The sequence below is a fragment of the Gasterosteus aculeatus genome, chromosome 21 (genome assembly GCF_964276395.1).
Source record: "Gasterosteus aculeatus chromosome 21, fGasAcu3.hap1.1, whole genome shotgun sequence".
NCBI lineage: Eukaryota > Metazoa > Chordata > Actinopteri > Perciformes > Gasterosteidae > Gasterosteus > Gasterosteus aculeatus.
Genome location: NC_135708.1, coordinates 16074363 through 16588776, shown reverse-complemented (window position 1 = coordinate 16588776; position 514414 = coordinate 16074363). Strand labels below are relative to the sequence as shown.

The window sequence follows — 514414 nt, the reverse complement described above, 5'->3', positions numbered from 1 at the left end:
AATTCAAACTTTTTAATATCATCCATTTGTGTTTTTACCTGTTCTATCATACTGTTCTACGTTGTGTTCCGAAAAAACAAATATTTTTGGGACTTAAACATGATTTTAAGCACAGTGTAAACCGCACGCACAGCTGTTTGCAAACTACGTGAAATTAAAATGAAATCTTTCATGTTTTATTTCAGCCGCTTGAGCACAAAAACATCCACTCAGCAACCCAGATGTGGTAGCTACATGCGGATAAAGAAAAGCACATGGGGATTTGTTTCCCCCCCCCCCCCGAATTTTGTGGAGTGAACAAAGTCTCTCATTTCTTCACAAGGGTCGCTCAGACGCGGTGTGTGTGAAATGAGAGTCGCCTGGGTGTGACTTTTCCAGAAAAGCATCCGCTTGCTATTGTCCGCCTAGTCAACTTCTGCAGGCCCCAGTGCCCGGCCCTCCATACATGACAGATCAAGGGTTACCAAGGTGCTTCTGAGAAAGGGGGGGGGGGGCTCAATGCGAGCGGGGACGAACCGGTCCACCCAAATACTCATTTCCTTTGGGCGCTGGGTGCCCTGGTGGGGATTCAGACGGGGTCACTGACACAGCCGCTGGGGTTCAGTGTTTTTTTCTTTTATTCCTTTTCTTCTCCGTCGTCGTTCTTAATGAAAACTGTTGCTTCTCCGCCCGCTCGGCCCGGCTGCCTGTACAGTACGCGGGCTCGACAATGTGCCCGGGTTTGCCCAGAAAGGGGGAAAGTGTAGTTCAGACTCTTGGCTGTTTGTCCGGGGCCAGGCGGAGGGAACTCGTGTAGAAAAGGTAAACCAGATTCTGTCCACCTCTCATTCTTGCCAGAAAGTTCAGTCACTGAGCCACGGCATTAACTTGTATTCTAACAAGATTAAAATATATTCGTCCTGGGGATTAGCATAGTTAGGTGTCCTTTCGCCTCCTTTTTTTTTTCCCCTACGCTGGTGCGGTGACAGTGGGCTTTGATCTGTGTTGCGAGGCAAGAGTCCTGGCTTGGACCTAGCCATTCGAGTGCCAAGTGTGAAATTGGCCTGATGTCATCCCCATTCTTCACCTTTTACATCTTTCACCACTTTAATTATGTTTCCGCCACAAAGCCTAGGCACCTCTGAGCAGATTCCACTCTGGCCGTAGGAAGCATTTAGAAACTGGGTAAATGACACAGTAGGGGAGGAGGAGGGGGGGGGGGGGGGGGATGGTAGGAGAGGTCATAGCAGGATGGGGCCCTTTTGTGTTCGGAGGGAGACATTGATACTTTCCTGATGTATTTGTGCTCCCTTCCATTTTTGCAGGAGGAGGACTTTGGGAAATTGTCGGCAATACTCAAGGAAATCATTTTGATTCAAGATTTTTACACTTTTTTTTGTATTTTGCATCTTCGTACGAGATGTCCTATTGCAGTGTTCTCTACCCAGGTTACTGATCATTTCTCCTTTTGACGGCTGCTAATCACCCGACCACCTGAATCTCCGTTCCGACGACGAGACAAACGACTCTCCGATGAGCGGTGGGTGCACGAGGGCGTAACCCGTGCAGCCTGCACGGCTTCAGCTATTGTTCACGCGTCGCTGTCCCGATCTGAACTTCTGGGAGCTTCTCTGCCGGGGAATATTTCGATGAAGGTTTCCTATTGATGAGCTGAATGAAGGACCAAAACAACCCTCCCCGGTGGGACGTGTTTGTGTGAGGAGGGGGGGGGGGGGGTGCAAATAATCAAAGCGAATTTGGGATGTGTGCGTGCCAAGCAAGAACAAGAAATGAGAAATAAAAATAAATAAATAAAGAAGTGATAGATAGTTGTGGGTGTATGCGGGAGGGACTTAGTGAGTAGGCTCTGTGTGGAGAATGAGTTACTGAAGGGTGGGAGGGAGGTGGGGGAGGGGGGGGAGGACTATGCCACCTGCAGCCATGACAGGCTTTGACCTTCATTTCTCCCCCCCCCCCCTCCTCCTTCCCTCCCTCCCCCCTCTTTTTTTAACTCCCCTCTGCCTTGTGGTAGAAGCTCCGGCTCCTTTCAGAGGGGAAGACTGACCGTCGTGACGTCAGCGCCGGGAGCGGCCCTCCCCGCTCTGACGCTCGTCCCCGCGGCCCGCAGACACGCCGCCTCGCAGACTAGCGGTGCGAGTGTGGAAATGCAGATAAGGCATTGTTGAGGAAACATGCCGGGGAATTGTTCAAGCCCCCCCCCCCCCCCCCTCCTCGCATACCGTGTGGACGCTTTGGCAAATGTTTTAATCTGAATAGCCGTGAATTTGATCCTCCCGTGAATGTGTTCGCAGAACCGCCCGTAGAACGAGTGGGCGTGTTTGCGTGGAGAGGATTGTCATGCCCGTGATTTACGTTTTGGGAATATTTGGCAACACTTGGTGTATTTTTCACTTTCCCGAACTATTTTAGAATGCGTGACTGCGATGCCTCCAGAAGCTCGCCATTGATTGAGGGTCACGCGTGTTACTGCCGACATGGACTCTTGTTGTATCGTTTCTGCTTTTCAATGGAAATATATGAACTGTGTTGTTCACATAGAGGTGCAAGAGACGTGTTTGTGTATAATACTCAAGGTTTATTTACTCTTTTGCAGTTTTCAGGAGGCAGTTAATTACGCAATTAATACATGATACAAATTATGTACATTTATACCAAAGAATACTTCCAACATAAAATAAAAAATAGCATTGTATTCTACAACTCTGTGTTGTATTTTTATTTAAACATGTTCATATATAGATAGATATACGCTGATGAGTAAATTCATAATGTCGTACCATGTTTCCATGAAGGCATTAAACTTGAATAGTCTGCATTTGAAGTAATACTGCTTCTCTGATTCGGCACAGTTCTGTTTCATACAAAGTTCGCAGTGGAACTTTAAGGCAAAGTGTGTTTCTGTTTGGTGGATTTTAATTCACACACACTTTTTGCAGATACACAACAAAAAACACTTGGAAAGGCAAAAAGTCCACAATTTGGCATGGATACGGTCTAAAACTCAGCTCGATCACACTTCCGTTGACAAAGACCAAAGTTTATAAACACAGTTATTTGCCCAAGTACAACAAACTGCAGCTTTCATGCAAAGGCCCCATAAACTATTCATTCACAAAAAAAGAAAACAAAAAGAAGTTATTGCAAGATAAACAAGCAGTGTAAACACCTCAGATATCTACTCTAAAGCAACACTGGTCATTGGATAGATTTTTTTTTCTCAATATAATCTATATAAATACACATATGAAGTCCTTTCAACAACGATAAGAGATTTCCAACATTTGTAATACAGTCACTGACAAATTTGCCTTCTTTTATGATAAATGGATATGTAATAAAACTGTATATAGAGAAAGATTTAACAAGAACACCCAATAACCTGCTTTTATAGTCTGTACTCGGAGTGGTTGTCGTCGTTGTGTTTATGCTACAGAGTTCTGGGACTTTGAAGGCAGCATTACAGCCTCAAAAGTTAAGCTACAAAATAAAAAGGTTGATGTTGCTGGAAACTATAACGGCTGCACTGATGCATTGGTGTAACGGATGGATGCGCACGTACTATTTGTTTAAAGGCTAGAAGACGACCACACATAAGCAAGGCGTAACTCAGCGTTTTAGTTAAGTGGCGTGTTAGAAAAAAATCGCTACCTCTGTGTCACATGTGATAATAAACTGTTCCTGTGAATCTTTTTTTTTTTTTTGGATTTTTCTTTTTTTTTTTTTTTCCTTTTAAAAAAACGTATCAAAATTCATTGTCTGCCGAATTAGCTCTTTAACTGCCTCTAAAACAACACCTTCCTTTCCGCTTCTACATTAAAATACAACCAAGGAAACCAACAAGCGTGGAAATAAAACTCGTGTTAGCATTTATTTAAATTCACAGTAGCCTGGATGCAGCAGAAAAATATTCTTTGGACTTCAGTTTGTTCACTTCACTGGCGGATCGACGGTGCCAGATAGCTCGGCGTGAAACGATGACAATCATGGATGGTAGGCCTATAGAAAAAGGATGCGTGGAAGCATTTGTACCTTCCTGGGGGGGGGGGGGGCGACGACAAACAATGAAAACGTACCTTTTATACAACATCGTTTATAGACGTGATATTGCAGAAATATCTTTTTTTTCTAACAATTTATGCTGGTATACTCTACGCTGGCCCTTTTATTCGATGAAATTATTGCATTGTAGGCTTGACAAAACCTCCCATATAACGAAAATCCACTTTAATATTCCTATAGGGAACTATAGAGACCTAGGGTATCATTAAATATTCATGTGGGGACTTATAGTCCAATGACCTTTTTAAAAAAAAAAATTGTATTGTATTTCCTCTAGTGGGTCAGCACTGATATTGATAGAAGTCTGTAGTATTTTTGTATCTCCTGGGGTATCTTTAAATATTCCTGTGGGTTGCGTCTATTAAAAACCGATCTATCATAGGATTACTATAGGTTCTTTTTCGTCAGGGGGCGGCTGTGACTTCTCATGGGGAAATCAGTCGCTGTCTGATTTCGCGTCCTGCGACGAGACGGTGGCGTGATTGTAAAGTCCCTGCGCCATCAGGTGCAAGGCCAGAGAGTTCTTGGCGCCGGTGGACTTCTTGATTTTCGCCCTCTTGTTCTGGAACCAGATCTTGATCTGGGACTCGTTGAGGCCCAGCTCCTGCGCCAGGTTCTGCCGCCGCTGCTCGGTCAGATACCGGTTCGTCTGGAACTCCGTTTTTAGTCTCTGCAGCTGCTCTGCGGTGAAGGCCGTCCGTGGTCGCTTGTCCTCTTTGCTGGTCGTTTTCTTCTTTGGTTTGCGAGATCTTGGCCCTGTTGGAGGGGAGGGTGGAGGTGGGGGGGGGGGGGGGGGGTCACAGACAGACCTTGGTTTGTCAGTATCAAAACATGGTCCTTATTATGGGCGAGAAAATAATAGACAACGCGGAGGATGATCAGGCAAATAGTTTAAAAGTAACTTCAGAAATGACCAAATGTGAATTGTTTTCTCATTAAATGAATCAACCAGTCGCTGCTTTGCGTTCAGCATAACGCCTGCACGTCCATACGAAACACGTGTGTCCATTTAGACTATTTTATAAGACAATGTAGCTTTGTATAACCTACGTGTTTAATCCCCCCACATCAAGAAACAAGTTAACAAATGTCTCTTGTATATCTCTTATATATTTATGCAGTCGGTGACCGTCAAGTTGTTTAGTTTAGTTCTATTTTGTATACAAACCAAGTTGGGTTGATTCCTCGAGACACATTTTTGGCAAACGTGTTAAAATTGAGGACTTGATTTGTAAAAAAAAAAAAAAAGGACTTGTTCAAAGAAGAAAACAAACCAAGAACTAAACCTCCTCTCCCTCCCTCTCCAATCTATTCCCCTGCCTCGCTTACACACACACACACACACACACACACACACACACACACACACACACACACACACACACCGACAGTCTGTAGTAGCAGGGAATTATTAACCAATAGGACAACACACTGGGCCAAAACATCCCCGACACATCCCAGCTACTGTTGTGAAATACAGCATTCAGTTCAATGCAGCTACTTTGCATTTGGGTTTCGTGGACCACATGAGGAAGAAAAAAAAACCTCCTCAATGGGCAAACGTGAAAAGAATGTGAGTTGCACACATTAGAAGCACGTTCATTTTCCATCTGGATAAGAGGCCTATTCGGTGGAGCTGTGCGCTTAGTGTTTGGTTCCCTCCTCCAAACAGAGTGGAAAACATTAATGAAACGACATGATACAGGCCGAACCTTTTATACGGATGAATCAGCCTCACTGTGTGTGTGTGTGTGTGTGTGTGTGTGTGTGTGCGTGTGCGCGTGCGCTTCTTTTCTTTTCAAGCAGCCCATATAAAAACTGTGCAGCTCTACAACTCGTAGTAGTCGCCTACGCCATACAGCGTTACATAATGCATGAGAACAAGTTGTACTCCACTCTTCATACACACCAACACGAATGCACTGACGTAACTTGGCTGACAGGTTGTAGCGCGAGTTTTCGTGTAAATACACATTAGAAACGCAACTCGCAAAGGCAGCACATCCTTTCTCCGTGGGAGCGTCCATTGTGAAAACAGACGCATATTTAATTCATCCCGAACACAATAACGCTTTCCAAACAGCTCTAAAAGCACCAGCTATTATTTTTGCACAACTGCAGATTTTCTGGAAGACATTCAGCCTTGTCAGCGCAAATGTTTAGTTTGTGCAGAACCCCGTTATTATCATATTCATAAGTATACAAAACGACTGCCTGAATGGCAGTACTTCACTAAAGAAAATAAAGCTCGAGAGAAGTGACGCTTAGTCGTGTTAGGTGTATATCGGTGAGTAGTTTACATTCTAAAGATTTAAATTAAATTGGACCATTTAAAACAAATATAGCTATTTTTTTCTCTTGCATTAAAAATAGCCCCCCCTCTCAGCGAAATGCCATTTTTTTTCCATCTGGTGTTTATGTGACATATTGTTGTGCGGGATTAGTTTTTTTCTTTCATCTCAACATTCAATAATATTTCTTAAAATTCTTAAAGGTTTTCTGTTGTTGTCGTTGGGTAAATGCGCAGATCACGCGCTCAGCGCGGCTCGCCGTTCTACTCGGGAGAAAGTCGGTCAAGGCATCCGGGGTCAGTGTTACGGGGTATTTCAGGTTACCGACATCACGGCGGAGTAAAACGCGCGCGCGGTGCCACCAACCTGAAGAAGGCCTGTCCGAGTATCGGGTGCAGTAGACCCAGGCTGGCCACAGCATGGACTTGGACGCGGGTGGGTTTGAGCTGGCTTGGGAACTGTCCGAGTCCGAGCTTAGGCACTGGTCTCCTCTCTCCCCGCGGGGATCCTGGGGCTCGTCGGCGGCTATAGCGGGCTTCTTGCTGCTCACGGTCACCGTGTGCGGGGTGGAGGTCCCCTCCGCCGGCACCGTATTCCCCACCGGCTCGGTCTGAGGCGCGTCGGGGCTGCCGGGGCTCTCCCGCGATGCCAGGCTGCTCGCGTCGCGGTTCGCGTCCCCGTCCTTTTTGCGTCCGAAATCCGGCCGCAGGATGTTGTCGATGAAGAAATTGGTGACCCGGTGCGGGATCTGCGGGTTCCCCGGCGGCTGCAGGAGGGGAAGGATGGCTCTGTTGGATTCATCCGCCGACTCCTGCCGCTCCACCGCGTCTCTGTTGCCGCGATCATTTTCCTCCATACTGATTCACTTCCCCCGCTTTGCTCTCTTTTAACCCCTTTGTCGCTCGTGCGCTCTCTCCGCCGCAATAAAAAAAATCGCAAAGAACTTGCGGGGAAATTAGATTGTAAAAAAAATATTTAAAAAAATCTGCACGCTGGAATAAATGTAAAAAAAAAAAAAAAGAAACTCAAATGCTAGTGGGTGCCTTGGACACCATGCAAAGCCTTGCGATAGTGCCCTCTGAGAAAAACATACTTTTTTGACATATATTCCCTCAATCTCGGGTTACAACTGATACCGCAGACTCAAAACATTTGCGCACCATCCAATTAAGTGTTATCCGTTTTGAGTGTGCTCAGCAATGCCTACACCTAAACTAAACTAAGGGTAAATAAAGAGGCTCCCAAACTGATGCTCTAATACTCTCACTCTGGAGTTTTGTTCTTATTTTCAATACGAGCCCCCCGAGTGACGTTTTCCCACCGTCCTCCCAGACACGTGCCTTGGACCAATGGGGTGGCAGAAACCAAGCCACGTGACGCAGACTCCAGAGCAGTCCACAAACGCCCATCCTCGCCTCAGTAAAGGGAAAGAGTCCTGTAAAAAACGGATTTAAATCCAGCGCATGCTTCCAGATACTCCCTATAACCCATCCATGTTATTAACATGTAACTTATTTTTTATTTTTTTTGGGAGGGGGGGGGGCTTTGCATCACCATGTTTGTGTTTGTTAAAAAACGGGAGGATGAAGCATCGCCTGTCAAAGGGGGATGAAGGGACCCCCGGGGTTCCTCGCTTGCAGGGCAGGGAGGGATTTCCAATAAAAAAACGAGAAATAGTATGTTATTGTACTATGGTCGCATTCTGTTTAATATACATGTACACACGTTTCCTTCTCGACACTTCACGATTCCCACAGATCATTACAGTTCAACCCTACAACAATAGCAACTAAGAACGTGCTCTTTCGAAGGCAAATGAGACAAACCCCTATTGTAAAGAGGGAACTGGCCTAATGGTGGATCCATTTAGGGATCCGTGACCTGAAAACCTTTGAGGCAACATGTGTCGAAATATGTGAACGTACACCTTCAGACGCCATTGGAAAGACTGTTAATTGGTTGTAAACATGTTAACAATATTTCTGCACTAACGGTTATTATAGCACAGTGAGGTCAAATGGACTCGGGTTTAAAGTCAGGATGTCCTGGCCATGGTTAAATGCGGATAACAATAGATGCCTGTCTGAATGCACTCATTTGGAACCAAGGGCGGTATTTTCTTGTTTATTATATTTGTTGTTATATTTAATCTAAAACGCATCTCTTTCTAAACAAACAACAACATCCCACGTTGTGGTGTAGTGGGGCATTTCACCATTTTATTTGCAGAATGTCTAACGAGACAGTTTGATTATTGTCCACAAGATGCATCCAAAACCTAAACGTGAAAGCCAGTGACCCCCCCCCGGTCCAATTTCAAAGGCGCAGAGACTTGTGTATTTTTTGACGTTCTCGTGCTCCCCTCTCGTGACGCTGCGCTCGACCGAGAAACTGGGTCTATATCCCTTTAAAAGAAGAATCAGTGATGCAAACAAACTGTTTTGTTCACGCTGCTCGGGGTACCGAGTCGCGCCAAACACAAAACTTCTGGGTAACTTTACTGACCGCAGCCAGAGTTTGTGGCTCTCCTCCCGGGACGCCGGCGGGCTGCGCGCAGGGCTCAGCCGGCTCTCCGCCGGCGTTTGAACCCGAGGCTGCGCGTAAAGGAGATCGGGTCATCGAGGAGGACCGATGGGAGCACACAGCCAAACTGAGACTGAGTGAGCGGCCTTTGAACATTTCAGTTGGAAAGTCAGACAGATGCCCTCTATTGTAATTTTTTTTTTTAAACATGCATTGTCTGCAATGGCTTTTGGACGGTCCAAGTAACTTGGTGCCAAATTTCTAAAATGATCATTGGAGGCGTATATTGATATTTGTAGTCAGACGTTATAGAATATTCTGATTTATTTGGAGTGTCAGGGTCGTTTGCAGTGAAAGAAAACGTGTGTTTTTTGTACGCCGCGAAGCAGCAATAACCTGCTGCACAAAACTGTCTCAGTTTGTGTTTGTGGCAATTTAAACTCGAGTCTAAGCCTGGCGGTTTCTGGCCGGAAACATGCTATCCTTATCCTCGATTTTGCAGGCTTTGTGGATATTGCAAAGTTATTATAGTGTTTTTACTTTCAATATCTCTCTGGGGCTCAACACGTGTTTGCGTGCACACATACAGTCAGAACGCCACATCACAGGGTTGAAGACTTTGGATCGCACTATTCTTCCTTCGCAAATATTCGCATCATTTAAGAAATATCAAATATGCCTGAACGCCCTCTGCTATATCTCCGATGGCAATGGGAGCTTCCTCTCTCTCACTCTCTGTCTGTCTCTCTCTCTCTTCGGCTGCTGCAGGGAAAGTTGGGAGTGGAAGATGTAATTAGACAGGCCACTCTCATGCTGCGATTGTTTCTCGCTTGTGAGGGGAAGCGCAGATTAATGCTGAGCGCTAAATAAGCAGCAGACAATGGAGGCACAGACAGGCCGCTGCCGCCTTGGCTTGGCCTCTAACCTCGCAGCAAAACACGGACGTCTGGAGGAAATGACACCGATTCAGCCTCCGAATTATAATACATGAGCCAGAGCGCACTGCACACAACAAACAGGTGCACGTTTCGACACGACAAACAGGCTTGGATTCTGCACCCTTCCCCCCGTTATAGAAAGTGACATATTGGCGCCCATTTAACTTGTTTACATTCATAGACGGCTTTTTAATTGGGAATTTGGGGATTTGTCTTTAGACGGGGAAAAATAGATGTGCTGGTGTGCAGAAGTCATCTCTCTCTGTCTCTCGACTGCTGTTTTCCAGCAGCAAAACAAGCTTTTAATACTCAGAAATATACGGGTACTCGTTTGCAGTGTATCGTGCACGCGCATAATCCCACTATTGTGGGATTTTGATTCACTATTGTCTGTGCAGTTTTGACTGGCTTGTTTTGGACCGTGCATGGTTGGAAAAAAAAGGGGGATGAGATGTGTCCTGTTTTAGCAGAAAAGTCAGTCACCATTGTTGGTTTGCTTCACTTGCTGGGGATTTCTTGTAGTCTGACAGATGAGTCAGACTTTCTGCTTACTTGTATGTGAATGAAGGATCATTGTGGTGCAGTTTGACCTGGTTGACTGAGGGTCGCCGTAGCGTCCAATTGTTCATGACATTGTTATTTATTTTTTAGATTCTTATTTCCAAGTGAACTCAGGCATGAATTCAGGACTCAATGGACGCATGTGTAGTTAGTACGTTTGTTTGTTGTAGTTCGTGGTGTGTTCTATAAGCATGGCGTTGCATGATGTTTCCTTATTCGGTCTTCAGTTTGTTTCTTAAATAGCGATTTTTAAATTGATGTGCTTTTTATATTTTTACGTGGTTAAATGGATGTACGGATCCACAATAACATTTATCCTGCTTGTTCAAACTATCCAAATCCGCCTGTAATACTGACACCAAATCGAGGCAGCATGTGCTGATCGAGCGGGCCTCGGTCGCGTGCTGATTTATTTAAGGTGTACACGTTTGGATAAAAAGCCGCGTGAATAGAAAGAGATGACCCTGAATAAAGGGGGCGACTATTTTCAACACATTTCTGTACTAACAAACGAAGCATTGGTCCGCTATTCTCTCACACCTTGAACACGGACGCACGCGTTTCGTATCTTGCCAGCGTTAATTGAAATAATTTGCTCCGCATTTGATGACGCAGTCCGATCACTAATGGATCATATGAAGTTTTGGGACGTCCTTCTTGTCCGTTATTTGTATTGTTATTGTATTGTATTGTATGTTATTTGCCCACATGCAATCATCATTACGAGGCGTTTTATGTTCACTATTTGTTGCTCAATGGTTAAAACGCAGGTTTCACTGCAGTTTTTAGGATGAATGTATTCTGTTCTGGTTCAAAGAGGCAGGACATATTGATTATCGTACATCTCACATCTGTCAGCTTCTACTAAATAAGTGAATGTTTTAGTTTTTCTCTTGTTTATTTCACTCAAGGGTTAATATTCGCTTTTTCCCCCATTTAAAAAAAATAAAATGTTATTATAGAGGTTGTGATCTGGTTTCTACGTCTATTTCATATTCACTTTTGGCTCATACACGCACTCCACCCTCCACCCTCCTCCTCACACACACACACACACACACACCCTATAATAAATCGCATGCATTGTGCGCATGTGCCCTGTCCTTGAGTTTCTACAACCTATTTTTTTTCCTCTGTATTTTCCTTGGTAGGATTGTCTTACACGTCAGCAGCACTATGGAGTACTACAAAAGGTGACGCGCAGAAGGAGGATTTGTGAATGGACGCCGTGATGTGTGCCAGCTCACAGATCAGAGGGTGGTGGTGGTGGTGGGACCTCTGCAGATGCACCCCGAGCCCCCCCTCCACCCGGCACTCCCTCCCTCCCTCCTTCCCTCCAGATGAATGGGGGTCTCGATATCAGCTCTGTCACCATGCAGGGGTCGCACCAAATCCTCCAGCTTCCTGTGCCTTTCAAACCCTGAAAGCAAGTCTCCCCTATTTGATGCTCCCATATGATTTTTTGTTGTTGTGCTTTTGTGGGCCTGGAAGCTCGCTGGCCCCTGTTTTCCATCGCGGGGTCAGCCAAGAGCATGGCAGCCGAATTAGAGAAGATTAGAAGCGGGCCTAATTGTGTCTACACTGCACAAAGTCAATCAGTCTTTCAGAGACAATTAATGTAGTTTAAAAAAACAAAAGAAATACAAGAAATTAAAGATTTGGAGAGAGATTAGCCGAGCAGCTGTTATCCCATTGTTTTACAGGAGGTGTGGTGCGTTGGATGTGGGCAGATCACAAGGCATTTATGTGTGTGTGTGTGTGTTAATTTTGATTAAAAACGAATGCAATCATTTGATCGCATTGGTTTATTTCTGCCACTTGTCAAGCTTTGGATTTTTTTTCAAACCACGCTTAATTATTTTGGTCAAATTTAGCTGAAATATTTGTAATGTGTTTCAGTTTATTCTTCTAAAAGCCAACGATGTAAAATTTAAATTTTAGGCAACATTTTGCACGGTGTGTCTCAAAGTAATGCATTTTGGTTTCTGCTGCATCGCCTTTACTCCACTATTTATCCATCACACAGCACCGCGCGTAGATGATGTCTAAATCATTTGTTTTGCCGTTGTGTGAAAGTGTTTGCAGATAAATCCTCCGAGTCGCCGGGCAGCGGACTTTGGGGCCGTTGGATCTTCTGGTTTCAGCCCTTTATAGGTTTTAATAACTCTTAATCCGTCTGATCGGTCTGGCGTAGATAAGTATCATTTGAATTTTTCAATTTGAAACACTTTTTTGTTTGTCTCATAAAATTCAAACACTAAAGCAGACGTTTTGCGGTATGTTGGATGCAGAGGACACTTACGGCTGTTTAGGAAATGTAATGTTGATATCTGGTCTTGTTCAAGTGGGAAATGTCGGGTTTTCATTTGTTATTGATTTGTGTGTAAATTCTAACTACGTGTATTGTGAAAGTTACTCACCCTTAAAACTCTCCAGGAGTGCTTTGTTTTATTTAAAAATCAAAAACTTTAAATTAAACTTCAGGGCTCCTCAGAACGGAGGGTGACTTATTTTGGCCTGACTACAAAATGAAACCAAAGAGAAATGAAAGTTAGAATAAAAATCCTAAAACAATTATCGGATATCTACGTAAAGGGTGAAAACGAAGACTCTTGCTCAAACCATTATGTGCTCGCGTGCTTCACTATCATTTCATGCGTAGAGAGTTTGGCTTTCTAACTTTGAACATCAGGTAGTCCGGGTTAGTTTTCGACCCGCTATACGGTGTCCGGTTTGTGCGCATTCTCTCCCCCAGCTGGGCCGCAGGACTTTCCACGTCTTACTTGTGACAGCAAAGAATGAACTACGCGTGGAGGCTATTTCCGTGAGGTCAACGGGTTTACATTCTCTGACATACAGAAAGAATCGGCTGCCATGCAACATGGGGGAGCCGTGGGGGGGCAAGGAGGAGAAGAAGAAGAAGAAGAAGGAGGAGAGGAGCAGGTCATTTATGGATGGACATGTGCCGCAAAATAGACCTAAAAGAAGAAACAAACACATATAATGCATAAAAACGATTCCTCTCACTGACGCGGCCCGGTGGGGGCCCCCCTGAAGTTTTTGGCCCCCCGATGTGAAGGTGCGAGCCCAGGATGCTTTGCGAGTCAGATCGTCTAAATGCCTCGTGCACCTGTCTCGCGCTCCCGCGCGCGTTTAGGAGCCACGGTGAGAACAAGTGAGAGACGCACAGGTGGGAAGCACTTGCTGCAGGATAAACAGAGTGAGTCCAAGCAGACAGGCCGAAACATTGTTAAATGTTATTTATTCCCAAATAAATATCCTGCAAACCGGAGGCGGAAGGAAGTGTGCAATCACACATCTCCGGAAGAGGAATTATCCAAATGTCGTTTGTCTCCAAACTAACTCTCAAAGTGGATTATTAAACCTGCAGCCAATTTATTTGGTTTTATTCTCATCCGGACTTTTGCGAATGTAAAACAACACGCAGATGTGATCACGTCACTGGGTCATAAAGGCGATTTCATCACGAAAACACAAACTTTTTCTTCTTCTTTATCTCTCCCATTTATTTCCGTTTCCCAAATAGGAGAAACAATTCATGTTATGTCGCAGTGTCCCAGCTTGCAACTTTAATTATAGCGGAAGAAGGTCAGTCAGAAGCGGGTTTCCGACCCCTCTCCCTGTGTGGCATCGCGCTGCGCGCCGCTTAACTGCCAAAATAGCGCCGGACTGCCCTGAAAGCGCCGTGTGCGACATGAGTCCCTTTCACCCCGCGTGCACCTGAGTTGTTTTTACCCCCCAGCAGCGGATATGCTGTGAATTTGTCACTTATCAGGGGCCAGGCTGTCAAGGGCCATTTTAGGAGCAATAACTTTCCCAGTTGGATTTAGCCTGCCAACTTTGTGCGTCTCTCAGCAGCGAGATGAATGGGCTGCGTGCCTGTTGCTTCCCCAGAAATGTCTCCTACGCCTACTAATGGAGACTAATTAAAACATGACAAACATCGACCTTTAGTGCATTCTAAACAGGGCTGAAAGCATGATTTGGGTTATGCAAATGTGCTCTCTATTCTGTGGCAATATTTATGTGGGTGACATATTCCTCACATGTGTCCGTTTGCTCCTTTATGGGCCACAAAGTAAATGTCTTTTCATTTTTTTTCATTCGAAGAATAACCTTCTTTATATCTGATATATATGGGCTTCTTTTTCACCATTCAAGGCACATACCCAGGCCCACACAAAGCTAATCCTAAAATCAAATGGATCATCTTTTCATATTGTATTATTTACAGATATCTAAGAAAGAAGCGCCATACATTTATAACTTGTACTGTTTTGGACGTTTTTGTTGTCAGCATCTCCGAATATGATCAGGCAATGAAAATGCTCAGCTTGATTTACTTCTTTACCTTTTCGTCAGTTATCATTACCACCAAGATGTACCCGATGTGTTTAATTCACACTGGGAAGGATTTGTTTATGCATCACCTGAGGTTTTCATTTTATTATTGTCCTGCAGAGGAAGTATGCTGAGTGAACTGATTAAAAAGATGTGAACTGTTGTCTACACCGTAAAGACAATGCCGCATCTGCACACGCTTCCCTGCCCTCTTACGTTTTCCTTTTATATCTTAGTTTCAGCCCTAAATCACTGAATGAATGGAGACACAAAAAATATCCTAAGAACAGAATTGAGAAAAGAAAAGGTTTCAGCAGATAATTACTCCCTCAGACAGGAACACGTGAGGCAGAGAGCAGCCCGAGACTTCCATTTGAATGGGATCTGAGAGGTAATTTGAGCTAAAATGGAGTCCACTTCTGAGCCCCTCACTCAGCCACCCTCCCACCCCCCCATGGCATCCACTGTAATTCATTATTCCTGGCCGGCACTGGGAGAGGCAATGAGCGAGGGCAGAGGACAGAGGACAGGAGCGGACCCGGCTCACGGTGTAATGAAGACTCAGTCGACCTAAACCAACTCCACATGCACACGCGCACACACACGCGCACACACACACACACACTCACACACACACCACACACAATGTTTGATTATATATCACAGGGAGCAGGACATTAATGGCACTCAAGACCTTTTGGCAGAGAAATAAGTGTGAGCAATGATTTTTCTCTAAATCCATTTCGGTGACCTTTTCTATCATGCATGTGACTCTCTGCCTGCACTGCAGTGTGAGATAAATATTCCAAGAACAAGCTTCCTTCCACTGTTTAATAAACCCTCTCTTTGAATCTGAGTGACTATTCTCTTATTTGGGTTTGAGGTCTGTTTATTCAAAAAGATACGTGTATATTTCCTAAAATGTTTTGTCTGCATTTCGTGCATACTTTCCCATCCTAAACACACAGAGCTCGTTGTTTGCAATAAACTGAATTGCATCCATGTGTATTCTTTAACTTCACAGTAGGTTTATGTTCTCTAATCTCAATAAAATCGGTCGGGTGAGTAGATATCTGCATTGTGAGATCAGGCCCTGCAAGACATTTGGCGTTCCTTGTGCCTCCACTAGGGGTCCACAAAGGTCACGGTAATAATGTACAGACAAGCTGAGAGGATAAATACTGTCATCTGGTGGTAACAAAAGCCATCACTACCGAGTAGAGAACGCTGTGGTCTACCCTGTAATGCATGATTTGCTTCTCCAGAACATCTCCCCAGTCCTCCTCCTGCCACCTGTATGCACGAGCTCGTGAGAGACTTATAGATGTGTGAGACCGGTGGAGCCAAGAGACGGGACATCGATCAGCCAACAAGTTAGCGCCTGCAAAGAGGAAGACATCCCCGGAGTCTCAAAACGGCCGAGTGTGACACAAAAAAGGTTTCAATTAGTAGAGTGAGTGACCTCGATAAGACATCTGCTCGGTTTAATATATCATGTATGTGGTCTGATGTGTTTATCTCTCTGTCATAGATCCCTTATCTGTTTCTATTTTCACCATGAGCCTTGAAATCCAAAGAGATGTCTTCATTTTCTTTATGGTTGGACAGGAATACGGCTTCTGCATTTATGATTTTTCATCACATTTTAAACGTAATTGAAACTCAAGTCAGAATCAGAATCCATATCTGCTTATGCACACATGGACTCTGGCTTCCACTTTGTTTTTATTTCTTGTTTATTTGTATGTATGCAGACAAAGAAGTACAACGGATGTATATATGTGGACAGAAACTGTACAACAAAGACAACACTGAGGTGCAAACGGGGGCCGTCTGACCGAATGATTGTTCATCAGAGGGCCGGCCTGAGGGAAGAAGCTCTTCAGCTCACAACGTGAAGTGATTTTTGTGTTAATGTTGCCACATCAAAGACACACAGTCCAAAAGGAAAAAAAAGCTAAATGAATCCAGCAGAAGACATCATCCTCCACTTATTCCTTGACTGAGCGCCGATTTCTCTCCAGATGCGAAAGCACCATAATCCATATCAGCCCTTTCCATCTCTTCATTACAGCTGCATCGGAATTTCAAAACCAATGGTTTTTCGAATTGCTGCACCATTTCTTCAAACGGAGACACTCCGCATGTCTTGTACATCGTTTATCCCACTTTTCCAGAGGTGTATATTGACATGTTTGCAGTCTTTGGGAACATTGGAATCTCTACTAGACTTTACCCATAGAACAGCGTTTGACTGCACAGCATGAGTCCACACAGAACAGACGGCCCCACTGGTGGACCTCGACTTGTTATCTCGCCTTCACGTTTACTGGCAGTTGTGTCGGTGCAACATAGCAAAAAGCTCAATAACCACAATTTGAAATAACATAATCAAAACACAAAGCTGTTGCGAGGAGATAAAATTGAACGGTCTACTGGGAGGATCTGTAGATGGCTCAAATCAATAGCTGAGAAGGGCCCAGGCCTGTCTCCACGCCTGGGACGGAGAGAGTAAGCGGAAGAAAGACAGGGGTGAGGGGGGGGGGGTCTTTTGGCAATAAGGGGGCACTCTAATGGAGTCTTTCAGTTTGCTGTGGCCGCAAATGAAAGGAAGTTGAAGCCCGGCCAATTATTCTGCCTGAGAAGAGGAGGAGAGTGAAAGAGGAAGGAGAGGGGAGAAGCGGCGTGTGGCGCCGGGATCGTTGGCCTGTCAAGCGGGGGGAGATAGATAAATAGATAGATAGACGGGGGACAGATACACGGATGTATAGAGAGACCGAGGGGTTCATTCAGAAACAGCCCTCAGATATTGGCCCCACTCCCAGAAATTTCCCCCAGAGCAAAAGGTTAACTGTCAGTCCCCCGCTAGGTATAAATAGAAGTCTGCCCTCCAGAAAGGCATGTTCAGAGGGGAGGGGGGCAGTTCCCCGTGACACACACACACACACACACACACACACACACAGGGGTGGGGCGAGAAAAGATGGCCACCTGACCCGCCCCTCTCGCCGAAGAAATGACAATGCCTCAGGAGACTGTCAGAGCCCCCCCCCCCCGCCCCTCGGACAAAAGAGCGTCCTCGTCCATTCAACTTGGCCGTGACGGCAGACACAACAAACGCCACCACCGGCACCCCGAGAAAGCCCCGGTGCAATTGAGGTGCGAGTTGCGTAATCGTGCTGGTGGGCCGTACTGAAGGTAGAAGGGGGGGGGGCTTGGCTGTGTGTTTGTGTCAGGTTCAGAGGAGGAGGGGAGGGGGGGGGGGTGGTGTTGGTTCACCAGATGGTGTCAATATGTCGGTACCTTACGCAGGATTCAGGTATTCACGTCCAAGTCCTTCATCCGGTCCCGTGGTCGAGTAATGACTATATGCAGAAATCCTTAACAGGTGTTTATTTTTCACTTAAATCAATGGTAGCAAAAAGGATACACGGCGGAAATATCAGACACACACAGAAACTCTCCAACATGGGAACAAAAAGGTGCTTTTCACCAACACAAGCAAAGAGGAAGCTTCCTCTTCAGTGAAACACACCCGGATGTAAGCCGACGCAGCCTGAATCTGCCACAAATAAAGTACGTACAAAAATAAATTGAGTTTGCTTTTACAAAGTGAGATTGTTTGCAACAGTTTGACACGATATCGGTTTTATTTTGTCTCTCTGGGGAGTCATCGGTATGTAACCTCTGACACAACCCTTGTTCCAAAAAAGAAAGATGTTATTGCTTTTTATTTTAAATCACTTCACTGCATATACTTAACAAGCAGAGTTCTTTTTTTTTTTTTTGCAATCGTCAGAAAAAAATAAATAACTACTACTAATTGTGTAATGTATACTCTGATTGCACTGAATCCTCTAGACCCCCCAAACGCTAAGTAACATACTGTAGGTCTATTATGGTAAATAATACCTTTCTGATCACAAAGCCATTCAACATTAACCATGATGTCATGTTTGTACAAATAATAAAACAAACAACAACTGTATAGTGACAAAAGCACTACATTCTAAATACACAGGCAATCACAGATTGCAAATCTTAAGAAATAATGTCCTGGCCCTCTCGTTCCACCGGTGCATGTTCCCGATACTTTTAATCTCGAGCGGGCGACAACGTACACGATCACAAAGACATTTAACAACTGGTCACAACGGGGGTTTTAAACTGCTTCAACAGGGACCACTGATGCTGGCAAAAGTAGTTCTAGTATACTGTGGGCACATTCTGCACCGCGGAGGCCTTCTTCGCTCTGCACACAGCGGGAAAACTAAATGTGGACTTACTTCAACAATCCTCCGTCTGTGAGTCTGAAACAGACAAAACGATGTACCGAAGTTCTCCGAGTAGCGCCCCCCCCCAGACTATAACACGTGATCTTGTGCTGGCAGAGAGTCGTGAACGCGGCCGGCACAAACTAACTAATAGGCACTGTTGAACACATTCCCTGTCCCTATATTCCATTAACCATCGTCTCGCATGGGCTTCAGCCTCAACTTGGATGAGGACGTCTGATTACGTCCCTCCTGCAAGATACGACTCTCGGCGAGTCATTTCCCCAATATGAACTATTGTCCAGCATGGGGTCATTCAAAACTACATAATAAATACTTAATTTGGTTTGACTGGGGGGGGGGGGACGCACGTCTCAAAAGTGCCGCTTTAATGCGAGAATGGAGACATTTCCCTTTTAGGATCGTAATGTATTCAGGCTACAAACAAACCGGTCTTATCTGCTGAGACCAAAGCCCGTCCACGCCAAAGCTAAACGGCGCGCGCTTCCGCTCCACAAACTGGAGAGATACGCACTTCCAGCATTAAACTAAAACCGGTTCACTTCAAAACAACAGCAAACAAAAAGGAAAAAAGGCAAACACTGTCCTCTTGTGAAGTGTGAGGGAAGCTTGAATGCTAATGGTGTAGAACAGAGGCGGGAGGGTGAGCCTGTTTGGCCACGAGGAGGTGCGGAGGACATGGCACGTTAGACGAGGGGCTTCTTTTCTGACCCCCACTTTGTTAAGAGAACAAAGGATGAAGGGTGAGGGGGGGGGAAACAAAGTCTCTTCCTCCTGTTGTCGTTGTCGTTCTTCGCGTAACTTGTCCATCTTTGTGTTGTCCGTCCTTCGCCTGGTTCGTCTGCGTTTTCACCGTTCAGTCCATGTGGGGTTTCTCGCCGCCAGCCTGAGGGGGTGAGGAGGGGGGGGGAGAAGCTCGGTGTGAACAACACAAATCGATCGAAAGAGAAAACACGAGTTGAAATGTTGTTTGCAAATTGAGTTCCTTTATGTGTATGGTAGGTTTTTATGCGAGAACGGAAGTGGCTTTATAAACGTCGTGGCAACGGAGGCCCGGTCATAAGACTAGTTTATGGTTCTGACGACGCGGAAGCCTCAGGCAACTCATTTAAGACCAAAGTTACACATGAATTGCTGTTCCTGTAAAATCATAGCTGCAGCTTGAAAAACAAACAGGAAAATGCCTAAATGCTCTTTTAACAATGAGCAGCTTTTAAGTAAATACACTAGTTGCTGACTCAGGAGATAAATCTGGACGTTTAAACTATTTTTATTTCAGTTCCTCCTTTTGGAAGGTTACATTTTTCCTTTTGATGTACAATAACGGAGGAGAGAACTGCCTGTTCAACGCGACGCGAATGCAGACTACTTCTCTCATTGCTTATTTTGCTCACCACAAATAAAATAGATGTATTCAGCCGTAATGTTTTAGCAAACTACTTGTCTGAATATAACTTTAAATAAACTGATAACACGAGTCAGCTTTGAAGTGTGTCCAAAAAGCACAAGAACAAGACAAGTGTTTATTCTGCATGGTTTGACAAAAACAAAAACCTTTGAGATACAAAAAAGAAAAAAAAAAAAAAAGAAAAAAGAAATGTTCCTCCTGCTCCCGTTCCCAAATGACCCGCTGGAGCAAGAGAAAGAAAAACAAAACCACGAGTGCGGACTCGTGCCAACATTCCTCGGGCCCCATCGCAAACAAAAACAACGAGTAGCAAATGACCCTCCGGTCAGCCGAGTCCCGACTGGCTCCGAGTCTCACCACGACTGTGAAAAACAACGGCCCTTAATCCGCTTTCACGCTTCCACTCGAGTCACACCGAGGGAGTGACGGGACTCTTACTTTACAGACAGAATGAGGTGAGGCTTCCGGGCACGGGCTTGGATAAAGACATCAAAGCCGACTTGATGGGATAATTATGAAGAAAGGGGAGCGAGGGGGCGTCTAATGCACTTTGCTCAACTTTAAGCCGTTTAGGCAATTTTATCAGCTGTTGTGGTTCGGTTAAATAATTGCGAATAAAGCGCGCGTGGCGCGGAGGAGTCTTTCGAGGTCTGTTTAGGAGTTCAGCAGATGGATCGTTCAGCCTGAATCAGCCTTTATGAGACTTTTGGTATGATGGACCTAAATATATTTTAAAATAACGTCAAAGTAGATTATGTATTACCATAGGCGTTACCATGGCGAGTTGCCGTCCGATGTTTCCCACGGTGACACCGCCAGAGAAGAATATGCACGGGAGCCAGGAGCGTACGTACAAGAAGTCTGGAGACGTGTACCTGGAAGACAGAAAGAAAAATACAATGATTCAATCATTCTTAATGTAAAGCACGTTGTGGGAGCTGATGTTAAAATAAGACTGTGGATGAGAATATAAAAGTAGAATGTCATGTCACAGAGTTAAGAAAAAAGACACACCTAAGACAGATCTGAATGCAGAAAGACAAACAAAACCCGTCAGGTTAACAAAAGCATTAATGTCTTCTCCGTTTCCGCCTTGTGAAGTCAGCATGAGCTGCAGCTACTATTTGAACCTCTAACATCAACAGAAATCTCTTTTCTCAGCCGTGTTATTTTGAAACCACTGAAGCCGGTATGGGGTCCCATTAATTGGGCTCCAACAGACCAAGGGAAATCCCAAAATAGAACTCAAGCCTTATCTGACGTGTCTTTTTTTTTTTTTTTAATGGGAACATACATCGGGTGGTACTTCCAGGTAGATTATAAAGCTAATTCACACCGGGGAGGGGCTTACTCCACGGCTTTGTAATTATCCCAGAAGTCAACGTTGGATTATCTGCGAGTGTAACATGAAACCAGATATTTGTGACGACAGACGGCAGCACTCGTGACAGCATCGGTTTCGTTTCATCGAAGAAGGGAAAACAACCTGAGCGGCTTTTACTCCCTTTGTGCAGCAACCGGGAAAACACTTACTGGTAAACGCCATTATAGACGAGCAGCTGCGTGAAAACGGTGGCCAGGACGGCGGTGGTGATTCCCAAACCGAAGCCGCTCCTGGACCGGTCGAATGTCCACCACAGGCCCAGGGACAAGGCCGCCAGCGTGAGGGAGAGCTGCACGTTGTTGTCAAAGTCTAGTTTCTGTGACGCCAGTCTGGTTAAGGACAAGAAAACCCCCACGAAAAGCGAAAGACAGTTCTTACTCAAATATTTGCATGACATGCGGAAGTTCCATCACTACCTGAATGGTTGAACCAGGGCATCCGGTTTCTTTGGATGCAAAAAAATATATATTTTTAATAAGCGTTTGGAACTCGTTTGGAAGGATACAACACTGGCGTGGTTGATGCCGACGAACACCGCTATGCACCTCATGACGCTGGCCCACTCCCGCTTGAACTTGTGCGGTTCTCCCAGATGGCTGTCGAGGCAGGGATACAGCAGGCCGACCACAGCTGCCAGAGGGAACAAACAGACCCAAATTACACCAGATAAGCATGTGAAACGCCAGCGGGCAAATTCTGTCAGGGCGCTAACGTGGGATTGTTTTAATGGCTGAACATGCAATTGCATAATAAAGTCTTATTTAGATACCTGCATACACACAAGTTAACAAAAAGCTTTTTTTTCTGCTGTTTAATGAAATACTTGGGTTTAACTCACATTGGAGTTCCAGTTTTTGACGCATCAGCGAAGACATTGACGTTTATTTTAGTTTAGCAGACTATCAAATCCTCATAGTTTAAAAACTAGAACATTATATTGGATTCACGCTTTTTTTAATTGATCATATTAATGAAAATAGAAAAATATCATGTTCATGTAACTCACTGTAAATTAAATATATATAGAGTACATTGTTGTTGGCAAGTACTTCAGACAATACATTTGACTCAGACTTGAGTGAACAAACACGAAGCCGCAGCTTAACTTTCGTTTGCGTTGTTTTTCCCCCCTTCAGCTCTTCTCCGCCCACTTCCCGGTTCCCGCACCTAGAGCACCGCCCCTTCGGCTCACCCGTTATGACACAGGCCAATCAGCGCGCAGCTGATCTCGTATCCGGCTGTTGCGGCCAATCAGAGGTCGGGAAATGCCACCATCTGTTCCAAGTCATGCTTCTTTTTTTTTTTTTTAATAACTAGCTGCCAGACAAACCCGCTAAGACTGGAACAGCATTAGAGAATAAGGGGTGACTTATAGTCGATAACAACAAAGCCGAATGGTGATTCACCAGCACATGATCGGACAGTAGCTGATAGCAGCGACAATTAACTCCACACAGAGGAAGTTTTACGACTTCCTCTGTGCGGAGTGTAATTTTACAGCACAGGTGTGGATACATGTGACGTTTCAGCAGCCACTGATTTGGAAAACACACGTTCACTCCATCCCTGTCTCTTTATATAATGGAATAAACTACCGCACTGTGACCACTCCCGGCTTTGTCCCCCTACATTCACATCGCACACATTCACATTTTTTAAAGTTGTTTTTTTTGTTGCTCCAAAGAACGCGTGGTTGACTCACCGGCCCCGGTGCCGCAGCACGGCGGGATCCACCAGGCAGACGAAAACAAAGTTGCCATCACCTCCTCCGGAAACAGGGTGACGTGCCTCTGGATCTGCAGCAAGTTGAGCACCAGGGCGAGGAAGGCGCCCACGGTGAAGAGGACGAGACCCCGGCGGATCAGGTTGGCCGTCCGGACGTCGTGCAGGGAGCCGTAGGCGTTGCGGAGCACCGAGGTGATGATGCACATCATCTCCTCGGCTTTCGATGCTAACCAGTTAGCTCCGGACGAGTGCTTGGTTTCCACCCTCGGCGCACAGGAGCAGCTCCAGCAGCGCTCCTCTAGTCTGGGCATTTGGCACCTGGAGGCTGGAGGGGAAGAGTTTGGGTACATTTTGTGACAACGCGGAGAGAGCAACCCCGACGTTTGACTAACTGAAAAGGAAGGGTCCCCCCCCCCCCCACCTGCATCCTGTTGCATGAGCGCGAGTGAGGAGACGGCTGGTCCTTACCTTGATCTCCAGATGTCTTCGGGTCTGGTTCTGGTGCCGCCTGGGCCAAGTGATCCAGGCGAAGATCCCCGCTTTGTTTTTCCTGCTCGTTGCGACGGGGGCCGTGATCACGCCGTTTGCTCACATCGTCATCGGAAGAGACGGCGAGGACTGCGCTCCATTCCACAGCATGCAGGCTCATAACCGGGGGACGAGGGCTTTCTCCGCAGAAAACAATCACAGCTGTGTCGGGTGAGAATCGGCGGCCAATCAGAGCGCGGCGGCTGATATGACGTGTCGCAAAGCCCCCGCCCACTTTGTCCGGAGCAGACAGGCGCGCTAACGGGGAGGCTTGCAGGGAGCAGAAGTGAAAGTGTAAACGGAGAACTCCTTCCAAAATGGCCTAACAAACACAGGGAACCACGAAGAGCATTCGAGGAGATGCAACTAAATATAAAGGGGTGGATACAAAAGAGCAAACATGCAAGAACAAGAGCTTACAAGTCATGCTAAACTCACTACAAACTGAAAAACAGCTGCAGGGGAGATCCTATTGAAAAAATGAGTTTAAAAAAAGGGGAATTTGTGTTTACCAGGAAGCAGAAATGGTCAAACTTCTACAGATGTTGTCTCGAAAAGCCAACTATCCCAACGTCACGCACAGCTTGCCCTTATATTGGGGAATGTGACGTGGCACGGCTCTTTTCCCCCCCTGTTGTTGACATAATGTTGAACTTTGGGTCAGGTTGGAGGAGGCGTAGCTTGCAAAGAACCGCGTGCGTGGACGGGAGGGGCATGTTGACTGCACGTCCCTCTGAGATAATGTGAAAAGTTCAGTTCCCCTATGAATGAGTTCCAATCAGCGACAACAAGATGGAAACATGTTTTGCAAGACCGTGTGTGACCCACAGGGTACGAACCGATAAGAGCCTCCAACCATTGACCACGTGCTGCAAAAAACATGTCACTTTTGCTGTTAAACAGTCAGATACTGAGATCACGTTTGCTGATATTATCTGCTGGCACTTTTTACAAAGTAATATCATGGTTGAATCATAATGCGAATTGCCTCGCAGAATGAAGCGATGCATCATGACCTACAGCAAATGTGGTAAAAAAAACAGACTCCTTCTTTGGTTTAATTAGGCCAGTAATGTCTCAGGATGTTGCATGGAGTTTTTTTTGGGGCATTTATGGGGTTTCAAAATAGTTTCGCTCTTCATTCATGATGTGATGATGTGTCATAACCCTTATCGGACGAGATCGGTCAATACAGCTCGGACTAAAAAACTGAAACCACAACGGTTTTGATGACACACTCTTGGCCCAGTTGCCTACGGACGGGAATGTAGAATCCGTTAGCGGAGATTACCACATCAAACGACCCCCACGAGCAGCGGATGGGGGAGGGGTGCTACGAACGCACCACCCTGCTCGTCTGGTAGGAACACCAGTGAAAAATCACAAAGGTATAAGCGCTGAGCGTGGCTCTGAGGTCACATAAGCAATACAGAAAAATCAGGAAAACACGGGTCCAACATTTCTGTAGCTCGTCCAGATGTTATATTAGCTGCTAATGAATAATGTAAAATTAGAAAAACACATTTCTTACATATAGTGTGAAGCTTACTAAATAACGCAGTTTAATTCGCTGACATACAACCCAATGAGGCCACCTGTTTGGCTCCACAGTCAATGCACCTCACACAGCAGCAGAATGTTTAAAGAGGCGTTGGTGCAATTCAAGCCACTGAACACACCCAAATACAGCCGAAGGACTACAGGGAAGCTTTTACCTCAGCGGGACACCAACTCCCAATGCCTTCTCTGTGTGGAGCTCCAGCACAACAGCTGATGTATATTAATAAAATGTGTTTGTTTGTTGTCTGTTTGGGAGGATTTTCAGACTCCAGGTTGTTTCTCACTGAATGAGAATGAGGCTGCGAGCTGCCCTTTAAAAGAAGTTGTAAAGTTAACATTTGTGCGCACAGTGAAGCAAATATAAGCCTGATCAGACATATTTCATTTTAGTTTTAGTTTTCCTCCTTCCTCCTGCACTGCAGGCTATAGGGCAGGCACATCGCCGGGAATTTAGAAATGAATGGAAATGAATGTGTGATTATTGATTATTGATGGAAATGGATCCCATGCACATGTAAAACAGTTACTTCCAGAAAGTGTGCTGATTCAGCTAAATTTGATCTGAATAGAAAATTGAAAGTGGAACAGAGTATAATCCCATGGTATTACATTATTATCACATTATATTATAATGTACATTATAATATTATTACATTTTCAGTTGTCACCTGGTAAATTATAGGTTTCCTTTACATAAACCAAGTAATTTCCACCATTTCCACCAAAATCCACCAGGATCTCGGAAATTGAAGTGATTGAGGCTCATTTTTGGGGGGGTGAGGAGCACAAAGCCCCCCCCCCCACCATATGTGCCTCCCCTCGAGTGTTAAAAGAAAACCTCTACCTTTGCCCACGAGCACGACTGACAACTTGCGTCTACAAACAGTGAAGGATAACGTATATTTCTTTCTTTATTAAAAGACTTTCATATTATTAACCATCTCATCACACAATTTAAAAAAATAGAGATGCTTTTTTAGTCGCACTAAAGCAGCTTCAGAATGAGTTTTTAAATTCTCGTATTTCACATGGACATATAAGTCCTATTATAAGTATTACTGTTTCCAGACAGCACTTTCAAATTGACAGAGTTTAAATTGGTTCCACGTGAATAGAACGTGAAAATGCCAGTGATAACTGAATGCTTAAATATAATTGTCACAGCTGCACTCAACAAGTCAAGCATGAAAGTGTATTGAGGTCTGAAAAGTTTGCATTTGTCCCCCCTCATGTCCCATTTTCTGAATGCTTGTGTTGGTGTCTGCATGAGGCTTGAACAAACACACCGTGTCGCATTGGATGAGAAGGCTGTCAAAAGGGAAACGTAGCCTTTTAACCATCTGAACAGGTTTATTTTTCTTCCTTATTCATTTCATAGCATCCTTTGGATATAATGCATACGCCCCCAATCATGACCTCTTTACAAACAGAATGCTGTGGTTCCAAACCACCATTTGGAGACGTTCACTTTGCTGCTGTAGTCCGTAGATAATGACATCAGCCATATTCACTCTATCCTAATTTCATTGGTCCATGTGGTTAACACAGATAAATCGCCAGAGCGTCACAGTTGTGCAATTCGGGAGGAAAGAAGGTCAAAATGAGAAGGGTGCACGTACGAGGAGCTCTCCAAGGCCCCAAAACTACTGCATCATCTTATTTAGCAATAGCTGCCCTCTCTGCTTCAGTGAGTGTGTTGAAGGTCGATGGTGTGTGTGTTCAGTACATCAAATTAGGAAATATCGCTCTGCCTAATTCACGCCAATCCAGATGCATTAGAATAAAAAACGACAGCAGTGAGTGTGCGCAGGGGGTCCGTATTGTTGCACATCCAAACCAGAAGCCACATAAGTAATCTTATCAATAACTGAAAGACGGAAAAAACAAGGTTAGTAGAGAAAAATAGTGACATCACCCTCACACTTTAAATCAACTAATGTGGATTCTTCTGCTTCTATAACGACATTAAAACGTGCATTAAAGTAGAGGGCGAAATTACGAGTCATGCGCTAGCTACTGCGGAGCCATAATAACCATGAGAATCACTCGGCATGTACCAAATGCCCCCTAGCAACCGGCAACTGGCGCTGGCATGGAGGAGGTGTCAGACATTAGAAGATGAAGCAGGATGCTGTGACACTTCAAATGAATAGCGGATCCAGCACGCCACAGATTATGCTGTTAGAAGGGGTGGGATTGAATTATAGCTAAAGGAAAAAGCCCGCTGTTAAATTGATCTGTCAAACTCGGGCTTGACAATTTCTTCCCCCAATCTCGTGTGAAATTATGGGGGTGAAACATCCTAATCCGTCCCCTCGGAGGGTTGATTAAGAGGGAAACGCTTTCAGTGTCATCCTCTTTATTCCTTCTAGTTCAGGTGTCAAAAATCATTGCGTTCATTCCTTTCCACCTGCTAAAGACGCTTAACATTTCGAGAGCCCTCTGAAACTGTTCAACAAATTAATAAAGAGGTTTTATTCATGCAAAGGCCCCATAGGTGATGACGGTGTCCATCGAGCAGCTCAACAAAGGGTGCGATGGAGGCCCCGAGGGCGTGGCACCAGGATGCAGCTCTCCCAGCTCCTTTGTTCTTCAGCGTTCACGTCCACCATCGTCTCGGAGCAGCTCACCTGTTTTCATGTAGCCGGCCCCTACACCTAACCCCCCAAAAAATACTGGATTGTGTATTAAGGGATGATAAACACATCCTAAATCAGCTCCACGAGGCTAAACATATTGTGCTAATCAGTGAAGGTCTTGCACTCACAAACAGTTTGCTTGCTGTTGGCTGTAACCTTATATTTCATAATCAGATGAGATGCTGCTATCAATCTTATCATCTCTCAGCATAAAGCAAAAGTGTGTATTTCCCAAGACGTCTGAGCTACTCCTTTCAGGCGTGTCTGTTGTGACGAACTGCCTGCCGCTCTTGTCATCTGTGCGTTTCCTCGTGCTAACTTTATTGCTGCCGTTGACCTTTTAATAGCTATTTTGCGTAAAAGAAAATTGTACTTCAATTGAAATCGCACCAAGACTCAACACCACGGACTCAAAGCGACAACGTTAAACAAACACGTTGACAATATCAGCCCCACTCTGTGATACTTGTATTGGGTTACCACAGATCACATGTTTGTGGTCCTGCCCCCCCCCCCCCCCCCCCCCACCCCACACGGCTGTAAATGTGGCATATTTACACAAAAGCTCTATTCAAGTCAGTCACACCAGAAGTACCCATGAGCTGTACATCTCAAACAGCCAATCAGCAGCCTGAGTGACACCCTCAGGTGTCATGCTCGACCAATAGCGGCTGCTCCCTCGGTGGGTGCGTGTGTGTGTGTGTGTGTGTGTGTGCACACAGAGACAGAATGTGATGGTGATGGAATCCTTTGGCAGCTTCTCCACAGACAGTAACTGATAGCACAGCTCACCATGACAGCAGCCAACCGTTTGCTGGGATTTGGGGTACTTGACTTACAGCCGATTAAATTCAGTCAGTTGAAATGTCTTCAACAAAAACTCGGCCGTTAAATCCAAACCTGCAGACGACGTCACCTTTTTTTTATTGTGGTTAAATCATGGGACATTAACTTGACGGCTCAAATCCGAGGCAATAGCATTATTTAAATCATCCTACGTGCACCTGTGAAGTTTAACACCCAGAATAAAACTGTTTGGTTTTTATTGTTTTTGTACTTGGAGTTGCTTGGGTTCATGCAAGGTTGCCAAAATATTTATTAAAAATGTTTATTGTATAAGTCAATGTTGGAATGAATGCAATAAAATAATTCAAAATGACAATCTAAACACAATTGCCTTTACTTTCCATCGGTCAAAAGGGGGACAGAGAACCTGAATCTTCAGCTCTTGACCTCGTCCACTGAGCAAAGTGAATGCTCAATATTTACTCCATTTAATGCTTACTTTGCCCTTAGTCAACATGAAACATGTTAAAATGCACAAACACGCCATGTTTACAGCCAACTCTCTTTGCCAAGCACCTTTTGTTTTTTTAAAGAGCATTACTTTCGATCACAGCACCTGAACCTGAACTGTCTCCGGCTATAGATTAATGGTTAACACAGTGGCCTCATATCAGGCTAAGTCCTGAACACTGTGTTACGGTGGGAGGTTAGTGTGGGAAAAACAGATGCACAAGTTAAAGAGTAAACCCACCTTGTTTACTGTTCTCGGACTATTTCCACTTGACTGATTTGTGTTGCTTGGATGAACTACTTTGTAAAAAAGTAGGTTGAAGTGTACGAAAATGAATAAACACATCGTGTGGTGTGTCACGGTACGACACCTGGTGATTTTCTAAATATCCATTATTATCTTGACTTTTGCACCAGAATATTAATTCTTTACAGGCCAAAACATTGACCTCAGTGAGTATGCCAAAGCTTTCAGTCACCCGCTGACATCATGTGTTTGTCAAAGTTGCATCATGGGCTGGAGATTTTAATGTTGCACCCAATACAATCGTCCCCCCATTGTCCTCGTTGGACTGTCCTGCGCTTGACACGGATGAAGCCTTGACGCATTGTTGATCTTTCCTTCTGAATGGGGCGCTCAGCCTTGCCTCACACCACTGCTTTTTCAATTAAGTCCACAAGAAATGTTCTTTTCCAGCCACTTCTTTGACAAACTGTGATTGCACAAGGGCATCGTGGCTCTTGAATAAAAGTCAGATATTGATTTCTAAAGAAAACAGCTGCAACATTTTACAACTTGGCTTGTAAATAAACAACGTATGTTATGAAAATGTGGCATAAGGGATCCTGGCATTACTTGTGATAAATAATGTCCCCTTAATATTATATATATGAATATTGAATTGAATATAACTGAATAACTGAATATTAGTTATATTGGAACATCTTTCTATCCTTCCCACATGAGCTCACAATAAGGTATGACTTTATCAATATACTAGTTGCATTGATTGCATATTGCATGTTAACTGTTATCAACTTCTACAGTGTTCCTTTACCTATGGACACGTTGCTCTAGTGTTTTTTACTGATAGGGGGGCGAGTCATTGCTGGGTCACTGTAGGGCACAGGCTGATCTATTTGTCGTTTCTGATAGGTCACAATAGCGATAGTGACGGAGAACTCTCTGCACCGGGCTTTATCTCGCCAACATAAATCCAAACACAGCAGGACGGGATGGGAGTGTTTTTTTATGGTCAAGTTTTTATCAACTTATTGTATTTTCAACCATGGAAAATTGTTGTGAAGCCATGTAAATCTTTCTCTTTGACAGAGTAGTGCAGTGTCCCCCTAGTGGTAGAAACAGGCGTAGCACACAATGGGGCTTTTTGCACAAGAATAACCAGCAGATGGCACACAAATAACAGCCAAAAGAAGACCATCTGAACTGGTTCCTGCTCTCAGTATTTTGCAATCATGGTATCAAGTTTCAGGCAGTAGATCACATGTTTTCAGACAATGACGGAGGTGACGGATCACATGACCTTCTTAGCATTCGAGTTAGCATTTAGACTGGAAAGAAATCGGTCAGTCAAAGCACCTTCTACTCATTATTTTGAAAAATGGAGACACTAGCCTGTGTTGCAATGGCATTAGGGGAAAATATAAATAAATGCCCTTCAGCTTATAGTCACTCGTAAAAGAATATATGAACTTTCAATTTCAATTAATTTGAATTTGACATCAACTGCAAACTTGGTGACAGTTGGACATCTAATACACAAACTAATTAAACATTAGCATGCTGGATGCTGAACCATAAATTGGAAATTCAAGAGGCATAGAAGGTCATCCGGGGATATTCATTGTCCAAGCGTGGTTTATTTCCTCACTCAGTATGTGGGGGCAGACAATTTCAATTTGGAGCCAAACACACCGTCGGCTTGTTTTAAAGATTCCAGCAGGTTCGGCTGACAAGACGGACGTATTCGTCGATAACGGCTTGTAATGTGGCCCGCAGGGGTCAGAGAGAAGTGGCTCTCCATTCCGGCGCTGGCCCCAGAATTTACATTACCTGCGAATGAATTTCCCCTCGCCGGGTTACGGCGTTTTAAAGGCACAGTGTTTATCCGACACTCGTTCAGTCACACGAAGCTTGTTCGTATTTACTCATAAGAAAGTGAGACGTGGCCTCTTCTCCTCTTCCTGCCGTGCTGCAACTGTGCTGTTGTTGCAGAAGCAGGTAAATTGGCTTCCCCTTAGTCCGTCATTATCATCCCTCTTTAAAGGTAATTGTTCCATGTAGATATAGTGCAGTTGGCTGTTTACAGGGCAATTTTATTTCATTAAACAAGTGAAATGCTAAAATGCGCCGGCTATCCAATAATTACGGGCAATTATTTAAGAACTTCCCCATTCATCTAATTGCGGATAATCAAATCACGAGATCGTGATTGAAGGGGGATCATTTCAGTGAATATACATATCAAAACCCCTACTCTGACTGTCAAGTGGGCCTGCCCGACGTCACCACACTTTAGTGAGGAGAATATCCCATCAACACATGACCAGATCTTTTGAAAAAACAAAAAAAAATCTTTTCTCTCAGCTCTTGCATAACTGCTCACAGGACACCTATAGGAGCCTCATTTACATCCTCACGCAAGGAGCAAGAATGAAACACAACACAGAGCTTCACGGTCTTCATTGATGAGTCGGTACAGTCGCTCTGCGGCGAGGCCTCGAACCGAAGAGAATCTCCTTTGGTTTCGGAAAAGCCCCGAAGGTGGAACGGAATGCAGTCAAATGTTGAATTCAAAGCTCACTTTGTGTGTGAATGAGGAGAATTGCCAGCCTCGGCTCAGATGATGTGCGTTATTGTGCGTGTGCATTCATATGTCCATCCAAGAGCAAAGGGACGGAAAAATTAGAAGACGAATGTCACCTCTGCCACATATGGGAGCCCAAATCATCGAGAAAGGGAGGAAATCAATGATACTGTTTTAATTCATTAAATTATGAAAACCGGTTTTGCGTGTTAATCAACTTCCTTATCAACTGATCCTTGGAGAATTGAACATGAAGCCCTGCAGGATGCTTATGCTCCGATAATTAAAATCACCGCCAGTCAGCCAGAGGTTTGAAATAACACTTTGCCAATGTTTTTTTTTTATACATTTCAATTGTGTTGCCTCGAAGAAAGCCCAGTGCTGTTCTGAGAGTTGCTTCGTGTGAACATTTTTGATCAACTGCATGTCCTTGCGGGGGTGACGGCGTGATGTATGATGGCGTTTTAATTGACAAGGTCAGTTTGTGCAGCACAGATGTGATTAGCAAGTCGGCTCATTGTTTTTTTTTATTATCATAGCCTACACACCCAATCAAACACTGGGTAATTACTCAAATCTAATTCACAGTTACTGTGATGATAATTAGGTTCACCTTGTTTTTTCCCCCTTGTCTTTAAAAGTGTTGTAACTGTAAAGTCAAAACAGTTTTGACAAAGAAGAGAAAATAGCTGACACTCATCAGCCTCTACGTTCACATTATATTTGCTTTTTAATTACTTCCAGCACTCTTTTCAATATGAATCATAACTTAAAGCAGATTGTTATAAAAGTATGTGCATATAAACTAAAAAAAAAATGAGTAGGTGGAGTCCACTTAGATGTATTGTGGAGATACAGCAGCTTTCCACAGAATCCCCCCCACTTGAACTGGTGGTTTTGTGTTTCGCCCGGGGCCATGAAGGCGCTGCTCGACATTCACAGGGTGCTCGCTTGAGAGTGCCAGGATTGATGTGGGCCCACAACACTCGCGGTGTTACTCGTGGCTTTCTCCTGTCTCCTCATACTTGGCAATTATATTGTAACAGACTAAATATAAGAGGATTTTTGCGTGGGCGTAATTAAGGAGGTTGGCCGGAGGTTGCGTGAATACGTCTCGTAAAGGAAATAAAATGCACAAATATCTTCTGAACAGGTGCAGACTAACTTCAAAATGGGTGTTTTTGTGTAAAGATGCGAATTCTATATTAACCGTAGTGTTCTTGCTAATATCACAATTGAATTGTGGTTCTTTTACATCCACCCACACTGGAATAGTTTGATGCCTAATTACACCTCTCCTCCTCCGTGTGTGTGCAGGTACCTCGCTTCCCTTTTATGTTGGAGTGGTCGATGTACATTTTTCATTTCAGTTCAAAGATTCTGGTGGCATGACGCAACTCCCAGCATAGCAGAGGTCTAAGAAGTCACCATAACAATATTATATTCGTGCAATGGTGCAAAAACGGGAAGAGCAGGAAATCTTTTCCCATCCCTCGGACCTGAATATCATATATACTGTATCTGTCATTCGTCAAGTGATTTCGTTAGACTTAAACCAGCGGCGTTGCTTCCCTGGTGCCAGTGTTGTTGTTTTTTGACGGCATTTTACAAATTGAATCTTGTAAACCATTTGTATTCGACTGTCACAGCAGCAGAACGAAAAAATAAACAAGTGTCCACTTTCTGCCAACAATCAATGCGATATGTTGCATTTGATAGATTGCAGCCATGGTACACACCGTCAGTAATGACACAAAATGATGATGATCCATAAATCTAAAGCTCGCCGCTCACTGTGTCTGATGTTTACAGATGTTTATATTCATCATGGCTGATAAGACCTCAAAGGACCTTTTTTTTCTTGAGAATCCAGGAAGAGTAAATGTGATTAACTTCAGCTAAAACAAGCAAACAGGGATTACGTTACCCAACTGTTAGCCGTCTTATCTCTTAGAATTGATTCTAAAGTGCTTTGTACTTATTACAAAGCTTTAAATCAGAGATTATCTTTCATGTCATGTTCAAGCCAGATCGCAAAGGATCTTTTCTTTTAAAACTCTTCCGTGGCCCATAGACGAACCACTGATAGTGCTTTGTGTTTTCATGCTAAACAGCCTCTTAATATTAGAATGAAAATCTCTCTCTGTATTTGTTAGAAGGAAATGAAAATCTCTACGATCTGGTTTTAAATTCGGAGTAATGATGTAGCCTCATAGTTCTTAACCTTTAATTATTCTCCTGCTGTTTTATTTGATCAGATTTACTTTCAAAAATGTGTGTATCAAATAAATGCATTTGATTCGTGTGCACTCACCTTGTAACGCTAAAGGCAGCTTTAATTTTAGTGTGAATAAAATAACACCTTTTAGTCCTTTTGAGGACACGAAAAGGACCCCATCAGCCATCGCGTGGTTGTGTGGTTGAGATGTAAGACATCGCACTCTTCAGATGAAACACTTCACCAAAATCAACTCGGCAGAAAGAAACACGAGTCCTCGTTCCAACACGTTTCCCTCTGCGTCTCAACCTCGGAATGCAAGATGCTAACAAATAAGACCAGAGGAATGAGCCTCGGCGGCTTTAGGGTCCCTTCTGGATGGCTGCTGTGATCCTGTTACCCCCCACCCCCATACTCCTCCTCCTCCTCCTCCTCCTCCTCCTCGGTGAACCCGGCTAACCTCCCCCAACCCCCCCGACTCACAACGCCCAGACAGGTGCTGAAGCGTTCTACTTTTGATCTCTCCGCAGAGTGCCTCGCTATGATTATCTCGCTGCCTTTGACTCATTCCGTCTATTCTCGTCCTTCCACTGCGGGGTTTTGTCTTGGCGCTTCCAGATGATGGTGGCGGAGCCAGACAGGCCCAGCGAGCACGCCGCTAGTAAAGAGGAGGCTCGCCTACACCCTGGTTCATGCGAAGAACTGCATTGTGGGAGGAGCGGTGGTTCATGTGAGCACATGGAGCCATTCAAAAAAAATGTACATTAGAAGAGGTGGCAGTGAGCGTGTCAATATCTTTCACTGTAACGGACTCAATGATTATAGTCAAATGATGTGAGGAATTTATCACAGAATATGCAGAAGAAACGAAGGCTGCAATGAATAAAAAACGGCAATTGATATGTTTGTATTGACCGGGGTAACCCAGAGGCAGAAATAGGGGTGAAAATGTGGGATTGAAATAAACATTTCACTGATGATTTATTTATTTTCGGGAGATGTGTAGAAGAACAAAACTGCAGAGGAAGCATTGAGCTGTTTTCTGCCTTTTGTGGCTTTTTGTTTGCGACAAAAGTCATCCTCCCAAAGAGATTTCTACTCTTAGTACCTCCACAATTCGCACACAAACCTACAAGTACAACCTTCATAGATAAATAACCATTTCAAGCACCTTCCTGTCAAGTTACTTTATTAGCAAAGTTAACGCTTTGATATAATATTTCACTGCGCGATAACGCATTTTGTAACACCATCCTAAACTTAGAGTTCTTTCACTTAATAGCCCATGTAATCATTTAAGATTTTTTGTGGAACGTGTGATGAAATCCCAAAAAATAACCATAGGTGTATCTGCCTTATTGTTATTTACATCTTCTGGAAGAGATCAATAATTGCCCCGTGGTCCATTGCATCCATTGGGCTCATTAGAGCTGGTGCACATATCGGCTTTCCTCTACAGTGAACCTCTTTGCATCTTCTCTCCCCTTTCTCAAGATGCCTGGGGAATATTTCTGTACATATTCTGCAACAAGGCTTGACTTTTATATATTTTTTGTGCATTACTATTGATGCCTAAAACCCCTTTGACAGGCCAAGTGTAAGAAGCAGAAAACGCTCACCATGAATCGCTGGTGTTGGATAAACTTTGCCACGTTCGGGGTCTGTGATTGCTGCATTTTGTTTTCACAAATTCCAATATGATGTGGTCGGACAATAGCAGATGCTAACCAGAGAACCGTGATGCGATTTCAGATTGTGTCATCTAATATTTATCGGTTCGTTCCTTTTTCTTTTCATATAACAGGAACAGCGGAATCTAATATTCCATCTTTCACAGTGGGCGTCGGAGAGAATTCGCTTTTACTCTCCTGCAAATAACGTCTTTTAAAACATGACTCCCGTCGCTCTAGACTGCTGCATGTCAGAGAGCGGTTGCTAGCGTGCTAACGCTGTCAAAAGTTATTTTTGTCTCTACTAAGATGTGCCGTGGTGACATTCAATTGCAAGGCAATCAAATTTTTTGTTCTTCATTTAAATGTAGATTTAAATTATAAGTAATAACTGAAAATTGAATTAAATTAAACCACTTGGAGGCACCCACAGTAGCGAGGGACACTGAGGCCCACACAGCGCTCCATGAGGCTGTATTTTCGCCCAGCAGTTTTTAATCAAATATTAAAATAGGCATCAGTATCAGAATTGCTTTGCCGAATGAACAATGTCTGCAGAAAATGTGAAAGTTTAAAGTTTAAAACTTGGCCCAGTTGTCGAGCCGAGCGACATCCTCAGGGGGGAAATCTTTCTGGTGCGGACGGAGCCGGAGCTGCGGCGCGATCAGAGCACTTTGATGAGGCGGCGAGCGGTGCGAGACGGGTCCGCCGCGGCCCGCTCGCCGGGCATCGGCCACCGCGTAATAAGCCGCTCGGCTGTTTGCACCTCTGACATCGCGCAAAGCGTGTAAAATCCCCTTCTGCATTTCACACATTCAAATATCTACACTAATACGGACCCCAATGTGAGCTGTGAGCCGAATCGGGGCCGATGAGATTGAACCTCACTTGGAAATAAGTGGAACTTATTGGCGGGAAAATGGAGCCATCGGATGCTAATTAAGATTGCGGGCTACGGGGGAACGCGGCAATGTGGAAAGCGTTATCCGTAAATGAGGTGAGAGATGAACAACCCATTCAGCAGAGGTTTCCCATTCACCTCGGTTCACAACGAAACGAGGTGGATATCCATCTCCATCTCTGAACAATTCTACCATCTTGCATCTTTCTCATTAGAATCTGCATTCATTTCTCAAACGGTGGACTTTCTTGACCTCGTCTCACCTGCTCTTGTCATTCTGCAGCATCCAGCAGTGCTCAGCGGGGAATCACATCTGTCTTGCCACTTTGAAGAAATACATCGATACGGATAAATAGTGATGACTCCAACAATTACACACAGACACCCACATGGAGGACAGTGACGGATAGAGCAGCACACTCTGCAGGCAAACACATCAATGCACATATGGTGCCCTGAATTGCATTGTGAATCGCAATTAAGCTACACAGCTGGGGTGGTTCAGCCGTACCAGCAGGCATTGTTGCGCTCATTTGAACTTTTTTGGGAGAGCGAGCGATCGAGTGAAGCCTGATAAATGAACTGCACTGATAGATAATAATAGTAATCGGTTAGTGAGGTGGATTCTTTCTTGGTGGAAGGGTAGGATAGGATAGCATAGAGGGGGAAGAAATATTGTTCTTGCTTTCATGTGGCTCCCAGGGACAGCTGCTTTTATGTACAGCACACAGGAAGCGTGGGGATCCAAGGGAATTCCTTCCAATGCCCCTTATTTGCTTTTGAGCTTATTAATTGGGGGGGGGGGGGGGGGGGGGGGGCACGCTGGTGAGAAAAAAACCTGAATATTTAAAAAATGGAGTCATAAGAAATTCTAACCATGGACTTTTGAGGGGGCACGGTGGTGCAGTGGTTAGTACTGTTGCTGGATGAACATTTTTTACAATGACTTGGGAGAATCCCAGCAGCATCTAACACGGAGGCGCCGTTGGGTGGAGACGAACCAGAACCGTCAGTCTGGGAGGTGACAGTACTAACCACTGCACCACCGTGCCCCCTCAACGGTCGATAAGTTCTTTTGCAAATGTACGTTTTCTCACCTGCGTGCCCCCTCATACAACTATAGTAAGAATTTTATGACTTTTTTTGCAAAATATTTGGGGATTTCTTTCAAATGTTTATTTTCAAAGAAGGAACCTTTCTTAAATGTTATTTGACATGCTGGATGCACATTTTTTACAATTACTTGAAAGAACCCCAGCCAGCATTGGGCTAAGCCATCTAACACGGAGGCAAAAAAGTCATGAAATTCTTACTATAGTCATATGAGGGGGCACGATAGTGACAAAACAAAAAAGAATCTGAACATTTTCTAAAATGGACTGAAATTCTAGCCATAAACATGTGAGGGGTAAGACTGTATCGTAGCAAGTATTAATGGTGATTGAATTAGCAATGTCAGTATCCTAATATAGTCTTTTTACATCCATGTAGTACTCTATATATTTGATGCTAAGTCATGGTCGATGTTCATCGGAGGGGTTTATCTCACATTCCGGTTGGTACTGTGCTGAAGCCACAGCGCATGCTGGCAGGTTCAGCGCGGAGTGCATCTCTCTCCGCCAAGCCGCTGCGTGTGGCTTGAACCGGTGTCACACACAGTTGATGATGCGCCCGATTCAAGTAGACCGATGATGACCACTCTCCGCTTTGAAGATCGCCGCGCGCTCGCCCAGGCTTTGTTGCTCCCTGCATACATTTGTGATTGGGAATCACAGGGCTGTGAAGAAGGTGAGATTGGCTTCGGTCCGGCAGCTCCTCTCTGTCTTGATGTAGTGATGCGTGTTCCCCCCACATGCTGCACCGCACACAGTCGCGTTTACGTCACTTCAGAGTCACCTTTCACTTTTTAGGCCTTACCCTGGGATTGGATCACGTCTTCAAGCTAAAAATGTAATGATGCACGTTATGGAGACATGCAATTTGTCTTCAAAAGGAAGGCGAGTCCACACAATTTGACCCCGTAAACAGATTTATCTTCCCACAGCAAGAATAATACTCCCCCCCCCCCGCACACACAATTTATGTTTGTGTTTGTGTGCGTGCGCGTGGGCGTCAGCAAGCAACAGTCACAGAACACACAGTAAATATAGACCACGAACGAGGACTGTCCAGAAGAAAAAAGCAAAGGTGCACACTTTACATACATTACATGGAATGTAAACCACCACCAATAGACACACATCCTTCACAGGTTGAAGGGGGGGGCTGGGTCAGTTCCCACACTGTTGTATTTTAATACAACAGCAAATGTGTTGGGAATAGATTTAACAGCGTCTGCTCTAATCTAGGCTGCGATACACATTTTTTTTTGTCTCGTCTTTTGATGTCACACGCGAGCAAACAAAGCGAATGTCACTTTAGATTTGTGTATTCGTAAAAGGCGTTTTTTCTCTTGTGACTGAAAGAGCACACGCTAAATACAGACAAGTGTGTAAGCTGGCTGGCAGGTTTCCTTTGTCCTTGCTGGCTGCGTAGCTCTCATGGGCATATTTAAGATACCAGATTCTTGAGTAGTCAGCCAGAGAAAAGCGTTTTTAACCGGCTCATGGAAGCCAACGGCAGCTTACTTTAATTGATGGATCAATTAGTTGGCTTGCTACAGATGATAAAACTTGCTACATTGACAGCCGCTGGTGGAAATGTCGTGCTTGTCGACCTTTTAAGTGAAATTCCGAAGCCCTTGTTTCAAACGTTAATGAAATGAATGAAAGGAAATGAAAAGGTTTTTGGAGCAAATCTGCTGCTGCTATCATGGTAGATTGCATTTGGGCTTAAATGGACAGCTGGACAGGCGTAGCACCGGTAACTCAGAGACAGAGAGGCTGCTGTCAAAGGTGCATTTGTTTATTTTCCACTTGTAAAACACACTTTTAGAAGATCCCACTGTACATTTATTTTCCTTTGAATCGTCCTTATCATCACACCTGCATCCACCCACTGTACACTTATTTCACCGGTCACAGTGGACTTGCTTTGGCTAATGGATCGCCCCCCCCCCCTTGAATCTGCCCACTCGGCACATTGGTATCTGCCCCGTTGGGTCGTCAATAATCAAATAACACTGCAGTCTGCATTTAGAAACGTAAACAATAGCGTCATGTATGAGTAGTTACAGAGAGATCTTTGGATGGTCCGATCGTATCGTATTACGCTCATTTATTCTTGATTATAGCTAAGCATTCAGTCAGCATTCAGTCACTCATTGTCTCTGTTGCTATCTCACTTTTAATAAAGTTTTAACTTCAATTATTAAAATGTTAAGTCCGCTGGATTCAAAGTGATCTACGCTCTTCATATATAATACATTGCATTCGTTTTTACGTGTTCAGCTCTCATCACGTCGATGGTATTGAGCCTCCCTGGCAGAGAGAACATGTTGCTAAGTGCTGCAGCCCAAGAGGACATTTTAAGTGAGAAGTGGGCTGCGTGGATTGGAGCTGGCATTGGCCAACTGCTATAAAAAAACCTAAGGCATGGGGTGACGATGGTGCCAAATACAAGCTGCCTTGCATTTTGCCAGCCATCAAAATGTTCCAAACTGCTGCATTTAGTCTGAATTATTGATGATCATAGAAAGTCAATTGTCACGATCCACACATTATTGTAAAGGACACCACATTAAAATCTTAATAAGCTAAATTTTTCCTCCGTTTTCCACGCGTCATTTAGCGTTTACCAATCCGTCATCCATCTAGAATAAATGAGACGTAACATTTTAGTAATAAGCACCTTCCTAAACAGTAATTAAATGCTAATTCAACATTTTCCTCATGCAGTTTGAACCTCTCAAAAGCAGCTCCGGCAGAATTGGAAACTCGCGGGCAATCAGCGGGCCACTTAAGGTTATCACTGCTGGCATTTCAGCATGGCACAATTTGTCAAAGAACGCAATGAAAATCCTAGAGCGGCACGCAGATATATATTTTTCATTTTGTGGCTGGTTTCGTTTCTGATGTGGATACAATAAAATGAATCTAATTAAGAAAATAATTTCCTATATCCAATTAAAAATACCTGCCAGGGCAAACATGGCACCGCATCTATGCTTGGTCTCAAACATGGATTTACTGGCGTCATTACAGCTTGCTTAATATAATATGCACTAGTTAAATCTGTACAGATGTGTTCATTCCACTGAAATGTTGTTATCTGGCTTGTTGCTATGGTATTCCGTCTCCCAACGCTGCTCCTCTTGGGAAAACACTGGCAGTGAAGACTAATTCAGACTTCACTGAAAATTAGGTAATGGGATGTTTGGGGCCATGCAGTTGGCTTAGTGTCTCCCAATGTACCACGAACATCTCCTGAATATGAATGCACTTTAACAACGAATGTAAAACAAAGCCTGCAACGCCCATGGGACTTGTTGCAGTGCTAACGTGTAAACTGTAATGCAGCCTCTTCGGTTCCAGTTGCAGACGTTGGGGTCAAAACGAGTTCTGAGGCGGCTTCAGGTCCACGCCGGGGAATAAAATCCTGGTGGCGCTGTTCTGATCATCAAACCCAGAGTAATCAACCAGCCTTTGTTCCAGTGCAACAGATCTCATTCATATTGAAATGTTTTCTTCAAGGGAATTCCAACCAGAAGCTCTCACATTGGGGGTGTACAATGTGAACAGCGATAAAAGGCTCCCGCCTTGCACATCGGCAGACATCAAAGTGGAGCGTGCTAACATCTTCCGAGCAGACTGAGGTGAAGGGCACCGCCGTGGGCTAAATCAGCTGAAATAGTAACAATAGATATGCTTTGCCACATTGCTCTGCAAGGCGTGACGTCAACCCCCTGCTTAAATCCTACCCTCAGGCTGGCTGGCTGGCCAAGAGAAGGTCCTTCCCGCAGGCGTAACGCTGCAGTTTTTGTACTGAACTTTTGTCATCGGAAAAGCTATCAGAAATTTTGAAGATGTTTCAAGATCCTCAAAATCTTGTATAAGGAACCATATAACATCTCCTCTTGCCTTCCTTTAACTTAACATCCCGTATATAGGATCCTCACAGACCAGTCGGAGCTTTCTTTCCCTCTCTTGGTGTCATAGCAACAGAGCGTGAGGCCGCGTTGCTTTATTGGTGAATTGTCACCTCGGTTGATGTGGTTTCCATATTCAGCCTGACATCGCCTTGGGTGGGGGGGTGTTCCACTTGAACCATTCACAAACAAGAAACCAATGTATCCGTCTGAGTCAAACTTCATTTTAAGTCGACAGGTGATGCGCTGCCATGACAACATACTTTGTGCGGGTGTTTTAAGAGTGTAGAGAGAGAGAGAGAGGAAATAAAAAAAGGCAAACCTGTAAATAAAAAAAACAAAGCCTCCAACGTCCGGCGATATTGAGGAGACGTGTCATATATGTGAACTTAGATTGTTAGTCAAGGGGGGTAATATACACTTTATGGGGTGTGAAATTAGGGTTAGAAATGCTTTATCCATCCCCAGAAAGTAAACTTGTTTGCCACCAACAACAGTTCATACGAATAGTATACATTAGACATGACACAACCTTAGAAGGAATAAATAAAAAACGTAAAGGTGCCTGAAATGCAGACAGTCAGACGACACTTAGTCCACCGCAACCCAAGACAACATATGATTTGTCGTTGTCAGACAGCATGTACGGACTCAACGATGCGTGTGCACGCCGCTGTTATCCAAAGAGGATGGATTACACTTAGAAGGGCTTTATATGCAGGATGAGATTCTGCAGACAGCTTCCGTGTAAAATGCCATACGGGCTTATCCTATTTCATCAGTGGGACTGTGGCACAGCAGGATCTGCTGAATCTGTTTGAAATTCTTCCCACCTACATTGTATTAACTATTCATGGCCTGGCAGAGTGAATTATTACAGTGAATGACAGCGCAGCGGTCAGAAGAGAGAGATGGTGGAAAACAGTAAAACATCAGCAATGGATCGGTATTCAGAGTAAACACATGCTTACAACCCCCGAGCAGAGACGGATCAATGTTTGCCTTCACTATATTTATTCTATATATATATATATATTCTATTGATATGTACAGTATATATATATATATTATTTTTTCTTTTCCTTGTGTTTTCAAAAGAAGATTTTCTTTGATCTCTTGAGATATCAGATATCAGAAACTGATATTTACAGAAAAGAAAAAAGCATTCCTTGATATATTTCAACTTTTCCGTGTTTCAACAGAGCCCGTGAATTAAAGTTTGAAATGGTAAACTTCAGGATTGTGCTGTGTGTTCCGTCCCGGGGCAAAGAAAGGCTTATCTTATATTTCCTCTGGAGTATTTAGGACTTTCCAACTGACCTTTCTTCCACAATCACCTCAGTTATTTGCCCCGAGAACCCAAATAAAGCTAGCAAGGAGCTGAGCGGAGATTAAGGAAAAGAAGGCGACGTGCTCATTCATATCACATACATATGCTCACCAAAATCCCCTCCTCCACAGTCCTGCTGTGCAGTTTCCATTTGGATAAAACTCAGCTGGCGCAGAATAACAAGTGCAACAACAACAACAACAACAACACGCAGTGACAGGACGACACCAGGCCCACTATGTTGTGCAGACAAGAGAGACGGGGCAACGGTAAAACAAAATAACAGTTTCTAGGAAGCCTTGCAGCTCTCGATTTGCCCAAATATTCAAAAATGTTGGTAGCTGCATCCATTTCTGTATAATTCAGCAGCTAACGCACAGGTTTGCCTCTGCCAGGGGCATCTGGTTCTAATCCTAAGTCAGTTTAGCCAAGACCCATTTTCATGCATCCCGGCTCTTCCTGAAAACATGGCTGGATGTGCAGCTCTGAAAGACAGCAGACTCACTCCTGGCTGTGAAATCGCGAATGTTGGGGGATTGGATGGTCTAATTCCTGTTTATAAACTGACTTCCAGTAGTTGGGCAACAATGATCATAATAATGAATAATTATGAAAAAGTAGAACACTGAATTCTTTCCCTTGTTCAGGCTTGTGTGTGTCTGTTGCCAACTGTTGGCAAATATCTAGCCAGTCGGCCTCATGGCTCAACCCGAACAGCTTTCACTTTCATAAGCCTTCATGCCGATGTGCCAAGCTTGACGCTGTGTATCTCCAATCAAGGGCTCGTTTATTGTCAATTTCATCAGCCAAGGCTTCTGTGGAAGAAAACATGCACACATTGAAAACACACTGACACAATAACACATTCGATTTCCGGTTCTCCCGTGTCTGCTTCTATGAAAATAAGTATGGATTCCCCAAAAAGTGTCTCGGAGGGAGGTAATTGTCTATTTGATTTTTTAAATTTTTTTTACCTCTTTTGAGAAGGAAAACTGGGAAACAGTGATGAATGGTGGACAACACATTTCTGTAACATTTTGCTGTTGCTGAGCTTGTTGGTCACCACACAGAACCAGACCTAAGAGGGGGCAAAGGGTGAATAACCAACCACCCTCGGGCCTTTTTGTTCAACCAATAAGTCATGCAATTAACACATTTAAGGAGCGCTAAACAGATCAGTTTTTGTCACGGTGTGGTTGACTTCATGTTATATTTTGTAGTTTTCTGCCACTTGTGTCCCCGGGTAACTTCACTTCCTGCCTTGTCCCGTTGTCCCCTGTGATCGTCTTAATAGTTTCCACTTGTGTCCAATCACCTGCACCTCCCTTGTGTATTTAAGCCGTGTGTCTCTTGTGTCACTTGTCGCGTCATTGTCTTTTGCCACGCTTGTTCTTGTCTTTCGTCCTGGATCTCTGTAGTTTTTTGCCTATGTGCTTTTGCCCCCGGTTCCTGTGTTTTTGACCTTTTTGACTATTAAAGTGTTTTGTTTGGAGAAGTCTGCATTTGAGTCCTGCCTTCCACCCTCACCCCTGACAGAATGACGCGACCAAGGGACTCAGCAGACCCGCTGCCAGACTACGGCCCGGACTACTTGGACGTAAGAAGTCCCTTCTGGCAGCGGAAAACGAATTTCGTTTTTGGTCCCAGGAGCTATCAGCTCGCCTGCCTCGAGCTCCGGGACCTCCTTAACCCAAGGAGGAGCAAGCGGAAGAAGCGCTCTCCCGTTCCCGCTGGGCCGCCGCAGCGCTCTCCCGTTCCCGCTGGGCCGCCGCAGCGCTCTCCCGTTCCCGCTGGGCCGCCGCGGCGCTCTCCCGTTCCCGCTGGGCCGCCGCAGCGCTCTCCCGTTCCCCGACTCTGTCCTCGGACCCCGACTCGGCCAGTCCCCGCTCCGAGACTCTCGGCTCCGACCCCGACTCGGCCAGTCCCCGCTCCGAGACTCTCGGCTCCGACCCCGACTCGGCCAGTCCCCGCTCCGAGACTCTCGGCTCCGACCCCGACTCGGCCAGTCCCCGCTCCGAGACTCTCGGCTCCGACCCCGACTCGGCCAGTCCCCGCTCCGAGACTCTCGGCTCCGACCCCGACTCGGCCAGTCCCCGCTCCGAGACTCTCGGCCCCGACCCCGACTCGGCCAGTCCCCGCTCCGAGACTCTCGGCCCCGACCCCGACTCGGCCAGTCCCCGCTCCGAGACTCTCGGCCCCGACTCGGCCAGTCCCCGCTCCGAGAATCGTGGCCCCGACGCCCCCAGTCCCCGCTCCGAGAATCGTGGCCCCGACGCCCCCAGTCCCCGCTCCGAGAATCGTGGCCCCGACGCCCCCAGTCCCCGCTCCGAGAATCGTGGCCCCGACGCCCCCAGTCCCCGCTCCGAGAATCGTGGCCCCGACGCCCCCAGTCCCCGCTCCGAGAATCATGGCCCCGACGCCCCCAGTCCCCGCTCCGAGACTCAGATTCCCTCCCTCCCGCCCTCCCGTTGGTAATTTGAGGGCCGTCTGGGATCCGGCCCTTAAGGGGGGGGCTATGGGGTGGGTTATGGGGGGGGCTGAGCCGACGACGACTGCGGAGGTGTTCCGTGTCCCCGAGCCGACGACTGCGGAGGTGTTCCGTGTCCCCGAGCCGACGACGACTGCGGAGGTGTTCCGTGTCCCCGAGCTGGAGCCGTCGCCGCCGACTGCGGACGTGTTCCGTGTCCCCGAGCTGGAGCCGTCGCCGCCGACTGCGGACGTGTTCCGTGTCCCCGAGCTGGAGCCGCCGCCGCCTGCTGCGGACGTGTTCCGTGTCCCCGAGCTGGAGCCGCCGCCGACTGCTGCGGACGTGTTCCGTGTCCCCGAGCTGGAGCCGCCGCCGACTGCTGCTGACGTGTTCCGTGTCCCCGAGCTGGAGCCGCCGCCGACTGCTGCTGACGTGTTCCGTGTCCCCGAGCTGGAGCGGCCGCCGACTACTGCTGACGTGTTCAGTGTCCCCGAACTCGAGCCGCCACCGACCCCCCCGGAGGGTTCCCGTCTCCCCGAGCCTGCCATGCCAGAGACGTTCCGGAGCCGGCCAAATGACCGTCCGCCGGGCCGACCACCGGAGGCTCCCCGGCAGTGTGCCTATCCGCCAGGCCGACCCCCAGAGGCTCCCCGGTCGCCTGGCCGCCCGCCGGGCCGCCCGCCAGAGTTTCCTGGGTGGCCCGACCATTGTCTCTGGTTTCCCTCCCCCCCACCCCTTGTTTCGCTCTAGTATGAGCCGCCTGGAAGTCGGCCCTTAAGGGGGGGGTACTGTCACGGTGTGGTTGACTTCATGTTATATTTTGTAGTTTTCTGCCACTTGTGTCCCCGGGTAACTTCACTTCCTGCCTTGTCCCGTTGTCCCCTGTGATCGTCTTAATAGTTTCCACTTGTGTCCAATCACCTGCACCTCCCTTGTGTATTTAAGCCGTGTGTCTCTTGTGTCACTTGTCGCGTCATTGTCTTTTGCCACGCTTGTTCTTGTCTTTCGTCCTGGATCTCTGTAGTTTTTTGCCTATGTGCTTTTGCCCCCGGTTCCTGTGTTTTTGACCTTTTTGACTATTAAAGTGTTTTGTTTGGAGAAGTCTGCATTTGAGTCCTGCCTTCCACCCTCACCCCTGACAAGTTTTGATCAATCAGCACTTTTGAAAAAATTCTATTTTTTAAACCATATCTAGGATATCGGCTCCTGTCTGTAGTTCATGCATTTCAATATTCACAGCAGTTTGTTGGCGTATTTTCATGATACATTTTTTCATGACAAAATACTCTGTATAACTCGGTATGTAGTTGTTGTTTTTTTGATTTGATGCTATTATTTATTTATATTTGAAATGATGAACTGCTCTGACTTATAACCCATGTCATTTAAGGTCTGTAATTCTAAATCAGGGTCAAAGAATACGGTTGGGTTGAGACCAGGTGCAATCTTGTAGTCTAACTTGTGTACAAAATAAATTCTAGAAAAAGGATAATTTCATAGTATTCTCTGTCATTCTTTAAGTTAAACTATGCATCGCTATAAATATAATCTTTCATGAGCTAAAACACCCATTTTAAGCTTTAAAACCACCCCTTTTCCACCACTATGTTTTCTTTAGCCTTGCCACTGCTGAGGACGACAATGTCGTTGAGTCTACCACCTGGTCCAAAGGGAAATATCTCCAGAACTACTGGGTGGATTTGTATGACGTTTGCTGCGATGAATCCTTTGACTTTGGTGATGACCCCTGACCTTTTCTCTATAGCACCATTTGAGTTTTTCAGTGAGACGTCTCAAAAGGAATTGGCGTGGAATAGACACACACATTGAAGCCCCCCATCATGATGATGTGTGATGACATCGATGATCCCCACCGTCATCACGTCGATGACCGAATCCCTACATCAGCTACAATTTGTATTGAGGGCCAACTGGCTAATGTTAGCATGCATACACACTAAAGAGAGCTACTCATGTTAGCATTAAAACATAATCCCTCAGTTGATCTGAACAATTCAAAATCACCAAATTTGGAGAAAAATTATTTTCACTTGACAGCGACAGCAGAAGCACCTTTTTTTAAACGAGAATCTTTCAATACTTTCATGTTCCTCTCCAACGGGAGCTCAATTCCATATAGCACAACTATTTTCTGGGAATCAATTGCTCATCGATCACTTGCTGCTGCTACAGTGTTGGACGCTTCAAGTAGAAAGAAGCAATGTGTGCAGGAAAAAAAGGTTTGTCATTTAAAAACATGCATCACATGAACTTCTACACAAAAATGCCATGCTATTTTATTCATTTGTCGATTTAATTTCTATTGATCACATCGGTAGTTGCGATGCTTCGAATAGGTCCCCACGTCCTCTGCGTCTGGTGACTTTATTTAGTGTGGCTGGTTCGTACCCGCAGCTCCTCAACAGTGCATCTATTTGGAGATAATGGTGTGTTAATTCGTTCTGCGCTTCCTGCTTCATCAAAACCAATGGTTTCTGTAGTTGCATTTGCAAAGAGAATTGATGTATTGGAATTCGGCGGCTGTGGAGACGCTGTACGTTTATCTAAGTCTGTATGAATAAGTTACATGTGAAGCCAGGGAGTTCATGTGTCCTCAGCGAAACGGTGGTTTCCTTACAGAAGGGATTTCAGGTCATGATAGTTTAGAAAATAAAAAATGTGTTTTTTACATTTTTTTTATCAGGCTCTTTTGAGCAGTTCTAAAAGATTTTTCTTTAATCTTTCTTCCATCTATATTTTGAAAGCACTCCCAGCCGCTCCACATATGAACCCAACTCGCAGATGGACCCTCGACCACCACAGCCACCTGCAACGCGACCCCCTTTATTCCTCTCTTTGTCGACCCAGTAGCTCAGACGCGCGTTTCAATCCTCGCCGTGAGGTACCCTCGCCAGCAAACAAAACCCAAAAATAAAACACACATATTTCTCTCAGACGGTCTCTGGTTATCATCCATCTTGAGGATGATTGAGTGACGCATACAGACGGTCCTTCTCTGCCCGGAGGAGCAACGCCGCGGAGCGCCCGCTCAGCGCTGCCGGGAGAAGAGGTTTTTCAGGGCGTTGTTGTAGTTCTTATTGAAGGCGGTGTATATGAGCGGGTTAAAGAAGGAGTTGGAGTACCCCAGCCACAGGAAGATGCTCTTCCAGACTGGCGGGATGTCGCAGGAGCACAGCGGGACGATGAGCTCGGTGATGAAGAAGGGGATCCAGCAGAGGACAAACACGCCGATCAAAATGCCCACCATCAAGGCCGCCTTCTTCTCCTTCTGCTCACGCCACGTGTCCCCGTCGGTCTGGAAGGTCACGGTGGCGTGGCGCACTGTGAACACCATCTGCGGTGGATGCGTTTCGTCCTTCACCTGGTGGAGGTAAGTGATCAGAGGATAACTCGGTTACAACGCTGATTTATTTAACAAGCTCACACCCACCTGGGGGCATTTTTTCTTCTCTTGTGAATTGTTGTTTTAGTCTTAATCCTTTCAAACATAAGAAAAAAATCTTACGGCCAAAATAAATGGTATTTTTTTTGGAACAAGTGGGATTTTTATTACTCCTTGTGACCATGACAAATGTTTTTATAAAGGCCTTTATAAATAGAAAACTAATATCTTCAACAATGCAGGCCATTTTGTCAACTCAACAAAAGATGGATTACTGGCTGAAAATAAATGGGAATCGACAGTTAGATCAACAAGCCAAAGCAAATTCTTTCATAACACATCCGCACACACAGACACAGGACGTAAAACTAGAGCAGTGCCTTAATCTACATTTTCCAGAAGCCAATTTCACAAACATACTGCAAAAAAATAAATGGCAACATTAATCTGCAGACTTTATAATCTCCTGTTTTTTTTTGCTTCACACAGCAAAAGGCTAACTTCACTTCTCTTGTTTTCAAGGTAAAGTTGCGCGGGTCCTTCAGCAGCCTTTCATACAGACCCTCTAACTGTGTCGGAAGAGTTAAACAGACGAGCACTCTATGCTGCCCACCACTGAACAGGAATCTAGAGATGGAGAAGCTCTCTCACTCCGGAGTAAATGCAGCTGGATCAATACGGGTCAGCTGGGCCTATAAGTGATGAAATGGACGATTGCAGGTCCATCTACAGCAGAGCGCAGAGGTTAAAAGCGTAATGCTGTTGTGAAGGAGGCTTTCATTTCTGAACCAACTTCTCCAAGTGCTGACAAACCGGAAGATGACCATAAATATGAAGGTCAACAGAGGAGTCGGTTAGCGTGCACAAACTGGAAACAACGGCTCTGTTCAATAATTAATTCAATTCTTGTTTGTTTAAATGTAAAAAGTACAATTTGTGGTTTAATTCAGGAGTTACATGCTTGGAGCGCTATTTTTTTTCAAAGGCCCACTTAACCCAATGAATAACTTTATTCAAATTTGGGAATTCATACATATTTATGCAACGCTGTGTCCGAAAACCTCAATAAAAGCTTCAAATGTAAAAGAAAAAACATCAAAAACCTTCGGCAGCCTTTACTCCGGCAGAGTGAGCGGATAGCGATGTGAGTGGAGTGTCTTTTATTTAATATGACGCGTGTGACCCGGTACAACGGCAGCAGCTACAACAAACACAAACGGGTTTCCACAGAGCTCTGGGATTCAATACAATCTATAATGCAAGGAATGAAAGTGAGTGTGCAATTGATTTTGACATTAGGCCACTTTTATATGTAGTGAAATGAAACGGTCGATTTTACGGCTTTTTGGTACTTCGGCGTTAAAAGATTTGCATCTTGGCCCAGATGCAATCTGTGCACATCTGTAGACCCCGTTTCTGGTGGCACGTGGGTACTATAAATACCTTTGAGTGGGTGTTCATGGATGAATTGATATTTATTAACCTGCGTGCGAATGCCATCGCTCACATTACAACATACAGACACTCGTCTCTCCGATGACGACGATAAACTTCGGCTCGCTAACGACACTCGTCTGATACGGCTACCGGCAACGGGTATATCTGTGGAAAGCAATATGACTATCAAAACATATTCAATTTAATTGCTATAACCAGAGCGATTGCCTGTGTAATGAAACCTGACATGAAGTTAGTCCACCAGATGAATAAAAGGCACGGCTGGTGTGTTCCGTGATTGGTTCTCCTTGTCCACGAGCTCCTGATTTTGGGGCAAATGATGTCACCCTCTCATAACTGATAGGTATCTTGAGGACTCTGGGAAGTTTTTAAAGTACGTGGATGACATACATAAGCAAAAGAATTTTCTGTAAAACATTCATCGCCTCTGTGGAGTTCTGAGAGTGTTCAGACATTTGATGATTTTCATAAGAAGCCTTTCAAAGGTGAAAGAAAGAGGCGTCTGCTGTCTGAAAGTGGCGTAATCTCTGTAGCGCAGGTGCTTCCGTAATAACCACCACATGGGCAGGTGAAAAGTGAGAGCCGACTCAATTTTCAGGGGGTAAATTTGCCCGACTAAATGATGTCCATTAAAAAGGCCCGAGTTGGTATTTATAGCTTTCTACCTTCTGCCTATGCACATTAACAAGCTGGTGGTAATGAGCAGGATCGCGGCAATTATTCATCCGTATGCTCATTCATCCGATTCTCGGGTTTCCTTGATTGCTGTTTAATAGCTCGTCAACCAGAATAATAAATAAATCCAAAGCAATTGATATTTTTGGGGGTCTGGGATATCAGTGAGAGGGATAAATATTGGTCATAAACTGCAGGTCAGCACAGTTTATTTTTAACCCCAAACGTTTGATTCAATAAAATGTCCACATCAGTTCTCTGACTCAGCCGGTCACAGCTGCTTATTAAAGCCTTCTGATTGGCTTCATGGAGAGTTCGTCCATTACTATTACTAATACTAATACTTCAGTAACTCTTCCGAATATAGAATTATACTTTGCTCAATTTAGCAAATACAGAACTGACAGTCAGGTCAATCCACAACTGTGTCACGATAAACCATTTTCATTCCTTTGAACTCTTCCTTAGTATATCATAATTCCCACTACACCTTCACACTGTCAGTTTCACTACGCGCACAACCAGACCTTTCATATTGAGTTACAATTCCTGCAGGCTCTGAGCTTTCATAGTGTCCCCGTTGCAGCCCCCCCCCCCCCCCCCCCCTAGAATGAGGGATGACGGTCCTCTCCATGTCTTCGCTTCCCTGCGACTGATGAGGGCCACTTAGGTAGCAGATTGTCATTCGAGTGAATGGAGTGTGGGTCTAATGCTTTGCCCCATGAGCCCTTCTTCTGGGCTTCAACCTGTACCGGTCTTCAGCGGTGCCATGAAATATCCCGTAAATGCTAAAAGTGGGTGAGTGAGTTTGAATACCACCAACAGACGTGGCTTGAACAGCGGCGTTCTTTGGGGCTGCGTGCTCTTGTTTCTCTCTTTCCACTCTGCGTTTACTATCAGCAGATATTTTCGTGTCCTTTGCCCGTCGTCTGCATATCGACAGGTCTTGTCACGTAAGCGCTCTGGTATTTCTTGTCTCGTTGACTGAGGAAGGTCACAGCGGTGCCCTGCCTATGGGGTAGAAAGTTGTCCTCGGCCTGCTTGCTAGAAGTGACTTTTCTTACAGAAACAGAAACATGTTTCTCTCCCTACGGCCCTTTTCCCCCACGTTTGCTACACAGATTCTGATGCTGGGCGTTTTCCCCGGGCATTATGCTCCTTTCCGCATCAGCGCTCTCCCCCGCTTGTGGGCTTTGCTCTCCTCCATCTCTTCTCTCCTCGGCTGGCTGTTTCCCACATCCCTTCAATGGGAGTGCATAACCTCCTCCACCCTGAATCCTGCTAGGCTTATCTGCTGTGAGGCACCCCGTCCTCATCGTAGCGTGCACAGCAGCTTCTTATGTAAGGTGGGACATGCGCTCACCTGGATCTGCAGTCAACCTACACCGGGTGAAGCTGTCTCCAGGTTTTCTGGAGCACCGAGCTTTGCGAATAGTGTCGTTTGTGCGGCGTCTGTGTGCTGTGTTGTATTTCCTCTTCAACATAAGCGTTAAACCAAGTGCTGTAAACCAACCTTACCGACAAACGGCTAGCTCTTTGAAGGTTTCAAAGTGTAATAATAATACCACAACAAGGGGATTTAAAGAGGGATCAGTGAGGCATCTGAGCAGAAGAAAAGGAATAATCACCTCTGCCATGGGTGTTATCGTGTTGGTCTTGCGGGTACCAATCCGAAACTTGGCAGCCTTGTAGATCTTCCAGTAAACAAAGAGCACCACGCAAAGCGGCAGGTAAAACGCCCCGAAGGTGGAGAAGATCGTGTAGGACGGCTCCTGGCTCACCTGGCACTTCATCCCCTCTGTGTAGGTCTCCCCCCAGCCGAAAAGAGGCGACAGGGAAATGATGGAGGACAGCAGCCACGTGAGTGCGATCATCACATTGGAGATCTTTTTGCGCGTCTTCAGCGTGTACTCCAGGTGCCGGGTGATGGACCAGTAGCGGTCCAGAGCTATGGCCGTCACGTTCCAGATGCTGGCCGTGCAGCAGAGCACGTCGAAGGAGATCCACACCTGGCAGAGCACCCGGCCCAGTTTCCAGCGCCTGCCGTTCAGCTCGTGGACGAGGCTGAGCGGCATGACCAGGGCGGCCACCATCACGTCGGAGATGGCCATGGAAGCCACGAGGTTGTGCGGCACGCGGTGGAATGTCCTCACCCTCAGGATGGTAACCAGCACCAGCAGGTTCCACACGAACGTGGCCACCACCAGCATCGCCAGCAAGGTAAGAGTGAGCACGCTGAAAACAGAAAAGGGCCGGTAGATGTTTCCCCCCGAGTCATGGCCGTCCAAAGCGCCGCTGAAGTTGGCTGTCAGAATGCTGGTGTTGGGATACGTCATGGTAGCTGCTCACGGCCCCGCAGCCGAGGGCCAAGACGGTTGAGTTTCTGCAGATAGCTGACGCATTCTGCAGTCGGTAGAGAGAAGAGGGAGAGGCAATTTCAATGTGACCTTTCAAGTATCTCACATTTGTAAAAAGGTTTTTTCAATAAAAGTTCAATGAAATTCAACGATAAATGCTAAACGTTGAAGATGCCATTCAAACACAAAACGCAGCTTTGGCGGGTGGCTTTGCACTGTTGCACTGAAATTCACTAGTGTACATCGCTGTGTCATTCACCAGGGAGGCACTTTAGTGATTTGCTCACGATAGTAAAACGCACTTGAGTTTCTAACAGCTGTGAAGCAGCCTGACTACAACTTTCAAGTACAATTTTATCGGCTGTTAAAAAGGCTCCAAAGTACTCTGAGACATCTCGACTTCTGCAAGAGACCATAAATATTCAGTTTCATCATCTTACTGCTGCCCTTTGATTTGCATCAAGGTGAGACCTCTGTTGCAAAATGAGCATGCAGCATTAAACAGAGTCTTTGTTGCAAACTCATTTGTTTTCAATAGAGAGACCCCCCCCCGTTCAACGTTAGGGAGTTGTGTTTGTGTTGTAAGGGGTTGCAGAGACAGCATCTATTTTCACATGGAAAAGGGGAGAATGTCGGAGAGACGCTGCGTATTAACATGGGATTGTCTCCATTTCTGCTTCACAGAAGAAAAGATTCAAAATGCCAGCTCTATCAATACATTCCCAGAAGAGGCTCAGCTTGTCTCAAAGTAAACACTACATGAGGTCCAAAGGAAAAGAAAATCTCAGATCACCAACCAAGCATTCGGCCAGCTGGATGTTGTTAAGTGTGGTATTGATCTTTACACCCTACAAACGGCTATATATTGTATAATAGATCAACTGAACCATAACTGGAATGATAACAGAAAAACAATTATTATATGTGACTATTTGGAAAAACAAATATGAAATGAACGAACAGAGAAAGATCCATCTGACATTGGGAATCCATTATTTTGGCTCAGAATATATTGTTATGGTAACGTGGGTGCATCTCACTCACAGAAGCATAGCTTTCAGCAGCATCACTAGGGGGAACGATGATTTCATGCATCGTGTCTTGGAAAATATATTCAGATGTGGCTCATCCGACAATATCATAATATGTTAATTTAAATTCTGAATTATAATGCTTTATTGATTAATCAGTTTAAACTACTTCTCGTGCTGTATTATTTCCCTGTGAACCGCTCTTGCTTCCAACAATGCTCTCGTGCTTTTTTAAAATACACATCTGGGTTTCTTACCTTGACCCACTGTTTCCCCTCATCACACTGACCTTTGTCAGTTGACCTTTTAAAGTGCAGCTTTAACCACAACCATGAATATGAATAGAAAGGAATTATGTTTTCTCTTTATGAGATTGTAATGGCGGGATTCAGACGACGTGCTCAGGTTGATCCCAATCAAAGTGTCCATAATGAGTGCACATAATAGCAAAAATTGTCCCCAATTGATTTTGGTTTTGAATTTCAGGATTTAATCAACGGGATCGTTCTTTGACATTTCTGTTACTGAAGCACAAATCAATGGAAGGGATCCTTGAATTTCCAAGGACGGCTTGATGATTTCTGCAAAAAAATTAAAATGCAGTGGAGCCGCTCAGAGTTACTTCCACCGTGGAGGTTAATAACATGCTGGTTTGTTCATCACCACCGAAAAAAACCCTTTGGCCCCACTTTCATGAAACGTGGTGGAAAGGTGAGGCATGGCCCGAACCACCTTCACCTCAAAGGGCGGATACACAGATTGTTTTTCACTTCTGCTAACCTTGGTTTGAGGAGTGCATGCGGGTCGTATCAGAAGCATCTGCTTGTTATCAGTCAGTCATCCCGACGGATTATATCAATATATCGCGCCACAACCCTGTTAGTCGGTTTGTTCACGTGACACGATTTCTTCTGCTGGCAAACCATGCCTTCTGATCAAAGGGTCCAACTGAAGATCATCGATACGCCCTCTGCCCCCTCTTCTCCCCGCGTCTATTAACAAGCCCAACAGCCATGAAATTGGACAACCGTTTTGAAGGGAACAGGCAGTTAAACATGCACGCTTCCACCCCTCAAACAGCGGCTGTCACTCACGCTGTGAAAGAGAGACACACAAGGCGCCACGCAAATATATATGTGCATATGTGAGAGGAGGGGGGTAGAAGACAAAATCGCAGCCACCGACGTCTCTACTGAGGAGTGTTTTTGTAGACAGCTAGGTGGGTGAAGTGTCAATTCAGATCAGTCACTGTCGTGCGACTTGCCAGTGTCAGCTAGTTCACTGGGCATATTTGCTGAAGAGCCCTGTGGGGTTTTTAGTTAACTATGACAAATTAAACGGGGACAGGGTGTGATTAACATCTAATTACAACAAGTATGCTTTTACTTTGTAATGCACGTAGGAGAAAAGAGGGGAAAATGATAGCTCTAACATAAAATCATTTCAATATTGAGCACAAAGCTGCAGCAGAGGGACATCTGCACGTGCATGTCAATACAATAATGAATCAGTAAATAACATATATCTTATGTATCGAATTGCAAGAAAACCACACTGCATCTGAATGCTGTTGGTAACTTATTTTGATGTGTCATTTTCTAGAAATATAAATGCATTATAGATATTTTCTCTGTGGGGTAAAATTGTCCTTGTTCAATCAACAACTGAAGGCATCAATGTCTGTCAGCTGCATGATCCTGGTGATACAGGGGGCTTCCTCCATTCCATTTCATCGTCTCCAAAACCTCTTACAACCTCGTGCTTTGCAGCAGCACCGGCGTGGACGTCCTTCTCTTTGCGTGGAGCTCTTCGTTGTGAAACGGTTGCAGGCTCATCGGTCCATTGCTTCACTGAGCTGACATTTGCAAATATAGAAGTGGCCTCTGACTCGGGTCATTTTAAAATGATCGTTTTAGTAGTTCAGTGGAATTCCAATCCAAGCAGATGAAGCCTGTCATAATCAACAGATTCATGTGTGCGTTATTTACGGGAATCTACAGTTTCTGAAAGAACTCACGTGTCTCATTAGGTTTTTACACACAGAGACACTTGTTACACAACATCTCAATGATGCACGCTCACTTTTCGACCGACACCACTATAGAAAAAACAGCTATTCCTTGTCAGATAAATGCAACTCGTCGGCAACGATTCAAATCCGGAAAAAAATCAACTCACCCATTAACGGTTTGGCACTAAACGGTCCGGCAACAGTCTGCTCGGCGTCAACCTCTCCATCGAAATGCGCTGATTGAACCGCCTCGGCTGCGTGTGCGGACACGGCAGAAACGCGCACGGAGCGAACGAAGCACACAGCGGACGGCGGAGGGTGGAGCGGGTGGAGGGATGAGACCCGGTCCGACTCTAGCGGCAGAGACTGCGGTTCCCGAGCATGTGGGAGACTTGCGCGCGCGAGTAATTTTTTTTTTTTTTTTTTTTTGGTGTGGACTTTACGCGCGCCGCGGCTGCTTCGTCAGAGCCACGCGGTGCGGAGATGGACGATGCGTCGTCTCCCGAGTCGCCGGGCGGCTATTCGTGCCGCTTAGCGAGCATTCCCTGCCGTTTAATTACACGTGTTCTGCAGGCACCGGAGAGGGGGGGGGGGGGGGGGGTTGGCTCGGGGACACGGGTCCTGCTGCTTTGGGATGGATTACACTTCCACGCGGCCACCCGTGTTTCGACCCCGTTGCGTTTGTCACACGTCCTGCAGATTGATGCGCATCTCGCGCAAAGTGGTTTAAATAATGTGTCACGCATCAACGTGCGCGGCTCTGTGAGGATGGAAACCACGGTTCACAGTTTGCCTTAACAAACCATATCAGTTAGGAATCTGTTTGAGGCTATTTGTTGTTTTTTAATGTGAATTTTCTTCACCACCGAGGCTGATCCAAGTAAATGTATATGATTTTTTATGGGACCTTTATATGGGTGTCCGAACTACGGCGCGCATCGTAGTGCAGAAAGTACACTTATGTTGAAACAGTTTCATCCCCGAGTTACATCATTTTCTAGTTTGTTACATAGTCCAGTCTATAGACTGTACATTTTGCGCTGGGTTTTTGGCACTTCTTCCCCCTTTCTCCACTCTAGAGGGCACTGCGTCAGGGTTTGTCCACTTGAAGGGCATCCAAGAGGGAGTTTTGCCAAATAGGAATTTTTTATATTGCAGTGCCAGAGAATTAATTAATCATCTGGGAAGTTCATGTTCTGTATGAAAACAATAAAGGCCATAATCTCATTTCTTCTGATCGTCGCAGCATTTAATTTCTAATTCAATCTAGTGAGAAGCTGGAGAGGGAGCGGGGGCCAGCGGGTCAGGTTCATCGATATCATGGCCTGCACCAAGCATGACTGGCTGGAAGTACGTCATGTGAGAAGAGATGCGTGAACACAGCCCCGGGATCCACATGGGGCCATGGTGAGGGTAATTAAAATGTCGTAGGTCAGAATAAAATCTTATTAAAGTGTCGTTAAGTTCGGGGTTTACAAGGACGTAACAAGATGTCCCTGTAAATCCAAGAGAACCGAGACAGCTGACCATACATTATGTGATTTTTTTTCCCATCATTGATTATGCAGAGGGCATAACGACAGTACAAATATAATCATTAGTGAACATCTGGCATCGCTGCAGGCACCGCATCTCATTTTCTCCATTGTGGGGCCTTCCCATTAGTGCCCTGCCCCACGTTGTCATGCACATGGGGCCACGGCATCGGGCATTTTGTCATGTTTTATGGACCATCAGGACATACAAGAGGACAGTGTCGTCCTACCCCCACCCCCTCCCCCCAGTCCACCACTTACTCAAAATGAAACAAACCTCCAATGGTCCTTTTACAGCAACAGTGCGTCCTGTAAACGGATTGTTTGGTATCCTCCGCTCTCTATGAATCCCAATGGCAAACGATGATAAACGAGAACCCGTTTTAAAGTTGAGGTTTCACACCATTGCCAGCGCCATGGGAGGCTTGTTCATTACCAAAAAACAAACTATTTGTGGCAGTATACAAGCTGCATCGAGTCCCATGTTGAAATCCTGGCTTTATAGCCGCTGCGGCATCTCGAACGTCCCACTGGGCACTTTCTACTTTCTTTAGTCCCGCAACCTCGGAGAGTACCACGAGTGCTTATCTGATTGTCCCTTGCGCCTACTCTCGCTTCCTCCAAATCCATGGGATTTGTTTGAAACATCTGCTGAAAGGGGATGAGTGTGCTTCGCTAACTAACCATGAAATATGCAGCTGCACACATGTATAGGCACACTTTGCTTTTATCACGTCGCCGCCTCCTCGAGGGAAACATTTGAGTAGCTGTAGGGACCGTTCCCCTCCCCCCCTTACCTCTCCCGCTGCTATTCCGCCTCCCACTTCACTCCCTCCTACAGGTGATGCCGATGCACCAAATCAAATCAGCTTAGCAGTGGCAGTCGGTGCCAAATAACCTGCTTTGTGAAATTGTGCCCCGCTAATCACGGAGCTATAAAGGCTACAGTAATGTAACCCACGTAAATTGTCAGTGTGCTCCTTATTAAAACGGGCCGCATACTTGCACTTCCAGGTGGTAGATGATTGGTAAAGAAAATGTGCTGAGAAACAAGATGGACCTGCATCATGCGGTGTAGTTTTGTTTTGAAAAAGAAAAAAGAAGATTGTGAGCACTAATTAAGCCGGGCAATTACCTCAGTGGCAAAATTACAGTGTGTCCTGTTTGGAGCAGCTGCGACTCAACTTACTCCAACTAAATGAAAAGCATCACCCTTCCTCAGCCCTCTTCTTTGTCTGTGGCAGGAAGCCTTTTTTTTTATTCACACGGTGTCTTGGCACATTTCTGCAAATCACACCACTGACCTTGTCCCGCCCGGCCGGTCTCATCCCCATAAACAGCCGGTCATCAATTACTCCTGTTAGTACCAGAATATGACACTGTGAGCAGCCACAACTTCACAGCACAGGAGAGAAACAGACTTTGCTGGTAAACATTTCAAATTATGCAGACTGTTTGAGTCAGACAAATTGAGTGATCGACTGTTAAAGCGCAGGTAACCTTGGTCTATTTGGGCAGCTGTCACAGTTTCATGATTTATCCTTTTTTATCCTTTTAAACTTGAACGAACAGCAAAATTATACCTTCAAGCGTGATGGTGTTGAGCCCTTCTGTCGTGCATCAGTTAATGATATCTGGTTGCACCGTGTACCGCCAACGCCTATGACATCGCCTGCGTGTGCGTGTGTGTGTGTGTGTGTGTGTGTGTGGCTGGGGAGGCAGGAGTAGGTTCAGACCGGCAAGGTGTCAGGCTGTGATGTGCTGAGGCAGGAGGCGCTGGGCCACCAGATGAAGGCGAATGAGGGAGGATTCAATAAATGGCAGCGACGACGCAGCGGAGGTCCTGAATGATGTTCTGATGAAGAAGCAGAATCTCCCGTACATGAACCATATGTATGCTCAGGAAATATTTGTCATGGTTGTTCTTTTGAATTACACCCCCTCCCTTCCCTCCCTCGCTCCCTCCCCTGCATGGATTTGTGCTTATTAAGAAGAAACTTTAATTGCTTCATTAAAGCATTTCCACATGGTGAAAAGCTGCTTTACATTTGCACATTTTTGCCAAATGAAGTAAAAATTGTTCTTGCTGTAGTGCTTTTCTTGAAAAACGTTGACATTTTTTAGGATGGATTGCGCCGGCGTCCTTGCTGTCAAACTCCGGATTACCCATTATCACCTCCGTAATCCATTACCTTTCAGCGCCTTCATGAGGTCAGCATTTCAATGTGTCAGTACTTTGGTTTTGATACAACCACATACAGGCTTTCCAATAGCCCGGCTGTTTTTTTCAGGCGTTGCACACAATGTGGCGGACAGAAACGTCCTCATTGTTCAGCAGTCATCTTGATAAATTGCTCTGACCCCATGTGGTGAACTTGCAGGACTGGAAATCCTGTTTTGTTGTTTTCTTGTCCTCTGAAACAGTCTTTTTAAAGTAATACAAGAAGAATAAATGCATTGTTAGTGGAAAGCTATTTGATATGTTGCTGTTAACAACACGTTTTCTTCCACAGCGTATTCATTTTGTAACAATAAAGATGACTGAGAGATGCTTTTAGTATCTTTAATGGAATTTCTGAGGGAATAAATAGGTCCGTAAAGCTTTCCCTCTCTCCCCTGTTTGCCGCTGACATCTGTCAACTTGAATGTATATTCTTGAAGGAAAGACTAAGTAAATACATGTAGCATATCGTTCACTGAGGAATTTTTCCGGCCTTCTTTCATTTTCTTGTCACCACAACGCCGATGATGTATTCAGACTTCACACCCTTTCAGAGATGACACATTGCGTGCAATGCATTTCAAAACACAATGAGTCAGTGCATGAATTGTGAATGTTTGGTCCCTTAACTCTCCAAATGAAAGGGATTAAAGACATCAGTCTAAACATGATGCGCTTGCCTTTCACCCTAAAAATGGATCCAGTTCACACTCACGGGAGAATCTTTTCACGACGAGTTTATCTTCTTCACGAATGTGTCTTTTAATTCAAGTGGTTAAATGACAGTTAGTATGAATCTCTTTTCACTGCATCTTGGCTTCACCATAGAATGATCCTGCATGATAATCTATTCTGCGTGTTACTTTTTAAACTGCTGTGTTTTCCTCTCTGCATTCAATTTAAGCACAAATCGAGTGGAACGGTTGCAGTTTGAGACATCTTTAACTTTAAATTAATTCTGATAGCTTTTGACTGACTCCTGTCATTAAATACCTTAAATAACTACAATCTTCTGAATAATTGAAAAGAATAGCGCACACATAAAACAAAACCTAATTTCATAATTTTAATTTAATTATTCCTCAAGAATACTTTTTAATTTAAATACTTAATGAACTGTTGGGGTCTTTTTGACTGGAAATGGTCTAATTTCAGATGTTATGCCTGAAGTGATCCCCTGACTAATCTTTTAAGTGAATAGCCTGAGGTATTGCCCTAAAAATAAGACAATGAATACAGCACTCAAGGTCATGTGCCGGGGAAGATCTTGGAAGAGCGATCCATCTATCGCTTCTAGGGACCGGCCAAGGTAAAACAGGCTGAGGCTTCATATTTCTTTAAAATGACATTAGCATTTCTCCAAGTACAACAAGGAAGAAGTGTGGTTTGGAATTGCAATAACTCATCCGAGATGGCTCCACTGTGGCCTGTTACGGCACGAGGCTCAATCCTCTTCTTCTTCTTCACTTCTTCTTGTGTTGGGTAGCGGACACACACACGCGCTCGCACAGTTTGCTGTCAGGACGTATCATCTTCTACTCTTCTTCATGTGTCTGGGGCCACGGCCGCTTTCCTGCAATCCCTCTCTCGCCTCGCTCGGTTAAAAATAAATAGTGCGGTCGAAGAAATAGAGCTTTCTGGGCCTTGACAACACACACACACACACACAGATCCCAATTGTGTGATTCACATGTCATCTCAGGCTCAAGCCAGTGTGCCGGGAGCACTTGTGTAACAGTATGAAGGGCCATCTTCGTCTGTAATTTGCTGCAATCAGAGAGCCTGGACCTTAGGGGCGCAATGAGTCAGATGCTTGGAATTGATCCGTCGCCCAGCACCAAACAATGAGGAACGTAACTGTCCTCGTGCTTCCCCGTTTAATATGAAGTCAGAGATGACGCATCGAAGTGTCTTCTTCCGACCCGATCTCATGGGAAGGTGTATCGGCGGCACGACGTCTCATTTTAACCTTTCCATTGATTGGGATCTCTGCTTCTCAGCGGGAGTCCCGTCTGGTGTCGGATCTGTTGGGTCGTCGCTCGTGTGCTTCAATGACGAACAACGGCGTTTGATGTGAATCTGCTTGCGGTTCACATACGCTGCTGGCTGGTTATTTTCAGCTAAGTTCCCTTCCTTCTGCCGTTGATTTGGTTTCGCTGAGCTTCCTTTTTTTTGGTTGATGTCATGTGATTATGATGCTTCCACGCTGTTGATTTGCAAATTACGGAAAATACAGATACTCATGTTAGAGTATTGTCAGTGTTCTGGGGCCATTCCGCTGAGCCCGTGTGTTTCCTGTCCCCAGGACATTACATGCATAAATATGCATGAATGGTATCTGCATAATACATTTTACCATCCAGCAAAGTGTCCTGCCCTTTGTCCTGATTGCATTTTGCAGATACATGACATCAAACCTTAATATAAACTGGAAAAAGATGATTTTAGCTTTTTCTCTCTCTAAGTAAAAACACAGTTAAATATGATATATAACAATTAGAGTCTTTTCAAATGTTTTATTATTCATTACTATATTTAAAATTTAGACCGTAAATATATTTTCCCAAAGGATTTTTAAATATGTGGTTTTTAATCATACCTCCCGGTTCTCTCTGTTACCTCATGTTCCCCCTATAACCATTTGGGCCGTTATCTGAGTCACATGATCAACAGGAAGTGGCAGCATTTAAGTTTTGAGAATTAAGTTTTGAAAAGTTACAAAATGCAAATAGCATCATTATCTTTTTTTCTGTAAGAATGTTTTTTCAACGGAAACTCAATGCAATGCATTGATCATGAGCCCTGTTCTCTCTCTCAAGAAATGAATAAATATTTAAACTCAAAGCAGCGGGTTTATGGGGCAGATTGCTTTACTGTTTATGCAATAATAATACATCTTTACCGCTGAGCGCCTGTGTTCTGTTAACATGCCGAAACCCATTAGAAGAGAATGTCTGCATTAAGGTTTGTGACTGCAAACATTTTAGAGGTTTAGATTTATCCATCTACAGTCAACGTAGCCATTTAACATTTTAAGGCAACCCAGTCTCACAGCAAAACGTGTAATAGCTACGTTGTGGACCAACGTGGTATTCTAACGCTTTTTGGGGAGAAAAGCGTGACAATACAACGTTTGATTTGCAACTAGGTCACGTGACTATCAACTTTCCCTCAGCTCCAAAAAAAGAAAATGGCCGACTGTCGGTCTATTATCTGTGAAAAACACAATATTTAAAGAAAGCATCAGCACTGTATGCATTTCAATGGCATTTCTAGCGAGAAGTTTGAGTTATATTTTCATACTCTTCTATCAGAGAATGTAGAAGACCTTCCGTTTATTAGTTTCTAGTGACGTAGTTGCAAGGCAACTTAAATGAATGGGCCGAAATAAAACGTAGTATTGTCACGATTTTGGGGAGAAAGCGTGAGAATATCACGTTGCACAACGCAGCTATCACACGTTTTGCTGTGAGACTGGGTTGTTTACGGAAGAAGATTATACATTTTCTTGCAGAGAGATAGAGAGGCTAAATACAAAGCTAAAACCAGCAGATGTTAGCTTAGCATAGCTAATAAGTCAGCCAACCAGCGCCTCTTCTGCTTCCAATAGTCCCTTTGGGTTGCCAGACTGTAACTTTGGTGATGAGCTCGCTCCTTTGCTTGTTACCAGCCAAATATAACACCCGTTACAGTAGCCGTTGAGTTCATCTTTCCTTTTGCCGTTCAATCGTGGTGGCAGCTTCAGCGCGCTTGAAGTCTGCTGGTTTGTCATGAACCGACGCACAACCTAGAAGTCGAAACGCTCCTTTGTGTTACCCCACAAAGCGTCCTGTTATTTGGACATCATTTGAATATTTCATAATTAAGCGAGAAACTAGGCTGCACTCGCAGAACGCTCCACTTGTTATTTTATTCAGCAGCAGTTCAGGCCGTCTTCAGCGCTTCGTCTTCGGCGCTTCGTCTGCAGGCGCTTCTGTTTTGCATTTTGTTGACATTCCCCTCATAAACCTCTGGGTCTGTGTGTTCTCTTTTTAAGATCCTGCATTTCGGAGTCAGAAAGACTTTGTTCATTGTGTACAGCGGCAGCAAAGAGAAAGGGGGCTTTGAAAAGAAAACAGTGTTGACACGTTGCGCGACAGTTACACAATACACGATGGACACACTCAGTGCCCACGAGTCACATTCAATGCAGGAAATGAACATAAAGTCCAAGGATTATCCAGTCATGTGAGTTAGTAATAGGCAATAAATGCAACAATAAAAATATAGAAAACATCTGCAGACATGTGAAAGTTTTGATTAATTCAGTTCAGGTTTACCTCTAAATACGTTACACTGAGTCGTGTTTCTATCTTTTAAGTAAGTCATTTACAAACCACTAAAGCGCAGTGTTCTCCGTAATTAGCGCTCCCTTAATTACAGCTGCTAATTAAAGACTTTATTTTTTTGATTAAAATCAAGTTCCTTCTTGGTTTGTGTCCTAGAAGACTGTATCGATGCTCAGTTAAAAAAAGAAAAAATCATCCATTTAAAATAATAATTATTCCCACATATTTCCGCTCTTTGGTGTCTGTTGTCCTCAACATCTGGACCGACTGGGTTTGTCTTAAATATGGAGCAATAGGAGTCGGGGATTAGCAGCTAATTAGTTTAACTGTGTCTTGGGACTCATTAAATTCAAAGCATTTACATATATTCTAATTGTTTTACCACAGTTTGCAAGTTGTGCCTCAGTTGTAAAATTGAGGATTATCGAAGTTTGTTTGCTTCCAGCGAAAGCCGACGTGTCAAACCCTGTGCACGTGCATGTGGTTTTTCTCTGTCGGCCTCTTTTGAAACGCGTGCACGCTGTTAAACACCCACCGAGTGGCCTGGCGTTCATTCAGAAGTTGTCCATCGCAGCCTTCAGGTTCAGGTCCGAGGCGTTCTGTGATTATTGTAAGCAAAGAAAACCCCAAAGCTCCTGAGAAATGAGCCAATTTCTTACCAAAACTTTACATAACAGATACGACAACTGTCGAATTGCCGATGACCAAAGCTGTGACTTTCTTAATAAGTCATAAAACGCCATATTTTATGATGGTGGAAAATGTATTTTTAAGCTTGTTTATCTATTTTGTTGTTTACCGTGTGAGTTCAGTGAGTTATGTTACTTTTTATATTGACATACATTTTAAAAAGTTCTACAAAGACCGTTAAAGCTTTCATAATTTCTGGTAAAAGTTCAGCTGATTTTGCAAAAGTAAAGTAAAATAGTTCAAATAAACCTCAAAGTTCAAGCTCAAACACAAAGGCCAGCGTTACGTTGTTTATCTAATTAAATCATTCAAATGCACTAAAAGTGGAGTCACGAGGTCATGTTTATGCATTTATTCACTGAGTTTAAACCTACTTGTATTGATAACTTCCACCTACTCACTGTTTGTCGAGGCTTAAGACCACTCACACGAATGTCAGAGATAATTGATCCTCATCTGCGTTGCAGAGCGTGCTTCAATATTTTAATTTAGCCGTACGCTGGCGAGTGAGGGGGGCTTACGTAAATAGGGAGCACGCGGCACATGGTTCGACTTCTTTTTCTTAAACCAATCTAATTTCTCTGCATAATTATATGTATTAAATTAATTGACGCATATTTGCATATCTAGGTTATTTCTCTTTTGGGTAAAGGGGTCTTCGGAGAGTATAGAAACAATTAATAGCTTGCCAGACAGTAAAATACCTCCGTTCCCTCCTTTGCGTCTGCCTTTTCCCCCGAGTGGTTTTATTCTACGTTGGATTTGGCCTCAGTACACTGGAGGAAAAATGGGGATAACACAACAGTGCAGCAGTCACAGCCACGAAACACTTTAATGGACTTGGCAGCCGCCCCGAACACACACTATCACCGGACATCTTGAAATGACTTTCAACAGCTGGTTGTATTTATAAAAAGTGGAACAATTTACTTTCTGTCCTAAAGGACATTTGTGGCCTGATCTGATGCTGGCTGGTAAATGCAATGGGAGGACTGTAATCTTCTGCCCTTCATAGAATGTCTCCCTGCAGCATTGTGATGGTACCGAGCGAGCTGGGCATGAGGCCGTGTAATCACCTAAGCTGATGCATTATGTTGTTAGGGGTGTAAATACTAGACTATCTGACTCACCGGAAAGTGGCTTTCTGCTGGAAGTTTAGAAAGAGTCTTGCGTTTACTCTGAATAGCAGTTATTATATTTCACCGCAAAGAGCCAAAGCAGCAGTTTGACTGAGTGTGGGTACACGCTCCAAATTCATCCCGCTTCCTTTTTAATTCTGTTTTGCCATCCAAAGTGCTGCTGCACCAACTGTTTTTCTGACTGATATATAGTTAATCCCTTGTTCAAAGAATTGACAGAAAATAACAGAAACGTCCATATCATCATTGCCCGCAGCCCAAAGGGACCTCTTGCAATATCTTGTTTGTTCAAACTCTTGTTTGTTCAATATTTCCAGTTTCAAAACGCTTAATTTATCAACGAAATCCAGTCAAATACCCCAAAATATTTGGTTTACTGTAATAGAAGAGCAGCAATTGCTTAAAAACCTACAAATCAACCCAGGAATTGGAAAAAAGTTTTGAATAAAACCAGGATTACATTGCTCTGTAATTCCAAATGTACTGCAACTCACTGTTTCTGGAAGCAGAATCACTGATCTGATTCCACTTCTGCGCGCTCCAACTCTTTGGTCTCCTTCTGCAACGACCCTGAAAGCAAACGTGTTCGGAAGCCTAATTCTGCAGAATTTACCCCAAAATCAGGCGGTCGAATAAACAACCAAAGCCGAGGCCACTTTGTCTGTAAACGCCGTAATAACACTTCACCCCCAGCAGCAAAATGTAACATTATGTCTAGTTTGTTGTACATAAATCTATAGTTTAAATTGTTTTCGAGGGGACGAACACCACGTTGCATCACATTTCTCGATTTTCTCCCGGTGAAATTGATCTGTCACCATGTCCACCCATGGAGACATTCATTGTATCCCTGCTGTATTTTTCTCTCCTGCTGCTGCTTTCATCCGAGGTTGGGTTCTATTAAGCGCAGCGTCGTCGCCAGCAGACGTGTTTGATAATCCGTTCCTTAACGCCGCATCGAGCCGGAGGGCGCCTGTAAACTTTGGCCGTGTGATTATCTCTCCTGAGAGGTCATGCAGGGGTTTTAATGAACTTTTGTTTTGTTCGACAATCTAAAAAAAGGTCATCGTCATGGGCAACCGACAGTAAAGATAACAAGCAATTATGATTCAGTTTGTGACTGAGAGCTCCAGTGTGCAATAGTTTATTTCCTTCCTTTATTGTAGAAGACGAAAATGCAATTTGGCCTCAATAAAACAATAGTACCATGAACCTCACTAGATGATATCCTTTTAATCTGTTAATCTAATTGATCAAATGCAGTTTTTAATCGCGTGCTCAACATGTGGACTTTCTCTCTACATCTGGAACCACTGTGCTTTGAAGCTGGTCTGTGCTGCTCCCTCCTGGTGATTAATGTAAAGTGCACACCTGCTCGACGCGATTGGATTCGTGTGATTGTTCTCTTCTATCGCGTGAACTCAGATCTTGAAGGGGCCGTTCTTGACGTCGGGGCCCCTGAGGTCGGTGTGCCACACTGTCTCACGGCCCTTAGACGGGACGGACGGCTCCGCGGCGGCGGGTTTGTTTGACTCATCCGCGCCGAGACACGTGGAGACCGAATGGATGGAGTTCATGATGGTCATCAGAAGCATTAGGAAACCTGAAGATAAGACGAAAACGGAGTAAACCACCAACAGAAGACAGTATTGGTCGATAAATGTACTGAAGTGACATCGTCTCACCACAATAGACTGTGTTTGCGGCGAGATCGTGCAAACGGTAGCTTCTGGTGAACATGGCACCCAGGCCCACGATGAGAATGGCATAAACGCTGAATACGTAGCGCATGTACTTGGCCAACAGGCAGCTCTGTAGGATGAACCTGCAACATTTTCAGTCGTTTCTTTAAAAATGACATTTTTCAGACGATTTCGCTTGCAAAATCCGACACGACCCTTCGCCTTCAGCCTCCAGTTCTTCTTCTCTCACCATATTATGATGCAGGAGGAGACGACGGTGAGCACAAAGGTGCTCGTCAGTGGGTCGGGCACACGGGCTCTGTACTTGAGCACGATGCCGAGACCCAGCACGGCGTTCAGGAGAGACCACCAGGCAAACGCCGCCAAACCGTTCTGGGTCTGCGTCAAGGGAGAACACAGATGAATGAAGACGTGGTTCCCAGCTTCGGCGTGTCCTCCGGTGCAGAAGAGCGCCCTCACCAGGTAACGCGTCCAGGAGAGCGCACGGGGCCTGTTAACGGCCAGCCAGGCCTCGTGCGCTCTGAGGTTAGAGCAGGACACGTAGAGCATGTAGAAGCCGAGGAATGGGGGAACCCACCCCAGTATGACGGCTCCCAGTAGATCGCTGTGGAAGAGCAACGGCAGCTTTTATCACCTGCGCACGCACACACACACACACACACACACACACACACACACACACACACGTTTCTTGCTGTGAGAGAATTGGATCCACTTACTGTTTGTCCCATAGATACATCAAGCAAATCCTTGCCACGTTAATCGCGGTCCAGGAGAGATAGAATACCGGGGGGTGGATTTCAGGGCCGAGGTCTGCTCTGCAGAGGGAAAAATATCACTGAGCTGAGATCACACGCGGCACTTCAGAGTTATGATCTAAGGGGCAGAGTCGGCTTTATTGGCTATTAAGCTGTATGCCTACGCATACATGGAAGTTTAATCGGACAAATAAACAAAAACAATATTTAAAAAGACGAAAACATGTACAACAACAAAAAGACAGAAAAAACAGATGTAGGTATAAACCTTTAACAACTATAATATATATCTTTCCAGTATTTTTTTGTGGCGGTTGTATTTGGGTAAAATGCTCCTTGCGTTGCATGAAGACACGTCTCGGGCTACCTCACAATAATGTTGACCACCGCATACAAGAGCCATCCCTTGGACCACAAGTCGATGATAAGCCAGCAGCTGTCAGACCACCAGTCCATGGTGACCTCCAGGGGGAAGGTCTCGCTCACATTCCTGGGCGAGGTCGCAAACAGAGCTGAGGGCCGAGGGAGAAACAAAGTATCACACCGGATTCTTCTTTGAGATGCGTGGTAATACACATCGTGGCTGTGGCATGAATACGATAGTACATCAGTGTGTTGATTTTTGATTTTTTGTAGCCTCGTTGGTTTCATTGGCCTCCATACGGGTCAAAATCCCACAACACGACTGTCAGAGCAAAGGTCTGAGAAGCGCCGGTACATGAACATTTGGCATTTCTCCATTACGTTAAAAATTCCGTTGAAGTATCAATTAACACGATTTGATGAGCGGATTTACACACACACACACATGGACTTTAACCCATTGAGAACAGCTCAGAAAATAAAATCTCTTATGCAACAGGTTGTTTTGTTTTTACTCTTTTTCACGTTACGCATGATTTCTCGTGTTCAAACATCCGCTCGATAACGTCTCCCCTCTGCTCCTCGCACCTCCCGGGTGACGCGACGGCTACGTCCCGCGGAGTCGCTCACCGTTGGGCACGTTGCTTTCCTTTGCGAGGTAACGGAAGACGTCTGAGAGCACCTGGGCGATGACGGCCAGGGCGACGCTCCCACCGCGCATCACTCCGTGGGCACCGCGCGCCACAGCGAGGGAAGACATCTGGAGCCTCACCATGGCGTTTGTCCACCGCTCAGGAAATAGAGAGGCACAATGTTTGTCACGTCGAACGTACGGGTCGGACTTTGGTGCTGTTCATTTTTATGGCTTGTCTTTGATTACACGTGGTTGCTTTATGGGGCTGTGTGCGTGTGTGTGTGTTGGACAATTATCTCCTCAATTGGTACATCTGCGCACGATTTTAAGTTTTCATTCGCTAACAGGAATGTGTTTGGGCTCTACCGAATATGTATTGGTCAAAAAACATATTTTGATGTTGTTTATAAATGTATTAAGAAAAGAGAGCAGCTTCCCAAGTGGGTTTTGTGCTGTTGTGTGTTTTACACTATGATTGTGAATCTTATGCTTTTGTTTTCTAAACAGTTAAGATAACTCTTGTTATTTATGTGGTAATGAAGAAAACATTGGTTTGAGCGTCCGATTACGTAAATGTGAGCTCTTTGGATCACATTTTTTTGTATTCTAGCATTGATAAAACATTTTTGTAATCTTATAGTGTTTATGTCTATTGACGATGTCTTGAGAAAGTAAACATGGATTCTTTGAATTATTTTATCTGGATATATTTGTTTCTCCTTGCATTCTACTTCAATGAATTTTTAATATTTCATCGTCAACCCATCATTTTTTCAGTATAAGACTTTAATAAAGCTTAAAAAAAACCTTGTTAATTTGTTGAAGAAGTTCTTTATTTTATGGGATGTGCATTAATGTTTTATTATTTTACATTTTTCATGTATCAACGCAGAGTTTTTGTATCTCTCCTTACATTGTCAGTACTAACTCATATTCATAGAAAGAGCTTACTCTGTGTTAAGGCTATTTCCACTGGTGACAGACTGGGTCTACTGTCGCTGTATAGCGGCTGTTTGTGATGCCTCCATGTTACCATGGCAACACGTGCCACGAAGACCATGCAGGAAATCGCCAAGATGAAAGCTGGTGAGGGTAAAAGTAGATTAAAAACCAAATTGGGATGAATGAAAGGTGCACAGAGAAAGTTAAAATGACACACAGTACCTGCAAATATGTAAACCGGACTTTCAGGGTAGTCCGAATTGCTCAGGATGCCGGTCAACCACAGGATCACAACGGGGTAGATGGTCACAATGTAACGCACGTGCTCGTCGAGGTAGAAGTTCTCTAACAGAAACCTGCAGGGCAAACAGAGACGATTGAGGTCCTCTTTGCTGGTGTAGTGTCCCCCGGTGTGAGGTGGGGGGGAGGATGGAGGGAGGGGGGCAGAGACGGTTGAGACTCACCAGGCCAACAGCTCCATCAGGAGCAGCAGCAGCGACAGCATCGCACAGTCACACCTCAAGGTCTCCGTCTGATGCTGCAAGTACGTGGTCAGGCTGAGCAGCGTGGAGAGGGTCCCCCACGTCGCATACACTGCTACGCCGTTCTGCACCTGCTCCAACACAGTGAGGTGAAGACTTCAAGAAGCGTGCACGGGCAGGCAGGCGTTTTAATCCTGAAGTATGTGGCAGATTTCTTGCAGCTTTAACCTTAAAGGTTGCACGGGATGCTGGTCAGTCATGTGACTTTATCTACGGCAGGGAGGTGCAGGTGCTCGGCTGCTTCTCGCCTCCTAATCTCAGGCCGCAGCCGCCTCGCGCACAGACCTTTCACAGGGAGCCGGACCGGGCATCTTGGCGAGAATTGCCTCTTCAGATATGGCCGAGGGGGGCGTGGCTGACTTCTTTAACCTTTTTGTAGTGTGTCAGCGGTTTGCGGTGGGATTTAACAAATGGAGTGCAACCAACTGAGGGATGAAATGAGTCCTTACGGGAAAGGTTTGACATTTTCAGCAAAAACTAGTGGTTGCTTTTTTTTGCAGAGAATTTCAAGAATCATCAAACCACTTTTATGTCTCCCATACGTTTATAGCATCTTATTACGAAATGTAAGTCCGCAAATGTGGAGAAACAAGGTTTCCAGTGGACGGGGACAGAATATGGATGTTAAAGTACAACGACTCATTTTTACGTGGACACTGTTTTTTGAGGAGTTGCATCGATGTTTCCACATTCATTCAGAGCAACATCAATGTGTCCAATTACAGTGAAGGTAAAATGTACCATAATTTAGGCCACTACTAAAACATTTACTCCGCAGGTGTAAAATGTCCGACAAGAAAGTCTCCTTGATCAGTCCAAAGGGCTGTGTGCAGAATTTGTTATCTTTTTTTGTTATCTTTTTCTTTTAGTTACAGTGTCTATAAACCAAAGAATTCCTTCTTTTTAAATGTTTTTTTCCTTTTGATGCCAACATGAGATAAGACAAAAATGATCCTTTCACAAAAAAACAGACCCATGAGGTCATTTTACCAATATTCTGATGACCCAGAAGTCTGCATTGTAATATTTGTGTAACCACGCTCCATAGACCTTCAGTCCATGACAGGAGAAGAATAGGATCATATAATCCGTGAGCGTCATTAGTGTGGAGACGATCAGCGCTGGCAGCAACAACCTACACACACACACACACACACACACACACACACACAAATAAAAATAATGCAGCTGCTCTTCATGTTGAAATAAAAAAATAAAGGAACATATTTGTGTTGCCAACTGGAATTTGCCCACTTACTCTCTGTCAAACAGAAACAGCCATGTAATGTTCAAGCAAATATTGATGATGAAAGAGACGTGAAACCCGTAGGGCAGCACTGCAGGCGTGGTGTACATCCAGTTGTAAGCCCTCCTGCGGAGAGAAAGATAGATAGATAGATAGATAGATAGATAGATAGATAGATAGATAGATAGATAGATAGATAGATAGATAGATAGATAGATAGATAGATAGATAGATAGATAGATAGATAGATAGATACTGTATTAATCCCCAGGGGATGCAAAGATGATGGGCAAGGATGAGGTTGTCTTATTCGTGACAGAAAACACACCCGAGCAAATAAATTGTGTGCCCGGGGAAATAATCAGACGCTTTCATACAAAGCCGGAGCAATCTGCGACATCGCGGAGCAAACGACTGCACGGAGGAAGACCAAATCACCTCTGGACTAGTTTGAGTGATTTGCTGCGCGCAATAAAACATCATCAGGATGAGAATAAAGCATTAAGAAATAGGCTCAGTTATGCAGCGTGATGCAGCCAGCGGGGGTAAGTTGCCTTTGAAAATGGGATAAGCGCTTCTACCTTCGACAAAGTCCCACTAAAAAGTATAAAAACATGCCGAAAACCCAAAAAAAGATGAAATCCCAAACAAACAGAGCCCACTGGGCGGGAGTGATGGGTGTCGTGTACTTGAGCGTCACGTCCTCCGTGCTCTGCTTGAAAACACCTGTAATCAGATAAGCACAGGTCATCACTCGGGCCTGTGGAAACGCGTTTGACTGAGTTGTGATTTAGTAGGAGAAACATTCACCTGATTTAGCACCAAATCCCGACAGAGAGTTGAGCGTGATGGAGACTAAGAAGGCCGACAATCCAACGAACATGAGCACAACGCGCGCCGGGCTGTGGCTCACCATGGTGATCGTCTGAGGGTAAAAGTCCACAAAGGATTACTGCCACTAACAGAAGCCACGTATCCACCTTCTCAATATGAAAATACCTGAATCCAAAACCGGCCTCTTCCTTTGTCCACTTTCGTCCTGTCTTTATGGTTTTTGTAGTCCAGTATCCACAGATATGAGAACGATTGCAACTGCCATGACTTGCCTCGGCAAGATATGCCCCATGTTGTGTCACCCGCTTTTATTGCCCTGCACTGATCATCCTTTATCTTCTCCTGTCGTAAACTATCTGCCGTTTGGAGTCGGCTAAAGAGTAAACAGCAGGACATCATCTGGAAAGAATTTAGATATCAGAAGCACAAAAAGAGCTTTTCAAATCAACAGGATGGGCCCATTAGTTAAAGCCATTTTTTGATTTACGAATTTAAAACCTTTTTGGTGGAGTCAACAGATAAGGTCTGGATAAGGATGGCGACAGCGTCGCCCCGGGTTCAACTCCCTTCAAATCTCTTTTGCTGATTCAAGACGATCATCGTTTAACGAGTACAGCATCAAATTAAATCAGGTGTAATGAGGCCAGTGGATGAGCAGACCGGGAAATCATTACTTAAATGATGCTATTGAAAGTCTCCTGCTCCACCATTTACCATCTACGTTTCCATTGATGGGGCGGAGTTGAATGTGTTGTAACAAAGAGTCTGATAGATTTGCTATTTGCAGGTCTTGCGTGTGCCGTTTTCTTCCACACAGTGGCACCATTGCGCGACAGTGTGGCTGTGGGGTGTTTGTCACAGTGTTTTATTCTATTTCCATACTTCTACAAGCAGAACATTGATTCACAATTGTATGGATTTGAGCTTATTCACTAGATTGTCCTGCCTCCAGTAGGGCACAGAAACAGGTAGCTCGTGTCCATTTGTGCGATTATTCACATGATCCAATTATGCCGCCTGTGAGGACCGAGTCTGTGGGCAGGCTGTGGCACAGCAGCACAGCTGGAGCTCAACCTTTGTGAAAAAGGGAACACCCGACCCGGCGCACCTCTCCTGCTGGCTCCCACAGGCGGCGCCAGATGTGCCCTGGTGGTGTTTTGTATTTAACGCTTAGCAATAATTCATGTGGAGCTTCCTTGGGAGAGCTTAAAGGTTTGATGTGACACTGCACACATATGTGCGGTCACGTGCACAGCTACGCACTCGGTCGCCGCCTGAAAATAAGCTCAAACACACACACACACACACACAGTATGCATTAGATTTGAGTCATAACTCCTGACGCTTGTGGGGGAAAATGAGCGATCTGAATGGATGCTTGTGAACAGCAGTTATTCGTGACCAACGAGCCAACAAGCTCGAGACTAAATTTACCAAAAGAACGCTTCACACTGCTGTTGAAATGCCCAGGACAGAATCTGGCTTCGTTTCTGATCTGTAATCCCACATTGTGTTTGGATGACTCTTTCCAGTCAACTGACGGCTGTGACTCACTCCGCTGGCAGAGGACAAGGCCCAATTTGTTGGCTCCTCATCATCTAATAACTGAAATCACATCCAATTACACGCCCGCCATCTTTGATCACTTACATCATAAAGGATATGTGCGTGATGGGTGTTGTGAAGGATCACTGTCACTTTGGCAACAAATTATGATCCGCTTCATGACTCACGAAGGTCTCGGCGACACTGAAGCCTCACAGGATCTCACAGCACCTCCAAACTTTTTACTGTCGAAATACTGTCAAAATGTTTATGGCGGTTTGCCAGCAAGAAAGCAATTAAAACTGACACTGGGACAAAAAGAAACCTATATACTTATGTAATAATAAGATCTCGAAGGGCAGCGGCTTCCTTGGCATCGTTTCTCTGCAGACCAGATTGGACAATTGGGACGTTCCTACATGAACCGTTGGTTAATTAAGGTGCCATGACTAACAAGCTCTGTGTATTCGCAGTGTTTATCCCCTCACAAGCCGTGCCGTGTGACTTTCACACCGGATTTGTGAACCACATTTGTGGGTCCCTCCAGAACCGGCTTTAATGTCACAATTAGTCCGCCATGACCAATAACGGCGGCTGCGGCGGCCTGATTACGAATGAGGATGCCGAAGGACGACAAAGGTGAGTTCGCTTCCGAAAGACGCCAATACTTCCTGCGAGTCACAGGGCCGTCGATTTAATAGGGAAGTGCTTGCGCTGTTATGTCTGAATAATAGCAGATTTTAAAGACCACTTTTCACGCATAAAAAAGGAACAACACAACAACCGGGTTTGTTGGGAAAGTAAGAGTGAATTGCCGCCTTCGACAAGGCAGCAGCGATCACGTCCAGTCATTCTCCTTCCTGTTCCCGCCCGCTTGCCTCATCACAAGAGATAAATCTCCACGCATGACACTACTTTGGTCTGTAAGCTGTTGAAATGACATTTTCGCTCCTCCGTGTGACCCCGGTACTCCCTGCTGTCTGCTGCTGCGCCGCGTTATCGCTGAGCCTCCTTGTTTGGACACATGCCCCCTTTTCAGAACTTAGGATGTGAAAAAGAAGACTTCACAGCCTTTCTGCAGCCCACTAGTGAGGAGCTGCAGCTTGATGCCACGGAACCCTTCAGACAAGCAGGGTGACATTGGTTAAAATTCTATTATTGGGGCATTAGGACCAAGAATAGCACTCCTGTTAAAACTTGCTGGTGTAATAAAATAACATATCCATCTTTGATAAGACGATTCTCTTATTGGGGTTTTGGTTCTGGTTCTGATGCAATCAGTGTTAAATGACGGTAGTATAAGAGGTCAGATAATAAATCATTTGAGAATAACAAATGAGGACGATTATGATAAATCTCTCATTTACAGGACAGAAAAATTGAAAAAAACCAACACTTTGCCACACAAAGTTTTTCTTATTTCAGACCTTTTTCTATGTAATCACACAGACTTAAAGGATGGACTTGTGTGTTGGTCTGTCTGTTGCTCCAGGTTCAAATAAAACAACAACACAACTTTGCTGCTCCCGCGTGTCGTACAGCGTCACGTTGACGTTCTAAATGAGGAACGCCGCGGAGCCTCGACCGGCTGCATTATGTGACGCATTGGAGGTGAGAACGGGTTGGCATCAGCATCTGTGGTCCAGCAGCTCCAAGTCTTGTTTGCTCGCAGTGTTTGCAGGGTTGCAGGCAGACGCTTTTGAACTTTTAGTTTTAGGCTCTGCATCAGCAAAACACCAAATTAGGGGATGTCTTTCCCAAGGAATGGTTCTCATCCCCCGAATCGATTCTCAGAGACTTGAACCTCTGCCAAGGAGCACTGAGGCTGTTCCGCAGCTGTATTTAGGCTTTTCCTTTATTTTCTCCCCTTCTGTCTGTGTGCTGTCACATACACTTTTGTTTGCATGCGACGTCCCAGCTGATGTCAGAATTCCCGTCACTCGGTTCCACGTCACGGTCGTCACGCGTGCCGTGATGTGACTCTGCGGGGTGATTCATTGTACTATCACAGGAGGGTGTATCTCATTAAGGAAAACACGCTGTAACCGAGGGTTCTGTTGGTGGGAGATATGCAGCGGCTCGTCTGTCATTCACGCAGCCTCCACTCTCTCTCTCCATCCTCCGTGATTTACTCTCTATCCTCCCTCCCCCACCCCCTCTTTCATCTCTGGATGCAATAGTGTCAGAGCCATAAACTCCCAGCAGCAGAATGCATGGTGGTTTTAGTGGCATTGTTAAGGTGTCTCATATGTGGAATTGCTTGATTTTCAGGTCAGGTTTGCATGTTATAGTTTCTCACGGAGACTGGAGCTGCCTGTAAGATGATTCCATTCCTGTATTTTGTAATGAAAAAGAGCTTCAAGGTTCATTTTGCTACATTTAATTCAACACATTTCCAAGTATAAACCCATTATTTCCAGTAACGCATGTATTGTGTAGCTGCAGTGCATTGTGGTCCATTAAAAACCCCCGTCGGTAAAGCCAGACGCAGTTCCCTCGCTCACACAATGCTTTTCACACACATTTTCAATTGCCACTGGTTTGGCAGCTAGAACAGCGTGACAGCGTTTTGTAACCCCGACCACATAATTACCTCATTATAAACATGAGAACGTGAGCAAATTTACGGTCTGTTTCACCTCAAGTTTAAACCCACACAGTGAGCTGCACTTGAGTTAAAGTCTGCTTTTTAAAAAAAACTGTTATTGAGAGTAGAGGGACGTCATGATGAAGGTGACACCATCTGACACCCTTTAGTGAACACGAGCCGAGTCCTTCTGACTCCCGTCGCTTCGGTTGGGATGCGGTGAGCTGAGGGTCCAGTGGACGAGACAGACGGAGACGACGAAGAGAAACAGAGCGGGGGGGGGGAGAAGACGAGAGGTCAAAGGGCAAAGGAAAGCGTAGAGAAAGCAGCGGAGCGAAGATAATGCAGTCGCCGCGCGGTTGTCTCAGCACCTTCTGCTGAGCGGTTCAGGCAGGAATCGCTCCCGTCTCCACGGCGAGGATGTGGCAGAGTGACAGGAAGCACCGACACGCTCCCAGAGCGCCAACTCAAACAACCCCTTCCGAAGGTGGAGGAGGGGGGGAGTGGAGAGGAGGGAGTCTCACAGAAATCCAAAGCTTCGATGTTATTAAAGCCTGCTGAGATGCGGAAAGCGTACCGAGTCAAGGTTGCACATCGCCTGTCGGCGAGACCGTCCCCAGAAACCTGAGGGCGAGCACTTCCATGTGTGCAGCAGCTTTGCAGAGAGACCTTCTTTTCATTTGCTCAATGCGAAACACAAATGTTGTACTGAATGGCAGAGTCGCCTATTTACAGAAAGAGGAGCGTTTGAGTTTTTGGTAAATATCTATTTTTCTTTCTTCGGGAGTTAAGAACATAGGTACCACTTTCCTATCTATAAGATACATATATAGCCCAACCATGAGGTTTTATCTCTTTTTTGCATCTTTTTGCATTATTTGAGGCATCGCAGCCTGACAGTTGCAAAACAAACATTCACAGCAAAGTTCATTTTTTAAACCTTAATATTGCGTTATGTTTGATCTCATTTTCTCAGGAACGGTGGTTTCAACAATCCAAAGCCGGCCTGCTGTGAGAGGCCGGGCTGTAGATTATGCTGACATCACGTAGCACAGGTCGCCTCATTAGGCCGAAGTGATGTCGTGAATGCGCGGCTCCTTGCGTCCACGGTGTTCGACGTTCGCCTTAATCCACCTCTCCTGTTCCGTCACGCACCCACCCGCTGCACTGAAGGACGAGCGCTTTTTATCGCTCTTCACTTCTGCTCTTCAATATTTAATACTTCGCTGGGAATTTCTTTTGTATAGTTTAAAGAAGTGTGAAAAGCACAAGTCCCAAAGAAGGATGGAGGAGTGCAGGCGTGCAAATGTGGGGAAGAGAGCGTGTTCTGCTCGGGGAGATGGAGGCTTAGATTTTCAAAGATCCCGATGGGGGGGAACAGAGCTGTTTCTGCACGGGGTTCACATTAAAACGCCGGCCTTCACCATGTACTAAACGTGATGCTAATGGAAAGAGGACCTGGCAGACTCACGCGTGAGCTGAAACAGCTTCTGCCGATTGCAAATGTGTTTTTACTTCTGTGTCGGTGGTAATTCTTGAGACTTCCTCGCTCATCAGTCATTCAAGATGTAAAATGTCAAAATGCATTTGAATGAACTGGACCCACTAGAGGACTGTTACATTATGGGTTCATCCTTTTGTAAAGTGGCCCTTCCCAACCGGTGCACATACACACAAAGACGCACACGAACACGCTGAACAAGTCAATGTCTCTGCATGCAAACACAAAGCGACGTTCCTCAGTGGAGGAAATATGCTGTTGTGATAACAGCATGTCTTGGGCTTTTTTTTTTAAACCCTCATAGAAAATCACATGTATTCCACCCCCTGCATCTGAATTATTCAGCTTCAATGCCATTTCTATTCTTAGTGCTTCTAGTAGTGTTTGCATGGCTGCAGAAGAATCCAGAAAACAACATAAGTAGGTGACTACATGCGTTAAATAAGGTCTACATATTATCAGCACATCTTACAGCAGTGTTCATTAGCTCAGCTCTTTCATGTGGTTCAGGAGTTGCAGATACGCGGAATGACGTCTGATTTTCTTGAGCGAAAAGATGTAATTGGGCAATTATAGAATGCAACATGTTTGATGTTCCTTGAGCCCATCGCGTTCACGTCGTTTGCTCTTTGCATGGAATCGTACAAACTGCGAGGTCGAAGCGATAATATTAACACGTCACTTTTACAGGATGCAATGAATTTACTTCGAGACAAAGAGGCCCGAATTAAATCAAGTCAAAAAAGCGATAGAGCCTTCAAGGGAACATCAAAGGTTTGCAGACGTCCCTCTGGGCAGTTTCATGAGCATTGATCTAAAATGCATCGTGGGAGGGCGCTTCCCGTCCAGGAAAACTGTTTTCATCATCATCGTTGCTGAGATCTGCTAATCTCTCCAGTCTCTATTTGTTCGGGGAGAAGCAGCAGAGGAAGAGTGAGCAGCAATTAAGGGAAACATGGGAAGGTGAAGCTGAAACCAAGTTATATCTGCTGTTTTTATTTTTTTGCTTAAACATACGAATTGAGCTTTTCATTGTTACACGACTCTCATTGCCATGGCAGCAGAATTTATAATGATGCAGATTAATTATTTACATTAATGTGGCTTGTGCTACATCTTACAACATCCTAAATTGGTTTGATCAAATGAATTAACAAAACAACAAGATGTATTAGTTACTGCATGTAAAGCACACTGTTAATGTGCAGTGCTGAAACTGGTTTGTAGAAATACACGTAACAAGCAATAAACATACTAATAGCTTCCTCATGGAGTTTTGTTTGTTAAGGAGAGCTTAATGGTTTTAGACTCAACACCAACAGTCAAAGTGTGATTAAATGGTAATTATGAGAACAAATTAATATTATATTTTCTTCACACTCTTGTCATTTTTTGTATATTCGCAACTACCACCTTTGGTATGAATTATTGATAAATAGCTGGCTGTTGCATGCTGAGCCAGAGAGAGACGTAACATGTGGACTGGCATTAGCCCTGGACCGGATCCTGGACCCACGAAACGCATTCAGTCGCTCACATTTAACCTGAAATCTGTGCTCAAACAGTGCTGTCGTCGTGAATTTTAAATATATAGTGAATTATTTGTTTCGGTTACACTTTAAAATGAATTAGTGATTCAATTTAAAATCTTGTTGCGTTGCTTGGTGGATGGGATTTTGTTTCATAATGTGCAGATGAGTGTTTTTCAGCCGCTAGACACATTTTGATGGAGCCATTTCACACCATTTGATGTGACGGCCAGCGTCTTGGATGGACTGTACTTGCAAGATGCTGTGACGCAAATAAGATCACACATGCGCTCCTGAGGGACTCACTGCACAAACGCAAGTTCCCTTTAAAGACGCCACGCACAGGAAAATGATCTTGAATTTAGGCCTTGTTATAGAGAGCGGGGTTGTGGTTCTTTGAGGAAAGCTCTCCAAGATCGACTGCGAGCAGCCGGGCAGTCCAAGAAAAAAAAATCCTCAGTTGGAAATGAACCATCACGATGACAATTAAAGTCAAGAGGGGGAACGAAAGGGAGAAAATGGTCCAAATATTCATAGCAAATTATGAGTCACATCCAGGTCACCCTTGCCTCACTGGCAACACAGTTCATCGATATTATTTAAATGCAGTGCAAGTGTGGCCACTCATTACCTCTGGGGGGGGGGGGGGGGGGGAGCATTGATTTCACTGACACTTCCGGGGAATGCTTCTATTGACTGTCTGCCAACAATAAATTGTTGATTGCTGGTTGATGAAAAGGCTTCGGCCTGTAATAAATCCCCCCTCCCATAATGTCGCCGCGCTGACATTTTCTTATGCAGCATCACATCAGTGATCGGTGTAATGCCTGGTCACCCAAAGCCCATAGAAACACACACCCAGAGCCTTCGGTAAGTTCTTTGCCGCCGCTGCTGTTGCCAGGGTTATGCCATTGAAGCAGGCTGCATGCAACTTTGTTATTAGATCCAGGCTGCCTGGCGGGCGCAGAGCTCGGTCCCTGCAGAGTGCAGCCTCCAGTCATTCATCAGCATCCCTGCTTCACAGAGACAGAGAGTGATGGGGGAAGTGTGCGTGTGATGTGCTTGCAGTGAGCAGCACAACTGTCTTTGTCATTCTGTGTGTGTGCGTGTGTGTGTGTGTGTGTGTGTGTGTGTGTGTGTGTGTGTGTGTGTGTGCGGGAGAGATTTGAATGAGAAACACTGCAACAACGGATCTCATACTCGATAACACAAATGTCACTGTGTTCTATTATACGTATTATTTGAAGCCTATTTATGAACGCAAGACATGGTGGATACATTTGAAAATTTGCCCTAACCTGAATATTATGAAAGCACGCAAACAGGGGTTAGGCGTTTACAGGATATATATTTAGAATCCCAAAGTTAGGTAGTTATTTTATATTTCAGTGTTTTATATAATTTGACTAAATGGTAAAGTGTTATGCGATAATCAGAAAAACAAATAATAACCTCTAACTGTGGCATCATGATGAGGTTATTACATATATATTATCATCATCATGTAGCGAGACGACACCGAAGGCTCAGGTACAATATTTTGTGTGTGTGTGTGTGTGTACTGTATATACAGACATATACTGTAACTGGAGGTCAACGACAGGGACTCAGAGCTTTCTTCTTCTGCAGGTGGATTTTGCTCAGTTGTCACGATGAATGCCTGAAATCTGAAATTAATGTATTATGTTCATGTAAATACATATTTTGTATAATTGATCACAAGTAGAATATCCAGTAGAATCCTACATGTTTCATAATGAGGCTGAATTATGAAAAGTCGTTATTCACTAGTTGCATTGCAAATGAAGTTAGTTAGTAATAAATCAAATGCACCTGGCGGATCCTCGTGTTTCACGTTGCAGTTACCCCGCCAGTTTGGCTTATTGAACCCATTTCTACCCTGCAAAGAAGCTACTGTTCATTCTAATTCCCCCCCCCCCGTGGGTCTAATTTGGCTGAGCGGTCCGGCGGAGAATCCAAGTGGGAGACTCCATGTCGGGCTTTCCCTCTCTCCGTTCCCGCGAAGCGCTTGTTCGAGACGTGCGGCGATGCCTCTGCAGCGCGCAGACGGAGCGACGCGGGGACACGCTACAGTGCGCGGGACCCTGCGGTCCAGGTGACGTCCTTTACGGCAAATCCAGATTCGTCGCATCCTCAAGGCAAAGCAGCGATTCCGGCACAAGCCAGAGGATTAAACCCGGAGGTGGGTTCGCGGACGGGCCGCGCGTTGGGAAAGGTAGGGACCGAATGCGCAAATTGTTTGTCCCGTTTTCTTACGTTGTGCGGCGGGCACATTTGTTTGACACTTGTCATGACTGAGGACGGACTCGTCTCTTTTTATAAAAACATTTTTAGCCCGACTTTTTTTTAATTTGTATCATTCATCTCGCGCGTGCAGTCCTGAACCTCGTGCTCCTTGATCCCCTGTCAGATTGTGCGCGCTGCGCTGCCTTCATTGGGTCTTTTTTCTCCCCCTCAACTTTCATGTAAACCCAGACGATGAGAGAAAACGGGTGATTTCGTTTTGACAAAGTTGTTAGACTGCATCCCCCCCCCCCGCCCCCCGACCCTTTGACCGCCGTCCTCCCCCCTTGCCGTAAGTGATAACGAGACAGACCCATTATCCTGCCAAGAGCCTGAACAACCGCGGCAGCAATTGCGTCTTTTGGCATCCTATTCTAAAGATTGGATGCAGAGTTTTGGACCTTCTGGGAACAGCGTGGAAGCTGAGCGTGAGGGACCAGGATGCAGCAATGGTCAGAGCAAGATGAGCCATCAAATCACCTCCTCCTCTTGCAGGCTGTACACACTCCAGAGATGGCTTCGGAGACCCCCCCCCCTCCCGCCCCCTGCCTTCTTCCCATGGCCACGTCAATCTGCTGGATGCGTTCATTGTGGCTCTCTGCCCACTAGGAATGGTTTCAGCATTGCCCCGGACTGAGTGTGTGATTCTGGTCATTAAAACACTGTCTATATTGCAGCAGTAGCTTGTGAAATCCAGTTGGCAAAACAGGAACAACATTACGTGCTTGGGTTGTCGTTGTGGCGCAGGGGTCGAGAGGGTGCACCAGGGGCTGTAAAGGTTGGTGGTTTGAGTCCTGGCTGCCCCATGTCCCATGTTGAAGTCCCTGAGTAAGACACCTAACCCATAATTGCTCCCCGGGCAAATATGTAAAAAGCAATGTAAGTTGCTTTGGATGAAAGCATCAGCTGAATGACCTCAAATGTAATTACATCTGAAGGGACTATCTCCAGCTGTGATTGGGATGGACCCTTGTCCAATATAAATGCCCAAGTTTGTCTACCAAAATAAAGCTGTGTTACATTACATGTCATTTAGCTGACGCATTTATCCAAAGCGACTTACAATAAGCGCATTCAACCATAGGGATACAAACTCCAAAGAGCAAGAAACAAGAAAGTGCGATTTTGTCAAATAAGCCAATTTACAATTTGCTATAGATAAGTGCCATTATAAGTACAATCTAAGTGCTACAATTTGTTTGTTTTTAGTCGAGGTGGAGTTTGAAGAGGTGTGTCTTGTGTTTGCGGTGGAAGATGTGAAGGCTCTCTGCGGTCCTGGTGTCTTCAGAGAGCTCGTTCCACCATTTCGGAGAAAGGACAGCAAAGAGTCGTGATCTGGTCGAGTGTTTTGTTTTGTGTTGCAGACTGCAGCAATCGTGTGTGTGTGTGTGTGTGTGTGAGAGAGTGTGTGTAGTGGGCCACTGAGCCAATTTGGGGGAAAAAGTAAATTGTTATTCTGACTCCGGGAGAATTGAAACGGTTCGTGGCTGAAAGAGTCAATCAAGTAAGAAAGCTATTGGCCCCCTACACCAAAATTAATCAAGGGCCTAAATAATACAGGAACCAAAATATTGTGTGGCGTTTTTCCAAGCGCATTCTCTTATTTTCCAGAAACAGCGAAGAGTCTTTTGCCGTTCCCTCGTCCCCGTGTCACTTCCTTAAACCGTTTCCTTCCCCCTTTTCCTCGTCGAACACAAGGCCCCGAGCGTTGTGGCCCCCTTCCCATCACCCCCGGTAGATGCCCTCTTCATTTCGCCCGTGTGACTGACTGCAGTGGCTTTGGACGACTGCGGGGACGGGTTGTTGGAGTGATCATTAGCTGCCTTTCCTCTTCGCCCGACAGATAATTATGCACTCTGTGCTGAACTGCCAACCTCGCGCCTCTGCTTCATTAGCTTGCTTTTTGTTTTGATGCGGTTATCAGCTGTGGAGGACTCCCCTCTATCATTTTCATACATCTCCGTCCCCTGATGTGAGTGAGAAGGATCCAAAGATTTGAAGGTCTTTTGGGACCTCCTGTTCTCATTCCCATGTCAATTAGAGGAGGCCTCCAGTCTGCGCTGTAGTTAAAACCCCACAAGATCCACTCTGCGACCAAATACCCGTAAACGCTGCTTCGGCCGCTCGTATGCCGCCTGTGGAATATTGAGGATGCTGTTAATATTGAGGTAAAGGCTGTTTTTTTTAATTAAAAAATACCACATTTAGCGAGCCTCGGCTTTTTCCATGTAATGCAGATGATGTTTTCCCAACGTCAACGTGTCCTCCCCGTCCGCCCAGACGACCTCGCCCACTGTGTTTGCCGCTTTGTTTCGAGGCCGTCTTGGAAGCCGCGGCAGCCTGAAATTAGATTATAGAAGGACCCAGCGCTAAAACTAGTGGCGCAAATATTGCTTTCCAGCACCCCAAGGCTTTACAATAAAATAAGGGATTATGACAGCAAAGAAGATTGTGCAACGCGCAGTGATGACATAGCTGTTACTCATGACTTGTCCCCCTCAGGTTTTATTAGGAAAGGCCAGGAGTCACAGCGGTGTTGCGATGATGGCTGTGGATGACAGCAATAATGAGTCAGCTACAGCAGTGTTCTCTGACGCCCTTGTAGTGCCGGGCTCTGTTCTTTTTCTTTTTGTCGGGTTTTAATTACACTTCACTGTTCCACTGAGCAGAGCCCGTCAGGTCCCACAAGTTGCTGTTGCTTCTCAGGGGTTCAGTGAGAGCAGGACATTCTCTGTGGCAGAGTCGTCTCTTCTGCACCATTAAGACTCACTAGCGCAGCTCGAGGGGACTCTTCAAGGACCCCTGCATAACTTCAGCTCGAGCAATTCTTTTTCTGCTATTTTGTCATACTGAAGCCATCAGCAAGCCAGTTTAACTTCTTCATCTTTTCTCCTGTGGATCTTTTTTTTTTTTTAAAGGAAGGAGAACGAGCTGTGTTTGTGTGCTCTGACTGAGAGGTTTAGAGAGATCTGAACTCCTTCGTCGAGCCTGGACTCACGGAAGCTACAGGTCTATCACCTCACTACCAGTGCTTGAAAAAGAGTATACCAATCCCACCCCTGTGACATCTGCCTTTTGAGTTCTATTCACTCCCTGTTCCCCGAGGATTTATTCCTAAAAATGTTTCCTCCTTCTCTTGAATGTCAGCAGTCACTGCAACGTGTTCATTTTTCTGCCCAATTCATTTGATTGACAAATATAATTCAACTGGAGGTCAAACCGATCCCCATCATATTGTGCTGAGGCAAAGTACGTTGCACCCGCTGGTGATGTCACCTTGCTGTATTATGCTCAGGGAGAACTGTGTGTGCCACAGCAGCCTTTAAGTCACAGATATCGAATGTCTGACGAGGAGCATTGCTTACCATCGCGGCTTCCCTCCATGCCCGCAGGACTTGTGCATTCTACGCCTCAGGCTTTCCCTCTGTGATGATAGTGTGCCTTTCTCTGCACACATTATGAACAGACATTCTCCTACAGTACGTCGCATCCCATCCTTATCCCCCCCCCCAACCCCCCAGTTCTGTCAAACCTTCTGTCGTGTCTGTTTTTCATCCGCGAGGAGATGCAGACGCAGCGGTTTCACCTCTCTTACTCTAAAAGCATGCAGTGACACCGAGTCGCTTTTGCGTGCGTGATGCCAACCATGCCTGTGTCGTGTGCTTTGGTGTGAAAGCCTGCTTTTTATTTGCCTTATTTGCCAGCAGGAACTGTCGATATAAAGACGTACTGTAGACCCGGCGCTCGACATGGGGGACAAAGGCGATTCTGGATGGGGAGGGGAAAGGGGCAGAGTGTTTGTATGCCTTCCAGCTACTGGAGCATGCTCCGACTGTTAAAGGCCGCCGCCATTGTTCGGTAACATAATCCAGCAGGGAGGCCTTCGGCCGGACACTGGGGGGCGGGGGGGGGGGTTGCTTATCCCTCTATGCTGGAATGAAGTAGTGAAGTGTGGGCCGATGGTCCTCTTATTGTTGCCATTCTTAAGACAAACTCTTCGCGAGCTGACAGCTAGTTTACAGTCTTCTCGAAAGCGAACAAATAGCTCTTCTGGGAAAAAGTTATTTCAGCAAAAAAACTTTCTGCGGACGTGTTTAATGAAATATAGCGGCATGTATAACCTTCCAAACCGATACCAACAACAATGTGTCCGATTTGTAGTGTAGGAGTGGAATCAGCGGCTGAAAATGGATCATACAGACTCACGATTCAGTATCAATTTGCTTGGAATCTTAATAAGTATAGACAATTTTTCCATAATCATCATCATCATCATCACTATTACTCTGATTGCACATTGAATGCAAACAAACACACACTCAGATAACACTGATGAACTTCAGGGAAGATCAACCTGGTTGCAGCATCCTTATCAGTTAACAGCTGTGCATGTCATTTTTTTCTCTTTAGTTTGGGTTTATTGCAGTACTTATCTTAGTCTCGCATCTTTTCGTTCATTTTGATGTATTTGCTTTTTTGAGATGAGGCGTCAAAGGAACTGCAGATCCGTCCACCCGCAACTTCAAAGACCCAGAAGGAACTGACTACAAGGTTCCTTCCTATTGGCAACGCTGAGTCCCTCCACATCTATTTCTAACCTGATCTGTACATCTAATAACTTTAAAAGTCAAACAGCAGTCATGCTGTCAAAACAACTTGCCGCGAAAGCCTCAAATATTCACTTTTCTCTCACAAGTGTGAGTGAACAGCTCCTTGAGGTTTGTGAAGCCCCTCATTACATCACTTGTGAGGCCTCTACATGTGAGTGTGTAGTCAACGTATTTCCTCTTCAAATAGCTTTTTTTATGAAACAACATTTTGCCAGCATAATAAAAAAGGCACTCATCTATTATAAGGCCTCAGAAATGGCTATGTTGATATTTTCCCACAGTTCGGCATACTTGCAACGTTTTCTCCCATGATTCCAAGCATCATTAGTAGCTTAATCTTAATCGATACTGAAAGCCGGTGGTGTAGCGGATGCTTATTTCCTCGTTCCATAATCTTATCATGTGTACCAGTAAAACCAGAGGGACTACAACTTGCATGCAGGCTGACACAAGGAACGTAGATGGTCACTAGACAGAAGATCTTACTGTTGGTGTGAGTCGCTTGTTATTGAACAGGCACTCCTGGCTTCTTTTTATGTATGATAATATTTTCATTCCAGTATTTTAGGGAAGATAATTATTTTAGGGTAGTATTTTCACAGCAATTGGTAAGCCTCAGCCATCAGGGAGGATGTGTGGAAAAGCAATGAGACAAAATCAACCTGGTGTCAACCCCTTTAACCTCCACAAGTGTCTCACCATGTAATAAAAAAATGTATGCGACATTTTCTCTGTCCTCTGACACTGATGAAGAGTTTTGCAATCCTACCGAGATCTGCCTTCATTTTGTTCTATCACTTTCTAAAACTGATCTACTGTAAAAAGAAAAAATCTAAAAAAGAATGCTTGGTAACGAATTTAAAATCCCGATTAATCGCATGATTTTTATGCAATTAATTGTGATTAATCTGCCTAATATACTGAAGGAAACCCTTACACAAAATGTAATATCCTTAAAATAAAAAAATATTCTATTTAAATAAAAATGTCCGCGTAAAACTGGCAGGGACGGGGAAATGGGGAAAAGGTCGCAGACTCCCTATCGCTATTTCTGAGAAATGTGAACGTGTGGCTGGGCCAGCCAGCCGGTTCATGTGAGCTTGAACAGCAGTCTTAGGCCCGCCCCCAATGCTCTCATTGGTTGAGACCCATAGTGCGTCTGTATGTGCATTCAGAGCCTTTACAAAATATTAATATATATGTATATACTATATATTTTTTTACTTATCAGCTAACTTATCAGAATTTCATCAAGGGGTGCTTCAGCAATAATTATTAAAAAAAAATCATCCTCTCCCTTCAGCAAAGGGAAGTGAGTGGTTGGCATGAGCGCGTCACGCCTGCCGGAGTCACCGTTGGAGGTACTCGTGTAAGGTTGGCTCGTGTGACCCAACATTAAGGAAAGCTCAGCTCCTGTTTATTTAAAGCTATGGGATTTATTTAAAAGCCTGTTACACAAGATAAGCTGCAAGAGGTACAGCTCTAAATGGAATGGGAGATCTAATTTGTAAATGTCCACAAGGGCCAGGTTTAAGTGCACGACTTGAGAGATGAAAAGAGGTGATGAGCAAGAGATGATCGTTTTAACAATGGGTGTTTTAAAAGGTAGATATTTTGTGATGTAAGCCTTTATTTTTCACTTTTAAAAATTGTTGTATTATTTTAATTATATTTAAGTTTTTTTTTCTCATTTTATTGAACTCACCCAAACGTTGGCAGTTCACAGAAAGCAATAGTTAGAAAGATTGCCAGCATAGCCTGGGTGTGGGAGCAGGAATTCTAATTATTCTCTCTCCTCGAGCCGTATGTGCACAATCGAGAGAGTCACTCGAATCCAATCTTTGACAATGAGATCTCTCACGAGATGGTCTGAGGCAGAACTTAAGTAGTGAGGTTTGACACAGTTGTTTTGGATCCAAAATGGCGTCAGCTCAGGCGGAAAGCCTCTTGGCGTTCCTGATTTTAATTGAGAGAGAGCCCCTCAAGCGTGCTGCCAATCTCCCCAGAAGAAGAAACCCTACAGGGAACATTTCCTGCAGTTGAACTACTCATCGTCCTTCTGCGCCAGCGTTCGGTGCCCGCAGCTTTTCTGTCTCTTCCATTATTCTTTTAGAAACCGAAATGATGTGATTGACATTTAAATGGTTCTAAATGTCCATTTTCATGTGGTGTGCATGTGCAGCAGTAAATATGATAACGTTGCATGATCTATCGGATTATTTAGAAACAGCGTAGCTATCCAATTACACATGACTGCAATATTAATCTGTTTTTTTTAATTAATAACCTATTAATAGGGTTGGGAAACAACAATTTTGACCTGACACTAAAATAATTGATAAAGAAAAGAGACGTGACGGTGGGGGTGGGGGGACTCCAGATACGATCATAACATATCCTTGAGTTTTATATACGGCCCGTGTACTGTGGAATGTGAGGAAAGGCCTTAAAACTCTGCCAGATTTCATTTCACGCTCTGCAGAGCACAGCCTCTGAGACGGTGACATTTACATGGCCCTCTATACGACCGCCAGTTGCTGCAGGCCCAAGGCGCGGGCTAAATCAGGCACAAGGGCCAGTGAATGGGGGGGGGGGCAACGCGGGCGGGAGAACCAGGAGGAGACGGCTAATATACTGTGCAGAAGATGCACACGTGAGTTTATTCTGAAAGTACTGTGTCACAGGATAGTCCTCTTTAGTACAGGGAAACATGCATTGCAGTAAATGTGAAATGTATGAATTTACGCAGCAACGTTTTATCATTTCTGTCTGTATTGTCGCTGCAATGCAGCTTTTGTACTGACCTTTGCAAATTATTATAGCTGATTTGTGCGGTAAACATGCAAGGCCATGAACAAACATTAATACAGTTCATTAAGGTACACTTCATTATACATGGTACTGTGTGCGCTGCGATGCTGTTCATGTTGGGGGTGGGAGCATTGTTTCCTCAGTAAGACCAGCTTTTCAGGGATTATCTGCTCCAAAGACCAACTGGTCATTTCCTAACCAAAAGGTCCTCAGGCTGGTTTAAATTGTTGTCAGCCTCCCCTCTCCGATGTCCACGCGCTCGCTGCGATGTGACCGGTGTCTCTTAACGTCTAGTAGCTGCTTCCCTTCAGCCAACACGAGTTGTTTGGTTCGTACTGAGCTCCACGTCGGCCCTTTTCCGTTTGATGGCGCTCCCTCTGAGAGGTTTCCCAGTAGGTTGAAATAAATATGCAGAGCAGCTGCTGTAATGTTTCCTGGCCGCTTTCAAAGGAAACCCTTTAGCATTAGGGGAATATTTCTTCCTTTGAAACCATTACAGACTGCTTTCACAGGTCTTCCAGTAAGCCTCTCAAAATTGTGTAAAACAATGCCAATTTGGCCTACATAATAACCGCAGAGGACAACTTGGGAATCATCTCCTCATGCTGTATCATCTGAGAGTATTCTTCCGCTCAGCCAGTTGGCGCCAATTTTCTGCTCCTTTCGGTCTTCTAATCCTGGCTTTTGCTTTTGTTTGCTGGCAAGGTACTTTGCTGTGATATTTTTTCCCCAGTGTGACGTTAAACTATGGAGCCGCGTGTGGAAACACCAAACTCCGTTTGTACCGAGAGACTTCTGCCGACGACGGCAGAAGCTCGAGAGCAGGTGGAGGTCAGCATTGCCTCCGCGCATCGGCCTGTCGGCCGTGGTGCAGTGAATCAATACGGCCGTTTAAGCAAACGAGTCCGGACCCGCTAGTCCATTACACAGTGGTAAATCCAGCAATGCCGCTTACCGACCGCCACGATGAGGTGGTAACGAAGTTATGGAATCATTAGTGGGCATGTGTCCCAGCGGGCCGGCGAGGGAAAGCGAGCTCGCGGAGGTTACCGCATGACAGATGGCGACTGTGTGTGTGTGTGTGTGTGTGTGTGTGTGTGTGTGTGTCAGCGTGTGAATGAGTGAGTGCTTGGTGATGGTACTCAGGGTTGCTTTTGCACGGAAACAAGTGGACAAAATACTGTAGGTTCCTGATTGAAGATGTAGTAGTATTTATTTAGTTTTTGGCTATTCATATTACATTTTGCCAGTGTTTTTAATCTACTTAGTGACCTATTTTCATTTTAAATGACCTTTTAATATTTGCAAGCAGGCGTAGCGTTGACAAATATCTTAATTAAAATTTAGCCGGGATCAAGGCTCCTTAATCAGACGCATTTTAAGACTAATAATTTATCCCAAACAATAATTCGAATGGAACTAAACCAAATGTTATGTTTGCATTTCCGGGATTATCTCTTGGTTTATAGAGACAATCACTTGTCAAATGATTGTCTCTACGGATTACAGAAGCCAGCTAAAACCTTTTCATGATTTTCACGAGACCCAGAAAAAAAGTCTGTAAAATTAAAAGAAATTGTGTAAAACAAACGCATATCCTTGGGTGGTGTTTTGTACGTTCAGCCATAAATCACCATGTTGCATTTTGGCTGCAGGGAGAGGAAAAAGGGAAGAAAAAAGAGGAAGGAGGGGCTAAAGCTTTGGCAAGAAGCCAAAACGTGACCGATGCCAAGGTGGCAGCCATGGAAGAGGTGGGAGAGGGAAAACATCTTCTCAATGACATGCATGGATGGACCGTGACGGACAGAGGGCCTAATTGTGACTAATCATTGGAATTGCTCTTGCTTAAAAAAAAATCTACCTCCATGCAAACTTGAAAATGTCTCTAACTACGCAATACCAACAGGAAGTCGGTCCCTGTTATTCTGGTGCGCTTGCATCATGCACAGTGGCTCACTGTTAGTCATTTGGCACCCGCAGGAAAAAGCTAAATTGGTCATGTTTTTTTTTCTTCTTCTTTTTGATGGATCATAAAGCGTTAAAACTGTTTGAAATTATTGCAGATTGAAATTCTCGACATGATTTCTATTACGCTGTTGTTGAAAAAAAAGAATGAGTCCATTTTACACATTTTTTTGTTGACTTACTTTGGCAAAGCTCCCCATGTTTTGGTAATTGAAACCTCAAAGTGGGAAACCTGCCCTTTTGCTAAAGTAGGTTTTATTTTCTTTCCAAATTGTTCTTGTGCCTCTTTACAAACTCTGATTGTCCTAGCAATGGAGTCACAGTGAGCTTTGCTCTGCCGAGAGGGGAACGTATCGGCAGACCCCACCGTTGATGTCGTCTTCATTTAGTCTCTTCTTGTCTTCTTGACCTCCACACCCACTCATTTGTGACAGAGGAATTTAGTGTTGAGATTTATTAGTAATTCAATTAGCGAAGGAACAAAAGGTGAGCGGTGAGATCTTTTCACATGTGCAAAAGAGAGAGTTCTTTGGTAAATGAGCAATGGTTGTTGAATCAGATGGCTTCTCGTCATGTTATTGTTCAGTACTTTTTGTGGTTACCACTTCTATCTGAGCCTTTCCGGGTAAATACGATTTTCAGTAGATGTAGATCTACATAATAACAGGTTTAGTATTGAATTGTGGATGCACGGTTTGCAAAGAGATCACCTTTTGTGTGTGTGTGCGTGTGTGTGTGTGTGTTTGCAGGAGAAAGAAAGTTAATGCAGCTTGCAGGAAGACTTCAGCACCACGGACAGCGTCTCATGCTTCCTGCACATCCTACCGCTCGTTTCTCTGTACTGCAGCACTCCGACTGTTCCCACATAGTGTCACACACACAAGCACGCACACAGATTCAAAAGCCAACATGCGCTCGTAGATTAATGAACGCTGCTGTGGAGCAAGGTTTCCGCGATAAGCTCAGCAAACACAAGTTCACAGCCTGCAAAGATAACTGAGCGTAAATCAGCATTGCCTGTTGTTTTATTTCTACAGCTGGCTTTGACACATTATGAAATTATAGAAAGGTCCTTGGAGCAAACACCGACACAAGCCCCAAATATATATATATATTTTTATTGCATTACTTGTGCAAAAAATGCCAAAACAGAGATTATTGTATATTTACATTTCACAGTCTAAAATGTTTTCAGTTGTATATAACCACCATCTGAAGCGTTTAAAATAGTCGCTCCTCCCCCTCGTCGCATTCTGAAAGCCTGTTTGCCTCAGTTCAACGTGTACTGTAGTTTTTGTTCAAAAGGATCCTTGGATGAGTGCGCATGATGTTTACCATCCGCCGTTGAGGTGTTGTCCAAGTTGCATTGCTAAGCTGTAAATCATCAAACCATTCATCCGCCTGACAACAATCAGAGGTGGGGACCTAAAGTTGTTTCATCCCAACTCTAATTGAATTTTAATCTCCATTTTACTAACTCCATTCAGGCGGGTTTTTTATTGAACTGCATAGTCTGGATAAAACGGGTCTGGCCCGGATTATACAACTCAAAAAGTTTGTCCTTGCTCAAAAATTCCTGTCTTGTCTTTTGTATATGCCTCAGCAATAAGAAGCACAAGTGGAAAATGCAAACAGGCAGCTATTTACTCACTCATTTGAGACCAGAAAGCAAATCAATTAATGCCATTGTCCCTTTTTGGAATGAGATGTATCTAATGCATTATAGACAGCAAGCAAGCCTTTGTAAAGTAATTAGCAAGTTGTCGAGAAGAGGATGCTGGGTTTTTTTCCCCTCCCTAAATGCTTTCCACAATGCCAGGCAGACAGACAGGGAGAGCCTGCGGGTCGAAAGCATGAAACTCTGGCATCTGTGAGGACACCCAAATCTCCTTGGCGGTTCTGGCACAGAGAGAGAGAAAGAGGGGGAGATGCACAGGCAGCAGAAAATGGCTTAGTCAGGGTCATCACTAGCCAATAGCTTCGGATTGCTGTGACAAGCCAGGGCATTTTCTCAGGCTCCAATAAGCTAAGTGAGAAAATATCTTGACGCTGCAACGCCAACAAACACTCTTCTCACGGTCTTTATCAGCCATAATTATCATACAATTTATGGAATGGTTAAGCTTGTAGTATTTCTATGACATCTACAGAAGCTTTCACAGACACAGGAGCAGGACTTTTGTGATCCAAATGAAATGTGATCCCTTGTGTACACGATTGAGAAAAGAAGGTATATATATATTTTTTTGATAAACCTTCAACATGATTGTAACTACAAATCTATTGGTTTTAGTGGCTAAATTAATGTTAATGTTCCTCACTTTTAAATACCACTGCTGACAAAACACTGGCAGTTCTTGTCGTAGTAAGCCAGAAGAAGTGTCTTTTGCATTGTGCTGCTCAGCTGTCCCTCAAAGACTTAAACCAACCCGACCTCTCACGGGCTCGCAGGCAAATGTTTCCCCAAACACCCCTTTGCTTTATTTCAGTAATCGCTTTCTTCAGATCCCATTGACGTGATTCTGCACTACAAAAGCTTCTGCAGCTCTATGTATTTTCTGATGTATATTTCTGCAACCTCTTGAATGTTGTTTTCCATCAAACATGAAAAGCCACAGCAAGGGGAAAGGAGGCTCCGTGGGGCCGAAGCCAAATCAAGTCCCGATACCTTTTTGTTTCCTGCTGCACGGTGGGATTGTATTCGTCTAAATGAGCCTCGAGTCACAGGGGACGAATTTCAGCATACCGAGCTGTTGAAGTTCAGTGGCCCCCAGAACAACAGATGCACGTTACTCCAAAGTCACTGGGCATTTATTCAGAGGGATGAAACCCTGTCGGTCTTTGGGGTTTCATATATGAGGCCTTTTTAGACATCTGGATTGGCGCAGAACGTAGTCAAAGGCGTATTTTTGGTACACGGAGCAGTTTAAACCCCAGTGCCAAAATACCGTCATTCATGCACCCGCTCAAAAAACGCTCACTTGATGATGTCATTTGTATAATCTGATGGAATCTGGGCCAGCGTTGACGAGAAGGCAGCCAGCGGGATGAGCAGTCTGTCATGCTGATTTGTTGTGTACGAGGGAGGTCAGGGGAAAAGAGGTGTGTGTTTGTGTGTGTGTGTGTGTGTGTGTGTGTGTGTGTGTGTGTGTGTGTTCCTGCGTAGTGGGGAGGAGTGTCACCTAGCATGCGCAATTCTCTCGCTCATTTGGTTTACACAAAGGTTGCTACAAAAACAAAACGTACCGAAGCATGAGTCATTATACCTTGTGTTGTTGTTGTAATTTCTGCAGTCACTTGAATTAAAACAAAGTGGTGCTGCTGCATGTGCATCATTACGCCATTAGTCATTTATTGTTTGCAACCTGAGCAGGAATGATGTGAAAGAAAGGATAAGAAGATAGAAGTGCTTATTCTTATTTCAGAATATATTTTAAAGAACTGCTTATGTTCGGTTTGTTAAACGTTGTAATTAACTTGTTTGAAGCCTGCTGCGATAAATGGCCGAGGATTTCCTTCAGATTTGAACTCCATTTATTAATCTTGACTGTACTTGGCCGTTAAACATTAGCATTACTTCTGCAGTCTCTCATGTTTCCAAACGCTTGGCAATTTTAAGGCCTCCTCACTACACAGTTTGATGAATTTGCTATAGATAACAATTAGCTTGGAGGTATGTAATAGGATAGATAACAATCAATGAGTGTCTATTGATCTATCCACAGGCCTAAAACAAACTACACCCGACCGTAATGTTGAGTCAACATCCTCTGATTGCCCCGGGGCGAACATCGATGAAAATGATTTACCGACCGCTGTGTATGAGTGCAGCCAAGAGGGTGGACGTGTTTGGGCCACAAAGGTGTTGTTGTTTCTCCCTCCAGTCGCCTCTCGAGGTAACACTCGCACAGCTTCAAGCTCCGAGGGGACGTTGTTTTACGGATGAAGACCTTGTGTACGTTTGATGGACAGGCGATACCTGCGCCGAAGAGGGAGCCGAGCCGCAAGGCACAGGCCTCGAGTCACCGCTCCAATCGGCTCCAATACCTTCTGACCCTCGCCTCGGGTTGGCGAATGAGATCTTCCCCGGCAACGGCGGCCGGTAGGCGTCAGACGTCATCCGGAGGGAGCCCGGGAGAGGAGATGCTGCTCCTCCTGCGGCGAGAAAAAAAAGGTGCGAGCCGAGGTGGTTGGGTCATCATGCTCGGGTCGCCGCCTGGACAGTTCGCTTTAGAGGTTATTATCGCCACGTCCAAGTGGTATGAGCGGCCCCGGGGGAAGACCCGGAGGAGGCTCGAGAGATTAGATATCAGAGCTCGGAGCTGGGAAGCGTTGCCGGGTGACGAAGGACGACTGCGGCGTCCTCGTCACCCGGTGAGCGGAAGCTGATTGATGGATGGAGGTTTGATGTAAATTGTGTGAAACAGTGCATCAGTTCCGATGCTCCAGTTTGCCTGGTTGCCTCAACTTGCTGTAACTGCTGATCTCCGAGCTTCTAACCCTCCGTTTTACTCAGCAGTTTTTTGGGTTTTGTGTCAGAAGTTTGATTTGGGAATCAAATTGGGCATCAATACAACATCCCCAAAAATATGTTTAAAGAGAAATGATGAGAGACAACATGAGACATCCCACCAGGGACCGACTTCCACCCGTCCAGCACGGACTCTTATCACCGCTGTGTTCCACGGGGGGAGATTATGTGTGCGTGCACCAGGTTGTGTAGTACTCCGTCTAAGCCTTTTTTTGTTCAGCATGTCTAATCCCCTTATATTCCCCTCTGATACCTACCTTCTCTTCAGGTTATCTGAGGTAGAGATCAAAGAGGGCTCCTCTCACCAGGACCCAGAAGGGACTCGTGCCTCCGGCACTCGCATATAATAAAAATACCTACAGTATAAGATGTAGTACCGTTGGTTTATTGGCTCATGGAGGTGTATTTGTTCAATCACAGAAAAGTGTGAACAAAACTGCTCATAAACCAAAATCAATCCCTTTAAGGTTCCCGAGCTCCATCCTCTCTAATGAGTCATGCTTCTTTTTCAATTGACCCCGTTCTCGCGTAAGCGCGATCCCACGCTGCATTAAATGCGCAACCCGCAGACTCCCGTGAGCAATTACACATTAGGTAACGAGTTAATGGGCGACAGCACGCACAGTGCGCGCGCGCGTTTCGTTGTTTTATGTTGCGTGAGGCTGGTTCAGAGAGCCAGCTAGTGTCGGCCAGATGGAGGCCCGAGCGTTCCGTCGGCAGGTCTCAGCACGCGAATGAATGTTTACACATTCTCTTTCGTGTTGCCATCTTTTATTTATCCGGTCGAGTCGTCAGACGCAACAAATGTTCAGGAGCTGTCGACACAGTGCGGCGCCTGTGAGTTTCCAAACGGGGGACGGGGTCGGCCTAATGAGACTAGAATTACACTAATACACTGTGTGTATTAAAAGTAGAATCTGGTGCAGAGGCATAATAGAAAAAACGTACAAACTGACGAGCAGTTGGCAAACGACAGGATAAAAGGAACCCATTCATTGTATGTAGTATCAAAGATGTCTGAAAGCTGCAGTGTGTCTGCGAGAGCTTCAGCTGTTTCAATTTTATTCAAGGATATCTGTTTTAATACACTATTAAGAGAATAGAATGACGTCTTGGGATCTATTCCTGTCATGACACAAACCCGCAAACAATGTAAAGCAGTACCCTCATTGACAGAATGTTTGCGCTCTTTGTCATCGGATACAAGGAGAAAGCAGACAAACCTATTTCACAGTGACTGTTTGTGTCCAAGCTGGTGAGGAGCAGTGCAGTTTGGTTTAAGATGAATAAAAGTCAAGGAGGGAAGTAGATGAGTACTATGGAGCATGAGGCCTGAGGTCAAGCGAGGACCAGGACGTGTGCACAGCGGTGCACGCGATCATGCGATGCTGCACAGGGACGACAGCAGAGACCCCAACGTTTTATTATCTGCTCACTTTGACGGTGGTGCTGAAGGATTGAAGTCACATTAAGAAGTTGCTGTTGTCCTTCCCCGTTTGTCTTCATCCATGAGACTGTAAAACCTCCCCGCCTCGGCTCGCTCGCTGCCTCGTGAATGACGTCATCCCTTCACCCTGATTAACCTCACATCATCAAACGCGCTCCAGACTCAAACTACATCTCAAGAGCCAGAGATGGTGCAACTCCTGAACGTTAGACTTGATTAGTATTTTATTAATGAGAAGTTTAAACCAGTTCATGGATAAAATGGACTTCACGGTTCACAGGAAAATCTACTCTAGCAAGAAGTCCTCTAAGTGGTCAGGATTCATTATCTTGTAACTTTTAAATGAGTTAAATCTTGTTTATTCCATAATTGTTTAGAGCAGGCTGTGAACACTTATGTTTGTTTCTATGTGTACAGATTGCAGACTGTACTCTAATAAATTGGTCTCTTCTCTCATTAAAATTAATTTAACTTGAGATTGCCGCCTCAGCAGACATTTGCAGCAGGAACATTGTTACATTAGTAACGAGTGCTTTCCTCTCGAACGAGATCATTACAGGGCACTTTGTTTTAAATATCTTTGCCGTGGATTATCGTGGCCATCGCTGGTATTGTTTCACCATTTCTATTCATTGCCTGATTTTAATTAACCAACTGCTGTATTACACAACTTCAATGATTCAATTTTGAGAGATTATTTAACATTATCCAAAAATGTTGGAAACATACTTACATGCTGTTTTTGTAAAAGGTTGTAAATAAACAAAACCAAAGCTTGAAGAAAATGTGTGAAGTGAACTATAAATGCTTGAAAAAGAATGAATTGTTATCGACGGCGTCCAGACAGTGTGCAAAAAAATATTGTTGAGGTCAGCTCATAAAGCTAAGCGATGAAGAAATTATAATAATAATAGAAGTAGCATTGCTCTGTTAGACTGTATTCCACCATCCAGGGGCCGGTAAGCTTTGTCAGAGCGCTGTGATGACGTGCTACCGAGTACTTGAAGGTGCGGTGAGTTTTAGTTCACGTAATTCAGCGCCTTCCCGTCTCATGACGCTCAAAAACAAAGCGCTTTCTACTTGCTGTATTCCCCGGTATTTAAAAACACTTGTTATAATCCTCCCTCATTTGTCTTGTGTGTGTCTGTTAAATGCTATAGACCGCCTGTCTGTCTGACAATCTGGACCACGTCTCCTGAGAATTCCACACAGTCCTCATTTTGTCTCACGACATGATTTATTTTTTTCCCCCCCTTTTTTACCTAATCTGTTTGTTCATTTGTTGGTCCTCTGAGCTGTAAGATGCATCTGTCTCTCGGCCGTAACTCGTCCGAGGGGTCCTCTAGAAGCTCGTTCAGGCCCACTTTACTTTGCTGCCGATGACACGGGGGCTGTTCTCCTCCCTCGATGTGCCGATTTAACGGCGCGTGTCACGAGGTGCAACTGCGAACTGATCTAATAGGATATCTGCTGGACATTAGATTGGTCTTTTCTCTCCTATTTCTTCCTCCACACACATACTTTTTCTCTTTGCATACATCATGTTAATTATTCAAAACCACTGAAACCTTGAGTTGCATAACCTCAAAAACCTGTATAGTCAGTGAATTTTGCTTCCCCTGAGAACGTTGCTTTTACGCGAGCGGTGTTATTAATTCAAAGGATTTAGTGTTTTTCAAACGACCACTCGATTGGAGTTTAGACTTTGAAATAGTTAGACGAGAAGCTCCGGTGTGTTAGCGCACGGCTCCTGTGGGCCACACATGCATGACCTTCAGACCCGCATGGTGTTAGGTGTTCCTTCACTTGGACAGCAACAATCAGCTCGATGAAGAAACTGCTTGTTTTCCGTGTCTGCTGCTATTATGTTCAAAATCCTGGCATTGTCACTACAGCGTGGACAGGCAGCTACAGCTAATAACACCGGACCCACCCACACAAAGTACCATACGGAATAATTTAAGAGATATTCAACAAGACAGAGTTCATATTTGGGAAAATTGTTCACTCACGAACAATCCCCCCCTCTCCACAGTGTCTGGCTTGCTCTGAAAAAAAAACACACCCACTTTGAGCCTTTGTCAAGAATATAATGTGCACTACTTATTTATTTGTGCATGCGGACGGGGAGCGGAGAACAGTTTTTGCATATATTTCTTTTGCTGTTTTAACCATGATATGGGAAACGGGAAGGAAGGGAACCGCTGAGAGAAATGATGACAAAGATAAGCCAATCAGGGTGAAGGAAAACGTATGACCCCTCCCGTTTGCTTCTACCAGCTAGGCCCCGTTTATTGGCCATTGAGCTTTGGGGCCGATGCGTTAAAACGCCTCATGGCTGTCTCGTGATCTGTGAGCGTAGTACGGAACGCCTCGGCTGGGAAAGAATGATCCATCTGGCTGGTGTCCGGAACTTTGAATCTATCCTTTTAACAGCTAGAAAGGAGATTGAATTACGTCCTGGCCGTCGGATCCCGGTTTCTTAATTGGCACCGGATTAGTTCACATTGATTTGGCCTGATTAGAGTCCGTAGCTTGCGTCTCCACTTAATCACCGAGGACGCCCTTCTTTTGACCCAGCATTCGCATTCACCGTCCGCCCACGTCACTCGGCACACGTTTTTGAATTTGGAAGAAATCATTGACCTTGACGGCGGCTTCTTCGCCATCGCTGCTCCTGCTTCTGCTACACTGTGTTAATCAGATTTCCTGGCGTTATTATTACAACAGTGGCCTGGTACAGTACAGCGAAAGGCTGATGCTCTGACAGGTCTAGAAAATTGCCCTCCGGTTACAGAAAGTGTTCTGATAGATCGCTGCTGTTATTCTGAGTGAGCGGTGGAGAGTGATGGAGTCAGAGAGGGAGCCGGGGAGAGAAAAAACGGGGGAAAAACCGACAGATTATGCATGAGAGAGAACAAAAGAGTGGCACAGAGTGGAGAAAATATCACAAATAAGGAGCCTTATGCTTGGAAAGGGAGCCGAAGAAGGCGGCCTGATATGAACAGAGAGGGTGACGTAGGGGAGGAGTGTCCCCATTACATTCCATAAGGGGGAGACCGTTGTATTCGCTGTGGAATTGTGCGACGTTTTGTCGCCTCGGTGTTCATGGATATGATGCGTGTTGGCAGGAGTGTGCGCAGGATGTGGCGTTTAGTCCCCGAGAGGAAGGGGTCTGCAGGTGGGCATCCGTAGGTGGGTGACCTCGCCTCGCCACGCCCGTCTCTGACATGATGAATGTCAAACCGATCGCGCTCTCAGATTTAGATGGAGGGAACCATCTGGGCTGCTCACGCTTCTTAATTCAATCACGATTGTCACGGGGGACGTCGAAAAAAGCACAAAGCGGTGAAGTATTATTGAAAAAAGGTATTGAATAGAATTAATTACCTCAATTTAGCGTTTTCAAAGTCAAACTGATTACTTTATTCTGCCGTTATTCTTTGCACTTGTGTACTTATCTAGTGGACATTTAATCACCAAAATGATTCATCCATTCAAAGACATTTAAGACACCGAGGACAAAAAGACGGTGTCACAACCCACGTCTCACCTTTGCATTTTGTGGCATCCGTCTTCCAGTAATCTGTCTCTCAACTAGTGTCTCTCAACGACTGTCATTGTCAACTAGGAAATACTTGGGCTTATCTTGGGTCAGGGAAAATTAATCCGAAATTCTATGGTCCTAAAAGAACTCACTGTAATCATCCCAGCTTTTGTTCTTAGCCAGTGCGTTTCTTTCTCCCAGCATTTGAGTCGTGAATCAAAGCATAGACGAGCTTAACAATCCAATCAGTGCTGTTGAAGCGGAGTTTGTTTTTTAACCATATGGGACACTTACGAGAATTCCTGACAGTGTAAAACACACTCGTTTTGCCTCAACACACCCTTTTTTTTTGCATATTCATCTATATGTGCACATACCGAACACCCAGTAATAAGCAAGCCTGAATCACGAGAATACGAACTTGCTAACACAATGCGCCGTCCTTATGTCTATTGATGTAAAGAACCCCATGTGTCGATTCCTTGATGTTGCATTCTGTGTCCGGCTGAAAAGGGGGAAAACATCTGGTTTGAACATTTAAAGGCAACAAGGTGACGACGTGCTTCAGTCGGTCGCCCGTGAAATGGAAAACGCAATAGCTGCAGTATCATTTGAATATCTTCAAAAAAAAGAAAGTGTGGAGAATTCCGATTTCAGTCCATTTTTCCATTCTGATTATTCAGTCCGTTAGCGAGCTCAACAATATGCCGTTGTTGGTTAACACCGAAAAAGTTAACAGACAGTGAAAGGAAGCAGAATGCAATAGCCAGCAGGGCTTATCTGAGCAGTCAAAATCCATTGCGTCTGATTGTAAAATGAGAAACTGGGGGATTATTCCGAGTCTTGAAATGATTCTAGAGATATTACATCGGTATCCTTTTCACTTTCAGACCCAGTAGCATTCACACAGTGAGACGCCACGCGCCATATGTCTCCTTTACTCCCCCACTACATTTACACCACAGGCCTTTATGCTAATGCCAAACGTGCTGCTCACATTGGACTGTTTTCATACGTTTTCTAGTATCCTAGAATTTTCCTGTTAATGATCACAAACACGACAAATACGCAAAAGAAGGCTGCGACAGAAAATGTGGCATCTCGTTTTTGTATTTGTTGCGCTCCTCCTCGTCTCAACTGCAGTTCACTGACCTGAATAACGTAAGGCGCCCCGGTGCTGGGGCCCTTGAGTCAGACGAGGACTGCTGCCGCTCAATCTTTTTTTTATGTTTATACGGATCAGCATGCTTGAGATCAGAATGTTAAAAGAAATAAATAACCCCTCTGCGCACATTGACTGGAAAACACTCGTCACAAGACCGAGAAGTGCATTCAAATCTCGATTCTGTGCCTCTGCACGTTCATGCAAATGTCTCCACCAAGGCCTGGTTTTTAATAAAAATGACCTGTCATCAGTGTGTGGTTCTCACATTACAGCACTGTGGATTCATTAAGTGGTCCCTTTGGAAGTCTCACCAGCCAGGTGGGGTGCCGTCAACCCCCCCCCCCCCCCCCCCCCGCCTGTAAAATCACACCGCAGACTTTTCAATTACAGCTACTGCACACATCTCAGTGCTTCTGTAAAAACACCTAAAAACAAAAGCACATTTTCCATTAGGTATTACCTGTCACATCATTTACCCCCCCCCCCACTTCTGAACAACGTGCGATTGTTTTTAGGTTAATGGGCTGTTGGATAAATAGGCTTTATGTCCAAAAAGACATTAAAAAAAAAACAAAAGCCAGATGTTGGTGGGAATTTATTATTTTTTGTCGAGAGGGTAAGAGCCTCTGGTTAGATTAATCGCCCCGTGATGTATTTAAAATCTGGAATTATTTGACTCACAAAGAGATTTGGGTGTATTTTGCATCGGATTAGTGTACGTTTTTCTGCGAATAGATGCGATTCTAAAAGTTCACTGACTGTGTCCATGCAATCCTTTATTCACGCTGTGTGCACACTGGTCTGGTCTGAAGGCTGTTGCAGTATGTTCATAGCCGACTGTGTTTACAGCTATGGGATAAGACCTAACAGGGAAAGTTGGGTCAGACCGGGGCGCAGCATGGATTTACGGTCCACGGCGACCTGAGACGCTCTTGCTGAATCCCCACTAGTTCACGCGTATGAGCGTACGCGTGCAGGGGAGGGGGTCAGAAGCTCCCTTGACTGCCGCTGCTAAATCTAAATCCCGCTCTTTCCCGTCAATAATTCTGTGCTTTTCCACAGCCCCTCTAATCCTTTTCCTTACGTGACTCACCTCTATTTATCACCAGAGCGCGCAATCAGGCCAACGTGTGCAAACAGCGCGGTGCGTGCTGTTTGCACGCAGGTGTGTGGGTTTGATTTTCACCCAGCGTTGCTCATGCTGTTCTAGATCCATTAGCTTTGCCTGTTTGTGTATTTATTTTGGCTTTTTGCTGCCGGATAAGGAATCCCGTCTCCATCTCCCGCTCCACAAGTTCCCCCTTTTTTTGTCCAAAGTAAGCAGCCGACTGCCGCGAAGTCACGCTTGCTGTGGAGATGCGATAAAGCAACGAGATTATCGGCCGCTCAAGTTTGAATAATGGCTCCGTATAATGCGTCCGTGCCACAGCAGCGTGGAGATTGCGCATCGGGCCGGGTTTGGCGGGCCGCCCGCCGCCGCTGCTGACTGTGTGCAAGCGTAGCTGGGGCTCGGAGGGTTAATGCAGCGCGGGCGGAGCCCGTGCTCATCCGCCCGAACTTCAAAGGATGCCCCGAGGGAGTCGTAAGCCTCCATCTCCTCCAGGCCGAGGCTCTGCATAACACCCCCCCCCTCCAGTGCACAGGTCAAACTGGGCCTCATCTTTTATGTATCGCTCACCCCATTGATTGTGCTCATAAGAGATTCATGCATACAGAAGGCCTTATTTCCGTATCACACTCCAGCATGTGGAGTTTCTTTTTCCTTTTTGTTTTTTTAGTGGAAATGTTTCTCTCGTTCGTAGATCGTTATTTCCCCTCTCGTTCTTTTCACTGTTACCATTCCCCTGTCATTCTTCATCCCTCTTATAACTCTCTCTCTGTCTATCGCTCTCCTGACTTTCCCTTATTTTGCTCAGAAGGTCACAGTCATTTCTCCTTTTGACGGACCTTTTTTTTCTTTTTTTGGGGGGGGGATTTATTGTTCTCTCATGAATTATTCAGATTGCAGATCGTGAATACAGTGAATTAGAGAGCTGCAGTTTCAGGAAGCTTACTGGAGACGGATGCTTGGAACAACTACTTCAAGTCAAATCTGCACACGTACGTTGCTACACCATAATGCAGAGACTTCACCGTAATGAAAACCCTCCCTAATCTGCAGCACATTGTTGATTTGAAAGTAGGGGAATGGCCGCTGGGTCTGTTTTGCCTATTCTGCTTACTTGTGCCGAGAGCAGCGAGAGCTTTATTAGCATGCCGATGGCGTGTCACAAATATCCATTTCTGTTCATCCCAGGGTTATTTACTCATTCATGAAAACTTGTGTTGATACGTTTTTGTTTAACGGCTCAGACTTCCCCATCCACCCTCTGTTTCTCTACCTGTGTTAAAGTGGTGTGTGTGTGTTATGCACCCCAGCAGAGTGTGAAATTGAAAGGCTCCCCTGCAGAGGTGACAGGATTGACAGAAAAGAGAGGACACAAGCTGTAAAATCCCATCTTTACTGAAGTTGTTTTCATTTATCACTCGAAACTAAGAAGCAGTCTACTTATATATATCAAAATGTCCTTTTTATTAAATTGAGTTTTCTACGTTAGGTGAGAGAATCTTCTATTGCTGAAAACTAATTTAGCAAAGGATTGAAGAGTTGCCCTGAGATCACTAAAATGTTCAATAATCCAACAGCTATAAAATTAATTTATCTTCCACCGTCTTCTCTGAACCATCACAGTAACTTGGAGTTATTAATAATATTCTAGCATACTAACATCATCAGAGTGCTGTAGTTGCCAATAGAAAGCTAGCTGTATAGAATAATAGCTAATATTCACATAGTTCTGTAACAATTATGCACCAACTTTACATGAACTTTGTTTTTTCTTTGTATTGCTACATCCTTGTCATGTGAAAAGGACCTAAAGTCCCCCTGGAGCTTTGCCCCCCCCCCCAACACACACACACACACTCTGACCCGTGTGTGTGCAACCTGTCCAAACCAGGTCCCACCTGGCGAGGGTCGGACAGACACCATCTGCTGCGTGGCCCCAGAATGAACCGTACCTGCCGCCTCCTCCTCGTCACCTTAATGGGGTATCAGGAAATGCTTTCTGGATGCTTTCCAGTGAACTGATTTGCAAATTGTTAAATGAACAATTATGAATCCGGTCGAGGTTATTACAAGGGATGATTGTATAAGACGTCTCAGAGCAGGATGTTTCCTGCACAAGGCTTTTTCATGTGAGGAAAAACACGACAGGCCTTGTGTCCTAAGAAATGGGGGCGAGTGTTGGCGATGTGCTTCTTTGTTACGTAGAGTAATTGCCCTGAGACAATCCCCCTCCCCGAAACACCTCTAGGACTTAACAAGCTAGATTTTAAAAAGCTCAAATAGGCTTAAAAGGAATTATCTCCCCCTCGCATGCTTGTTTTTTTCTTGCCTTTCCTTCCTCCCGTCGTGCCATATCCCTGAGATGTTGCTTCCTGAAAGACGAGCTTTAGGATCAAAAACATCATGTTTTTACATGATTTTACAGCCAAACAATCGGCTTAGCTGATGGATATATTCAAATGTATTTTAAGCCACCCTCTCTGCTCAATGAAGACCAGGTTTTCCCCCCTTTTTTTTTTTTATTCAAAAGAAGGTTTTCATCCTCCCAACATTTCCCCAGTAATTGCAGCACTGAAGTGAGTGTGGAAAAAGCGCAGGGAGCAACATCACAGCGGTGATGCGCATGGACCATGGACCAGCGCGCTGGCCACCAGAGCACCGCGGGAGTGATTTTCCATGTAGTGATGAATTCTCAACCATGGATCCTGTCTTTTTTCACTTCAAGGCGGAAAAATGTGCTCGCGCAGAGGACGAGGAGCCTGGAATTAAGCACAGGAGAAAAAAGATGCCAAAAATGAGACCATAAAGAAGGTGAGTGGCACGTTTTTTTTTTTTCTCCCCTAGATCCTTATTGCCGACGTTGCTCTTATATATAGTATGTATGCAACTTTTATTGATGTGGGTTCATTGATGTGAGCAGTACATTAAAAAAAAGTCGCTTTCTGGATGCTGTCAATTTGTACACCTGCATACTCCCGGTTCACCTTTGACCTTTCGAATGGAATAAACGGTCACGGTTGACAGCTTACCACCGATGGCCACAAGAACGAGACGGAAAGAGAAACCGGCGCTGAGCAGAGAGCGACGGGGATGATGGAAAGATGAGGCGAACAGACAAAATGAAAAAGAGTTTTCACAGAGGCCGTTTGGATTAAATGCTGTTTCCTCTTTGTATAATAACAGCTGGTGACAGAGCAGATGGCGCTGGTGAGATAAACAGTTTAAAAAGTGTGCAAAAGTGCTTATTAGCAAGTAAAAGTGCTGAACATGTTTACTGTGCCAGGCACGAGTCCAATCCCTCTACCAGTGTGCTGCAGAATCTAAGGGAGCACAAACGGGTCCTTTTTTACACACAAACCTCATTCTAACATCATAATCTTACATTAAAATCATCTTCATTTTCAAGGATGCTGAGTAATACATTAGGAACTATTAAGTAACTACTATATGAATTTGACATTTTTTCCTTTTTTCTTCGTCTGTCAGTCATTAAGGATTCTGCAGCAGGAGTTATGCAAAGATGGCTGGATGTTTCTTTTTGCATTAAATCCGCCCTGTAACTCCGTCTTAATACTAAATGAGAGACGCAGACTGGGCCTAAGGGCGGAACATGCAGCTTTCTCTGCGATCGAGGCACAGAAAATATTATTGAGATGTCATTCAACCATTAAACACTGTCTCATACTTTCAATAGGCCCTTTTCACCAAATGTAACCACTTTATTCCTGACTTTCAAAAGTAATTATATGTTATCTGATCTTTGAATGTGCAATGAGCTGCACGCTCTCATCCTGTTATTTATCAGGCTGACATTTTAAATTGAAACAACGTGTTTTTGTCAGACGTCTCTAAGAGTCAGTTTGTTTAACTACGGATTGATGAGTGTCCTGAATTTCTATTTGCTACACGGCAATTCACACAGTTGTAATACATGAAGGAAATAATCATTTAGAAAACCTTTTCCAGAACAAAACAGAGTGTGCATAATAATCACACCAGCTGCAGCTCAGTTCGAATGGAGACCGCGCGGCGTCATTACCGCGAGTGGTTAATATATAATCACGCATGGGACGCCATCTCTGGCTCAGGTCTTGTCGGCGAGCCAACGCTGGAGCCCGAGGCCGGCAGCCAAAAAGCCGGATTTGCAGCGAGCACAGCTTACCATTTGAAAACGTATCATTCCGCCGGCTGGGGGTCATCAATCCAAGCCTGTCTGAAAATAAGTAACGCCGTCCACCCGACGGGCCGGGAGCCAACGGGGGGCCGCGTACCATCACAGACCTGTTCAGTCACGCCCTTCAAATGAACATAATTCTCAAATACTGAAATCTCAATGTTGTTCTGTGCAAAAAGACATTAAGGGATTCCAACATCGAGCGTTTTTTTCTGGCGAGTGTGTTTATGTAGATTAGGCAGCGGATGAGTGTGTAATTAGGGACGATGCAATGAGGTAAATCTTGGCCGGTGGGAAGAACGCCGTGGCAATGATACCGACAATCACAGCGGTCGGTCGGGCAGGGGGAGGAATAAAGACGAGGAATGATCAAATAATGGAAAAGGGAGGCGAGTGAGGTAGAGAGGAAGGAAAAGGGGTAAGGCGACGCGAAACTGGGGTGGACGTTAAGCTGGACATCAGCTACGGTTCTGACACCGTGGAGACGCGTGAGAGCTTCTCATTACGCTACATTCTTGATACCCAATGATTTTTTTAATCACCAACCTGTATTAATCAACGCGAGCTTTAAGCGGCCCTATAAGTGGTTCAGTCGTTCAAAATGTTTTTCATGAGTACGTTTTTAATGAGGCCATAATATATTTTAATATAGAGCACAAAGGAACTCTCCGCTAAAACCTGCTTATCTTTGAGCCGTCCCACTTCATTAATTCACCATAAACTAAAGTTAAATGATTTTTTCCCGCCTTTCAAAGACTAATTTAAGATCGTATCTCCCCGTTGCCGAAATTAGACTCTTAACCGCGGTGGACGGCCGGAGAGTTTCCCACGATAACAATGTTCAAAAAGTTATTTAATGTGACGTGTGTCACCTCAGTAAACCAGTAAGTCAGAGGCTGTTATCCGCGTGTACCTGAGCGAATTATGAAATGAAAGCTAATTTAACTGCTCAATGAGCAGCACGTTTCACAGTTAATTTGCTCGCTCGTTATTTAACACTCTGCAGCAAATCGGCTTTACATCCTCGCTTCTTTGTTTCTAATTCAAACGCTTCACTGTACTTGTGCGGCGAAGGAAAGACATATAATGTTCTCTTTATAACACTGTAAAACACTGCAACAGTGATGATATTAACTTTTTTAAGTTCGAGTTGTCTTTCAAAATGTAGAATATTGGATATTGCGCTTCAGACAAAACCATCTATTTTTTTCCGTCAGCTAAATATTTCCTGTGCTGTCACGACTGGCGAGTCACTCTGCTCGGGTTTTAAGCCCTTATAAGTATGACAAACAAGTCTTCACGCACACTTGATGGTTGACCCTAAGAGAAAGGAAGGAACAGAACATTCTGAACATGAATGAATATTGAACAAAATGGTGGAATTGCCGTTAAGCAAATGCATCATTTACCACCTGATGAGTGTTCTTGCTTTTGGGATTTTGGCTTAATGTTCTGGCCATCTTATAAACAAAGTAGAGGTTATTAGAAGCAGACGTGCATCTAAAACAAGTGGGAATGAACCATTACCCGGGTGACATGTTGACCACATTCCCCATCTACAGGAACGAAACACAACCAGTGACTTTTCTCCGCCAAAGGGGAAACGGTCTCAGTGATCCGAGTTTACAAACCAGGCCCCCGTGTTGAGTCTTTGAAAGACGTTTGCTGAACCCGAAGTGACAGGAGACATAATTGAGTCCGTCTTGGTGGAATTGGTTGGGGAATTTCCATGCGCTGCACCCGCGTGACCCAGTAGTGATGTGAGATCATCCGGGGGGGGGGGGCCTCGGCAGCTCACCTGCTGCACGCATCTGTGTGCAGGCAGCGTGTTCGGTTCGGGCTCAAATCTGCACAGCGCCGCAAAACCTCCCTCAGCGACCTGTGCGTGACTGCGCGTGTTTGCAGCGCGTGGGCGCGTGGCGTTGCGTGTTTGCGCGCGTCGCATAGGATACGCGTGTCTCGGCACACATGCAAGAAGACTGTGGGTTAGACCCCCCCGCCCCCGTTTCCTGACATGTAATTAACTGTAGGATCAGTTGATTGAAATCACCTGACACTCTGGACGCCTCTGGCAGCAGTTTGATGCCAATGCCGCGTGGCAGCGTCAAGTGACTGTGCGCGCTGCAGAAAAGCTGCATGCGCACAACCACGCGGTTTGTTCCAGCAGGGGGATGTTTTTTTAAAAGTTTCTTTAAATGAAACAACAGGCCCCCTCTGCGAGACGCCCGCAAATTTATGCATGACCGTTTTTTTGTGAGTAGGCAGATGAATATACAAACTGTTTTTGTTTTTGTAAGGTTTAATTGTCCGTGTTCAGCTTGCGCCGCATAAGCAACTGCTTGAGTGGAAATAGCAGTGGTGATGAAGAAGCAGCAGCTACACAGGAGAAAGGCCACAAAGAGGAAGCAGCGTTAGCAATTTAAGCAACCTCGCCTTGTGTATTCCTGCAAGAATCTAGAAAATTCCAGTTAATTCAATGTTTTTCCTCTTTCATGGTAATAAAAATGTAACTTAAAGAAACAACAAGCATATCAAATATTATTATGCCGTTGCTGAGCTGTAAATAGAAATGCACTTTCAATCATCGTGAATTAACTGGAATGATCTATTCTTTTCACCACCGTTTTCCGTATCCCGAGCGTCGTGGCGGCTCTGCCTGCAGACAAACAACACCATTCCTTCTCTAGACTTAATGCCTCTTTTAATTTGTTTACCTTGATCAAAAAGACCTCATCGCTTGAGGAATTTGTCTCCCGAATGCGTTTTGGCGGGGAGCGAGCCATAACTCCACAAAGTCACTCCATTTGTCACAGAGAGCCCTGACAGTCGGCCTAATTAGCTTGGTTGTGACAAAGGAGCCGTCCTCTGGAAACTGGGAAATTCAATCCATCCATGAAGGAACGTGTTCTCATAACGCAGCCCGGTACCGTGAGCACACCCACGCCTATTAGGCGCCGTGGGGAACTGGATCCACAACAGGGCCGGGGTCCGTTTGCGCTGTGAATATGTATTTGTATGCTTTGATTCAAGCAACGTCTTTTCGTTCTGTTAAAAGATGCATATTACCGTGAAGGCTTGTTTTGTAAGGTGTAATGTACTGATACAGTCGAGATATACTGTCATAGGTGGAGGGAGAGTTCGCCCCTCTGTGAAATAAGCATTTCACTTCCATCAATTTTCAATTTCTTTGACTTTTATTATGTGCTCCATTGATTTTTGCAGACATTCGTATATTTTATGAAGCACATCACATAATATAACAGTATTACCTCGTTGATGCCAGACAGGCACAGTGCAGGAAGACAGTCATCTATCATTTAGGTCAATTTAACAGTAAGCATTAAGGTTGCTCGTTCTCAGCCTCTCCTGACCTCCCTAAAAGCCACTTCTACATAATCTGGAAACGCCAAAAAAAAGAAAAAGGAGATTCCAACAGCCGCTGTTTGGCACCGTTTAAAGGCAGCGTTGTCCACCGCATGCTCTCTGTCACTGTTACATGTACAAATGTACGTTCACCCTCGTGTCCAGTCTGCGCCGTAATACCACGGCGTATACTTGGAAGTATAGGCAAAACTTCACATGACCTAGAAAATGGAGCTAAAGTGCTGTACTGTCTTCTCCTTCGGTCCAAAACATAAAGACGCAGGCGCACACATGAGAAGAGCTCCACTGAGGTGAAAGCCTACAGAGCAGATTGGTGTTTTCAACCGAACTAAAAAAAATCACTGCTTCTCTTTGAGCCGGAAGAGGAGACCTTTCGTAGCCTCGCGGCCTTTGAAGGCCTCAAAGATGCTCCGTGAGCCAAGAGCTCCTTCTTATGCACTCAGCGTTTTGAAGTGGGTCGAGGAACGTAGACTCGCCGCAAGCAGCCTTTTATTTTGCCCGCGAGAGAAGCTGCAGCCGTAAAGAAAAAGAAAAGGGTAGATTTGACCACTGGGATGCTGCGTTCAAGTTTGGCTGCTGTTAGACGACAGAGAAGAAAAAATGTACTTTCTGTTTATCTCATCGGAGCCCAAAGAAGCTCGGCATCTCAGTAGAATTTTGCCTGCTGTGCTAATGCGGTACAGGTGTTAATAGGCATTAACATTCATAGCCTGACTTGTTTCATCCGCTCCTGCACTTTGTTTGCACACCTCGCTGTTCAGCACATAATCGCTGGAAATGTAATGAAGTCTCTGTAGTTTTCACAGCCTGTTCACACAAAGTAAGTTTGAGTCTCTTTGATGTTCTTGTTTTTGTGTTGGGGAAAGCGAGGATTTTAGACGACCGTAGTTCATGGAACTGTTGTGTTGCTGGTGTGGCTCAATGTAGACCTCCAAAAATGACCTTTCCCTAAATCTACCCTACGAATTGGAATCGTCCAATCACAGCGGAGCAATCTGGAAGTAGCTGCTACTTTAACGCCCTGCGTATTCTTCGAAGGACAAACATGCACGGAAAGACCAATTACAACCTTTGTGCGTCTTTGTGTATCACTGACTGAGAGTTCCAACGCAGCCTGTGCAGATGTTGATGTGCTATATTGAGGTTAAGTTCACCAGACAGGTAGAGACGCAGCGGGGTCAGTCCGCGACGACGGACATCGCAGCATAACAAACACACGACCACAGCAGGAGCTTTCATCGCGTCGCGCCAGGTCGCACCTGACTGACGCAGCAGAACCGGCGCATCCTCTCCTTCTCGCCGCTAACCTGCACTTAATTCCAAGCAAGCGGCTACATAAAAAAAATCCAGCCTGTCGGATGCACTGTGTATTTGTATTTCAGTGTGTGTGTGTGTGTGTGTGTGTGTGTGGCTAGCAGGCAGGGAGACCGTATGACCCGTCTTCAGCTTCAGTGCAGCGCTGCAGACAGCTGTGCCACAAACACGCTGCTGTGCATCACCGCGAGGGCCTTTTATTTAGGTCACATTCTGTGCGTCAGCGGCCAACAGAAGGGATCTGTGTCAACTGGAATGAATACCTTTGGCTGGACACGTTTTAAGTGCCCCGCGAGAAGCAGGACACTATGCACGTCTGTGTGCTTTGTGTGAGTGAGAAAATCGGGGTTGGTTATTGGTCGCTGTGTAATTTCTTTTATTTACTCTTTTGACAATACGAGTCCAATACATTGGCTCTCGCAGAGTGATTTGATCGCCCCGGTTTACAAGGAAATTGCATGAATCATTTCCCCAATTTTTTTTAATTAATCCAGAATCGAGTTTATAGCCACGTCAAACAAAATAATAGATGTGGAACACTCTGTAGTCATTAAACCTCCTCCACGTGCCCTACACAGTGTCCTCAGTGCATTCAAAGAGCTGCAATGACATCTCATTCCCCTGCTCTGCCTCCCTTCCTTTCTCTTGTTACGCTTCCGCCATTCACTCTTCCCGGTCCTCCTCCTGTTTTCACTTTTAAATTTTTGTATTTACCACGGTGGCCTTTTGGCAGAGTGTTATATATCGCGGCAATGAATTCCCCGCGTAGACTCGGCCACAGCGCTGCGCCTGGGCGCTTATTATTGTCTCGTTAGCTTTACCTCCAGTCCTTTGGAAAGCGCGCGGGTTCAGCGGCTATCTAACCCCCCCCCTCCCCCCCCGATGGGTAAGCAGGGCAGTTTAAGGGCCCTGATGGATGCCATTGTTTTCATGTCACCATGTAAGGGAAAGGTCGTTTATTGCCGCTTGCCTCGACCGGCCCACAAGCTGTCAGCTGGCTTTTACTGGCCAATTAGTTTGCCCTTCGAGTAGAGCTGGAGGTACAGAGGGAAAGTGTTGCACCGGGCCGCGATTAGTCATGTGATCATTTGCTGTGCTTGTGAGCGGGGGATAGTGCATGCGTGCACAATGAGCAGGTGTACTGTAAAACTGAAATAAATGCACTTTTTCAGAATTTCCCGCACGTTAGCAGAGGACGTCGAAGTATCTGCATCACCGATTTGTCCTTTCTAACAGCGTCCTCGAACAAAATAACTTGAAATAGATTTGAACTCTTCCTCCTACCTCGTCTTTTTAGTTTTTCTCTGTCATTCTTCTCCTGTAATTTTCTCTGACAGTCTTGCAGAGAGAGCAGAAAAGTGGGAGTGGAAGCTTTAGGACGGATTTTGATGCTCCAGGGCCACGTCCCAAGTGGCGGCTATATTTAGAGATTCTCCTTTTTGGAGATTCAAAGAGCAAAACTAAAAGAGCAGGTCCAAGTCTCATCAACATCAAGTTCTCTCATCTGTGAAGGACGGCCAAAAAGGATTTACAAATTAAATCACAAGACGACGCAGTGCCTCGAGTGTATTTATAATTCTGTCTCCTCTACTTGTTTGTCTGTTTTCCAATGTGTTCCTTTCCTTTCAGAGCTGGTTTTGGGGCCTGTGCAGACTGGATGTGCACGTCGACCCGGCCACGATGACGATGAAAGGCCTGTCCAGCAGCCGCAGTCACCACCACGCGGTGACCTGCGACCCCTCCTACGACTCCATGACCCTGGGTCACTCGGACCGCCGGTCCTACTTCCTCAACCCGGGGGAGGCCCACCCTAGCGACCACCCCTGCTACACCCAGCGCAACTCCTTCCAGGCGGAGTGCAGCGCGTACCCTGACCTGGCCAGCTGCACCTTCCCCCGCAGACATTACAGCTCGCACCACGAGCTGAAGGGGGAGTGCGGCGCCGTGGTGCCTTACGTCGGGCCGACGGGGTGCGGGAAGGGGGGCGGAAACAACAACAACCGCGTCCCTCCTAACCTGCTGGAGCAGTTTGAGCGGCAGGCGCCGGTGCGGCGCGAGGGCTACCACACGCTGCAGTACAAGCGCACCGCAGTGGAGCACCAGCGCAGCGACAGCCCCGGGCGGATACGCCACCTCGTTCACTCGGTCCAGAAGCTCTTCACCAAGTCCCACTCCCTGGAGGGGCCCTCGGGGGGGGGCGGCGGCGGCGGAGGGGGCGGGAGGATGAACGGCAGCAAGTCCAGTCCCGACGACCCGCCGTCGTCCACGGGCACCCTGAAGCACAGCAAGCGCAGCAAGAGCAAAGACCGCTCCAAGTCCGAGCCCAAGATGCGCGGCGCCATCTCGGGCTACTGGAGCTCAGACGACACGCTGGACCGAGAGATGTGCCTCTACCACCACCATCGCCACGGCGGCACCGGTGGAGGCCCGCCCACGGGGGTCATGACCATGGGGCGCCACCCGGAAAAGTCGCAGTCGCAGTACTTCATGGAGTCCTACAACACCATCAGCGCGCATTCTCTCAAGACGTCGCGCAGCAACAACGACGTGAAGTGCTCGACGTGCTCCGGGAGCGGCGGCGGCGGCGGCGGTGGCGTGCCGCTGGCGGGATCCCAGGACGGACAGGTGCAGTTGAAGAAGAGCTCGTGGTCTTCTACTCTGACGGTGAGCAGAGCGAGGGAGGTCTACCAGAAGGCCTCGGTCAACCTCGATAAAGCTCTAGTGAAGGCCGAGCAGGGACGCACCTGCCACTTCCTACAGGTAGGACAGCTCACACATCCCCCCCCCCCCTCCCGCCCCCCGGCATGTCACGCGCCATGCTTCATGCAGCTGCTCCGTCATCCGCTCCTGCACGTATCTCTGTTTGTTTGTGTGTGTGTGTGTGGGGGGGGGTTTAGAGGAGACTTCTGGGGAAGCAGCAGCCTCATCTTTTCATTCCCTGAGTAATTATTGGTGTCACGTTGATTTTTCGGAAAACATTTGGCAAAACCATCACATGTCATCAGCTCCTCTGTGTTTGCCTCCATGTGCCTGCGTGGATTACTTTGATGCTTTTACTTGTCAAATCAATTGTCTGAATTCAGGTTTATATACAAGCATCCTGAATTTGCATTTCATATTCGCATGTATACAAGCACGGTAGGAACACCGTGTTCTGGGCAACATGAAATGACATTCATGCAGCCTGTACTGATGGTTGTCATGTAGTCAAAGCAGTATATCCCATTCACTGATGCTACTGTAAGAATAACCGGCGCGAGAGGTGAGGAGACAATGGAAATGGTCACAAGCAAACAGGGTGTGTGAATGAGGCAAGAAGCACAAAGCGAGAAAAGAAGCATAGAAGACGGAGAGAAAGTTCCGTGTGGCCTTGCATTTTAACAGCCTGGAGAAACCGGTGAGCGGATCAAGGAAGGATGATGTCGCTGCAGTACAGCAACGCTTTCTCCCAGCCTAATAAGAGCCAGTCACTCTTTTTCTTGAAAGAGAGAGGGGAGAAAAAAACAGGCTCTCAGGGAGAGCAGCCGGGGCGAGTTAGTCTGCAGACCTTAAATCCTTAAAATAAAACCATTAGCCATTTGGTTCCGCTGTCGGGGTAGAACCCTGTAATCCGTATTCCATGTTCATTCTAACACGCGCACTCTCAAATGAATGCCAAACCTTTTTGTGCACTTGTGAAATTTAAGAAATGATGCACTTTACTGTGAGGTGAACGACAATTCGAAAGCATGAATGCATGCATATTTAATTTCTTCCTCTATTCCTCAAACACGTTAAATCTATTGGACGCCATTATAATCCCGAGCTTTCACAAGGTGTTACCGCAGTCTGCAGTTGCCCCTGACATCAAAGTCAGCTCGGTCTCCTGGTTACGCGCCGGTCCGTTGAATGACTCTCGCTCTGTATCTCATTTCTTTCACTTCGGCGCTGGTGCCCTTACAGCCACTCACATCGGGACTGCAGTGGTCCTGCTGAACAAAACCCCCCTTTGTCTCCCCTCCCTCTCTCTCTCTCCACGTCTGCTGTCTTTGACTCTCTCTCCCTCCCTCTTAAATGGGAGACGGCCTCGCCTACTTTTACCTTCATTAGTGTGTGTGAAAAGTCAGGAGAGCGAAAACCGAGGCCAGCGCAATGCAACGTTTTCTCCAAACAATCGATTTCTCTGCTTTCCATATGCCGCGTTCGTCACAGGACAGACAAAAGAAGGCCTCTGGCACTCACAAGCTTCTGGTATGATCAAGCCGGGCTCTGCGTTGACACGGTCGCCATTGAATCCTTTAAAGTCTGAAGTGCTCTGTGTGATGGAGGTATTCATGTCTGGGAAAAGCTGCAGCCCGTGTTTTATTCACCTGGTTTAGGGTCGTGGGTTGTCCGGAGGGCCGACCCGTGTCCTCTCCTTCTTTTCATTATCTCCCCTCACATCTACAGGTGCCTCAGGATGACTGGGGCAGCTTTTCTCCGCTGGGGAAGGATGACGAGATCCCGTGCCGGCGGATGCGCAGCGGCAGCTACATCAAGGCCATGGCGGAAGAAGACAGCGGCGATTCGGACTGCAGCCCCAAGCCCTCGCCCAAGGTCCAGGCCCGACGAGCCAGCTACCTGAAGGCCACACAGCCGTCCCTCACGGAGATGACCACCCTCGAGTACGTGTGTGTGTGTGTGTGTATTATGTTTGAGAACATTACGTTCACACTGTGAAGGTTTCAGTGAAAGCGACAGGAGGGATACGGGGAAAAGAGAGGGCCGAGGGCGATGGAGTCAGTCGGTTACAGCCTGGCAGCGGTCGGGCTTATGTGTGTGTGTCCGGACTCCTGCAGCTTAATAACCTGCTCTGTGTTTACGACTGTGACACATAGCTGGCTTTTGTATTGCTACAATGACCCAAGCGCTTTGAACAGGCCGAACCGTAATTGAAAAATACAAGGTGACCGTTGATGGACTGAAGCCGCTTCGGGGGATTTTCAAAAAAAATATCTGAGAAGCTGCCAAGCTTCATCATTTAAATATTTTAATTGTTTCTTGTTGCATCAGGCGTTCACAGCGTCACAACATGAGCTCCATCAAAAAGATTTCTGAGTTGGCACATCAAGCTAACAACATTTGCTCACTCAAGTCCAGATAAGTTATCTTGAGCTCAGCGGTTACATTTTTCATATTTATTTTGGAAGAAATAGACTTCCATTTGGCAGAAGGACGCATGTGTGATCCGTAATGAATGAATCGTAACCGGGGGCTGCATACAACCTGAATTATTTAAGAAATCACTGTATACTTTTACTGTTTTTCTTACTAAACATCACTAGTCATGAAACCCAAACCCTTGAAAGGGAACACAAGTTCTCCGTTGCAGCACACGGCTGTGACTGATCAGCTGTGTAACATACGGAAGAGATGAGCACAACACCAGTGGGTGCTCACTCATTGCACGCACACAACCTTGTGTAAGTGCAAGTGGCACTGCTTGGGGCCCGCTAATGACTTGAATTTGGCCCGGGGAATGCCATCATCGTCTGATGGAACCCAGCGGAACAAACTAAGCTGCAACCGCTGCACATCGGAGATAGAGGATGAGCAGGTCCTGTTTTCCCGCTGTGCTTTCTGTGTTTGCGCCCCGCAATGGTTTAATAAATCAGCTTTGTTGTTCCGTATGTTTCAGAGGCATTTCTCCGACCCCTTGTGTCCTTGCCCACCGAAGAGCCGGTGCTAAGAAGTTGTGGGATTTGTTTAACCTCACCCAATGTTAACCTCATCCTTTATTAAAACACGCACACGTAAAGCCTGCATTTAAATGGCTGGCAGACAAACAAGCTCTGGAGAAAATGACATCCTTGTCTGTCTCCCGTTGTCACTAACGGTCTTTCTTTTTGCCGTGAATTAATTTATTCCTAGCCTAGATTTTAAGATTTCATCGTCTTTTTTCATTTTTTATATCTCAGCAATAACAGACATCCTGAATAATGGTTTGCAGTAATGACATCTCCGTCTTTCTGTTCTCCCATCCCTCCAACCACGGTCATCACTCTGTAGACTATTATTCAGGCAGTCACTAGGCGGAGTTAAAAAGAAATGGAGGATGGAGAATGTGGACAGAGAAAACCTCTCAATTGACCAAGCGGCAAAAAACCGAGTGACAGGAAAGACGAGGTGGTGCAAATCAAGCGGAGACGGAGTGGAGGAGAAGAGAGGGAAAAAAGACCGCGGTCCAGGAGCACATGAACACTTGGTGATGCTGTGAAAATCAACAGGCTGCTTTGTCAGCGCTGATCCTTGACTGTCACAGAGGAACATGTGTTCATTATTGTCACTTGTTCGACAGAGGCACACCAAGGGACCGACTGAACACCCCCCCCCCCATAGGTGGTACTGATTACAGGCTCGGCCTGCCATTCAAGTTGCCACAAAAGACATCATTTGTTCTGCGGATAATCAGCCGCACAGGGAAACCAAGAGAAGATGAGGATAGGGATAACGCCGTACGCTAGATTCTTCCTCCCATGTTTGAGGTGTGCAATCAGGATTTTTTTTTTACCCCTTCGGCTTTAAAAAAAAAGAATGAACTGTATTGATAAAAGGAGCTGGTAAGCCTTCCAGATGCTTTTCCAAAAGCATCTCAAAAGCTCATCCGTCCTTTTATTACTCCGGCTCGCCCCTCCACTCTTCCATCCGAGAAGGATTAATGGAGTTTGCTGTTCTGCGGTAAGCACACTCTATTTTAAGAAGGAAATACGTAATCAAAGCAGGCCTGACCTGGGGTCAGAGTTATAAGAGTGTGTGTGTGTGTAAATCCTCTTCATACACACACACACACACACACACACACACACACACACACACACAAGTAAACATGGGATGGGGTGTGACATAAAATGGACATTGGCTGTAACGCCTCACAGTGAATTCGAGATCAGATGTTACTTTCTGGAAGTGGGTTTACTGGCCACGGTGTTCATCAAGAGCAAAGCGAGTCAGCTTTTTAGGTTTAATTCCCCCTGAATGATAAATTGTGTAGCAGCCATCCGTGCGCACATAGGCGTGATGCACGCTGAGCGATCAGATTGGAGGCAGGTGAGCGCTAATGAGGCACCTATTCATCTTCCTTTGCTGTGCGTGTCTCTGTGTGTGTTTTCTGAGGATTATGTGTTTGTGATAAATCTGTTTTTATGTGAAGGTCAAGCAGACTTCCTACACACAGTTCCTCCTCCCTCCACTGACGTACGCATGCGAGTGTTTCCGCCGCTAAAGGCTTTGGAAGGAGCTTCAAGGACAGACCTAAGCTGCAGCGGGTGGTTCTCACTGCTACTGCACTTGTTGATTAGATAAGAGTGTCTTCTAAAGCAATTATGGATTGATCCACATATTTAGCCTTTTACCGGGCTGCCCTTAATCTACTGTGAATTTGTCTTGTCCCTCCTCTTCTCTCTCCTCCCTTTTCCTTTTTGTCACAGGATTTCCACAGAGCACTCGCCCAAGCTGCAGATCCGGAGCCACAGCTACCTGCGGGCGGTGAGTGAGGTTTCCATCAATAGGAGTCTGGACAGCTTGGACCCGGCGGGGCTGCTGGCCTCGCCTAAATTCCGCTCACGAAACGAGAGCTACATGAGAGCCATGAGCACCATCAGCCAGGTTAGTGGCACCCAGGGGCCCGCGCCTCTCTGGAGTCGGCCCTTACCACCCCTGTACCTGTACTGCTACGTCCAATCAGGTGGTGCAGGGGGGAGGAAATCCCATCCGTAGATGTGCTTTTAGGCCGATGATAACAATCGGGTCAGCAGCCGGCAAAAAAACAACAACTCATCTCCCAATTAGCGCGTGCGTCTGCGTGCGGTTTTCTGGAGCTCAGATGATTACAGGCGTGTTCGGGTTGGCTAATTAAACTGGAGGGCAGGCAGAAGCCCCCCCCCCCCCCAAGACCCCCCCCCCCCCCCCCCTGCTCCCCTGATCCGCTCCTTCAACCTAATATGCGCCTTATGCCTCAGCATACTCGGCGATGCGAGATGACAAAAATAAAAAATGATCTTTTCAATTTCGGCATCTGCTGCGTAAGGGATGAAAAACAAGAATTAACAAGCAGCCATGAAAATATTATGAATGATTTGAAATGGGATTGAATCCAAATGATGATGGACGTCTGCCTCGAGTTGATGGTTAGTGAAACGTATTGAAGAACTGGGAGGGAAACATTGGAGGTCTATTGTTGTCATGGTCGCTGCTAAATATGACGTCAATCATTTTGTGTCTTGAGCACGGCTTCACTTTCCTGAAGTGACCGCAGAGCTTAGCTCACCTTTTTTTTTGCCTCGGGCAACGGGCACATTTACTCGCCTCCGAAGCCCGGGGGGGGCGACACTTGTCCTCGTCGGCTGAACGATGGACCCTTGAGACGTCCCTTCAAGTCCTAGCGCGGCACATTCCCCCGAGCAGCAGAGTGACACGCTGGGCCTGGCATCTGCCACAGTGCCACGGGAATAAAGGAGGTGCTGGTAGGCTCTCTGTCCCCCCCCCCCCCCACCCTCTCCCCCCTCTCCCTCTCTCATATGTGAGCGTGAACTGACGCACAAAACAAAGGCTTAGCGTCAGTGGATTGAATCGAGGTCCCCAAACCTCTCTGACTCCAAGCGCCACAGAATGCTCTCACACTTCACTGACGCCGGAACCGAACCACTCGGGTGCCACGTCCCTTCCAGGGACGGCATGCGGCCTAAATGTTATCTGCCCTCACTAAACCCAACCGCTAAGGTCTTTTTTTCTCTTCACCCTGCTGTTTACTGCCAAACCTTCACCGGCTGACGACGCAGCCGTAGGCCGAGTTCGTCGACTCGCAGTAGTCCGAGCGTCGACACTTCCCAGTGCTCACCCGTAAACAACCACAATAGTATTTCACTCTATTGTGCGAACCTTTGAAGGTGTATATTACAGTGATTCCTCTCCCTCTGCACCCGTTGAACATCCTTCATTTTATCTAATGTATGTTCCCTTTTTATGATAACGCATGAATTCCTATATCTGGTTCGAAGCTTCACAAGGCAGTGGTGTTAAAGGTTTGACCTGACACACTCTTCTATTTAGAATGATTGGTCTCATTAGAATTGAGCCGGAGGTTTTTCCAAGGCTCTTGTTTCAAAGAACGCTTGTACGTTTGGTATTAATATTGAGGAGAACATATTAACCGCAAATACAGCTGCTTCAAATTCTGAAAACACTGTTTTATATTGGAACACCAAATTTGAGAGTTAAGCGTATTCCTCCATAAAACCTCTGCCTGCTGAAGTTTTAATCAGTGAGATCTCCCTGTGTATTGAGTCCTGCAGCAGACCGATGCTTCCCTGGTTTGTGCCTCTGTGATACACATCTCTTTTCCACTGCACTACGACGGCGTGCGCCTGTGCATCTTCATTCTTCACCTCTGCGCTCCCCCGCGCCCGCGCACGTATGCCCCCCGTTGGTGCTTTTATTTCTTTCCCGTCCGTCCGTTCGTCCCCCCCCCCCCCCCCCCCCCCCCCCATCCCCTCCCTCCCTCGCAGGTGAGCGAGGTGGAGGTGAACGGGCAGATCGAGGCCGTGTGCGAGTCGGTGTTCAGCGAGATGGAGTCGCAGGCGGTCGATGCCCTGGACCTGCCCATCCCCAACTGCTTCCGCGTGCGGAGCCACAGCTACGTGCGCGCCATAGAGAAGGGCTGCTCGCAGGAAGACGAGGAGGAGGCGGCGGCGGCGGCGGGCGTCTCCAGGACCGGCTCGCCGCCGCGCGCCACCACCACCACCACCACCACCACCGTCAGAACCATCCAGAGCAGCACAGGTCGGTGGGAACGTGCGCTCAGCAAACTCGCGAGCACGTGTGAACATACATAATCCATGGTGCATTATGAATTGATACACGGGCAGAGACAGTGATGTATTATAGATGTGCTGCAGCGTGGACATGTGTTTAGTGTCAACCGCAACAACAAATGAATGATTCATTGCGGCAGTTAGCACAAAGAGGGACTTATCCTTATATAAAGGCTGTAGTTTGGATCAAGGGCAATCAAATCAAATTTTCATTTCTTATTCTCCTCTGGTACAAAAAAAGAAAAAACATACACTTTGAATTGAGTATTTTTCATAAAGGAAAGAGTTACATCGGTTATCTGAGAACCAAACCCTCCGCATTATTATCCATCTGACCCAGTTTACTCCTCAGATACAATGTGGTTAATGCAGAAGGGTTTTTCCCACCATCAGGGCTTATTTGAGCTGTAAAGCTCACTGGCTGCCGGATCTTATTTTAGCCCTCTCATTTGCGTCTTGGTCCGGAGCTCATGGCTTTCCCGCCTCGCCGCATGCAGCATTGATGCTGGGTGGTGCCAGCATTCCAGCTCTGGGTGCTTCTACGTTTCCCACCGCAATCCAAACGTCGCTCCCGTGCATTGTGCGCGCTGAGTCGCCCGTGTCCTGGCGTGCACTGGCTCTCTTGCCTTCGCGTTTAGTTATGCCAATTTACGAGATAGCATTTCCCCCCCGAACATAGCTGACAAGGTTACAGCCACATAATCAAACGCCATCGCTGCAAGAAGGACTGAACTAGTTCTATCAATTCAAAGGCATTAAAGGTTATAAGGAGACAACATGTATTTAATGTTGTGAAGACTTGCTGCAATTGGCCTCTTCTAAGACAATCATTCAGTTCTCTTAATGAAATATTGAAATACGAAGTTCCCTGTAGTTCTCTCATTCAACATATTTTAATAATTCAAGATAACATCGCAATGAAAAGGCAATAGAGGGTTCAGTTTATTAGTATATTGTGTGGTGGTAGTTATTGATCTAAAAAAGGAGACTGATAAGATCAAGAGAGGGACATTCGGAGCTCCTTCCCCCTGAGGAGGCAAGAGATAATGAAGACCATCTATCAGGGGAGGTGTTGTCGGGACTAAACTCTGTTTTTAAAGCCAGACAGCTGCTCCGTGGTGCTGCTAACACGTGATACACAAAGCCTTTCTTTCTCCCACTTCCAGTTTGTGTTTGGTGTCTCTCACACGTTCTGCTGATGGAACCGTCTTGATCTGTAATCATTTGCTGGTAGCGTAAAGAAAACACCTTTTTAAGGCGGCGTCGGGTAAGAAGCGATGTAGCGCTCAGGAGGCTTACGGGAGCCGCCTCACAGCTGGCGAACATCCATTTCTGGCGCATGACGAACGGTCGTTGTGGAGGTAACAGAGAGGAGATATTCCTGCCCTGTGGTCATTTCTACTCCAACATTACTCTGCTGCTTCCCACCGCGAGCGAACCTCCGTCTGCCCCGCGTAGCTCACTGCGATTGGCCCTCGACCTCTTTTGACCCGTGACCTTTGTCCTCTGCAGCTCTGAGGCGCAAACCGGCGCGACGGGGATTTGTGTGACTCATTACGAGGCAATGTGGAGCGCCGTTGGTAGCGGAGGTGGGGGATTGCCCCAGATTACTGTCACAGTTGTGCCAATGCACAATTTATCACCTCCTTAGATCTTCACCACGGAGTCATCAGTCACTGCAATTAATTATCTACCTTTCCCTTTTCTCCTCCTCGGAAAAAGAGCTGTGATTGACAGGGAGTGGAAGGAGAGAAGGAAAAGCTGTGTGTGTCTCTCTCAACACGTGTCCTTCCGTTCATGAGATGATGTTCATCTTGTGTGGGAGTACTTCCCATTTTCTTACCCAAGATGAATTTCATGATTAATTCTGTGTTTTTAGCATTTTGTCAGGTTAAGAGGTCAGAAACAGGCTGCTAATGTGTAGCTGACTGTTGCCTTAACTGCTTAATGCAATATAATGTGTCTTGACGATGATGATGATGTAGGAGTAAAACATAAACTAACGTGCATTCTTACATTTCACTGGGACTCTCCTGGCAGGAAGCGAGGAGGGAAGACGGTGTAGCGGCGAATATTACATGATATTCACACGAATGCACACACACACACACACGGACAGGTGTGTGTGTGTGTGTGTGTGTGCTCATGCTGTGCTCCTCCGGTTCATTATTATCGATGACCGTTTTAATCCAGAGGAAGAAGAAAGCAAGTAAGGGGCCGTCCTTTGATCTCTTCCCTTTGAACGTCGAGGAGCTGTGGCTGCGTCGCCCGGCTCTGTGCATCCCTCGACCCGGCCAGTCGCTTGTAGGTCGTTTCGGGTTAAATTCTGAAGCCGACCGTCTTTGACAGCCGGGAAGAGCTCGTAGTATTCGGTTGATTTTACTTTGTCCTTCGCCACCTCCTCCGTCTGCTTTGTCTCGCCCTTGCTTGGCCTCTTGCAGGTGGATCCCCTGCGTTTTCACAACAACGGCATTGGGTCTTATGGGGAAATCAACCGGTGGAAGACAAATTGACCTTCAATTAGAAAGACTACACACACACACACAGATCTCAAGTCTGGGAAACGTGCCAGTGTTTGTTTCTCCTCCTCCTCCTCTCACCTTCAGTTTTCCTGGCTCGCTGACCTGCCGTCAATTATCCTCCATCTATTTTTCAGAGGTGCTGAGGGATTGGCTGCGTCTCTCCTCCCCGAGCTCTTATAATAGGCTACAGGACAATGTTTAATTTATTGGCTGTGAATTTCCATACGGGGCCCAAAACCGAGGCGCCGAGCTCACAAGAGCATTCCTTGAGTTGGAGGCGTGCTCGCGGGTCATCTTGCCGATGCTTTTGTCAAACCCTTTTCCATCTGTTGTCTAGCGGGAATAATAACCGGAAAATCCCTCACACACTTACTTTATCCGATATTTATGATTTATCAGTCGAGCCGTGGCCGGGCCCCCCCTTCCACCATTAATAGAAGACAACTTGTTTAGCATATTTTCTATACATCAGGAGGAAAAAGGAAAGCTTCTAACTTAAAAAGTTAGATCAAGTTGCTGCCGTAGAGCTGCAAGAGGAGCAGTTTACAGCAACGCCGCTCCATTCTAAAACAAAGCCTGTGCAACACTGCCCCCGGGGGCTGAGAGCAGCGCAGCAGCGCACCTCTGCCCCCTCCTTCCTGCAGTAGCTGCGTGAGTGGGTGGATGTAAAGCTACTAGACAGGCTGACCCAATTAACACCGCTGGCACCTTCCCAACAGTTCTCTTCCGAGGGAGCTCGTAGGAATAAGTGTCTTCGGACTTCCCAGTGTGCATTAAATGCAAGTCGCAGACAGCCTGAGCCAAGTCCGTTGGAATGGAGACAAAAGCGGAGCCTTCGTCCAGATCTGCCCTCACACCTTCGCCAGCCCACGCACAAATTAACCAGAGCCAGTGTGAGATTGTCAGGATGACTCAGGAGAGCAAAGAAAGCTGCTGCTGCTGCTGCCGCCGGAGGGTTCCCGACGTGCTCTGGAAAGGTTCCCTCCTTGTTTGAGGAGGATTGCAGGTGAAGGCCCCCGTGGCAGCACCGGGGTCAACCGGGGCCACCGATGCGATGACGAGGCTCATGACAATCGAGCGATGGTATTCTGAGACGTAAGAATTGTGTGATTCATTAAAGCCGTTCGTCCTGGGAGGGAAAAGGCGCCAGGCTTTAATGCACCACAGGGGGGCAGTCGTTGCACCCAATCATCTGTTTGCGTGATAAGTTGATGCAACACCTCTATGGAAGTTAATGTCACGATCACTCCAGCTGTATTTAATGTGCTGAGCATTCAAAAGACAAAGTATACAGTGGGTCATAGTGTAGTTTTAAACTTAGTTCAATATTCTGTTTGAGTTAGATTAGTTCACTGGGAGTTTCATCAGTACTTCAACTTGTCTAATGTCTAAATCCCTTCAAGTTATACACCTCTTTAAAAGAATACAAACCAAACCCAAACCACAATCCCAAAAACGTGCTCTGATCATGAACCAAGTAAACCAAGGAGGGACATTTTAAATTGGTACTTTTATTAATGGATTTAACTTTTCTCAAAGGTATTAACTCAAACGTTATCCTGAATATAAATTTCGCGTCATGCAAATGAGCATTGGCGGGGGAGGGGCTTGTTGAGCTGGTGCAATACAAAAACTAAGAAAAATAATTTTAAAATGTATATATTTACCCCAAAAACCCTCACATCCCTATTGTAATATCGGCGTTAATACGTGCGGCATCAGAAGTAGACAAAGTTATAACGTCAGGTTTTGCTGATGAACGGGCCCGTCCCACCCGCTGCTGGGTGAGATGTAAAGTGTTTGTGTCGGGAGGGGAGGGGGGCGAACAAGGCGCGTCCACATCCTGACATAAGATCCAACATCGCCAGAGTGAACAAGGAAAGGAGGCAGAGAGTAGCTCCTCGCGACGTCTCCTCGCGGACTCTTTCCTTGTCATGTCGCTGCTTCTGGGTCTGTGCGGCGCGCTGCTCGGCGTGCGCGACTACTGGATGCGCCTCCGTGAGTAAACCACCGGCGGTTCTCTGTTGTTTGAGAGGGACAGACGTGACTTGATGGAGGAGCTGCGTCAAGCCTGAGTCCCGGCCAGGAAGTGGCGCTCGTGTAGCCTTCAAAATAAGAGGGGAGTGAATGCGTCGGGGCACACTTTTAAACCCTAAAATAATACCGGATGCAATGCAAAACACTTTGGCATCGCGGCACTTCATGGTAGAATATAAACGAAGGACATCAATGGGGGTTTTAACTCCGTAAGTAAACTTCTCACCGTCAGGTTAGTAAAAAAGAACATGTTTATGCTGCTATTGAAAATACGTCACTGGCCTTTACTTTGAAAGGTGTAGCAGGAAGTCGTGTATTTAAGTGCCGCGCCCCTTTCTGCTTATTCATGGTTCAAGTGAAAATGGACGAAGTTGTTTATATTAAATACGAATTTCCTGGACGTCACATTATAATTAACTCAAGTTCAAAATCAAGTTTGATCGTGATAGATCTAAAATATTAATACACTCTTCATATCTCACTTACCAAATTTAAATTACAAAAATATATTTTCACACTTTTATACACACTTATATGCTAATCTCTCTATTAAACATACTTTCAGCTCCCGGGGCCCGAGCAACTGGTTTCCCCCCTTTATCCTGACTTACTTTGAACAGTAAGCGACGTGTTTCCCGTCCACTCTGCTGGTCTATTTCTGGTACCATGTCTGTGATGGGAGGATGACAGGTGTTGGTGGCCTCCATGACGCGGAGCAACTCCTGGCACAGCATTACGGCACATGCCCCTGCAGGGTTTAGGTATTTAGGTCGAGAGGGGATGGGAAGGCGCGCTGAACCCGAAGGCCTGATGGGAAAAGAGATCTACGGCTGGGGTGGACGGAGAGCCCCTAACGGCCTCCCGGGTGACGGATGAACAGTCTGCGGCCCTGTGTCTCCATCTTCAACCGGCCATCTGTTTTTTAGCGAGTCATGCTCACGTATTCTCGCCCCCGATGCCCCCCCCCTCTCCGTCCCCTCCCCTCGCTGACCGCCCGCTAACCTGCCAGCTTTCTATTTTCAGACGAAGCTCCAGGTCCCTCATGAGCACAGCGTGCCATGGACACGCACAAACCGTACACGCGTGTCTGGTGATCCGAGCAGCCCGCCGCCATGTGTTTAGAATATGACGGATTCATGTGAATTAGGGAAAAGCTCGGCTGCTGAGTTATTAAGTACGACATTAATCGACTTTAATTATGAAGCTGTAAATAATGCCAATGCGAGTCTCTGACACTTACAATCCATCGGAGACTTTAAATGGGATATAATTGTTGAAACTTTATACAATCAATTATCTGTTCTATTAGTATTATTATTTTTGCTTATTTTACATGCTGCTTTGCGCTCAGACATTTTTTACCAACTGAATCACATTGCTGATTTGAGGGATTATTAGTTTCCCTCGTTTTAATTTACAAATTGGTCCAACCCGGTAAATCTAAATTCATCCTGAGATTTATTTTTGCCTCGAGGGCACGGTTGCACAACCATATGTTGAAGTGTTTAAAAGTATTGGCATTTACATTGATAACGCTTTAATGGTTTATGGAACTGTTCGCCGCAGGCAAGTGTTAAGGAGCCGAGTCGTTGCTTAAGTATTTCAGTCCAAAAGGGAACATGTTTAGTAGCATTTTACCCTCTGGACCAAATAACTAATGTAATACAAGTTTAAAGGAATTGTTGCATCAGAATTCGCAGACCCACCCAACATTTTTCCCAATGTTGAGAGAAACCAGCTGCCTGAGCAGTTGCACTACGTTGGTATGACCAGTAATCCTGGTACTTTGCTTTCTATTTGGAAGCTGCTGTGTACACATACATAGTGGGTGTGAAATGTTGGATGGATACTTTAAGCTATAAACTCTTTATGAGTTTGGAATAGTTTAGTGCCGTGTAGCCAGAGCCCCTCCCTGCTTGCAGTGTTTCCCTTCTTTCCATTTGTAGCTTTCACTCTTTGTCTCTTTCCCTCACTTCATCTCAGCGAGCCTTTATTTGAGCCTTTAACAGTTTCGCTGAAGTTGGCTCCCACGAGACTCTCCCCCCCGTTTTCCCGACAATGCGTCATTTGGCCCCGGTCACCTCCTCCCAGCAACTCTCACCGTCGACGTTCTGTCTTTTAAGAGCAATTATCATGTTAGAGATAAGCTTCAGAAGCCCTCGCCAAGGGAAAGGCGGACACTTTTACTTCAGTCGTCCAGGGTTACGGTATGAGGCGTTCACATTTACAGTAACAGACGAAGCCTCCTGCATATTTAATGTTTCTGCTAACTCACTTTTTTCGACTTCACTCGTTCCTCAGCCTCTTAATTCCTCTGTGCCGTGGAAAAAGTTCAGTCCAGATTTGCAGTAATCCAAAAGTAGAACAGAGTTAGAAGAACAAAGATAAAGATTGTCAGGTGAGAACGAGGTTGTTAATAAAACTTTTACATGCTAAGATACGGATCACTGGAGCCTCAATGGCAGCTGATCCCGTCCTTACGTGCCAATGACTTACCAACACATTTTTGTTGTTTTTATCTAAGTTAGTCATTTTGGGAAACTTGCATGTAATTTACCGTCATATCATAAAGGTAACTGGTTGTCATGTTAACATTTTGCTCATCCCACATGAGTTTGCTAATGACACTTCAATAAAATCAACATCATGGTAATTATTTCATATATCTAGAAAGCTGGACACATATGCTGGAAGCCGAGGTTCATCCTGATAAAGGGCTTTTCCTTCATCACAGGTTTAATTAACTGGATATCTCAAAAATAATTTTGGTACAAAATACAACAAGGATTTTCCCAGTTCAAAGAGCAATACAGAACAAAATGAAACTCTTTGTTATTACTAATACGCCTCTTAATGTTTTACATCTCTTTTAGCATTCAGTATTCTCTTTTTAAAATTGTCTCTAAAAGAAGAGATTTTAATTTTTAACTTTAGGTTCACTCCACTAGAGGGAGCATCTGCCCGTTCTAGAGGAAACCGGCGCGCAGGAGTGACTCAGTGTATGAAGCAACACACAAGTTTCATCTTGTGGTGATCCTGTAAGACGTTATTTTAGACGCCGCGGGTCTTAAGTTGCGGTGAAACCTTTTTGTTTCCGAAAGACCAAAACAGAGTAAATGAGACATTCGTACTTTGCCTGATTTACAAGAGCGCTTGAGAGGCATTGAGATCAAACGTGGTTCATTGAGCAGGAATGCTCCTTTGAGCTCCACCAACCCCCCCATGTCTGCCCCTCAGTCCCACCAGCACACACACACACAGATCGGTCTCCGTACTCTGGCGTTAATTACAGGGACAGCTAAAGCCCTCCCTAAGCGGCGTATGTTGCTGCATGTAAAAATCCACCTGTGTGTCAGTGGATCAAAGGTGGAATCATTATTCCAAGGAAGGACGGTCCTCCGATGGCCTCTCACACGCGCACACACCTGCACAATGCTGTCATCCCACATGCTTTGAGGGTTTGCGAGTAGGTGTGTTTGACAGGAAACGAGAGCTCGGCCGGGGCATGTGTCGACACATGGCGGGCCTCCGTACCTGCAGCTTGTGTGCGTGCACGCAGGCTGCAGAAAGTGTGTGTGTGCGACTGCAGCTGCGGGATCAGGCGTGAACCGGGAGCCCTCCATGTGGGTAATCTGGGATTTGGTGATCTCTCTCTCTCTCTCTCTCTTCCTGGAGGAGATGAGTGCCGACCATGCTGGTGTGTGCCAGCCACTCGGTAATTACTTCATCCTGTCACGGCAGTCTGAGAATGCGAGCCAGTGGGAACTTGCACTCTTTCATTGACAACGCAAAAACACTCGGCATCTCTTTTATACGGCTTCATTTTTTAGGGTGTAAGTCATGATGAACAGATACAGATGGGCTGGATGTGGTTAAAGAGATCTGTGGATGTAGGCTACTACCTGTAATTCCAGCGCCTACAGCTGTTCTTTAAGCTGAATTTATTCATTTCATTATAGTCGTTCAGATGTCAAATTTAATTTAAAGTAAATCGTATGACGTCAAACTGAATTTGAAGTAAATCATATTCTATGGTCTGATTATGTGTTTTTCCTATCTTGGACAGGTCTCCCCTGACTAAATACATTTTTAATCTCAATGGGGCTTGTCCTGCTTAAATAAAGGTTTAATAATAATAATAGAAAAGAATTGTTACTGTTATCTAGATGTAAGCAAGGAAAAAATATTTTCTTTGACCTGCAATACAAAATCTTTCACTAGATGTCATCATATCCTCATCTGCATTTCAGAACATTTGTGTCATTAGAGAAGTGTCGAGTTTGGCCCAAATAAAGCGTAACTTGACACTCTGGCTCAATGTCATCGTAAGTAACCTTTTGCAACTGGATTTGTTGAACATCTGTGCCCATGTTGCATTATTTATATAGTATAAATAAATCCCTGCATTTGCAGGACTTGAATCAACAGCTGTTTCCTGCCTGTAAATGCTTAAAGCAGAATAAGTCAATAGGACGTATCTGCCCAACGCTTTTGTTGGCGGCTGTTAGGTGTTCATGTTTGCTTACGACTTAATTGGTCCCACTTTGTTATGGCCCCCGGAATGCTTTGATTACAGCTATTTGGGGAGGAAGAGAGGCGTTTGGGTGTCTTTTGACACAGGAAGAGAATGTCATTCATTCCTCTGCTCCCGCTCCGAGTTTGAAAGAAAACAAAAAAAAAGAGGCAGAAGAGAGAGAGAGAGAGAGGGTCTCCGGGAGGAACTGACAGCGCTGCGACAAACGCAAAGAATGCGTGCGGCGTTGGACCCCTGCGGTTCGCCCCGCTGTGCAGAAAGAACACACACACGCCAGCTTCCTGCTACACGGGGGGAATCTGAAGTTTTACTTCAAGTTTGGCGTGTCCGATCAGGTGGACAGCCCCGTCAGGTAGGGGCTTTCCTCTTCCTCCTCCTCCTCCTCCTCAGTTCCTGCTCTTCCTGTCTGTGTTTTGGCATCAGAAGGAGCAAAGGAAAAGCAAAGCCCCGAAAGGATTTCCTCAGTGTGTTTGCTGTGGATGATCCTCGTGGCTCCTCCATGCTAAAGCCGGGCGAGGCGGGGCCCGCAAACTCCACCACGACCCGAAGAAGGGTTCACACGTGGAGCTGCAGACAAGACGTGCTTTTTTTTTTTTTTTTTTACTCTGCTCCCTTGACAGAATGTTGAGAGTTTTTCGTTTGCCCTGACAGCTAAATTGCGTGGTTCTCGTAGCATTCGCCGCTCTGCAGGGCAGGGAGTGCGTCGGAATGGTGCGCGGCTGTAAGTGGGTGGTTTGGGCCGTGCAGCGTGGGAGGCCAGGCCTCAGCGCAAATTAAAGACTTCTCTGTGAAAGTCCCAGACTGGGCTACAGTAATGTGTGTGTGCGTGTGTGTGCGTCTGAGTGACTTGGCGTGTGTGGACGCGGCCGGCGGGGAAGAGACCAAACCCTTCCTCTTTTTTTTTTTTTTTTTTTTCTTCTTTTTTTTTAACCGGTCATTAAAAATAAGCCACTGCTCTCCCCCGGTAGACACTGAGAGACCGCGAGAGGGGGAGAAAGAATGCATCTCCTCTTTCTCCTCCCTTTCTTTGAGCTTTGCTGCTTCACTACCCAAGTAAAACGGGGAGGAAAGGGAGGAAGGAGGGGGTGGGACGGGGGGGGGAGGCTGTGTTCAAGGGGTACTGACTCCACTCAGAGAGTTTTAGGACCCCCTCCCCCGTGTAAAGTTTTTTTTTTCTATCCAGGAGGGGAGAGAAAGAGATGAATGGGCAAAGGAATGCAGGAGACAAACGAGGGCTCTCGGCAGGAGAGTGGGAATGTTTGAGAGGCCATTGTTCCTCCCCCATGAGATTCTGCAGGGAGTGGATGTAAACACGCAGGAAGGGGGGGGGTGTGAAGAATCGCACCTGATGGACAGATAGAGCTCCGCAATCATCCCGTCTGACAATTCCTATTTGCCCCACGGTACGAGCCTCCGTCCCCGTCGCTTCGGACGCATCAGCTGCACAGTGCCTTTAGCCGCCATCTTGCCCCCCCGCCCCCTCCACGCCTTCAACAGGATGTATAGGGTCAGAGGGTCAGGACTGGAAACCACAAAAGATAGTATGCGTCAGAGTAGCCTGGTTCTCGTTCCAAATCCCCCCCGTAGCCCCTCTTGTTCCTCCTACCTTTTCCCTCTTTCTTTCTTTTTATTTTTTCCCTCAGTTTTTCTTTCTCTCCATTTCCCCTCGCTCCATCCGTCCTGCTCCGCCCTTTCGCCGCCCTCCTCCCCTTATATATATATATAGATATATATATATATATCTATATATATATATATATATATATATATATATAGGAGACGCAGAATTTGGTTTTGTGCCCAGATGGCTTTAGCATGCCTCTGGCTGTGGATTAAGCCCGGCAGTGTCTCCTTTCCCCTCCATGTGCAAGTGGTCAGGACAAAGAACGTCAAACAGGGCAAATGGAGGAAGGAATGCGAGCAGGGGGAGAACAAAAAAAAAAAAAAAAAGGGCTGTGAAACAACACCCGACGCTAATGTTTCACGGCATTCCTGGAAGAGTGAACTCAAGCGCTTGTGAAGCCCACCGGCCGGCTCTCCTCTTACCTTCTGTGCCGCGTCATATTCACCAATCGGGTTCTGGCCTTTTGTTGTTCATCCGACGGACGTAAAGTATGGAACCTTTGCCCACATTCTGCTGCATTTATATGTAAATAGCAGCTGCAGCAAGCGGTGATCCTTCGTGTAACGACACGACGACTGCATTGTGTGTCAGCTCTCTTAACACTTAGCGCTGATTCATGTGTGTGTGTGTGTTTGCTGTTTTTCCCCCGGGCCTGCGGTTATGTTTTCATGTACTCCGCCATAACTTAGACTTTCAGTGCTCGCGGACAGTCCGTCATGTTTCAGCAGCGAGCCGCGTTAAGCACTTGGAGACCGTGTGGTGGCAACGTTGCTGTTTTGTTGTGGGTATTTTTAGTGTGTCAGACTCTGGCCTAAAGTGGGCTGTATTATTCACTTAGCAACACCAAATGCCGCCATTAAGGCTCTGCCCTCTCGTCTTCCCTCTCTTGACACTAACAGGATTTATGGAGACTTAGACGCTGCTCAATCACAAAGGGGGTTTTCAATGAAATGACTAAAGCGACCCCCCGCCGCCCCTCTGCTACATGATTCTGTTTATAGGTATGTCATGCCTCGTTGCAGTTGCCCGCGCCGTCATTGCCGGCACATGCCGTGTGTCACTCTGCACAGTCTGCCCTTGAAGTCTCGGCCGGCCGGGTCGGTGAGCAACGCTGTGGGAAATGAGTGCAGTCAAAGCATGCGTGAGATGCACGGGCGTGTTAGCTTTAGCGCCGGAGCTAATGCCCGGCGTCATGGCCCGCCAAGCAGCTGGAATGTACAGGAACTCAAATAAACAGCACAGCGCAACTTCTCTTCTGTCCACTCATCTGTTATCTCTCCGTTGTTCTTCCTTTATCTCTTGCCCTCCCTTTTTACATTCAGGGACCATCTCTTTCTTTCTATCCCCTGCAGGCAGATCTTTTTTGGGCCAGAAACAAAAGACTGCCGTGTTTGTAGTCGGGGTGAAGCCCTCACAGAGCAGGTCTGATGTAAGAAAAGTCTCGAGGAGATCAGCTCGTATCCACTGTACCGTACGCGGAGGAATTTAGGGATTACATATTTAACCAGAATCCAAGGTGATTGTACCTGACCGTGTAACAAACGGCAACAAGTTGCTATTTTCAGTGTCATTACAGTTATTTGGATATTTCGAAGGGACATAAAACAGTGGTGTCACTTGATGGCAGCGTGGTTCTTGAATAAACGTGATCCATAACAAGTGGGTTTTAGAAGTCGACTCTCGCTGTTTATTTTTAATTCACCCTCTTCGCATGTCTCTTCCTGCCTGTCACTGATTGGCGTTGCCAGCAGAACGCCGGGCCCTTAAAAGAGGAAAGTAGGTAAACAGGCTCTCCGTGAACATGAAGCTCAGGAAAGTGGGTTAAGAGAGCGAACGTATTGCCCAACACTGAGGAGCTGCCTGCCAGATTTAACGCTGGCCGACAGTTGTAAACACAACTCTTATCGGGTGATTCAGGAGTCTGGAGCCTGCCAGAGCAGTCGCCCGCTGTTCACACGGGTTTCTGTCAAAAAAGGGCCAACTGAGCACACAGCTTTTGTTGATAGCACCGCTGGTCTGAGGACACCGGGGGCGCATTTCACAAATGTTCGGTGCTTACGTTTAACTCGAGGGGGAAAAAAAAGAAAGGTTTTAAAAGCTGCAGTAGTGCAGGATGTTTACAACACTGGTTTGCGCTGAGAATTCCCTCCCCGAAAGCGCCTCGCACACGCTAAATATACTCCTCTAAAAGCCCGCTCGTAGGCCGCCACCTTCCCCTTCGTGCACACACACACACACACACACACACACAAACACACAGTGAGCTATTGTGTCTGAGAGAGCTCAGGCATCTGGAGAGCAGAAACCCTCTCGGGTGACCTCTGACCTCCGGTGGCGGAGAGGCGTGGAGTGACATGCGAGCCTCCTGCAGACTCTCAGGTGAGTCAGAGGGCTGTCAGCGGACTTCTTGAGGGCTGTGGCACCGCGACATTGAGTCATTCACAGTGTCTCTCGCATTTCACAGCAGCGAAAGGTCGACCCCGAGTGAACCTTTCACTCACGTCTCATCTCATGACACAGATTCTTTTTTTTGGGGGGGGGGTCCTCTCTGCATCGTTATCCTGGTGTTTATTTGACTTTAAATTTTTCGCTAGTTGCCACCCATTATTCCCGCTGCGTGTTTCCCCCTCGTCGGCTGGTGTTCAGGTGGGTGTGTGGGCGCAGCTGCAGTGCTCAAGGTAAACAAATGGCCAACAGAAGCTCCCCCTCTCCGCTTTGCCGCTGGTAAAACGCCAAAAGCCTCCCGGCGAACTTCGTGTTGCCGTGAGTCGCCATGGCGACGCCGCTCACAAAGGACTCCAGCTGGTTCTCTATGCGTGCGTCTGTGTGTGTGACAGAGAGATAGAGGGAGACGGACAAATGGACCGAGAGGGAACAGACGGGGACAGGCAGCAGCTCTCTGATTTACCCTCTTTCCTCCTCCTCCTCCTCCTCCTCTTCCTCGTCAGTGTTATTCAGCTCCTCTTCCCTGCTCTCCGCCACCCAAACACAGTGCAGCTGGGCTCAGCTGTCAATGTTCCCCCATACCGACCGCCCCCTTTCCGGGCCTTTGTATTTGTTTGGACGGTGGTGGATTTGCCCTTGGCCCCCGCGCGGGGGAGCCCGTTCCTGTTAGGCTTTACCTCCCAAACCCGACCGTCTGCCCTTTGATGTGGCCTATCGCACAGATATACAGATAGGAGATTACAAGGCATCCGCGCCGCCTTCAATCGCTCCGGTATCACGGAGGCGAAAAGGGAAAAGAAAAAAAGGAAACATCTGATCCGCCACACGAGTGGGACGGTGATCAGCGGAGCCGGAAAGAGGCGGCAAGCAGATCTGTTTTTGTTCTGAATGAAGCCGCTCGCTTTGTCTCAGGAGAGGAATGAGGCATTCTTTGATATTATGAAGCCCAGAGGTGGGTGGTGGTGGGGGGGGAGTCCTCCGTCAAAAAGAACTGCTATTCACACCAACTTGTCGGCGTGGGACTTTTGAAGCGTTTGTCAAAAGGGGGATTTGGCAAAGAGCCGCTAGAGTTTTGTCATTCGCAAAGTCTTCTCTTTGGAATGACAATGCTCGCGGCGGGCAGCGCCTACCTCCGAGAGGGAAGAGCTGAAATTCCACGTTTCTATTGAGTCAGGAAGTTTGTTCTCATTTTACAAGATGTATGAATGATGTCTTTCTTTCTCCCCCTGATCAAAAGCTCCACTAACCTGATCTTGTGGATTGACAGAAAACGTTTTCTTTTTTTTCCGTTTCTTTTGTGCTCATCAGTGCGTATTTGTGTTTTTCCACATTCATTCTTGAGGGTCTGGTTGAATCCTGCGTCACGTTCCTACTTCACTTTGTCCTTGACTGTCTGCGCGCGTGGGAGGTCTGCGCTGCTCTAATGCCTTCATGGCTGCAAGAGGATCAAACTGCAGTCTTATCATTTCTGTGGCAACTGGAAACTTGGCTGCTGTTTTATCAGGACAGTTATTTTGGCCTTCTTCGCCCTTACTATTGACACACAGGCAGGAATTACATTTAAATTGTTTTATTTTCTAACAAAAGGAGCTGTACTCCATTTGTTTTGCCAAATGTTTGTTGCTAAACCTTTACACGCGCTTACATCCGAGTCACACTGTTGACAACGGCTCCCGACGAATGGGGAGAGGTGGAAGCGTTGAACCGGCCCGCGTCGATGTTCATTTCTGTGTCCAACGCGTGCGTGTCTGCAGGCCGGTGTGCGCGTACGTTTCTGTGTGGGCATGTCATGCTACCCCCCCGCCGCCGCCGGCCCCCCACACACACACTCTGTTTACTTAACCTGTCTTGACACCCAAAACCCCGTGTCATTCTCGGCGGGTCTGACTCTCGCGGTGGCAGCGAGGGTGGGGACGTGGCGTGTTGTCTCCTGTTTCATGCGGCGCTTTATTGAGCGGATGAAAACCCTTCTGTTCTCCAACCGTTCTCTGGGTCTGGCAGCAGCACACACACGCACACACACACACACACACACACACACACACACACACAAGTGTGACTTTTAGATGACTTCAGGGGATAGAAGCTCTGAAAGGGGCTGACATTCTATCCTTTGAACCTCCACGCCTGATGGGGGCGGGACCTCGCCCCGTCTCCCTCTGTGCGAGTGCATGTGTGTGTTCAGGGTTTCTTGTTTTTTTGTTGTTGTTGTTTTTGTTCTCGTGTGGGTCTGTCCTCGTTGACCTTTCTGACGCCTTGGATGTCGGTCCAAATCCCTCTGGCGTGCGGCGAAAAGATGAGACCGTGCTGCATTAGGCGGTTCCTGAACACACGGCGTCTCTCAAAACGCACAACATTCAGCCGGAGAGCGAACGGCAGCGAGTCATCTTATTGTCTTTCTTGTGGTTTGCAACCACGCCATCAAAGGACCCCATTTTAAGCCACTGTGATCTCATCTCAGCGCCGCGTTCAGCCCGTCTGAGGGCTTTCCAGCTTGTCAAAACCTGACAGAAATCTCGCCTGAGATCATCCCAATCACTGCTGGCGAGGCCGGGCGGGGGCCTGGCGTAGAGCGGCGGATGACTCCTGACGAACCGAGAGGATGAAGTCAGCCCTCTGCTCACCCCGAATGCTTCCCCTCCGTGTCTGTCAGTGAGACGGCAAGACTCCCTGAAATCATCACCCCGCTCTAATAGTGTAAGACGTGGCCACTGGCGCTGGGTGGGGTTGGAGACTGTTGTCTGAGCCGCACGCGGATCAACGCTCTCTCCGCGGTAGGATGTTCGTCCTCTGTAGGGAGTGAAAAGCCGCCGTCCTTGTTTCCCCGATGGGCAGAGAGAGAGAGACAGAGAGAGAGAGAGACACCCAGTTATGATGATAAACTCAATCCATGGAAGGAGATTCCAAGGGAGGTGGCTGTTTTTGTCCTTGGCTTTGTTGTTGTCCGTTGGCATGTTTCTCCACCTGAGTCAGTGTGTGAGACGCTCCATTTCTGTGCAGAACCTTTTCCTGTAACCTGAGAGGTGGAGTGTAACTGAGCAGCACCATCATGCTTTTTAATATCTTTCTGCTCGGATCTAATGCAATCCTTTGGTGGGTGGTTTGGTTGACTTAGCTAATGTAATTTATGAGTTAACTCCTGCTTAATCAGGAATGAGACGTAATTTATCTGCAATCATGCGTGCAAACAACTGCAAGGAAAAGTCTCACTTCATTGGATTTCTAATTGTTCTGTATGTGGACAGTAAGTGCACAGAAGGCGTAACCATGTAGATCAGTAGGTCAAGTGACGGACATACTGATCCTATTACTCGACGAGGCTCCGATTTGTTAAAGTCGCCCCTGATCTACTGTCCATTTTGACTCTGACACATGGACCTGATACCTAAACTGTTAACCCAAAGACCCATGTGATATTCCTATGACATCATTTGGGTTCATTTTTCAGAATGTAGGCCGCTTCCTGCAGACCCGCAGACAAAAATATACGCCGGCTCTATTCTGCTTCTCCCTCTCTTGTAGTCCGTGTGAGGGGTGAACTGACCGTCTTGTGGATAATAATTGTAGTTTAAACTTGTGTTTTATTTAACGGTTCATCTTTCGTCTTCCTGTGTCCTCCCTGCAGTGTCATCATGCATCACCACCTACAAGAAAACGCCGCCCCCGGTCCCGCCGCGGACCACCCCGTCCAAACCCTTCATATCCATCACGGCGCAGAGCAGCACCGAGTCCGCTCAGGACGCCTACATGGACGGGGGCTCCGGCCCGCGGACCGGCATCAGCTCCCAGCCGGGCCTCTCCAACTCCACGGAGAGCATCGACAGCATGAAGGCCCTGACCGCCGCGATAGAGGCGGCCAACGCTCAGGTGCACGGCCCGGCCAGCCAGCACGTGACCAACAGCACCATCACCATCACCGCCACCGCCGTCGCGCACGTCCCCGCCGACAGCAAGGCGCAGAGGGAGGCGCTCCGCAAGTGCCTCTCCATCGGGATCCAGGTCTGTGGGCCGCGACCGTTTGGGTCCCGAGGAAAGAGTCTTGCTTTTGTGGTTTGACACTATCTGTCCCCCCCCACCCTTCCCCCATCTCCTCCTCTTAGGTGGACCCGGAGGAAGGGGGGCCGACGGAGGAGCAGTCTAAATTCCAGTCGATAGGAATTCAGGTTGAGGATGAGCGATGGTGAGTGAAGAGAGGAGGTTGTTAAAAGTGCAACTGGGGCATAATGGGAGGGATGAGACACAGATAGCGAGAGCAGCAAAAGGACCTGTGGAGACGGGGAGAAGGTTCTTAGTGTGCTGCAAAGCGTTTGCCCCTCCCCTGAGCCCCCCCCTGGCTTTCCTACAGCAGCTGTCCCCAGTTCAGGGGAGCTTGGCGTCAGAGCCCCCTCAGCCAGGGGCCCAAAAGTGACAGCTGGGCCAGAGGATGTTGTGCGGGGAGCCGAGGAAGGTGGAGGAGAGGGGGTGGGGGGGGTTGAGTTGACAGCCATCTGTTGCTCCAGTCATTGTGATTCAGGCTACTTTTGAGGGTGTGTGTGTGTGTTTTGCACATGTGTGGGAGGGAGGGAGGGAGGGAGGGAGGGGGGGGGGGGGGGGAGTTTTATTGGGTTTGTTCACGTCTGAGAGCCCTGGTGCAGTTTGCTACATTCTCTCGTTCTCTAGCATGTTCCCAACCTGAGGAGAAGGGGGGCTGTTTCATTAGCTCATATTGGACCTCGGGCTTATCGAGGCGTCTGGCGTGGGGTGGGGGGGGGGGACGACACGCAGGCATTTATTCAGTTCCTTTGTCTGCTTTCGTTTAAGCTGTCAAAACAGTGACCTTTTGTTTGGGCCGAGTGGAGGTGACAAACTCGGCCACCTCACCGGTTTCCGTGCTCTGGGGATCCAGAGACGCATCACCTTGATTCAGAGGTCACAGCGAGTCCGCACGCTGACGCGGCGTCAGGGAATGCGAGGGGCTTTCTGAAAGGGGAGGTCTCAGCCGAGTGACCGAGCCCTGAGTTCCCAGAGTGGCCAAGCCAAATATTAACTCGCCCAGACACCTCTGGGCTCGGATAGTGCGCAGCACTGCAGCTCGTGCGTTCCCCTGGTTAATGTTTGGAGCAGGTAGTGGGGTGTTTTTGTTGGTGCATGTTTTAATCGTTTTGCGTGTGTCGGTCCGTACCTGGGAGGTCCGGGCACGCTGCCCCCTACGTTAGATTCCCAGACAGCGAGAGGGCCCAGCCCACCTTATTTGTGTCTGCGTCTGTTTGTGTGCTTTTAGTTGTGTTCCAAGAGACTTTGCAAGCAGCGATCGCAGGTCACTACCTCACCTCACTGTTTGAACTGGGATTAAGTGAGGGAGAGAGCTTTTAAAGAGATAAAGACAACCAACAACAAGCTTATCTTTACAAAGACTTCTTTATATTCTGAAATGTTGAGAGATTCACATGAATCTATTTATGTATCTTATTTCCCAGTCAAGTTTTTAAACTGCTGTCTGATCACAAACTGTGATATACAAATGCGATGGAATTTGTTGACTCAATCGACGGATCTGGATTTGTTTTTATGGCCTTGCAAGTTCAGGGTCTGAGATGCCTTTGCATTCACAGGGGAAGTGTGGCTTTGCTTATGATCCCGGGACCAAACCACATGCGCAACCATCTTGAAAAGTTGACAGAAGGGACATTTAGACCTCCCTGTCTTTTATTTTTTTCGTCACTGGATGTTTGTCATTAGTGGCACAAGACAAACAGAAACGGGAGCCGTCCGATGTTGAATTTAAAAGAAATGTGTTGTCTGTCATCCAGCGTGTCTCTCTCAGCTTTTTCCAGCACTTCTATATCCAAATAAAACATCAGGCGGTTTTTGTTTATAGAAGCTCCAGTATTTCCTCGTGTTGGTGGTATCGGCTTTCTGTTCTGTGCAGATGAGAGGAAAATGAAATACGGTTTAAAATAAAAAAAAAACCTAGAGGTTACGAGGCCCCCTGGAAAGCGGCAGCATGAGGAACGCGAGCCGTGATTTACAGCTTTCCGTCATGTTCGCCGCATGAATTCAATGAGAACATGGACTTTAATGTGTGCTTTCATATTCATCCACCTCTGTCCTCCTTCGCATTGGCGTCCCTCTCCTAAATGCACTCCCTTGTTCCTCGGCTGTCTGGTGATACGTCTGTCTCTGTGTCTGGGCCGTGTTTGGCCTCGCCCGTCCCTGCAGGAAGTTGTTAGCAGGCTGATAGAAAGCAGGCTGAGGTCATTAGAACTGAACACCTGCTCGCAGGAGTTACTCTTTAACTGCTCTTCACACAAACTCACACTCACGGGCTGCTCGCGTGCACACGCAAAGTACACACACACACACGCACGCACACGCAGGCTTTGATCTCGGCCGAAGTCACTCCCTTGTTCTGGCTCTCTCTCTCTCTCTCTTTTTTCTTGTTTTTTGTTCAGGGAAGAAGGGAGATGAATGAGAAAAAGGGGGAGGTTAGAGATGAATGGGTTGCTTCGAGGAGGAGTGTGCGTCCGGAGACGGGCCGAGGCAGACATGATGGAGCTGCGATCATTTGTGTGTAGTGCTGAGGCTCGTGTGTGTGTGTGTGTGTGTGTGTGAAACAGGACTGTGGGCATGTTTGGATCAATGGATCCTTTTTTCTGGAGTCGCAGAAGTTGTTACTTCTTATTAGTTTCCTGTTTATTGACAGCAAACTAGTTAAATGGTAAACATTATGAAGTGTGTTCTCTTCTCTACTTATATTCGCTGTTCGTTTGTGTCACCTGAGCTTTAATAAGAGAGTTTGAGTCGTAATTTTGGTGTTCTGTTCATTACTGAGATATAATTTACCATAATCTCGTTGTGTGTGTGTTGATTTAATCTTTGTACGTGTGTGTGTGTGTGTTGTTGCATGTGCTGTGGAGGCACTAAGCCTCTGAGCACGGCATGGCGCACACAGCTGGAGGGAGGCTTCCCAGGTGTGTGTTGCTTGTGTATCCGCACCACAGCGGTGCTTGTCGTACAACAGGCGACTGGATACTTTGGTTGCTTCTGAATGAGCCAGGTGACAAAACAAACCCACGCGCACTACAAAAGATATTCATCGCTATCAGTGATGACGTTTTTATTTTTCATACTGGGATTGCGTCCAAGAACTGTGTGTGAACAACTTATCATGAGCACTTCTTAAAAGGGACGCTAATGTGTTAATGCTTTACGCTGTCTGTGCAGTCGATCAAATCAAACGTTTGAAGCGGGTCTCTGCTTCCCTTCGCTAGTTACCGCAGGATGACGCGCTCCAACAGCGTGACCACGGCGGTGCAGGCCGACCTCGACGACCCCGCAGACGCCCCGCGGCCGCCCCCGCGTCACTGCGCCACCATGCCACGCCAGCTCTCTCGCGACGCTTCCTCCTCCACCGTCAGCATCCAGGGCTCGGGGAACCACTACCACGCCTGTGCCCCCGACGACTTTGGAGAGGCGGGGTTCGACCCTTCAATCCTGCCCCCTCCGGACCCCTGGATGGACAGCGTGGCGGAGCCGGACTCGGGGGCCCCGGAAGCCGTCGGCCGATCCGTGTGCCCCCGCGACGGCCGCTGGTTCCTCAAGTTGCTGCGGGCCGAGACGGAGCGGATGGAGGGCTGGTGCCGACAGATGGAGCAGGACGAGGTGGAGAACGAGCTGCCCGATGAGAGTGAGTCGATGAGGCGGGTATCAGATCAGTACCCCTCCTCTGATTTGGGTGGTGCTGATGTTCGTGGCGTTGGAGGCACAGTGGCGGCTCGGTCCCGACAGACGCGCCGCGCGTACTGACGCAGCCACACATCTGTCCTTTTTAGCGAGCTGCATAATGAGCTCGCACACACACGCAGGGGGTTTCTCCCCCCCCCCTCTCTCCTTCAGGCAACTATTATTTGATCTTGAAGTAACAGAAATACGCGCACTGCCGAGCATGTCTGCGCCCACGTCTAAATATGCATGTATACACTTCCCTGCACGTACCGGGCCGAGAGAAGCAGCCTCAGGCGGCGGGCGCCGTGTTTATATCTGACCGCGCTGCACAGCTGATTTCACGTCTCACCGAAAATGTCATTGTTTATGCTGCTCCTGTGCTGTTATGGTTCCAGGCAAGACATTCTCTCAGGGAGCCTGTCTCAAGGTTGTGTTTTCCCAGATCCCACGCTACCATGAACACACACACACACACACACATGCTGAAGGAAAAAGGATTTTGTCTCTGGATTGCAGATTCATTACTCCTCCTCTCAGTTTCTGGTCCTTTTTCTTCCTCCCGTACACTAATGTGTGCACTGACAGTTTCTCTCCACGGGGACATGTAAGTCAATAGGACGCACATCGGTGTCAGGTTATGCAGTACGGTCTTGTTTATCTCATATCAGTCAGCTAAACGGGCACCGTGAGCTAAAGTTACTATGATAATACATTCTTTCTGTACTATTTGCTTGGTTGTCTGGCTTTGTTTTGAAATAGGATATTAACGAAAGGACGTATTATGTGCTGTAAGAATAGCATTCTGAATTGGGGAGTATAGGATTGCTATTTATGTGTTTCTTTTGGATTTTAAATTTCAATGCATGTAAGTAATTATTTCCCTCCTAAATGCTTTTTGTGTCTGAGACGAACGGATAACGGGGGATTCTAGCGTATCCTTTTCTGCTGAATCCCAAATGCACCCACCCCGCTGGTGCTGCAACATGCCTGCAGTATGCGGTACTGTGAGTAATTGCATTGTGTGTTGGTGTCTGTGTGCGTCCTCGCATCCATGCATGTGTGTCTGTGTCTCCTGCAGTCCTGGGGAAGATCCGCAGTGCAGTGGGGAGTGCCCAGCTGCTGATGTCCCAGAAGTTCCAGCAGTTCCGGGAGCTGTGTGAGGAGAATCTGGTATGTGTCACCTCAGCCTCTGCATGCTTCCCCAGCCCTCCCCCCACAACACTGACATCATCCTGCACAAATCATCCCGGGAGGACGGACCACAGCTCATTTACTATGCAGCTGGTGTAGACCCTCGCTGTCGTTCACATACAAAGAAACTGGCTGTGCGAACGCTACCGTTTGTCTGCGGTGAAGATGACAACAGCTTTTTGTCCAAATGTTTGAATTATCTGTAACGAAGCATTGTAACAATGGCATGAATATATATTATGAGCTTTAATATGTCTATCTTTATATTGTTTATTTAAACACATTAAAATGTCAAACAAATTTCCTCTCAATATGCATTTCAGTTTCTTGAAATTCGAAAGCATATACAGATTATGTGTTTGTACCGTTTGTGCCTGTACAAACATTTTTGTTTTCATTGTGTTTCATCTGTGTGTATCAGAACCCAAATGCACACCCGCGGCCCGTCTCCCAGGACCTGGCCGGTTTCTGGGACATGCTCCAGCTGTCTATCGAGAACATTAGCCTAAAGTTCGATGAACTTCACCAGCTCAAAGCCAACAACTGGAAACCTCTGACTCCCCCGGAAATCCAGGTGCAGACACACGATGCCAAAATCCGATCCATCTAATCTCAGTTTTGTTTTTTGGAATGATCCACTAACCTGCATGTTATCGGCTGTTCATTTGCGTTGTACGCGCTGATTATTCACGGCTAAGCTTTGCTGCAGCATGCAGATGTGTGCGTTGCCTGCCTGACGTCACCACTTGTGTTTGTGTTTGTTGTCGACAGTGAGCTGCTTTTGAGAAGCTACACTACCTGCCATGCACCGTTGGGGCCTGTCCGTCTCCAATGGTCACTTTTACCTCAGTCAACGGCCACCGCCGCGCTCTCTTACACCACCTCACACCCACCCACCCCAACAAATGGCTGCCACTGTGAACCATTGCCTCATTCAAAGCTGCATGCACATACTGCCGACCAAAAGCTGCACAGCTCTTTCTAACCCTTACGCAAGTTGGCTGCAGCCGTGTTGCTCCTTACTGTGTTTAACTGCAGCTTTTCGGGCATGAGGGCTCAATGCTCCTGTCGTTTAAGACGTTGTCATTCCCGTCCAGGAGAGAAGGATGCCCCCTCCCGTGCCAAAGAAGCCCCCGAAGGGCCACCACCCTCCCCTGGCGAGGGACCGCTCGCTGGAGAGCTCCGAGCGCCAGCGCCTAGAGGCTCGCAAGCGCCTGCTAGCTGCCAAACGTGCCGCGTCGGTTCGGCAGAGCTCTGCCACCGAGAGCGCAGACAGTATCGAGATCTACATCCCAGAGGCTCAGACCAGACTATGAGAGACACCGATGTACCCCCCCACCCACACACACACACACACACACACACACACACGCGCCCGACACTGTTCCATACACACTAAAGCACTGAATGGTAAGGCTAGGGTGCTAACATGAGCGTGTCACCTTGTTTGCCGACTTCCCAGCATCTCGGTGGGATTAGTCGCAATGGAAGAAGAACAAGAAATGTACATTTACAGCATTTATTTATTCATTTATTTATCTATTGACCCCGCCCCCTCCTTAATTTCCTTCTCCCAGCTTTGATGTAGCAGCCCCTCCTCACTTACAAAGATGTATCTTATCCCTTTTTCTAAGTGGCCTAATGTTACAAAGCAAGCCAGCTAGCACAGCAATGACGCTTCACATTGTGTTTAAAGTGCAGAAAATCCAAGGTAGACGGGGGAGGAGCACGCATGTTCACGTGGAGTGTGTGTGTATGTTGAGACATGCACACACATACAACTTATGATGTGTTTGATCAAATGTGTCAAATCAAAGGGAGAGACCAGATGAACTCATATTTCACATGTATTATTTATGGTTGTTTAGTTTTGATATGATCAGTTTTGATATATTTGATGAGGCCAAACTTTATAAAAGAAAAAACGATGGCCAAAAGACCAGAGAAGACAGCGATGTGTGTGTGTGTGTGTGTCGGTTAGCGGCGCAACTCGCCCGCTGTCTGAATATGGGTCTTTCCGGCAGTGAGAGGCCGATCCCCGTAATGAAGGTCAGGTTTCGCTCCTCCAGGTGAGGCAACGTGGCCATCGAGCCAGAAGCAGATCCTGTGCTTCTGCAAAGACTGCAATTCACTGAAAGAATCACTGTTTGAAATGCCACAAAGCTAATCTGTGTGTGAGTGAGAGAACGTGTGTGTGTGTGTGTGTGTGTGTGTGTGTGTGTTTGTGATTCAGATGTTCATTTCAAAAGTGCTTCCTATTTTTCTAGGTCAAATGGGTCCTAGTTGTAATTGAAGATTAAGGTAGCAGTATCAACCAACTGTAAACAAACCACCCATCTTGTCTCATCCTAAAGTGAGCCACCACGTTTGTATAAAGACATTGTACAACAGTATAATCACATGACACGCATGCGGACACCAGGTAACTGAAACTTTTGTTTTTTTTAAACGGGTTTTGAATCCGTTCTCAAGTTGCATTCACACTCTTCAGTGTTGCAAAATACTGACATTTGGTACAATACTGGTAGTTGTACTGTATTTTTACGTCATTTTTAGACGAGAGGTTTATTGACAGTATTGAGACAAAAGGACTGAAATGGGACGGTTTTCTCCTCACTGTGTGTGCACTATCTCTGCCTCCAAATGAAGCAAATATTTAATGGTCAAACAAAAAAAGACCCAATTTATAATATTTTGTATCCATCTTTAATTTATTAATTAGGAGAACAATGACTCTTTATGGACATTGTGATTATAATGATGCACTTACAACAAGGCCCTTATACTGTGTTTATTTTTTATTTATGTTGATTCTTGACAGGCACCTTTTTTGTCTTTTTCTGTTTCAGTGATCAGCCTTAATTTCTAATATGATAGTCGAGCACAACAGCAGTCTCAGGGGAAAAGAAGTGTGTGTGTGTGTGTGACTGAGAGTGTGACTGACTTTGTGTGACTGTATGTGGCTTTGTCTCTCTCACTGTATATAAAACCCCGGTCACCAGGATGGGCCATGATGGTAAAACAGGGGATTAGTATCTTTGGAATGATGCTCCTATTGAACATCTCCGCCCTCATTACTTCAATGTAACAAGGTGTTTCTGTCAGCTGCTTGAATGTGCAGACAATCCAGAACCAGTTTACCATCAAATACTTGTTTTAATAACAGAATATCGGGACAACGGCGTGTAGTTTGATTATTTGTATTGATCTGACAACGTTTTGTGCCATTGGACAACTATAGCTATGGATATATTCCTGCTATTTGTGCCAGTTAAACGTAGTATTTCCTTTAGTTGGTCAATGGGAAGTTCAAAGAGGATGCATAAAAGTAATAATAGTTCAGACTTGTTGCCATTTCATGTAGATGACGGTTATTTCAGTATTTTTTTGCTTTGGAACTTGTATTTGAATTGAAACGTGTGTCAAATGATTGACTACCTATTTATGTTTATGATATTAACATATCAATATAATGCTCCTGGTATAGCAGGGATATAGAAACCAGAATGTTGAATTATGGTTCATTGCTAAACTCTAAAGTCACACGCAATTCTGCAGCTTGTAATGTAGTTTTATTCAGAGAAAAACATTCACATCATTTTGTACATAGATGAATGTTTCCCTGTGTAAAATGTAAACACATGCACATCAACTAACCTAATAAGCAAGTATACATTTTGTAATTAATGTTATTACACTGTTGATGTTATGGCACGTGTATGAGCTCTTATCAGCATTAAAAAATATATATATATATATCATTGCCATCACTTTGTCGTGTTCATTTCTTTTGCTGTCTCTACATGTGTTTTCAATTGAAATATAATTAAACAGATTACAAGGCCAGCATGGTGTGTTTTTTAGGGCATTCCCCTTCCGCAGGGGCGGGCCCCATAATTAGACAGCACTTTTGGCCTTGGCTTAGCCCTGACGCTCCTGTGCACGCAGCTTCTGGTAATTTGTCATTCATGCATCAGTCACGCTGATGGGAGGCATGCTGACCTCAGTCGCCAGAGTTCAGGAGAGAGGAGTGGGGGGGGCGCAAGAGGGGTTTGCGGAAATGGGTGTCGTCTTTGTATGAAACCTGGCCCAGGGTCAGCCTGCCCCCTCGGAGGGCCCACCATGGTGGGCTGCAACTGCCCACTGGGGGCCTGGAGGTCTTTTTAAACCCCTTGTTAGTGATTACAAGTTTGGAACCGACTTCCAGAACAAGAGAAAAACTCAAGAGGCTTTCTGAAAATTTGATGACATATTTAGTCTAAGATTCAACCACATATTAAGAATTTGCTGGGGTCTTTTAACATTAAAAAAAACCCAAAAGGATGTCCTTTCTTTCAGGAGTGGTAAGGACAACAAATCCTATTGAGGCCAATAGAGAAGCTTTAGCAACACCAGGAGGGAACAGCTGTCCCTTATAGGCTGGAGCGAGGCAGCCTGCTCCCGCTGTAAGCTGACTTACATGGACTCTATTGAGATGCAGGCGCGCATAAAGCCCCTCTGGCAAGAAACTGTTGACGTCTGCCATTTGCGCGTGTTAATTTATGCAGGATTATGCTAATTGGGGAGAGCTGTTGTAACCTTCTCACACACGCAGGAATGTGTCTGAAAGCCTAACGGCAGCCCGTGGAAGGACATGAACGCTTTACTGTTTCTGCGCTTTATTTACGGAGCATACAGACTTAAAACGTCCTGCGTACCCCTAAGGGATGAATCCGTAAGCTCCACAAAGTTCAGCAGGATTTACGAGAACACGACCCGTATGAATGATCTAAGCGATGGTGGAGGCTGGGTGGGAGGGAGGGACACACACACACACACCATATCAAAGATCAAATCAGAGATGTAGAAAAACAAAACTTTATTGTAATCCCATGTGACCCCTATTCGCCACAAACATTGCACAGTATGAAGAGAAATCACATCATTGGGCATCGCGTCACATTAACTATACACATGGTCCTATTATACATGAATATGCGTTTTTGGTGATTTCAAAATGACTGTCTTAGGTTGTAAAACAGCAAATGCAGAAAAGACATCTGTAGTGTTTCATTTTCCAGTCCACTGGCCGTCGTTTTTTTTCGCTGAGTGATGGGTCGAAGGCTCCGACTAAGAACCCGCTACATTGGTCATATGAAATATCCCGTGGTGGGGAAAAAAAAAACATTATTTTTTTCTCCTTTTAAAATAGCTAAAAGTAAATTACAAAATCAAAACTACACTTATACTTATGAAAACATTTACTACAGTAGTGAATAAGTTTGTCATAGATGCTGAGAGCAAAGTATGTTTAAGACACTGAGATGACCTTCCTCTGCCTTTAGTGTGCAAACAAACATGGCAGACGAATCGTGAGCTGACCTGTGAATGTGTGAAGGGGTAAACGTGCGTGATGGAGAGCTGATTCCAGCTCGTTCCCCGCTCTCTGAAACGATATATGCGGTATGACGGAAAGACATAAGACAGGCAGCATTTCTCGAAAAAACATTTTTGGTCCCTGTGTGCAAATAAGATACACATGTAGATACACACGCATGTATGTGAAATGGATAGACAACTTACAGCCAAGGCACCTCGATACAGTCTTTTTTGTTCAATAAAAAAAAAAAAAAAACGTCCTCATCAATTTGATTGGTATACCAAAAATAGAAATGATCAGGCTTTTCCTGTGGATTTGTTCGAGTCACTGAACTCCGAGGAGTTCCGCCGCCGAGACACAAAGTCAGTCCCTAATCCCTCTTCGACTTCTCCGTCCGTCGCTTTTTAGGACACCAGCTGTTTGGCCTGCAGCTCCATCTCTGCGGCCCGCTTGAGGGCCACGTCCACCAGGAGCTGGAAGCCGCTGAAGTCTTGCGTGAGGTCTGGGGGGGTGGGGGGAGGGGTGTTGAAGAGCCCGCTGCGGGGGCTCAGGTTACCCTCCATGCCGCCGAGGGTGGTGGTGGTGGTGGTGGTGGTGGTGTGGAGCGGCTTGCCGCCCCGCCCTTCCTCCTGGCACCTGAGCAGCGCCTGCACCTGCGACAGCTCGGCGGCCCCGTCGCAGTTCATTCCGGGCGCGCAGGGGTGGGAGACGGTCGGGCTTCCCTGCGTCGCCGCGGTGACAGTGGTGTGACAGATGACGGAGGGGCGGGTGGGCACGGGGCCCGGGGAGGGCGGCGAGGCCGGAGACGGGGACTCGGCCTTCCTCCTCGGCACGGCGGGCTCGAAGCTGGACGGGTGGAGGGCGCGCTTGTCGTAGCGCTCCTCGGCGCCGCCCGCCGGGCTGCCGTGCTTCGGGGACTGGGAGCTGTCGGAGAAGCTGTCCCCCGCCTTGCTACCTTTCCTGGATATGGTGAACTGGTTGGGGTCTTTGCCATCTTTTCGCAGCATCTCCGGGAGAAGTCGCCGCCGGGCGTTAATGAACCAGTTGCACACCTGCAGAGGACGACAACAAACGGAAATGGCATTGATCTCCCGTTACACTTATCGCCCAGTGCGGATTGCACCAGTTTTTGGTAGAGAAATGCACTTCTTCACGCCATATTCTGTAGATTTAACACAATTAGCATTTTGAGGAAAGCCAAAAAAATAATAAAAAACAGACCAAAGATTACAATAACATGCCAAACATTAACTTTCAACAAAAATAAAGGTTTGTAATTCTTAATCCTGTGTTCAGAGTCTTCAATAAAGCGTAATCTCCTGTCTCCTCTTCCCCTCAGCTCTCCAGGCCAGTTGTGACTGGCTCGCAGAGGCTTGCCGTTCTAAAACCATGTAAATGACTCCGCATTGTTCCCGGACAGCTGGGATGGAAAGGGGCTGGAGGGAGGGAAATTCCTGTCCGAGCGCCTCAGCCGAGCCAACGGCACACAGGGAGTGAGTTTACTCACGTCGCCTCGCACTCTAATGTTGCAACATCACGCTGGTTTGCATGACCTTCGATTCCCTGTAGATGTGTCATGTTTTGTTTGTCATCTAGACAGGAAATGATTCAAGTCAAGCCGACACTCGCTTCCTCCCGACTTGCACTCACACCGATCTGTTTACGCTCTGAGGGCTCGGCGGCGGGGGGGGGGAGGAAAGTTTAGATAAGCCCGTCTTCTCGGCCCGTACCTGTAGTGTGGAGAGCTGAGTCTGCTTGGACAGGAGGGCCTTCTCCTGCTCGGACGGGTAAGCGTTGTATCGGTGCTCGTACAGCCAGTCCCTCAGGATCTGAACCGACTCCTTGGGCAGATTCCCCCGCCGCTTCCTCTTCCCGTTGCTCCCCGAGCTGGACGACAGGTCCAGAGGGGCGTCCACGCTGTCCTCGTCGTCCGTCTCGCTCCCCGACAGCATCGTCATACCTGCACGAGCGGCGGGACGAGAGAGAGAGAGAGAGAGAGAGAGCGCGTGAGCGAACCAGACAAAAGAATGCGCGTCCTCCATCCGCCAAACACAAGCTGCCTGGGAGGCAGCTGATGTGTCAGAAGCAAGCTGTCAAGTTCAGCCATGTGATTCATATAGGGAGCGAGGGAGGGCGCGAGGAGTAGGAGGCGGAGGGAGGGAGCAAGGAAGGGGGGGGGGGGGGGGACGTCACAAAGGCTGGTCTGATGCTGTGTCAGTTTAAAAAGCCTGCGTCGACAAACACAGGCCAGGTCTTTTTTTCTTTTCTTTTTAGAGAAACCGATCCGGGAGCACAACTTGGATAAGTTGACCACAAGAAACAATCACAGCACAATGGGGGATTTTGTTTGGAAGAAAGGCAGCAGTGTTTTTGTAAAGATAACAAAGTGGCTTTCTAACTGAAATTGGCAAAGTCAATCATGATCAAACAGGAAGTGGGCCTCTGATTTGCATCGAATGGGGGGTGTAATAAAACTGCTCATTCACTGCTGAGATATTATTTTATCTCAAACGTGTCGAATCATTTAAAAAAGTCCGAGTGGAAATAAGTGCAGACTGGTGCCGTTTGCACGTGCGGCCCAGACTCCATTGAGAAAGAACGAGTCGGAGGGCTCTTAATCCAGCGGCCCGAGAGCGGTCTGCTGGGAGGCAAAGCGGTGCGAAAAGGCAGCAACAAAGTTCCCGAGCGGCGCACAGGATGAGGTAATTACGTAGGCTGGGAGAGAGGGAGAGGGGGGGGGGAGGGGAGACCTGTTGCAAATCAGCGTCTCCAGACTAAACAAAAGAATCCGGGGCTGCGTGCTTCTTTGTGTGCGATTCAAAGAAAGAAAAAAAGTTTCTTCCAGTTTCGCCATAAACTCAACTCCCTCCGAAATGTCACAGTTTAACAGCGCGGCTACGTATATTTAAAAAAAAAAAAAGACACAAAGGGAACATGTTTTGTAGGTTGAAGTAACTTAAGTAAGAGCTTTCCCGTTGTGTGTGCGCGAGCGTGCGTGTGCGCGCGCGTTGCACCACGAGGTCCGCGAATGCGACAGCAACTTCCCACAATGAGGTCAGGATGATTATCAGCCTCCGTTTGGATTTAAACACTATTTCAAACGGCGCGAACGGTGATTCCGTTCGTCGCGGGGGGGTTAAGGAACAAAGATGCCAAGTACCGACACGTATAGTTCAAATGCAACAACACTCACGACTCCTCGACTCACAACAATAGACTCAACTTCGACTCGCAACCGTCCCGCTTTTTTACCTCAAACTTTTGACACAAATGTAGCGCGTGCGACTTCAATTAGCTTCTAATCAAACCGAAAGCGAGCCGCTCGCGCGGAAGGTTTTTGTAAGTTTTGACATTTTCTTCGGGGTTGGGGGGGGGGGGTTGTTCCCGAAGTTAGCCTAATTACAACCGTGACAAGGAAAGCAACACACATGGCCAAACAGTCGTGGGTTATTGTGCCAAAGCGTGAATTAAACGTGTGTTTTGTTGGGACAAATTCCGCTTTATCGACTTTTGATATCGCGCCAGCACATGGCAGCACCGACCCCCCCCCCCCCCCCTGTCACGTCTGGGAAGGAAACAATAGACTGCACGGGTTGATTTGGGGGAAAACGCTCTGTACGCTGCCTCTGGGTATATAAACTCGTTTTCTTACCCCGAACGCGTTCCACTTACCCTTTTTCGTCTTCATTTCCTCCCGCGGGTGCCCACTTTTTCCTCGTCAGGCGCAGAAGAAAACGGTCTTTGTGTCAGCGCGGCGTCTCTCCTCTTTTCTCCAGAAATCCCCGGCGTGTATCCGAATATCCCCAAATCCGTATTCATCAAAACTCGCTTCTTCGCCTTTCCAAAAAAAAAAAAAAAAAAAAAAGGTTATTTTTTTTTTTTGGCTTCTCCTGCTCGTCCTTGTTTGGAGACGGAATGGGGGGGCCGGGAGTCGTGGAGGGGAGGGTGGGGTGGGGGGGGTTACCTGAGATCTCTGCGTCCCTTCGGCTCGAAGCCCCTTTTCTCATTGACTGTGTGTTTGATCCTGGAGCTGGCTGACAGCTATCTTTGACAGCTGCGTGACTCAACGCACGGAGATCCTCCCACCGCGCGGGGGGAACAGCTCTGACATCAGCATGGCTTGTTCCACTGACATGGATACAGTGTAGCTAAGCCGTTATTGCTGCAGACAGCCCCCCCCCCCCACACACACACCCCCACCCTCACAGAGCCGGACCAAACACCAACACCGTGTGTACTATATTATGAACCACAGAAGGGCGTCGATTTAGGCGCGCAGACGGAATGACGACAATAACAACAACAACAACAACAAGGCCGGCCGCCCGAGAGCACTGCGGACCTCGTGGTGACACACAAATAACGAGCGCGATGGGATATTGCGCACATTAAGAGACAAAGCCGATGCTTTTCTTTTTTTGTGTGTGTGATTATAGTGACGTGTGTTTTTTCTGCTATTCGCTGTTGCCATCTGTGGTTTTCATTTCCCTTTTTTCCCCCCTCTGATGTAACTTATTGCACCGCGCTCCCTTTGTATGCGCGAGCGTGAAATCTCGATCGTATCACCGTAATATCGCGCATAACAACACGTGACCCACATCGTGCCGCGTCGCCTGCAATGTCGTCATTCGGTTGTATATTCCCTTCGCGACAGAATCTTTTTTTTCCGCTAATTTTTTGTTCATTTCCTCTTTTTTTTAAAGGTTCACATGATCTAAAAGGGCTGTCGTTCTTATTTCTCGCGGGAACGAGAAGTGTAAAAACCGTGCAGGCCTGTGTTATAAGGCGGCTGTTGGGCCGTTTCCTTGTGCCAGCTGCTGGTCTGCGCACCAGTTCAGGGCTTCTAAAGACAACATCACGGAGAGGGAAACCACCGCGGCGCTCATTTGTATGCCGCGCACGACCACGTGGCCTCTTCGCGTGCGTTTGTTCCACAGGGGCGTTCTGATTGAGATCCTGCGCTGCCCCCTGGTGGTCGCTCTGCTGCCGTGCGACTCAACCCGGCGTTTGGTGAGAAGTGCAGCTGGTTTGGAACAACAACAACAAAATACATTATTTTGTTTTGATCAATTGATAATACATCTTGGTTAAATTGTACAATTTTCATCACCCAAACGCCCAATTTGGTAAGTCTCATTATGTTTGACAAAGTCGATCAGAATTCACGTGCCAACCCACCTTAATCATGCATGTTTATTGTACATCCTTAATTATACGGTGCGTTTTTTAAATAACTCTGCTGAGTAATTTCTATATCAGGCACAAAGCACATTGGGATTTGGTTTCAACTGGACAAGCTGAAACAGTCAGTGTGTAAAATTAGAGACATGAGCAGGTGAGGCCTGCTGCCCCCCCCCCCCCCCCCCCCCCCTCCACGCACACACTCAGTCAGCCCCTTCCATTATACAATACTATGCGTCACACCCTTCAATTGAAGCAGTTATTATTATCACAAGTATCACAAACCCAAATGTAATAAGGCAAAAGCTCAAAAACATAATTGTAGGCCTTGACAAAGTGCAATTTCTTTTTAGCATTTGTTCAAGGCCTTTTCACGTAAATAAACCCAGATGGGTCATTTTTCATCTTGACTTTTACGGTGCCATGTCTTTTCTTTCGAGTCACAGTACTCTCTCTTTAGGTGTAATTTTTCAAAGGGTAAGTATTAGTCAGAAACGGGGTAATTGCCCACTCTGACATTCCCACTATTCACCCATAGCACATACACATCTAATCCTTAACATCTATCGACTGACGCGCTGCTTCAGTTAGAGCCTGTAAGTGGAGAGCTGCGTCAAGCTGCATACCAACGCGATGAACCAGCAGACCGGCCGACATGCCTTCAAAATAACGTCTCCATCAACTCATTCTCGTACCAGTCGTCATCTATGTAGACTTTTTAATCCTTTAACAATGGTCGTACCTGCACAGTACCAAAGTGTGATTGGAAAATACTAATTATTTTGAAAACATGAGAAGCTAGTTAGTTTTACAAAGACCTTAGTTTAATAGTTGTTACCTTAATAAGTTATCAAACCTTCACAATCAAGATTTGTAATTTTGTTGTCATGAGAAGAGAAACATTTTCTCCTGTTTAGCACATTTCACTTAGTAATGGGTAATAGCATAACAACAAAAAAGATATTCTGAACAATTAAATGAGCAAGTAAAGTTTACACAACTTTCTCAAAACTCTTTAAAGTGCTGATGAAAAGTAAATTCAAACCTCTGGATTTGGTTTTGTCTCAATTCTTCTTCTAATCCAATTGGTGGCACAGTGTTGATGTTGATGTGCTCCTTAAGATATACTTAAGGGAGTGAGCACAAACATGTCTTTTGTGTGGTATATTTTCCCAAATAATATCATTTTCTTTTCATTTTAGATTTTTTAATCTCGAGGTTTTTGTGTTGATCAATGGCTTATTAAAACATATAAAAACCTTCAAGGGAGCCCATTTATAATTTTATAAAATCTAATGAATACCATGTAGGGGTTGTGCCATGCTAAAAGAAAAGATTAAGCTATTGGTCGACGGACATTTTATTTTGAAAGCATGTGAAGGGGAACACGCATCGGGTTCTTTCTGTTCGACTTCACATTGTTAAAGCGCAGTGTGTTACACTTTTTTTTTTTTTTTTTAAGTCTAAAATTAGGGAGGCATCCCGACAGCGAGTGACGCAGGCCTTCTAAAGCGGACCGTCGACTCGTCTCCGTGTGTCGATGGCATCCGGAATCAGGACCATGGAAACGATCCCTACAACTTGGCTGTTTGTTGACGACATGCGTGTATTTTTAGACCTTGTTGTCACCTCTCCGTGACAGCCCGGCTGCGACGTTCAGTATAAAGGGGCTCCTTCGAAAATGCAGCTGTACAACAGTGCGCTGACACACTACCCGAGGTCGTCTCGCAAAGTTACGATAACTTTATTGACCGGATCGGCGCCGACCTCCTCCGACGCTCGCGATCCGGCCCTTGCGCCACCGCGCGCAGCCTCCGACGGGAATCCGGTGCGGGAGACTTCTTCCTCTTCCTCTTCTTCTTCTTCTTCTTCTGCAAACATGCCTGCCTTTTCGTGTTATAAAGCTTCGAGGCCGGTTTACTTCACGTCGACTGCGGAGATATTAATCCGCCGAGCTGATGGAGTGGAGAGCACTGTGCCCGTCCATATCGTGAGGGAGTCCAACGCCAAACCCCTCTCTCCTGATGTGGTGGTGGGCCTGATAGATCATCTCAGAAATGGCACAGATGATCTTTTTCCTGACTGTCCTCAGCTGGGCGGCCATCCCGGGTTCAACCGAAGCAGAGGCGAAGTGAGCATGAGGGTGGTTGGAAAGTCAAGTGAGGATCGCGGAGTCCCAGTGGCTGATGCCCCCTTGGGAAGCAATGGATGCGACTTATTGCACAAAGGGGAGACGGCTCCCTCCAGAGCGGATGCCCCACAACACCTAATAAAGGAAGTTCTTAGGGATCCCAACAGCGGCAAAGCTGCTTCAGCGTCGGCTGAGAGACGGGCCTTTGAGCTCAGCGTTCTGCAGGAATCTCCCCCGCAGAGATGCAAAGAGCGAGAGGACGTCAACAGCAAAGTCACCCGGTACCTGGCGGAAGTCGAGAAGCAGAACAAGTACCTCCAGGAGAGGCGCAAGTACAGGTACCACATCATTCCAGACGGCAACTGCCTGTACAGAGCCGTGTGCAAGGCCACGTACGGGGACCAGGCCGGGCACAGGGAGCTGAGGGAGCAGACGGTGCACCACATCGCCGACCACCTGGAGGAGTTCAACGCCATCATCGAGGGCGACGTGGGAGAGTTCCTGATCAACGCGGCGCAGGACGGCGCCTGGGCGGGTTACCCCGAGCTCCTCGCCATGAGCCAGATGCTGAGCGTCGACGTCCACCTGACGACGGGCGGGAGCTCGGAGAGCCCCACCGTCTCCACCATGGTGCACTATCTCGGGCAGGAGGACGCCTCCAAAGGGGCCGTGTGGCTGAGTTGGCTGAGCAACGGCCACTACGACGCGCTCCTGGACGAGTGTCTCCCCAACCCCGAGTACGAGGACTGGTGCAGCCGCTCGCAGATGCAGAGGCAGCGGGACGAGGAACTGGCCAAGTCGATGGCGGCCTCCTTGTCCAGAATGTACATTGAGCAAAATGGGTCTGCGTGAAATGAATGAATTAAAGGACGCGGACTCGCCCGGTAGAGTGCAGAGGCTCTCGTTCTGCTCAGTGTCTACATGATTTAAAACGTATTATTTTTATAAGATTTATAGCTTCAGAGACAGTGCAGTGCACATACTTTGTTTTTTGTACATCGGTGCCAAATTAGTGGCAGTGGTTTCTGGAAGTGTTGGAAGGTGTGAGAGAGAGTTTTTGGCGGTTATGTTGACATGATTGGATTGACGTCTTGCTGATAAGTTGCTGTAATGAGGAAGTGCTTTGGAGTATTTATTTGCCTTTTTATTGGCAAACCTGTGTGTTTTTTTTATGTTAGTGCTTCATAGAACATTGCCAATTACAGAAATGAACTTTGATCTGTTATTTGTCAAACAGCTGCTGTTAAATATCTGTAACGCTGCTCTCTTTTGCACAAAAGTCCCATCAGACAAATCCAGAGAGTTTGATTTGCATCTGTGAGAACAACTCAATGCTTCTTTTTCTGTTATTCCAGTTCTCTTCAGTCTTTTGACAAGATATTTCTAAATAAAATAATGAAGAAACTTGATGGTTTCATGTTTAATTTGCATGCTCATTACTTCCCTATTTGTCTCCTGCATGAACCACCGCGCTATTCAATATATAACGTTAATGTCAGCCGCGGTGTCTTGGTGGCAGAATTTGATGTTGCTTTAATGGGATCCATCTATTGCACTGCAGCGAACTGATGTGTGCAGTACTCGTCCGTCACCCCCTGCTGTCCTAAAGTAAAGAGTGATGTTTGGAGTCCATTACATGCAGTGACTCTGATTCAGATCCAGGCTGCAGTGCTTAGTGTATTAAGCCACGGCGGTCCTAATACACAGATCCCAACCGACCCCAAACCGGGTCATCTTGCTCTTCTGAGTTTGTATCTCTGGTTGAAACGGACTTATTGTAAGTCGCTTTGGATAAAAGTGTCATCTAAATGACATGTATGTGTCCTGGGGGAGCTGGAGTCTGTCCGCCTGCTGTTTGATGCTCTGCAGGTATTGGATAGGGAAAGGAAAATGTCTATCCCTTATGTTGTAATATTAGCAACGTTTTCCTCTTTAGCATTTTGTTTTAGCCTTTTGCAAAATGATTCAGGTAAAACATCCTGTAAGAAAAAAAGACCTTATCTCTTATCAAAGTTGTAAAGTACCTTTTCCCACCTCTATGGAATTGTAATGTGCATTTGTTTGTTAGGAAATGAGCTCGAAAAATGAATAGGATTGGGAGAGTGAAACGAAAATCTCTTCGGAAACATGACGGATATTATGGAATAAAACCTACTTGAGAAGGCAGATGAATGCTGTGACCCGCAGGCCTACAATTCAGCACAATCGCCACTAGGTGGCGTTGTGGCCCACAAGAAACATTTAGATAAACCAATATGAAAGGAATTTGTGTCTACTTAAAATGATTGGGACCTGGTATTTGGACCTATGGCCTTAACAAAGCTTTAAAAAAAAGGAAATACAATGTTAAATATTGTGGTAAGTTAATGAGGGGAATTATCGATTTGGGGCGTTTGTGTTATTTGTCCAATTAATTAAATACAGAACACTGTGTCGCCTCCGAACCACAGAACTGTAAACCGCGTTTCCCTCCTGGTCTTCATCTCTTTCCATAAAACCATCAGTATTCAACCTCCTCCTTCAGCTCGATGATGGGTTCGTAATGGATATTTTCTCCACGAAAGCGATGACGTAACCCTGCAGTCATGTGGACATTAAGTTTTGAAAAAAAAACCCCAAAAAAAACATTTTTTAATGCAGGAGGTGATTTGTCCCGGTTCCTTCCCCCGTTGCGGTCCACAGCGGGTCGGGCTGCACAGCGCAGGGCCGGCGAGAGGCGGGCCGAGCCGAGCCGCAGTACTGGCACGCGGTCAGCGCGCACACACGCTGCCGGGACCCCCCCCCCCCCCCCTCCCCTTCCCCTCGTGCCCCCCCCCCGCCCCTTCCAGACTCCAGTGGAAGTGCGCTGTGCACGCGGTTCACACCTTCGACGCAGTTCTCGTGCTCGGAAGTTGCCGGACACTTGGAAAACTAAACCCGGAGACCGGAGGACGCGGTCGGCGGTCGCGCGGCTCTGACCCGGGAGCTGTGGCCGGTGACGATGTCGGGACACCGGGTGCAGTTCGCGGACCTTCCTCCGAGTGAGATGAAAGGAAGTCCCAAATGCCACAGTAAGTGACTATTGATCAGCGCTGACCTTGATTTCACCTCTAAGGATGATCTGGGAAACTTGTAAAGCTTATTTTCAGAGGTTCCCTCTTTAGCCGTCAATCATTTCATAGTGACTTCACATTCAGCACTGGTGTTTGTGTTACTACAGTATGTTATTTTCATTTTAGACCTCATGTAAGTGTAATTATTCACCACACTCGAGCTGCCTTGAAGAAGACGGTTGTGTTCAATAGATGTTTTATAACTACCATTGTTGCCAAATTTTTCATTAATTTCCATCAAAGGGAAATTGTAAAAGATTCGATTTCCTCCAATTTTCCGTAAAAAGTTATTTTGCTCTCATGTCTTTGAGGAAATGTAATTCTGCTCCCCATGCGTGACCGGTTTGTGGAGACTGTGCGATGACCCCTCACCCACATCTTCACAGTGGTCTCATCCCATTCAGTCCCCTTATCTGAGGTGTCAGTTGCCCTTTTACGGGCTGCTGCTAACTTTTAAATCCTCAGGGAGTGTAACACCCCCCTCATGCTCTGTCTCAGTAAGGTGGCGCTCACCTTGAGGGTGCATTTAGTGACCACTTCGCGGCCTCCCAGGCAAGTACGACGCGTATAACAGTGGCCGTTATAACGCACTCGGGGCGTTTTCGCCTTTTTTTTAAAGCACAAGATGTGTCTTTTCTGAAGATGTCATTGCATGTGAGGCGCGACAGAGTCAGCGGTGCCTGCCTCTGCTGCAGCGTTTGCACTACAGCGCGAGACACTGAGAAGCTGAGCTCATCTCCATGGTGACAGGTTGAGTGACGGGAGACGTGAACAAGGACGCGATGGGAAATTGCCCGTTTGGTGCAAAGCCCTGCAGAGGAGCATACCTAGCGTTCCATGAAGGCACATGTACAAGATCCTGGAAGTACATTATATATATATATATATATATATATATATAATGGAAGATGTTTTATCAGTCTGATTTTCCTTTTTGTGTGTGTGTGTGTGTGTGTGTGTTATGCCAATGTCAGCCACTGACACGCATGTGAGCAGCAGGGCGAAAAGTGCTGATGGTGTGTGCAGGTCAGGCCTACGCTGTGCGCACGGGAGCACAGGACGGACGCCTCGGCAGCAGACAACACTTTCTCACTGAGACGTGACGTCCGGATGCGGGTGACAGTTGGGCCCCGATTTCAGCCTCTTCTCTGTCCCTCAGATCCAAAATCCTTCATTTTCAATCAAGAGACACGAGACACGCATGGGCGCATGGAGCTCTCTGACAGCTCATCGTGGTTTAATCCTAGATGCAGATGTGAGCTGCTGGTTCTGATGAGGCTCTGCTGATGGTTCCGTTTCATTTACTTCAGTGAAAGCAGTACGGAGCGACATCTGTGTTTTGGACCGTTTGGCCGTTGTTGTGTCTCCCGTCTCACGCCGGTGAAAGTACTGCAACATCTTTTTCTCAGGGTTATTGATAACGTTGGCATTCGACACCAGGCTAGACTTTGTGGTACGTTGGGCCGTGGCGGCTCTGTGCTCAGGCCCGTCTTCCAGCTGTCGCTACGTGGACGTTCTAACCCATCCGTGAAAGGGGGGGGGGGATCCATCTCCTAACGGTCTGTTCGTTGCAGACTCTCCGCCTGTGGGGGCTGCACATTTAATGAGTTACCGTCGTGCGTCTTTCAGTGGGCTGCTTTACGTCCCAGACAGCTGCACTCTGATGTTTATCATCTCCGGTTCCCAGCGATAGATATGCGAAGACTATGTCAACAGTTTCTGGTTGGAGGAGGATACGCGGCGTGGATTGGACGGCCGAACGCTGAGGTGGACTCCCGCTTTCCCGTCCGTCTGGTATCAATTCTCGCGAAGAAAGGGTGGAGCGCTTCAACTTTCGACTCTTATGTCTCTCCGCCCAAATGTTCTGTTCAATCCGTTTGGTTGCATTAAGTCGTTTTCTGTAGATACTTCACTCATTGCACTTAATGTGAGCTTCTTATTGACCTCGGGTGACGTTCCTGTCGCCGTGGATGAGGTGGGAAGTGCCGTGGTGGGTCGGCCGGGCCGTCTGTCCCGTTGAAGACGCTGATCCTCCTGGAAATAGTCAGGCCCCCCCGAGAGACTAAACAGCTGTTTGACTGCGGACTAAAAGCCCGTCCCTTAAGGGTTAGAGATTTAAGGGAAGGCTGCGGCCTTCTCTGCCCAAAAGTAACACGCTGCTCCTGCTGCTGTTGTTGTAGCTCCACACTCCGATAAAAGGCACAACCTTGAGTCGCTATCCGCTTTGTTTTTTGTTACTAAAATACTGAACATGCTTTCAGACGGGAGACTTTTTGAATCACACAGCCAGTCTTCTTGGGGTCGGGTTGTTATTCTGATATTTGTTGGTATTTTCACTGTTATTCTGATCTTTTACACACATATATATATATCACAGAGATTTACAGTAATAGAGTAACATACTGCAGAGTAGATGGTATCTACTCCTGGTTGAGGCATCATCTCTGTCTCACTGAATAGCTATGCGTCATGAAACCTTGCACGCCTAATGAATAATCCACACTCTCCTGACTTCTCTCGTCTGTTTAGCAGCGGGATGACCGTCCCATGTGGGAAGGAACCAGATGTTTTCCTCCTCCTCTTCTTCTTCTTCTATTTTCGTAATTTTTGCTAATTCATTCCCTCTCCACGAGTCCCTTCCCGGAGAAGATGGGGTGATCTATCTATAGTGTTCTCCAAACTGCAGTAGAACTAAAGTAGCGCGTGATTTTACAACCTCTTGATGATAATAAAGCTCTCGTGACACACACACACACACACACACACACACAGAGGCCCCTCAACACGAGGGCCTCAAAGCCTGCGATTGGCTGCTGTCCGTAGCCATCTTGAATCTGGAAGGACCGAAGGCTCGATAACGCGCGCGCGGGAATCCCCCCCCCCCCCGGGTTAAAAGGACGACTCCCAAAGGGGGGCCGCAGCTCTCCGCGCAGTTGTCGCTCACCCGCCCCGAGCTGTGGTCCTGAAACGTCTGCGTTTCTTTATTTTGTGATTTAAAGAGCGCCTGGCTGTGTTTCTGTGCTGTAGGGACACAGAGTGAGGTTCTCTGCATGCTCTCCTCGAGCAGTAATGATGCGTGATGCCGGCCCCTTTTTTTAACGAAACGCCACCGCGAACCCGAAAATTGGCTTGGACGCATGATGAGTTAGAAGTCAAGTAGCTTCTCCTTTGATGTTGCGACGAGGTCACGGTCAAAGGGAAACATAATGGATACGAATGGGAGAGAAGGAGGTGGTCTTTGTGTGAGCGAGCTTGTGCGCTGAAGCGTAATATGCGTGGCCACCTGATAATTGCGGCTTATTTTAGGCTTATCTTCAAACTCCATGCTGACGACATCAAGTCCTTTATTCTCCAGCTGAGATTTGAATGACTTTACAAATCAATCAAAACATCTGGGTCACTGCCACAGAGGTCGGCCCAGACGTATCAGATGCTCAGACGCAGGATCTGAACAAACAAACACACCTGGGAGGATTATTTCAACGGACAGAGAAGCTACACACACACACACACACGTAGCTGAACTCGTGCTCATCAAGCTAAAAACAATCCATATGACATTTAGCTTCAGTTTCCCGTTTGATAAGTGAGCGTGTGGACGGTAAGCAAATCCAGGCGGTAACCGCAGGCCGCGGCTGTCCATGTGACGAATGGGAGGCTCAGGGCGCGGATACAAGTGGGTGTTTCTAAGTGGAACGGGTCACCACCGATTGGATGAGGTCACAGCAAAGGGAGGGGGGGGGGCGGAAAGTTTCCTATTTTTTCAGTTGTGTTGTTCGCCCCTCACAGCACATTTCAGCCGCCACGTTTCCATCCAGGACACCTTCAGCCTGCGGCCGCACGGCGATTATCCGCTCCAAGCAGTCGCTGCTTCCATTTCCGACGATGGGAAAGAAAAATTGAGCTTCAGTGCTTCGGTTCCCGAACCGATTGCTTCATCAGCAACATTTGTCTTGCGAAAATTAGAAAGTCAATGTATTCATTGCTGCGTGCAGCAAAGTTTTTGTCCCTTCCTGTGAATTCTCAGGTCCAGTTGGGCTAATCCACTCGACTCCCTGGAAGGTCTGTGAATTATTGGCGTGCCAATAAGAGAAGCGCTCGCATCAGCAAAGGGCTCTTGCTCCTCTTGATCCAAACGCCAAGACGTTTTTAATTAGGAGCCCTTTTTTATTGTGTCGAGCAACCTACTACATTTCAATCCAGTCACCCTCCATGGGTCATCTTCTTGATTTGAAGAATCAATACGGCTCCTTCACATATCCCGTTTCTTCAGTTTCTTCATTTTTTTTTGCAGGACTATTTTATAGTTAGAGCTGAAAAAAAGAAGGTTTAGGTTGAATACTCTGCTGATTGTGTCACTTCATCATAGCTCTTTAATGCAGTCACTCAGAAAAAAGTAATGGAAATGATTTCTTTGCTTTTTTACTTTTATGGGCAACAATTATGTTATCTTTTTTTTTTTTACAACAACATAGCTCAATAAAATTGATAGAGATGGCTATAATATATAGTGATCCGAAATGTTAAGTTAAAGGCCGTGCCTTTCACGTTCGCTTATCAGAGCTCTTACAGCTGCTCGGGTTGAAGAGGTGAGACTCAGTGATATTTAACAATCCGATGTCACGTTTCCGGGTTTGTCTGCTGTCCTCTGTTTGAACCGCAGCATAACCGCTCGTAAATAATAGACAGAGACGTGTGTGTGTGCGTGGATCTGAAGTTTAGGGTTGAATGTTTTGGGTTCGTAGCCGGAGGAAAGCGGTGCAGTTGTTGTGTGTTTGATAGGAAAAGGCTCCTTTAGGTGTGTTGTGTCGTTGTGACCCGGGTCTACTCAGGTTCTGAGTTCAGATTCTGTATCTACAGCGTTCCTCCTCGGGTACCGGCCTTTGCCCCGAACACTTCATGATGTCACGCTGCTTTGACTTAATAAAGGCGTCAATATTTAGTGAAGTTAACTGACATTTTCAGACTTTTTTTTGTTCGCCAACATACATTATTTTAGGGTTCACTGTCTTAGGGTGCCCTTTCTTTATGATAAGTATTTGTCAGATTTAAGAAGATTAACAGTATGTAGATCTACATAACGATGATAAAGTTTAACACTGCTTGTTTTAACCGTCGCTGAGATGCTCCTTCGTTTTAGCGTATACTTTGAAAGTGACTTTTGACCAACAGCAACTGGAAGAGCTGAAAGGATTTTGTGGCACATGAAGTGACCTTAATTCAACTTCAAAGTGAGATAATGAATGTGACCGGAAAGCAAAGCTGACTTAACGGTCAAAATAATTTCACATTGTAACTTCAGCTAGCCGCTAATTGTAGGACTCGCGTTTTCATCTTTAAATACTTTCAAATGTTTTTACAGTGTCGAGTTATCATCTTCTCCTCCAGCTTAACCGGCAGCAGCCAATCACTGGAGGGGGGAGAAGAAGTTAGCTTGAACTTTCCACTGACCTTCGGGGGCCTTAAAGTTCCCCAAAGCCTGAGTCCCCCGGAGCCCCTCGCCCCCCCACACCTCAGGACCCGAACACTGAACACGCCCGGGACTTCTAATACCATGGGGGATTGTGGGTGCTCCTGACTGATAGGGGTTCAGGGTCGCTCTTTGATGTTCTTTGTGCTCCTTTAATGAGGATCAGAATCCCCCCCCCCTCCCCCCCCCACACCCTCTACTCAGAGCCAAGGGCCAAAAGCATTGAAGGAGCATTTGTACCTCCAAGAGAGGATTTCTCCCCCCGTCTCTTCCCTTCAATGCACGTCCCCTTCCCCTTGCTCTCCATCCACTGTCTTTCTCTGTCTCCTTCTTCCTTTTAATCGGCACCTGGACCCCCTCTCTGCATTTCGGAGCGAGTGCCTCGGTCCACTTAAGAGGCCTCGGCCCACATGAATGGGGCCTCTGGGGGGTCTTTTCATCGGCACGCGGGGGAAGGTGCACGTCAAAGCGTCCCCAAAGCGTCCCGCGCGGTCCCAACTGGACACGAGCACCCGAAACGCCCGCACTCGCAATCCCGTGACCCTGGCGAAGGGTTAAGGGCAGATGTCGGACGAGGGGCGTGGGCGGACGAGCCCCCGGACTCGAGTTCCGCGATTGAAGGCCGATCAAAAACACGTGTGACGGAGCTTTGGTTTAAGTTGCCTTTTTCCTGTTGAGAAGACGCCTTTGGTGAATTAACTCTGGGAAACAAAGAAGCCCCGTTGAGCCACTTTCCCTTTGCTCGTAGGGAACCGAAGAGTCGGTGGATGTGATTGACGTGGGGCTCTCCGTCGGCCAGTCGTCGTGGAAACGTTCGCTTTTAAGCGACACTTTAGCTTTTGCCCGAAGGTGGCCTGAGAAAAACGTGGATTACGTCATGAGAATACACCCGTTTTATAATATAATTACACACAGCACCGTGTTTCAAAGCCAACATTGTCCTGCAGCTATTTTCTGTGCAATTTATTACAATTAGCATCAAGTCAATGCTATTTCAGGCCGAGGGAACGGTTAATGATCGCTGTCTTAAAGCCATAAAGGTTGGAGCTCATTATTCCGGTAGGAGCTTTCGGGCCGTAGTGCAAACGAAGAGAAGTGGAGCTGAAGAAGCCGGATGGAGTTCCTCCACCCTTGTCCTTCATCTGTTGCTTTCGTCTTTCCATGCATCGTTAACCGCCTTTTAGCCCTGGTTTATTTTTACTTCAAGCGTCATATTTAGTGCACTCATGTGCCCCCCCTTTGTGTCACGTCCCTTGTGTCTCTTTTTGTCAGATTGCTTATCTCTGTCCTGTCGGTCCCCCCCCCCCAGTTCCTCCCTCCCGGCCCGGAGCTGTTGGTTCAGCAGATCTCTGCTGCTGACTGAAGCCTTGTGTGTGTCTGTGTGTGTTTACCTGCCTGCTTGCATTGGTGTGTGAGGACTTCCTGTTGTGTTGTGACAATGCTGATGTTTGCTGTCACTGCAGTTCACTTCTGGCTGCTGCAACTACACACACACACACACACACACACACACACACACACACACACACACCTGGGAGATCTCCCTTCCCTCCTCGCAGGGTGAAGCAATATTTGAATCAAAATCTGGTGACATTTTCTTCTTTGTTCTCAATGAGTAGAACTTTTTTGCCCCAAAGTTTATCTGTATCACATTTAGTATTTCTTTATGTCTTTTGAGGTAAATACAATTTATAGAGACTTACTTAATATTATTGATACTGTTGGGAGCCAAAGTGGAGCCACGCACGAGATGCTCGACGAGGAATGACACAACTTCCACACTAATGAAGATTGGCTGGCTTGCGTTTGCGTGTTAGGTGCCATTAATGTGCCTCTGACACGCTGCTGCTTCATATTCCGTAACAATCCTCTCCGTCCTCCTTTCCGTCCCTCCCTCTCCTCTTTTTCTGCTATTTCTGTCTGCAGCCGGGCATCGAACTAAAAAATCAATAAGCCATAAAGGGAGCGGAGAAGCCTCTTATTTACATTGGGTCTGAATGCTGAGTGCTGGTTTGTCTGTAAAAGGACGGAGCAAAGGGCTGCGAGCGCCACGCGTAGCCTCACTTCGGTTTCCAAACCGCGTGAACGCTCACCAGTCCCGACGAGGGTAGGAAGCAGGAGTGATTCATGAGGGGGGCCACAGGGGGGCCCCAGAGACGGGACGTTAGGAGGAAGAATTCACGATGAGACAACCCCCCCCCTTTTCCACTGGCCGCTGTAAAATAACTTAATATCTATTGTGTTTTATCGCCGTTTCTGTTGCGTGTGAACCGCCACAACTTTTGTTGGGTTTTTAGCCTCTAATCTCTAATCTCTAAGGATTAATGTGTATGTGAAAATATTTATTATTCAGTTGTTGTAGGAAGTTAAATTCATTTTACATAAAACCGCCGTCGCTGCTCATCGGCTTGGTTTGTCTACTTGTTATTATAATATCCCAAAAATGGGAAAACAACTCGCTCAACAAGTGATCAGTCATTTGTGCGGCAAAATAATAGTAAAACACTGCGTGTGTGTGTGGTTTTGCTTTGATTCATAAGCTAATTACTTGAACAAAACCAAACGCACCCTTTAACTGTCCATCAGCCGATGCAGACTCAGCATTTCAAAACATTATCTATTGTTAAAGCAACAATCGTAGATGATTTGCAGCTCCGGCCGAGACGTGAACTCCCAGAATGCTCCTTGATTTGAATTTTTCATTTGACAAAACATGGTTTGTGAGTGTAATGCTTTTGTGCAACACATTGTTCATTATCAGATCTCTTCTTTTAGAAGCTGATTTCTTTTATTTTTTAAATAAATAAATGTAGCAAATCAAGCTCCAACACTTTTAGCCTGAAAGCTTTTAGATTCAAGTGATTGCTTGCATCTAAAAGGACTAAAAGGTCTAAAACGGCGAGGCGTCCTGACCGCTCGTCCGTCTCCTCTGACTCGCCGGCCGAGTGGCAGCTCGTCCGTCAGCGCCGTGACTTATCGCAGCAGACGATGCGGCTGCCGAGCGCTCAGACTAATTGGTCCCGACTGTCGGCGAGTCTCGTCGCCTTGGTGACTCCTCTTCCGCCTTCTGAGTCAACGGCCACAAGAAGAAGAAGAAGAAAAGGAGGGGGGGGGGGAAAGCAGCCGGGGGGTCGTTTGTGGATGTTGAAGATGCAGCGCGTTGCGCTTCACACTGCGATGTTCATTTGTAGAGCCGGTGAACTACTAACGCGTCTCTAATGAAATATGGATTCTTTGCTCGGGGCGGAACTTCCAGTGTAGCTGCCACCTCGTTGAAAATATGACCAGGATTCGCTTTTTGAGACAAACGCACACAATCTATTCTGGTAGACCGATCTGATGGTATTGCGGTCCAGACAGGGATTGCGTCACCGTGGACGACAGCTGCAACCCGGCCTCGATCCTGTGGCTTTCTGCACTACGGTGCCCCCCCCGCCTCCCCCCCCCCCCCCCCCGCCTCCCCCCCTCCCCCGCCTCCCACCCTCCCACCTTCTACTGCACTGGTCTCCACACTCCGTGCCGCTGTTGTGCATGCGTGCATTTTAGTGGAGCGTGCGTGCTTTCAGAAACTGATTCAGCGGCTGATATTGAGCAAATGTTACAGTCAGTGATGACTCATGATGATATGGGAGGGAGGGAGTGAGGGAGGGGTGGGGGGGGGGGGAGGAGCTCGGAGATGGAATGTAGGGAAAGAAACAACCAACCCCCGAGGGCTCGGAAAACACACTCAACCTTAATCCTCAGCAGAGAGGTACACGGCTCACCCATCCTGCCCCCTCCCCCTCTGCCTCCCCCCCCAACTGCTTCCCAAATCCCCCGAACCTTGCAGTCCACCTCCAGTCCACCAATTGATCAGATCTCTGAAAGGAAAGTATCTTCATGGTGATGAATCCACAGATATTCACCATCCGGGTCTGAGGGCCGTTTGAGGTGTTTCCAGCTGCGGCAGCCAGATGTTTCCAGTGAAAAAGCTCTAATAAGCACACTGTACACCACATGCTCATCACAATGGGCACACAAACTCAGCGGGACAATAAGCTGGTGAGCGCTTTGGAGCGTTTAGCTGCTAAAGAGGGAAATCTTTTTCTCAAAGTCTGGTGATCTAAAGAGATAAAAAAAAAAAAGACTGAATGCGGGAATACGAACAGAACTGCTCTGTTTTAGTCATTTAGTTGTCTAATCTGTTGTTGTTTTTTCAGTCAACTCAGATTTATTTCCTAAGTCTTTTTAGATGAGCACGTCTCCGGTAAGACGAGGCTTAAAGTGATGCCTCCTGAAATCGGTCATTTTAATCGACTATTCGGTGGCTGAATAAATTCCTCTAAAGTGTTGGCAACGATTTCTTTGGTCGAGGACGGACGGCCGGTTCATGGCCAGAACTATGACTCCAAATACATGCTAATGTTGCTCCATATTTTCCAGATGATGCCACATCTGTCAGGGTGTCAGAGCGTCACGTTCAAAGCTAGTTCACGCTGCATAGAAAGGGGCCAAAGTGTCAGTCTTTTACGTTGACTTTGAAGAACCTGCATATCGCCTTTTGTTTTCCAGCTCACCGTAAAGTGTCATGGACATATCCAGCTGTTTGGCTGATAAATGCTCCACTGTTTTCATTAGATAATCGTTCATGGAGTCATTTGTGACCTATGCGCCCCCCCCCCCCCCCTTCCTCTCCCTTTCCTAGTTTAATATTAACCCTCGGACAGCAAAGTCAGTTAATTAGAAAAATTCCAAAGAGGCGCTCAGATGATTCTTGCTGATCCCTCCGTCCTTCTTAACTATGTCCACGTATGTTGCAGAAGCACTCGAGCGCGTCAGAGGTTTTCTTCACTGTCGTCTTCTCGTAACCGATCGTCCTAAACTGCGACTTGGCACTAGGACGCCTTCCGCCAGCCGGGACGAGCTGCTCAGACAGCCGCGGGAGGTCGTTTTGTCATTCAGGTCTTTATCGCCGGAGACAATTTGAACTCCCATCTTCCCCAAGTTTAGCTTTTTGAAGTTGAATTAATTGCGGTAGATTGTTTGAAATGCGAATGGGTGCCATGCCTTTATGATCTATCATATTGCAGAAAATCACAGGCATAATAAGGAAACTCCAATTATATCCACTCCTAAATGCTATGTCATTTAAAGCCTTTGAACCAGGTTCCCGCTGTTTGCCGACTGTGCAGTTATACATGGCTCAGAGTCTGGGAGGCATCCAATCCACACACAGGGCCTTCATTTACTCCCAGCATGCACACACACACACACACACACACACACGTAGCCACTAACCATAGTAAGATTCACTCTTTGAAACCTATATGGAGTGAGTTTTATTTTTTTTTAGTTTTGACGTAATCCTCAGGGCTTCGATGCCTTAAACTCAGCAAAACGGGTGACGCACAACTATAATCTGGCACAATTCTAATGTTTAATCTCATGGAGATGTTTGTATCTTGCCTTTTTTTTTTTTTTTTTCCCCGCTTGCCAAAATCCATCAAACACGCAGAGGGTCCCCATGAGGTTTTTCGCCCTCTGATTTTGTCGGCCAACTATTCATTGGTAAAGTATGTAGGTCAATCTGCTTTGCTCTTTATCTCAAGCCACACAGATATGTGGCAATACGTTGAATATTTCATATCGTACAATCACTGATGTCATCGCGTTCCGAGGGCTTAGTAGTCTAAAAGGCAATTGGGAGGGGGGGCTGCATCATGCCAAGCAGGTTACAAACAGAGCAGTAGATAAAGCCTGGCGGCGCATATTAAATATTAAATCTGGCTTCTCCACGCTGGCCTTTAACTGGGACATTTCTTGATATCCGAGCGCCACGGCACCAGGTCGGAGGGAGGAAGCGCCCGTCCCCCCCCCGTGCGGAACGGAGCCCGCCGTCCGGCCCGCGGGGGATCGTTGCTCTTTCAGCGACGCGTTCGCCGGGACACGGTTGATCCTTTCGCTCGCTGTAATCCATCTTGTGGTGTTAGTCGGTAAGCACGGAACGGTGTCCCTATCCGTTTGCGTCACGTGTTTCAGATGTTGCGGCGTATGTCAAACCGCAGTTACAACCTCGCAACTCTGAACCGGGTGACCTGTGTGCAGAGATAATGAATTATACAAGTTTACAGGAATGTGGTTTACTGTCTGTGTCCGCAAGATGTGCGTTTATGACAGAGAAACAGACCGGTTCTCACTTCCTTTGAAAAACAGACAAACAATGGCCATAAAATCTTTCTTTTGTGGTTGTTGTTTTTGCTCTTTCTGCCCTACAATGGTCGACACAAGTGTTCCTGTCTGCCAATGATCAGTGTGTGCTGAGGGCATCTCTGTGGTTCAGACTATAGTATTAAACAATTTGTTAAAAGAAGAAATACATCTTTTTGCTTCACAGGAAGATGTGAGGTGACTTTGTTTTGCTGGACACGAGGAAGAAGCGTCTTAAAAAGCCCTAATCTCCTCCTCCTCCTCCTCCTCACTTTCTCTCCATTCGCCAACTTCTGCTCTCTATTTCTTCCTTTTCACAGCTGGTGTCTTCGGCACAGGAGATCAGAACATCTCCATTGTGTGACGCTTGTACAACCCCCCCCGTCCCCTCCCTCCCCCCCCCCCCACACACACACACACACACACACACACATGCTGTAACGCTCCCCTTCTTTGCGCTGTTTAATTCCCTTCTAAATTCCAGCAGTGAGTGAAGGGCTTGGTGCGTTGTGTTGTGCACGTGTGCATTCCTGCCTCTGGTAGCGTGAACATCTCATCACACGTGAGCAGTACAAACTGGAGCAGAGGGACAAGACATCCAGGCCGAGGAAAAAAAGAAGATGAAGAAAGGGGGAGGAAATAGGACGAGGTTAAGCCAGTGATTGTACCGGAGTGGCTCTGAGCGCTTGGCTGATGACGTGAAGCGCTGCGCGCACATCTGGAACAGCTTGCGCGGCTGCACCTGAAGAGAAGGCGCTCCTCCGCAAAACCCTCCTGCCAGCACTTTCTCCATCTCCCTCGCGCTCTCTTTTTGCCTTTTCTTTTTTTTTTTTTCTTTCCTCCTCTCGCTGTCTCCAAATCTTTTCTGTCTGTGGTCCGCCGGAGCGGCGGAACGGTTTCCCGCTGAGCATCAGCGAAGAGGAGCGAGTGAACCGAAGCAAAAGACGAGAGAGGAGAGAAGAGCAAAGGAGGACAGCGGTGATGATCAGGCACGAGGCTGGAGCCAGAAGTTGTCGAGCGCAGTAAGTGAAGAAAACGGGGGGAGCAGGAAGGACATTTCCAAAAAGCCAGAGAGAGAGAGAGAGAGAGAGAGAGAGATGGAGCGGGAGAGAGTGGGACAGACGGGGAGAGAGAGCGAGCCACAGAGGGGATTAAACAGCCGGAATGCGCTGACATCCGAGACCTGAGTTTCTGTTTGTGTTTTTACACGGCACGTCCTGTCACTCCACAGGTTTATCCACACACACACACACACACACACACACACACACACACACAGACACACCAATTCACCAGCGCACACACACACACACACCTTCACACCCACACGCGCACTCACGCACCGTTTGCTTTGGAGGACGCTCCCGAGAGGCCACGCGGGGAGAAGAGAACACCTTCCAAGGATCTGTTAACCCTAACACCCCCACCTCCCTCCCTCCTCTTCCACCCCTCACCCTCTGAGCTCGCCTTCCCAAAAGTGCCCTCCCTCTGGCCCTCGCAGCCTACCTGCACCAGTCACAACTCGCTGCAGCTGGGGGGAGTCACACTCACTTGGGAGCCCTCGAGAAGCCCTGGATTGCCCACGGGACGCCGCCGCAGTCACCGCCTGAGGGGCTCCACTGATCCGTCGGCCCCCCCCCCCCCCCCCCTGCAGGATGTCCAAGGCCTCCAGGCTGACCCGGCCGCCGTCGATCGGGGCCCGATCCAAGCTGGCCCCCTCCAGGAAGGAATGCCCCGGAGCAACGGGTCGAGCCCGGGTGCTGAGCGTCGGGGAGAAGCTGATGAGGGCTGGAAGTGACGGCATCCTGAGCAGACAGAGGTCCTTCAAGGCCGCCGCGCCGCAGGACAAAGCACAGAGCGAGAACCAGCCCGAGACCCCGGCCCCCGGCCAGGGTCCAGGCGAGAAGGGCCAGGACGCGGAGATGCTCCCTCCCAAGAGCAGGATCAGCCCACCCAAAGTTGCAAGTCAGCCGCAAGGCTCCGTGCATAGTAAGTAAAGAAAACCCAAATATATTAAGCTGAATGCCGACTCAGCCGTACGTTTCATACAGCAAACTTGATTTTTAAACCAGTGTAATTGCATGTTTGGAGAGAATAAACCAGTACTTCACTGGTCTTTCTACTCATTCTCACTTACCAGTCCATCATGGCAGGGATTGGGCTTTTTGTGTGCCCCCCTTCGACGCGAGGTCATGCTGTGCTGACATTATTGATCGGGTATTCCCGGGTTATCTGTGATCTCCTTTCTGCCTTGTGGCAAAGGAAGTGATGCTCGTGTCAAACATAGCAGTGTGCCTTAGGGAGGTGGTGGGGGGGGGGGGGGGGGGGGCAGCAGCAGATACCAGTGAGAATTTACTCGTGGAAGACCAGTTTTAGCCAAACAGTCATCATCTCATCACAAAAAACGTCCCTTGACAGTGCTATTGTCGTTGTGAACATGACTTTAAGAGAGGAGGGAGGACGGGCTCCGTCACTGTCCCGCCGCTTCAGTCTCTGTGGGGTGCAGATATAGAAATGCGTCGGGGGGGCAGGAGATTGAGGAAAGTGGTCTTATCATTCCCTTTTGGCCTTCTCGCCAGATTCCAAACTCTGCAGGGCGCCAGCTTTCATGGCTGCGTCAGGTCACATTCATGTCACAGTCGTGAAGGCAGAGATTGTCCAGGGGACAAAGTTGTGCACTCCAAGTACAACGTTAGCAGCATCTTTCCCCCCCGTTCGTCAAAATGTAAATCCTGTAAATCACTCCTGAATCACACTTGACTGTTCCGCGTGTGCCCAGAAACCGTGACGAGGGGGGTTGAAGTGTGTGTGTGTGTGTGTGTGTGGTGTGGAGGGGGGTAGATGTTGGTCAGAGGGGTGAGACAAGTCAAAGAGTGACAGAAGGAGGTCAGGAATGTGAGCTGTGAATGCTGGGAAATCAACAGGTCCGGAGCCGTGTCTGCTCGTGAATCCCTCCCAGCAGTAAAGACAGGTTACGGGTTACGAGGGGGGCAGGCTTCTACTGGGATCCAGATGTTCTTGTCTGTGCAGCTTCCAGTTTATTGTTTACACAATGAACGGGTCTTTCAGCAGGTCTGATTCACTTCGGCCTTTCGTTCATTTGGTCCTAAATGCGTTGAATCAACACTGATGGATTAGTTTGAGGACATGGAAAGTCACACAACCACTCTTCTTCTTTTTTTTTTTCTTCTTTTTTTTCTCTCCCCATTCTATACAATCCAATAAGTCGGTCTCCTTTTGTCTCCTGCTCTCGTGTCCTCCCGCGCTTGTCGCCTTTCATGTGTGTCTTTGTCTTCCTTCTCAAAGACACGCTGTTCTTTGCATTTTCTCCTTTTCGTTTATTTTCGTCCTGTCATGTTGCGACAGCAGTTGAATCGGTTATTGAAAGATGCCATCGCCGCCCGCTCACATGCTACACCCGGATGGACCATCAAAAAGAATAAATGAACTGTGTGCGTCCTCCTCTCCGCCTCGCCTCCGTCACAGTGTGCGCTTTTAAGTGAGAGGGTTTTTTTTTTTTCTTCCTCTGAGAGAGCGAGCACTCTGAGCCTATATTTCTTATTATGGACAGTAACTTTGAAGTTACACATTGAAAAAGCAACACTCTCAACGTCTCTCTAGAAACCGTCTGTACAGTGAACTGATTTCACAGCTCTTTGATATATAAACGCCGTTGGCTGCACACAGCAAATATGGTGCTTATGTATTTGAATTTTAAATAGGCCACCACTATTAAATACCCTTTCACGTCGGCCTAATGGGCAGCTCATCATATCCCCGATCCACTTATGGCTTGTATACAAACAACGCTGCTTAATGTGGGGGGGTTTGGACCGCGCCAGGTCCTCGTCTCTCCGGCTAATGCCGGTTACAGGGCATGAAGGCAGCTGAAGCACAGACCCACGGCGTCAGGCACAGAGCCGACGCGCGGCGCTCTGGCAGACGATAAGTGCGCGTGACAGGTGACATTTCCACTGTGCGAAAGCTTCAGAGCCGACTGCTGCTCGCCGAAGGGTCCAATTTCAGCATGAATGGGCCGGCTTCCACCGAAAACGAAATCCGTTTGACGTTCTCTGTCCGGCGAGGATGTAATACGAGCCCAAAGTACAGGTTCAACTTCAGCCTCCTTTTCGATACCGTGTGCATCAAACTCCTTTAGGCACCTCTCACCCTGGGTGAATATATGTATCCTTGATTTATTATTCCGTACGCTACATGGCGAACCCACGTGGACGTCGGAGCATCGCACCCACATGTGAACATTTCATTCCAAAACCGTCCAGATTCTCCAGCATCAACGATATTTAGAACCCTGTCTCAGCTCTTCTTCTACTCTTTCTGAAGGTGCTGCGATGGATTGTGGTCAGGGCTCTGTGCACCTCTGTCAACTTCTTCCACGCCAAACTCTGTTTGGTTTCGTGCGGAACTTTGCACTGTGCACAGGTCCTGTTTGTCCACCTTCTTCGCACAATGCGTGTATTGTCTTGATGCTTTTACATTCCATTATTAAAGAGACAGATGTAAGCGTCAGCGCATCAGCGCATCTGTTGTACAAAAGCAACAGTCTGTGAAGTCTATCAGGCTCTCCCATCTCCAGACCTTTTCTCTGCATAAACTTGAAAGTATTTCACCTTTTGTGCAACCACATCGGCCGTTGATCCTATACCCCATCCAGGTTTGTTTCTTTAAGATGCTTCTGGGGTAAAGTCACCGTTTTGGTTTTTTTGGGGTGAGGGAGAGTCAGTGAAAAACAAAACATTGTCTCGATCGACTACAGCAGCAGCACTTATGTGATATGTTGCATCTTGCCTGAAGTGGTTTGGAAGAGATTTGTTACCACATCAGAATGTGCAGAGTTGCTTCAGCTTGTTCGAGGTTATTAAGACATTTCAAGTGTTGCTCCAAGGGAAATAATGTATGCACGCAGTCCCACCGGTTGAAAACAGTGTTACGTGCTCGTACTTGCTCGCTGTGTTGTACACTATGTTGGTTTTTACCAAAGACACTCGCTGTTGATGGACTAAGTGGTGTTCATCCATGACGGACTATGTTCGCAGATGCTGCCTAACTTCCTTTTGAGGAAACAGAGCTCAGTGTAACGGGAATGAGTTTGGATTCGGATGTGATCGGACATTTCTTTGACACTGAAGCTAAGAGTAGGGATTACTTTAATTGCGGCCTCTTGTGACTCTTTAAGCCCCCGGTTGTGTCTCTGGGTTTTCTCTTCTTTGACAACCATCAGGCAGACACAAGAGTCATTAAGTATTTCCCCTCCATCAATGGACTCTCGAAATGGATATTCAATTCTGATTATTCAGAAATTATTAACATTAATTAACATTAACATGTTATGCGTGTCTTTTACAGGACTGAATCCTTTACAAATGTTCTCAAAAGTGCTTTTCACCATGCCAAAGGAACACTTTTTGGGGGGTTGGGGGGGTGTAAGTTCCTTTATACAATACAGACCTTCCATTTTTTTTTTGTGATTGAGCTGACAGATTGAAGCCAGTAAGTAGGGGGTGGATTTTAAGCAAACCTCCTGCGCTTGCCATGAATCAGGCAATCAAAAAACTTTCACTATGGATTCATATGATTTACTCACAATTATGTCATGCCGTTGTAATACCTTTTGCATATGAAAGAGAATAATAAAAAGAAAATTTTCCGACCGGTTTCAAGAGAGGATCTACCAGATCTCAATAGTATTTTGAAGAGGAACACTGGTAAGGAATCGCAGCAAAATTACATAAATTGAAAGATTCTGCATACGAGGGACAGCGTCATCTCCTCATGGGAGTTTAAAAAAAAAAAAATATCACAAGTGAGGACGTGACGATGCCCAAACATTGTCGTGCCATGGAGATGTTTTGTCAGCTGTTGGAGACAGTCCGCTTTTGTCTTTTGCTCGTCGATAAGCACCCAGAGACCGGGGAGAAGTCCAACGAGTCATTAGAAGAAAGAAGAGTAGGTGAATAAATGGTGTGTTTTTAGAAAATAAGTGGATGTGACTCATCCCTCAAACAGAAACGGAGAATAATGGGGCCACTGAGCAAGAAGAAACGAGTGTTGTTTACGTGACCACTCATGAGCGCGCACCGTGAATCCTCTCTGTGGCGTTTTCCTTTTGGGATGGAGCTTGGGGCGATGTTGCTTCTTCCTCATTGCCGAGGCCCCGGGCCTCTCGGAGAGAAACAGCGAAGGGGACTGACTTTGTCTCTGTGTCAAAGACTGAGGATTAAGGATATAAAGAAAGCCTTAATCTCTGTGATGTCCACCCTAATTTCTGTTCCCATGGTTCTCACTTGGGGTCAAACAACACGTCTACGTCTTTTGCATGTTTTTTTTTTTTTTGCAATGCGAGATTAGCTTTGCCTGATTACCCAGCAAAAAAGTGTCAAAGTTAATACTGCAAATGGGGCATGACATCCCCTCAAATTAGACATCTCACTACTAAATATACTTTTAATATACTGTCTCCAGGGAATATACTATTAAATGTAACGTGTGTGTGTGTGTATGTGTGTGTGTGTGTGTGTGTGTGTGTGTGTGTGTGTGTGTGTGTTCTCGCCTAAAGCGGGAATGTGGTTAATTCATCCAACACAGTAGTGTAAGCGGATGCAAGGCCTCCCTCAGGGTTTCCGCTCAACGAGTTGACAGAGAAATCCATATGTCTCCTCCTCCCCTCTTACACCCTTTTGCCCTTCAGGCAAACGTGATGTGTGTGTGTGTGTGTGTGTGTGTGTGTGTGTGTGTGTGTGTACAGTCTGTCTGTGTGGGCATTCATGAGTGCACAAACTGGCTGTGGGTCCTGTGTACAAACTGCTAAATTAGCAAACTTTTATCTGCATAGTTTAGACGATTCAAATTGAACCTCCCGCTGTGTTTATTCCTCTCACGTTGACTTGTTCTTCATTGACGTTATATTAATATTTAGGGTTGCTGGCGGTGCCCATCTGTGATCATTTGCAAGAGGATTTTTTTTGGAGGATGTTATTAAAATAATTTGTGTCCATGTAACAAACTAGGAGAGAGCTTTTACTGCAATTAAACTCAAGATTATGTTAGAAAACAGGTTTGACTTTTTGGGAAATCTAATAATTCACTTTCTTGCAGTGACGAGAAGACGGATTCCGCTCCCATGTTTGTGCGCTAAGTGTGGCAGCACGCATCGAAAGATGGAAGCGGGTGGAAAACTAGTCTGACAACCTTTTTTCGTTACACAAACAAACCGAAAGATAAAGCAAGCAACCAAATGTTAAACAAGGTGTGGTTGTAACCGGTTTAACCGCTGTTTAGTGACCTAGCAGGGCCCAAAAGACTGTGGGGCTAAAGTGAGGGGTTAGCTTAAAAGTAGTAGTTACAAAACGTGGGATACCTGTTTGGTTTTTACTTTTCTCTTTCCTAACTGTAATCAATAAAGAATACAATCAAAGAGGCATTTGTTGATATATTTTAAAACCTTCGACATAGCAGGGTTAGCTGTTTGTGCCTGTTTTAAGTCTTAATGCTAAGCTAAGCTAATTACCTCCAGAATCCAGCTCGGTACTTACTTGGCATGAGCATGAAATTTAGCTTCTCATTTAACTTTTACATGTCCTGAAATTGTCACCAGAGTTGACACGATAGAGTTAAAACCAGCTCAGTAAAACCAAACTCTGAATCTAACATTTTTAAGTAACCAAGATCTTATGACCGACTTTGAACTTTAAACACAGCGGACACCCAGACTAGACAACTCTGTCTCCTATTTAACTCTAAATTGGAGTAATTAAATCAACGATTTTTTTTTTTTTACCACGGCCAAACATGATTTTCACATTGACTTCTATTTAATCAGGCTTCGTTGGCTTCGCTTTCCTGATTTAGGGGGTTGCCCGCCTGGTGTGTAGGACCACATGATCCACCATGGGTGAGCTACCGGGAGAGTCGGATGACTGCAGCATGTGATGTGGCCGAAGACCGAGGAGCGGCAGGATAAAAACTATGCACAATTATATATTACAGTGGGAGATTTTTTTTATTTCCTGGTGTCAATTTCTAAGCTTTTATCAAATTGAGGCACCTCTTGAATGCATAGTTGTAGTTGTGGTGTGTATGGTCACGCAAGAACAACCCGAGCAAGAGAGTAATTGTTTTAATCCTCGTCGAGGAGCGGAAAGGCACTCTGTGCTTTCCCGGTTGATCCCTAAACTCTGCGCAGGGAAATTGATATGTCATATCCACGCCGGAGTAGGATGTCTCCTCTCTCTGCTCAGTAAATGCTAGTTTCAAATCCAAAAATAGAAGCATCGTGCATGTCTGATTGAAGCACCACGGCCGTTTTTTGATTTTCCTCCCTTCTGTGCTCTTTTGTTTTCTTTGCCGCTTTACTGCCTGGGAGACTTATTTTAATCTCCCACAATACTGCTTGCACTTTTAATTTGTAAACTATAGTGAACAACATTAGTCTGTTTCAAATATAATGCAGCAAACCCTTATTAGTCAATCAGCATCCTGTGTTGAATTTCCTCTTTTCTACCAGAGAACTTTATTTCATTCTAAATGGCCTTTTTTTAATGTTGTGATGCAGTTACAGTTGGAAAAAATGCTCTTAAGATGCTGCCTGGGTTAAAGGTCTGTGGTTCCTGCAGGAGCCGCACACATTGTGTTTTAGCCCGGGCACAGTGGCTCGTAAAGATTATTGATGATGTACACCATGCGATAAGGGTGCTGAGCAGAATGGGGCAGCATTAAATCTGAGTGATGTATAGGTCTCTCTCTCTCTCTCTCTCTCTCTCTCTCTCTCCCTCTCTCCCTCTCTCTCTCTCTGTCATGGACAAGGAACAGAGCGCGTGGCTGTCAAATGAAGATGATAAATTCAAGCAAATTGCAGTGGCGTTCTTTTTGGTCATGGTTCATCTGTGTCCGTCTGTGTCCGTCTGTGTCCGTGTGTGTCCGTGTGTGTGTGTGTGTGTGTGGACTTGCAATTTCAGTGGTGAGGGTGTGATGTGCACTTCAGTCAGGGGAATATATCAACGTGATTACGTGAATTTAATAACGGGCCCATGTGGAACGAGACGTGATAAAAGCGCGTTTAGTTCTAGTTTAGTTCTAGTTACCCGTGTGGTTGTTATGGAGGATTTAATCAGCCCCTCTTACATTGTCAACTTCCCAGCAGCGAGTAAGATCTCAGAGGAAGGTTCCCGACCTTACGGCTACGACAGCTGTGCCTGCTCTTTAACGGCGCTGTGCTGATGTGCCGCAAACTCCCGTCGCTTAATAACTGTGTGTGTGTGTGTGTGTGTGTGTGTGTGTGTGTGTGTGTGTGTGTGCGCGCGGAACCGCGGCTCATCCAAAAATAATTGAGTCATTTTAAATGTACCTGCGTTGCCAACAGAACAGACACACATTGTGATTTAATCGTCATGTGCTCGGCGAAGGTCTCGGCCTGTCATAGTTGACATAATGAGTGTCAGATGCAGAGAACACCCTCATCCCGCTCAGAAGCCATTAAGATCACCGTGACCCACTTGCACTGAATTATAATTTGCTGCTTAATGAGTTCCTTCAAATGAAGGTGAAAAAAAGAAGACATTTTTAAGACATTTTTCTGAAATCACACTTTCTTTTGCCCTTTGATAATACACAGTAACTGAGTATAAATATTCAGTGGGCCTTTAGGCCAAACATGCCTGTGCAGTAAAACACGGAGCGCGTGTGCTGTTTACACGATACAGAGAAAGATTTATGCCCGCTGCGCCGTATTTTGTGCTTCTTTAAAGTGGAAATAAAACAGACTTCCTGGCCGCATGTGGAACGTCTCCTCCTCAGCTGGTGATGGTGAGCAGGGTTTCCGTCCACGTCGCGTCATCACGCCCCCGGGCCGCGCTCCAGGCTCGGGCGTCAGTGGGAGCGCGGCCGGGTTCTTCCGCTCCGTGCCGGAGAGTTTGGATAGCTCGTGGCGTGTAGCGCCCCCAGCTGTACAGCTAATGGGACGTCCGCTTGAACTCGAGTCATTGGAATGCCCGCGCTGCAGTTCCATTTGACGCTTACTCCTTTCTAACCCTGCTGCTGTGATTAAAAACTTCACTTTTGGGGCAGTTTCCATTTTTCGTCATGAATACGAAAGCCGCCCTGTGCCTCTGAGGATCTTTGGCACATTTTTACAGTATTAAACAGTCGGAACATTGAATCGGGGATCAAATGTACTCCCCCAGTGTCTCTCACACACACACACACACACACTTAAATCTGTAGATTTTTCTTCAGGGGAATAACACGGCTTTGTGATGAAGTCATCGGTAAAACATTCATGCTTTCCAGCTAAGCAGCTAAAACCGTGACTCACATGACGTCCGTTTCTCCAGATTCTCCTTCTTCCCCCTTTTCTTTTTAACCTCCAATCCTACCACGCTTATTGCACTTCATCATAATAATTACATCAAAGGGGGCGAATATTTCATCAGTCTGGGAACAGCGGGAGCCTGATAGAAGAACACATCAACCAAGTAACTGGAATAAAAGACGTAAACCCATTGTTATTATACTTTTGAAACGGCGAGAAACAACGGAAGAATATTTTAAATCAGAATATTTAGTTTGGTATTGGTTGTTTCTTCCCAACCAACAGGCCGATCCCGATCTCTTTGGCGTATCAGAGGTTTGAGACTCATAATAATAATAATAATAATAGTGACGTATCGTAGATATTTTATAGATGGCTTTAAACATTGATGTACCGTTTATGTGTTAAGCAAGTAAAGCTAATGCTTCCCTCTGGTTCTCTTTATGTTCATGGAGACAGAATATTAATTGGGATCAGGACCAAATGTTTCTCAGTGCTGCATATTTCATAAACACATTTGTTTGTTGTTGTGTGATCCTCTGAAAGCTTTTGACAGGCAGGCCGGCTGTCTAATATCAATGGAAAGTCAAGAGACGAATGCTAAGTTGCCGATTGAGACAGTTCACAATATGACAGCTGGCATTTACTTTGATGAGCAACCATTCATTATTCATTGTAGAAAATGATTGCAGAGAAGCAATAAAGGAGGCTTTTATTGATAGGCTTATTTATTTAGGGCCCGTTGAACTAAAAAAATCCATGCAGACGTGTTTCGCATGCCAAATGTTCAAAACGGCAGATGCAGAAATGCAGCTAAATCTATTAGACTCTTGCTTATAGGGAAGCATATTTACTCACTTTTCTTTTTACAATACATGGAACATATGGTCAATTTTAAATTCTTATTATTTTATATTGCAGCAGAAAATACTGCGTGTACCAAGTGCACTTATGAGCCAAATACAATTATTATTATATCATGCTAATTTAAACAACAACATAAATGGGTATATATTCACGGTTACTGTTATTGCTGCATCACCACGAGTCCCTTTGTCCCGTCTGTAATTACATTCTCGTAACAACTGACGGCTTGACTCAAGGGCATTCTGACATAGTTGCTGAGCGGCAGAAGCGATTTCCTCACTTACTTTTAAGATAGTTCTCACTAAGGAATTTCTTCTGTCCCGATATATTGAGAAGGAGTCGGCTTCTGATGTTCAGATTGCCTGCTGACCGGCTGCCTCTGCATCTGGCGTCTACGCTCTGCTTTGTTAATCTCTGGACCCCTCTTTGTTTACCAAGTCCGGGCCGTCATCTTCATCCCCGAGGATTGTTCTGCCTGGAGGACTGATTGAGGTCCTCACCACGGAGGGATGCGCTCGCATTCTCTCAAGGACGTAATCTGTCCAATCACGTCTTCGTGGATGTGATTCCTCTCCGTCACTGGCGCGGCGGACGGCGGGGGAATCCGACATGGCCTCATAGTGCCACGTTCGCTTCTTTCGGCCCGGCTCTGATCTCACACCTCTCACTTCCCATTCCCGTGACGTGGGGGGGGGGGCTGTGATCAAGTTATTTAATTAATAGCTGTTCAGCTTTATCCCACGCGTTGAATCCGTAATGGCAGGCAGACTCGCCATGGCTGCCACGTCGAGTCATGTGCCGCGTCGGTTTTTGGTATCGCTTCGATACTTTGCAAGTAATCAACCCGGGACTTAAGTAACATTTGTCTTTTGTGCGCTTCGGGCGCGTTCGACGCTGACTCAGAGATCCAGACCAGCGGCTGCAATTGTGGCCACCGGCGAAACTCTCCAACCGCCGCGTTGGAGATTATGAAACTGGCTTTGAAATGGAGAGCAGCGGCGCATCGGGGCTTTGGATGATTTCAGGCTGAATGTATGAAAAGGGCACTTTGGTCCATCGGGTGCAGTGGGATCTGGGTGGAATGCAGCCCGAGGCCTTTGGTGCCTCTTTTTTCTTACGCTCTATATCACTTCGGGGGGAAACTTGCCCTGGAAACCAAAACCTGATGTGAGACACTGACTCTGAAATCTCTGAAGTGAATGTGACTCGGCAGCAATAACTTTGACTGTTAAACCTTTTATGGTTGAGATAAAAAAAGCAACACACAAAAGGACCATTTGTTATATTATATTGTTATATTGAGGCAAATGAACTTATCTCCATCTAACATGTTGCTATAAGTGACGTAGAGAAGCTTTTCTCCGTCCTTTCCACCTTTTTTCTTTCGCCCGTCTTTGACATGGCCAAGCCGCGTTTGCTTTCTGCGGCTTTTGACGTTTGAGTCCCTGAAAGCAAACCCAAGTAAAGGTATACGAGCGCGGTGGCGCTTTGAGGCGCGCCCGACGGGGCCGACGCGGCGGGATCGGTTCCTCCGATCGGCTCCGAGCTGAAGAGCGGCAGGTGTAATCCCCCCCCCCGCCTGCTTCCTCGCTGTTAAATCCCCAAACGTTTTGATTTATTTTGTCTCCCCCTCTCCCCTCATTTTTGTCTGGGTCTCTCTTCAGCAATGGAGGGATTTAGCCCCATGGGATTATTCAAACTGTGCCCTGTTTATATTGTTCCTGCAGGAAGAAAGTGACGTCAAGGCATTTCCACTTGCACGTGGCGTCAAATAGCATTCACCCTTTTCACACAGCTGCACGGTGTGCATTCCTTCCACCTGCCTCTTGTTGTCTGCTTCACAAAGGACTCTTTGCTCTGAGTCAACATCTGTTTTCCCTCCTTTATTAAAGCGGCCAAAGAAACTGAGGCGGATGCAGAAAAGCCTCCGCGCTGACACACCTGAGCCGCGCCGGGAGTGTCCGGTTTTTTCTCTTTCCACCAGTTTCGCATTGGCCGCCACCAACAGTGAACCACAGTGTTGCAAAACGTCCCGGTCGTGTCTGTCAGTGTGGTGATTTTCTGTGAGGAGGGGTCTGCGGAGCTCCCCCCCCCCGACACATGGTGCCCAGACTAAACAAGAGGATGAACGCTTCCTGAGCGCGGCCCGCCTGGCTGACTGAGCCAATGGCATTCAGAGCAGAAGGCCGTTTGTAGGAGAACAGGCAGGTTTAGGGACGATCATGTGTAATATTAGTTGGTGGTTGAGCTCTTTGCACTCGGTATCGGTCTCTGTAAAGAAGTCAGACCAGACTTGTTATGGAAGTATTTTATGAGGGGCAACCAAATGTACAGAGTCAGTCTCCCCCAATAAAAGGTCAGTGTGCTGCAGCCAACCTGCCTCCTCCAGCGCGTCACCTTTCGACCTCGCTACCCAGCACCCCCCCCGCATCACACCTTCACCATTTTTTTTAAATTTCACCCAAAAGCCGGTGGTGAGCTGGCCCGCCTGTGCTCGCAGCTCCGCGAATGTGTGAAGTGGAGGCAAAGGCTTTAAGGGGGAAGGGGTGGAGGTGTGTGGTGGTGGTGGTGGTGGTGGAGGGGGGTGGGGGCCCTGGGCAGGCTGCTGGAGAGGCGCCTCGTGCTGGAGACGGAGCTCTGGGGCTCTCCGGGGGCGATGATGGGCTGAGCCTCGTTTGCGGTTTGTAACAACAAGCTGTTGGATTTGGGAGTGAAAGTTTCAGGCACTCCCCCGCCCCCCCCCTCCTCTCTCTCCCCCATCCTCCCTCCCGCGCCCCTTTTCTGCATGCCAGAAAAAGTGTATCTCTGGTTAGGAAGCCCCCCTCCATGTGTTTCTCTGCAGCCCTCGTAGTTTGCTCACTCAGCCTTTGAGTTTAGCGGCGAGAGGTTCCCTCTTGGTCGAGAGTCAAACACACACACAGTCATGTACATGTGACAAAACCCCCGTTAACAATGGCTGAAGGAGAGGAGGCGGGGGGGGGGGGGGGCTGAAGGCTGCGGCTGTTTCTTGGATGGCCTGATTGGAGCATAAACAACAACCCAGGAAGTGCCGAAGTAAGCGAGGGAGGGGGAGGGAAGGGGGAGTAGAGGGAAGTGTGCAGATCTGCCGGGGGAGAGAGAGAGAGCGGGCGAGAGAGCAAAAAGTTTGGGACTGCGAGGGTGCGTTAGTTGGGTCGTGTCACAGACTTCCTCCATCAGGACTGAATCGCAGCGAGCCAGAGGAGAAAGGTGAGGTGAGTCGCATCTCGCAGGCGGAGAAGCTCCCTCACACAGATGGGGGGGGGGGGGGGGGGGGCGTCTATATGAGGACCAACGACACTCGCTTTTTTTCTACTGTGTGTGTTTTTTACCGTGTTGCCGTGACCTGCAGAGTGATCTCGTCGTCTTAGATCTCGGAGGATCTCCAGAGTGGCACCACGGCGCCGTGTCGGTGGTCCGTGGGTGCCGATGGTTTCTGGTGGTTTCCACAGGCTCTGAAAGCCGCTTGTTTTTGCATAGTTGTGTTTGTGAGGCTTGAACGGCAGCCAGCCATTCAGTGTGTGAAGCAGAAAGGGGACCATCTAACGTGTGTGTGTGTGTGTGTGTGTGTGTCTAATTAAGCTAATGAGGGAGTCGAGTGGTGAGGGTCAGACCATGAGATGCAGAACTTGAAAACATCACAGTCACTCTCACAAAACAGTGTTCTGGCACAAGCGATTCAACCACGGCTCAAAACACCTCTTGAAAAATCTTTTTCACTCCGTATCTCCCTTTTTTTTTTTAAAGATCACAGAGAGGAGTGACATTTGTAGATGAGTAGTGGATGTCAGATGTTCGCATGTTCGCTGCTGTTTGCTCTCAGGATTAAATGGATTGTGAAACTACCCGCCGGGGAGACGCTGCAATCCTCCGCTCAAAGTGAACATCGATGTCGGTACGTGTCTGCGGAGGGACCGTCCTGCTCACCTGCAGTAAACTGTTTTACTGCATGTGATTAATGATCTCTTTGTAACTGAGGGTCACGTCTACGCCTAACTGCAAATAAAATGGCATTTTAAGCATTGTTCTCCCTTAACAAGCTCATTTTCCAGTCTGGAGCTCTGCAACACCGCTGGAACTTTTTCCACTGTCGAGGAGATTTACATCTGGAAAAGAGGGGCCTCTCCAAGCACGAAATTATACTTTAGAATGTACCTTTTTTTTTTTACCACCATTAAACTTGCCAGCTATTCAGATAAATAAAGAGAAGACGATCCACGAAATCAACGTCCATATTTGGTCGTTCAATCTGAGCACCTTAAGCCAAATGCTGACATATAAACCCAACGGCACAGACTCATGCCCCTCTGCCCCCATTTTAACTGTGGCTCAACGGACAAAATAACACGCCGAGGCAGCTCGCCGATCCCGGGGGGAACGCGGGAACGTGGCGAACGTGAAGGTGTTCGTAGCCGGGTGGGGTTGCTCGCGTCTCTTTCAGCAACGTCGTCTTCAGCTCCTGTGCTGGAGGGGACGGTGAACCGGTCGGGGAGGAATTTCTCGTCAGAACAACAAACGAGCGTCGCGCCCTCGCACGCCACAGCAGAGCCCCCCCCGAGACTCGTACCGGCACCCTGACAGCCTCCAAATGTCTCTCACGAGTTTTATCTGTGCTTTGCTGGCGTCGCAAGTGGCCAATTTGCGCTTTGGCTGCCAGTTAAATTCAGCCGAGCGATTTGACTAAGTGCAAGCATGTGACTCTTTTTTGTGTTTTTTTTTCTTTTATAACAAACGCAGTTGCGCCTCACCTCGTGCATACCTCCGTCTGATGATCGCGGCGGTGGTGGTGGTTTGGACCACTCCGTTGCCTTGCTAGACCGCTCTGGATCTGAGCGCCGGACCTGCGTATCAACTGATGTAAATCTGCAGCTGTGGAGCTCTGATGGCTGCCATGGGACATTGAGCTCGGTGGAAACACACCTCGGTATGTGGAGGGCGGGGGGGGGGGGGGGGGGGGGTGTTTAAGGGGCTGACCAGGTGTTTCTCCTGCTCGACCTGTCTGCATAGTCACCCCCCTCGTTGGGCCCCCAGCCAACTCGAGCCTCATTGAGCGTCAGGCTTTGATCGAACGTCATTTCGGAGCTTTAATTTCAGCCGCTGTTGGTGTTGGCAGAAATAGAGTATAATATGACATAAATCACGTCATAGCTAGATTTTCCTATGGCGCGTTTAGTTCTCAATAAGCTGTGAAAACCGGATCTCAACCTCCATCAAGATTTCCTATCGTTTCAGCCGCTTGGACCTGAAGCCGTCCTTACGGCCAAGACCATTCTAGTAGTCTAATAGAGGTGGGGATGATTGCAGTGTCTAATCGGATACAATCTCAGTCGTATTAATTGACTTCTAGTTGTTGTGACCTTATTTTGAGGTAAACCCTATTCTGTGTAACAGACTCCCTTTCGAAAACCTTTTATTCCTGCAAAATTATAATGCCTTCGAGTATTTGGCCGCCCATAAAATAAGCCGATAAGCCACTTGTATCACACACACACACACACTTATAGACTTTTTGCATTTCTCTTGGAATTAAAGTTACTTTTAAACCACCTGCTAATGTCACTTCCATGCCTTGTACAGAGAAATGTGCCGGCAGAAAATGATTTTACTTAGGCACTTAGTCATTCATAGTAAAAATAGTACTGATCAACTCAGACACTCATTTCCTTTGTGTCCTTTTTATTTGATATTCACAATTAGTCTGAGTGGAAATGGATTGGTTTTTTTTTCAGCCATTGGAAGAAATATTACGAGCAGAAAAGAGAGTTCTGAGGCAGCAATATTCCAAATGTTGTTGGGCAACGAGCTCATGTTAGGCTGCAGCGGATGCTGTCGGCTTTGCCGTGACGGGGATAATCCACAGAGGAGAATCACGCTTCCTGTCGTGACGTCGGATGCTGCCGGACCTAATGGAAATTTTTGCCGAGACATGAAATTAAATTTTTTTTTTTTTTGGAAGGCCTCTCCACTACATGTCACCTTAGATCAACCCCAAACTGGGTGGAGCCCACAGAAAGAAGACTCCATTGCTCTTCATTCTTCAGCAAACAGTGTCTTCTTCACTCGCAGCATTCATGCACTTCAGTGGAGCCGCTTGTCTGACCGTCTCTTCTCCCGTCACTCTGGTGTTGATGAGAAGGGGGAGCGAGACAAATGTTTCCGCGCCCACAGACAGAGGCGGGGGAGGCTGAAGTGGACGCTCTTCAGTCGCTTATTAACCCCCACCCTGGTCCCCCCCACCCCCCCTCCCAATGTAAACATCCCTCCGCCTCTCACGTGGTGCCTCCCACGACACACAATCACGTAGCAGGGGCCGCTTTGTCCGGGGACAGGCGTGCTTTGTGGACACATGTTTTGGCCCATCCGTCTTCAACCGTCCCTCCGGCCTCCGAGCAAATAGATCACGAGGCAAAATGACAAGAGGAGTGACGAGAGTGACACGATCTAAGGAGGCCCGAGCGGATTCTAGAGGGAGGGATGAAGTGCAGCAGAACATATGTAATCTACAGATGTCCTTATTTGGACAGGTCATTCTCACGCTTTAGTACTCACGTTTCTGTCCCCGTGAAGCGGCGTTAATTAAGAAAAGTCTTTAGTTTGAATCTTTAAAGCTGCCTAATCCCAATTAATATGGATTTAGCTATTAAACAACCTGCAGTAGCTTACCCCCCTTTTTCCTTAGATGCCATCTCTCTTATGTCCTCCTTTGACCAAAATGGCCGCTCACCAAAGCCTAATTACCCCTCCGCCTGACAAACAAACTGGGTGCACTCTCAATTAGCCACAGTTGAGATTACACGAGTCGTACTGCTGAAAATATTCTGCAAAGCCTGTGACACTCTGGGTGTTTTTTTCGTTAAGCCGAGCTATTCTCGGAAAGCGGCAGCTACCTGAGCTCTGCAGTTTAAGGAAACCTGCCGTCTACACGTGTCTGATAAACAGACTAGACCATTTAAAAAATATGGAATGAGGCCCAGAAGAGAAGTTCTACGACGGGGTAAAGGTAATGACAGCTATGCAGGAGTGGCTGTGTTTGCAACCCGTTTACGGAATGTGTTTTATTCTTTATTCATGGAGTGGTGGATTATACAGGCGAGACACTTCTACACTTTGAATCCGCTCTGCGGTTGATAAAAGATTCCGTCACACCGAGAGATACGCAACCTTCTGTGAAAGTTTTCAGGCTGCAATGCTACTGGCGATTAAATATAACTTTTGTGGAGTTTGCTGTGCTTGTTTGTATTGAAGGCGCCAGGACTGCTGCGTATGTTGGATCTGGAAACAAACCTCAGTTCCCATGCTGATCATAATGAAGGAACATTTCAACTGATTTCTCTTACCTGTTCTTCAACAGTTCTTTTTTTTTCTTCTTACTCAACAAAGAGAATATGGAAAAATTTTCAGTTGAATTTTTGCAGCGTTTTCCGCTCCAGACTGCACTGCTGTGCAAGTGAGCGGTTCGTCCCCAGACTCCCGTCAGACTTATGAAAGTACTTATAAAACCTGACATTTTCAATGTTGTAGTAAGTATTTTACCCTTCTGCTTCACCTCAGTACCCTGAATGCGTTTAAGTGGTGCTGCCAGCGTTAATAAAAGTGAAATATGTCCCCGGTGTGAAAATATTTGACTAATATTTCAGCAGTCTCTCTACATGAAAATCATAGCAGGCATTTAAAGGTATTTTTCCGTTTTCGCCTGCCCGGCAGTGACGGGGTTGAGCTCAAAAGCTCCTTCACAGCATTTGTTTTTGAACCTCGTCTTTTCAGATAATATCTATTAAGTAAGTTTTACCATCTATCATTACATTCCCATAAAAGAGGGAAAACGATGGCTAGTTATTGGTTTGCTCAAAGTAAAAATTCCCACTGCTTCTGTTTCTACCTTGAAATTCTCCAAGAATTCCATGAAGCTTAAAATAATGGCAGCGACACACAGTTTCGGTCCCTTGTGCCCTTTCTCACCTGTTTCTTAGCGCGTTGTTTCGAGGTTTCCTTCCCGTCAGCTTTCTTTTTTTTGTTTCCTTTCACCAGAGTGTGTGTGTGTGTGTGTGTGTCCGCCCCGGCAGCAACAACACAATGCCCCGCTTCATTTCAGCTCCCCGAGACCGGAGACCGCTGGAGCCGATGGGCGGCTCGGCACATGCTAGAGCCATTAGGCGGTGGATGGCGGCGGTTCGCCACAGAGACGTACGTGAAATAACCATCTCGCTGTGTGGATAATGGAGCCGGGGGGAGGAGGAGGAGGAAGAGGGGGGGTAGGAACGGGCACCGGATCAGCTGCCTGCAAAGCATCAGGGGGAAACGTGCTTCACGCGGTCCGTTCGTGTATTAAGGTGTCAATTCACATCGCCCTCTGTTAAAGATTCCTGTGGGTTTACCCAGAACGGCGCCGGCGTCTGCTCAGGCCGACGGATCCCGCCGTTGGTTGAGGGGGGGCGAGGGGCCCTTTTTTATTATTAGACCCCGAACGCATCCCATTTGGTGTCTCAGTCAAGCTCAGACAGTTTGATGGAGTACGACGGAGAACGACTTAATCACAGTCACTATCTCCATCTGAAGTTACTGGAACTGCATCCATAATGCATGTCTTACTGACCTGAAGTGACTCCGCTCTGAAGCTTCTCAGGGCCTCTGTGTGTAGATGTGCTGATCAGGTCGGGCTTCTGATTAATGGCTGCAGGTCTACAATCCATGTATTATCCCCCCCCCCCCATTGTTCTCATGCTTACAGATGTTAGAAGTCATACCAAATGCCCACATAGGGGCAGCATAACAAGGTGTAAGCACAACATTGACATTGATTTAGTGAAGTTTGTAGCAAGACTGTTTGATCGGCATTTTTGGCCGTCTGACAAATGTGAATCCAATATTCATTCTGTGTTAACCTTTTGTCTCTAACAACTCCAGGAGGAATTAAAACGCCTCCACCTTTGTCTGTCTGCCAAGTGGTGCTGGGTTAGTTGTGCGCAGCAGGTTTGTCAGGGTTTTTTTGTTGTTTTTTTTCCCTGTTGCCACTGGAGACGGGCTTGATTGGAGCAGTGAGAGTGACGCTCAGGGGAACTGGAGAGTCAAGTGATTACTCTCCGTGGATTCAACACAACAAGGGATTTCATTCTTTGTTCACACAAAATAGCTCTTCAGAGATGAAGGCGTGCCCTCAAACGGCTCGCTGCCAACATCCGTAAATCACGTTCGGCGTAAATATTTGTAAAAGTAGAGTTGTGACATCTAGCGAAATCGTCTTGGACACAAATTGTATGCTCTGTGTTTCTCCAGAAAACCACCAGTGCACTTTGGACCATTAACCAGTACAGCTTCTATGCAGCAGCTGCATACTTCACACTTGATGACAGCACTTAGTTTGAGTGTCAGTTCTCTGATTTCCAGCCTTGCTAGAGAGATTTTTTTTTTGTGTGTCTAGGAAAGACATATAAGAAACGTTCCCTTTTCAAGGGTCCACGCGGCACTGCCGTTGGAGGACGACAGCATGGGTTTGCAGCATCTATCGTTTCCACGGGGGGGTTATGTGTTACACAGTACGTCCCAGCGAGCTGAATTCTGCTCTGCTTTGATCAGGGTAGAGTCCCTTTGCTAATCCGCTTGAGCTCTGGATGTTTGCCCAGGACACACACACACACACTCACACACAAACTGTGATTAAAAAGCAGATGTGAGGGCCTTGCCAAAAGATGAAATGGTCTGAATAAATCAAAGAGAAACAATCTGACATAACACTCAGATGTCGGACTACACATCATGGCTAAGTACGCTCCCAGTCAAAGGTTTGGACACACATTCTCATTGAATGAGAACTCTTTTGTGTAGTTGCATACGTCCAAGTCTGCAGAATAAAACGTGTGCTCTGTATCCAGAGCTGTTGACGTCATGGCCACCTGGGTTCTCATTTCTTCAGGCACACCTCTGATCCATATTTTAATTACAGCTACAGGACACAGACAGGATTAGGCCATGTAAATGCTCTCCTCCTTTCAAATCTCCTTTTCTTTTTAGCAGCCGTTTAAGAACTCATAATTTGCTCCGGGCTTAGCTGTAAACCCCTGTGCCCTGTCTCCGAGCGCTGGGGAGCAGAGAGGATCTGCGTGCAGCTGATGGGCGGAAGGGGCCTAATGAAAAGATGAAGATGGAAAGAAGGAACAGGATGAGAGCACAGAGGGCGGAAGGGGGAGAAAGAAGGGGTGCTGCTTGGGTACCTCCTTGCATTACATCACTGAGATGCTTCGGCACTGATGACATCGTCAGGAGGGAAGGGGGAACGGCCCCGGGGATGATGTCACTGTTAACCAATCGGAGAACTCTAGGCCGCTATTGGCACCCTCGGCTGACAGAGCATGATGTCTGAGAATGTATTTTCCTCCTGTGGTTATTTTTAGACTCGTGTGTATTACAACAAATATATTTCAGACCTGTTCCTTCCTCCGCCAAAGAGCACAGATTAATTTAAACACAGCCTTAGGGGAATTAGCATTTAACAAACTTAATAACACTTGAAGGGACTGCTTTGTCCCTGTCCACATGAATAGCCCAGTTTCCTTTTTACCGTGCTGAGCATCACTTTTAAGCTGAGATGGTCGTACCACTATATATATTTTTAACATTTATTTTCTGCTTCCTGAATAATTTCCTAACATATTGTCCTTTCCAAATCACTGCCTTTATATTTGTTTTTTTTGCATCTAACAAACCCAGCGCAAGTCTTTGCCATCTATTCGAGGGCATCTCGATGTTCAATTTCCACTCTCTTTTTAGCTCTGATTTGGTCTCCACCAACTGCGGTGGGAAATACTCGATGTCTGAGGTCTTCTCACTTGCAGTCTGATCGATCGTTCCTACATAGAAATGTATTAAATCAGCTTTAACGTTGTGACTTTAGGTCCCTCCGTCATAACAACGCCCAATGTCGACCTTTCCTGTTCTACCCACTACTCAATTTTTTTTTTAAATAATTTTTTATAGGTGAGGCCTTTATATCAGCCTGCTGTGCTGCAGAGAGAAGGAGTTGATTACAGTACAGAGGCAAATAACACTTGGAGGCGATGTGATGCCCGGTAACTATTTCATGTGCACTGAGCAGAATCAATCACTGGCACTGTGCAAGTTAGGATTGTGCCCACACACACCATCCAAGCACCGGTGCATTACGGCCCCGCTGTGGTAAAACTATTAAACTTTGCAGGCACTTACTTTTTTCCGTCCTCTGCTGTGGGAAAGTGGCAACATGTCCGTTGCTGCAACCACACTGTAATGACGCTAGTGTGTGGTGTCCGCTTGCTTTCCATCAACTTGATCTCCTGCAGCTTGTGAATCTTCTAAGTAACATCCTGTTACAGTTTTTGATATTGCACACAGTGTTTTGGGGTTTTAAGTGACTGTAGTTCTTAAACATTCCCAATTTTCGACACCTTCACCATTACAGTCATGTAATGCATGAATTTTCTCCCTCCTTCGAATTATGTCTGGTCACATTCACAAACCCTCCGTTCCCTTCTGCTCCACAGAGCCGGATGCAGTCCACCCACTGACCCACCACTCGCACACACGCAAAGCATACAGCCAGACTAAAAAAACAGAGGAACCAGTGTTCCCAGGATCCTCAGTGGCTCCCTGTGAAAGGGGCCTATTTCACATCACTCCACCACCTGCATCACATACCCGCTCCAAACGGCCCTCGACGCTCCAACGCAGGGCCGTATGGAGCCACTCGCTTTCATCCGCTCTCTGACGCACACAGAACTTAAACAGCAAGACGAGGAGCAGTGTTGTTTTGGGGTGTTTGACCTGTAGATTGAGCTGTGTCCTAAAGGGAATTTACAAAAGATGATGTCTTTATCATTGTATTTATTAAGATATTCCCGGTCTTTTGGGTAGTAATAGGCTTTGAGTGTACGTTAGTTATGCTGCACTAAAGTTCCTTCAGTTTGCTAAGGGCTGTGCTGCAAAGTCTTTAGTGTGTCTGCATGAACGTTTCTCTTAAAATGGGTCTTACTCCATCTAATTATCACCGGATAAGAAGAGAGTATTTTAAGTTTGTTTTTGTGAAGTAAGCCATATCGTAAATCCCCTGTAGGCATACTTTAGGTACTTGCATTTATGTGTGAGTGTTTTGCATGTTGATATCGCGAGGGCGCGTTTCGCTGTGTGCACTTGCTTTGAATTTGTTGACAGAGAAAACTTGCCAAAACAGAGAGGAGATATCTTATCAACCGGCACACAGTACGAGAGAGAGGCTCTTTTTCCCTTCGTGCAGTTTCCTTCTGCAAAATACCGACGGGCAACATTCTGCTGGCTGATGGGGATTCTGTGTTACGAGTGTGTGAGCAGATCTGATGTCCAGCATGAAACCACCACCACATGGCCTGAGTCACACGCAGCTTCGGGCTTAGTGGAAAAACATTTTGTTGGATCCACCCAGCCAATTGTGTGTATGCATACAAATGTCGGTTTTTGGTGTTTTTTTTAAACAATTAAAATATTCATTTTTTTATTTTAAATGACATAATTTACCCCCTGACTCAATGTAAAAAAATATGATATTTGTAATATTAACTTAAATGTGACACGGCACTAGTGTGAAGACATTCCAATGATACCTTGCTCTAGTCACACTTGGTGGGATATTCAACAGATGAGTCACCCTCACCGGGGATTTGGTTTGATTAAATTAACTGCAATCAAATCATTTCTAGCCTTCAGATCCTTTCAAGCCCAGTGTTATTTTTTTTTAGGGGAGAGAGTTCGTGGAGGATCTCCTGAGGAGATTCTGGCAGTGGCGTCTGGCCAATGGAGGGCAACCTGAAGCCCCCCTCCTTGCATATTATGTTGTTATTATTTGATTGTATATATATATATATATATATATATATATATATATATATATATATGTATATATATATATAATTATACTGAATTGCCTGTGAGGGTGACACAAATAGGATTGTGTTATTATTTTTTAGTTGGAACAACTATTAAATATTTAACTGTAAAGTAGTAATGTGTTTTTGATACCTTAATGCTTTTGCATTAAATCAACCTGCAACGTTTCCTAAAATTGACTCGATTGCTCTACCTAGAACATTTTCTACCAGCCGCTACTGGACACTGCACCACGAGACCCGGGGTGAATCAGATTACAAAGAAAAGTGTTCTGTTAGTCGGGGGAGGAGAGGTAGCACGATGTCCTCTTCCCAGCTGCTATTTGTACCTCCCCCTCAGGACGCCGCCGGCCTCCCTGTTGGCCCAGAGACGGTTGTCAAGGGAGACCGGCAGACATCTGCACTGGTGGTTAGTTTGACTTACACCTGCTTCAGCCACAAGTTAATGAGGTGTGCGCACTGCTGGGGTTTACTGGCAAACACGCGTGCGCTTGTGTGCATCCACATAAACACGCACCTAATTGCACACAGAGACACACAAACAAACACAACGGTTCATTAAGCGGCACTTAGTGTCTTAGTTAATAAATGGCAAAGTATACTAGATATATATACTAGAGCTTCCTTCCTTGTGCAAGACTGGAGAGGCCCACAAACAAACTGTTCCCGCACACACTCAAACGCACAAATCCCCCCCTGACGTCTCCACATCTCGCCGGGTGCATCTTCAACAGCACCCCCTGGCGTGATGAAAACGCAGTGCCTCTCAAGAATACAGCTCCGGAACAGACGAGGCGATCGCCGGCGAGTTGATTCGGATTGATCCCGGCCCGATTGTGCGTCACAGGGGAGCAGAAAGACACCGCGTCTGTGCTGATAGGGTGAAGCGGGCCAATGACAGGCCCCAATGGCGCCTCTCAGGGGCGAGGGAGGGGAGGGAGGCCGGGGCGAAATGGTTGATTTTGCAGCCTTGTGAATAACCGACTTTGTCGACTTGAGTTGTTGTCTACTCAGTGGGAAGAGCGCTGACTTTCCGCTCTTGTTAAAGATCTACCGGTCTGAAAGCAAATTCCCCCGAGTGGCCAAGCGCAGCAAATCGATTTTGCTGCACTTGGCCACTCACTCATTGAGCCGAGCTACAGTGAAAAGCCGCACGCTGGGAGTCCCTTGTGTAACACGTATGTATTTAACCTTTATTTTGCAGTGTTAGGTTGCACCCCAGACCACATTTCTGTAGCTCATATCGTTTGGCCTGTCAGGTTGGCAGCCCCCCCCTCTGTTGTTTCATAAGGTGTGAACACGCCTGTGTATCTGACTACACACATTCTTACTGTATGTAGATAGCAAATGTGGAGGAGAGATTCAAAAACAAGATTAAAATAGGAAAATCCAGCCACGGTGCTGAGCAGTCAAATGAGTTTCAGAACTTCCGGGAATCGGGCTCCTCACTTTTAAGCCACTGATGAGATTCCATTCGTCAGCTTCAAACTGTGTGCGTGTGGTTCATGTGCGGTGCTTTATCTCATGGTGTTTTATTCCCGGAGGAGTCGACGGTTGCGTGTTTCTACGTGGAGGACGGGCATCGAGGGGACGGTCGAGATCTGTTGTGTGTAGTTCACAGCATGAGAGTGCCGGTGTGCGCTGCGGCTGAACACGTGCGCGCTGTGGAGTCCACTCTTGAATCAACACGTCAAGTAAACACAGGGAGACGAGAAGGATGCGGTTCCAGATTTGCAGAGAAATGTGTGGGGGTGGCTGTTTTTTGTTAAAACAGTTAAAAAGTATAATAATGATGGGAAAAGAAATGAATTATGAGAGGAAGAAATACAGAATTATTTGAAAACCATATTGAATTCATTGAGGCCAGTTCTGTGCTAATAAATCATGAAGGAAGAAACAAATTGCAGCCTGATGTCCTGCAGGAATCGTGACCCGAAGCTCATACAATCAACCTCCCAAAAATCAAAACAAAGAAGCAGTGATCCAGGGAGGGAACGACTCGGGGTTAAAGGTCATCTCATTCATAATGTTCCTCTGATTAGTGGATTTCGTATGCAAACATTTCTCCTTGGCAGCGAGCCTTAGGCAAAGCTAGAAATGAAATCCCTCCCACCTAAAGGTCCCTATTTCCCCTTTCGCTTTGTTATTAATCACTTTCACACATGTGGTGTGTTTTACATGTGTTGATATCCCCGAAAACTGTAGTTTTTATGACTTGAACGTGCAAAGAGCCTGACCGATACCCAGACCGGAGGTGAGATACTTCCTGCAATCAGGTGTTGGTGCATGAGTCTCTGTGTGTGTGTGTGTGAGAATTTGATGTGAAAAATGTGGCCAGTCTGCATTGCGGTGGGTATTTGCAAACTCCGGTGTCAGTTACCTGCACAAGGAGAGCGCTTATCCTTCACATCAGCAATCAGCGACAGGTCGGTGGAGAAATCGGCCTCTTTTCCTGTGAGCTGCGAGCGTTTCACCTCCACGCACTCCCTCGCCCGGCGGCGTGCAGCGCTGACTGTGGGCGGAAGAGAGTAACGAGATAATCGAAGAAGGGCGCGGAATCAGGTGGCCGTAAGAAAAAACAAAACGGGTGTTTGGGCATTAGATGCTCTCGCAAGCCGGTATCTAAAAAAGAAATGGATGAAATTAGATTATTTCACTTTGTTTAACCAAGTTACTTCAACATGTGTAGTTACCTATTGTCTTTAAAGAACGATAGTCGAATGCCACAAAAAGTTGTACACAGAGTGATGTGAGTTAAATGCTCTTTGCTTGCTAACATGAGGTTATTTATATTTAAGAAAAAGCTTAGATGGTTCCATACATCAGTGTCAATAAATACTTCATCTGAACTGAATGAAAACACCCACCACTGCAATACGTCCCGTAGTTGTTCCCGAAGTTTTCATTGGACCAGTCCGGACCAAAAGTGAGGACCCGACCAAACATCATGGGTCATCATTATTTCAGCCCACTGGCTACGTTTAAAAAAAGATTTAAAGTCTCAGTCCAAATTACTTATTGCAATGTATTGCATTGCATTCATCTCAATGTATACGTATCACATTTAAATAAGATACTTTTTGTTCACAAGGCCCAGTTTCCACATGCACGGATCATGTGACACACCGATAGCGTCTACATAATAAAAACACTGTCGGACACTCGGCAGTGGAGCAGCGCCGTTATGTGTAACGCCATTCATGGCTTCAGGGTGCCGCTATGTGAGCCCTGCTTTTATTGCACACAGCGGGGCTTTGTATCCAACTGCATAGTTATGAGACAGTAATAGTAGGGGAGAGTGGGAGTGTGCACGGGGATACATTCCTCCATAAAGAAGTGACAACCAGAAAAGTAACTGCAAACACCCCCACCCCCCCCCCTGCTCCTCGTAACACCTGGGTGCTCCTGGGCAAGTGTCTCATGTCGTCTTTCAACTGAGGGGGGACCATCATTCACTCGCCACCGGCAGCTGTTGGCGGAGGAGAGCGGCGCTCTTAAGCCGTCGGGCCGCGCCGAGGTTCCCTGGCGGATCTCTGGTGACACTCTCGGTAGACGGGAGTTCGTTCTTTTGGCACGTGACACACTGACGCGGGTGGGGGAGACCACGCGGCGCGATTGTTTGGTTTGGCCGGAGCTGCTTTGATTATGCCTGAGGGTTGGCTAGCGGCCGTCCTCTGGGTCCTGGGTCCTCTGAATATTTAATGTAAATGTAGCTGGTTCTTATTTAAAAGCTACTTTCAGGTCGGGTTAAGTAACTGTGTGGATTCTATTTTGCTGCTTTGAGCAATTACGCTTGAGAAATCCTTATCAAAAAGGATGCATTGCCTTTATTGCAATGCTATAGCTGCTGCTCACGTTGCCACTGCTCAACACGTTCTGGCCTGTTTTCTGGGTGTTGTTGCATAATCCTTCTGGGAAACGAAAGGAAATTACTAATGTGTATCCTCAAGTACGCGGCGTCTCGAGGCCTTGAAGCCTGCGCAAGAAAAAAAACATTTCATGGAATCAGACTAGCATTACGGATAACTATCTAAAGTGTTAGCGTAGCATGACGTTAACTTATGTGTCAAAGTATAATTACATGATTGGCCTGTTAGCGGTCTGCCTTTTTGGGGGTCTGAGTGTCTGAGCGGCTGGAAGCAGACATAGCGGGCGGGAGCAGACTTGTCTCCGTATGTTTGACATCACCCGTCAGCTGCTGCATTGTGTCTCTTCATGCGCTCACCCCACCGCTCTCAATTACATGGCCCACGAACTAGGCCATTGATCCCCTCACGTTCACACTCTTACACTCTGCAAATTCTGCGCCTTCCGCTTGCACATTTAGATCAGGTCACTTTCATGTGAAGAAATCACCCCCCCCCCCCTCCACACCCCATCCTCTTTTGCATAAACACACACATATAATGCATATATATATATATATATATATTAGCTCCAGCCGGCGCGCACGTTTGTTGACTGTCAGCAGGCAAATAGGACAGTGTTGCTTTTAATAAACCGCAGAGAAGCCAACAAACAAAGGCCGGCGTGTCCTGCGCGGCTCCTAATTGGAAACCACGCTGCCTGCAGGACAGCCGCTTGTCGCGTCGATCAGATAACTGCGTCTCGTGTTCGCTGGCTGCCTGTGCGCTCTGTTGAGTAGTTTGGATGTGGCTCAGAAGTAGGTTATGACACATTTGGGTGCTTGCTCGTGTCTGGCGGGAGGGGGGGGGGGGGGCCCGGCCCGGCCCGGCCCTCTGTGGGGATCGGGACTTAAGCGGGAGACGGCTTGCAAAAACAAAGACCCGATAAAGAACCGACTGTGTGTGTGTGTGTGTGTATTCATTAATGTGCCTGTGAGACAGTTTGACTGACACCTTTCTCTATCGTCTTGTGCAACGCTCCCCCCCCCCCCCCCCTCAAGCACATTTACATTCCGCCTGAGCCCCACAGCATGGAGGCAGGGGAGCTTTTAGCTCGGGGTCGAGGGGGCTAGCGGCGCTGGAATGCGGTTGACTTTCTAAATCCCCACCAGTCTATCCTGGGCCCGTGGGGCAGGGCCTATCTCAAGCCCCCCTTTTTTTTCTTTTTTTTTTTTCCACGTGAGCGCCGTCTGGAATCTTTAAGCGAGCTAAGTTAGCGGATCGTCCCCCGGTCCCGCTGTGCGCGTTGGTCCCAGCGTGCAATGGAGGAGGAAGTAGCAGATGAAGGCAGAGATTGTTCACTCGGGGAAGGTAATGAGCTTTCTGACAGGCCACCCGCGTTCTGACGCTTCAGGGGTTTGAGTCCGTTCTGTTCGAGTGTAGTTCGGTTAGCAGTGGGGAAACTTTCTGGGAGTTAAAAATAGGCGTGGAAGTACATGAGGGCCCTGCGGCTCTGAACTTGAGTGGCGTGGGGGGGGGGGTTTGGGTCTGATCCTCTGTTGACCGGACTTAATCGTGACGCAACACAACCAAATTTTTTTGGTCTAAAAGGTTTTGGCCTGATTTTGTGTTCATTCTGAAAAGTATTTTTTCCCACATGAGATCTGCAGGGGAAGAATGTTGGACTGAAAGAGAACAAACGATAAGCCATATTAAACAATTCACAATAGTAAAAAAAACACTTGAAATATAAATAAAACGGTTGAGTAGCTGAACTCCATAACAGCTCCTTTTATTTTCAAAGGTACACATTTCTCTTCCATCTAAACTCTATTTTGTCTCTTATCTTCACTTCACGTCTCCTCTCGCAGAATCTCACAGTAAAGATGTCAGAATGATGAATTATTTATTTATTTACGGGCACGGATTGATTTAAAATAAGGTAAAAACGTGCAAAGATTGTTTTGTTAGAGAGGTAATATTTATTGTTTATATTATTTATTAATATTTATTCTGCCCTAAAATCAAATATCCAACACCTTTTAGTATTAAGTGTCTTTGTAGAGAGTATTTGCAGAAGTATTGGTCGGCTCTTCTGAAAAATACATGCATTTAAAATTTAATATTTTTTAATTAATAGGTCAGCTCTCAATAAAACGTATTCCATCAAGCAGTTTTTGCTCATCTTCTAAATGTTGCAACAGTCTGGCTGCTTTAACATCTCTTCTGGTGTTCCTCCATTTGTGTGTTTACGTTGATGGATATCCTTGGCTTTTATATTAAACCATCTGCTTCAATTCAGTGTCTCCATCACCGATATTCTGCCTGTCAGATTAAGTTGTGGATTTACATCCGACGTGTAACAGCATGAATATAGGATGAACTGGGTCAGCGGCGTATGTTTGTTTGAGAGGCTATTACCGCGTATTTGGAGTCAGTTTTCTATTTTCCTTCCTACAGTAGCAGAGAAGAGCTTTCCGCCACGTCCGTCCTGACGCCTTGCCCCTCTGTCCCCCTCAGAGCAAACCAAAAGCAACCTGAAGGTGACGTCCCCGGAGGACGCGCAGCACGTCGGCCGCAGGCAGGCGTCCCCGAATGGGACTCCGAAGGGGGACGCCAAAGGCAGCCGGACCGTCCCCCGTAGGCACACGTTGGGGGGAGCCCGCGGCGCCCGGGAGATCCTGGCCATGCAGCCGCCGGACATGGACAAGAAGAGGGAGGCCTTCCTGGAGCACCTGAAGCAGAAGTACCCCCATCACGCCTCGGCGATCATGGGCCACCAGGAGCGGCTGCGAGAGCAGGTCAGTGGGTGGAGCGAGGCCTCGGGGGGGGTCGGGAGGAGGACTGGGATTTGTTGTCTTGTTTATTTCCAGGTGATGGAGTGCAGTTTGTTTGCTTTAAAGCCGCAGCAGTGGTAATAATAATTACAATGAATGTCTGACATGGTGACGGACCCACACAGGGTTTTAGAATCTTTCAGGGCATTGGTTTTGTTTCACGACCTACATACACCATCCGCATTGTTTCTACGGGGAATCAGCTGTTGTTATTGTAAAACTCATCTGTGCAATACCTGTAAAACAGCCTTTCATGATATGCATCCTGTATTATGTTTTACTGTCTACACATTCCAATGAGACACAAATGTCATTTAAATGAGTCGACCTTTTGGGAAATACTCCTTAACATAAATGCCACCAGCAGCTGGTTAGTTTGGCTTTAAGCAAAGAATCGGGCACAAATCCTCCTGTACAGTGGCACATCATTGTTTACACTCTACGGTTTGTGTCCAGATTGGACAAACAAGGTACAACACGTCAATGGATTAGTTAGTTTCTGCAGAAGCCGTACGCAGATTGTGTTTTTACTATCCACATATCGCACATACGTATTTCACAGATCATTTAATGGGACAAAAGAGATAGAAGATGGATGACAGTGCAAATTAAAAGCTTACACGCTGTATATGTCATGACATTTGAACGCCCAAGTGTGGTGACATTGAGGTATTGTTATTTCCCTCTGCGGACTGAGGTAGAAACATTGCAGCAGAACTATTTCCACCTCTCCCTTTTTCGCCGCGGGTTAAATGTGAGGTCTGTCCTATAAATCTGCCTGTCACTCTTCCGTTCCCACAGCTGCTCTGGGACACTAATGTGGTGTTTCTGCGAATCTGTGGAAAACACGCAAAGAGTTTCAAAACGACAGCTAATAAATATACACGACTCAGTCTTGTTTTGGAGCATTTACTCAAAAGAAAGTCTTTTTTTTTTTTTAAGTATAAAGCAAGTCGATGGGGGAGGTGCGAGACGGACATTCGACTCACCTGCTCATTGTCCGCTTGTTTGCTCTGGGTCAGGGGAGACAAAAGGGAGGGGGCGAGCTGGCTTTGTAGCCAAAACAATCGAGGTAATGATGAGATTGGCACCGAACAACGGGGGAGCTCCAGGCAGTGGCACGAGGCATTGTGCGGGAGGAATTCAGTGCGCCGCTCTCAGACCGGCCCACGCAGCCTGCACACATGCAAAGTGAACCCTCCTCTCCCAGGGAGGTGTTGGTGAACTCTTTGCATGGGTTATGGGTTCAGTGTTGTTACTCCGAAACCTACCGACTCAACTGTGTTGTTTGTGAGAGGGAGAGAGAGACAGACAAAGGGGGGGAGAGCTGTGTGTGTGTGTGTGCTATGCAAATGCATTATTCTATCAAGTCATAAAGTGCGTATCTTTGGGAATACTCGCAGTGAGACGTAGGATATGAAACTTTGTTGTGGGAGCGAAGGTAGTCTGACAGGTACATTCAGTTCCCAACTGGGGTGGAGACAGAGTTGCCATAGCGACCCGTGATGTCACCGCTGGAGGGGCTCATTTTACGTGTATGTGCCTGCTGGAGCGAACCGGCTGCGTGTGCGTGCGTGCGTGCGTGCGTGCGCGAGCGAGCGCGCGCTGAGCGAGTGCGGGGACGCTGCGCTGCAGAACACGCGCTGGATCTGGAGAATGTCTCGCGGCATGGCTGCGCCGGAGGAAGATGAATAAAGTTTTCACGCAGACGGAATAAACTTGTTCCAACAACAACCCGCGTTCGGCGCGCGCGCGCACGGGCGATACACGGTAAGGGGAGAAGCGACCGTCGGGAAACTTTGCGCTAAAATGTTTTCGTTTTTGCGATCGTTGCGCTTTTACGGCAAGGTGCAGTCCGCACGGGGAGCGTTTGCGCCAGCGGGCGTCAGGTGGCTGCGAACTTCCGCCAGCAGCGATCGCAAGACTTTTATTAGGAAGGACCACACAAAGAATAATAATAATAAGGGGAGGAAGAAGAAGAAAAAGGTCGCAAAGCGCAACTGATCCGTCCTCCTCAGCCATGTTTATACACGCAGCTGCTCCCCGTAATGCTAAAGAGATGCCACCAAGCGATGACTGCAGTGGGGTCAGTTTAACAACGCGTAACAACGTTGTAGGATATTGTGAGTCAAGTCTAAACGCGATATTGCGTTTACCGTTTGAGATGTTTTAATTTCATATTTCTTTAAATGTTTTCTAGTGTCGAATGACTTTTCTTTTTCTTTTAATAATAAAGATCCAGGATGACTTTTACCACGCACCGTCGTGGGTACTGGCATGTTTTCCCCCCAGAAGCTTTTAGATGGTTTTCACTCTTCATTCTGGGCATGCATTCAAGGTGTTTTTCTTATTGACAGATTTCAATGGAGTTTGAAGAGTTGCTTTTTTTCTTCTTCTGGCATCTGATTCCATTGTGCTGCCTTTGATGTGTCCAGCCAGGCGGATTTTGTTCAGTGAAGGCAATAAGAAGCCGCAGGGGAGGACGGTTTCCCTTTGCTTATGTATGAGCTTGTGCAGACAATTATGTTTGGGGTCTTCCCGGGGTCATAGATAACTTTGTTTGGAACATACTGTCCTTATTAGCGAGGGGTCATTTCGTCCGGCAGGGCTTTCCTAAGGGTTGACTTACTGTAAATAAATACAAAAAATAGATAAAACATTTCCAATTTGGGTTGTTTTAAACGTCTTTCCAGGGCCTCCCTCAGATGCTGGATCATTAAAATGAGCCCGGGAGATAAAATGATCTGTTCACGCGGATCTGCTGACTTTGAAAGACACCCCGCTTTTGAATCGATTATGGAATGAAACTCGTATGTTATTCAGCTGTGCGGAGTGAGATTTGAATGATGTCGGCTCTTGAAAATGTATCATGTCAGCAAAGAGAACACCAGACGCTGTCAGAAAGCAGACGAATTTCTGGCAACGCGCCGAACGCAGCGCCGATAAATCAGAAATGATGATTGAAGACCATTTGTCGAGTCATCTAATTCAGAATGTCAACACAAATGCTATCCCTCACTGCTAACGCACAGAGCAGAACATTGTTATCAAAGAAACGGAAAATGACACATCTATTAAAGTGTTTTTGTTTTATGTCATTTGAGCCCCGGGGAGGTGTAATTCATTTTTCTGCTTTGAGGAAGAAAACAAACAAACAAAGTAAACAAGTTGAGTGACTGATGGATGGTGCCGACGGTTCCCACGCAGGCGTAAAAGTGGCGACCACACAGGAAAAGACAACACCGGGGGGCAGCGGTGCGTGCTTCAGGGGTGAGAAAGAACCGTCTCCGGAGGTTTGAGTTACAAAGGGGGGGGGGGGAGATGCATCAAGGTCAAGCGGAGGGTTGGGAAGATGATATCGCTTCAGTCTGAAAAGGGGGAGGAGCCTGTTCCACCTAGCACGACACACACACACACACACACACACACACACACACACACTCTCACACAGACTGAGTCAGCCTTATATGAGGTACCCCTCAATTCTTTCCTGGCGTCACCCTGTGATCCTTAAACCCGGTATAAAAGCGAGTGGTTTCATTTCCTCTCCTCCTCATCAGGCCCGCAAAGACCTGGATCCCACCCAAGGGAGATGAGATAATGTCCCACCGGCTCCGAGCGCCACCCATCCCCCCCCCCCTCTCTCTCTCTACTGTGCTCAGGGGCTTTGCAAAACACAAACCGAACTGCTCGACTGCAGACACACACACACACACACAATTCCCTTCTTCCGCCCCCGTGTCACTGTGTGTGTGTGTGTGTGTGTGTGTGTGTGTGTGTGTGTGATGAGCTGTGACTTGTGAGGCCCCTGGTTTCTCAGTGAAATGGTCATGTACAGCTGTCTGCAGCTGTGGCCACCGGACAGACAGACAGGTGAGAGACCTGTGCATTCGTCCGTCCGTCCGTCCGTCTGTCCACCCCCAAACTGTGATAGTCCATTGGCCGAGGAGAGCACGGACACAGCCGTGCGAGTCATAATTGGCATATTATTTCCCATGTCGACTTGCAGCGTCGTTGCATTATTTGGTTCAGCGTTTCAATGCAACAATCGGAACTTTAAAATACGATGTTAATACAATGATAATAATCTTGTTTACGAAGTCAATTCGTACACAGTTAAAGAACTGTGAACTCTCCCTACGGGTCTTTCCGAGGCTTTGCAACATTCGGTCGGACCCCCACATACTTCTCCCCGTGGGCTCCCGGCCCTGCGCACTCTCACCAAGGTCGGCCAGATAACGCCGGCTCCGAGCAGGCACCGCCTCCCCGCACGAGATCGGATCAAAGAACAGGGAGGGTTTTCTTTTGGGGAGTATAGTCTTTTTTAACTAAACTGCAAAAAGAAAAAATAATCATTCACTGTCTTTCACTCAGAAGTATTAATGCAGAAGGAGTTGACGGGACGGATCTGGTGAGCGCACGCGCGGATTATTGAGCACCGGCACATTTATACCCGTGTGATGGTTTCACAAAGGAGCTCCTTGTCGTAGCCTCTATTGCACCTTGTGTCTGAAATCACACACAAGCAAATGCTGTGTGCAGCAAAACATCTGCTTCCAATCAAAGTGACCATCAGGAGCCGGGCTGTTTTTAGTAGCTTCTGCCACCTCTGCATGAAGTGACACTTTGAGCGCCACTGCGAGTAACACAAACAAGAGCCACAAGGTTAATGACGGGCATGCATTGACCTGCCAGTTAATAGGGGTTATGTGCTGGAGGGGGAGGGGGGGGGGGGTTTGCAGCGCCCCAACAGAGAGGACAAGTGGTCCGTGGAGCGGCGCCAGTGCTGTGTCTAATCCTGAGTGTCGGGGGTGGGGGCTCTGTGAGGGGGGGCTAAGCCGCTCTGACAGAAGGCCCTGATGGACCTGCCTCTGATCACTGCTGATAATGAGTCAAGCCAGACAGAATTTTACCCACAAACGCAAACGTCGGTGGGTTAATCAGACCAGCTAATCAGGTCTGAGCTCTTTTTGCAGTGAACCGTCCTGCAGCTTTTTCCCCAACAACAGAAGTCAGACTTGTGCTCCGATATGTTGCTGCTCGGCGGATGTCCGTGTGGAGGATCCTGAAATGTTCAGATCCCTTTGACAGATTTCCAGAGAATGGAGGTGAAATGTCGAGGACCTCTTTAACCTCAAGCCCTTACATTCCTTTGGGTGCAATTAAGGCCGTTCCTCAATACAGTAGTTGCAGCCTGAGGGACATTCTTTGACTCGTCTTATCACTTCGGGTCGTCACTAGTTCCCGAGCCGTGCAGCACTACACCGACGTGGAAAAACAGAGGTTTGAATTTAGCAGTGCAATGCTGCGCTGTATATGGCATGAGATCCATTTCATTTGCCTCCACCCAAAGCTCTCCACCCTTAAATGCCAAGTCCCTCCCAGTAGTTCCCGGTAGTTTGGTTGGTCCTTTATGTTCCTTTTAGAACTTGAAGGTTGCCCTCGGCGACAGGCTCCCTGGCATCGCTGCCCTGCTTTGTTTGTTCCACCAAATGATGCCAGTCATTATGTTACATTAAAGTCATTTACTTTTCCGAGCAGCTGTGCTGATGGACCAAATGTCCCAATAATGGAACGCTCACGCTGTCGTGTTCACGCCTTTGTGTGTTTGTGTTGCTGACCTGCTCACAAACGGGGGGGGGGGGGGGGGGGTGGGGGGGGGTTGTCCTTCTTCTCTCTATATGAACCTTTTCTATCTTTGCATGCAGTCTGACATCTGGAGTCCACATTGGGGCCAAAGGTATGAGCCTAACTTCAAAAGGCAAATCCGACCCAGAGGCACATCGGGATGCGTTCACACCACTGACAGGACCTGCCCCCCCCCCTCCAGCATCTGGCTCAAACCTTATTCTGATCTCCTGTGCTTTGTATTATCCAGTTGGCACTTGGAGACACGGGGGTGGAGCGTGGTTGTGGAGAAAGAAAAAAAAAAAAAGCGTTGGCAGTAACGTGGCTCAAAGTCACACTTTGCTTTTCACGATGTTAAACACATTCTCAACAGACGGAACAAGAAAGGCGTTTCTTCTTTAAGACGACACCTGGAATATGGGTAAGTATACAGCGGGAACGTATATGTTTTAGGCATTACTATGAATCAGTCATAAATTAGATTAGTTGACAGAAGTGGAGCATTTGCGGCAGTTAATCACTGCACCTCCACCACGGGTTGACGCCATAATCCTCCTCACCCACGGCCCGGGTCTCTGGCAAACAGGTTGATGTAATTTGCTGTTTCGCACTTTGCAGATGGTGTTAATGGTGAAAGAAACCGGTCTGGTCAGCTCATTGCAGAGTAAACTTATGCCCAGTGTTGTGTTTCTGCCACACGAGTGCATTCTGTTGTTTATTGACAGTTGAGTTAGAGTTTCATGACTTATCACATCAGTGAGTCACCCAGAGTTTAGAGATGTGTGTGAGCAATGTTTGTCGTCGTTGTTGCCAGAGGTCAAAAACCGGTCACGTTATTACCGCCAACGAGAGGAAAAAACAATGAATAATTATAGAAAACATGGCGTAGAATAGCCTTTTTTTAGGGTTTAAGTATAAAGTAAACTGTTGCTGATCACTTCGAAAATACAGAAGCCCTGGATGCATTTCTACCAGGCTAAATAAAAAATGTATCACTAATCACTTATCTGAGAAACTCTCCTGTGGGGGAGCGGGGTCATGTGGTCTTCGGTGGCTTGTTAATAATAGCAAAGCCATTATCGGGGCTCGTTTTATGGGACTAAAAAGGAGACTTGGCATTTGACAAAAAATACTATGATTTAAAACCAGCCGAGACTCCGCGTACGTCGCCATCCAATCGAGGTGCAAAAAGGTAGTACTAGGTACTGGAATCAGGCCACTTTGATCGCATTAGATCAAACGTGCGTTTCTGCGTGTGCAACATGATGTAGAGGATGCGGGGCTCCGGTTTCTCAGGAGGGAAGAAAGCCCTCTTTGTGTCGGTGACCACAAGCCCGGAGCCACACACACACACACACTCACACACACACTCACACACACACTCACACACACACTCACACACGTTCTCAGAAGGTGATTTCTTCCGGAGACGGGCCGGGTTCACGTGAGGACGCGTCGTATAAATGTGCCGTCCGAAATGTGACCATGGCTTTGTCCGCTGTGTACATGTGGATGGGTGCTGTTTTTGTTTCATTATGCAGGGATCCCGTGTGTGTGTGTGTGTGTGTGTGTGTGTGTGGGAGGTTATTCTGGGATAATTTAAGTGTTCAGAGGTTAAATTTGTTTTGCTCGTGATGAAGGGATTTTAAGAACAGGTCTTGACAGATCCCACCTAGGTTGGTAAATAGTTTTCATGTGTTTATTTGGTAAGAGAAGACAGCGAGCGAGGAAGCTTAATGCTTGCACTTTCGTAGGTGTGTGCAAATCATCGCACGCAACACCAGTAAACGATCCGTCTTGGTCCGGGCCTGTCTTTTTGTGTCAGGCCTTGACTTGACTGTGTGGCTCAAAACCGTTTCAATGAAAAAGGGAATACTGGCAAAATGAATAGCTCTTAATAATATTGTACTGTTATACTGTAATATTTTTACCATTGGTATGCAGCGTTGTTATTTGGATTTGTGAATTGTGTTCATATGTGCTGTGTTTCTCATCTTCTCCTATCGTATGGTCATTTCTTCACTCTCCAGCCATCGGACGGTGAGGTGGAAGCTGAGAATATGTGGCACGTGGATTAGTGTTTGAGGCGCCGATTTAAGATGAAACGCATCGGAAACTCCATGCAGCTTTAACGCCGTCTCAGGGATACAGTTTCCTTCTCGTAGGCTGCTGGAAAAACCTGAAAGGAAGAAATATTTGAACTTTGTGATTCGCGCCGACGTCCCTCAACCTCAAGCTGCGCGGCCGCGCATTACGTCAGACATGGAAACAATGACTCTCCCTCGCTGTCCGCCGTGTGTGGACTGCGTCTGCTTGTATTGTGCTGTTGGAGGGATGTGTGGTGGTGCGTGCATTAGATTTAGGAGGGAGGGGGGGGGGGCATCCGCTGTGAGTTACAGCAGAAAGGGAAGGGGGACGGGGGCGTTGTGCAGAGCAAGCGCTACCAGGGCTAAAATAACAGTGGAGGAAACGATCCTGTTTCCAGTCACCGCTGGAAGGAGATTTCCGCTGGTCTGATAATGGTAAATACTGCGTTTCTGCTTTTAAAGAACATTTGGAACGTGATCTCTTCGGTATAAATGTTTTCCCACTTGTTAAACCTCGTGTGGCAAGTCGGCTTTCCCACTCCGCAAACTGCCACTGGCCGATGTATCCGATTGGTCACGCAAAGTTGACTTCGGCAACCTCCGTCACTCGGGAGGAGCGGGCGACGTCCGCCGGTGACAACCGCGACTAAGTCGCGCGCGGGCGAGCGGGTGAAATCGATTGGACGGCGTTGGCTCAGTTGTTGGAAATGTCAGTGTGCGGGAGAGATGAGTCGTCTTGCACACGCAGCCTCGTGTCTGTTGATATTTGCTTGAGTTCGGTCGCCAATGTGATGTTTTACTAATCTTCCCGGATATTTCCCACATGTTTTTTTGCTTGTAAACTTTTAGACACACAGAAACCCTCCGGCTTCACCTTCACTGTCGGCTTCGACTGTGGATACTATAAAATCTTCTCCTTTTTAGCACGCTAATTAACGAGCTGGCCCGTTTCTGAAAGGTCATCTGGGGATTTGGATGGAGGGATTAAAGAAGGAATGCATCAGGGGAGGGAGGCAGAGCGGGATGCGGCAGCAATGAATGGAAATGGATGACTGGGGGATTTTGGTATAATGTCATTAAGGCTAGAGGAGACAAAGGATGATGGTCCGTACACAGACAGCATATGGACAGAGCGCTGACTGGTAGACTGACAGGGGCTTTGTGAATTAAAGTCCATTGAGTTTCATACTCACGGAAGTTCCGATTTTTGTTCAAACCTGTTTCTATGGAAAAAATTACGACACACAGCACAGTTTCTTAAGGACACAAATTCTAAAACTCCCTCTAACCCGGCGCTTATAAGAGGAATAGCTCATCAGATCATTTAAGTGAGGGTTTAAACGTCTGCTGTATAGTGTTTGCCATACAGATCCGGCCCGGTAATTACAGTTCGCTCTGTTTCCGCTTCCCAGAGCTAAGGCCAAATTAGCATCTTAAGTGAAAAGCTGTGCTCACAACACTCTAGTTTGTGTTTAAAGCCACACAAGCTTCCGACCTCCACTCGCGTGTTTACATTCCTTCACGTCTAGAAAGACCATAGAATGAGTCAACGGAGCCTGTTTGTCCGGTGACCTGCTCATGCATCTTAAAAGTAATATTTTTCCTTTTTTTGTGAAATGTGAATAACATCTAAAGTTGTCAGGGGGATTTTTTTTTAATGCCACTGCTCTGAAATGAGTACGCCATCATAACCACAATTTTGTTGATTTCATAAGAAGGTAGGCGCCAATCAGGGGGCTTTGTGTAGACTTGCGGGTGCGTTGCACGATGCTCTTGCAGACATGACCGACACAGCCGGCTGCTGGTGGGAGCTGCCATTAGTGAAATCAGGATTTCCTTTAATCAGCCGTCACGGCTCCCCGTGTCAAACTATTTGTTAAGGAGCTAAGACGGGATGGGGGGGGGGGGCACCTGATATGACTTCATCTGTTCTGCTTGGAGAAATTGTACAATATTATTCCTGCGGTCTGCAAATGGCTCCGTAAAGTTTAACACGGGTGCGAACGAGAAGCACCCAAACTTGCGCGCTCAGCTTTGCCTGCTCAGGTGCGGAGACGCTGAAGTGAGATGATGGTGCTGCGAGAAAGCACAAAGTAACGTCCGAAGAATTTGTGCGTTTTGCGTTTATCGCCGACATACAAACACAGACCTGAGCTTGTTTGTCAGGCCGCTGTAGCGTAAATGTTTTCAGGATGTCCTGTGTTCAGGTCCGATTTTCTGGAACAATGGCCTAATTCACTCATGCATGCGCTCAGTCCCTCTTTGTATGCCTCTGTTTCAAACACACACACACACACACACACACACACTTATGCATTTTAACCGATTTCTTTCTTTCATCTCTTTTTTTTTTTGTACAAGCATTGGTTTTTGCTTGTTCACATTACACATTTGACACGATGCTGCCGTTTTCCTCTATTCCTGCTCCAACACACTCCAACCATGATGACATGTGTGACAACTGTGACAACATGACTACATTGGCTGAAGCACTTAACAGGCAACCCGCCATCCTTCTGCTGGCCATTTTCTGATTTATGACACTTGCAGGATCTGTTTTATAGACCCGCCTTCCTTGTCAAGGGGGCTCTTTTCATGACTGTGTAACCTGTCATATTCCTGTGCATAATCTGCCGGCGTGTCAGTCTAACATTCACCGTAGCTGTCAGCCCGCAAATGTGGCGTGCAGAAGGAGCGGCTGCTGGAAAAATGCACAATCACAGGCTGCATATGGTCTGGACCGAGGCTTGGGAATCAACGGTGGAATGTATTATAGGTGCGAGCGGGTCGAGGCAGGTTTTAGGGCGTTAATCAGCAGTTAGCCCGCATTCCTCACATCTGGACGCTACAGCGGGAAAAGCGGGGACAGAAAGTGGCTTTTTATGCAGAGCTGCTTGGCCATGTCAGAAGTAGCCGGTGTCTGAAAGGCAACCCCACCGTGCATGCATAAAGGGGGGAGAAAAGAAGGGGGAGAGAGAGGAGTTCATCCGGACTAAGCTGTTGACCTTTGGAGGGGACACCTCATTTGTCAGGTGTGGACTGCTGTGGAGTGGTTTAACTTAATTACCTCTTTCCAGAGGGAGGCAGAAGGTCTCATTTGCAATTTCCTGCACTTTTATATGCTACTGCTTCCGCTTTAACTGTCTTTTGCTCCTCCTGCAATTATTCTCCAGCTGTCACACTGTGTTTGTTTAGTGGGATTTGCATACTGACACAAAAAGTTAACACAAGTTGCTTTGACTGCAATTCGAAGGGTGGTTTATCTTATGACACTTGCGTGGAAAGATAGCAATAAATTGATACCACAGAAGCTGGTGCCACAAGACAGTTAACCTAGCTTATCATTAAGTCGTAAACAGGTAGCAAAAATACCTAGCGGCTATTGAATTCTTGCAATTAACTCCTAAAATAGGGTATTTAAGTAAACATTTATACAATCTAGAGGTAAAATGCAGGTCTTTCTATCGGATCGCACTGCTGGACCAGTGTAGAATAATGACTAACTAGGCGTGGCACAGGAGCATAGGAGAAGCTCTAGAAGAGCAGTGTGCACCCACCACCAATGGATGCGCCCATAAATCATTCAGTGTTCATCTTAAATTTCCCAACACATGTCTGGTTTCAGGTGACCCGTCAACTGCGTGTCACCCCTGATCATTATGTATTAACAGTTTATGGGCACATTCATATTCATGTCTTTTTAATCTGCGGGTGCTGCAAGCCGAAGCGTATTTTAATGGAATCACAGGACAGTTGTTGAGTGATGGCTCAGCAGTTTTGCCTGCTGCGTCAGGCCGCCGCCTAACAGGAAAATGCCTGCACACTATTACTCAACAAATATCATGTGTGGATGAGAATAATCTTTTATATTCATGACGGAAAATTCATGTATTAAGTGGTGCAGTTTTGAGGATTTCTGCCAGCACTCGATAAGCTCAAAAGAAAAGCTTATAAAATGTTGACTCTCTGCTGTAAAATCGTGTGACGACTAAATCTACAACTAGGTTCTGCTTTCAACCTCTCTCCCCTTCTCTTTGGTCTGCTGTTGGCATTGATTTGTTTCCATGGTTCCTCTGTTTTGTTTGACGACCATTTATTCTTCCATCTCGCCCTCCCGGTGGAAACGTCTTAACCATTTGCTTTTTACATTTATTCTTCTCTCCCGCTTTTCTCCCATCAGTCTGTGCAGGGCATGCTCTCCTCCCTTCGCTCAGAGCTTGACATTCAGAGGTACTTGATGAAAATCCAGTTGCCTCACAGAGTCAGTCAGCCTTTCATCTTATCTGCATCGTGCCGATACGTGTGTGTGTGTGTGTGTGGTTGCATGTATGCGTCCTCACTAAAAACGGCTGTGTGACCATGTTCCCGACCTTTGGGCTTCCAGGCACACTTGTCTGGCTGCCAAGACGAAGCAGCTCTGGCTATTAAAGCTTCCACAAATGTCAACTGCACTTAATAATAAAAAGCGTCACCGATACTGAGGGAGAAGCGCATGGTGTGCATGCAGGTGTGCTCCGGATAACCTGCTGGACCGGCCTGGTGTCCCCTGCTGCGTTAGCTGGCTGACATTACACTTCTGCCGGGGACGGAGAGCATTTCACAAAGAGCCCAGTGTTCACTGACCCCCTCGGTTCCAGTCCCACCCAGTCCCTGTGGTACAGATCACCTTACAGGCCCCTCTGGTCTCATTGTATCAGTTGCTCCTGATGGCGTGTCGTGTGGATCGGATTACCCAGAAGCCAACTGATCTTCAGGTCTTTGATGACACAATTCTGGATCTTTTAATCAGTGGTAAAGAAAAACTGGGGGTTTCTGTTTGATCTCTTTCGGTTTGTCAGCATACAGGTTGGGAACTGTTTTATAGCCCGGCTCATTCATTCGTGCAAATTAAACCTGAAAAAGCTGAGACTCGCGTATAAGCGTCTTCGTGCTCGATGTAACGTGCTTGTGTGATAGTAATGAAATGGCTTAGATTAGTGAGCATGTATCTGTGAAATACAGTATTTACGTGTCCCTTTTGCGCTTGTGTGGTTTACTTAGTTTAGTTACATTGATAAAACCCTGAAATGCATCATATCTAAAAAAGTATTAGAAAATGACAATGCTTTTTTTTCTGTTCTTTCGTGAAGAAAAACCTAATGCATGTCTCATTTTGTGTGCCGAGTGTCCCCGGTCTAACCCTCACCGTATCGTGTTTCCATGTCCCTCCCCCTCCAGAGCAGAAGCCCAAAGCACGGCCCACATTCCAGCATCGGCGACCAGGTTGACCACCTGTCCCTGGCCTCCCTGGATTCGCTGGACGCCATGTCCGAGGCCGACTCACCCACAGCCTTCACCCGCGGCAGCCGGATCCGTGCCAGCCTGCCCGTGGTGCGATCGACCAACCAGACCAAGGACCGCTCGCTGGGTACGGCTTCTACGAGGCTTCTGGTTTGACGAGTCAGTCACTTGGGAAAACTGGATCAGGCTTTTCTTTCACTTCTGCCCCCCACGCCCCCCCAAACTGCCACTATTGATATTAAAGGCTCAGTCCTTGATGGACTTCGGGTAAATTGAAGTAATTCTTAATACCTACTTTTTGCAGCTCTTGCAGCACAACTTAAGAAGCCTCTTAAATAACTTTTAACCACACCATGAGCTCACCGTGAGCTTTCTCTCCTTCCTCTCTTCACCTCAGCCCATAGCGCCGCTGTGATTAGAAGCCATTCCCTCTGCAGTGAATCCATCCAAAAATTCCATCATGTCCCTGACAGGATTAGAAATGTGTCGTCTGTGTTGTGCAGAATGAGGTTGCTGCATTAAGGCGAGAAAGTTGTGGAAGGAGTTTTGAGAAGTTCCCCAAAAAAGTTTAGTGTAGAGTGTGTGTGTGTGTTTTTGTTTTTTTCCCAGGAGAATATTCTTCAAATAAAAGGTAGCTCAGCTCTGCATCCGCCGCTGGATAATAGGAACGCGTGTGAAAGGCGCGCCGTTCGACCAAAGGGAAAGTGAATGAAACCATAGGGTGCCACTTTTCCACGCTTTTTTAGCCCGTCGCGCCTCTCGCTCTGCATGAGAAGATGCACAACAAAAAAAAAACCTTTAACGGACCGGCTTGAACACACACACACACACACACACACACACACACACAAAAATACACACATGCCTGTTTTTTCCCTCTAAAAAACCACCAGGACAGGCCATCATGACAGTGGGGGGTTATGGTGTGGTAAAGGGGGAGGAGAGAAAAGGGGGGGGGGGTACAGTGTCCCTCCCACAGCCTCTCACGCACAAACACACGCAGGCACAACCTGTTCTGGGTCCCAACGGACATGTGGAGCTTTAGTATCCTCATCTAGTACGGTAGTAGTTACAGCGGGGGCTTTTCCAGAGCATCATAAGACCTAACAGAAAACAGGAGATCCTTAAACCCCCCTGATGTGAGTATCCGATTGCACCCAGCGTTTGGCTTCAAGCGTGTAGTATTTATTCATTCAGTGGTTCTAATATTGCTTTTTTTCTGCTTTTGTTTTTTTGATGATATCGGGCAGCACGTAGTGTTGTTTTCAGGATCGGGCTTATTTTTAAGATGTTGTGTCCCACTGCAATACGGACCGTTCTCAAAGTTGAGGGAGTGTGCAGAGCTTTGCCCATTTGGTGTGGAAACCCACTGGCCGCTTGCCTACGATCCTGAGTGAAACCAGGCGCTCGGCGAAGTAACGCGACTCTGCGCTAGAACGCAGCTATTCGACATTTCTGCTGCAATTAAAACTTGTGGATTTAAGAAGTTAAAACTTCACAACGCAAGTTTGATCAATGGCGCTTTGTTATCAAACTCGTTCGCTTTAATTTCCAACATCTGGATGCAAACTAGCTGACTGTTAAAATGGCCGCTCTCAGGGGAAGTTATTTTGCAAATTGACACTTTGTTAAGTTCTTACTACCCAGAAACCCAGACAGACCAGAAAGAGCAATAATAGACTCAGCATTTTTTATTCCCTGGATTTGCCCTCTCTCTGTCTCACCCTGTCTCGTGGAGCATGTAGGGTCTTGTATAATATTTCCCCAACATCTGGTAGCTTTTACTGCCTCCTTTCCTTTTATGGGGTTACACCAAGTAAAACCATTCCTCTTTTTCTTCAATCCAGCAAATGTGAAAGTGACTTTGAACTGACGGATTTGGGTGAATCTCAGATTCTCATGAAGTAAGACAAAAAAAACACGTCAAACTCCTTTGTTCTTTTCCACTAACGTTCCGTTGTTGCAAGATGGGATCAATTCAGATCTGTGCCATGCAGCTTAGAGCAACGACTCCGAACAGAACTGTCATCTTCTGTTCCCTGATGTTGTTTATACAAGTGCAAAATGGGCATGTCAATACCTCTATTTTGGCAAAGCACAGTACAGAGGCCTACCCAGAGCTCCGAGGTTCAGGCTTTAGTCTTTTTGATGCACAACGTGCACTTTTCCACCCTGAGCTTGGGCTGCAAGGGCTTGATGGTATCAAAGGAGCACCAATGGAAAATGTGTTAAGAGATCTTTGGGCGTTTGCATCTGCACTCAGCGGCCATCATCAGAAGCAGCCGGCTGTGTTTTCACAGGTCAGGAAAGGCATCGTGTGTTCCGTTATCAACGCGTAAAAAGTTTCCCAAAAATACCGATTTTGACCAACGTTTGTGGCCTATATTCTTAGAAATCAATCTCTAATTTCAGTTACTAAGTCGATACCTATAAACAGACATGGTCATCGTCTTAAAAAACCTTTTAAACTGTAATAAGCATCCGCCGTCTAACTGCCTTCGATGCCAAACCCTTAGTCACTGCTTACGATGTTTAGGATTTGTTATAGGATGATGCATTCGAGGGAGCGGCTTTGTGCCGAGTTCCCCCGGGCAGCGTTCAGGCTAACCAACCGACGGCCTTGCTCTCCGCCTGCAGGTGTGCTGTACCTGCTGTACGGGGACGAGACCAAACAGATCCGCATGCCGAACGAGATCACCAGCATGGACACGATCAGGGCCCTGTTCGTTAGTGCCTTCCCGCAGCAGCTCACCATGAAGATGCTGGAGTCGCCCAGCGTCGCCGTCTACGTCAAAGACGACATGAGGAACATTTACTACGAGCTGGCGGATGTCAGGTGAAGGCCATTGAACGTGAAGGCCGAATAGTATTGGAGCGCTTGTAGTGTGTTTTGTCGGTTTATGTTAACGTTAAAGAGGACACCCAAGAATTTTGAATAGTCTTCCTCTACATGTCCTTTCCTTTTCCCTGCCTGAGAGCTTCCTGTCCAAACTTCCCCTGCGCAGGAGGTGTCCCTGGCCAGGAAGGTTTCTTGCCTCCTCTTTCCAACACGTTAAAACTTGGTAGAAAGAAATGCATTTGGACATGAAGCCCTTTGGCAATATGTCACAGATGTTCTGCACCCAAACAAACTGAAGAGCTCTCTTAAGAAACTTGGAGGATATTCCTGCCTGTTGTCCTCTCTTCACTAAAATGACTTCTATAAGAAGATTTTATTCCTGTTTTTGAGGTATTTCTATGCTTTTCACAAAGCAGTTTTCAAAACAAAAGTGTGTAGTGATTCATTCATTCATTCTTTCTGGTTTTGCATTCGCCAACTTATCTTTGCAAGTTAATTTTTTCTTTTAAATATATTACTCCTGAAAAGATCAGCCACTTCCACTTTATTTTCCGGACGTCCTGCCCTAGTGTTTGTGTGTGTGTGTGTACATTATGACTCATTCTTTATCAGGGCTGTAATAAAGTGTCTTGTGATTCTTAAGGCTTGGTTCAAGCGTCCAGGGTACAACAGCGTAGTGAGAGTGAGACCAGCAGCAGAGCGAGCGCACGGCTCCCTGTTCGTACAGCCGGGCCGCGTTTTAACGCCGTGTTAATAGATGTCTCGAGAGATTTTAGAGGAAATGTCACACGACAGAGGACTGTCGCAGCCTTTGTCCGGGTACGTGCCCTTGGCAGGGCTGAGGGCGAGGCTGAGATCCAGACTGCGGGAGGACCGCCCGCTGTCTGACGGCGATTACTGGGCTGCCTATTTACCGCGGGACACCTCTTCCCCCTACAGGAACATAGCGGATCACTCCTGCCTGAAGGTCTACCACAAAGACCCGGCGCAGGCCTTCAGCCACGGGCCGAGACCCGCCAATGGCGATGCCAGGGTGAGTACCTGAGCGACACACGGCCGGCGAAAGCGATCCTCGCGAACAGCAGGAGACGACCAGACTTTGTTGCAGATAGAAGAGTGGGGCCCGGCCTCCAGTTCTTCTCATTGTCACGTCCTGTTTGCAGTTAAGGGAAGGAATGTCCCCCTGCCTCTCGTTAATCTGTTTAGAGGGGGGTCTCGTATTGTTCTGGCGGGGGCCCGCGATTGGGCCTCGCCTGCACGCTCTGGTGCAGCTTGCTTAAGGAGCAATTTAACTCAAATCTCTCGGCTACCTTTCTTGTTCACTCGTTTTTTTTTTTTTTTCCCCCGCTGATGTAACAAAACTAAAGCCCCAAAGAGCCCTTTCCCAAATGTTCCTCCTCAAATCCTCCTCTCTAATCCACCTGACCCTTCATCTAAGCCGCTGCTCCTCTTTATACTGAGGATGCAGTGCTATTGTGATACTGCAAAAACTATATTAACCGTGGTTATGATTCGATTTTCACATGCGATTTGTGTCACATAAGTTTGAAGTGAAATTGATGACATTTAAATAAATGATGATGGTTTAAAAGGTCTAAATTCAGAAATTGAGGCGCTGCAGAGTTGTTATTTTTTTCTCTCTACTGCTGCAGGCGAGTTGCTTCTCTATAAAGAGGTCCTTCAAGGAGAATTGAGTAAAAGGCAAAAAAAAGATACAAAAGAAATGGAAATGAAATAGTTTAAAGAAGGGAACATTGCAAGCAGGCCACAGTAGAAGAACCGAGAACATGAATCGCGTGAAGCAGCTTTCCACATTCTTTAGCCATCGCTTTTGTTTTTTTATACTTTCTACAGAAGTGCAGATTTAATATCTGTGACACTTTCTGAATCCGCAGGATTGAAACGTAACGCGGGGTGAACTGAAGTGCTTCAAGCGAAAGAAAGAAGGCGGCTTTACAGTGCAAACACTCGGCAGGAGAAGATCGCTGTGATGAATAGTTCTGTCATTGTTTAACCAAGCAGCAGTTGACACAAAGATACAAAACCTTGCTGTGGGTGTGGAGGCCGAGCTGACGAAATGACACGAGACAGGACCTTTCACAGAAATTATTTAGATGACATTTGTTGCATTACTCCAAAACTTGGTATCGCTATCCTCCGGCTGCACATGTCAGCCATTTCTAACACTGACACAAACGGAGACGTATTTCCCTTCTTCTAAGCGTCGTCTCTATTCTCGGCTTCTGTGAAGCCGGGAAAAAGATTAAGAATTTGCTTTTAATAATGTAACAAAAACCCTGGCGCTCAAAGCAAAAGGGCCAATACTACGACTACTGCAACCGAATGAGCTGTTTGTTATTCAAACACCTTTTCTGGCGGGTGAGTGCGCTTTGCACGCAGGAATGCCGGCTTCGGATCGGATTTCAAGCAGCATCTGCAGTTAGCTCTGTTATTGTTTGAAGCTTTCTGGCCAAATAAAGCTGCCCCTGCTTATGAATTCTCATCCGTCAGTAACCGATTTAAGGTAGACAGACGTATGCCTACACATGAAACCGATCATTATACAACATGGAGAATAGGCGGCAGACTGAGGAGGTATTTTCACGCATTGCAGCCTCTCTTTTGTAACTTTTTATTGAATGAAATGGCGGCCAATTGATATTGATCTCATGTGGGGATTGTACCAAAAGCAGTGGATTCATAGTCATAGAATAGTCAATAATGATAGAAGGGATATCATGTACACATCGCAGGAGGAGATATTGTTTCAAACAGAGGGTCAGTTGTTGGCCTCTAACCTCTGATCGGATCTCCTAGCAAACAACCTGCTGTTGGTATTTATTCAGAACTTAAAGTTGAACGTTTCTCATGTTTTTACTCACTATTATCTTCTTTCCAACACTATCGTGCACACATCGGCACAGCTCGTGCAGCCAGAGAGCCCCGCTATTTAAATTGTTGACACACTTTCTGCAGGCTCTGCAGTTTGCAAATCATCTCCATCGAGGGGACTTGCGTGCGCGACCAGACGCGCTGCCCTCATTATTGGAAGTTTTGAGCGCCGAGTGAAGTCAAACTCAAACCAAATGTTACTCAACACGACTTTGCGTTTGTTTTTCAAGCGTTTACGCCTCTGTTTTGTCTCAAAGCAAAAAAATGTAGGCATGTTTCGCAGAGAAAGTGTATTTTAGGGCGGGTGAGTCTTCCCAAGGTGTAACATCTGTTTGGGATTAACAAGTTATGCATTTTTGGCTAAAATTGTTGGCAACGCAGTCAAAGGCGTTATTTAGGGCTCCTAAATTCCTGCACAAGAGGGCAACTTTTATTTTTATTTTTGTGGCACCTGGGGTAGTAAAAGTCATTAGGTTTTGATAATGTGCTGCTTTCTTGTTGCTGCAATATTTAGCTGTGAGCTTTTACTGCCAGCATGTTTCTTTTTTTTTGTCCTTTGTTATCACAGCCAAGCCTGAACCCTTTGCTATTATACCCCATCAGCAGTGCTCGTTTTCCTGTTTGAACACATACTTATTTCACATACACACACACACACACGCAACACACCCACCATATTGTTCCCTATTGCTGTAATAATCTGGATAAGCGCTGACAAAAAAAATAAGGAAACACTGAATTGGGCCAAAACTCTAGTTGCATTCCGTTTTCACTCGTCCTCTTATGCAATCGTAACCCATGAGTCATAAGTTGAAAGAACAATTGCTTGTCTGTTTGACAGTAGACGGTAGGACAGGAAGTAAGACTGAATGGGATTTAGTCGTGCATGAGATGCTGCTCAGCTCAGTGTTATCAAACCCATCCGCTCACATATCCACACGTTGTATTCTTGAGAGTGCATTTGATGCAGATCGGTGGACTTCTCTGCCCTGATTGGCTCTTAGTTTATATTTAACTTGACAGATCTGCTTGAAAATGAACCAACTGCCTGGGAGGTTATTATGCAACCTCTTATTAGGAAAGCCTCACTCTTATCACCGCTGGCAATCGGATTAGTCGACAGTAAAAGAACAGACCTGTTTACCCAGGACTTTCAGCGAAATGCTGTACTACATCTTAGAATAGTCTATTTTCTTGGTAAATTGGGTTGGATGGACGTTTTTGTTTCGCTGGCACTTTAGTCCAATAATAAAGGATATATGTAAAATAAACAGTGACTGAAGCCAAAAAGCAAAATCGGCAATAACCCGTTGGTATGTTTACACGTGTTTAAGAAGATCTCTATGTGCTTTTGTACTTTTTGCAGATGCACAGCGAAACGATGCATGCCGTCCGGGACGGCCCGCCCCCTCTGCGGCAGCCCCACGTGGGTCCCCCGTCACACCACCCCATGCAGGGAGCCGTTCCACCATCTCCCCACTCCATGCCCCCGTCCCCCTCCAGAATCCCATTCGGCCCGCGGCAGGGCTCTATACCTGGCAACGGCACTATCCCAAGGGACCGGCTGTCCAGCGCCAACGCTCCGGCCCGCTCCAGCTCACCGTGTCCCAGCGCCATCCTGGAGAGACGGGATGTCAAGCCGGATGAGGACAGGGGCGGCAAAAGCCAGAGTCTACCAAGGGGAAACGAGAGCTTGTACGCAGACCCGTACTTGCTCCAAGATGGAAGGATGAACATGGCTGCCGCCCACGGACCACAACCCAACCCTGGGATTGATGGCACAGATCACGCCATGGGGGGATTTCACCGCGCCTCCATCCGCTCCACAAGCTCTTACGGCGGGCCGAGCCCAACGGACACTATGGATCACCCCTCTCTGTACCGCCAGAAGTCCAGGAACAGCCAGCTGCCTACTTTGGGCTCAAAGACTCCTCCCCCATCCCCTCACCGGATGGCTGAGGTACGGATGATTGATATCCACGGCGGGCCTCCTCATGGCGGGCCTCCTTATGGCGGACCTCTTCACGGTATGCCTCCTCATGGCGTGCCTCCTCACGGTATGCCCCCTCATGGCGTGCCTCCTCACGGTATGCCCCCTCATGGCGGACCTCCTCACGGTATGCCTCCTCACGTCTTGCCCCCTCACGGCGGGCCCCCTCACGGCTTGCCACCTCACGCTGCACCGCCTCACGGCGTTCCCATGGAGAGAAGCTCACCCGTGCGGCAGTCATTCCGGAAGGAGGAAGTGGCGGGCACCAAGCCCCGGAACAACATGGGATCACCTGTAGTTCCGGACCTCCAGGGGCCCATTGCTGTTGCCAGTGAGCATCAGACCCGGTAAGCGACGCGGGGGCCGGTGAGCTTGTTAAAGCTACGATTAAGACATTGCATTGGATGATAAACTAACGGCATCCCAGTTCCACCCTAACCATGAGCGGCTGATTTTCAATCCCTTGCTCTGCCTGTTCTAACACCCGTGACCGAGTCAAGGTATAAAATATAACCCCCTTGGCACCGCCTTGGGCGTCGTGAGCTGCACATTCAGAACAGCAGACTAATGCACGTGATTATGCGTTTGGTTTGTGTATACAACCAGTTTGCTTGACTGACTTCTCCCAGACTTTGGAGCCAACCGTGTGGATTATTAAATAAACTTGTGTAGCTAGAGACCGCACAAATCCTGCGTATATTTTTCTGTTACTCTGGGACTATTGTTCTAACAACAAACCCTCCGTAGACTCTATTCAGTCTGGATTATCCAGCAGATATTTTGGTACCTGGATTAGGTTTATCCACTCTGACTGAGAGCACATAAACATTGAAAAGGGGGGGATGCTTATCCCCTTTGCCAAACGTGCTTTCCATGTGCGTACCAGAAAAAACATTGACCAGGTTGAATAAGTAGTGTAAGTATAAGTATTAGAAGTACTGGACCACCTGGGAAGTCCAAAGCCCCCATTAGAAATGCCCTGGGAATCAGGGAAAGTCTGTAGGAATTTGAATGGGAAAGTATGGCACTTAACCTTTAAAATAAACATAGTCCAGACACTATCGGGCTCTATCGGCGTCATAGAATTTACTGCTATATGACGGTGAGGTCGGGCGTTGCTGTGTTCACGTAGTCCTTGCATCTGTCCATTATCCGTAGCACTGCTGAAAGAACTCAGTCTCCTGTTTGTCCTCATCTGGCCCCACATCCGTCCTCAAGATAAATGATGGCATCCCATAACAATGGTTATTCTCTTTTCCGACCTCTCAGTTTACCGAGCAATCTTTGGTTTGAGGTCCTGAATTCCCTCTGATGTTTGACTTTCCAATGGGTGTAATTCTCCAATGGTCCTTTCATTCCCTTCTGAGTGGCGACCACTTGTTGACACACACACAAAAAAACAACAAGCTCGTGGTTCTTTTCTTGTCTCGAGTCGTACGTGTTGTTTATTCGACAGGGAATGAAAATACTGTTCTAATTCAGAAAAACGTCCCGTTTTGATTGTGAGCTAATACTTGCTCCCGCGGCACCTGTGACACCCAGTAGGCCTCCGTGTTGAAAGTAGAATTTTCTGATGTTTCTGCAGAGTGCGAATGAAGGCTATGGAGCAACAGATTGCCAGCTTGACTGGTCTTGTTCAGCATGCACTTTTAAAGGAGCCAAACACTAGTGGCACCAAGGAGCTACTAAGGTAAGCAATCACAGCATAGGAACAAGTGAGGCATCGGGGGGGGGGGGGGGGGGGGTGGAGTTTCAAATGAAAAGCCTGCCCATCCAGCCAGAGCAGGAAAGATAAAGGGTTCTCTCTGCAAAAGGCCGAACGGCCTGAATAGCATCTGGTGAGGAGGAAATAGGTTTGACTGTGAGTCTGATATTAAAGTCATCTGCTCTCTCGATAAACGGCCACTATGTCAGGTTCATCTGGCTGCATTTCACCTCTTTGCATTTTACTCTTCTTGGTGGACTTTGTGTTAATGTTTGCTTGTCAGTGAGTCTAAAAGGTCTGTGACTGCAAGTGGATGTTTTTTATTTTATTCACTGTGATGAAGCCTGTTAACATCATTAACATCATTTTAACCCTCTGGTTTGTCAGTATTTCACCGTCATACTTTGTTGTTTTGTGTTGTTCTTACTAATACAAAACCCCTAAATGCTGTTCTTTAGAAAATCCCACATCCTGCTCTCATGATGTCTTTTTGTTCTCTGGCTGTAGTGAGAGACCACCGAAGACGTCATCTCCAGCTCACAGTGCACACAGCTCAGGTTGGTAATTCTGATCAATTTCATTCGATTTCTTTCCTCTAAAGAGTTTTAGCTCCATATTGTTGTGCACAAAAGCCTACACATCAGTGTCAGTCAACAGTCTGCCATGAGATGTGCTGGATTGAGGGAAAACAAAGCCTGCCGTCTTTGCGTGGGTTCGTATTTCCTTTACAACCTTTTACTCCGTTCGGGACATCCAATTTAATCGTAGATAAGAAGCGAGAGCAAATGCAGTCTCCTCTCCGTCTCGGCTCGATAAAAAAAAAGAAATCCGCAACCTCACCAGTGGGATTGCGAGAAAAAAAAAACCACAACGCCATTCATGCGTCCCGAGAGCTGATCTCATGTCTCGTGACACATTTCGCATGTGGCTTTAGGAGAGATTTGCTCGTCGCGCTGTGATCGAGCGATTCCCCAAAGGATCAGAGAGGAAACCGAGTGGGATTTTAATCCCGCCGGGTTCGCTTCACGTCAAACACAAGAAATCCAGCGCCACTTTTCTTTCTTTTTCTTTTTTTTTTTTTTTTTGCTCAAACACTTCTTCGTTGTCACAACAAAGCCTTGATGGACACTTTGTCCCCAAAGGCCACAGCGCGACCAGCAGTGTACTCTGTAACCTGCACTTCAGGTGTAGGCGGCTGTCAGGCAGTGTGTGTGTGTGAGAAACATGTTGTGAATAGAGTTCTGGGATTACCGAGACAAAAGAGAGTTCTTCTACCGGCCGAGTTGAGCGTCGAGGGAGCTTAGCGTGCACTGTGAACATTGCCCGGCCTGTTGTGTAACCACAGGTGGGGAAACTACTTTACTTTAATGGACCTCGTGTTTCTGAGGTGAAAGGGCCGGGTTCTTCCACATTCCAAAACTAATGTTTTGTCATTTACCTTTTAACTGTTACCTCGCCCGGCACATCGTTTCAACCGCCCGCACTTTGGCGTATTAATAATGGGGATTTTGACCTCAAAGCCAATGAAGGTGCTCACATCATTGTTCAACGTAATTTAAACCAGCCATTATTATTTAAGGTTTCAATTCAATCCACTTCAAGGAAATATGTATTTGTTGTATTTCTTAGCTGATGTTTGACGTGCTACCAACATAATAATAATAATTACTATTGTTAGCGATTACGGGACGCTCACCCCAACCACAAATATGACTTCCGTTGGTTTCCATAGTTTCAACCTCTTATCCACCCACAGTGACGAAGGAAATGTCAAAACCAGCTGACCGACATTTCAGAAGTGCAGCCAGTATGACCGCTTTACGTTTTCTTATCTGCGTAATTAGCGGGCAATGCAAATAGTCCCATAAATGTAATCAACTTATGTCATATATTATTTACAGCAAAGCATCACAAGACAGTCACACAAGGGCGCTTTCTTTTTCCTTTTCTTTTTTTTTAAGTAACGAGCTTCAACTTGTCTTCCACACAAACACAGGTGGCTCCCCAGTCTTGGCTGCCAAGAGCAGCACAGCTCCACCGGCCACGGGTCCAGTTCCTCTCAAAGTCAACCTCCTGCAGTTCAGGAGGAATGTTTCTGACCTCAGGGTGCAACTGCATCAGATGAGACAGCAGCAGGTGAGACTCCTTAGTTCTCTACCACGGCTCCGTATGTTGCTCTGCCGGTTCAGCTTCCCCAAATAATCTCTGTTCCGACTGTCTGTGCGTCCCTCAAGGTCCAGAACCAAGAGGCACTACGAGTCCAGCTCAAGCGGGCGGAGCAGGAAATCAGTGTCAAGCTCATTGAGGCCATGCGAGGCCTGGAGGACCCTGTGCAGAGGCAGAGAGCGTTGGTGGAAGAGGACCGGCACAAGTACTTGGTTCTGGAGGAGCGTGTCCTCACGCAGCTCGGGTGAGGCTGCTCAGAATGCGCTGATTCACTTACGCGACAGGTTGCGTGCTTTAAATAGTCAAACAGCGGACACGCGTGGTTGTTCGCATTAATTGGGGAATGTTTATTGTTTTAAATATTGACGATGAGTATGCGCACACTCCCGTGTTTTTACTCATAGGAAATCCCCTATTACAATTAGTTGTGCCAGCTTACCCGTGCTGTTGTACTCCTAAACCCAAGCCAACGCCCTCCCGTTGCAGCTCACAGGTTTATACAGGCAACCGGTGCCTGAGACAGAACAATGGACCCAACTGCGGAGGAACTTCCCTGCCCCCTCACTTGAATTTGCTTGCTTCATCTTGCCAACAGGGAGCAGCAATTGAATCTTTTTTTTATTTTTTTTATTTGGATGTTTGCACGCAAGGTCAACCAGTGTTTTCTTGCTAGACGACAGTGAACACGTGCTCCGATAAATACAATGGCGGGCGAGAAGTAAACAGCCAGTGAAGAAGGCTCCCTGGTGCCCTTTGTATTCAGCCGAGTGTGAGTCAGCAGAACAGAGCTTTAAATAATGCTTGGTAATTAGGTTTGCTTGGCTTTAGGATCAGTTAGAGGGTGTGATGTGAAAAACAGCGACCCGAAGAGAAGAACTGAATCTATCATGACCTAGAGGCACATTTTGTAACATTTTATTACTCAACAGAGGTCAGTACTTAAATAGATCAAACTTATGCTAGTTTGTCAGTAACCCATGACAGTAATACTTGAAAAGCAAGCAAAGAAATGCGATTTAAATAAGAGGGTTTGTCATTGGTGACAGTAATGCTGATGGTGACACGGCTCCCACTGGCTAAAATGAAGAGCATTTATCTAAGTAGCTCACAGCTTCAGACACAGTGTTGATTTAGAGCCTTCATCACAGCTTCTGGCTGCCTCCTGAACTCACGCTCAGAAAGGTTCATTATCTGTTTTTGTCCGTGGAAAGCTCACTAAAAATAAATTAGTTTTTCTTTTCTTTTGTTTTTGTATTTTCCATCATCATCATTCCCATTACCAGCAGGCCTTGGCATAGCAGGGCATTTAAACACACTGTATTGCCTTTCCCACTCCCTGCAGGGGAATTCTATGAAAGAGTGTTTTGTCAGAGCTACAATGAAACATCATTTTAGTCTCTCATGCAATCCAACCCTGCACACAATGTTATCTTTCATCACATTTCCCTGCACAGTATCCATTTTTTTTTCTCAAGCACCGGGCTTGTTGTGAAGCAACGTGCAGTGTTTTCTATGTGAGGAAGTGGTCTTGGACAAATAAGCCCTCGTTCAGTGTGTAAACACTTGTGGTTTTGGGAAGCAATCCAACGGAGACGGGAAAAGGAAGCGGTTGCTGGAAATGTTTATCGTTGCATATGTTCTAATTTCTTATTATCTTATGGACCCAAAGTCAGCTCTCTTACGCCATGAGTAATACATGAGATAAGTGACCGTGCCCTGCCCTCTGGTGTTGACAAAGAATATCAAATATTAACAGGAGGGAAAAGTGAAAGTGAATAAAAAAAGTGGAATTACATATATACATTAAAATATTGTATCGGGAGTTTCTGTTTTTCTCAGTGTTTTTTTTTTTGTATGTGCATTTGTGTCCCTCTCCAGTGAGCTGGAGCAGTATGTCGGCTCCCTGCAGAAAGACTTGGCAGCGACACAAAGAGCAGTGACTCTGAAGGACGTGGAGGAGGGAGCGGTGACGCTGAGAAAGGTGGGAGAATCGCTGGCAGGGCTCAAAGGTAAGACAACAGAGAATATTCTCATTACGTGGGCACAATGTTGTGGGGAAATATGATGAAAATATTGTTTTGGGCCATTTTTACATTATCGTTATACATCAATGAGACGTCAAAGGTATGCAAAGACGCAATGGAAACTTATGGATTGCACTTTTGGAGAACAGTATCACATTCTGCTGTATAATCAGCTGCGTGCTGTTATTTGCTCCGTTCACTGCTGATAAAATGGATGTTTTTCCCTTTTCAGACTTACTCTTGTGTAATAAAAAAAGTTTATTATTACCTCAGAGGCTCTGCTATTATTTAATTTTCCAATAAAGGTATTCCTAAATACCTACTACTAGTCAAATGTTTCCATAACTCACAATGTTTCTCTTGTGTTTCCTCAGGAGAGTTCCCGGCTCTACAAACAAAAATGCGGTCCGTGCTCAGGGTGGAAGTGGAAGCAGTCAAGTTTTTAAAAGAGGAGCCTCATAAACTGGACAGCATGCTGAAAAGGGTCAAGAGCCTGACTGACACACTCAACGGTCTGAGAAGGTAGACGGAGTAAAAAAAAAAAGAAAAAAGCTTCAGTGGAGATGGAGGAGAGATCAGGCGGAGAGGCGCTGGAGTATAAGTGGCCGAGAGGGAATATGTGACAGATTGTACCCTTTGATTATGCTCTCATCTAAGGGGTTCATTCGCTGTAGACAGCGGAATGTAGCGTCCACCTTGATGCACTCCATCACCTCCACTGAACCGCTGAAATTGAATTAATGTGGTGAGGACTGCAGACCCTCATTTCCATTTTAATATGTCACAGACACCAGGTTCTCTCTCAGTCTGCCTTCAGGAATCTCTTGTATTTTACCAAAAACTGTCGCCAAACCACGTTGGCGATGAATATGAATTTTGTTCTGTAAATATTAATAGAATTTCTGAGTGACCCTGTGTTTTAAGAGCAAAATATTCGAAGCTCAGTATTTTCTCGATTTCTCTTTTTTTTAATATATATATATATATATACTGTTTCTCTTCTCTGTGCAGATGTGCTCCTGAGGGCCCTCAGAAAGGACCAGTGGACAACAGCTCTCCAGCCGCAGCAGAAGCTCCCACACCGCCGGCCCGGCCCAGCTCCTCACCCGGCCCGCTGGAGCCCCAGAGCTCCACCATCAAATCAGAGGTGATGCCTTCCTCCCCGGTGGTCATCCACCACGTGCAGAGTTCCCCGGTCCACATACGGCAGTCCCAGCAGTCTGCGGCCCTGACGGCTCAGCCCAGTCCACCGCTCACCCCCAGCCCCACCCCGAGCAAGAGTCAAGACCTGGCCAGGGGAGGGGGAGCCTCGGATCCACCGAGCCCGGCCCATCATAAGAAGACACAAGGCAACCCGGTGAATAACGGCAATGGCCCGGCCCCCCAGGGTCTCGTTATAGAAGAGCTGCAGACCAGCCGGGAGAAGAACAAAGACAGAGCCATGTCCATAAAGGTAGATTCAGTCACCTTATTAAACCTTTTAAAACACATTTACTCTGGATTTAGATGTTTCCAACGTTGTGAAGCTGGTGATCTTGTAAATGTCAACTTGGTTACGGCTTTTAAAGCACCTGCAATTAACGAGGACTTTTAAGGAACTCTCCCCCCGCTTTTTGTTTCAATGTTCACCTTGCAGGCAGCAGAAATGGAGTGGGAAGAGAGGAGGCAGAACATGGGTCACTATGATGGAAAGGAGTTTGAGAAGATCCTGCAGGAAGCCCAGGCAAACATGATGAAGGGCATTCCCAGTCTAGAGGTTGAAGAGAATCCAACCCTGATCCCTGACGCCACTACGGAACGAGCAGACACACACAGCCTTGTGGAGTCACTGACAGGTGCACATCTACCAACTTTAAGACACCAGCATGGCCTCCACCCCGCTTTACATTGTATTGATGTGCGAACTAAGTATGTCCCCTTATAGAATTTCCCCTCTCTTGTTTTTCACAACATGAAGAGCCCCAGTCTGAGCCTCACTCCGACAAGCCGGGCCAGAAGGGGCCTGAGAAACTCCCAAAGCCCGTGATGGAGAAACCAGCTAAACCTTCCAAGACCGTCGCCACAAAGCCGACTGAGAGCTTCGCTAAGCAGGGGTCTGAAAAGTCCGGCAAGTCCCCACCGCCACCACCTCCTCCCAGGAAGACTTTCTCCAGCTCCAGCTCCGGCATGACCACGACGCGCTCCGGCGAAGTGGTCTTTACTAGCAGGAGAGAGTCCGTCTCGGCTCAGGTCGGTGTCATCGGTGGCTGTCTGTTTGCTTTATTTAACTTTGTGGTTAAGAATATTTGTTATTTTAAGATACTGTGTAGTAGAAGGTGAGCGTTCCCCATTTTTGTACATACTTGAGGACAGTTTGCAAAAAGTACAATGCATTCAATCATTCAGAATGAATGAAAAGCCAAACGGTTTTGTGGTTGCTGTGTTTTCACATTAGCCAAATGAGTAGATTGAGACCACTAATTACCACTAAGGAGCCAGAGCCAAGAGGTGATTGGCTTAACTTAGCATAGCATGACGATTGCATGAATTCCAACAGGAGTGTGAAGAGGACACTCCACCGCCGAGTCCCCAACCAAAGCCCAACACGGTTCGTCCAGAGACCAAGCCCAAGCCAGCCACCCCTCCCCCGGTCACTCCTCTCGCTACCAGGGAAGAGGAGGACGAAGGCGACAAGATCATGGCAGAGCTCCAGGTTAGATGCATATGTACACGCGCACACATACAACACCTGCTGGATTTGGTTGGTTTCTGCATTGCGGGAGTGGGTCTGTCACTTCTTCCCATGCTGGCTGTTTTTTTTGTGGTGGCAGAGGACGAGCACTCAAAGCTGCAGCAAGAGTTAACTCTTTGTCACCTGTCGGGTTCTACAGCCGACAAAGGCGACGATACTCAAACGTCCTCCTCCTCCTCAAAATCCTTGTTCCCATTTCCCCTTCACCTTTCTCCAATCTTCAGGTTTTCCAGAAGTGCACGGTTAAGGACGTAGGGGTGAAAAATTTGGTAGAACCAACCTCTCGAATTGAACCGCAAATCAGAGAACTAAGACCGGGGGCCTTATTGCCCCTCAAAGAGAAAAAGGTAAATTATCCACCGCCGCGCGGCTACCGACCTAACCGCCTGCCTCTGCCCGCTGTCTGACACAAGCGATGGCTGCGTCTTAACCCGCTCCACAACTTCTGCACCCCTGCTTTGTCTTGAGAGAAACCTGTAACAACTGCCTCCAAAAAGCTCCTTTTTCCTTTTCGCCTCGGTTTCCTTCCCTGTTTTGATTCAACTGGATATCTAAGCTTAAATATATTTCAGGATTAAGTCTGCATAAAATGAAGCTTCTGAAAAGATGCGGTGTCTTTTGTGCGCCCGGACCAGACCACGATGTGTTTTGCCACTGATTTAACCATCTCTTGTCAATAAAAAGACCTCGGCACTGTTTTCTACAGGCAATTCAATCGTCTTGTGTCTTTCTTTAATTACACGTCTTCATAGAAATTCAACAGAACAAATATCTCTTAAATGATTGACAATTGAGAGAGCAGTTAAAAGTCACGTTGAGGACACATCTTGTTTTTGCAGACTTGGTTCACTCGAGGTCAGTCTGGCCACAATGCATGTTACTTTCCACCACTCGTACTTTTCTGGTTCTCTTTGTCTTTGCATAACTTCACTTCAGTTCGCTTTCCCAGCTTCACCCCTTTATTACCAGCACAACCCTATGACTTCTCACATCAGCTCAAACGATATGTACATTCAAAAAGCTTTTGTCAATTGATGTGCAAAGAGGACGGATATGTCATAGCGGACACATTTGATCAATTGAAAGTAACGGTTTCGTAGTATTTAAGTTGAATTACTGTAAATAATAATTAGCTAATGTTGCACAGATCATGACCCAAATGATTTCACTGAAGTGAAAGTAGTGTTTTATTTGCATAGTGTCAACAGTAAATAACATATGAACAAAATAGGAAAGGGAATTATAAAGGTTAGTAGGAAAGGTATACAAAAAAAGAAAGAAGCTGATTTTCTTGTGTTATCAGCTTTTTAAACTATATTAATTTCCCTGAATGCATTTTGATGTGTGGCATTTAGTATCATAACGGCATATAAACATGATGTCATAGCGTGCATATCAGTTTACACGCTATTTATAGTTTGCTGTTGCCTTGCAGAAGGTAATTGTTCAATGCAGTGTTGACACTGTGGATACTACTGCAATGTGAACTCGCACTAATCCCACAGCAACCAGACACACCAGTTGCACAGTAATATTATTCCCTCACGCACTGTCCTAGCAGAGCTCTGAGCCCACTCGAGATGATAAAGATCCAGACATAGATGAAAATGGGAATACCACTGTCCGACAGAGCCAAGGGGTACGCATGACTTTGCATTATTCACATATCATTGATGTATAAGTAATGTATGTTCTAGATGTGAGACATTTTAAACAGCTACTTCTTCATTTCTCAGGTCATATACTATGTGACCGGTCAGATTCCCAAAGAGCATCCGCCCCCGTCAGGAACAGAGGAAACCCCCGAACACCGGGAGCCCACACAGCCTCCATCACAGGTGTCAAATGTCAATGTTAACGACAATTCTCCAAGCCAGCAGCAGCAGCAGCAGCAGCAGCAGCCGCCGCCACAGTCTCCACCACCCAAATCACCACCACCTGTCACACCTCCACCTATATCACCCAAGCCCGTGGGACTGAAAGGGTTCAAACTTCCAAGGACGCAAGTCAAACGCGCTGAGTCCTTGAAGACCAGTGCAGAAATGGAGAAGGGAAAGAACCTCAATAAAATGAATACTGAAAGGAAAAGTAAAGCTATCCAGCAACGTGTTGATTATAGTAAAATGATAATACCCGAGGCTGCGGCTACCACAACGACCGCCGCCGTACGAGAGGCGCCAAAAAGTTCTGTTGCTCCACCAAAAAAGCCTCCAGGCGAGGGCAGCGATCCACCAACATCCGACTCTAACCTTGAGGAGTATCATGACGGGGCGAGTCTCAGTCCGGACTTGCCTGGAGAAGAGCCGCCCCCGCCCCCCGACAACATAGCCTTTATGATCACCAACACCAAAGTTCAGGCCCTTTCCCGTGGCGAGTACCAGGAACTGGTCGACGCCAAAAAGGGAAACGACTTCCAGACTTTTACTTTAGGCAATGCGCCTTACCGGGGCAGCCCGACCGCAGAACCCACCGCGCCGCAGGATAACGGCTTCAACAAGAAGCCCGTCATCATCATCTTTGACGAGCCCATGGACATCCGGTCCGCGTACAAGCGCCTGTCCACCGTCTTTGAATGCGAAGAGGAAATGGACAGGATGCTGGCGGCGGAGTGCATCGAGGAGGAGAGCGAGGAGTCGGACACCGAGAGGGGGGGCGGGCAGGTTAAAGCGGCGGTGGTCGCCGTCACTCCTCCGAAGGTCGCCGCCGACCACACCAGCTTGTCATCCTCGTCTTCGTCGTCGATCCCCGAGCTCACCGAGGGCGGGATGAATTTGGAGTCAAACGGCGACGGCAAGCAGGATGTCAAGAAGAAGTTCAAATTTAAGTTCCCCAAGAAGCAACTGGCGGCCCTGAGCCAGGCAATTCGCTCGGGCACCAAGTCCGGAAAGAAGACTTTGCAGGTGGTCGTGTACGAAGATGAGGAGGAATCCGACGGTACCATCAAACAGCACAAAGAAGCGAAGAGATTTGAGATCACGCGCTCAAAGTCCGTATCGGACGCACACAAGGCGACGCGCTCAGCCGCGCCGAAGAGGCAGAAGTCCGACTCCCTCCACAGGACGGACGAGATCCGGAAGAACACCTACAAGACACTGGACAGCCTGGAGCAGACCATCAAGCAGCTGGAGACCACCATTAGTGAGATGGGGCCGCAGTCCCCCGGGGAGCCGGTCGGCACGGAGGAAGCGGAGTGCGGGAAAAGCTCGGAAGGAGTGGGGCTGAAGAGGTCTTCCTCTCTCCCCACCTCCAGAGGGCCAGGCGCTAAGGTACCCAGCAAAAATCCACTGCTGAAGAAGATTAAACCTCAACTCCTTCCTCGCCCTGTAGTCTTCCCTACTACCACCAGCACCACCATCACCACCACCACTGTCCCCAGTGCCCCCACCACCGTACGACAGGTCACTCTCTAGCTCTTGTTCCTCCGGGGAGGCTTTGGTTCCTACTTTTTCAGTTTACAACCTACCTTCACTCCAATCCTAACCACTGAAATCACAAAATCATTAATCCACTCCACAGGTGCTTGGACATTTTTGGAAATGCCCCCCAAGGCTTTCTCTTTCTGTGAAATCATGGTGACATGTTTGGGGGTCCTTTGGTCGGGTTCCTGGCTACCGTGTGTCTCCTTGAGTTCATTGCTTAAACCTCCTGAGGTTTTCAGCAAATCCATCATCAAAAACCCTCTCGTGATGATTAAGCTCTGATATCTTCCTTATTCTTGACTGCATGTACTGCTGTGTGTTGACTTAAAGGTGTATGGTCCCACTGGGTGCATGATCTTTCACTGGTGTTAATCGTTGAGGCGTTACCTGTCAGTGCCTTGACTTTTCATACTTCCTTTGTGGTGTGTGTGTGTTTTTTTTTCTTTCTTTTGTTTTATTTCTTCTTTTGTTTTTCGTTTGGATCCCCTTGCAGAACACCAGTGTCGCTTCCCCTACTAGTCGGATGCCCGTCCCTTTGTCTGCGAAGTCCAGGCAGTCGCCGGGTGCCTCTGACAAAGCAGGAAAACAACAAAAACTGCAGGACGCTCAGAGGCAGTTTCGACAGGTAGTTTTACTGTAGGGCCTTGCCAGAGACTAGAGGAATCTAACGTATAGCAAAAAACATCAGGCTTGTATTGTTAGAGGGGGAAAAAAAAAAGACTGTGCTGTGAGATTTTAAGTGTTTAGAAAAAAAATGAAGTCACCTCGGTGACGGATGTGGATCTGTTTCTCTCGTGTCTGCTCTGACAAGAAGGCATGTTTGACTTTTGACTGTTTGCCCATAACATCACTGTACTGGTTGCTTTCGCATGTCCACACTGCTCATGGTTTTCACTGTGTTGGTGACAAAAAAAAACAACAGAAAACCGGAATCCTACCCTGTCATCGTCTGAGTTGTCCTCCTATCTCTCGTTCCCATCACAGCTGAGTTCCTAAACAGTGTTGCCAAACCCACGATGCTTGTGGCTAAAAGTTAAAACACAAAACCTAACCGCCTCTTTCGGCTGCGCTCCTCCCTTTCTCACAACGCACCACGCGGCTTCTTAACCTCCCGGTGCTGTATTTCCTTACCCCCAGAACCGAGCCACAACTCACCACCTTGCGGCGTGGGTTTCAGTGGAACACCGGCCCACATCTCCCCTGTCTGCTCCCACGCTTCAAACCCCCTGAGCCTGTTCAATCGATGTCTCTCCAGCCTTCCTATGCATCCCTTGCCTTGTGAATGCCCCCCACCCCCCACACACACTTCCCCTTAAAGAGGCCTAACTCTAACATGGGCGGTCTGCAGAGACGCCCGTCCTGTCTGCCATCGCACGGTCTAATCTTCGCAGTGTTCTGTTTCTGGTTAACAAGTCTCTCGGTCCAATCTGTCGCTGTCTTCATTTAACGTAGGACAAACCAACCTGTTGTTGTTTTGGTATTCATCGTTGTGTTCCAGTGATCACGTATGTGTACTCTTAGTGTGTTTCTATGTGTAGAACTTGTAGGGGGTTTTGTTTTTAGCTTAGTCTTGCCTTTTGTATGTACTATTTGACCAGATTTCCTTTCTGACAACCAGTATCTGTTTTGGCGTTTCTGTTTGCAGGCTAACGGAAGTGCTAAAAGAGTGGGAGGGGATCATAAAACTACTTCCCCTACTACCCCCACCTCTAAAATCCCTGCTTTTTACCCTAGCTCTACTAAAGGCAGCTCCCAGTCTGTGCAAAACTCCGATGCAACTAATCCCATTAACCCTTCCTCCTCCTCCTCCTCCTCCTCCTCTGCAATAAAGTCCAACACCCTGTCCTCCCCCGCTTCTCGTTCCGGTTCCCAACCCTCTTCCCACATCCCCTCCCTGTCTAACGGATCTCTCAAACTCCCCTCACCCTCACAGCACACCGGTAAAGCTCTCTCGTTCTCCTCGCAGACTCAGAATGGTCGAGTGCACTCCTCCTCTTCATTCTCCTCCTCTTCCTCATCCTCCTCCACCTCCTCCTCCTCCTCCCCCTCCCCTCTGTCGCCCACTCCTGTGGGCCCAGGCGGAAAGAGCATCCGCACCATACACACCCCCAGCTTCACCAGCTACAGGTCCCACAACGGCAGCAGCGGCAAATCCTGCATCCCGACAGCCACGGCAGCAAAGGACGCCGCTTAGCCCCGTTATGGCCCCTGTGGCTTTACCGCATCGCAGGTACAGCCGGTCGAGTTTCGTTTTTGGCTTTGGTTTGCTGTTTTATTCTGTTCCTGTAAAAGTATTAAGTAACGCACTCCCCCACTTAATGTTTTATTGTACACTGGCCTTCTCACACCGATGCTTCTATATCCTTTAAGTTGCAATTTACATTTTTTTCTTGGAGGTGTGGCACATGTTCTGTCAATTTTTTTTATAAAGGAAGTTAAAAAAAAAGAAGAAAAGTTTAGTTTTACCACATTGTAGATGTGAAAGACTCGTGGTGTTGAAAATCTATTTTTTTTTGCTGTAGTTAGGGGAATATAGAATTTATGTACAATCGCAAAGTACCATATCAAATACTGTGTTTTATTTTTCAAACCAGAGATTGAATAACTATAGCATATTTAATCTTCTATATTTCTTATGTTGTCAGACATTCAACACAGCCCTTGTAAATGCCTTTTATGAGTATATACATAATGTATACAAATGTTTGTCAAACTCATTATTAACCACTGTTTTCCAAGAGAATTTTCTCAATTTTCAACCATACAAACTGCCAATTTCTTTTACAGATATGCAAAACTGGTATCATAAGTAATACAAGTTTTCATTTTAGTGTGCCTATTTGCCAAAGTTGTTGTACAATGATTCACTTCAGGCCTAATCCTGTCACAAGATTAAGAGTAAGTTACATGCACTCTCTCGGCCTGGCGGCTGAAGTGTTGACCTCAGTGTTTGTGCTGGTGGTCCTGGGTTGTTAGGTTAACAATGTATTGTTGTCTAAATGTAAACTGTACTAAAACAAAGTGAATCAGTTCTACCACATGTACATAGATGCTTCTACTAAGAAAATAAGTAGTTTTGTTAACATACCAAAGTCTGTTTGTATGCATGCCTTTCAAATACTTTAGGAGAGTGATGTAAAAAAAAAAAAAAAAAGAATTATGTTTGCACAAGTAGATTTTGTAAATATCTGGTTTTTCTCTCGTTTTTGTAAAGCTTTAAATCAGACTATTACGGAGCAATGTGGTGAAGACAAAAACTGTGTTGGAGTAGCAAAAATAAAGATGTGCATGCTTGTAATGCATTGAGCTTCAATGTCTTTATTTTTGTCTGTTTTGTTTCTGGCTTCCTTTTTAATTCTGTGCGTGCGTGGGTGCGTGCGTACATGTGTGCGCATAACCGCCGAGCTGTAGTCCGGTTCTCATTTCCACTTCCCTTGCCTGGTGCGACACGATTGCTTTTACACTTCTAGTCAATGCATATCCTGCATCCTTCTGAACTCTACAATCGAAAGGTAAGAAAAAGGCATCAGTTGTATTACTAATTATTGACGCGGCTACATGTGGGGGTTGATGCCCTCAGTGTACTTATACAATCTTGCTCTAATAACAGAATTAAATAGTAAAGGACAGAGGTTGTGCTTAACTACAAATTGTGTTTAATGGGGGGGCACAGTATTGCTTTAGCATTTAAAATACATAATACATCAGTTTGTTTATTTAACTGTCACTGAGCCCTTGTGGTAAATTGTTTTTCTTTGCATTTTTAAACCACAAACTATGTTACAATATGATCATTTATATTATCAATCACTACTACTATATCACTATTATCAAATATTTTTGACCATAAAATAAATAATTTTGTATAAAATGGGTATGCAACTTGATTAAAAAATGAGTTGTTTAAATGCCAATTAAAGTCAGGGTGTAATCTTAAACAATCGTATTACGTAGCTTTTTTTTATCAGTATCTGCAGTAAGCTGTTTGACAGTTTATCAGTGGGTGTTCTGTGGAAATAAACATCTTTTGACCTTTCATGCACGGTTCCTGGTTCCTGTAAGCTTAACTTACATGTGATCTTGCATGATGTCACCACATTTTACTGGAATCATATTTTTGTCACATGTATCTTGCATTCTTATTTTTGTAATGTCACAACGTGTGATTTGGTGAATCGCTTGACACGACTGTCCTCATAACAGGTGATTTGTGTCTGCGCTGCAGCAGACAGCCTATCCGTAACAACAATGAACATCTCAGAGGAGCAGACACGGGGCTTCTATGCAAGTGACTCCCATGGAGAGAACATTCTGTTTTCTACGTTTTACATCCTGATTCTCCTCCTGGCTGTCCCTGGGAACGCTTTGGCGCTGTGGGCCTTCTTTCGCCAAGAGTGCACATCTCCGTTTAAGGTCTTCCTGAGGCACCTGTGCATAGCAGACATCTCTTACGTTCTCATTTTACCCGTGCGAATAGATTACCACCTGTCCAATCGCCACGGGCCTTTTGGACATGTCCCCTGTCGAATAGCAGGTTTCCTCTTTTACCTTAACATGTACTGCAGCATTTACTTGATGAGTTTTATCAGCCTGGACAGATTTCTGGCTGTAGTTTTACCCATAAAATCACTGTCAGTAAGGAAGGCTAGTTATGCAAAGATTGCGGTTGGTATACTTTGGGTGACAATTATTGTGTCTATGAGTCCAATACTTTTATCCAAAGGGATTGTGAGCAACAACTCAACGGGTGTCTGCAACAAGCTGTACTTAGAAAAGGCATCTCCGAATGCTTTACTTTCCACTATAGTGGCATTTGTTATTCCCCTCACCACCATAGTGGTTTGCTACATACTGCTTCTGCTAAAACTAAGGGGAATCAAGCAACAGGAGGAACGACCAGTGAAGGACAAAGCTGTAAGAATGATCATTCTCATCGTGATGAACTTCCTTATTGCATTCGTGCCCTATCATGTGAGCAGGGTAATCTACCTCGAAAGCCACAGTCGCGGTCACATGACTGCAGCGACGCAGGAGTCACTCGGAAGAGCCAATCGGATCACATCTGCACTGACGTGTGTTAGTGGTGTACTAGATCCTGTGATGTATTTCTTCCTGAACCGTACATACAGGGACAAGATGCTTCAGCTGTTCTGTAAAAAATAAAGATGATCAATAATACAAAATGTAGACAATAAATGTTTTAACACAAACTGTCCTCTTTTTGTATCTGTTCTAGTGATCTGATCATCATGAATGTTTTGATGATTGGTTGAATGACCACTGCTTTTGAACATAAACCCGCTGAAGGCTGTAGATGAAAAATACTCCTCTAGTTGGGCTGTGAGACATTTGATAATTTATCAGTAAGAATATTTGCTAAAAGAGGGTTAGATTTATCTTTATTTTATGATAACCAAAATATTAAGGATTCAAAACTTGTGAGCTTTCACTTAACATCTAAACTACTGTAAAGTTGAAGATGCCTGTGCTTCAGTGACACGTTATTACTCTACTTTTAGATAATAATAACGCTAACTCAGCAAGTCATTTTTAAGAAGATAACATATTGGATGCAGCATAGCTCACATCTACTAATTTACAAGATATTTCTAGAGAGCATTCCACTGCCCATTTAAAGATTTAATTTCAATAAGTATATTTTAACTATTGCTATTACAACTATGAGTCCTGATGCAGAACCTGCCAGCCAGGTGAGCTTTGCACAGTTACCGTATTTCAAGAAAATTGACTTTTGCCCAGTTTGGCTTGTGCGGGCACCCGTAGTATGACCCGTTACCAAGGCAGCAGGAAAGCAGCCGCGAAGGGAGTGGACCGTGAGTGTCGCATTGTTTGTTCTCCGTAGCTGGCTTCGTATGTTTACGCCTACAGTTTACGTCCGAGTCAAGGCTCCGTCGAAGCTCGCTAAACGTGCGCAGACACTATCGTCCCGCTCTGCTAGTCTTTAAAACAAATTAATGCCGCGTGGATGGAGAGCTAACTCGTCAGCTAACGTTAGCTAACCGAGTAACAAGTTATAGCTGGACGACGCTAACTGCAAAACACGTTGACGTCAAAGCATTTCTTATCTGACACTTTTAAAATAACATTCAAGCATGGCTTGTTATTTTAAAGAGGTTTTCTCAATCACCTCCCCTCCCTCCTCCCGTCCTTTCTGTCATCGCACAGGAGCAGCCATGGGCGTCCGAGAAGGTTGAGGACTCTTTGCACAGGCTGCCGCCATGGGCACCGCATCCTCTTTGGTGAGTCCGGGGGAGGTGATCGAGGATGGATACGGGGGTGAGGGAGGGGAAGCCTGTGAGATCCCGGTGGAGGTCAAGCCCAAAGCGCGGCTCCTGCGCAGCTCCTTCCGCAGAGGACCCCGGGTGATCGGGGCCAGTTTCAAGTCCACGGGCTCTGTGGATCTGGAGTATGCTGCGGAGTATGAAAGACTCCGGAAAGAGTACGAGATCTTCCGCGTGAGCAAGAATAACGAGATCTCGTCCATGCAAAAGAAGGAGGCCAAGCTGGATGAGGAGAACAAGAGGCTGAGGGCTGAGCTGCAGGTGATTCAGTGCTTCAGGGGGTTGTGTGCTTGTCAAGGCGAGAACATTTAACGCTTTTAACATGTCTCATTGTGATGTTCTTTGCCAATGGGACAACAGGCTCTGCAGAAGACCTACCAGAAGATTCTTAGAGAAAAAGAGAGTGCCCTTGAGGCAAAGTATCAAGCCATGGAGCGAGCTGCCACCTTTGAACACGACCGGGACAAAGTGAAACGACAGTTCAAGGTACACTAAACCTCATGGTACCGAGGAGCTCTTTTTCAGTTAATCGCGATTAAGACGCTAACCGGTTGGCTTCGATCGCCATCAGATTTTCCGGGAGACGAAAGAAAAGGAAATTCAGGACCTCCTGCGGGCGAAGAGGGACTTGGAGGCCAAACTCCAACAGTTGCAGGCTCAGGGCATCCAAGTGTATGACCTAAATGATTCAGACTCAGACGACAACCAAACCACGGTCACCGGTGAGACTACTCTTCCAGTATGTTAGCTGCCACTAGAATGCAAAATGTAAGGTTTATTATGACGAAATCATCTGAAGCCTTTCATTATCCGTATGTCTTTAGCTGCAGGCACACAGTGCGAGTACTGGTCCGGTGGTGTGTTGGGAAGTGAGCCCTCCATGGGGAGCATGATGCAGTTGCAGCAGACCTTTCGAGGCCCGGAATTCGCCCACAGTTTGATAGATGTGGAGGGACCGTTTGCGAATGTGGGCAGAGGTAAGTCAACTTCATAGGTCCGCAGAAAGATGGGAGGCTTTATATCTTTGGTTGTGGGCAACACAGAGGTACCCAAACATCTTTACCTCGTGACCATAGTTGCTAGTATGACCTCTGGAAAATAAATTCTGCTGCTATTGACCCCCTTCATACACTACCTACTTATCATGTTTAATGGGTGTATATCTACCTTTTGAACTATGCATTCCAATGATCCCCTAATGTCTGTACCACAACCCTTCTCGTGTGATTGTGTCAGATGACTGGGATGCTGCCGTGGCCAGTCTGCTTCAGGTCTCGCCTCATGTTCCTCAGGCCTTGTGGAGTAACACAGTGCGCTGCTACCTTATCTTTACCCAGGAGACCAAAGCCGAGTTTGATGTCTTTATTAAGGTTGGTGAAATGGGCACTTTGGGGAAAAACTATGAATATTCTGTTTTTGTGTTATTATTGCATTATCACTGATCTATTGTTTTTTTTCCTTGTGTTTTAAATTGCAGAAACATTCACCTGTGTTACGCAGAATGTGTGAAGGTCTGGGCCATTTCTACCTGAATGTCTGCTTCCCGGAGGAGAACGCCGCCTCGTACGCCGCGGAGCGCAAGCAGGAGATTGAAAGGAGCTCCGTGTGTGTGCTTTTTGTCAAATCTACTGTCACTAGGTACAGTAAGGCCTTACTCACCATCCTCACTAGGATATCTCACTAGGATACTAAGAAAACATCATCCAATATTAATGCATGTGTGTAGCTCTGTGCTGGAGGATTGTGAGGAGGCTTTTGTGAAGAATCCAGATGGCCATCCACTGGTGCTCTACCTCAGGACTGGAGAAGATCACAATTTGACCGGACCTACAAGGCAGCTGCTAGAAAGGGTCAATGCGGCAGACAAGGCTGCTAAAATCAAGGTTTGTTTGTGCGCTTTGTTAAATAATTAAACTACGAAGCAGGATGCAGGAGAGAGGATATCTCAACAAAGTACTGAGGGAATGTGTTCTACATGTGCATTCGATTAATGCAGCATTTATATTCACAATAATACGTGCCTTTTTGATAATAAAGCAGCGGTTTTGTGTTTTTTGCTATACAAGTTGTCGTTCTGTATTCACCCAGGTGGTGGACCATGATGGTTCTGCAGAGGAGGGGGCTGACCTCATTTTTTTTCAACTGGAGAAAGTCATCAAACAGGTACAGACTATCAGCAACATCAGCCTTTTTTTCGACCCGGTTGCAAATGTTGTGTGTGCGTGGAGGTTTCTGTCCATTCCTCCTGCCTGTCAGTGGCTTGAACTCCCACTTCTACTCTCACCATGCAGGAGCTGCTGGGACTTGAAGGAGCAGATGCTGATTCCATGGACTCTGGGATGGAGGAGGGTCGCGAGGAGGACTCGGGAGACGTACTGTGGGACCTGCATGATGAGCAGGAGCAGATCGAGTCTTACCAGCAGGCCTGTAGCAGCAGCAGCAGCAGCAGCCCCCAGCTGGGCTTCCAGAAGGTGGGCCAGATGTCCCCTTCTTTTGAGCTCTCCTGATCGTGTCTACCAGCCTAATACTGTGTTTATTAACTGTAAGCCTGTGATGTACCTGGTGTCCCTCTCAGTACATAGATCGTTTAAATGACATGATCGCTGCTCCCCCTCCCACCCCTCCCCTGCTGGTGTCTGGGGGTCCGGGCTCAGGAAAGTCTCTCCTGCTCTCCAAATGGTGAGAACTTATTCAGTCAGTTTAGTCAGTCTACTTGTAGACACTTCTTAACTGAGACCCATGGGAGACCATTAAAAGTAGTTTTTGTATGCGTTTGATTCATGTTGAGCAGTCTTTTCATGTCATCTTTTTTCAATTAGACTTCAGTAAAAAAATGGACCAAACAATGAGATCTCCTTTAGAATTTGATGAGACTGAAAGGTGCTTTTGCGCTTCTCCAAGAGGATCTGTCCGTTGTTTTCAGTGGTGTTACGTGTCATCCTGGAAGTGGACTTTCTGTGATGGTTTTCTAACCTTTGTTGGTTAATGCTTTTTCAGGATCGAGCAGCAGCAGAAGCATTCCCCCAACACTTTGTTCCTCTATCATTTTGTTGGCCGTCCTCTTTCCACAAGCTCGGAGCCGGTTCTCATCATCAAACGCCTCACGATTAAAGTAAGGAGTCTTTCTCAGTGGCGCTTCTGAAAGCTTGCTTTATGAAGAATCAATAATAATAATAATAATAAAGGTGTTTTCTGTTGCTTCTCACGTAGCTGCTGCAGCACTTCTGGTCCATTTCTGGCTTGTCGATGGAGCCCAGTAAGATCTTGGAGGAATTTCCCCGCTGGCTTGAAAGACTATCTGCACGCCATCAAGGAAACATCATCATTATCATCGACTCCATCAACCAAATACAGGTACACCTCAGACTGGAGGGTTTCTTTTTAGAATAATTCATTTTCTAACTCCTAGCTCTTGTTTTCTGTTTATTTCAGCAGGCAGAAAGACACATGAAGTGGCTAATCGACCCTCTCCCTGTCAATGTCCGAGTGGTGGTGTCCGTCAAAGTTGAGACTTGTCCTCAAGCTTGGAGGTGAAATCTACAGTTTATTTCCCGATATTCTAGTCGGTTTACTGTGTTGTTCCCCTTTCTATTCATTTTCCATGCAGTGGTACTGTGTATTCTTCTAAATATGCTTCCGTAGTCTTGCCCTTTTGTAATTGAGCGACCGTGACTGATTAGGTTATGGCCGACACTCCACTTAGACCCACTGAGTCCCAAGGAGGTCCGAAGCATTGTCGATGCAGAGTGCCAGGGCATGGATCTCCAGCTGACCAAGGACCAGGTGCGTTATTGTCCCACAATCCCACTCTACTTTTTTACTGTTGACAGCGATACCTGTTTTTTGGGAGAATGACGCATTTAAAAGTTGCTTCTCTGTCCCAGGAGAAGAAGTTAGAAAGGCATTGCCGCTCTGCATCGACCTGCAATGCATTGTACGTCACGCTACTGGGGAGAATGATCATCAGGTTGGTCACCTCTCGTTTCTAAATGCATTGATCATTTAAAAAAAGTTCTACAAAATGAGTTGGTGCCGATTTTATTTTTATCGTTTCATCGCAATGATTGTCTCTGAATAATATCAAATGTTTTGTTGGCGCTCAGCAGTGTATCCGGTTTGTCAGTGGAGAGGAGCCTGGAGCAGTGTCTACAGTGTCAGGACACCATGTCACTCTACCGCCTGGCGCTCAAGATGACTCTCAACTCCCTGAACACGGACCGAGAGCGACACATTATGAGAGAGGTGACCTCTTTTTTTTTTCAACGTTATATAATTGTTATATTGTGTTCTCATGATACCAGTAACAATTAGCTTTTTGCTGTAATTTCTCTCTGGTTTTCAGAGGAATCTCTCATGTGCTGGTCTTTTATCCCCCCTTAGATGCTGTGCCTCGTATGTGCCAGCCATAATGGAGTGAGTGAATCAGAGGTGCTGGATCTTTTCCCAGAGCTGGAGTTGCCTGTCCTCTCCACTCTGCTGTACCGTTTGAACAGACTCTGCGTCGTCACGTTGCGCTGTGGGCTCATCAGGTTTCAACACCTGCAGGTAACTGGGCTGCGGCCCGGTAGAATAATCCGCCCCAAAGTCATTTCAAATACAAAGTGCATTAAAAACCACGATATTCTTTCTTTTTTTGAAGTGCGTTTGTCTTTCAGGCTTGGGAAGCTGTGAGGCTGGAGTTCCTGGGTGGAGGAAGTAGCTCGGCTGCCTACAGAGAGAAACTCATCCAGTACTTCAGTCAACAGCTCGGGTAGAGTAGTCATCTTCTCCTCATACAACACAACCCTCCTTCCTCTGCCGGTGTAACTCAGTGTCATTGTGCGTGTGTAGCCAGGATCGGGTCACGTGGCGTGTCGCCGATGAGCTGCCCTGGTTGCTTCAGCAGCAGGAGGACAGGACTAAATTGCAGCTCAGCCTCCTGAACCTGTTTGTCTCCCAGAACCTCTACAAGAGGTAATCGCATGACGCACACGCTGAAGCTGATGCTGGACATTTACTCGGGTAGAGTCTGGACGCTGTGTTTTCCTTTTTCTAGGGGTCATTTTTCCGAGCTGCTGGCCTATTGGCAATATGTGGGCAAAGACAAAAGCTCCATGGCCACTGAGTACTTTGACTCCCTGAGACACTACGAGAAGAGCTGTGAGGGCGAAGACAGCATGACCAAGCTGGCAAACCTGTATGAGACCTTGGGACGTTTCCTCAAAGACCTGGGCCTCCCCAGCCAGGTAGTGAACGGATAAAAAAACAAACATTTTAATCGTTTTCTAGTCACACAGCAGCATAAACATGTGTCTTCCATTTATTTAAATTGCATACGTGTTTTGATTTATTTCGTAGGCAGTAGCACCTTTGCAAAGGTCGCTTGAGATTAGGGAGACGGCCTTGGACCCCGATCATCCCAGCGTAGCTTGCTCCCTGCACCAGCTGGCCGCTGTGTACGTCCAGTGGAAGAAGTATGGCAACGCTGAGCAGCTGTACAAGCAGGCCCTGGAGATAAGTGAGAACGCTTACGGAGCCGAGCACGCCAGCGTCGCCCGAGAGCTGGAGTCCCTCGCCGCGCTCTATCAGAAGCAAAACAAGTAAATGGTTCTCTCCTGCTCAAGTGCATGATGTCATTCAGTTGTCATGTGGTCCAGTTTATTGGTTGTTCCTGCCGGGCAGAGTGTGAGAGTGGCGTCCTAGCTGTTGTTGATGACCTCATGTCGGAGGCCTTTGTTTAACGGCTCACGCCGGGCATTCTTCCAATCAGGTATGAACAGGCAGAGAAACTCAGGAAAAGGTCAGTGAAGATCCGTCAGAAGACCGCTCGACAGAAAGGTCACATGGTAAGCGCTTCTCCCCAGGTACCCGCACGCGTTTCGCCACGCGCGCTCATGCAGCATTCATGAATGTAAACGCCTCTCGTGAATTCCACCTTTCAGTACGGCTTCACTTTGTTGAGGCGCAGAGCGCTGCAGCTGGAGGAGCTGACCCTGGGAAAGGAGACGTCAGACTCTGCTAAGACACTGAATGAACTCGGTGTTCTGTACTACCTGCAGAACAACATGGAGTAAGGCACAGCTGCAATGCACACAGACAAATGAATAAATTAATTTGTGTGTCCACGATCATCTGGTACACGTCAAATGGATAAATCCCACCCTTCTCCCTCACCAGTGCAGCCAAGTTATTCTTGAGCCGATCTCTGGAGATGCGTCAGCGCGTCCTCGGCGCGGATCACCCGGACTGTGCTCAGTCCCTCAACAACCTGGCTGCGCTGCACACGGAGAGGAGGGAGTACGAGACGGCCGAGGACATGTATGAGAGGGCGCTGGACATCCGCAAGAAGGCCTTGTCCCCAGACCACCCCTCGCTGGCATACACACTCAAACACCTGGCCATGCTGTACAAACGCAGAGTGAGACTTTCATTTTCTGTCCGAGCAGCTCAGTTTAACTCGTCGCTGGCGCGGGAATCTGACTTCCCGAGATGCGTGCGTGTTTTTTTTGCAGGGGAAGCTGGAGAAAGCCATGCCGCTTTACGAGCTGTCTCTGGAAATCAGGGAGAAAAGTTTCGGGCCCAAACACCCCAGTGTGGCCACAGCGCTGGTCAACCTGGCTGTCATCTACTGTCAACTAGTAAGGAATGTTCATCACGCTTCATTTGGTCCGCTCCCCGTTTGTTTAAGAAGTATTCGCACATATTTTCTTGTATTTGACTAATGAAATCTTTGTGTTGAGCAAAAGCTAACGTAATGATTCTTTTTTTGTCTTTGGCAGAAGAAGCACAGTGAAGCCTTGCCTCTTTATGAACGAGCACTGAAAGTGTACGAGGACAGTTTGGGCCGCTCCCACCCACGGGTGGGGGAGACGCTTAAGAACTTGGCTGTGCTGAGGTACAGTATTTGGCGTTGCACATTCGGCCGGGCACGAACGTTGCGTTTGAAAAGTTTTTCATTCATGTTTGGTAAATAGCTACGAAGAGGGGGACTTTGAGAAGGCGGCGGAGCTCTACAAGCGTGCAATGGAGATCAAGGAGGCGGAGCCGTCGTTGGCGTGTGGTAACGCTCCGTCCCGCCACTCCTCCAGCGGGGACACCTTCAGCCTAAAGGGACCTGCTCCCCTCCCCCCTGCCCACAGGTGACTCTGTTCAGCCACTTATTGCCACAGGGGCAATACAGGCTGATGACTTTTCCATAATGAAAACACCAGACCACATGGTTTTATTTAAATGGCATCCATTCTGGTCATCACACTGCCATTATTGCCTGGATGGAGTTTTTAGCGTTTAGACTTTACCCGCCAGTATAATTATTGGTTTCATAAATATTTGTATTTACCAAAAGTATTTGTTTTAATATTTCTTACATAATCATGTGTTTTTTTTATAAAAACCCTTTAGTTATATCACTACTTCTTATGGAGTTTACATTCATCATTGATATGTCTTGTTTTGGTACCTCACTGAATGCCAAGAGAGTTTGGGATATCACACCCAAACAACAATTAATGTGCTTTCACAGCATAGCAGATAATGTTCTGTGCACTTCCAAAACCTTATATATATATATATAATGAAAAAACGATTATTCATGTTTGTTTTCAAAGGAAAAGGTTCAGTGAAAATGAGTCCTTATGCTTCTTTTCAGTGATAAAGTATGAGCTATCAAATATTTCCATAACCAAGTCTGATTGTGCCGTTATGTTTTACCTCACACAGACTTGTTGCCAAGTTTACATTACTGATGTTCTGACTGAAATGTGCGTTTTGTGGAAATTGGTATGTTTAGATGCCATTTGTTGAATCGAAGATCAGTGCCCAAAAAAGCTGTCCTGGTCTGAAAAGAAATGACATTTCATTTTTATGCAAAACTCTGTATTTATCTATTAACAAAAATGATTTTAAGGGATTTTCCAAAACCAAGATAGTGCCATATGTTAGTAAAATGGAGTATTGACTGTACGTGATCCCAAAGAGATAACACATTTATGTAAGTTTAAATATATTAATGTTATAGTATTATATGTAAAAACTGTACAGGACAAGAAAAATCACATCCAACAAGATTGTATTCCATCTAATAAATAACAATTTCAAAAGATTTTAATCTTTTTTCTTTCTTTTTTTTAAAGCTGTTAACGCATTAAAAAGGCAGGCAAACTTTCACCGGTCAAAACCGTAGAAAATACACACGTGAGAAGCGGTTATGCCATCAGAAGCAGTTCATGCATTTCTGTTCTTTACCTGTTAGAACTCTGCAATTGTTTATTTGACATTAATCGTCTTTTTGTTTAGACACACGACAAAAAAAAAAAAGGTACATCCTATCTGAATAGAATCTTCAGATTGTTGCCTACAACTTTCTCATCTGAGCCATCAAGTCTTCCAGACTCTGTTCCGTCTCTCCCACCGTATCCCCACTTTCTGTATCCTGGTCCAAACAAGAAGAAACAGCCGTCAGCCGTCAAAGTGAATCATTTAAAACGACTTTACTTACAAAAACGGCTTAGAAGTGATTTGTCACCAAATACCAACCTCAACTGGAATGGTGTAAGCCACGGTGATGCCTTCAGGGAGGTCAGGCACAGCGCCCGAAGCAGCCTGTAGCTCTGCGTCAGTCACCTCTGATACTAGTTCGATACCTGCACCGTACAATCGTGTGTTAATACACAGAAAAATGACAAAAAAAGACGAGCAGCTCCCAATCCGACACTGTTCGCTTGCATAGCGGTCTGCTGCGTTCTCACCCCACTCGTTGTCTTCATGTACGACCTCCTCCTCCTCCTCCTGTACCGCCTCAACCTTGGGGCGCTCTGCTTCCTTCCTCTGAAGTGAGGCATTCATAGAGATGGACGCGGTTAGCTTTCCCTGCACCGCATTGCAGTGCACGGTCCGTTTTTGGCAGGTATTCCGCCACAAATGGAAAAATCCCTCACCTTGTACTCCTCCTGTTGCCTCCTGCAGTAGCGGTCGCTGCACTGGGGGTTGGCTTTCATGGCCATGGTGGGGAAGAAGTCCTGCATGGCGTTGTAGCCGAGATAATAACTGACAGTTCCAAACTTCAACAGAAACCTGAAAGACGACAATATTTTACTAATGCAGGCCGTCCTTCCATCAGTAGGTCTGCGCGCTGACTAATGACGTCTTACTTGAGGACATTTTGCACCAGGAGACCCGCGACCACGCCCATCGTAGTCGGTAAGCTGGCAGCACACACGCCCTCCCTTTTCAGGGTCTTCTCATCGATGTTAGCGGCCACCACCAGAGGAGGAGCACACTATCAGAGGGAAGTGACACTGCGTTACAATGGAACCTTTACAGTGGTCTTTCCTCACAGGGAAATGGAGAGAAGATATGTCAGTGTGTGTGTGTGTGTGTGTGGACGTACAGCAAAGCACGCCGTCTCTCCAGGAATGATGAGCTGGGTGTGTCCCGATACGGCGTTCTCACTGACGCCAGACTCCATCCAGATCCGACCCAGTTCATTGCAAGCCTGCGACAAACACGACCGGGTGAATGCGACCTGCAAGGGTAACGCGTAGCGCGTTTCCTTTCTGTGACCGCGCCGCACTTACTGTGTTGATAGCCATTCTGGCCTCAAAGTTGTCCACACAGCTCAGGATCAAATCCACCGGCTGCCCTTCTTCCAGCCCTCCAGAACTGAGGAGAAACCGAATAAACTGCTGTGAAGGCCACTGAGGAACAGCGTGATGAAACTAGAGAGGTGAGAGTAGGAAAAGCTCACCTGATGCGCTCCATGAAATGTGTAAAATTGTCCATTGTGGTGATGTTGTAGTTGTGGGTTTCAAATGACACATCTGGATTGATGCTCCTGTCGATCAAAATCGAGTTCCATGCAAGCAAAAGCAAAAACAAACTTCACGTCTCTTTTTAGGCCGGGAAATTAGATCACTTTGAACGGCAGTATACCTGAGCGTGTGTTCGGCGGCTTCCACTTTGCTGAGGCCTGCTTGGTGAGGCTGGAAGAACAGGCGGTTCATGTTGGCCAGCTCGACTTTGTCGTAGTCAAAGAGGAGCAACTGTGACGGCGCAGAGACGAGATCGGGTCAAGCACAGGCGGACAAACCCCCGGGACAAAGAAAGCGTTTGCTTTACCTTCCCGATGCCACATCTGGTGAGCATTTCGGCGGTCACACTGCCGACTCCCCCAACACCGACCACGGCGACTGTGAATGTCCGGATTTTCTGCAAACATTGAGACAATCATTTTATTGGCACGCTCAATCGCTTCATTTAAAAGAAAAAAGCATTAGGAAGGTTGATATTAGCAGAGGTCACGTGGTCTTTAAAGTTTATCTATATCCACATTTCAATGCACTGAAGTGCACATTGGTGTTAATATCATCTGGCATGTTTTGACATCACATAAACTCATTTTTGCCATTTCCTTCACAGTCTGTGATTATTTACATTTGGGGTGTAGCAGCAAAAACAAGCCCAAGGGCCACGTTTGAACATCATACCTCATAATCGTCCACGATGCCCATTCTCTTTAAAGCCATCAGACGACTGCAACGACAAGACATGCCGAGGTTAGCTCTCCCCCCCACGCGGGCTGATGGGTGAGTCACGAGGCGTCGCCCCCTTAGCGCGAAGATCAGCGCACACAAACGATGCCAAAAGGACAAAGAATAAATAAATAGACAAAAAGGCACCTGTATGGGTTGGAATCCACAACCTCGGCACTCATCCTGTCAATCTTGGGTCTGTGGAGCTGCTGGTTTTGAGCGTCCTCCGCGGCGCACTGCTTCTGCTTACACTTTATCAATTCGTTTTCCAGCTCTCTCACGCGCAGCTTCAGCTCCTCGATGGTCGCCATCGCGGAGAACAAGTGGCTCTGAAGGGAACGTCAACGAGAAGAAGGCGATATCGCGAATGGGCAAACCGCACGGCTCAGCGGCAGCGAATTGTACACGTCTCCAGAGCTGAAGTCAGCTGTCAGCGTGTGTGTTACTGTAAATAGCGTCCGTGTAGAACACGAGTAACGTTCCAGATACCTCAAACTGTTTTTTTAATTACATAATTGACGTTCGTTAATTATTTCAACGGTTTGTGTGCTCGTGGATTTGCTATTAAACTATTTACGTCCCGCTGGGTTTAAAAAAAAGCGCCAAATATCCGTAAGATGTAACGTTGAATTCCTTCCCTTCCATTGAGGACGTTACGTCGGTGTGCGCAGACGTAACTGGTCCGACCTCCACTATCAACAACGCAGCTGGAGATGATTGATCCACTGGAGAACTGAGCCATGGAGGACACGACAACTTCTGTTCGACAGCAACACAAATTCAGTGTCGACAGACTGCAAAAGTATCTGTCTGTCAAGTCACGGACCGTGTCGAACAATGACGCGATCACTGTCAGACAGTACAGGTAACGTTCAGATAAACACGAGGGGATTATTTGACCATTTCTCGCCGAGGGAGTGAAAGCAAATACTGTAAAAAAAAAGAAAAAAGAAAAAAAAATCTTCCTGTTGTTTCTCTTTTCCAGCGCTGGTCAGTCAAACCCAACCTTCCTAATCCAAAGCCCCTCAAGCAGTTATGTTCTGCGGAAGAAGCCCCCCGGGGAGCTGCTGCCAGGAGCTCACAAGGTACCTGTAAGGTTTCACTCTGATGATCAACAGCTTTGGTCAACAAATGGTCCAAGTTTCACGTGTGGCTTTTCTGTATCTTCTAATGTTTTTGTCTTAATGGAAACGGCCGCGTGTTTTGCTGTTGACAGAAGTTGCTTGTGGAAAATAAAGTTTTTTTTAATAAGCGCTGTTGTGTAATTTACAAACATATAATTTCCTAGGTTTCCAGGAATTGATTACAGTATGTGGCCTGGAAGTCCAATTATGGTCAAAATGGAGACGTTCCTTTTTTTCCAGTGTTCATGTCCATACATTTCATTATAGCCACATAGCCACATGTGTTAATTCAGGTATAATTTTGTTCATACAGTTGGTCCTTTTCTCAAGAATCTCCTTCAATTAAACTGCTAAACATCACAAAGGAAATGTAAGCAATAACAACTGAATATTGTAGCACATATTCCTTTCCCAGACGTCTCCTATAGATTTTCAGTCACATATGATTTACGATGCTTTCTGAGGCCTGCTGTGTTGCTGTGTGAACCTTTGTCGCTGTGTTTATAGGTGGACCGGGAGTATCGCGTGCAGAAGGCCTTGTTCTCTGCCGGGTTCCCCGTACCTCAGCCTCTCCTCCACTGCACCGATCCTGAAATCATTGGTACCGAGTTCTACTTAATGGAGCATGTGAAGGTAAGTTTGTGGCTACCAAGAACAAATTCCAGTGTTGCTGCATGTAACATATTTATTGCAGTTTTCTTAACCTTTGTTTCATAATCCAACAATAAAAGATGACATTTGGACTCCCCGGTGTTTGCTTGCTGTCACGCTGACTCGACATACCGAAACGAAGCCCAGTCTTCTGAATTCACACTCTGTCATTACATTGTGGTCACTGGTCATTGGGTGAAAACATACGCTTCCTCATCCGTGCGCATTGAACAGGGGCGAATATTCAGGGATCTTCGTCTGCCTGGCGTGAGCGCAGCAGAGAGAGCAGCTCTGTATGTGGCTGCGGTAGAAACGTTGGCTAAGCTGCACTCCCTGGACCTGGCGTCACTGAACCTCGACGGATATGGGAAAGGATCCGGTTACTGCAAGAGACAAGTGAGCATGACGCTGCGTACGCGTCTAGCAAAAGAACATTTAGAGTTGTGACATTCAGAAGTGTCTTTCCATCTCGTAAAGGTGTCCACCTGGACAAAGCAGTACACCGCAGCGGCCCACCGGGACATTCCGGCCATGAACCAACTGTCTGATTGGTTGATGAAGAATTTGCCTGCCGGCGATAACGAGGTCACGCTTGTCCACGGAGATTTCCGTCTGGACAACTTGATGTTCCACCCGAGAGAGGTACAACTTCTGGAACGGCCACGCTCACCCGAATGCTTCCAGTGACTGCGAATGCGTCACAAAGTGCGTCTGGTGTCATCAGGCCCGTGTGATGGCGGTGCTGGACTGGGAGCTGTCTACCACCGGGCAGCCCTTGGCGGACCTGGCCTACTTCCTCATGCCTCACTTTTGGCCTACAAGCCTTAACATCTCCAGCACTATGGGCAGCTTGAATGGAATAGAAGGTAGCAATTAAATCACAGCCATGCACAGAACATTGCTGTGGTCCAACGTCTGTAAAAGCGCACGTACCCATAGACGTAGTATTTGTTCCACAAATTGTTTCGTCGTCTCTTACCCCCTTTGTTCCTCTGACCAATGAGCAGGTATTCCAACTGTGGAGAACCTGATCTCCATTTACTGCCGTGTCCGGGGGATCCCGTCTTCTTTGCCACAGTTGAAATTCTACCTGGCTCTGTCTGTCTTTAAAATGGCAGGAATTGCACAGGTTGGTTACACACACAAGTTTCTCCTTCACTACAGACGCACATGCAGCGATATGGTTAGCTTTGAATGCAGTCTGCTCTCTCCTTCATCTGCCTTTTTTCCCCACCAGGGGGTCTATGCACGCCACCTCCTGGGTAATGCCAGTGCTCCCAATGCAGCCCAGTTCGGCCAGTGCGTGGAGCCCTTGGCAAAGGTGGCCTTGCAGCTCGCAGAGGGGTATGTCAGCCGCCAGAGTTGTGTCCCATGTTGCCCATTGACTTTCCAACACGTGTGAGATGTTTCCTGCCAGGTCCGACACGGGTCCATCAGCAGACGGTCTGTTCCTGCAGACCGCTGCAGGCCGGGCCGTTCTCCAGCAGGTCAAAGACTTCATGAGACAATACGTGCTTCCTGCTCAGGAGGTCAGTGCCGAGAGCTGCCGGGAACGTCAGAGCGATTCGTTTGCCTGGATGGACTTATGAACATTTTTTTACATGAAAGGATTTGACGGTGAACACAAGTTCACTCAGGCAATCGGGATTTGTTCATTAGAGCGAAAGAACAAGTAGTCTATTGAATACACAAGTGGTATTGTGTGAATAATTATCACAATTGGCTGTGCGTCACAGCAGCGTTACTGCAGTGAAGCAGTGTAAGGCTGAGGGATCGCATTGCCATTCGTGTTTGGCTCTTTGTGGGAGCTGTGGGCAGAGTAGACTTTTGTTTTGTGTGAAAGCCACAGATTAAAAAAAACAGAAAACATTTCTTCTGTAGATTTACTTCCAGAGATGCCTCCATTTACACAGAGTAAAGTCTCCGGAAGGTGCAGCTTTTCCACGGATGAGCAAAGTGCCAAAGTGACATTTCAGGCAAGTCATTTGGGTCCAGTTAGGCAAAACACCTTTTGTATTTTCAGGAGGTTGCAGAATACTACTCCAAACACGCTCAGTCTCCACAGAGGTGGATCACCCCCCAGATAATACAGGATCTAAAGGTGTGTAGAAAGGACTCTTTCCCTTTTTCATTTTCTTTATTGGAAAAATGTATTTTTACAAGTCACCGCTACAAATTCAGAAACGATGCAATCAAGCAGGAAATATTGATCCAGTTATTACAAACCAAATCCAAATCCATCGAGGTTTAACCAGCTAAATGCTGTATTAATGTGCTGTCAGATTATTGTTTTTAATGGGTTTTGCTTAATAATTCTCACAGAGCAGACCGTCCTGCATCCAACTCTAACTTGCACGCGTTGCTAAAACCCGGAGAACGTCTGCTCTCTTGCCGTGACCGCTTTATGTACTAACGACATCAAGGTCGACCAAATGCGTACGATGACGTGCGTGTTTTCCAGGTGAAAGCTCGGGAGGCGGGGCTGTGGAACCTGTTCCTGCCCGCGGTCAGCAGTCTCAGTCAGTTGGACTACGCCTACATCGCAGAGGAAACCGGACGTTGCCTCTTTGCCCCGGAGGTCTTCAACTGCCAGGCTCCGGGTAACACACATCCTACACGTTTGGATCATTAGGAGACCATGAACTTGCTATAATACAGTGCATTACTTGTAATCACATCCTCTGTGGTCAAATGGAGTCCTCCTTTCAATCTTAAACACAATGCATTCTTGTGCATAAACTCATTTAGTCCGATTATCTAAAATATAATATTTTCAGTCTTTAAGAGCATATTCAAAGGTTGCTCGCATCCTGGGGGACAGTGTGTGGTGTGATGTCTTTCCCTCCCCAGACACAGGAAACATGGAGGTGCTGCACATGTTTGGCAGTGAGGAGCAGAAGAGTACATGGCTGGAGCCTCTGCTCAAAGGAGAGATTCGCTCCTGCTTCTGTATGACAGGTATGACGATCCGTTTCGTGTTCAAAAGGCTGAGCGAGGATAACATATCACATTCTGTAGGGCCGCTGGAGGAATGGGTGGGGGGACGTTTTGGAATGTAATTTGTTGGGAAATTAAGGGAGCGTCTCTAAACGCTTCTTCTGACCAAGGTACTCCTCAAAATATGTTTGTGTTCTTTCTTACTCCCCAGTGATGGGTGGGGTTTTAAATGAGCTTGGTAGCGTGGGTGCTCCCAAGGAGTTCTACCCGCCAACAGAGACCAAGCTCATCATGAGTCATTTTTCCATGTTTTCCCTCCCTTTGCTTTCCACTCTGCCTGGAAACCGCAGCACGCTGGAGATTCCCGTGGGTTTGAAACTCCCCCTGTCTTTTCTGTAAACACACAGGGGAGGTTGTTTGATTATTTTATAGTAGATGAGAATAAACAGAACCTCCCTCTCGTGCTAATAAACTTCACTTTAAGTTATTTGTTGTTTAAGTATGGAACTATTTATTTTACCAGTGTCCAGATCTGGAATCCAGATCTTTGGAAAAGATGGAACATTAAGTGAAAAGCTGCAGATTGGATATGTGAACACTAAAGTCTCATTACTTATTCTCTTTTCCTCTGTGTAAAATGTTGAAGATGGTCTTTTCCCCAGAGCCTGACGTGGCCTCCAGTGATGCAACCAACATGGAGTGCACTCTCTGCAGGGACGGAGACAGCTTCGTCATAAACGGCAAGAAGTGGTGGACCAGTGGTATGTACATTTCTATTCATATTGGTTATTTAAGAAAATACCCAATACATCCCTATGAGACATCTTAAGACTCAATAAATAATCTGGAATCATTCTGGAAAATGTGTCAGATCACTATATGTATATGCACACATTGTAGGTATTTGTTGATTCTGCGAAGCGGAATAGTCAGTGAGTCATGTGTGAGTCACTCATTGGCTCTTTTATTGAGTTTGGTTTATAATGTCCTGTTAAATTTACTACATAATCAGATATAAGGGACTATTGAGCTCAATAACATTGTTAAATTAAGTATTTAGGATTTAAGTGACTGTTATCACATGAATATCATTAGTGTTTTTAGATTTCTATCGTCCCCTAAAGCACTTTGAACGGAAAGATCTTCCAGATGTTTCCTCTGACACAGATGTGGTTTTAGGTTTGGACTGAAGGAAAACAGCGGCCTGTTGTTTTTGTCACTTGAACCTGCACAGAATTCCCTCTTGTTGTTGAAGCTGTATGGTTTTACAGAATGACCCCTTCTGATCTGTTTATCACTTTATTCTTGCTCTTATCTGTGGCTGATTCCGTATCCAAAGCATGTGCACCGCACAGTAACAAAACACTTTGAGTTGTAATGGGAGAAATCTAACTAGACAAAATGTGACTGGAAATTCCATCATAAGTATCACATGTTGTCGACCCGCCACCTGCTCACTGACATCATGGGCGTTTCCCCGTATACGCTGTCTGTGGCCTTTGGCCTTTGTTCCCTACAGGGGAATATGTGCAACCGTTTGCATTTGTAAAACATCTTCACTTGTGACGACGCAGAAAGTTAAGACTTATCACCTTTTGGTTCACAGTATCGCAGCATTCTAATTACACTGCAGTTTTCTGCATTCTGTCGTTGGAGCGTTTTGCTGTTTGGAAATTACCGAACCACACATATGAAAAATGTTACCCATAATCCAAACACAGTACTTCTTTACTTTTCCCTTTTTATGTCTGTGGCTGACTCTGAGAAGCTAGACGGGCGGGTCTATATTGCAGATGTTGCTATGGCAGCTGTAATGCACACAAATTACTCCCAGACCTGCATTCTTTTCTCTATAAGCACTTGGCATTTATATTTGCATGGTGAAAGGGGGAGGGGCTTATCTTAAGCATAATGCCACATGATGGAGTCATTACAAAGGGGAATTCCTTCAGCAGCCTGAGAGCATTTAAATACCAACCAAATGAACATTGTATTTCATTACATACAGTGGACAGTCAGTCTATTCCGCTTTGAGGACCTGCAGGCGTCCTGCTCTTTGCAGTTGTCTTTGTTCGCCAAATGTTTTTTGACTCAATGGGTTCCCCCCCCCCATCCCGAAACCACGCGGTGTAATACAATAAGGTGCAGATGATACCATGCGAGGCGGCGCAGACTATAAGGTTGTTAGGCAGACATCACTTATGGCAGTAAACGTGTTAATACATAAATATACAATGTAGTGTAGCCGCTTCCAGGACGACGTGTCCGTCATTCGGGTGTTAAATAGTAAAGGTGCTGGTGGCTTGGTCGTCCGAACCGGACTGCGACTGCGGTTCAGCCGGCGTCCGGAGCGCCATCTCCACCGCCGGTTCCGCGCCGGCGTGCCGCGGGTGTCTCCCGAGTCGCTGTCCAAGGTGCTTGGCAGCCTTCAGGACGTGTCCCCTGAAAGACGATCCCATGAAGGCATAGAGGAGGGGGTTGATGCAGGCGTGGACCAGCGCCAGGCTCTCGGTCACCTGCAGGGCGCGATCCAGCCCCTTGCTGACCTCGCAGTCGGTCACCAGGATGTAGATGACGTCCATCGCCCGGATCAGCTTGACCAGGGTGTAGGGCAGCTGCGTGAGCAGGAAGACGGCCACCACGGCCAGCAGGACGCGTAGGGCTCGCCACTTTCGCTCCCGCCGCACGCCGGCCGCCCGGCTCAGTACGCGCCACACCGAGCAGTAGCACACCGTCATGACCAAGAAGGGGAGCAGAAACCGGAGCGCCACCTCCATCAGCTCCAGGGTGGCCTTCGCGGACCGGCCCATGCCGGGCGGGTAGACGGCCGTGCAGGCCATCCTGTGGTGGGAGTGCTTCACCGTGCAAAAGAAGAGTTCGGGAAGGCCGAGAACGCCGGCCACAGCCCACAAGAGCACGCACACCAGGGTCCACTGCGTCCGGACCCGGGGAGCCGACCCAGGCCGGCCTGCGGGGCTTTGGGCCACAGCGCGGTAGCGATCCACGCTGACGCACGCCAGCAGCAGCATGCCGCAGCTGAAGTTGGTGCCGTAGAGGAAGGAGTTGAGCTTGCACGCCGCCACGCCCAACTTCCAGCCGTGGACGGCGTCGGCCGCCCAGAAGGGCAGCGTGAAGAGGAGGAGCAGATCCGAAATGGCCAGATTGAGGATGCACATGTCCGTCAGGGTTCGCAGTCGCAGCTTGGACGCGTAGACCACCACCACCAGGGCGTTCCCGGCCAGGCCCACCACCAGAGTCACGGCGTAGACGACGGGGAGGAAGACGCCGCCAAAAGAGCGCACCGCCTCCTTGTCACAGACGCTGTGTTCTGTGGTGTAATCGTAGCTGTCATTTAAGCCGACGTCCTCGTCGTCGTAATAGAAATCGCCCATCCTTCTTCTGTATAGAAAACAAAGATACAGTCAATGAAAGCATTTGTTTTTAAATGGGAGGATGAACGATAAAGAATCAAATGAAACTTTTACCTTTTTTAATTTGACCTGTGTTGATATGATCGATCATTGCATAAAAGCATAATGTGGGTTTTTTGACAACACAAGAGCAGCTTATATTCGTAAGTCATACCAAGCTTTTCACCAGGAAAAGGGGCTGTTTTTTTTTCTACGTGAATGTTTTTCTGTTTGATTTCCCTAATTCATCAACGCAGGTCCGTCTGAACTGTGCGGCCTCGAAAAATCCCAGCAAACACAAAAAATTGAAAAGTTTTGAAAGCAACGGATGACTTTTAAATCGAGTCAGTTTGTAGTGCGTTCGGATATTTGAAAAATAGCAGCATGGAGTTGACTCCCTTTTAATCTCCACCCTCACTGATTAGCAATAAAGGACAAAGATCAACATTTATCTGCTCCTAAGTCAGAACCAACTACACGGCGAGGTAACTAACGTCTCTGGCCACATTTGAATCCAGGATGTTGTTTTTACCGGCATGCGCTTCTTTAGCAGGACATCCCATGGGAGGGAGACGCGCCCCCCCCCCCCCCCCAGTGTTACCCTTTTGTTAACGTCCCCTCCCTGTCCGCACAGTAAATGCGATACCGTGTGTTCGGCTGTACACGGTGACTCACTCGGTGATCAAACACAGAAAATTCGGGCTGCTTGAAGAGTCTCTTGAGGAGATTCATTACCAAACTGAGATGCAAGTGGAAAATATGACTTTTGTATTATTTTTTATTTTATTCATAGAACCGTAATATAACTGATTTAAGACCAGTTCATGGAATGTTTTGCGACACTTTTGGCAAATCCCGCTTGCTCCCGACAGCTGTTATGAAACATAACCAGGTTTGTTACATAATGAATGAGGTGCTAAAGCAGATGCCGTCTGCCATCAGAACTATGTCAAGTATTCTGTGGCAGTGAACAGCTGCTCTTCATGTGTACTAAGGGTGAAATAGTTGAACTTTAAGCTATTTTGTTTGCAGTGTAGTTCTCTGGGTTATTTCTTTACAAGCTAAATGGAGCGAAAGTTAAAAGACCAAACAATTTGTAAATACTCGATCTCTTAACAGTATTTAAAACTTTACTTCTACCTCTGCACCACTTTACATTTGGATCACACTCATTTCATCTATTTTATGTAAACAATTGCACGCAAAAAAAACTGGTCATGTGACCCTGAGAATAAATGTTTTAAAATGTAACCCTGAGACGTGGAAAACAAGAGGAAAAAACGCAAAAAGCTCGACTTGGCTTGTCATCATTACTGTTATAGTCATAATAATACCATAAAATATCCTGGGCAGGACTTTGACTGTTAATGCTGATGGAAGCTGTGACTGCTGTAAACAAGGCACAGTGCAAATCCTGCTGTTAGAAGTCAATGTTCACTGTGTGACGGATCTAGTTCATTCTTTCCCATCAACTAGAATACAAGTCAAAGATATTGAGTTAAGTGGTTGAAATGGAAAAGATCTTCTTACCTCGTGTTCTTTTCCGGTTATAAAATTGGTGAGATCCTTTTCGCTTCTAAAAAAAAAAAGTTTAATCGCACACAAACATATAAGTATCCTGAGGAGAAAAGCTGAGTGAAGCACAGGACTGAAGCGACGGATCGCTTTCCCTCCGCCTGCCCCTTCAAAGGAGCACCTCTACTCAACACGTAGCACCGAAGCACAGTGCGTCTGCGTGCGTGTGTGTGTGTGTGTGTGTATGTGCCTTTAAGACAAAGAAGTTTTGTGGAAATTAACAAGAAGTCCGCTGTGGGCAAAGCACTCTCACTCCTGATGGCATGCAGGGGGAGTTGCCCCGTTGTTTGTGTCTAAGAGAAGAGAGAAGAAATGAGGAAAGGAAACAATAGAGTTGCATCCCGTGTGGATCTAAATGTTTACCTGCTGAACAGACCGTCGTTATCTCTTTGTTATTGTGTGTTGTGTTTATTCTTCATCCAACAGATTCACATTTCTGTAGATTCTTTTGACTTTAAATTCATTATTGGATCTTCTATCGTTTAGTTTACTTTTTTTTTTCCTGATAACTACTGACTTTTTTCAGCTTGCTTTTAATCTTTCTCCCTCTCTGTAAAAAGGTTATTTGTTTTTAGAAGTATGTCGTACCGACGTGTACTTTTGTTCTTTCTTTGTCTTCCTCAGAAGGACAGAGGTTTAGTTTCACTCCGGTGGTGACAGAACATGTACGGACATGGCCGCTGCAGGACAGCAGGGCTCTTCTTCTTTTCCTCGCCGAACACGGCGTCCTAGACGCGTGTTTGAAGTTGTGTGAGGCGCACCGTTTTTTAAGGGCCAGCGCCATCATTTAATGTTTGTTTAAACGTCTGCAAGCGCCGACTGAGTTTAAAGACTAAACATCTGTCGGCTGGTGTTTGTTCGAGTGTCCACGTGCACTCGTGCTGGGATTCTGTGAATATTTGACCAACTATTGATGTCTTGTTCGTCTCCGTCTGGTGTCCATATGTGCTGTACTTGGGGGACAGTCTTGCCACTTGGGCAGAAATATAAACAGGAAGGCATCTCTCACCCTGTCTGTGCGCAGTTATCTAGCATTTGGTCGACGCTCTGCACTTAGGCGGTAAAACCTGGATGAAACGGCTTATTAAATGTCACTGGGTGCACAAGCTGGAACACTGAAGGAGTAACAATGAGTAACATTTATTGCTTAAATAAAGATTAACAGAATAAAATGACCTGAAATAGATTCAGGCCGTTGGAGGTCTATAAAGTCGAAATGAAGATAAGGACTGGTTACCAAACAGGAAATACACATGCATACACAAGTTTCCCCGCGGCAAACCTCTTCTTTCAACTCCGGGAAATGTAAGTCGACCGTTTGCGTCTGAGCGGGCGTTCCCGTGCCATCAATACGTCCACAGCTCCATTCGTTTCTCCACAATAGGTGACGTTTGGAGACCCGGGTCAACGGGAGGGTGGAGAACAGAGTCAGACTGTGAACAAGTTCATGATGACGCGTGATTGGGACCACGACGAAACACGAAACGAGCGCAATGATGTTCCTGACTGTCCCGTTTCAGGTGCTGGGAACCCCCAATGCAGAGTGGCCATAGTGATGTGCAGGAGCAAGTCTCAAGATGCCGAAACCAGGTCAGTAGAACACGTGAGGAATATTAGTTGAATCTGATTGTTGCTCAATCATATGTAATCATAATACTTAATTGGCTCTAAACATTTTGAGTTCAGCAGTTACTAGTTATTCAAGATGGAAAGTCTAAAGATGAACACACCCAAGATATGTAACGCACGTTGTTCTTGTTTTGTCAGCAGTGTAATACACCCAACCTTGTGTAGAAAAGAGAGTAAAATAAACCAGGGTTTTCAACTTTTATCATATTGAAAAATGAAATTGCGGATTAAAAAAAATGTGGAGTCCTTCACTCCTTTTGAAAGCTGCGTTTGTAATCTTGTTTGTAGACACGGGCAGCACAGCATAGTCCTCGTCCCCATGGACACGCCGGGCGTGAAGCTGGTCAGACCGCTCACTGTGTTCGGGCAGGACGGTCTGACAGTCGGTCGTTATCATCATGTTCAAATGACATCTTCCTGTTTTCCCACAGTCCTTACTTCCCTTTGGCGGGGGGAAAACATTTTTTCCTGAGCAAATTAACCAGCTTTCCCTTGTTCCCCCTCAGACGCCATCCATGGTGGCCACTTTGAAGTGCACTTTGAAAACGTGCGAGTCCCTACCTGTAACATTATTCTGGGTAAGACGCCGTATCCGTGTGGTCCTCTTTCCACTTATTTACTCACAATGGGTCTTAGAAGCAAGCACTCCCTGCAAAGCCCCAGAGAGGAATAAACAGCATTCCTTCTTTCAGCTTTGGAGAACAAAGCCTGGTTTTGTGCTTTTGTCGGTTTCAAAGCGAGGTTGTAAAGCGTCTTTGGGTACCTAGAAAAGCACTCTATAAAAAAAAAAAAAAGTTATTATTGACAAATAGGTGTACTCGTTCTATGGGCGAGATGAATCATTTCTCTCCTGATCGTTCCCATTGGGTTTCTGTTTGCAGGTGAAGGCCGGGGCTTTGAGATTGCACAGGGTCGCCTGGGGCCGGGCAGGCTGCACCACTGCATGAGGGCCGTCGGCCTGGCGGAGTCGGCCCTGCAGCTGCTCTGCCAGCGGGCGGCTTCCAGGCAAACCTTTGGAAAGAAATTGTACCAACACGTAAGTGGACATTGCCCCCGGAGAATGTTCTTTTGAATTTCAGGCCTGTAGTATTGAGTCAAGTGTTTTGTAGTGCCACCTAGTGGACATTCATCTTGGCGCAGCCTAACGAGTGTGCGCTCTGCTTGTGTCGTCACGGTCCGGTGTGCAGGAGGTCGTTGCTCACTGGATTGCAGAGTGCCGCCTCATGATAGAACAGACGCGCCTGCTGACTCTGCATGCTGCTCACGCCCTGGATACTCGGGGCAGCCGCGCTGCTCGCAAACAGGTACGACCGTCAGTAATATGCAGTGCAATGGCAGTTTGAATGTTCCTAATATAAACAAATTTAATGTAAGGCTTCCAATAAAAACTTTTTTTTACTGGTCATCTTTAGATTGCTATGATCAAGGTGGCAGCCGCCAGGATGGCGTGTCAGGTGATCGACTGCGCGATCCAGGTCCATGGAGGTGCAGGTGTTTCTGGAGACTTCCCGCTTTCACAGATGTAAGTTTAGACCCCCACCCCACCTTGCGTGAACAAGCATTAAACTGATTTCCTTCCTGATACCAGCATCACCGTTCTTCCTCAGGTATTCATACGCGCGGACGCTACGCATCGCGGACGGGCCCGACGAGGTGCACCTCTCCTCCATTGCTCGTCTGGAACTGAGGGATCAATTGAAGAAAGCCCAGGCCAAGCTGTAAAGGACTTTACCACCAAAATAACCAGTAATTGGTTGCAACTGCCTTTTGATTTCAAACATTCCATTCAAGGAGTCTGAATGTCCACATCATGTCTGATTTAAAAATGACCTTTCTTTATTAGGAATCCTTTTGAATATTAACTACAAAAACAGGAGATGACCACAGCCATGACACTGTTCGGAGGTGCTCTACCACATGGATGAATTCCATCGGGAGGTGTTGATAATCAGGACAAACAAGCACATTTTCTTTTTGTACAATATAAAACAATGGCCCCCAACCATTTGATACACCTGATGGTCACCCATGCAACACCCTCCACTCATGTCTATACATCAGCTACCAAATCAGTCACTTTTCTACAGCGCAGAAAAAGAAAGAATCGAGAGGGAGGAGAATAGGCTGGTTCGGGTTTGAGGTTTAACGAAAAGACGTGTCAGTGTTTGCTCTTCTTTGATTTTTTATGCGACCGGTGAGGAGACCTCGATTTGGAGCGGGATTTCTTCGCTGACTTCTTGGGCGTCTTGGAGCGCGACCGCCTCGATCGTTTGGGTGTGCGAGGAGAAGGAGATCTGGGGGGAGGAAACAAACAGAGACAAGCATCTAAGAGGTAGTCTTGGAAATAGCGGCGTGACAGCACTAAAGCAAAGGACAGACTGCCGTACCTCTTTGAGGACTTTTTGTTGCTGGGACGCGGCGAGTCTTTGTGGGTGGAGCGTGAAGACGTGTCTTTAGAGTACGAGCGGTCGGAGCGCTCAGATCTTTCTGACCGCTCTGAGCGGGGAGACGGTGATCGGCCTCGTCGGGTGCTACTCCTTGATGGGCTGGGTGACCCGCTGTGACGCCGTTTCCTAGCAACCAGAGAGGAGAAACGTCAGTCAGAAAGTTTAACAAATCCCAACGTAAGCGATTGTTTAGACGAGTCACCTCTCCTTCCTGGTTGGTGTGTCGTCCTTTTCTTTTTCCTTCTTCAAGTCCTTCAAACGTGCCTCAGCTTTCTCCTTCTCTTTCTTCTCCCGCTCTTTCTCCCGTTCAAGTTTCTCCTTTTCCTTTTCCTAAAATAAATGTAGCCAATATTTTATTTCAATAATTGCATTGAATTATTTGTGGTAAACTATGCAGAGCTCAATTCCAATACCTTTTGTAGTAATTTGTCCCTGTAATGTTCCACCTGCTCCTGAAGACTCTGTCCAGGCTTCTTGGGCCTTTTTCCAGACTCGAGCTCATCCTGGAACTTCATGACCTTAACCTGGAGGAACAATACAATAAAGAAAATGGTCAAAACAATTGAATTTGTTTGTATGAATAAACACCACAAACATCATATGGGGGTTTGCTACAATTATGAGGTACCTCGATTTCTCTGAGCTTTGTGCGTTTCTCTTCATTTATTTCAGACATTTTGGCCTTAATATCGGAGTCCTCTCTGATGGGGTTTGAGTAGCTCTGATTATCATCTGAGCGGGGGCTCCTGTCGTCATAATCACTGTCATCCTCGTCCCTTCTGGGTTGGAAACAGTTTGGTTTTATTAAAAAGGTGAAAACTGGAGCGACTTTTTGTTAAGAATACTTTTCAAAAAACTCACTTTTTTGTTTCTTCTGGCTGCTCAATTGCCTCCCATTTAGAAGTTGTCACAGCTAAAGAGCAAATAAATGACATTAAAACAGTAAAGAATGCATGTATATGTACGTTAGTATGAAGCCACCTAAAAGTCTCACCTTGAGCTTGTAACTCTGCCTCCTCCACCGCCTCCCATTTCGAAGGTGCTACCTTGAAGGTTGCCTCCTTGGACGGATCCACTGTGAAAACCAGGAAAATGGAAATTAAGCAACTTCACAAGAGCTGCGTCAACGAAGTGCACGTCAGAGTGGAATCATCAACATCCACCGCTCGTCTCTGCACGACTCACGAGGTATTCCGTCTATGTCTTCTTCCATGGGCTTGATGGGAACCCCGTCGAGGTCATCCAGGGGGGCTCCGTCAATCGGGGCTCCGTCGATGGGCACCGCGTCGATCGGCACCCCGTCCACGTCCTCCAGCAGAGCCCCGTCTACGTACTCCCCGATTGGAGCCCCATCAATGTCCTCCACCGGATCGGCCTGCACCAAAAGGCGGCACACGCACAAGAATCAAACTGGACCTTTGGCAAGTCGTGGGCAACGGGCTTGGAGAGCAGAAGAGTTCAAATGTTACAAATGGTTTAGTGTTGTGTACCTCCACAATGACCACCGGGGCTTCCTTCTCTGCAGCGAGATTAACCAGCCCCAGGAAGATGTTCTGCAGCTTGATCAGGAAGGGGTCCGGGTACACGGCCCAGTCCTCCCACGCCCGGAAGCATGACATCACTCGTTGCTGCCACACAGAGGAAAAGTAGGATGGTTGAGTGACAAACAGATGGGGTTCAATGTACCGAGCGGGACTTCAAAGCCGTTTGGTACCTTGAAGTTCTCACTCTGCAGGTGGCCCTGTATCGCTTTGTACGTCGCGTTGAGGTCTGCAAAGATCTGGCACAGCTTGGTTTCGAAACTGTTGAAGAGGGGGAGAAGTATTAATGTCAATAGGAAATGGGTATTTCCATCTTAAGTGGACAGCGCCGTGTAAAACAGAGACCACAAATATACTACTTACTATTTTCTGTAGTACGACGCATTGGACACTTTGGCAGAGGAGTTGTACAGCACATCAGAAACTAGATATAACCGCGCAATCTGAAACGTAGAAGAGAACATTGTATTAGTTGTATATTCACGGGATGTTGTTGGTCCTCTTCACGGCCCTGGGCTGGCGCTTTGTCTTGCCTTCTTGGGAAGAGGGGTTTTGAGGATGGAGAGAGACTCCGTGACACATTCCACTATCTCCTCCGCTGCTTCGGCGCGGTTGAGACAAAACAACATGGCCTCTGCGATGTCTCCCCTCCTGGGAGTCAGAGCACGCAGCATCTCCTCTAGTTTGTCTCGCTCGCTGCAGAAATCAGGGGCAATAATAAATATGAATCTATCCAACAGCGGGTCATTTGAACACATTCGATGAATTAAGACGCTTCAGTTCAGGAGGAGATGCTCTTACTCTTCTTTCAAGCTGCCTTTCCTGACGCCGTCCTCGTCTTCCTCCTCTTCCTCACCGTCGTCATACGGACCATGGAGGTACGGATTGAGAGGAGGCGGACGCCACAGGGAGCCATTCTTAAACATCCTAAAGTCCTCCGTTTTCCATTTTACTGGTGCTTCCCCCTGAGCGAGTAAAAAAGTAGTTAAAACCACGACAGAACCTGCTGATCACACATGGTCACATTTCTACAAGAACTTGAGCTTTCTGGGCAGTTTCAGGATGCAGCAAGCGAACCTGTAGTATGGAGTACAGCTTCCACCGGTAGTATACATGTGCCGGGCTTTGGTTCTCAAATAGAAACCTGGAAGAAAAAAATCATAAAACATGAGCATGCAAATAGCATTAACGGTCTAAAGTGTTAAGAGGTAATACGCTAGTGGTGAAAAGCCGCGCCGACCTGTACATGGGATTGTTGATTTCTCTGTTCATGATCATGGCTTCAAACATTGGGCCTTCACGCACCACAAACTCGATCATTCGGTGGATGAGAGAGAGCAAATTCCTACAAGAAAAACACAGTTAAAGCAAACGGATTCAGACAGGCCTGACTGACCACTGCAAAAGCCTCTCTGCTAAAGGTGTCGCTTGGCTTGGTGGTTTGACACCCGGGACAGTTGTCTCTGCACAGATCCGAAGTCTAATCGACCAAACGTTGGTCGTGACGCGCAGTAGGCTGTAAATGAGTAACACTATGTATTAATGTGATTAATTAATGCAACGGATGAAGTGAGACACAACTGTCCAAGAGTGTCACATAACCAGGCTTAAACCAAACATAACCTGAGCCTATGTATCAGATCAACACATAAATGCTGCCAAAAAAACTTAAATGACAACAGATGTTACAGTAAACAGTGAAATAACACTTTCTAGGACCCAGGTCTACAATGCATGATGAACTTAACGCATTACGATCTCCTCACATCACTGTGTAATTAGAGCTACAAGCACTCATGCACCCGGCTGTTAGACGTGACACAAACACTAATAAGGTTATCGTCAGACAGCACACGACCACCGTGGCAGTGACAACCCGACCCTTTGATCAGGTGACTTGTATGAAAATAAGGTCAGATATATATAAAGCTAGAGACTAATTAGCGTTTCTACCTTACAACCACCACGGTGGTCAAAACCATGTATATGGCTATTTTAAATAACTATTTCCTTACAAATGCAAAACGTCTAAATCTATGCAAGGGCAAAAGAAGTTTTTTTTTATATACATACAATTATTTTTAAACTTAAGAGCGACCAATGCCCACTTTTATTAGCTTTTAATCCTATTATAATGCATTTATAGTATATATTACAACTATGGGAATGGTAATACATTATGATACATATTAAAACGGTCAGCAAGCATCCAGCCATTATGAAATATGACACTTGAACCTAATCTATTTAGTGTTTTATGAATATTTGTGCTTTGTGCTTAGAACTACATTGATATAATGCTATAAGCCAAATGATTGGCATTATAAGAATGTTTATGCATTGTATAAGTTGGCATCATAGAAAGTGTTACCAAAACTTCATGGTTATTTATCATTTAAAAAATGAGACAATTCCGGTAACAATTAAATCTTCAGTAGTTGACATGTTTTTTTGTTTTTTTTTCATCAAGTTTGTGCCTATGCTCTTTAACAATACAGTGCAACAGGCCTGAACTACATTGTACTCTAGGGACCTTTTCTTTGAAATCGTCCTAGATTCAAATTTCAAAAAATGGGAAAAGTTTATATTAAAAAGGGTGAAGTGAAGCTGAACTTGGGAAGGTAAGGGCGAGACATTGATGAGACACTGTAACAACCAAAAAGTCACTAAATACAGAGCCTCTCAATCTCCCCTCAACCTCTGACTAATGTGAAGTGAAGAAGAACCTAAGCGGGATTAACGGCCTAAAGAGGCTGAACATGTTGCTTGCTGGTGTTGGTAAAAATGAACAAAAGTGCAAATAAAGTGACTTAAGTTCTTGTGTGACGTTTTGGGGGAGATATATGGTGCAGGCTGCATACAAAAAGCCTAAAGTGTCCAACAAGACAAAGGATGTCTTTAATTTGACAACACAGAATACATTTACTTGTATTGGAGCCGGTCGTACCAATGGCGGGGTAAAATTCAGTATACTTTCCCAATCCATCCCATGATGCTTTTCAGGTCCCTCGCTGCTGCAGACAGTTCAACTTGTGCTGCTCACCAAGGCCAATGTCAAAGGTCATATGGAGACTACTAGTGGCAGGTTTTGGATTTGTTGGCAGGGGCCAGAGTTACTGAGCTCCTAATAACGTGACAGAGGCCGAGGGGGTAGACGGTCTGAGTGAGCAATGCTCAGAAAGCAGGATTTAAAAAAGAAAAAAGAAACTAGGGGACTAGAATCAGCAGACTATGTAGGTGGCAGAGAAACACGCCACGGTCTGAAAACAACAAACTGGAATGTCGATGTATGGAATGGAACAGTGACGGACTACATTTATTTTTAAATAGGCACTATGATGATGTTTTTTTTGCTACATACTGTAACGGAAACATGAGGTGGATGGTGTAGTGTGAAAGAGCAAGGTACGAAACCAACACGTTGGTCAGGAGTGGTCTAGTTTCTAATATGATGACATTGTACAATAGCCTCAACCATTGCTCACCCATACAGACCATTCCCCTGTAGCATGCAGTGATCAATCGATCAAGCTTTAGCTTCATTATGGGATGTTTTTTTTCTAAGTTTGTACACCAATTTAAAAAAAGAAAAACATGTACCTTTCTGTTGGGATAACCACTTTGACTATGGCTTGCGACAGAGTCTGTATATGAAGTCACATCAGATAATAAACATAGAATGTGAGTATTGTTAAAAGGCAACAGGTGAAAAATATAAAAAATGCATTTTAAAGTGCAAATAGACAATAACTTTCCTTTACTGCCGTCAATTGTACTAATGGCCAAACACCCCTGACACTGGATTCACTAACTATGCAAACCTGTCTGTAACACTGAGCTGTTTGCACACGCTAACATTTATTTATACCCACACTTTGATATACAGTGCAAGGCTACTTTAATTTAGCAAGATAAAAACTATCACTTTACATAAATTGATTAAAACATGACTTGACTGCTCATTATAAAAGGCTAACATTTTACAAGCTGAAATAACAAAAGCACTTAACCCTTAAGCCATAAACCATGAGAAAAATCCTAGTCTGACATGCTGAGTTACCTTCTCGAACTCCTCCTTGTTTTTGGGTGGAGGGAGCATTGGGGCAGTGGGGTTCTTTAACCTCTCCCGGGGCTGTGCATTGAAGGGTAGGCCGGAGGGAGGTGGTGGGAGTGTGTGCTCCATCATGGAAGGAGGGATGTAGATCGGGTGGGGTGGGATGGGCACACCTTTACCCCATCCTAATTTCATCTCAAAGTTCATTATCATCTTTCCTGTGAGGGCAGTAAAAGATTAATTAATATAAGTATGAACCAATACTCAAAAGGTTTGGGATCACTTCTAGTTATTCATTCATTTTATTTAAATGAAAAGCAGCGTTGTACCATTTAGGTTCTTGAGAGCTCGCTCAGCATCCCTCCTGTTCATGAAAGCCACAAAACCACAGTTCCTCTCCCGAGCCCGTTCCTCGTCTGTTCTCGGCCACATGATCTTCACGCTGGCCAGCGGACCATAACGGCCAAACTCTTGACACAGCATCTCCTCATTCATCTACAAATTCAGACAGACAGGCATTGGTATTGAGAGTTGGACCATAGCAAAGCAATTAGGGCTTTGGGATTTGGCCAAAATATTTATTTGAAAAATGATATACATGGTGGAACTATCTCAATATATTTTATGGTACAACGTGTCCTAATTAGCCAGGAGAACTACTTTTGGCCAGACGTCATGTTTATTCCCGTTAATCTTGAAAGCAAATCGATGGAGAAACAACAGCTGAATGGAGAGACATCAAAGACCTGAAAGTTTCCTACATGCACAAAATGCATTTTCATGTCTTCTAAGATTGTAGACAGCCGCAAATTGCAACACACTCAAATAACACCCCATGTTCACAGCAAAACTATCGGGGCCTTAGAGTCTCTTCTCCACCCTGTATGTACAAATCACCTGTGGATTGATGTTTCCCAGGTACAAGTTAGTAGTGGATGGGTCTCCAACGTCATGGGAACCTGGCGCACAATCATCCAAAACTGCAGAAACAAGAAAAGAGAAGAATTTCCTTTGGTGTCTGACAGGGCCAGATATTTTTCTTAGCAAGATGGGGATATTCACAGCCACTATAATAGGTCAAAATTACCACTGGACGGACGGTTTCTTCTTGAAGAACCATCCGCTAAAAGAAGCAGAAACGCAGTGTAAATTTTGTTTTTAGGGCAAGAGTGGAGGGCAGAGAGGGGTGAGTGAGTGGATTAAAGCGTGCGGGACAGCGCCGTTTCAGGCTGAGTTAGTTCCACGAAACAGATCGGTGAAGCTTTAAGACACTTACACGAGCGTCTTCCGTCTGTGCCCGAGAGAGGTTCAAAGCGACTGACGCGTCCTTTCAGCTTGTGTCTTTCATCCCTTTCCTCTTGTATTCTGGAAGAATCAGCAGGCAGAACATTTACTTACAAGCTATGTTCAAATGACACATTTTAACTTTCAAAGTAGCACCATTTCCAGTAGTATTACCCACCAGCCTAAACAGTTAAAATGTATGAAAGTTTAATGTATGGGAACTTACTGTTTAAGTTCTTCTTTGAAAAGCTCCAAGTTGCTCTTCTTCTTTTCCTTTTCAGTAGGTTTCTTCGCGGACTGAAATGCAGACGTAGAAAGAAAATCAGCAAAGTCAAAAGAAAAGCAACGTTACCTGCAGCAGTTACACGAGAGGCTCCTTGTTGACTCGTGGTACTTACATGTCTTTTATCCACTGGTAAAAACTGAGTCGGGGTGTCCAAAGGCAGGAAGCTTTTGGATTGGTTATCGAAACGTGACTTGGGCTTGTACAATTTCCCTTTCTTCTCATCAGCAGCTGCCTCCTCTGAAAGATGAAAAGGTGTGTTTGTACTTTATCCCACTACAGTTAGATTAAGAAATACCATTCTCATGTCATGGATGGAAGACGTTGTGATTGCGCCCAGACATATTGTGCAATTTATTGGGGAAGCACTTAATGGAGAAAATAAAAATTTTGCACCTTTTGTTGCATTTGCAATACCGCCACGGACAAAGGCCTTGACCTTGCCCTCCCCTCCTCCTTCAAAAGCAGCAAGAAACTCTTCGTAAATCTCGGCTGCAGCCCGCTCATCTTCCTGAACACGCAAACCAGAGTCAAAGTAAATAAACACACGTATTAACATACAGAGAAACATCGTTGAGTAATGTGTAGCTAGTTGCCACAGATCATATGGACAATACTCTTTAAAAAGAAGCGAACACTTACTTTTTTCTTTATTTCATCTTGTTCCTTCTTGCTCAGGGTCCTCTTTGCCACTGCCATTTTGCCAATACTGAAAGACTTCAATTTGCTCTCAAGCAACGCCTGTCGACGTAAACAAACCATGGTGTGCGTTCGATAAGTACCATAAAAATCGTTAAAATGTTAGTACATACGATACGTACAGTGCAACAAGCGTATTTTACATGGTTCCGAATTATATTCGATTAACATCAAAAGACGATTAAGAAAGAATGACAGCAATCGTGTTGACAGGTAACGTTAGGTTACGCGGGATTCAGGACCACAACAACATCCGTTCACTCTACACTGTAATCGGCTGCGTCCACTTGTGAATTATTTTGTACGTTTAGATGACTGAATATTTTAAACTTACTTACACCCGGAGACTTTTATCCTAAATATCAATGAGCAAAAGTATCCAGAGGCCTAAACAAGCTGCTGCAGCGCTGAAAGCATTCATCGGTAATGACTGAAACAAGGGTCTAACGGGTAGATAGGGCTCAAACGCTGCTAGGCCCAAACCCCCAAATATTATATTTAACCTGAAATTCTGAATTCAAACACACAAGACTAACCCTTATTCTAATTATTCATGTTAATTACTACCAGCTAATGAGCTGTACTAAAAGGTATTTATATCTGGGTAAAGTGCCTTGACAAGCCCTTCTTGTGTAGCGTCAGCTAAATTGCTACGCTAAATTAGCCAGTGAGGCTAGCTTTAGCACGTTGGTAGTTAGCTAACACCGTTGCGCACCCCGTAACGGTAAACTCCTGCATGCTTTAAATAGGTAAATAATCAAGGTTGGGAAGGGTTACTATTATTTACATAGTTTCATTACTACAGAAAAGACCTAGGTAATGCGAGTACAAACGGCAAATTCACCTTAGCGCTAGCTTTTTGAGAGCCACCAGGCGTTCGGTCCGCCATCTTTTGTGTGACTAAAATAAAGTCGATCTTCGATGACATGATAGAGGCAAACGTGAGACTCCAGGGGACGCAATCGATCATCGAATAAACGATGGATAAACTTACTTTCCCTGTCACACGTTGGCGTTTATTTTTACATGAACCAATAGAAAACAGAACTCGAGCTCTTTATTAAAGTGTGCAATGTTTTAGAGGTACAATGACAATCAAAAAATGTTGTCAATTGTTGTATGGGTACATCCCACAGTGGCTAAATATTTGCAACGAGTTGATATAGGTGCATGATGCAATATCCTAATTTATAGAATCATTCAAGTCATGTATGAAAAGAACAGTACTTTTGACCTAGACCGCCTAATGGATTTTTCTTATTATACAGCTCTGATTTAAACAACATAAAAGATGAGCCAAGCAGCGGCTTGTACCACGTTTAGTCCAGCAGGTGGTGCTCTCCCCCCCCCCCCATCGCTCCCGTTTATTATCTATCTCTATCTAGAAGTATCTCTATTACAGGTAAATATTATTCTGACACCCCCAAGGCTGCGGCTGTACCTATTTCAACACTTTTTTTAATGCTTTCAAGCTGGTAAAACATGTGCATTCCTGTTATGATAAGTATTTGCCATATGCAATAAATGGTCCATATCCATCATGTAAAAGTTCGGGAGTCAAGTTTATTCAGCCCAGGTGTCGTAAGAAACTAAACCCTCCCAGTGCTTCTGCAATTTTTTTTCCTCCTTTTTTTTTTACCCCCCCCTGTCCCCCATATTACAGAACAAACGCGATATTCATCTGCTCCAGCTTGCAGTTACTGGAACTCCCTGCAGGACCTCCTGCCTTATTTACTGCGCCCTTTGAGCAGTTCACGTCGCGGGGCGGAAACCCAACTATGCGGGGAACATGCAGTCTTTTTTGCGCGTGGAGTCTGCTGTTCTTGACAGAGGTTTGTGCGCAGGCCCAGCGGAGGTACGTCATTTCATTTTCTCTTTCATTTATTTTTTTAATCGACTCCAAAGCTTTTGTGAGTGGGAGATAAAACGGGTTAAGATGATATAATGCGCGCGCGCGCGCGGACGGTGGAGCGGAGTTTATTTAGAGGAGCGCAGTCCAGGACATGTGGCGCATTGAATTAAGTCTGTGTTCAATCAACCGCAGGGTGTCGTTAACGTTTAAAAGTGTTTATTTATTCAACGCATTTGATATTTTAAACCTTCTCTCCCTTGTTTAGACCGACCTTCACATGCGGCGGAAACATTACAGGGGACTCTGGAGTAATCGGGAGCCAAGGGTACCCAGGAGTTTACCCTCCAAATGCCAAATGTGTGTGGAGAATCACAGTGAGTCCATATTCACTTTGGCTAATGATGATGAAAACAACACAGCTGGACACTATAATATGATTCTAGAAACTCAAACTCCCGATTTCCTTCCAAAAGTCAACCACTTCCAGCGTAAACATTTTTTTTTTTACAGTTACTGTAGATTTAAACAGTCACAGTGTCGGGTGTATCAATCACATGTGCGGAACATCATTGAAGTAAAAAGCCGGTAATATTCATATGCCCCTCTGTAAATTCACACCCAGGTCCCAGAGGGAAAGGTGGTGGTCCTGTCATTCCGCTCTATCGACCTGGAGAACGACAACCTGTGCCGCTACGACTATGTGGATGTCCACAGCGGCCATGCCGGCGGGCAGAGACTTGGTCGCTTCTGTGGGACGTTCAAGCCGGGAGCTCTGGTTTCCATGGGCAACAAGATGCTCCTGCAGATGGTATCTGATGCCAACACAGCTGGCAGCGGCTTCCTGGCTGTTTTCTCTGCTGCCCACCCGCATGAAAGAGGTAGGGAAAAACATGGGGAGGAAGAAGGTTTGAGAATGGTTCCGGCATGCTGGCCCTCATGGTGGTGCAAAGGTGTAGAGAACGTACCTCGCCGCTACCCAAGCGTGTAACAGCCAGACATGTGGGACTGTGTCTCAGCTATGACTTCACCCCGTGAAAGAATCTGGAATCCGGCCTTGTTGCGTGTGAGTGTTGGCGCAGGATAAGGTTCATACAGATTCACAGTGATGGACGAGACGAGATTATGAGTTTCAGGTTGCCAAAGGGAGGAACATCTCAACATTTTTTTGCAGTATAATGTTGAATTTCTCACTGACATTTTTATGGAGCACTTTGGCAGAAGGCACAGGTCAGAAGTATTAGTGGGATGAGCCTCTTCCTCCCCGCTGGGGTCCAAAGTCACTTCTTCTGTTTCTGAGGAATTCTACCGTCTGGTTCTTCATGCCCAAAGAGCCGACAGCTGTAATGGATCGTTTCCATTAACCTGCCTTTTTGCTCAACATTTCCTCAACCTTCATCTTTGTCAATGTGCTTAATTGTAGTTATTTGTGTCAGAAAAAGGAAAGACTTGTGTTGTTATTATTAAACTGACGTTTCTCCTGCTTGACAAGGCTGTAAGTTTACGGTTTTATTAAACTGTCCGCTGAAAAGGACTAATGCCCGACTTACTTTCGTAGGGTGCACATAATGACAAAGAAGGAAAGTGAGCTCCTACAGAAGTGGGTCATTACAGGATCATATAATATTATAAGGTTAATAATTACCTGGATCATTGCCCTTAAGGAACAGTAATGATATTATTCCCCGTGAATATCCAAGATGGAGATACGTATATATTCTCCACAGGGGAGCAGTACTGTGGAGGCAGATTGGACAGGCCTTCTGGGACTTTCAAAACACCCAACTGGCCCGAGAAGGACTATCCAGCTGGAGTGACCTGCTCCTGGCACATCGTGGCACCAAAGAACCAGGTCAGAGAGTTCTGAAATAATCCATCCACATTGTCCTAGAAGGAGACTTTGTATAAAAGCTCTTAATGGAAAATACAGAAACAGGCAACACTTTTTAACACTTTAACTATTAATAGAATAAATACACCAATTAAGCAGTTTGCCAACAGTAGGTCGTCGCTGCTCCACGGTGAGAGTTTTCAGTGCCACGTTGTGACGTCGTGGGCTTTGTTGGGTTGCATGTCAGGGGTCGTATTGGGGTACTAATAAATTAGTCTCTTGGGAAATAAAGCATGTATTATGAGTTATCACAAGCTTGTTTATTGGGCAGAGTAATACAACTGTATATTGTTATAATGCGTTTTGTCACTAGCATTAAAAATCTGAAAATCTGAATTGTGGGTAATGTAGGCACCAATACTGCATGAACTACAGTATATCGCTGGTTCTTCTGTGTTGATTTTGTACATGAGCCCAACATTGTTGCAGGAGTGCAATGCTAAATTGTGGAGCAATGGGTGTGGAACAGGACCACATCATCCCACAAATGATAGAGGGGCCTTTAGTCCAGCAGCCTGCCTTTATGACCCCATTACAAGCGTTTGGTGCATGAACAAATATTTCCTCTGTGGTTTGTCTCCGGCGGCAGATTATTGAAGTCAAGTTTGAGAAGTTTGATGTGGAAAGGGATAACTACTGCCGCTATGACCACGTCTCCATTTTCAACGGGGCGGAAATCAACGATGCCAAGAGGATTGGCAAATATTGTGGAGACAGCCCCCCCGCGTAGGTGATTCACGTTTTTTTTTCACTGAAACAGCCACCCTATGAATTCCCCTCAGTTTACGCTCAGGCCGCTTCGGGTTCTTTTCAGGCCAGTGTTCTCAGATGGGAACCAGCTCCTCGTCCAGTTCCTGTCAGATCTCAGTCTCACCGCAGACGGCTTCATTGGACACTACAAGTTCAGACCGAAGCAATTCTCCATCACCACGATGCCACCCACCACCACCACACAGCCGGTAACCACCAGGCCCATACGTAGGTAGCAACGTTTATCCCATTAGAATCCCATTAAGATCTTCTAACATCTGTTTTTGTCCAACATTGTTGTTTTGGCTTTGCGCTACTGGATGAGCTTGCTAACATGTGGGTTTATTTTTCACCTTAAACACAAGCAGATCTGGGCAAAAAAATAAGTCACAAAGACTCCTCGAGTCCTCTGTGGATCTTTAAACTTCAACATAGAGTTGTGATGCACCGTTTTCCTCTCTGCAAGTGATCTTTTTTCCCCCCTTTCTCTTTGTACATGGCACAAGTTCATATTTTTTCTTGCAGCTAATTTTCATACTCAAATTCAAATTCCCACACGCTTTTTTTTATAACAACTCTCGTTATTTTGGCATCTCCCTGCCATGATTTTATACATTGGCCTTCTGGTGGGTTCGTAATTTCCGACTTTTTCTTATCCAGTAAGAATAATGGTTAGATGGTCACCTTTTATTTTCCTGGTTTGTTTCCTTTGTGGATTCCGTATTGTATTCTCTAACTCTAAAACCAGATGTTTATTTTGGATCATCGCGCTATTTCACGCAGTGTGCGCTGTGTCTGAGAGCGGACAGACAATCGTTTGGAGACACTCTTGTCTTACTGAGAACAACCGGTAAAGAAAACCACAGCAGGGACGGATGCAACCATAACTAAAACACTTGCATTAGTGGCGAGCAAAATTACAGAGATTGAATTCTTCTTGTGTATGTGTGTCCCCTGCAGCTCTGAAGTACTCTGTAGCTCTCTGCCAGCAGAAATGCAAAAGGCGAGGAACGCTTGAGAGCAATTACTGCTCCAGCCATTTTGGTAAGAACATCGATGCTTTTATGGGATCTACTTAGAGCACATAAGCTTCAGTCACTGATGTGCCGCAGCCGCGCTAATGCTGTTACTGTACATATTTACCGTCGCTGTACATACATATAAGTTGAACTCTTTGCAGTGCGCAAAGATTTACAACAGCATTGGGAACACAAATCTCCTCTAAGCAGTTTACGCTCCTATCGTTTCCTCTAATTTCTCACTGCGCATCTCAAAGACTCCTTTTATAGCCTGTCGGGAAGGGAAGGAGTGTTTACAGTAGGACACAGTTATATCCAGTGTGATCACACACACACACACACACAGTCTCGGCCTCTGACTGTGGGCAAACTGCTGATTAAAGACTGTGTTGATTCAGGCTCGCCCTCCCTTTGCTACTTTCCGTCTCTCTGATGTTTTCCTCTTTGAGATGTTTAGCCCATTAAGGTGACATTTCAAAGGGGTTGAAATGCAATGGGAACTGAGGACGGGCAAGCGACGCGGTGTTGCATGTTGAAAGAGACGCCCCGTGTGATGTGGCGTGTGTGGCATAGCTGCAACACGCACAGTACATTTTGATAAAGTAGAGAGCCGGCAGACTGATAGTTCCTCTAATTATTATATTGTTATGTGAAATATGCACTTTAAAATGGTCTTATATAACATAGCGTCAGATATGATGATATAACCAGAACAAGCCTCTGGCTATTCTCCTCCCGGTCAGGAAAGGAAACAGTAGTGAAGTCCAGACATATTGGTACCATCAACGAAAATAACTTTTGAAGACGTGTGCTGGGTGAACGGGAAATGACTCACACGTGTCGGCACAACCAAATATATGAAAAAATAACAATGAGATACTGTGGGTAGCAACTGATGATGACATTAAAAATCAGAATCCGTTCACCATAACGGTGTCGTTGTTAAATTCCAGCCTTCCCTTCATTTGAGGTTGAAACAATTCCAATTTTTGCATTACGCACATTAGCACTACTGCTATGAATGAATTGGCGATTGCATAACTTTTTTCTATACAGCCACAGCATAATAATAATATCATGACTATTTTAATCATCAGATGGATCATTTGGTAAAGATATCTATGGTGAACGGAGGATTCTTCTGACATATCTCATCGTTCCCAGATGTTGAAGCTGATCTGCTGAACAGCAGGGAATGCTTAGTTATATGCTAACATGCTAAAGCATTAGCTTTTATCATTTCATTGTATCTTACCATGTTAGCATTTAGCTCGAAGCACAGGCCGGCCCGCCGGCTGTAGCACTGTTATTCTCCTTTTGATGTATGTTTGCAACATCTTTTGCTCTTTGTTTTCTATCAAATTGTTTATTGTGTCATGACCTGTGTGTATGTGTGTGTGTCTACGACCAGTAATAACCGGGACAGTCATCACCGCAGTGACGAGAGAAGGAAGTATGTACGCCACTGTCTCTATTCTCAACGTGTATAAAGAAGGCAGTCTGGCCATCCAGCAGGCAGGAAAGACCATGAGCACCAAGATCATTATCCTGTGCAAGAAGTGTCCATTTATCAGAAGAGGTGAGTTCCCAGACTGCCGGTGAAAAGAAAAAATGATGTCCTGAATGATTTATGGCTCTTGAGTTTGCCTCCATTGCTTCCCCCGTCACGCTCCGTTGACAGAGCTTTCCCCAAAGTAAGAGGTGAGCGGCAGAACTCACTGTCCCAATGTGAATGTGTTTATATGTACGCATATAAAACACATGGTCCACAGGGCCCGGCCGGGTGGAGATTCTGATGTTTGGCCTCCCTGAATGTCTCTGCCGTTCCGCCACTGCATTCAGGTTTCTTTTGTGTGACCTCACCAGGCTTGACCTACGTCTTCATGGGCCAGGTGGAGGAGGACGGCCGGGGGAAAATCGCCCCCCAGCACTTTGTTATGGCGGTCAAGGCGAAGAACCAGAAAGGACTCAATGTCCTGAAAAACAAGCGTTGCTGAGTTCCACGCGGCGCGGAGGATTTTCTACGGGACGCGTTGGCCGATGCTCCGCTGCGGATGGAAACAGTTGAGCACAAAATGGTTCCTCCAATGTCGACAACACGAACGCAGGCCAACGACAAAACTCAATCTGGATGCAGAATAAAACATGAAATCGACAGTATTATTTCAATTAAGCGGAATTTTGATTTTTGTATTTATTCATTTGGCTGCAAATCACTTTTTTTTTGAGTAATCAAGAAGACAATAAATACTTTTACTCTGTTTTATTAAGAGACCAGTCGGTTAGTCTGTTGATCAACCTCAGATTAATAAGAAACAAAATGAGTTTTTTCAACACTATTCCACAGTCCATTCTTACTCTGCCTTCTCACGTTCCTCCTATGACCATAGCAGGGATTTAACAGGAACCCTGAGTATCGAGCGTAGTAGCTCACAGAGACGTGCTTCATAAAACAAACATTAATCAGATTGTTTAAAACCACCAGTGTACACATCTGTCCTACGATGGCACTATTCATTTCATGCTTTTCCACATTCTGCTTTTCCCCTCTGAGTCTGTGAACAAACAGTGGGATTCATTTAGTATGCATTAGATAAATGTAGTCTCTTATTTCCGAAGCCTGGTGTTGATAGGGGACTGTTGTATTTTTAATAATAACAGTCTGGAGCTCAATTTGTGAGTTAAACTTTAAAGGGCAAAATTCAGAAGTTTTCAAGCGATGGTGAAAAGTGCAATATTGAATATGCATGTGATTCTTTCTAGAAGATTCTATGCTGTTTTAAGTGAAACAAATGAGGAACTCCCTATATAAAGCCCCTTTCCTTTAGTCAGTTTGCAGATGCAAGCACCGCTATCAGCACACATTTACAGGTTTTATAAAATGAAAATATTTTCATATGAAAAAGTCTGTGAATACTATTTATATTTTATTGTTTTCATCTTGCCAAATAAAACTCCTTTAACATGCTCCTTATGTCTGTCTGTCTTTGTACAATAACTTTCAAACGGAAGCCGAAAGATGCCAAATAATAAGTGGATTGGATTTGTTGAGAGCAATCAAGGCAGTTATGCTAAAAATGAGAATGGATCACGTTTCGTGTAATTGGCATTCTGAGTTCGATTGGACCGCTGGGCAGTCAGTTGAAAAAAAACAGGACAACTGGCAACTGTTGAGCCTAGTTGCCAAAGATCAGTTTTCAAAGAAGCATTTGTATTCCGCAAAATCAGTTCTTTATGCCATCAAGTCAACGTTTCCATGAATTGTTAAATAGTTTTCTGATGAAAACGATGGCTTTCTTTATTTATAAAAAGGTTGAGTAGCTGATAAATACATACGGGAGTCTGGAGGCTTTGGTGGAGAATATATATGTATATTTCTAGTTAAGGTCCAGCTTTAAAAGTTGCGTCTGCAACTTCAAAGAGCAGACTTTTTGCGCATGCTCGGAACACACAGCATCCCGGAAAAACGAGAAGCAGAGGTTTTGTCCAGAGCAGAGGGGAAAGTTAGATCTTTTTTTTAGCTCCTTGGGTAGAACATGGCATATTTGGAGGTCCGGAAGCCCAGCAGGTCCCTCATTTCATTGCGAAACTTTGAGAGGTCTTGGCGCAAGTCGTTGAGGTTCTCCACCGTGGCCTGGTCCGTGCTCTGCATCTTCTGCCGCGTGGAGGTCAAGTAGCGGTGAACCAGGCAACACATGATCTTTTGATAGTTCTCATCATGCTTCTGCTTCAGGTTCTTCCACTCCTGGATGGAAAAGACAACGGAGGCATTCATAACAAAGATATTGCAGAAAGCACAAATGGACCAAATTGTTCCAGGCGATAAAAAAGCCGACAAGACAAAATAAAACAAAGATGCTTTGGCAGCCGTCTTCTGCAAGTTTGGGTTCTGAATTTCTGAGCAGTATGAAACTCTTTTTCTTACCCTGAGGCTATTCTGTCGCTTCACTTTGCCCTTTGAGGTGTGAGAACAGATCCACTTGCTCATGCTGGTCACCAGGTAGCAGACAGTCTTCGGGGAGGGGAGGATGTTGAATGGCGGAGGCATGGTGCACTTGTCATCAAAGTAGCTGAGCCACAGTTTGGCCCGAGCGAACTTCCACTCCTTGTCCTCGTGATTCTACAGAAGGCCCCAAAACCCAACAAGGACTTTGAGAATACAGAAATGTCAAACTATTCGTTCAAACACTGTTCTTCATTTATAGAGGAATCTAGAGAATGTAAACTAAGACATTTTTTGTGGAAATCCTTGAGGGCAGAAATTGTTCTGGACGATGATTTTTTACTTGATCATAACCAGCTGTTCAAAGGAGAAAGAAGATTTAGAGCAGCGTCACGTTTCCGGAGCAAAAACCTAACATCTGTGCAACAATTTCAGAGTGATTCAGAGAAAAACCTCATTTTAACAGTAAATGTAAACAGTTGCTATTTTGGGTCCCGAGTGGAACTGAAATCACCCCCGACAGCACCGAGGAAGCAGAAGCAGGTGACACTTACAGCGATTTGTCTGAAGCTTTTATGGAGCATGGCCACCAGCAGCTTGGTCAACACGATCACCACCACGATGTTGTAGGTGCCGATGATCATGGCGCCCACAAAAGAGCGCAGCTCCTCCGTGTAGCTGATGCGGGTGACGAAGAGAGCAACGTGCGCCAGCGAGAAGATGTACCAGAACAGGGCGTAGCAGGTCCCCATGAACCTGTGACACACAGGGAGCTGTTAGACGTCCACGGGCATTTAGGAAGCATTTCTACAAACTTGTTTTTGTCGCGGGATGAAATGACAGACGGAGGTTGGCTCGTACGTGTGGAACGCATCGTTGCTCTGCCGCTGGCAGAATATGCCCTCGCAGTCCTTTGGTGGATTCTTGTCCGGGTCCTGCTGGTCCTTTCCGTAAAGCTGGGTGAGTCCAATGGTGAAGGAGAACAACACCAACAGGAAGAGGCCCAAAAACTTCCCAAACTCTTGCAGCATCTGACCCATGGAGATCTGAGAATACATGAATATATGTGTCTAGTTAATCCTGTGCCGCTTCATCCGCTGTAGACCAGAAGACATAATAAGCTTTTTTTTCTACCAGCAATCACCTTTGGTGTCCGAGTTATGTGCTCTGGAGGGATGATGTTAATTTGGTTTTTGTTGTTATGCTTATCAAGTAGCTTCTGAGTATTTGCACACTTAAGAAATAATAAAAAAAAACAATTTAAAGCTTAAAAAAGAAAACTTGACCACCTCAAGCTTCTCGTCCCACCCTCTTTCATGCAGAGACCCCGTGAGGAGGTGGAAGGAGCAACATATTCTGGCAGCTGTGGTGCCCTCACCCTACGTGAGGTACGAAATAAAAACATGGGAGATGCCAAAAAGAGGACTCAAAGAAACCATTGGACCATTGGAAACAACCTATTTAAAGGCTTGAGAGGCTCATCTGTTTACTCGGACCTACTGATGCTCAAACAAGGACATTGCGTACTCGTCCTTGCAGCACAGGGATGGCCACTCTCCCTGCGCCTCAAGTGTTTGCACTGAAACCCAGGCCGCTTGTCTGAGGAGAAGGGCTCGTCTCTTTGGCCGATTAGTTCTCTGGTCATATCTAAATTCCGCCGGGGAATTCCTGTGCCACTTTGTACTCAGTTGAGGGTGTTCCCTGCTTGCCGAGCCCAACAGGCAGCCAGTAATTTCCTACCTAAGCATACAGTCAGTACAGTACAGTACAGTTTTCATATTGAAAATTGTGCACTTTGCATTTTAATACAGCAAGAAATGATGATGACATTTTACAACTAAAAAAAACGTTTGACCAAAGATCTTAGTTTCATAACTTTCTAAACATTTTTCCTGTATGTTTTAACATTTTCCAGCCGTGAGTCTCTTTGAGTCGTATGTTACGCTCCTCACAGTGTGAACATACAACCATAAATAATTATGTATTATGCAACTGGGGGCAAACCGGTGTGTCTTTTCTCCCAAACACATTCCTACCTGTCTCCTGGCTTCGCCTGTATCAGTTATGGGAGATTAACACTGTCGCTGAAGTCAAGTCTGGGCCATGAGTGAGCTCATTGTAAGCACACTGTTGATAGTAGATGATAAAAAAAAACCCCGCTTTCAGTCACTCTTTCCAACCTCAGTAGGGGGCACTGCCCGGCAGAAATATGAGCTGGCCTCCTCGGGAAGGACGTAGTCATGCATTACTGCAACCCACAAAGCACCGCATGGCCGTCTGTGTGCGCTTGTGCGTGAGTAGGAGCTGGTCTGACTGCAAATAATTGCACGCTCACGCAACACATGAGCGTAGAAAATGCGTGGGCGGCACGTGTGCATTAGCGGGGAGGTGTGTCTGCAGCCACATCCACTGTGTTTCCAAAGCTGATGGTTTTTTTCCATCCTGCCAAAGCCAGACGGTGATGTCACAGAGCGAGTGGGAGGGCGGAGAGGGTTTGGAAGGGAGTAGAGGGAGGGAGGCAGGAAGATGGAGGAGATTGTAGTGGAAAAGTGCAAATAAACAATCCACAGGGCACCCGGTAGTTTTGTAAGTCAGGCCCAAAACAGCACTTGACATAATGACAGGAAGTAATCCATGCAAATAAACTGAAATCACTGAATACCTGAGAACTACTTTGTGTTATAAAGCCTCAAACAGATGAATGTTGGCTGGTTTTATTATCTTTCTGCCAGCCGGATACAAGATACACAAACTCATGATGGGATAAAAACACCTTTGGCACTGATGGATTTTTGCTTGTCCAGAAAGGTAAGAAATATGCCACTGAAACAGTGAGGCTTTGGTGCACGTATTCATGTGATTGTAATCTAGCGGTTTGTTGTTGAAAATGTCAATCCACAGTGTTATCAGGCTGATTCATTTTTCAAATTGAACCCACTTGAAAAAAATAATTTTCTGAGCCTTATAATAAATAAGTAAGTAATGACTGTATTTTTCCCTTTAATTACTATTGAGATAAAGTAGGAGTTAGATATTGCATCAGACTTCACTGTGTGTATCAGATTGGGATCTTGTGCAGACTGAAGGCGCCCTTCTTCACGTCGATGATAGAAACGACGACAGCAGGACGGCGATGCATATGGCAGCCGAAGCTGCAAAGCTGGATGATGAGTGTGATGTGTGTGCTCATGAGCACATTATCACTGCACACATCCGTCTACCGCCCCAGTTCCCAGCGCGTACACTTTATGCTTATGATGATGGTCCCAACACTGCCGAGCACGGCTGGTGTGATGTTTAGTCGTGTGGGTTTGTCCTTGAGTGTTCGCACTTCGCCGGGAGAGGAAGGGAGTGGGTGGTGCATGTGTGTGAGTGGTGGGGTCAGAGACAACGACAGAAAAGGGAAGCAGCGTTATATAATCTGTCCCGAGTTCATTTCGGCCATTTTGTTCACACCCAAGAGGCTGTTTTCAAAGTACTGGCTGGAGAAACAACCTTAAACCATGCAAAATATTATGGATTACTAGCGTCAGCACTGCTTTCCTACCTGCAGCGGCCCCAGTATGGAGCTGGTGGTGTACATGAAGAAGAGTCGCAGGTAACTCAGCACGTTGGCGAAGGCAAACAGGCCCTCAGCCACCAAGATGGGGTGGAAGGCGTCCCAGTTCTTCCTCTCCGTTTCCTCCACGTTCTTGAACTGAAGCACAAGCAAACACATTTACAGCAATGACAATGTGGAAATAACCCTTTAACATCAATTTCTGTTTTTGTGCAGATGAAAACATGAAATATGTTTGATTCGCGTCTTAGTTGATGAGCTTTAGGCCTCACTCCGTTTCCAGTGTTTATATGCGCAGTTATCCATCCTCTAATGTGTGTGAGTACCTTGCTGTGAGCTACTATCTTGAGGGCAAAGGTGGCCAGGTAAAGGGAATTCATGACGAAGCTCAGCTGGTTCCTCGACTCCTCCAGAAAGTCCTCCAGCCCCTGGTACCACAGGCGCTTCACATCCGACCACACCATCCCTACGGCAGAGCAGGAAGTCCTCATCACCACATACACATATACAACATTTTTAAATAACTTCCACCCCGAGTCGTCTCGCGGTGGGAGCCCGGGGGGGGGGCCGCAGGAATGTATGAGGCACAAAAATCGGGGATGAACGTGATGAAATTGGGTCGTGTGTGAAATTAAAGGAAGCGTGTGGAATTTAATAAAGACGGATGTCTGTCCAAGTGGAATTCCATCCATTCTAGACATAGTAATAAAAATGAATTGACTGAAACTTGACTCCAGCTGCCAGTCAAGGCTCATAAATGATTGCATTGCATCGAACCTGATTCATGTGTTATTGGTTTTCATGGTTTCGAAAAGAAGGAATGCAGACGGGCTTTGGCGCAGAAATCCACTTTTCTTAACCGTGTAAAGGTTGAATTTCAAAAGTCCACACAAGGAAGCAAGAGATGTATTGACGTATTGAGAAACACACAAACGCGCACAGACACGCACGCGAGTAGCCCACAGACACGCTGACATTCTCAGCCTCTGACTTCCCCATCAGCGTGAGGCATCTGGCTCAGGGGAACAGCGGGATGAAGAGAGCAGGGGGAGGACGAGAGAAAGGCATAGCGTGGGAGAAAGAGAGGACATTGGGAAGCAGCTGCGTTGCCTGTCAGTGTTCCTGTGGATATACAGCGACTATAACAGCTTCCTTTGGTATTTGATTTGTGAAGTTATTGTGAATGCCGTTTTTATTTTTTAGCTTATCTTGGGTGTCCTGTTGTGGCTGCAGAGACACGAGAGCGTTCGAATCTGCACCACAGCATCACATCTTTGCATCAGGGCTGTTTTGCAATAACGGGAGAAAAAACTGTGACGTTACTCTTTGCCGTACTTCAGGAATCTTTGCCTTAAGGCTATTTAGGCCTGAGGGGGAAAAAAAGTGTCTAATGACTATGACTATTACTGACTGACTGATCTCACTCCTGCAGAATACAGAACCCAGTGCTAATTACCCCAGAACCTTTTTCTAACATGAAAGTATCAATAACAGTAATTCAAGTCAATTGCCTATAAAAGAGTGAGGTGCGGTTGCGTTACTTTGTGTCGGGTGGAGAAGGGGAGGATGCTGCAACCTTGAGACAAATATCTCCGCTTAGAAGGCAGAGCCATTCAATCGATTGAGCGATCACGCTAATGGCTTCTTGGCAGAAGAGCAAGGTAGGGGGGGGGGGGGTGAATTTCCAACTCACTGACCCGCCCCCTTCCCGTGTCTTTTGCTCTGTGCAAATACATGTTTGCATGTATGTGTGCTGGGTCCGGTGATGCCGGCACTCAGATGGGCCACGGGGGAGAAAGAAGAAGCTTTCCTTTTCGATAGAGCTCACTTAGAAGCAGAACTGAATTTAATCCGGTCAAGCCCAGGCTTTCTGTCGCTGAGTATAAAAACGGCTGTTTGTCAAGTTCTTCCTGATAGGATTACGGCTACAGGATACTGGACTTAGCCGGACCATAACAGGAATCGCTCATTTTCGCTACACCGTCGAACGTTATTCTATTAAATTCTGGTTTGCGTGATTGGATTTTTATTCTATTCTTGGTTGTAGTGTGTCCATAGAGATGTTAGCGGTGAACAATCTGCTCACTTAGCGCCGCATGCTGTGACGAGGGCACGCGATACCCTTCTACGCGACGAGCAAAACGCTGACCTATGATCCAAAGGATGAGCAGGTAATCGATCATCTCCAGCGCAGGGCCCATGGTGTTCTTCTTGCCGTCATTGTAGACCAGAGAGTACAGGTTCAGCAGCAGCAAGAAGGTGAAGTAGGAGGCGCTGTGGATGATGAACTTGACGAAGGGCGTGTGGATGATCTGGCCCACGCGGGAGCGCGGCACCAGAAGGTAGCAGACGGACAGGAGCGGCCAAAGCATGGCCACGCTCAGCACCGTGGCCATCTTCAGACAGGTGTGCTTGCGCCGGTAACTGGCCGTCTCCCCGAACCAGACGGTGTTGAGGAACTGTTGACAGTTGGACTGAGCCACAAACTGCAAAAACGGGGCATCGGGGGAGAACAAATCAACACGAATATTCATGTCTCTCTCTTGTCTTTAGGATGAATGTCAAGTTGAAGGCGGCGCAAAACACAAAATGAGGAAGGAAAAATGTTCAGCCAAAAACTCACCGCCCAGCTCTAGACCATCACTATTTTGTATTCAGCAGTATTCAATGCTACGCCACTAGCTCTGCTGTGATATATGGGTCACACTTTTCCTTCTGAGCCATCCCAGCTGTAAATCATCACTGGGATTTAATTTATTCCCTGGAAGAAGTACTTTGAATTGCCAAACTCATATTTCCAAAAGACAAGCACATGTTCTGCTGGAACAGATGTTACGTTTGACATACAATACAATACATAAGAAGTCATTTATAACAGATTGTGTTATTATTTTCTCTCCACTGATCTGCGGACAGTTGTGAAATTAAATTAGCAAATAATATGTGAACCCACATCCTCAAGTCACTTATATCACAGATCATCCTGCAACATGACAATGCAGAAAAACATGAATTTTGCAGACTGACCTCTTTTTGGTTATACTTGATGGCGAGCTTGAGTCGGCTGAGGTTCATCCGCTCCTCGAGCAGACCCCTCTTGTCAACTTGATCCTCATTGGATGTGTGGTTGAGAATCACTTCGAGCTCTCGAGAGTTTCGCGCCTGAGCCAGCAAGTCCTTGGCGAACATCTTGCACTGCTTCGCCAGATCGTCATAATCGTTCCTGGAAGAAGAAAATGAAGATACAACCAGATCAAATTTCAGAATTCTTACCTGTTACATTCACTGAAGGAACTGGGGTTCACGTTTCCACTGACAATGTTTCATCCTTTGTGCAAAGAAATCAGCTAAACATGCAGTGACACTGCAGCGGTTGATGGGAATCATACCTGAACTCCACCTCCACCAGACTGAGCTCCTTCAGGTCTGCACTCAGTTCAAAGGCCCTAAGTATGGGGTCTTCCTCAGTCAGCATGATCAGAGAGGGGCTGGCCAGGCAGCGGTAGATGTCCAGGCGGAACCTGATCCAAAAATATCAAAATCGTGTGAGGAGGTGGTGGTGGAGGCAAAAAGAGAGGGAGGAGGAAAACGAGTGAGGGAAGGAACGGGACGAATCAGGTGTGCGGATGAGAGAAGAGCTTTCAATGTGGAAACGAACGTACAGCCATCTAGCTGTTTCATTTGTACCTGCTTTGCGTGCGGCGTTGTTTGCCAGCTGTAAGAACTGTAGCCTGATTCATTTAGCTTACTGTGTGGGAAGCTACACTGACCTGCAGAGAGAATAAAAGTGCCTGGCAGAGACGAATCTCATCTCGTATTCTCATCTGCAAGATAGTACCAAGAACTTCCCTTTGAATTACGGTTTGCCGTGATATTACCCTTAGTGTAAAATCACTACTTGTACAACCAGTGCTGGTGGACCAAATACTGCATATATATACAGATAAGATGCCGGCGATAACAGAGAGCCTCAGGAGTCCTCTATGGGACAAAGAAAGCACGGTAGATTTTCACGGTATAGTAGGAACGAGCATTAACAATAAATCACTGCGTTTCATGGTAAATCATTTCATTCCAGATGTTTCAGAGGACATTCTCAAGCCGATGCTATCAACAGAACAAAATGCCGCGACGATGAACAAGACGCTGAGCTTGACGGACCAATTGATTCAGTGCTGCTACATACCAGGGAAAGGCCAAAACAATTGCATCAAAGGAGACATGCATCGTCTGCAAGGCAACGGTGGTGTTACAGCAACTCAGCGAAATACCGGTTTTCCAGGTTTAAATCAAATTAACGCAGCCAAGTGGGGGAAGCACTTTCATGTGTTTTTGTCTCCCACGCCTCTTTTTTTTCGCGTGTACCTGGAGTGCCGCAAGCTGTCCTTTTTGTTCTTAGCGTTGCAAAGCGTGCACTCGCAGCCTACGGCGTGCGGCCGGGGCAGCGAGATGTCCTGTTTCAGCAGCATCGTCAGGATCTCGTAGTTGTTCCTGTGGGCTGCAAGGATGACCGGAGCCACATCCATCGTGGTGGAGTACTCTGGGTTCTGAATGCGCTGCATCAGTTTCTGAAAGCGATAGAAGATCCGAATGTGCGTTACTGTGCAGAGGTTGTACACAACAAAAAAACACCCCGTAACAAGACCGTAAAGAGAGGAGACTAACTGCGATGGAGGGCTTGGAGGATCTCCTCGGCCTGTGGTTGAGGAGGATGTCCACAGCTCCCACCACCTCCGAGTCTATGGCCACCAACAAGGCGTCCGTCGCCTACGCGGAAACAAAGGTCCTCAGAGCCGATCGGGCAGCAGGTGACGTGCCAAACACAACCGAGATAGCGACAGTATTGCTCGCGTGTGTGTGTGCGCTACCTGGCAGCCATGTTCCAGGAGCAGCTGCAGGATGTCCAGATTCTCGTTCTCGATGGTGATGGTGACGGCGTCCCGGCCCAGCGCGTCCACGCAGTTGAGGTTGAGCTCGCCGTGGCGGTTCTCCTCCAGCAGTTTCTTCACCATGTAGTAGTCGCCTGGAAAAGCCCGTCGGAGACAAGGCGACATGAAGGGAATGCGCTCACGGGAGCCGTCGCAGAGCCACATCTATAACAGCGGTGCAACGTCGTCTGCGGCCGGCGCCGAACAGACGCGGCTTCAGTCACGAGGCGGCCGCTCGCCTCCAGCGGTCCTCTTCACCTCATTCGTGTAAAACAATAACATCTCCCTCAAAGGAAACCTCTCTGCTGCTGAGCCGTGTTTAGAGAGACTGCACATGGTCACACTGGCAGTTTGCTGGCCTGTTCACCCTCTGCAAACCACTGCCTGTTCGGGACGCTCTCAACTTAACGTAACTCACGCCTCTCAACGCCTGTGCCCTACGTTCATCTCAGCTTTGCGTGCATTCCATTCCCTACGAGGAGCTGTGAGAAGTCAGCGGAGCAGGACGATCAAGCTGATTATTTAATAACCCCTGTGGGCACATCTCCAACATGTGGGCAGCTGCAGGAGATATTTACAAGTTGTTGGTCATGACTGGATTGATCTACACCGCTAAAGCTGCAGAAAGATGTTAACTACTCAGCATTATAAACCGACAGCAGCGATCTGATTGCGACATCAACATTGCGACGGGCATCAAAACGAGAAGATGATCTCGTGAGCGTGAGATTGGGGTTTACTCTGGAGAGAAACAAGATGATGCACGAACGCCAAACCTTTCTCGCACGCCAGCAGGAAGAGCTTCTCGTCCAGCGTGGTTTCCTCTTTCACCTCCCTCACGTCTTTCAAGGCCAGAAATGTATCCGGAGAGGAAGCCTCCGTGCCCTGGTACAGAGCTGCCATTACGACGGAGAGCGAGTACGGCCAAGCGCTGATGTGCATCCCACTAGAACCCGGCGACCATCAAACACGAGAAAAGCCCGGCCGTGCGGGGTGACATGAGGGAGGGGGGGTTTTGGGGGGGGGGGGGGGGGGGGGGGTATTGGTGTTTGAGTGATGCGCGTGTTGTCCGTCGCAGCTTCAAGCGCAGGATTTAACGCGTCGTCATGCCGGCCAAACCGATTTGATCCCGTTGTGGTTCTCGTCGTCGCGTCGCCGTCGCTCCGTTCGCGCGCAACTGCAGGCTGAAAAAAACCCCAAAAGGACGCGTTTTTTTGTTATTGTTGTTGTTGTTTCTTCTTCCGTTGTCATCCCCGCACCGAATTCATTCAAAAGGTCCGTTTCGTAGACGACAAACAGACACGGTCACCCTCCCTCCCCCCCACACCCGGCGTGTTTACATGCACCATCTTCTTGCATCGCGAGCTCCCGTGGATCACATTGGTCCTGATGCTGCCGCCGAGGCTGCAACTGCGCATGTCTCCTCCTCCACCTGCGCGTTCATTTCGCAGGCTCTGAATGCACGGTTACGTAACAGGGCACGTCGGTGCAGCCTTGGAGGCTACTGAACATCTTTGGTGTTGTATGCATGAGGAAACAGTGTGTCTGGTCCAGCGGTATTCACAGCATATGGGCGACATACAACATCATGCTTTTACTAAATGTAATGTGACAAAGGAAGAATAAAAAACCTTGTAGATTGTGCAGGATTGTGAGTGTCAAGGTGTCCTTAAAATGTATGTGTCTGGGCATGCACGCATACATTATGTAAGGACACTCACAATGTAATAGAAACAGTCATTTATTTATACAATTATTAATTATTTTAATTATTTACTCACTCTGTTGCTAATGAGGTTGCCGTCCGGCTTCTCATTAAAACATAAACCAGAATGTTATAAATCAACTCAAATAGACTTCATAGAAAAGCTAACAAAATGTCCATGTGGATTGAAACAGCCTGTAGTAATTAAAATTCATAGAGGAGCTTTTTATTAAGTGTGCCTTTTTTAACAAGGTTTTTCCAGTCCACTTTATTACCACGCAATATGCAAGTGGGGAAAGAAGTCTTGTATCTGCACTTTATTAGCCAACAATAAGGACTCCGAGAACTACTCTTGGTTAATTGGACAGAATGCGCACAAACTTTAACAACATTATTTAGACAGTTGTTTGGTGCGATGTAGTGTCACAATATCAGATTTTCCAAACTGAGGAAGAGAGGAAAAATTTTTAAAAAATGTGACAGAAAGCCTGAAAGGTGCAGAAACTCTTCGACTATATGGAACATACATAAGATCAAATATCATTTATAAAGCAGTATACATTTGTAACATAAACTTTTCAATCAGCCTAAATGCTGGTAAAATTGATTATTTACATTGATTAGGTTTTGGTCATATAAAAAGTAAATAAAAAGGGAGGTTTGTTTTGTCTCGAACAGAAACATCTTGCTCCAGCAGAGGGCAGCATGCAACAAGGTTTTTGTTATTTGTGTTGTATGACTAATACAAAATGAGTATGTATGTAATATAAAATTGTGGTACACTAAACAGAGCATAACAAGTAATTATTCACCGCATAGTTTCATATCCAACCTTAATCTGAGCTCTTTTCATAACGCAGAGACAGCTGCAACTGACCTGTGTCTCTTCTAAAAATACAATATATGTATATACACATATGTTATAGCTAATCCTAATTAAATCACCAAATATTACGATAAAATCATTGAATCTCAATCTGAATACTATAGCGATTACTCATCAGGGGTCAAAGGGCCCCACCTATTTCACTTTCCTTGTTCGTTGTTTCGATGCTGTATTGCCTAACTGGCAACCCTCTCGAGATGGTTTTCGACCTGCACGTGGTTTCCTCTGTTCAAACACACGGCCATTGCAGCTTCCCTTCACTCATCAGTTCCGCAGGAACAGCTGTTAGATGTCACAACTTGGCTGATTCCCTTTTGAGTTGTTTACCCGTGACTGGATCCACTGTTGTTCATCGTTTCCAATTACATACTTCATTATTTCAACTCAAACAACACTACTCTAATAGAATATACTTTACTGTGACGTGTTTATAGTTTACTTCTAATCAATCCCAGGATTTTCCCTTCAGGGTACGGTGCATTTTGAATGTCTTTCTATAGATTGGGACTGCCCTCTCGAGGCTGTAGTAAGGGGGAAACAAATGAATGTAATTTGAAATATCGATTCTTCTCTGCACTGTAGTAGGAACACACATAATAGGGATGTAAAGACACGTCTCTTCTTACGGTGAGACACAAAAAGACCAAGACAAAGGGGACGGGTGAGCTTGAAACGTTTTGGGCCAATTAACCATCAGTCCCATATTCAGCACTTGCACCTGGTGTAAGTGTGCAGCTGCATGCCTTTAAAAAAAAGAGAAGGGTGGAGCATGTAAACAAGGATGCAGCAGGCCGGGCACGGCCTCTCTGGAAGCACAACAACAGCATCATTTCCCACCGTCTCCCATTGCTCGCGCTGGGAGGGAGACGCAGCGGGACTGACGTGCGGCGGATCCAATGGCGGTGGCTCGCTGACGCACGACGCCTCCAATCGGGCCAATAGGGCGATCGAGAGAGCCCCCCCCCCCCCCCCCCCCCCCCCCCCCCCCCCACCCCCTTACGGTGGGCAGGTCTTTCTCCTTGTATTGTGATTGAGTCGGTTCTAGTTTGTATTAGTTGGACGAGCGGAGCCGCAGGAAGAACGAGGAAGAACGAAGAAAGATGCGCGTTGATGCGAGCAGCCAAAACAGAAAAACGCGCGCCGATTCGTGACGGTCTTATTGTGTCCGCGATGCTCCAATCTTAGCAGGGGGGGGGGGGGAGAAGAGCTGCTTTCGACGAGGATGCATCAGACGGCAACTGCGCAGGGATGCCTCCGCGGAACGTCGGACAAAAAAAGGGCGTCTGTGACCACGACGGGGGCTCCTTCCTCTCTGCTCTGAGCGCGGGCCGCCTGCACGGAACCACCGCGACGCGCGCGCCGCCCCGTCGGCGGCCACCAGGAGCGTTGCGCAGTGCAGTTGAAAAACAAAACAAAACGGGCTTTTCGATTTGGACTTCCAGAGTACGCGAACCTAATGGGCCGCCGTGCAACCGGGCATCGGGGTCCCAGTGAAGGCTGAACGCTGTCCGGCCGGGGAGTGCGTCGTCGGGGCACGGTCGATGCGAGGAGCTTACGGTGTCCGGTGGTGAGAGCCACCACTGCGAGGGGCACAAATGAGAAGCAAACAATACCATCAACCGCTGAAGTTGACAGCGCCTTGGGAGAAAGATGCTGGCTTCGGGAGGAAGCTTAAAACCTACAGGAATCACACCAAGATAATAGCGCAGCCCGGGATCGTGATGAAAGTCCTCCGCAGGAAGAGGATTGTGTTATTCATGGCCTACTTCTTGCTGCTGCTCTTCACTATGCTCAACTTGGCCAATTATAAATGGACCAAAGTGCCGCAGCAGTGCAATCACCAACTGAGGAGCACCACTTATCAAAGCAGGTCGGACATTCGCTACCTGTACAGGCCCTCGTTGGCTAAAAAGAGGCAGCTCATCTACGTTCTGACCACCTGGAGGTCGGGCTCGTCCTTCTTCGGGGAGCTTTTTAACCAAAACCCTGAAGTGTTCTTCTTGTATGAGCCGATGTGGCACATCTGGCAGAAACTGTACCCGGGTGATGCAGCGTCTTTGCAAGGGGCGGCCAGGGACATGCTCAGCTCCTTGTACCGCTGTGATCTGTCTGTGTTCCAACTTTACAACAGCCCCGGGGGCAAGAATTTTACCTCCCTGGGACTCTTTGGGGCCACCCTCAATAAAGTGGTATGTTCATATCCCCTCTGCTCAGCCTACAGGAAGGAAGTGGTGGGGATGGTGGACGATAAGCTGTGTAAAAAGTGCCCCCCTCAAAGCCTTAGACTGTTGGAGGAGGAGTGCCTCAAATACGGCACCATAGTCATTAAAGGGGTTCGCATTTTGGACGTTAACGTGCTGGCCCCGCTCATGGAGGATCCATCCTTGGATTTGAAGGTGATACACCTGGTCAGAGACCCGCGGGCAGTGGCCAACTCCAGGATCAAATCAAGACACGGCCTGATAAGGGAAAACCTACAGGTGGTCCGCAGCAGGGATCCCAAACTACGCCGGATACCTTTTGTGGACCCGAGTCACAAAGCCAACAAGAAGGACGGCGCGGACTACCACTCCATAGGAGCCATGGAGGTGATCTGCGACCGCACCTCCAGGACTTTGAGGACTGCCTTGAACCCACCCAGCTGGCTGAAGGGAAAGTACATGGCGGTGCGGTACGAGGACCTGGTCGACAGCCCGGTCAAGACCCTGCGGAGCATCTACCGCTTCGCCAACCTCACGGCCAACCGCGACATCGAGTCATTTGCGCTCAACATGACCAGTGGCTCCAGCTCGTCCTCGAAACCGTTCATAGTCTCGTCCAGGAACGCCACACAGGCCGCCACCGCATGGAGAACGGTTCTCAGCATTCAGCAGATCAAACAAGTGGAGGACTACTGTCACCATGCCATGTCCGTCCTGGGCTACGAAAGAGTCAGAACCTCCGGGGAGGCCAAGGACTTGAGCAAATCACTACTGACTTACTCCAAACTGTGAAAACCTACTTTTCCACCAAAGATTGATTTGACGTTCATTTTGCATCGAGTGCCGTTTCCCCTTTTATTGTGGAATTAAAGCTTTACTTTAACTCATTGTTTGAGGAGCTCCGCTGGCCAGATTTGGAATGTATCGTGTTTCTCTCTGCTGTGGAATTTGAAGGGACCACTTCTTTTATACTGAAATATTGGATGTGTTTGACAATGTGAACAATGGCTTAATTAGTTCAACCTGCAGCGATGGGAAAAAAAAAAGTACATTCATGTATGTAGTTATGATGACACTTCAAAGTGCATATTCTGAGGTTATTTTTGAATGTTCCAAACCTTACAAAAAAACAGTTTTTTTTCAGCCTCCATACTGTCTGTAAAATTGAAAATAGTTGACAGAAAGAAAAAAAAGAAAGAAAAAAAAAGATTAAAAAATAGCTCATTGCTAATGTGTATTTGTCAGATCTGGTTTCATTTAAAGTAAATCAATTAATTGGTTTGTTGCTGTGCCATAAGTAGAGAGGTGTGATGACCAGGCTACATCAGAACGGCAGTAGTGCCATTTCTAGATTGAAAAAAAAGAAGTTGTTTTGATTTCTGTCATTAAATCCTGGTAGGATGATGTCATGCTCTGTGGATGATGTCATGGCTCTCTCTCTCCGTGTAACCATTCTGTTCTACATTTTGAAATGTTTACAATTGCTTGCTCTTATGAAAACACATGATCTGGGATTATTGCATCAAGTAAAGTTCACAGTTACCGAGGAGGTTCATGCGTCTGTGTTGAACAATCCATACTGCTGTACAGTACATGTCGAAATCCCGATCAGAAACGTAAGCCCCGGACCAGTGGCTCTCAAAGTGTGGTGCATGAGGCAAAGTCAAATAAAATCCAACGCGGAGAGCCACTGGCCTTAATCAATACTATTTTATCAAAAGAAAACGTGCGCTATTAACGTGTCTTTTTAAGAGGTTTGTAATCATTTTGTTCTTCACTTATGAGATGTTTCAAGGCATCCATTAGTTCAGTGCATTACGCATCACTGTGCCTTCCTTCGTCGTTTGAGAACCATTGTGCAGGAATAGCATCACACGTCTCGCTGTTCGCTGTAACTTAACTTAAAGGTGCCCCCCTGTGGAGTTTCTGTTTGCATTCAGCTTTTCTCGGCCCAACACAGCATGTGCATTCTTGAGGTCTAAGTAACGTGTTGATTGCATTTCATTCCTCATAAAACAATTGCAAGCAACTATGAAATCTGCATTGTTAACTTCAAGGTTTACTTTTTTTTTGGTGATTTGTTGCTAAACGTCTTATACCGTGGAACCATTGAGAGAAATGTGTGTCCCGTCATCCACTTGAAATGAAATGAAAAGCATGAGAAGAAACAACAAAAGACACCACACTTATGTTGCTTTGTGATGTTATTGGTGCTCGTACACTCCTTTTAATTATGCATCATAAAAATGTTAATTATTAAAGTCAGAAACACTGAATTCATTAGATGGCAGGAGTAATTATTATAGATACTTTAACCTCAATTTTATTACAACACAGCCTAATGGATTTCAGATAATTGGCTTAAATGGGAAAATACATTCATATCTAATCACAGGAATACAAAATTAAATGTTTTCGTACTTTCAGCAATTCACACGGAAACTAGTACGATTGTACGACAATGACAAATGAAACAAAAACTAAACCTGTTACTTTAGGGGTTGAAGTGAAGCTTGAGCATCTCTTTTTGAGAACTCAGAACAAAAATTAATTCAGACGCCATTGCAATCAAAGGAGGAAGCCTTGTGTCTCTCTGCATCAAGTGGGCACTGCAGCGGAGGAGCATGTAATTAGTGCACCCATGCATTCACAACATGAAATGGAAGGGCCTCACTTCAAGGACAACGACCGTGTGGACAAAGACGAACCTTCACAGATCGAATGCGTGCAGTACGCAGGCTCACGGTCTAATGACTGAGGCAAATGCTGTTAACACACCGTAGCATTTGGAATTATTTAAGCCTGCCGAAGAATGAGCAAGTCGTGAAAGGGTTAAATTCAGAGGAATACATTTTGAATCAGTTAGAATGATCACAGCTGAAAACAGTGTAATACAAGTTTAATAAGGAGCTGTGAGAGGAAAGCAGAGTTGGCACAAAAATCACATTTTAGCTGATTGAGACACATTTTGTGACTTAATCGATCACAATTCTCCCTAAAGCTTGAAGCCAAGACTTAATGTAATTGAGTGGCGTGAAGCTACTTGCAATTAACATGTGACTTAACATCCAGTGTTTTGCGTGCTGTATGAAAATTACGCTGAGCCCTCACAGGTCAGCTTCCTTCCTGTTGGTTGAGTTATCGAGCCCTCAATGGCAGGATTCTATTCTATTTCCTTGAAACCGCAGCAAAACAAATCGAGATAATCATCAGCAGAGAAAGAGGAACGGCCTCTGTAATTTCGCCCTCTGTTTGTCGTCTTATGCCTTCCAGCACAAGGGGGAGAGCGTGACCTTTTGGGGGGGGGGGAGCATTGTGACGGCGACGCCTGCTCGGCGTCTCTGTGCCGCCCCCCGAAGGGGGAAGTCTGCTGGTTTCCGATGAGCGTCGGCTTTAACTATCTGTGACCTGGTGAAACTGTTAATGCTTCCAGTTCTACCAGCAATAATGTCGGCAGAACCAGAGGACATCTACCTGTACCTGTATCTACCTGCACACTCAGTGGGATGTGTGACATGTGGTAGTTGTTATCTTTCACTGATGTGTTTTTGAGTGTCCATAAAGGTTCAGAAGAGGGCCAATCAGCTCATTGACTAAGTCAGAAAGTACTGGTTAGAGTGAGTCATTATTTTCTACTGGGTGGTTGTAATAAGAAATGAAAGCCCACAATTAGGTGGGAAACAAAGAAAGACTTTCCAGGAGCGGCTGCAGGGATGCTAATTATTTAGTCATAGAAAAAATGTAATCAAGTAACATTGTGGTACTTAGGCAGCACAAAAGTGCACAATCCCCTGGCATAAGCGCGTGAAACAAAGAGCAGGGGACAATTGTCTAATATGCCATTTGGAACTACCCTGTTGCTTTTATCGGCAACATGCATGAAGTGGAAATTTTGTGCATTATTCCGCCGGCAGGATTTATCTATAAATACCGCGTATGAGGGACAGAGGAAGAGCACAGAGACGAAGGTGAAGAGGTAGAATAGGGGCGGATAATAACATCCTACTGACCTGTGTGTGTGTAAAGCTGAATAACCTTTTCCTGAGCCTGAACTGTTAAATGGACGACAGACAAATGGATAGATACAGATATATGGAGAAAGTCATCGGTTCTATTATTTGAGTATCGTTTTCGCTCTGCGAACATATTCCCACCTTGAACAAATTGTTCAAATCTCTAACTCAAATTACTCAACCGCGTTGAAAAATAGGCTTCATTGTGACCAGCTACCACATTCAAATGCCAAACACAACCCTCTCCCCGGGGACCAGACTGCGTCAGGAAAGGCTGCTCATGCACAGTGGCAAATGTCAGCAGCACACACATCTTGAAACGTCTGCCACTTCCCTCTGTGACTTTTTTTTATTTAGCGTTGTTCACGCCTGCTACCGTTGCATATTGCGTAACACCACAAATGGGAGCAGGAGAGGGTCGACTCACAACCACAGGCTCACCCGGAGACCAAGCCAACCGCGTAACGCGGCCAACCTGGGTGGCCTCTGGGATGCCGGGCCAAAAACAAAAACAGCGGTTGCCAGCCCTGAAGCCACGGGGGGGGGGTGGGAGATCAGACGGGCTTTGAAGTCGGGGCAAAATCACCGCTTTGGAGCAAAAACTTTTGTCCGAATGAGCCTCAAAGACCAGGCCTAAGGAAGCGGAGGAGACGCCGGCGAGCCGGGCCGAGGCTCAATTATCTGGTCAGAGCATCTCTTTTGTATCTTTTTATTTGGAAGGAATAGAAATCTATGAGCGGGCCTCTGCCTTGCAACCTAATCACAGCTTCTCTCACACGCGGCATCACACACACACACACACACACATGCACACAGACACACACACAGATTCTGTTGAATATATGACTGGTTGGAGACATCTAACCAAAGCCAGACGGGCGCGGCTATCAAACACCGCAATGTTTGCAGTGTGTCACGTTATGTGTGTGTTATAGCTTAGTTATCTATGCAGTGGATACTAATGCTAGCCCGGTCCTGTCCTGGGATGAACTATCCAATGTGTTGATACACTTAGAAAAAAAAAAATGAAACAAAGAAGATGTAACATGTAGGAGTCTGAATACGCCTCCACCGAGCGATAGGATTGAACATTGAATCCAGCGTACATTTCTGCAAGGACGAAGAATTTCTTTTGACAATAAGCAGTCGGAAAATAAAGCTTGAATCAACGTTCTCAGAAGCTGAAAGAAGAACATAAAGTAAAACATTAGGTCTGTGCTTTACAGTGATTTCAGAATGAACACAGCCACATTCATCTCTTCTGTATTTAGTAGTTTAATAGAGTGAATTTAAATGCGTTTGACCGGGAACATTGGCACTAATCCTTCAACAACAATCTTTAATGTAATCCAGTAGTGGTTTTTGTTCGGATTAAATTGAGATTAAAGCAAAGAATGCAAAGCACAAAAAGTGAACACATTTCCAACGAAATCCAAATAATTTAGCTACATTCTCTACGGACATGATTCCGGCTCACCCTTTTAGTAAACGGCACGTAAAGTTAGATGAAAATGTCAATAAGATGAAGCTACAGGGAAACAGCCGGCATGGCTCCGTCCAACTAAACCGGCTCGTGTGAAACCTGCTTGTGAACAAAGCCACGATTGCTGTTTCCTTTCCTTTTCCTTTAAACTTGGAGAAGCTGTCAGAATATCCCTCAAACATGTGAACACATACCCAGCATGCACCTGAAGCGGTTCACGACCTTCCTGCTTGTTCTGCCAGCGTAGTGCACGGGGGGGGGTCTTCCTTTCGGGAATGTACCGTATGCTACTCCTCCACAGACCAGTGCCTCAACCATTGTGAGGTCCAGCAGATGATTCTGGCTTTCGGGAAGAAAGCAGGGAACGGACACTTGGAGTCCAGACGGTGCCACAGGCCTCCTGATGCGTCCGGCCTCCACCTGCAGACCGTGAGAGAACTACTGTTACCCGTTGGCACATTGGGACCCTCTGGCGTGGCTACACACGCTGCCTGATGGAAATGTTGAAAGCCTGCACCCCTGGGTGGTCAGCCGGGGCGTATCCAATGCCCTCAGCTTTTACAAGTTGGACCAAGGGTCCCGTGGCTCTATAGGAAGATCTTGTTCTAGTCCCTGGAGGTCCCGTCTCGCTAAAGTAAGAACCCGCCCACCCAGTAGTGCCTGTGTGGATTCTACACGCATGCATTTCCATAAGAAAGACCCGGACTTGGCCTCGCCTCGACCCTGAGATCCCCTTCCACCCTCAGTGGCCCCGCCGTCTACTCCTCTGGCCTCGTAATGCCAGAGAGCCGCCCAGCCCAGGTCCCATTAACAGGGTGCAGATAAGCCAGGTCAAACAAGAAGATGTTAAAAGGGGGGGGGTGGGAGAGCTGAGTGGGCGGGTGGGTGTCTCGACAAAAAGGCCCACTCAGAAGTGACCTCTGGCTTTGCTTTGGTGTCTTGAAATAAACAACAGAGCAAAGGAAGCTGTGGTGGACGAGGACGCTGTAAATCCTCGCAGAAATGCTGCACTCTGTATATTGTGGTCCTTGGTGTGTTGTTCTGCTCTGTGTGCCAGTAGTCAAGCACATACAGAATTAGAATATTACGCAGTACCGCCCTGTAGCACTTTAGAGGTAATTAAAATGAGCTCTTAAACAAATGGAGCTTCATTGTCTTCAGATGTGTTCGCGCATCGCTCATTCTGTCCGGTTCCCTTCAGTGGGGAGATCTGAGCAGAAAACACAGCTGAAAGCACAAGAGCCTGAATACATTATGTCTATAGAGATATAGGCTCATTATAATGCTTATTGTATTTTTGAAGCATTGGCAGTTGTTTGCTACTGGCATATGTGGTTCTTTTCTTTGTGTCTTGGGAATTAGAAAACAAATGCCTGTCGAAAAAACAATAATAATATAAAACTCAAGATAATGGTGACACTGCAGATTTAAAGACAAAAAAATAAATGACATACAATAAATCCTACATGCTTTAATGAATAGTGACAATAAGGTGTTTTAACCCCAAAATAAAGGTCCGTCTGCCTTCACAACCACTAGGAAAAGAAAAGAAGCAAATATCAAACCCGGTCTCCACACAACACAAAGAAGAAGAGATGGAGACAAATCCCAGGGGTCTGATTCTTCCCGCTAACCCTGTTTAAAAGTCAGCCTAGCGCTGCGTGGGGCTCTGCAACGAAAGCAGAAGTCAGCGTGGCGCCGGGCTCCAACCGTTTAAATCAGCATCGTCGGAAAATGTCAGCCAGGTGAACGTTCATCGGGAGGCGAAGGCGTCATCTCGGCGTGCGCGTGCATTCCTTGCTTCTGCACATGTAGGCCTACTGAACATCCACACTGCGGGCGCACAGCTCGAATGCGCTGACACGGAGGCCTTTCACCGAGGAGCTCCTGCAATAACACACAGCAGAGAGGAGGTTCTCATCAGACGGCTAAAGTGCAACGACACCGACTCTTGTCTTTATCACCTCCCACCTTTTCTCGCGGGCTGTTTATTTGTCTCCTGCCTCCACCATCTGTATCAGTTCTTCTTATCAGAGCAGTAGAGAGAGGCAACAAGTTCGAAATGGTGGGTTAAACTGCACGGGGATTAAGGTGAACAGAAAAGGTGTCTTTCTGGATGCAGCCCTCCCGGACGGGGCAGGCTGCGACAGGCTGCGACAGGCTCAAGCGGCTCTATACGCATTGCATGCGAGGCGCTTTGCCTTCGTCCTGCTGGGGTGCATTTCGTGGCGGCAGAGCGGCTCCGCCGCCGGGCTGAAGGCCACAGAAAAAGGAAAAGGGGCAGATGAGGCGTGAAAAAACACAACCTGAGAGTAGAGCAAAAAAAAAAGAAAAAAGAATAGAATAAGCGAAGGGGGTGGCTTTTTTAAGTTGTGTCCGCTGTCCTTTACCATCACCGTCGATGGTTCCTGCTCTGTCCGTTGGCTCTTCACGTGCTGACACAATCTACCCGCGCTGAGCTTCGCTTGGACTGAAATAACTCCGGGCACGTTCCAGGATGACAAAGCGCTCTGCACAGGGCCGATGACTCATGCAGGCTTTCGGGAGGAAGGTTGCTATTAATACGAACACGTTGTATGGCAGAAAAGAAGAATATCACTGCGGGTTGTATGCATGCATAAAAGTTTAAGCCTCAGACGCTAACAGGTGGGTTGCAGCAGTGATGCAGCTCGTGTGTGTCTGTGCACATGCATGTGTCTTTGTAGTGCTGTTGTCACAGACAAGGAAAGGAAAACTACACACGGCCTCGAGAGAAGACGTCACAGACACCTCTACTACTTTGCACACACGGCTCATTTATAAATCATCTTACGGTTAAATGTGTTTATTTGCAAAACATTTTCCTTGCACTAGAAGAGAAAATCTCCTCTGGATGTGATTAGCGGTACTGGCTATCAAACATTCCGATGAGTTCAAGTACTCAAGTAGCGTGCAGTCGACATGCAGGGTGAATAACGTTCCAACAGACCCTCTGCTGTGCTCAGTCTGCACTCTTGCTGCTCAGAGACAGAGAGGAATAGCCGAGGCAGAGCAAAGAGACAGAGACGGGGGACAAAGACAAGTCAAAGTCTCCCAGGGACCTTTTGTTTGCTCTGTACTCTGAGTTTGGAAAAAGGAAGCTGTCCAAAGCTGAAAATCATCCATTCCAGTTTCCTGTTTGCAAATCCCACCGGGTTGTCACCGTCCGCTGGGATTCCCAAGGATTTCCTATTTGGCAGCGTGCACTCCTCCAAACACAAATCAGAATGTAGAACCGGCATCCACATGAACCTCGTGCACAACGGGAATATACATCTTCACATAATAACTGACTGGCAGACTGTGAACCATTTCAATCTGGCTCAAATTGTTTCCCACACAACACAGATTTAAATTGTCACATCGTATCAAGGTGCATTGGAAGCACCATCAAAAAGATATACACGTATCTGCGTACTACGCAGGTCAGGAGTTGTTTCCGTAAATGGTGATACATCTTCATCTTTTATCTACTCAAAGAGGAGAAATGTGAGAGACTACACGCTCCTGTAAAAATAACTCTTGCAGGGGGTAAAAGAGAAGAGGAAGTCCACAATGCAGACATCAGCACCTGCAGTGTGTGAAGTGATGAGAGTGAGTGAAAAAACATCGGCAACCTTATAAAAGGTAGAATTCTAAGAAGGAGAAGGTCCTCATTCAAACCCTTCAGATTGATGACTTCAAAGGAGCAAAAAGCATGTTTGAATATGTAATCGAACAGTTTGTTCCAATGTAATTTGTTTCTCTGATTAACACTGAAATAGGTTTTACTTATTTCTTTACAAATATGTCTTCACTGCCATTGTATTACTCCATTTAAATGCTTTTGTCGTTACACGAAGAGAAAAGGACATCCGGTGTTGTATGTTGTTACCATCCCATATTCATACTGGATACACGTTTATGGTCATAACGCAAAGCTTTGCACGGGACTCGCGCTGCATCAGGCTTTCTCAGTCGTACGTCTCTCAGTGTTACAACTCTGCAGTGGATGACAGTTTATATCAAAGAGAAAAACAACATAAGCTTCCCTTTCTCTTACTGCAGTGTTACAAAAGAAAAATCCATACACGGCCGAGTCTCTCCTGCAGTATTTAGGTCGATCTACTGAAACCTAGAGTGAGAGTCTCACTATCGCTGCGGTTTTAACCTAAATTCCACAACACTTGAGCTGGTATAAAAATAATATTGGCAGTCGTGTGTGTGTGTGTGTGTGTGTGTGTATCTCTGTGCTTTCACATGTGAAATCTGTGCTAGTTGCAGTGGGCTGCAAACCCTTTACATAAGAAAAAGGTTTATTGTCTATTTGTGGGAATCTCAGCTAACCTGCCCTTATTGCACAATGATGAATTATCACCCACGTAACAGGTGTCCAAGTATCATGTTATCATTTCTATTGTTTAATGTGACGCACGACGAATAATTAGAAAAATACCACCTTGAACTACCCAACTTAACAGTTATTACTTTGACATTTTAACTGTTTTTTAAATGCACCGGAGCATTATTACAACTCACTTCCCAGCAAAAGCACACTTTACAAATGTAGTCTTTATGACAAATACTAATTGACTGACAGAAGGCTGTAAATAAAGCAGAGTTAGTCATATTCACCCTGAAGAACTTTTATTTTGATAAGGGGTTGTGTTTACAGTCTCTAGAGAACCTGTAAAGCTCAATGTTGGTGCGTTAAACTTTGAAGAAGAGTCGCGTGCGTTGTTTTCTTCTGTTTCTGTTCTATTCCCATGTTGCAGCTGCAGCTCAAAAGGGAATGTTTTCCCTCGTAGGATGTCATTGCTGCTGGGGATCGTACTCTGCTGCGTACATGGGATTTAAGGTGAAAACACCAGGAATAACTGCAATAATACTGTGACTAATACATCTCACGTTTGTCAGCCGCCGGTGGAAGGAGACAAGCTGACAGCCGTCAGTGCTTCCAGCGCTGTCAGTCCAGCAGCCCTTTGGCATTTCCGCCAGCCGGACCCCATGTGGACAGAGAGGGACAGTTGGGAGCATGAGGAGACTCCGGGAGCCGCGGATATCGTCCCTTTCTAACAGCGATCACCTTCGTCTCTCAGCACGACAGACGGAAGCGGCCTAAACTACGGATGATAACGTCCATCAAGCTATAACACACAATAAATATTTCGAGGTGTTTTTTTTCTTTCTGATTGTGCCTTAATATCCTCTAAAGACATCTGAACTGCTTTGTTTTCATTGCTCAAAGGAATGGAAGTTCAGGTGGAAATAACAACCACCATCTGCCAGTTTCGATTGTCCAGATTTAATGCCTTTAAGAAACCACAAGGATGTGACTAACAACTATTTCTAGCTCTAAACCTCTGCTCAAATGGAAAAAAAAAACGTTGACCATTAGTCAAAGCCAGTGAATGCAAATGTATAATAGCTATTTAAATGTTATGCACTACAATAGGGAAACAATGTTACAACGCCAGGGAATGCAAATGTATAATAGCTATTGAAATAATAAGTAAATACAATAGGGTTCTACGAGTTCTACACAGGGGACGAACTGCTTTTACCCCATAAAGGGATAGTGTGTCGCTGAAGGAGGAATTAATCCCTGAGAAGATGGAATCAGCCGACACAGAAGCAAAGCCGTACTCCTTTGACAAAAAAAAAATCTTACCCCTCTTATTTGTTTCATTGGGTGACTTTGGTGTTTTAAAAGCTCAGTTAAGGTTCAACTAAGCGACATTTGACCCTTGAGCTGATGTTGATTTATCGCGGTGGCTCTGCGGGTGAAACGTTGCGCTGTTGCTCTCGTCCACAGCAGTTCTGTGCTTTACTTCTCCTGCCTGCTCCTCCAAACAGCAGGCGAGCTCACTGGTGGGTGATAGATGAGTTAATGATTGTTAATGGCCAGCAGTGTGTTTCGACAGAAAATAAAATAAAAGCCTGTTCACTGATGTGAGTAATGTGCACGGCGGACTGGGAAACCGTAATTAAATGGTGGTTGTGGTCGGTGAAAAAAACCCGCGAGATTGTTGATGAAGCTTTCAATAACCGGACTATTCTGATTTGAACTTCCTGCGGCTATGTTCTAGTTCTGACATTGTTCATAATTGTGGAACAGGAAAAATGTATGACTTGATTTGTCCTTCCTTCCTCGGTCCTATTTCAAGGATATACTGTATGAATATGAATATGCTAACGCTGGTGAAACTGGCTTACGAGGTCTTGATGGGGCTCATTTTTGGAAAGTGTCGTCTCCTTATTGTAAGGAATCACGGCATAATCTAAAAATCTTTTTCCTGCTGCAAAGCTGACTGGAGAAATAATTGTTATTTTTTCGCCAGGAAAACATCCTGGTTTGCTATTTTCTTTTTTTTTTTTTTTACTTCAAATCAAGCTCAAAAGAGACAAGTAATCTAGCGAAGAATATCCCACGGCGAGGCTGTTAGATTGAACCCAGCCTGGATAACAACGTCTATGGGTGGAATCTGCCAGATAAGTCTGTATCGAGCCACTGAAGCAGGTACAACATCACGTCTGTGGATCCCCACGTTTATTTGTGGCAGCCGCATAAGTGGTCAGTAACAGTTAATCTGGACAAGGTTATAATATGAATTCACAAGGCTGCTGCAAGGGGGGGGGGGGGGGGGGGTGTATTGTTCTCTATGAGTAGGTGCTGATGAAATTTTGAGTGCGAGTGGTGAATTATTTAAGAGGGAGGATTATTAAAGCGGCTTCTTGGCGCGTTGCTTGCGGGTATGAATCGATATGAGCCCCTCCCCCCTCCCCCGCATCCTCCCCACCGAACTCCCCCTCCCCCCCTATTTCTGTCCCTGAAACCACAGAGTCTGAACAGAAGTGGCGACACATGGCCGCGGGACGAGCCAGACTGGGCAGCCAGATGCACTGTGCCTGTGCGCGCACCAGGCTTGATGAAATACAGTACACGAGGAGGATGAAGAGGACGAAGAGGATGCGCCTGTGTGTGTGTGTCTGTGTGTGTCTGTGGGCGCGGGACTGACAGAGGGGGCTGATTCACACTGACCACGTCTGCAGGAACAGATGGCCAACTCAAGGCCTGCCAAGTCTGTTCTTCCTTTCCTCCGGGTCTGCAGTCCGAGTCAGAGGGCTACACACACAGATGTAGAGCACGCACACACACACACACACACACACACCAACATTTTGACCCCTCGGCTATATAACGGTTTATTGTGGTAGCCTTCGATGCAGATTCGATTCCACAGACTTGATTTGTGCGATGCGGGATGCTCGGAGGCTTTCAAGATTGAATAAATGACCAACATTCAGCGCTCAATGTCCTGCTTCCCTTGATGGATTTATAGTGAGTTAGTCTAGGTTGATTTTCCTCTCTTTACCCCCCTCCCCTCCCCCACCCTGTGTCCGCTCTGTTTGGCCCATTCTGCCGAACCATTAAACCTTTTCTCCTCTTGTGTATTGGGAGTCTGTGTTTTGCCAAAGCTGTGGTTTCTCTCGCTGGCAAATGATTTCCAGCCACGAGGACAAGCAGTCGGGGCGGCAAACAAGGAGCACCTCAGGGGTCCTACGGCGGTCGAATAAACACAGACAGGTCTCAAACTGGTGGTCGCGGGGCAGAGCGGTTCACCATTCACGAGAGGAAAAAATCTTAAATGGCTCACAAAGATTTCCCGGTGTAACCTTGACGGGTACTTCAGTGTGAATGTGCCTTAACAATGACAAAAAAACCCCTTTTCTTTTGTAAAATGTAAAAAGGAAATTGCAGATTTCCTTAAAGCTTCTCTCTCTGTGTTGGTGGCCAATTCTCAGGCTGTAATTCCTCTAGAAACTGAGGGCTGAAATGATGTAGGGCTAAAAATAATGGCTCTATAAATAAGAGGTGCCCATTGAGAGTGATTGAGAGGCGAGGTCGCCAGGCAGCTGGGGGGGGGGACGCTGGGTAAGTTGGATTCATTAGCGCGTTCGGCTTCCAAAGAGTGGCCCCCCCCCCCACAATCCTCCCACACAAACACACGCGCAGAGTGTTTCACTTTCTATCTCTACCGTCGCAGCTCTCCCTCTCGTTGCAGATCGAGCCACATCGGAACCATCCATCAACCCTCATTACCACTCCTGCGTTCTCAGCGCAGTTTTCCTGCGTGCCGCGTGCGCACTTGTGTGCGTTTGCATTCATGCATATGTGAGCGAGGCACCGTGTGCGTGCTTTATTATTCACACTCAAGTGTGGATCCTCTTTCAGCCCCCAGACACCTGCCGGAGACACACACACACGCTGATGCTCACACTGTATTTTCTCCACCATCTTTCTTTCTGTTTTGCTCAGCTGAGAGTTTTTATTTACGTCAACCAACAAACTCCAGTGACCCTCCCACCCCCCCTCTGCGGTTTAAGAAATCCCTTCGTATCTGTTCAATTTGCATATATTGTTCATGCAAATTCCTTGGTTTCGCGGTGACAACATCAATCTGCCCATACAAGTGGACACACACACACACGCAGATGGTTTTATAACCCTGACGCTCCTTTTAATGCTCCTCCTCCTCCTCCTCCTCCGTATTGACGTCACGTCCATCGGGCCGTTCCTCTGGGCCTTTTCAGTGGATGCTGCAGCCAAGGACTCCAAACGTGCAAGACACTCTCACCTGATAAACCCGGCCCTTATTGGCTAATCTGACTGAGTTACCGCGGCGACCTGCCGTCACTTCGCACACACCGCCGTGACTATCAACCCGCTGAGAGGAAAACCCAGCGGACTGGTGGCGCCCACCTGTTTGTTGTCGCTTTCGACGTGCACAGCTGAGCTGCCACAAGACTATGAGCTGCCACAGAGAGCAAAGTCCCCGCAGTCTGGTGCGAAGAGATAACGTTTCACGTCCAAACAGCGCCAGAATCATGATTCGCTCGCCTCGTCCGGCCTCCCCCTCTCTCGTGCTTCTTTTTTTCCTCCTTCATGAATATAGAATGAGTGTGAAGTACTCTGGCAACTTCAGCCTGAGCAAAGTAAGGGTTAGCCTCGAACTCGACAGAAATGTCAAGTGGCGGCTTCGCGTCACGACGATTTAAAGCGGAGCGCCGATGCCGAGCGAGGACAGGTGGGGCTTTGACGGCAGAGCGTCTCAGCGTCTGAAATGTCAAAGTGGCCGGTTGAACCTGCAGGGCTCCGATGCAACTTGGTGCTGCACATCGAGACCCTGTTGCCCAACTGGAGCTGAGCTCTATGTAATGAGAAATTAGAGTTAAACCTCACTGCAGCGAGGGAGGGAAATCTCCAAAGGAAGAACAGAGGGAGAAGAAAATTGTGAGAGAAAGGAAGAGAGATAGAGAGAAAAAGGGCCGCTGGTTGTTTTGATAAATAACAGCCACCAAGAGCTCTGGAGACGGTATTTTAGCTCTTATCCATCACGCGATTATCAGATTACATCAATAATAAAAGCGCTTTGTGGACATAAAAAATGAAACTGAGACTGATGCCTTTTGTTTTACCAACCCCCCCTTGACCCATCCCCATGAGGAGGCTATAGGACGGATCACTTTCCACATTGAGAAAGCGAGTCCTTTGACTGGACAGACTGAAGAATGCAGCCATGAAGAAGAAGTCCGGATTTGAGCTCCTCTTCCTCTCTTTTTCTTCTTCTTCTCTCAGCAGGGGCGGACCGGACACGGAGTCCTTTTGAACCATCTTCCATCCAATCGTGTTGACGTCCTTTTATTATGGCCACTGAGTATTTGCTTAAGTACATAAGGACATGCGGGGGACTTTTCCTGTGTCAAAATATGTGGGTACATAGAGGCCTTTTGTGTTACACAGTCCTTAAAATAAGCAAATCGTTACCAACACTTGCCAGGCAGATGCATGTCAGAGAGAGAGAGAGAGAGAAGAGGTCAGTGGGGCATGAAGGAGAGTGAGTGACATCAGAGACACGTTTTCTTTTCACCCATCCATCTGTGCACTCAAAATAAAGAGGCCAGTCATTAACCGGCCACCAGCTGCTGCATCTTAGCCCCCACGTTTTGAACACTGCTCACATACACATGTGCATACGCCTGGACGAGGCCTCCGTGACGCCACCTCACAAAACAGCGAAGGGGAAACGAGCCGCGCGTCAGCTGGTGAGGCTTTCCTGCAGCCGAGCGGTGCCTTTAGCAAAGCCCGCGCTAACCAGCATAGTTTAGCCTGTTAGCATGACAGCCCGGCGCATCTGGAGTTGATGGGAACATCATCGGTTTCCTGCAGCCATAGAGCCGTGCTGCTATAACGGCAATGACAAATCTACACAGGACACATTGTCTGCCCTTTTCCTGATGAATGGAGCCAGGACGGACAACCGGAATCCAAGCAGCAAAACTATGGCTGCGATAAACACAGAGCAGAGACAGTAAGTTCGTGGACCTTGTGATTGTTTATGCACATCTAGACTAACAATGAGCAACAATGCTAATGCTAAATAACACTATGACTCTGAGCTGAGCTTGAAGAGGACACGACTGGCCACGGTTCAAAGCCCAGGCGGCCCCCCGGGCTGCTCATTGTCCCCGGGTCTCAGATCCTCCCCTACGGGTTCCCTGCTACCTCCGGCCCCCATCAAAGCCGAGGAGATGGACCAGGACTGGGAACCGCCGGCGTGGTGTGTGTGTGTGTGTGTGTGTGCTTGTGAAACTGCTCGGGCAAAAGAAGAGACGGAAACGGAACACTGTGATGTGGCGTCAGAGGTTTCACAGGATAGTTCAGAGTCTTGAGAAATATGAAGCTGCACGACGATTGGTGCACTATAGAGAGGCCAACTTTTGAACTCAGTAAAGGCTGAGAAAGCCTGAAGGAGAGCTCATGTCAACATGTTTACCCTGTAACTATTGATCGATTGCAAAATAGTGGCAGTGAACACAGAAACAAACACGGCTGTTTTACTGTGCTGGTGCCGAATGGCAGATGGACGGTTTCATCACGGCGACGCACAGAACGGGCTTTGCCCTCATTGCTCTGTGTAGTTATGGCTCAAGGGTGGAGAACTTAACACAAACACAAGCAGTGCACTATGTCATGAGGTACACGCACACACAAAACCTACTCAATGTCACATAAACCGATTTTTACTTACAAATGGCCAATTCTTCACTTAACATAAAAAAGACTTTGAGGTTGAGCTTTAATCCAAAGCTTGTTGGTTGGCTGAGCATTTGCGCCTGTTAAATTTGCTTTTACTTTACCATTTCCATGTATATTTATTTGTGCTGGGAATCACGTTGACACATTAATCATTTATTTGCAATATTATTTGCCATACGGATGGAAATAATACGTTTCCGGATGTGTTTTTACCTCCAGCAGAGGAAATCTTTGACGAAGTGTGTGGAATAAGTCAACAGTGACAACAAGCATGAAACTGCTGATAAGAAAACGAAAACTAGAAAAAAGGAAATCTACCGTTATATAGTTTCAAAGTAGGAATGAGATGTATTCCTAATGGCTATACATTGCACAATTCAGGACATTAACATGTGTAATAATATACCTTCAAATTGAGAATGAAATGGGGAGTAAAAGAGAGGAATTGGCTGAAGGAGGCTCGGCTGTGTCGGCATTAAAGTAAATGTGCCTTTGTTTGCCTTGAAAGTGCGACGTCTGACTGAACAGCGAGCCAACTGGAAACTGAGTCAGTGTTTTTGTTATTTTTGTCCTCTTCTGGTTTGAGCCTTTAACATCTATTTAAACTCGAGGCCTGTGAGTTTCTGTTACGCCCTCCTCTAAAGAGAGGATACCGTAACTCGCCGTCACACGTGAGCTGGCCAAAAGGTGGGTGAGGTGAAACAAATTGCATGGGCGCACAAGTAGGACCAACAAAACAAAGTACCGTTTAAACCAGGTTTATTTCACCTATAATACGGTAGTGGGGGAAAAGGGGCTGAGCGGAACCAAAGCAAAGAAATTAACCAATGAAAAGGACCCCTAACCTATCTAGTCTAAACACACCCTGCTAAACTCTCTGATAAATACAGGGGGTGGTCCGCCCAGGTCTTACCTAGTGTATATAGACAGAGGTTTATCTACGGGTAGTATGTAAACCCCAGGGTCTCTTACCTACACACTCCCATTGTGCGGTCCCCTTTTCCCTGGGACAACGGAAGAAGCAAAAAATAAAAAGTACAAACAACGTGATAACCACCGACAGAATAACAACAATAACTTGACCTTCACCAGTTCACATGACCCAAATACATATGTAACCAAAAACACAAGAACTGTCACTTGAACCCAGCTCAAAACAATAGTTCCTGCCAAAAAGTTATTTTGTTGCAACAGTCCTTCGGCTCTCTCCAACAGCTCTGCCACCCCGTCTCTCCCTCCCGACCTCCTTTTAAGCCACGGCATCCTGCAGTTGATTGGCTGTGGGTGAGGGTGATTAGTGGCTGCAGGTGGGAGCGGGCAGTGGAGATGACTGCATGGTGGGTGTGTCAGAACACCTGTGGGAACACAAGTCAAAACACACACACACCCCCAAGCAGGCCGAGGCACGTAACAGTTTCCCATCGCAGTCTGACGGACAGCTCACCCGTCTCAGATTAACCCCCGTGAGGAACGAACTTGTGTTTGCACAAACGTTTTTGGTGTGCGTGTGCTGATAAAACAGCGTAGTGGAACAAACAACGACGTCCTATTTCTGACAATGTGGTTCCTTTCAGCCTCGGTCGTGAAAGGCAATGAGATCTCGTTGGTTCACGGTTGTTGGGTTCCACTCCACTCAAAACTATTGGGAAAATATCTACTAGAATTGGAAATTGTCTTGAGGAAACAGCTTTCCGCAGCATCGCGTTTTTTGTTTTTGCTTTAATTTACTTACTTCTATCATTCATTCATACGAGATGCTCACACGCACAAACGCGAGACGCAAACACACGGCAACACGCACACTCTGGTATGAAAACCGCTGGAGATTCAGAAGCCCCGCCCGAGGCCGTCAATTACACCAATGTACTCCGGGCCTCCGAGCACACATTAAAACGTTAAGCGTCTAATTACTGCGATGCATTGTTCACGCCATCACAGATAGCACGCAGACTTCTGTTCTCTTTATGCAGCTTCCAGTAGAGTGTAAACACAAGTTTCTGTGCAGAGCGTGGCGAGCTGCACGCAGGCCGGGCCGACAGCCCGTGTAGATAATAGCATCCAGAGGAAAGCTTTGTAAGTGAAAACAATAATTAAGAGGTGTCAGTGTGTGTGTGTGTGTGTCGGTGTGTTTGCGCTCACCAGCACTGACCGGCAGCTCACCGCCTCAAATCAGGCTTCTGTGCTGCTGTGCCATGGCGACGTAACACGTTGAGCCAAAACTATTCCCAAAGCCAATCCTCTGTCGTCCTGAGAAACAGAATGCCGGAAAAATAGCAAGACATGGTTGTTTTTTCTTTCTTTTACAAAGAAACCTTGTTATGTAAGAGGTAAAGTGGGTCACGACGTTAGCAGCGAAACATGCTGCTGCTGCACAATCCCACATCACTTCACATTAAGTAGCCTACTCCTTTTTTCCTGGATCCTCAAACTGTTCACACTGGAACAAAAGTAGGGGAGGGAACACCAGCTTTTTGCACTCTCACTGATGCAATAAGCTTCTAGCAGAAAAGACAACCGAGTCATTTGAGGGGGTTTTTAGGACAAATTGCACTGTGCACAGGCAATATGCACCATGCACAGGCGCACGCACACAAATGGAAACGTGCTGATTAACATGCAAACGCAGCAGGTCGGCACCGTGCCGAGGCTCGACGCCAATCAGCCTCTACCAGCTGTGGCCACACCCGCTTTGATGTTTCACACGAGAGGGTCCTAAAGGGTCCGGGGGCGAGAGTCAGCGAGCGGTCATATCTACACAATCACTGTCGTCATGGACACGCCGTAACTGTAGTAACTGTAATCCCTCAAAATGGTGATAAGCTCACAAAGTTTGAGTGCAGATAACGAGCCGCAGGAGGCCGGGCTGCAGGAGGCTTTTTACTCTTTTAACAAGAGAACTTTTCGGATTCTCTTTTTATTTTTGGGGGGGAAATAAATCACACCTGCAGACACAGCAGGTCCCAACGATTTAGCCCTATGTTAAGATGCGATTTAAGATTTGCTGCAGTTTGTCCAAACACGTCGCCTGGAATAATAAAGGGACCGATATTTCAGACAGGGGACCGTAGTCTGACAGGGCTTTTACTGAAACAGAACTCCCTCTTCCCCCGTAGTCAATATTAGAGCTATGGATTTTCAAAAGCAATATCCTGCTCCCAAAAGCAGTCATTTCTCTTTATCAAAGCCCTCTAAGCCATTTGAATGGAGGTAATTAAACACTTTCATCTCAGCCTCATTTCCAATAAAACTCATCTCCATTGTCACTGGCGCGGGCTGGCTATTGCGATTAAAATCAACTCCGTAACCGAAGGGTGATTAACCGGGTTGAATCACTGGTGTTATTTCGTTTTTTATAGACGCATTAAGGCTTGTACAAGAGGAATCCATTTGTCCTTGTACATGTGGGTCAGCTTCCAGTAAGGTGTATTTGGCCGGATTCCTGGTATTCTTTTGTTTTTTGTATTGCGGACAAAGCTGAACGGGCTCAGAGCCCAAGTCGAACATTTCCCCCCTGGCAGACCGTCACGCTGAACACATAAGAGGATCGGGAGAAGAAAGAAGAAAGGATCTGCTCTGTCGACGCTCTCCCTGGCCCCTCCGACCCTTTGCTGGATTGTAATAATAATGGCTGGCCATCTGGGCACCAGACTGTGAACGAGCAGCCCCTTGGAGTGCGGAGGCTCTTTCCTCGGGCACACGCTAGGGTCATGCCATCTCTCAAGCAGGGGGCAACTGTAGGAAACAGTCCTTTACGACCCCTTTGGTCCCCTAAAGAGGACATATTCAACATCGCTGGATGTTTTAGATGGCTGACGGCTGGATGGGATGTCAAATATATCAATTAACCATCCTTTTTTAATGATTATTCATTACATTATTTACCGAAATAATGCTCAAAACGACATCTGTTTCATCTGAGAAACAGCCCAAAACCTGAGAGAGTTGATCAATATCAATATAAAACTTTTTGTCAAAGATCTTTTTTTTTATAACATTTTCTCTCTCGTTTGTCCAGCAAATGCACGTAACATAAGAACACCAAATAATATCTTGCATGACTGCTTGACAAAAGTAAAAGTCAGCTGTGGATGAAACGTCAACAGTACACATCCCACGTAGCTGAAGATGAAAATCTCCCCCAGGAAGTGAAAGACTTCATAGAGCTGCAAATAATAAAAGGCTTTGAGAGGACCACGAGGGAGAAGGTCATCCCAGATGAGGAAGGGTTCAGGGTGCATCATGTGAGTGAGTGTGTATGTCTGTGTCTATGTGTGTTTTTGAGACGTGAAGGACATAAATCATTTTATGGAGTTTTTGCCTGATGAACGCGTCGCCGAGTGCACCCACTGCATGAGTCTATGTGTGTATTTATTTGCTCCTCTGTAAAGTACGTATGAACTGCTTCCATCCATGCTCAGCATTTTAAGGGGCCAGCTGGAGACCGGCCTCCCACACAGACACACTGGACAACCAGCGCACTAATGGCAATTAATGATTGCCTGCACAGTGCGTAAGACACAGACACTGGCGTAAACAAAGTGAGTAGACTGAAAAGTGTCCTATGAAAACCATTGTTGGAGCCACCGAGACGAGAAAACAATGATTCAAATAAATATGGGCCGAATAAAGAACGTAGGCTTTCTTTTTTTTACTTGAAACCACATCAAAACGGCCGAACCCTGTTTCCACCTATTGTCCAGCTGTGAAAACAACTTTATCAAAAGGGGCTGTCCAGCCCAATTCAAGTATCCCAACGTTTCTCGCGGTACACTTTACTTCCATTTCTACTCCAGGAACATCCAGCTCTGGAAGTGATGAACGCTGAAGAGCGACATCATCACTCGAGCTCATGCCAGAAGCGGAGGAGCGAAGAATGAACAAACGGCAAACACATGACAGGCGAAATAGAACGGAGAGAAAAGGCAGTTCTGCGGAGAGAGGAAACAGGGTGGGGGGCAGATTGGGACCCCTGCTGGTAGAGAGTGGGCTCGCTACAGCAGAGAGCAGGAATTTTGAAACATGGAGCATTGAAAGGTGATTTGCTGCCTCACGGGAAAGAGGATATGTGCCTGCATTGTTGCAGACGTTCAAATTCACGTTTTCGCTCCCTCTACTTTGAAGGATCATCACAGAAGATGGAATTATCGTGATGGGGAGCAAAGCGTAGAGGACTGAGCAGTGATGAACACGGCAGCAAAGGACGCCGCTCCATTACTTTCTCTTCCCCATTCACAAGCACCGCCAGGATGCTGAGCTGCACCTGCACTGGTAATCACGCGCCACAATCTCCCTTCCAGCAATCCTCAACAACAAAGTCTAATGGAGCAATGCGAGCGTGCCGGATCTCATCGTGGCTCCAGTTGGTTCACATCACACTGACGGAGGTAACGCCTCATCCACCATCCGCACAGGGCACTTGGCAACGGATGAGATGCGCCGCATAATAATGAGCAGTTGTGAGGGGCACAGGATTAATTATCGCAGGGCTCCCCGCGAGGTTGAGGGTCATTAGGCCCACCCTCACTAAACTCCAGCAATTATCAGAAAGCGCCTTGATTACCAAAGGACACCAGCGAGGAATCGCTCCCCGCGTCGCTCAGTGCGAGGTGCCGCTTCACCCCGAGTGAACCGTTAAAAGGCCTTTGAATGGAGGGACACTCCTCAGATGGGTCCTCGTTTTGCACCAAGAACATTGAAGACACATTTTAAGATCACGCTGACAAATCAGAATCAGTTTTCTTACATGTTTTTATGTTTTTATTTTAGAGTCAGCCATGTCGATACAGTTTCAATGCACTACAAAGACCAAATGTCTGCACTAAAAATACCCGACGCTCTGCATCATCTTAGGGATTTCAGCAACAGAGCGCACATAGTGGTAGAAATTAGAATAAATGTAGTTATGTTTAGTGTAGAATTGTAGTTTGTGTGTTATTAGATATTAGTTAATACATTAGCATGTTGGATGAAGTGAATGTGATATGAATCAAACACAATTTATAGTCACGTAAATCATATAAACACTGTACACATCAACATTCTGTCACAATGTGATGTGACGGATGCTAATTGCCGTCCTTTATGAATTTCTCCCAATTTTATCCCCAAAGAGGGTTTTTTGAGAGTTTTTTCTTCTGTCAGGTAGTAGATGAGCAACTGGATGCAAGACAGCCGATTGAGGCAAATTTCTTGAGTATTGGACCACATGAACTGTGTTAAACCGTATAATGAAGTGCAATCATTTATGTTGTGTTCTAATTAAAGTGTACTAGATGAAACTATACATGCTATGTTACGTTCACTCATTGAGGCCTAAAGCCAAATGTATCTACGTTTCGGGTTGCAGCAGCAGATTCACACCTCGTATTTCACTTTGTAATTGCATTCCTTATCACTTTGTTTAGTTATTAAATACTTGTTTTGACTCTTTTGATTCATCGTTTCCGGCCGGGACGAGAACAAAGGAGTGCGACACCCCCCTCCCAACACCCCCCCCCCCCCCCCCCCCCCGGGCCTTCCGAACCCTTAACAATTAAACCATGGAGTGGAGAGGATAACTACCCTCGGCCTCCCACGCTGGGCTTAATTTATTGTGTTGTGCTTCTTGGACGGGACATCTGGGTCCGACAGAAAAAAGGTTAAACTATTTCGTTGAAGCCATCATCTCCTCCTCCGCAGGCCACTGGGAGCGTTGCCAAGAAATAAGGAGCTCTGCAACAACATCAGCTCAATGACTGGAATCCCTCTGACACAATCAGGGCAGGAGGAACAACAATGCTAATGCGTGCATATGTGCACTGCATTCATATTTCAGAGCTACATTACGACCGGCCGGTGAAGAAATGGATAAAGACCGTCTCAAGGCAGCTGAGCCAATTAATTGTTGCTGGGTTTTTTTCAAACCCAAGCTTCCAGATACTCGAAATCAGTAAATTGAGAACTAAAACGTATTTAATAGAAATGGCCCTCGGCGAAAACAAAAGCAAGGTCACGTTGTGTCTATTGGAACAAGACCCGCGGCATGTTTTATATTTCCAAGATATCTGTACTAACAACTAGGGCAGCAACACTGTTTTTTTCATCAGGGTTTCCTCCGAACTAAAGGTACAAACATAATCAGACATGAGTTATGGCGGGTTGGGCACAAAACGGAATTGTACCTGCAGTCCCCTGTAGAGAGGCGAAGGTCTAATACTTCATCATCTGTACGTTATTGACTCGCTACGATGCCAAGGACTCTCAGGGGGTAAAGCACGTAATAGAAAGGCCTTCATCGGTTCTTCACCGAGGAATTGTGCGGTTGGTCGAGTCTGGACGGCGCACATATATTGCCCAGGTTTGTGGAGGCGCCTTGAAACTCGGGTAATCTAACAGCTGCTTGTGCTACTGATACAGCAGGGGTGAGCGTGTCTGTGCGTGCAGCCCAGAAGGTTTGCCTCAGAGGGCTAAGGGCAGCCGTGGGACAACAGGACTTGTATTATGTCTGACCTCCACGCTGCCAAGCGCTGACACGTTCACACACACACACACACACACACACACCTAAACACACACACATACAATGTATACATATATGACAAAAAACACTTAGTTTAAAGTCCGCTGGCTTCAGCCGAGAGGAAGCTTCTCCAGGACAGCAGGGAGGAGACATATGTTCCCAGTAGTGGATTCTGACATAGCCGAGTGAATTTGCTGAGGTGGAAAGAAAGTTGAAGATATACAAGAAGGTGATCAAACTGCACTCCACACATCAGGCTAATGCGACTGGAACACAGATTTATGGCTGTTGCGGCGGAGCACATTTACCAAAGATTGCAGTTTTTTTCTGCACTCCGTGCAAACAAAAAGCATCTGTAGAAGCTTTTCACTGAGCCGCATCCCACTCCTTCTTTCTCGGTGTCCTGCGTCCTCTCCGGCAAGACTTCATTCAGTCTGACAAACAGTGGACAACGGAGAGCACAGGTTGAAATTCACGGATCTGTGAAAGTCGATTTTGGTACTGGGAATGTTACATTATCAGTGCTGCTACTTCCTCGTCTCTCTGAGAAACTACTGTTTGAGGAAAAAGCCCAAAAGAGGAGGCTGTTGGTCAGCAAAATCGAATAAATGCTCACTGTGCTTTGCCCGCACCCGAAGAGCTGAGCTGTGCCCCAAACCTAATTTTTCATCCCAAGGTCCCGTCACTAAAAGATCAGAGGGAAATGCTGGACGACAGCACAAGTCAAAAACGTGATCAAAGGCCATTGGCTTGATTGACGACCTCTCCGCGACTTCTTCAGTGACCTTTGGAACACTTTGGACTTTTTCCCTGACGCATTTTGCTCAGGTGGTGCAGTGGAGGTTTGTTAGATAAGCAATTACCTGCTCGGGTAAGTGAATAGATTGCAGCGGATGCTGAGGTGATAATTGAGTTTGGGGAGCAGAGGCAGAGACGACAGGGGATGAAAGGATGTGAGCGGCTGTTATGACTGTGAATGCGAAACCCGGGAGGAAGGAGCTCTGCAAGCACTCCGAGAAAATAACCAACAGAGAGGAAGGAGGCAGGAGGGTCGAAGGATGGGTCACCTCAGACAGGTGCTGATGATACTGGAAGACAAATTGAAAAAGGGGTTCGATGAAGAAGAGACACACGGGTAGGGAACAGAACAATTACGACAGTAAGTAAATACCAATGTTACTGATTGTGGGACAATAAAGCGTCAACATACTTATTACGCACAGCTAAGCCGTTAAGACAAAATTTGTTAGAGTCACTCCTAAAAACACGTGCCCTTCTTCAGCAGTTAAATCCGTCCACGAAGACAACCCATTCCGAATGATTTGCCTGAAAGACGTCCCAGAGTAGTTAGCGGGAAACAGGAAATGCTTTTTGTGCGAGTCACGCCGCTGCAAATATTCACAGGGGAGACTTCCACGGTGAGGTCACTGAGTGCAAACGAGGCCTCACAGAGGGGGGAGGAAGGGTGAGGCGGAGGAGGAGACAGAGGGCGTGAGGGGGAGCCAGCGGAGACAGGCATCCATGCGAGTGGCTGGTGGAGCAGAATTGCCTCTGTGGAATGGTAATATGTGTTAATCCAGCGCACGGGCCTCCCATGTACTCCGCTCAGGCTGCAGCAAAACAACTCACCGTTGGCGGTGGTTGTTTTTGCTTCCCTAAAAACACACATTCCTGTTGCCAGAGGGAAACTCCCACAATCATACTTTATACTCCAGCTGCAATAAGATACAGTTTTTTTAAGATCCTTATGCTGTCTGAAACCGTAATGCAACTCCACCTATTGAGCCAGCACACAACCAGCCCTAATGTCAGTAGCAGAAAGCGACGAAATGGATCAACCCATCGCTAATCAGCTCAGAAAATCGCTAGGAATAGGATTGATCCATGAGAATAAATAGTCTTGTTGTGTCAGCACATACATTTAACCAATCTCTTTGTCACTGTGAACCCTGTGGGAACTGTACCCGCCGTTAACTCCCAGTCAGAAGTCCCGTTCTGTCGACACAGGGCCCGGGTTTGACTAGTGGCTGGGTCGGTTTCGCGCCTGTTGAAAGGGCGCATCAGCGTAAGGTTGAGCTGCTCCGGGAGCTTGTTAAAATTCCAGTGCCAGGGCCCCGCGTGGCTCGCTAATAAGGGCCAGCTTTGTCTCTGGAGCCAGGGCGACCGGCAGGCCGGCGAGCCGCTCGGGTGACGGGCGTGAAGGCCCGGTGACGCCACTCCAGGAACAAACACGGCACTATCCGCGCGTTCCCCCCTGGGAGGCGTGCGGGTCTCCCTCCTCTCCTCATGCGGCGCGAACTTCCGACAATCTGCTCAAATCAAACTCATTTTTCTCCCCCTGCATCTGCCGGCCTGCGTGGGCCCATTTGTGCGTTGGGATAAAGGGATGCCAGGATGGCGCGAGTGCGGCAGGTGTGATGCGTCGGTCCCCGCGAACGCACCGTGCAAATATGGACACATATCTTATCCCTTCCATCTCCCTTCAATCTCCATCTCTTTTGATCCATCTGCTTCGCCAACAAAAGTGGACTTGCTGTGTTCTCTCCGTCTCCCAGCATGCCATCTGTTAGCCGGTCTGCTTGACTGTCTTTGTTCACCAGCAATACGTAAATATAGCAGACAATGAATGCAATGTGTGAAAGCTGGACCAAACATTTCGGCACATTTCAGCCCACACAGAGGAGAAAAGTGGAGGGAAGTGAATGAAGCAATTGAATCACACGAACAGGGCATTACTGCATCATGGCTGCTTCGCCGAGCTTCCTGGGATTTTTTATTTATGCTGTATTTTGTCAGAATCTGACGGGCTGTGTTAGCCGAGTTCGTTAGCTGGGAGCGCTCGTCTCATCCGCCCCGGCGGTGAGTCTCTCCGCTGAGCACCTTAATGAGATGCTGACAGTGCCAGGGGCGACTGGCTCACGCAGTCCACTGCAGAGCATCTGTGGGACTTGTGCGTTTTTTTGTTTTTTTTTACCAATCATACCCTTTCCTTAAAGCTGGCAGCATCCATTCAGCCTTCCCTCGCCTGCACACAACCACCCCCATGATGCCAGCAGGAAAGACACTGAGCTCCCACAGTTAGAAACTGGAATGACGTTGCATTTGGATGTGCAGATCCAGGTTCACACTGGCCCATGACAGCAGGCAAAGGACTGAAACTAAACATAAAAAAATACAGTTGGTTCTGTTGAAGGCGGCAGGAAGTGGAATAACTGCTCTGGAAAGGGGTTTTGAGTAACACCTCTTCTGCTGGAGACAGGCGAAGGCAGGGGAATTACTGTTGCAGTGCAACAGTAAAAGCTGAGAGAAACTGTCAGCACAGCGACAGCACTGGAAAGAGGATTCTGACACAGGAAATCCAGAGTAAAAAGACTTAGACTTTGGCTCAAGCTGATGAAAATGCATGAGGGCATATTTATGTTATGTGCTATTTGGTAATCTATTGCTTCTTCAGTGACCCATTAAAAAAAAAGAAACTGTAAACTGAAGAAAGGTGGAATTTGGTGTTGCTCTGTGTGCACGTGGATGTTGTCATGCAAGTGCGCAAGAAAACCAAACATTAAAACAAATAGTCTGCGCTTCATCGCGGAATGAATGAACAATGAGGAGTTACTGTGAAACATAAATTAAATGAACACGTCATTTAACATTTCCAGCGAACATTTTTAAACGCTCTTGACATCTTAGTCTGCAAGTGTGACCGTTGCTCTACACTTCCTGTGTACTCATAACATTCAACGTCTGTGAATGTGCTGTATGCAGCTGGGCGCATCGCTGCAGCTTTCACTCTCGAGGGGGGGGGGGGGGGCGCCTAGAATTCTGAGATTCAGAGAAGCTGGATGGGGAAGGGTCAAATTAGAGCTGGTCAAAACAGCCAAAAGGAGCCAATTACAGTGCAACATTAGGGAACAGGCAGAGAGCTCAGTGCTTTAAATAATGTAAAATTCACTTACTGCTCAGCAACTCAAAGAATACTACCTCTCCCCATAAAGAAATAGGAAACAATCTTTCTAACAGCAGCTACTGCTGACTAGTATGAACTATGCTGGGAAATAGCACTTCCTCCATCTCTGTAAATGAATGTCATGCAAACCTTGACCGATCCAAGTGTGTATCCGAGAACTCATTTATCTTCGTAAATGTTGTATGCATGTTTACCAGCAGAGCGGCTTCCTATGAGACTTATCAGTTTCACCAGCTCTGATGGTGGGAAGGAAGTTGTGCATGCACGGTAGCCTCGAGGTGGGTCAACTCATACGTAACGGCATGGTGCAAAGGTTAAGTACTGGGAACCCCCCCCCCAAACAAATCAGTAGAGCTTGACCAAACCTCTTTGATCAGTGGCAGAACACTGGAAGGCTATTTCATAAAAAGTCCAATTGCCTTGGATTTAAACCCAAATGGGCCAAGATTCCGAAGGGCTACAATTTCCAATGATTGCTTTTGAAGTTCTGGGTAGATTAAACACTTATAACTGCATGTTCTCTGTGTCCCTCATGATGACATACCATGTGCCTTCAATATTTCGGCTAATATTCTCAATATTGTCCAGCCATTACTCTTTACAACAATAATGTTTAATGAAGTCAGAACCATCAGGAGGACCGGTTCATCACCAGTAGGCGGAGGATGCTGAGCATTCGAACGAGCGCCTGCAGACACGCAACATATTCTGCACTGCAGGACGGCTTGGTGATGACACAGAGTGACATTGACGAGCAGGTGACATGTCTGCCTGCTCAGCACTCAACACCTTGGGTATCTCCTTCTGCCAGGTAACAGCCGTATTATAGCATTATTTATTGATACATTAGATGAAGATAAGAACACATCGCATTAAATAGATGGATGGATGTATGGACAGAAATATACAGGAGATCAAAAATATATATACCGGATATATATGGAGAAAGACAACACAGAGGCACACTCACAAACACACACATATAGAAAGGAAAGTAAACTCAGAGCAGAGCCATTCTGAGGGCTCAGATCATATCACATGATCAATAGCTCCGGGTAGGTTAATAATACTCCACCTCTTGAGACCAAAACGCTAAAAGTATCCTACTAATTAGTTTGAGAGACACTACAGATAGGATTTGATGGGTGGTGCTCTGACGGCAGCCTTTGGCTCTGCAGTGAATCCCAGGCCAGAGAGGCCGTAAACGACCCAGGCTGATAATACAAGCGGCGGTGAGAGCCTCGGGACTCGTGTTGACAGATCTGGCTCTTTGGTCTCTGACAGGTTTAAAGCTCCTGGTTGGGGAATATCCTTTTTCTGGAGAGGGTGAGGTAAACCCCCGGAGTCAGCATCGCTCCGTCTCCCTGCTCCCATAATGCCCGTCTGATGACAGCATGTCGAGCACCACTCACACTGCAAAAATAAAAAATAGAAAATATAGAGCCCACTCCGAACACACACACAACTGCGTATTGGCTATGTCGTCATGGCAACCCCGTCCTACAGCTGTCAAGTGTTCATCAGTTTCCACAGCAACAGCATGAGGTGGAGAGAGTATAGGCAATTATTTCAGCCATGATGCAGTTAAAAGGGTCAATCGGACGTCTTATTAGGTCAAATTACCTGGCGGCAGAGGAGCGGCGGAGGCAAAGCTCAAGGCCACCTCAGAAAGGGCGCTCGGGACTTTTCCCGCTGATTTGACTAAATTAGGCAGATATAATCCTGAAAGCCATGCATGGGGAAGCCATAATAGTCAACAGGGAATAACTATAATTCGCCAGGCTCCGCATAAAAAGTGCTCAATTTTGTAGGAAAACACAAGGGCACAAACAGGGGTCACAAGAAAACACGCACCAGTTTGGGTTTAACACTCTGAATCTCTAAATAGTTCCTTGGTATGACACCATAAGGTGTTTTTACATTCCCATTAATCCTGATTCCCTTTAAAAAGTGATAGGGATAAAGCTAATAAGAGCCTTACAGGAATGTAAGATAACTAAGTAACTTTATGTAACAACTACTGACCCTACGTCATTTACATGTAACCATGGCGCCCAAGAGCTAAATTACACAACACGTCATGAGAATATTCATATTCAAAGTGTTCTTACCAAATTTAACACATCACATGTGTTTTTCTTTGTCCATTTCTAAACTTCAACTTCAATTTCTGCATTTCTGTTTATTATGTCGCAATACTGCTGTTGAGTTGTGTCACATGCATGTTTACATCTATGTGGAACTGTGTTTCTATAAATATGTAAAACTACTTAACAGCTGGGCCGGGACTAAAGACGTAAACAAGTCATTTCACGCCCTGGCATCATTTTCCAGCTCTGACATTTGTATGTATGCGTTGTTTCCACGTCGAGAGCACTTTTGAAGTAAATGAATAGAAATGCAAAGATGAAAGAGAAAAAGCCACAACCCACTCGGCTCCAAAAAAAATCTGTTAAGTGAGGTTTTCACTGACCTTTTGCAACCAACCCTGAAGCCAGAGGATGCAACGCTGCAAGCATTGTGACCTGAATCACGAGTGTTATTCTGAAAACTTAAATTACTACAGAGCTTTGAAGGCTTGTATAAAACCAGCAATTTTAAATCAATAGATTTCAAGTGGATTGAACAAATAAGCACATGCTGGGGACATTTGTGCCTGCTTAGAATGGCATATTTTCAAATGAATATCAATAGGAATACAGACTTGAAGGTTCTTTCTAGTGCCTCAAATGGATCAATACAAGAAAATGAAAACACTGCAGAAGAAATGGTAACAGGTGCTGTTTACGGCTGCATCTTCAAGTGTTATTCATTTCTATTATTTTATAGAAACGTTTTCACGAGCCTCATATTTTAAATCAAGATGCAGGCGATGGCCATAGCCAGTATTTGAGAAAAGTATCAGAAATTTCCAAATCTTCCAGGAACAACAGAGAGGAAGTCACATTCTGCTTCACTGCGAGCTTGTCATGACTTCCACAGTGTTCCTTAAGATCTCATCAAGATTTCAGACGTGACACAGATGCACTCACACAATAAGTCATCCACGCAAGCAGAGAGCTGTCATGCAAGGGCAATGCCATTAAGGAAATGGTTGAATTATTTGCAAATACTAAGATGTTCTGAGAGTCGTTGTGCCATATGTGTGTGTGTGTGTGTGTGTGTGTGTGTGTGTGTGTGTGTGTGTGTGTGTGTGTGTGTGTGTGTGTGTGTGTGTGTGCTTGCGTAAGTCTGTGCTTATTTCTGGAGTGTCTCTTTGCTCTCGGCCCTTTCACAGAATTCAAAAGCAGGCGCTATATTTGGACAGCTTGTGAAAGGGAAAGCCAAAGGGTGTCGGTGTTTAGGCCATCGATGCATCGCAGTGTGGCTCTAATCACAGTGACGAGGGCGCCGGCGCCGACAGGGACGAGCCTGGGAAAGCAACGCCGGAAGTGACAGCTGCGTCATCATCTACAGGTCCTCTATGACACTCTTCCAGATCAACGGCCTAGTGACAATACATAATTCATCGCCGAATGACCACGGTGACGGTGACGCCGCCGCGTCGTCAAGGGCCTGACTCTGATTGCTGAAGCGTCGCAAAGACCTCAACGTTTGCCTCCGTGGGCGAGTGGCCGACACGATGGCACCGCAACAGTCTCCGTCTGCCGCTCGGGACACCAAACGGCACCCGTGGGGCTGGTGAAGCCGTAGGGACGGGGGACAAACAGACAGAAGGACACGCGGCGAGGTCCTCGGGACGCAGCAGCCGGAGCAGGCCAATCGGTCATCGCCCTGAGCGCGGCAGGGCTTTCCCCCCCCCCCAGAGTGGCGTGGGTCACGGGGGCCAGATGCTAACAGCGACCCCGAGTTGACCCGCTTCCGGGCAGCGGCTGGACACATCTACTGGAATGTGCCTCATCCGGGGACCTGTCCTTTTTTGCCCCTATCGTTTTATGACGGTTATGAACGCTCATGACATGATAGAAGGACAGAGAATAGGCCGTGTGTGAGCGCGGAATCTCCCAAAAGACCTGGGGGAGAGTTTGTCAAGGGCGTAGTGGCAGAATTAAAACCAAAGCAGGGATTTGATCTGCTCTCGGCGCTGTCATGAGACAAATTCTAAAATTGCACTGGACCAGAATGCACCGCTTTGTTCTCCCTTATGAAAATACCGCACAAGGAGCAGAAACAAACGGTTTCCTTTCCAACACTGCAGTACAGCAAGCATCCAATAATCATCAGCTTGTCCTCCGGGGAACCTTTCTGTCCATAAACATAACTCAGTTACCACGGTGATGGCACACAACCTGTCCCCAAGGCCGGTATTTAAAGCAGGGCCCCCGGGTGGAGCGGCTAAGCCGCCTTATTCATCCATCTTTAGGGGGGGAAGTTGAAGTTGTAGCAAGGCAGTGAGACAGGCAGACAGACAGAGAGAAAGAGGGGAAGTGGAACTTTGTCAGAGTACGGTTCACTCACTCCTGTGACACTCTCTTTTCCCCCCGTGGGATACAGCAGACTCACTAACAAGCAACAGGATTGGTCCGGTCTTGTACCACAGCATCAAAGAATGTCCACGTGACCCAACATGTCGAACCGGGGCCCGGCTCCCCGAGGGCAATTGGGGAGAGTTTGTCAAAGGCCGTTTCTAAGGGGAAGGACTAATTCATGGAAAAAAGAAGGAGGGAAACGAGGAGAGACAACAGCTTTTACACTGGGCTTGAACAAGCCCATAGGCTGTAATATCCAATGTGCATGAATAACTTAATAAGAAAATAAATGATATTGCACGGGAAACAGCGGCATGAATAGGCAACACCCACGCCGTGCAGCTCAACCCATTAGCAGCTTTAAAACTAAGAGTATGAGAACATATTGACATGATATCTATTTTATATACAGAGGCAAAAAAGGCAAATTAAACACGCAGAAGCCACTTTATTAGATCCACCTGTAGAATCATATATCATCCAACACAATAGAGCTCCTTCCATCACACATATTTTTACAAAACTCATGAAGCTGAAGATTTTTGAGGGACACTGTCAGAAATGTGTAAATGAAATCAGGTTCACGATCACCTCTTCCTTAAAAGGTGTTACTTTACTGACACAGTACGTTACGTTGTGTCAATTTTATCGATATAGCCCATATCACAAATTACATAATTGCCTGACTGTGCGATCTGTGATGCATATGACACCGTCACACACATCCGCTGTTTCCATTTGCATTATTGAAGGGGACCAGAACATTAGAGGCCCCTATCAATATGATGCAGTGCAGTAGGAGGGTAAGTGCAGCAACCATAAAGTTGACTTTATGCTAAAACAATGCTATTGGACTTCTTTAGATTTCACCGGTGTGCCTAATAAAGTGGCTAACTGTATGTTTCTCGTGGTGAAATTTTAAGTGGAAACCTACCAGAAGGTCAAAAGAAGAACAATGATATGTTCCTTTGAATGCGCTCCATAAAGGATGAAGACAGTGAATGCAACACGAACAAATGGTTGGCAGAGGTCTGGATTCGGTCTGAAGTCTGACAGCGCCATCTAGCGTTGTGACTTCAGAATAGCAACCCGGTTCCGTTGCACAGACCAATACGAAGTAGGTTGCAATTACTGTATTTGATAATAAAACCAAAAAAGAAAATGATGCCTTCATTTTATATGTGCCCCCCCGCGGCCTTGCTGTTTTGCATGTAGTGAGTTAGCATCATAGCTAATAATGATTTGAAAGTGCAACTATGATCACCTCAGTTTTAGGTCATTAAACACCAATGCAAACATGGCTGTGAATATTGTAATCTATTCCTTCTGACGGACTCCTTGAAATACTACACACGGGCCATTTATCTATTTTAGATTAAGCTTCTCTCTGCAAAACGCTTTTTGACATCTGTTAACTCGGCCATTCTACTTCTGTGCATCTTAAGTCTTTGTCTGCTCTGAATGTATTTCTGATGTGGTCATTTCTTTGAACGTACAAAATGCTTTAACCTATTGGCGTACAGCTGATTACGGTTCCCAGAAACACAAAAGGTGGAAAACGGAGCCTGAACAAATCGTTTCTAGAGCAGAATTTGAATTTGAAGAAGCAGGTCAACAGTGTGCAGCGGATTCACTTCGCCACCATGTGATGTATTCCACTACACAGAGGCAGCTCACGACAGCGCTCTCACCTGATTAAGGGTGTAAGCTCCATGTAAGATGGTGGGTGGCAGGAACGGATTGAAAAGCGCCCTCGGGATGGAAGGTCACCCGTAAAAGGCAGAGCGGTTGTGTGGCGGAGGGACAGGACTCGGCGGGGAGCGAGAGGAACGACTGACAGACTGACGTGTTGCACAAACGTTGTTCACTTCCTGCAACTCTGTTTTGAGGACAGAGGGCAGTTCTTGTTCCTCAATGAATACCAATGTCACAATAGTCTCTCCGGTACCACGACAACCATATCTGTCCCCTTCTTTGAAATTCGTAAGAATGCGCCTACCTGCAAAAACCATCACTGTGTGAGTGTATAACTGCTAAGCCTTTGAATCTTCACTGGCGGCACTAAGATGGTGCATTATTACATCAGGCCTGTAATATAATTACTGTGCATCTTACATTGGCATTTTGTACAGGTGTCGTCACTCGGACTCAGCTGACTAAAGCAGAGCGTGATACAAAAGCGAGAAGTCTCCCAGGTTGTGTATGTTGTTCAGACCCACACGTTGATTCAAATCAAACAAAATCACAAGCTGCTGATCGCGACAACCTGCATTACATCCCATACAAAGAGTAGCCCGAGTGTGAGGCATCTCCTAACATGCTTTGCATGTTCTTTGTCTGTTTCTCATCCCAGCCAATACCGTGCAATACGAGCCTCCCAGGAAAGGTAGCCCTCTCATGTCCTTCATCCTCGGATTCTTTTTATGTCTATTGTGGGCACCTTCTGAGGATCAAACAGCAGTGAAATTCAATTCAGATCAAAATAATGTTCTTTTTTTCTGGCTCCCACATCCCGCAAGGTCTCATTACATTGCTCAAAATGAAATTCTACTTCAATTGAATTTCAGGTATGTGATCCTTGCAAAGAAAATATTGAAGCATCTGGATTTGCATGAACATTTATATTATATATATATATATACAAATACAAATAGGGCTGTCTCTATAAAGCATTGCATCATAGTAACCATTTACACGTGCGTATGTCTGAATATGTGGAAATGTTTTTAATCACCATTTCTGTTGCTGCAAAGCTCTGTGTGGTTCGGAGTGACCACGTTTTCACATGAATTCACACTTGAAACGACCGCCAGCATTACAAATTGCTCCCATCTCTCCGCCACCATCACCCGGAAAAACATAAATTGCTTTTCTCGTGACTGCAATTACCCAAACTGCACTATATATATATATATATATATATAGATACATATATGTATATGTATATATATGTATTTCTGCAGACTCTGCGTGGCAAATAGAAAATAGCATAACAGAGACTAATACATACACTTTAGTCAATTATGCATATGCTGGTGGTTTTATTCTAAGGGCCACCTGCACCACCGAGTCGGGATGAAGGTGTGTTGTATACACTAATTGCCTCTTCAGCTGAGCAGCACTAAATTTAATCAGACCACAAACTTTAATGCTTTACTCCCCGGTGGCACGTAATGGACTCGGTAATGCAATGAAATTCTTATCTCTCTCTGCTAGGACCCCCATATGCATCAGGCTTAATGGCTTGAAGGCTGCACAGAACGGTCCGACCGAAGTAATGGCCTCTGTGGTGGTCTCTGCTGGTTTGCTAATGAGACCCCAGCATTCAAAGGAGCCAAAGAGTCCAAGCCATTAGCGAGGAGTTACATTTGGCCTGGATGATTTGTAGGGTTCGTGGGTCACTTACTCCCTTTCTCTCTGTTCGAAATACCGTCCTGAGATCAAGAAATACATTTTCAAATAGACTCACTCCGCACCCTCCCCTGCCCGCTCGCCATCGTGTGGCCGACTCCCCGGCTCATTGGCTGGTTTCTTTTAAATGAGAAATCTCCCCGGTAGCACCGCCGCAAAATGAAAGCCAGCCAGAAAACATTGACGCTAATTACAACCGGAGGCGGCTGTCGGGCTCTTCTATGTTGTTGTTACATTAGGATCTCTGACTAATTCCATTTTCCCACAAATCATTTCTTTCAGATGTTTGCAGCACTCTGGCTTACGGTCCAGTAGTGACACTATTCCTGTTGCATATCAGGGACAAAGAAATCACACAAATAAACTATGCTGCCGACACTGTTTATCAATACTTATATTTCGAATTTTAATCATACCTTCAGCATTAACAATAACAGTTAAGTGTTTTTCTGATTAAACGTATTAACGTTATAAGTATTGGGCTGACCAACTGCTTATTAAACTGTCTCACAAGCAGCAGTGCTTCTCTACTGCATTCACATATATATAAATCACAAAATATATATATATTTGATATATTCTCTGCTTGGCAGATTGTGATTTGGAATATATATTCACGGTGCCATAGTTCCCTCCCCATCTTGGAGCAGATGGTAGATTTTCACATCCATTACTGCGTTCTGCTCGTGTTACAGGTGGAGAAAAGCTGCATCGCCTGTTTAGATTACCTCGCTACGTCTTATCTTCCCTGCAATGCCGAGCGAGCCAGCGACAAACCACTTGTATCTCATTATGGGAAGCCTGCGAGCGAACCCGCCGAATGTCTTCACAGCAACCCGAATTTCGAGAAAAAATCAATTGTGTGTTGTTATTGTTTCCACGGTTTGTGTTTGCAGTCGATGGCAGAAACATACTTTTCACAGAGCTTTAGTGTAAAGTCTTGTTTTGTTCATAGATCAATGTTGCTCTCTCTACTATAAAAGAGTATGTCTGGGCCACAAGCAATATCCAGGGAAGATGGTTGTTAATATTTTAAAAGGATTTACCCCCCAACTGCACCCGATGGCATCCTAGGTCAAGATCTCAAGCTGTGTGCCGACTATCAGATCTCCTCACAAGCACCTTCAACCTCTCACTGCTTCCGCTCTTTAGCTCCCACACGCTTCCACCATTGTTCTGGTGGTAGAGGAGATCACGTAAGTGAGAACACTGTTCATTGACGATAGTTTAGCGTTTAACGCGATCGTGCCCTCTAAAGTCGTCATGAAGCACAGAGACCACAGTCGTCCACGCTAACCCTCAGCAATGGAGACCCCCCCCCCGGCCTGCAGAGACGAGGTCAGTTTACGATGGAGAGCCGTCAGTAGCTTCCTGTTAAGCTCACATCAGTGGAGACCTGACCACACAAACATCATAAACAGCGGCTCTTCTTTCCCCCGACACTACAATGCAGGTTTAATGGATTTCTCCCCCCTGTTTCTCTCCAGCCTCCCTAATAACAAACAGTCCGTGGAAGCAATTTAGAAGAACACAAATAACTAGACATCTTCAGAGGATCCACTGTTGATATGAATTCTAATATATAAAACTACATTAGAGGAAAAGAAAGCATCCTGAGAGCGGCAGTTTGTTTTCTCATGTTCCTTCTGCAATGCACCTTTTTAAAGTAAATGCTTTTTTAGCAGGTGGTTTCACTTTCCATTAGAGGCTATGTTGTGTCACAACCTGCACCACCTGCACATAAATGATTCACTTCTGTAACATCGATTTAAAGTGCTGGTGAAATTAAATTGCCATGGTTACCGTATGAGGGATTCAGAGCGGTGGGAATCGTCGGTTGACTCTCACGGCATGTTTAAAACCGCTCAAGTGGGAGGTGACGTTTTAATGTCCAGAGGCGAGGTGTCCTGTTAAGACACTACTGTCTCTCCAGTCAAATGAGAAGCGTCCAACAATCGCACTCACAAGCGAAGACCAACGTGCAGTTGTGAAAGTGATGTAACATGAGAATAAACTATTCCAGGAGCAAATAAATCATAATGCAGCTACTGGAGTGCAAAGCACTTTGTAATGTATCATGAATTAAATATAGTTCACTGCTTACTGGTGAGTCTTTAATAGTTTATGGTGCCTGGAGCTACAAGGCGATTATTGTTTTAGTTTAATGGCCAAATTAAAAAGGTTAGTCCAATGTCATGCTGTGATGCCAAATAACTACCTATGATTCAACACCATATCGTACTTTTACCAATATGCTTATCATTAAGTTGGGTTTGTTCTGTTAATTCAGAATTAATGATAAATGATGAAATTGGTGATAGGAGTCAAATTAGAAAATGTCACCACTGCATTATTTCAAAAGCACAGGTTTGATCAATCAATTGAAGGCAGGCTGGCTTTATATCGTCAGCATTTTGCTATATATATATATTATTTAAACGTTCTATTCATTTCAGCAGCAGCGTCATACTGTGATTTCCCAGCAGGTGGCAGTAAGTTCAAGCGAATTCACGCGCAGATTCGCAACGAGAATAACTGAATCTCCACTCGATTGTAGCGTTGGTTCTTCATTCATTTAATCAGCGTTTGGTAGGGATGCAATAATGACATCCTGACATTGCCATGCAGAAATAATAAAAACGAACAAAAAAGGATGTTGTGGTCAAGTAAAAGTTTAAATGATGTTGTCTGGTAAAGAAGCACCGAGGGCTGGCTACGTACATGAAGCTGGGCAACAACCCAATTGAATATTAACGCACATTCATCCGCCTTAATTGCGTTATTTCATTCGGATTATCTCGTCATAATCAGGTATTCAACGTTGACACTGGCACCTCTAACTCCGGTCCAGTCATGACCTCGTGCTTCCAACGCTCTATTTACACCAAAGCACCGTGTCGGCAGTCGGTAATATTGTGTTAAACGTCTCTTTAAATGAATCCACCACTCCAAGTTTAGCTAAGTTTTTATTCTTATCACATGGATTGGAGTAAAAGTGGGGAAAGAAATATATCATATCTAGGCAAACTTTGCTCCGGGGGGGGGGGGCGGTATTCCAGACAAGACAATATTAGAACAGTCGCTTAGCAACCACCGCCGTAAACCGGCCGCGGCTGTCGTAAAGCGCAAAGCCGCTGCTGTTGAAAAAAGAAAAAAGGGGACTCGAGACAGAACCCATTGTGGTGCGGGAGAGAGGAGCGAGTCGCTGCCCGACGGGAGGAGAAGAGCAGGAGGACAATTCCGCGACCACGGAGGCGACTCGCGACAAGTCGGAGGGACACGGGACGTGCGCGCACACCGAGGACGTCGGCGTCCCCCGCGGAGAGGAGCGGAAAGCGGCGGCGCGGGAAGAGTTAAGAGCCGACATCCCAACTGTTTATCCCGGCAGCTAGCAGGCTAGCAGGCTACAGACCCGGGAGCTACACACGGGAAGCCCACGCGACTTCGCTCGACCGCGGTCTCCGTCGAGCTTTTATTTATTTATTTTAAATTTATTTAAATTTATTTTTGGGGGGGCGGGGAGAAGCCCGTTTTCCTATTTCCATGCCGGGGGCTGCGATTTAAAAGTATTCGTCGCAACTTTAAATAATGATATGATGCGCTAAGGGTCGCGCTGCTACGGACCCGGAGAGGAAAGTCGCACAAGGTTTGTTTCACAGCTTTTTTTATTTTTCCTTCTTTCTTCTTATTGAAAAGCCGTGTTCACGTTGAACCAAGACTCTTTATATTTGAAGTTGGGTGATTTATTCTGTGCAACCGCGCCATGAATATTTTGTTATTAAACCTGTGAACATTTTTTTTTTTCGTCAGTAAAAACCGTAATCACGTCCGTCACTGGTACCTGAACACAACTCTATAATGACCATAGAGGAATATAATGCACGAGTGTCCCCTTATACGTCACGTTTGTGCAGAACCACATATTACAGCACCATACGCTTTTTTTCTAATTATTTTATGTTGTATTGAACGTCCAAACTTCGTATTTTCTTGGCACTTTAATGTTTAAATGCTTAAAGTACCTCCGCGGTTCTCCCACTCGGCGCCCTGATCGCAGGTTGAGACGTTTGCGTGTCAGGTTAAAAAAGCTCAAGGTGCTCTTTGCAAACTTCTGTCCTTGATTTTTAATCTATGAGGAATAGATAACAGCAGCCCCGCTGTTCGGTTCAGACGTGGTCCTATTGTGAGGATTTCTCGTTACTGTCCACTGAATAGAGGAGGCTGACTGGAATTAATTCTCATTCATAACATGCGACTAATTGTGGAGCGTCTCTAGTCAGGAGAGCTATGAAAATAGACCAATTCGATTCTCTTCAGACTTTCTGTTGGTTGATTTTTTTAAATGTTTCTCAGCGCTCTGCAGGGAGTGACTTTAAGTGAAATAATAAATGTCTTTCAGCTAATCAATTTCAACCTAACTCCCCCGCGGAAAAACATGTTCTTCATTTGTTTAAAGCTCGTTCTGACAGTTCATCTTTTTTATTTTTTGTTTGAGTTTGTTTTGCAGCTGCAAAGTGTGACAACTCTCAAGCTGGTGCAGAATGGAGGGAGTGTGGTGGGGGTGTCCAGCTGTGTAAAATGAAAAGACACAAACACTCGTCAGTTGAAGAAACAAGTCTCCCAAGTTCAAGTTTGTCTGCTTCGGTTACGGGCGCAAAGCGGATGGCGCCGATATTCTTGTTCAGACCTCTACAGTTTTGCCTTTGGCCATAGTGTGAATGGACTAATGTTCGTGTGTGTGTGTGTTATTCCATTGATTGACGCTTCTATTCCGAGAACCCAATTTCCCATCGTGCATGTGAACGTTGCTGTGGTTTTGTATCCATCCGTCTGTGTGTTTGAGACAATCCGGCTGAAAGTTCTTTTTTTTTTTTTTCCTCGATCAAACATTATTGACTCCCCGAGTCGATAACCTTGGCAACAGTAGTTCCTCTATCCAGCTCGAGCCACACATTGCAAGGGGAGGGGTGTTTTGGTGGACGCGTTGGTGTTTGTGCGTCTGTGTGTTTTGTGTGCATCCATTCAGAGGTGGAGAGCTGCTACTCTGTATTCTTGTGGTCTCTTTCCATTCATCTCCGTCACAAGAGCAATAACTCAAAGTTGCTCTAACCTCGCTGTCCATTAGCTATGCATTAGTGCTATCTTTCCTCTGTATTCCCCCCCCACCCCTCAACCCATCCACTGTGTTCCAGTCATTTTATCAACACTTCGTCTTTGCACTCTCTTTTGCACATCCAGGGGTATTAATCAGGCATGGTCGTGTGTGGCTTGACTTCATTATGGCCTAATGAAGTTTTAGCCTCAGGTGCAGTGAAGGAAATGGGTTAACCCGAGAGTAGCTTTGCCCTCGCACGCCATTATCGGAAGCCAGCTTCACACAATGAGCTGTGGGAAAGCTTATTCCTGGCAGAAATTCATTTTTTCAACCTCCTTTCTTATCTGGGTTACTCCTGTCGAAATTTAAGTTCTAATAAAAGTACAAATATAAGGATGTTAGGATATATCTTTCCTCCGTGTCGACCTTTTGTCAGTCTGTTTCACGCCAACACGGGGCCCGTTGCTTCATCTTGTGCCCTCTCTGTCTCGGTAATGAGCCATTTTGCGGCTCTTAGCATCTGCCAAACTTGGAACATTTTGAATGCGGGACTCATCTCCCATGCATGAGGAGTCAGGCGTCCTTTGATTTGCCCTCTTTTCCTTGCCTCTCCTTCCAAGCGCTCACCGCACTACTTTGTAGACCGAGAAATGCTGCAAAACTTTACCCCAGTTTTGTGTGTGTGTGTGAGTGAGAGAGAGATCAGAGGTGATGTTTGGTGCTCGTCCTTAACGAGGTTTTCCTCCTCTGTGCTGCGCGTCCCTCCTCCTCCTCCTCTTCCTCCTGCAAAGAGGCGCTGCGACAGACGGAGGAGGTGGTAACTTGGAACACAAGTTCTCTGTGGGCACAATAAGGTTTGTCCAAAAGAAAACACTGAGCACTTACATTTCCCTGCCCTTGTATTCCGACGTTGAAATACAAAGCACCTGGCTTCAATTTACAGTTTTCTAAGGGAACTTTTGTTTAAAATACCTTTTTTTACAGGCAACCTTGAGCCCTATATGGCCAGACTTCCTCTGTCCTGTTCGATAACTCTTCGCCCTCGGGTGGCACGCAGCAATAGACAGCCGGCAAGTTAAATGTTCATGGTTTTCCAGGTGTGAAATTAATATAAAAAAAAATTCTATCTGGTTGGGAAATCAATCAATCAGGGAACAATATCCCCTCCTGAATGACCATGCATCCTTGGAAAAAGGCGGAATGTTTTCATCTTATTCTCAGCATACGCAGCAGCAGCCTATTGAATCTTTAATCTAGTAGCATTTAAATTCTTGCACTCGCCTGCCTCGCGCTTAACAAAAGTACAGAAGATCAAGGATAAGCCATCAGTGGCACATTCGTGCGATTCATTGTCAATATTTTAAGCATCTGAGCACCGGGGCCGTCCCTCATTAACAAAGTAAATGCAGTGTGTGGCTTATCCGCGCACTTGAGCAATTAGTACAATCATTGAATTAATCCAGGTAACGCTCTGAAGGTAATGGAGGAGAACCCTTTCTCCGGAGAGGAGGAGGAAGAAGCCACGTCCTCGCGCATCTCGTTACGCGGTGGCGTTCCGGTTCTCGCCCGCGTGCCTGTTCTCCGCTGCTCGCGCCTGAGGACGAGGTGGGCGATCATCTCCTGGGGCCGAGGTTACGTTCTGGTCCTCTCTGAGCCGTTGGCTGATCCCAGTTGGATCTTGTATCCTCACTGGAGATCTGGAGATCTTACGGCTGCCTCTGTTCGATGCTAAACGGCGTTTGAATGGAGATCTTAAGGCAAAGGGGGTATTTCCATTTTTCCCCTCAAGCGATGAGCTTCCTCTGGCTCTCTGTAGGCACACGTCCTTTTGGCTCTTGTTATTCTTTTCTTGTTTTGGGGTGGGGGGGTTGTCATACAGACTTGCAGCAGCTATTTAAAGTTCAAATGATATTTGCTATATATTGCTGGGCTTTTTAGCTTTATGTTTTCTTTTTCCTTTCTCAACATGAGTCCTACCTTTTTTTGCTGCATAGAAATGTATTTAGCACTACAGTCTGTAGTTCCCCTTTTTTGGATGGGGTTTATTTTTTATGACTGTGGTGTGAGGTGAGAAATCTGCTTCTTATCTAGCACGTCACCCCCCGCCCCCCACCGTGTCTCTACCACATTTTCACTACCTTGATCTGAAAGCGGATGAAGCGAGGAGCCCAACACTAATCGTTCTTGTTCGCCGTGGCCTCTCCAGTCAGCTGTCCTAATAGGCGCGTCCCAATGAGCTCTCATCGAGGATTTTCCATCGACACGGACGAGTTCTGAAGGCGACTTGTAAGAGTTACGAGACTCTTTTGCTGATTTGAGGGCATCTATCGCTGAGGGCGGCTTTGTTGTGGGCAGTCTGGGGGGGGGGGGGGGGTCGTCTCGTACCGTAAAGGGGGTGATCGTTGTCTCTGTATTGGCTCTCAACGTTCCCTCGTCCCGCCGACTTCGGTGGGCCTGATCGAGCTGCTCACGGATCCTCTCACCCGCTCAGGTATTTGAGTGACACGAGCCATTTTCAAAGAAACTACTTCAAAGCCTGATTTAAAAAAAAAAAAAAAACTCTGATCAAAGGTTAAACCACGCACAGCGTGAATCTTCACAATGCAAAGTGGGATTTTTCCATTTGAGGCAAGAGGAGGAAGAATTGGGCTTTCTGAGGTCGGTGTAACTATTGCGCTATGCAGGCGGCTGGTTCTGCGGAGCATCGGGAGAAAGTCGATGGAGATGGCAGCGGAGGAAGGTCCTCTGAGGAATCATCCTTGCAGTGCAGCGTCTTTTCTCTTTTACTAGAAGAGGATGCCGTACAAATCCTCTTAATTTGATCTTTTTCCACTTAGTTTTTCCTTTTTTTCCCCCAGGATACTTTTTTTTGGGGATTGGCTGATATCTTAGATCTGCTCAAACAGAGAAATACCTCAAATGACCCAACAATTAGAGTTGTGAAATGTCTTTAGTTTAATAGGGGCGCTCACAGCTGAGGATTTGGGCGACTCCACCTTGCAGGTCCATCAGAAATGACTGAGCTGAAGCTTATTTTAATTTGCCGTCAGTGGTTCTGGTTTTGTGGAATCCGGCTTTTTCATGTTTCCTGGTGTAACGAGTTCCCCTCTCTTTTGCTTGATTTCAGGCCCGCTTGCTCCAGGTCGCACCCAAACACAGAGGAGGAGAGAAAATGACCCGCTGGCCCCTCCCAGCGAGCGGCAGGGGGCAGCTGTGCCAACCTCGCCCCTGCCTGCCGCTTTAGAAGCTGCCCCGGTGCGCCATGACGGAGAGGCGTTGAGGTTTGCCCTCCCCGACGATCGTCTCGATACCTCTCCTCCCCGCCGTCCCTGGACAAGCCCCGCCCCACCATGCTGCGCTTCCTGCCTCTCAAGCTCGGCCGCCTGTACCGGTGTCTGAAGCTCTTGTTGGTGGTGGGCCTGTTCGTCATCCTGCTGATGAACACCCACAGCCTGTTTGCCTCCTTCCAGAAGAACGAGCTCACCGACAGGCGCTTCATCAACCTCAACAAGTGCCCCGCCTGCTTCGGCACCAGCTGGTGCCGCAAGTTCATGAACGGCCAGGTGTCCTTCGAGACCTGGGGCCGCCTGCGCTTCCTGGACGTTTTCAACGTGAAGAACGTTTACTTCGCCCAGTACGGCGAGCCCCGGGAGGGCACGCGCCGCGTGGTGCTCAAAAGGCTGGGCTCCAACCAGGAGCTGGCCGAGATAGACCAGAAGATCTGCAAGAGGGCCACGGGGCGGCCGCGCTGCGACCTCATCCAGGCCATGTACAAGACCGAGTTCGCCCGGATCAACGGCGACGTCCGCCTGCTCACGCCAGAGGTGGTGGAGGGCTGGTCCGACCTGGTGCACTGCCCCTCCCAGAGGCTGCTGGACCGTGTGGTCCGCAGGTACGCAGAGACCAAAGACTCGGGCAGCTTCCTGCTGAAGAACCTCAAGGACACGGAGAGAATGCAGCTGCTCATGACCTTGGCATTCAACCCGGAACCACTCGTACTACAGGTGTGTGTGTGTGTGTGTGTGTGGGGGGGTTTTTAAAATGTCTTTTAGCTTGTTTTCAGGACAGGAGATGTTTTTAAAGGGGTTTTCTGTCAGCTGATCTGTCGCCCCAGGTGTTCTCAGACTTGTTGATAAGGACCTGCTCCTGGATTACCTTTTTTGCTGCATAGAGGATAAGCGCATCAGTAAGCAAGGCGGGGTGTTGGCCCACAAAGCCTCCAGTAAATTACAGGGAATCCTCCTCTTACTTCCTCTGCCACAGATCTGAGACGAGCCCTTTACACCCCTCCCTAAACTGGAGGCTACGTTGGGACTGCGCATCCGCAGGACGGATATTCCTCCGCTTGGAATAGGGAAGGGTTGAAGAGCTGTGGCCTCCCAAAAGATGAGAGATTTTTTGCTGGCGGCAATACTGCATACTTAACACTATGTAGGGCAGTTCTGAATTATTCAAGAGTGCATCTTTAAATGGTCGGCGTTGTTTTTAATTTGAGTCTACGTCCGTGTCCACTGGTCTCTCTTTTGTGGGGGGAAAGCTCATTGAGGAATCTTTTGCATTAATACCAATATCCTTGATCCATTGCTAAGCTTCCAAAATAAAAGCTTTTAAGGAAGATTTAGTGGAAATCTCCAACGTGAACGAATGGGCAAAAACCCGAAACATTGTTGCCTTCAAGTGTTTAGTTTCGATGTGACTGTGACAGATTGAGCCTGTTTTTACACAGTTGGACTATAAATATTAATAACTATAATGCGCTACAACATTAGAAATCTTTTAATTTGACAGGGTAAATGATGCATGGCGCCAACAAAACTGGTGCCTCATATAAACCGAATAGTCTTGCTCTAACACAGAAATGGCGGTGAAGTACCGACACATTCTTTCATCCTGCGTGTCCGTGCAGTCATACACGTTTGCGGCCTCTTTTTTTTTTTTTTTTTTTGGCTCAGCCGATCAATTACAATCTTGTGAACAACAATTGCCGCGGCTCATGTCGACCTTCAATAAGGCCCGCAGGCCTCCGACAAAAGGGCCGGACACCTCCGGGGCGTTTCAGAGGACAAAGGACGAGATCTGCTTTTTATTCCAGTTGATCTATAAAGTCTGATTGGCCTTTGGGGAGTCACATGTTCTCGCTCTTTCTTCTCTTCCTCCTCTTGCCTCCCCTCTTTCTGTGTCATCGCCCTCCCACATTTTGCCGCCTGTTTTTGTGTGCGCTCCACAAAACTTGCATCCAGATAATTCCATCAGTGTTTTTTAATGGTATTATGCCCCAGTTCAGAGGCTCGATGAATCCCCCCTCACACACACGCACACAGCTGCAGAGGTCGCACAACAACGCATAATGCACACACTTTGTGCACGGCTCCTTTGAATCCCTGCATCCTGGTTGCATGCTTACAGGGACTCATGAATTGTTGATCTTGTGTTGAACTTGTGACCCGCGGGTACGAGAAAGAACTCTAAGTTCTGTGTGTGTGTGTGTGTGTGTGTGTGTGTGTGTGTGTGTGTGTGTGTGTAACGGACCTCGGGCACGGATCATGTGGATGGGCGATGCACACAGCAATGTGCCAGACATCTGAGAGAATCCCAGAGTGCCTCGACTGCTCGGCGGCATCGCCGAGCTTCTAAAGGTGTGAGACCGCAAGGCGCGCGCGCACACACACACACGGCCGGGCAGCGGTAGACTATAAAGAATTAATGGCAGCTATAGAGCGTGAATACAGCACCCTGGTCCCCTGGAGGGGGAAGGGTTGTGTGTGTTTGTGTCGGGACTTGTTTCAACAAAAGGTAGAGAGGAATGTGCGCTGAGTTTTATGACCAGTAATTTAATGTCACCTGATTTTGACTTCTCGTCAGCCGCTGCTTCATCCAGCTCGCAGTCTTCAGCCAGCTGGACGCGTCGATAGCACTCGGCGTCTTTAGTAATGATTTCCCACCTTCATTGGCTACTCGGGTTGCTTGTATTTTTGTTGTTATTGTTGTTTTTTATTATTTTCAGTTCTCTCCTCTGGCTTAACACCGTTGAACAATGTCAGTAATGTTTCCGCTGCGCGCTCTCTCCTGTTTCCAGCCCCGAAGCCACAAACAGTAAATCGGCCCCGTTTCACCCGGAGAAAGAAGACAATCTGCTCCGTTCTTTAGGGTCCGTCCAACAATGCGTTTTCTGTGTCTTACCTGCGGCACACAAAGCGCACACTCATACGCACAAAAACAACCCCCTCTCCTGTGTGACGTGGAAGGCAATTTGGCTTTGGGGAAAACAAATATTTTTCGGTAGACGAAATCCTCCATTTCCTCTCAGCTCGTGCTGCAGTTCTCAATCTTTCACCGATAAGTTTGTTTTTCTGTTGCTGATATAAATCAGTGAGTGCCGGAGAGTTCCCTCTTTGCCAACCACAGAAATGACACGTCAGTTTCTTTTTTCTCACCTTTTTATTGGTTTGTATGAGTCAATCCTTATTTGTCGACCCTCGGCTCAGTGACTCATCGCCCGATTGCGTCGGTGTGGACTATATCTGGCCTGACCTCAAATTAGTCTGATTCAGCCTAGTCCTTCCTTCAGAGTCGTCAAGCTCGGCCAGACAGCAAGGAGCATGTGACTGCGCTCGCACTCTTTTTGGTCCTCAGCGCTGCCTTGCCCAGTGAAGCTGAGAATAGGAAGTGACAGGCCTGTGGGGGGTAACGCAGTCTTCTCCTCCAGACTCAAGTGTGTGCTCCACCTTCCACAAATCCACCACCTCGTTCAACATGCCACAACACCGCTCTAGGTTTTATTTTTTTTTTTTGTAGAACACAGGCTTCTCGACCCGGATGCTCCATCGGAGGAGAGGCGTCTTTGACGGCGGCATTTTTATACGCAACTTTGAAGAAAACATCGCTGTGAGCAGCTCGCTGGCAGCCTGTGTAATTTTCTTAGATGGGGGGGGGGGGGTTGGGTACGCTATTGATTTAATGAGGCTCTGCATAATCTGTTACGATGCTCATCCACTTTAGGAAACTGAGCCAAAGTAAATAGTATAAATTCAAGGCGCCTCTCGGCACAAAATGAGGCGTTATTGTTTTTACAACATGCTGGATGAGAGATAAATATTAAAGCCACGTTGGAGAGCACGCATTTAGTGTTTAGTGGCTCGCGTGAAATAAATCAAAATCTCGTCCATGTTTAACAATAACTATCTTATTGCCCACCTGGTCATCTCCTTACGGAGCAGACGTGGGTTTCAGCCTGTGTTTTCCTATGCGTGGTCTGGCTTTCTGGGTCATGCTTCTGTACAGCGGGGATCAAAGCTTGTTTTGTTTTTAGTTTGATTTATTTCTTTTCATTTAATCAGACACTGCATGCTATCCCGGCTTAAGTGGGGGGCTTCTGTCTCTGAGGCCGGCTCAGTGGCTGAGGTCCACCGGTAAACAGTATTTAAGTTGCTGGTCTCTGATTAGAACCTTTTGTTTTGGGGTCTGGGGGATTGGGACGCTCTTAGCACATGAGAGAGGAGGTTGTGTACGGCGCTTAACCCGGCTTCAAGTGCTCCCAAACCCCCTTTCATTATTCGTATAGGCCTTTGTGTACAGACTGAATCCTGTTAGGATAAGACTGGGAGTTATCTGGGCCCGACTCCCCTCCTTTGGCTCGCTGGATGGAGGCCCTGGTGGAAAGAGGAGAAGGAGGTGCTGTGTATGAATGTGTGTGTGTTGTACAAACCGGAGCCTTGTGGTGTTTTCACCACATCTGAATGAGCCAGACTGCTTGTGTTACCATAATCCTTTCTCTCTTTCTCCAGCTCTCCAAACACGCACACATACATAAGGCGCATGCATAACAGCTGTGTTTGGTTAGTTAAATGCCTGTGGCGGACCCCCCCCCCCCCCCCCCCCCCTCCACTCATCCCACCCACCAACTCCTTTTTTTAGATTTACCCTGCACCCCACCCTCGCCCCCCAAGTTCCTACCGTTACAGCATGCCGCCCAACCCGCGTGGTCAGTTCCTGAAGACGCAGTCCTGCAAGAGTTCATCCACATTCACAAAGTCTCCTGGGCCCCCTTTTTTTTTAAAGATGGCCGATATGGATCGGGAACAAGTGGTTCCTTCCTGTGGCGTCCCCTGGAGAGCAGAGGGCTTCATGTAAAGCAAGATTATGCTTTTTAGCACTGCAGCCTGTCCGCAGTAATGAAATAGTCTGCTGCATTAAAGCGCCGGACACCTCGCTCCTGTCGGAGGAAATATGGGGGGGGTCAGTGTATTATAAATAAAGTGACCCCAGCACTTTAAATTCTCGCGATTGTGGACCAGAAACTTCCTTTCCAGCCTTTTACAATTTAATTGCGCTTTGCAGAGGGGGGAGAGGCTTATCTCAATGTTTCCTCTTCTGCAGAGAAGTTGGCGGGTAGGATGGGGGGTGGGGGGCAGCTGCCCCCGCCGCCCCGGGATAATTGGCACCTAAACTGAAATGCAGAACCCTTGAAGTCGGCCCCAAGCCCGCAGCCCTCAGGCCCGAGGCAAAGCTTCACTTTGGCTCCTCCCCAGCCGCGCGGGCGGCGTGCCACCTACACTGAGTCAACAGCGCTGGTCGTGACTTAATGCATTCCTCGCTCTCCAACCGGGGGGGGGGGGGGGGACTCTGGTCCAGGTCGCCAAAGGGGTTCCGGCGAGCAGCAGAGTGCACTAGACACCCTGAGCTGCTGCTCGCTCCTTTCCGTGAAGAGAAAAGACATGACCCGCCATCACCGAGCCACGTGCACGTCCTCCCACGCCGACTGAACACGGTTCCGTTTTGTCCGTCTACCTGACCTCTCGGTCTTGATTTGTCATCCGCGCTCGGTGTTCCTGCGCGCCCAGCTGTCCTTTTTCTTGTTTCAGTCCTTCTCACTTAGCGATCTTCCTGTTTCCCAAGACGGCTGCCAGCTCCACAGACTGCAACTTGGCACGCTTAGAACCGCGTGTCTGGCAAGGAAAGGGGCGGGGCCTGATGTAAATTCAGACACAGTCTCCATCCTTTTACCGCTTTTTTTTTTTGTCCTCTACAGACAGCCACACTTTCTCTCTTCTCCGACTGGGCATTTTCTGGCTTCCATATCTGAAACAGACGGCATCGCTGGCCCGTATTTTAGGTTCTTTAGGGAGGGCAAGGGGAGGTTGAAGACGCAGGGTGAGCCGGAGAAGCAGCAGGAGACGAGGGCAGAAGGGGAGAAATGGATAGCGGGGTGTGTTCGCCAGGATGAGGAGCTGGCGCCGGCCCCCCTGCCGGGGGCCCAGGCCCCTCGCAGCGAACTAACCAACTGGATTTTTACACTTAAACTCGCCAGACGGGGCTCGCCACACATCCTCCAGACACACGAGGTTAACGGGAGAGCTGCGCCGCTTCAACCCAGCCTCGGCAGCCTTCGCCTCGCATAGCAGATGTGACCCCCTTCTTAAGGCTGAGCCCGCCCCCCCCACACCCTTTGAGAAACGGGCTGAATGATGTTCATTCTGCAGCATCGGGGGTTGAGTTGTTGTTGTTTCTTTTAGCTGTGGCTGAGTCTCACCTAGCGCTCAACCCAACAGTTTTGATCCCCAGACTCTCGGCGTCCTGTCTCACCCCATTTCACAAAGAAGCCGTGCGATTTTCTTTTTTTTACGCTGAGGAAGGAAAATGCAGAGGATCTACAGGCCTTTCGCGAGCTGCGCGCGCACACACACACACACACACACACACAAATGACTCCTTTCCAAAACAATCCTGCATTCATACACATCGCTGTGTGTGTGTGTGTGTCCGCGCTGTGCGTGTTTGACGGACGAGTGTTCTTCGCAGACCCGCCAAGGCAATATCTCTGGAGCCGTTTGTGTTTACTCAGCCACTGAATAGAGGTTGTTATCAGCCCTGGTCACGTTGCATGTTCTCATTCACATGCACTTCGATACTGATTCACACAAACACACACACACACACAAAAAGCCTCCTTCGAAGTCTTGCGGGCGCACACACACACACCGCAGAGACGCCCGCCCCCGAGTGGCCCAGTAGAAGGGCATGCCTTTGTCAGCAGATGTCAGGACGCAGGTGTGTGTTCCTGTGCCTCCTCGCTCCATTCGTTTCATCCTCTTCTCCAGAGGCTGCCCATTTGTCTGTGGCCCTGTTTCATTTCCAGCCCACTCCAATCTCCCCCCCCCCACACACACACACACACTTCCCCAAGAGGATGCCAGTGTGTTGTATCACAGAGCGGGGAGTGAAAAGCACAAACACCCTGCAGTCCGTGCTACTGCCGTGCACCGGTGCAACCTTTTAAGATTAGATTAGGCCAATTAAGTCACCGGGAGGTCGCATGTAAAGAGTCAGTTCTGTTTTGGTTTAGTCTTCTTTTTTTTTTCCAGCCCGGCTTTCGTTGTCTCCAGGGACAGGCTCCTTTATTTTTGCAACACGGCAAAAAATGTGTGCAAAAAATGATTGTTTAAAGGGGAAATAGGAAAGCGCATTTGGCTCCAGGTTTTTGAGGTGACGGTTTGACTAAGCAGGAGATGACGGCAACAAGAAGTGATAAGACCTCTTTTAAAAGCACTAAAAGCTGCTGAGATGTGACATTGGCACTTCTGCAGCCGTAGCATTTTTCAATACCCCAATATTGTGACTAGTACAGTGCTACCTGTACAGTCCTTGCGCGCGCACACACACACACACAAACACACGGCCCCCTCCCGAATTCTGCTCCGCAAGTGCAGTGGGGGTAGCGTTGGGCCGGGCGTTCAAATTTATTTCGCCCTCCCCTCAACGCCTCATTGCAGACGTTAATGACTTCTGCAGAGTAACCGTTTAAAGAGCGCTAAGGGCGAGCGATTGTTGGGATACGTGTGGCATTTATCAAGCTCCGCCATAGGAGCCTGAATCCAAAGCTCGGGTGCCCACCTCCACACCGCTCGGTACCCTCCACCTTTCAACCCGCTGCAAGCCCGTAAAGGTAGGTGTGTGTGTGTGTGTGTGTGTGTGTGTGGTCTGTCAGGACGTAGCGCGGTGATGAACATGTACGTTGAGTCCCCACGGACGAGGGCTGGACGGACGTGAAGGCGTTCTCACAGCAGCCGTTGACAGTGGCTAAAAGTACCCCGAGGGCATTCATCCTCCCCCGCCCCCCCCCCCACCCGTCTGCCGTCACTCTACTTTCGCTCCCATTCAGGCCGCAGCCCGACAACAAAGGAGAGAGATGTGTTTAGCAGGCCGGTCCTTGCTGGTTTGTTCCTCCTGTCCACTGGAGCGGAGAAGCAAGAGACACTCTTGTTTGTATCTTCTGTTTGTCTCCCCTCCCTCCCCCCTCGCGCCCCATTTATCCGTCTGCCCTGCAGGGGCGAGAGAGGGGAGAGGGAGGATGGTGTTTTGACGGAGCAGGTTTAGCCCCGACGTTGAACGGGCTAAGTTTTGTCAACAGGACCGAGAGCTGCTTGGATTTGCTGCGGCACAAAGCGATCTGCGGTTTGAATCTGGGTCAAAGGGAAGCGGGACTAATAGGGATGTACTCCCAACTGATCCGGCTTCTACCTAATCTTTGTAGACCAACTTCAGAAATTAGAAAGCCATTTTAGATATTTAGCCTGTTAATTCTCTAATCCTAAAATCTCCCATGCTGGCTCGCTAACTGGGATTGTTTACTTTCCAGCCGGTGCTCGTGTGTGAGAGCAGTCGCTATTATATTTAGTTTCTTTTCTGGTTTGTTATATCCGTAAATGAAGAAGAGTTTTGGGGGGAAATTTGGGATGAGTCATTGCCATGGCTAAGGAGACGGACGGGCTGCCGGAAGCCAGAAGTGCTTCCTCTGCAGACTTTTTGTCTGGCCCACGATTGATTGGGTCACCTCGGGGGAAATGGGCTCGACCAAGACTGCATTGTGTGCAACTTATCATTGTCCTCCCCTTGTTGGTGGTGGATCTTTCTTGAGAGCGACGGGAACGGGAGATACGCCTCTGGTTTGCGTTTACATTTCAGACTGCAACGGTTCCTCTTTGCTGCATGAGGTTGTGAGTCTCGTCTGCGTCAGCGTACAAAGCTGCAGTAACGTGCTCTCTGGTCGGTGGGCCAACGTGACTTAGTCAAACGGAAAGCTAGCCAGCAGGTCTTGGTGATCAGGATGATTATTCAATAGTTAATATCGTTCCCTCAGATGTAAATTAATATTTGAACGGCCGGCAGCGTTTTAGTGCATCACTTTCGATGGATTGTTTTGTGTAAATAAATGTAGTTGGTTCTTGTGAGTTTGTTCTTGTCATTGAGTAGATTACATTTATTTGACTGTATGCATTGTCCATTAGTTACTGCGTGTATTAATGTTATTAATCTGCAGTTAGTGTACTTGTAGGTGTTGATCTTCTTTCACTTTAAATGTTACACTGTGAATATGAAGTGTTGACATGAAACAAATAATAATCTGTAACTGTGCGACTAAATGTCTCAACGCCGCCAAGTGACCCTTGGAAGCAAGGTTTCTTTTTCACTCCCAGCTCCCCCACGCCGCCCCCCCCTGTGAATAGCCAGCTGTTGTCTTTGAGAAACGAGTTCAATTTTCTTTTTAAATAATTTATTCCAAGCAAATTTTAAAGCTGGGGCAGTGTAAAGTGAGACGCGTCCCCGTCACAGTGGTTCACCGCTCACCTACGGGGCTTTCAGGGGGAGGTGTGGGGGGGGGGGGGCGGTTGAGGCTCACGTGAGCGCTCGAGATTCCGTCTGTTGCAGCTTCCTGCCAGAAACGACAGCCTATGAGAGGTCTGTTACGTAGGGATTCTGGGCTGTCATTAAGCTGGCATATGGCTGCAGGTGGGGGGGTTGTTGTAAGAGATGGGAGCTTCTCACCTGAAGCGAAACTAGTGTGGGCTTCAAAAAGGGGGGGATTTCACCCACCGCCCCTCATCGGGCAATAAAATGGCCCAGAAGCAAAGAAAGTGATGTCTGGAAAGTGGGAGACACGGCAGACGTACAGTTTCCCTAATGCAGCTGCTTCACACCCAGCTCACGTGTGTGTGTGTGTGTTCGTTTGACCTTGATAAAGTTGGGTAAATCTGAAATTTGGGTGTTGGGGTGCGGCAAGGGTATCACTTCCTGCTCGCAGTACCCTTGTTGTTGTTCGTGAAGTGATTAATAACAACATAATACCGCTAGCTAAGTACGTGGAGTTCCTGCTTTGTAATACACAGCGGTTTCTACTAGCCGACACTACGCTGCTGCGTCACACCGCATCTGGCTTTACTGCCACAAATCACCTCCCATCAGTCCTCTGGAAGCACTGCAGCGTACGTCGAGCCGTACGGCTGTAACACAAACGGGCTCTTTTTTTCTTTTGTTAGATTGGGTCCGTTATACCCAGCACGTGATCTTTTGGCGAATTCTCAACTGTTGTGCTTCGAATTTGTATCAAAAAATTTCCCAAGGCCCCGTTGTGTTTTGGTGTCTGGGATTTTTTTTCTTCCTTTTGTCTCTCTTTATTTGCAGGCTGGTTCCTGTGCAAGTGAAACCAATGCTTTTTGACAGCGTGAAGGTTCTGTGTTGGCCGTTTGCTTTTAAAATCCAACGGGGGAATTTCTGTTTCCTTCAGCCAACTCTACATCACCCGGCCCGACGTCTCCCTATTTATTTATTCTAATTAAAGAATATCCTCTTTGTCTTTCTTCCCTCCCAGAGCTTTCCGTCGGATGAAGGCTGGCCGTTCGCCAAGTACCTGGGAGCGTGCGGGCGCATGGTCGCCGTCAACTACGTGGGCGAGGAGCTGTGGAGCTTCTACAACGCGCCCTGGGAGAAGCGCGTGGACTTGGCGCGCCAGCTCATGGACATCGCCGAGCAGCTCACCAACAACGACTTTGACTTCGCCCTCTACCTGCTCGACGTCAGCTTCGACAACTTCGCGGTCGGCCCGCGCGACGGGAAGGTCATCGTCGTGGACGCCGAGAACGTCCTGGTGGCGGACAAGAGGCTGATCAAGCAGAGTGAGTGGCGTTTGGCCGGAGCACGCTCGCGCACCGGTTGCTATGGCGATATTGTGTGTGTGTGTGTGTGTGTGTGTGTGTGTGTGTGTGTGTCTCTCTCACCTCTAACCGTTTCTACCACTCAAGCTACATGATGGGATGAAAGCACCTCATTTCACAGCGTTTATATCAACACTTAGGACGATGTCGGCGGGAAGCTATGGAGATGTAATTGGTGTTTTGTCTTTTCTAAAACGGGAAGTGATAATTAATGATTAATTGCATTCATGACACGTCTGCTCCTGCAGAAGCCGTTCCACCTCTTTTAACCTCTTTGTCACAGAGCTCCTCATAAGCCGACGTGCGAGTCGAACGAACGGTTATCACAGCTTGGAGTCTCTCTAGAAAACGCACCAATGTAGCTCATGAGGCAGTGATGGTGGTTTGAGGAGAAGGTCTCGAGGGACAGTTGGCTGAGGGCAACTTTGCAACCGCTCGAAGCTGCCTCTCTTCTTAGAAACGCACTCGTTCCTCCGCCGCGCTCGTCCCCTTCAAAGCAAAGACTGTTCGGATAACAAGCCATCTCCGATGCCCTAGTTTTTTTTTTTCTTTATTTTTCTAGGTTTTTTTCAGAATAAATGATACGGACGACGGAGAGAGCTATACATCACACACTCAGTGTGGTGTTTCTTTACCCCTCAGTCGTCTTCCTTCGTGCGGCTACTTCAAAGAGGGACGACCACCCGCTCCGGCTCTTTTAGATTTATCCCTCTCCGCAGAAATCCCATTAAAGTGATAAACTGTTGTGTCGCAAGGTGTCGAGACTCCACCCTTGTGTTGGTGTAGCGTTTTGCTTTATTTCTTTTGTTGAGTGGATGTATTGCGACGAATTCATTCCGAGATTAAGTGCCACTTTGCCAAATTGCCAACATCTGACGCCAGAGAAGACGTGTCCCTCCCACGTGTCGGTGGCCTCGCGAGCCGAGGATCCGGTCCCTGCTGTCAGAGCCTCGTGCTGACTATGATAGACCTGATCTTTGGGGTGCCGCGTCTGACTCGGGCACGCTGCCGCCGCCTTGTGTTCCCCCATGGTTGAGTTTCTGGTGTCTGTGGGAGGCTTCGCCCCGAGTGTTTTTTGGAAACGCATGCTGCATAATGTAAGTCTCTCCTCTCCCCTGCAGGTATCGCTCACTAGCCTGCGCAAACACACACACGCACACATTCTCTTGCATTCAATAATGCTCTCTTAACACAGGCATGCATTGTTAAAACCGCCTCGTACTCTTGAACGGCACCGGGAAGGCCACGCTAACAAGCAGTTCAGACCCAATGTCCCCTCTCGGTGCGGCCCTGTGCAGGCGGCGCAGTGAGGTGAATGTAAGTCCTCCACGTGGGAGGTGCGAGTGAGGCCAGACGGCTCTCCCACTTATTTGAATTGGAAATGGGCATAGTTTGCTTTGGAAATGTTCTAGCTTCCTTTTTTTTCTGCCCGAGCCGCAAGGGTAGAACAGAAGGGATCAGGGTGCAAAGGAAACAGCTTTTTTTTCTTCTTTCGCTTCGCTCATCATTGTCCTTGAGTAAGAACCTGTCCTCTTAAGCCGTTCTTTCCGTTTGTGTGTGTGTCTGTGTGTGCGTGCGAACAGTACGCTCTCCCGATGCCACCTGTCAATCAAGGCCCGAGGTGTGATGCATGGTTCGCTCAGACGCGTTAATTGCTCTCAGTTCACCATCTTTTTATGTGCGCGTGTGCTTGTGGTGACTACAAACGGGCACATCCATCTCCATCACCCTCGCTGATTGAGGTTGATGTTCCCCCTCCTCCTTGTGGGGGAGGGAGGCAGGGAGGCGCACAGGGGGCCCCTTGCTAACAGGGCAGCGCTGGATGTTTGATTGAGTTGTTCTGATGAGCCAGAGGAGAAGTGCATTACAGCGCTGATACGCTGATTATGCGTTTGCATCCTCTGGGTCCCCTCACCCCCTCCACTCCCCAACGATGGTATCGATCTTTTTTTTTTTAATGCACAAACGAATAGCTCTCATCATTCCAGGTTATTTCCTCGGCTCCCTCTCCCACAACTCTCCGACGAGAAAAAGCATGTGAAATGAGCTGGAGAAAGAATTTTATGTGCTCAATAAATCTGCAAAGTGTTTTATTCCTGTCAAATGAAAGTTTAGGTTGCGGAGTTGTTTGCCTGTGTGCTTTGAGATGGGATTCCATGTTTGTGCCTGCGGGTTGTCAAATGTGGCACCGCGGCCCCGTCGGATTCTGTTCCGGTCGATGTCTTGGCGAATAATTTGCACAACATTTGCTTTGGAGTCAAAGCTGTTGGTTGTAATCTCGCAGAATCGGTCGCCCTTCAAATGTCCCGTGTAGAGCCGTTTCACATTTTAAAACGGAAAAAAAAAAGAGAAGAAAAATCCATTTGATATGTGAACCTCCCGGCTGGTTGGAAGGAGATAAGCGCTTACTGGTCTGTGATGGAACAATATTTTGTTATTTATCTTTCATCATGCAGAGTTTACACACATTCGCCCGATGAAGGATGCAAGAAAAAGAAGCACACACTGCGATGTTCATTTTGACTATTTACGACCTGTGTGTGTGTGTGTGTGTGTGTGTGTGTGTGTGTGTGTGTGTGTGTGTGTGTGTGTGTGTGTGTGTGTGTGTGTGTGTGTGTGTGTGTGTGTGTGTGTGTGTGTGTGTGTGTGTGTGTGTGTGTGTGTGTGTGTTTTATTGCGGCGTGTGTTTTATTGCGGCGTGTTCATTGAACCTCCTCTTCCCTCCCTCCCTGCAGACAAGCCGGAGAGCTTCGACGTGTGGTACGAGAGCCGCTTCGAGGAGTGCGACAGGGAGGCCTGCCTGTCCTTCTCCAAGGAGTCCCTCTGCTCCCGGGTCACGGTGGACCACAACTACTACGCCGTGTGCCAGAACCTGCTGTCCCGGTACGCCACGTGGCGGGGCACCACCGGAGGCCTCCTCCACGACCCCCCGGCCCACATAGCCAAAGACGGACAACTCTTGACCCTGTTGGACGAGTGCACCAGACCCAAAAAGCGCTACGGCCGCTTCCAGGCGGCCAAGGAGCTGCGCGAATACCTCACGCAGCTGGCCGCCGCCTCCTCCTCGGCCACCGCCAGGTAGTGAACGGAGGCGGCGTTGGCCCCCGACGCCCTGGAGGTCCGCGGGAACTCTCGAGGCCCTGGTTCTTTTGCACGGGGGCGGCGGCGGCGTGTCTGAGCAGGACGCTGTTGGATGTCTTGGATCAGGAGGTGTATGAATCACAGCGGACGCGTTTAAAGCTCCGGCTGTTAACCCGTCTTTGCTCCCCTGTGAGAGAGCGAGAGAGAGGAGTTTGGCGCCAGGAGATTCTGGTTAGAACCAGGATAGAGGTGACCTCCCCCGGCCATCCTTGTAGGAGGGGGGGAGGGGGGGAGGGGGACTCTGGCGCGGCCCCGTCCGTACATTAGAACTGTTCTGTTCCATAGCATTAACACCGGTTTCATTTCGCCCCCCCCCCCCCCTGGATTTCTTGTTTTATTTGATGTAGGGCTGAATTAAAGTACATTGGTGTGTTTACATTTCTGCTGTTGCACAGCTGTTTTTTTTCTTCTTGTTCCTCGGTAGCTTTGCTGCAGGAAGGTGAAGGCAGCATGAATCTCCTTGTTCTGTCAGCCGGCTGGGAAGGCCGAGCTACAGCGGGTGGAGAGGAGAGGCGGGTGGTGCAGGTTGGTTTACATTTAGGAGAAAAAGAGAACCCTTGACAGCTATATAAGTCTGATTTCCTGCTACTCAAACCAATCATTTGATTTCCAGGATTGTGGCAATCATCTTTTTTGTGTGTGCGTGTGTGTTTTTCTTATTGTATTTTTTTTCCTCTTCTCAATCGGAGTGAGACAGCTGCACACAGGAAAAGGAAGGGAATAATTGGACGGTGGTAATCCCTTGATGCAGATGTGCCTATACCAAAGAGGCTATATGTAATATTAAGTACCATGAGCAGTGCACAGTGACAGCCCCACCCCCCCAGGTGTCCCCCAGTAGAGCCACCCAAAGGAGCCATAATGTGCACACCATCCGAGACGAGCTGGCAGGTCCTGATCTATCTTTGTCAATAGGACCTTCGCCCAGAGCCGTACCAGTCTAAGATTTCTCATATTCTCCCCCCCCCCCCACACCACTCCCCCCTTTGTTTAACCTCCCACACAACATTTCCATCAAGTTTTCCTCGACAACGTAACTAAAGGAAAGGGATGTGATTATTTTGCAGAATAGGAAACGCAATGCAGCGACATCTTTAAAATGTTTGGTAAACGAACCCTTTGCTGAAACCCCCCCAGTAGTGCCGAGTGCAGCGGGCTCCATCCAGTAAAGGTTAAAAGAGGAAATAAAGATTTACTAAATGACTTCCTTCCTCCGCAAATGGATTCTGACCAGGTGTGGGTTGTTTTTTTTGTGCCTCCCTGATTTTTCTGTTGAATATTTACTGACGAACCGACAAATTAAAGCATAATCAAAAACGCAGCCTCATTTGGATCACGAGAGATCTTACCCCCCCCCGCCCCAAAAAATCCCAGCTTGGCTCCATGTGTTCTGTATTTGGTCTGTATCGATGTTGTGGATCAGACGCTAAGCGGCCAGCGGCGTGTCCGATAGACGGCCCAGTAGTCACGAGCCGCCCCGAGCTGGGACACCCGTCCGTTAGGAAAAGCAATAAAGAAGTTTGGCTAATGGGTTTCTGGTTTTCAAGCCGCCCTCTTTTTGTTGTCTGTTATATTTCTGCCCCCCCCCGTACGTAGGCCGTTTGAACCTGGAGGGATTTGTAAGTGCGTAACTGTCTACTTTTGTACTGTAACTTTCTTTTGAGTATATCAGCATTGTCTGATTTCTTTTCCCGTGCCTTTCATTCAAAAGTTGTATTTACAACTTTTAGTGGGTTTAAATATTAAAATAAAAGATCTATATATATATATAGATATATATATACACATACACTCTGTGTGGACCTTTTCTTGATTGTCTCGATATTTTTATTACTTCCAATTCAAGTTACAGGCCTTTTGGCTCCAGTTCATCGTGTCTTTAAAATTTGATTGTGTGGCACAGCTGGATGTCAGTGTTTGCCAATTCCGATTCCTTTTCCCCCTCATTCCTCCTCCTCCTCGCTTTTGATCTTTTCATATCTTCATCTTTCCTCTAATTTGGATCCGAGCCCAACTTCCCTTTGTTGTGCTCTCGACTGGCATGCGAGCCCTTCTTTTATTCATATTTATTCCTGTGGCTTGTTATATTTTCACAAGGAAGTTGGATTACATTCTAAAAGGATAACATTCACACGTTTTTTTCTTCTTTTTAACGCCCGACAAACCGTATTTCTAAGCACATGCAAAATACTTAACCACTCGGGTTGTATTTTTCTACTCGTGTCTCTGCTAGTTCAGTAGCTGCTCCGGTCTCAGGCCCGACAGTCCGCAGCGGAACAAAGTCTTTCCAAACCAAAATTAGAAGCCACATGACCGACACCCCCCCCTCCCCCATCCTTGTTCTTCTTTCCATGATCATTTTCATCCCCTTCTTCTCTTCTCTTCTCCTCTGTAATTGTGCTTCTCTTTGACACCCGGCTGGAAATTAAGAACTAAACTTTGATAATACCCTGGTGCAGGAAGAGCATCTGCAGAGCGCGTAAACGGAACCCTAGAAACTTCCTCCCTGCTTCAAGTGAGTCCAACTCCACAAACTGCAGTGTGAGTTGTCAAAGCTACAATGGTGGCGAGAGCGGCTTATTTCTTCTATTGTGTGCAGCTTTGCAGCCGCCGCCCGAGGGATATTACCTGCGACCGGTTGAGGCGGTAAGGTGGAATTGTGAACCGGTGGGGGATAATTGTGCTGCCGGTCATGTGACCACCTTGTGCAGTTTTGAAATCCGCGACCGGGTTCCCGCAACGGCGGAGGTGGAAAGCAGAATTATCCAAATCACTACAAGACTTTTAGCCTTGGCCCGTCATACATATCAAACCTGGCAGAACTGATATCTTATTCCGCTCATAAAGTTAAGGGGGGGGGAGATAGAGAAGAGGCATATGTTCGATTACAGCAACAAAGGAGGATGAAAAATGAACAACCGGCTCCCAAAAAAACGAAGTTTCCTGCTTGTCGTTGCTTGGCTAACGTGATGTAAAGTCTATTTCATGCTCTGGCGACCCCCAGGGACACACGGCCATTTTTAGAACCGGAATGACCTATATACGTTTTTCTAAGATTTGGCCAGTGGTGGGGGGGTGTTATGAATAACAACGTGTCAGGCAGAGCTCGCCGGCGTGCACGTGGCCTGTTGTTTGGGGGGCTTTTTCCGGGGCTTTGGCGGCAGCTCAGGGGAGCGCTCTGAAGGCTCTTTGTGAGCGCCTCCTGGAAAATCTTCCCTAATGCAACACGGGAGTCGCTGGGAGCGAAGTTCCCCCCCCCCCAGGCTGCTTCACGTCCCTTCGGCGTGGCCGTGTCCCTTCTCGCATCTGTTATGCCTCGTTTGGGTGGACCGGACAGGAATCCCCACAAGTTTAACCACAACAAATATTTGAGCCTTCACTCCAGAACTGCCCTCTCGTACTTGTTATTTGTACTTTCCAGCTGGGGGGGAACATGCACATGCACCTTGGACCTCCTCCGCCAGCCTCTTTATCTCATGTATTTATGATGCCAAACAGCGCTGCGCTGTTGCTCCCCGTCTCGGGCTTTCACTGAAGAGGTCAACGGCTTCTCCACGAGAAGACCAGCGTGCACCCAGTCCCATTACCCGTGCAGCTGTTTAGGCCCATATCATCATCATCTCCCTTGGAGGGGCCCGCTTGGGGAGATGATTGCAACGTCTCATCTCTTTCCGCCCCCGTCTCCCCAGGCGCATTAGCTGACACCCAGGGCTAAGATTATAAACATCTTTTTTTTTATTTTTTAGCCGGCTCACTTATCCGGTCTTGTATTCATCCCCTTTTTAAAGACGACGCATCATCGGCCGCGCACGCCGATCAGTACGGGGGCCCGGCGCACGTTTCCCGCCCGATGAATCAAATTCTGATGGCCACATCTGTTCAACATCCAGGCTTCATTTTTCAGCGGGGAAAGCTGATATCAGTTTTTTTTTTTTTTTTCCATATTAAATCTCAGCGCCTTCCATATGTTCACAGAGGAGATGCGATGAGCATTTAGCAAGTTGGAGATGATTCTCTGTGACGTTTGCGCTGATCGTGGTAACCGGGACGCCGCCGCAACCGCAGCCCTCCGCTGCAGACAAGACGAGTCCTGAATGCCCGTCCAAACAAACTGAAAAGTGCATGCATGGGCAACCCAATGACTCACGGCAGCCTTATTCACGTGCTGGCTTTCAGAGCATCGCAAAAAGGGACGTCGCCGAGGCCCTTTAACACCCCCAGGGCTATTTTTACCCACAAGGCATCTGCAGCGTGGCTGCGAAAGGCCCTGCTGAAACACCCTCCCCTCCCCCCACACCCCCCCCCCCTCCCCCCTCTGCTTTTCACATTTGCTCTGCGGGCCGGCTCGATCCGGAGGCGTCCATCACTTAGTGACAGTTGAGCGGACGACTGTCGCCCACGTTGAGTGACGCGCGGCCGAAGCTGTTAACACGGCGGCTCGAGTTCTGACCGGAGTTTGTTCCCTCTCGCTCGATTTGCCCGGTGAGCTCGTGTGAAAGGAGTTAATGTTGTACATGGAAAAAGAGCACAAAGGCAAAAGTTCCACACACACACACACACACACACACTTTCAACATGCATCCCCTCTGCCTGCAACATGATGCTGTCACATGTAAGGGGAACAAATGGAAAACATTCATAGTCCCCCTGCTCCTCTACTAATGTCCTTTGTGTCATGAACAGCAGTTCCCTTTTGACAAGTGGAACATTTATGACGGGTCGAGTATCCAAAAGATTCCCAGCTCTTTCCTTCACTTTTTCTGATTAATGCTTCAGAATAAAGTCATGTGTCTAAAACATTATTACATGGACCCAATCACATTCTTTGATTAAAGAAGTCTAAATGGGAACAAATGCTTGGGTGGACACAGCAGCTCGCCGTTGTACGAGGAAAGAAGACAAGATGATATTTGAACGAAAGAAGAAAAGTAAATCTCCACTCAGAGGCCGCCCTGTCCGTCCGCCGGGGGGGTCAAACCTGCAGCCCTCGTGCGCTGCAGGTGTGAACTTGCTTGCACGCGGCGCACGCAGCTCTCCTCGCAACTTCCCCTCCGCGCCGAACAGAGACTTCAAACCACTCTGTCAGCGGCACCGCGAACGGATTCACCAGACGTCAAAAGCAGCCAACAAGGAGCGACAGACAATTACACCCCCCCCCCCCCCCCCTGTTGCCCAAGTCAGCTGCTGCCTGCATGTGCAAGCGGAGCACTCCGGAGAAAAGTGCACCATAAGCAATTCAAAGCTGTCGTTCGAATGCTGAGACGTGATGCGCGCGGGCCAAACAGCAGGCCGGACAGCAATTTGTTGAGTAGTTATGGTGTGTGACTGCCAAGTTTTCTCTTTTATTGGGTGAGGGAGAGCGAGGGAGAGGGGGAGAATGGGTATGTGGGCGCACCCACAGGTTAAAACGTGTTTTTATCTGAAAAATCAGTTCATCTTGAACATAATAGACGGCTTTAATGGACTTGCATCCTTATCAACACTCAACAATTGCTGGTTGTTAATGGAAAGTCTTGAGTTCTAGATGGTCAAATTGTGTTTTTTATCTCTGTTTTCTAAATTGGTGTCAAGAAACAGAAGACAGTCAGAGTCAAGATAAAATGAGATTGAAGCACATGGAACATTGTGAAAAGTCTGACCTTGAAAGCGAGATATTGCATAAAAATGGATCTTGCCTTATTTATTCGTCTTTTACATGGAAAATCTGGCGACTGCTCTCATATGATGTGACGGTGACACAAGAAATTGTGACGCTATTAACGGTTGCAGGGGCTTGTGAGCTTCACACAGTACATTTTAATCAAGTGTGTGGAAGTACCTCCAACTCCTCGTCATAAAAAGGTCATGGGAGATAGAAAAAGAGATGATAAAATGAGGTGACGGATTATTTGTACTTTTATCGATATAACAGCAAATAAAGGAGGAAGGATACGGTTTGCATTGGGTTTCCTTTAGTTTCAAGTTGACAAGCAGAGACCATTTCTGGAAGAATCAAGCGTAGAAAACATAACTGGTCTTGAAACATTTACCTGCTGGTTCTGTTGTTGCATCATTGTTTTTTAAGGTCAACTCGGACGTCTCGGAAGTCTGATTGTGATGCTGAAATGCTATTGAGGGGCTCCAACCAGTTCATCTCTTGTGTGTTTGTGAGTGTATTGTGTGTAGTGTGTTTGTGTGTGCATGCCAATGTTTCTCATGAGGATCAGCCGACAATGAACAATGGCGTATTCTCTTTAAGAGAGACCTTAAACCTGAAAGCAACCACGGTTTGAATCACCGTCAAGACGTAAAACCCAAAGCCAGCAGCCAGAAGTGGTCTCCACATTTCACCCCTCATCTTGCCCTTTGGCCAGGAGAAATAAAAATGCGTATTAACGGTCTTATTGAACTGATCAATGAATTGTTGGTGCTTATTGTAGCGGCAGTCTGCAGTTTTGTCGGAATCAAATAAAAAAAAATTAAAAAGCTAGTCGTCGTGAAACTCCTGAATATGTGAACTAACGACGTGTTGAACGGCGAATGGGAAGATATATGAAGTCACATTCTGAGACTGGCGCTTGGGGTGTGAACCGTACATTCAGAGCGAGTAATTCTAGGGGTGCATGCGGGGGAAATAATTCCATGTCCGCTAATCTGATGGGCTCTGTGCTGATGAGGTAAGATGAGATCACAACACCACACTGCAAATGACCGGATCTCCTTCTCCTCCTCCGCCAAATTTAGATTCCACGCGCATCCCAGAGCGTTTGATGAGCGGGGAGTGAAAGGTATCGTCAGGAAGATGCGCGGATGAGATGAAATCTAACGCCGAAGCAAAGCAGCAACAAAGGATTAGACGCGGCAAGGTATTCAGAGACGGCGGGAACAAAAGGATTAGCCGGAGAGCGAGATGTGGGTCACATCCGCTGACACTGAAACCGGCCAGTCAGAATGCCTCGAGGCCTCGCGGTTAATCCATCGCGGACGGCGAGGGTTGTGCGGGCCGCGTGCAACAGTAAAAGGGGGGGGGGGGAGGAGGATCAGTGGGGTCACATTTCGGGTTTGGATTGGTTGGTTTTATGGCCATATAGAAACAACAGAATCATTCGTTTTTATGCACCTTTTTTTATGAAAACACCAACATACAGCGGGTCTGCAGACCGGGGGGAATTGCCATGGTCGCGCACTTTGACCCCCGGCTCAGGGGATGAGTCACAGTTTACCAGTGTGCCCTCCGATGGGGATTACACCATTAAGCTCCTTGTTAACCCGGTGGCCCGAAACAGACCCAAGTGTCGTGAGTGATGCTTGAGTGATGAGGGACTCATCTTGAAGATTCCCCGGGACTGTTTGAAAACCGATTATATCGTGTAGGCAGCATGAGACGTGCTTCTGATTGTTTGTTTGTTTCTGATTTATTCACACAAGATCCAACTGATTTCTAAAGTAGAATCGTGTCGCCTTCAGATAAAGGCAAATAAAAGTAGGGCAAAATGGGACTCGGCTTCCATCGCCATTAGAGGACGAGTGGGGGTAGATGATATCATGGCGCAGTAATTACTCTGCCGTGGCCTCTCCAGCAGTCTCAAAAGACATGGATTTTCTTTTCCTCAGACACCGGAAGTGAGATGGGGCCACAGATCTGATAGGGCGTCGGGCCTCAAAAAGCACCTCCTCTTTATCTGATGGGATCAGTGGGAGCGCAGGAAACTCAGTGACCTACATTTCCTCCAGACAGACATCTGTTACCTTCCATTCCACACCCTGGGCCTAAGTGGAGAGCACCAAGTGCTTTGATAAACCGCTTCTACCTCCGGTAACTTTGGATGTTCAGGCGACGTGTGCCGCTCTGTCGTCGGGTGAAGGGGGGTCACAGAGCGTGATTTTTGTGGGGACTTTAATCCAGTTTTGCCATCTGCGGCGGAGGGATAATTACAAAGATCCATGGTGGCATGTGTTGCAGTCAAGGAGAGATGATTATTATTATTACTGTATCATCTGAAAAAGATTGGTTTGTTTAGTCTCGTGTCCTAAGCCCTGGAGGTCAGTGTTTAAAAAAGAAAAAAGAGGATTAGAAGCTCGGAGCTAAGTAGATTAAACAGCAACTGACTCGAAACTGCTTAAACTCATTCCTTCAAACACACTAACGTCGACACGCACAGTGGTTACTTGAAAGTTACACTATTTACCACAGGATACACCAGGAATGCATTCCCCCTGCATCCCCCTGCATCCATCCACAGCAGTAATCAAAGGTTAGAAACAAGAGAGATTGGATCTGAAGTTTTTTGCTAGGAAAAGTAATTCTTCAGGACATTATTGTGTGTTTTTATATTTCTCATATCACTCACACTTAAGTATAGTGAGGATATTCCGTTAAGTTTCTGAGTTGATGACAGAAAACTGGACTGTTTGCAAACCTTTGCATGCGCACTTGCAGTAATTTCACTAACAAACAACTAGCAGGCTCCATTCGCACGTGCTCCTCTACAACCATCTAGCTGCCATTGACCGCACGGAGAGTTCTGCTCGCGTGGGAGTTCAGAGGGCAGAGGAAGCCGACGCATCGGAAAAAAAAAAAAAAAAAAAAAGCTGTGGATACGGCCTGTCAGAGGACACAGAAATCACACGCCCGATGACATTTTCTGCTTTGCATCATGCACAATAGGGATCCGCAGCGGTGGGAAATCTTTCAACCCTGCAATTTAACAGGCTATGATGAAATGGCGACATGGCCTGTGGGCACCCGGAATGGATAAACAGAGTGGAGCCGCAAGCCTTGGGGCTGATTACAAGGTTAATAAGACGATGCAAGGCCGAAGAACACCAATTCAACAACCTTTTTTATCTTCTCCCTCTTCATCGGCAGCGGTTCTCCCCTCAGGTTATCCCTCAAGTGTTCCCGTAGCAACCCTGAGCTCCCATGAGTGACCAACCTCCGACTGGATCTGACTGGAATTAAACATTCCCCATTATGCAAAAGACGAGCACTGCTACTCAAGGAAATAGTTTATTTAGTGAAAAGCACTGAAGCCATGAATTTGTAATGCCCCTTTTGTTGAAAATTAGTTCCAGAATCACTCGCAGGGAAATGAAAGGGTTAAGACGTCCACTGCATATCGTGTGTGTGTGTCTGAGCCGCTGTAAACACTTCAGCACACTCAGGCAACTCCTTATCTAAGCATGGCAAGTGTGAGGGTTCATCTTATTAGACTTTCAGAAATAGACTGGAGTGAATCTCTCTCCCTCATATGGAGAGATTGGCAGTGCAGTCAGGAAAGTGATTTCGGTGCTGCATTGAATTGAATTGCTGGGGGGAGGTTGGTTAACCAAGGGGTTTAATTTGCTTTGGAGTATGTATTCTCATACTGATATGCCAAAATGTAATTGGAGTCGGTACAAGGGCTGGTCGTTCTCATTTGAGATTTGAGGGTGTTCGGTTCAGGATTTTCTCTTCCGTGTGAATTGCATTTTCTAAACAATATGTTTCCCCCTGCCGATGTTTATCATTGATCGAAAACCAGCAAAAGCCGGACTCATCTGATAGGGAATGTAAATGAGAGCTGGCTTCAGAGATGCAATCTTATCTGCTGTGTAAATAAATGTATAACGCGCCGCTCTCACAGTCATTCATTCATTCATCCAGCAAAGCCAAACCCAAGTCTGTGATCGGTCGGGGTCACGACATATGGAGATGAACGTCGGCAAAAAAGCAGGTGCAGACATTGAGTCACAGACATTCTCCATACACCTTTCCCAGTGTGATTCCTGTGTAATGATCCGGGGGCGTCTGGACAGCCGTCTGCTCAGCTCGGCCGCTCCGTGGGGGGGCCGAGCTGTGCGATAGGAGGAGGACAGCGGACGAGACAGGAGGAGACGGCTTCCTTTCTTTTTTCTTTTTTTTTTTTCTCCATCCATCCTGTGCCGAGATGTGAGAAATTAACAAACGCGAACCACCCGCGGAGACGGGAAAAAAGGGAAAGCTTCTAATAAACGGCGGCGGTTCACTGAACTCGCTCGGTAAAACCTGTAAGACGCGACACCACAAAGGATCTTACGTGTGTTAATTTAATTCGGAACATCATTACAAACACAAATAAAGCTGAGGGTGATTGCAGTTTGAAAATAACAAATATTCTAGATGTGAAAACAAAGAGGAAATTCCTCTGGTCTGCAACTTTGAGTCCCTCGCATAAATATTTAAAATTCATTGTTATAGTGAAACCAAAAATATTGGGGATAAAAAGACCTCTTTCTGTGCGGTCCGGGCCCTAAAGACCGTTCAGCGGGGTTTAAAAGCCAAGTCTCTCTGCAGCCTGCTGTTGTGCAATCAGTCAAACGGAAGCACATCAAACTGCCGGCTTAAGTAGGCCGCTCCTGCTGAGTTGTTGCTTTATTCTTTGTGCGCTGGCCTCGAATGTACTGGTGACGCTGTCGGAGTAGCAGAGGAAGAGATTGTGATATCGACCGCTTGAAACCCGCCGAAAAACTGAATGCGGTGCCGCGACCACCGACGACCCTTCGCAACGCGGTCAAGGCACGACGGAGGAATTGTGCTGGGAATCATTAGATTCTTACTTCACGAGGACACGTAGAAAAGATGGAGGTGAGGCTTTGGAGTAAGAGGCTTATTGGAAATACTATCTAAGGAGGGGAAAGAAAGAGGGGAGGATAAAGAAGGGGGGAAGGAGCAGAGGAGAGGGATGGGGGGAGAACAACAAACCCTTAAGGCCTCTATAATCCAGAAATGAGAGAGCTGTGACTCAGACACACTCGTTCTGACAAGATGCATTAGAGCAATGGAAGAAAGAGAAGAGGCGAAGCCAGTTAAGAGGGCTCCTTCAAGGGAAAAGAGAGAGAGAGAGAGAAGATGGATGATTAGCTGCAGATGTGAGACGAGCCATCGACCGATCCAGGAAACAATGGCACCATCCTGAGCAGGGCCACACGATCACTGGGATTATGCCGTGCGACACACTTTCAGTGCGTCTACCAGTCAAATCTGTTCGTGGGTCTATAAACGATGCCTTCACGCCGCAGGTATCTGCAGTCCCGCCTCTAAAACAGCGAACGCAAGCTATGGGAATAAAACAAAATAACAACAATAATGATGACACACCTTAAGTTCTACCATAATAAATATTCCAAACAACCAATATGAAGAGTCAAGCGACCTCTGGAAAGTGACGTACATGAGACGAAAGCACCCCAGAGGCTGACTGTGGCTGCTTTAGTATTTCTCACTCGCATGACGAGCCGAGGACCCTCCCAAGACGTCTTTGCGCACGGGTGAGAAATGGTTAGTCTTCTGCTCAGGGGCACTTCAACATGGTGACCGATGAAGCACCTGAGCACCACAGGATTCACACGCTAATACGAATGCAACCACACTTCTGATGCAATTTTGTGTCATTCCAAATTTTAGAGGATTTTTTTTTTTTTTTTACGCCTGTGCAGTGCTATCGTAAAAACCACGAAAAAAACAAAAACAGCTTCACACATGCAACAGGAAGCCGACGTATCAAACCTACGCACAAGTTAGCAGGGAAGGAAAACAAGCACGCTGGGGTTGAGGGTCAGGTTAGAAAAGCGGCATCGTTCCGTCAAAAGCCATTTATTTACCCTGCCCACGTGGTTAACGTTGTTGATGTTTTAAGTGGGAGCAGAAGGATTTTTAGTCCTTGTGTAAATATGACAGCAGAGACTCGTTGCCCAAAGAGCAGTGTCTGTTTATTCCAGATAAATCTACCCTCTGGCAGCTTTTCATTTTCATTTGAAGTGGTGGATTTTTTCATAAAAACGGTTTGAAAATTAAATGGATGAATATTTAATATCACTCGTGTGTTGGATATTCCCATTTATTATGCAATTAGTTGATATGAAGACTTTCCTATGAAACACGAGTATTTCATTTCAGCACGGTGCAGCTCGTTATTTCATCTTTAACTAGTAGAGCATTACAGGTGGATGGACACACTCTCCACTTTAATCAATAAGCTAAATAAAACCTCTCACCTGAAGTGTATGCCTCATGTATTTTTTAGACCCACAAATACTTATTTTTTATTCAATCTTGTAATCAAAGAGATGGAATGGGAACATCAGAAACGAGGCCAAACAACTCCCCGCTTTACATCAAGAAAACAACAACAAAAAAAAAAACGAGGAGTAACAAACTGTTTGGTTGACTGCACTCAGGGAACGCGCACTTCATCAGTGTAATCTTTTCCCCAGCACAATGTTGTTGATGCAGATCCGCCCGTCGGTGACATGCAGAGGATGTTTTGCATTCATTCCTGCGTGAATTGGTGTCAAAAAGCCCTGGGGGCTTCTTAATCCTCCTACTTTAAAATAGGACATGTTTTCCATAAATTACGATGGTGTACTCCCACAATCGCTGCGTTCCATAAAACAACCGGAATGGGAGTAAGGATCCTGCACTACTCGGAACACAACGTTATCCTACCTGGCCAGCGACAAATGGCAGACGAACAGAGCGGCTGGTGAAGCTATTAGCGTCCGAAGAGAAGGATAATTCACTGAAACACACAAGACGAGGTAATAACTGTCAACTGACAACCTCCGGGTGCTGAGGGAAGAGATATAGACCACCTTTTATCAGCTCCGTGTCACACGAGAGTAACTGAACCGGCTCCATCGGCTGAGGCCGGTCACAATTCAGAGGTTATAAGATTACGAAACACAAAGCACGTAGACCCGTTTTGAAAGAACTCCTTCGCACAAGCACGTGTTGTGTCACGTGAGGGCAACGCGTCGTGCCGAAGCTGGTTATTTGCGCGATTCATGTCTGCAGCTTCCATCATCCGCGGGCCATTTCCGAGCCTTCTATCCTAATTTAAGGAGATTGTAGTTGCACAGTGTGAATGTCGGAGCGCAGCTGGTGCTTATTGAAATGAAGTCATGCTCAAAGGCGGTTACCGGAGGGGGAAGATCCTGCGCAGTGACATCAGCAGTCAGTCACAGTCTAGCACTTCTTGTTAAAGTAATAACCACCAAGGTGAAATCATTTGTAGGTGGGTTTATGGCTCCAGAAATTAGCCCGCTTTCATTTTTCTTTTCACAGGAAGAAATTCTCCTTTTGAGGTCTCAAGCTTCAGGGGTTGATCTGTTTTATTTCTGATGTTTTCTTCTCACCTCACGGCAGCTGGTATTATATGTTACTGTCGTTCTTACATTTCTAATTCATGCAGTGTTGCGTCTTACCTGGCGATGTAAATCTTCTGGCTTTTCGGTGGGAACAGGGGGGGGAGTTCATTATATTAAAATCAGTCAAAGGAAAAAAAGAAAACATGACAGATTTTTGTATAATTACTTGAATACAAGGAGGAATGCAGACATTTTTCGGCATGCGTCACTGACTGCAGAAACATAAGATAAAATCTCTGATTTATAGTTTGCAGTATCACTGCTTATCACCGTGATTTGCTAATCGACTTTATTGCATTAATCAGACAGATCACATATTTAACTTTTGGCTGTGAAATAAACTGTGGTATACTCGAAGTCTTCATGGATAATATCAAAGGACAGTTCACAAAATACCTCGATCTACATATTTTGTGACGACGACTCTGTCGCAGTGTCTGTATATTTATTTTAAACCTCTGCTGGGAAAGATCAAAAACGCACTTTGACAACTTTCTGGCATCGCTGAGCGCACCTCATGATACCACGTCTGATAGTTGGATAATGTAAACTGGTAGTTGGCTCTTAGAAATAGATAGTATCAGACACCACTGATGCAAAACACTCATCTGCAAGCAGAGTCCATAGTTTACGTGGAGGGAACTCTGGCACACACACACACACACACACTGTCTTTTGCGACGTGCTAAATTTTAAGCGCTTTATTTATATCCATCAAGCTAATTAGTGTGCACAGATTTCAAATACTGAGAGGTTCTCACAATGTTTGGACAATTATAAATACATAAAGTGCCATCTGCTCAACACTGCTAAGCTACCAGTGGCAGCTGAGATGGAGCTAAATTTTGCCAGCTACCTACTTAGATCTGAGTTATCATCCTGCAGTATGAATTTATAGGCTATTGCAAATTATAGTGATTTATGTCAAGTCAACCTGGGAAGTTGCAGCCTCCAGAAAACTAAAATAAGTGTGTGTTGTTTATTGTGGATAATTTCTATATTAAGATGTTTACAATATCTGCACACCCAAACGTTAACTAGGAGGAAAGCACCCGATAGACCTCCCTTTGAGCTTTATAATCGTTTCTCTCACAAATGATGAGGAAGCAGCAACACAGGGTTTAAGTATTATGTATTAAGAAAATACTGATGGAAAAAGTTTTTCAATACGGATAATATGATTTGCTCGATCTCATTGGGCTCTCAGGTTATCAAAGTAAATCTTAGTTACGGCTTGTATTAGGCTAATTGTGGTGTTACATTCTTGTGGAATCACGTTGCCTCAACTACACTTGATTTAATTTGAACTGGCTCTGCTTCTCCTTAATGATGTGAACCATCTAATGTGCACATGAGTAATGTGATAAAGCGTCGGGCGGCACAAAGCAGCGGCTACACAGTCCGTAGAAGAAGAAGAACGCCACACTTTACGCCATTTTTGAATAAATTTGGCAGCTAGCGTCAGGTGTCAGCGTAATTGGGTTTTCCTGCACCGTCGGTATAAGGCTATATATTATATATATACTCAAAACCCTGACACTGTCAAATATTCTGCTGAATTGTTGCTGAGACGCACACCTGTCCTTTCGCACGCTCCCTTTTTCAGCACATGTCTGATTGCTAACGTTACACAGCGTTAGCTAACATTACACGGCGTGAGCTAACCTGAAGTTACGTAGCGTAAGCTAACGTTACATAGCCTGTCGTGACTACCCGGCAAAACACAGAGTGATTTGTTTCTGTAACACCCGGACGTTCTGGGTAGTTGGTTTTTTGAACCTGACTTCCTTGCCTGAGTCCAGGTCCTTGTGGCCCCCGCAGGCCCCTAACAGTTCTCATTGTCAGTGTGGGTTTGGAAAATTAAGTAGTAGGCTACAAAGTATAATGGGTTTATTTTGATGTGGTTCACATCACTAAGCCTAAATTTGTGTGATTCAAGAATGAATACAATTATGTAAAATAGAAGAAAGCATATTGACAGTTTGGGGGAAAGGTTTGTTGTAAAATATTTTCCAATCTAGAAAGTTTGCTTTTGTGCATTTCGAGTTCATTGCATGTGCAACTTTTTGGCGTTTTGTTGGGCGCTTCTCTTTGAAGTCAATAGTAGTTTGCAAAGGAAATTCAAAGGAATAAAGAAATCCTGAGCACCACAGTAGAGCAATTGTGGGAAAGTAATAGACAGGGGAACATTTTCCAGCAAGAGAAAATCTTGGTGGCTTTTAAACAGATGAAAACATCGACCAAGCCGTAATGGGATTTTCTTTACAGAAGGATTGGTTCATGATGGACTATGCTCTCAATCAGACCTTACTTCTAGTAAGTTCCATCCAGGGTTTTCCATCATTTTGCATTCTCTGCTCCTGTTATGTTGTTCTGTTTATCTTGCGTTGGCCGCTGTGCCATCACTGTGCTTATGTTACGACCTTGTTTGTTGCTGTGTATGCGTGTCTCTGACATTTCTAGGCTTGCACGCCTTTGACTTGGTTTCAGTGAAACGCACTTTGGATTTGGCTTCTTGCACAGAAAACCATATGTGTTGCATGATTTCAGTTGGCACACATTTCCAAACAGAGAGATGGTCGCTGTTTGCATTGTGTCTCTGACATGTCTGTTTGTTTTGTACGGGCTGCCGTGTTATAACGCAGCCTATGAAGTGATCTCTGTCGAGCTGTGCACTGCTAATCCTCTTGTGACTAAACCTATGATTCACATTGCCGTATTGCTGTGTGTGACAGATTGATAGAATTAAGTTTGTTTAACACAATAACCTTTTTAAACTGGTTGAAAAGTGTGCTTGTGTTGATGTTCATTCCTTGGTTATCGGAGTTTGACGTTGGCTGTGAACACGTCAAATTAAATTCCAAAAGTAATTAAGGTTTATTTTGTCTTAGTTTGCGCACATGTCCCTTTAACATCTCTTTCGTAAAGACACAATGTTGCTTAAACTGACTTTTGGGGGGAAAAGGGGCAACCTAATGTGTTGATCGTGCAGAAATAACCATACTTGGCCAAACAAAGAGAAATGAGAAGCGTTTGCTGATTCCAATGGGATTATTTTGTCATATTGAGGAGGTGCAAAAAGCCAAATTTTCCGATTGCACCACTGCTGGGGTTCCCGGGCACACACATGCACTCCGAGGTGTCAGATTGCCAAAGTGCACCCAAGGCAAGTCTGCAACTCAGACCATATGGTCATTACGAGCCTGGTCTCGGTTCCACTTACAATGCACCCAGCACTTGACCCGGCTTCTCTCAATATCCAAGATGTTCTAGTTGCACATGAAAGGTGCATATCTGATTTAATCATAGAGGCTGATTGTAAATTAAATTTGGAACTGAGTGCTGCTATGGAAGTACACACATGAGTGTTTAGCCACTGTTGGCTAGCTAAGCCTTCCCCTCTGACACGGCAAAGCAAAAACTGTTTTTTTTTTAAAAACAGTATGATGTTTGAGGCAACCCTGCACCTATAAAGTTGCAAAGCTTGTTACGGAAATAAGATCCTTAATACAGGACTGACAACCGGCAGTTCATTAGTCAACGGTGCTTTCAGCCTGCTTCAATTTGCATAGGCAACTTGAGCTCTGCTTTGTACGGGTCCCTCTCGCCGCTTTGCTTGCAAATGTACAACACTCACCTCACACATGTCCTTGTCAAAACGAATAAAGGTTGCACCTTGTACCTTGCATATGAATATTTGTTGCCAGTGGACTTTCACCACTTGGTTTCCTTGGATTTAACCTCCTACATCCCGCTGCACCCAGCAGAAGGGTTGTCATTAAAATGCATGGAGACGGGGACAAGCGCTGTTTAAACCCACTGAAGTTTTTTTTTTTGAGATTCTAGTCACGGCACAGACATTTCCAAAGACCTCAAATATGTCTGACTGAATGACAGAGAAATGAGTAAAAAGGGAAATACAAGAGGCAATGTAAGGCTAGCTTAAGTTAAGACAGTTTCAGAATATGTAGCGTCATACTGTCATAACGTTTTAAAGCAAAATAGGAATTCAGGTAATTAGAATAAAAGACACAAGTACAGAGAACTAAAACGCTAAAGAGAATTTGATTTGGTAGATTAAATAGGGCCTTAAGTGGAGCTATGTACATTAGCCACAGCCCTTTCATGAAGAACATCCATAAAAGTGGCACGAGACAAATGCCCTGCACCACCCTTCCTTTCACTGCGCACAACACCACAAATGTAATTGTTCCCTTTTTTTGTAGTCTGATTATTGTTGAAATAGCAATAAATAGGCCAAGCAAGAATGAACAAAGCAAATGCAGGACAAACTAAAAATGTAGGCTTTATGTTTAAGGGTTGATGTTTTATCAGGGAAAATTACATTTAAGAAGATTTTTTCTGTTGTCAGCAACCCTTTTAACTGAAGTCCGTGTTTGTTTTTAAACGCCATATCTCAGAGATGCATATACTGTACATTGTCCGTATCACTGACATAACTAAATAAAAGAGTTGAAATCATGGTAGTTCTGTGTCCTTTAAATACCGGAAAACAAAATTAGATAAAGTTTAATAACATGTGCTTCTATTGTATCAAATAAGCATTGGACAAACCTAACGCTACAAAGTGATTATGCATTCTCTGATAATGATTATCATATCTTTTTCTCTCTTTAAGGAAAGCCCTGAGGATTATGATATTCATGTGGAAAATTGCAGTTGAAACGGGCTTAGATGTGAAGATTTAGGAGTTCCAAAATGTTTGCTATTTGCTACTTTTTTTTTTTGAAGTTGCCTAATCTCATATGGAACAGACCAGATAGTTGTTTGGTATTTAACATTGTTTGCTACATGACAAGCTGACCTTCATTAAATTGTAGGAGGGTGGTCCTAATTGAGTGTTTCAAAACAGTTTTCAAACAAGTGTGAAAAGCTTTGACTGTAAGAAGATTTTGGTAAGAAAAAAAAGGAAATTGTTGTGTCTGTGTTATGGAGATTGTTTCTTCACAGATAACGTTCACTGCAGGCAGAGGTTTAAAATGCACAGTCCAACAGTTGAATTCATCTCTTCGCAAGCATTTGTGACTTTCACAGCACGGGTGCACAAAATCTCCTGGAATCTTCTCACCTTTTCCTGTGCATTTTGTGAGTTACTGGGCCGGGACTGTCGGATGTTGACTGGACAGCTGCCAGCACTCAATCCGACAACTAGGTCAAGTCCTCCCGACGTCCATGACAAGCCGCTGTCCCCTCAGGCGCCACGACTCACCGGCTCGTCACCCGGGCTCCTTGGAGGCCTTTCGCGAGGACCTGAGGGACCTTCTCGACCCTCCAGTAGTGCAGATCGGGCCCTTGCATGCCGGGAGACGCCAGGAGTGGCTTTGTTTCATACTTAGGCTCCGTGGCACACAGGGGCACGCAACCCCGTCTGCCGTTTAAGGCTGAAGACGGCTGCTCCTTCCCCATCCTCGCTGCATTATTAAGGGCGACAGGACTCGTTGCAGTGTCTCTACCATTCTCTTTGTACCCCCCCCCACGACCCCCTTTCCCCTACCCCAGGCCCTTCTCGGCACCCAACCTCCACATGTGTCCTCTGTGAAATGGAAATGCCGCCCCATTAAAAACCGTCAACCTGAAGCAGATCAGTGGTGCACTTATGCTAATGTAGACACAGTGAAATATCACACAAGGAGAGGAAGGAGGGTTTTTTTTTTTAGAGGAAAGCAAATCGGATAAAAAATTACCAGTTTCACTTGGGAGATGTAATGTATGGCGTCTCTAATTAGGGATGTGTATCGTTTTTCTTTTTTTTTTCCGATACCGGTGCCTCAACCAATACTAATTTTTATTGCCAATGCATTTTCTTTCTTTATTATTAAATTTAACAATATATTAACTGTTACTAAGAAAGTGTACTGTAATTATAAATAAATACTTAGCGTCAAACTTGTTTACTTCAAACAATGCACAATATATTAATAACAGTTTACAGTATACTTAGTGTTTCCCCATCAGTTCTTTGGAATTTGGGGAATATTATTCATTCAATTTTAGATTTTTAATAATTGTATATTCAGTTAGCACATTGCTCAATCTCCTGTCGGTGACCACCAAGGTCGCGTTTAATACATTCTGATTTTCATTTATTTCAAGTTTTAAGGCTAATGTTTAAAGTGTTTTCGGAATGATTGCCCACTGAGTAACCACGAATACAGAGTTGCAAAGGGCAGCCGTGGCTGCTGGGAAATTGGCCTTTCGATGACTTAACAATTAAAAGTGATGCATAAAATTACAGCGGAAAATAAGGGTCCTCTCGCTAATCTGTGCGGTTGCGTCTTGGCGGTCTGAGATCAGCCCCCCTGTCGCCATGGAGAGTGACACAAATTATACACCGTAATCAAATGTGCTCCCGCCAGGCTCACTGCGCATACTGGGGAGGAAAATGAAGTGTCCCTTTGATCAAGGCGGCTGAAGGTGGGAAAAAAAGGTAGCAAATTAAAAAGAGATGGCTGCTGCACCTGCCTGGAGAATTGCTCCCAGACAATACCGTATAAAAGAAAAGTAAAGAAATACTGACATGCTTCCTTGTTTCCCGTTGGCTCACAACCTTGCAGGGGCGAACCCCTGGTGGGGGAAACGCTGTGCCTGATGGTCAGTCTCAGACTGAGGATGTGTGGGCTTTGTCCCTCTTTATCGAAGGACAAAACCGGCAAACTTTTCACTCAAAAGTCTGGAACAGTAAATACAGTAATTATGTTGTGTTTTCCCATCTATTTTGACTCTTTACCTCACTGTTGGCTGTAAATTGGTACTGATGCACAAATGCACTCAGATATGCAAACTGCAGCGGTGAAATTTGCATAACGCGCTGTGGCTTTGGGATGAAGGGAAAAGCAATATGTGTGCAGAATTTTACTCACCAGTGCAAACATCTTTGCATCTCAATTGCCAAATAGGTGCTTCATTGTGAGGGTTACCGCTTCAATGATACGGTTCGAACAGGATTAAGTGAATGCAATTTGCCACGTGAAATCATCCTGTCACTGTCTCACTTATACCCATGATGACGATGATGAAGATGATGATGATAACGTGTCTACCTGTAGGACATTTCTTTTAACGGCTGTCAGTTCCCAGATGCACAATTTGCGTGAGTGCTTTAATCAAATCAGTGCCGTGGCTAGAAAGGATTCATTTCAGATGTGTTAGACACCTAAAGGCAAATATTGATTTCCAATTGAATTAGCAAGAAGTTCCTAGATAATTAAAAATATAATGTAGAATCTACAGTTAAGCTTCAGTAATAAAGTAATAAAGCGGACGGACACTCTCTGGGTAGGAGGGCAGGCGACACACATGAAAAAACCTTTTGACACGATAATTAGATATTTGTTAAAGTAGAAACAACATATGCGAAACATGACTCCCCTGAAGCGGCCAGCGTTGGAAAAAAAGTACCACTGACTTTAAAAGCACTCCAGCTCAGCTAGTTCTTAACTAGACTTAGGTTAAGTATTGTGGCCCAGGCGGTCAAACCCTTCAGGGGTAACAAATGACTCAGAGGAATGTGGGGGGCGATGCCCGGGCATATTATAAACTATACGGGTTAAAACAAATGTATCGCTGCACATGAGTCGTTGAAGCGGAGTTTTAATTACGGTCAGTGTCAGACTTGAGCGCAGCCTCTGCCCAGGGAGGCCAAACAGAAAGGGAATTATCCCCTTTTCTCCGTCCTTGACAGCTAATTACATCTAAAATGGCCATCACCGCAAAACAAAAGCAGGCAATTATACTTGGCTCTAGCCGGAGCCGAGCTTTGAAAGGACCGAAACTTTCATTCTGAAGCGGACAGGACGTTCTCGTGAGGCTCCAGAATGTATCATCTGAATGTTTGCATCATTTTTCAGAGGGATCAATATAAACCTGTTCAGTCCTTCATCAAACGCGTGGTGCACGCGCAATGTTCATATTTGGCCTCGCTTCTCCATGCAGCCTTGAGCAGATATCAAAGCGCTGGTGAAAAGTCAACCGTAATGAATGCTAAACATGATTTCAGCCAGGAGGACTGTTTTATTGGCCCTTATCCAGATGAACATTGACTTCTTCATCTATTTTACGCGTTTCTAACTCCACCGTGGGAACGATTAGGAGCTAGCACGACTCCGGGGCATCACGAATGGAAGACTCATGTCTTGTATCTTATGCTAGTGTTTTCAATTAATCATATTCAATATGGTCCAGTCAATCTAATTGTGGGTCAATTGCCCCCCCTCCTGCTTTTGTCCCGGATCTTGGCAGCAGGCTGGTGGCGGTCAGTTCTGAATGGGAGTGAAGGTCTCTGCAGGGCTGCAGCTTTGGGTCCTTTCCCAGCCTGGCAGAGGCTCCCTGTCCTCACAGTCAAAAGCCTCTGCGTGTCCTTATTGTTGGCTTAAGTTCTTGCAATATGACACTGCAGGTGTGACACTTCTCCATTCGAGGCGTTGCTGCATATATTTGACAACAAAAATCGGTGCCTCTGCTTTTGACCATATTTTCTTTGAATTTTGTTTTTAACTTAATTTGTATTGTGGTTTTACTCATGTCATGTATATGTATTTTATGGCTGTTTTTTAACGATGCCTTGGCCTTCTTGGCCAGGTCGCCCTTGAAAATGAGATCTCGATCTCAATGGGACTTTTACCTGGTTAAATAAAAAATGTAAAAAAAAGTTTGTTGAAGAGGGACAAGCACAGGAAGCAGCTGTATTTATGTGTGCGTTTGTGTCAGCGATCCCGGACCAGCTGTATCGCCACAGCGCCCATCCGGTCTCTCGTTGCTCAATGGCGGCATAAAACAAGCAGGCGCTGATGTGCGACGTCCTCGCATGACAGCACAACAAAAGGGCGACACAAAGCGCGTGGCGGGCCCGCTGCGCGCCCTCCCCGACGTGCATTTTGCGAGACGAGCGCACGCAACGCCGCGACAGCTTTAATTATTTCCACGATGCGTTTTGGTCCAACCCAAGTCGAAGTGGTTCCTTCTCACACAGTCGGGATAAATGGGCACAAATCAGCCAGAAGAGTTCGACTTTGTCTCCAGCTGATCTTTTGCAACTTGTTCAAAGAGCTGAGTTATTATGTGCTGTGATGTGTTGTAATTTGTTCTTAATTAGCCGGTGCCAGAAGCCGCCAAAAGAGTCCAAAGAACTCGGCTCTGGTCTTTTAATAAACAGCATTATTAAGTGGCAAAGAACTCTTTACAGACATTTACAGCGCCGCTGATGTAATGTTGTAATGATTGACATCAATTCGTCATTGCTACTAAATGCCTCCTGTGTTAGAGCTTGCAAAGGGACAAAGACATCCCCTTAAAGTTTCTAATTGCCTCCGTTCTGAGCCAATTTTCCTCTTTCCCTGCGAGTCTCCTGGGCTAAAAACGGTAATGTAGTTAATGCATACAACAAATGTTTCCAACTGATGCAAAGCGAAAAGAAAAAAAAGATAATGCTTGAAAGAATTGGCTGTTATTGAGGCACAGTAAAGCACTGCTGAGTGTTCTCTGATAGACATTTAGGGGCCCATTAATTTGAGATGAAATAGTTGTGGAGGTGGGAAAGCGAATTATACTAAAAGCCCTTTTAAATTACAGCTGTAGGTGACACCCACAAAAAAGCGGAGTAGTCTTTTCTTTTCATGTCTCCGGAGAGAACTTGCACCAAACACGCAACCACACCAAAAAAATGAAGGAAATGCAATTTGTGGTTTTTCATCATGTGTTTTTTTTGAGCGGAGGAGACGGCTGACCACAAGCACGACCTGTATGTTTAATAAGCAGCTCGTATGCATGATCTGACAGTGACCACATTTGAGACGCCTTTTGAATGGAACTCACCAAAAACAAGTCAGGAGAAATTTCAATGGAGATTTTAGAAATCACGACAGTCTGTGGAGCAGCACACGCTGACGTTTAAAATTCTGCTGAGCATGAAATCCTTTGAAGTGTCTGGTGGAAAAATCACTCCCAACGTTTTCTATTTTAACTTAAACCGACTCACCCAGGCATTTATGAGGGGATAACAATCCTAACAATGTTTGACAGGTGGATACAAAACGCACAGAAATTGAACCCGTCTTTTTAATGAACTTGCGGTTCAGGAAGGTTATCGCAGCGTCTTTAGTTTCATCTCGAGATGTACTTACTGTCGAAATGGCTCCGTTCTACAAAGAACCTCATTCCAGAGTTTATAGCGGGAGATTATCCCAGGCAGATGATGATGATGATGGCGTGTGGGAGGGAGGGTGGGGGAGAAAGGGGGGGGGGGGGGGGGGGGCAGGTATTGTATGACTGATGAGGGTCAATAACAGTCTGCACTCCTGCTGAGTTCACAGGACACTGCGGCGGTTTGCGCCCGTGCAAATGTGAGCGCGAGCTTAACAGGGAAGCACGTCAGGCAGCGCGTCTTCAGCAGAGGAAGCTGATTCCTGCGTTGCACTCGACCTACAATTCTACTGAGATATTTATAACCGGCGGCGGCTGCCAATACCTGAAAAAAACAAATGTATTACGGGAACTTTTAGCCACCGGTGGTTTAATATGCTATTTATTATTCTGTACACATTGATTAGCAGAGACTGAACAATTGCAATTGTATTGGCTTTCAATGGGCTTCTTAACTTCGATGAGCTATATAATTAACCCAAAAAACAACAGTACAGTATGACAACAATGACCAAAATCCAACATTCACTTTCGTGGATTTGGTGACATGAGAGTTACTTTTAAAATGTATTACCTTTAGCTCTATATGTTTTTATGTTTTTCTTTCTGACCGAGCAGAACAGGCCTCGTGTAATGTACCCAGGTTTGTAATTTGCTTTTCAATGTATTCTTATTGATACTTTATTTTCTGGTCCATTGCTACAGGTCAGGTTGTGGAGAACAGAAAAGACAAAAAGGGATAAGCTAATTGGGCAAAGTTTACTTCACTACGGAAAGCTCCAGGGAAGTCTGGATTCATCAGCTGTAGCTGGAGGAGGAAATGTTTACTCAACAGTACACACATGGAAGATACTTCATTCTCTCCTTTAGCCTCTTTCTTTCACTCAGAAGAGCCCCTGGTGAGTTTAGTTCACATGCCTTGGCAGGCAGGAAACTATTACTCCTTGCTGGGGAATTGCAGGTAGCCAAGTCTGTATCTTTATAGATGTATCTATATATGTACTTAAGTGTTGCCCGAGGCGACAGCAATTGCCGTGACTTTGGCTTTCTGCATCCTTTGGTACCTTTCCTGGTCTCTCCGGTTCCCCTCATGCATCATCCGTGGCATTTCTAATCATAGCATCATTTCTTTCCATAGCATATTATGGTGAGTTCAAATCTGATCAAAATAAGTGCAGGTTTTCACTTTATTCCAAAACACCCTGATCAACTATTTTGAGAAGTTGTTTGGAAATTGCGATGATGGTTTTGGCACTGCCTGCAGCTACGTTTGCTCTCAGCAAATTATTCTCTAACTAATGAATGGGTTATATTTTACATACAGTTCAGTATGTAATGCAGCACTACTCCTTTATTGTGCCGTTTGATTTTCACACCCCGTCTGTTTGATGTTTCTTTGTTCGCTGTAATCTGAAGGACTATTTATTGCCTTCAACACAGTTAATGAAAAAGTACCTAATTCACTTGCTTCCCCTCAGACATTTCAACAGTGCCATTCAGATTCTTTTGACAGCTGGATGGATTCCGTAATAGAGTCACCAGCTGAGGGCAGAACGCAACTTTCTGGCAGTTCAAAAGAACAACGAAACTGGTAACGAGTTGGAGAAGAAAATTTCCCTAAAAAGGAGGAAATAGGTACATATTATGATCATTTGTTGAGCTTAGAGAGATGAATATATCTCCCGGCTGTCAGGAAGATGGAAAAATTGAACATCAAAGCCTGTCGGGACTTTCATCATTTTTCATTACTAAAGACTCAATATTTATTGAAGCAAAAAGTGGTGCGAACACAGAGGCGCGTTGAATGTCCGGAGGAAATGGAGTTCCATGACAACGGCGAGTCAATTAATCGCCGGTTCCTTGGTTCAGGCAGAATGATGAGCTGGGGTTAAGTCCGCCGGGTCACTAATTAAAAAGCAGCTCAAGCTGAATTCTGCCTGCGCCACAACACGATGGTATTTTTCGGCGTGGATGGCCGCTTGAGCTTGCCAACGTCTGCATGCCGACACACACACACACACACATACAAACAACGCGCAAACAACAGAAAAGTGAATTCTCACCGGATTTCCATTACGTGGGAAACACTTCTGTGTTCGTGTGTGGGATGTGAAAAGCAAAACACGTGGGTATTAAAATGCACATGATTACCCTGGTGAAAGAGGAGACGGGGGAGCCACGCCGACGTCGCCTAATAGACTCCGCAAATGGCCGGCATCAATTCAACGGCAGTGTAAAACACAGCTACATGACATTGGGAAAGCAATTATCAGCAAGACAATAATTTGGTTAATAAGGATCCCATTAACAATCATTATGCTACTTTGCTGATTCCTTTATCTCCAGGCGAGCAGGAGGCAAAGACGACAGATGCCCCCGACTGCTGACAAAGACCTTATTTCATTCCCTTTGATTGAGGGAAGAGACTATATTAGAGATAGCCACGTTTTTTTTTTCTCCAGCCCTTACATTGTGTCGGCTGTGTTCATTTTCTTCCGGCGTAATAAGGTTCGCAGAAGGACGGCGGAAGAAAGGCTCACCTCCTCTTCTTCACCTCAATTTCACCTTGTCCTACACGCGCCCTGCCTCGCGGCGCGTTTTGCTTTGATTTACATTTATGCAGCTAAATAATGAAAAGGCGCGGTGCAGTACACCGGCGAGGAACCCAAATTTTCCCAAAAATCACGGCACGCTCGCGTACACAGAATCCACGTGAATGGAGTAAAGCGAACGGCCAAAGGTACCCCGAGCCTGACGGCGAGCACGACGCGGCAGGTGGCGGTCGAGCCGTTGGCCAACCAGGCAGCAGACGGGTCATCTCGTTGCCCGTGTCTTCGCGGATGAAGACGGTAGAGTCGGAGGTACGGCGGGCCGCTGGCTCTCGCAGACCGGAATCCGGAGAAAGATGGAGGAAGCACAGCGGAGTGAAGGTGGAATGAGGGGAGCTATTTTACTTTTTTCCCCGGGAAAGCGAGTATCATCTGTGGTTTTCTCTCGGGGGATAGAGGGGGGGGGGGAAGGTTCGGCTAACAACAATAACAACACGTCTCCCTGGGAGGGAAAAGACGGTGCCTGGAAAAAAAAAACCACATTCTCATCACACACCAGTTGTCCTGGTTATGTAGCAAGTCGCCGGGTGGTGTGTTACATAGGGGGACGAGGAAGCGTTACGTCCTGTGAGGAAAACCGCCATGTTGTAGATTGAATTAAAACGATGAGCAGTGCAACGAATGAGTATAGTAATTAATCAATGAGGATTAATCAATTTGATGATGTCACCTTGTCCGTAGGAAATCATTTTGTGGAATTTGCTAACATGATGTTGACGAACTTCACAACTCTCTGCTGGATTGGAATTGTTTTGTTGTATAGGAGTATTTTTACTGCACCTTGTGACATACGATGTGTTCCCTGTAATCTTTCTCCTCGGGAAGTGTGAAGCTCTGCTAATCATTCCTCTCAGGGGCATCTGCATGTTGCTTCACACAGTCTGTGTTGTCTGAAATTGGCTAAATTTCGTCGTGTCTAGGAGGGGAGCCGCGTGGAGAAATCGATTTTTCAAAATTGCCACTGAGCGGGAGATTGCAATTGATGTCGAGGCAGCTTAGAAATGGTTCTTTCTTGGCGTTCGGATTGAAAGGACTCTGAGCCGTTGTGACTGGGAGCAAAGTGGGGCCAGTCAAGTGCTCCCCGACCCAAACCAAAGCCATTCAGATTCTGGATGGGCTTCTCTCACTCTCCCCGGTGTCACACTCAGCCTCCTCCATGCAGAGGAGGCATTCACAATAGAAGATGAAGCTAAGGCCTAAGGTTCTCCTCCTTTTTAGGGCCCGCATTGGATCAGGGCATCGGGTCTGCACATTGGAGACAGCCAATTAAAAGGCTTTTCCTCTGCATCCGCTGTTGGAGAGCTGGGAAATGCACCCAGTCACACCTGTCAATATTTACTGTTCTAACAAAATCCATCATTCATTGCCATCTGCTCTTTGGCAGCACGCGTAGGGGCTGCAGAATTAATAGCGCTTCTAGTGCTGCTTTCCTAATGGGCCTAATCAATTAATCAGCCCGCTGCAATCTGGAGGCTCCATTAACTAGTGCATACATCCCTAATGCTGTCAAAAGATGTGCGTTGGCCCTGCTGTTGTAACCATCCAAGAGGTCCTACTTCCCAGCGTTCGTACGGCTGAGACGCGGCGGCCAAATGTTCAATGCGAGCGTAAAAGCGATGTGAGTAGCATCTGGACGCGCGGCGCTGTGATTCATCAGTAGCGCGTTTCCGTCCTGCCAGAGCGGCACACGACTCCGCCGATGAGCAAATAATCTGCCAGTCGGTCCGTTAATGTGCCATAAGAAGCGCTGCTGAAACGGCCGTCGTCAACAGGCTGCCAAAGAGCTCGGTGGTTACACTCAGGTAGGGTGTGTTATTAAGATAATAGTACCATTAGCAAGCCCTTGAAAAAAAATATATGCCAAGATGCTTTTATTTGTAAATTAGTGTAATAAAGCAGCACTTAAAAAAATATAATATGATGCAGTACAAACATGAGCCGAGTGAAATGTTCAAATGCAGACGGCGGAGTTTGCGTTAACCTTTCTTTGCTGTCATTAACTGTCTTTATAAGAGAGACTGACCGAAGACCCCTGAGTGTCTCAGGGACCACTGCTGGTCTCAGGACGGAGCTGCTGCTCGGGAGCAGACGCAGCAGAAGGTCTCCTCCCTGGTGAAGAAGGCCACGAGGCTTTTGATTATGCACCCATTTGATGTTTACGCGGGCCAGGAGGAAGGTTTGTGGTAAGTGCCTTGTTAATGTTTAGGCACAGTGGTTGCAGGGCTTTTAGTGGCCTCTGCTTTAATTGCGGATAACAATTATTCATCTGATGTGAGAAGTGACCCCGTGCCCATATTCCATAAACACGGTATGTATATTTATAATCTAAAAAAAACACAAACAACGAGCTGCCGCCGGCGCCGCACCGCCCTCGTGTTTGTGATTCTGTTGTAGATGTAATTATTAACGTGTTTCCAATGAAATATTCTGCCTCTATCAATATGTGTTGGAGTTGAGCCTTTAAAAATAACTCTTTTTCACTGCGGCCAAAAACAGTTTTGAGGCAGGCGTGCACAGGTTTGGACAGAACTAATCCGCTTAATCCGCCTTAAAATGGTTCAAATTTCTTTCATCATGAAAATAAATGATTGGTGGGTCGAGCAATATGACTCACAATAAGGACGTCGTAATCCACCTACAAGAAGGCTGAGATGTATGTACATTTTTATTAATATTCAGCAATATAACGTTCTGTCTCTACACTTTAACTTAAGCAAAAAAATGCCCCCATCATTTAAAATTGATAATCCGCCTGCTCCAATCCAATACTTGTATTTACCGAGATAATACAGCAGCACAGTGCACTACATTAAAGTTACTAAAACAATCAAATTTACATGCTTAGCATTTGGATAGCTCTACATTAAGAAAATTACCTGCATCTCATTTGTTTTGTATATTTATAAAGAAATTCCCTGATGGGAACCGTTCAGAAATAAGGTACAATAATAGTTTTAAAGTCAAAACCTTCACGTTTCTTCTTCTTCTTCACGGTTGACCACCTAAACTTTATAAAGATGATATGCTATATCAAGATGTGTGTCGCTCCTCAAGAAATGCAAAGCATGCGTAGCGTCCCCGCTCAGCGCCTTTCCTTCTACGTCATACATTCCCGTCCGCCGGCGGCGGATGTCTTCTGCTCAGAAACACGTCCCGCCTGACGCCGAGGCCCACAGGCTGGATGTGATCTTGCATTTTGATGTTCCGTCTCTTTCCCTCTGGTCGCCCTCTTTTCTCACGAAACCTGCACCTGGGACGGAGACGACGGAGACGTAAAATGATGCTCGACCAACATCCTCCTCAGCCGGCCTCTCATTCCCAATCTCACAACCCTCCTGCGCCATTGAGGTGTCCGACTTTTCACTCCAGCGTGTGCGGCAAACAATCTGGGGATCAGCGTGCGTGTCTGTGTCGGTGTGCGCGTGTGTGAGCGCGTCGACTTTGTGGCGGCGCTTGAATACAAAACTATCGTTTTTATCTGCGCACTCTCAAGCCATTCACAGTACGATCACGCATCAAAGTGGCTGCTGTGTCTGACTGCGTAATCACCGGAGCAGATCTCCCTCTCATTCAGCCCCCCGAGTCATCACGGAGGGTATCGTTTTAACCCTTTGCCACGTGGCTTCCGAGCGAAGACGCGGAGGCTTCGTGCCGAGCAGGTTGACGGAACCGTAGCTCAGAATGCGCTCCCATAAGCTGTGTGTTATATATATATATATATGTATGTTACACTCACTCTGTTTCTCCCTCTCACACACACACACACCTCTCCGTTACCTTTAGCACGCTTGAATTCCCACGGTAATGCTGTGCCTCACGCTTAGATACACTCGTGCAGATATACGCAGCTGGATCTCTCACATCTCGACCGCCGGCCTATTTCACACGACCATCGGCACCATTCCAATATCCCCACATCACTCTCTCCTTCTATGCACACACACGCACGCACACACACACACACACACACACACACACCAGATGATCCATCCCTGGAAGAGCGGCCAACATCTGCCGGACAGTGTTTTGTCTCCTGCTACATCTCCCGGGTTGCCCTTTAACCAGACCCCTGTGTGTCCTGATGGATCACCTGTGGACGTGGATGGATGGCGCCCCCCCCCCCCCCCCCGCTCCCCATGCGCCCTCCACGCCATTTCATGCTACTATCTATGCCGCTACTCTGGCATCCTCACAGGCCGTTTGTTACTTCGCCGAGGGCTGCCGTACGCCTCACATGTGCGCATGTGTTTGCATATGACCACTCAAGATGACCCCTGACCCCTGCTGGCAGCGACAGTTGTGCTGCTGCACACACCCGGAGGAGGCGCTCTGTCTCTCTCTCTGTCTCATCTTTTACCGTTCTTCATCTCAAATCGCCTCGCTCAAAGCGATTCTCCTCAGTTTTTCAGTTGTTCCTGTTGGGGATTTTTTTTAGCCTCTCGATGTTTGTTTGTCAGAAAGGCCGGATACCGCAGCCAGAGGGGAACCCGTCCATCCTCCACTCGGAACCGTGGGACGCGCCGAGCTCTGCAATACAAACACGTGTTTAGCCCTGCAGCTGTGCGGAGGGGAAACTAAAAAGGAAATCAAGGAAACTGTGAACAAAGTTGAGCCGATCCGTGTCAAGCAAAAAAATAAAACCCTAACCTGGGGGGAAAACAGAAGACCTGTCTTGCTCCTCGGCCTACAAACACATGAAATGGATTCCCCGCCTCGCCCCATCCACATGTTCCCAGGCTCTTTCCATTCAGTAGCTTATTACTTGGGAGCATGGGGCTCTTCATCCACTGGAACATAGCAGAGATGTGAAGCTCAGCTGCCCTGAAGCTGCCTTTTTTTTTTTTTTTTACTTTTTAGAACTGTTTACTAAGAAGTTTCCCAGCTTCCTCTCATTTTATGGTTCATGTCGCTCTGCAAGCCCCGTTTCATCCGCGTTTGCTAAGGTAGCTTCGGGGCAGCGTCTCTGCCGACTATAGAAAACGTCATAGGGTAGCGGCAGCGTGGAGCCGTGGGGCCGGATTGCTCGCCGTGTTCCTTGTGCCGTCTAAATCGCATCGCAAGACGATGGACGAGCAACGTTCGTTCCCGCGATGCTTTTATCAAAGCCCTGCGATCCATCGCCGCTCTCCGGCAGAGTGGTACAAATCAGCAGTGCGCACGGCATTAATCAAGGACCCCGAAGGGCGCCGGCGGAGCACACTCGTCCTTTAGAGTAGGGCCCCTGAAAAAGGTCTGGGATGCAGCGATCAATCACACACAAGTCCTGCGCAAAGCTCGGCCACTTTCCACTTTTTGAGGGAAAGTTTGCAGACAGGGTTAATCTGCGTCTCCGGATCGGGGGCTCGCGAAGCGCTTCAGGCGCCCGGGACCTTGCGGAGGTCAAGGCGCGGAGGCTGTCGGAGTTACGTTCCAGCTCCCAGCAAGGCTTTCTCTATTGCCTGACAGTGTAATTAAGCCGCTCGGCTGTAAGTATGACAATGAGATGTAAATTATACAGCGGCAAATCTCACTTAGCTTGTTTTATGTATAATGTATGTGTTTCTTCCCCCCCCTCACTTTCCGGGTATAATTAGGCTTCATAGTTATGATCTAAAACATTCCTCTTTGCATTGGAAAGCCGCTTACAGCGAGCCTCTATTGTCCATAAACACATGACATTACACTTCATGAGAAAAATAGGTACTTTTTTACAAAGAAATAACTCGATGATTGCAGCCACAGCAACATTATTACATGTATTATTATTACGGATATATTTCAGAACAGTGGGGAAACTTCAATGTACTTCATCTTAAATATTCTGTCTTGATTTCCCAAGGGTTTTGTTTTGTTGTCCCCCCCACCTGGCATGATTTGTCCCTCTTTGGTTCTTGATCCTTTGGCCAGATGTTATCACCAGTCTTATCACTGAACTGCACAGCACTGAAGGACGGGACCCCGAGGACACTTGACGACATCCTCCTGCTGAAAATACGTGGGAGGGCGAGAAGAACGGTTTGTTTTAGCCTTGAACACAATTTATTTCCAGGGAGGTTGGGGAGTTTGCATCTGCGACGCAGCTTGTGTGCTTGTTACATGGTATTGTTTTTCTTTTGGGGAGAGTATTACGGATCGCTTTCTGCTCACTAAATAGCATCTTATCCTCTTTCTTCGTGAAAAGATATTTAATAATGTAGTGACATTCATGCGGCTTTGAAGACAATGAAGTAGAACAAAAAGAGATATTATCTTTTGTACACTGTAGTTTTCTTTCTTCCAGCTACTAAACCTCATTATTACTCAAGTATTTCTTCCTGACCTTTGTTGTGCCAGATTTGCAGCACTTGAAGCAGAGCAGATCAGTATGGATTCAGGCTCCTTGTTCTCCGGAGATGAGACCACGGAGACGTTTTGCTCCTTTCCTCAGTTGTTTGCGGTGGTGCTGTAGCGAGGAAAGCCGTAAGCTAAACCCTCCCATTGAACGCCGCGCTGGCGACGGCATCCGCGGCGCGAGCCGGGGCTCCTGCCTCGCGCTGCGGCAGCTGTGACTGGCAGGTGCGCGCGTTTCCACCACCAGAGAGTAGACGGAGGGAAAAGAAAATCAACAAAACAAAAGCTCCGTTGAGTGATCCGAATCCCTCCCCCCCCCCCCCCCCCCCCCCACCCCCACCGCTTCACCCAACAACACCTGGGATGAGGCTGGGGGGTGGGGGGGCTCTGCAGCAGTGCCGACGGAGGCCCGAATGCGTCTCTGCTCGTTCCAGGTGTGGCGTAGGCGGAGGAGAGAGGGGCCGAGGTGCTCTGCTGCTTTTTTCACTCGTCAATCAGTGTGATGACCCCCCCCCCCCGAATCCCCCCCTCCTCCACCAGGTCATCTAATGCAGATTCGCCATCACACGTCCTTCGGCTCAGGCATCCTGCCGCTTCAACTCAAAGCTGCTGCTAGAGGGGCAGCGAGCAGGAGAGATGGAGGAGAGATGAAGATGGTCCATCTGTGAGCTCAGGGTGGAGGACCCGATGGAGGACCCGATGGAGGCGAACGACGCGGCTGCCCAGGCGACCTGATGGCCGAAGCCTGATGGGATGCCGACCAAATGCAAGTTTGATGAAGACCAAGTACAAGGACACACACACACCCGCGCGCGGGGCAAGAGAACACAGATTAGCTTGCCACAGTGGCGGTGCCAGCGCTGGGTGCCTGAAGAACGCCGGGGGAGGGAGGGAGGAGGGGGGAAGGGGAAGGGGGGGGGGGGGGGATCCCACCTCACCACATGGCATCCCTACAAAAATAGCTCTTTCTCTCGCGTTGCCCTTGTTTCCCAGTTCCTTCCCTAGCAGCTGCTTTGATGGATCATTTTGTTTCCCTAATAGCGGCTCCAAATCCCTGGATGCTTCTCCATTTATGTTCCGTGGGAGACTATAACGATTTAGCACAATCCTTCTCAAAGATTAGAGCATCAGCAGAAGAATAAGAGAAGACGGACGCTCTAAGCTGAACCCAAGAGGGAATCAACTTGTACTTTCTTTACACTTTCCCTTTGGCTTTTTAATTATTTTTTAAGGAAGCTTTGTCAATATTAACTATGGCTGCTGCCTGCCTCTTGATTTTTGAAGGAGCCCGGTATGAATGATGCAGTCCTCCAAGCTTGCAGAGGCCTTTCAATCATGCATGAGTGGTGGATAAGTGATGGAAGCGGCTGTGGCCCACCACTCTCTTTTCCTCCCTGTCTGGTTCGCCGAGGAGGGGGGGGGGGGTAAGAGATTTTCTATCACACTCACCGTTTTATCACAAATATCAAGAGCGGAAAAGAAAAGCGAGTGAAGTTCCGCACAGTAGTCTCTGCCAACCGCAGTAGATGTGTTTACAGGCTGGGAGAAGTAGATGTGTTCACAGGCTGGGAGGAGCATCAGGCCGATGCTGTGCAATAACAGCCTGTCAGTCAGCCGTGCAGCGGCAACTCTTGTCGGCTCAGGACACGTTTGATCACATTTTGTCAACATGACAGTTCAACATTAATAACAACCTCACCACACATTCATACAACTTTTATTGTACGTGACTGCCAATCTACCTAAAATTCAAAGCATGTGTCTTTTTTTAACTTTTTTTATTCTCCTCGTCCTGCAGGTCTTGAGCTTTTTACATAGACCTAATTAGACAACTTCAACTACAGTACTGTGTAAACACAGTAGAAACCCATGCAAACGGCATCCATACCAAATACGCAAATCAGGAATCAGGAAACATTTATTGCCAAAATATGTTTGTCTTGGAATTGGAATGGAATTTGTCTTGGCGGTTGGTGCGTGACAGTAGACAGTGTAACAATAGACAACAAGACAGCAGTGCACAAGTAATAAAATAAAGTCAAATGAAATGCTAATGCAATGGGTTAGTAGAATAAGGCTATGGGTTAGTATAAAACAAGAGCATGAAGTGAAAGTTAAAAATTTAAAATATTAACAAAGTAAAAAAATATAAGCATAAAGTGCACTAGCGAAAAAGTAACAAAGTGACGAGTGACGACAAAGTGAAAAATTACAGTTAAAGTTAAATGATTACTATTGAACACCTGCATGGTGTCTTTCTGTAGAGTATCAGCAGAAAGATACATATTTGCATATTTGGGACACATGTCATGAGACACAAACATCAGCACCAAAACCTTTAAATGGGTTATAGAGCTGGGCGACAAAGAGAAGGGTGACTTGCAGCAGAGTTTCTCTCTTTCACCAAACTCTTTGATTGCCTTGTAAACTCATTTAAATGACGTTTGTACTATTTCTTCTTCAGCTTGCTTCGCTGGCTAATCTCACACATTCGACAAAGCGATGAAACATGGGTCTCTTCAATGAACTCCTGGCAGTCACATGTTGGTTTGTGGACGCCGCTCTGTGTTACGTCTTTGTGTTCAAGCAAACTTGTCTAGAGGCACAATCTCTTTGCACTTCAAATATATAAATAACACCCGGTGCAGAAGCGAAAAAGCCTTTTTTTTTTTCTTCCTTCTTCTTGGAACCATCCGTGTAAACAGCTCTGGGTGTTGAAGAACATCACGCGTTGGCTGTGTGGGCGGGAAAGGGGGGGTGGGGGGGGGGGGGGGGGGGGGCACGGGACGTAGTCAGGCGTCTCAGGCGGAGCATGTGTAGGACACCGAGACCGTCACATGTATATATTGCTGGGGGAAAAAAGGAAGCGAGCAGACGGCATCAGCAGGGAAATTACGGAACATCTTGTACAACAACGGGAAAAATAAAATGATGCCAGTGGTCCCCAACGGAACAAAACTGCAAAGAGAACGAGTAGGCCGAACCCATCTCCGTCCGTCGGGGGATTCCAAGTTCACCGCAGGGTTTAATTGGGTCGGATCCAGCAGCAAGGAGGGACATGGGGACTCTTGGTTTCTCTAATGTTCCTGCCTGGTGTTGACCATGGCACTGAAACAGAGTGGAGGAGACTGTTTTTTGTGTTTGTAAATAGTAATTTTGTAATTCCATCATTAGTAAATTATTTGTTTTAACAGTTACTCCCTAATTATCTAATTATCTCCAGGCAGGTCAAAAGGCCCACCGGTCCGCGGTAAACACGCCCACGGATCACACTGGTCGTAAACATCTCTCTGCACGGCTTCAAGAATGATCCACAATCTCAGTGGCAAGTATGCGAATCACCGTGCAGCTCTTTAATCGTTATAGTATTCCTATCAGAGGGAGATTTAGGGTTCTTTGTGTGCCTGTGAGACAGCAAAGCTGTAAATGAGTTTCTACACTTGCGTTGTTCGGTAAGTCATTGCACCCTGTGGTTAGACAAAGCAATGGCTCATGAAAACTGTTGTACTAAATATGCAAAAAGCGTTCTCTGTCAAATATCCATGTCAGATTACCTCCTCAAGAGAGACCCAAGAATGCATTAGGTGTAAATTATTCAATTCATATCGTCTTTTAATCCTCAGATTTGTGACAAAAAACCTTCCACTGATAAATGAGGGGATAGTTAACATGCTTAATATCTGCCATTTATTTAGCGATGGCGATAAAAGATTTTATTACTATTGAAAAGCACTTAATTGTGGTTCATATCCTCAAATGAGTAACTATATGCTTCTATCACATTAGAATAGTTAAAATAGATTCTCTTTTAAAACATTGAGGAATTATCTTAATAATTATTTATAATTTATTTATGTTATATTATACATATATATATATATTATATTAGGTTATATCTAGCTGTGCATGTAGTTTGAAACGATGCTCTTGGTGATTTCATAGACTATTTCTTTTTTATTACAGTTTCCAATAAAAATATTTCCCAACACAGTCTAGATTATCCAGAGGAATCATGTCCTTATTTCTGCCCAGTGGAGTCTTTCAAATGTATGAACCTCGGCCCACAAAACATAAACTATCCACATGGCAACATAACAAACACATGTGGAAAACAGCTCTGTTTATTTTAGAACTCTATGAAATAATCCTTTTGAAGTAACATCACACAGGAAACTCTGGATGAATAGCATCGCTTACGCAACGTCATCCTCCTGAGTGCTTCCTGGAACACAAACAAGAGACAACTTAGACGTCCTCTCAGCGACACAAAAAACCAAGCAGGAAGCCAAGGGTCACGGGGGCCAAATCCTTGGTTTGAAGTCCCAGGTCCTTCGACCACAACAACCGGCTGCATCCTCGACTCCCGCAACCTCCTGCAAATCAAGCCATCACCGTGGAAACGCATTGCAAACTGCCACAAGTCGAGGGGCTGCAGTACACACAGATTGAGGTCAATGGAGAGGTCAGCTCGCCATTTGTCCCAGCAAAGATCCGCTTACCTCTGGCAAACAATTTTGTGTCCCCCCCCCCCGGCGAACAATCGCAGCGGGTCGCGAGCCCTTTTTCCGCCGTCGAAAGCGGTTCGAGGCTCCCTCGGATTTAATTAGAGCTACTGGGCGTGTGTTGATATTGACGCATCCGTCACATTCCCGCTTGGAAAACTACTTCCTGTTCTCCACAGGCCAGATGTAAAAACTAAACTGTAACTTTAAGTGGCCCCCGCGGGACAGTGACGATGCTCCTGTGCTTCGCGGCTATTAAGAAGCCGCGATGTGGCCTTTGGAAGTGACACCGGGTCGCGGCGACGGTGGAGGTTTCAGCACCCGCGCTGGTTTATTTGAGCGTGAAATACCCCCCCCCCCCCCCACCCACCCCCCGTCTGACAACGGCGAGTGAGTGCGCCCGCTCGCGTAATAGGCTAGCGGGACAAGATGTTGTAAATATTTCATGGCGAGAGGTCAACAGGATGTTAACGTCGTTTTTTGCTTTCGCGCCGCGGCCACCTGGCACGCTCGGTCAGCGACGGATTAAATGTAACCGGTGTCCTGATGTAAACCAGGAGCTGCCACATTTCAAATTCCGACGAGACGTCAGCGCGCGCCGGGTTGGTTTGATTAATTTAAAAGACCTGAAGGAACTCCGGAAGCACACCCGCCATGTCACGGCTCTTGTACTGTTCACTTTATTAAACAGCCCCCCCGAAGTATGCACATGAGTATTCTGAAGCCCCCAGATTTAATATTCCATGAGACCTCCGTGTTGTTGTGGGTTCGACTGGTGAGACGGCGCCAGAGGAATTCTAGAAACATGCGGAGCGTGACGTTGCCGGGATGCTTTATTAACAATCCACTTATTGTAAATATGCAAATAAGTATTATCAAGCCTCCATATTTCCAAAGCTTAATCATGTTTTTTATTGTCAATTTAACTTGTTTAGGATCTGTGGCTTTTCTGCGCTCGGGCCCTTTCTGTCACACGGAGGATGCATCCGATCGTGGCCTGTGATTACTCAAGTGTGATTTTGATATAAGGCTGCGGGGCTTTCGAGAATACAGCGAGATAGATGAAAAGGGCGCATCCTTCACAGAAGGAAACAAGCTTTCAATGTCCGACCAAAGCTTCTAATTTTCCGCTTCATTAAGAGCTCCAGTGGCGGCTGCTGTGAGTCCAGGGCCAGAGGCTTTAGGCGGAGCCTTTAAACAGCCTGTTTACAACCAGACCCGTGTAACGTAGCGTGCACACGTGTTAACAATTTAATGGCTGCATTTGACTGATTTGAGGATGAAAAAGGGTCATAATTTGGCATTACTTACGGCCGCGTTCGCTGAGGTTTATGATCCACGCTGATCATTTTGAGAGACGGCTGATTATTATGAACCATAATTGGAATCTGCTCCCCCTCCTCTGTGGCCACTCAATAGGTCAGCGTCCGTGTTTTTCACTACCGTCAATTCATTTGTGCATCATTAAAGATATTTCCCCTTTGCGGATTTCTAGAAGCAATAAAAGCCTAAAAAGACCCACAATTGGAGGCGACAGCTCTGCCACTCACACTGCAGCATTTCCTACATCAGGTGCAGCTATGAATAATACAGCTTCAATGCTATCTTATTGCTTTTCATCTCACCGGGGGAGTACAAAGAAGAGAGGAGGAGGTATCTCCTTTTTTTTTTTTTAAGATTAAAGATTGTGTAATCCCTGACATGTGACTCTGTAGGAATGTACTCGCTCCCCTGACATTGAGCGGATGGCGGCAGGATTACGGCCGTACTTTCTGCCACACGAGTTCTCGCATGCCTTCGCCGGTATTGTTTACATGCCGCCATCTGCTGCGTGGGTGACATCATCTACTGTTCAAATGCAAAAAAACAAAACAAAACCTGAGCCTTCACGATGATCAGTCGGGATTCAAATCCTGTTTCACTCTCTCCCGTGTTTGCCAACTTTAAACAACCAAGAATAAAAATGCCGGACCTCCTTCACCCCCCCCCCCCCCCAAAAAAAAAACCCAGACCACAACCCGTTTCCCCTTTGAAGCACAAGTAGACAAGCAACAGCAGGGCGTCCCTCCAGGAACGTTTCCACGCTACAGACTGGGAAAAGTTCCAGGACGACTGAAGGGATCAACAACAAGATCAAGTGCCTTCTGAACAGGAAGAAGAGGGCTTTGGTGGCGACAGGATCACAAGGAACTCCAGCGGCCCAAAAAAGGAGTTAAAGAGGAAACCGAGAGGCAGAAAACAACCACAGAGAGAAGCACTGGGATGAAGGGAATGACTGCCCCCGCCCCCCTCCCCCCCCAGCAGAGTGAAGGTGGGCCAGTGGTGGTACGTGCGCCATCAACATGCGTCCTCTTGCGACACAAGTGGGCGGCTCTCGGTGCTTCGGTTCGCGCGTTGCATTAGACAGCATCTCCGCGTGGCTCCAGAGGATCAGACCTCACTTCCCCCGCTCTACATGCAAATAAAAACATTATTTCGTTCCGTGTGTTGCCTCTGAGACGCCCGACTACCACCACCGCTGGTCAATGACGTCTTAGATGATCTCGTCATGGCAGTTGACCTAAAAAAATGAATTAGGATCGTATCAGTTAGTTTCCCTTTAAAGGAAAGTCTGATCTCTTTCAGCACAGATTGTGGATGAATTTGAAAAGAGAAAAAAAATAGAATTTCTGTCAAATAGAGGAAGCGTGGCATAAATCAGGTGTCCCTGATTTCTTTAAACCAGCTCCTTTTATCTCCTCTTCTTTTTCATTCTCTGCAAAAAAAAGGGAACAGAGATTGTGGCATTAAGATTAGCCTGTGTTTTAGCACCTTAATGACCTCTGACAGCTCTTTCTTTCTCACTCCCCCCCCCTTACTTTCAGCTAGTGTCTGTCGCACCATGTAAAACATGCGAGGTCACATAATATCTGGACAAGGACTGGGGGCACACAAAGTCAACGGACCCTGACCGAAACGAGTGGGAAGTTGCAGCAGAACGGGGAAGCTGGACGCGCCGTCCGCTGCGATGTGTCCGGCCAGTGTGTGTGCGCTCCAACGGCACACCGCAAACAAAGGTGGCGTTTCTCCCCCCCCCCCGGCGCACTGATACAACCCGACATCAGACCCAGGGCGCGGTTTGACTAGTGGAGGTGTTTGATGGGAGGCTGCGCATGCTGCTTCACCAAACTGTTGGTGCTTTTTGTCCTTTCCTGTTACTCTCGTCAACCTTTTTCTATGGTTGATTTAAAAGGCCAGACACAGCTGCGGCTCTCAGGCGGACCTGAAATAAAAAGTTTGCTTGTGGCCTCTTTATGATTCGCTGTTTGTTTTCCCGTTTTTGTTTGCTTCCGACCGGCTGCCTGCCACCGACGCAAACTGCCATTGAAAGTCCTTCCGAGTCACCGGTTCTGACGGGCTTTCCCCGGGCTCTTTCCGCTGCCCGGGGGTGACCCTAATACCCTTTCATAACACCATGTGGAACCGAGGGCACGCGGCTGGGCCGAGCGTGTCGCGGCGGTAGATTGGAGCAGGAGTGGATGGGATGAAGCATGACAGGAGCAGAAAACGCATCAATTTAGGGTTAAAGCTCGGAGAGAAACGTGATATGGGGCAGGAAGCGGTTTGGAGAGTTTAATGAGTAGCAACGTAGCGCATTTCCAAGAGATGCTACTTGGGAGTGATGGAATGGTCAGAGGAATGATGAAAGCAGCTTGGACTCGGCCGTCGGACTTATCGTCAGTCACACCGGCGCTCGGCCCGCGTCTGTCCGCGTCTGTCCGCCCGACGAAAGGATTCCTGACTTTCCCCCGAGCTTCCTCGCCTGTTTCCACGGCCTACGGTCGTCTTTCCCATGCAAGGAATCTTTGCCATCCGCAGCGTCCTCCCTTTATTTTACTTTTTATTTTGTATTTGGTATTGGTTTTTGTCTCGAGAAGAACCCCTCCCCCCCCCCCCCCCCCCCGCCTCCTCCCATCACGTGATGGTATAACATCCGTGCACAGGGCACGTCGTATTAATAATGGATATTTATCCTGTTTGGTATTCTTGTGCTCAAAGACATAATCGGGCAGTGGAATCCTTGGAATTTTACAGGTCAACAGACATTTATTTTTTGGTTTCAGCTGTTCCGAGATAATAAAAGTCGATGTAAATAGAGCGCAGCCATTGTTCTGTCTTTTAAAGGACATTTTTATTAACATAGTAAAGGTCGGTGTTGCTGCTTTTTACAATTCCCACATCTCCCCGCCGTGACTCACTTTTGCACGGCAGATTTGGACATTTGCATTCAGTCCGAGGCGAGTCCCGGCCCTTTTCATGTTTTGACATTCAATTTAGTGTTCGGGGGGATGTCACATTATGCTTACTTTGTCTAATAAAGTGTCACTGCCACAGCTCAGAAGGATTCAATGCATAATGCCTCGCCCGGCCGATTGACATATTTCCCATCAGCAAGACATCCACATTAGAGCCGCGTTTAATCCACTTGTCCTCACACGTCGGTCGCTTCATACAGCTCGCCACATTGTGTATCGACTGCGTGAAAATCCAATAATTGACAACCCCTCGGTCTCGGATGCGCCGTCCAACCAGGAGCAATCACTTAAAACCAGCAAAGGCTCCGCGACCAGTATGCTAGCTATTGTTGTTCTGGGATTTTCATCAGGATTCGATAGCCCGCATCTCCGCCGCGTGAGCGATGGTGGGACGCGACAGGAGGGACAACTGGAGGAAAGAATAATTACTGTGCCTATTTCCTCCCTAAGTCATTCATGCACCAGCAGCGCCAGCAAAGAGGACTCTTCCCACCCTGCATTGTTATTACAAAATGAAAAATGGGCAGCGGAGGAGTGCAGTGACAGGCCGTTTGCTGTATTTACCTATCATTTGTCTCCTTTTGGACAGGAGTGGACACTGTGCAGTTTGAGGCGCCCACCAATATCGGTTTTCCGAGCTCCGGCTTTGTGTCGCAGATGGATGTGAATCTAGCCACATGCCGGTTGTCGGACACAGGAAGGAACGCGGCGGGTTGCAAAGCGGGGCCTAATTGAAGGCAGCCACCTTGGCCCTGCACGCTGATGTTTGGGTACCTGCGCGTTGAGGATAAGCAGGAGACCATTCAAGGATACCCGGGAATTAATAAGTGGCATGATGCAAATGCCGCATTTGAACATGGAAATGAATGGGCACGAGAGGGAGGAAGCCAGGACCTGATATGGCTTTAAATAACGATTGATTCCCTAGAGGACGGTGCAAATCAATACAGTTCAACTCCTTTATCAGCCATATAAATAGCTAAGCTAAGCCATTTCCAATGTCTTGTTTTTTCTTGATCCAGTGGCAACAGCTGTCAGACTTATGGGACTAATGGAGGCGTCATGCAGGTTTTATTCATGAGCGTAGAAATATGGGACTCAATCTGCCTTCAGTGACGATCTGAGTCACTGAGCTTGAATGTTTCAACGTCCATCGGGTCAAACGGCCACCACACGCAAACACAAAAAGAATGAATTCGGAAAAAATTGCATATGACACCACGGTGAAATGAAATGATGGCTCCCCCCTCGACTCTCCCTTCAGTGCGACACTGAATCCATCACGTGAACTTTAATGCGGTAAAGACGGTAAAAGCCGTCTGATTGTTGTCAATACGCTTTGCTGTGGGATAGTCGAGTGTGGCAAACTTCACAGATTAAAGAAAATAAAGTTGTCTATAAACTGGGCAGAATTGAGCTTTTTTAAATGTTCTTCCCGCTCCACAGGGGACGATCTCTGCACACACAATAATCTGTCTGCGGGAAAAGGGTTCGCCGTCAAAAAGTAAAGCCACGGCGATCAATCTCGCGACACGCCGCCGTCATTTTCCAGCCTCAGCGGGAACGCTGACAATGATAGTTCTATATGCGCTGAGAGGAAAGTCAATTTGCTCCGGCAATTTGCAGAAACGGATCATATCAGTCAAACAACATGGTGTTGACTCCGATGGCACCAATCACAGCAACACGTGACATGAAACTCCCCCCCCCCTCCTTCCTCCCTCCCTCCCTCCCTTCCCCTTTCGCCTCCTCCGTCAAAACGCTCTGCACACGCATCGCCGGCGCGCTCTCCTGCACCGCAGGCCTCCAGGAAAACACGATCATTAAAAAATGAAAACATGATGCCGGGTGGCCGTGAAGCGGGTGGGAGTGGAAGCAGCGTGAGGCCCCTCGGACGCACTCGGGCTGACTCACGCTTCCGCCCACCTGACCGAATGCGTTTACTCAAAACCGCCGCAGACGTTATGGATTTCAGGCATTGATTTTCTTATTTTAAAACTTAATGAACTGCGAAAAAAGGAGAGAGGCGAAATAATAGCCCCTCATCCAGCGGACTGCTCTTTCCCGCCCGTTGCTGACATTAATCAGTTAGTTTGTCATGCATAATTGAAAGCTCCGTGATTTCACTAATGGAAAGCGGCGTTACAGTAAATGCCCTCACGGACACTGACGCTTCCAAAACACACAGGAGCTCAACAAGTGAATAATTAGGCCATTCTCTACTGACTGTTAGCTCAGTAGAAGGCAAAAAGTAGCAGTGGTTTATGCATTTTGGTGCATTTGAAATACATTACTCGTATAGTTTTGTGATGTTTAATACATTTTTACTTTTAATTCAGACTCCCTCTTGAAATGAAGCACAACCTCAAAGGATAAACAGAAGGTAACTATGGATCTCACCTAAAGGGAATATAGCAGTTGTTCTGAGGCCTTTGAAACACTGTGACAATGATCTTCTCCAGGAGATGGAAATTTCCAGTTGTATCAGCCAAAAAACACATGCAAATATATTCCAACCAGCCATTGCCAGCTGAAACGCTGGAAATTGCTGATGTATCGAAGTATGTGTATGATTCCATGCTGAAAGCTTTTTTTAGTATAATAAAATGACAGGATATAGTCGTTTTGTAGAGGAAAAATTGTAACACGCACTTATATCAAACTCAACATTGGGGGGGGGGGGGGTTATGGAGAGGAACCTCCCACGCTGCCAACTGTCTCCGACCTGCTGTGGAGGGCTGGGACTCTATATTAAATTCATCTTATGGTATTGCATAGAGAATTACGTCGTCTACTGACAATTTTTTTGTAGCCGCGATACCTGTCACACTGGTGGCACACACACACACACACACACACACACACACACACACACACACACACACACACACACACACACACACACAAATTCATGATCTCTTGTCAGAGAAAATAATAGCGCTTTAGTCGTATCTGAGTGTTTATCACGCTGCCATTTTATGCATTGTGAAGGGAGCAGGTAGAATAATTGTATCTCTGCTATCGTCAAAAGCCTCATTGAATAAACCAACTGTTTGTATCTCTGAATATTTTATCCAAGCAAGTCTTCTCCCCTCTGAAGCTACTCTCTGTGAATATCTACCCAGCTATTCCTAATTATTGTACTCGGAGCAGCCACGGGTTCACTTCTGCTGTTTACGCGGGGGCCTCTAAATGATTTTGTTCCGCTTGGCTGCACACTTTAATGAAAGTGTAAATGCTTTTGGAATGGTGGAATCAGCCGAGTTGGGCGGATTAGCACTTCCTTTTGCAACAGCCTGGATGTTTAATTACCACAAGTTGTTTTTTCTTATTTGTCCTCTTCTTTTTTTTTCCGCAACTTTTCGACAGCCTTTAGCTCAGGGTCTGAGAGTCCGTGCCGAGTTGTGTGAAGGTGGTCGGGAGGTTCAAGAATCGTTTCGTAGCTGCAGACACGTCTGCAAACCCGGCTGAACAGATACTTATATCCAGCTTTTTAATTCCTCCAGTGCCTTGCCTCTGCCCTCTAACCCTCGCGTCTTACCCACCGTGCATCTTGTCTCCACTCAACGAGACGCACACTCGTCCTCTCCTTCTCTCGTGGGTTATCATCACACCCGCAGTGTGTTTAGGTCATGTGTTGGCTTTGACCTTATATTTAGCATTTAAATCAGACCAGGGTTGACTTTGATCTCATTACCGGGCCACCTGACTGGGTTTGATGTAAAGTCCGGGCCCTTAATAAGGATCCCTGAAGGGGTTGAGGGAGGGTGAATTTAAGGCTCGTCCCGCAGCCCACGTGATTTACTGCAGCACAACGAGATGGAGAGACTGTGTTATTATGGACTTGATCACTTGGCAGGCCGGCTTGTAATTGATCTGCGCTCTGCAGTGATGGAGGGTGAGGCGGCGGAGGAAGAACTCGATGCAGAATGTGATACATACTGTATAACAGTGAGGCAGATCCATAGCTTGGAAACCGATCGGACAGGCAGAAGAGGGTAAGATGTGGGAAAATTGATTCATTCTTTTCTACTCTACATTTAGGACGTTGTATGAAGCAGACTGGTACATGCTCATAACTGCTCTTCTCTAAAGGAGCTGAACACATTGCCCGAACAGGTAGGAATGATCAGGAAAGGCGTCCTTGTTCGGCAGTCATCTCTCACCCTTTACCTCAAAGGTCATGAGGTCATGAGGAGATATATATATATCGTATAGCGTTGTGAAATCGTCTCTTACCCAGAGTGAGGACGCTGCGCTTTAATGGTAGATATTATGAGTCACGATAAAAAAACATCAAGCATCATTCAATATAACGATATCCAAGCTCATAAAATGCCATTATGTTCTTTTCATTAATAGCGTAAGCTCTCAAAAGCCGGTCATGAATCGGGTTTCGTTGTTTGGACAGCGGCATGTGTTCAGTCTGTCTCAGTCCCAACGTCTCCGTTTAAACAGAGTTATTAAGATGAAAAGACAGATAAGGGACCAAAATGAGATGAGACACTTGTCCACAGATATTTACATGTCCTGTTTTGTAAATCCACTGTGCATGGCGCAACACCAAAATCTATTTCTCTCGCAACGAACTCATTCCAAACAACAACAAAAACAACAACCACTCCTTCCTCCAGCACACCGGGGTAATACGGCTCAACAAAAGCACAGATGAATACAAATCCTGAAGGGCTCTCTATAAAATTGCATTTCCTTACCGCAGCGTCTCGCTCGCAACGTAATGCCTTTGTGCATTTTATAGCAATATCTTCACAAGGGATGAAGGAAGCAAATGAATGCTCCCTCAGCGTTGGACAAAACATTGTTTATCGTCGTCATTGGAGACGGCAGAGGAATTCGCAGCAGTTATCCGGGCGGTCGCAAAGCCCGAGAGGGGCCAGGCAGTCGTTTCACTCGCCGTGTGCACCGAGGCACAATCGATTGTTTTGATGAAAGGGAGTAAAAATGGAGAAAAAGAAAAATCTCCTCGAAGGCTCATCTGAGCTCGTCTAAATAATTTTTGCTCTCTTCACCACAGAATCAATCGGCGCTGCGGCGGTCTGCTTATTATCTGCCGATACAAGGCCCTCGAGTTGTGCCCGGTGCCGTGGAATACAGACACGTCATCTGAGGAAACGCAGTTCGTGACGTGAGGTTGAAGCTCAACCTGAATCAGGGGAAAGTTAGAAGGTTTCGGCGGCCGGCTGCCACGTGCAACGCTCCCTGCGCGGACCCCAGTACGTTTGGACAGAATAAGCAACGGCAGCGGCGTTTAGAGTCGGCCGGCGTGTGGCAGCCACGTCACTTCGTGTTCGTCCGCATGGTTGGAAATGTTTTCGCAAGTAAATAGAGATGTCTTTTCATATCAAGGACAGCGTGGGCCAGAAATTCACAAACACACACACACATCGTCCACACTTCCTCCTTCCTGGTCCACTGGTCTTGCTGAATGTCCGTCCAGGGTGCAAGAAAGGGTAACATCTGGGTCAGAGGGAGGGACTAAGACTCTGGAGGAGGAGGTGAAGAAAACCATCACACCATGTTTGTAATTTGGGCCCACGCTGTCATGCAGACACTCTGCTTTGAGTCCATTAGCTGTTTGCCTATTTAGTTCATCTTTATATTTATAGCACGAAGGAGATTGCCTCTTACTGATAACACGCAGCACGCCGTTGTTGTGCTGCTTCACTTTGTCAATGAATCTCACAGGTTTCCGCGAGAACAATATTTTGTCCGCGGCAGGAATTCATTAGCGATGCCTTTCTTTCCTCCCCTGTGAATCAGCTTTGCCCCTTTTTCAGATTGATTATTCTATGACACTGTCCATTAAAGCCCGATTAGCCGCTATTATGCCGGGCTATTTTCACCGCCAACAATACAACTCCCACCGAAACGCGGTCGGCGGTGACGCTTTGGGTACCAGCGCGGTCTGACAGTGACAGGGCTGTTTCGTCATTAGCTGGCGTCGTCCACGAGACACGTGGGGGCCGCGGGTCCTTCGCCGAAAAAAGGCCGCGCGTCCCTCGCTTTCCTGCAAGATTCGCTGTCAGCGCCGTCGATAGTGGGAAGGGCAGCCGAGGTGGGCCCACTAACGACGAAGGATGCGATTCATTTAGTCTAAGTGCAGAACATCCATCCTTAATATCCTCCCCCACCCCGAGCCTTTCGTGAGTAAGACGTTCGGCGGAACGTCTTAGAAAAGGAGCGTCGAGGGGAGAAATACAGGCCATTTCCTCGGTGCCCGCAGCATCTCTCCCCCTCGTTCTCCCAGCTGTACGATCGATGGAGCGGAAGGTAGACGCGTGCTCGCTACTCTGAGCATATACTAAAGATTAAAAAATATTTTTTGAAGTTGCCCAAGTCACTAATGATTCGTTAAACCCAACCTATTAGCGGCGAAGAAGGCTGCAGCTCGTCTGCATGAATAATTTAATGTGAAAGCAACCCGGCCATTATCTTAGTGTGAAAACACTTCATGCTTTTGAGAGCTACTTGTTTTTTTCTCTTGTTGCTTGTGTTTAGATTTTTCGCATAGTGCTCTGCATTAATTGCCCTGGGACTAGAATGAGGATTTAGGTGCATTTCGCCGCTGCATTCTGATCATGGAGCCCGGAGCTTTCTTTCCCCATCACAGGCACGACGCAGCGTTCTATCTCCAGAAAGGCATCATGCTTTACGAGAATAACAGCAACGACGCGATCTCAATGTGCGAAGCATCCTTAGCGCTGTTTACGCCGCGTCTCGATTAGGCCACGCAGACGCGAGGCAGACGCCATATTGCTCGGCGTGGAGCGAGGAGTGTGTGTCTGCACGTGCGCGTGTTCTCAGAGTGAAGCACGGCGCAACCTCTGCAGGTCACAGCTCCGTGATTGCCGTTCACTTTTTCTCCTCGATGCCGGAGAAAACTGACATTACTTTTCCCCACCGCTCTGGGTTCAAAGAGGTCACGCACACACAAACCCACACACAGACACACACACACTGTATTGAAGCAGCAATAGCAGGAGATGAGAAATCAGCCCACACCATCAGGCAGTGCACTAACATCTATAAAATGCAGTTATGACATGTGCTCCTACACGGAGCTCCTATTGTGTGCTTTTTTTTTTTAGGAATGCAGTCTTCATTTAACATGGTTTTAAAACATCAATACCACCTTATTTCTCATTTATTTCTTCGCGGATCAGATGTTGAAATCGGTTGGAAAACCATTTATAGTTATTGGAATGAAGCGACATGATTCACTGTTTTCTGTGACGTGGTGCCTGACTCAAATTGTTTTTCGGGTTGAGGGACAGGAAGCCATGTGAAGTGTCTCTGTGTGAGCTCCGGGTTGCTAGGCTTCCATACGCATGTATTCGCCGGTGTCATGGGAGGATCGAGTGCCATTACGTTCCCTCCTGCAGTACGTAATTGCACTGCGAAACGTACCGGTGGTTAAAAATGCATTTAACATAGATTTTAGGAGAGAATAAACAGGGAATAACAATGTGCAAGTAATCACACGTGGTGGGTGGCTCTCGCCCGGCATCTGTCAGCTCAATTGCTGCATTGAATATCCGTTGTGTCCGTTCCGTTTCTCACCCCGAGCAGAGACGGGGAGTTGTAATTTGTATGTGTCCCGGCCCTGCCACTCATTGACAATAAGCCAATAAAATTAAAACTCGGCGACTGTCTGATGGTTATTCAGGAGATGAACACAGTATTTGGCGGCCGGGTTCCCTTATGAACAAGCATCAATAAACGTTCTAAATTAATGTCTTTGTGTAAATGGCAGCAAGTCGCCGGAGGAAATGGGGCCCGTGTTGACTTTGTGACCGTGGACGCTCGGGGAAATGAAAGCGAGGTCACTTAGACGCACGCAGGCCGCCGTCAATGGCGTACCGGACGTGACAAATGGCGCGGCGGTGACAAATTGTCAACGCGAGATGCCGACTTTCGTCGCGTCAGCGTTCGCCGTTACACGGGTGAACTTGAGTGCGGCGCCGGTGACCGTAAGCGGGGTTTGATTTGCGGTGGGGGGGGCGTCGCTCTGAATGATGAAACGACCGTAACCAATTTCTCCGTCACATATTAATGTTGGGAACGCAATGCTCCCCCACTTTGAAATGAATTGATTACCTCTGGCTACGATGGGCCTGCACGTTGTTCAGCAGCGGAAGTGGTCTTTTTAGATTTATCACGTGGAGGAGGGGGGGGCTCCATACATTTTTTTGCGCACGGCAGCCTGACGACATCCAGTTTAGTTCAGCAACTTTCCAGCACCATTATTCTGCAATGGCAGCAAATATGTGCTCATGCAGGTTGAATCGCAAATCAGATTTTGCTGTGAAAGATTCATGTTTAAGGTTAAAACGCATCAATGTTTCACGCAGCCGGACCGGACTAAACTGTTCTGGAAGTTGACGGCTCGGGATGAATACCAACGAGCTAACCGCGTGATTCTGATCCGACCCGTTGACGTTTGGACTACACAGTCTTTCTATTTACTATTTTATCGAGGGCAGAGCACAGATTTTGCTCCCCTAAATTATGCTGTGTGATTAAGATAAATAGTCAAGTGAATCCCACGTGGTTGATGCTCAAAATAACTGCAACAAACAAACTTTTTTTTAGAAAATTAGTTAGTAGCCAAGATCTGACTGTCCACAAATGGATCTACCGGGCCTGCTGGCAACGATATTAGTAACCCAAGTGAGGCCTGGCACTCACCGCCACTTCTTCTTCTTCTAGTGCTGAGTAACAGATGCCAAGCAGACTTAATTACAACGCAACCAAACCGCTTCCTCTCTTTCATTTTCCACTTTTAGCCTGACCCTCACATTTAGCCTTTACATTTTTCATTTAGTTGACCCTTTTATCTCAAGCGACTTATATCGATGCAGGTCTTCTGTTTCCCAGCTGTACCCTGTTTGAACCAAATGACTCCCGTAGTGAGAAAGGAATAATCATTTTGCTGATTTCACTCTAATCAAAAGTTATGTCAGCACTACATTACATGTCATTTGCCCAGGGAGCAATTAGGGGTTTAGTGTCTTGCTCAAAGACACGTTGACGTGGGACATGGAGCAGCCACGGTTCAAACCGCCAACCTTGTGGTTCCCGGCGCACCGGCTCTTCTCCGTGCACCACCGTCGCCCCTCATCTTGCATCTCTACGCAGCTTCATGCAGAGTTCATGGTTGTAAACTCTACCGACCCCCCTAACACTCATTAGTGTACAAGACTAAAGCTCATATCAGACAATTACAGTCAGCTTGAAACAGGATTTAACTCCAATTGGCAGACGTATCCAAAAAAAAACCCATCACACTTTCAGTCTTTTAAACAATGTCATAGTCAGATTTTTGCAGTTTCCTTTTAAGGAGTAAAATGTTATTGTCATAGATAGAAATGATGCCCCAACTAAAATAATAAGAGCCAGTTTGTTACCAAATGACTGTGGATTTGTCACTTGGATGGTTGATTAAGTAAAAATAACCAGAGATAGAGATGTCGAGCAGTCACAGGGCAAACAGCGTGTGTGTGTGTGTGTGTGTGTGGATGCACCACTGTGTGTTGTTAATGGTATGTTGCGTCAACGACGGAGTGAGTTGCCTTGACGAAGAATACAGTTAACGCGCTCAGCTGAACCCTGAATGCACTTTAGGGCACTGATAAGCAACGTTCACTTCACATGCAGGAAGTAAAATCTACATTCACATCCGAGCAGTTAAAAGGTAGCAGCGATCCGTCTCGCTGTGTCTATGAAATTGAACAAACAACAGTAGCACACATGCTTGCAGAGATATCAAATGATTCCCATGCTCACATTTGTTATCCCTCGTGTTGCTCTAGATAATTAATAGGGGGGAATTGGGACCCTGCCGGGGGCAATAAACAAAGAATTAAATATCAGAGACGCACAAGGCCTCTTTAAAATGTTGTCAAGCCTCTTTTTTTTAAAAGATAACTGACGCAGATTCACTTTGCTCCATCTTGACATGAAAAGGTGCTATCAATTTAAGCATCACAATTTGGTATCAACATCGGTGAAGTTATTTATCTTTTAATCTGCTGTGAACGGCGTCTCCTCTGGATGCTGTGTATCATGGATTTAATGTGGTTTTCCATCTTAGAAATGACCTTATTCCAATCACATCATGTCATTTTAAAAGCCTCAATATTGAGCTTATTTAGCATAAAACTGTCTTCAGCCTGAGTCCACAGGTAGTTAGTGAGTGATTAGCTTGCCCGCTGGCCTGTGGGTGAATTCCACCTGAGCTCCATCACCATCTCAGAGTAGACTGGAAATGTCGCCAGAGGTTCGTTAATTTCTTAAAGAGCTAAAAAGGACCATGGACAATTGCCCGTTGTTGAGCATATTTAAGCTTAAATAGTCATTGATGGCCTTAATCTTTCAATGGCCAATCACATTTGTGTGCTTTGCCAACCGGGTCGATGCCCTCATGGAGGAAAAATGGACATGCAATGTTCCCTCATCTTCTGTAGTGTCAGTTTTATTTGCAATTTACTTCAAATTGTTCTTGTAATGTCATAAGTCAATATCAAAAATGACCCTTTATATACTCTCACTCAGGTTGAGAACAGAACATGTGCTTAAAAGGCAGGGCACCAGTGTGATCCAATGAAAGGTCAAAGGTTAGCAAAATGTCTGTTTGTCTGTGAGGACCGACGGCCTGATTTCCCATTGCTTGATTTGAAGTCTCACTGTGAATATTTTCTTTGGGATTTTGAAGGATTGTGTCACAATGTTTCCATCTACCATAATTAGACTCTAGGCACTCACTTTTATTCAGCCTCAGTATTCAACCTCTATCTATTTTCCAACCTGTTTGAAGTTCCTTTTTTCTGTTATTTTTTTTTGTATTAAGTTCTGAATGAGAGCGCGCTTGCGGAGGTGGCCGGAGGGCTTTGATTGATTAAAATTCTTCAGAGGGAAAGGAACTGAGTGGCTCTGAGGCTTCTATTTTCAGAGCGAAACACTGGGTGGCCGAGGCCACGCAGATTGCTGCAGAAAACGACACCTCGATGAGCCTGTTGACTTGAACAAGCGCAAAGCTGCAGATTTGAGTTTTGTTGAGGGAAGCCATCCATCTGCAAAGCAGTGAGGGAAGCACGGAAATGCATAAGGGATCTTTGCAGGTGTCTGCATTACTCGTATAGTTTTGTGATGTTTAATACATTTTTACTTTTAATTCAGACTCCCTCTTGAAATGAAGCACAACCTCAAAGGATAAACAGAAGGTAACTATGGATCTCACCTAAAGGGAATATAGCAGTTGTTCTGAGGCCTTTGAAACACTGTGACAATGATCTTCTCCAGGAGATGGAAATTTCCAGTTGTATCAGCCAAAAAACACATGCAAATATATTCCAACCAGCCATTGCCAGCTGAAACGCTGGAAATTGCTGATGTATCGAAGTATGTGTATGATTCCATGCTGAAAGCTTTTTTTAGTATAATAAAATGACAGGATATAGTCGTTTTGTAGAGGAAAAATTGTAACACGCACTTATATCAAACTCAACATTGGGGGGGGGGGGGTTATGGAGAGGAACCTCCCACGCTGCCAACTGTCTCCGACCTGCTGTGGAGGGCTGGGACTCTATATTAAATTCATCTTATGGTATTGCATAGAGAATTACGTCGTCTACTGACAATTTTTTTGTAGCCGCGATACCTGTCACACTGGTGGCACACACACACACACACACACACACACACACACACACACACACACACACACACACACACACACACACACAAATTCATGATCTCTTGTCAGAGAAAATAATAGCGCTTTAGTCGTATCTGAGTGTTTATCACGCTGCCATTTTATGCATTGTGAAGGGAGCAGGTAGAATAATTGTATCTCTGCTATCGTCAAAAGCCTCATTGAATAAACCAACTGTTTGTATCTCTGAATATTTTATCCAAGCAAGTCTTCTCCCCTCTGAAGCTACTCTCTGTGAATATCTACCCAGCTATTCCTAATTATTGTACTCGGAGCAGCCACGGGTTCACTTCTGCTGTTTACGCGGGGGCCTCTAAATGATTTTGTTCCGCTTGGCTGCACACTTTAATGAAAGTGTAAATGCTTTTGGAATGGTGGAATCAGCCGAGTTGGGCGGATTAGCACTTCCTTTTGCAACAGCCTGGATGTTTAATTACCACAAGTTGTTTTTTCTTATTTGTCCTCTTCTTTTTTTTTCCGCAACTTTTCGACAGCCTTTAGCTCAGGGTCTGAGAGTCCGTGCCGAGTTGTGTGAAGGTGGTCGGGAGGTTCAAGAATCGTTTCGTAGCTGCAGACACGTCTGCAAACCCGGCTGAACAGATACTTATATCCAGCTTTTTAATTCCTCCAGTGCCTTGCCTCTGCCCTCTAACCCTCGCGTCTTACCCACCGTGCATCTTGTCTCCACTCAACGAGACGCACACTCGTCCTCTCCTTCTCTCGTGGGTTATCATCACACCCGCAGTGTGTTTAGGTCATGTGTTGGCTTTGACCTTATATTTAGCATTTAAATCAGACCAGGGTTGACTTTGATCTCATTACCGGGCCACCTGACTGGGTTTGATGTAAAGTCCGGGCCCTTAATAAGGATCCCTGAAGGGGTTGAGGGAGGGTGAATTTAAGGCTCGTCCCGCAGCCCACGTGATTTACTGCAGCACAACGAGATGGAGAGACTGTGTTATTATGGACTTGATCACTTGGCAGGCCGGCTTGTAATTGATCTGCGCTCTGCAGTGATGGAGGGTGAGGCGGCGGAGGAAGAACTCGATGCAGAATGTGATACATACTGTATAACAGTGAGGCAGATCCATAGCTTGAAAACCGATCGGACAGGCAGAAGAGGGTAAGATGTGGGAAAATTGATTCATTCTTTTCTACTCTACATTTAGGACGTTGTATGAAGCAGACTGGTACATGCTCATAACTGCTCTTCTCTAAAGGAGCTGAACACATTGCCCGAACAGGTAGGAATGATCAGGAAAGGCGTCCTTGTTCGGCAGTCATCTCTCACCCTTTACCTCAAAGGTCATGAGGTCATGAGGAGATATATATATATATCGTATAGCGTTGTGAAATCGTCTCTTACCCTGATTACCCAGAGTGAGGACGCTGCGCTTTAATGGTAGATATTATGAGTCACGATAAAAAAACATCAAGCATCATTCAATATAACGATATCCAAGCTCATAAAATGCCATTATGTTCTTTTCATTAATAGCGTAAGCTCTCAAAAGCCGGTCATGAATCGGGTTTCGTTGTTTGGACAGCGGCATGTGTTCAGTCTGTCTCAGTCCCAACGTCTCCGTTTAAACAGAGTTATTAAGATGAAAAGACAGATAAGGGACCAAAATGAGATGAGACACTTGTCCACAGATATTTACATGTCCTGTTTTGTAAATCCACTGTGCATGGCGCAACACCAAAATCTATTTCTCTCGCAACGAAATCATTCCAAACAACAACAAAAACAACAACCACTCCTTCCTCCAGCACACCGGGGTAATACGGCTCAACAAAAGCACAGATGAATACAAATCCTGAAGGGCTCTCTATAAAATTGCATTTCCTTACCGCAGCGTCTCGCTCGCAACGTAATGCCTTTGTGCATTTTATAGCAATATCTTCACAAGGGATGAAGGAAGCAAATGAATGCTCCCTCAGCGTTGGACAAAACATTGTTTATCGTCGTCATTGGAGACGGCAGAGGAATTCGCAGCAGTTATCCGGGCGGTCGCAAAGCCCGAGAGGGGCCAGGCAGTCGTTTCACTCGCCGTGTGCACCGAGGCACAATCGATTGTTTTGATGAAAGGGAGTAAAAATGGAGAAAAAGAAAAATCTCCTCGAAGGCTCATCTGAGCTCGTCTAAATAATTTTTGCTCTCTTCACCACAGAATCAATCGGCGCTGCGGCGGTCTGCTTATTATCTGCCGATACAAGGCCCTCGAGTGGTGCCCGGTGCCGTGGAATACAGACACGTCATCTGAGGAAACGCAGTTCGTGACGTGAGGTTGAAGCTCAACCTGAATCAGGTGAAAGTTAGAAGGTTTCGGCGGCCGGCTGCCACGTGCAACGCTCCCTGCGCGGACCCCAGTACGTTTGGACAGAATAAGCAACGGCAGCGGCGTTTAGAGTCGGCCGGCGTGTGGCAGCCACGTCACTTCGTGTTCGTCCGCATGGTTGGAAATGTTTTCGCAAGTAAATAGAGATGTCTTTTCATATCAAGGACAGCGTGGGCCAGAAATTCACAAACACACACACACATCGTCCACACTTCCTCCTTCCTGGTCCACTGGTCTTGCTGAATGTCCGTCCAGGGTGCAAGAAAGGGTGACATCTGGGTCAGAGGGAGGGACTAAGACTCTGGAGGAGGAGGTGAAGAAAACCATCACACCATGTTTGTAATTTGGGCCCACGCTGTCATGCAGACACTCTGCTTTGAGTCCATTAGCTGTTTGCCTATTTAGTTCATCTTTATATTTATAGCACGAAGGAGATTGCCTCTTACTGATAACACGCAGCACGCCGTTGTTGTGCTGCTTCACTTTGTCAATGAATCTCACAGGTTTCCGCGAGAACAATATTTTGTCCGCGGCAGGAATTCATTAGCGATGCCTTTCTTTCCTCCCCTGTGAATCAGCTTTGCCCCTTTTTCAGATTGATTATTCTATGACACTGTCCATTAAAGCCCGATTAGCCGCTATTATGCCGGGCTATTTTCACCGCCAACAATACAACTCCCACCGAAACGCGGTCGGCGGTGACGCTTTGGGTACCAGCGCGGTCTGACAGTGACAGGGCTGTTTCGTCATTAGCTGGCGTCGTCCACGAGACACGTGGGGGCCGCGGGTCCTTCGCCGAAAAAAGGCCGCGCGTCCCTCGCTTTCCTGCAAGATTCGCTGTCAGCGCCGTCGATAGTGGGAAGGGCAGCCGAGGTGGGCCCACTAACGACGAAGGATGCGATTCATTTAGTCTAAGTGCAGAACATCCATCCTTAATATCCTCCCCCACCCCGAGCCTTTCGTGAGTAAGACGTTCGGCGGAACGTCTTAGAAAAGGAGCGTCGAGGGGAGAAATACAGGCCATTTCCTCGGTGCCCGCAGCATCTCTCCCCCTCGTTCTCCCAGCTGTACGATCGATGGAGCGGAAGGTAGACGCGTGCTCGCTACTCTGAGCATATACTAAAGATTAAAAAATATTTTTTGAAGTTGCCCAAGTCACTAATGATTCGTTAAACCCAACCTATTAGCGGCGAAGAAGGCTGCAGCTCGTCTGCATGAATAATTTAATGTGAAAGCAACCCGGCCATTATCTTAGTGTGAAAACACTTCATGCTTTTGAGAGCTACTTGTTTTTTTCTCTTGTTGCTTGTGTTTAGATTTTTCGCATAGTGCTCTGCATTAATTGCCCTGGGACTAGAATGAGGATTTAGGTGCATTTCGCCGCTGCATTCTGATCATGGAGCCCGGAGCTTTCTTTCCCCATCACAGGCACGACGCAGCGTTCTATCTCCAGAAAGGCATCATGCTTTACGAGAATAACAGCAACGACGCGATCTCAATGTGCGAAGCATCCTTAGCGCTGTTTACGCCGCGTCTCGATTAGGCCACGCAGACGCGAGGCAGACGCCATATTGCTCGGCGTGGAGCGAGGAGTGTGTGTCTGCACGTGCGCGTGTTCTCAGAGTGAAGCACGGCGCAACCTCTGCAGGTCGCGGCTCCGTGATTGCCGTTCACTTTTTCTCCTCGATGCCGGAGAAAACTGACATTACTTTTCCCCACCGCTCTGGGTTCAAAGAGGTCACGCACACACAAACCCACACACAGACACACACACACACTGTATTGAAGCAGCAATAGCAGGAGATGAGAAATCAGCCCACACCATCAGGCAGTGCACTAACATCTATAAAATGCAGTTATGACATGTGCTCCTACACGGAGCTCCTATTGTGTGCTTTTTTTTTTGAGGAATGCAGTCTTCATTTAACATGGTTTTAAAACATCAATACCACCTTATTTCTCATTTATTTCTTCGCGGATCAGATGTTGAAATCGGTTGGAAAACCATTTATAGTTATTGGAATGAAGCGACATGATTCACTGTTTTCTGTGACGTGGTGCCTGACTCAAACTGTTTTTCGGGTTGAGGGACAGGAAGCCATGTGAAGTGTCTCTGTGTGAGCTCCGGGTTGCTAGGCTTCCATACGCATGTATTCGCCGGTGTCATGGGAGGATCGAGTGCCATTACGTTCCCTCCTGCAGTACGTAATTGCACTGCGAAACGTACCGGTGGTTAAAAATGCATTTAACATAGATTTTAGGAGAGAATAAACAGGGAATAACAATGTGCAAGTAATCACACGTGGTGGGTGGCTCTCGCCCGGCATCTGTCAGCTCAATTGCTGCATTGAATATCCGTTGTGTCCGTTCCGTTTCTCACCCCGAGCAGAGACGGGGAGTTGTAATTTGTATGTGTCCCGGCCCTGCCACTCATTGACAATAAGCCAATAAAATTAAAACTCGGCGACTGTCTGATGGTTATTCAGGAGATGAACACAGTATTTGGCGGCCGGGTTCCCTTATGAACAAGCATCAATAAACGTTCTAAATTAATGTCTTTGTGTAAATGGCAGCAAGTCGCCGGAGGAAATGGGGCCCGTGTTGACTTTGTGACCGTGGACGCTCGGGGAAATGAAAGCGAGGTCACTTAGACGCACGCAGGCCGCCGTCAATGGCGGTGACAAATTGTCAACGCGAGATGCCGACTTTTGTCGCGTCAGCGTTCGCCGTTACACGGGTGAACTTGAGTGCGGCGCCGGTGACCGTAAGCGGGGTTTGATTTGCGGCGGGGGGGGCGTCGCTCTGAATGATGAAACGACCGTAACCAATTTCTCCGTCACATATTAATGTTGGGAACGCAATGCTCCCCCACTTTGAAATGAATTGATTACCTCTGGCTACGATGGGCCTGCACGTTGTTCAGCAGCGGAAGTGGTCTTTTTAGATTTATCACGTGGAGGAGGGGGGGGCTCCATACATTTTTTTGCGCACGGCAGCCTGACGACATCCAGTTTAGTTCAGCAACTTTCCAGCACCATTATTCTGCAATGGCAGCAAATATGTGCTCATGCAGGTTGAATCGCAAATCAGATTTTGCTGTGAAAGATTCATGTTTAAGGTTAAAACGCATCAATGTTTCACGCAGCCGGACCGGACTAAACTGTTCTGGAAGTTGACGGCTCGGGATGAATACCAACGAGCTAACCGCGTGATTCTGATCCGACCCGTTGACGTTTGGACTACACAGTCTTTCTATTTACTATTTTATCGAGGGCAGAGCACAGATTTTGCTCCCCTAAATTATGCTGTGTGATTAAGATAAATAGTCAAGTGAATCCCACGTGGTTGATGCTCAAAATAACTGCAACAAACAAACTTTTTTTTAGAAAATTAGTTAGTAGCCAAGATCTGACTGTCCACAAATGGATCTACCGGGCCTGCTGGCAACGATATTAGTAACCCAAGTGAGGCCTGGCACTCACCGCCACTTCTTCTTCTTCTAGTGCTGAGTAACAGATGCCAAGCAGACTTAATTACAACGCAACCAAACCGCTTCCTCTCTTTCATTTTCCACTTTTAGCCTGACCCTCACATTTAGCCTTTACATTTTTCATTTAGTTGACCCTTTTATCCCAAGCGACTTATATCGATGCAGGTCTTCTGTTTCCCAGCTGTACTCTGTTTGAACCAAATGACTCCCGTAGTGAGAAAGGAATAATCATTTTGCTGATTTCACTCTAATCAAAAGTTATGTCAGCACTACATTACATGTCATTTGCCCAGGGAGCAATTAGGGGTTTAGTGTTTTGCTCAAAGACACGTTGACGTGGGACATGGAGCAGCCAGGGTTCAAACCGCCAACCTTGTGGTTCCCGGCGCACCGGCTCTTCTCCGTGCACCACCGTCGCCCCTCATCTTGCATCTCTACGCAGCTTCATGCAGAGTTCATGGTTGTAAACTCTACCGACCCCCCTAACACTCATTAGTGTACAAGACTAAAGCTCATATCAGACAATTACAGTCAGCTTGAAACAGGATTTAACTCCAATTGGCAGACGTATCCAAAAAAAAACCCATCACACTTTCAGTCTTTTAAACAATGTCATAGTCAGATTTTTGCAGTTTCCTTTTAAGGAGTAAAATGTTATTTTCATAGACAGAAATGATGCCCCAACTAAAATAATAAGAGCCAGTTTGTTACCAAATGACTGTGGATTTGTCACTTGGATGGTTGATTAAGTAAAAATAACCAGAGATAGAGATGTCGAGCAGTCACAGGGCAAACAGCGTGTGTGTGTGTGTGTGTGTGTGTGTGTGTGTGTGGATGCACCACTGTGTGTTGTTAATGGTATGTTGCGTCAACGACGGAGTAAGTTGCCTTGACGAAGAATACAGTTAACGCGCTCAGCTGAACCCTGAATGCACTTTAGGGCACTGATAAGCAACGTTCACTTCACATGCAGGAAATAAAATCTACATTCACATCCGAGCAGTTAAAAGGTAGCAGCGATCCGTCTCGCTGTGTCTATGAAATTGAACAAACAACAGTAGCACACATGCTTGCAGAGATATCAAATGATTCCCATGCTCACATTTGTTATCCCTCGTGTTGCTCTAGATAATTAATAGGGGGGAATTGGGATCCTGCCGGGGGCAATAAACAAAGAATTAAATATCAGAGACGCACAAGGCCTCTTTAAAATGTTGTCAAGCCTCTTTTTTTTAAAAGATAACTGACGCAGATTCACTTTGCTCCATCTTCACATGAAAAGGTGCTATCAATTTAAGCATCACAATTTGGTATCAACATCGGTGAAGTTATTTATCTTTTAATCTGCTGTGAACGGCGTCTCCTCTGGATGCTGTGTATCATGGATTTAATCCTAGATGTGGTTTTCCATCTTAGAAATGACCTTATTCCAATCACATCATGTCATTTTAAAAGCCTCAATATTGAGCTTATTTAGCATAAAACTGCCTTCAGCCTGAGTCCACAGGTAGTTAGTGAGTGATTAGCTTGCCCGCTGGCCTGTGGGTGAATTCCACCTGAGCTCCATCACCATCTCAGAGTAGACTGGAAATGTCGCCAGAGGTTCGTTAATTTCTTAAAGAGCTAAAAAGGACCATGGACAATTGCCCATTGTTGAGCATATTTAAGCTTAAATAGTCATTGATGGCCTTAATCTTGCAATGGCCAATCACATTTGTGTGCTTTGCCAACCGGGTCGATGCCCTCATGGAGGAAAAATGGACATGCAATGTTCCCTCATCTTCTGTAGTGTCAGTTTTATTTGCAATTTACTTCAAATTGTTCTTGTAATGTCATAAGTCAATATCAAAAATGACCCTTTATATACTCTCACTCAGGTTGAGAACAGAACATGTGCTTAAGAGGCAGGGCACCAGTGTGATCCAATGAAAGGTCAAAGGTTAGCAAAATGTCTGTTTGTCTGTGAGGACCGATTTCCCATTGCTTGATTTGAAGTCTCACTGTGAATATTTTCTTTGGGATTTTGAAGGATTGTGTCACAATGTTTCCATCTACCATAATTAGACTCTAGGCACTCACTTTTATTCAGCCTCAGTATTCAACCTCTATCTATTTTCCAACCTGTTTGAAGTTCCTTTTTTCTGTTATTTTTTTTGTATTAAGTTCTGAATGAGAGCGCGCTTGCGGAGGTGGCCGGAGGGCTTTGATTGATTAAAATTCTTCAGAGGGAAAGGAACTGAGTGGCTCTGAGGCTTCTATTTTCAGAGCGAAACACTGGGTGGCCGAGGCCACGCAGATTGCTGCAGAAAACGACACCTCGATGAGCCTGTTGACTTGAACAAGCGCAAAGCTGCAGATTTGAGTTTTGTTGAGGGAAGCCATCCATCTGCAAAGCAGTGAGGGAAGCACGGAAATGCATAAGGGATCTTTGCAGGTGTCTGTGCAGGTGCGCACGGTCCACTCTTGTACCCAGTTCTTGGGCCTTTTCCGGATTCTCGACATTTCACTTGTACCAATGTATACCAAGGTAGCACTCTACAACATCATACATGACTCCAATAGGGATGCAGGGAATAAATATGGGGCACTTGAAAGCATAAACGGTAATAGCTCCATTATGGGCAAAGGCATAGAGGAGTTTAGTGCGGCTGTTATACTTATATAAGAAACATTTCAACCAAATAGCTAAACTTCTGAAAGACCACAACGCTTACCTTATAACAATGCTTATCCGTTTATTCTGTCCACCGCTTTGCTCCAGGCGGAAACATTGCTACCTTTACCCGAGGTAGTTTTGCAGGCATTTTGGTACAGATTCATGGTTCCCAGAGGATGTATTCTGATGACTTTGCCTGACCATTCCAGCCAGGCTCAAGTCGACTTAACGCAGTGCAAGTGAGCAAATGGGAGCCTGCTAAATATTTGCATATTTGACTGCTAACATTTCGCTCAAAGCACCACGGATGACTGAAGTATAGGCGGGCAGAGCTGGCGGTGTGGCTGGAGACAAATGGCTACAGATAACGTTGTTGTAATTTTCCTCGGACCAACAGGAAAACCCACGGCTACATAAACTGCAACAGCAATTCCAACTATGTTTACTGATGCTTCTGTGAAGCACATCTGAGGTTTACTCGGCGGTGCAGCAGCTGCTCAAACACTGGTGGACAAATGACATCCTGTCAAATAATGAGAAAGAGGCAACATACGGGAGGATCCATAGCTAATTAGAGCAGCTGGCTTTTAAGCTGGACAGTTTGACGAGGACATTAAGAAAGCGTGTAGCTGCGAGTCAATACTGTTTATGTTGCTCCCTCTTGCACTCTCACACCGTGCTCAGCGATATTGGATGGCTTTCATCTGCTGTAAACAGACTGAGTAGACAATGAATGAGTGGCACGCTGCGGTATGGTCTGAGGCTTCACCTTATCTGTGGGCAACGCGGTTGGAATAGAAGCCACTCATTGTAGAGCGTTCCGTAGATTCAACACCTCCTGGTCGGGAAATGGAGACCACCCGTGTTTAGATTAGATAAGAATTATATTTGGATATACGTTTTTTTTCCTCCTTGAAGCTGGTGGTGGACTTCCTGATATGCAAAGGAATAACCACTCTTAGCCATGCTAATGGATGCTAATGGAACTTGGATGTTGGTCGTAATTGCTTTGAAGAAACAGTGAGCTAATTGAATTTAGCGGTTATAACCCTTAATATGAGGTGTGCATGCTCTGCCTGTAAAATCACACCGATCAACGGTGATGTTTCCTCTGCTCGGATTAGCCGCATAGCTGACCATACAGTCATCCCCACAGTGAAGTGTTTTTCTTATATGATTGCTGATTTAATGAAATTCATGTATTCCAGTAGGTAGATTGCCTGGAGTGAATTTCAGAACACTTCAGTCTATTCGATAAAAAATCCTTTGCACTCTGTGGTTGTAATTAATTATGAGGGATGAATTCTATCATTAACAAGAACGGGCCTGGGGCCAGAGGCGTGGAGCGTGGGGCGTGGGGCGTGGGGTGTGGGGCCAGAGGCATAGTGCACGGGTCGTGGGGCGTGGGGCGTAGGGCGTGGGGTTGTGGGGCATGGGACCTGGGACCTGGGGTGTGGGGCGTGGGACCTGGGGTGTGGGGCATGGGACCGGGGGCACAGGGTCTGGGGCGTGGCATGACAATTCCTGTTGTTTTACATTTCAATTTCAATTGGATTCAGTAGAATACATTGAGTTTTTCCTAAAATGATGTATGCCCCTTAAAGACTCAGCTGGAGGAGAATGGGAGAGAGGAACATTTTTAATAATTATTTATTACTTCAGCCTCAGAATTTTTACCGTCTGTATGTTTTAGGGGATTTGTTTGATATCAAGGATAACACCTGAATTAATGTAGCTACATTTGGAATCATGATGTTACTTGTCTTACTTGTCTTTCGGTTTATTATTGAATAGACCGTTGGTTTCCATAGAAATCCACCTTATTAAAAACATTTCTGTTGGTGGATTTTTGCAACTGAGATGCAAATATCAACGTTTCCCACAGTGACATTGTTCACGGACCGCCTTGATGAGTCTTGCATGAACAGAGCGCAGGTGGAGATTTACCGGGAATGAAGTCATCTTTTAATCATGTTTGCAAGGTCTCTGGCTGGAGGAGAGCTGTCTCTCCTTTAACACAGCACCTTCTGTGAAGAGCACAGCCCATGTGAAGAAAATGAAATTGCAGGGGGAAGTGCAAGTGGACCGACCTTGAGCTAATGATGCTTTTATCCGTAAGGGGAAAAAAATAAATATCTAGAATAACTGACCAGCCTTCCATATCATTTTTTTTCCAAGGCCATGGGAGGAGAATGCAGAAACAATTGCGGACACTGCTGAGAACTCGCCGCAGATGGCCACAGTCCATCCACTTCGTTTTTCCAGTTCCCGAACCAAAGTGAATTGCCTCTCGCCGCCCAGTGGTTTGGGATTCTTAGCTATCGATTTTGGCAGTCAGGCGGCTCGACGTAATTAAAAAAATTCTATGTGGAAGATGGTAAACACTGCTCAGAGCCAACTTCATCCTTAATGAGATTTCAGTGGAAAAGCTAAGCAACCGACCCGGAGAATCAATAGATTGTCTCTTTCTCTCTCAAATGCTTTTGATAATCTTCTCTAAGGCTCTGATCAATTTCCAGATGATGCAACTCGTTAATAATACTTGTCCGGGTCCACCTAGATTATGTCTGAGTCTTAGAAAAAGATCAGAAACAGTATCTTATTCTCGCGTTCCTCGGCGCTCTTGATGCCTCTCTGGGGCCGAGCCTTCCTGTTGACGAGTAGAGGACCATTCTGTGCGTCACCCAGCAAGTGTCAGACAGTGTGGGTGTCCTCTCAGTAAACCTTCAGTCTTTATTAACATCTCGTCTCATGCCATTATGTTCGTGTCCGGGGGAGGAGGTGGGCAGAGGGGGTGGAAATCAATAAACCATTTACTTCATTTTGTACTTCGCTACAGCTCTTCTGTACGCGGCTCCCTCGGCCGTGACCTCAAAGGCCCGGCATCGGAGAGGATGCTGTGAATTCAGCACTTCTCCGCGGTGCACGTAAAGTCCAGACCCGCCGCACGAATGCCAGCGATGTGTCAGTCCTCCAGTCACCAGTCCGCCAAGCTCCTGAAGTTTGCGGATGACACCACCCGTATTGGACTGACCTGTGGACCCCTTCCTTTCCTGGGCTCCATCCTCACCCAGGACCTCAAGTGGGAGCTGAACATCAGCTCCATCACCAAGAAGGCTCAGCAGAGGTTGATCTTCCTGAGGCAGCTGAAGTATTTCAACCTGCCAAAGACGATGATGGTTTACTTCTACACGGCCATCATCGAGTCCATCCTCTGCTCCTCCATCACCGTCTGGTACGCTGCAGCCACAGCCAAGGACAAGGGCAGGCTGCAGCGTGTCATCCGCTCTGCAGAGAGGGTGATCGGCTGCAATCTGCCGTCCCTGCAGGACTTGTTCGCTTCCAGGTCTCTGAAGCGAGCTAAAAAGATGGTAGCCGACCCCTCTCACCCCGGACAAAAACTGTTTGTGCCCCTTCCATCTGGCAGGAGGCTGAGGTCCATCAGGACTACGACCTCCCGCCACACCAACAGTTTCTTCCCGTCGGCAGTCGGGCTCATCAACAGAGCCGGTCCCCCACTGACTGACTATAACATTCCACCGGTCACTCCCCCTCATACTGCACATGCCACTTTAACTGTCATTTCTCACTCGTCACTTTGTCACTTGTTCGATAGTGCACTTTTAAAAATATTTTTAATTTTTAACTAACTTTATTCTCTTGTTTTATACTAACCCACAGCCTTATTCTACTAACCCATTGCATTAGCATTTCATTTTATTACATGTGCACTGCTGTCTTGTTGTCCATTGTTACACTGTCTATTGTCACGCACCAACCGCCAAGAGAAATTCCTTGTATGTTGTTTGACATATTTTGGCAATAAATGTTTCCTGATTCCTTATTCCTGATTGGCACAGACGTCGGGAGGGGAAGGAAGGAGTGCGCCCGCATGAGCTCGTCATCACGATAAACAGACAGGACAGAATACATTCATCATCCTCCTGCACCATCAGCTACCACAGCTTAACTCAAAATAAACATGGTGATATTATAATTTCCCCGTTCTTCTCCTTCCTGTGCCAAGTTTTTTTTTTTTTTTTGCATCTGTGAATTGAGGAGCATCCTTACATTTCTTGAAAAACAAAAATCACTCGTTCTCCACCTGGTTGCGAAATTACCTCCTTGTGGTTAAAACGCAGCGGACAAAGATTAACCGAATTCCTGCTCATTTCATTTGCAGACCTCAAAATCACTTCCAGCATGAGAACATGCATCAAAGACGGATAATAAAAGAGTGACACTGCTCATTTCCCAGCGCTCCAATATATTCATGCCTTAGCATGTATAATCTAATCAAACTGAATATGCATAACATTCAATAAATTTAAATTACTAAAAAAAAAAGGTAACGAGGAGAAGGAACGGTGGAGAGGTCCCAGACGTCTTTGAAGGCCCCCCGAGGAAAAAGGGTGGAAAAAGTACAGCAGCACACAGCTGGAGATAATGCTGTCGGTAATTACCTCCATCCCTACTGGGCGGAGGACCTCGGCGTTGTCTGTTCCTCTGTCGCATCGGGGCCAGCCGCCCGTTTCCAGACTGCATCAGTTCTGTCAAGCTTCGGCGAAGCGAGAGGAGGGGGGGCATCAGTGGGCGCGGGAGAAGAGGGGGGACGAGGTGATAAGAACATCACAGGGAACCCGACTCATTTAACGCTCCACGCTGCAGAGAGCTGTGCCTCAGTAGACGTGCGGTGCTTTGCGTGTGTCGGTGATGTCTATGGGGTGTGAATGTGTTTGACGCCGTTTACAGTTTTGCGTAATTTGTCACCTCCGTTTGACCTCTGGGGTAACGAAGCACGCTCGAATCCTCAAGCGAAACAGGCGTTGTCATTAAAAACGATGTTAACAGAGGGTCAAAACATGCTCGGTGTCATATCAATAAGTACATTTATTGTTTTACACTGAAAAGCCTGAAACGAGGGAGGTATTTCACTCTTTGGAAGAAGAAAAAAACTGATGAGGCAATAAGCCGTTTAAGTGTTTTACGTTTGTATAACAAGTATTTTAAATTAGGCCTGATGTAAGTTGTAGCCGTTTGGTTTTATTACACTACTCTAACACAACACTGTATTCAATAAAAGGGAGACGGGAACCATTCAGTAAGCCTGCCGCACACCAGCCACCCACCTTAAAAACGCCATAATCATAATTGTACAAACAACAGAGGAAATATTGTGAGCAAAAGGCGAAATGTTGAAACGGGGAAACGTGTGGCTGAAAAACCGAAGCAGAGGAGGGGGGGGGGGGGGTAAATAACAACCGTTGTTTCACTTTGGGTGATGCGTGCACTCCGGCACAGTTTTGACATTTTTCGTTTTATGGGTTCCGTATGTTTCAGTGCCGCGGAAGCAGAGTGCTTCATTAACATCACCCAGACTTATCATTTTAACATCTGCTAGACCTCTCAGCTGAGTTGTATTAATAATCCGGGTTCGCTATGTGCTAACGCGCATCTATATATATATATATATATATATACACAAGAGGAGCGGGGTGGAGAGTACAGTTTCATTAGCAGACGGTAAGCATATTCAGTTCTCAGCTCACCAGGTCAAGGGTCGTTACGGCTGAAATAGTTGCTGTTTTTTAAAATTGCTCATAAATGAACCACCAGTTTCAGTCGATACTCTCGAAGAGTCAAGAGTTTTATTTATCTGATTGTTCTTTTATGCATGTCTAAAATGTACCGCTGTACGCCGCCTCATTCCTGCTTTACTCTTATGAACGTGACTTTAAGAATTCAAAGCAAAACTAATTGCCTTTTCCCTCACAAAATTCTAATTAGCACCCCGACGATATCCCTTTGCTGCTCCAGTCCATGTCATTTCATATCTGCAGCTAATGAAAGCTTGTCGATAGCGAGCGCGTTCAGTCCGCCCGGCATCCAGTAGTCGCACCGACGGTACCTCCTCCATGCCGGGCCCGGGTTATTTCATCTGGGATTAGCGCGGTATTGGTCTATGTGGCGCGATAAGAATCCGCCTCGATCCCCACCAGCCTCGGGAATTGGGAACAGTTTGATAACTCAACTGAAAATGACTCAATCAAGAAGTCTTAACATGTAATAGATTTTCTCAAATGTGTGTGTGGGGGTTAAAATATTTCAGTCAACCAATAATTACACTTATTACAGTGTGTAATTTAGAACCAGCCGAATTGATTTCTCCCGTGTGAGAACAATTCCTTACCAAGAGAGTGGGAGGAGCAGGTGGAGGAACCTCTGTGGTATCTCGTCGCGCACCGGTGCTCCGTACATCCTTCACCTTTTTTCTTTTTAATTCAAACACGGCAATCTATCAGATAATTACTCCGGGCGTTGACACAAACCCTAAAGCTCTTGGCTCCAACACAGTAACAGACATTGGTTGGATCGAGCCGGCGGATTCTATTTCTATCTGTAGCAAATGCGGAGTTCGTGCGGGCGCATTATATCATTTGAGCATGCGGTGGAGATAATACACTAGGGGAAGGGAATATTAGCAGCTTAGTAATAGCATGTTGAGTGTGTGGATGGATGGGGGGGAATAAGGGGGGAGGGGGGGGGGGTCTCAGAGCTGTTTGCTTTAGCGGCTTGAGTGAATCGATACATTGACACCGGGGGGGAAGTTCCCGCACCGTCACCCAGCCGGGCCCATCTCATCACCCTGTTTGTTCATCCATGGTAAACAATAACAGCCTTCATGCTAGGGCCTCTTTCGCTCTAATTACTCAGGCGTATATGGGAGCGATATACAGGCCGCTGTGAAGTGTCGGGTCGCTCACAGTGGAGCGGAGGGATGCAGGTAGTGTATCCTTACAGCGCCGCCAATGAGCCGGTAATGGGCTGCTCTGCATAACACTGACGAGGATTGTACTCTTCCTACTCGCTGACAGCGCGATCCGTTGAGTTCAGGTGGAATTAGTCTGCGTTTCTTGCTTAAATCGCCAGAAGCAAGCTGAATATATTAACCTTTGCCTTTTGCACCTGATGTAACATGCTTTATAGACCGAACTACCTGTACTTTTTTAATTGTTTGGGGTAAACCCACAATGCTTGGACTGCTTTAGAGATGAGAGAAATAGAAAAGAATTCATTCCAGCTAAAGAAAGGTGAGCCTAAAAAGGGCTTTGAGGGAAGTTTAATGGGTACAGTAGTTTTCCCAAAGGTGGAACATGCAGGTGACATATGCACACCAATTACAGTGCCCGTCCGACCCGAAGCGCTGCGTGTTGCACCACTGAGCGCTTCCCCCGATTCAGGGGCGAAGATCCGCTGCTATTAATATTGCACTTCCCGCTGAACAGCAAAGGACATCGCTGCATCAAATTGACAGAGGCAGACAAAGGCCAGTAATCAAAAGGGCCTCTCACCGCAACGAGGCAGAAACATTAAACGGTACATCCTTGCCTTTGATCCGCGGTAACACCTTTGGGTATAATAAGTCAGATGCTAATGTGTTGAAGTGCTCACAACAGCAACTAACTTGTCTGGATGTGGGCTGGATGCTGAAGCTGAATTTATGATCTGGTAACACAAAGTTATTGCAGAGCATCCAATCAGATCAGAGCGAAATGGTGGGAAATAAAAAACCCCAGTTAAGCCAACGAGGAGCTAACTGAGTTTAGTTGGGTGCACACACACACACACACACACACAATGTATTGATGAATATTGACGAGGAACCTCGCTAATGAACCAAGAAAATGTTTTGGCTATTTCGCATATATCAAAATTTTGTCGGCGTCAGCCCCCGTCGTCTTTTCACTAGACGAAGCACAACAAAAGATGAGAGAATAATTAGCCGCTGCGCTGCGTGAAGGTACAAAGAGAGTGGCTTGTTCAGTCACGAGGTGCACCTTCCAGCGCCGCGGCTTTAATCCAATGTATAATACATCGGAACAAGAAGCTCTCATTGTCATTTACAATGAGATGCAATTGGCTGCTAGGATGCAAGGTTAAATGGGCCGCCGCCGGTTTTCAGTCAGGTGCCAAATTCGACGGGTGAGGCAGTCAGAGAGAAACGCACAAATATCAGCTGCAACAAGATGAGGCATCATCCTCTTATTTTCAAAAGGCAGCTCAGTTTTGATTGACCTGTGCTTCTTTTATATTTAGGTGCGCGCAGCAGTTCCTTTGATCCTTCTGTCAGCGCCGATAAACTTTTTTTCTCATGCTGCAGCTCGGCACAAAGTAAAACCTAAAGGGTTTAGGGAATCTGAGGACTGACGGAAAGTCTGCGCTTGACACTTGCAGAGTTCTGACTTTAAAAATGCACCGCCGGAGAAATAATTGGATAAATATAAGTGTCCCGAAGCCTTTCTGTTTCGGCACAGTCATTCTAAATGACACGCATGCCAAAACACACACACACACACACACACACACACACACACACACACACTTCCTCATCTCCTTGGATAAGCCTCTATTTTGTGTTAGCGGTTTGTTTGCTGTCAGATTTGCGCTACATGCTATGCGATGCTAACTGAGCTAGCGTCACATGATGTGTTTTTGGTTGACGTGGTTCCCGGGCCGCTGAACGAGTGCCGTAAAGGCAGTACTGAATCATTTTCAATGATCTATCGGTTATTGATTGATGGTCCAGGATGGAACCGGATTCTGGATGGATTCTGGACCTGTCACATGTTCATGTAAAGTCCCAAAGCAAACCGTCAGATGAGTACTTTATAAAAGCGTTGAGCCAAACCAAAAGGCTTCTCCAAACTGGGAACAACTTTAAGGTTCTCCACAGCACCTTTTTGTTTCCTGTCCTTTGTCGTGAAGTCGTGCTCATTTATTAGCATCACGTCACCTGATCCTCTCCTGGCTCGGTTCCACCACCAGAGAACCTTAACCACGGTTCGCTTCACATCCTCTTCTCCCCCGTTTGCTTTTTTCTCAGACTTCTAACAATCAGTTGCCTTGGAAATGGCAGCAGGGCTGTCACAGAGCTGACCGCCCCACTGGGTGATGTATGTATGTCATACGATTGGGTCTATTCCGTTTCTGTCGTCCAGGATTCCCGCTCCGTAGTCAGCAACAATTCAGCCCCTTTGGTCTCAAAGTTTTCCCCGTTTATTCAGCTTCCTCGGGTCACAGCTGCTATTTAAATATTTATATACGCTTATAAATACCTAAATAGCTGGATCGAGTATGAGTATTGATAAATAACAAATCGGCACGTTGATATCTGTGTCATGTGTCATGCCATGCCATGTCAGTGTTGAACAGTACAAAAGCGCAGGTATCAGTACTGAAAGTCAGACGGTCACGACTGTAAAACATCCATATGGATTTAAAGCATTGTTGCATTAACTTTTTATGAGTCAAAGGTTTTCTCTATCCAGCATGTTGTCGTACGTTAAGTCTAATGCACCTTGACCTTCCCTTTCTGGTCACTAAGAGGTCTCATTCCGGGAAACCTTCATGGTAGAGGATTTGCTCAGGGTATTTGTGCTGATGTTGGTTTGCAAATATTATAATACGGGCACGTCCCAATAATCTCTTGATTCACCATCAATAATCATCCGTTCCAAGCCGTCCATCAGGATTTTCCCCCCGATTTTAGGGATGGTCAAATCCCCTCTGGCAAGCATGCAAATAACAAATTATTTTCTCAAAAAGCACAAATTTTTCCCCAAAAAGTTGCATGATTTAAACAAGATCAGCACCCTCGTGTTAACTGGCTCCATCCACTGTTAAGGATAATTGTTGGGAGCTATTTTAAGCGTTACTCTGACGCCGTCACGTGACCGTTGTTCGGAGGCCTTTGTAGGTTAATGGAAGGATAATCGTCTGTACTTGATCTCAGCTGAGTCCTAGTTGGCTTGTGGCAGCCCCGTATTCCCTCCACCGGGATCCCGTCTGGGGATCCACTTAAAGCATTATTTTAGTCCGTACTCTGAGGATAAGGGTCCTCATTCTCTGATCTGATCACGTTTGCACTCAATTCCCCACTACAACCAGGTCTAAACATGCACAAATGTTGCACATAAGGGAGCGATATTTAATCTCATGTACAGCATTACCAGGCGTAGAGATGGTTTGTACAAATTTGAGACTATAGTGGAATTATTGTGCGTCATTTAGTCTCTGTCTCTGCTGGGGCCCGATCGTGCCTCATGTTGCCTCAGCTATGCGATTGCAATACATGAAACGGGACGTACCCAGGTGACGAATCTTTGTTTGATGCACGCGCGTCGCGCCATTTTCACCGTAGAGCCGTGGACGCTGCGCGTGACAGAAGCGCTCGGCTGGGTTTTAGCCATTTTCGCAGCCATTAGCGTGAACATTCCTGACGCCGTGGCCTCGCCTCATCTTTTCAAACTCAAAAGAAAAGGGAACCAGCTGCCGGCTGACGTGCACAGATGCGTCCCGCGTGGGCAGAAATAACTAGTCTGCGGTCTGTGTTTTAATCTGACAAATATACAAAGACAGAACAGACGCCTCGACCCTTCTACTCATTCGCTACTCTGCCGCTGATTATCCTTCTGTGAAACGGTCTCATTAGAGGCTTAGGTTGTGGGCTCAGACCGTTTCTGACAAAAAAAAGGCCTCGCTTTGCTTCACACTGTTGTCAGCTGGAGGTCTGCAGCTTGTAAAACATTAAAGAAAGACTGAATGTCTTTGTGCCCCAGCTGGAAGCCTCACTAAACCCACCAGAAAAAGACGAGGAAATAAAGGTGGCCGATGTCGGGGTTCCATTCATGTTCTGACAGTGAGGAAAGAAAAAGCGTAAGTTTATATTAACATTCTTCCACGTGACCACCTGGTTATCACATATTATCAATGACGTATACGTATGTTTTTAATACAACAAATCTTTTCTGAAATCCATCATTTTTTTTAATTGCCGTCAACCCATTTTTGAAACCATCATTTCATCACAACACGGCCGTGATTGAGAAACGTCGAACATAACGGCTCGCCATTGTCTTAGAAATAAGAAAAGATGGACGCCTGCTTGCAGAGACCATAGTCGCGCTTCTTCATTGCCACACACGTCATCTCAATATGCAACCATGATCTTCCAAATAGGCTATCGATAAACACAGGAAAACATTCCAGTGAGATTTCAACATTTTTCATTAGAAGAAGGTTCTTTTTGACCCTGATGGGAACAAGGTCCTCTCAGGTTGTTTTGTATTCATGCAGCATTACAGATCTCAATCAGCTCCTATTAGATGAATGGAATACCCCAGGGCCGCGGGTTATGATGGTGGTGATTATAATGAGCTTAGGTGGGAAACGCGCGCAGCATTTCACTCCTCAGCCGCTTCCATCAGGTCAGTGGGTAGAAGTCCAGTCAAGCTCTCAGAAGACGCTTTGTTTTTGCATGTGCGGAAGTTGATTAACACGAAATGTTGGAGGACTTTCCTGATTTCCTGATCCATAAATGCATCATAGCTGTGTGTACTCGTTATCCTTTGTAGTTACGCTCCTCGTTCCCGGTGAGCGTTTGCATTCTCACCCAGCTCCTCGTTATCTTTTCTCACTTCTTCCTCAATCTACATTTTATTCACTCTGCTTCACACACTTCCAATTACTTTTGCCCACAGCGGCTCGCTGCAGGCTGGTTGGAGGAAAGGATCAGGCGAGCGGTGATTCTGGTGTTCTCACGCTGGTGAGACCGACTACAGCGCAGACGAGACCGGAGGATGACACGGAAACAGGATGCAGCATTTTGTGTTTGACTAATATTATCATATATATTATTACAGAATTAAGATCTGCTTACAGAACTTTGCTTTGATAAGATCAGGTTTCTAAGCCATTTCTAGGCGTTTCAAGCCATTTTCACGTGAATGAAACTCTAAATACTCTAAACAACTTTTGTAAGTATCATTTTGATTCATCATGTGTTGTATGAACTTTAATGTTGCGTGGAGGGTTTTTCTCTGCGCATTATGAGCCAACCCTCTGAAATTACCCCATCAACACCAAGACCATGTCATAAACTTAACCTGGTCTTGAGAGGAAACAAAAGAACTTTGAAACACTTTTGTTTACGAGCTTTTCACAAGTATGTCGAGCCGTTTCTGCCAGAAGCGAGTCCGTGAGTGAGAAGAGCTCCATACATCACTGTGCCGAGGCATTACTGGGGGTAATGAAGCGTGGACAAGGAGCAGCACTTCGTTCTGTCATAAAGTGAGGGGGGGGGGGGGCAGGGGGGGAGCTCACCCCAGCACAAAGACACCGCGGACCGTCTTCAGGCGATCACGCCAAAGTGCTGCAAATTACAGTTGTCGGTTGACTAAAAGAAAAAAGCAAAGCTTCCTGCCGCTGGTTTGCGTTTGACTCAAAAAGTCAGATGGATGCTATTTACCTGATAGTATTTATGCTGGCTGAATAAGAAAATGCACCGACGTGCTTAAAGGAGAAGGACGGAATGAAGGGAAAAACAGCTCATTGGTGCATGATGAAATACGAAATACTTGATTGATCTACCGCCATTGAGTACAGGCGAGAAGATGTAAAAAACACATTTCACAGGGATGTTATTTATTGTCTTATTTTTAGGATTACATTCCAATGTCCCAGTTTTTTCACTCATTTTTGCAGCACATTGGATTTTTTTGACATCATTTCCGTGTACCTCATTGAGCAAACAGCCGATTCCTGTAAATTCAGAATACAACCCCTGACAAAAAATAACCCGCGGGCTGAAGCTGATGGAAACATTCCGGGGCTTACATTTTGTTTCTAGGCCGCCACACATAATTCTACAGCATGATTTATTGTCCGCACAGACAACACTGCCCCGGGATATCTCGGATAAGTGCACGGCATTAACAAACAGCAGCCTCTATTATAAGCCTTTGTAGTTGTCAGATCACTCAGGTTTACATTTAGTAACATGTAGAACGATAGATGCTTACAATAAACCATTTTTTAGTGTCCTCTATTGACACACGAGCTACAGAGTTTAAAAGTTCTACATTTACCACAATTTTAAACAAAGCAGAAGCAGTGGCTGTAACGGATAGCAGAGCTGCCGATGCGAGATGCTGGTTGGACTCTGTGACTGGACGATAACGGCTATGTCAGCTTTTCTGACTTGCATCTATGAAATGTTCTGTTCTGAAAATATGGTGTGGTCTCATTCTGTCCACAGTAAACTGTGGTTTATCTCAAATTGAGGGTTGGATATGAAACATTTCGGCTCCGTAAAGCCCGTCAAACGCCACTCAGGTGATTGTGGAAGGACCCGTTTGTCAAATTACTAGTTGAAGGTAGTCCCAGAGAAGACGTGTCTCTTTTTGATACTTCCCCGATGGGGGTTTGTCTGGTGCACTTGTTTTCCAGCGTGGATTTAAGAGTCTGTTCGTGAAACGCATGCGATCTGACTCTGATCTGAGGCCATCGCAGTGGGCCTCTCAGCTGCCTGTCAGGAGAATTCCCCGTGGTTAACTTGTGCACTTTATCTGCCTTTTGGCTTCCTTTTGTTACCAATGTACGGTAGAGAGAGCTTTTAAAGAAGTATACCCATGGAAGGAGATATCATTTTGTCTTTAACGGCTGCAAGGGACCCCTTCGTACTCCTCCTTTTCCTTTAGTACAAATACATCCTACATCCTCTTCAGTGATAGTTTGTAGTCTCTTTGCATGGGAATCCAGTGTTGGACGTTTTCCTTCATGTGGCTCAAACACGTATGATAATCGATGATTTTTTTCTTTTCTCATAAATACTTGGTGAGGAGTTCATTGTCTGCACCATTGTTCCAGAGGGTGGACAATTTATTGCTTCCTTCGGCTGTGATAATTGCCATTTGCAACTTAGTTGAAATAAACCAAACACACAGTCCTCGGGGAGTATATGAATGTATTGTTTGTTGCTCAGCACACGGCAGGTCATTTGTTTTTATCAACCGGCTTAGCTCGATGCATTCGTTATCTTTATCACGGTATAGAAGTATTTGAATGCACTGTTATTAATCTTAAATGGATATTTGAAGGTGCATTTTAATCAGTGAGACTTTTAATTATTCAACCTTGAGCTGCCGTTCGCACAGTAAAGGTTACACGGTTAGATACGCAGTTGAATGGAACATAACGAACGGCTTTTTTGTTGCGTTTTACAATTATAAACAGATTGCTTTTTCTCAACACATAACTGCCCATTATTTTAGTCATCTCAGAAAGAGGAAGTAGGAGTAGTAGCTTGGTGCAAAGGCTATGTATAATAAGCGTAGTGGGGAAAAAAGAACATCAAAAAATGAATTCAATTTGTAGTCGTCAGACACTGTAGAAAGAGGTCACTAAAGGTCGTAGCTCTCATACAATTAAATGCATTTCAAACTGACCCCACACCTAAATTAACTCTGAACTCCCTCTGTCAGATGTATCTACATTATTTCATTTATCTTTAATGCTTTTAGGTTGTAGAACGTGGTCTTCACCAACAGACGTTATTTAGTGTGAGGTTTTTGCAAACAAGGGCAAACAAGGCGCTCAACCAACAAGTCCAGAAGGACACAAATATCCTTCAGGAGAACATGTCAGAATAGAAGAACAGGAAGCTTGGTGTCAGCGTCGAGTTCACAATAATGCCTTCAACAAGCTGGCGTGTTAACAGGTACGGCCTCTAAGCAAAGCCGTTCATCACAAGAAAGTGACTCTCGGGCTACTGCTGGAATTGAATCACAGAATCCGAGCTGATCACAGTTCAAGATGTTTTTTTTGCGGGGGCAGAGGTTTCTGCTGTGGTTCAATAGGGATCCAATAGGGGTCCAGGATCTGGACTTGATAAAAAAATTCAAAATCGAAGAGGATGCGGGGGGAGAAAGAAAGAGACTGCCGACACGTGACAGTGTGGGGACATCGACAGAAGGTAAAGTCTCAGCCTTCTTCTGCTACTTAGAATGCAAAGAATGCACTTATTGTCTGAATTACACTGTTTTCATAGCTATAAAATAATCAACAGAGCAGGCGACCCCGAACCATCGAGCAGGAGTGTACTTAACGGCATTCGCTGATTGGGAGAGGTGTATAGTTTTGCATAATAACGGAGGCGAGCGGTGGCGGAAGCTGTCGATCAAAGACGTCCGTGCATCATGTATTCAGCACGTCAGCGCGGGTCAGAGGGGACTCGCTCATGCTATTGATTTGTTCGCTCCTTCACGCCGCGTACATTTTCACGAGGCCCTGAGAGCCAATGAGGACATGTTATCTGTTATGAAAGGGACACAGGGTGTGTTTTTCTTGTTTTTCACATTTGAGCATTGTGTAATGCACATCATGTGACTCCGGGGCTGCACAGCTTGTGGCTCCCCTCGATGGGTTCCGTCTATTGAGCTGGTTCAGGCCGCCGATAATTAACCCCGACTGGGTGCAGTAATTGTGAAAACAACAGAATGCCTGCTGGAGAAAAGGGTCCGTGTGGCAGTATTAAAAACTCCAATTGGGGTGCTGTCTCTATTTTTTTCACACCATCCACACGTTGAATCCAGCACTCTTGTCTCCGAGGTCTAATTGGGTTGTGAGCACTTCTTTATTTAACATTTTTAATCCATATTTTGCTTTCCATGGATTCGAGTTGAAGGCTTTTTGTGTCCCCGCCGCCTGCTTCTCGCTCCCCGTTCCCGTTTAAGGCCGGGCTCCTCGCAATCACTCGCAACAACACAACAAAGTGGGAGGGGGAGAGAAAGGAAATCTTTCTCCTGGCGGAATCTGCAATTATAATCAAAGACCACCGTGGTGGGAACACACCTTGTCATCGCGCGGCGGTGTTTTGCCTTCATATTGAGACCAGACAATCAGTGCACCGAGCGGCTTGATTCTCCGGCTGGCGGACGGTTGCGTTCGAGGCGAACGGGGAGCGAGCGCAGCTGCTGAGCGACGGCGGGTACGAAGTCGGGTATGAGGCCGGCGGTGGCAGCTGTGAGCGGCGCGCGCCGTGCGCACGTTTCAGGCTCCTCGTGGCTGATTACAAGTCACGACTCCTCAAGAGCAGAGCGCCTGTGAGTAAAAGTAAAGGAGGGTTCAGCAGTGGCCCCGGCTCTCTGAAGGGGGGGGCTGAGATCAGCCCCCAAATTAAAAAAAACGTTTTTTTGGAGAAATGTCTCCCTTTTCTGAAATCTAATGGGACAACAGGACATTTTTCTGTATTTTTCTGTAACATCTCTTTGATACCCAAACCTCGCATATCTGTTTCGGGATAACAGTGAGAGTCGGTCCCTCCCTAAATATATTCACGGTACTAAAATCTGTAGTGGTGCCATTGTATTTTGCGTGTGGTTTAACTATTGTCTTTCTCACTATCCATGTATAGCCTTCTACTTTTGTGTTATTGAGTCAAGGTGGTTCCAAGGCATCAGCCAGCTTAATCTTGGGAATTTCATGCCGCGAGCTGAAGAAGAGAAAATAAATCCTTTTTAATACTAAATTTGGTATATATAGTTTGTGTTGAATACATGTATCCTTTTGGGAACACGCTTTGGTGCCTTTACCTATTCACGCTCAAAATGCGTTTTTTTTTCAAATTCATATCAAGAGGAAAAAAGGCTCCAACAAAAATCAAAGCGGCATTTTGATGTTTTAATGATGTGTTTTACATTAACAAGTACATAGTTGATGCTGGTTTTAGTTTAGTGATTCCAACTGGGACTATATATGCATGACTCCTGACAAGAACATGAAAAAGTAATGATATCTTCTTCCATTGTGTGTTGTTTGTCTCCAAGGGGCTAATTACAAAAGCTGAAGTGTGAGGCTGTCAATAACAGCAGCGATCTCGCTCAAGTCAACTCGACTTCAAAGGAGCGAGTCCGCACTCCAATAACGTATAACTGCGATGGAATCTATCCCAGCAGTTTCCATTTGCCTAAAGAATATAATAAACACATCAAAACTGTCACCTTTTGCATCATAGCAGAGCGGATTAATTGTCAACAACTATTCCACGAACATCGGCACTGAACAAGAGGCATAAATGTTCCGGTGCTGATTTGAATACTCGCCGACAGGTAAATATAAATGTTTGTGCAGAATTCGATAACCGGCACGAGACCAGATGCTGTCAAGAGCAGACGAGCAGTGTCTCATAATCTTGTTCCATCTGGCGAGCCAATCTCCCCCCCCCCCAAAAGGTTTCACTTGAGGGACGTGTTCTCTAAGGGCTCGCATACCGCCCCTCCCCCCCCAACCCCGCTGTCAAACATTTGAGCTATTGCACTGAGTGACTCCAAACATTCCATTTCAGCCGGATGCCTCGAAATGTCAGCCCCGACATCTGTACGAAGAAGGCCGTCCCCGCCAATTGGGTGGCTCGCGTGGAGGCGATAAATGGCATTCTTTGGGAGCGAGCGAGTGAGTGAGTGCAATCTAATATCCACCGCAGACCCCCTCTATCGCCTCGGCCCCTTTGGGAGGCCCGGAGCCGGCCGAGGCCACGTTGGCAACATTTATCCTGGTCCGGAGGAGGACCGAACACAAACATTCAGGGTAATTTTAACACCTGGAAAGACTACCGAGGAAAGGGGAAAGGGGGGGGGGGGGGGGGGGGGGATTGTTATCTATATGGAAGTGAGATAAGGCATCGCATTAGCATTCGACGGGGCCAGCGTCTCCAAGTGGACATTGCAATAAAGAAGACCATCAGTGGGGATGAAGGGACGAGAGAGTAAATGGTACTAAGCATTACATCCACATCCACACGCGCTGGATTGGGAGGCCTGGCTGTTGGAACAAAGGCCTTTTGGGAAATGTTTTGTATAGCAGTCCCAATCCGCCAATCAATAAGAAGCTCAGAGCCTATTAACCCCCCTGAACTATTTAATACCAACTGGCCCCTATTACGGAGACCAGTCGATGGTGTTTGTCACTTAAACGCGATTAGCACCATTTTCTATTAAGCCGATGAGAGATCTCTACCTGCGATTCCGGTCTCCGGGGAAAGGAGGGAGGGGGGGGGGGGGGAGCTACGTTGCACTTCACCAACCTCCAAATGGGCAATTTGTTAACCCCCCCCCCCCCCCCCCCCCCTCTGCCTTTACAAGGTCGATGTCTAATTTAACTTTAGCTTTTTTCTAAATCGCAGTATTTTCTAATTCTTCTTGGTCGTCTGCAGATCTTCGGTCTTTTAATCCTGTTGTCATATGACTCATATTTGTCCTGGTGGTCAATGCTTACAGAGTTTGGTGCGCACACTGAAGTTTGATGTGGTTCATTTAGTTATTTTTGGTTACTTAAGGGCAGCGAGGCCACCTAAACATATTGGCAAAGTGTCGCGTTGCACAGGCGTGTCAAAAATATTGATTAGACCAGCTTTAAATATGAATACAATTGTATATCAATACAATCCTTTGAGAATGGATCTGAATGGAGGACCAGATGTGGTCGAGCGTGAACACAGAGCTATTGACACCTTCCGGAGCGCAATCGGCCGGCCCGAAGAGCGAGTTTCGGACGCCGTCTTCGTGGCCAGGAGACAGAAGGTCAATGGATCGGGTCGAGATGAAGCGGATGATTTAATCGGCTGCTAAGTCGACAAAAGAAACCCGTCCTCTTTGTAATCCTAGCTCTGTTTGAGCCATCGGGCAATCAAAGAAATCAGATATTTTTGAGATGAAGAGCGAGCTATGAACTGAGAGCAATGCATCCTGCTTGTGGCCCCGAGGATCGCTGCCTTTGTGGATTTGTGATTTAGGTGTCGAATGTCGGAGAGGTGCTGTCATAGAGCAATGATTTCACCACGGTCTCGGATTCAATGAATGCCGCTGTGTGCGCTAATTGCTAATAATTGCCACTTCTGTAGGGCTCGAACCGTTTAAATGTTGACATGTATTGAAATGGTGTTTGACATTTCAGTAGTTTTACATTGAAAGGATGTGATAAAAAGAAAGAAGTCCCTTTTGCTGCGAGTGTTTTCAAAACCTAGTTTTTCCATTTAAGCCGGTATGATCTCTCGTACATTTCAATTCCTCCCCTTTTTGAATCTGGCAGTGCACCATTTGAGCTATCCACTTTTTCTTGTTACCACATTATGGATAATACTAATTTTCTTTTCACCTTCCAGCCGTTGGAACCAAAACACTATTAAGTACTTTCTCCCTTTCCATTTTTCTCTCCCTGCTCAGTCGAGCCCACGGGCCACGATGTGCGCTTGTCACATTACTCTGAGAAATGCATTAATATTCTGCCCATAAAGTGTTTTGGTACTGTATGCTAATATAAATCTACTACACTCCCCACACTCACTAAAGTGTCTGTTTTTACAGGGCGAAGACAGGCGACGGTTACTGGACCGAAGGCTCCCTGTAGTCTGTAACGTTCTAGGTGTTAAAGTACAAGAAGAGGTCAGAGGTCGCTCAGCGTTCATGTCAGGAAATCTTTTTTTTCTTTTTTGTTTGACGGGTCGGATGCACAAACCCAACATGTCTCGCGGTTTCGCAAGTGCGGGTTTGAGGAACACTGCGTTTCTCCCCAGCACGCACGCGAGTCCGGGGGAGAAGAGAGCCGCGGCCGCTCGGAGCAACGCCGCCAGCGCGTAATGATCGCCGGGGAGACGCAGAGGAAATGAGAAAAAATAATTTGACAAGGGCCCGATGTTGCTGTGTTTCTTCCGTTCTAATTGGCTGTATGTTTTTGTGTCCGTAATGGTTTGAAATGAGTTTTCTCCCGAGAGTTTCGGGTTGCTTATTTCAATCCTGTCGAAGAAAGACCAAACTAAAGAAATAGTTTGTGAGGCGGATGGAAGAAAGAAAAGGCCGTTTGACGTCAGCCTCAAGACAAACATTTTGGACCTAAAGAAAAAGCTATTTGAGGAACCTACTATATTGTTAAAGATATCTTTTTATTTTAAATTAACATCCGCTCCTGTGTGGGGTACATCTTCAAAGTGATTGTTCTCCCAACGTAAAGTCGTAAAAAGCGTCTTTCACCGTCTTTCAAATCCCCAAATTACACGCGACACAATTTTAGCCAGATGAAGTCCGGCAAAAGCATCAGATAGAAGGCAAACTGCGGCCGCAAGCAGGATCAGGGACGCACCGCTTTATTGCAAACGCCGCGGGTTAAATATCTGGACCTCGCTGGTTTTAAATAGTTTCAGGGCAACGGCCTCAGCATCAAACTGAAGCCTATTAGAGACCAAGGTAAATGGCGGAGCAAATATCAAGAAAAGTCATCATTTATTCACCTAGTCATTTACGTCCAACCTTTTGGGCAGGAAAAAACAATCCTAGCAGCCAACGTCTCCCCAAACCATCCACCCCTGCATATTATTTTCCTTTTTTCCTCCTGCGTTTTTTTTTGCTGCAAACCAGATTGCAAACTTCTTGCACACATTCGTCTTTGGAGGGAATAACTCATGTCACTCGCGGGGTATTTTTTTCGGTTCTCTTCTATGATTTAATTTCGTAGTTTGGAAACCAGACGGACTGGTTTGAGATTCTTCCAGATGAGAAGCCAAACTGCATTGACCAGCTGATACCTCACTGTGAGGCAGACAGTCATGTCATGTGATCAGCACAGAAACATAGAAGACAAAGCTTTGAACAGAGGAAAGCACGTTTTAATTATTTTCAACTAGCACCTTCCTGCTGATGCCTTTATCCCGGAGCCCGACATTATGCCTTCTGTGTCTTTCACATTGATTTTTGTCAGGAAGACTTAGGGAGGCAGGATGCAACTATATAGAAAAGCAATTAACGGCATTGCGGTTGAGAATTGATCCGTGTGCTGGAAAAGGAACGAATGGGGGAGAGCGTCAAGTCCTTGGACATCAAAAACAAAACTTTTCTGTTCCCACTCGTTGGAAATCAACCCCCCCCAGTGAACCCTCTAAGCGTGTGCGTCCTCATACAGTAGTACTTCATAAGCCTGCACTTTCTCCTCTATTAGCTCTGTGGTCCTGCAGCCTGCAAGCTAGCGAGGTGCAACGCTGACGATGAGCCGTGAGACGAGGGGCTGATGCATTTTTGATGCCCGCAGTGGCGACCTTTGACCTGCTCGGGGAGCGGCGGGGTCGCGCCGCGAGGAGCCCGGCAATGTCTCCAGGTCTGGCTTCTGAATAAGTGTTAAGTGTCCCATTTGAAATGGATGTCCAATTCAGGAGGCAGAAGCGTACTCTCCTTTCTAACCCGCTTATCTGCTCTATTTCAGAGGAAAGCTCTCCAAAGAGGGCAGTTTGAAGACCGTGTGCCCAGACCTTGAAGGCGCAACATCTTCTCCCTCAAAATTGTAATAAAAAGAGAGGTTTCGCTCCAATCGTCTCTCTTCTTCTTTGGTAAATGGCGGCCCGTGTGCTCGGTACGATAAATGTAGGCACCGTGACTCACCGTGACTGCTCTGTAGAAGGATTCCATCGATGAACGATGGCGATACAAAGAGTCCCCCGACCCCTCACTCACAGATGCATAGCAACCCACTCAGACCCTCGGGCGCAGGTCGCCGTCATCCAGGCATTGAGCGGCCGTCATTGAGGAAGGTAATTGGCAGGCGGCTCCATCTCTGGAGGTTTCCCTGGGCTTCAGCCATCTTTCACCGGACCGCAGGTCTCTGCCATTAATCAGCGTGGGGATAAGAGAAGGGAGGGACCCTTACCTTTCTGTCCCCTGACAGAAAAATCCTTACCTAATCAAGCTGCCCACTCTAATCTACACTAGGCTTCTCCGTGGATGTGGCAGCACGTGGATGAGGAGGATCACTCTCCTTTTCTGGTGGATCCATGGTCGCAGGTTTCAGTGTCTGGGGATTTTTGGTGGATTAAGCATACAAAAATATTTGAAAAACATATGGTCAGACCGACAAACATTAGGAATGAAGTTGACATGCTCTGAGCCAGAGGTCACTAACTGGCGGGCCGCAGAGGCCGTCCCATCCGGACCCCAACCGAAAGCTAAAAAAAGACGGTTGTGATTCAAACGTGGCGGTGAACTTCTTCACCGGCGCATTGGTCGTCTTTGCGGTCGTAGCTTAAAGCCCGGACCAACAGCATTGGAGGTAAACCATCCCACATGACACCTCTCCACCGATGCCAGGCCTGCCGCTGTGTGCCGTGCACCACCGTGCACCACCGTGCACCACCGATACTCCAACTCAGTCTCGGATACTGAGACTGTGACTGGCACAAAGTGGCTTATTCTACATACCAAGTATAAAAAATAAAAAAGGACAGTCGCCTCCCCACCTAATCCCATTTGTTCTACTCACCCGCACACACATTCCCACCCGCACATGGTTGTTTAGATGCTGCATTGACATTGTTTTGCAAGGCAATAAGTAATTGTGTGCGGTAAGTTGGTGTGATGTTAGTAGAGGTCAGCGTGGGGAAACTACTCTGCAGCTGTTTGACTTCACGCTTTTCTTGGTCGTGCGCCACTGAATGCAAAGTGTTCTCTGTTAAGTGACGAGGGGAAGATCGTAGCAGAGACCTGACCCCCTCCATTCCAGGGAGGTTACTTCTAATTCGTTTGTCCTCTTCTTCTGCCACTGGGGCACTTTGAGCTCAAAGGAAAAAAAAAAAACTTCCCCGACACATTTTCACTCCTCTGTCCTCTTTTTTTCAGGAGCAGATTACCGGATTGTTGCTGAAATAGCGGCGTGGTTGTTGACTCAAATCTTAATCGGTCTGTTAATCTGTTTGTTTTGCTCTTTTGGACACAAATAGCTGTGAAGTACAAAGATAACCCTCTGGGCTTCGGGCGGCTCCTCTAAAACGACCTTAGGGATCTAAGCGAAGGGCAGACATTTTTAATAACCTGAGCTCAGCTGTATGAACTTCATCATTGGATGGGTTTGATCCGTAATAAACCCAATTTCAAGTGAATTTAGTTTAAGGTTGTTGATTTCTGATTGTTTCCAACAGCAGGGTCACCGCGAGAAGAGCTGTTTGGCTGCGGCGGCCAAAAGTGACGGAGTAATGGCTGATTCAAAGCAGCACATCTGTTCTGTAACCTTGGTCACTATAAGAGTTTCCTCCTCACATAACACAGCCCCCCCTGTCTCAGCATTCAAACTCTGTCTTTGACTTTTCAAGAGTGACCCTTTCAGGCGACCCACGAGGGATGATAAGCAGGTTCACATTTTGCCCCGTGTCTATTGATGAATACAGATGTGATTTCTTTTTTTTTTTCCTTCTCTTTTCTCCCCCCGACAATGATGATGGATATCCTGACAGCTCTCGTTCCCGCTCGCTTTGCTGCTGAATTTTAAAGTCTATGCGGGGGAAGATGAGATTCAACATTCAAGCTTAATCTATTCCCACCACCATAGAACAAACTTGTTTTCATCCTTTCATTTGTAGCCTTGTACGTTGCTGTGAGATTTGGTCCAAGGTGACGCGTCTCTAGTGCGAGTAGTACACAAGCAGAGCAGAACAACAGGTTTGTTCGCAGTGAATCGTCCAGTTAGGTAAGATGTCAACCAAGGAAAACAGGTTTATAACTATGAGGCTGCACTATTCTGTACCTTGGGGACTATGAGTCAGGAGTACACAGTTGAACTGAACACAGTATGCAATATTTAAAATGCTTTTAACATCAACTCGCTGTCACAGAATACGGTACAGTGAGACAAACGCTTATCGTTCTATCACCATTGCTTTTATAACTATGACATCATTGCACTTTAGACCACGGCCAGTCGATGTCTTCCTTACGAAAGAAGCAATTATATTTGACCTTTTTTGTGTGTTTAATTGCTGCTCCAGCATAACAATTTGAAAAGCATCAACAGCGCTGAGAAAACAACAACCTGGGAAATGTCTTGAAGGCGTTGAGGTTTTGACCAGGTTTCACTGGTTTTAATAATGAAAATATAGGATACCATACATTTAGTTGCCAATAGTCAGATTCTAGGCTCAAAACCCCACACTAAACAGAGGCACATTTACCATTAAAAATCATATGAAAATAAAGTGCATTTTTTATTCTCACTGTGTCACTGAACACTTTTGTTTAACTAAAATGTACAATATATATATATATACCCAGAGTGTCACTGTGAATCACTGTGAGAGGAGCCAATTAAAAAGTCCACATTTTACCCCGATTATTCTGCACCGAACGTCGATAGCTGGAAAGCAGCGGTACACTAGTGTTGGAATCTGGACCGACTGGCAGTCTTCTTGGGTGATGTCTCCATTCCCCCCCCTCCTGAGGGAATTCGTGAACACCTGAGTGCTGACAAGATGGGCTAATTAAGCGCGGGTCAATCCCCACATGCGTCATAAGATTTCTTATTTTTACATCACATGGAGAATCTATATTTTGTAAATGAAAACTAAAAACAAAGACTAGAGGAAATAAAAATGTGTATGATTGTTAAAAAAAAAAATAAAAAAACCTGGGTAGAATAAATGTTCAATCCCATTTCTCCTCGTGGGGATGATCGGTTTGACAGATTGGATTAGAGAATCGGTAATTATAATGGCCGTCAGGCAGCCTCCCCCCCCCCCCACGCGGGTTTATCATCACTCCATGAGGATTCTCAGCACTTATGCCACATACACTGTGACAGATTAATCACAGCTGTCTGCGTCGGTGTGATCACTCTCTCCCCCGGTCTCCTCGTGTCTCCTTTCTCTCGTTCATTACGCGCGTGCAGCAAAAAGTTGTGCATCTTACGGAACGTTGCACAAGCCGGTTGTATTCGCAGAGACACGGCTGCGGACAAGAGGACGGCAGTTGTTAGAAGATGTTGATGGTGTTGTAATGTGCCGCAACGAGGAGGAGGAGCCGTCTGACTGCAGAAGAGGATTTTAACTGACATGCAGAGAGTGTAAAAAAAAACGTCCCCCTTTTTCCCCGGTTGGTAATAATCTGTATTCTTTGCAGTACAGTGTACATAGTTACTGTGCTGTGCAGTAGTGAAGTAGCGTTGAGGTTCGGAGGGATCAAGTTTTGTTCACCGTCTGGTCAGTGAATCGTTCTTAAACACTACGACATTCCCACAGTTGATTCAAAAGTTTTGCGAGATGATTTCAACATTATATCTTCTAACACCAAACTGTTTCCCACAATCACTAAAAACCTGCACGTTGCGATTTGAAACGTTGTGTTGAGGATAATGTAACTGGACCTGGTTGTTGTTGTGAGGCTGCTCTCTCATGACGTCTCTCAGGCGTCCAACATATTAGTCACTGCTGACTGGTGAATGTGGTGGTTTTTATTTCCTATATCACTCATGTAAGGCATCATTTCTGTCTCATAAAACAACTAGTACGATATAGCCAAAGTCTGCCTTTCATAGCAGCTAGAGGACCGCTGACACGTCCTGGAGAAGAGAACCCTGTTTAGCTGCAGAGAACACCACACTTTCTTTCTATTAGTTCCTCCAATCTCTCAAAAATACCCCGTAAATGCTCCTTTCCTTGATCAAATCAAAAGACAAAAGCGGCTTAGTGCTGCAGTAAATCCAACCGTAAAGGATAAATAATGAAGAAAATGCAACCGATGGGATCAGTTTGAAGTGTAGTCCAGCGATGGAAGTGGCGAGTGGATGGAGCAGCCGGGGGGGAAACACTTAGCTGTACGTTGTGAACCGAGCGAGCCTAAAGATGAACAGCACGTCCTTTTCCCCTGACATTTAATAGGCACTCTCCAGTATTCTTACAACATTCCTAATCTCCCTTGAAAGCAACGTGGGCACGTCTCCGTCTCCTCTGTTTTGGACACTTATTGATGGCGGCGCAGCCTCTTTATGGCCTTGAGGACACTTTGGCTGTGTTGTTGGTGGCGCACGTCCCGGCACCGCGAGGCCTTCAACGCAATTATCCCTCCCTGGGCCTTTCAGCGCCGAGGTCGATTATTGGCGTTTTCAATAAATACACATTACGCAACCTTGGCTCTGCAGCCGCTGGGGACAAAGCTGAACGCCGGCATTGTCACACGTCTCCCTATTCGGATCACACCGGGACGTTTTTTTTTTCGCAGTGTGCAGCGGTCAATGCGAACACAGTAAGTACATTTCTCCGCCGCGCGTTCTGTAGCGTTAGCCGCTGATTCTGTGGGAAAGCACAACACGGACAGAGACTCTGGAAGTTGCTTTGCATTGAAAATGGAACAAATCAAACGAGAGAAGAAAAAAACAAAAACACACGTGAACGATGTCTCTTTTTCAATCGCGTGTGTGACATCAAGATCTCACTTTTCAAAAGATGGAATGGATTTTTTCCGTCTGCTTGCTTTTGAAATGTGAAAAAAAAAGAAAAAACGTCATGGGCTTTATTTTTTTTTTTCCATATAAAGGGATCTTAGATTTTTAGCTCAGCTGTCAAGTAATTCATGCATTTGAACAGCTGATATCATTGCTCTTTAGAAGTGCATTCTCTATCCACACGTAGCATGTCAGTGTTCAGATCAGAGGAAAGATCCATAACTATGACACTGACATAACAATAAAACATATTCAGTTAACGTTTAGCTGACTGTGTACCTTGATTTGGCCAGTTCACATTTAATTCACCATGACCAGAGAGCCACAAGCCCCCCAAAAAACATTAAAATGGCAGAAATTAGGTTCGTATTCTTCATTCAATATCATTTCAAACAAAAGTCAAGAGGTTCCAAAATACACTGATTTGATATGTACAGTACGTGTGTGTATAAGAGCCTCCGCGTGGCCACAGAGATGGGAATGCACCGCAGATGGGCCAAACCGCACTGGTGCTCATCCGAGGTGTCGGAGGCAGCTGCAACGCTCCAGGAGCAGCAGCTGGATGCCGCCCGCCGGCCGCGGCGCACCAAAGACTCTGAGATGTCTCCCGAAGCCTCGCTCGCTCTCTCTGTCATCATTACGGCTGAAGCCGCAGATAGAACCGGTTCTGCATGGCCACCTTAAGTCTGGGAGGTGGGGGGGAGGGGGTGGGAGGGGAGGGGGAGATGTCGAGGGAGGCAGCAACTAAAAGGCAATAGCTGGTTTTGGAAGCCGGTGGTTTGATGTGAGATTGTGAAATTAAATGTTTGATAGCCCAGGAGGCCGGTTTCGCTCCGCTTGCATCGAGGTTCGTGTTTGACTCGGTATCGGCAGCTCCCCTTCTCTCCGTGTTCATGTCTTTCCCTCCTCCTCACCAGGCCACGACGAGCCCCGTGACATTATAACGCAACGTTATTTCAGTTAACGCGCCTGATTATCCGCACGGTTTTCATTTTTTCGCTCTTGATCTCAGAAATGGGCCACAAAGCATAATTCTATGAGGCTTAAATAACTGAAAGCTACGTGGGAAGTCTATCAAACCTGAACTGCGTCACCTCGCCGCCGGCGACACACTGAGCGGGAGCCGCGAGGTTGCCATGGTGAGAGCGATTGAGGGGCCATTAGTGTTCGGTTTGTATTGGTCACACAACAGGTCGCTGGGATCTGTGTGGACTTTTTCTTATCTTTTTCTTTCAGCCTTCCCCTCCTGAGCAGGGCTCAGCAGAACCTTTTCAAAAAAAGGCTCCCTCAAAAGACGTCGTAATCGCTCCTTGATAGAAAACTTAATTGCCTCCCATTCAACAACCACCCAGTCCGTTCTGATGCTGGAAATTCTGCCGCCAGGCTTTTGTACATAAATAAATATGTGCAGGAAATCACCATTTGGTCGTAGAAAAAAACCTTCAAAAAAAGCTGTAAGCAATTTCCGTTTGATCTACGAAAAAACACCCGAGGCTCGAACGAAAAGGTTGAACGACTTTAAATGCCACCGAGGGGCAATCGGCGGATTTCAAAGCTTCGCCAAGCGCCTGTCACATCTTGTGCGCGGCGGCGGTCCATTAGCACCCGTGAGCCCGAGCACGTGGAGACGCGACACTGTTGAAAATATCACTCACTTAAGAAACTAACCGTTGTCGCACATTTCCGTTTCTTCTCCGTTTTGGTGTGCGAGCGGAAACAATATGACGGAGGTGTTGGAGGGGGGTCGTTTAATCTCTGTGAACTAAATACAGACCTTTTTAGACGCAGTTGCCAATTAACTGCGGCGCGTTACAGACGTGGGCGTGCGAAGATGCTTCTCTCTGATTCTCCGGGGGTCTCTAATAAAGTCGACGTCCTCCAGCCGAAGCTTTAGAGAGTCTAAGAAGACGGATTTGGTTTTCATTGTCACGTGAGCAAAATATGCGATGGCCCGCTCGCAATGCAGCTGCATTTATTTTCTCTTTCAGCAAACGGCGACGTTCATAAAGCAGCCGGGCTTCATTCATCGCTGACAGTAACCCCTTCACCGAGCCCATCGGCTGTTGCAGACGTTTAGTAAGTTCGGGCCCACTTAAACATCTCGCCCAGAGCTGAGGACACAAAGGAAATAGAGCCATCTAAATATAGGTAGCCTCCAGTTAATTTTTTCTCGATGAATCCATTTCCTCCCCCCCCCCCCCCCCCCCTTCTTTTCAGCACTGGGAGGCCCACGGGGATCAACGGAAGTAGAGGGATTATATTTCTCTTTGGAATGATTTTCGAGTTCCTCAGGCTGCACCGTTCGGTGCGACATCAGATCACCATATTAGTCGCGATTTTGAACCCGAAGTTTAGTCAAAAGATGTCTCGAGTAGGGAATCGCTAAAGATAAAGACACGATCCCCTGGTCGTAGCGAGCACCGTGTGTCTTTTGTCTTCTGTGTACACGTTCGTCCATCTGCTAATCCCTTCTCTCCGCATGTATCCTTTTAAACCCATTGTGCATTGTTACTCCTTCCTGTTTACTCGGTCAAGTCAGCGGAGAACGCTCCCGACATCCGCAATGTGCTATAACACCCCTTTCTCCTCAAATATTGACATTACTACTCAATTCACATCTGCAAACATCTGAAGTCACGACTCTCAATCCCCTTAAAAATGAACGGATGAAAAAAACGGTCTTAGTATCTACACGTACCGCGTGGGTGTATCTGCATACCAACCGATCATTTGCATGCGTTTATTTAACTGGGAATCCACCGTGTGATTACAAACCGGAGGGTCGTGTCTGTCTGAACAACCTCGCAAGCGCAGAGACCCGACGCTCCAATTTATGTGTCTTACTCTCCACGCGCTGCCCTTAAGACAACAGCAGCTTAGCGCTTCCTATACCTCGCCACAGGTCTGCTAGAAGACACCGTAAATAGGATTAGAGTTTGCATTTGCCGGTTTCAAAAGAAAACATGCATGCAAGTCTTTTTTTTTTTTTTTAGGTGCAGCTCAGGTGGGTTGATGCTTTGGCAGTCGTGTTGTTGCAAAAAAAGAAAAAACACAAGACTGGAGGGGGCAGGAATGGGATTTTAGGGGAATGATTCATCGCAATCTGCCACAACGGTGTACGTGCCCAACGCTGATATCTCAGCCCAGGTTCTCCCTTAATAAAGCCCGCCGGCGTTCAGCCTCATTACTCAGTCGCATGCCAAAAGAGATCTCATGTCCCTCTGGTCTTTTTTCAGCATCCGTTCATGATGTTTCATGGCACGAAAATTCTCAGATGGTTGGTTTCCTGCGTGGCACCTTTTGATGTCGCCATTTATAGTACAGCACATCAAACCAATCAAGTGTAAAGCATTCGTTTATCAAACAATAAGAAAGAACGTTGATTTTGAATACCTGTTAACACATGTAGGATTTCTATGTTGAATGTACAATAAAAGAACATTTATGTATTGTTATTGTGGGGACTGGTAATGAACTTCTCTACCATTCGAATGCAAAAAAACCCAAAAGTATATGCAGCTCTTTTATTATTTGATATAAAAGGTGAAGCCAAAAGTGAAGCCAGAGGATCCGTCACGTTGTCACGTCGGGTTTGTTAATTCTACCCTCTTTTCCGTCGATGGCAGCCACTGCTCCCTCTTGTAGATTAGACTTGTGCCTCTTTTCGCCTCATCGCCCCGGTTTATCCCCCAGACAGGAGTAAGACGACACGGGGCCACGACGCAGATGGTCGCCAATCTGGGGTGTCAATAAAACGATTCCTTGGTTTCAGCAGCAAATAGAAGGGGGATTGTAGAAGAAATCAGTTTGCCGCCGGTGATCCTTTGACGCCTTGTGGGCGAGTCCTTCCTTTGTGGCTGCAGCAGCGACGTAGATCCAATTCACATCAAATGTGTGACTTCATTGCAGTGGATGAGATTGAAGGCGTCTTCCCAACCGCCCCCGCTGTCCACCTGCCACCTGCTTGCCGAACCCTGCCGTCAGTCAGCAGTCTGAAGACTAATTCGGGATGGCACGCTCCGTCCGTCTGTGCTCAGTCTCTGTTTATTTTCCCCAAGAACAGCTGGGAGACGGTTAGCTTTCTATGAAACCCAGTTATCCCAAGAACGTGCGCCACAGTCTGTGTACGGTGACATATTCTCTCGGTCTTGGATCGGCGGCTGACAGAGAACGTTGTAAATTCTCTGCACCTTGTGTAATCCTCTTACGCTCCATCTTTGACCCCTTATCTCTGTTTTTCTTTAAAATTGCAGAGACTAATTACACATCACCAGGCTTGCGATGCTGAAGCTAATCCTATCAAACGAGGATAACTGCAACACAAGTCCACAAGACAACCACCGGAGAGCTGATACAGAGCCCCTCACATCAGCCTTCCACAGCTGGTCTGGACCCAAAGGCCAGATTCTTCTCTGGCTTCGACGATGCCGGCTCGTAATCTCTGTGTTGAGAGAATCATTCGTTCCTCACTGGTGGAACGATGTCGTTTTGGAGACGTTGCTTCGAAGGCATATCGCAGACGATGCAGGAAACTAAAACACGATAACTAAGCTTCTGGTATATTTATCTACTCCAGCTTACAGTGTAAAATAATAACAAATGATTTATTTCACACTTCCTAGAGGGGTCGAAACAAAGTGAGTGAGCATAAACCAACAAGAGAACGCGACGCTCATTTTGTACCTATGCAAGCTGTTCTCCTCTGGCCCCGAGGGGACTGTCTCTGCTGACATAAATTACAGGTACATTAGCCCGTAGAGGTGCCAAGTCATGCTGCCTCCCTGGAAATGCAGTTTGTCTTGGAGGGTGGACACAAACAAGCAGGTTTCTGTCCATAACTGACACAGGACAGGTCCTCTGTCATGTAACAAGCATCTGAAGTTTGTCACAAGAAGGTGGACTCAGCAGCAGAGTACAAAGAACGGGTAAAGGCGACGCCGTCAGTCGGGGGTGACGGACTGGTCTGGGCGTCTGTCGCTCGCACCTGTGCTCATGAATCAGTGAACCAGGCGGACGGTCGAGAGCAGTGGAGGTCAAACGTTATCTTCCCGAGCACCAATTAGATTTACACCGACAGCGAAAAAGGCCGGATCGTCGTCCCTCTGGAGGCCTTTGGACAAATAAGGGGAACGCAGGCCAGTATCCCGGGGAGGATTTTGTAACTTAAAGCGGCGATCGTTTGTTTTGAATGCCCTTCGGGGCGGCAGAACAGGCTGTCAACACAGCAAAATATTTATAATTATGTAGTATGTAAAATGAACATTCACCGCTGGGCAATACAGCTGTTATATCGGATCTTTTTTTTTTTCAAACATCTGCAAGCTGTTAGAAGCAATGTTGATGATCGACAGATTTCATCAACCGATATCTTGTTGCAGATAAATCTGTTGGTCAATTTGTGCCAACTTGGAAACTTTGATTTCTATAAAGTATATAACAGATGCTTGAAGCTTTCTTAAGCAAATTGTGGCAAGCAGTGCGTTATTTCAGTTTGCCTGCTATGTTTACCTCGCGTCAATCACCTCGGGCAGCTGATAGTGATTGTGAGTGAGAGGAAATACACCCAGAATATATATATATATATATATAATCAGAATATTTTTACCTCGTAATAAAGGGTCGGCCGAGCACAATTGAGACTGAATCAAAACGGCTCAGCAATCAAAATTGCTGCTCTTGAAGGAAATAGCTTAAGGGTTTAAAAATTCTCCATCAAGCAGAATGGAAACTAGAAAGGTTATAATCATATGTGGGCTTGTCGCCGGGTTCAAATTATTGTAATAGATAATTGAGCTAATTGTTAATATATAAGTGTTCGTGGATGCAGCTTTTACCGAAAAGCAGTTATGAATGCATACGAAAATGAATAGTTTCAACAGAATGTAAAAGTAAATACGGTTCTGTTAAATGCACTCGTGATTTTAACAGTATGCCAAGAATATCAGAAATTTGCCTTTTCTCAAATCCTCCCCTTTGTGCATGAAGCGGAGAACGAACAAGCAGCTGTTCGGTTGTTCGGTTGCTTGCATGCATACGTAGTGCAGATCTTTCTAAGGAAAGACCAGTCTTTGCCCGTGGGAGAGGGATGATTGCGTCCTGCTCCTTCCCCGATGTAATTACCTTCAATAATAGTATATTTACTGTATTAGTCAAGCTCATCTGGAAATTATCCGTCTAATTGCTCTATTAGTATGTGTAGCATCGGCTCCCACTAAAGCCAGTTCCACGCAGAGTTATCTTCATAAATGAAAGGCTACACTGCATGGGAATCTGCTTTATAATTATTTAATCATTATAAGTCTTGCAAATATATCTTCCGTGGATTAATGATGATTGCATGTCAGTGTTGTCTCTGTCTCGGTTTTCGGGTTAATGCAGCCTGTGGGTTTCTCTTCCTCCTCGTGTCGCATTAGTGCGGCGGAGGAGGTGTTGTGGCTTTCACGGACTGAAGTCAAACACCTGCAGAAAACTGCGCGCTCTCATTCGCCGCCGTCGCTGATGAGGACCAGCAATGTTTCTTTTCTTTGCAATTTCCCCTTTTCCACAGCGCGATAATTAGGAGAAGAATTTGATTCATTAGCCTTTGGAAAGAAGCGTAACTTCCTCCCTGGGCGGATGGCCCTCCCACTTCAAAGGGAGCTCAGGTTCTTTGATCCGGGACCAGGAGAACAAGATGGGAGGTGGGTAGGGTGGGGGACTGGGGGGGGGGGGGGGGGGGGGGGGGGGGGGACCGGTGCAGACTACCACTGTGATTAAAGTGCGCTCCATGGCTTCGCCTCGGCTGCCTCTGGACACCCCGGCTCTGAAAAGATGGATGGTAATTGTCAGCCAAGTTAGAGAGATAATGTGATCCCAGCTGTCCAGATTAACTTTGTGTCATGTCCACCTCAGGTTTTTTGCTACTTTCTTTTCTTTATTTCTTTCATCCTATCCCAACGTGTTGCAGCCCACTGACTCGGCTTCCTTTGAAGAAAAACGACGGTGTGATGTTCCAATTCACTCCGTGGCTCCGGGTTTTCTCCTTAACCTTCGGGTCAATTACGACACACTGTGTCGGTGGCTTTTTCTTCTTCTTTTTCATTTCCGTTCCCTGTGTTCTATCTTCTCTTCTTTAAAAGCTTTTCTACATTATCCATACAGATAGACGCGCTATTTTAGGGCGGAGAATCCCAATTAATTTAGAGGTCGTTTGTTTGGTCCTCATTAGATCAATTTTATGCAGGAGGGAAACAGAGAAAATCGTTAGGCAGCTTAAAAAGAAACCTAAGTGAATTACAGTAATTATTTAATGCTCGGTCTTGATCAAGCTAAGTGTCCGTACAGGCTTTTATTTATTTCCTTAATAGCCCCCTTCATCTCCCAAGGTCCCTCTGTGGATTGTGATAAAAGAAACATTCTCGAACAGCGTGGAGAAGCAGCTGCTGTTGGAACGTTTGCACCTTAGTTGGAGAAGCCTCCCGTTTCTGGAAAGGTCGTCGAATAGACCCACGTCCTCCGCGCTGATGCAGGAGACGGTGCGTGTTGTGTACTGGGAGTCTAAAAAACCAACAGCAGCAATCAGCGAAAGTGGGCAATTTTCTTTGGTTTATATTTGTTATTTTTGAGGCCGTGTTATGGGCAATAAATTGGAACAGTGAGAGCTTTTGTAAGGTTTCATCCCTGAAATCTCTCATTTATGCGTGGATGCAGGAAAGGAACAGACCGGATGGTCGACTTGCTACTTGATGGATTTCAGGGATAATACATTGGTTGATTTGGTTCAAGGTAATGGCAAAATTTTTAGAACGGCAAACAGATGCGAGAGATGATTCTGCAGAAAGACGTCTGACCTCCTTAGAGAAAAATGCATCGCGTTTTCAAATGAAAGGCTTGTTTTTCTGTCGTGCTAGCGAACCTCTTTTGGTACAAAGCAGCAGTAAGTCGTTAAATCTCTGATAAACCAGTGAGGGAGAGTAAACAGAAACGGCTGAGAGTGAAATAGAATTATGAACAGGAACACCTGGCATCCTTTGACTCCCGTGTGCTCGTCAAGGCTTTAGACGCAAATGAGACAGGACAACAAAATGTTGCCGTGGAGGCGGCATCAGATTCAACAGGTGATCCAAAGCAAACGCACAGCAAAGGGATATGATCCTCGTATCGAGTCCTAAGATATTTGATTGCTAATAAGTTGATACATTTATTATTGTAAAGATTTTTTTACCCTACCTTTTTCTGAATCCCTCGTTATTCCATAACTACCACAAGCCAATAATAATGCTCATGCCATGGATCTATTTCAGTAACAAGCACTAAAGATTGATCATTACACATTTTAATTTAAGGTTAAAGCCATTTTCACTCACACGTGGCAGCTAAAGCAAACGGGAAGAAAAGCGCTGCTCGAATAACCCAGATGACGCACGGTGTGACCTTACAGTCACAGCAGAGAATTCTCCCGCCGTTCAGTGACTGCAGCTCCCGGAGGCCGCTTCCTGCGCGGCGGCGCTCGGGGGGGACAAAGCGTAAACAGCCAGCGCTTCCGCGGCCTTCACGAGGCGCTGCGGGAGGCCTTCGCTTCCCGGGGTGTTGGTGCATAACGGTTGCGTAGCTGTGAAAAGCCATTTCCGATTCTACCGCAAGAGGAGCGCGCTGTTTGGGGCTCTGTCTGAAACACTGAGGTACTTTGGTGGATCGACACCCTGCCAGCTGGAGTCTTCCCTGGAGGATGCTCCACTCAAAACGGGTGGATTTCGCCTCCCGACGCCCTCCGGAGGGTCACGGAGCGCTGCGGCGCGAGGAGGCTCCCACCTCGCACTCCAATCCCAAGAATATAAAACCCAAAGAACGGCTGGTTCCGTACGGAGCTCCACTTTTGGCAGGCCGAGCGGAACCCCTCCCTGCACGCGCTGACGCGACTGCAGCCCCGCGTCGTAAGCTCGGTTGCTTCTTGTCGTGCACGCGCATTGGATAGAAGGGACGGCAATTTAATTGCAGATTAAAATCGGGGGAAACGTTGCACAGCGGCTGCAAGTACCCGCGCTTTTATTTGGACTGTAAGGCTGCAGCTTCACCGGAGCATCAGTCAAGCCGGTAAAATATAGCTTGTAATCATAGACGACGTGAAAGCTGCCCTTCTGATTCGGTCATTTAAAGAAGGGAATGGTGGTGTGCAGCAAGGCAAATTGAGATAATACTTCTGAATGAAACTTTTTTTTTCCCGACAACGTATTTTCAATTTCAGTGTGTCCTTTGAGGTCAGTGAATCTTTGTCAGACTCTGTGCCCCGGGAAGGTAAACTTAATTTACTGCGATATCTCTCTCCACTACTAAGGCGCGGCACATCCAATAGTGAACCGCCTAAACATAATCAATTATGCCGGCTCCAATGGCACAGAATGCGGAAGGCTGATAAAACTTTGGACTCGTATTTTTTTTTTTTCATAATGAGAGAAAAGACGATTTGGTTCAGATCCCCGGGGGGAGTTTTTTTTTTTCTTTCTTTCTTCTCTTTTTCTCCCTATTGTGGTAAAAGAGAATTATTCATTGAATCCTCTGAGGGGAAAGTCGATCACTCCCAATAAGTCAGAGTTGTTGTCCCCTTTTTCCGGTTGAGCTGAGTCGGACCCTTCGGCGGTGTCGATTTCATGCTGCTGTTTCTCCAAAGGCGTCTCTGTCGGTGCCAACGGTGGGGCGGCCTCGACTCCGAGGGGGGTCGGGGGTCACTCGTTGATATTTATCAAGGTGCCTCAAATCGGCGTGGCCTCCGCTTCCGGGTGGGCGAGGGGGGGGCGGCCCTTTCCTGCCTTTTGTTCAAATGTTCCGCCTGTGTTCGCAAACAATGAAGCGTGAGATTCGTCAATAGACAGATATCGCCTGTGTGTGTGTGTGTGTGTGTGTCTGTGTGTGTGTGTGTGTGTGTGTGTGTGTGTGTGTCGGCCTGTCGGCTTTTCAGAGTAATTCATTTGACAACGAGCCCCTGGCTGTAATATCTTGGAAACCGGCGTTTTCTGTTCTGTAAAAAACATTTCGGTCCCCCCCCCCCCCCCCCGGGTGAAGTTTGTGTGAGGTCAGCTCCCCGATGTATCCTATCGATCATTTCATTTGCATGTGAGGAGCTGCTTTGCGGCGTGTAGATAAGGAATGACACTCCACGGGGGGAAACCGCATTGATCCGTGTTCCGTTTTCTCTTCTTGCTTTTGATGGCGACCCGGGGCTCGCCGTGACAAACGTTACTCGTGGGGCTGCACAAATAGAAAAACAACTTATTAGCCTCTTCTGCCTTTTTTTTATTTTATTTTGAACAGTAAAATAATTCAAAGTCACGCTGACCTTTTACAAGCAGCATCTGTGGGGAAATAGAATTTATGCTGCGTGAACCAGGCTTGGTGCCAAACACACTGGCTGCTGTTTTTCTACCATTAAACAAGAGTTATGTCACACTTCCCGTTTAATCACAGGCCCCTTTTTCTGGGGTCCGTGCTGAATCGGAGCACGCGGCCAATGAGTCACTGTGAGGGGCCCATTTGACAGATTGCACCTGCAGTCCCACTTAAAGGTAATGTTAGCAGGCCCCCGGCCGAGCAGCAGCAGCAGCAGCAGGAGGAGGAGGAGAAGGAGGAGGAGGAGGAGAACCTAACGATTCCATTAAATGTTTTCCATTGACCTTCACGGCGGGCGAACAATCGAGTTCAACGTAGTCGACGCAGCGCTTAGCCGGAGCCACAACATTTGCTAGGCCTGTTACAAAGTTCTTCATCATCATTCCTGTCAAAGTAATATCCGTTGTCACACTTTTAAGACTCTGTCTGCCCTCGTGGAAGTCAGATTTCACATCCTAGAAAGAGGACTTGGGCCACATTGTTTTCTCGAGGGCATCTCGGCAGCTTTTGAGGTCAAAACTCGCCGCTTTGAGGGTCCGCTGCCGAGGAGGGTCTCTGAATGATGCAGAGTGGCAAAAGTGTGCGGCAGAAACCCGTTCAGCACTTCGCCATCGCTGGCGTAGACACCCGGAAGGAGCGAGAGAGAGACTCCCGGCGAGGTTGATCACATCTGTGAAATTAGAAATACTTTAGTGTGTTTGCTTTTTGTAATTATCTGCAGCCACTCAATTCCCCGTCTTCTTCTTTTTCCAGAGTAATGCTGCCTGCTGCATACATACAGCCGGAATTTGTCAAAGTTGAATGGAATTTTAGGGTGGTTCTCACAGCAATGAATAGACCAACAAACTCTATTTCATGCGCTGTTAGATTTAAAGAGTATTGTAAGCAAATCCAAGAGGATGTATTTTGGGGGTATTGAGGTCTGGGCGTGCTTCAAAAAAACACACCGTGGGTTCATTGGATGAATCAGTAGCACAGCGGCTTGATAACGGGTGAATAAGTTAAATCAAATCACCGCGGATGACCTCTGAAGAAGTAAACAGTCAAACTCTCTCTCTCTGTGGTGCTTCTCATTTCCTATTTCATTTCTTTTCTATAGCTTTTAATGTTTTAACCTTATTTGACGTTATACACCACAGCCCCTTTTCTACTTCTCACCTGGGGAAGTGCTGCTGGCTTTAAGTAATACGTGTAATACGGTAATACGTGAACTACATGCACACACTGCCTTTACTGCTTCGACTCAACCAAGAACGTGACCCGCCGGGCGAACAGAGTATTCCATTCTATTTTATTGGACACGGAGCCTCGCGGTGAAGCAGATGGTGCTTTTTCAGGCCATTTGGGGGGGGGTGAATACTTTGTAGAAGTTTAGCAATAGATGGCCATGAAATGGACTTATTACTCTTCATAGTCACTGGATATTTGACTCATTTCGATTTGCTAGTCTTTCAGTAGGTTGTGTGAATGTGTGTGTGTGTGTGTGTGTGTGTGTGTGTGTGTGTGTGTGTGTGTGTGTGTGTGTGTGTGTGTGTGTATGTGGCTCACAGTGTGTGACCAGAACATAAAACCGAGGCCGAGGTGCTCAACATTATTGAACATTTACCAATTAGGATTCTCCGACAGCCTCTCCGCGGGCCTCTCGGTGCGTTAGCTGAGAAATGCTCAATATGGGAAAACCAAAAGGAATTACTTCAGTGAGCTTTCATAGTGCGTTAGTGCACACGGCAGCTTCTGCTTAGTGATTAGGGATCTTGAAAATATTTATTATGGCTCGGCTAAATATACAGCCAAGGAGACGTTCTCATACCTTACTTAACCAAGTGTGAAATAGCTTTGGCTAAGTAAGGGGACGACCATTAATACTGATAAAACTGGGACTAGGTGCTCTCAAGGTGGAATGTGAGTTCTCAGTAAGAAAGTGATTTATGTCACCTTCAGCCGAGGTTGTAAAAAGAAAGGAGCTGGCACCCTGAATAAGGATTTTCCCCACGCAAACACACTGTTGTTTTGCACATACACACTAGATGGAAAGTTTCAAATCATATATCGCCTATCCAGTGTCTTTTGATGCTAAACAGCACGACTCAATATTACTTTTATACGACGTTCTTCTACAAAATGTCCGCTAGGCAATTGATGAAATGCAAGTGGCCGATAAATGTGCTTCTCTTACTGGCCAAACAACAAGAAGTCTGTTCAGTGGTTTGTAAAATGAAGGCATTTACTGCTGATTTGTCAATAATTGTATTTGTTTTAGTTTTAGGTGAAGACTGGCCAATGCAAGAAAAGTTAGCGTCGTAGTTCTTTCACCAGGTATTTAATCAAAATTTACACCACGTTGTACTTCTGACATAACATGTGGCAATCAATAATTCTCGAAGGTTAATTGATTTGAATATTTGATTATATGTTGCTCCTGGTACGAGAGAATGGACCTCATTAACAAGCAACTCAAAGCACCTGCAGCCATTTGTAGATCCGGGCTAATGCGACGCCCTCTGGGATTCATGCACCTCTCCGTTCACGTTGGAGGCGCGTAATTGCAAAGCTTGCCGACAGGCTGCGGCTCCGCCGAGCTGGGATCCCATGCAGGAGACTTGATTCTCATAACGTCTTATATATGTCCCGGTCCAGCTCTGACAAAATAACACTACAAGTGTAAGATGCTCGTGGCAGGTGTCAAAGAAAAATTGGGTTTATTTTACACTTTTTTTATACATTCCAGTTTCCAAATCCCTCTCTCGCCTCATTATCGTAACATGAGATTCTGAGTGTCTGCGCGTGGAGAATATGTTCAGGGTTTGTCACCTCCCTAATTGGCCGAATCAATGTGCAGTACATGCCTGTGGATATGCTTTATTAGCCTAATCAGGTCGCTGGAGCCAAGAGCCCCGGCTTAAGACCCTTCTCAAGTAGTTAATAAGGTTCCTGGGTCGAGATCAGGTTGTCGCGCTGCAGCATGCCAACAATATAACGGTGGGGAGAGAAGTGGTGAGCACTGTCTTTCAGGGAGGATTAGGGATTTATGTATGGATGCTGAGCAAGTAATGCATGCAAGTGCATTCAGCAGCGTTGAGCCTTTTACTTTGTGTGTGTGTGAGTGTGTGTGTGTGTGTGCGCGCAGAGGCCTCGGCTGAGCTCTGCCTCTGCTTGAAAAACAGCATTTGGAATGAACACTGGGTAACAGAAGCCTTCCTCCGCAGCAAGAGCCTTTGCATCGTTATTTACTGGTTTAGTCCCTACGAAAACAGTTAGCCCTGTGTTTTTGGCTTCCCCCTTATTACACAATTAACGTGCCTCCACGTGGAATGTTCTTCCCTACTTTGGTTGTGGAGGGTTTAGTTTAGTCCCCGGCGCTGGCTGACCCGCCCGAAACTAAATCTGAGTACATCCCGCCAAGCCGCAAAGCAGAATAAATGTTAAGAGCAGCAGAGAAAACCTCGGAGGGCGCTGCAGCTGATGGTAATTCAGCACCACGGACAGCGTTTTATGCAGCATTGGTGCAAAAGGCCACGGACAAATCAAGAGCAGCGCAGCAGGAGGGAACCCTTAAGTACCCCTCTTTCTGCCGCCCCCGTTGTGGCCTTCACAGTCTTTAGAATACAAATCTGAGTGTTTGAGTGAACTGTTCTTGCAGCTGCCTAAAGGAGATGGAAACACACTTCTTCATAAAAATGTATACGAAAATCTTGAACATACAAATTCGTAACAATACATACGAACTGGCGGTGGTTAACCACGCCCCTTGAGTGAACAACATGGCGGATTCTTGAGTGAACGTCTCTCCGCCATGTTGGATTTTTTGAGAGGGTTAGGGTTAGTATTCTATTCTTACAAGTTAACATTGATTTCTCGTTAAAAATGCATCATCATGCAATCGTAACACGTTTATTTTACATTGTTAGACTTCACAAAGTGTGTTTACGGGGCGCAGGTCCCTGTTCACTTTGAATAGGGTGACGTCATCAGTTGCAGTCCGTATTTATTTCGTATGTATCACTACGAATTTGTATGTTCAAGATTTTCGTATACACAACAAGTTTTGGAGATCAGGCCGCTCGCGCGCCTCCCACGACAGCGACGGCCGGCCTCGGCTGCTCAGACTGACACACACACACACACGCATGCATAAACAAGCAGGCTTATGTCTCTTCAACCGCACGTTCACACTAATACTATTACTCAAATCCATACATGCATAAGTATAATACGGTAGTGTGCGTGATTATGTGACATCCAGTCCGCCGGCTAACGCTGCTGTATGAATCTAAGTCGGCTCCTTGATGGACGCCCTCAGCACCAACAGGAAAGCGCTGGAGTTATTAGCCATCATACGGAAAAAGGTTGTCTCATCCCGGTGGAAATATCACCGCTCGGCCTTCCCACGGATGCCAGGACGGCGCTACGGAATCACCCCACTGCGATTCGAATACAAGAAGCTTTTATTCTTTTATTTACTCTTGGTCAGCCGGTCTGACGGCGGTGGGGCTTTTTATTCTCACCGCTCATCATTGATAGATTTGTCCTCCGCGGCGTGAGGATATATTTCCCATGTGTTTGCATTTCATTTTTCTTCCCTCTGCATATTGACAAAACGCGGAATGTAGTGACTTGCATCAATATTCCATGCCGCCGGTAACAAACAAGAAAAAATGAGTTGCCTGGAGCCGCGGGAGGGGGACGAGGTGGGGGGGGGGTTCACAGCAGGAACAACAGCAGCACATAAGACAGCAAACGGCTACATCCCAAACTCTTTCTGTTTTTATATTTTGGTGTTTATCATCTGTTCAATATGGAAATGATTTGCAGTGGAAACATTAACAGATGGATTCAGATACTGTGAATTATTTGCCCGTGTATTATTTCGTACTGAAAATACTGCAGCATTTGTCGAGTATGAGCAACGTGACTTTTCTTTCCAACTCCAAAAAGTGCTTTGCTGTCATTTTACAATTTTATCAGATGAGAAATGTTAAGCTCAAAGAAGCCAGATAATTATTTTAAAATGACAGCCGCAGCGAGTCTAGTATTTGTCTGCAAACAAACCCCCTCCCCTCCCGACAAAGAGCAAAATGATTTTTGCTTCAATTACTGAAATCCCCATTTGGCTGCATGCTGATGAGTCAGTCCTGAAAGCCCACTCGGCTTCAGTGCTGATGCGACGCGTGACTTGGACGCGTCACTTTTAATGAGCGGCGAGGCACGTTGATCTGCTTCATGTGCTACTTACACAGGACGGTAATTTAGCGTGTTGTTGGTCAATACCAAGCGGATAGCAAGCGTATATGTAAATGTCCTCTGACTCACTTCAAGTTGGATGACATTTACAACCATCCGAGACCCGCTGAGCGTCCGGAGGGGTCAAAGGGGTCAGTGGAGGGTCAGCGGCACTGCTGCTCTATCTTAAGACCCCGCTGCTCTTATTAACAACATATTTGGCATCACCGTCGATCAGAGCAGGACTCGCGTGTTTGGGGCGTGTGGCTTAAAGAGACAGTTGCTGAAACCGAACAAAAAGTGAATGCAGGTGTGGTGTGAAAGATGGTTTGAAAGGGAAACATTCCCGAACATTAAAGCATCTAATTATCTTTTAATAGAAACATACATGTAGGAACTTGAACGTTAAGCATTAAATGTCCCCTTCAACAGATTCTTTACTTGATGTGATCAGTTGTTGACTCCTGGCATATAAATAGGGGGAATACTTGATGACAGACTGATTGACTGCATATAAGCACGTAGTCGCTTCTTACTTCTGCCTGCTCAGCTGACTCATCCCTTCTGTCATTAAGGTTAACCTGGTCCAAGCTTTAGAGAACGGATGCTGTCATCACTGGGACGTTTTGGCAAATCGATAGTCCAAATTGGTCAATATGTTGGATTTAAAATAATCTTGAGTCTCCCCTCTCAAGCATAACAGGTTAGCATTTGTGATTGGCCACACTCATTGTACTCTTGGGGTCTTATTAGGCATAATGTATTTGCCTTCCATCCTGTCAAGGGTACGGAACCAATATCAGCTTAATTGATCTAATGGCATTTAATGACGCAGCAGTGCAAAGGGACGTTTTTTTAGAAACTACACGAAATGTGTTTGTGAAACAGACTTATTTTTGTTTCCTTACAAACGTACAAATAAGGCCACTCGGCCACAAAACGAGAGGGGTGGGGGGGGGTGGAGGGGGTGATTCATCTTCCTCCTCTCGTAAACACACGATGATTCCTCCAGCGTGATGCCAGCAATCAACCGAGCAGAGGGTCGGAGAGAGAGAGACGCACCAATCAGCCATGAACTCCCCCCCCCCCCCCCCCCGTTCCAGAGATGGCCGGTACCGCCCACGGCTTGCCACCTGCTCTAGATCTCCTTTCAAAGGGCCGTTACCTGCTATCCGCTTGTGTGTTGCGCCCTTGAAGGACTTTCTGAGGAGGGCAGAGACACCGGTTGATTGTGACATTCGGCGGCGCGTGGGGAGGAATACCTTGTGTTGTCAATGGTAACGACGTTGTGGAGTGAAAGTGTGGTCTTTTGTCGAGAAAATAGTGGCGTGTAATAATGGACACGGTCAGAATAAGTCGCATTCTGTGCTGTTCTTATTGTTGAGGAATCCTATAACACTGAAACCAGCATGTCTGTCCGTGTTCATACTAAGGTCACAATAAATCGGATCAATCTCAAACATTGTTTAACATAAACACGAAAACATTATAGTTTTGCAGACTCTCTCCATCCTTGATTTGAATTAAACTAATGGGCCGTGTTCATGTGTGGATTATTTTGGCTTTTGATGGATTGTTAGACTCGGTACGTCGTGCTGCATTGCATTGTGGTTGATTTCCTATGAGGCGTCTTACACAAGCTCATCAGTAGCTTGAACCTTCACCCGTTAAACCCGCACAGTGAAAGTTTGGCGTGAGACTGTTTTACAAGCACGGAGCGATTTGATGTATGAAATGAAAATTGGCCGATGCATTATTTTCTGTCATTTGCTATAAATGTCTGTTGCTTGTCTCCAATCATTAAAGATACATAAGCTAAGAAACGTCTCATTCATGTTTAATGGGTCATTTCTTAGCTTTATTTGTCTCAACGCTGTTGCTGTTCTGTCTTTTATTGGTAGAGATTTTTGTTTTGCCCCCCTTTGGCCACGACTCCGTTGAAAAATAGATTTGTGTCTCGATGAAAAATATTCTTTGCATAATGAAGACGCAAAAAAACAACAAATAACCGTCCTTGACAGAAGTGCACTTTTATTCTCATCCCACAGCCTGATTGATTCTGTTGTGGCCCTGGTACGGACATAATTTACCTTTTTGATATTTCACTCTGTGTTGAGTGTTTCTCCAACAAGGTCGAGCCCACTTCACCTACAAACAGGGTTTGCATTCCGGATCAAAGCGAATTGTCTCCTCATATAAATGGACTCCAGCGACACGCCGCATTAAGGGGCAACTCATAAGATATTACAACAATGTTTCATATCACAATCTCACTCTACTCACACAATACATCGTCTGTTTTTGTGTTCCTGGTGAATATATCGTTTTCGCGGCTTCCCGTCTCCCTCATTGTGACAGACGGACCACGTTGTGCGATGCCCGATGCAATCAGCCCGCGCACACAATGCCGCCATTGTCTCCCGGCATCCATCGTCGCCGCGGGGGTTGGATTGTTCGGAACACCTTCGCCCCCTTGACCCCCCCCCGGCCCACCCAGGACCCACCTCACATCCATCCTGCCACGTCTTTGTCTTAAGGTGCTTTGTTACCTTTTTTATGGGCCTGCTCTCGGGGTGAAGATAAATGCTGTAAACACCACTTTATGGATGAATAAATCCCCCCCCCCCCCCCCCCCCCCGACGCTCTGTGGGCCACCGTTAATAAACTGATTCATGGTGTAATCCACTCGCTCACACGCTTATACCCCCCCCAACCCCCTATTTCTGTTTGCTGTTATTTCAGAGACTCAGCTGAAAGGAACCACAAGAGGAGGAATATAAATCACATTTCCCCAGTTTAATGCAGGGAGGTCAGCAAGTGTCACATGAGCAGATTCCATCACGCCAAACGCCACTGGTGAGGAGCAGCGAGAGGCAGAGTTCAAGGCATCTCCGTCAGCAGCTTGCAAAAGAGAAAAAGGTGAGTTCATCCCGAATGTTATCGTCCATAACCACGAAGAGGGAAGTTAGAGCCCGTCTTTCATCATTATCATCCTGAGTCATGAGAAAACGAAAGCCTTTATTTCAAAGAAGTGGAATCATTTTGCAGGAACGTTTCTTTTTTTTTTTTTTCAGCTCGTTCCCGGGGACGAATGTATGGCTTTAACCAATTTGTCAGAACAAATGATCGTTCCGTTATACTCACTTTGGGCAAACGTAATCACTTACGTTAACCGTTTCAACCGCTTGAGACGAACCAGGCCTCTGGAAATCGTTGTGAACGCGCACGCGGTACACGTTGGGAGGGGGGCTGAGTGGAACAGGGGGCTCCGGGCGCGGCGCCTCCAGCTTGGACTGGATTTGAGGTGCACTTTATGCGAATGAGCTGGACCGGCGGCCCGAATCCGACGGAGCGGCCGTCTGGACGAGACCCCCGACGGTAACCCCCCCCTAAAAATAAACCACCTTCAGTATTTGTTTGGAAAATGTATTTTAGCTCGCTGCACTTTTTTTGTTGTTGTCCTGTTGGGGTTTTTTTGTGGAGCGCTTAGTAATACATCACCACGCGTCCAGGAGGCCCGTATTGATCAGGGTAGCGATTCTTCACCGCAGTCACGCTTCATGTTAATGCGCTGGAGTACACGGCCCTCTGCAAAGACTCGGATAATGATTTTATTCTTTTCCGATGATGAAAAGTCCTGCGTGATGTTTACGTTATGGTGTTTTGTCTCACTGAACAAAAGCATTGGATATTCTCCACCACGATATTTTCCGCGACCGGCAGTACTTGATGATTCGTTATCATCATTAATGCGAAGATACCTTCTGAAAAATGGTCTTATTATGAATCTTGAAAAACGCACGCTGAATATTTCTGCATATTTTCATAGGTACTTTTTAATGGAAACACAGGGAACTGGGCCTCGGATTCTGTCCACGATGACCCATTCTGCTTCATTTTAAAACGCACTTGAAGTGCAGAATACACATTGCTGCATTTAAGAAGGAAGATGCAAAGGAAAGTCCATTTGTGTTACACTGTTTTGGCTGCAACGTCAGTTGTGTAATAACACCTGAGTGATTAACTGCATATGTGAACAGTTACAGTAAAGCGGCTCCGTGCAGTCAGAAAACACCAAGAACAATAATCCAACGCCAGCTCAGATATTGATTACAGTCTCAAAGCTGCACAGCGGAGCACAATCAGGCTTATTAGCGATCCCATTACGGCCACTGATTGGCCACGTCTGCAGGTCTCCAGCAGAGTGCCAAATTGGCCGAAACGAGGGCTTAACCATGTCTGACCATCGACTGCAGCCGTCTGACAGGAAGGAGAAAGGAAAAGCAGTTTCAGAGGAGGAGGATTAAAGCACCGGGGAAGCTTTGCCGCCGGGCCGACTCGTTCTAAGAGCCATCGTTAGAGCGCTCACAGTGACGGCGGCGTTGCGGTGCTTGGACACGCGGCGTGGTGATGTTTTGAATGGTTGGCCCTCACGTGCAACCCGTGCAGATGGGTTTGTATCATAGCAACCGCGTGCCAAAAAAGAAAAAAAAAAAAACTGCGCTCAAAAAGAGGCACCACCTGACGATAGTTTTAAAAGATGTATGAATGTATGATGTATGAATACAGCAATCACATCTGGATGAGCGCACGCAAAGAAGCAAAAAGCATCGATTGGGCTAATTCCGCCGTTGAGCCAATCATTCATGCCTTTGACTGATGTTCTTCTTCTCGGAATGAACCTTTAGTCCAATGGTGAGCATTTGTTCCTCTGTCGAGTGTGTGAAACTGTCCAAGCAGCGAGAAAAAGGAAAATAAATGAAATGTTTTCCATCACCTCTGCCACCAAGGAAAAAGCCTCATGCTCCTCATTTCCCGCATTGTGAAAGGCAGAAATAACGATTTCCTACTTGGTATGCATTCGTCCGCCTCTCTGGTGGAATGTTGGTTCCTGAGCAGCAGAAAGGCGGAGCGGCCTTATTATGCGTCCGCTCTGCGTTCACTATCTTATCAAATACAGAGACAAAAAAATGACTAAAACAAGCCGCCACGTCAGACTGTTGAATGGTAAATACCGGGCGAATAATTAGCTTTCCCTGCCGCTGTTTTTCGGTCCTTTGTGATGTAAAGTGGTCGAGCACCTCTGAGCGAGGGGCACCGCGCTCCCTCTGTAAACATCATTTCCTCCGTTCCTCACGTCTCTGGGAAATCCAGCGCCTAAGTAAACCCCGTCTTCAAAAGAGGAAAAAAGACAATTATGGGAGAAATTCCATCAGTTGATCCCTTGTTAAATGACTCATATGTCCAATTTCCATAGAGGGAAATGCTGCAGTGACATTAAAGTACGATTGGGCTTCTGACATGTTGTCTGGGGATTATTACTTCATTAGTTAAACAAGTGGAAAACATAACACCATATGTACACACTTACTAACTTAAAAATGAATGTCGATTTAAAGTTCAAAGAAGCCGTTGATATTTCATTGTGATTCATAATTTAAGACACAGCGATATCTGATATAATATTTACTGATAATGTTCATTAAACCACGCTTCAATGAGTGTATTACATACTGATCCAAATACATATTTATTCTTCTCTGAAGTTAAATATTGTAGCTATAGCGATAGATTTGGACAGAAAATCACTAAAGTTCCTTTAGTTTATTCTTGTGAGACAGTTTTGTTTACACATGAGACCCTCGATATCTGTGTCATCTGTATTCTGTCACATTTGAGACCCAATTTTTAGTAACACAGCGACTTTCTAGAGTGATCTATGACAACACATGATATGCTCGGCTTTATATTATACATCTGTGTCCTTGTGCACTTAAGATCACATGCAAACAACAGACCCGGATGGACCTGCTCACCAGAACGGCTCCGCGCTGCCTCTAGTGGTGAGAAAGAAGAATAACTAATTGTAATAACTTGAATATAAAGGTTTCTTAAATGTGTTTGCAGCCTTGATCCAGAGCTATTGATGCTTAACAGCAACACTCTATTACGGTCTGATTTGTTTTACCCTCTATGTATGATGTTTCATCATTTCTGCACTAACTGAGTCAGTCAAGAGGAGAATGCAGCTGCTCATCACGGTCAGAACTTTTTCCTGTTCTTTTTTTTTCTGTTTCCTGGAGAATCTACGACAGCGAAATGAATCCTAAAATCTCCAACTCACCTGCTCTGCCTTTTGGAAGCACGCCAAGCCACATTGTTGTATTCTCAGTTCACCTCTTAACATGAACCCGTCCACCCATGGCACGCGGCGCCGCGTCTATCTGTACGTGCACTTCAGTTCCTGTTTCCTCTCTTTGTGTTCTCCTGCTTCTACACTCGACAACAAACTCGAGGCCCGTTTGATGTCCCGTGAAATGAGTCAATCAATGTCACAGCCATCGACGGCTTCCTGGAACTTTGAAGGAAAAACATACCCAGCTGTCGCAGCTCCGTGAGGGAGCGAAGTCACACCAAGGATTTTTCAGGCCCAGGATTGGTGTGTTTTCTTTGAAATGTCAGCGACGGGACGGCATCTGTTCCAGGAGCGCACGTGTACCTAATGCTCTGCCTCTCGTTCTCTGATGGATTCAACCGCCGAGCCTTTAATCCCGCGCGAGTGCTGCGAGAACGCGCGACAGGGGCCAGAAACAAAGCAGCACGTGGCGGTAACCTTGAAACTCGCGGTGCATTTTTACCGGATAATGTGACCGTGTCAGGTGGCGGGCCGGAGGGACGTTAGCTTTTGCACAGTAGTAAAAAAGTAAATCAACAGAAATGCATTCAGCGTTAGGCACCGACATGTTAGTCGCGGCGACATTTAAACTACGTGAGAGGTTGTTTCTATGAAACACCACATCGCTTGTGGTGCGAGTATTAACGTCATAATAAAGCTGATACATTGTGAGAACGGCAGTAAAGGCGGCACTTACAACTTGCTGCTGTGAGATAGTTCATCCTGTGTAATCAGTGTCTCTTTAGTTTATGTGTTATGCAGATAGCGCTCTCCATCAACGCTCACCCTCTGGTCATTACAACCATGCGCCCCCCCCCCAAACCCCGCCACCACCATCACTCACCGGCCGTTGCGGCGTCCCATCAGTCTGGATTGCGGATTCGTCCAATTAGCCCCCACTCACGTCAGCTGTGCACGAAGGCGCCTCCTGTTTACTGTTTTTAACAACGCGTACTAATCTTGCAAACAGGTGCAATTGTGTGTGCGCGCCCGCCGTAAGACAGCAAACTATATTTCCTTCATTAGCAGCAAAACGGATGTAACTGAGAATGATGATTGCAACAATTACCGGCGCGGCGCCTCACATCGGCAGCAGCTTTATGGCGGCTTTTACCTCCTCTGGCAGCAACACAGAGCTGCTGCGTTGCCCTGCAAAGTCGTGTCATCTCGATAGCTTTTGTACTTGTGCGTCTCTCTTCTCTTCTCCTCTGGGCTGAGATTAATTGCTCCTGCAGCCGGCACTGACAACAGCGTTTATGGATAGAGGGTGGGGGGGTTGGATCCCTCTTTCTTTATTCCCCCCCCTGTCCCTCTTATTTGCCACTCTGCTGTGCTCACCAGAGGAGGAGGCGCAGAGGGAGCACGCAGTGGGTGTTTGTACGGGAGATACGGCACCACAGGCCTGCAGGAGAAGAGCTGAGCTGATGTCTGCATTTACCCCCCCCCCCTCCCTCCCACATTTTTTTCATATTCATCATCGAAATATTGCCGCTACGCTACAACAGGATCCCCCACACACAGTGTTGCAGGTATCCACTAACAGCTATTTTTACGTCCCAAGTATTTGCACTTCCCAAAGTTACCTGATTGGACTAAAGGACTCTGAGGGGGAGGAGTCTAGAAATTCAGCGTGCATCAACATCGAGATACAAGCGACATTTTTTCTCAGGAGGAAGATCCAGTTATGTTTACTGACCAGAAACTGTTTAGTATCCTGAATATTTGTTTAACTGAAGAAAAAAAAAACCACACATGAATAGCTTAAAATGTGAATTTACCCAGATAAGATTTAGATTAAGTTAGAGATCAGAGGATAATCAGATAACGCAAATGTTTCACCCCATACCTGTGATGGTCACACTGTCTGTAATGAGTCACTGAAGCCGGGTGGAGGAATGACGCTGTGGACCAGTAGCTGCTTTTCCAGAAGAGGAACTGGACTTTTGGAACGGTCGGGCTGATAAAATCGTGCAGGAGTGGGAGGGAACCTCAGCACCTGTCTGTCAAACAGACCGTTTGAGCTTTCTCTAAATTGAATTCCTTGAACTCGCGTTGTGAACATACACATTTATCAGGTATCCAGTGTCTCCAAAATGTATTTTGACTACAATTGCATGATTTATTTCATTTTTTGATTCCAGCATGGGGCTTATTTCTGTCATTGTGTGGTCGCACGTACACATGAGCATTGGTGATAAATGACAGCAGGTAAAGACAGAATCTACTAGTTGAAGCACAAGTGAGTATTTCCATTATTCTAGTGGAAGGAGTTTAGTTGGGTGGCCTTAGAGAATGTGGGCAGAACTCCAGACTAATTAAGATTAGACATGACAATTAACTCCATGTGTTCTTTGTTCTCCACTAATAAATGGAACAATTTATAAAGGGGCAAATTAAACAGATTCTTTTTTTTTTCTTTAGCGACTTCGGCGATCCGGTACGCTAGTTAGTCAACATTAGCAACCCGAGCTTTATATCTTAATACAGTGCGTTACAGGAATCTGGGATGATATTAAAACATCTAAAACACTTTGGGGGTCAAGAGAGAAAAGAATATTATCGACGCTCCTCAGTTCATGGAAGCACCAGTTAAAGAGCTTTGTAATGGATTCTGCAGAGGAAAAGTCACTGCACCTTTGTTCCTGGGTGCAGGTTGAACATTTGTGGAGGAGAAGCCAAGACGCTTTTGGTTAACAGGAAAAGAACAGCATTATCATCCAAGATCTCCATAAGAAACTTTTTTAGCATATTTGACGACATCAGACAGAGAAAAAGCGGCGCATCCTCACATTTGAGAGGTAGAAAACAAACGTGCATTCGATAAACCACCAACATTTTTGTCCCTGCCAGTAGTTCTGTCATTGGTTCCTAATCAGGGGGCCCCATGTTTGCCTCCACCGGCCCCCGGAGTCTGTGACGTGTTTCCACACGGAGAGCAAAGTGCTCGCGCCGCCATCGTCTATCAAACAGGCGCAGCGGGACGAGAAGCCGCTCCGTGCCTCAGCCGACCTGCCGATGTCTCTCAGGACTGCAATTTTGAGAGATAAGTGTCCTTATCCTTGGGCGATACGGGGACCAACCTTGAGGAAGAAGAGACGAGAGGAGGAGAAACAAAAAAAACAAGTCACACATTCTATCGCGCCTGTGCCATCCAGCGGACACCTTGGAGTCTCGGTTGCTGGAGACATCCGTCGTATCTCCCCGGACGCGGTGCAGAGGAGACTCGTCCCTGGACGTCCATCTGGGCTTCCACTTGGGCAGTCTCCTCTCCGATGTTCTCTGGAAGCAGGACGTGCAGAATAACAATTGTCTTTGACACCTTCAGACTCTGCTGGGGGGGGGGGGGGGGGGGGGGGTTGAATTAAGTTAATTAATTACAAAAGATATGGCCCTTCCAATTTGTTTGGAGAGAAAGAGAGAGTGCGAGAGAGAAAGAGAGTTACTTTTGGCCTCTTTTGTTAGAGACATCACTGGTTTTCCTCCACTTTGCACGATGATGCTCATTTCTGATCACAAACTCACCAAAGGCACAAGAACTCTTGCCAGGCAGGCAGACACGATGGGCTGATCCCCCCCCCCCCCCCCCCCCCCACCACCCCCACCACCCACACACACACACACACACACACCCCTCGGCCTGCTTTCAAGCCCCGGTGGCATTCTTCCACCCAGCTGATGAAAGGGATTGCTTGGGTCTTGCACTAATGAATCGGCATTATTATTAAATGATGTTTGTAAATGATGACCCAGTTTGCTCTTGACGAACGGCGCAGGGAACGCGGACGCACCTCATCAATTAGGAGCCCCCCCCCCCCCCCCCCCGTTCTCCACTAGCACTTTGCCTTTTTTGGACTCGAGATGGATTTTGAAGGCCCGCCGGAGTTCGGAGATTCCATTTGCAGCTCGCTGCCGCCGCCTTGTGGTCCGGAGAGGAACGTCTTTTGTTTACCCTCCATCTAAAGCAAACGCTCTCCGAGTACCAATGCATTCAACCCCAAACGACTATTTCATTGCTAACGCAAATGACATCACAAAATCAATATATGAACAGAAAGTTCCATGCAAAACATTATACAGAAATCTTAATCCGTCGGCCAAGGTGTCTGAAGGTATCTGAACTAACACGTTTTTTAAATCTGAAAGCGGCCCTTTCATCAGGACTCGTTCTGTGTCCGCAGCCACCGGGGGGAGAAGAGCGGGAGAGATTCAAGCACGCGGCTTCTCATCTCAGTCATCAAATATTTCCTTTTTCGTTTGAAATTCCGCTTTGTTGTTAATGATGTTGACATCAACTTCAGTCGTCTCATGATGAAGGAGCATGTGACGAATGCAGATTTTGATTAGGCTTCTGGTCCAAAAGGTTTGCAGAAGCCTTCTTCTTTATTCATTATTTCGTGAAATCTCCCCCTGTAACGAGGATGTTGCTGCTGCACGTCTGCACAGGGTCAAGCTCGTCCTGTACAGTGACACCTGGTGGAGGCGGGTAGACATGAGCAATGAGAGGACTTTTTTAATTTCAATCATCCATCACTGAATACTGAGCGTCTTATGCCATTTTGATTTCATAAATACCTTTAGTTTTTTTCGTATTCACCCGATATATTCAGAATATATAGCAGTGGTTTCATTTCATGTTGGAAAAATAAAGTCATCAAACCTGAGAAGCATTAGAGAAGCATTATAATCCACATTTAATTGAGTCCCATATATAGAAAGATCACGTGTGCAGAATGAGGCTGCTGCTCGTCCTCCGGGCACTTAAAAAAACTGAAGTATTTCAAACATAAACTTAAATGGAATTTAAATTACCGTCATCTCCCGTGGATTTACAGAAACACCAAAGCTCTTGGGAGGGAAGGTCTAGTCTTACAGTGTTGCATGATGGGATCCCTTCCGCTCCCATGCTTCACTCACCAGATGTGTTTCCAGCCATCATCCATCGGCCCTCCCTCACACCAAACCCTCGTCTTCCAGAGAAGGAATCCGTCTCGGTGCGGGGGAGAGTTGATAGGGGGGGTTAATGCTCAAGAAAAACACGTCATTTTTCAGGAATATATTCCTTCCTCTCTCTGTATTCACGTTCTCTGTGACCGCTTCCCATTTAACTTCCATTTTATTTCATCGGATCGCAGCAACAGCGCCTTTTAATTCGTCGTTTCGCTTTATGTTTCATCCATAATGGAAAGAAAAACTCACTCTGCCGATTTCTTTTTTGTGGCACTTTCCTGCAATTTGATTTCAAGTGTGGATTACAGCGCCTCCCTGCAAATAGCAGTCAGGGAAAATAACCAAATCATGCTGTCATTTTAGGAGTGTTAAAGTGCCTTCTGGCCAAGTTGCATCATCGTGATGCTCCCTTTCCGTTTGATGAGCTGTCGTCGTGTCCGACTCAATGTCTCATTTAAGGATTTCACTGCTGCGTCACATCCGGTCATAACAGCGGCGGCGGGTCAGGAGGAGACGGTAGGTGGGCGGGAGGGGAAAGGGGGAGTCACATTCCAAACAAAAGAAAAGATCTCACCCTTGCCTGAACTACCATGACTCATTAGTGTCAGGCCGGGCGGTCGGTGCTGCGTTTCGTCTTGGCGGTGCCTCCATGAGGAAAAAACACCGGCGCTCCCGTTTTTTCCCGCTTCCATCTTCCAGGCCAGGGTGTTTGATCGTGCGTGTCAGAGGTTCACAGCTCTCCCGTGAATAACAGAGACATTTTTAGCTCACCTTGTTGGCGAGCGCTCATTTTATTACTTTCTGGCGATACATTCCTGTCTGCAGCAGTGGGGTGTGGCGCAGGTCTGAGAGCAGCGTGCATGATGGATGGTTCAGTGGTTTCCCACAAGGGGCCTGTGAGCTGGATGCTTCTCATTCCATCAACGCTCACCGGAGAGCCGCTTTACGTCATTATTGCTAATTGTGCTGAACCCCGCGCGTCCCTGCTAACATGCATACGACTTCTGTAGAATGTCCGTGGGTATTGTGGCTATTGTGCAGTTGAGTGAGCGTACAAGCGACAGATTTCAGGAGTCAAATCGGCACGTGGTGGGTGGAACAGAAGGCAATCAACGCACACACACACACACACACAACTATTCATAGCCGGGTGGCCTAAGTATACATTTAACCGGCTTCCTGCCCGAGTGAAAATGAAAGGAAATTGTGTGTGAAAGTGCACGTAGGCAAACACACTGCAACCACTGATCGACCCCAGTTATTTTAGCCCGCTGACCAAATCAAGCGAGTGCCTTGAACGGTTCCGTGTGCGTGGGTCCAGAGGAGGATTGCACATTCCTGCAGAGTATGCCGGTAACCATCCGTGTGGTTCTGTGGTGTAATGATTTTCTTAAAAGCTGCAGCACATTAGGCGTTTGAATGCTTTTAGGTCACAAAGAAAAATCCTATGATGTGACTTTGACATTCCAGCCAAGCGTTGCAAATCCTTCAGTATATTGTTGTTTGCTGTGCGGTGGAAATTTCCACGCAGTGAGTAATGTGAATGTAAATAAAAAAGAAGCCAAACACAGAAATCCTCAATAATGAGAGCTTGAATCGAGTTGGAGTAAGTACAAAGCTCAGAGAAAAATGATACAGAACAGCAGGGGAAGCCCGTCCAATGGCGTCTGCGTCTGGAGGATGTGAACGTGAGTCATTCACACAAGGGAGATTAGATCAACCAGAGGAAATCAGTGTCCCAACATTGGCTGTTTCTGCAGTGGCTTTGGTTTCTGATTCTGTCTTCATCAGCATGCCGGCGTGAAGACAAGCGATGCACAGAAGTGGAAACACATGCATGTCCGCGCTGTGAATGTTTCCTGCTATATATCACAAGTATTACAGGATCTCGCCGCACATGAGCTCATCTTTTTTCATCGGTGTAAAGGAAATCAGCACAATACGGAGACCTGAGGAGGAGAATATGGACGTTGACCTTGTGAACCATTCCTGGGAGGTGGCGCTGCCCGAGAGGCCCGTGTGATGTCTAGCTTTCACAGGCGCACTTTGGTTTCTAACCTCGGTGTTTATGCGTGCGTTGAGGGGAGCGCGAGGGGCGGGGCTTCCACGTGTGCTTCATAATCACCACCAATTGACATCGGCGTTGTGCTCCACTTTCGACCAAACCCTGGCCTTCGAAGGGCTAAATTTACTCTGCTGTCTCCCAGAGAAGTTTACACCGTAATTGTATCAAACCAACCCCGATATTACACCTGAAACGTATGGCAGGGACGCAGTTTGTCTCCTGCCACCACAAACCATGTGAAATAGTCACTTTCTGATGCGGAGAGACTTACCCGCCCTCTAGATTTGAGGTGGTTATTTAGCGAGATGGCTTTGTGTGCAGGTGTTTGGGGGGACAGCCTTGCAAACGGAGCGCACGTGGTCATGGAAAGCTCAGGCGCGGCACTTGATATTGTGTTTGTTAAATGTGGAACTATACAGAGGTCCCGGTTTCATCACGTTTTCCCCTCCAGCCTGTTGAACTGTTTCTGTAAACAAAAGGTTAAAATAACTCATGCTCCTTTCGGTCACATCATGCATTTCTTTTGTTTTTCTTAAGCCGTGATGAAGACGGAATGATGGAATGGTACCCTGTTAATCAGGGTAGCAACCATGCAAACTTACCTTGAATAATTGCTTTTGTAGTGGTTCTTTCTCAACGCGGAGCATTATTACCAACTATTACCTTATACAGTACTGTGCAGCATGTTATTACATCATAGTGAGGCTCTTTGGTATCGTCGTCCTCCATCCCACGACTTTTCTTCGTGTGGTTTTCTTGTCTTTCCTGCGCTGATTGGCACGACCTTTTGGTACCATTCCTCTTGCTCCACCATCAGCTACACATTTGTGCGGCGTAGTTTAATGCCTCATTAGCAGGCTGCCGAAGTTTGAAACCGCTCTCTGGTTGCGATTAGCCTTCCTGCTTTTTACATTTTTTTAAATTCTGCCTCAAAAATGGTTAAAAGGGGACAAAACGTATTGTTTGAATTGTCTTAACAAAACAAAAAGCCACACGGTATTTGTTTGTGCGTTGGGTGCCTTTCTCTGGGAAACCCGCTCGTGAAAGATAGGAAAAGTATTGCACGGCTGGTTACACTTGACCCACCTCGTAAATTGTCCCTCTGTGTAAACTTGTGAAAGTTAAAACCAAATGATGTCGAGGTGGCACGATGCTGCAGAAGCACGATAGTGCAACAGTGTGCAAGGTATTCTAAGAAAGAAACTCCCTCCCGTGTGGTCGCCCTTTCAAGTTGGAGCCCGGGAGCCACCTAAAAGGATTAAGATGGATCACCACTGCTTCTTCTCTCTGGATGTGCTGCGGTCACCAGTCTGCCCGCTGCACTGCTTCTGGCTCCTCGGAGGGCGAGAGGTTCAAAACAAAGACGCCCCTCCTGAGGGGACGCCTCCTTGCATTTAGGGCGTGTATTCCTGAGAGGTCTCGGATGATTACGCTAAAGTACTGATCCGAAAAGAGCCACACGACTCGGAAAGGCTGCAATTGTCTCACGCCAACGACGGATGGCTGGCTCCGGCGTGGGGTCAAGAGAACACGGCTCTTTTCCTCTTCCTCGCTACTCATCCACCGTCGAGCCAGAGGCATAAATACAGACGGGGAAATAAACAGTGTTTGAGGTGATGTGTGTTGCAGCAGATGGATGCAGTGCGTGTGGTTGAAATCTACAGTTTTACTGATGTTTTCAGGTCTTTGTTGAATGTCCATTTCTACCTGGCAGGTACCAGTCCGGCAGGAAGTAAACTTTTGTATTGAATCATATTGAACAGGTCACGCTGATAACAATTTGCTCACACTAATTATTTTTTTCTATAATTTTTTACAGGCCGATTGCGATTTCCACAAGGGAATCTGCTCTCACAGCCTTTGATGACAAGATTACCAAAGGGTAATTTCGGCTTGAGACAGCCGACAGACAGCCGACAGACAGCAGGCCCGCCGGCTGCACCAATTACTCAGTCAAAAGCCTTTTTTATTATAGACAGTTATGGCCTTTGTTCTATCCCACTGCAGTCAAGAGTGTGAAGTAAAAACACAGCCCGAGAAAAATATTCGAGGCTCGATCGGGGAAATAAAGGTCTTTGAGACACTTAGAGCCGAACCAAGGGACGGAACACGCATGTGAGCACGCCGCCCCGATGAGCTGAGCTATTAGCAGACACACAGCTGCGATCCCCGCTGCATTAAGCCCAGCTCAGAGGCACTAATGCTTGAGGTTTTATTGCTGGAAGCCAAAGATCTTCCGGGTTAAATTGCTTGACTTTTTCGCCGTCTTCTTGATAAGTATAACACATCACGAGACCTTTATAATGCACAGTGTCGACTGCAAGTGGCTTGAATCCCCACTGACATGCTGTTTAAAGCCGCTTTTAGTGAAGCTCATGCTACTATTTGTACATTTGTTTAACAATCTAGACGTATTAAAAACCTCGGATACAGTTCTTAACCCATGAATGTTTTATCATATATGTTAAATAAATGCTTAATATCTGCCGACTTTGACACAACAACTTTAAATCATTGTTGGAAGCTAATTGAAAACCTGTGATGTCACATAAAAATGGCGAGTGTAGGCGGGTAAAAAAAGAAAACTGCAGAAATACCCACCCCGTTAATGCAAAGACCAGCGCAATCATCGTGAATCGGCGTATTTTATTTGATGCAACGGCCCCTCTCGACCGGTCGGTTTCGCTCGCAGGTCATCGCTTCCTCAGAAGCGCGTAGCAGCGTTTTGCTCTTCGTTGCATCACGGCTTGGCACAAGATTGATTTGCTGAAGGGCGGCCTTCACATCGCATCAAGGCTCCCCGCGTCGCGGTGAGAGACTGTGCCCACACGGGGGCTCCGGGGGTCTGAACACCGGCCTCCTGTTACCTCCGACAAGTTGCACAGACACACACACACACACACACACACGCACACCCTGACTCCAGAACACTCCACACGCCCTTCTATCATCTGCGGCACTAATTGGAGGAGCGAAAGCAGACTAAACTCTCCGAGGGACCTTTCAGACGACCCCACAGTAGCTCATAAAAGGCACTTTGTGCAACACGTGTTCCTCTCCGCTTCCTATAGACTGAGCCTCTGTGGCTTTTGACAACTCGCCGCCCGTCTTCCATTCCCCTTTTTGTCTTTTTCCATAAATCAATATCTGTCTGGGAGTGCGGGGCTGCTGATTGTTTCTGCTCAGCGTTGCCGTGTAATTTTGACTAAATGGTACTTTGCTCTGAGATGGTAAACAGTCTAAAAAAAGGGAGTGTGCCGATAGCCTCCGAGCGTACAATCAGCGGTAATTGGTGTTGTGGACTGTGGACGTACTTGATTACCCACCTGGGAGATAGACGCCACGGCAGGCTCGCGATGATCCGTACTACACCCGCGAAATGACACGATGGAGACCCCATTCGCCTCGGCGCGTTTTCACTTGATAAGTCCGAATCCGTTCAACCTTTTCGCGACAATTATTAACCCGATGCCTGTTTGAGACATTTCCAGCACGGAAAAATGAACAGAGACCCTGCGAAGGCCACATTCCCGCGGACGTTTTAAAGGGCCCATTAAAAACTTTTTATAATGTGTTAGGGCTGGTTTTGTTGCCACAGGCGGTGGTTTTAACTTGTTAAAGACGTAAAGGGGCTCTTTCTTCAGCTGGTGAATGGCTCAAACTTGCCATATGGTGATGAGACTATAATCAGAAAGAAAATCGATATAGAATCCAGGGGAATTGAGGTTATTGTATTCCATCTGCAATCAGGACTATTACGATAATGGCAGGGCTTTATTTGCCAGCGAGGCCTTTTTATTAGCCTGTAATTGTGGATATTTTGGACGCTGTGCAATTTGCTGCCTTCTTTATTATTTCTATTCCTTTCGTTTGGTACCTTGGTATCAAATTAAACAGCAAGCCTCGAACTTGATGTAGGCCAACTTTTCTGCGAGTGTTAGAAATATGGCCGACTGGCCTTTAACTGCCAAGTGAATTACACAGAAGGGGTCTTGTTTCAATCTTTAAAACATTCCTGCATGAAACGTATCTTCTAGGAGCTCACAGCTTTGTTCCCTGAAGCCTCATTTGTATGAAATGCAAAGTCTAATAAAGTCGACTTCCTTTGATCTGCAGACACAAGTCAAATGAATGGAGAGAAAATCCCTCAAACCCATTTTCTCACACACACACACACACACACACACACACACATACATGCACGGACACATTCATCTGCATGTGTCCTTCCTCAGTACTTTCTCTCCCAGTACTTTTCCACTGGTGTCTGACTCACAATTGAACCCAGATACCCCTGATATTCTATATTTAAACTGTAATTGAATGTGTGGCAAAGTAAAACAGCAGCGTATTTGTCTTTCCTATAGACCTCCATTGTGTTCAAAAATGTCTAAACCATCAGTGCACGTACACCATCCTGCTGCCAAAAAGACAACAATGCCCGGCCCTTTTGGGAAATGAAAAGGGCAAAAAGGAAATTAAAATAAAGGAATTTATAACTATGGTAATTGAACGTATGTATACATTTGTGAACCCCGTCTTTATTTATGTGTTCAGTGTGGATGTATGGGCTCTGGTGCTAAAGCCGATGACGGCGCGATACGTCGCTTGACCTCTTTATCCCGATTCCTAGCGGCACATACCGAGTCACAGGCCGGAACTCATGGAATGAATGTTTTCGGTCCAGGCCGGTAAACAGAAATCTGCCGGAAACGACTCATGGACGCCTTCAAACCGCCGACCCCAGATAGGACCGCACGGCGACCGTTTTTTGGCACTCGCTTTTCTCACCTCGTGGGTAAACCCTTTAAATCCTTTGTTTACTCTGGACTGTGCGCCGCAGAAATGGCTAAATCAATCTATCCGTCACTGGGCGCCCTGCAGTTAGTGGCATACTTTGCGTTTAGTTTGGTGGAGTATCAGGTTTCCCTTTACTGCACCCCGTGACCCCCGAGCATGGCTATATAAAACGGGGCGTTTTGGGCCTGTGGAAAAAATGCGCTCTGCAGTTGAATAGTTTTATTAGAAAGCCCCCCCGCAAAAACAATCCTAAAAAACAACCAAATAACCGTCCCGCTTTCTCCTCGGCCCGTCTGTGGAAATGAACCAGGCTAAAATCTCTGTTCCTGCCTTTTTACTGAAGCCATTGTTGCGACAACCTGCTAGTTTTAGCAGGTATGCAGGCTTTCCTGCAAGCCTGCCTGGGATCAATGTCACCTTTGAGAAGGTCTGAACACGGGGGCAGATCGGGGGAGAGACGTTGGCCACAAAGGGCTCTTTCAGCGGGAGGTAGAGCCCCCGCCCCCCCCCCCCCCCCTCTCCGTGCTGACCTAAACCTCCTCCCTTCCCTCCCCCCCTCGGCTGTGGACCTCGAAGCAGCTACTCAGACATTCAGCCTTCGTCCAGCCTTCACAGGGAGTCGACTGTGGAGGGTAAACACGTGGTCCTGGAGGGGGGGGGGGGGCCCGGGGGCCGACAAGTCTCCGGGGACTCCGGGGTGTTAAAAACTAATGAGATTTGAAGGGAAGGTGAGACCTTGCACGATGTTTCGTAAGCAAAGTGCTGATCGACGGTTGAGATTGCGTCTTGTGTGCGGGTGGTACAGATTTAGAGGCTTGTACCTGCTCACAGTTCACCTGTTTCCAGGATTCAGCAGCTGATTCAGGTTTCCTCAGTTTGACCCCCCGTTGCAAAATCCTCCCGGCTGATGAGACTTGAGCTAAAGAGCACTGACACGCCCCTAAAAGATGAGACATCTTGCGTGTGCTCCGCCTCACATCCGTCCCCAGCTGTGTACCTTCACAGGGCGGGATGCACATGTTTACACTGAGCTCCTAAAAGTAAGCTGAACTTCATTTGGACAGATGTGCATCATCACACCACAAACACCCCGGCGCTAGTTTGGTGTTTCTGACGCGTTCCCTGGAGAACAGGGATGAGGATGCGAGGCCGTCTGCGGCGCGCAGTGATCTTTTCCAGATGGCCAGAAGAATCAGCAAAGACGAGGGGATATTTTTGCCGTTGAATTGTTGGGTTACAGTTTTAATAGTGGTGATAATTATCTAGAATAACAAATTAGAGAGGAGTTCCTTTGTTTTTCCATAAAGACTTTTTTTAATTAAATTTTCACAATAATTTAACCATCTTGGTGAGTTTCAAAATCCATTCATACACATCTCAGAGAAATATTGCAGACTGTCTTCAGGGAAGATAAATGAATGTTTCAATTTCCATTAAAGAAGGCAGAGAAATCTTTCAAGTAAAACAGAACGTAGAACTTCATTCAAACATAATTCATAAATGAGTTCTGTTGTTTTTCCGGTGTGCAACGTTTGACGTATTCATCACAAGGCACATATCAAACTTTAATTTCATTCAAATCCCAAGTGGAATCTTACCTGCATCAGCGTAAAAAACAAACAAAAGAAACCCACACACTTACACTCCACCAAATATTTACTTAAATCTGGAATGCAGAAACTTGGGAGTGTTGATAAGCACCAGTAGTCATTGAAGCAGTGACAGGTTTTTATAGGATAAATGTCTTCAGTCACATTCTACCCAAAACGCATGTAGGTACACAATGTCCATGCATGCTAGCGCGGTACAGCTAAATGCTAGCAAAGTCATCATGACGGTGTTAAATCAGTAATGTTAAAATCAAGAGCCAATAAATCCAGCTGGGTCATGGTTTTGAATTAAAAGAATAATTGAAATGAGAGTGTGGCACACTCGTGCGTAGTAGCATATTCTTGTGTATCTAAATTGTGAATCCCTTTTTGGTTACTTTTCTTTCCCATCTTCACTCTGTTGGACATAGATTCCTTCCACCATTTACTCCTTTTTAAAGCTTTTGTTGTTGTTGTTGTTGTAAAGAGAATTGCTCCAGCAAACCACCCGGGGGGCACAGAACCAAAACACAAAGAAAAAGAAAGCAGAGCGGAGTCCAAAGACTGGACTACAGTTACAAGCGGAGAGGTCAGGGGTCGATGAAGGACACGGCGATGTAGCGGGTGCCGTTGGTGGTGGGCAGGCCTTCGTGGAGGTGGGTCAGCCGTCCCGGGTGCATGAAGCTCCAGCCTTTCCGCGGGGAACTTAAGGAGCAGTTGTACCTGTGGAAACGGCAGCCCCCGCCCTGACGGGAAGAAAAAAAAAACCCGGTTGATTTAAATTTGCATAAACGGTCGAGGATATCAGGAAGATGATGGAAGAGGGGAAAGTCCCCCACTAAATCAGACCCCTGCCAGTGAGATGAGTCTCCCCCAGGACGAGTCCTTACCTGAAAGTCTGTGTCTTTGTTGTTGAGGGCGATGTTGATGGTGAAGGTGGAGGTGTCGTGATGGGGCCTCAGGTACGCTTGCCTCTCAGGCGTGTATTTAACCACAAAGTTCATTATTGCGTAACCCTGCAACGTAGCGCATGAATGCATCATGTCAGCTGACAGCGAGTGCATCATAGATCACAGCCAACGAAGAGCCTGTCAGGCAGGAGTCACACACACACACACACACAGAGAAAAACAGGTAGCTTTCTTCTAAAAGCTTTGGAATCCGTGTCCTTCGTCTTTCTTCTCTCCCACCGGTCACACTGACCTTGGTGAAGTATCCGGAGTAAACCTTTAACGTGATGGGCGATATGAACTCTCGGATGAAGTGGAGCCACTCTTTGTCGTAGCCGATTTGCCTCATGTGAATGTCGTCGGTGGGAACGGTCTCGTAGCCGCCGGCGATCCGCTTGTCCTGAGGGGGGGGGGAAACAGAAAGAGAATGAAGCGAGACTGACGACGGAAAACAAATAACGCTCGATGTGTGCGATCACAAAGTGTTACGGATGACGACGCGCCTGCGTGTGTGTGTGTGTGTTTTTAACACCGCAGGCTGCACTTTTGTCTGTCTGCGCGAGGCTTAATGACCCATCTAGCTCAGCCTTTACTCAGAGCTAGCCAAAGTATCTCTGCACATTCAGCCTCCCTGGAAAACTTTGCTGAAACACATTAATTACCCATTTCAAACTACATAAAACAGGCCGCATGAAGTGAACGCCATTAACATAAAACAAGACATCGCTTCTGTGCGGATCTGCAGACGACGGTGATGAAATGAAGCGTTTGTGTACAGGCTCCCTGTCCTATGGTGCGTGTCCTCACAGAAATAGGAAATAAAAATGTAAAGAAGGTAGCTACCACCCCCCCCTTTGAAAAAGAAACCTTCCCGTCATTCAATAATAAACACAACGTGTAAGAGCTATGATGTTGTCCTACACACGTTCCTGGAAAGAAAAATACCCGTACTGTGTTGACCTAAAGCGTTCAGTTAAAAAGGAGCTACCAGTACTGACCTCATGTGTGCCTCCAGACCAGGAACCGTAATGCTCCATCTCCCCAACTATTTCGTCACAGGCCTTCTCTGAGAAGACGGGGAACCAGAACACATCTGGACAAGGCTGCAAACACATACGCACAAGGAGACCACTGAGAATAGACCTGAGTCACACGTTCGCCCAGAGGCGGTAATGTACTACAAGATATGTCAAAAACAGATGTGGCGATGTCTGTCCTGTTGGGTCATTCTCCCTTATCGGTCTGGATCTACAACACACGCACATACTAAAGACAAACCTCCTCCAAGTAGTTCTCAGTGAAGATTTTGGTGTAGTTTTGGTGGATGTACTTCTCCTTCCAGTCCTGTGAGGAGGAATCATTTTTGGATGAATTGCCTTTTTTTGTGTTTTGCTGACAGCTCACAGTGAATCCCCCTCTTCCACAGGGCAGGTCCAAGCGCGCCAAATACAGGAGTAGATCTACGCCTTATCAGTCGGGAGGTATTCCGCTGAGGTCATTATGACAGAATCGTCTCGCATCTGTAATTCCGTAATAACCTGTACAGGTGGCCGCTATTCAGAAAAATACGCCATTCTTTATCTATGAGAGATTGTTATGACATTACGACTTACCACAGGATTTTCAAATATCTGCCACAAGTCATTGTTATAGTGGGAGGTGTTATAATTGGCGGTGGAAACGAGCCTCCCGAAGTCCTGACGGTTTGTTATGTACATGAAGACTCCCTGCAGCACACCGGAAAAGTTCAGTCAGTTCCACAAAAGTTTAAAAAGTCCCTTTTAATTTCTGGCGAGCAGGATTTCTAAGATTCATCTCCGCAGAGGCAAAGCATATGCATATAAATAAACACCTGGCAGGCTGTAATCATCGCACGGGTTTGTGATTTGAACATTCATCATTGCTAAGCACGGGCTTAAAAAGTGACAAATGACTTCAAAGCTTCACTTTCCTTAAAAAAAAAAAAAGAGAAATAAAAATGTTGAACCAATTAGGTTCAACATAGAACTAAAAGAGACGAATACCATATAAATAATCTGAGATTATTTATGAGGGTGGGGGAGGGCTACAGGACGTCGGTGGGTTGGGAACAGGGCAGGGTGGGGCAGTGAGAGGGGTAGTCGAATAGAAATAGAGGGCTGTTGGGCAGCTGGGGGGGGGGGGGGGGTGGACTCGCTTTCAGACTAGGCTTTCATAAAATTACAGGTAACTTTGCTGGGGAGTTATTTGAAAATATGTAAATATGGTGTACATGAGTGAGAAGAAACATATTTAGAGCCTAGTCTGAGATCAGTCGGAAGGTCGGGGGGGTAGAGGGTGCAGATGGTTACACGTGTTCTCAAAAAGGTTCGGCTGTTTGGAGTAAAGCATCAGTACAGGGGACTTGCATGTGAAACCGACCTTTGTCTTTCTTGATTTCATCTTAGAAGGCGTTGTTAAAAAGTCAATGGACAAATATTTGACTGGAAATAAAATCACTTTCCAAAGAGCTGCCAGGCACCCTGATTTCTTACATAAAGGATATATGCAGCAGCATCAACCGAACATCTATCCTCAATTTGTATTAATTCTACCAATATATTCACAAAGAATCATTGAAACGTTGAGCTAAAAGCTCAGAATGACTTTAGAGCCCATTAAATGGATGCATCAGAAAGCAGAATAATCAAAACAAATGGAAACCTTTGGGGGCCTGAGCATATGGAATGATTCCGGAGAAGGGGATTCTTTTTCTCTGTGACTGGTCTAAAATGAAGGAGAAGCATCACGTAAATAGGATAAACAATAATTATGTTTTCATATTAACAGACAGGGTGACAGATGAAATACGTATGTCACATACAGAGCCGCTCAAGAAATGCCTGCGTGAATGAACAAGTAGCAAAGGTCCCTCTGAAGCTGATGTTTTTGCGGGTTAACAGGGGGAGGAATGGATGCGGGGAGGGAAAAGAAAAAGGCCAAGCAATCCAAAAGCGCGGCGAGTTTGGATCAGGCGTGGTAGTTGTTTAGTTTAGAGCACAGGTGACGTGTTGGCGATCTACACTCCAACACATCTGGAGGGACGGACGAGGAAAGGGAAAGGAGGAGACGTAACAAACGTCGCGCATTGCGACGGCTTGCACAGCTGTCAGTGGTCACACGCCACCAAGCCCAAGAGAAAGTGAAGGATGATGGGAGCCCTCCAGTGCAACAATTAGCTCAACCGTTAACAGAAAGGTTTCATGCCTTGATGACAGACAAAGACATTTCATACAGAGTACACTTTTCAACTTTCCCATTGAGCTATTGACAATATTCTGAATTACATTTCCTAATTACACACATACATTTATATCTGTTACAGGGGTTAAGTGTCCCAATACGGACATGTTTTTATAGACGCTACACAGTAACACTTTGCAATATGTGGACGCTGTGGCCACATGAATCCGTTAAGACGGCGGTTGAGTTTTCTTACCATCTCGCGGGCATTTCTACAAAAAGCCATATCGGGGTCTAGTTTTTCCAGCACAAAGTAGTTCTTCTCTTTCAGTTCAGTTCTCAATGCGCTGCCCTTGACAAGGTAGACATGTGCCATGAAAGGAATGTTCCACATACCCCTGAGAAACAAAACATGGAGAAGGGAAGGGCTCATTTTACAGTGAATTACAGCAAATCTCGGAGCGGTGAAGGAAAGTATGTTCTGGAGGTGACCCCGTGCTGTCTCCGCCCTCTCGCGGGTCACTGGAGGGTTATATGTGGGGTTTGCAAAAAGAGTGAGAGAGGAAGGGGATATGACTACAGCAGAAATGTGATGCACCTTATAGAGCTGCTTCAGCACAAGAGGACACGATTTATTTTAGCCCTAAAGATCCAACATGCAGGCCTTAAAAAAAATGCATTGCTATGTGTGTGTGTGTGTGTGTTTGTGGCCTTGCTGCACATGTGACTTACACGCGTTTCCTCTGCACAATGTCGACATAATCCTCAGAGCGAGCGTAATAGCCGTCCAGGCTCAAGGCTCCCCAGAAGTTGGACCACAGCTTGCCGTGACGAGTGACAACGGGACCAATTATTTTTCTGCAGGGAAGCAGGAGGCGCAGGGCAGAGATGTTAATGCTGTTACAGCAGATTAAAGTCAGTGACGTCTACCAGACAGACAACTACCTAATGTACTGGCTCTGGCCGGGACGCTGCAGCAAAGAGATCAGCCTCTCTGCGGAAAGATTCCCGACGCTGCCAAGTGGGCGACAGTCCTCGTGAACCAGTCGTAGATCACGCGCAACTGGATTAAATTGGAGGACAACGGCGGCGCTGAATCTGGTCTACTTCTTTGAATTTGCATGACATAAAGTAACATTTGATTTTCCCCCAGTGGTCTTTCAGTGTGAAGCGCCCAAACCAAAATGAAAGGGGATTTCTTTCCCCATGGAATAAACCGGGCCAGGCTTTAATACTCCATGGTCACAATGCACGATCACACGGTTCATAAGAAGGTTTCTCGACAATCCCGAGGCCCAGGAGGGAGAAAGAGTCCGCATGTTTGTTTTTTGTATAATGCAAAGTGGCATTTTGGAGGTTTGTGCCATCGTCCCCGAGCGAAAACAGGAAGCCAGAGCAGCTTATTTTTAAACTTTTATTCCCTCGGGCCGTAACGTCCCTGTGGTTTTGCCACTTTCCGCGGTTCGACGATCTCAGCGACCACGGAAGGCTCGTAGGACGAAGTTCCAGTGCTTTCTCTATTCCAGCCACCATGTGATTACCTGTTCTGCTCAATGAGGAGCTTCAGCGTCTGCCGGTTGGTGAGCATCACGTCTGAATCCAGGCTGAAGTAGTAGTCGCACGCGGCGTCCTTACGGCAGAGATCCCTGACGAAGAGGACATGTGAGGGGAAGCAAGCAGCCATCATCAACTCTGGGACTGATCAATGGAAGACATGTATTACCACCGAAGTGGAAGATGTTTTCAATTTCAGAGCTGGCTTCTCGCTGACTGTCTTTGGGCCTGCGGTGGACAATGTGATTTCAGGAAGATTGAAGACTGCTAATAAAGGTTTCAGCTTTTCACAAAGCTTTTAAAAACGCACACTGTAGTTTTGATGGGATCAGATTACCGTGACAACAGACTTGTTATAACACTGAATATTGACAGCCAGAAAGGGCCCATGTTGAAGGATTTAGAGTGAAGAACTGCACTTATGTGACTAATGTGCAAAGAATGGATGTAGTGAGCTTAAAGTATTTCAACAACAATACACCTAAAATAAAATGAACACCCGGGGGGAAAAGGGTCACTCATTGCTGAGTGTTTTATTAAAATGGAAGACCCTGCAAGCACCATCTACAGGCTTAAACCTAGCTTTTCCTTTTAGGTTATGCATAACCGGGGCCAAAAACACCATCATCTGGTTTCATCAATTCCTCATTTCCGACCACAGGTTCTGAGAGATGGTGGATTTAGACACATACATGCCCATGTTCCTGGCCTCTCCTTGGCTCAGGTTTTCTTCTGGTCCCACAACCTTGAAAGTGCTGAACACATTTCTGTTCTCCTCCCAGAACTTCTGGATGTGCTTCTCGTGGTAAACCTCCTGAGCGGGGAGGCCGACAGTAATGGATTACACATGGCCACGTACAAGGATCCATGCAGGACACATACCTAGAAGACAACCTGTGCAGCCGCAGCTGCGTGCACTCACATTGTTGTGGACAAAAACTTTGAGTTTATCTTTGGGATAATCCAGGGACAGCAGCCGCTCGAAGAATTCGGGGAGAAATGGAGTTGGCTGCTCGATGAATACTCCAACCAACACATTCGGGTACTCCTGTTTAGATAGAGAGGAGACAAATGAGTGCTAGTTCTCACAACAGCGCCTGGCGAAGGAGCACTGTTTACCATAAATCATGGACGCTTTGACAAGAGTCTCCTAAGCAAAGGGGATATTTGCCACAGAGGTCGTCCGTGACTGCATTCTATACGCTTTCCTGGCGGTTGCCATGGGGACAGCTTCAGAGGGGTTAATTATCTGTTTATTACAATACCTAGTAATCCATTATTTGCTTTGCCCCTAATGCAGAACAAACGCACTTCATGTTTTCCATGTTTGTTTCCCGGTGAGAGTTCCAGCCAGGCAGCTAATGTTTGTTTAAGTGAGTTGACTGATGTGATTCGTTTTTATAAACTAACCGGTTATGGTTCACATCTCTCGTCCTCGGCACCATCTTGCTTCACATTCCTCCTCCCTGTGCTCGTAGAACTGAAGTTACACTCAGTAGCTACTGGTATTTTTTTATTTGTCTGCCTTTTGCTTTTTGTTTGTTTGCAGTCGCCACGTGTGTCTCTTATGGGAGGACGGTTCAAAATGAAGGCTGCGAAAGTCAAGGGGTTAGAAGGAATACAAATAAATAGAGCTACACATTCATAAAAAGAGGAGGAAACATTCTCCCGGGACTGCTACAGCCCGCGCAGTCCGTCTGGTCTCATCCCCTTGACCAGTTCACGGCAAAAGTCTGTGCCAGCGGTGAAAAAAAAAAAAAAAGAGGATCTAAGCCGAACCGTCTAATTTGCGCGTTCCGCAACGAATGTGTGTCAGACACAGAGCATCGTGCCAATGGGAAACCCAAACCTCACAAACAGGCAGCAGAAGGAAAGCAGTGGCAAAGAGGGAAGAGGGACCAAAGCATGAATTAAAGCAGGCGAAAAGCAATGAATAGACTTTTATTAGACCACCGGGCGGAAAAGGTAGCGGCGGGATACGGCTCGCTCCGTCTACGGTGGAAAGGTAACACGCCCAAAAACACAACAGCCAGGGGTCTGGGTTGAACCCACAACAAAGGCCTGGGCACAGTTTGACCAGTGTTTCCACGTGACAAGATCTCCCAGAAGTCCCGCCCCAAACACAGAGTGGCACAGCACAATGAAATGATTCCCCCGATTATAGAGAAGCTGCAATTTCCTTGATTTACGGGAGGTCACAGAGAGCAGCTTCCACAGAGATGCCTTTCATGTAACCGGGTTTGTATTGAATCCGCTCCAGCGAAACGGCCTAAGCGTGTGTGTTTATGGAGCCTTCAGAATTTCGTCCAGCGAATTTTAAGGCATTCGCGACTGAAGTTGTGTGATTTACATTGCGGCGTCTGAGCGAGGCGAAGACCGTGATTTCATTTGATTGCCGGGAACAATTTTGTGGAGATGTTGAGCAGGTTTGTATCAAACTCAAATTACAGAAAGAAGGTAAAACCAGCGATAATTGAATCTTGTCTTCGCTGCAGTGGCATCCATTCCTGCCGTCTATACGTCGCCAGTCTTGGCTGAACAAGTTACACATTTTCAGCATCACCACTATAACATCCAAAAGCCACTAAAGGAAAGGCTGGTCAACAGTGACTCCCCTTTAAATGGGTCCTTCTGGAAAACCCCAGAAGCCATATCCTGCACCACAGCCGTGCAGTGCTTTCCTCTTCTCTACAGACGTTTCCCCGTCATTTACTCTCATTCAAAAAGGGTCCAAAAAGGACCAACGGGCCCAGAACCCATTATTGCTGGAAAGGGAGTGTGTGCCCCACAGTATTAACAGTAACAGTATTGCATATCCGCTGAAATATGACGACCCTGGCTCCCCTGCCACTGTCTAGACAGTCACTAATAGATGGATATTTCACGCCGGAAGACCAGGATCTGTTTCGTCCTTTGCTGTGTCCACAGGGAGGAGGCTGGATTGAACAGCAAATATTAAGAGGATAACTTACTTTTAGCTGGGACAGGTCCAAGACATCGTCATCGCAGTGGGTACAGCCGTGCTCGTAGTTCCATGTATCGGGGACATAGTTTGACAAATAGTTCAAGTACATCTGTGAAGGAAAGATTTCAGGGCACGTGAATGCCACGGAAGAACATTTTCAGCAGGTCTCAATTTGAATTGAATTATGTGTTTGGCTATAAATGTCCCTTTTGAGAAAGTGAGACCGCATAATCCCATCTCAATTCCCTTCATCAATTTCAACACTGTCACCATCATTATCTCGGCTGTGTGGTTTGAACGTATGGCGTAATTACTGTTTTCACTGCACTGTTGTTTAGGAATCCCTCATCGCAGACACGATCACTGCGATCATGAATGAACCATGGCATGAAAACTGGGAAAAACTAATGGTCACAAAGGTGTAATGGTAGGAAGCACTGCTCGAAGGGAACTTCTGGGAATCCCAATTTGAGCTTCTCTGGGAGGAATGACTCAACAGTTTGGTTGATTACCAAGGGGGGGGGGGGAACATTTTGCTCGATGAGTCGATTGTCTAATATACTGAGAGCGATTGCACAAGCCAAGTGGGGGGAGTGTGGGAGTATAAACAGAAGTATTAGAGCATAGCTTTGGCCATAACCAAATATGAGCTGGATGTCATGGCTAGGATTATTGGCATGTACGTATGCGGATGCGGTATTATGAAACCTGCTGATTAACACTCGTTGGATGAAAGTCCAATACAGAAACTCCAAATGGAAAAGAAGTGTTCACTAACTTCACTAAACCAAAGCTACATGGCTTTGCCATAGTACGCATTGTCAGGTGTGCCTGAAGGAATAAACTGCTTACTCACTTTAGTGTTTCCGTTGCCGTGGACAACCACTGGCAGAGTGTCGTATACAGTGTTTCTAACTCTTACGATGCCTGTTCCAAACTTGAGAAGCACTTCATCTGCCAAAAAGAGCAACAAGAGATATTTCGGTCCAGGTCATGAAAATCGACTTGCCACATGGGCTGGAGCTTTAAAGACTTTTAACTGTGAAAAAAAAAAAAAGAAGTGAGAAAATAAAGAAAACAACAGGCTTCCCCTTACATTGGGGAACCAGCGTAAGACAGATGTTTTTAAATAACTGAACTTGGCATATTTGAAAAAGGAAAAGTTTCTGCGATTTCTCACCAACTGCCCCATTCAGGTTCTGGAAAATCTGGCACTTGTGATCCAGAGTCATATTGAGAGTTTGCTGCACGACACGATACAGAAAGGACATCTTAGACAGCCAGCCGGTGCTTTATTGGGATACACCTTAAAACCAAGCATCGGCGCGAGATACTCACTCGCTGTAAAGGGTCCACGTATATTTTGGTATAGAAGAGCTGGTCGTCGTCATTGTCGTGGAGGTTCCACTGTGAAAGCATCCTGCTTACGTATGGAGCATAGCCAATAATACCTGCGAGAAACAAACAGCACGTGACAAACAGCGTAGCGTAGGTCCGCACAGACTGTGACAATAACAGTATGCGGACTGATTTTCTGCAGTAATCAGTGGCAGTGAGACCTATACGTTATCATTGTGTCCCAGCAGTGCGTGCGAGTACCACATCTCACAGCCTCTCTAAATGTTCTTTCTCACGGTTGAAGTTTTCCCCATCTTCTCGTTTTCCTCCTCTAGCGCCAGGACAATGACCACACTGACAGATTGCAGGGTTCGGCCATGTCGAGTTTTGCATCCCATCATTTAGAAAATAAAAAAAGCTCACGGATATACATGACATAATCTAAAGGGCTGGGACAATAACAAAGTTAAAGGAATGTGTGACATTTTATGGAAAGCTTATTGTTGGTAGCATATGATTGCGTGCCTTTTTGACCCAATGTGAAAACAGTCACTCTTTTAAGATGCCGCATTGTTATCCTACGTGTCCAACTGTTACATTTATAGCTCCTGAAAACGTTTAAATGCTTGAGTCCCTCGTTGCAACCATCGCAAGTTTGCTTTGTGATTAGATTTAACGTAGCGGATCAACCGCACTCAGCCACACGTACAAACACTACCCCCGGTGTACCTTAATTTCTCTCTGACAAAGTAGTGTGTGTCCAGATGGTAGAAAACTTTCCCCAACGGTCACATGGGCGGTAGCCGTAGGAACCCAACCAAAACCTGCAATTTCATACAAACCGTGGCACGTTCTGGGGGCCAAGACCCGTCCACGTGTCACGTCGATGACAATGGATGCTAAAAACAGCCTGTGATCGGCCCGAGACAATTGGGCTCCAATACGGGAGGTCAGAGCAGACTGGTGACCACATGGAAAGAAGCGATTCAAAGTCCTGAACGACATGGCAGGTTGGAGCTGGCCATGCCAGGATGTTGGCGTTTTGCCTAATGTCCAAATGAATGGTCTTCTGTCACTAAGCAGCGTACAGGGAAAATATACTTCCATTTTACAGCAGGAGATTATAATACAAAGTCCTGTGGTTTTATAATTCAAGACCGACCGCCTGTTGTCCTTCCTTGAGGTCGTCCCGCCGCTCTTCTGACCTTAAACAAAGAGCCGGATGCTCAGCCCCCTGAATTCCAAACGAGGCCTGCAGATCTTCAACGTCTGACGGCCAACGGTGGAATGTATGTACTCATAGACCGTATGGCTTCACCACCGGATAAATCACGCACTACTCTATCCCGACATTATACTGCTACGAACACAACCTGAATCTGTGGACCCCCAATTTGTATTGTTAATATAAGGAATACACCTCCACATGTGTGACCTCTACTTTTCATCACCAGTCGTGTAACTAAACAACAAAAGGTGCACTGCTGTGTTGAATGAATACAACCAGTGGTTTAAAAGAGTTGTCGAACATCTAAATAAACACTACATGCTCAGCGGGCACAAAGTCCCCCCCCCTCCCGCTGAACGGCGACAAGGTAGAGCAGTGTGTGCACTGAGAGGTTACCCAAACACGCGCCCCCCCATAACAAAACCAGCGGCTGTGAGGTACCCGGCAGAGTGTGTGCTGGTTGTTTCGTTAGCCGTTAGCCAAACACACCACCCGAAACGTTTACAGTGTTTTCTCAGGCAGCCGGGATGTTGGTGACGCCCTCGGCTGTGTATTCACTCAGCGAACCGGGGGCTGGTGAGCAGACACACACACACACACACAAACAATGGCACACCTCCACTCAGGCTTTCCCCCGCCAGAGATAAACATTAGATCACATTTTGAATTTACGGAAACCCACCTCCGGAGTTGAGGTAGCGCTTGCCGCTGCGGACCGAGGGGTACTTGTCAGCCAGCTTCTTATCCGGCCACACCAGTCCCTCTGCAGCAAAAAGCACTTTGTGATTGGCCTGCTGGAACTTCCGGAGGATCTCTTCTGGGCCCCCAGAAAAGATAAGATCGTAGCTAGAAGTGGAGGAGGGTAGAAAGAGTACAACAGATCATTATCATCTATTTCCCCTCCGGGCTGACAGTTTTCTCTTTTATCGTGATCGGACACAAGAACCTTGGTTTCTACTTGCTTGAGCTGGAGTGAACGTTCTGCATGAGGGAGCCTTCATGTAGGCGCTTCTGTGTTGCATTGTGTTGAATAACACACTGACAGACAGCGGTGAAAGTGCTTCACCCTTTTCATAGAGGTTATGTGGTGACTTGTTTAAACGCTGTGCTATAAAACACCTCCCTGTATTTGATTCAGTTGTGTCTGTGTATGTACTCTGCACTGCTCTTTCTAGAAGATCGCGGGGACAGTGAGCGCTAAACTCCCTCGGTGAGACATTAACCGATGAAGGAGAAGTCGACGGTGGGTGAAGAAGCCTGTATGCGCTGCTGCGTCCACATCTGGCCGACACATGTTCATTCAAGTAACCTCTGTCCCATGTTACCCCATAAATTGTGCTTTAGTAGAACATGTCCTACAATATATGATTAAAACGTCCATGACGGAGTTTAAAAATAGAGGGAACTCAACTGTTTTACAGTCTGCGATATCATCAAAGATGCTACATGTCTTGGCTCCTATAACCCATTTTTTAACAGTTTTTAATTGTTTTTAGTTGTGAATTATTTGAAGTCTGAGTTTTGGGTATTTGGCTTTAAAAATGCATGCAATAATTTTCTTTTAATTCCATGAATATAAGCCCACACTCCCGAGCTCCAGAACACAATGAATTAGAATGTCACTTACATGAGGAAATAGCACGTAGAAGAAAATGTGACTTAAACATTGTGAAAACAGCTCAAACGGCCAAACAGGAGCTCACTCTTCTAAAAAGTGCAGATGCAATAACACAACACGTATTTACTCTAAAAAAGGAAGAAACATTCCAATTCACTTTTTCTAAGGCTGTGCATTATGGCTTACTTTACAGAGTATCATCCTCTGCTGATCCATTTGGGGCCTGCTAAGCTGTTATTATTCTCAACCGCTCGCATTTTCTTGGTGAGACTTTCCATCGGCTTTGAGAAGCTGCCTGCATGTGAAAATAATGTGTGTGTATTTGCCTTTGCTCTCTAATAATGCCTTCAGAAGAATGAGTGGGAGGCGGTTTTAGAACTATAACACGCAGAGGCCCCTCTTACTGAGGAGGCGTCCCATTCATAGCGTTCATAACAGTCTGTGATTGGCAAAATCATTTAGAATTTAAATTCCTACATCTATATAACAATTATAATAAATTTGGTGTTGTTATTTTTGCCTTCATTCTTTATTCTACTCCACCATCCCGCGGTAATTAAAGGTATTATGTAACACAGATTCATTTAGGCTTTCTAAATAAAACAAACTACATTGTCTTTGTTCATTAACCCACCTATCCACGGAAAGGACAACCAGATCCTCCTGGTCGGCCAGATCCTCCATGGCCTCCTTCAGTAGTCGAACTCTTTGCCCCCCGCCGATAGAGCGACCCACGTCCCCTCCTTTCCACGTTTGTCCCATTCCCAACACCTGAGAAAGAAGAGACACTGTAACAATATCCATCTCCTAAAGTCCTTCACTCCTCTTTTCACCTTCCTTTTTTTTTTTTTTTTTCATCTCTCAAAACCAGTTAGCGATTCTGCCAGTGGGAGAAAAAACACAAATGACTTTGAACACGTGTGACGTTTCCAAGAACTGGGCCACTAATATCAATGAAAAGAAAATAGAATACAACCAAGCTACTTTGATAAAAAAAGCTCTGCTATTTTACTGTAGCGGGAAAAGCACATTTTGTGCTGCCAAAACACACTTCCTCACAATCTCTCCGAGGAATGAAAGGAGCACAACACGCAGCTGTGTGGGGAGTTGTGCTTAGGAGGCCAACGCGTTTAAGGCTGCGTCATAGTGATGATGCAAGTGGGCGGAGTCTCCTGCAGAACGGAGGTCACGCCTACGTTTTCAGTCTCAGTATCCCCGTTGTTCTTCATCGCCGCTCCGCTGCCTTCCCTGGTTACCAGTGGCTGTCCGCCATCAGTTTCCGAACATTGGTACGTGCGGCCAACAGATCGGGTCCGGTCTACGTCCGGAACACGGTCGGGACCTTACGCCCCTGCGCGTTTACTCCGCTCTGCATCTGCCTTTGCTTGTTGCTCCTTCACAGAGAGTTGAGCACTCAACAGCAGTCCTGTCTCCCGATTGGTGGGACGAGCTCCCCACTGACAGCAGGGCCGCTTCCAACACAAACTAAAAACCTCTACCAACTATACCTGGACTAGGTAGCTCCTATATTAGCACTAACGATGCTAATAAAGGGGCTTACTTATAGCACTTTGTAGTTTGGGCTTATAAATTGTCCATTCTTGTTGCTGGATCTGTACCTTCTTGGTTGAATAGACTTATTGTAAGTCGCCCAAGATAATCTTTGGAAAAAGTGAGAACATAAAATGAGAACACCAAGGACATAGCCAAGCAAGGAACAACAGGGACACATCAACATTTACTGTTATTGAGGAAGGACTCGGTTGGGGGCCAAAAATGTTAGCAAAGTAGCTCCCAAGTGTGTATTTGTGTGACAGTGAATACAAACCAGTGCAGCGAGGTTACGCACAGAAGCTGTTTTTATAGTAGTTTTAAACCTCAGAGGGGAATTCTGAACCCATTTTGAGAAATATCCCTTCAAGATGGATGGATTTGCAGCTTCGTCGCTTCAATTTTGCCGCTAACAAGCCTGATGAATCTTGGTAAGTGTGTGGTGGAAACATTTAGTTGCTCTCTGTGCGGGTGTGTGTGGGGGGAGGGGGGGGGTGTGTGGTGCGCGTGGCATCCTTAGCTAAGACAAACTGCACATGAGTGGGCATCACTAAAAAGGAGAAAAGAAAACCGTACCTTCACATTGTACTTGAAATAGCCTGCAGACTGCATGAAGCGCAGGAAGCCATCAGTCTCCTCCGTTGCAACAGTTAGGACGAGCAGTTTTTCTGCAAGATAAAATAATTTCCACAATCTTACATTTGTTTCCAACAGCTGGGACTTTTTTTAGTCATCCCCCTTTTTTTGCCTACCAAATTATAGGGCTGTGCACATCTGCTCTTCCAGCTAAAAGACACGGTAAGTATTGTGATTCCGAAGTCTGTGAACCGAGCTCCTTGTAAACCTCAGACCTGTGTCAACAGACTGGTTCCCATTTGGTTTAGCAGTCTAACCCTACATCTAAAATTAGGAACCTCCACTATAGGCTTAATTGGATTCAAAAACAGAAGCATATTCCTGAACTTGAATTCTTCCGTCTTTCGACGATGTTTCTTTCGTCTCGGGTTGAAAGAACTCCCGCAAACCTCCAAGACACTTCCAGTGGCCATGGGTGCTGATGTCTGAGGTTTAAGGAAGGCAAACCAACCCCAGGGCCTCACATGGAGCAGGAGACAGGCACACAACACCCACGCTGATAACATTTTAAGATGGTTTATAAGGCCACTTGAGAAGTAATCCTGCGTTTCATTTATATTTGATATACAGCCCTGTTTTCCACTAAGCCCTCGTAAATGATTTATTGGACATTTGTGAGTCGTATTGGAGGTAAAGAGACCATAGCAGAGCCGTAAGTGCACTCCGTCTCCATAATGCATTCAGGAGATGCTGTACAAAAGTTTTGGGGAACATTTTAAGGTTAAACTAATTACGCCCGAAAATCCTTTATTATCCCAATCAGAATCATCCAAACCAGAGTACATCACAGGCGAACCCCCCCCCCCCATTCCATTCCATACATTTCCCGTCGAGGGGACTCAGCCATTCTCTCATCCCCAGTCTAGACCTCTAATAGAGATTCCAGTTCTCCTCCGGGTCCTGTGACAGGTCGGAAACAGTCTGTGCCTCCGACGTGACGCCATCAAGGGGCCAACGGCAAAGACCTGGACAGAGTTTCCAGATGAGCACCACCCAAAGGGGAGCCCGTGCATGTCTACGCTGTTGTCTTTGGATGATTGGAGCTCAGTGAAGCGGTCAGATCTGAACTATTAATGCAGCCAGCAAACCTGCATGTGTGAGTGTTGTTCTGCTGGGGTGTCTTGGCAATAATGGTGAAACCCGCCTGAGTTCTCTGTCTCGGCCGGCAGCGTTATCGGTGTTTGAGCATTAAAAGCCAGCGGCGAGTCGCTGGTTGGATTCCCCAATCTAAAGTAGTGTAGTAAGGAAAACAAAACAAAAAGAGCCCGGCCCTGCTCGTGTTGTCGGGGAGACGTCAGGAAGAAATGGGGCGAAAGCCCACACTAATTACCCCCATCAATTACCCCCCTGATGACTTCGCCCTGACCTCATGGAACCCCCCCGTAAACATGCAGGTCACATGGGGGCATGTGGACAAGCGCGCTCCCGTTCAAACACAGCCTGGGGACGCAGACTTCCTTTGATTTAGAAAAGACACAGGAAAGACTTTTACTAGCGACATTAAACTTTATATTCCAACGTGTCAAGCTATTTCATGGTTTGCCCCACACAGGAAGAAAATCCCTGAGGAGTCCCAGTTGCCTTGCGTGAACTATGGAAGGATATTGCAACATTCTACCAAATACAACATAAAGCACCATGAAAATTGAAAGTGATTTCCATTCAGCATGCAAAATGTGTATTGATTTCTTGTCGCATTGCACGGCTTCACTTGTCCAATGAACCCCTAGCGAAATTTGAAGCACAACTGTTTGAGGATAACACCCTAATTCCAACTGTAAACTCACTACGTTGAATCCTGTGAATGTTGTTCAGCTCTTTGCTCTCTTTTTAATGTCAATCACACTGACACAAAGCGTGACTGAGAAACAAACGGCGGGAGGAGGGAAGTTCTTAGTGAGCCTGGATCGTGGAGGATGGAAGGCCAGTGCGGGTGAACACAGTGACCAGTCAGCGCTGTATGAACAGCCGTGTGTGGGAAAGGAATGTAGCCCATACAGAGCGCCCGCCACTGCGCATGGACGCCAAACGGCCTTTCTCGTTGGCTCGGTTCCCGTTACACGGGGGGGGGTCTCGACGTCAAGGTAAACTTTCCCACCTACCCACGGGAAAGTAAGTGGGAGAGTAAGTAAGCGTTTCCCGCAGAACGGAAAGCGCCATCATGGGAGTGTTTTGCTGGCCTGCAGCACGTATCGAGACGAGATGGGCCTGGACAGTGAACACAAAACTGTTCTTTCTATTTTGGTCCTGGAAGTAAACAGTGTTCGCAAAATGTGTCGGGGAAAGGAAAATCCATGTACTTCAGTCAAAACAATCCACGGAGATTCACGCACAAATTCTCTCTTCTGACTGTTGTGAGTTGAATAGCAGTGAGGTTTTTTGGGACACTGCTCTAGACTTTAGAATATTGGTTTATCTCTTTATTTGCTTCGGGAAATAACGCCCATTTTTTCACAGTGTTGTTTGTGTCACAAAAAATGTACATATTGAGGTACACAGTAATCTCCCGCCTAATACCTAATTCTGCGTGTTATGAGTGTGGTTCAATGTGTCATGTCTGAGCCTGGAGATTTACCTGTGAGATGAAAGGGAATCTAAAAGGTCAACTCAAGTCAGTGAAGTGAAAAAGAGTATTTTGAACACCGAACAGGGGAAATCACAGCAGCTAAAGAGTGTATCCTCAGAGATGTGCACCGCATTCCACAGTCTTTCCCATCCATCTTGCAGAAGATAAAAGTGCTGGTCAGGTTCTTCTCTACCGTAAAGGTTATTTCTAAATCTGGTACTGCTTTATACTGCAGTTTTGGTAGAAATATTTTTGTTTTTTTTAATAGTCAGCCATCGTGCTATCGCGGATTTTCTTTGCGGAAAGCTTCTTACTTACACATCCAGCAGTTATGCAGCAACATTATCTTACATCTGGATTCCTGTTTCTGGCCCCTCAGCCCAATATTGCATACATCTACTCCTCTGGGAAGTAACTATTCCTCTGACGTCACTTAGTGCTGAACAAGTTGTGTCCATGAGTTTATAAAGCTGTTTCACTGAACACAGCTGCCTGCTGCAGCTGACAAACTATGGGACCAGTGAGAGTGAACCAAAGCTGTAAAGCTGTTGGGCGGACAGATAAGCAATGATCGTGAAGCTGATTAAACCATAAACTCTGTATATTCATCACTACGAGCAACTCCAGTCTCTCCTGGAAGACATTAATTGTGTTGCAGATAAATGCTTGTTTAAAAGAAACAGGAGAGCTAGAGGCAAAAAGTTGAAACCGTCCAAAGTGAAGTTGTTGTGGAGGCTACCTGGACTGAACCTATATGACAAGACAAATAAATCCACTGTGGTTACTTTAGATATATATTTACGTGCGTAGAATTAATAGAATACCTTTCTTTAAAGGTTTGTTTTTCCTCCGAAGAAGCTCCATTGCTCCTTTGGCTGAAGCATGTTACCCAACAGACGGTTTTCTTTTGAAATGTGTTTTCCACCTAAAGGAGGCGTTGGAATTCTAATGCAGCTGTAAGTGGCTTTGGCACAGAAGCAGCCCTTAATATACGATGCCAGACGGCCATTAACCTGCAGACATTACTTTTCACCTCAAAAAAACACCACTGTTGCCACCTAGGAGAGTAGGCATGTGTTTGTTATTAGTTGAAGTCACCAAATTTGGGGAGGCGGATACACCAGAGACTAGAAACCCCGATGATCGCAGGTTGGTTAGTCGAACTGAATTAGTTTATTTTCTAGGGCCTTTTTTAATGTGACCATAATTGATAAAACACACAAGCTACTTTGTGCATCTGCAGAAATGGCCTGTTTTCCATTACACATGTCAAACCACAGGCACTGGAGCCATGACGGGGCATGAAGTCACCAGCAACGGGCCAGTAAACTACTTTGTATTCCCGTTGATTATTACATGAAAATCTGATTTATTTTACACTATATATATATATATATAGGAAAAAAAATGAATTGCAGAAAAAGAGCACAGAGGTTCATTTTCATGCCCTTGTCTTGATAAATGTTTATAGTCGGGACATTTTCTCAGTCTGTTTTTCTGCAGATCTTCAAATCCTTCATTTTGTGCAGGATCACCCAACTAATTCCATTCATCATGATGGTATTTATGGGGGATGAAAATTCAAGTTTTGTGCTGAAAAGAGAAAAACACAATAACTGATCATATTCCCTGCCAAGGGTATATTGGAAGTGAACGGACTTGAACGCTTTAAAGATAAGCAGCAAGGTCTCTGCCCCATGACAGCATGGTTCGGCATCCTCTACGTGTCCTCCTCAGCTCGCTGCTTCATTTGAATCGATCTTCAGTGCAAACTGAGATCGCTAGTTGGTTCTGCCTGGTTCTTCACACATTCCAGTACCGTCATACTTGCTTGTTCTCCAAGTTGAACTATACATGTCAATTTCCCCCGTAAGCTCTGTGAGCCGAATCGGCTCAAAATTCGGCAGAAATGCATCTTTATAAAAAGGTCAACAGCTGTTAATTCTCTCTTTTACACGGCCGTCATTTAAATGGCTTTCTAAGCAGGACAACGGCATTTTTGTTCCAGTCTCCTGACAACTTTAACGGAATATCCCTCGTTTTCATAGTGACATGGGTGGAACACATTGCATCATGGGAACTATCCGCCTTATCTATTTAAAAGTTGGCAGAATACCGCAGACGACTTAGTCCCTTTATCTTAGTCTCTGTAACATGGGGTTGGATATAAAACAGATGTCATTAACGGTCTCTTCATGTAAGAACAAAACACAAAGTGAAAGAATATCAATGGGGAAAAATACTCCTCCAGAAACGTTGTTCACACGGTGCGTCAGAAATAAGTAAATGGCTCCTTTCAGGTGGCCGGACAGCGAGGGGTCTACTCCGCCTAAATTTTGGCATTTTCCCTAAAACCTCCTCCTCATTCCGTGGCGGGTCATCACGGTGTTGGAGGACAGTTTGGGGAGAGGTGTCAGAATGTGCATCAATACTCTCCCTGCATCTGCCCAACTGGCTTTTGATACCAATCAAAATACGAATAGCTGTTTACAGCTTGTGGATGCAGCGTTTTGTGAAGCCCTTTTATTGGTTACTTGCTTAGTAGCCCGTTACTATGACGACCAGCGACTAGCAGCTCAGTCTGAAACAGTCATGATTTAAATTTCAACAGCAACACAGCAAACTTAGTTATGCTCCATGAACTACAATTGAATATACTTTATTTGACCCACTATTTCTCATAGAGAAATGTAATCTATCCAAACCGGAATGGCCCGTTGTTCTAAAAAATGAACGTGTTCCCCTCTTAGCAACTGTTGTGACTAGTTCTGTCTATTATGTACTTTAAAAGTCGCTGTGTACATATGGCGCCTGCATCTTGGTAACGTGTTAACGCCATTAATTCAAAGCTTAATTCCTCTCAGTTTGCATGGCCGTATAGAAGTATGACAGCCTTTACCTGGGGTTCAGTTTTCTTGAGTTCTAAATACTTCATTACTTTGACCCCCTGACACCAGGTGCTCTCCCACCACTTGCACAGGCACACGTTTAAACACCGGTAAAGTCAATGTGGCCACCGGGACGGAGGACAAAACCCGACCCGTGGAAGGAAGACTGCGTCATTTTAAAAAGTTCCACATTTTGAGGACTTTATTAACACTGACGTCAGCACCGGTATTGCACCCACTCATGCTGCCAACTAGTCAATATAACTCAACACATATCCTGCAAACACACACACACGCGCGCACACACACCTGACAGCGCGCGCGCAGGTTCTCCTCTATCGATCTGCGGGGCTTTGCGTCTCGCGACGTTCTATTCGTCTGTGGATTGAACCTAATTGCAAAGCGAGCGCGAACAAAAGGTTTTACAGGCTGACATGTGCTTATAAAAGCCGCCGTGCAAATAAAAACCGCACTGTGAGAAACCGCAGACGGTTCTTTCATGTCGACTAATGAGCTCCGTCATGTCGCTTCACGACGCCGCGACGTCACGCGCTGGGAGCCGCGAGGGAGGCTTGCACGGTGACGTCACTAATAAGTTTCTCGAAGTGGAAGTTATTTAATATTGAGAGAGAGAGAGAGAGAGGAGACTCTGTTACCTTTGGGAATAGGCGCAGGAGCTTGAGGTAAATCAGTAGCGTGGAGACAGTTTGCAAACTTCATCCCGCATGACATGAGGAGACAAAACGCGAGGTACTCCATTGCTGCTGTGAGGCTGTGTGACCCCCCCGACTATCAGCCCTCCGTCCAACGCTGGTCAGGGTCGCAGTGTCGCCTTCGCTCTCGCGATGATAAATAATTACAGGAAAAAAAGAAAAAAAAAAAACTCTTGCGGAGTTTAGCGGAGGGGCAGCTGTTGGGGACGGATTGTATTGCAGGGAGGAGCGGTATAAGTACTGCACTACTGCAGGGCGGGGGGGTTGTTTGGGGGGGGGGGCTGGGCGGGGTTTTCTTAATTACGGCCAATTCCCGGTAAAGTCACGGCCCACAAAGAGAGGCGAGATATCGGCGCTCAGACCTCACGCAGGGACGTCCCGCGTGAAAGTGCCACTGTGCCACTGAGCACAGCTGTATTTACCCCCCCCCCCCCCCCCCCCCCTAATTTAGCCTACCCCTCCTCCACGGTCCCCTCCCCCCTGTGAACCAACACTGCCCCCCTTCTCCCCCATGCTCATGCAAGCTCATGACTTTCCGTCGTTAAAACCAAGATGTTAAAATACAAGGAGCACATTTTTATTTTGAATTATGGGGGTAAACTTGGGTTTATCTTAAACTTTAATAAACTTTTGAGGCAGTAGAGGGGGGGGGGGGGGGGGGGGGGCGGGGGGTGCATTTGGTGGCTTTACATCAGCTATACCACTGTGCAGGAATACTTAGTTTCAGAAAATGTATTTCTGGCATCGAACCAAAAACTTTTTATTTTTTAGTCGTGCACAGGTGGGAGAAACTGAGGAAACAGAAACAAAACATTAAATTCAGCTTCCATCAACCGTAATTGCATCTGTTTGTGTCTCATCCCTCGTTACAGGTAAAAGAAAACTGTCTGCCAACACTTGACTGCCGCGCCTACATGGTTTTACCTTAATGACATCACCGGGTCCATGGTTTCGTATGCAGAGGGAGCCGAAGCCAACGTTTTTTTTTTTTCTCCCTAGAAATGATCTCTTTCTAGAGAAGCCCCGATCAAACCAGAGTATGTAGCCGTGCCAGAAAACACAGCATGGAATACTCTACTTGGACTTCGACCACTCTTTCTTATGCAATCTGGCACGCATTTCAGTGAGCGCTTTCTGGCAACTGTCGTGTCATGATAAGACCGTGACGTTGAATCCGTTCTGTTCTGGCCTACTGTTACAAACCGGAATTCAAACAGGCGTAACTATACTTTTTCCCATTTAATCAACACAGAATGCATGGTACAAAATACTTTTTGTGACACAAGCAATGAGAACAAAAAGGTGACCCCCCCCCACCCTAAGGTCAATACTTTGTAGAAGCCCTTTTTGCTAAATGTACAGCTGTAAGTTCTTTGGGGTATATCTTTGCCGGCTAGATCTTTGCCAGATCTACAGACGGAAATGTTTGACCGTTCTTCTTGGCAAAAAAACCCTGAAGCTCGGTCGGATGAGACTGAACAGCAAGGAGACCGTCTGTGAAGAGCAATTCTCAGGTCTTACCATAGATTCCCAGCGTGATTTAGGTCTGGGCTTTGACTGGGCTATTTTAAGACATTTGCAGGCTTTGATTCTAAACCATTATGGCTCCGGCCGTATTTAGGATCATTGTCCTGCTGGAAGATGAACCTCCGCCCCAGTCTCAAGTCTTTTGGAAGCTGCATCAGATTTTCTTCATGCCTTGTGTTTGGCTGTTCCGTTTCCCTGTCGACCACATCATGCTACCACCACCATATCTCACAGTCGGCTTTCTGCTCCCCACTCTTCCATAAAGGCCAGATTTGTGGAGCACACCTGTGGATCTTTGCAGCTCTTCCAGACTTACATGTGCCTCTTAGCTTCTCTTTTTTATTTTCTATGCACCCGAACCTTTTAAGATTCTTATTTATAAATCATTTTGAAATCCATGTAACATATCCTCCCCACTTCCAAATGACGGACTATTTTGTGTTGGTCCATTTGGTAAAATTCCAACGAAATACACTTTAATGTGTGGTTATGACAAAATGAGGGATTGAATACTGTTTGTGGTACAGAACCTCATGCGTCCTGATTGCACTGTACTGATGTGGAAATAAGCCATGTGTTGCTTCAACTTTACTGTCTCAAGTCCAAAATCCCACCACAGGGAAATATTCCCTGGTTTTGATTAAGCCCTGAGAAGTTATATCAGCGCTTTAATACCACATCGGAGGCCTGAACCCGGAGATGTGAAATACTGCAGCCTACAAGAAACACTCGACGCAGGGCGTCGTCGCTTCTTAAGAACCTTTTTTCGTCGCGTGTTAGAGGAGCTCCTGGTGGCAGCAATGACACTGATGACAACGTTTCGATGTGAGATGCATGTGGCGCGGGTGAGAAAATTACGTTTAATTACACAAAAATACGCCTATGCGAAAAATAGACTCCCCGGAGGCTTCTGCGGTGGGCCAGGATCTCATCAGGACACCTGCATGTAATTACCCCCCCGCACCAGATCATCCTGGGTATCAGCAGAAGGCAGCAGCCTTCGGATTACGGCGCACACATGGACTCGGCATGTTCATCAAACCGTAAAAGGAAGCGCCGATCCTCTCACTGCACAGGTGGTGTGCTCGGAGGTCTGCGTTTTAGTTCAGGCGTATTTCAGGGCCAAATAAAACACACGAGCTTCCAGCGCTCACTGTCGACGCATTAGTAAAAGACTAAACAGTGTTTCGGCTCTATGACAACTGCGGACCGTCTTCTATTTTCAGCACCGTCGTGGCAGGCGTTGAGAAGAAAGGTGATTCATCAGGGAGGCCCATTACAAAGGAGAAGCCCAATATTGATCTAGAAGTTCTTATCGTGAAGAAGACCTGTGAGAAAAGGGGAACACATGGGGGAAATGAAGCTGCAAGTATTCCACCCGGTCGTTCCACTTCTTTTCCCCTTTGGACGACCATCGATAGTGGAGGGCATACGATGCAAAGAGCGCGTTGACCCCCTTCATCTCTGTCAGTGTTCCACTTTAGGTGATATAGAAAGCACAAATCCCAGGACACTTGGTGGTTTGGACCCACCTTGCATTTTCTAGTCTATTTTTTGACCCGACTGGTCCCAACCGGCTGGTTTTGCAATGGCACTGGTGAGTCACACACCACGGAGACTTTGTCCCCCAAACCTCGCTTGGGAACCCACAATTGCACCCTGATCGTGGAGGAATGGGTTTGTTTTAAATTTATTTTTATCCCAAATGCTTTGATCACTCAGCAGAAGCTTAATTACTAGTCCAGATCAATGCAGGGGCATCGCTCCTTTCTCCTCACTCATCTTCCTGTGAATCTCTCTTTAATTCATCCGTGGCTCAGTTCGGTCTACGTTGGGTACCACTTATGAGGCCACGGGGATGCCGGGGGTGTCGTCTCGAGGGGCTGCTAGGAGGGGGTTTCATCAACACTGCAACGACGTAAACAAGCACAGCAGGTACATTACTGTCCGCCACAGAAGGGAAAAGAGGTTGGACACGGATTTATTCACTTTGATCTCAGGGGGGGGGTCTTCCTTCTGTGGTCTCAGAGCACGAGCCTGAGATTTAGGCGGCATATTAAATTCCTAGTTGAATATTTGTTTGCAATTTTTCAAACCTGTGTGATTTTCTGTCCTTTAAATTGACGTTTCCACTGCACAGACAGCGCCTTGGTTCCAGGGTTCTTTGAAAATCACCCATAATAAGCTCTTTGGCTGGCTTTTCATTTAAATGTCATCATTTAGGCAGCTATGTTGAAACCACAAGGGTTTTAAAAAACATCCCGGAAGTTGGTCAAGCAGAGGAGGATTAAACCGTCACATTCATTTTGTCCTTCCACCCCCCTTTATTACCCTAACAATGTCTTTACACATTACTAGTAGATAATGCCAGATACTGCTTGGAAGTTAAGTAACGGTTGCCTCGACGACTATTTTCTCAATGTGGGAAGGATTACGTCTTTATTTTTCCCAGAAGTCACGGGGAGGAGGTGGGTTATTACCGCAGTCACGCCGCTTAGGACTCCGACACTTTGGACTCGGGTCCCACCGAAAAACCCAATGGTCGAGTTTTGATTAGATTTAGCTTCATTAAGAAACAGTTTTCATGCTTTAATTGCCAAATCAACTACATCTATCCCTCTTTTTCAATCTGTTGATAAAATCAAACTAACACAAGCAGAAGCGTGGGTCCCTTTGGAAAACTGATGAGGTCTGGCGTGTCTCCACTCTTTGATTTGTTCTCAGGAATGCTTGTGTAAAAGCAACATTTTTTTTCTTTACATTGGACGACTAGCTTTCCCCCCCCAATTGCATGTGCATGGTACATGTTGCCTCGGTTTAAAGCACCAGGCCTTACGAGATCCTTTGTGTTGCTGTAAATTGCACAGATAAGAGGTTTTAACTGACAGGAGAATAGATGATCATTGACGGCATCACCAACGGTGTTCGGTTCATCCTTTGGGGATTACTTGTAATGTTTGCACCGAAACTTCACAAACAATCCATCCAGCCGTTGTAGGGACACAGCACTCGCAACCACAAACGTTACACAATTTATCCTCCGGGAACCGCGTCTGTGTGCTAAATCCATGGAGCAGATGTCGAGCGGTTCCCCGGGACGAATACTTTGCCCTATTCTGGAGTAAAATTCATTAGGGTGCCTCTGGACAGTCGCTGAGACATCTACGCCCGGACCAATGCCACGGAGCACCTGAATGGAAAGAGAAATGGCCCCTACCTCCATAAGAGGTAGCGCAGGGCATTCATGTGAATATCAAACGAAAGTAAGTAATTACATTAAAAGGTCCGACCAATGTAACGCCCCCTGTTCTGATGGGAATAGTCTTTTTGTTGGGTGCTTGGTTTGTGATGGTCCATGAAGCTGTTGATTAAAACCTCCAAAAACAAAAGATAACACACATCACAATATGTGTTTATATATTTATTTTTAAAGTGTTTCCATGGACTGTTTGCACAATTTAAGCGAAGCTCACAGAGTTTGTTTGCATTCATTGCATGACTCAAAGCAATCACAGCATCAGTGCAAAGGTATATATATATATATATATATTTTTTTTTTAATACATAGTTGACTGGGAAGAGCTGAACTCCCTTTGTGTCACATTCTGATTTTTGGCTTTTAAAAACAATCAAAGAGCCTTCAGAGGACGTAACACCAGCATCTTGTCCTACAGATGTGTGGTGTGAGAGTTGTACACCAGCAACTTAAGCCATGCAAACAGTAGTATGCAAAAAACATTCACCCGTTCTTCAGTACTGATGTATTCAGTCCTAAAATATAAAAAGAATAGCCAGAGTCTCCCCTGGAAATATCAGATCTTTTAAATGGCAGTTTATTTGACTTTTGTTTTACAAAAATAAAAGCGTTTAAGATTTAGTATTTAGAAAATGACTTTGATGGGTTTTTTTTCATAAAGCTACAACAGAGCTCTTAATCGCCTTAATGTTGATGTAGCGCACAGTTCAATTCTCTGTAACAATACTTTCGCCGTCCCTAATCAGACTGATGCCTCCATTTAAATCCTTTTTAATTTTAAAAAGCTGTGAAACTATGAGCAATGCAACGGTGAAAATGCTCAACATTCAGGCTGATGAACCCGTGTGAGACGCTTTGGTGTAGAGAATCGCCTCCAAAAGATGACTTTATCATTATATTCATAGTACCAGGTGCAGGTGTGCATATCCTGGATCAGTATAATGAAGTAGAATGCATCTCATCCTGAGTTTGTCTGAAATGATAACACAGTAAAAAGCTATACAGCGCAAGCAGGCATTGGCCTCGTCTATATGGGCGTTGTCAGGTTATTTTAAAATGAAAGGCTGGCTCCCTCTTGTGGACAAGACGGACACGTTGATCCATAAGCCGCCCACTTTTAAGTAAACAACCCCATATTGACTGTAACGATCAATCATTCATATTATGACATTGTAAAATATTATTGAAATTCTATGGTAGTTTATGCTTTAGTGAAAATGCTCATCGGGCACACACATGTCCACACAAAGCAGTGCATGCACACACATCGTTTAACAAAATATGAATCAATAAATAAAGGCTTTGAATGTCTGAATTAGTTACTACGTTACACCAATCTTTTGGTTCTCTCTCAGTGTAGCTAATACGTTAGAATACAAGCCTAGTGTTCTATATGAAGTAACATCTCGTCTATAAATATGACCAAATTACAAAAGTGCTATGCGGCCATAATGACACAAGTCTTTCTTTCTTGTGAAAGAACTATATAACAGCACTTGCCAGTAATGGTGTCCCCTTTTCATGGACTTTTTCAAGTTACGTGTTTTTTTCTTCAGTGATACCAAAAGGTTCTGGACCAACATGGGCTTAACAAGCACAATGTAAACAGGAATAAAAACCTCCTCATCTCAAACACTGCTCCGTGCATTCACAACCCGGCGAGCAGGACTAAAATAAACCTCAGCGTTTAAGGAACCGCCTACTTCCTTTCAAAGGTCTGTTTGAAGGTCGTTCTATGTGTCTATGTGGGGGGGCGTTTGGGACTGATCATCGTGGCTTCGTGGCCTTTGTTCTTCACCCCGATTTCCCGTTTGGCTCCTAGTTATTGGTCTCAAAGAACATGAAATCCTGCGGAGAGAAAAGAAGAAAGCGTCGCACAAACACGGCAGACCTACACAAGGGTAAAAAACGATCCGAGGGCGGAATTCATCCTCTGATCGCTTGAGAGAACGTCAACGTAAATCAGATTTCACGACGATACTTACAATGAGGAAACATGCGCCGATCATCACGGCCTTCATCTTCACGTCCAGATCCATGGGGAACTGGATTCCGAAGTTGTCTGCGTCTGTGAACGCCTCCCGGAGAAGCCCGGTCCACTGCTTACTGATCTTCCCGATCTTGCTGACTTCGTCCAACGTCAGGATCTGCCGGAAGGAGTCAGAGACAACGTGTTGCTTTAGGATGAGGATCAAATAACCATTCTAATTCCCATCCATGCCCTCTTGCCACAGCACCTAGACATCCCAAATCCCCTGCTGTGGTCATGGTAACGGCTCCGTCTCACCGACCCTTGGAAAGAAAGGTCTGGATCGCTCCGCTGGGGGACGAACCCACCTCGAAGTCGACGTCCGGTAGGCAGCTCCATCCGCAGAAGGGCCCGTGGATCTTCAGCACGGGCTCCAAGTGTTCGTTGGCCACGATGAATTTGGGGGAGAACGGGTGCCACTGTTGCGTGACGTAGCCCACCGTGTTGCCGGGCGGAGACTGCACCTCCAACTGGCAGGGGGGACGGCGACAGAGAGCGATTAGTGGCCCAATGGCAGAGTTATCGATAACACACGGGGGTCGGAGGGGGGGGGACCGAAGCGGCGCGCCACCCACCTCCTGCAGGCAACAAGGGAAGCAGCACGACATGCACTTCAGCGGGCGCGTGACCGTGATGACCTCCTGGCCGTAGTTGTCGAGGACGTGGATGTTGAAGGAGCGCATGGGGCCGCAGCACTGCCGGCTCAGGCAGTCGTTCTCCTCCACGGCGTAGAAGACGTTCTGGCCCACGGTGTTCCGCACCTCGTACTTGTTGTTGCTCTCGAAGCCGACGAGGGCTGCGCGGGGAAACGGCGCGCGTGAGAAGGGGGCGGCCAATCGCCGCGGGAATGAAATGTGCAGCAGGGTTGCCGCGGCATGTTGACATACTCTACCTTCAACGAGCTCCACTTTCTGTTTGATGAGCAGCTGATCCACCTGGAAGACCAGAGGGAGGGACATGAAGCAACATTAGACCCAAACTTTTCATCATTTCATTAGTCGCAGCAGCAGGAGCGCAGCTCTTATCGGTGACGTTAATAGACGGCTCCGGTCTTTCTGAGTGACCTCGGTGAGCCGTGTTAGGGATTTAAGCCAGAAGTGCCCCCCTAGTCATAGAATTTATAGTACGTGTAATAATGTTTAGTGTTAGAATTATAGTCTGTGTGATGTTAGATATTAGTTATTACATTAACATGTAAGATGAAGTGAATACAATTTGAATCAAACACAGTTTATAGTCATTTAAATCATATAAACACTGTACACATTAACATTCTGTCACAATGTGATGTCAAAACCTGGGGACGAATGCTAATTGCCGTCCTTTATGGATTTCTCCCAATTTTATCCCTCAAAGGGGGTTTTTGGGGAGTTTTTTCTCCTGTCAGGTAGTAAATGAACAACTTAATGTAAGGCAGCCGACTGAGGCAAATGTCTTGAGAATTGGACCACATGAACTGTTTAATCTTACGATGAAGTGTGATGAACGGGGATCATTAATGATGTGTTGTAATTAAGGTTACAGCTGCAGCTTCACACCTCGATGTGAAGGGGACAATGAAGAAGCCAATGACATTCAAATGCACCCAAGAAGACACACCTCAAGAGTTTTCAAAGGACCAAAGCGGGGAAAGGACTGTTAGAATTTTCCTGCAGCAGCTTTGATAAGTCGCTTTAGACTTGCTCAGAGGATTCTCTATTTCGCGAAATATTTTACCGTTCGCTTTGTATTTCACTTTGTAATTGTATTCCTCATAACGTTGTTTAGTTATTAAATACTTTTTGATTTTTGAATTTAAGCAAGCTGACTCTTTTGATTCTTCGTTTCCGGCCGGGACGAGAACAAAGCAGTAAGGCCTCCCTCGAGAGCTTTCCGAAACCCCAACAGCCGTGATGTTGCGTCTGAAACTGAGCCGCTTCCTTTATTGAATGATTTACCCCAGCGCTTTTCCCACGGTGACATGTTAACGTGTGGAACGATGTGTATCCTGAGCTTGATGCAACAATGTTAAATAATTGAGTCAGGAATACTTGCTCATTTCCACTTCCCTGGATGGGAACATTTACATTACATTACATTACATTACATTACAGGTCATTTAGCAGACGCTTTTATCCAAAGCGACTTACATTACACTTTAAACCCATGGCTTTTTCACATTTTTGCCCGGGGAGCAATTAGGGGTTAGGTGTCTTGCTCAGGGACACTTCGACATGGAACATTTACAGACTTCCTATTGGCCGCTGGACTAAATCCACCACTCCAACGCCAAGGAAACAAACAGGCAGCGAGCTTCGTCTCTTACCTGAGTCAGGTATTCCAGTCCTGGGGGGCAGGCCGGGATTTCAGGGTTGGGCACAGCGTACATATTCATATTGCCGTTGTCAGCCTCGGAGGAGATCTGTTGACACACCGAATGATCGCGCACAGTGAGATGCTACAGCGCCACCTGCTGCTTCTGCAGGTGGCGCTGCACGAGGCGAGTGATGAGCGGTTCCCATGTTCCCTCAGTGTGGGGAGGACACATAATCCGCTTTGTGTTTAGTGGGAGTGACGGGGGGAGGGGGGCGCTACTGACGGGAAGACAACACCCCCCCCCACGGGAGTTTATACTCCGTGGTGCGTTCGCGTAAACAACCACGGGCCTACCGGGACGCCGGGGCGGTTCCGACCCGTGTTGCGCATTGGGTTCAGAAGAGTGAGGTATTTAAAAGCATGTGGAGGTTTCCTTCGTTGGTAAACAGAGAGAGAGAGAGAGGGAGAGAGAGAGGGAGAGAGGGAGAGAGAGAGAGAGAGAGAGAGAGGGAGCGCGCCCGACGTTTCATTCAAAGGAGACGGCGAGTTGTTTAAAAGCGACGGACTCGCCGCTGACGTCACGCCCCGCCCCCGCCCGCGCGGTTCATGTTCCAGAGCAGATTTCTGTTTCATCGGTGCGAGGATTTACTCACCGAAAGGTTTCAACCCGCTACTCCGAACAATAACAGGCCACTGTGAGACACAAGCCCCCCGAATGAACCGATAATCCCATTGGTCGACGTCATTGCACTTCCGTTCTGCCACGCGCCAATGAGAAGACGGCAGTGCGGAAGAGGGCGGGGCAGAAGACTAGAGCGGTTATGATAACAATATTAATAATAATAGAACTCGCGGGTTTAACAAACCGTCTGCAGTACGGGAAACGCACACTAGTTTGTTCAGTTTAGGGTTCAACGGGACACATTGGGAGGGTTTCTGATTAGTATAGAAGCTGAAAATAAGTTTTACTGGCCGTGTTTCAGAACTATTTAGGCCTACCGTGTCGATAAATTGACAGATTTTTTGTTTACCTTCCTCTAAATGTCACACAAGAGACAGCGTAATAGGTCAAATGTATCACAGGGTTTAATGAACCTCCATATCTATTTGTGACTTAGTTTTTGTATCTTTGAATAAGGTGTAATCAGACCTCCGTCCAGAGTTCACGGCCTGCATTCACAAACATGTGAGTTTTTCCCAAAATGGGGAGATTAAGAGCAATTTGGAAAGCACCTCACAGCAAGAACGTTACTGAAACCTCGTGAGGAGGTTGACCTGTAGGTGTGACATATCATTTTAAAAATTGCTGTGCACGGATATGGATGTGAACTCCATCGGCCTTGTCATCAAATTTAGTCTGTTTTATGTAATGAACATCTGTGCTCAAACCTAACTCAACTGTTTTAAATTCTAATAAACCTGTAGTGAACAGTTGGAAAATGAGTCTGTGCAGATTATAAGGATGCATGTGTTGCATGTGAATCAGTTATTGCCTGGTTCAGTTGCACATACGAGGAACATGACTGGTGCAATACAATAAACGGGGTGACACATTGTTTTTCTTTTTAAAAAGAACTATAGAATAAACAATCAAGTGTGAAGGGAATATTTAATGTCAACGCATTTGTAAATAATGTCAATCAATATATGGAAAATGCGTAAACACAACACATGAAGGAATGCAATCTTCCAGGAATACCATCGTGCTCCTGTTGAAGTTCACTCTATCTGCTGTCGTGCAGCGGTTGTGGGACACCTGCCGCATCGGAGCAGATCGCGTGTTATGAGAGACACCAGAGCGCCGCCGTCCCCGAGCAGCGGGAGAATAACCGCTGACAGCCGTGACCACGAAGCTGTGCTCCACGTCACTCAGCTGCACGCTGGAGCGGCGCAGGCACGAAGGGAGGAGATGGCCGCGGGCTCCCCGCTCCGATCCCGCGGATTCAATGGACGCAGTAAATGTGGAGGAAAGAAAACAACTGTAAACACCTCAGAAAGATGAGCCTTCTCCCTTCGTTCAAATACACAAAGGGATCTGATTATAAAATGTTCTTTTCACAAGCTCACACCGCATCCCATCATATCCCCAGGAAAAAAAGTGGCATGGTTTCTATTTCTCATCACACACAAATTGACGTGTGCTCTTTAAACTGCGCGCGTGTGTTGTTCCCCCTCGCAGCCGCTGGAGAGCAGTGTTGAGCTGCCGATCCTCGGCCTCGTGGCCATTACCAAGACTAATGCAGAAAAGGCCTTTTCAGTGCGGAGCAAAATAGTCCTCAAACAGACACGCACGCCTGTACACGCAGTACACACCCACACGTGCACTTACCAGCCCGTAACAAATGACGTGTTGTTTTGGCCGAGTGTCCTTATTTAGCGAATACAAATTACCTGATCTCCTCAAGCGCCGCTGATTTCTCCAAGAACCGCTAATGAGAACAAACGATGACTCGCACACAGATCTGCTGACACTTCAGGCCCAGACAACTACAACATGTTTTAATTGATTCTTGTTACTGTAATTGCCTGCATCGACCTCGTGGAGCCGAGAAAGCACCGCATTTATAACGGTGTGTTTTCTGCTTTACAGATAAATGTGTATATATCTTATTTTTGTACACATGCTCTTCATTTCTTTACTTTTTAGTTGCTTCTTTAACTGAGCTTCAAACCCACTCCATGGCCCTTTAATTATCAGCCCGACTGGGGCAATCAGAACCTAGAAACTCCTGTTCTTCTTCTTCTTCTTCTTCCTCTTCTTCTTCTTCTTCCTCTTCTTCAGTGAGATCAAAACAAAGCACTGCGATGACTTTGAAATGGTGGCTGTTCCGTGCCCCCATCTGAATAAACACACCGGACAGTCAGGGGTCTTTGAAAGCCAGTCAGATTGTCTTTCTGACTCCAACAGCCCAGTAACCCCCACCTGGGGTGTGTGTGTGTGTGTGTGTGTGTGTGTGCATATTGTAGTCTCTGCTCTCTACATTCCTACCTGTTTTTCTGTGCGTTTGTGTTTTCTTTCTTTTGGGTCGGGCGCTAAGGTGGTGCTCTTTACCCGCACGGGTAATCTTTCGTGCAGCCCTAACGAGGTTGTCATGCCCTAGGCGCGTAACGAGGAGCCTAAAGACGAATGTGGAAATGCCTCCATTACACCGCTTTCACCCTCTCGTTCATTAGGTTAGCATAAGGTTACAATGCATTACACAAGGGCCCAACGTTGCACACACACGATCGTATGTGTCACCGAGGGGTTGTGTGTTAGTTGGCCATGATAGTATTTATTTATGTACACACAAGCGTGCATAGTTGTACTGCACTCGCCCCAAATTGAACCTGTATCTGTCCCTCACCAGAGCACTGACTTTGTCTTGCTCATATTTCTTTGAGTATAGGGCTTAAAAAATGCCCCAATCATGAGGTTTTTTTTTTTTTTCTAATACAATACGTCTCCAATTCACAACCCAACGCGCCAAAAATGCAAATCCACGGCGCACGTGTTCATCATGCGCGGATGTCCGAAATTGTCCACATTCACCTCTTTTGTTATTGCGCTCCTCCGTGTCTTCACCTCTGCCCGTCCCTCACCTCCCTCCCTCCCTCCCTCCCTCCTCCCCTTTTTCTTCTCCTCCTGTTTCTGCACCCCTGACAAGTGCTTTGTTTGCTGTGACTTTCCATGCGGTTATCTGAGCAGAGACAGTATGCCTCGCCCTGGCACAGGACCTCTGTTTCCACGGCAACTTTATAATTGTTTTGGACGTGCTCCAAGCGCCACTGGATACCGAGGCATTATTGATGTCAAAGGAAACATGTATGAAACGGGGAGTTGCGGAGGCGTCCATATGGTTCCGTACACAGCCTCATGCGAGGCCGTTTGACCGTTTTTCAATGGGAGTTTTGTGACGCCGCTTGAATGGGTCCCACATGTGTCCCCGTGATATTTCATAATTTTGATCTTTCTCTTTCACAAAAGGGATAATGGAACGCAGTACAGCTACTGAACTGTGCAATATTTCCCCTATTCATGCCATTAAGTCATTGTCACAGTGTGCACTGCTGGCTTGAGGGTGTCGACCAGACTGAATACAATATGTCCATCATGATGCATTTGAAAATAGCAAAAAAAAAAAAAGATTCTGAATGGTGAAAATGACAATGGGGTCCAAACGCAACAGATGAAGGGAAATAAAAGTCTATCTGAAGCATCCTCCAGTTAAAGAATGACGGAGTCGGCCTCTTCAAGTGGCATCGTCTTTGTCACCGTTACCATATTGGGACCCTCAACACACCCCCCCCCCCCCCCCCCCTCCTCCCCAACACACAAACACACACACGCACACATCATAGCAACACCCCTGAGCTGTGGCCACATTAACCGCTACGCCACAACACTCATTAAAATAGCATATAGTGTCAACAGCAGTGTGGCCCCCGAGTGGATAAATCCCCCAAATCCTCAGTCTTAACTTAATCCACAGACTTGTCTTTGTATCCGACAGTTGGCCCCCGAGCAGCAGGTTCGCTTCGTACTGTTGCTCCTTGGAACTTTGAGTCTTTCGACGCCGTCATATCGCTGAATGTGTGATTAAAAAAACAAAAAACAAAGCAAAAAAAACCCTGAAATAAGGTCCTGACTGATCTTTTTTCTCTGATCCCGAGCTTCCCCTCCCTCCGCTTAATTTATGACCTGTGAGGAGGAACCCAGGGAGTGAGAAGTGAGTGAGACGGGTGTGAAAGCCCTGAATAGAGCAGGGGCAACAGGCCCTCCAAATAACACAAAAGAGGCACCACAGCTGTTTGGAGGCAACACAAGCCTCTTCGCGAAGGCACCGTCTTCTGCGCCGAGCTCCCAGACTGCGGCACTCACGCTGACTCCGTGAGCCCGAGTTGTTACGCAAATACTGTAACACAAAACCTTTCCGAGATGTGTGGGAACAAAAGTTTGAAAGAAGACTAACAAGTCCGCCCGTTTATTTGAAGCCCCTCGGCTTTCGTCGGTGATATTTGTCGCTTGATGTTTCGTACCGGGGCCTTTTTTTTCCCCTTTTGATTGATTCGATCTTTCCAGCCGGACAGGAGGAGGCGAAGGCATAAGTAATGCGTAAAAGAGATCCCAAGCCGGGTCTGCTCTGTAGCAAGAGCCGAGAGGAGGGAAAGGAAAAGAAAAACGCGAGAGTGTCACCGGGCCTCCGCGGGGGGGGGGGGGCTCGTGTCGAGTGCCGGTTACCGACCGCAGACCGCAGCCAAAATGTTCAGAATTTCAGGATCCGGGGGTTAAAAGTTCAAGGCGCGTTTTTTTCCCTCTCCCACTGTGGCGAACCCGCCGTCTCCGTCATAAATTACTCTCCCCTGTACCGAACTCTGTTTGGCTTCGCGTTCCTACGTAGCTCCCCCACATGCGAGACACGTGTGAACTCTTGATGGCGGCTTTTCTGGATAACTTTATCAAACCGTCGGGACGACAGGAGGCGCCGTTTTTAAACCTGAACACCGTCTTTGTTTGCACTTAGTGGGCCGCAGTTCTCTCCCTGCCCACACTTGGAACCGTATCACCGGAACGGAATGCTGAAATAACCGGTCCGGCATTAACCGACGGCTCTTTTCTCCGCTGTCTTTTTCTTGTCCTTTTTTTTGCCCCCCCCCCCCCCCCCCCCTAAACCCATCTGCGGACCACGAGCCATCCCCAAACACCGGGGATCAACCGAGGTGTTATTTTTCAAAGCTGGCCCCCGGCCCCCTCCTGCCGAGGGTTCGCGGCTTCGGTTCAGGGGGAAGGTGGGAAACTTCTGAGGCCCCGTTCCCTCTGTGCCCCTCCCGGGCCCCTCCCTGCCTCCTCGGGGGCCGCCCTTTGAGGGTGTCATAACTGCGGCCTGTATAACACGGGTTACTGCTGACGGCGGTTGGTCACGGCTGATGGAGCCTGCAGAGAAGCTTCCCTTCTCGTGGTTTCGGTTAAAAACTCCGGCTCCCTGTACATTTTGCGGGCGCGGGGAGGCGAGGAGCGACGAGCGGGGGCCTGCATTTTGGCTTGCGTTGGGTAGAGGGTGCT

The 514414-nt window shown here is 46.4% G+C and overlaps 21 protein-coding genes and 2 long non-coding RNA genes across 73 annotated transcripts; 10 read left to right on the top strand and 13 right to left on the bottom strand.

The window, feature by feature from the left end:
- Positions 1-2554: 2554 nt before the first annotated feature.
- On the bottom strand, positions 2555-7622 carry en2a (engrailed homeobox 2a). Its single transcript, XM_040167765.2, has 2 exons — positions 6717-7622; positions 2555-4815 (listed from the first exon to the last, which is right to left on the bottom strand). Exons 1-2 carry the CDS (start codon positions 7204-7206, stop codon positions 4496-4498), a joined length of 810 nt encoding a protein of 269 aa, XP_040023699.1. The 5' UTR covers positions 7207-7622; the 3' UTR covers positions 2555-4495.
- A 1091-nt stretch (positions 7623-8713) lies between these two features.
- LOC144390035 (uncharacterized) lies at positions 8714-12159 on the top strand. The gene is made up of 2 exons (XR_013454092.1): positions 8714-9010; positions 11524-12159. It is a non-coding gene; the product is annotated as an uncharacterized LOC144390035 (long non-coding RNA).
- A 5953-nt stretch (positions 12160-18112) lies between these two features.
- On the bottom strand, positions 18113-24686 carry insig1 (insulin induced gene 1). Of its 4 annotated transcripts, none has more exons than XM_040167398.2 (7): positions 24587-24686; positions 24015-24344; positions 23524-23871; positions 22327-22451; positions 21971-22137; positions 21201-21312; positions 18113-19915 (listed from the first exon to the last, which is right to left on the bottom strand). In XM_040167398.2, exons 2-7 carry the CDS (start codon positions 24193-24195, stop codon positions 19886-19888), a joined length of 963 nt encoding a protein of 320 aa, XP_040023332.2. In that variant the 5' UTR covers positions 24196-24344; positions 24587-24686; the 3' UTR covers positions 18113-19885. The 4 variants fall into 4 exon arrangements, with proteins under 4 accessions (XP_040023332.2, XP_040023333.2, XP_040023331.2 ...); XM_040167399.2 differs by having other exon boundaries at positions 24015-24236; positions 24587-24646; XM_040167397.2 differs by having other exon boundaries at positions 24015-24680.
- Positions 24687-48304: 23618 nt separating this feature from the next.
- On the bottom strand, positions 48305-57468 carry htr5ab (5-hydroxytryptamine (serotonin) receptor 5A, genome duplicate b). The gene is made up of 3 exons (XM_040167680.2): positions 57112-57468; positions 53174-53948; positions 48305-49391 (listed from the first exon to the last, which is right to left on the bottom strand). The coding sequence occupies exons 2-3, from the start codon at positions 53879-53881 to the stop codon at positions 49059-49061; spliced, it is 1041 nt and encodes a 346-aa protein (XP_040023614.1). The 5' UTR covers positions 53882-53948; positions 57112-57468; the 3' UTR covers positions 48305-49058.
- Positions 57469-67985: 10517 nt separating this feature from the next.
- On the bottom strand, positions 67986-70512 carry LOC120812078 (uncharacterized). Its single transcript, XM_040167888.2, has 7 exons — positions 70312-70512; positions 69686-69830; positions 69280-69378; positions 69020-69164; positions 68790-68938; positions 68543-68682; positions 67986-68460 (listed from the first exon to the last, which is right to left on the bottom strand). Exons 1-7 carry the CDS (start codon positions 70454-70456, stop codon positions 68279-68281), a joined length of 1005 nt encoding a protein of 334 aa, XP_040023822.2. The 5' UTR covers positions 70457-70512; the 3' UTR covers positions 67986-68278.
- Positions 70513-70524: 12 nt separating this feature from the next.
- LOC120812079 (uncharacterized) lies at positions 70525-74151 on the bottom strand. Its single transcript, XM_040167889.2, has 8 exons — positions 74045-74151; positions 73856-73970; positions 73627-73771; positions 73058-73171; positions 72790-72934; positions 71722-71870; positions 71480-71613; positions 70525-71398 (listed from the first exon to the last, which is right to left on the bottom strand). Exons 2-8 carry the CDS (start codon positions 73959-73961, stop codon positions 71250-71252), a joined length of 942 nt encoding a protein of 313 aa, XP_040023823.1. The 5' UTR covers positions 73962-73970; positions 74045-74151; the 3' UTR covers positions 70525-71249.
- An 8933-nt stretch (positions 74152-83084) lies between these two features.
- On the top strand, positions 83085-149052 carry dlgap1b (discs, large (Drosophila) homolog-associated protein 1b). 3 transcript variants are annotated; one of them, XM_078095942.1, is made up of 12 exons: positions 83085-83277; positions 107255-107340; positions 115031-116161; positions 117830-118044; positions 120847-120904; positions 122923-123196; positions 140016-140389; positions 140491-140570; positions 143641-144056; positions 145173-145264; positions 145707-145859; positions 146383-149052. In XM_078095942.1, exons 3-12 carry the CDS (start codon positions 115082-115084, stop codon positions 146599-146601), a joined length of 2961 nt encoding a protein of 986 aa, XP_077952068.1. In that variant the 5' UTR covers positions 83085-83277; positions 107255-107340; positions 115031-115081; the 3' UTR covers positions 146602-149052. The 3 variants fall into 3 exon arrangements, with proteins under 3 accessions (XP_077952068.1, XP_077952067.1, XP_077952069.1); XM_078095941.1 differs by having other exon boundaries at positions 120847-121024; XM_078095943.1 differs by having other exon boundaries at positions 120847-121024; positions 146057-149052.
- A 1074-nt stretch (positions 149053-150126) lies between these two features.
- tgif1 (TGFB-induced factor homeobox 1) lies at positions 150127-154903 on the bottom strand. Its single transcript, XM_040166683.2, has 4 exons — positions 154609-154903; positions 154317-154481; positions 152375-152604; positions 150127-151696 (listed from the first exon to the last, which is right to left on the bottom strand). The coding sequence occupies exons 2-4, from the start codon at positions 154330-154332 to the stop codon at positions 151049-151051; spliced, it is 894 nt and encodes a 297-aa protein (XP_040022617.1). The 5' UTR covers positions 154333-154481; positions 154609-154903; the 3' UTR covers positions 150127-151048.
- Positions 153228-159363, top strand: otud1 (OTU deubiquitinase 1). The gene is made up of 2 exons (XM_040166678.2): positions 153228-153346; positions 157288-159363. Exon 2 carries the CDS (start codon positions 157507-157509, stop codon positions 158806-158808), a length of 1302 nt encoding a protein of 433 aa, XP_040022612.2. The 5' UTR covers positions 153228-153346; positions 157288-157506; the 3' UTR covers positions 158809-159363.
- Positions 159364-160780: 1417 nt separating this feature from the next.
- On the top strand, positions 160781-239548 carry kiaa1217 (KIAA1217 ortholog). 35 transcript variants are annotated; one of them, XM_078095917.1, is made up of 22 exons: positions 160781-161006; positions 203169-203449; positions 215381-215461; positions 216418-216607; positions 219118-219316; positions 220259-220352; positions 223578-224548; positions 225787-225891; positions 226414-226463; positions 227903-228042; positions 228141-228316; positions 229951-230081; positions 230471-230618; positions 231108-231549; positions 231733-231931; positions 232054-232325; positions 232633-232788; positions 233052-233174; positions 234386-234466; positions 234564-236225; positions 236740-236871; positions 237892-239548. In XM_078095917.1, exons 1-22 carry the CDS (start codon positions 160937-160939, stop codon positions 238438-238440), a joined length of 6252 nt encoding a protein of 2083 aa, XP_077952043.1. In that variant the 5' UTR covers positions 160781-160936; the 3' UTR covers positions 238441-239548. The 35 variants fall into 35 exon arrangements, with proteins under 35 accessions (XP_077952043.1, XP_077952045.1, XP_077952061.1 ...); XM_078095935.1 differs by lacking the exon at positions 160781-161006 and adding an exon at positions 172143-174693 and having other exon boundaries at positions 234389-234466; positions 234564-234665; XM_078095915.1 differs by lacking the exon at positions 160781-161006 and adding an exon at positions 172143-174693 and having other exon boundaries at positions 234389-234466; positions 234564-236093.
- A 43-nt stretch (positions 239549-239591) lies between these two features.
- Positions 239592-241456, top strand: LOC120811392 (uracil nucleotide/cysteinyl leukotriene receptor). The gene is made up of 2 exons (XM_040166681.2): positions 239592-239758; positions 240450-241456. The coding sequence occupies exons 1-2, from the start codon at positions 239720-239722 to the stop codon at positions 241407-241409; spliced, it is 999 nt and encodes a 332-aa protein (XP_040022615.2). The 5' UTR covers positions 239592-239719; the 3' UTR covers positions 241410-241456.
- Positions 241457-241961: 505 nt separating this feature from the next.
- On the top strand, positions 241962-250626 carry nphp3 (nephronophthisis 3). 4 transcript variants are annotated; one of them, XM_040166667.2, is made up of 28 exons: positions 241962-242080; positions 242433-242809; positions 242909-243034; positions 243120-243270; positions 243373-243525; positions 243785-243918; positions 244026-244186; positions 244275-244431; positions 244637-244711; positions 244840-245019; positions 245124-245227; positions 245546-245660; positions 245759-245902; positions 245981-246078; positions 246229-246331; positions 246433-246515; positions 246655-246790; positions 246929-247093; positions 247204-247298; positions 247379-247501; positions 247584-247773; positions 247886-248127; positions 248298-248373; positions 248470-248597; positions 248705-248945; positions 249040-249165; positions 249307-249422; positions 249502-250626. In XM_040166667.2, exons 2-28 carry the CDS (start codon positions 242486-242488, stop codon positions 249668-249670), a joined length of 3915 nt encoding a protein of 1304 aa, XP_040022601.2. In that variant the 5' UTR covers positions 241962-242080; positions 242433-242485; the 3' UTR covers positions 249671-250626. The 4 variants fall into 4 exon arrangements, with proteins under 4 accessions (XP_040022601.2, XP_040022599.2, XP_040022600.2 ...); XM_040166665.2 differs by having other exon boundaries at positions 246652-246790; XM_040166666.2 differs by lacking the exon at positions 241962-242080 and having other exon boundaries at positions 242366-242809; positions 246652-246790.
- uba5 (ubiquitin-like modifier activating enzyme 5) lies at positions 250579-253708 on the bottom strand. Its single transcript, XM_040166679.2, has 12 exons — positions 253204-253708; positions 253012-253057; positions 252644-252733; positions 252458-252567; positions 252273-252359; positions 252103-252187; positions 251916-252020; positions 251677-251804; positions 251464-251599; positions 251275-251353; positions 251063-251169; positions 250579-250958 (listed from the first exon to the last, which is right to left on the bottom strand). Exons 1-12 carry the CDS (start codon positions 253365-253367, stop codon positions 250881-250883), a joined length of 1215 nt encoding a protein of 404 aa, XP_040022613.2. The 5' UTR covers positions 253368-253708; the 3' UTR covers positions 250579-250880.
- On the top strand, positions 253692-266678 carry acad11 (acyl-CoA dehydrogenase family, member 11). Of its 2 annotated transcripts, XM_040166676.2 has the most exons (20): positions 253692-253921; positions 254042-254141; positions 254688-254813; positions 255066-255227; positions 255309-255473; positions 255556-255697; positions 255839-255960; positions 256069-256175; positions 256249-256360; positions 256855-256932; positions 257293-257431; positions 257682-257789; positions 258431-258529; positions 264274-264343; positions 264671-264756; positions 264889-264960; positions 265264-265418; positions 265570-265686; positions 265795-265904; positions 265990-266678. In XM_040166676.2, the coding sequence occupies exons 1-20, from the start codon at positions 253797-253799 to the stop codon at positions 266102-266104; spliced, it is 2310 nt and encodes a 769-aa protein (XP_040022610.2). In that variant the 5' UTR covers positions 253692-253796; the 3' UTR covers positions 266105-266678. The 2 variants fall into 2 exon arrangements, with proteins under 2 accessions (XP_040022610.2, XP_040022611.2); XM_040166677.2 differs by lacking the exon at positions 256855-256932 and having other exon boundaries at positions 253715-253921.
- On the bottom strand, positions 256950-263048 carry ackr4b (atypical chemokine receptor 4b). The gene is made up of 2 exons (XM_040166680.2): positions 262709-263048; positions 256950-261167 (listed from the first exon to the last, which is right to left on the bottom strand). Exon 2 carries the CDS (start codon positions 261158-261160, stop codon positions 260048-260050), a length of 1113 nt encoding a protein of 370 aa, XP_040022614.2. The 5' UTR covers positions 261161-261167; positions 262709-263048; the 3' UTR covers positions 256950-260047.
- On the bottom strand, positions 266198-275630 carry u2surp (U2 snRNP-associated SURP domain containing). Of its 4 annotated transcripts, none has more exons than XM_078095904.1 (26): positions 275535-275630; positions 274634-274732; positions 274388-274502; positions 274107-274231; positions 273935-274005; positions 273701-273789; positions 273512-273547; positions 273322-273404; positions 272754-272919; positions 272431-272642; positions 271971-272014; positions 269611-269715; positions 269448-269514; positions 269172-269335; positions 268904-269066; positions 268734-268813; positions 268544-268631; positions 268320-268457; positions 268015-268204; positions 267824-267904; positions 267691-267742; positions 267458-267605; positions 267243-267353; positions 267032-267159; positions 266770-266955; positions 266198-266676 (listed from the first exon to the last, which is right to left on the bottom strand). In XM_078095904.1, the coding sequence occupies exons 1-26, from the start codon at positions 275616-275618 to the stop codon at positions 266541-266543; spliced, it is 2961 nt and encodes a 986-aa protein (XP_077952030.1). In that variant the 5' UTR covers positions 275619-275630; the 3' UTR covers positions 266198-266540. The 4 variants fall into 4 exon arrangements, with proteins under 4 accessions (XP_077952030.1, XP_040022609.2, XP_077952031.1 ...); XM_040166675.2 differs by having other exon boundaries at positions 267458-267608; positions 275535-275624; XM_078095905.1 differs by lacking the exon at positions 273512-273547 and having other exon boundaries at positions 267458-267608.
- A 713-nt stretch (positions 275631-276343) lies between these two features.
- pcolce2b (procollagen C-endopeptidase enhancer 2b) lies at positions 276344-283168 on the top strand. The gene is made up of 9 exons (XM_040166824.2): positions 276344-276545; positions 276808-276916; positions 277165-277420; positions 278267-278391; positions 279020-279156; positions 279245-279408; positions 280141-280224; positions 281611-281778; positions 282066-283168. Exons 1-9 carry the CDS (start codon positions 276469-276471, stop codon positions 282194-282196), a joined length of 1251 nt encoding a protein of 416 aa, XP_040022758.1. The 5' UTR covers positions 276344-276468; the 3' UTR covers positions 282197-283168.
- trpc1 (transient receptor potential cation channel, subfamily C, member 1) lies at positions 282448-294050 on the bottom strand. The gene is made up of 13 exons (XM_040166822.2): positions 293406-294050; positions 292570-292724; positions 292367-292468; positions 292067-292269; positions 291091-291222; positions 290729-290924; positions 289851-290187; positions 288028-288167; positions 287690-287839; positions 285004-285188; positions 284697-284898; positions 284125-284319; positions 282448-283944 (listed from the first exon to the last, which is right to left on the bottom strand). The coding sequence occupies exons 1-13, from the start codon at positions 293569-293571 to the stop codon at positions 283717-283719; spliced, it is 2391 nt and encodes a 796-aa protein (XP_040022756.2). The 5' UTR covers positions 293572-294050; the 3' UTR covers positions 282448-283716.
- A 2014-nt stretch (positions 294051-296064) lies between these two features.
- On the top strand, positions 296065-299450 carry chst2b (carbohydrate (N-acetylglucosamine-6-O) sulfotransferase 2b). Its single transcript, XM_040166823.2, has one exon. The coding sequence runs from the start codon at positions 296816-296818 to the stop codon at positions 298211-298213; it is 1398 nt and encodes a 465-aa protein (XP_040022757.2). The 5' UTR covers positions 296065-296815; the 3' UTR covers positions 298214-299450.
- A 3241-nt stretch (positions 299451-302691) lies between these two features.
- LOC120811955 (uncharacterized) lies at positions 302692-331823 on the bottom strand. Its single transcript, XR_005710485.2, has 3 exons — positions 331638-331823; positions 304628-304804; positions 302692-303337 (listed from the first exon to the last, which is right to left on the bottom strand). It is a non-coding gene; the product is annotated as an uncharacterized LOC120811955 (long non-coding RNA).
- A 4652-nt stretch (positions 331824-336475) lies between these two features.
- dipk2ab (divergent protein kinase domain 2Ab) lies at positions 336476-357372 on the top strand. 4 transcript variants are annotated; one of them, XM_078095902.1, is made up of 5 exons: positions 337051-339306; positions 339437-339522; positions 341580-342456; positions 352098-352401; positions 355176-357372. In XM_078095902.1, the coding sequence occupies exons 3-5, from the start codon at positions 341803-341805 to the stop codon at positions 355520-355522; spliced, it is 1305 nt and encodes a 434-aa protein (XP_077952028.1). In that variant the 5' UTR covers positions 337051-339306; positions 339437-339522; positions 341580-341802; the 3' UTR covers positions 355523-357372. The 4 variants fall into 4 exon arrangements, with proteins under 4 accessions (XP_040023121.1, XP_077952028.1, XP_040023123.1 ...); XM_040167187.2 differs by lacking the exons at positions 337051-339306; positions 339437-339522 and adding an exon at positions 336476-337003; XM_040167189.2 differs by lacking the exon at positions 339437-339522.
- Positions 357373-477757: 120385 nt separating this feature from the next.
- Positions 477758-499691, bottom strand: plod2 (procollagen-lysine, 2-oxoglutarate 5-dioxygenase 2). 2 transcript variants are annotated; one of them, XM_040167585.2, is made up of 20 exons: positions 499208-499691; positions 493038-493129; positions 491545-491681; positions 489975-490138; positions 488065-488177; positions 487907-487970; positions 487583-487680; positions 486734-486835; positions 484684-484809; positions 484454-484575; positions 483749-483853; positions 482940-483065; positions 482464-482605; positions 481689-481751; positions 480620-480733; positions 480285-480350; positions 480005-480109; positions 479260-479406; positions 478947-479072; positions 477758-478802 (listed from the first exon to the last, which is right to left on the bottom strand). In XM_040167585.2, exons 1-20 carry the CDS (start codon positions 499308-499310, stop codon positions 478647-478649), a joined length of 2271 nt encoding a protein of 756 aa, XP_040023519.2. In that variant the 5' UTR covers positions 499311-499691; the 3' UTR covers positions 477758-478646. The 2 variants fall into 2 exon arrangements, with proteins under 2 accessions (XP_040023519.2, XP_040023520.2); XM_040167586.2 differs by lacking the exon at positions 481689-481751 and having other exon boundaries at positions 499208-499538.
- A 4508-nt stretch (positions 499692-504199) lies between these two features.
- Positions 504200-509132, bottom strand: LOC120811894 (phospholipid scramblase 1). Its single transcript, XM_040167634.2, has 7 exons — positions 509025-509132; positions 508382-508477; positions 506969-507011; positions 506652-506872; positions 506385-506546; positions 506033-506194; positions 504200-505895 (listed from the first exon to the last, which is right to left on the bottom strand). Exons 2-7 carry the CDS (start codon positions 508448-508450, stop codon positions 505866-505868), a joined length of 687 nt encoding a protein of 228 aa, XP_040023568.1. The 5' UTR covers positions 508451-508477; positions 509025-509132; the 3' UTR covers positions 504200-505865.
- Positions 509133-514414: the final 5282 nt, after the last annotated feature.

Coding starts and splice junctions, on each gene's coding strand:
- ackr4b (XM_040166680.2), bottom strand. CDS start 261,160: ATGGGCGATTTCTATTACGACGACGAGGACGTCGGCTTAAATGACAGC.
- chst2b (XM_040166823.2), top strand. CDS start 296,816: ATGAGAAGCAAACAATACCATCAACCGCTGAAGTTGACAGCGCCTTGG.
- en2a (XM_040167765.2), bottom strand. CDS start 7,206: ATGGAGGAAAATGATCGCGGCAACAGAGACGCGGTGGAGCGGCAGGAG. Junction 4,816..6,716: donor CTCGGACAGGCCTTCTTCAG/GTTGGTGGCACC, acceptor CCCCTCCAACAG/GGCCAAGATCTCGCAAACCA.
- LOC120811894 (XM_040167634.2), bottom strand. CDS start 508,450: ATGAATATGTACGCTGTGCCCAACCCTGAAATCCCGGCCTGCCCCCCA. Junction 506,873..506,968: donor GAAAGTGGAGCTCGTTGAAG/GTAGAGTATGTC, acceptor TTCCCCGCGCAG/CCCTCGTCGGCTTCGAGAGC. Junction 505,896..506,032: donor TCGGCGCATGTTTCCTCATT/GTAAGTATCGTC, acceptor TTCTCTCCGCAG/GATTTCATGTTCTTTGAGAC.
- trpc1 (XM_040166822.2), bottom strand. CDS start 293,571: ATGCACATCAGCGCTTGGCCGTACTCGCTCTCCGTCGTAATGGCAGCT. Junction 284,899..285,003: donor AGCAACGATGCGTTCCACAC/GTACGAGCCAAC, acceptor TGTGTGTCACAG/GTTCATGGGGACCTGCTACG. Junction 284,320..284,696: donor AAAGCTTCAGACAAATCGCT/GTAAGTGTCACC, acceptor GGCCTTCTGTAG/AATCACGAGGACAAGGAGTG.
- insig1 (XM_040167398.2), bottom strand. CDS start 24,195: ATGAGCCTGCATGCTGTGGAATGGAGCGCAGTCCTCGCCGTCTCTTCC. Junction 22,452..23,523: donor GTGCTGCGGCACCGGGGCCG/GTGAGTCAACCA, acceptor TCCCTCTGGCAG/CTGTGGTCGGCCTGCTGTAT. Junction 21,313..21,970: donor GTCTATAATGGCGTTTACCA/GTAAGTGTTTTC, acceptor TCTGTCTTCCAG/GTACACGTCTCCAGACTTCT.
- kiaa1217 (XM_078095907.1), top strand. CDS start 174,360: ATGTCCAAGGCCTCCAGGCTGACCCGGCCGCCGTCGATCGGGGCCCGA. Junction 228,043..228,140: donor ATCAGATGAGACAGCAGCAG/GTGAGACTCCTT, acceptor GCGTCCCTCAAG/GTCCAGAACCAAGAGGCACT. Junction 234,467..234,563: donor CTGTCCGACAGAGCCAAGGG/GTACGCATGACT, acceptor TTCATTTCTCAG/GTCATATACTATGTGACCGG.
- nphp3 (XM_040166665.2), top strand. CDS start 242,486: ATGGGCACCGCATCCTCTTTGGTGAGTCCGGGGGAGGTGATCGAGGAT. Junction 248,946..249,039: donor CCATGCTGTACAAACGCAGA/GTGAGACTTTCA, acceptor TTTTTTTTGCAG/GGGAAGCTGGAGAAAGCCAT. Junction 249,423..249,501: donor AAGAACTTGGCTGTGCTGAG/GTACAGTATTTG, acceptor TTTGGTAAATAG/CTACGAAGAGGGGGACTTTG.
- LOC120812078 (XM_040167888.2), bottom strand. CDS start 70,456: ATGGTGAGGCTCCAGATGTCTTCCCTCGCTGTGGCGCGCGGTGCCCAC. Junction 69,165..69,279: donor ATGTATCTATGGGACAAACA/GTAAGTGGATCC, acceptor GCTCTTCCACAG/CGATCTACTGGGAGCCGTCA. Junction 68,461..68,542: donor CGCAAACACAGTCTATTGTG/GTGAGACGATGT, acceptor TCTTATCTTCAG/GTTTCCTAATGCTTCTGATG.
- dlgap1b (XM_078095941.1), top strand. CDS start 115,082: ATGACGATGAAAGGCCTGTCCAGCAGCCGCAGTCACCACCACGCGGTG. Junction 118,045..120,846: donor ACGGAGATGACCACCCTCGA/GTACGTGTGTGT, acceptor TTTTTGTCACAG/GATTTCCACAGAGCACTCGC. Junction 140,390..140,490: donor GCCTCTCCATCGGGATCCAG/GTCTGTGGGCCG, acceptor TCCTCCTCTTAG/GTGGACCCGGAGGAAGGGGG.
- plod2 (XM_040167585.2), bottom strand. CDS start 499,310: ATGGAGTACCTCGCGTTTTGTCTCCTCATGTCATGCGGGATGAAGTTT. Junction 486,836..487,582: donor ACGGCAACGGAAACACTAAA/GTGAGTAAGCAG, acceptor TTTCCTTCACAG/ATGTACTTGAACTATTTGTC. Junction 479,407..480,004: donor GGTCTGGAGGCACACATGAG/GTCAGTACTGGT, acceptor CCCCCCCCTCAG/GACAAGCGGATCGCCGGCGG.
- dipk2ab (XM_040167187.2), top strand. CDS start 341,803: ATGCTGCGCTTCCTGCCTCTCAAGCTCGGCCGCCTGTACCGGTGTCTG. Junction 342,457..352,097: donor CGGAACCACTCGTACTACAG/GTGTGTGTGTGT, acceptor CTTCCCTCCCAG/AGCTTTCCGTCGGATGAAGG. Junction 352,402..355,175: donor CAAGAGGCTGATCAAGCAGA/GTGAGTGGCGTT, acceptor CCCTCCCTGCAG/ACAAGCCGGAGAGCTTCGAC.
- htr5ab (XM_040167680.2), bottom strand. CDS start 53,881: ATGACGTATCCCAACACCAGCATTCTGACAGCCAACTTCAGCGGCGCT. Junction 49,392..53,173: donor CGATAACACCCATGGCAGAG/GTGATTATTCCT, acceptor TACCTCCACCAG/GTGAAGGACGAAACGCATCC.
- LOC120812079 (XM_040167889.2), bottom strand. CDS start 73,961: ATGGTGAGCCACAGCCCGGCGCGCGTTGTGCTCATGTTCGTTGGATTG. Junction 73,172..73,626: donor TTAGTGGGACTTTGTCGAAG/GTAGAAGCGCTT, acceptor TTCTCTCCGCAG/GAGGGCTTACAACTGGATGT. Junction 72,935..73,057: donor CTGTTTCTGTTTGACAGAGA/GTAAGTGGGCAA, acceptor GTGTGTGTGTAG/GTTGTTGCTGCCAGCGCTGA.
- uba5 (XM_040166679.2), bottom strand. CDS start 253,367: ATGGCGACCATCGAGGAGCTGAAGCTGCGCGTGAGAGAGCTGGAAAAC. Junction 252,360..252,457: donor GCCGCCGAACACACGCTCAG/GTATACTGCCGT, acceptor TTTGATCGACAG/GAGCATCAATCCAGATGTGT. Junction 251,170..251,274: donor ACATGAAGACAACGAGTGGG/GTGAGAACGCAG, acceptor TGTACGGTGCAG/GTATCGAACTAGTATCAGAG.
- pcolce2b (XM_040166824.2), top strand. CDS start 276,469: ATGCGGGGAACATGCAGTCTTTTTTGCGCGTGGAGTCTGCTGTTCTTG. Junction 278,392..279,019: donor TCGTGGCACCAAAGAACCAG/GTCAGAGAGTTC, acceptor CTCCGGCGGCAG/ATTATTGAAGTCAAGTTTGA. Junction 279,409..280,140: donor GGTAACCACCAGGCCCATAC/GTAGGTAGCAAC, acceptor TGTCCCCTGCAG/CTCTGAAGTACTCTGTAGCT.
- acad11 (XM_040166676.2), top strand. CDS start 253,797: ATGGAGGACACGACAACTTCTGTTCGACAGCAACACAAATTCAGTGTC. Junction 255,474..255,555: donor TGATGTTCCACCCGAGAGAG/GTACAACTTCTG, acceptor TGGTGTCATCAG/GCCCGTGTGATGGCGGTGCT. Junction 256,361..256,854: donor ACGTGCTTCCTGCTCAGGAG/GTCAGTGCCGAG, acceptor TTGTATTTTCAG/GAGGTTGCAGAATACTACTC.
- tgif1 (XM_040166683.2), bottom strand. Junction 151,697..152,374: donor CTCAGCTCTCCACACTACAG/GTACGGGCCGAG, acceptor CGTCCTCTGCAG/GTGTGCAACTGGTTCATTAA.
- LOC120811392 (XM_040166681.2), top strand. CDS start 239,720: ATGCATATCCTGCATCCTTCTGAACTCTACAATCGAAAG. Junction 239,759..240,449: donor CTGAACTCTACAATCGAAAG/GTAAGAAAAAGG, acceptor TCCTCATAACAG/GTGATTTGTGTCTGCGCTGC.
- u2surp (XM_040166675.2), bottom strand. CDS start 275,618: ATGTCATCGAAGATCGACTTTATTTTAGTCACACAAAAGATGGCGGAC. Junction 269,716..271,970: donor GTGGTTATCCCAACAGAAAG/GTACATGTTTTT, acceptor TTTTTCTTGTAG/GAATTTGCTCTCTCTCATCC. Junction 267,354..267,457: donor CAAAGCTCAGAGAAATCGAG/GTACCTCATAAT, acceptor TTGTTCCTCCAG/GTTAAGGTCATGAAGTTCCA.
- otud1 (XM_040166678.2), top strand. CDS start 157,507: ATGCAGCTGTACAACAGTGCGCTGACACACTACCCGAGGTCGTCTCGC.